Source organism: Urocitellus parryii, chromosome 11 (genome assembly GCF_045843805.1).
Source record: "Urocitellus parryii isolate mUroPar1 chromosome 11, mUroPar1.hap1, whole genome shotgun sequence".
Classification (NCBI taxonomy): domain Eukaryota; kingdom Metazoa; phylum Chordata; class Mammalia; order Rodentia; family Sciuridae; genus Urocitellus; species Urocitellus parryii.
Genome location: NC_135541.1, coordinates 24,210,873 through 24,787,588, shown reverse-complemented (window position 1 = coordinate 24,787,588; position 576,716 = coordinate 24,210,873). Strand labels below are relative to the sequence as shown.

Here is a 576,716-nt window from a genome sequence, read left to right as displayed (position 1 = left end):
TGCTTCTTCCTTCGTGATATAATTTCTTCATGTCTTACCATATGTGATGAAACCAATTCCCTGGGTTCCCTTAGAACACCCTGTAGTGTCCCCTATGGACAGAGCCCAACAGGGAGCTAGCTAGTAGAGCAGAAATGTAGTTTTCAGAGCCCCGACCCTAGTCTCACAAAGCAGATTATAGAAGGGAGGGTTTGGAGCAGAGGATAACAGTTTAATCAGTGGCCCAGTATGCAAGTTAAATAAGGTCCAAACTATTAAGGAGCTTATAATCCAGGACAAAATTGTTTGTGTCTAGAATGTAACAGAGTAGAAAATGCACCTTTGAGGCTCACCACACTTGAGACCACTACACAGAAGGCCAGCAGAAGGGGCTGGGAGTGCTGAGCTGGAGGAGGCTTGCAACAGGGCTATCAGAGAGGGCTGCATCCAGTAAAATTGAAAGGAGGTGAGGGAGCCAGCTGGGCAGCTAGCTACCTTGGAACCACAAGAATATGTGGAGCAGGACCTTTGGGCAGAGAGAAAAAGTAAGCATAAAGGCCCTGAGATAGCACTTAGTCCCACCAAAGGTGGCAAAGAGGCTGTGCGACATTAATTTTATGGGTCAACATGGCTAGAATATGGTGCTTGGTTGTTCATTCAAACACTAGCTGTTACTATAAAAGTACTTTTTTGGATTTAATCAACATTTAAATCAGTAGATATTGAGTAAAGCAGATTACCCTCCGTAATATGGGTAGGTCTCATTCCATCAGTTGAAGGTCCTGAGAGCATAGACAAGTCCCCCAGGCAACGAAGGTAAATCTGTCTCCAGCCTGCAACATAGAACTTCTACTCAAGTTTCCAGACTTCCCACTCAAGACTGCAAAATCAGCTTTTTCCAGCCTGCCAGCCTGCCCTGCAAATTTCAGACTTGCCTGCCTCCAAATCACATGAGCCAATTCCCTAGAATAGAGCTTTCTCTCTGTGTGTAAATACACACCCCATTGGTTCCGTTTCTCTTGAGTACTCCTGTAGCAGAGGAAAGTGAATGATGGGACGAGATCTATAAAATGGGGCCAGAGGGGAAGTAGGAAGGTGGCCTGAAAGAATAGTTTTTGCTTTTGAAAGATCATTCTGGTTTCTGTATAGGAACAAGCGTGGAGGAAGGCAAACCAAAACTGAGGCCATTTCAGTTAACCAGAGGTAGTGGCAGTTGCAATAAGAGATGCATCTTCATCCTGGGTGTCCATCTTTTAAATGTTTTTGGACATGCTGGATCATTCAAGAAAACCAAACGTTGCACACCTGCTGAAAGTATTACAATGCGCAAACAAGAAAACCTAAGTAAAGGCTACATTCTTTGGAAGCACTAACAAATGAGTAATTTAGGATAAAGATAAACTGACGATTCCGCTGAAGCCCAGAGTTCCTCATAAAGAATGAGCAATGCTGTCGTGCTGTCTGCCGATTTGTGGGCGAAGAGACAGAGAGTGTAGCTGTTTCTCAAGAGTTGCTATTTTGGGAAGCTCATTCATCAGTGGTCGTGACGGTATCCTAATGGACTTATAACTTCTACTGATAATTAATTTGATTATTTATTGCAGTTACTATTTTCCATTTGCCAAGTAGCATGTTAGTATTTCAATATTTTATCAATGGCCACAAACTTCCTGAGTGCCTACCTGTTGATGGCCCTGCTCAGCAGGGTTCCTACCACTGTAGAGGAAGGAGGTGGGCAGAATTGGGTGATTTAATTAGAGGTATTCCATCTGTAAATTCTCCTTTCAAAATTCAAATTTGTTTGTTCTTTTTAAATAGGGAAAACATTTCCACTATGCAGTCAAAAACAATGTCTTCATTCTTTTCAGATTTATTTTATTCTGGGCCCTCTCTTTCCTACCCAGTGTTGACAATTTCAACCCCCAGAAGTTCCCCCAAACCCATCTATTACCTTCCTTGATTTCTCTTCCTTTGGCCTCCATTTTCCCTGAAACCAGATCAGAACTTTTAGAAAATGTCTTCATAGGTATCAACCAGCTGACACCCACAGTTTAGTGTATGGCCAAAAATAATTTGAATGTGGAACATTGTCAAAGAGAAATTTGAATGTCACAGAGAGATTACCAGTAGGCCCCCATAAGATTTCCAATAATCCTTTCCTAAGGAATTTTCATCTTGCTATTTTCACCTAGATGATACAAAAATGATTTCAACCCACCTAGAAATGGATTTAAAAAGTTAAAGAAGGATAAAAATAAAGTTGAGTACTTACCTTACAACATGTCAGAATAAATTCCAGATTGAGCAAAGACTTGAACATAACTATAAAAAGACCAGAAGGAATTGTACAAATGGATGAGATTTTACTCTGTAAAATGAGAAATTTATGTGGGCCAAAAAATGTCTTAAATAAAGCTAAAAGGCTCCGACTGAGAAAAATATTTACTATTTATATGATAGGCAAGAGGTTTGATTTATAGCACATAAGGAGATACTACAAATTAATAAGAAAAAGATAACTGAATAAAAACTGGCCCAAGAGTATAAAAAAGACAAGTCATAAGTAAATAGAAGTCATAAGTAAATAGAAAATCATATGAAAGATACTCAACTTCAGGGCTGGGGCTGGGGCTCAGTGGTAGAGTGCTCGCCTGGTTTGTGTGAGGCACTGGGTTCGATCATCAGCACCACATAAAAATCAAATAAAGGCGCTGGGTGTGGTGGTGGTGCATGCCTGTAATCCCAGTGGCTAGGGAGGCTGAGACAGAGGATCCTGAGTTCAAAGCCAGCATCAGCAACGGCAAGGCCGTAAGCAACTAAGTAAAACCCTGTATCTAAATAAAATGCAAAATAGGGCTGGGGATGTGGCTCAGTGGTTGAGTGCCCCTGAGTTCAATTCCTGGTACCAAAAAATAAATATATAAAGAAATAAAATAAAGGTATTGTGTCCACCTACACTAAAAATATATATATATTTAAAGAAAAAAAGATACTCAATTTCAGTAATAATCAGGAGACATAAGTTAAATCAATAGCAAGATATAATCTTTAATTAAATTGTCAAATGTCAAAGACAGATGATGCCCAATTTGGGTAAAGGTATGGGAAATAACCAATTCAATACACTGTGATGGAGTGTTAATTGGTAGAGAGCATTATTAGTCACCCTACAGAAGAGACTTGGTTTATGTATAGGTTTACTATAGCAAAGTTTCTATAAGTGAAAAGTAGAGCATAATTATAAACATCTATATTAGTCTGGTTTATGTTACTATAACCAAATTTAACGCTGGTTGACTTACAAAGAAAAGAAGCTTATTTTGGCCCATGGTTCTGGTCTAAAGGGCCCACACCTGATGATCGTCTTGCTGACAGAGTCCCAAGGCTGTGCAGGGTATCACATGGTGAGAGATAGAGATGTGCATGTCCATGTGTGTCTTCTGGTCCCTTTCCCTCTTCTTATAAAGCCACCAGGATTCAATCATGAGGCTCCAACCTGATGACCTATGTAATTCTAACAATCTCTCAAAAACCCACCTCTAAATATCACAGTCAGATTAAGTTTTCACCTTCCTAATAGCTCACAAAAGGGGATCAAATTTTAACACCTGAATCCTTGGTGGCATACTCAAACCATCTTCAAATCAAGAAAATATCCATTAATAGGGGAATGATCAAATGAATTAGGAGCAAGTGTGAGATGTGTGTGTGTGTGTGTGTGTGTGTGTGTGTGTGTTTGCAAGTGAAAAAATGGCCTGGAAGGAAGTAAAGATTCAAAGTTTAGTGAAGGACACCCTTGGGGAAGCAGCAGGATTGAGGTTGAGTGGTAGGGAAAGGACTTTTACTTTTTATTCTATATTCTCCTTTGATATTTGGATGTGTTACAATGAATATGAAATACATTTTTTTTGGTATCCAGTATTGAATGCAGAGGCATTAACCACTGAGCCACATCCCCATAAAGTTTTCAATTTTATTTTGAGACAGAACTGTGCTAAATTCCTGAGGCTGGCTTTGAACTCCTGCCTCAACCTCCTGAGCTGCTGGGATTACAGGTGTGCACCACCGTGCCCAACCTATGTCAATAACTTTAAAGATGTTCCTAATGACTGGGGAGGGGAAATGAATGACTGGAGAATTGTGGGGGGGGGAGGCAGAGAGAGACCTCTCTGTGTATCCCTTTTGTATGTTTTGAATTTATAGCATGAGGATATATTTCATGGTCAAAAATTTGATGAAAAATTCTTAAACAGTTTACACTCTTTGATCCAGCAATTTCCCCTTCCTGAATTTATCCTAAGAGTAAATCATAGATGTGAACTAATGCTTAGCCATAAGAATATTCTGTATACCATGATTTATAATAATGAACAACAGTAAGCAATACTTCAAAATCCCCAAAGTGCAGACTGGTTGAATAAACTATGACATGTTTATGAAATGGAAGACATAGACACTAAGAAGTGATTTTTGTAGAAAAAAAATGTACATTGTTTTAGAAAGATGAATTAACTATATCAGAAAAACAGGTTAATAGAGAGACACATATGTAGTTTTATATAGATAGGCAGATTAATAGACAGATATTATATAACCTGAAAGGGTCTCCACCAAATGTTAAAAGCATTTTCTGACTTAGTAGTGGTATTATTAGGCTGCTGTATTTTGATCAGTGGGTGAAATACATTAGACAAAGGCTGAGAAACAGCCCTCTCAAGGCAGTATCTGTCAGATGGAAGTAGATATTATAAAGGTAATGCAATTAAACTTTATGAGAAATGCAATTTAAAGGGCTAAGAAGGTTGTAAGAACAAAATGCAAGATCATTAAACCAGAACTTTTTTAAAGAAGCCATAACATTAAAGAAGAAACATAATAAACACACAGAACCAAAAGCTAAACAATTTGAAAGATAAAAAGTTAATAAAATAATATAAAAACCCAAGCATTTTGAAGATAAAATATTAACACGTAAATCCTCAATAGAGCAATAAAGAGGGAAAAACTCTATAGAAAACTGTTTGAGGAACTGGTCAACTAGAAAGCAATCACAAATTTTCAGAGAATAAGAAAAATCACCTACCTGCAGGGGCCCAATGCAAATGTAAATATGGGGCCATTATTTAAAAGTTACTAAGAATTTCAAAATAGCAACAGCTGAGCATTGAATCAAGAGTGGGGCCCTGTGTGGCTGCACAGGTTGGGTAACCATGAAGCTGGCCCATCAGGGGTCTGCCTGGGCTGGGAAGGGCAGTGGAAGTGTGGAAGTCAGCAAAGCTCAGCTCTGGTCCAGTGGGAAGGAAGGAGGCTGAGATCTAAAATGCAGCTCCATCTGGGTGCCCCTGCACAACAGTTCTTCATCTTGAAAAAAATACAAGTGTCTTACAGTAATGACAAGCATGGTAACTAACATTTGTTGAATGTTGACTATATGCCAGATTTTAGTTGCATTACGTGGTTAATGCTTTAAAATCCTTACAACAACCCTATGGGAAGGTGCTGTAATAACCTTTTTTTTTTTTTTTTTTGGTACCAAGGATTGAACCCAGAGGTGCTTAACCATTGTGCCACATCCCCAGCCCTTTTTATTTTGAGACAGGTTCTGGCTAAGTTGCTTAGGGCCTTGCTAAGTTGCTGAAGCTGGCCTCAAACTTGCAGTCCTCCCACCTCAGCCTCCCAGGTCAGTGGAATTACAGACTTGCCCCATCCCCAGCTAAATGAATGAGTTTTTTGTTGTTGTTGTTGTTTTTGTTTTATTTTGTTTTTTAGTTGTAGTTGGATACAATACCTTTATTTTATTTTTATGTGGTGCTGAAGATTGAACCCCAGCCTCTTGAATGAGTTTTAAAGTGAAGAAATAACTTGTGCCTGCTCATGCACACAGGCTCAAAAGGGCTCTCCTGGACCCAAGAGCAGATTCTGATTTCAATGAAACCCGATGGGGTGCAGTGGAAGCTCATTGGAGCTATGATCCGGGGTTTTGAGAGGCTGGGCTTCAAGCTGGTTGGCATGAAGATGCTGCAGAAACCAGAGAGCATCTACTTACTGAGCATTACCTGGACCTTTGGAGGAAGCTATTCTACCCAACGCTCATCAGCTACATGAACTCTGGGCTGTGATGGCCATGGTCTGGGACGATTATAATGTGGTCTCTTCCCTGAGGGCCATGATAGGACACACTGATTCCACTGAGGCTGCCCCTGGGACAATCTGAGGAGACTTCAGTCTCCACATCAGCAGGAACATCACCCATGGAGGGGACCCAGAGAGATCCAGTTGTGGTTCCAGAGCAGTGAACTGGTGAACTGGACAGATGGGGGCCTTATGTCAATCCCTACTATATATAAGGCCATGGTACCTAGAGAACCAGGTGCAAAGACCAGTTCTGCTGGGTGCAGTGGCACACACCTGAAATCCCAGCATCTTGGGAGGCTGAGGTAGGAGAATTTCAAGTTTAAAGCCAGCCTCTGCAGTTTAGCAAAGCCCTAAGCAACCTAGCGAGACACTGTCTCAAAATTTAAAAAAGGGCTGGGGATGGGGCTGGGGATGGGGCTCAGTGGTTAAGCACCCCAGGTTTAATCCCTGATACCAAAAACAAACAAGCAAAAAAAAAAAAAAAGTTATCCTGGTTGGGTAAAAACACTTTAATGTCCCACAACCTCTAACCCTTGTGCACCTAAGGGCTATCCAGGGAGAACCTGTGAGTCAATCAGACCATCACTGTGTCCTCCTAGCAAACTGGTTATCCCTGGAGGCCATAGATGTTCAGTGGTGGATACCCTCACCAAGATGCCTCACAGCCCCCGCCATGGCCCAGCCCAATTCTCATCATCCTAAACATCAGGAATGAATTCGATTACCTAGGCTATCCTCATGTTCTGGGCTCTAGGATTTTCTGTTCTCAGAAGTACCACAAATTCTCCCAGGAAGAAATCCAGCTGTCCCACCTACCCAGCTTTAGAACCACAAATCTCAAGGTATTTGAAAGAGTCCCCATGGCCTGAAGTACATCTCTGTGCTATCCTGGTGCTCTATCTGTGACAAAACTGAAAGATTAGGTGACTTGCCCAAGGTCACCAGTAAGTGAAGAGAATGATGTAGCTGTGATTGGATCAAAGGCCCAGACTTTCCATTTCACAATCTTTTTGTACAGCCTCCTTGCTCTTGATGGGATAAAATGCTGCAAGAAAGAACTTTTTGGCCACTGTCTGGCTCTCCCACCCACCTTTCTTTCAAAGGCCTTTGGGGCCACTCAAAGGTCCCTTCAAAGTGAGTCCGCAGCCCCCTCTGCTGGCAGCTGGCTCTCACTGCATCTTCTGTCTCTGACCTTGAATGGCCTTTATTAGTTGAGATGCCTCTGGCTGCGATCCATAGAAACCAGCTCTGGCTAACTTAAGGGAAAAAAGGGCGGAGGCTGCGAGATGGAAGCAGGGGTGGGGAGGTGACATGTTAGAAGGGTTATGGGAAACCTCAGGGACTCCATGAAAAGATTGAAAAACCAAGAAATCATCACAAAAGAGAAGATGAGAACCTGAGCCCCCATAGCAAGACATCGCAGGACTATTTTTTTCCTAGAGCACCACCAGCCATACAATTCTGCTCTGATGACAAGATTTCTGTGCCTCTCCATTCAAAGTTCCAGACTCGCAGAATACAATATCTAATTATTCAAGCTTGAGCTAGGCTGGCCCCTAAATACTTGATCTGCCCATTTTAGATTTCCAGAGGCCTCTGGAAGTTTTAAGAAGGTTTTGAGGAATGTCAGGCATGTAGGGATGTGTGTGTGTGTGTGTGTGTGTGTGTGTGAGTGTGTGTGTGTAGTGTCCAAAAGATAGGACGATAAGGCTCAGTGATGAGAGATGAGGAAGGGGTCTATGCCAGGGACTAGCCATGGCAGACAAAAGAAGGAGGTCAATATGGAAGTTAGTACCAGGAACAAAGGTGCTCTTTCCTGTCTCCCTCCTACCCAACACATCCCAACCCATAATTTCAATCACTTTCAGCCAGTGAAATTCCATCCAAATTAGTTTTCAATATCACTTTTAATCTTTCCTAGGACCCATTCCATGAAGGGCGGGACTTGAGGTTCTCGTGGCTGGAAGCAGGAGGCAGCTCTTACACACTTGTCCCACTCCTTGTGATTGTTTTCCTGGTGTCAATTTTAGGAGGAAAGAGAGAAGAAAAAGGTTTTTCTCTTGTGACTGCCCACAATGAGTTGGGGCCAGCAGCTCACTAGGGTCATGGCAGTGTTCTCCTACATGAGTAACCTCACATCAGTGACTGTGCTTTCAATGCCCAAGACCAGGGTGATGTTCCAAATATGTAACAACCAGGATGATGCCAGCACCAACCTATCAGAAGTCAATGGCCAGTCTCCTGAGCAGGATCCTGAAAGCCCCTGGCCAAGGAGGGGCAATAGAGACCCGACTAGGTTAGCTCAAGAGTCCAGGGAATCCTGGGGGTGGGAGCAGAGTGGCTAGGGTGGAGGGAGGCACTAGGGGAGGTGGGTGTTTACCAGGTAGTATGGAAGGGTTTTGATATTTTAATAATCAGGATGGCTATTCTGTTGTGCCCAGGAGAATTTTCAGTCTTACCACCATGAATACAATTTAGTTGTATACTTAGAGTCAGGAATAGAATACCGGATAGAACACTAAATACTTGGAGTCTCTGCAGGCCTGCTGGTTAGATGCTCAAACCCAAACTATTCTCTTAGGTATCAATGGTCCCTTGGAATATAACTACATCTTTTTTCTACACATCCCCAATTGGCAGCACATCGTGTTCCTTAGCAAAGGTTCCAGTAATCCTTCAGCTCTCCTCTTCCCCCTAGCTTTAAGATCTATAGCTGCACTGTCTAATCTAGTAACCATAATCTATGTGTAGTTACTTAAGTTTAAATTAAATAAAAATTTTAAATTCAGTTTTTCATTTGCATTAGCCACATTTCAATAGCCACACATGACTAGTATTAGACATGACAGTGTAGATATAGAATATTTCCATCATTGCAAAAAGTTTCATCTGTCAGTGCTTGGGCTACAGGTTCCATCCTTTATAACTGTAGGGATGTAGGGATTTACCATTCAAGGACACATCCTTCATCCTCTCTCTAGTTGACATTGCCACCACGTCTTCTATCTCCAATACATCTTCCCACCTCATCTCACCCCTGCTATTGCAACACTGAGGCAGATCAACAAACCTTACATCCATCAGCTGAGATAAAACTGGAAAATAAGTCACATTCCTCTTCTTGGTGATACTCCAAAACTTTTTGAGCTAATTGTTTGGTGTCCCCCTTCCCAGAGTTTTAGGAAAAGAAACCATTTAAATATACCCATAAGGCAGGCTCAGGAGGCTGAGGCAGGAGGATCGCGACTTCAAACCCAGCCTCAGCAACTTAGTGAGGTCCTAAGCAACTTAACAAGACCCTGTCTCAAAATAAAAAATATATATAGAGAGAGATGGGGATATGGCTCGGTTGGTAGAATAATTTTTTTGCATGTACAAGTCCCTGGGTTCAATCCCCAGCACTACTAAATAAATAAATAAATTAAAATATGTACAAAGAGGGCTGGGGATGTGGCTCAGTGGTTGAGCATTTCAGTACCAATCAATCAATCAATCAATCAATAAAAACATACGAGGAATGAAGTGAGAGAATAGCCTATCTCCCTCTGCAACTGGGGTGAGTACCTCCCCTTCCTTTATAGAAATCTAGCACTGGGGATAGGGAGATTGTCAAACTAGTTTTGAAGCTGGGCAAACACTTCAGAAAGGTGGCTGAAATGACAATCTTTAATACACTGAAGTTATAGTACCAGTCACTGTTTGCCCCCACTGCTATTCATCCTATGTTCCCCTCTGTACAGCAAGGGGCTGGAAGCTTGTACACTTCATTTCTCAGATATCTTTATCAACTGACTCCCTAGAATGTTGTGCCAATGAGTTTCACTGGTAGAAGTTTGGAAGGTAAAAGCTTTTTCCCTTTCTCTAGATATGGTAGGAGCAGCAACTGCCATAGCAGCAAAACAGCAGGGTAGATAAAAACTCTCATCCAGCATTTTTTGGTGGTGTTGGGGGGGGGGGCGTTGGTGGTGGCCTGCACTCCAGTAGCCTCAGCAGCATGAAACTCACTAATTCTAGCTCTAGCAGTGATAATAACAGAAGGGGGTGACTTCAGACTTCCAGACCACAGCATCTGCAAGAGTGTGAGCTCCTGGTTTCCTGTAGGGCAGCAACCCTACAGAGTCCATGGAATCAGGAGCTCCAACCCTGATCCAACGCACTTGGGCTCTGAATAGCATATCACCTTCCAGCCTCAGGGTGGTAGTGGCTTCCTACAGTTTGTAATCTCTGCCTTTTGCTCCTTTAATCCTTCAAATACTTTTGAATACTGTCTCTTGTTTTACATCCTTCTCTGAAATTCTAGAATGGTGTTTGGTTTTCTTGGAATGTGAGAGCAAATGCTGTGTGCTCCTTCCAGAGCAAAGCTTTTATAATTGTTTATTTATTTATTTGCAGTACTGGGGTGGGACTTAAGGACACTTTACCAATGAGCTACATCCCCAGCCCTTTCTTTCTTTTTTTTTTTTTTTTAAAGAGAGAGTGAGAGAGGAGAGAGAGAGAGAGAGAGAGAGAGAGAGAGAGAGAGAGAGAGAGAGAGAATTTTTTTTAATATTTATTTTTTAGTTCTCGGCAGACACAACATCTTTGTTGGTATGTGGTGCTGATCTTTGTTGGTATGTGGTGCTGAGGATCGAACCCGGGCCGCATGCACGCCAGGCGAGCGCGCTACCGCTTGAGCCACATCCCCAGCCCTCCCCAGCCCTTTCTAGTTTTTATTTTGAGGCAGGATTGTGCTAAGCTCCCCAAGCTGGCCTCACTCTTGCAATCCTCTTCTCTCAGCCTCCATAGTTGCTGGAATTATAAGCATGGGCTACTGCACCCAGCCCAGGGCTAATATTTAGAAACAGGCATGCCTTCTCTACTCTCCTTCCCTTTTAACTCACTGGAGACCCGAGGGGATGGCAGAACTACAAGGGAGAAAGGGCCTAGGTCCTTAAGTCCCCACAAGGAAAACCACCCATCAACTTACAATGACCCTAAACTGTAAACAAGTATGCAAACTGTATATAAACAAGAAATAAACTTCTATTGCATTTAAATCATTGTACATTTGGGCCTATTTGTTATAGCAGCTTAGACTTTATCCCAGTGCATGTAGTATCTTAACAACCATGATTTATATATTTATGGGAATGTATTGCTTACTCATGTCAGACACTCTGCTAAACCTTTATCCTCACATAGCAAGTAGTTCTGTTAATATTCCCCTTTACTGACTAGGAAACTGAATTGCAGAGAGGTTAAGTCACCTGTCCAAGTTCGTCTGACTTGAGAGCTTATGCACTTGGAGATTATACTTTCTGCTTGTCCTCACTCTCTAATTCACTCTGCTCTGCTCCCAAGAGTCTTCAGGTGAATTGCATCCACTAGGCTTGTGACCCTCTTTCTTCCCCTTGGATGTGGGAGACACAAATAGGAAAGTGTGTGGAAGAGAAGGAGGGTGGTCAAGGTAATTTTTCTATATCCCTCCAATCTCTACCAGGTCACCTATGGGGTAGTGGCTGTGCTTCTTTACCAAAGGCCACAGCTCCCATTGGAAATCTATTTGGACAGGAGTAGCTTTGCTCCTTCCCCTGTCCCCTGAGGCCTGGGAATAGTAATGGCTCTCCACTGTTCTAGCTCCAGGGAGTTTGGCAAATAACCCTACCCAAACCTGTGCAAATAGTTTCCTCCTTAACTTATCTTCAGTTATCTCTTTGAGTGCCATCTATTTGCAGTCTGCACTCTGATAGTACAGCATGTATGTGTTTTTATAAACTTTAGTCACCTCTGTTGTTTTTGCCAGCTTTAGGGACAGGCAGGTGACTCAACCCCAGCCAATCAGAGCAATATATGTCCCTGTCTTCAGGGATTGATTTTGAGGTTACCATGGGTCTCAAATCAGGCCAATGAGAACCAGCTCACAACTTTGAGAGGCTGCCCTGGAAAAGAGAAGTACTCATCTATAGGACTCCAAGTAGAGAGTGTGCTCGCCTAGAGATGCTGGAAGATATCTTGCCTTTATGTGGATCTCAAGAAAGAAGACAACATTCAGGAGAGCAAAACCAAGTCCCGGAAATTAAATATTAATCACTCTGGTTAAGCCCCTGAATCCAGCCTGCTCTCACGTCCAATCTATTCCTGGATTTTCCCCTTGCTTGACCCATTACATTCACTTTCTGCCTAACCCATTGTGGGCTGGATTCTCTGTCACTTGTCACCCAAGAGCAACAGGTGATAAATATGTCAATTTTATATATATATATATATATATATATATATATATATATATATATATATATATTCCTTTGCAAGCACACAGAAATCACAGCTAGATAATCCATGGAGGAAATAAAAAAGAAATAAAATTTGAGGGGTAGCTTACAAAACCAAAGGAAAAAGCAGAAAATACAGATATTGGAAAGGACAAGCCAAACCCAAGGGGACTTCAGATAGCAGAAACAAATGGAAGGAGTCATCAGGGCATGTCAGAGAATAAACAGGTATTAACCATCTCCTACCCTTGAGTCACTGTATCCAAGATTCAGATTAGCTTGGAGAAGAGAGGGAGGGAGAATAATTTGGTTGAACCTATGTCCAATCCTTGGCTAAGGAAAGTCAAGACACCTGGATTGACAGTTCCCACCAAGACAGTACACAACCAAGACTTGGTAATTTCCTAAAGGAAAAAATCTGTTCTTAGGATAGCCCTGTAAATTAAGTACTGTCTTTATTATCCCTATTTTATAGATGAGGAAACAGACATAGAAAAATAAACTTTTTTGGGGGGGTACTGGGGATTGAACTCGAGGTACGCCGGTGGTAAGTGGCTGGTAAGTGGCAGGGCTGAGATACAAACGAAGGCAGGCTGGCTTGAGTTTATGCACTTACGCCACCACACACAGGCTTCTCCAGGAGAAGAGGCAATACATACAGGGTAGGTAGAAGCACATGGTTCCCTGAAGTTATCACTCAGGGATTACAGAAAACTTTATTCTTGTACAACCATTTTAGTCATCATGTATTAACAAGCAAAGGGGTGGGGAGACAGACAGACAAATGCGCCCCCCACCCCCGCATGCACACACAGTGATTGATTTCTGTTTTAGAAATTAAAAAAAAAAAAAAAGTCCTGTTTAGCCAATAGGAAAAAGGGAAGGACATCAACTATGGTGATCTCACTCTCTCCCAACCACAGAGGAGATTGTGAACTATCTAGGACCCAGGGGAATTCCAGCTGTCACCAGGCTACACTAGCCTTGGTGGAGAAAACCCAGGGAATCAGAGAAACATTATCCGTCATAAATGCGCTGTACTAGACTGGGGATGAGAGGAATGCTAGCAGTTTGGTGAGTGAATTGAAGTGACCACTCTCTACCCTCACAGGAACTCTACCAGGCCTCAATTCCCTCCATGTCCTCTTTTGAGGTCTCCTGCACAACCATGCTCTCTTTCTTGGCAGTTTGCTCTGCCTTCCTCATTCTATGTAGAACTGGTGTTCACCAAGACTCCACCCCTGAGAACAGCAAGGCCATGACAGAGTCTCAGAACGTAAGCCACAACTCTCTGGTTTAACCTCCAGCTACACAACATAGTCTGTCACTATTCCTTCCCAGGCACACAGAATGGTCCGTGATTAGGAGTATGGGCCTTGGAGTCAGACCTAGGATGGAATCCCAGTTCTGCTGCTAATGAACCGTGTTAAAATAAGCAAGTTATCTAACCCCTCTGAACCTCCATCCACTGTCATGAAATAAAGGGGCTGAAATTCTGTTCTTATGCACCAGCACAGCTAAACTGGTTGTGAAAACATCAAAATACTTCCACATTGATTGGTAAATAGACAATCATATCCTTTGGCTTCAGAGGACCCTGACATCTCCCCTGTTTGCCTTATTTGATCCAATAATTCTTGTTAACTCTTCACAGAACAGAGAGCTACCAAGACCTTGATCTACCACTAAGACCAGCATGCATTCTGATTGGTAATGCTAAAGATGGAATGGCTTGTTAGATATTTTGAATACTAACTCCAAGAATGGTCATCTTTAGGATACAATGAGAAGATTCAGATAAAGGACATGGCAGAGAGTTTGGTGCACAGTGAAATAACTCAGTCAATGTCAGCTATTATTGCTTTAAACATCAAACCTAAGGGAACCAGGGTCTCAGAGTTGAGCATTGTAAGCAGGTACAGATGGGCTCATGAATAGTCTCTGGGCCTCAAGATGATTTAGGGGTGAGGCTGCATGGGTGGTCCTGCCCAGTAGATGGGGACAGGCCAGGTGCAGTGATGCATGCCTGTAATCCCAGTGACTCAAGAAGCTGACCCAGGAGGATCGTGAGTTCAAGGCCAGTCTCAGCAAACTATCAAGTCTCTAAGGAACTTTGTAAGACCCTGTCTCAAAATAAAAAATAATAAGGGTTGGGGATATGACTACGTGGTAAAGTGCTCCTTGGTTCAATTCCCTGTACCTCCAAAATACAAAAAGTGGGGATGATCAGGAGAACCACATATTGGCTCTCTTGCCATTTAGGAGGACCTATCCTCACTAATACCAGCTCTTTTATGTTATTGGAATCCTATGTCTTACTTGCCTGAGAATGAGAAGCTATTTTCAGGAGTTTTCTAATGCCTTGGGGAATCACATATGAATATTCCAATCCAAAGAATTGAAGGACCTTAAGGAAGCAGTATTGTGTACGGCTAGGACTGTGGGCTCTAGCCCACAGACTGCATGGGTTCAAATCCCAGCTCTGTAGACTTCCTTGCTATGTGAACTTGGGGCAATTACCTAACTATTCTTGGCTTCCATTTCCTTATTTGTTAAGTGGGGTAATAATAGGGCCTGCCTGATAGAGTTATTATTGGGAGTAAATTAAGTAATATGCATATATATTGTAGTTCTTCTTTATCAATGATGAATATATTTCAAGACTCTAAGAAGATGTCTGAACTGCAGATGTATAGAACCCTATAATTTAATGCCTGTTTCATTTTAACTAAGCCATGACTTTTGTAGTTTGAGGTACAAAAGCAAAATTAACACTCATTTCTTTTCCTTTCTTCACAATTTCATGGATAGAAGAATCATTCTTGTTACAGCTCTTAACAATCAGCATACAATTTTATTAAGTCAAGAATTTTCACCTTTTTACTTAAAGGACATCTTTATGGATTCTCTTTGGCATACCCAAAATGCCAGCATCACTACTCTGGTTGCAGCTATTATTAAGTAAAATAAGGATAACTTGAAACCAAGCACTATGATAACCCACTAACTATAACTAACAGGCAGATTGTATATATAGCATGGATACATTGGGCAAAAGGATAATTCATATCCAAGGCAGGATGGAGAGATGGAGAGGGATGGCATGAGATTTCATCATGTTGCTCAGAACAGAATACACTTTAAAACTTATAAATTTTTTATTTCTGAAACTTTCTATTTAATATTTTCAGACTATGATTGACTGCAGGTTACTAAAACCACAGAAAGCAAAAACACCAGTAAAGGGGACTACTGTAAAGTTCTAGAATAGCACCTGGCACAAAGTAAGCTCTCAATATGTTGCCTAGTGGTAACATTAGCACCTGCCTCATAGAGTAGAGATTCAGTCCCATCTAACTCTGTTCAATGTGATACTTTCTTTTCTTTTAAAATTTCTTTAATTTAAAGAAATTTTCAAGCTCTATCCTTATTTCTGGAAGACCCCCAAAAGAATTTCCGACTTGAAATTCTTCCTCTGTTCCACTGGATCTTCTGTACTAGCTCCCACATTTTGCAGACTAGGAGACCCAGAGTGAGAAAGGTCCTGCTCATGGTCACATATAGAATCATCTGCAAAAATGGGACTCCATTTTAGGGTTTCAGATACTATTTCCAGCAAATGCTGCCTATCCCCACTTCCTTGTGCCTTGTACTATGGTTAACTGAAAGCAGGACAGTTTCTGCCCACCTCTGGGTCCCCAGGGCCCAGAGCAGAGGAGTTGCCTGGAAAGCAAAAGAGGGCTTTCTAACACCTGTCCCTCATAGTCACCAACAAAAGGTGCCAGAGAAGTGCCTCCTATCTGGAGGGGCAGGTCCCTAGCTCCCTGCTAGGCTCCAGCGAGGAGCCCCTAAACCCCAGCTAGGGCCCCAGAGAGACCCATAGAGACACATCATGAAGCCAGGAGAATGGGACAGCAAAATCAAGGCAGGAACGGGGGCCTATTGGTTCCTCTTCAGCCTGCCTATCCTGGAGGTTTCTGGATCAGCCCCAGAAACCTCATCTCCACTGGTGGCAGGCCTGTCCCCATCCCCCATCGCTCTCCCAATTCTACATTTGCTGCTTGGACAGAAGACCTGCTTCTTAGCATCTGCGATCCCATTCGACCAATCTCCAGGCGTCCCGCCCCACTTTTAATAGATCCCTACAAGGCCCTCCCTCGCACGCGGCCCAGCCCAGGCATTTCTGCTCGCCTTTCACCCCCACTTTGGCATAAAAGGGTTCCTTTCTACCTCCTTAAGTTGTGAGCCCTCACATGCCGGTGCTGCCTGAATGGCGTGGCCAGGTTTGGGGGAGACCCCCAAACGCGGGGAGGAGGTGTTCCCGGGGCCCTGAAACCTTCCAGACCCGCTCAGTGTAAACCGCCTCGGGTTTGTGTCAACATCCGAAGCCGGAGACTGGCGGCGGCTGGGGACAGGCTCCATCTAGGGCAGGGAACACCGGAGGGTGGGGAATGCAGGGGTCCTTAAGGTAGGAAGAGGGGTCCTTCTACGAGACAATACGAGAGACCTTTTGGGGGTCTTCCAGAAATAAGGATAGAGCTTGTCTGAGAAGGGATGGAATTAAGAGCTGCCGGGGTAATCTAGCTTGGGGACAGGTAGAGGTTGAATATTCACCATCCATACTGCGCTCTCTGCGTACACCTACCCTCCTCTCTGTTTCACGGAGTGAGGAGAGTGGGTTATGGGGGGCGGGTGGTGCAAAGGCAGGAGCTGCTGACCATCCCGACTCTTCTCTCCCCCACCTGTCACTCGGCACTGCTCGTTTTCTCTTTCCAGTTTCGGGTGGGATATGGAGAGGTGGGGGGGTCTCATCTTGTGAGTCATCCCCTCTTCCACCCCCACCCCCGCTGGGGCCCAGGAAGAGAGGGCTTAGAGATTCGGCTGTGGTTCTCTCGTTTCCATAGCAACGGTGCGGTTGTTTTTGTGAATCCACTTCAATTGTCTGTAGTTTTCACCCCAGACTGTGACCCGGGGTCTGAGCCTCAGGGAAGGGGTAAAGATAGGGGTACAGTCCTCCCGCATCCTGGAGACTCCGAGAAGGTCAGCGCTGGCGGGCGGGGCGCGCTTCTGTGCCTGGGCCTCACTGGCCACCCCATCCCCACCTGAAACCCCGCCTGCCACTCGGCCCCGCAGAGCCAATCGACGTCCAAGTTGCCCGGGGTGGGGCGGGGCTTATGCAAATCGTGTCGCCTTCCAGGGGCACATAGTGATACAAGAGCTGGGAGGCGGCTCCGGCGTGGACCTTGGGAAGCCCAGCTGCCCGCCCGCGAGCCAGCCTAGCCTCCGCGGCCCGCCGAGGCTCAGAGCGATCCGGAGACCCGGCGAGCGGCCTCAGGTAACGCGGGTGGGGCCGGGCCCTCTGAGCAACCCCGCTGGGCGGAGGCCCTAGACCCCTCCCCCTCCACTCTTCCTCTGCAACCTGTTCTTCTGTCCCCTAATTCTTCTCCCGATCCTGGGTCCTCCATAAGTAGTAGCATCTGGAGGACCGGGGACAGGGGACCTCCACCTCAGACCCGGTCCCCTGGTGCAAGGAAGGAAGCCGCCTCGTTACCCCCAGCTCAGGTAAGAACATCCATGGCTCTGGCTCCCAGAGCTCACAGGCTCACACATACACCTACCTGGGGGCGTGGGGGTGTGGTGGTGTTGGTGCTAGAGGCACCAGTCACCCTCCTGTTGCCTTTGGAGATGGCTAGTCTGCCTAGCCCCATGGCAACCTCCCACCTCCAGAGAGTCCCCACCAGCTCCTCCGGCAACTCATCGCCCTTCACACCATGGGCTCTGTCCCCAAAGACAGCCCACCTCCACAGGGCGCCCACTCCCTGCTTACATTGTCACCACTTCCCATCCCTCAAGCTGACAGCTCCCAGCATACCTGAAGGAGAGAAGAAGCACCCTCCCACCCAGACATTCTCTCAGCAGCCCACCTCCAGTGGTCCCCAGTACTAGGCAGAAGTCCCCATATTTGGTCTCTTTTTTCTGGATGGAGGATGAACCAGGGATGCCACCCTACAGTAGACTATCCTTACCCTGTCACTGGCTGCCAAGGCTTCAGCTTCCATACTTCCTTCTCCTCTCACCCCTCACAACCAAAGAACCAAGTCCTCTCATTCCGCCTCTCAAATATCTAATCTGTATCTCTCTAGCCTTCCTAAGCCTTGTTGCTCCCTCTCTTGTCTTCCTGCTATTCTTCAGGGACCATGCCAAAATTCCATGTGGACTGTGTCATTCCTTTCCCTAAGGTGACTTGAACCTGGAAGGCAGAAGAGCTAGGTGCAAATCTTGCCTTTGCCTCAGTGGTTTATTTGACCCTGGTCAAGTTACTTTCCTCTCTGATCTTTGGTTGAATGGTAAGGTGGCAGGCACAGGATAGATGATCTTGAATAGCCTTCCACACTGACACACTCTGGTTCTATGGCTGATTATGGGAAAACAGGGCTCTGAACCATAAGGATATTTCACAGAGGAGGCCTGAACAACTTCAGTCCTCACTGAAGGGACATTACTTCTTACCCAGGCCTAGATACAGGCCACCTCCTCCAGGCCCCTTCTCTTAGGGAGTCTCTCCTCGACTACTAGTCCACCCTGATTTGGACAGCTCCAAATAGGAGGTGACCAATAGAGCTTACCCTTTATTTTTCACACCCTGCCTCTCATGAAGAAGGAGAGGGAGAAGACCTGGCTGCAGCTGTTATTGCTGCTGCTTGAAGAAGAGCAAAGGGAGGAGAGCAAAGAGAAAATCTCCTGACCAGGGAGCTGTTGTCACCATAGCAACCGCCTCAGCACCAGCTTCTCTGAAGCTGGGCGAGAGTGTGGGATTATTGCCTCCTTCAGTCCCTCCCACCCTCACTGCCACCTCTCCACTCGAAGCCCATAACCCTGAGCCCTCTAGAAGAAACCTCTAAGCACAGAGGAGCAACAGTTTTGTGTTTGGGGGCAGTGCCAGCTTCTCAGCTGGAGCACAGCTCTCCAGAGGCCATGGCTCCAACAGAATATGCCCCAAGCTAGGTTCTGGCCTTTGCTTTGCTGCTCATGGGCTTAGTTGACCTTGGATGAACCCTTCCTTTCCCTGGCTCTGGATTCATTGTCTCTAAAGTGGGTACCATAGAAAAAGCACAGGTAAACAAGACAATGTATTAGGGCTGGGAATATAGCTCAGTTGGTAGAGTGCTTGCCGTGCATGCACAAGGTCCTGGATTCGATCCCCAGCACCCCTCCCCCCCCCAAAAAAGACAGTGTGACATAGTTACAAGGAAGAAAGGGGCTCTGCTCTTCTCACATAATCTACTAAGAGATGTTCATTGAATATGGCTGAGTCCTGGGCAGTGCCTCCAAGCCTCTGCAGGGTGCTACATATATGCATATCGGACAGAGAACCGCGGGGGAGAGGTACAAGAAGGCAGATTCAGGAACAATGGGAAGAGCACTTTTCTCAGTAACCAAGCTTCTCAAAAGTGGTCTGGGTCCTACTGTGTAGGGATAAGCTCTTTACCATTGAGCAAAAGTCCTGGGGAACTTTTCCTAGCTCAGGAAAGGCCTCCCCTGAAATTCTTGAGCACCAGGTGAGGTCTCTGCTACAGAGTCATAGGGTGCACAGTCTTTTGGTACTCAGAGTGCTGAGCCTGTGCTGCTGCCTACCCACTGTCCAGGCTGGAAAAGGATAATCATCAGGAATTGGGCCCTGAAGGCTGATTGTAGCTTTGTGTCAGCCCAGAAGAGAAAAAGGATGGTGGAGGAAAGGAAATTAGCCAAACAAATAGGTGAGGTCTATTCTATCTGTGAGAAGTCTGGCTTAAGAGGATGTGGCAGTGAGGGGAGCAATGGGAGGTAAGGTGAGATAGCTGAGCATCCTGAAACCAGATTTTAGAAGATTCTGGAGTTTCAAAGGGCCAACGAACATGGCTGCCTCTGCCCTTATTGTAACTCCGGGGGCTGGGTGTACTTCCTCTGAACAGAAGAGTCAGAGGGAAGGCACTTCCTGTGAGGCAGGTGAACCCCCTTGGGCATGGGCCTGGCTTGGCATGTGGAACACCATCTGGATTTCTGCCCCTGGACATGGATAGTGAATGTTTCGGGAGTGTTTCAAAGAAAGAAACCAGCCTGAGGCAAGAGAATTGCAAGTACAAAGCCAGCCTCTGGAACTTAGCGAAACCCTAAGCAACTTAGCAAGATCCTGTCTCAAAATAAAAGTAAGAAGCTTGGGGATGTGGCTCAGTGGTTAATCACACTTACGTTCAATCCCCAGTACTACTAATAATAAGAATAAACCACAGAGCCAGGTGCAGTGGTGCATGCCTGCAATCCCAATTACTTGTGAGGCTGAGTCAGTAGGATTGCAAGTTTGAGGCCAACCTGGGCAATTTAGCAAGAGCCTTTCTCAAAATAAAAATTAAAGAAGGTTGTAGATGAACCTCAGTCCTTACATGGTTCACATGAGTCCCTGGGTTCAACTCCCAACACAGAAATGGGTGGGGAGGGAGAAAGGAAGGAAGGAAGAGGACTTGATGGCAAATTTGATCTGGGTTTGAAAAGAAAGAGGGAAAAACTGAAAGAGTTTACCTCTGCCAACCCCAGGGATGAGGAGAGAGAACAGATTCAACTGAGAGGACAAATAGTCCCAAGTCCAGAGTGAGTTTGGCTGTAGACAGATTGACTCAGAAATGCTGGGGGAATCAACACTAGTGTGGATATTTCCTGGGTATCAGAGACTATGGCCTGGAGTTCAGGCAAGATGGTCTCACTGAGGCAAAAGGAAGATCAGAGTGGATTTTTCCAGAAGCCAGGTAGGGGTGGAGAAAGTCTGAGCTGAGCACGATTAGCCATGATGTATGGAGGATGGTCCAGGCAGTTGGCAAGGATTCAGCTTGGGCACTGACCTGCTGGGTAACCCTGAGCCAGTTTTTCCCTCTCGCTTGATTTCAGTTTTCACTAAAATAAGGGGATGAGCTTAAAGGATGATTGATTGCCAGCTTTCATCTTCTGACCAAAGAGCAAAGGAGAAGAGCAGAAATAAAGGAAGAATCCTGGTCCTCATTGGGTCTGGGACCCAGTAGAGGCAAATAGGAGACAGAACTGTGGGAAATGTAGCGCAAGGCAGGGAGGAGAAAGAGGGCAGCAGGTGAGGGCCACACAGGCACCAGGACACACACAGAGACATGTGTGCTCTGACAGATTTGCAGCCTGATACAATGACATCCTCCCACGTACCTACTCAGCCCCTCACGCAGACACTCAGACACATGCCATAGGAGACAATGGGGAGAAGCTGTGCCTCCCCCATCAGACACCTCTGCCTCTGGGTTCTCGAGCTTCCTTGCTGATACCCTGAGACTACAGAATCTTTGGACTTGGGGAGGGGGCAGCTAAGTATGAACTCTGACTCCTTTTGCCCATGAGTGTCCCAGAAGCACCCTTGTCTCTGGCCCCAATGCAGCTCTTTAGGACCTCATAGACCCAGGTTCCTGAAGATGATGTGCCTCACCCCCCTCCCCCACCCTGGCTTTTTACTGCATAGGACTCCTCATTCTCTGGGGGTGGTAGGTGGGGAAGGATGTTGCCACTTTTATTGCTCCCTGATCTTCCTCATGGCCCAGTGGGGGGGGGACCTGGGGCCCAGAGATATCCTGTAACTAGCTTAAGGTTACACAGCAAAGGAGGTTGGTGGGTCAAATCAGGTGGCTGACAGCCTGGCTTCCCTCCAGAGAGACTCTAGGCAGGTCAAAATCACCTCCTAGGGTTTTTTTTTAAAATATTTTCTTAGTTGTAGATGGACACAGTTCCATAATTTTATTTGTTGATTTATTTTTTATGCAGTGCTGAAGATTGAACCCAGTGCCTTGCACATGCTACACAAGTGCTCTACCATGGAGCTACATCCCAAGACCCAACCTCCCAGATTGTGTCCTGGGAAACCCAGGTTCTGAGGGACATTTCTTCCATGGGAGTCAGATAGGAGTACCCACCCACACTTCAGGGCCTGGCTACCCTCTTCAAATGCTTTCCCTTATACAGGTCACTAGAGGGGCTCCCATCCCAGTGTGGGACTGATTCAATCCTCCCCAAGCCTGCTTCTCAACAAAACACCTCCATCTATTCAGTCCCAAATGTGAGCATTTGCCTTAACTTCTGTGCCCTTCTTACTCCTCCATCCAACCAGTCACCAAGCCCTACCAATGTCCCCTTCTAACATCTCCTGATTCATCCACATGTCTCCACAGCACCTGCCCTAGCATAATTATGTCACCTAAACTGTGTGGCAGGCCCCTCCCTGCTCTACCTACCCCCATCCTAAGTTATTTTGCATACTGTAGCCAAAGAAAAATTCCAAAATGCATCCCTTCTTTCTAGATCCTCAGCACCTGGCATATTAAAACATCTTTTAAGTGTTGTTAGTTTCAAAGTCCTTGGTTTTAAAGCCCCAGGTTCTGTTTCCTATAGGTAAAGTCAAATTCCTTGACATGGGTTGAAAGCCCCAGTCTTCTACCCAATTGACCCAATTATGAGTTATTGAAGGCTTGTATTGTGTTTATCTCCCTCCCTAGCACAAGGCCTAGCACACATAGTCAGCCTCAAAAAGTGCTATGGGAATGAATGGGTTAATGAAAATTGATGTAATCAGGGTCATCAATGCTCCAGGCGAAGATTTTCTATTTGTACACAGGAAAGAGGAAGAGAAGCTTCCTGCTAGGGTGGCCCAGGAAGGCCTTGAGAAAAAACTTGTGAGACAGAGCCAGGGGGTCACACTAGGAACCTGCCTCAGGTCCCTGGTAGGACAGCAGCCTGCCAAGGAGGGAGGGGACTGAGTGCAGAAAGCTCTGCATAGGAGGGAGAGGAGTTGGGGCTTTATGCTACAGGTGTGGGGAGCTGTCGAAAGTGGAAGAGGAGAGGATGAAAATTGTGGCTTGCTGCAGGACGGCCAGCTGTGAATGTGAAGGCTGTGGACCCCCTATGAGGAAGGCCTACTTTGGGATGCAGGATGTGATGGGGAGAAAGGAGGTCCTGTTATGGGGGAGTGTCCCAAAGGGAAAAAAACCCTTCCATGTAGGGGAGAGGGGGATCACTAGGGGGTGGGGAGGAAGGGAGGGTGGCCTCCTGTAGGAGGGGTGGGTGAAGAACTGCCTGCTGTACCCAGGTGGGGCTTGCTGAGCTGGGTAGCCAGAGGAGGGGGCCTGTTGTGAAAGGAGAGATCCTGGCCACGGAAGGATTTATGGAAGGGAATGGGGTGCAGAAAGGTGTTGAAGGGGATTTGGGGACCACTCTCGAGGCGAGACTCTTGCTCTAGACCAAGTTGAGGTAGCTCTCTGTCCCCAGGCCCCGCCATGGGGAAGACCAACAGCAAGCTGGCCCCGGAGGTGCTGGAGGACCTGGTTCAGAACACGGAGTTCAGCGAGCAGGAGCTGAAGCAGTGGTACAAGGGCTTCCTGAAGGACTGCCCCAGCGGCATCCTCAACCTGGAGGAGTTCCAGCAGCTCTACATCAAGGTGGGGCGGGGCGAGGCGAGGTGTCCGGGTACCCAGTACGGCTGGAGGAGGATAGGGAGGGCGCCCCAGGAGGGGGGAGGCGGCAGGGAGGGGGGGACATGGTGGCGAGGCTGTCGCTGCGCCCCAACCCCTCCCACTCGCTCCACAGTTCTTCCCCTACGGCGACGCCTCCAAATTTGCTCAGCACGCCTTCCGCACCTTCGACAAGAATGGTGATGGCACCATTGACTTCCGGGAGTTCATCTGCGCCCTGTCGGTCACCTCCCGCGGTAGCTTTGAGCAAAAGCTCAACTGGGCCTTTGAGATGTACGACCTGGACGGCGACGGGCGCATCACGCGCCTGGAGATGCTGGAGATCATCGAGGTGCGCTAGGAAGGGCGAGGCCCGGCGGGCCCGGTGGGCGTCCCTGACTCTGTGTCCCTAGGCTTCTCCTGCCATCCTCCCTTAGGCCTCGCTGCTGGGTTCCCAGCTTGCTCATGCCTGCTTCTCAGGATCGGGTCTTTATGGGGTAGATGCTGTCAGAATCTCCGTTTTACAGAGGAGGAAAACGAAGCAGCAAATAGCAGTTCCTGATTCAAATCCAGAGTACCTGGCTCCAGAGCCTAATTAATTCTATTGATTGATTGATTGTACCAAGGATTGAATCCAGGGATGCTTAACCCCTGAGCCACATCCCCAGACCTTTTTAGTTTTTGAGACAGGATCTTGCTAAATTTCTTAGGGTCGCTCTAAATTACTGAGGCTGGCTTTTGAGCTTGAGATCCTCCTGCCTCAGCCTTCTGAGTCTCTGGGATTACTGGTGTGTGCCATAATGACTGCTCAGAGCCTAAATTCTTAACTCATTTATTCTTTAAACAAATAAACATTGAGTATCACCAGCAGTAGGGCACTGTTCATGGGAGATTCCTTCTAGAGAACTAAGTCCTCTAGAGAACTTAGAGAAATCTATCAATAAACTTGTGTTGGTCCGGCAGCAAGTGCTGTGAAGGGAATAATCAAAGTAAGAGCAGAGAACAATAGAGGAAAAGTGAGCAGCAACTTGAATAAGGCAAGGGAGCAGAAGGAAAATAAATGTAGGTGAGATGGTGTTTGCAAGGCTCAAGGAGGGGCAGGAGGCTGAATCCTTGGAGAGGAGTGGAGTGGAGAGTGATAGGAAAGTGGTCTGATAGGGAGCCAGGAGCAACTCATCCTGTCAGGTGGGTGTGGAGGATAGACCATGAGCAGCAGGGGACAGCAGAAGCAGGGAGACCACGTAGGAGCCTTTCACAGTAGTCAAAAGCTGGTGTAGGCTGCAATCATCAAGGAGCTGGGAAAGTGGAAGGAAATGGATGGATGGATGGATATGGGATCTACTGCAAAATTAGAGGCCCACAAGGTTTGCTGAAGGGTGTGTCCATGGGGTGTGAAAAGGAGGGGAATCAAGAATGGCATCAAAGTTTTTGGTCTAACAGCTGTCGGAGTGAAGTTGCCACTTACGGAGACAGGGAACGCTGAGGAAGAACAGGCGGAGGGGTGAAGAGTTGGGTTTGAGACATGCTTGATTCGAGGTGTCTTTTTTTTTTTTTTAAGAGAGAGAGAATTTTTTTAATATTTATTTTTTTTTAGTTTTTCGGTGGACATAACATCTTTATTTTATTTTTATGTGGTGCTGAGGATTGAACCCAGTGCCCCGCACATGCCAGGCAAGCGTGTTACAGCTTGAGCCACATCCCCAGCCTTGAGGCGTCTTTTTAAAAATTATTTATTTATTTATTTATTTTAGTTTTAGGTGGACACAATACCTTTATTTTTATGTGGTGCTGAGGATTGAACTCAGTGCCTCACGTGTGCTAGGCAAGCACGCTACCACTTGAGCCACAACCCCAGCCCCAATTTGAGGTGTCTTAATGACCATATATCACCTCCCAGTATCCTGGCTCCCTCCCCGTATTCTCCCTCCCTTTCTGCAGATGCCTTTTATTTACTCTCGGCCCTCCCTCCCTCTGTGGGTGTTCACACCTCCCTCTTTGCTCCACCAGGCTATCTATAAGATGGTGGGCACCGTGATCATGATGCGCATGAACCAGGATGGGCTCACACCCCAGCAGCGCGTGGACAAGATTTTCAAGAAGATGGACCAGGATAAGGACGACCATATTACACTGGAGGAGTTCAAGGAGGCAGCCAAAAGCGACCCATCCATTGTGTTGCTGCTGCAGTGTGACATGCAGAAGTAGAGGCTGGTGAGGGGCAGGACCCCTGGCCAAGAGGGGCATGCCATCTCCCAACCTGGTGACCTCTCTGGCTGGCCCTTCCCCAGGGAAAGGGATACTCCAGCCTCACTTTCTGGCCCACTCATTCCTCTGCCCAAGCCCTTCTTCCCCAGTCAGGTTCCTTGAAGGATCACCTTACCCCCCAAAAGAAACAGGTCCTCAGGTGTATTGTTATCTAGCCTCACCCCTAGCCTTGGCCCAGAACCAACATCAGTTGGGCACAGGGGAGTTGGCTTTGCCCTAAGGGGCGTGGTTAAGGAGGGGTGCTGGGGTACTCTTTGAAATCTTATTGTTTCTGGGCTTATGCTTTATAAAATGTGGGTCCCACAGGCCCCAGTCAAAGGGTCAGATTGGATCTGTCCTTTCCGAAGGACCCAGATTCCTTAAAGGTAGTCTCTACCCTGCCCCCTCAACTCTACCTGACCCCTCTGGCCCCAGTCCTTTCTCCCCCTGATGTTTATTGAACATTTGTTCAGTGCCATGCACCTTTAGGTGCTAAGAATATGGTAGTTTACAAGACACAGTCTGTACCCTCTGAAAGCTCCTAGCTGGCAATGGGGCATCCTTCAGTGGTCAGGGTCTCAAACAGGAGTGTCAAACATATCTGAGAAGAGGTACAGGATTGCCGACTAGCTTGAGAGGAGCTCTTGCATCTTCTAACTAGCTCCATCCAAAGCTGCAGAAGGCTGAAATGAAAAGCACTTAGATGTTTAGGAGCCATGTGAGTGGAAGTTTTAAGGAAAATGGAAATTTATGTAATACTTATTTTTTTAGTACCCTTTAAAAGAGCTAAAGTCATTTTATTAGGTTAGGATATTAAAGATACTCTATATTACTTGGTTTCTTATAAAATGATTAAATGATTATAGATAATGCTAATTTTCAGGGGGAAAAAAAGTTGAGATAAAAGGGGAAAATACCACCAGACTTAACAGACAACCCTTTTCTTTGTCAGGCTGAGTCCTGAGCTGTCACCATCAGCAGTTTTTGCTGCTTCCACTGCTTCTTTTTAAATGAACTTTTTTTGATTGAACAAGTGAACAAGTAACTCTTTGTTGCCCACTGACTCTGGTTGGGTTCTGGCTTCAGAGAGAGAAACGATAGGTGTGCCAAGAGTGAGACAAGTGTGCGTTCCACATCATGGAGGCTTGTTTCTGAATTTGGTTCAGTTTCAGAGATGGCCTTGTTCTTTCACTGCCTTCTATGCAGAAGGAGAAGTGACCACCTGGCCACTGTTTAGGCTCCCAGGCTGCATTTGTGGACCAAATGCCTAAAGGTGTGCTGGGCATGCTCCATTTGAAAGGTTTTTTTTTTCTAACTCTCAATCCTAGATCTGCCAGGTAAATTCACCCCTTCCCAAGAGCACAGGCTTTGCTTTCTGATTTTGAATCCGTGAGATATACAGCTGCATGCTTTGACAGCAAGAAAAATTCTTCTTGCTTCTTCATCAAGTCGTTCATTTTACTTTCTCCTGTACTTGTGATCAGAAATTATCTTTGATGTGCAGTGACAGTTGACTTCCTCTTGAACTGCTGGTGAAAACAGTCTAGTATTCAGGTGCTGCCAGCCTAGAGTGGGAGTAGGGAATGATTGCAGTGCCAGCGCATGTGATGGCAGAGTTTGCCTCTACAGGAAAGAGATGCAGTTCGCCTCTCACTTCTGAGCACTCACCTGTCCTTCCTCTCTACAAGTGGAAACTCTTGGGGATGGATGCAAGAGTTTCAGTAATCCCAAGGTCTGTTGGATCTTTCTTTATGTGGCCCTTTGAAGTAACAGGACCACTGGGTTGCCACTCTCTTTCTATCCTGCCGACCACCAAGACCCAGCCGAAAGATGAGGCTAGGGAATTCACATTGTTAGGCAATAACTAGAAGGTACTTATCCTGCAATGCCTCCAGGGATGTTCCATTGTTCTCAGGAGCTGAATAGGTGTACCTTGTGCTGTCAGTCAGCAAGCCAGATACAGAAGGCTTAACAGCCTGGCTCAGCTGGGACCTGAATCTCTGGTGGAAGGCTTTTTGCTAAGTGAAATTCTTTCTCACCAAAATGTTGGATCGAACCTAACTCAAAATCACACGGAAATTCCATGGCTTTTAAAGGCTTTTCAACAAACCCATCTCATTTTATCTTCATAATCTATGGAGATTATGAAGAATGAATTTTTCATTCCCTTTCTTCAGACTTAGAAGCTGAGGTTTAGTGAAAGGGAGTCTCTTGTGCAAGAGCACAGTCAGGAGGTTACACAGTGTCAAAACTTGAACCCATGGCTCTCTAAGAGCAAAGAGACTCTTCTCTTCCCTGCTTATTCCTGTATCTGATTGGTGTGGAGGTTGACTCTGGAGCAAGCCAAGTTGGCTTTTGTCCTTTATAAGCTTCCTGCTTAGAAGTTTCTAAGGGTGTGGTCTTCCAAAAAGAAACAGAAGTTTGAAGTCCCTATATTTTCAAGAATCTTGTTTTCTGTTACTGGGCAGTTCTGCTAATGGACCAATGCTATCCTGGGATGCCTCTGACCTAGAACCCTGGAAGCATCTTACATTGTCTTCTTCCCTGAGAGAACTGTTCACCCCACCCCCCATCAAGCTGGTGGGCAAGTCCTACCCATGAAAGCAGATTTGATCATTCCAGTTTTATGGATGCATACCCATGGGTGATATTTGCTGGTCAGGCCAAGGGTTTTCAGATAGCCCAACAGAGTGAACATAATGCCAGACCAGAAACTGGCACCTCCATCTTGCTGATGGGAGGAGCCATGGGCAGGCCAGACCTTGCTCCCACTCTCTTCTAGGTATCTCAAGGACTATGTACCCAGGAGCCCATGTGGTAGAGCACTGGCCCTGCCTCAAGAACAGAAGCAGGTATCCTATTGCTGCCTCAACTTTAGAGGGACTTGCCACTAAGCACAAAGTTAGCAGAGATTTATATCTGACTTTCACAGACACAAAAGTATACAGACAGGGGCTGGGGCTGTAGCTCAGTGGTAGAACACTTGCCTAGCATGTGTGAGGCACTGGGTTTGATTCTCAGCACTGCATACAAATAAATAAAAATAAAGGTCCATTGACCACTAAAATAAAATTTAAAAATTACTCAGTTAAAACATTAATATAGCCAAACTATCCTTTGCAATTCGATGTCTTATAGCAACTTTGTGAATTACAAGGTTGCAGAATCTTTCTTCTCACATTTTCTGTCCTTGTTCATTCATCCTTTTAGGCTAATCAATAAGCACCTTATTTCTTATCTTTAAGATCATCAGCATGGGCTACTTTAGATGACCATCCCAGTCCTTAGAGCACAGTCAGGATTATTTAACTTACTTTTAAATCAAAAGTTAAGAAAAAGTAAGTTTAAAAGCAAAGGCACTGAATCTTTTCTTGACCATGGCAGAGTCCCTAGAGGTGAAAATTCATCCTGCTGCAGAGAGAGAGAAAAGATTAGGGTAGGGTGGAAGGAGAAAGGAAAGAGAAAGGGAGACGCTGGTATTCCTAGGCAGGGTAGTAAGCTGACACTGTAAATATTTTTACACAAAAATTTATTAAAGCAACAAATATTTCCAAAGATACACCCTGGGTGAGGCTTTGTGTTGACTTTAGAGATCACTGTTGAGGCAAGAATATGTTTCTTGCATATTTCATTCATCGCTCTTGAAAAATGAAATAATTCAAATCCTAAATTTAAAAGTCTTCAAAACATATGGAATTTTCTTTCTGATATTTTCAGGGTTTCCTTTTTGCCTTTGCCAGGATGTAGGCAGGCTATGGCCTCACTGGGTGTATGGCCCTCTCTGCTTGGTGGACACTGGCCAGGCTCATGGTCTGCTAAGCAGCGGCAGTGAGGAGGACTGGGGAATAGAGGGGCTGTGTGGCAGAGAGGGGACCCCAGCTCACCATGAGCTCCCAGTGTAGCCCTTGTCTATAGAGTGTTGCTTCTGGCTGCACCCTCAGTGACTGTCCCCACTGGTCGACCCTGTGCTGTGTGGTGTGTCTTTTTCCCACTGATAATGAATAAAAGGCGTGACTATGCAGAGAACTCCTGCTCTTCCCTACCCTGGGCTAGGGATGGGGTGAAGGGGAAGGGAGAGAGGGGCCCAGGGAAGCTCACGGTGGGGCCATCAGGAATGTGACTGGGATCAAAGTCATTCTGGCAGGGACTCTGATCACATGGCACAGGAACCCACTTGAGCTGTTTCAAAGAAAGAGGAAAGAAGATGACAAGTGACCCGAAAGATGGAAAATCACAAATGGTTGAGCCTCAAGAGAACCGAAATTGGCAACTGGGCCTCTCCCTCCTCAGCTCTGGGCTCTGGGGCTCTTGCCCCCTGGGCAATATTTGCATCTTGCTCTTTTCAGAGGCTTCTCTTCAGACTTCCTTGAATTCTCTTCACAAACGGGTATCCAACTCAGTGTCAGGACTTACCTGATATCCAACTCAGTGTCAGGACTTACCTGATATTACTGATATCTCCCTTGTGTGTCTGTTCAATCCAAAGAATCTGCTTGGTTCAGCTCAGCTTTTGGGGGATCCCATAAGTCAGGTGTCTTCTGAGATGCGACTGGACTCTGATGTGTGGGACCTGTGAGCAGAACAGCTCCCCCAGAAGGAAGCCAAAGGTAGCCCATACCAGGAGTTGGTTTCTCTGTCCAGTAGAAGGCATCATAAGAGCAAAAATGAGTGGATAGTGGGAAGAAAGAAGGACTCAGAGCCAGGGTGACAATTGGTCCATATTAAGAAAAGGGACCCTCTCAGAGAGCAAGCAGCCCCATGAGTATGCAGCCAGGCAGAGATGGGCTGATTAGAAAAAATACCCCTATTCACAAATACGGCCCTGTCGTGCCAAGGCATGCAGCTCAGCAAATGAAGCTAAGCTGAACCCCCACCTGCCCTGCTGGTCAAGGGTCCCTGTGTAGTGCGAAGCTTCTCCATTAATCACAGTCCTGAGACCCTCCCTAAGCTAGCCCAGGTATGGTGGGAGTGGGGTGGGGGTTGGCAGTCAAGCTCCCCTCTCAGCACACCCCAACAGTCAGAGAGGCACTAGTCTCTGAAGGGAATTGGGGGCAGTGGCAGCTGGAGGTACCTGTTTCCTTCTTCTATGCTCAATTGCTTTTACAAGGGTTTCCTCAAGGACACTTGGAGGGGGAGCTCCCTTGGCAGGAAGCAATTAGGACAGAGGAAGGAGGGTGACCTGGCCTCAGGGTATCCATGAACCTGAAGAAGTGACTCAGAAGTCTGAGAACTGGGGACTGTTATTTCCAGCTGAAACCATGCTGGGGGGATGGGAAGTGCTATCCCCTGCCAGCATTGGGGTGTAAATGTCTTGAGTTACCTTCTCCCCAAATCCCTCATAGTTTCTTACCCACCAGTCTTGCCTTGCTACTTTCTGTCTTGCCCTCTGCATCATCTAGCTGCCACTGAGAAACCAGAATAATCTTAAAACACACATCTGGCCATGTCAGCTCCTCACAGTCTCCCCTCAGTAGGATACCCACATTAATGTCCTTCAAGGTCCTGCGTGGTTTGCCACCAGCTGATCTCAGAAGACTTGTTCTTTGTCTCATTTCCCTCTCCTTCTCCCTGCACTGAAGCCCCCCCGAACTGTCCTCCCCCATTCTCCTAAGGGGGATAGGAGGGAAGTCTCTTAGGCCTCTGTGCATGTACACATCATTGCCTCTCCCCGGGCCACCCATTCCTCAGCCTTAAGGATGTCCTCCTGTGAAGCCCTCCTACCTCCCAACAATGGCCCCTCGTGTACACAGTCCATCATCATCAACAAACCTTCCCATGTGGTTCTCTGTGAGCTGAGCCAAGCACATTCAAGTCTTCATTTTAAAAAACAAAACAAAGAATCTGGGACTTCAACTTGGACCTCCTGACATCAAGGCCACTGCTTATTGTGCTTTCTTAGCCATGGGAATAAACCCAATTCAGAATGTGAAAGAGAGGTAGCAAACCCTGAGCTCTGAGCTTCAGAGGAGGAAGAGTCTTGCCCGAGGGTGGTGTGAGGATAGGTAAAGGCAAAGTGGGGAGATGGTTTCATGGAAGAGGTGGCAACTGCCCAGGAGTCTTCCTCAGTTCTAGCCAACAAGACCAGGCAAGCTGGGCAGGGGTGCCCAGGGGAGCAGTTCAGGGGCAGGGATGCTCAAAGGGGTCTGTTCACAACTTATTCCCTCCCCAGAGGGAAAGTACTGATTGAAGTCCAGAGATACAGAGCCAGGGAATCCCTGTACTCAGCCAGCTCTCAGGGAGAGGCAAGTCAGATAGGATGGCCAGATCCCCAGAAAGGTGGCAAGAACAGTTGAGGACCAACTTCTATAACCCTTCCAAGGGTCTAGGAAAATTCTTAAAGGGACTGAACCATGAATTGGGGCAGGATCCTTGATGGCAAGGAACAGAGCCTTACTCAGGTCAGCATGAGTAAAGAGGAGTAGATTAGTTAGGTCTTTTGGTTACAAGTGAACAAAATCCAACATAAACAAGTTTATGCAAAAAGAGACTTGTTGACTCATGTAATTGGGAAGTTCTGGCCCTGCTGGATCCAGAAACTCTGTATTACACCCTTTCTTATTTCCTGCTTCTGCTTTTCTCAATCTCTGTGACCTCACTGTCCTTCCAGATGGGCTTTTTTTTTTATGTTCTTTCACCTGCCACAGGAAAAGATGAGTGTCCAGCTCATATCCCAAATTAATAACCCCAGAGGGAAAAAAGAGCCAAATCTCCCAACATCCATATATGAAGGCCCAAAAGGGGTCACATGGTCATCCCTGGATCAGTCACTGTGTGCAGGCAAACAATGGTCAAGTCTTAGGCACATGTTACTCCTTGTCTGGTGGCAAGTCTCATTATTAAAGGAAGCTGGGAAAGGTGGCTTGGTCCAACAACACCAGTGGCCACCAACTTTCTTCTTTTGTTGAAGCAATGTGGAGAATCCCTTGGAAATTTGGGGATGGGCACTTAGCCGGTCCTCATCTGGGACTTGGGAAATTGTCAGGACCAGAGGCGGCTAACTCTAAGCATTTCTGCTGCCCTCTGCATATGTTTTCCCAACTTTATCTGCTGGTTGGTTCACTCTGCTCATAGAGACTTTCTACCCCCATCCCTCTAACTTTACATATAGTTACAACCTGCTGAGGCTCATCTGAATCTCTTGGGAACCAATTATATTTTACAGCATCCTCAATCATTCCTGAGCTCCTGTTTTTCAATTCCAAATTCCCCAGAAAGAGGAATTGACTGGCCCAGGTCATCTTTTCAAGTCAATCATATAGGTCAAAATCACTGGGCAGCTTGAGGATGGTTTACTTTTGTGGCAAGTGCTCATCTTCATCCAAATAACCACAACCACTCTATACATTCTTCCTAAGTGACTTCATCTTTCTCCATGAAGATATTGGATGTCTTCCTAGATTTTATTTTTTTTTCTTTTTGTTTTGTACCAGGGATTAAATCCAGGGGCACATAACAACTGAGCCACATCCCCAAGCCTTTTTATTTTATTTTTATTTTGAGACAAGTTCTTGCTAAATTACTGAGGCTGTTCTTGAACTTGTGATCCTCCTGCCTCAGCCTCCTGAGTTGCTGGGATTACAGATGAGCACCATGACACCCAATTAGACTTTCAATTGTTTATTACTGTGTATGCCGGGCATGGTGGTTCATACCTGTAATCCTAGTGACTTGGGAGGCTGAGGCAGGAGGATTACAAGTTCAAAACCAGCTTCATCAATGACGAGGCACTAAGCAACTCAGTGAGACCCTGTCTCTAAATAAAAATACAAAATTGAGCTGGGGATGTGGCTCAGTGGTTGAGTGCCCCTGAGTTCAATCCCTGGCACCCCCCCCTCAATTATTTATTACTATGTTACAAGGTACCCTAAAGCTTATGCTTAAACCAACACTTTATTATTTTTCACAATTTCATGAATTGGCTAGGACCACCTGGTTGGTTTTTCTCCTTCATGTTGACTGGAGTCATGTAGGTGAATTCTGCTGGGGCAAGGCTGGGGTTGAAACAGCCAAGATGGCCTCACTGATGTGCTGTCACCTGGGAAATCCAGTTCTTCACTGGCTGCTGCTTCTTCTTGCTGTCCTTTGTTTGGGGTGCTAGGGTTTGAACCCAGGACCTCACACATGCTAAGCACATGGTCTACACTGAAATACATCCCCAACCTCTATACTGGCTTCTTACACTCCGTGGCCTCTTTGCAGTAGAATGGTCCACACTTCTTTACATGGTAGCTGGTTCCCAAGAGGGCAAAAAATGGAATCTGCATGGCCTCTTAAGACTTCAGCTTGGAAACCATATAACGGTAATTTCTACTGCATTCTGTTAGTCAAAGCAAGTCACAAGGCCACCTCAGACAACTCCACCTTCGGATAGGATAGGAGGAGTGTTATCATCAAATTAGCAAAGGACAGGCAGGGTGGGAGAGGCCTGGGGTCATAACTAGAAGTTATTTTCTAAGTCTTGGGAAGGACAAACACACATCCCCTCACTCCTATAACTGTTTTTGGTTACTATAATTTCCCTCTTTTTCCCAAACAAGGTTTGGTTGGTTCCTCCTCATACAGTGGAGGCCAGGAAGATCCCTCCTTTCTGTATTCACTCTTAGACTTCCTGGCCTGTTCCTTGGAATGGATGATATTCATAGTTCAGGGCTCTGCACCAAAGGGACAATACCCTGGAATTCCAAAAAAACCCCAGCAGCCTAACGTTTGTTTCCTAGGCCCTACTTCTAAGCTCCCGCCTCCAGCCCCTCCATAACATGTAAATAACCACTCCCAATTCGGCAGGTGGGACCTGGGAACGCGCGCCCTCTGCTGGCCAACAAGGAGCCAGCGAGAATCTGGGCTCAGAGTCCCAGTTTCTTCCATCTGGGTTTCCCTCTAGGCCAGGGCGCAGAAGAGGCAGCATCGCAGTGTCCCGACCGCCTCCGCCATGGTATAGAAGGGCTGCTGGCTGGATCTCCCACTTGCCCCCCGCTGAGGAGCAGGTCCCTGTTGGTAGTTGGAGTTGTCCATCCACCTCCTCCTCAGTCCGCAGGATGCCTAGGGTCTGAAGGAAGGGGACTGCTCATGGTCCTAGGATTCCAGCATTCTGGCATCCGAGGGGTTCAGAGGGACGGTTAGCTTTGGAAAGGAGGGTGGAGAGTCACTTTCCATTTTCTCTTTTAGTGATCACTCTAGGTGAGAAAAGTTGTCAGATCTCCCCTCTCTCCATGCCCTTGAACATCATCCTGACAATCCCGAATCCGCAGCACCCTACAAGCTTGCAAATCTGGAACCGCATCCCTCCATTTGCTTCAGGCGCGGGTCGGTCGGGAAAGGAGAGTTCAGCTGTACCCCGCACCTATAGCAGCAGCAGCACGCCGGCGACAGAGAGGGCGAGCCTAACCTCCCGGGTCCCCCACCCGGCGGCGGGCGGGCGGGCGGGGCGGCGGCTCACGCGGACACCCTGGCCGCTGCTGCCCGCCCTCTTCTCACGCCCCGCCGCGCCTTCCCTCCCGCAGCCCAGCCCCGCGAGCTCCGCGTCTCCGCAGCCGCCTGCTCCGGCCCGGCAGGGTCAGAGCTGGAGCATGGAACCCGGGGAGTCCCGGGAGGCCCGGGAACCTGGACCCGGGGCAGAGACCGCCGCGGCCCCGCGCTGGGAGGAGGCCAAGACTTTCTATGACAACCTCGCGCCCAAGAAGAAACCTAAATCGGTAAAAGCGGGGCATGCATGGATGGGGAGATCGGGCCGGGAAAGGGTCACCCAGAGGCGGGTTTGCAAGGCCCCTGGGAAGGGACCCGTAGTGCCCCTCTGGGAGGGAACGCAGCTCCTCTGCTCCAGAATGCGCCCAGCAGTTGGCTCAGGCTCGGGTTTATTTTGGGAGCTCTGTTCTGGTGGTTGTGTGTTGTTGTTTCTTTCTTTCTTCTCTTCCCCCCCCCACCCGGGGCTCAGTTTCCACACCAGGATCCCCCTCCCCCCAAGTGTTATCACTGCTCAGATTGGGCTGCGACCCCAGATTACCTCCTTCCCCACTATCCGGGGTGCTCGGGTGCACTTGTTGGCAAAGCTGGTCAACCCCGCCTGAAGCAGCGTCCCAGGCTCCGGTAACTCGAAACTGGAAACCCGGCTCCTCTCTGTGTGCTCCCCTCTCCACTTATCTGGGCACCGGGCTCGGGACCCAGACCTCTGTGTTCGGGCCATAGCTTGGGGCCCTGCTGTCGGTGTCGGGATGCTGCCCTCCCTTCTTGCTCCAGGCACTGGAGATCTGCTCTGTGCGCTCAGGCCTTTGTGCCCCTCATTCTAGGGTCCCAACGCTGGGTTCTGCACCCCAGTAGCAAGCTCTGCTCCCCCTTTGAAATGGACATTAACATCCTAAAGTTGAGTCCAACCTTTGAGACCTCACACAGAGGAAAGAGCTCCTCTTCCCCTGTGGGATAAATCATAAAGCTCTGGTCTGCCTTTAGCCTTGCTCAGTCCATCTTCCCAGATCACAGAGCTTGGGGAAGGGACTGAGGATAAAGGCTGGCCCGGATGTATTCACCAAAGACCTTTAAGCTTCCTTTCAAAGAGCCTTTGGAAGCTCACCCCAACAGTCATTCTTTGGACATCTCTAGGCCTTGGTCATCCATAGCATTGAGATATTGATTAAACTGTGTCCCAGTCAAAGGAGTTCACAGTGCACTGTTGGAGGCTCTGGAGATGGTGGGTGCTCAAAAAAAGATCCCACATGGTGCAGTGGGAGCATAGAGGAGGGAGTGGCTGCCCACCAGGAAAGGCTTTGTGGAGTTGGTATTTCAGCTGACCTTAAAACTTGAGTAGATGGAGTTTCCCAGGCAGAGAGGGAAAAGATGGAGATGTCTTTGAAATCAAGGACTGTGTTTCAGAATCAGGACTCAGTAGGAAAATGTGGGGTAATTCAGAGAAGAGTAACAGAGATGCTGTTGGGTGGAGGAACTTGGGGCTTGTGGACAGGGCCTTAGTGAGATGAGGTTTTCAAACTAGGTTCTGTGGAGACCCATGTTTCAGGGGGCCTGCAGACAATTGAATACAATTTTCTTTCTTCTTTAAACTATGTTTTAAACTATTAAAAATATGTGATAAAGCCCAACTCACTCAAATGTGTTCATTGGAGATTTCAGCACTATGGGGACCAGAGACATATTAACTTGTGCCACAGGTTTATTATTATTACATTTTTAGCAAACCTCAGAATAAAGCTTTTCCTCAGTTCTATTTAATAGAAAAGCATCTTGAGATTGTCAGCCCCATTATTTAACAAAATTAAAACCATTCCCACTTGCAACCACTTATCTGTATGAATCAGGGCTTTCTCAACCCTGCCCCAAAACAAAAACAGAAATAAATTGGCTGGATTCTAAAGCTTAAGTCTGCCCTGGCGTCCCCACCCCTGGTTTTATGTTTGTTCTCATCAAAACAACTGTGTTGTTTTTGTTGGTTGACTTTATAATAAATACATTCATAAATATATATTATATGTTTGAATTTGTAAAATAAGCTCATACCTATTATTTATGGCAATATGATTTTCATATTGAGGTTCTGCCTAAGAGTTCATCTGAATAAAAGAACAACCTACATTTAAAAAAAAAAAAAACATGGAGACCATAATGGACCTATTATAGGATTTTTCAGCAGGGGATTAAATTGGTCCCCCCCCACACACTTTTTTTTCCTGATCCCAGTTTCATTCTAGATGATCACTCTAGGGCTGTTTGCTGGATGGATTGGAAAGGGCAGATCTGGCAGAAGGCATAATAGACAGAAGGCAAAGCTAGATTGATGTTGTGGCCTGGGGGCTGGAGAGGAGATGGATGTTGGAGATTGGAGTGTTCCAAATCCTATTCCTCCCCAAGCACCAAGAACCAGGGAGCTCAGGCCCAGAGGTCAGTCATGACCCCTCCAGCCTCCCTCATGGATCTCTGGGAGGCAAGGAACCTGGAGGCTTCCCAGCTCCTATTCCTTCCTGTAGTAGCCCCTCTTCCCACAGGCTATTTTGGGGGCTTTAGGCCTCCTGGGCCCCATCAGGGCCTGGCCCGGACTTATTCTTATTCCCAGGAGCCTGAGAGAAATATTTAACTGAGTGAAGGCACATAGGAGGCCCTCACCTTATGGGGTCAGAGGACTTCCTCAATCCAGAGCTCTTCTGTCCCTTTCTCCCAGCCACCCTTCTCTCTCTAAGTCCTTCCAGAAATAATAGGTTTTGGCTCTGTTCCTATCTTGGGTGCACTAGGCAGAATCATGTTGATTTATATGGAAGCTTCTCAGGCAGGCTGGAGTGGGAGTGGTAGCTGAGCTGCCCTCTATTAATCTTCCTTCCCCACCCCCTAAGTCAGAGCAATGCCTCAGCCCCAGCAGAAGGCAGGGAGCTGGCAGGACTCTGGCTTCCTAGAGCCAGAGCTTCCACTGAATTGTTTTGACCCATTTCCCAGTCTGAGATGTGGGCTGCTTTCTGATTTTGGTGCACCTGACAACGCGTGACCAGGTGTTAGAGATTTGGCCAGGCTCAGGAGGGTCTCTAAGCACCCCCTCACCTGTTCTTCCGGTCAGCTTGGAGTCTTGACTGCCATTCACCTATTCCAGCTGGAGCGCATTTCCTATAGCAGCACATGCCCTGGAGGCCCTTTGACCCCACTTTACTTGTGTTGTGTTGAGAGTGGTCTGGGGGTGGAGAGCAGAGTCCTTGTCTTGGGAATTCCATTTGAGAGGGAAAAGATGCCCTGTCCTGAGACTCTGCCTCTCACCATTTCTCCCAATCTGGAAAGGGAGGCTAGGGAAGGTATATCCAGGGAAGTCACTAAAGTAACAGAGGTTGAGGACTTCTGGGAGCCATTGAGGAGGGCCATATCAAGGGAACTGCTGTGTGGACAGAGGCCAGGATAGAAGTCGAAAATTGGGATCTCATCTTGGCTCTGCCTTGACTTTGCTGTGTGGTGTAGAGCAAAACTGCCCCTCACTAGCCTACTTCCCTATCTGGAAAAGAGGGAAGTAGAGACTCCTGGGGCCAAGGCAGCCAGGATGATTTTTCTTGCAATGGTCAGGAGTGGGATGAGATGGGGTCTGGGTAGCTCGGCCAGAGGAGACTCAGGACTTGGCAGTCTGGCAGAGACTGTGAGACAGAAAGTAGGGACTGAGACCTTGGCTGGCTGCCTGGGCTGGAATGACAGGCTTGGGAACCTGCCTGAAGGGACGGGGGAGCAGCTGGCTCTCTGTCCTTCAAGGGAGCATGGGTCTGTCCCTGGGGTAGTACGCCCAGAGGATAGGGTAGGCTAAGCCCTGTCTCAAAAGCATATAGAATTCCTAGATTCATGAAGAGTGAATGTCCGCACCTCTGACCCTACCCTTACCATCCATGGCCATCACCCTATCACCCTTTTCCTTTAGGGCTTTTGACTTTAGCTTCTTCCTTGAAGGATCACCAGTGTTGATGGGGCTAGGGGGGTGCCCAGCCCAAGGAAACACAGACATACAATGTTCAGCAACTGGGAAAGACATTTGGGTTGAGCCTAGGAGGAGGACCTGTTCCACCAGTCCTTACACTGACCCTACTTGCCACATACACCATCTTGGTTGGGGTTAAAAACTAATGCTTTGCAAACTGAAGTCAGTCAGTCACATGACCTTGGGGAATTCTTTGGCTCTCCATTCCATTTTTAGGTTCTAAAGCTGCACTAGCCACTAACTATATGTAGATATATAAGTTCATTAAAATTAAACGAAATTAAAAACCCAGATCTTTGGTCTCATTAGCTACACTTCAGATTGCTCCATAGCCACATGGACAGCACAGATAATGGAACATTTGCATTATCACAGGAAATTCCACTGGACAGTGTTCTTCTTATGAATGGCATGAATCCCTGCCTTGAAGAAAATCATAAGTAAGATCTACGGTGGCAGGGGTCTCCTGTATTGTTTTCAGCTATGTCCCCAGCATAGTGCCTGTCACATGGTGATCAGCGTTATCAACTGTTTGGAGCCCAGGTTTGACCCCAGAAAGAACCAGTGGGGTGGGATCCCTAGTCCACAGGGCTACCAGGAACAGGCCAGAATTTAAGGTCTACTCACAAGTCTTTACTTCAATCTGAGCCCCTGTCTCCTTATCTATAAAGTAGGAATCATGATCTAGGACTTCCCAGGTCACAGAGATGTGGAAGGACTCTCTGGGTGTCCATGAATCCCTTGGGCACCCACATTCTGATCCTTGCCAGGGACTAAAAAGAGTCCAGCTGCTATCTGTGGTGTCAAACTCCTCTCCCCTTTCCACCAGAAGTTGAGTGTCTTAGACCATTTGGGCTGTTATAACAAACAGTGCCATAAACTCGGTGATTTTTACTGTAAACAACATAAATTTATTTATTTATGGAAGCTGAAGTCCAAGATCAAGATACCAGCAGACCGGTATCTGATGAGGGTCCACTTTCTGATTCAAAGATGGAAACTTCTAGCTGTGTCCTCACACGGTGGAACAGGCAAGGCAAGCTCTCTTGCCTCTCTGGTGTCTCTTGTAGGACTACTAATCCCATCATGACCTGATCACCTCCCAAGTCCTCACCTCTTACTACCATCACCTTCCCTACCACACCATGAGCTCTGAGAACAGGAGCCATGTCTCTACCCAAGCTCAGGTGCCTGGCATAAAAAACTGGTCAATGTCCGCTAGTTTTACACCAACTAACAAAATATTTTCTGGGCACCTGCTATATTTGAAGCAATCTGAACAGATGAGGGCACTGCATTGGAATTTCTGTTTCATGTTAAGTTTTTCGTCTTTGTTTCGTAACCAAGGATTGAACTCAGGGTCACTCAGACACTGAGCCACATCCCAAGCCCTTTTTTTGTATTTTATTTAGAGACAGGGTCTCATTGAGTTGCTTAACGCCTCAATTTTGCTGAGGCTGGTTTTGAACTCAAGATCCTTCTGCCTCAGCCTCCTCAGCCACTGGGATTATAGGCATGTGCCCCTGTGCCTGGCTCCATGTGAAGTTTTTTATTGCACACACTTTCTTATTGAAATATGTTAAAAGTATATTGATGCTGGGCCCAGTGGTGCACACCTGTAATCCCAATGACTCTGAGGCTGAGGTAGGGAGATTGCAAGTTTGTGGCCAGCCTCAGCACCTTAGTGAGACTCTTGTCTCAAAATTTAAAAAACTTTTAAAAGGGGAGTGTTGTAGGCAAGCTCTCTGGTGTGTCTTTTATAAGAATAACTAAACCCATCATGACCGGATCACTTTCCAAAGGCCTCACCTCTTACTACCAATACCTTGAAGATTGGGTGACGGCAATAAGTGGCAGAGCACCCCTGGGTTCAATCCAATGAATGTGACATAACTTTTCTATGTTCATATGTGAATATACCACCAGTGAAACTCCACATCATGTACAACCACAAGAATGGGATCCTAACTAGAACAAGTTATAGTCCATGTGTATATGTCAAAATAAACTCTACTGTCATGTATATCTAAAAAGAAAAAATAATTTTTTAAAAAAATTAAAAACATATATAAAATGTATATGTGTGAAATATTTTTGAAATATGTTAAAATTCAAGAGGTATTAAAGGTTTGCTGAGCACCTCTCTGTGCCAGGCACAGAGATATAATAATGAAACCAGACATGGTGGCACACATTTGTAATCCCAGCGACTCAGGAGGCTGAGGCAGGAGTATCACAAGTTCAAGTCCAGCCTCAATAATTTAACAAGACTCTCTCTCTCTCTCTTTTTTTTTTTTTTTTTTTGTGCTGGGGATTGAACCCAGGGCCTTGTGCATGCAAGGCGAGCACTCTACCAACTAAGCTAAATCCCCAGTCCAGGATCCTGTCTCAAAATTAAAAAATAAAAAACTTCTGAGGGCTTCGCTTGCTGGTAAAGTGCCCCTGGGTTTAATCCCCAGTACTACTACTGGTACCAATAATAACAATAACAGATGAGATACTCATGTTCCTGCTTCCTTCCTAGAATTCACCTAGAAAAACGTTAAATAAGCGATTATAATTTAATGTTAATTGTTCTAAGAAGAAAACCCACAGGAGAGGTATCAAATGGAGACTGTGGTGAGGGTAGTCCTCCTAGAGGTGACAGTCTAATTTGGGACCTGTAGGTTGAGTAGAAGTTAGCTGGACAGAGAGTATGAGAAACAGCATATCCGCAAAGGGAACGACATGTGCAAAGGCTCAGAGGAAGAATGGGAGGGTGTGTCAGTTGTGAGAAAGGTCACATTGAACAAGACTGGGAAAGCAGAAGCTGAGAGTGGAGAAAGAGAAAGGGGTCTATTGGGAAGGACTTCCAACTCCGTACCGAAGGCTGCCAATTCCACTCTGAAAAGAGTGGTCACCACTGAAGAGGTGGGCTGTGCTCCCATCTGCACTTGAGGAAAATCCCCCGACAGCAGCATGGGAGAGAAACTGTAGAGGGTGAGAGGTGCTGATGGCCTGGTGTCTGGTAGAGAAGACAGAAAGAAGCTGGACCTTGGTCGTGTTGACTGCTTGGGGTGATTGACTAATGGAGAATGGAGTCGGGGAAGAAGAAGGAGTGAAGCCGCGTTGGCTTCACTTTAGGGTTCTGCTTCTGTGGACAGTGGTGTGTGGGAGACCAACCTCGCACGTGACTGTTAACTCCCCTGCTGGGCGATGTGACCTCAGGCACCCATGCTGCTAGACTGCCCTGCTCTTCTAGGGTTCAAGTGACCTGTGTCTTCCTGCCCAGGCTGTGTCTTCCTACAGCCCCATGGGTGGAGCTATGCTCACCTGTTCCTTTGTAATCTTACCCCTTGCCCTGTTTAGGATAGAATGTTCCATGGAAATGTCTTGTATGTGTGTCCCCTTCTCTTACTGTGCCTTGGGTGTGGCCTACCCAGGTGTCAGTCAACCTGCTGACAGTGGACATCATGAAGATAGACTCAGCCCCCTGAAACCTGACCCCTTGCCTCATTTGAATAGCTTCTCCTCAATAAAAGGGGTCAGCAGGTGCTCTCGCGCTCTCTCTTCCTGTGGACCTTTAAGGTCAGAGGAGCTGTCACAGTGACCCAAAGAAAAAGGTATTTGTGTCTCTTGTGTGGTTATTTTGCGCAGCCCAGTTAGCCCAGTTTACCTGGAGTGATCCCTGAGCCATTTAGTCGCTAAAATGGAAACCCAGCAGCAGTGCTGTCTACCCTTCTGGTGGAGCTCTGGAGTGGATGGTGGTGCTGAGCCCAGAGGTGAAGGAAAGAAGGAGGGATCAAGTTGGGGGTGGAGGAAGTGGTGGGAATTCAGCCTCAGGCATGATGAGTTGAAGCTGGGGCAGTTGGATATTTGAATCTGGAGCTCAGGAGACAGATCTGGGCTGGAGATAAATTTTCTTATGTAATTGCTATGTTCCTGGCCATCAATTTCTTCCTTAGGGCATGTAGCTCTCATTTCCTAATGGAAACCACCTGGATCTCAAGCATCAGTCATACTTGGGCCACATACATCATATTCATTTTTCTGTTGTATTCAGATGTCCCAACCAGATTGCGAACTCCCTGAGGGCATGTCCCTCCTTCAGATTGCACTCTAGATGGCAAGCCGTCCTCTGCCTCTGGGTTCTCTGTAAACAGGGTCCTAGCCTGTCTTCCTCTTCCCAGACTGAGTCTCTTTAGGGAAAAGCCTGGGCCTGGGTCCTTTCTACGTCTTCAGTAGCTGAGGGGCTTGCATAGGAACACCTGCCCCGGAGCAAGTCTGAGTGACAGCCCTTACTCCTGCACCTCTACAGCCCAGGCCTCAGAATGCTGTCACCATTGCTGTGTCCTCCCGAGCCTTGTTCCGCATGGACGAGGAGCAGCGGATCTACACGGAGCAGGGCGTGGAGGAGTACGTGCGCTACCAGCTGGAGCACGAGAATGAGCCCTTCAGTCCCGGGCCAGCCTTCCCCTTCGTGAAGGTGAGGGGCAGGTCCTGCAGCTGCCCACAGAGTGCCTTCGTGGGGATTAGAAAAAAACACTCCCATGATTGTCTGAGCAGGGAAAAGGAGCCCCCTCTGTACAGATGCAACCCCACCGGGGCACAGGCTTGGCTAGGGAACAGAGCCTTTGTGGGAAGAAGAGGCCACCCCTCCTCTGGACTGATGTAGCCCTGTGCCAGGTAACCAGTTTGGTGAGTGAGTGGCCCTCACTCACCTCTTTTGTGAGGCGCTCCTGAAGAGCAAACACCCTGCACAGCGGTGGAGAAAGCCATTAGGAGATTGTCCCTATGCATTGTTCTCATCCCAGGTCTGCCTCCGACCTTCCCTCCCCTCCCCTCCCTTCCCCTGTTCTCTCCTCCCCTCCTCTCATTGGATCCCTGGCCACCAGCCCCAGGTATCCATCTAAGAATCTGAGCAACAGGGTGCCCTCTCCTTCCAGGCTCTGGAGGCTGTGAATAAGCGGCTTCGGGAGCTGTACCCCGACAGTGAGGATGTCTTTGACATCGTGCTCATGACCAACAACCATGCTCAAGTGGGAGTCCGCCTCATCAACAGTATCAACCACTACGGTAAGCAGGAGGCCCTACCACACCCCCGGGGATGGGCCACACCAATGCAGCATCAGTTGGTACCCACTGGACCCCTAAGTTCAGTGGTATGCTGGTGAACTGGCTGTTTACAAAAACAAAAACAAAAAACCCTGATTTGATATGTTGCCAGTTTTCAGGTGTCAATATTCCTGCAGTGGCTGATTTCAAGCCACCCATGGTTGAACAAAATTCAACCAAATATCTCACAGAATTCATTTGACCATAGGTTTTCCCAAGCCGACACAAGTCAGCTCCACACACAGTACACAGGCCCCACTCCCTGTGTGACAGCAGTACTTTCTGCCCCCATGCCTCTTTACCTGCAATGAAGCTTAAAGGCCACACAAAGCTGCTGGGAGAATCATAGGCAGTTGCCAGAGTAAAAGTGCTCTGTGTCTCAGTCCACACTTTTGATTAAAAATACTTGCCGAGTGTGGTGGCACACACCTGTCATCCCAGTGGCACAAGTGGCTGAGGCAGGAGGATCGTGAGTTCAAAGCCAGCCTTGGCAACTTTGTGAGGCCCTAAGCAACTCAGCAAGACCTGTCTCTAAAATATGAAAAAGCGCTGGGGATATGGCTCAGAGACTAAGTGCCCTTGAGTTCAATTCCACGTACCCACCCCTCAACAAAGATATTAGACCCTCCAGAGCTGGCTTCAGATGAAGAAAATAATTTATTAGGTTCCAGAGTGTCTCAGAACCTTGGGGCAGGAAGTAAAATTGGCCCACAGAGGCCGGAAGCCAAGTTCTGGAAAGCCCTTACTTATGCTTCTCTAGCAAATTAACATTCTCTTTCTCTCTCTCTCTCTCTCTCTCTCTCTCTCTCTCTCTCTCTCTCTCTCCCTGGCGGCCCCCAAACTGGATTTCTCTGCTTTCTGAATATAAAACAAGGAAAAGCAGAGAAATCCAGTTTAGGGAGAGAGAGAGAGACAGATTTCTAAGACCTTGTTTTAAGGAAACAAGCTAATCCAGTTGGCTTTATTTAATTTACTTTAATAATTCTTTATTTGGGGTGCTAGGGATTGAATCCAGGGCTTTGTGCGTAAAAGCATGAGCTCTACCACTGAGCTATGCCCCCAGCCACCAGTTGGCATGTTTAAAATATTAATTTCAAATTTATGGGAGCAGGAGTGATACTAAAAATATTTAATCGCCTGTATGATAGGTGCTGAGCAGTCCACACGCACCAAGTAGATAGTGCTGGAGCTGGCCCTGAAAGACCTCTGTGGTGCTGGGCATTTCACCTTTCTGTGGACTTTGGACTGTGGACTGTGAGCTGTGAGGAGGACAGGGGTTCTGGGTGAGGGGCTGAAGTAGTGATAGATCACTTAAAACAACAGCAGCCGTCGACCAGCAAATATTTTACACCCTTGGCAGCCATGGGGACTAACTGTTTGACAGCTGGGTCAGGTGTCTATAGCATCCTGATTCCCTGACAAGAGGGAATTTCTGTGAGCTGGGCACTTTCATCTCCATGTCATTGATGAAGGGTGAAGGGGCTCAGAAGGGAAATGCTGGCCTAAAGTCACAGAGAATCACTCTGCTGCCCACCACCACACGAATCCAAGATGGCACTCCTTAAGCACAGAGAACCCATTCTAAAACCTGGAGGATTGACCCTGGCCTCACCTGGGTGCTCTCTGCCTCCTCCCCAGATCTGTTCATCGAGAGGTTCTGCATGACAGGAGGGAACAGCCCCATCTGCTACCTCAAGGCCTATCACACCAACCTCTACTTGTCAGCTGATGCAGAAAAAGTGCGAGAAGCCATTGATGAGGGTAAGTCAGAATGAGGAGGGAAAATACAGGAAGTCTAGCAAAGTGGTCTAAGAGGTGGGAGGCCTGGGTCCTAAAACTATACAGGTACTGGGAGTTGCTATGGTAACTAGAGAGGGGCCTGTGCCTAAACTCCTGTGATCTGTTTATAAAGTCTGAAAACAAGGCCCCACCTATTCTATTTCCCTACCTCCTGCTCTACTGTGTTAAAGATGGATTTATTCATCAGCATTACCCAACCTTCTGTTTCCATGGAAACCCTCCTTACAGCCCAGAAAGCTACTTCCTTCTAAGATTCCTCCAGGTCAGTGAGAGTTCTGATTCCTGTATGATCATGGGCAGTTCCTGCCCTTTTTTGAGCCAGTGGGATGGGGGATCCATATCCGGTCCAGCCAGAGTGATGGGCTCAGGAAATGGCCAGCATCTCCAGCAGTTGGGCTGGCCAGAGCTAAAGTGAGGCCAGGAAATCCAGGGGCAAGTTCCAACAAAGGGGAGTTCTCTCTATGAGCCCTTTTCAAGGGGAGACTATGGTGGCCAGGATAGACTCAGTCCTCCCCATGGGGTGTGTATCCAACTCACTCAGGCTATGGAGGAAGAAGGACTGCCCGGCTGCCTGAGAAGACTCCCCAGGCTGAACACTACAGTGGCAGGATTCATATCCACTTTTCTCTTCCTCTTTCTTGCTTTCTCCTGCCTGTAAGCCTGGCCACTCTCCTGATGCCTCCCGCTCCTGGGCTGTTGGGAGCTCCACAAGGCTTCTTTAATCAGGACCCAGGAGCCATTTTCCTGGGCAGATGTCACACTCCCTGGTTGAGGCCTGAGTGCTGACATGTAGGCATGCTTCTGTGAGCCTGTAACCTGACCTCAGGCTAGGGAGCAGGAGAGTGGTCTGGAGGGAGGCCCTGCTTAAGGGTCAGATGGTTCTGGATCACCTTGGCTTTGGCATTAGCAGAGCTGAAAAGGTGCCAAGCCTGATGCCCAGGGGCTGCCCTGCTGTTGGCATCCTCAGGCTTGTGAGGTTGCTGTGAGGCCTGTACTGTTCACTCCTCCTAAAGCTCTGCTGAGCCCTGCCTCTATGATCCTGGATTCCCAAAGAGCAGGACAGAAGTGGCCTTCAGAAAGATGAAGACAAGCTGCCAGGTTTCCAGCCTCTTAGCACCTGTGCTCTGGGTCCAGGGCAGCTCTAGCCTTTAGCCTGGGTTCCCACAGAGAAGACCCAGTTATGGAGGCTGCACACAGTCAAAGGCAGCTTGTGCTACCACCCCATAGGGCCACCTGTATTGTTTCATGGAACCCTGAATGGCCAACCTGCCCTGAGTAGGGCATACCTGGGAACCATTGTGGTTGTAGACATGGTGCCCACACCCATCCCATCCCTAATGCAGCCTGGAATCTCAGCCCCAGACAGAGCCATAAGGACCTTAATTTTATCTTGGCCCAGAAAAAGGTGAGTGACTTATCACAGTGAACAGCAAGGGAGTGACCAGGGCTAGCCAGAGTAAAGGGCTCCTTTCCAGACCCTCTGTAGATCCATATCAGGGGTCTGTGAGGAGCCCTGGGCAGGAGAGCAGGTCCTTCTTCCCAGGACCAGCTCTTTGGCTGATCCCTAGCATGATTTTTCTTGGTATTAAAATTCCTTCATACTATTTGGTAAAGAACTCCTGCCCTGAGCCCTCTGAAGCCTCCTCCTGCCTCCAGGACTGTCCCAGACCTCTCCACATAGGTGAGGTCCCTTAGCACCCAGTGTTGAAGCTACAGCTCTGTCTACTCCTATGGCCAATGTCCATGAACTAACTACTGTTTTTTAGATATTTTTAACACTAGCTCTCATTAACCTTGCCCTCTGTCCTGGTGGGGGAGAGCAGGTGGGTGAGCGTAGTCAGAGTGAACCCTCTCTGGCATAGCCTGAGACAGCCCTCTCTTGCACCACCCAGGGGGCCCCTATTGCCTGCCCTGAAGACAGACAATGCTTGCCTCTCTCTGCCCAGGGATTGCAGCTGCCACCATCTTCAGCCCCAGCAGGGATGTCGTTGTGTCCCAGAGTCAACTGCGCGTGGCTTTCGATGGGGATGCTGTGCTCTTCTCAGACGAGTCAGAGCGCATTGTCAAGGCGCATGGGCTGGACAGATTCTTCGAGCATGAGAAGGCCCATGAGAACAAACCTTTGGCCCAGGTGCTCTACATCGTCCCAGAACCCCTGAGAAGAACAAGGTGGCTCCCTAGAACCTGCCCTTGGTCAGAACCAAACCTGGGTTCAGCCCAGACTCTAGCCAGATCCCCTCACCTAACCTAAATCCCTCGTCCCTCTCGCTGGGCCCCAGCCCCCTCAGTGAGCTCCCACCCCTTCACTCAGTCCCCATCATCCTCACTGAAGTCTCCATGGTCTCTCTGAGCCCCATCTCTGAACCTCTTCCCCTTCCTTGCAGCTCCATTCCCTTTTCTGAGGGCTCTGTCCCTTCCTGAAGTCCTCCTTCCTTTCTGGAGCCTAATCCCCTTTCTGAGGTCTCCACCCCTTCTCTGAAGTTCTCATTCTCTAAGTCCCCACATCTTGTCTGAAACTCCCACTGCTCTCCAAAGGCCTTACCTCCTCCCTCTGAATCCACCATCCTGTCTCTGGATCCCTCAACTCCTCTCTGGTATCACCTCTGAGTAAGCTGTTCCTGAAGAAACTCCCGTTCCCCTTCCTGGAGGACAGGAAGAACTGAATTGGCAGCCCACATGGGGCAGGCCCACTGGAGCAGGGACATCTGGCTGGGGCATGGGGTGGGGCACTGGGACAGACTGTATGCTTGGGCCACTTCCTGCTATGCCTCGGTTAGTGGGATCAGGGACTTCAGTCACACTCAGATTGCTCAATGGCCCTCTGAGAATGGAACATGTCTTAATACTTGTTGAAAATTTCTTGGGGTTGGAGCTGTGGGGTTCTCCAGTCTTCCTGGGAGCTCCAGTTTGAATTTTTTGCCAAAAATCAGTTTCTCAGAGCAAGACAATTTTCCCACTAAGTGGTCAATAGAGGTCCAAGGACTACTGCTTGCTCTGAGTCATCCAGCAAGGCAGAAGTCTCTAAGCCTAGAAGCCCAACTTATTCCCAGCTACTTTTGAAATAAGCAGTCTTCATCATCTTCCAGTTCTTAATTCATATATCCTCATTAACTCATGTCTCATCACACTGTATAGAATTGAAGAGTTGGGACTTTTCATTGCTCTGGGCACTGTAGAGAAATAAATCCTTTCCCTGCCCTCAGAAAGCTTGAGTCTGGCATCCTGAGCCACCTGTGTGCCCAGGGGCAGGTTCATATTCACCAGATACACATTGGCCCCTGTGTCCCAGATGCTGGAGGGTGTCCATGCCATAGTTACTAATTTTAATATCTTCCCTTCTGGTGGGCACAGAAGGCCATGCTTACAGAGCTGCCAGACAGACACCTGCTGATGGGGGCATGGATAGATATGCACACTCACAATTGCCCTGGTACAGTTATTCTGGCACAGCTCCAATCTCAGTAAGACAGACTCCAGACTGTGGGTTCCTACAGCCCCACTGATGCACACAGGAACCCCAGCAGGTACAGCTAAACTACCGGAGAGATGTAGGGATCCTGAAAAGTTTTCTCATACCAACAAGGAGGACACTAGTGCCTCAGGGAGAGGAGGGGAGCACTCGTTGGGGAGGCTGAGCTCACAGTGTTCCCTTACTTTTTCACAGGGCCCCTTAAAGGGCTTCCTGGAGGCACTGGGTAGGCTACAGAAGAAGTTCTACTCCAAGGGCCTGCGGCTAGAATGCCCAATCCGCACCTACTTGGTGACAGCACGCAGCGCAGCCAGTTCTGGGGCCCGAGCTCTCAAGACCCTTCGCAGCTGGGGCCTGGAGACGGATGAGGCCTTGTTCCTAGCTGGAGCACCCAAGGGCCCCCTCCTGGAGAAGATTCGCCCACATATCTTCTTTGATGATCAGATGTTCCACGTGGCTGGGGCTCAGGAGATGGGCACCGTGGCTGCCCATGTGCCTTACGGCGTGGCACAGACACCCCGGCGGGCTGCACCTGCAAAGCAGGCCCCATCTGCACAGTAGCTGAGCCACTTCACTTCAGGCTCCCTGTCTTAGTTCCACACCTTGTCTGGTGGCCCCTTCTAGTTCCTCGCCATTCTGTCCTTCCGTATGTCTGCCCTCATCCCTTTGGGTGAGGTACTTGTAGGAAATCACACAGACTGGGTCAACGAACTGACTGACCATGCCCCCTTTTGGGCAAACACTGTGCCATGATCCTAGCTAGGACAGTAGGATCATGCAGAGTAGCTTGGTTTCAGGGAGAAGTTGATGGGACTGAGCAGGGGAGGGTCAGCAAAGCCAGGATGCTTCAGAAGGGGCTTGGGATAGAAACCAGCCCAGTGCAGTGCCAAGAAGTGGAGAAGGTGGACCTGGCATCTGAGCTCTGCCCTGGCATTAACTGCTTGACTTTAACTCCTTCCCTTCATGGTCCTCACTTCCCACATCTTTTAGGTGGTTTCCAAATTCTCCTTTAGCCAGAGAAGGGTTTTGTTTTGTTTTGTTTTTTGTTTTTTAATGAAATTGCCTTTTGAAGAAAGCATTCTGTGCCAGGGCTGCTGGGATGCAGCCTAGAATGTACAAATCACACAAAGGGACACTTTCTCTAGGCCAATTATAAAATGATACCTCTTCCTGTGGCCAGACCCAGGCTGAGGCTGGGCTACACAGCTTTGTTAACAAGGTATAGGCTGGATTTCAGCCCCCAAGTACCCCCTCAGCCCAAAGGCCTTTGTTAAAGGACACAATGTTCCATAGCAGCCCTGTATATATCTTTCCATGTTTGGAAATCAATGGACAATGTGACCCATCTGCTTCCTAGAATTCTCTAACCTGGACCATCAGGGGTCAGCTGCCAAGGTGGAAGTTTTGCAGAAAGGAGTTGGGAGGAAATTGAACCTGCACGCAAGTTCTCCTTCAGCCAGCAGGGGGCACTGCAGGCTCTTCCTGGAGAGGAGTTTTGGTAGCTGCTTCAGATTTTAGCCAAGATTCAGTTGTTGTGCCTGCTAACCCCCTCTTATTGGCCCTTGGTCCTGTTGTGCTGTTAAGCAGCTCTGCCAATGGGGAAAGAGGTGGAATATCTGTGGCCCCAAACACAGGAAGAGAAACCGCAGTGTCTGAAGTGAGCAGTTGTCCATGCTGACCCAGAGGGTAAGGCACAGCCTGGGTGAAGTAGGAAGTGTCAGGAGGTCTGATCTGAGACCCAAAAGTACCAAGGCAGTGATGACTTATGAAGGAGCTGGATGTGCACCAGGCAAAATTCTCCCACTGTGGATAGTGAGCCGAAGGCAGTCAGAGCTGCTTTGGAAGTAACGAGCTCTCTGTCACTGGGATGTTGTGTAAGGGATTCTGGAATGAGGCAACCTCCACTCTTCCAGAAGTTCCTGCAGCACCTCCTTCACCACCTCCAGAGAGCCCTGATGAATCAGTCTCCTCCTTTGCCGAGCAGCCTTGGCTCTCTGGGAGAAAGGAAAGAAGCATGAATGGCTGATGCCCATGGAAGACCAAGAAGGGGTGAGCAGACATCTGTGCGTGCACTGATTGCCCATCTCCCCAAGGATCCTAGCTATGAGTGGGCACTTCGCAAAGAAAACCAAAGGCATCATTAGAGGGGGCAAGAGCCTATAGGTGTGGGGGTGAAGGGCAACCTTGGAAGCCCACCCAACCTTTGTCTTTCTGAGCACTCAGCCCAGGGTCTGAGTGAACACATGTCCCAGGCAGTGTGGCACCAGGTAGCAGTTGCAGAAAGATAGTCCAGGAAGGAGGAAAAAGAAGACCGAGGTGCTTCCAGAAATGAGTATCAGTTTGGGCCAGAAAAGAAGTGCTGGCTGTGCTTGTGCTCTGAGTGTCGGAGGCCCAGAGAGGCTGTTTGCAGGGAAGAAGGGCAAGGCTGGACTGAGTGGCCGAGACAGACTTTACCACAGCTGCCTTAGGGCCACTGGCATCATGGCACCCAGATGGGCGTGTAATGAAGGTGTTTTTGTACGCAGCCATTTCCATCACATAACCAGGACTCTTTGGGCCAGCAGAGGCAGCCTTGGGGCAGAAGGTCTGGTATGGAGCTTCCTCTACAATCAGTGCTCTTTGCCTGGCCATGGATGCTGTGCAACCTAAGAACAGTCACAGGGAAATGAAAAGGAAGAGAGAGGGAACTCGGCCTCAGGTCCCCTCCATTTTGGCAGGAGGTGACAAAAAGCCTCTGGCCTGCCTGCCACTGGGGTCACAGTCATGCTCTTGGAGGAGCCTCCAGGACTCACAGAGCCAGTGGCCATAAGAAGCCTACCAAGCTGGACACAGTCCAGGCTTATAGAATGGCATCAGGCTGCCTCACTAAGAAGGACTTATGCATGGTGAGGGCAGCAGATGTCACCAAATTGAGATAAACTTCAGAGATTCTAAAACCCATGAATTCCATCCCGAGGGCCCAGCGAAGAACACCACAGACCCTTCAGTTCTCTCGGGAAGCAGGAAAATATGATGCTAGAAGCAGAAAGATAAGGTACAATAAAAGCTGTGGATTTCACTGGGGCATCATTAATAGCTATAGAGAGCCTTGGGCAATGAAGAGACACTGAAGGTCCAAACTCTATTACTGAAACCACAAATGAGCACCTCAAGCCTAGAAAAGAGCTTTCAGAAGCTGGAGTAAAAAGCTGGGGGCAGGTTTCATCACAACCAGACAAGCCTTCTGATGATCTCAGTACTGAAGAGGGACCCAGAGGTGGGGAGCATTGTTGATTGAATCACCAGGAAATTAAAAAGCCAGATGAGCATCAAAGCCCCAGGCCTGACTTAGGACTGCAGCACCAGGGCAGAGGTGCCACAGCTTCTGGAATGCTGGACCCTTTAGTTGAAACCACCACTTCCCCAAGTTCTGCAGATCACTGGACCCAGGAGTGTTTGCCAACAATGGAAGTGACCCAATGGAACTGCCACTTAGCAGGAAAGCAGAAGCCCTGTTATTAATCACCAAGACTGCTAAGATCATTACAGATAGCCCCCTCCCCTACCTGAAAGGCAAATCAAAGTAGTGGGAATGTAACAGAATATGTCAGGAACAAAAGAAAAGAAACCAGCAAGAAGTTCAAATCCAAGATGAATCCAATATTATAATGATATTCAGCTGGTGTACACCCATACAGCCAAACTGATGGTCAAAATATTGAAATACCTCCATACCGGGTGGTAAATAGCCCTGCCCTGAATCCCCTGAGTATCCCTTGGTGACCTCAATTATTCTGGGTCCTACAGTGTGAATGCTTCATCTTCCCACGGTTCAGTCTTGCAGAGGCTGTGCTAGCACCATGGCCAGTGTCCATTCTGTTTCACGGTGTCCTGGCCTTGCTGGTTTAGGGAGCTAAAGTAACTTGCCCAAAGCCACCCAGATAGTGAGTGGCAGCCCTGGGACTCCCAGATGTGTCTGTATATTGCTGGGACCAGGCTCCCCGCTATTTTCCATACCATTCTACACGTAGTGATAGCAAGAGAAGTCCCACTCTGAGATCTTTACCAGAGAAGCTCTCTGGACAGCCAGTGAACATGTTGATTTCCTGCATGTGGAACTGATGGAATGCATCTGACTGGGTTGATTGTGGTTATAGATTCATAAATAGCTGAAAATCAATTTAAATCAGAGCCAAAGATTTGCAGATCCCTGGGGCACTTTCAAACAATCCCAAATTTGGTGGAACCTTGTTTGAAGACCCCTGGTTTGAGCGAATGAAGAATTTGATAAATGAGGGGCTCTTGTACCAAATATGACCCACCCCCTATTTTTGTCAAATTTCTAGATTTTTTTGTTATGTGCATGTGTTATTGAATTTTGGGTTTTTGTTTGTTTTGGTACTTGGGATTGAACCTAGGGATGCTTTACCATATCCTTTTTTATGTTTTATTTTGAGACAGGGACTCACTACGTTGCTTAGGTCCTGGCTAAATAGCCCAGCTTGACATTGACCTTGCAGTCTTCCCACCTGAGGCTCCTGAGTTACTGGAATTACAGGTGTGTGCCACCACACCTGCCTGGCAAAAAGCTCTTGCTATTTTTAATGCAGCATGTGCTCTAGTTTACACATGTCTCTGACTGCTTTTGTACTCCAGCAGCAGAGTTGAATGGTTACAAAAGAGACTATGAAGCAAAAAAATATTTTTTTCTGTCCCTTTACAGAAAAAAGTTTGCTGACCCCTGGGCTAAGACAACATACACAGCCACACCTCAGTGGGATGAACTAGGTCACATGCCCCGAAGCACATGAGGACAGAGGTTGGCTCCACTGCCAAGGGGGATGGGCTCTGTGCCCCTCTGATCCTTGCCTGCACTGCAAATCCATTTGAGGATTTAAGATTCCAAATTTTTATTATTCTCAAGTGACCCAAGCTGATGTGGGAGGGGCAGGGAGCAGGACCCTTGACTAGGGATGATCTGTGCTGGCTGTCCAGCATCTGCTCAGAATGGCTTTGTGTTTTCACCTCTTTATGGTCCTCATGGGGTCTTTTGGGCAGTGATGAGTGCTGGTAGAGGGATGGGGGATAAATGTAAACTTTGGATAAAGTGAAGTGCCCACTGTTGACTTGAGAGCCTCATATCAATGAGTCATCCATGTACATGCTCTGAAAACAAGGACAAATTCTTCATGAAGAGGGTTCCAAGAGGGCTTTGGCTGGCTCAGAGGTTATTTATCACATGAAAGATCAAAGTCCAGTAAAAGTTGGAATGACAGTTTTCTTGTGCTGTGAGGGTGTGAGCAACAAACTTCCCTTCACCAACAAGCTGTGGACCGGAAGTTTCCAAGATCCACCATAGAAATAGCAGTGTGGAAGTTGTCCCTCTAAGCCACGGTTGTTGTCACCATTCCATCATAAGAGTTCTCTCTTCTAAGCCCAGACTTGGCCTCAGAATCCTTCTCAACCCAGCATTCCAGGCAGTCTCTACCAGTGGGTTGGAGGTGAAAGATGAAACCTAGTTTGTCCTATCAGTGTGGCTATTGCTTTCCAGGAGTCCTGGATGTCCACTCTTTGATACTGTGCTGCAACTCTGAGGACACCAGGCTCTCACCTGATTCCAGTGAAACACTGTGAGGAGGAGGATAATGGCATCCCATGGTTGGCAGCTTATCTGGAAGGGGGCCTGAGAAGCAGTGTCCTGGGTTTTGTCCTGGGTCTCTAAGCAAAGTGCAAAACTCCCTCTTGCCGGTAGGTGGCACTGCATGCCCGCACTCAGCTGCCAGCTGTAGTGATTTTGAATCTGGTTTACTTATATCTTCTTTCATTCTACTTAATACTATGCTGGACTTTCCCTACCAAGTAGCCCTTGCCAGCCATAAAGGACTTCAGGTGCTCTGAAAATGTTTTCTAAGCATACCTGAGTGACGAGCTGATTGTTCTTGCCGATAAACACTGTGATTGTGTGGATGCACATAGTGTGTGCAACCAGATAAAAACTGTGCATGTGTGTATATTTACGTGGGTATGTGTAGTGGCTCAGGTAGCTCTTCTTCTGATGCTGTGTGTGTGTGTGTGTGTGTGTGTGTGTGCATGTTTGCACTCCTCACTAGGAGTGTACAAACTGTTATCTCCATTAATTGAGGATCCTCAGTTTGTGGGGGCCAGCCCTGCTTCTTGGAACTGGTTCTGGCAGTTCCCATCATCTCATGGACATTGCATGTGTGTAGCGTGGGGGCCACTGAGGTCAGTCCCCTTAGCCTTCTTCTGCAACTTCTAGCCTCTGGCCAAAGCCTTGGCTTTTAACCTGTCTCCCACCCCTACCTACGCTCTGTAGACTTAGCAAGGAAGTGATAGAATCTGGGCTAGGACGATGCTTTTGACTCTACCTACCTAACTCCACTTGTTTCTTCCCTCCTCCTAATAGTGCCCACAGCCAACATGTACAGTTGGGCAGATTGTGTATTGCAAAGCTCTAGAGGAGCCCATTCACACATGACATGGGTGAGGCCCAAAGCTGCAAAACCTGCCGAGTGTGCACAGATACCCTGGCCATGTCATGGCTGTGTCTAGGATAGTTGCTTTCCTCCCTGAACCCTGGCCCAGCCCAACCTAGGCTAGCATTCCTTCCTCTGCTTGGATGTTCTAGTCTGAACTTCTAGCCAAAAGTGACTTACTCTTGACCTTGATTGGGAAGTATCTCTCTGATGAGCCAAGTCCCAGAGGAGTATGAAAGTGAAATATGGCTGGGAACTTTTAGTTACTCATCTTTGCCAAGTAAAAGGCCCCATAAGGTGAATCAAAACTGCAGATGGAGGTCACTGACCTCTGTCCTCCTGGCTTGTGGGTGGCTACTCCTTCATGGGAAATCTGCCACTGAATTAGGGTAAAGGCTCAAGGCTGGACATGTAGCTGCCACCACATAGAAAATCACTGAGATCACCACAGATCAGTTGCACGGGCACAGGTCACAAACCCTGATGCCTACAGGGGCTGAGCAGCAAACAGAAATGAGTAAAGGGGATTAGCAGAGCCATTAGGGAGATGGAAAACACTGACCAGGGCCTGGCAGATGGCTGCCATGTGGGAATGCAGGCTGATATTGCTGGATATTCCACCCAGTTTTTCCCAAGAACCTAGAAGTCTGGACTTTGAGATGTTGGCAACTATTTCAAATTCAGAAAACACCAGGCAGGCCAAAAAAAGCATATCTTGTAGGCTAAATCTGGCCCTTGAATCTCCAGTTTACACTGCTACCTGGGCCCAGGGAATTGGGATTTTTAGAACCAAGTAACTGAGAGTAGGAGGTCATTAAACTCAGGCTCATAGTTTGAGGACGACAAGAGTTCAGTCCCTGTGTGTTTAAGACTTAATAGTCCCATATCCTTAATCTCTGATTTCTCCTTAAAAGCATCCCAGTATCCCCAGATTAAAACAAGATTAAGAGTGAAGCCATCACACACATTGTGGCTGTGTCTACCTGGCAGAAGCCCTTTGCTGCACACCATTTGCTGCCCTGCTTCTCCCTCGCCTGCTCCCCCTAAGTTGCTGTTTATGATAAGCCTCCCAAGTGCCTCCTTTAGAGGTCAGAGCATGTGCCTCTTCATCTCCATGAGTCCCCTCACCTGGGGTTAGGCCTTGCACACCCTGCCCAGCTTTCCTCCCTCACCTGCTCTTAGCACGCCCCATGGTTCCAGCTAGGTCTGGCTTTTTGCATCATTCACCAGGTCACATGATCAAGGGCTACACACTTGTCCCCCTGGACCCCTCTCCCTCCTCATGCTTGTCGATGCCTTCATTTACAACGAGGGCTTCTGCTTCTTAAAAGCCATTCAAATAAACAGAAAAGGTTTTGAATAAATTTATATTGTCTCATTTTTTCTCCCAAAAGTGTATTCACAAACTGGTGTATGGCCCTTGAGAAATGTTAATGGGGGTATAGGTAGTGAGCAGGCCTGGGACCAATTTCATCCCTTGGTATGAGGGTCTCTCTGTAGATTCTCCCCTCTCATGAAGACCACCCTGAGGGGAGAATCTGCAATGGATGGCAGTCCTGAGCCTCTCAGAAAGTAAGCTTTCCCTAGTAGGGCTCCTGACGTGGACTCAGTGTTCCCATCTGGAACCACAGAGGGTGGACATGGCATAGGAGGGAGAAGAGAAGATGAGAAAGGATTAAGATGGAGGAGAAAGGGGTAACCCCAACTCCAAACTTATTGTCACATGATCTTTTTCCCTATATCTCAGCATCTTCCTGCATTTCAGAGTCTCTGTGGAGCCAGATCCTGAAGACTGAGTGATTCTTGCTCAGAGTGTCTCATGATGCTGTAGTCAAGCTGCAGCCAGCCATCTGAAGGCTTGATGGGGGCTGAGGGATCCGCTTCCAAGATGGCACACTCATATGGCTGTGGCAGGTGGCTTTAGTCCCTTCCCACAGGGTTGCCTGTGTGTTCTCATGACATTGTTGTTAGCTTCCCCTGAAGTGAGAAATCCAAGAGGGAACAAGAAAAAAGCCACATGGTCATTCATGACCTAGCCTCAGAAGTGACACATTACCATTTCAACCACATTCTGTTGGTCACACAGATCAACCCTGTTACAGTGTGGGAAGGGACCATACAAAGGTGCAAATACCAGGAAGTGGAGACCATCAGGGCCATCTTGGAGGCTGGCTACCAGATGTCTTACCTCCATCAACCTGGTGTAACCAGGGTCCTCCAGGGTTATTTTAGCCTCCTCTGACTCCTGGCTTAACTAGTCTCAAATGCACCTCCACAATACTCCCAACAGGAAGTCCCTCCAATTTCTCACCTCCACCCACCCAATCACCAGAGCTGGGGAAAAATGATATTCCTCACCCACTTCCTTCCTCCCACCTCCCATCCAGGAGAAGCCCTCCTCCAGGAGCCCCAGAATCACCAGCTCAGAAATCTCAAGGAAACTGTGTTCTGAGATGTCTTGATCTCACTGGGCATCTTTCCAATGCCCATAGGTCAGCACTACCAGAGCTGGTGTGTAGCCAGTGAACCATGTCCTAGGTGAGGGAAAGGGCAGAACAAAGGATGGGTGGTGACCAGGTACCCTCTGCTACTAGCCCTGAATAAACAAACCCAGCTCTCTGAACTGATTTCCACTTACAGATGAAGAATCTGAGGCTCATAGAGGTAAAGTCACTCATTCAAGGTCCAACTTAATAAGTGACAGACAATTCAAGTCATCTGATTGCAGAGTGTCTCTTAAGTGCTATACTCTCCTGACTCTCTTTTACATTTTTAAGATAAACCCCACAGAAGAAATTTGGAACTCTAATTAAGTTAGTTTGAGTTATATCTCCTCAAACCTCAGGAATAGAATAAATTATTTTCTGCCATTGGAGTTACGCTGGGCAAAAGTTTTAGGAACAGTCTTTGGTGGGCACCTGTCTAAGAAGTAGATCCATCTTTATGGATAAAAAGACTGGTTGCTGTTGCCCTATTGTTTTTTGCCTTGGTGGGAGACCTGAGTGACATTTTCTTGTCCACATTTTACAGAAGAAGAAACCAAGTCTTAGAGAAAGAAAGCACCTTGTCTGAGGACACACAATATTAGATGCAGAAAAGAAATTTAACCCCAGGCTGATAATCCCAGTTCAGTGCTATTCTGTCTGAAATGCCATATTCTCACATGACCTCATCTGTGTATTAGTCCATTTGGGCTGCTATAACAAAACACCATAAGCTGCGTGTCTTATAAACAACAGAAGTTCACCTCTCACAGTTCTGAAAGCTGGAAGATCCAAGATCAAGGCTCTCACAGATTCAGTGTCTGGTGAGGGCCTTCTTTTTGACTCAAAGATGGCCATCTTTTTGCTGAGTCCTCAAGTTGTTTAAGAGGCAAGGGAGCTGTCCAGAGTTTCTTTTATAAGGACACTGATCTATCACGTGACCTTATCTGCTCCCAAAGATCCCACATCCTAATATCATCATACTGGTGATTAGTCTTCACCACTGTAATGGGGGAAGGGGCACCAACATTTAGAATGCAGCAATCCGAATCCTCAGTCTTTCATTCCTCTGGCAAAGTCGCTCTTAGAAGCCCTGGAAGCCCCAAGGGATCTAACACTCACCACAGTGTGAGCACGGTGCAGCCATAGCCCAGGGGTGTGAACTGGTTGCTTGCTTGCTGGGTGAACTTGCAAAGCACACACCCTCCAGCCAGAGAGCACAACACTGGTATCTCCCTTCAAGAGAACCTGCTGCAAGAAATGTCACTGACTCACAGCTGGGTTGCTCCTAGCTGTGACCGGGCACAGTGGGGACACTGACTCCAGGCTACTTGGGCCCTACCTGGGGCTTCTCTAGAAGACAGCTGGATCAAGACGTCCTCAGAGCTCCATGGCAGCCAGAGACTCTTCCTGTCTGAGCCCCCTTCATCCCCCTTCTCCTCCACAGGAGTCAGAGCTGCATGGGGTCATGGGCTCCTTCTGCTTCCTCCTGCTCCCTTCCTTTTATTCTTCCAAGCACACCTCTCACACCTCTGACTGGCCTCGGCCTCCATCTCCTAGAAGAGCTGAACTGACACAGCCTTCCTGGACCACAGGACCCACGCTCATCCTCCTCCTGGGGTCACCTCTTACTGAAGGTCTTAATAGTCTCCACGTGGTAAAATAGAAGCATGGTTTCCCTGACAACAGCAGGGGACTTGGTAGAATGAACCTGTGATGAACTTGTGATATATATTCCAGAAAATATGAGAAGTGGCAAGACTGGGTGGAGGTCAGGAGAATGGTTGGAGAGTAAGTTCTACCCAGGTATAAAAGGTTCGGGGTCCTCCAACTTTCTCTTGGAGTTAGAGGCAGTTTGTTTTGTTTTTTTTTTTTTTTTTTTTTGGTACTTGGGATTGAACCCAGGGACACTCTACCACTGAGCTACATGTCCAGCCCTTTTTTATTTTAAGACAGGGTCTTGCTAAATTGCCCCAGCTGGCCTTGAACGTGCAATCCTCCTGCTTCAGCCTCCAGAGTTGCTGGGATTACAGGCGGGCACCACCATGCCTGGGCCAGGCCACTCTCACTCTCCTGCTACAGATGAGGCAATGGAGGCCCCGCTCTGAGGGCAATGGGCTGGGCAGTGTCAGGGCCCAGGCAGGTCTGGGAGCCAGAGACTGAGCCACTCTCTCTTTGTGTGTGGAGTGCCTGTCCCCACCCCCAAAGCTGTCTGACTTTGGGTAGCTCAGCCCCTCCTTTTCTCCCCCAGTGTCCTTGTCCTGCTGACATCATGCACACATGGAAGAGAAATCTGTGAGATTCCAGACGGTCCAGAGTGTGGGAACCAGGACAGATGCTGCTGGCGCTGCCCCAGGGCTGAGGCTCCTCTGGAACCCCTGGGTGCTGCCAAGGGGGCTCTGGAATGTGTCCAGAGCCTCTGGCTTCCTCCGTGGTAGGCCATCCCCCAGGGCCTGGGAAAGTTGGGGGCTCTGAATACCTAGTAGGTCACTTTAGCCCTGGGCAGCCTCTGTAGGACTTGTGATGCCTGTCCAGCAGCAGGGAGGGTGTAAGTATCAAGCGTCTAGGCCTGCCCTGCCAGTCACTCTCAGGGACCCCCATAGGGAAAGCTTGACCCTCATAACCTCTGCAGCCCAGGGCTAGGGAAGGGGAACCAAGCCAATACCACCCAGCACATCACAGAGAGAAAGGGATCAGGAGTATGCCTGCGTGTGTGTGTGTGTGTGTGTGTGTGTGTGTGTGTGTTCATGTATATGTGTTGCAGACTGACAAACAGACACAGATGGTCCCACCCCTGACCCCACCAGCCCCAGAGGTAGCTGTGTACTGCCTATTCCACACATGTGGCTTCTAGCAGCTGTGCATTCCGTCACTGACCAGCTGTGGCAGCAGCTGTGGAGGTGGGGAATGAGTGCTGATGGGTCCCAGGGGAGTGGGGGAGGACAGGAAGGGCCTGAGATGAGCAGGGGTCAGGGAGTAAGGGAAGGAGGCTCAGAGTGTTCTTGGGCTAGAACATGGTACAGGGAAGTAGTGATGGGGTTGCCCGAGGTCTGGGCCTTGGCACAGAGAGCCTGGGGAGGCCCTCGCTAGGGCTGAGCATGCAGGAGTGTGAAGAGACTGAGCAGTGGAGTGCATACCCGAACCTCAGAAAAAAAGGTCTGCATTAGAGATAAAAATTGGGGAATAGTTTATTGTGATCCTCTTGCCTCAGTTTCCATAGTTGGTGGGATTACAGGCCTGCACCACCATGCCTGGATGAGGCCAATCTTATTCTCTTATTACAGATGAGAATAAGACTTATAGGCGGTAAAGCCAAGGAGTAGATGGCTCAACTGGGGTGAATGAGTTTAACATTCGGCACTCACTCTAAACACCTCATTTCAGCTGGCTGTGGTGGCACCACACCTGTAATCCCAGCAATTCAGGAGGCTGAGGCAGGATGATCCCAAATCTAAGGCCAGCCTCAGCAATTTAGTGGGGCCCTAAGCAATTTAGCAAGAGCCTGTCTCAAAAAAATTAAAAGGGCTGGGGATGTGCTCAGTGGTATAGTGCCCCTGGGTTTCATCCCCAGTACCTAATTAATTAATTAATTAATTAAACACCTCATTTCATCCCCACAGAAACCTATGGAGCGAATAACTTTGTTATCATCCTATTTTACTAACGAGAAAACCAAGGCCTCACTGTGTGGCCCCGGCTATGTTTCTGTCCCTCCAGACACAAAGGGAGGAGCAAGGCCCTGCAGAGAGAAGGCTGAGTGGCACCAAGGTGCTCCAGGCCTTGCCTGGACCAAGACAGTCCCCACTGTGACTCTACTGTTCTCCCAGGAGGGCCAGACACTGCCCTCTCCACAAAGAAGATGCCCTCATCCCCTCCACCCTTCACAAGACTCTCAGCCAATACTTACCAAACATCTACTGTGCCCCCACACTGTCACACACCAGGGAGAGACAGTGACCAAACTGGACATGGTCCCTGCTTTTATGGGGATTACAGACCAATCCCGGAGACAGACAAAAGTTATTGCACAATTAATAACTACCATCTGTCGCCAAGAGCATCTCAGCCAACCACCCTCTCCTCCAGGCCCCCCCCCAGCCCCTCCACCAGCAGTCAGAGGCCCAGGGACTGGCCCAATGGAGGTCTCTGGAATCCTGATCCAGCACATGGCCCACACGCAAGCTCCCATTTGGAGCCGGGGCCATCTCAGTTTAGTAATCCGAATGTCCTAAGAGAAGATGGGGGCTCACCTAGTGTGGGGTCAGGAATAAAGTATCATTGGAGCTGAAACCTGTCCCTGGAAACCTGCTTACACAAGCTCCAGGGAATGGTGATAAGAAATGGGAAATATAGAGGTCCCCTCTCTGCCTCCCTCCCTTTGGATTGAGACTTCCTGACACTCCTAGGAGCCCCAGATAGGAGCTCGGCAGTGCTCATACCTAGTCCCCCTCCTCCCCAACCTGTCCTAGGTTCTCCTCCCTTTTTGCTCGGCACTAGCTTCGTGGGACAGACATCTCACATATTCCCATGGCTTCAGTTTTCAGTCACCACCCCTCTGCCTGCTCTGGAGTTCTTCTCCAGCCAGCAAATTCCTCCTGCTGGCCCCCAAGTTGCCTGGTTCTCCCTCTGTCACTGACTGGCTGCTTTTCCAAGCCCTCCTCTGCGACCTCAAACACTTTGAGTCCACAGGGTCTGGCCCTTCCTGGACTCTGCTTCTCCATTCACTCATGCAAGTCCTCTCTGACCTCTGGATCTCATGTCAAGCTTTTCTTGCCTTGGACCTTGGTGTCCCATCTTTGCCAGATTCCCCTGCTCCTTGGCTATTGTTTCCCGGGATCTTATCCTAGTTCTCCTCCTTCTTCTCTCCTCTAGCTCTTGGGACAGATATCTCACATACCCAGTGACTTCAACGACCAGTTGCCAAGTCTCTATTCCAGCTCAGACCGCTCTCTGGACTCTCCTCTTGGGTGTCCCCTGAGTCCCACAACAGCATGGACATCCTGATCTTCCTATCTTCTGCAGTGGTTCCTGTCACTTCCCCTGATTACATCATCTAAACGGGAGCCCAACATCACTCAAATCTGTTCCTTCTTCTTCCCCATCGAATCCAGCCCTTATTCCTGTCTAGTGTAACAATCTCCTGTTTTGCCCACCCAACTCTAATGCATGATGCAGTGGTTACCCTCATGAATTCAGATGTCAGCCTTTTGGATTAGGATTGCATTTCTGCTACTTACTAACTGTGTGATCTTGGGTAAGATACTTAACCTCTCTGAGTCTCAATAAAATGGAATAATAATAGAAATTTATCTTATAGGGCTGTTATGAGGTTTAAATGAGTTAATATGTGTCAAAGTACTCAGTACAGAGTTTAGCACATGTTAAATGCAATAAAATTTTTATTATTATTATTAATTTATTTTACAGATAGTTTGGAAGGTTTCTTATGTGCTAGGCACTTTGCTGAGCACTACGGGACATGATACTAAATAACAAAAAATGATTGGACCCCCCCCACAAGAACTTCACAGTCAAAGTGGAATTCTTTATGAAAAGGCCCCTCCGAATGACCGTTTTCTGCCCCTGGATCCATGTTCTACTCCCTCCCATCTTAAAACAAAGCAAAAGCAAAACACCCCCTGGACTTCACATTTCCCTCTGGCCTTTCTTCCAATCTCAAACTGGTGTTCCACCAGCAAGTATTCACTGCACACATACTGCCTACCCTATACAGTTCTAGATGCCAGACACAAGACACAAATATCTATCTTCAATTAATTCACCTTCTTGTGGGGGACATGAACAGCAACAAACACAGCCACATGCGTGTCACTAGATGCTGTAAAGGAAGATAAAGTGCTGCGGGAGGCAGGGCTGACAGGATCAGTGGCTATTTTAGTTAGATAGGGTGGGCAGACTAGTCCTCTCTGAGCATGTGACATTTGAGCAAAGACCTCAGTGAAGAGAGGTAAACTGAGAAGACGTGGGGAAGAGCAGTTCAGGGCAGAAGGCACGCCCTGAGGCAATGCAAAGCCCTGAGGGCAGAACAAGCAGGGGAAGAATCGCTGGAAGGCTCTAGTAGCTGCAGAGGCGGGGCAGAGATGCTTGGGGATGAAGCTGGACAGTCAGAGACGAAGCTTTCAGTGGCCATACTTCTTCATTTTTTAAATTTTTTTTTAGTTGTACATGGACACAATATCTTTACTTTGTTTATTTTTATATGATACTGATGATCAAACCTAGTGCCTCATGCATTCGAGGCAAGTGCTCTACCACTGAGCTACCATCCCAGCCCAGTGGCCCTGGCTTGGTACTAGATCAGATAGCCTAATGTCTAAGAGCTCTATAAGAGCCAAATATGGTGGCACATGCCTGTAATCCAAGTTACTGGGAGGCTTCAGGCAGGAGGATTGCAAGTTTAAGGCCAGCCTGGGTAACTTAATAAAACCCTATCTCAAAATAAAATATAAAGGACTAGGAATGTTTCCCAGTGATAGAGTGCCCCCACGGTTATTTAATAAAGCCTGGGAATTTGTCTCTGGAACCAAACTGCTTTGTTGAATTTCAGCCCTTTCACTTACTACCTGTTCCTGTTGACCTTAGACCCGATTACTCCACCCTTCTCTGCCTGTTTCTCATCTGTAAAGAGGGGACAATAATAATAGTACTATTTTGTAGGTTGTCAAGGATTAAAAGTGTAACTACTTACAAAACACTTAGAACCTTTTCTGGTATTATAATAAATGCTCACCAAATATTATCATTTAGACTCCTCTGTCTCCATCCACACTTGCTCGGAAATTTCACCTGCTCCTAGCTTTAATACCATCTATTATCTAATGACTTCCATATTTAAGTATTTGGCTTAAACTCCTTCTCTGGACTCCAGAACCCCTGTTTAACTGTGCACTATATTTTGATAACCTGGGATAGTTCGTGTGAAGAACGCTTGACCTTCCCCTTCCCCTGCGAATCTGCTCCTCTACCATTTTTTTTTTCCCTCTCAACTAAATACAGAGGGCAAATGTCTGGGAGGCTCCCTTGATTTCTGCCTTTCTGGGGGATGCATGGTGCATGGAGTGTATAATTTCTGTGCTGGCTGAGGTTTCCACTTCATTGGCATGTCCCCACATAAGTTATGTGAGTGTCCAGGACATTTAGAACAAGAGTCTCCAAGGGTGGCTGTTCCTCCCAGCTGTTTATGAGTGTGCAGGTCTGCCTGTATGGATTTGGCCCGTGGCCTACTGTTTGTGGACCTGTGTGGCAGGAAACACAGGCACGTTTCCCCCCACACACACAGGTAATCAAGTGTCCCCAAGCAGGTCTTGTTATGGGGTAAAGTACAGTTATTCTCAGATGATCAACCCCACTCTTCCACATGGAAAAGAGGCTTTCTTCTATGCCTGTCGTGGTGGGCAGGGCAAGGGAAAAAGACTTTTCTAGTATCCCGCCCACCACACTAATCTTCACGGAATCTCTCCCTCCATTCCCAAGAGGTCCACCCTCTAGGGTGCTCTATTTAGCTCCCTTCTGCCTCTTGGGGGTTTCTCTGGTACTGACCTATGAGGATGGCGGGTGAATCTGAGAATCTTCCCTGAGTCCCTCTACAGGCAGGTTAGCTGGAACTCCCATCCAGAGAACAGTTAGTCTGCTGTTGGGGGGTGGGTGTAAGAAGAGAGGCATAGGGCTCCCCTTTTCCCTCCCCTTCCTGAATTCTGGGGCTTATGAAATAAGCCCTCTCTGGGCATTCTTGGCCTCCCAGGACAGCTCTGCCTTTGGTGAACTCAGAGTTGATTCCCAGGGACACGCCCCACCAAAGCAAGTGTGGCCCTCCTGTGCACAGCTCAACCTTCTCAGCGGGCATAGGCACTTCAGCAATCCCTTTTGGGGCTGACCCCAACCTGTCACAGGTCTGTGCGACCCATGGTGTGTTCTCTCCCCCACCCCTTTCTCTCTCTCTCTCTCTCTCTCTCTCTCTCTCTCTCTCTCTCACACACACACACACACACACACACACACACACACACACTCCCCTTGCTTTGATATCCTATGGAAGGAGATGCTGGGGAATTCTCGTGGAAGATCAGGTCACAGTCACCACCCCGCCCCAACCTCACCAGACCAAACGTGTCTGCCCCTGGCGCGGGTGGGAGGTAGAAAGGTGCAGGATCAGCCCTCGCAGAAGCTAGGGCTTCTCACAGCCGCGCCTCCAAGGGCTGGCAGCGCCCTGGGCGACCCAGGGACAGCCGAGGACCCTCAGCGTTCCCGCAGGGCCTCCCAGGGCACCTGCCCAAGGCCACCCAGAGCGCGGCGGCCGCGGCGGGGCGGAGCGGAGCTGGACCTCCCAGCGGTCGGTGGGGGCGGTGACCGCCCGGGGCCTTCCCACGGCTCGGTGGCGCGTCACCGCGGGGGCGAGGGGGCGCCGAGGCGCCGGGGGCTGTGGTGCAGGAAAGGGCCCTGGGAAAGGGCGGTGTTGGCGCTCCGGGGCGGGGCCGGGGCGGGCCGGGGCGGGGCCCGACGGCGGATTCGGAGCCGGAGCGTGGGCCGGAGCCCCTGGCAGCCTGCGCTCGCCATGAAGCGGCCCAGGGAGCCGAGCGGCTCCGACTGCGAGTCCGACGGACCCATCGACGTGGGCCGCGAAGGCGATCTGAGGTAAGGATCAGGATGGGGGACCTAAGGACGAGCAAGAGCGCCCCGCCGGGCTTGCTGAGCATGGCCTCTGTCCTTGGTTACCCCTTGGCCCGAGATGCAGGTGTGCGCGACAGCCCGCAGGCGTGAGCCAGGTGAGGGGGCGTGTGCCATTGATTGCACCAGAGCCTGGTACTCCTGGGTGCTCTCGGCCACTTATGGGTTCAGGATGCTGGGATGGAGGTAGAATCCAGCTCAGGGGCTCGATGGCCAGCTGGTAGTGGTCTTTCTGTTGAAAGGCCCCATGGTAGGTCACCAGTTCAGAGTTTTCCTGAAGACCTTAAGAAACCCCCACAGACTATCGATACCACGCTCCCTGTCCAGAATGTGCTTACGTGCAGAATGATCACACTTCCCCAATCTTACCCTAGATTGGGCGCAGTTTCGTGTAGTTCACAAAAAGTTTCAGGGGGAAGAAAATATCTCCTCCTTTGAGCAAATCGGACTTTGGAATTAGGGATTGGATTTTGAAGAAAGTAATAGCCAACTTGCAAAGACCTAGACTCCAATTTCAGAGCTCTTTCTACCAAACCACTCTGTTGCCAAAATCATTGTTCTCTTGATGAATATTCCGATTTGCTTCAAACCTATAGAATAAACTGTACTTACATAGTTCTGCAACTCCCAGCTCTGTGAATTATCTAAGCTTCAGTTTCCTCATCTGTAAAATGGGAAATATATATATATATATATATATATATATATATATATATAAAATACACATACACACACATATATATATATAAAATACACACATATATATAAAATACACATATATATATACATATGCATATATATATATAATAATAAAACCAACTTCATAAGAGTATTGGGAAAATCAAATGAGAAAATGTATGTCACGGGCTTAGTAGAGGGCCTAATGCTTAGTAGAGGGCCTAATGTCCCTGGGTCACCAAATGCTTAGTGTCAGACACACACCCTGAAAGAACTGCAGGACTGACTGGGAATCTGCCAGCCTGGATCCCAGTCCCACATCTGCCACCAACTCACCATGTAGTCTTCTTTCTTTCTCCCCCTCCACCCCTATCCCTCACTCCCAACAGCCCCCCACTCTAGTGCTGGGAATTGAACTCAGGGCCCTACACATGCTAAGCAAGTGCTCTACCACCATGTATCCTTGAGCCATCGGTTTCCCTGTCTGAGCCTGTTTCCTCTCAGTAAAATAAAGGAGGAGGGGAGTGGGAAAGGGAAAACAACCTCAGGTCTCTTAGCTCATCCAATCCTGACTCTCTAGAACAGAAGGAGAGTCAGTTCGTTCTAGGGGTATTTCTAAAGGCATTTCATAAGTTCAAAGCTCTCTAGCTTTCTGAAGCCAGGAGAGCCTGCCTCAATCACAGATCCTGGCTGGGGGTATAGCTCAGTGGTATAGTGCTTGCCAAGCATGTGAAGGACCCTGGATTGGAGACCTAGTACCCTCTTAACACACATTCTAGTGAAACGCCACCAACTACTAATTATTTATAGCTTATAATAGGCAATAGGACTTTAGATATCCCTCTTACATCTTGTGTTTGGTTTAGATTTTGTATCATATAATTTCCTATGTAAAATATTAGCCTTCCCCTCCGCCCCCGCCACCAGTGCTGGGGATTGAACCAAGGGCTGGTACATGCTAAGCAGGTGCTCTACCACTGAGCTACATTCCCAGCCCTTTTTATTTTTTATTTTGAAGGAAGGTCTCACTAGGTGGCTGAGGCTGGCCATCAAACTTGTGATCCTCCTCCTGAATCCTCCTGAGTTGCTGGGATTACAGGAGTATACCACCACACCGAGCTTAACATAGTAGCCTTTTCAAATTGCTTAGCAGAAATTGCTGTTTAGAGAAACAATTCTCTGAGCCTGTCCTACCAGCAGGAGAATGGCCCAACACCAGGTGGTGGTGGTGGAGGGGTCTCAGATTCAGTGTCATTGGGTCTTCATGGGTCAGAGGCACAAAACTGATAACAGAGATCTAGGTTTATCAGAGCTGGCTTCTGTTCTCCATGAGTGTGCAGCCTGGGCAGTGACTGCCACGTCACACAAAGACTGTGAACAGAATGAAAAGAGAGAGGGATTCCTATATGGGGAGGGGTCACTCACAACCAAAGATGGCAGTGAGGGCTTCTTGAAGGTAGTGTATTGGAGCTAAGGCATAAAGGGTCAGTACAGTTTTTTTTCCTCCACAGCATTTTGTCATTTCAGCCAAACCCCAATTTTAGAGCCTGTTCTTAGAAGAGCAGACCCCTCCGAGGAGGGAAGCAGCTGGACATCTGGCAGAAACTGACTTATAGATGCCTCATTGTAGCACTCCCCAGAAGGCCCTCCCCCCAGCAGACATAAATGCTTCAATTCAGGGACTGTTGAACGATGCCTGCTGTGGCCCAGACCCTGGGCTGGGCATCGGGGCCCAGATGTATCCTGCTCAGGCTATGCCCTCAGGGAACTCTCAGGGAAGAAGAGCTTTATGTACAAAGAAAGCCAGATAAACAGTGACAAGGGCCACAGGGCTGGGGCAGCCAGCCTGCCAGGGTCAGTGGCAGGGCACAAATCCCCCACACTCTGAGATATGAGAGGGAAAAATAGGGTGTGTTCCATTGTTGCTGGGGTATCTGCCCCATCCTTGGGAATCACCCACCAAACTTCTGGCTGAACCTGGCTCCCGGACATATTCTAGATCTAAAGTGTATACAGCCTCTCCCCTACCCTTCTGCAAACATGTAATAAGCCCCCGTCACATGTCAGGCTCTGTGGGTTGTTCCCACGTGATTTAAGGACTGGTGGCCTTTGAAGTTAGATAAGCCTGAGTTTGACTCTCCTTACCATTTACTTGTGCAAGTGACTCTACCCTTTCTGAACCTCAGTTTTCTCTCTCTCAAAACAGGGTGCCAATACTGCTTCACAGGTTGAAGCTTTGATGAGGTTGTTTGTATGTAAAGCACACAGCTTCTTGCTTAGGCACAACAAGGTAACTTCCAGTAAATGCTGCTCTCTAAGGGGTCACAATGGGGTGGGCGCATGCTCATGAAGCAGCATGCTCTAATGGAAAGCCTGGAAGTACTGAGTCTGTGTCTGTCACCCCACTTACGAAATGATCACTTCTTCTAAAAGTGAAACGGCCCAAATAATAATGAACTCAGAGGGCTTTTATGCAACAAATGAGACAGACAAACATAGAAGTGATATCTAGAACAAAAAGTACTGGTTATGATGGGATGATGAATATTTGGGGTATATTAGCAAGAGCACTGGATTAAAAACAGTAGAGCTGGCTCTAGTTCTGGATTTTCCTCTCATTTGCTATGTAACTTGGGAAAGATCCTTTCCCATCTCTAAGTTTTTTCATTTTACAAATGGGCTCAGTACTTTCCAAAATTCACTTTTGAGAACGTTGAGATTCTCCTTTGGTTGACGCAAAATGAGTGGGGTTATCTGCAAGGATTCTGCTGGGAATCAGTGCTGAGAGTGGTCAGGACTGGCAATTGGACCACCTGGAAAGCTGACCCTGCCTCCAGAGACACTGCAGTGGAATTCTGGCTGCGGCCTCCTAGAGGGCCATGGAGCAGATCTTGATGGTCATCATATCCTCTCTGGGTTCATGAAAATCTTTTTTATTTTCAGACTCTCAGGGGAGAGGCTGCCACCCCTCCTCCCACTGTCAGGGCAAGATCACAGGCTGGAATGAGCATTGGCTGGGAGTTTGAAGGATAAGGGGACTGGAGGACTATTCAGACAGACAGGAAGTAGGGCTTAGGAGAGAAACAATGCTGAATTGGGAGCCAGAAGACATGGATTCCCATGCTGGCTTTGCTCCTTAGCAGCTGTGTGGGCTGGGCAAGCTGTTTTAGCTCCCTGAGGTCCAGCATCCTCATCTGTGAAATGGCACTTTCCTAAGGATCAAAGGAGAGAAATACATGTAGTAGCATCAGTAAAACTGTATAGCAAGGTTTGCTTTTGAGATATAGGGAAAGGGCAGGTCATGCTGCAGAGAAAAACTGACCAGAAGACTGGAAAAAGGGACAGCGGACCTGCCTTGCCCTGGAATGGGTGCGTCAGCCTCTGACAGATGGTCCCTGAGGAGGGATCAGGCTGAGAGGCAGTGACGTGCATAAGACTAACCCAATACCCCCAGAGATGCTTTATCCAGCAAAGGGGAACAAAGGCTGTGTTTCTTAGTGTACCTTGGCTCTTGGGGCTTGTCCCCAGTGAACCAGAGAAGCTTTGAAAACAAGTTGCCCTACAGACCTACAGATCTCAGGATCTAGCCATCTGAGCCTTGGACCTAGCTCAGTGGGCCCTGCCTCCCAGGAGCCTCCCCAGGCCTCTTACCAGTTCTGCTTGGCCAGATGTTTGGGTGGGAGATATACTTTTCCAGATGTGGCCAAACAAAGCCAGGGCATAGCAGTAGGATCTGACCAATGCTATCTAGTTTCTCTTACAGTCTTCTGTCTTTGAGGTGTTGATGAAAATGATCGAATCTCAAATCCCAAGAGTATAGTCACATAGGTGGAACTCTTCTGGTGAGCCACATATGCTAGCATTCCACAAAAGTCTAAAACATAGATTTTTATGCATATCTCTGTTCTTCAGTGATGCAAAGATGAGAAGAAGCTCTACCATGAGCTCTGCAGAGTTCCAACCACTTGCCAAGAACTCAAGCTACAATAGTGAATGAAACTGACATGGTCTGTTGCCTTGTGGAGCTTATGTTTTTGCTGGAGAGAGAAACATTAATCAAATAACCATATAGATATAAAACAACAAAGTGGTATAAATGCTGTGAATTCAGGAAGCTGGGAGAGTATAGAGCAGGGACATCTAGCAGGAGAGTAGATGTCAGAAAAGGCCCTTAAGAGAGGTGATGTTTGAAATATAAAAGATGGTTGAAGTTACTAGGCAAAGGGGTTGCAGCTTAGGGTGGGGAGACTGGGTGGACTGGAGATTTCTAGACTAGGGGAACAACTGCAGAAAGGAGTTAGTACATTCGCAGACTGGAGCATGTACACAGAGCAAGAGTTAGTTGGGTCTAAGAGGTGAGGAGGGTCAGCTGGGCCACCTGAAGAGTGACAAGATCAAATTTGCATTTAAATGATCACTCTGCCAGAAGTGTGGGTTAAAGAGTGACTCAACAGGAGGCTCTTAGAGTCCTCCTGTGAGAAATGATAGGGGTGTGGTCCTGAGAGGAGCCATCCAGATAAAGAGGACAGACATGAGATGTATTTTAGACATAGAATGGGCAGGTCTTGGTGAGATAGGGGTGAGGATGGGGGAAGAATCAAAGACAATACCAGGTGTCTGCCTGCAGACCTCAAAGCTGTATGCTTTCTGGGAGATGGGAAACCCAGGGGGTCAAGGAGCAGGTGTAAGGTGAAGTCGAGCTCGTGGGTTCCTGTTAAGTTGTGTGACCTTTGGCATCCCCAAACGGCAGGGGATTGTCTAAAGTTGTTTGTGGAGCTGAGCACCTGGAGGGCTGAGGCCAGCTCAGGAATCCAGCCCAGACCTTGGGCCCTAATAGGGCCTCCCAAGAATAGAGACCTCAGTGCCTCCCAGAGAACCTCTCCATTCTCAGAGAGCCTCTGGAGAGAAACCTGTTGAGAAGACAGCTGCTGGGTTGGAGATTATTTTGGTAAAAGTCTGGGCAGGAAACCCCCTGGGTCTGAGCCTCTTCTCTATAGTGGGAAATCCCGGGATGGGAACAAACATCCATCAACAAACATCCAATCCAGCCAGGGCGGCAAAAGAAGGTCCCAGGTGGGAGGGAGCCGAGGTTAAGGGGGACAGAGCCTTCTGGGAGGCCCAGAACAGTGTCCCGGAGCAGGCAAGAGGGGCCTGTGACCCAGATGCCGCCTCCCCCTTTCCCCCCAACCCCCGGCCGCGCCGCGTGGGAGGCGACAGCAGCTGCGGGCCAGGCAGAGGGCGGGCGGCCGGCGCGCCGGCCCGTGGGAAGCGGCGGCATCTGCTCTTTCCACGCTCCTTCCCGGCGGCTCCCTCTGAAACCCAACCCGCCCGGCCCCGGCCCCAGCCCGGCCACTGCCGGCCCGTGCCCTCCGCCGGCCCGCCCCCGGGATCGGGTTGCAGGACCCAGCAGCCACGCCACAGTTCGCGGTTCCCCGACGGCCGCAAGAGAAGAGGGACCAGGGGCGACCAGGTCGGGGTCCAGATAAGTCTGAGCGGCCGCCGCGAGGCTCGGAGGCAGGAAGCTCAGAGTTCTTGGGAGGACTTGGCCGGCGGAGAAATGGGCCCTGAGGGAAAAAGGGGGAGCCGACGCCCCCTCCCACGCCTGCCCTGCGGCTCTTCCCGGTCTGGGAGCCGGTGGCCGCGTGGGTGGGGGCTGTGCCTGAAAATGGCCCTGCCTCCCAGGTCAGCCCAGGCCAGGAAGATGGTCCCCGAGCTCTGAGAAACCAGCCTTTCTCTTCCTCCTCAGCCAGATGGCCAGACCGCTGTCCTCTCCCAGCCCTTCGCAGATGCAAGCCAGGAAGAAACGCAGAGGGGTGAGTGCCTTTCTCAGCCGTGGAGTGGCCCAGTCAAGGTTGATCCAGAATCTGTTGGTCCATAAACCTGTTCGGAAACATCACCCCAAGATAACTGCCTGGGTTTGAATCCTGACGCTGCCAGTAACTATTCGGGACATTTGGGGCAAGTCACTTACTTTCTCTGTGCCTCATTTTTTCATTGGTATAACCGAAATAAAGGCAATACCTGCCTCCAAAGAACTGGCTTGAAGGTGAAGTGTATTAATGCAGTGCTCTCTGGAGCAATGCAGAGCAATACCCAACACACAATCAGCTGTTCTTATTTTTGTTCCTCCACCCTATCTCGGTCCCTTTTTGGACCCTGAAGCTTCCCATTCTTTTCAGTGCTGAGGAGGGAAAGCAGTTTCCTGCTTACTGGGAATCTGGAGGCTGGCTGCTTGCTGCTGTCCATCGTATTCAGTCCCCCATCCCAGGATGCAGCTGTGCTTTGCATGCTGGATCCAGAGACCTGGCGTCTGGCAGAGACCAGCTGTGCCTCTCACTTCTACCTTCAGCTCATACCATATATATATATATATATATATATGAGGGTGGGAGGGCATCACAATTTCTGCCTACTATGAGTACTCTGCAACTAGGATTTTTTTTTTTTTTTTTTTTTTTTTTTTGGTACTGGGAATTGAACCAAGGGTCACTTAACCTCTGAGCCACATCCCCAGCCCTTTTTATATTTTATTTTGAGACAGGGTCTTGCTCAGGGTTCTGCTGAGCCTCCTGAGCCACTGGGATTACAGATGGGCACCACCACGCCTGGCCTGCTACCAGGATTGTGAGGGAGGAGATAGTGTGAATGAGCCCTTTACAGTTGGAGAGAACAATACCTAGGGCTCTTCAGACTGCCTCTGACCCAGCAACTGAAGGGGTAACCCTGACCCAACAGGGGCCCCCCGGGCTGGCTTCAATGTTGTGGCTGGTGTTCCTATTTTGTTGGTGTCCTGCAGTACCAGTGACTGAACATTTTGCATATCACTCCTACAGACCAACGTAAGAGATCTGAGCTGCACTGTATTGCTCTGTGACCTTAAGCAAATTATAGTTCCTCTATGAGCCTTGGTTTCCTTCTCCATAAAGCAAGAATAATTTTACTTCTGCCAGATGCCTCAGCACATCCCTGAAATCCCAGCTACTCAGTAGGCTGAGGTAATAGGAGCTCAAGTTCAAGGTCAGCCTGGTCAATGTAGCAAGACCCTGTCTCAAAATAAAAATCCTTTAAATGACTGGGGTTGTAGATCAGTGGTTGAGCACTTGCTTTGCATGTGACAGCCCCTGAGTTCAATTCCCAGCACTGAAAAAAAAAAAAAAAAAAAAAAGGTAAAACATTAACTTGCTCACAACAATATTGTGAGAAAAGATATAAATCAGCATTTATCAAGGTACATTGGAAACCATGACAAGTGCCTACATCTTGTCATTGCTTTTCAGATCATAGAGAAACGGCGTCGAGATCGTATAAACAGCAGCCTTTCTGAATTGCGGCGCTTAGTCCCCACTGCCTTTGAGAAACAGGTATGTGACATTGTCGATTGTGCCACTGGAAATACTGGGTGGATGGCAGATAGGGTTTGTTTCCCATGGTATCTCTTTTTGAAGTGTAGCAGCTGCCTGAGGTGCTGTGATCATGTCTGAATATCTGTCACCGGCTAGGGGACAAAGGGATGAAAATTCATACTTGGTGAGGTGCCTCAGGTATTGTGGCTTTACGTCCATTTGAATGGAATCCTAAAAATGATCCTGAAGGGTAACAATTGTTCTGCCCATTGCACAAGTAAGGAAATTGAAGCAGAGAAAGAAGTAACTTGGACTAGATCACCCAGATAGCAAGCAGCAGAGTAGAGTTGGAGCACAGGACTATGTGACTGTCTCCTGACATTTCCAGAGCTGTTTGAAAGTGGAGCAGGCTGCTCAGGGGTGAATGCCATATCACGAACATGTTTCGGTGGGGGGGACTACAGTGAGGAGTCAGGCAGTTGAAGCAACAGCTTCAAAGATTCTTTCCCTAGGCTCAAAGGCACCTGTCGCAGGTCATCTGCCTTCCTTTAGTCATTCCACATATGTTCACTGAAACCTTTACAGGACCAGCCATGAACTAGACCTGGTGTCTGCCCTCAGATGTCGTGTAGAGTGTCTGACCCTGAGGTTTCTCTGAGAGGCCAGATGGTCTGTGAGCTTAGAAGACATTTCCCAAGAAAGAACAGGGGAAGAGCAAGTGCTCTGGGGCTAAGATGATGAGCTAGGGCTTGAGCACGCTGAGGCTGATCTTGTATTCCCAGGAGCGCTGCTCTGGGAGGCAGGTTGGGATGTCGGAGTGGCATTCTGGTGAGGGATGAATCCACAGAGGTGGATGAGATCCTGGAGGAGAGCAGGCAGAGCTGGAAGAGAAGTAGGCCAGTGCCCACTGGTGGAAGCCCATTTAAGGGACAGGCAGAGCAAGAGGCAAAGTGAAAGGAGAAAGCAGAAGTGGTGTTGCTGCAGTCCAGGGAGAAGAGGTTTCAGAAAGGAAGCTGAGCGGTGCTGCAGACAGGAAGACTGAGGTGAGAAATAAAGAGCATCTGTGAGATTGGAGATCTTGGCCAAAGCAGGATCCTAAATTCGAGCGGTGGGAAAACCAGGAAGAGTTGAGAAAATCAAGACATGATAATGGGCAGAGGAGGAGAGCGACAGAAGTCAGCTGGAGCCGTATCTCCCTGCCTTCTGTACCTACAGGGTTCTTCCAAGCTGGAGAAAGCTGAGGTCTTGCAGATGACCGTGGATCACTTGAAAATGCTCCATGCCACTGGTGGGACAGGTACCAATGCTCTTCTCTTTTGGGAATCATTTGCAGGACAAATATTTTCAGGCTGGGCCATGGGGATATGCAATGAGCCAAGTAGACAGGGTCTCTGCCCCCCTGGAGCTCACAGTCTCCAGAGGGGCTAAAGCAAACCTAGTTGAATATTCACCAAATTTGTCTCTTAACATCTGCCTCCCCACTTCCGGTGTCCGTTTTTCCCAACCCTTTCCTCAGCTCAGCTCTTTTCAGTCTTAGACCTTGGAGGATCTGTCTTCTGTGTAAAAAACTATTCCCCTGTGGTAAGTGGAACAAACTTACCCCCAGGGCCTCACTAAGGAGTAGCCTCAGGGAGTTAATTCTTACTGGGGTCTCACACTCTGTGACCCTCGTAAACCCTGAGAGGGACCTGCCTGAAATTCTTAGCCACAGGGGATTCATTGGTGTCTCTTCCCGTAGGTCTAGACTTCTGGCCTGCTGTTATGTCCTGGGCAGTGTTGTGGGGATACTCCCTGATCACAGCAGGTGTCAGCATTGTAGTAGAACATAAATGTCACTCATTTGGTTATTCTAAACTAGTCCACCACAAAAAAATCATGGAATTGTGGCTTTAAAAAGGCTTGCAGACAAAAAAGAAATATGTTCCGAAGTTTCTCTGTTTGGTGTTTTTACATTTGGGAAACTTGAAAAACATTGGCCACAAAGACTTAAGTCCCAAAGGTAACCTGCTACCCTGGAAGAGGACAGGGACAGTGGCTGCTGCTGCTTCTTCTTTTATTTATATTTATTTATTCGTTGTGTGTGTGAGTGTGTGTGTGTGTGTATGTGTGTGTGTGTAGTACAGGGGATTGAACCCAGGGGTTCTCTGCCATTGAGCCACATCCCCATTCCTTTTTATTTTACTTTGAGACAGGGTCTCTCCAAGTTGCTGAGGCTGGCCTCACACTTGTGAATCTCCTGCCCCAGTCTCCCAAGTTGTTGGGATTATAAGCATGTGCCACTGCACCAACCAACAGTTGCATTTTGAGTAGCCCAACCTGGAGCTTCCCACACCTGGGATTCCTGGGCCACCTTACTGAGATTCTGGGGCAGTAGATCTGGAGTGGAGTTTAGGGATTTGTAAGTTTAACAAGCCTGTCCAGTAAACCTAATGCAGGTGATCCTTGCTTTTGAGAACTTCTGTTAAAGGAATGTATTGCTAACAGTGGAGATTTATGTTACTAAGTTTTCAGCAGTGGAGATGTTTCAAATTACAACTCCTGTTATCCTGGTTTTTTTTTTAAAAAAAAAGTTATGACTAATATGTGGGCAGTATTCAATGGCTTTCAAAATGCTTTTGCTTTTCACGAAAACCAGGAGAGTGGGATTGTCCTCACTACTTTCTGGCTCAGGAATAATGGGAAAACAGGGAATTGTGGTTTAGAGAGAACACAGGCTTTGGATTTGAATCCTGGCTCTTCTACTTACTAGCTTTATGACCTCATAAAATGATTTAACCTCTCTCTTCCTCAGTTTCCTCATCTCCAAAATGAAGATAACAATAGAGTTTATGAGGATTATATTAAATAATACAATGAAGTACTTAGTAAGAATTCAGCGGATATTAATTTTAAAAGAGCAACAAACACATCAAGGTGAAGCCAGGTGTGGTGACACACACCTGTAATCCCAGCTACTCGGGAGTTGAGGCAGGTGGATCATAAGTTCGAGACCAGCCTGGGCAATTTAGTGAGATCCTGTCTCACTAAACATTTTTAAAAGGGGTAGGGTTGTAGCTCACTGGTAAAGCATTTCTCTAGCATGTGCAAGAAGACCCTGGGTTCAATCTCCAGTGCTGCAGATACAAAACAAAACACTCAGGTAAAGGGATTTGTGAGTTACATAGCTAAATATCCAGCAGAGCCAGGTCTTATCTGAAAGTTGGCCTCACACCAAACACAGTCTTCCTGCCAAGCCGTCCTTCTGGAGGAGCCTAAACCATGAACTAGGGCCCAGATATTTGCTGCCAGTCATGAGGACAGTGCCGGCCAGAGCTGTTCTGTCTTTGCCCATAAGTGATGGAGAGAGTGGCAGGTGTGAAGAGACAGTGAGGGTTTGAATGCCTGCAGGGACAGTCCACCTGGTTGACCCTCATTGACATCAGGCCAAAGAGAGGGCCCCTGGCCTGCTGCAGCTACTGAGTCAGGATCAGATCTTGAGTGCTGGACCACCTTTTGAGCTGGGGGACAAACAAATGCAGCATGAAATATAAGTGATAGCAAACTTTTTGTTTATGGAGCATTTTCTGTGAATCATTTCACTTCACTTTCAAGAACAATTGTCTGCCCACTTAGAGCTAAGGAGATTGAGGCCAGGAGAGATGAGACTTGCCCAGTCAGGCAGCCAGCTAAGTAGCGGAGTCTGGATCTGAACCCAGCTAGCCTGGCTTCCAAAGACTTCATGCTTCACTGCTACACTCTGTTGCCTCCTCCAAGGGGCTGCCAAGCTCTGATGGCTGCTGTCACCTCCTCCCCTCCCTGAATCTACCCCCATTAGCAGACAGGTTAATGTATACCTGTACAGGCACAGTCTTCTTAACTAAGTAAACTTGGTCACAGAGTTTCTTTTTTGCATTACCTATGAATTATGGTGAAAGCAATCTATTTAGTAATGTTGCATAGTTTACTGAATTCTTTTGATCCTCACAATTCACCATCCCAAGTAAAGGTTTTTTTGTTTTTTGTTTTTTTGTGTGTGTGAGTGTGGCGGGGAGAGAATACCAGGGATTGAACCCAGGGGCACTCAACCACTGGGTCACATCCCCAGCTAAGTAGTATTTTGAATTTTATTTAGAGACAGGGTCTCTCACTGAGTTGCTTAGCAGCTCGTTTTTTGCTGAGGCTGGCTTTGAACTTGAGATCCTCCTGCCTCAGCCTCCTGAGCCTCTGGGATTACAGGCGTGCACCACTGCTCCCGACTCCAAGTAGAGGTTTTTATTCCCACTTTACCAACGGGGAGATGGGGGCTCAGAGAGGTGAGAGGACATGCCCAAGGTCACCCAGGGAGTGAATGGAAGGGGCATGTTCAGAACACCGTCTGACCCTGGGTTCCCTGTCCCCCCACCCCAGCATGCCCTCATGGTGCCTCACTTTTCAGGATTCTTTGATGCCCGAGCCCTGGCAGTTGACTTCAGGAGCATTGGTTTTCGGGAGTGCCTCACTGAGGTCATCAGGTACCTGGGGGTCCTGGAAGGGCCCAGCAGCCGAGCAGACCCTGTCCGGATTCGCCTTCTCTCCCACCTCAACAGCTATGCGGCTGAGATGGAGCCTTCGCCCTCACCTGCTGGCCCCCTGGCTTTCCCTGCTTGGCCCTGGTCTTTCTTCCATAGTTGTCCAGGGCTGCCAGCCCTGAGCAACCAGCTCGCCATCCTGGGAAGTGTGCCTGGCCCTGTCCTCCCCAGCACCTCCTCTCCTGCTTACCCCATCCCAGCCCTCCGAACCGCACCCATTCGCAGGGCTACTGGTACCATCCTGCCGGCACGGAGGAATTTATTGCCCAGTCGAGGGGCATCTTCCACCCAGAGGGCCCGCCCCCCAGAGAGGCCAGCTGCCCCTCTTCCCATGGCCTCCAGCAGCAGGGCTGCCAGGAGCAGCCACACCGTTCCCCTCCTGCAGTCCTCCTCCCCAAGATCCCCTAGTGCTGTGGGCTCTGCAGCTTATGTGGCTGTGCCAGTCTCCAGTCCATCTCCCACAGGGCCAGCTGGGAGGCCTGCAGGTGCTGTGCTCTACCACTCCTGGGTCTCTGAAATCACTGAAATCGGAGCTTTCTGAGCTTACTCCCCCACCCCCAGGTTCCCAGGATCATAAGAAAGGTTCTTATTTCAGAAGCTCTAAAAATGATGCAGCCTCTTCTGCTTTGCTTCCCGGATGGGCTTCTATGTGAAAGCACCTTCCTCACCCATCAGAAGCTCTCTCCTCCTCACCGCTCAGCCCAGCCTGTCCACTCGGCTCCCATGGACCCCTTCTGATCTCAGAGGCTCCGTCCCGTTTCTCACCTGCACAGATGAGTCATAGTGCCTCATGAGACCCTAAGAGCTGTGCCCAGCCCCCTCTCCTGCCCAGAATTCATGAACCATGGGTCTGGGGTGGAAGCTTGAACCGTGAAGCTTGCCATGGTCCAAGGCTCGCTGCCTCTATGGAGAGGTCAGACCCTAGTCAGGAACAATGACTGGCTGTAACCATCCTAGGCCAAGGAACTGGAACATACTGTCTGTCTCATTTCCTGGAGATGGTAACTGAGCAGAGGCCACTAAGAGGTCTCTTGGGCACCCTGTCTGCCCCTGCCTACCCCATCACAGTGAACCACAGGACAAACCCATTCTCTATTACAACCAAGCCTGGACGACGGAAGCCCAGCAGGTCCTGCTCTACTTCCCTCCAGCTGCAGACACCCACCATCCTTGAGACTAAGAGTTCCCTGCTCACATCTGGCTCAAAAAGCCAGGCCAGGGGGCTTCTGAGCAGTGGCAAAGCTCTGTGACAGGGTGTCCTCACTGCCAGGCAGGAGTCAGGATTGAGGAACAGAGAACCCAGCTTCTGGGTGTGTGGTCTTTCCCCATGGGGACACAGTGTGGAGGGACCACGTGATGGCACCCAGAGAGGCATCCTCTTGGGATTCAGCACCAGACGTCTGAGCCGCCTGGTTTGCATCCGGCTCAGAGAGCCCAGACTGCCGCCACAGCCAAGGGCTGTCAGACTGAACAAAAATAACCGTGAGGAGGGGCAGAAGGAAGAACATTCAGAGGCATCTGGGCCCTTCAAGGTCACGCAGGGGGTCAAGGGCCTGAGAGCCTGTTCACCCAGATTCCACACAGCTGGCTCTGCTTAGAGGCAGCTCCCATTCCCCAGCTCTGCCCTGGGCCATTTTCCTCTAACAGAAGGAATACATGGCCCAGAGACCCTTCCCAGAGGAACAGCAGACTGAACCTGCTTTCAGGATTGCCATATCAATTGATAAAGTGCAGAAACACTTCTGAACTTGTTGGTAAACACCTGCTTCCCACGAGTGCCTCCCAGTGCCCCCCACCACCTGGCATTTCCCCAGGACCACCATGATCTGGTGAATGCCTGATAGACCCAAGACTGTGGGGTCCTGGAGCTGGCAATGCACTGGTGCGCATGTCATACTGGTTATTAAATATTTTGATGTCCCCTGCACCCCGGGGTAAGATTCTCTCACTCCCAGCCTTTGATGGAACCACCTTCCCCAGAGGCTGCATTGAGCAGACTCCATCAATAGAGTTTTCAGAAACCATGGGGCAAAGGGCCCTTTCAGAGCAGTGGGGCAGAGATCAATTTGAGTGACCAGAAAGCTCTTTTGAAAAGAGAAATTCCTCAAGGAGGGAGAAAGAGGTAAGTTCTTCTTTTACCGCTAAGCAGAGCTAGTTTGATGAAGTCGCCGTCCTGTGGCAATCATTGAGAAGTGCTTCAGCCAGGAGGGGTGACATTGCAGAGAGAGGGCCACTGGCAGGGGATGTGCTAGAGGAAGATGGATGGAGGGAAGGCAGGACAGATCCACAGGCTCCCAAAAGTGGGGAGAGGGGAACAGAGAAGGTGACAGAGGCAAAGACCAGACTTAGATTTCTCACAAGGGGCACACTCAGGATGGGAAGGACTCCCCAGCTCCTCCCTCAACACTCCTCTACTTCTCCATCCCCCGCTCCTTGCTCTCCTGCTGCTCCCAGGATGCTAGGGCCATCTTTTAGCATCCAACCCATCATTCACTGCTACCTGGGCTGTAGGAAACACATTTCCATGTTGCAGGTACCCAGCTCCAAACAGTGCATCACCACCACGGAAATTAAGTGGAAATGGCCCGGCACTTTGAGCATCTGGGTTGGCCTTAAGTTCATTCCCCCCAAGAGATTGTGGGAAAGTGGTGGCGTGTTCCCATGGCTGGGGAGTGGGATCTTTTTTTTTTTTTCCTATTCCCAAGCTTTCCAGGTGCCCCAACTCCCCCCTCACCCCGCCCCACTGTGGGGGTGTTGTAGACAGCCAATAGAGTTTTTGAGTTCTTCTAGAAAACTCCAATAGATTCTTAAATGTCTCTGGAGTCTGTCCACTTCTGTCTGGACCTGTTGCCACCACCCTGGCATGGCCACATCACTTCTCCCCCAGATCACTGTCCCAATCCACAAGGTCTCCTCCCTTCCCTCTTACCTTGTCTGACAGTTCTCAACAGCAACCAGAGAGAATCTGAATATGCAGATCACATTGTATTACCCCTGGTCCAAACTCCTCTTCTGTTACCCTGTTATATTATTTTTCTTGAGGGGTGGGGGTACTGCTAATTGAACCCAGGGTACTCTACCACTGAGCTATATCCCTAGCCTGTATTTTTTTTTTTTTTTTTGAGGCAGGGTCTTGCTGAGTTGCTGAGACTGGCTATGTCTGGGTCATTTTTCTTTAGTCCCAAACTTGCTCCTGGATTCTGGCCCAACCTGCCTTCGTTTCCTCAACATAACAATCTCACTCCCATTTCCGGGACTTTGCATATGCTGTTCTCTTTTTCGCAGAATGCTCTTCCCTACACTTTGAAAGTTCTTCAGACCCTTGTCTTCAATATCACCTCCTCAGAGAGGCCTTCCCTGACTACTGGACTTAATAATTGACTATTGTTTACCTTTCTGTGGAGATTGCCATTGTATAATCACATACCTTGTTAGTTAACTGTTGGCTCCACTGGAGTGTAAGCTTCATGACACCAGGGACTGCGTGGTCCGCTCTCCACTCTGTACCCAAGACCCAGCCCTATGCCTGCCTTATTGGTGGTGCCCAGTGAATCTTTGTTGAATAAATGAATTAAGGAGGTGCGAAGCCTGTTCTCATGCTGTGGATGGTACAGGCTGCCCTAGGGGTAACCCCCATCACTGGCTAACTTTGGGGACAGGCAGGAGACAAAGGAAGAGCCAGGGCCAAGGGACTGGAAATTATGGCAAAATGGTCAGGAGGCCCTGGCTAGAGGCGGGCATGAGCATGTCCACTCTGGAGTACACACTGTCAGGCAGGCTGTCCCTTCCAGCAGGTATTGTTCTCCACTCTTGGCTTGACTCCTCGCTGGAGTTGGCTCCCAACAAATCCAACAAACATTCATGGAGGTCTGCTCCATGCCAACCAGGCCTGGCGGAGCCAAAGGTGACAGGGACACAGGTCTGCTCCATGCCAACCAGGCCTGGAGGAGCCAAAGGGGACAGGGACACAGGTCTGCTCCATGCCAACCAGGCCTGGTGGAGCCAAAGGTGACAGGGACACAGGTCTGCTCCATGCCAACCAGGCCTGGCAGAGCCAAAGGTGACAGGGACACAGGTCTGCTCCATGCCAACCAGGCCTGGCAGAGCCAAAGGGGACAGGGACACTATTGCTCTCAGGTTTGGAGAATAGTGTATTCTCAGGTGTGAGTTGGTGAGGTGGGAGTGGAGAGGCCCGTGGAGTAGGCTGAGAGCCACAGAGTGGCGGTATGTGCCTCTGCCTAGAGAGGTCACGGGGAAGGGGCACAAGGAAGCCTTCCCAGAGGAGCAGGAAGGGAAGCTTCCCATCAGCAGAGTGACCCCTTAGGTGGAAAGTCAGAGAGGCTCATACAGGGGAGCTGTAGAGCAGCTCGAGGTTGAATGCAGATCCTCAGGGGCAAGCTTGGGCACTGAAGCCTGACTTCCTTATTAGACCCTTATTCATGAGTTGTAGCCTTGGGCAAATTCCTTAACCTCCTTGAACTTCAACTTTCCCATCTGTAAAACAGGGATGATGGGCTAATGGCTACTGTTAGTTGAATGGTAACTTTAATTTTTTAAAATTTGTTTTAATTAGTTATACATGACATTGCAATGATCTTGACATATCATACATTTGAATCAGATGGGGTATAATTTCTCATTTTTCTGAGTGTACAGGTTGCAGAATTACATTGGTCATGCAGTCATGTAAATAGTAACTTTATATTAGACACTGTTCCCGTGCTTTTTTTTAGATTGTCCCCATTTTGAGCAGGGAAGTGCTGGGGAGTGTTATTAGCCAACTTAAGTTGTTATGTTGTATATCGTGTGTATGTATGGATATGTAACAACAAATCACAACAGTGTGTACAAATATAATGCACCAATAAAAATGTGGGGAAAATAAAATATCCCCATTTTACGGGTGAGAAAACTGAGCTGCGGCATGGTGCCTGTGGTTAGGTGTGAATGGAATGAGACAACACATGGTAAGTCCTCGGTGTAGTGCCTGGGTCGTGCAACAATCAATCTACGTCATTAATATCTTTAATAAAAGGATGTTGTGTCCAAATTGTAAACATCCTCAAGTGCTCTGCTGAGTCAGGGAGCAACAGGAGGCACAGAATGTTTTTCCAGGTGTCTGTCAAGATTGGATTTTAAGAAACTTGAGCTCGGTGTGGTAGGACACATCTGTAATCCCACAGAGGCTGAGGTGGGAGGACCACAGTTCAAATTCATCCTGAGCAACTTAGTGAGACCCTGTCTCAAAATAAATTTTGTTTTTTTAAGAGTTGGAATATAGGGGCTGGCGTAGTGGCTCAGCGGTAGAGTGCCCTCCTAGCACGTGTGACGCCCTAGGTTCGATCCTCAGCACCACATGAAAATGAATAGATAAATAAAATAAAAGTATTGTGTCCATCTACAACTAAAAAAATAAACAAATATTAAAAAAAAAAAAAACCCGAGTTGGAATGTAGCTCAATGGTGAAGTGCTTGCCTAGTGTACACAAGGCTCTGGGTTCAATCCACAGTACCAAAATAAAAGAATTTCTTTTCTAATCAAGGTGGATTTCCATTAGATAGGTGAACTGGATTCCGGCTTATGATCCCGAAAAAGGCTTTCTGAGGATCAAAGCAAAAAACAGATTTCCACCAGGGCATCTCTGTCTTTCTAGTCCCTGGCTCATAGTAGATACTTAAGAAATGTTATGTATTGTTAGGGTTTGAATATGGCTGGTCTCCACAAAGGTTGTGATTAAAGGCTTGGTCAGCAGGGAGCTGCTGTTGGGAGGTGCACCCTTAAGAGGTGGGGCTTAGTGGGAAGTCCCAAGGCCTCTGAAGGAGGTGTGCCTTCAGAGGGGATTGTGGGACAACAGTCTCTCTCTCTCAGCAGTGAGAGGTGTGACCACCTGCTCTACACAAGCTCCTGCCATGGTTCGCCATCATCCACGCCCTTACCAGAGGCCAACTCAGTGTGCCTCTGTCCCTGCCTCCCCATGCTTCCTGATCTTGGACCTTGAGCATCCAAAACTGTGAGCCTAATAAAACCTCTTTCTCATGAGTAACCTGTGTCAGATATTTAATTTTAGTGACACAAGACTGATTAATATATGTGTGTTGAAGTCTTTAGTATCTTTTAATTTATTTAGGGAATATTAAATATTTATGGCTTTGTGGAAAACTCAGAATATTAACTTCCTTTTCCAAGAGGAAAAATCAGGACCAAATGTAAGTTGATCACATTAACGACAGTAAACATTTTTGAGTCCTTGATCTATGTTCCCTCATAGAATATTTACATAGCCTTTTAAATACTATTATCCTTTTACACAAGAGGAAACAGACTCAATCTGTTATTAAAAGTATCCAAAGTGCACAAAACTAATAAGCATTTTTAGCCAAAATTCAAACTTGGGCCTGTCCAATTTGGTCTTAACCAATATAGTGCACTGCTTCCTTCTGAGGTTGCCCCTTGGATGACAGTCCAGTGATTCTCTGTGGCAGGTCATCAAGGTCTAGTGGAGAAGACCATTGTGCTAACTTGGGAAGCTTTCATGTCTGCCACACTCTTCTCCCCTGTGTTTAGTAAGGGTTAGGCTTGGCTGCTGTAACAAAAAGGTCCAGTGGAGACTGGCACAGAGGTGCTTGCCTATAATCCCCACAACTCAGGAGGCCAAGGCAGAAAGATCACAAGTTCAAGGCCAGCCTTAGCAACTTATCCAGACCCTGTCTCAAAATATAAAAGGGGCTGAGGATTAACTAAGTGGTAAGCAACCCTGGGTTCAATTCCCAGTACTAGAAAAATCCAAACAAAACAAAGAGGCCTAGTAATAACTCTGTATGAAAGGAAGATAGTTCCTTTGTCTCTCATGTGACTTCCTGGTGACCATTCCACTTAAGAAAGCTCTGCTCTGTGCAGATATCCTAAGATCTAGTTTCCTTCCATCTTGATTCCCTACCATCCCTAGGACATTCTTGTACCTGCATGGTTGAAGTCAGGCCTCCCAGGGTTCAAGCCAGCAGGAAGGGGATAAGAATTTGGTAAAAACATGATCAAAATCTTAAAGCCTAGACCCAGAAGTAAGTACATATACCTCCATTTATATTCCACAGATAAGAACTTAGTCTAAAGGAAACTGGGAACTGCATGTTGACTGTCCTCTGAAATAAGTGTGAAATGATAGTGACAGACAATCTCTTTCATTTCCCTTACCTGGAAGGGTGAGAGGAATGGAGGGAATCAGGGACTTCAGAAGTTTCTGATTGTTCAGAGTGTGTGTGTGTGTGTGTGTGTGTGTGTGTGTGTGAGAGAGAGAGAGAGAGAGAGAGAGAGAGAGAGAGAGAGACCAATTTCTTTTTTCTTCTTTAATTTAATTTTTCTTTTGCAGTACTATGGATTGAACTCAGGGTCTCACAGATCCTAGGCAAGTTCTCTACCACTAAGTTACATCTTCATCCTTTTTTAAATTTTATTTTAAATCAGGAGAGTGGGAGGTAGTGCTGTCCCACCTGATCCCTCAAACTCAAGCCACATGCTATCATGTACACTTATAATCCCAGCTATCCAGGAGGCCAAGACAGGAGGATTGCAAGTTCAAGGTCAGCCTGGGCATTTTAGGGAGACCCTGCCCACAAATGCAATTTAAAAGGGCTGGGGATGTAACTCTGAGATAGAGTGCCCCTGGGTTTAATCCCTAGTACTGCAGGGGGGAAAGAGAAGAAAGAAATAAGAAAAAAGGAAAGAAATAAAGGAAGAAAGAGGGAGAGAAAAAAAATAGTAAACCACCTATTGCCTTCAACTCCAGCAGCCCTAAAAGGAATCAGTCAAGAACAAAAAGTACTCATGCTTTCTATTGTATAGCAAAGTACCATTTCAAAGTGCTTTCCCGTGTGTTACCTCACTTATGCCTTTCAACAAATGGGTAAGGGAGCCAGGGCAGAAATTATTATCTCCATTATGCAGATGAGGAAACGGAATCGCATTTCAAACAGAACAATCTGTCCTAGATTGGAAAAATAGTAACATGGCAAAGCTTGTTTGGACTACAGAGGTAATTGATTGATTGCATATCCATAGTCACAGAGAGGTAATGTAACTTTATCCAACAATCACTGAGCACTTGCCACACACAGGCACTGGACCAAGTACTTTGCATGCAAAATCTATCTGCATAACTCTGTGATTTGGGGTTTACTTCCATCATTATCTCCATTTTATGGATGAGGAAACAGAGCTCAGAAAGATTAAGTAGCTTGTCCAAGGTAACACAGCTATTAAGTGGTAGAGCTCTTAACTGCCAAGTTCTACAGCCTACTAAATGCTATGGCTTGTGTTCACCCCTTCGAGACAATGGAGGGAGGATTCCCAGGCCTGCCTACAGCTCTTAGCTTATACCTTGAGACTTTAGCCTCAGACCCCTCAGTATCATCTCACCAACCCTCCAGGATATAGAAGCCACTCATCTGCCTTCACTCAATAACATTTATGAAGAATTGAACATACGCCAGGCGTGGCAGTGCACTCCTGTAATCTAGTGACTCAGGAGGCTGAGGCAGGAGGATCCCAAGTTCCAGGCCAGCATGGGCAACTCAGCAAGATCCACTCACTGCCCTGGTATAAACCTGCCCCTAATAGAAATTCTGATTTCAGCTGCCCTGTTCCCCAGCCAGCCACCACATGCCCTCCCTAAGCTCCCTCTGCTCAGCTGTCCTTCCACTGACCACCGCTGCTCAGCAGCATCTGGTCTCTTCCTGGCTTCACTTCCCTCCTCACCTTGCTAAGGGCACGTGGCCTCAGCTCTGTCATCACCCCTTGCAAACAGCCTCACTCCTTATCCCATCTCCTTCCACTGAAGCCACCAGGTACAGGACAGATTTGAGCATGACCCATATGACCTCCAGTTCCTCATGTGCATGCCCTTGTCTAACTCCTTACCTTCAAATGTGGACAGGACCCACAACTTGCTTCTAACCAACAAAATCTGGCAAGTGTGCGGGATGTCATATGTCATCCTGTGATGCAGCTACACGCATGGCAAAGGTGAGGCCTTATTTAAGGCCCCCTTAGCCAGGTGCAGTGGTGCACGCCTGTAATCTTAGCAGCTCAGGAGGCTGAGGTAGGATTGCATGTTCAAGGCCAGCCTCAGCCACTTAGCAAGACCTTAAGCAACTCAGCAAGACTCTGTTTCAAAATAAAAAATAGAAAGGGCTAGGGATGTGGCTCAGGATTAAGCTCCCCTGGGTTTAATCCCAGGTACCAAAACAAAAACAAAAGCAAAAAACCCTCTTAGGTGAGAGAGAGAGGCTCTCCTTCTCTCCTTGCTGGCTTGATCATGTCAGGGGTGGTGTTGGAGAAGCCCACATGGCAAAGGACCATGGGTGGCCACTCAGGCCCTGGGGGCAGCCTGCAGCTGACAGCCAACAAAAATCTAGGCTTCAAAGCCATGGCCCTGTCATATGGCTCAAGGAAATGAATTCTATCAACAAGCTGAATAAATCTGAAAGTGTCTCCCCCTGCCCACTGTGGAGCTTCCAGTGATTCTGGCCAACACTTGGTTGCAGCCTTGAGAGATTCTGAGCCTGAGGACCAGGCTAAGCAGTGCCACACTCCTTGCCCACAGGAACTGGGCGATAACAATATGCACTTGTGAGAAAGCATGTTGGTTATGTTAATTGTTACACAACAGTGGACAACTGATCCCAAACCCTGATCTCCACCTTCTAGAAAACAGCCCATCAATGGACCTGACTTGATTGATAACCAGAACCTCAAATGAGGAACCTGCTCTGCTTCTCCACCAGGCTGGCTTGGCAGGCTCCATGATGGACTGCCTGGCCACTGTCTTCTTTCCCCAGAGCCCCATCCCCTCCCTACATCCTCCTCAGAAAATGACCCTGCTTTATTCTTCATGTTGAATATGGAGAATTTCGATAATACTTGAGGACAGAATTTTTGCCAGCTGCAGTGGTAAACGTCTGTAATCCCAGAGGCTCAGGAGGCTGAGGGCAGGAAGATCGTCCGTTCCAATCCAGCCTCAGCAACTTAGTGAGCCCCTCAACAATTTAGTGAGATCCTATCTCAATATAAGAAAAATATGAAAAGTCCCGGGAATGTAGTACAGAGGTAAAGCACCCGTGGGTTCAATCTCTTATCAAAAAAAAAATTAAAAAGTGGGGGGCGGGGAGCAAGAAATTAAATGTAGCCAGCTAGGTACAGTATCACTAACACCTATAATCTCAGCTACGTGGAAAGCTGAGGCAGGAGGATCACAAATTTAAGGCCAGCCTGGGCAACTTAGCAAGACCCTGTCTCAAAATAAAAACTAAAAGAGGGCTAGGGATATAGCTCAGTGGTAGAGCCCCCCTGAGTTCAATTCCCAGTATTGAAAAAAAAAAATTAAATATAACTAAGGTTTTAATTCTTAGCATGCTATACTTACTTTTAAATCTTCCTGAGGCCAGGTTGTATACCTATATTAGGAACCCTCCAGAAAGAAAGCTCTGTCCTAGGTGACAGAGGTTAATCTCTCTTGGGGAGAGAGAGAGAGAGAGAGAGATATTAAGATTTTCAGAGATTGAGAGAGGGAGGAAAGAAGGAGAAAAAAAAAGAAAAGAAGCAAGAGGATCTCAGCCCTCCCAGTTCATTGAGGCTCAAGGTTGCCTGCTTGCTAAGAAAGACAGCTGTGGGACATGGCCAATCAGGCCTTCACCAGGGCCGCAGATTCTGTTTGTGCAGTTGAGTCTCTGTCCACAGGGCTGCTGGGGGGCCCTCATTACCCAGATGGAAGAGGAAATACAACCGGCAGGTGCTGGCTTTGGGGGCTCTTCCTATTAAACCTGTGAATGTCAGGAAGCTGGCTGACTAACCCACACTGCACAGTGCCCCAAGGGGCCCTTTGAAGCCAAGGCCCTCAAGTATTTGCAGATTCATTAGGAATAATGAATATTTGGCCCATGAGCTGCCACTCCCTGCCCTTGTTCCTGTGGCAGACATTACCAATCAATTCCACAGCCACCCCCTTGTTACGACAGCCCCTGCCAGAACCAAACTCAACTCATCAAGATTGAAGCCCATTTGCCTTTTCTGGATTGTCACCAGCTCTGGTGAGACAATGAGGCCTATCTGGCCCTCACTCAGAACTGACTCAATAGATAACCAGGTCTGGGGATTCCCAGGCTTGTTCCTGTAGTCTGTGAGTAACTGGGGGCTGGAGTGACAGGCTCTGCGTGCTGAGCAGTGGGGAAGAGGTGTGAGTGACACCCATGCTGCCTCAGGCACTGAGGGCAGTGCTCCAGTTGGGAGAGCCCACCTGGAGAGGCGCAGAGTGGCCAGGAAAGAGGTGAAGCAGGTTCCCTACTCAGCACATGAGGTGCTGAAAAAGGAGCACATGCCTGAGTTGTAGGAAAAGTTTGGTCAGCCTCCTCGAATGGTTAGCTGCAAGGCCAGGCTGGAAGCTGCCAAATTGACATCCTCAGCCCAGGTTCCTGGAATCCAAACTTGGATATCCAACAGCCAGAGTCTCAGAGGCATCCATATCCAACTGTCCAAAACCTGACTCCCAGATTCCTACTCCCCCACCCTGACACACTCCTCCTGGGCTCAGGAAACAGCAACTCAGTCTTTCCAGTTGCTCAAGGTGAAAGCCCTGGGGTTGCTTCTGACACCTCTGCTTTCTCACAGCTCAAATCCCACCAGTTCTCTCTTCACAATATACCCAGAACTGCGGGGTGGAGTGGTGAGTGGCTCACGACTGAAATTCCAGTGACAGGAGGCTGAGACAGGAAGATTGCAAGTTTGAAGCCAGCCTCAGCAACTTAGCCAGACGCTACTTTTATAAAAAAAAATAAAAAGGGCTGGGGATGTGGCTCAGTAGGTTAAGTGTCCCTGATACCAAAACCCAAAAGCAAAAAACAAAAACTAATTCTTTCTTGCTCGCTCACGCTCTTGCTCTCCAGAATCTGTGCATTCCTCACCCACTGTCACCACTGGCACTGCTATTACCCGTCCAGCCTCACCACGTCTCCATCCCCCTGGGAATCTCTGAAGTAGCCTCCTCATGGGCTCCCGAGCACCATCCCTGCCCTGCAGCCCATGCTTCTTACAACAACACAAGGAACACATGTCAGATGAGCTTGGAACCCTCCAGTGACCTCATAGCTTGCATGGAGGCCAAAGCCCTCTATAGCTGTGAAGCCCTGCATTACTGCCTTCCCACTCCCATACCTCACCCCGGGGCCAATTTCATAGGCTTCGGTCATCCTTCAGTCCCTTCTGTGAAGGTGGGCATTGTCCTGTCTCAGGGCCTTGAACTTTTCTCTGCCCCAAAGACTCTGCTCCCAAACATCCCTGTGATTCCTGACCTCTGCACAGTTGGCTTCCCTCTCTCCTTTGGATTTTGATGTCACTGCGGTGCAGCTCTCTCTGACAGCCCGTTTTTTTTTTTTTTTTTTTTTTTTTTTTTGGTATTATAACATTTATTAAAATAATGCTATGGGTTAATAGAAACAGCAAAGAACCAAAGAATTAAAATGCAAGCTATGTAAAATCCCAACTAAAACCCAAAAGTGTCTAATTAATGTATTCATTCATCAGCTAACTAAAAGCCCAAGAAAGACAAGACACCCAATATAATAAAGTACTGCAAAACAATTGGCAATTTTCAGTTATCAAAATTGTGGATTTTGCATTTTGTATCCTTTTCTCAATCAAGAAAAAAATTCTTTTTGAATGTTATATAACATACATATAAAACAAGATAGAAAAATACATTATAAACTTGTAACAATGGCTGTAAATACATTATCTTACATGTTTCTCATAGGCAATAGGTTGGTTATGGTACATATAGAGCATGAAAACTACTAAGATAATAAAGAAGACAAAAATACATGTCAGCTGTACATTAACATACCAGCGACACTCCCATCTACCCACACTAAAAATTACATAATACTGTCAGAAAAAAGTCTTAAAAACTACATACTTTAACAAGAAATAAATTCAATAAGAATGATAATACTGAGAACCAAGGCATTCAGATTTCAAAAGTCATGCTTCTTTTAAGTTGATCCAAAATTTTGTCAACTAAGTAAAAGTTTGTTCAGAGCCAACATTACTCATGTCACACTTTTATTATTTCATACGTTTACTTTCTTCCCCATAAAAGACCTTTGATAAACATCTAAAATGTCCAGGTTTAACATAGTTGAGATGAAGCTGGATCAAATACTGGTATCATTTTAACTATCACCTCAAGTGTTTGAGTGTCGCAATTTATTCAACCAATGACAGCCCGTTTTTAATGCCAGCCTCTGCCAGCTCCAGGACTGGCAGTCCCCTTCCATGCTCTATTTTTGGCCATTGGCAAAGAAAAATACTGAATTTTTCTAATTGTGGGTATTGTGAATCTCCCTTCCTAGATTACTCCAAGGGCAGGGATTTCTGGGTGTTTGATTGCTGTTCACAGTACCCAAAACAGTGGCATTAGAACACGGTAATAATATACAGTAGTAGAAAATAATAAGTTACTGCTGGGCATGGTGGCACACAATAGTCTAATCCTAGAGACTCAGGACACTGAAGCAGAAAGATGTCAAGTTCCAGACCAGCCTGGACAACTTAGCAATACACCCATCTCAAAATAAAAAATATATATATATAAAGCTGAGGATTTTGCTCAGTAGTAGAGTACTAGTGGGTTCAGTGCCAGTACTGAAAAAAAAACTTATTATTAATGAATAATAAATATTGATTGAGTTAATGATAGCTTGAATTTGTTAAGTACTTACTTAGAGTCAGATACTGTCCTAAACCTTGTGTGTGTGTGTGTGTGTGTGTGTGTGTGTATCATCTTTTTTATTTGTGGTGGTGCTGGGGATTGAACCCAGGGTCTCAAGTGTGCTAGACAAGTGTTCTACTACTGAGTTATTATCCCCAGTCCTCATTTCATTTTTAGAATAATTTGATGAGGTCAGTTCTAATATCCCCATATACAGGTAAGGCAACGAGGCACAGAGCACCTAATGGTGGAGCAGGAAGACTGCAAGTTTGAAGCCAGACGGGGCAATTTAGAGAGAATCTGTCTCAAAATTAAAAAAAAAATTCTCAAAGGACTAGGAAAGTAGCCCAGGGCTCAATCAGGAAGGAAGGAAGGAAAGAAGGGAGGGAGGGAAGAAATCGTACCCAGACTAGTATCCGTGAAATTTGGAGTCAGGCAGACCTAAGTTAAAATTCCAGACTTCCTATCTTCTGGAATCTTCTGGAATACATGATTTGGACAAGTTTCTTAGTTTCTCTAAATGTCGGGTCTCTTGTGGGCAGGGAGGGTGGAAAATCTACCTTTTATCTATCTTAGGTTATTAGTTCTTCCTAGCCCTTAATATGTTGTACCAGTTCTTTATCTATCACTGCCCTCTAGTGGTCAATTGAAGCAACACAACAGTTGGGCGTGGTGCCATACACCTGTAATCCCAGTCCCTCAGGAGCCTGGGCAAGAGAACCACCAATTCAGGGGTTAGCCTGGGCTACAGAGAAAGAGATCCTATAGCAAAAACAAAAACCAAAAAAAAACATATAAACAAATAACAAAAACATGACTAGGTAAATACACATTCTCTTATATCTACAATGGAGATTATGTCCTAATAAATCTATGTTCAATTGGAAATATACCAAGTTGAAAATGCATTGAATACAATTAATGTACCTCACATTGTAGTTTAGCAACACAATACACCCTCATGTTTTTTGTTTTGTTTCTGTTTTTGTTTTGCAGTTCTGGGGACTGCACTCAGGGACTCATGCATGTGGGTGAGCACTCTACCTCAGAGCTATACCCCAGTACTGTTTTTATTTTATTTTGAAACAGGTCTTGTTAAATTACTCAAGTTAGTCTTGAACTTGAGATCCTCCTCCTTCAACCTTCCAAGGAGCTAGTTACAGGTATGCATCACCACACCCAGCTACCCTCATGATTGTGTGGCCAACTGGGAACTACAGTTCACTGCTGCTACCCAGCATCATCAGAGTGTGGGACTACATATAACTAACCCAGAAAAAGAAAAAAAATTCAGTGACTTGAGGCAGGAAGAGTATAAGTTTGAGGCCAGCCTCTCAAGATAAAATGAGATCAAATGAAATTTAAAAAGGCCAGTGATATAGTTCAGTTGTAGAGTATTTGCTGAGCAGGTACAAGACCCTGGGTTCAATCCCTCATAATGCAAAGCAAACAAACAAAAAAGAGACAAGGAAACAAAAGCATATTATTAAGTAAAAGACACTATATTAATTTTTCATTGTTATAACAAAATGCCTGAGGCTAGATAAATATGCAAATAAAAGAAGTTTATTTAGGATTATGGATATGAGCCAAGATCTGAAAGTTCAAGATCAGGTGGCCCCATTTGTTCAGTCTCCCGTGAGACCCTCATAGTGGATGGCATTATGGGAAACCACATGTGAGGGGGAAAGGTCACATGACAAGACAGGAAGCCAGAGAGACCAAGTCTTGCTCTTTTATAGCAGCTCCTCTTGCAAGAACTACCTGAAAATAAAAGAGCACTATGTCAGCACCCACAGTGACCTAAATACCCTCCACTGGCCCAACCTCTCAGAGTTTCAATAACATCTCTCAATGTCACTGTATTGTGGACCAAACTTCCACCACATGAACCCATGAAGGACACACTCAGACCATATCTAAACCATAGCAGAAGCCAATCTGAAAGGCTATATGCTTCATGACCCCAGCTACACGTTCTAGAAATGGCAAGACTGTGGAGATAGGGAAAGAATAATGGTTGCCATGGGTTAGGGGAGAGAGAGGATGAATAAGTAGAGCATAGAGAATTTTTAGGGAAATTATACAACACCAAGAGTGATAAAATAATATTAATAATAATAGTAATCTCATACCTGTAATCCAGCAACTCAGGAGAATAGGCAGGTCAAGGCCAGCCTCAGTGATTTAGTGAGGCTGTAAGTGACTTAGTGAGACCCTGTCTTAAAATAAAAAAGTGCTGGGGATGTGGCTCAATGGCTAAACACTCCTGGGTTCAATTTCAATCAATCATATATATATATATATATATATATATATATATATATATATATATATACATATACATACACACACACACACACACATACATATAATGAACCCCAATGTAAACTATGGACTCTGGATGGTAATATTGTAACAAGTGTACCATTGTGGTGGGGAAGTAGAGATGTTGACAGTGGGAAGGCTGCATGTTGGGGGATATGGGAACTCTATACTGTGCACTCAATTTTGCTGTGAACTACAACTGCTCTGGAAAATAATAAATGAAGACCTAAATAAATGGAAATACATAATTTGTGCCAAGGAGTGGCTCATACCCATAATCCCAATGTTTTGGGAGGTGGACACAGGAGGCTAGAGTAAGGGCTGGAGAAGTAGCTCAGTGGTAGAGTGCTCCTGGGTTCAATCCCTAGTACTGAAAGGGGGCGGGGAGGGAGAGAGAAGAAAGAGATATATAATTTGTTCATACCAATGTGCCACTTAATCTATAGACAAATTATAATTTCAAAACTATTCCAATTTTGGGGGAGGGGTATTAAGGATCAAATGAGATGCATTTTACCACTGAGCTACATCCCCAGCCCTTTTTATTTTTATTTTAAATATTTATTTTTCAGTTGTAGTTGGACACAATACCTTTTATTTTATTTATCTGTTTTTTTATGTGGTGCTGAGGATCCAACCCAGGGCCTTGCACATGCTAGGCGAGCACTCTACCACTGAGCCACAAACCCAGCCTTATTTTTTATTTATTTTTTTTTTTTGAGACAGGGTCTTGCTAAAATGCTTAGGGCCTTGCTAAGTTACTGTGGCTGGCTTTGAATTTGCAATCCTCCTGCCTCAACCTCCAACTTGCTGAGATTACAGGTGTGTACCACCATGCAGTTTAAAACTATTCCAATTTTTAAAACCTAACAGGATTTTTTTTTTTTTTTTGGTCCCAGGGATTAAATCCAGGGACACTTAACCACTAAGCCACATTCCCAGCCCTTTTTATTTTATTTTGAGACAGGGTCTTACCAAGTTGCTTACTCACTAAATTGCTGAGGCTGGTCTCAAACTTGTGATCCTCCTGCTTCAACTTCCTGAATTTGATTCCAAATCTATAAGGAAGTGTAAAGGTCTAAGAAGACAAGAAATACCAAAAGGGAAAGAAATAAGGAAAGAGAAGAGATGGAGGGAAAGGGGGAGAGAAAATTTTAAAAGAAGAACTAGAAATAAAAAAGGTACAAATGTAAATTAGAATGGTACAACCATCATATATGTGAAAATCAAAAATTCTATAATAAGTGTTGGTAGTAAAAACTTGTAGGAAGTTGGTTTTTTTTATTCTGATTTGTTATATATGACAACGGAATGTATTACAATTCGTATTACATATATAGAGCACAATTTTTCATCTCTGGTTGTGTTCAAAGTTTATTCACACCATTCATGTCTTCATACACGTACTTTGGATAATGGTGACCATCACATTCCACCATCATTTCTACCCCTGCCCCCTCCCCTCCCTTCCCACCCCTTTGCCCTATCTGGAATTCATCTATTCCTCCCATGCTCCCCGACCCTACCCCACTATGAAACAGCTTGATGCTGGTTGTTTAATGAATCATAATAATAGCCATTATTTATCAGGTGGTTAGTATGTGCTCAATACTGTTAAAACACTTCATGAACTAGATTTCTTTTTAAAGTCATGTTTGCTGAGATATAATTTATATATGGTACAATTTGCCCTATTTAGTTTTATAGTTATATGAATTTTGATAACACAAATATTAAAAAATGACAACATATAAACATGGATATATAATACTACTGTGAAGTTACAGAATGTGTAACCTTGTTCTTCTTTACTTCTTTTTTTTAATAATTTAAGATAACATTTATTTTTTTAAGAGAGAAGAGAGAGAAAGAATTTTTTAATATTTATTTTTCAGTTTTCAGTAGACACAACATCTTTATTTATTTTTTATGTGGTGCTGAGGATCGAACCCAACACCCTGCACATGCCAGGCGAGTGCGCTACCGCTTGAGCCACATCCCCAGCCCTTTACTTCTTTTTTTTAAAAAAAAATAGAGTAATTGGGCTGGGGATGTGGCTCAAACGGTAGCGCACTCGCCTGGCATGCGTGTGGCCCAGGTTCGATCCTCAGCACCACATACAAACAAAGATGTTGTGTCCGCCGAAAACTAAAAAATAAATATTAAAAAATTCAAAAAAAATAGAGAAATTAACTTTAATATATTTTTATTTAACCCAATGGATTACCAACATAATTTGCAAATAAAATAATTGTTATTAAGATATTTCATGTTCATTTTCTTTGTCCTAGTAATTCTTTGGAATCTAATGTCTGTTTAACACATAGCACACCTCCATTCAGACTAGACACATTTCAAATACTCAGCAGTCTCTCATGTAACCAGTGGCTGCCATATTGGCTCCCTTCTCCATGTTTCACCTTTTGTTTAGACATGCTGTAGGCTGCATGATAAGTCCCCCTTATTACATGGTTTCTTGTTGAGTTCCATGAGAAAGGGACACCAGAGATGAACTTAGAATATACAAGAGTAGAGCGAGGTGTTTTATTCCTCCCTATAAGACTCTATAAACTGTAAGTTTGTTTTTACATGCTTTTGGTGGGAATAACTTCAGTTAGGTCTCCTTCTACAAGTTTTCATAATGGCTCTCTCTTATCTCCTACCTCTTCAAGCCTATGGTAGGAAAGGTGCTTCACAAAATTTGTTAGTTTCCCTCAACCTTGCCCTTACTTTTATAAATACCTTAAACAATTTTTACTCTGATTGATCTTCTTCATTCTTGAATCTTAAATAATGGATTTTTAATTCTAAGAGTAAAATATACCTCATCTCATATCACAGGCAATGTATATACACATACCAGATTAATTATATATTAAAATATAACATGTAAAAGGCTAAAACTTTTAAAGAAAATATTTGTGTAACTTTGTGAAGAGAAATGGAAAACAAAAAAATACAAAATAAACAAAACCCTGAAAAATTAGATGATATTGTAGTTTAAATTTTTATGTGTAAAAATTTATCCAAAAAGGTTGAAAGAGACGTGAATTGTACTGCTGGTCATTTTTGTTTATTTTTGGTATTTAGCGTGACTTGGTTTCTCCTTTGGTTGGTTTTTCCTTTATTGTAGTTCTTCCCTTTGCAGATTTTCATTGTTATTTTTCATTTCTTCCTCGTGGAATATTTTGCCAACAATGTTCTGTAGTTCAGGTTTTCTTGCTGTAAATTCTTTTAGCTTTTGTTTATCATGGAAGGTTTTTATTTCATCATCAAATTTGAAGCTTAATTTTGATGGATAAAAGATTCTTGGTTGGCATCCATTATCTTTTACAGCTTGGTATATGTTGTTCCAGGATCTCCTCACTTTAAGAGTCTGGGTTGAAAAATCTGCTGAGATCTGAATTGGTCTTCCCTTATAGGTAATCTGATTTTTTCTCTCTTGCTGCCTTTAAAATTCTATCCTATTCTGTATGCTAGGCATTTTAATGTGTCTTGATGTAGATCTGTTGTAATTTTGTACATTTGGTGTCCTATAGGCCTCCTGTATTTGATTTTCCAGTTCATTCTTCATGCTTGGGAAATTTTCTGCTATTATTTCATTGAAGAGATTGTGCTTTCCTTTGGTTTGAATCTCTGAACCCTCCACTCTCCCAGTAAATCTTAAATTTGGTCTTTTGATGATATCCCATAATTCTTGGATATTCTGTTCATGGTTTCTTACTATCTTCACTGTGAGGTCAACTTTATTTTCAGTATTGTATATTTTGTCTTCATTATCTGAGGTTCTGTCTTCCAAGTGATCTTGCATCCTATATTTTCTCTTGCATCCTATATTTTCTCTCTTATCTCTGTTCATGTGATCAATGGTCACCTGTATTTGTTCTCTTATCTCTTTGTTGGAGTGATTGATTTTTGCCTGTATCTGCTCACTTAGGTTGTTCTTTAATTCCCAAATCATTTCAGTTATGCATATTCTGAACTCCTTCTCTGACATTTCACCTACTGCGCTATCTGTGGATTCTATTGTTGCGGTATCTTGGTTTGTTGGGGGCACTTTCCTCCCTTGTTTTTTCATGATGTCTATGAGTCTTCCTCTCTTGCAGTGTAGGTCCCAGTTATTACAGCCTCTGCCCTACTGTCTTATAGTGTCCCTGTAGGTTACCAATACCTCACTTTTAAGGGAGGGATCAATATTACAGCACTCAATGTACCCAATGTGCAGGCATATATCAGTCAGCTTCTATTTTTACATTTAAAGTTTTGTCACTATAATCAGAAGTGATGAGTTCGGTTATCTTCTACCTTATAGTCAATAGGTTTGCGTAATGGTTTACAGTTTCTAATGGTAGAAGGGGGGACTGGGGGATTGGCTGAGATGTTTACGAGGTAGGATGTGAGAATATGGAGGTATTAGATTATATGACAAGTGAGAGGGTAATCATAAGAAGCTGGCTGTTAATAGGAGAAACAAGAGATAGGCAACCCCAAGCAAGACTCCCTGTTACCTCAGCAACAGGATAACTGTTAGCTCCCCGAGTAGAGAAACCTCTGGTGCAGCCAGGCCCATAGGGACCTTGGTGCCTTCTTAATAGGTTCTTATTATTGTCCCTCAATAGAAGCAGCAATATTCCAGATTCACGACGGAGGCAGCCTCAAGCCTATATGTACCTTGATGTTGGGCTGTGGAGCCACGCTTTGGTGAATAAGGAACCCCAGCACAGGGTGGCTCACCATTTATCTCCAGGCATGGTACAGGCCTCTCCTCCGGATCTCAGGCTGCAGGTGTGGTGGGCGGGCTTCTCCTCCGGAACTCCAGCTGCTGGTGTAAGTTGCTGAGCTGGTCATGCCTGAAGTCCTGGTGATTCTGGAGGCTGAGGCAGGAGGATCACAAATTTGAGGCCAGAAACTTAGCAAAGCCCTGTCTCAGAAAAAAAAAAAAAAAAAAAAAAAGAGGCCTAGTAGAAAAACGAAAAAAGAAAGAAAAATAAAAAGAAACTCATAAGTTGCTGACAGAAGTAAAATTGATAAAATCCCTTGGAGGGTAATTTCCAACTGGGTCATAGCCAACCCAGCAATGAATGATATAACCCCAGATAAATTCTTCCCAAAGTTGCCCTAGATGTCAAGGCTCTTCATTGCAGCACTGATAGCAGAGAAAAATGGGATCACATGTAATGTCCACCAGTAGGAAAAAAAAAAATCATGATGTTCCTCTGATAAGACAAAAGAATCACTAAAATAAGTGAACTTGATTTATATATAGCAATATAATGTAAGTGAATGAGGAAACAAATCGCAATAATATATTTACAGGTATATATTTTAAGTTGGATTCTTAAGTTATTGAAATAAAATTCATATAACAATCACCTCACACTGGTTAGGATGGATGCTATCAAGACATCAGGAAATAACAGGTATGAGTGAAGATACAGAGAAATTGGAACACTTTTGCTTTGGATTCCAACTAAAGATAGTCCTGAATTTATATTGATTATAATAGTCCCTAACTTATAAGATTGTTTTTAACTTTTATGATGATATAAGCCAGTTACAGTGGCTTGTAATTCCAGAAGGTTGGGAGGCTGAGATAGGAGGATCATATATTCAAAGCCAGCAACTTAGCGAGACCTTGTCTCAAAAAATAAAAAGGGCTGGGATGTATGTGTGGTTGAGGGCCCTGGGTTCAATCCCTAGTACCAAAATAAAATTTTTAAAAATTTAAAAAGGTATTAAAGTGATTCACATTCAGGGCAAACTATACATCTTTCTCCCTATGAGGTCCTTGCTTAGCATCTGAGCGGCCATCTTAAGTCACAGCCGCCATTTTAAGGAAAAAGTTTCACTTTCCTGCCCAAGGGCCTTTCTGAGAAAGGCTCACCACGCCCTGACACCACCTCAACCCCTAATCACCCACTCAGCTCTGATTCCTGATCCTCCCCCATCAAAGTCCCAGAACCCAAGCCTGTTTTGCCTCTCTCTCTGCTACAGAGAGATGGCCTTTATTTGTCAGCTCTGACAAGTAAACTCTCGTGTGTAACTCTGCCTGGCCTCCGTCTTTCATTTCTCACTTACCAGTCTCTCGTTTTTTACTTTCCCTTCACACCCCTGTACTGGGGATTGAACTCAGGGGCACTCGACCACTGAACCATATCCCTAGCCCTATTTTATATTTTTCTTTAGAGACAGGGTCTCACTGACTTGCTTAGCGCCTTGCTATTGCCGAGGCTGGCTTTGAACTCATGATCCTCCTGCCTCAGTCTCCTCAGCCACTGGGATTATAGGCTTAGGCTACCGCGCCTGGCTCTTTTTTATTTCTTGAGACAGGGTCTCACAAAGTTGCTCAGGCTGGTTTCAAATAGGCAGTCCTCCTACATCAGCTTCCCAAGTTGCTGAGATTATAGGCGTGTGCCACCACACCCAGCTGGATTTTGAATTTGGGTCTTTTCCCAGACTAGTGATAAGCAAGAGGATACTCTCTCACGATGCCAGGAGGTGACGGTGAACCCCAACTCCCAGTCAACTGCATGATCACCTGGGGAAACAACCAATTCTCCACAATCCCGTGTTGCTAAACTATAGCCTAAGTAGATTAGGTGTATAAAACACATTTTTTTTTCTTTAAATACATTGTTTTAAATTTTTTTTAGTTGTCAATAGACCTTTATTTTTTATTTACATGTGGTGCTAGGCAAGTGCTCTATCACTGAGCTACAACTCCAGCCCTAAATACATTTTTATTACAATGTTTTCAATTTACGATGGCTGCCTCAGGAGATAACTATTATAAGTTGAGGAACCCCTGTACTTGTACCCCACACCAATGGAAATGTGAATTGGTGCAGCCACTGTGGAAAACAGAATTGTGCTTTCTTTCTTTCTTTCTTTCTTTCTTTCTTTCTTTCTTTCTTTCTTTCTTTCTAAAGAGGTGTGATTCAGAGAAAATGAGATTAGGGAGAAGAGATCAGGAAGGAGATCTGGGAAAAGATCAGGGAGGAAAAGGTTAAGGAAAAGAAGATCAGAGTCCGGGCACTGTGGACCACGCCTGTAATCCCAGTGGCTCAGGAGGCTGACACAGGAGAATCAGGAGTTCAAAGCCAGCCTCAGCAAACTCAGCAACTCAGTCACTAAGCAACTCAGTGAGATCCTGTCTCTAAATAAAATACAAAATAGGGCTGGGGATATGGCTCAGTGGTTGAGTGCCCCTGAGTTCAAACCCTGGTACCCTCCCCAAAAAAGATGATCAGGGGGAGAAGGTCAGGGAGAAGAAGTTTGGAATAAAGGAAAAAATATGTAAGTTTCAAAGCAACAATGGATATAGTCAAAGCATCAAGTGAACCCATTAGAGAGATTGAACCCAGGGATGCTCTACCACTGAACTACATCCCCAATCCTTTTATTTATTCATTTATTTGTATCCTGAAGAATTGAATCCCAGGGTGCTGTACCACTGAGCTACATCCTCAATCTTCTTTACTTTTATTTTGATATAGGGTCTCCCTAAGTTGCTAAGAGTCTTAATTATTTGTTTGTTTATTTAAATTTTTATTTTTAGATGTTGATGGACCTCTATTTGTTCATTTATTTATATGTGGTGCTGAGAATTGAACCTAGTGCCTCACACATGCAAGTGCTCTACCACTGTTACCACTGAGCCACAAACCCAGCCCCCCCACCTTTTTTTTTTCAGTTAGGGTCTTGCTAAGTTGCCCAGGCTGGCCTCAAACTGTGCTCAGTGGTAAAGTGCCACTGGGTTCAATCCCTAGTATAAAAGAAAGAAAGGAAGGAAGGGAAAGTAAATGGGATACATACACATGAAGGAATATTATGCAATCTTAAAAAGGGCTGAGGGTGTAGCTCAATGGTAAAGTGCTTGCCTAGCTTGTATGAGGCCCTGGGGTTTTGCTCCAGATACATACATATAATTTTGGTGGGGTATTGGGGAGTTAACCCAGGGGCATTTTACCACTGAGCTACATTCTCAGCCCTTTTTTTTTTTCTTTTTAGTTCTTTATTTTGAGACAGGGTCTCACTGAGTTGCTTAGGGCCTCGTTTAGTTGCTGATGCTGGCCTCAAACTTGCAATCCTGCCTTCTCAGCCTTGCCAAGTTCCTGGGATTGCAGCAGTGTGCCACTGCATCTGGCTTGAGATTATATATATATATATATATAATAAACAGAACATGGCAAGAAAAGGGAAGGAAATCCAGTCACATGCTAAAACACAGATGAATCTCAAGGATGTGCGGCTATGGGCTGGGGATATGGCTCAAGCGGTAGCGCGCTCACCTGGCATGCATGCGGCCCGGGTTCCATCCTCAGCACCACAAAGATGTTGTGTCTGCCAAAAACTAAAAAATAAATATTAAAGATTCTTTCTCTCTCTTAAAAAAATAAATAAATCTTCTCTGTTTAAAAAAAAAAGGATGTGCGGCTAGGTGAAGTGAGCGAGTTGTAGAAGGACAGATATTGTATGATTTTATCATATGAGTTAAATAAAGTAGCCAAAATCGTGGAAACAGAAAGTAGAAAGGTAGTTGCCAAGGGTGAGGGTGGGGAGAATAGGGTTTTGTGGGTATAAGAGTTTTAGTTTTTGCAAAATGAAAATATCCAAGATCTCTGACTCATAATAATCTAAACATACTTAACACTACTGAACTACGTATTCAAAATGGTTGACAGTAGACTTACTGTTCTGTGCTTTTTTAACCATGATTAGAAATTCACAAAAAAACTCAACACTTTAACCATTTTAGAGTATCCAATTCAGTGGTTTTGAGTATTTAAAATTTCACAACCCCCACCATCTAATTCCAGAACATTCTTATCACCCCCAAAAGAAGCCCTATACTCATTAAACAGCCATTTGCATTCTCCTCTTCCCTACCTGCCCTTGGCAACCACTAATCTGCTTTCTGTCTCTATGGATTTGCCAAATTTCTGTAAATGGAGTCAAACAATAGGTAGCTTCTTGTGTATGGCTTATTTCACTTACAATGTTTTCAAGGCTGCTTTATGTTAGCATGGACTGGCACTTTCTTTCTTTTTATGGCTTAATAATATTCTGTTATATGAACATACCTCATTTCTTTTATTCATTCATCAGTTGATAGACATTGGGTTCCACTTTTTTGCTCCTATGAAAAATGCTGCTATAAAAAAAAAAGAAAAAAGAAAAATGCTGCTATGAACGTACATTCTGCTTTGGTCATAGAAACAGACCAGAAGGATACACATCAGATTAATAATAACAATTTCTGGGAATAAAAGGGAGGGAGAGGAATTGGGCTGGGCAGAGGAACAAAGGAGACTGACTTCAGAGTTATCTGTGATGTTCTATTTATTTTACATAAAAATATATCTAGAACAAAACTGTTAACAGCTGGTCATTCTGTTCTGGGTAATGAGCACACGCATGTTTGAGCCTTTCTGTATTTTAAATTTTAAATAAAACAATGCATATTCTGAACCTAAACCTGCCTGTAGCAAAGATCTGGCATCAGGGCCTGTGGTGTCCAGGATAAGCAGGAAGAAGAGGCCAAGCCCAAGGCTAGGGAGGAGGGGCCCCTGACCCTGGCTGTATGGCTTTCCTCGGGCTCCCAACAACAGGGCCCAGATCTTATCTCCATGATTGTTGGTAGGAGAGCCCGGAGCAGGCCCAGGCCAGGAAAGTCTGTAACCCCATGTTTTCTTCCTTCACGGTATGTTCTGGCTGCCAGGAACTATCCATTCCTCTACCCCTCTGCTCAGGACCAGCTACATAATTCACCAGGTCCCATGCAAAATGACAACACAGACGCTCTTGTTTGAAGGCTGATGTCAAGGAGCAACTCTGAGAGGCAGCCATCAGGTATCATACGCAGGGACAGATGCAGGAGCCACGAGTCAAGTCACTCACTGGATTCACTCATTCAAATGAGTGCTTAGCCTGTTCCTGGCACCATGCTAGGCACTGGGCATACAAACAGTGAGTGAGACTCAGTCAAGCCTCCAGGAGCTCACATTCCATCGGGGGACACAGATGCAATCCCAGACACACAAAACAGATGCACGCACACTGCAGGAAGTGCTAAGAAGGATCGGCAGAGGGGCCTAGGAGAGAAAACACCAGTGGCCCCTGACCATGAGATCCCTCTGAGAGGTGGACACTGGAGCAGACATCTGAGACCACTCATCTTAGCAAAAGTTGGGGGAAGTGGAGGGGGTATGAAGTTGAAGAAGAACATTCCCAAACTTTCCTGACCCAGGAACATGTGACATCTTCAAGGACTTGCGCGGCCTGGATATGGAGACAGAGAGGGAGGGGCAGAGAGCCCAGATGAGATCCAAGAGGGGCTTAATGTCCTGAGCTTCATTTGAGAACCCGTTACATGGGGCTCCACTTGAACTATTATTTCCTTAGTATTTTTCTTTAAAACACTCCCTTTGGGCCTTTCTCCTAAGCCAAGAATATTCATGAGATCACAAGATTGACATGCCACTTCTGTTTTACTAATCCACAGCTGAAATTTTTAGAAGTTCCTCCATGCTCCACCTGAAATTATTCCCTCCCTACCTCAGGTGGGAAAGAACTGTAGCCAGGTCCTATCTTAAGTGCCTCGGGACACCGCTAACAGCTATTTAGCTGGGCGAGGCTGGTGACATGGTCTCATCTACATTTTTGATAACTGACTCCAACTGCCACGTGCAGAGTGGGTGAGGCAGGGTTACTACAAGGAGAAGGATAAGGTTGTTGCAGTCATGCGGGGAAGAGGCACGGGGACCTGATTCTGGTGGCTAGGAGGAGAGGGGGAGGTGGCTTTTCCCACCAGCGCCCACACAAGTCCCACCCTCCACCAAGACCAAACTTTCCTTTCTTTTATCTCCCTGCACAGACTCAAGGCCTTTCCTGATAAGTGCATTGTCTTCTGTGATCCTCCCATCTCAGTATCAGCCCTGGGGCAGCTGGGATTCAGGACAGTGTGTCTGCTGTACCCAGCTCCCACAGGACTTTTGGGTCACATCCAGTCAGGCCCCGTGGTCTCCAAGCCAGCAATGACAGCTCCATGGACTGACTACTCTGCACATGTTTTAGGAACTCATTGGGGTACATGATTCCTGTCACCTAGATACAATGGCTCCTCGGCACAGGTGGCCCAAAGGGCCCACCCTCAACCACTGGGCAACACTCTTCATTCACCCTCATGGCCAACCCTCCACAGGCTGCCTCACTCCCAAAACCTACCTTCAGGAAGCCTGACTTCCTCACAGTTTCCCTGAGGACCTCTGTCCACTCGCTTTCCCAGCCCCCACTAGGAATGACCCTCCTCACTGCTTCTCAACCATTACCCCTCTACTCTCCTGAGAAACCAAATCTCCATTTTTAAGACTTCTACAAAACTGTCCCTTACTCCAGCTTGTCAGCCACATGAAGAGAGTGGGGAGGGAACATGCTCCAGGATGCCCACCCTGAGCCAGAACAGGCATGCTGCTATGGAGATGATTGGCACATAGGTGGCCAGAAGCTACAGGGTTCAAAAAGCTGGAGTACTGCTGGAGAACTGTGGTGAGAGGGGCTGTGGATAAGGAGGAAGAGGAAAGCAGAGTCAAAACGGTCTAAGAAGTCTTTGTTACATAGACACTTAAAGTCTATTCTGAGTGGAGCACAGTGGTACATGCCTGTGATCACAGTAGCTCAGGAGGCTGAGGCAGGAGGATTGCAAGTACAAGGCCAGCATCAGCAATTCAGTGAGGCCTTAAACAACTTAGCAAGACCCTGTCTCAAAATTAAAAATAAAAATGGCTGTGGATGTGGCTCAGTGGTTAAGCATACCTAGGTTCACTCTCCAGTACCCACCTCCCCTAAAAATGTCTATTCTGGACACAACAGTCACTGAGGGATTAGGCAGGGGAGAGGCAGGAGTGGATTTACATTTTCGAAAGATAACTTGGCCTCTTTTGCTGATAATGGAAGGGAGTGGGGGAGGACACCTAGCTAGAGGACACTTGGGTAGTAGGGAGGGTTGGAGTAGGCCTGGTGACACTGTAAGGTAGGATCAGGAGCGAGTAGGGTGAGAAGAGAAACAGGTGAATGCCCTGGTCCTGCTGGTTTGAGCAACTGGGTAAATGGAGAAGGCTGTTGAGGGTAAACCCCATGCTAGGAACCGGGGATAAAGCAGGAATAAGACTTACCGGGTCCCTGTCCTTATAGAGCTTATACTCCATAATAAATGAATATGAGACAGATTTTCATGTGTCTGGGAAGGTAACCAGCAGAGCATCATGACAGAGAATCACAGGGGCATCTACTGGGGAATGGTGGCCTGGGGAACTGAGACCTGCAGGAGGGGAAGGCTCTCCCAGGGAAGGATGGAGCTAATGCAAAGGCCCTGAGGGGGAAAGGACAAGTGTAGCTCTACGGTAAACCAGAGAGGAGTGCTCTGAGAAGAACCTGAGGATGACCAGAACCAAGAAACACAGGCAAGGAGCTTGAGTGTTATTTTCAGGACCCAGAGGAAACACCTGTGGTGTTAGATGAACTGGTCCAGGGACACAGGAGGAAGCACAGGAAGAAATCCTCAGTTCAACTTCTTCTTTTTTAAATATTTTTTTAGTTATCAATGGATCTTTTATTCTATGTGTTTATTCGAATGTGGTGCTGAGGATCAAACATAGGGCCTCACACATGCCAGGCAAGTGCTCTTACCACTGAACCATAACTCCTGCCCCATCAGTTCAACTTCTTGAGTTGAGGTGTACTGTGGTCCATACAGGGTGTGGGTTGGAGCTTAAGAGAGCAGGATGGACTGTGGGTGCAGATGTGGGAGTGATTGGCATGGCTGATCATCTGAGCCAGGAGATGCATGGGTAGAGAAGACCACCCAAGGAACACAGGCAGTGCCAGCTCTAAACCTGAGCCTGCAGTGGAATCACCTGGAGGGATTCTTAAAACATGTTGCTGAGCTCCACCCCCAGAGTTTCTGATTCATTGGGTCCAGGATTGAGGCCTGTGGGGTTGTTTTTCTTTTCTTTTCTTTGTATTGGGGATTGAACCCAGGGGCACTCTACCATGAGTTAAATCCCAAGCCCTTTTAATTTTTCATTTTAGACAGGGCCTTGCTAAGCTTCTGAGGCTGGCCTTGAACTTGTGATCCTCCTGCTTCAGCCTCATGGTTGCTGGGATCACAGGCACTGCCCAGCTATAAGTGCAGACTGCTGGAACATCCTTCTTTTCTCTGGGCCTATTTCTGCATCAGAGTCAGGCAATGATCAGGAAGTCAAGCCACTAGCTTGCAGAGCTACCCTGGAAGCACACACATCTCCTTCCCTCCTGCATGACCCTCTCCTTGCTTATATCAATTAGACTTTCATGACAGCCTTCTGTTCCCAGGTGCTCAGACTGGGTTGTTCAACATGCCTCCTGTGGACATGAAATGACTTAGTGGGTGAAACTGCTTTGTCAACCTCAAGAGCCATTCACAAGAGCCAGAATCATCAAATTTGTAGCACAACACATGGTTGGTGTGTTAGTGTGGGCCCTCCAAGAAATAAACACAAAAATGGGATTAGATGTGCAAGAGACTTATTTGGGGAAATTTCTGATAAGGGTAAGGGGGAGGCATTAGAAGTAGACAGGGAGAGCCTGCAGACCGTGAGGCAGATCTGAAAGCTGTACAAAGAGAACAGGAAGGAAGGGTTGGGTGGGAAGAGCTTCAAAATGCAGTAAATTTTAAGAAGATCTTAGCCAAGTAGATGGGGGAGTTCTCAAGCAAAGGATACCTATTAGAAGAATCCCATGATAAGCAGAAGTAACCATTGTACCCCTACTGTTATCATCAGCTGGAGCAGCTTGGGGAAAGCGTGGCCCCTGCAAGAACAGGGACAATAGCTGTCAATCAGTTATACTCCCTATGGCAGGTTCTCCTGAAGGAGTTAGGGCTAGCAGTTTTCCATGGCTGCCACAGTTTTCTACCAGTTACCGATGGTCAGGCCAACAGTGAGTCACTCAAACTCTGGAGCCTCTGCTCCCTCCTCTGCAAAGTGGTGATGATAGTACTATGCTTCATGACTGTCGTGAGGATTCAATGAAATGATGTGCGGATGCCTCAATAAATGTCAGTGATTGTTATTATTAGTATCATTGTAGGCAGCATGAGAGTGGGAGCAAGAAAATACTTAAGTCTCTACCTACTCTTTCCGGCTTCATGATCCTGACTAGCGAGTCTCCAAGGCTTAGAATAGCACCTGGCATTAGAAAGCACTGTGTAGTGTTGGCTATTCGTGTTTTAATTCCAAATAATAGCATTAGATCAATTGCTTCTGGAAATGCCATGCTCCAGGATGCCGTCCCAGGAGTCCTACAACATCTCATTGCTACTCTGTAGTTTCTTTCTCCATAACACACACACATAAACACACAAAAAAGGGCACATACACACACACACACACACACACACACACACACAAGCCCAAGTTCTGGCCTTATGTAGCTGCTCACAGCAAACTTGAACACATCACATTGTACTATCAAATGTTTATTGTGTGCTTGGTTCTGTGTAAAGGTTTACATATGTTATCTTAAACCATTTCCATTTTATTGAGAAAGAAAATGAGGTCAAGGAGTGTGAAATAACTTACCCAAGCTAATAAAAGGTTTGTTCAGGGCTGGGGTGGTGGCTCAGTGGTAGAGCACTTGTCCAGCATGTGTGAAGCACTGGGTTTGACTCTTAGCACCACATATAAATAAATGAATAAAATAAAGGTCCATCAATAACTAAAATATATATGTAAAACTAACTTAAAAAAAAAAAGAATGAGGGCTGGAGTTGTGGCTCAGTGGTAGAGCACTTGCCTAGCATGTGTGAGGCCCTGGGTTCAATTCTCAGCATCACATATAAATAAATAAAATAAATGTCCATTGGCAACTAAAAAAATATTAAAAAAAGAGTGAGTCCCATTATTCCTTTAAAAATAAATAAATAAATGGCTTATCTACAACCAAACCTTTTTTTTGTATACTTGGAATTGGTTTATACTTTGGGATAAATTGCTAAATTGTTCCGGCTGGCTTGAATTTATAATCCTTCTGCCTCAGCCTCCCGAGTTGCTGGGATTATAGGCTCTTGCCACCACACTGGGCTCACAACTGGACTTCTACTTGTAGAATGCTCTCCCTCCCTCCATCTTGTTTTGTTTTTGACTTGCTTAAAACTTATTTTGAGCCAGGCACAGTGATTTACACTTGTAATTCCAATGGCTTGAGAGGCTGAGGTAGGAGGATCACCAGTTTCAAAGCCAGCCTCAGCAACTTAGTGAGACCCTGTCTCAAAATAAAATATAAAATGGGCTGGGGATGTGGCTTAGTGGTTAAGTACCCCTGGGTTCAACCCTCTGGTACCAAAAAAAAAAAAAAGCTTGTTTTTTATTGCTAGGGATTGAACCCAGGGCCTTGCACATGCTCAGCACACACTCAACCACTGAGCTTCACCCCCCCACACCCCCACACCCCCCCACACCCCCACCCCACCCCACCCCACCCCACCCCGTCTCAAAACACTACCTCTTTTAAAGGTACAGCTCTGTTACCACCTTCTCTAAGGAAAGCATTTCACGTTCGGTACAGATAATCTCTCCTTTTTTGCCTGAGGCCTCTATCTGTGGCACCCAACTCAATACACATTGGGTATAATAATTGATCTAGGCATTGTTCCCACTAGATTGTGACCAATTCCAGGGAAAGGATGATGTCTGATCCATCTATGTAGCCAGTATCAGCCTGGGTCCAGCCTGGGTCCCTTCCAGCAGGAAGACCCAGGAATCTCCTCATTCGTGCCCTGGACCTCCACAGGTGATGGGTTTTCTACCTCAGTCCCAACTTTTAATACCTGGTCCTTGGTCATTGCTACACATTTACACCATCTGAAAATGAGGGTGATTACATAGCAGCTACTCACTAAATAATATTTTATTCTTAGCATTTTCTGACAAAACTGTAAAGGCCAGCAACAGGTCAAATAGATTCCCAGTTCTCGAAGTGGAGAGGAAAGGACGGGAAGAATATCTTTCCCCGGTGAGGAGCTGGTTGACCCTTTTTCTTTCCTTTTTTTTTTCCCCCAGTAATAGGGATTGAACAACTCAGGGGGTAGGCACTCTACACTGAGCCACATCTCCAACTCTTTTTTTTTTTCTTTTTTGTGATGCTTGGGATTGAACCCATGGCTTCTGCATACAAGGCAAACACTCTACCACTGAACTATATGCCCTACCCCTTTTTATTTTGAGACAGGGTCTCCCTAATTTGCTTGGGCTGGGCTCCAACTTACAATTCTTCTGCTGGTATTACAGGCATGTGCCACCATACTGGTTAAATATTTCTTTAATCAAGACATTTCCTCCACCTCCATGGCTACTACATTAATGATCATACCTTCACAGGACTATCCTGGCACCAATTCTCAAGTCCTTTGTCATTCTGCAATCAGACATGTATTTTTAAAGTTTTTGTTTGTTTGTTTATTGGTCCTGGGAATTAAACCCAGGGATGCTTAACTCCTGAGCCACATCCCCAGCCTTTTTTATATTTTATTTTGAGACAGGGTCTCGATGAGTTGCTGAGTTGCTCAGGGCCTTGCTAAATTGCTAAGGCTGGCTTTGAACTTGCAGTCCTCCTGCCTCAGCCACACATCTGTGAGTGCCACCACATCTGTTTTTTTTTTTTTTTTATGTAATTTAAAAAACAAATTAGTGTAATTTGAAGAGGCACTTCCCTCTTGAAATTCTGCAGCTTTGGCCTCTGGGCAAATGATTCTGGACTTTATCTCAGAATAAAGTCCAAAGTGTTTGATGTCATCTAAGAGCATTCTTTTGATTCCCACAGTTCCAGTCTGTTCTGCAGGCTCAGCAATAGCCTGTCACAGGGCCTTCATATTGCTGTTCCCACTGCTTTCACTTCCAGAACTCCCCTTCCCTTACTACAAATATATCTTGACAGTAAGAGCATCTATGCGAGTGGTGTGTGTGTGTGTGTGTGTGTGTGTGTGTGTAAAATAGCTTATTCTCACAATATCCTTAATAAGTGTTAATAGGGTTTACTAGGATACTTATGGATAAAAAATCTAAGTGTCAGAGATGTGAACTAGCTTGGTCAAGGTCAAAGTGGTAGTAAACTCCCCCACTATCCAGTAAGTTTCATGGGAACAGAGACGGCATAGGCTTTACTCATCTGCCTAGTGTTTATTTAACAAATATTTATTGAACATTTAGTAGGAACCATGTTAAACACTGTTCTAGTTTTTTGTTCTCACAAAGTTTATGTGCCAGGGAAAAGACAGACACTAAACAGGGAAGCAGGTACAGGTTGAATATCCCTTATTTATCCAAAGTGCTTAGGAGCAGAACTGAGAGTGTAGCCACTGGCAGAGTGCTTGCCTAGCATGTGTGAGGTCCTGGTTTTGATCCCTAGTACAATATGCAAAATAAGAAGGAGAAGGAAAAGGAGGAGGAGGGGGGGGGAATTAATGGGATAGAAGTTGTTTTGGAGGGCTGGGGATGTGGCTCAAGCGGTGGCGTGCTCGCCTGGCATGCGTGCGGCCCGGGTTCGATCCTCAGCACCACATACAAACAAAGATGTTGTGTCCACCGAAAACTAAAAAAATAAATATTAAAAAAAAAAAGTGTTTTGGATTCGTTTTTTTTTTCAGATTTTGGAATATTTGTGTATACCTAATGAGCTATTTTAGGGATAGAACCCAAGTCTTTTATTTGCATTGCATTGCATCACACCCAGGGCCTCACATATGCTAGGCAAGTGGCTCTATCACTGAGCTATATTCCCCAATCCTTTGTTTTTATTTTGAGGCAGGGTCTCCCTAAGTTGCCCAGGCTGACCTCAAACTTGGGATCCTCCTTCCTCAGCCTCAATAGGTAGCTGAGACTACAGGTATATGCCACCTTTCCCAGCTAAAGATAATTTTTTAAAAAAGGATTTTAAGATGTTGATGGAGCCAGGTGCCATGGTACATACCTGTAATCCCAGAGGCTTGGGAGGCTGAGACAGTAGAATCATGAGTTCAAAGCCAGCCTCAGCAAAAGTGAGGTACTAAGCAACTCAGTGAGACCCTGTCTCTAAATAAAATACAAAATAGGGCTGGGAATGTGGCTCAGTGGTTGAGTGCTCCTGAATTCAACCCCTGATATTAAAAAAAAAGATGTTAATGGAACTTTTTTTTATTCATTTATTTATATGTGGTGCTGAGAATTGAACCCAGTGCCGCACACATGCTAGGCAAGGGCTCTACCACTGAGCCACAACCCCAACCCCTGAAGATAATTAAGATAATTGTATGCCTGCCTTCTGACTCTGACCTGTCACATGAGGTTGGGTGGACCACTTGTGGGTCATATAGGTACTTAAAAAGTTTCCAATTTTGGACTTCAGATTTTTGGGTTAAGGATGCTCAACTTTGTTTTTCAAGGATTGAACCCAAGGCACTTAACCACTGAGCCACTTCCCTAGTCTTTTTTATATTTTATTTTGAGACAGGGTCTCACTAAATTGCTTAGATCTTCCCTAAATTGCTGAGGATGACTTTGAGCTTTCAATCCTCCTGCCTCAGCCTCCCTGAGTCACTGGGATTACAGGTATGCTCCACCAGGCCAGGCAATATTCAATTTTATAGGAACATAATTTCAGTTAGTAGGGGCTGGGGATGTGGCTCAAGCGGTGGCGTGCTCGCCTGGCATGCGGGCGGCCCGGGTTAGATCCTCAGCACCACGTACAAAACAAGGATGTTGTGTCCGCCGATGATTAAAAAATAAATATTAAAATTCTCTAAAAAAAAAAAAATTTCAGTTAGTAGTAAAAGCCTCCAAGACAGGATGACAGGATGGTGAGATAATGATTAAAAGTGCTAGCAGACCACTTAAGGCCAATGGATGGTCTTCAAATGGGAGGGGATCTAAATATAGAAGGAGCACTCCATCAATTTTTTTTAATTTGGGGGGAGGGGAGAATTTAACACAGGGATCCTTTTTCACTGAGCTACATCTCCAGACTTTTTTATTTTTTATTTTGAGATGTTGATGGAGCCAGGTGCCATGGTACATACCTGTAATCCCAGAGGTTTGGGAGGCTGAGACAGTAGAATCATGAGTTCAAAGCCAGCCTCAAATTGCTAAATTGCTTAGAGGTAGGCTGGCCAGGGATTTGTGATCCTCCTGCCTTGACTTCCCCTACTACTGGGATTAAAAGCATGAGTCACCAGCATGAGCATAGTTTCTTGGTTTAATATACTTCCTACTGGGATTTCGTGAGGGGGATTGGCACATGCCTGTAATCCCAGGCAGGAGGAGCACAAGTTCAAAGCCAGTCTCAGCAACAGCTAGGCAGTAAGCAACTCAGTGAGACCCTGTCTCTAAATAAAATATAAAATAGGGCGGAGGATGTGGCTCAGTGGTCAAGTGCCCCTGAGTTCAATTCCTGGTACCAATAAATGAATAAAATGAAAAAATAAAAAACAGGCTGGGGATGTGGCTCAGTGACTGAGCACATAGGGTCCTTGCTTAGCATCTGGATGGCCATCTTAAATGACAACCACCATTTTAAGGAAAAAGTTTCGCTTTCCCCACCCAAGCCCTTTCTGGGAAAGGCTCATCCTCATACCACCCCAACCCCTAACTGCCTGCATTAGGACCCGCTCAGCTCTGATTCTTGAGCATCCCCTATAAAAATCCCAGAACCTGAGCCTATTTTGCCTCTCTCTCCTATAGAGAAATGACCTTTATTTGTCAGCTCTGACAAATAAACTCTCCTGGTCTCCGTCTTTCATTTCTGGCTTACCGATGGCTCCTTTCTCGATTTCCCTTCAGAGCACCCCTGAGTTCAATCCCTGGTACTAAAACAAAACAAAACTAAAAAAAAAAAAAAAAAAAAAAAAAACACTAGAATATGAACTCCATGGAAGGGTAAGGTCACAAATTGATGTCAGCCTCAGCAGTTTAGTGAGCTCAGTGGTAAAGTGCCACACTGGGTTCATTCCCCAGTATTGGGGATGGGAGAAAGAAAGGAAGAAAAGATTGTAAACTCCATGAGGGCCTTCCTCTGTCTTGTTCACTATGGCACCCCTCACATTGGCATAGAAAGAGGCCTGCGCCTTTCGGGCTCAGTAGCCTGTAATAAATAAGCCATTTATTACACTGAATGAATGAGTATATAATATGTATATTTCTTCATTCATTTACTTAAGTGATTTTCAAGGGGAATATCTGTGTGCCTTTTAATAATATCTGGTTTTGGTTGTCAGGAAGATGGGAAGGCGGTTCCTGGCATTTATAAAGAAAGGGATCTGGGGGCAGCAGTTGTGGCCCAGTGGTAGAGCACTAGCGCGTGTGAGGCACTGGGTTCGATCCTCAGCACCACGTAAAAATAAAAATAAATAAATGCATTGCGTTCATCTGCAATAAAAAAAAATTAAAAAGGGTGGGTGGGGGGCGGAATCTGGAGACCATCCCATGTAACATAGTCCCAAAAGGTAACATGATTTTCAAATGACCTGCTAGACCTTCACTAGACCAAAAAATCACTTTATAATTACCCAAGCCTATGCATTAATCTTTTACAGAGAAACAAAAAGTATTTTTTGAGTCCTTAAGTACAAACGATCTCCATGAATGCCACTGGCGTGTAAACAGGAGGGATAATTCTGCTTTGTTTTATCCAAGCCTTACCAAAATTTGCTTATTTTATCAAAAAAACTCATCCTATTAAAAAAAATTACAGCATTTCTAGCGCCCTCTACCATGCTACCTCAAGGTCATGGTATTCTGAATACTTCAGTATATCTGCTTGTGTACTTGGGCCGGAACATTTACATATTGAGCCCTCTTATTTCATTGAAATTTATTTCATGTCCCTTTATGTTACAATTATGCATTCCATGGATGTTTTAAACAAGCGTTTGGGTGGGGTAGGTCACCTTTGGGTCCTATTCCCGGATGAGGGCGGGAGGGGCATTTTAATCTCTTCATTCGGGAAAGAGGCCCTGGGGTCTTCCGAAGACGCCAGCAGGGCGGTCCTCCTCGCGCCAGGGGTCGCTGTGGCGCTGCGCGGCCCCGCCGGGTCGCTCTCGCGTGGCCGCCCCGCCTCGGGCCCCCGGGCCGAGTGGGCGGGCACGACTGCGCCCAGGTCGCGAGGCGCCCTTCGACCAGCAGCGCCCGGGGCGGGCGGGTATAAATGGAGCGGTGGCTGCCCCAGCCGCCTCTCTCCGCCCCGGGTCGCCGCCGCCTGCTCCGCTTTCGGGCTCAGTAGCCTGAAGCAAAAAAGAGAAAAAGATAAAAAAAAACCTGAAAACGCTTCAAAACCTTAAAAAAAAAAAAAGAAAAGAAAAAGGAAAAGAAAAAGCGAGTCCTCTTCGGAGAGCCCGCGGGGAAGTCACTTTCGCACGCTTCCGGCCTGCCCGCGCCTGCCGCCGCCGCGCTCGGCGTCCGTCGGTGTCCGTCCGTCGGTCCGGTGGTGAGCAGCCCGTCCGCCCGCCCGCAGGGCCTGCCGCGTCCGCGCGCCTCCGTCCGTCTGTCCGTCCGTGCGTCCGCGCCGCGTGGCAGCCCCGCGCCCTCGCCCCCGCCGCCGGCCGGCGCACCACGTGTCCGTGCTGCCCTTCGCCGCCGCCTCCCGCCCGGGGCTGGCCGAGTCGGCACCCGCAAAGATTTAGTTTCCCTCTTCCCTGGCTGTTGTAATCTTAAACCTCCAGGAGCCCGGGGCCTATATTTATCGAGAAACGCGTGTCCCCAAGGCCGCCGTGGGTAGCATCTGGCTGCCTCTTGAAGAATTTTTGACCCCAAGGAAGGGGATTCCCCGCTTTTATTCCCCTTAATTTTTCGAATTTGGAGCTTCGAGCCGGGACAGCTGGAAACTACAAACTCCCGGAGAGGGCCATATTGTTTTTGAGAGCCTTTGTCTGAGGTTTTGCGGTCCCGTGTGAGCTGCCCGAACTCTCTCGTCCTGCCTCTGAGCCTCCCTGCTGCAGCTTCTTCCCAGCCTCGCTCTGTGCCACCTGTGAGCCGCGGCGTGGGCCACGGCTCTGAGAGAAGCCCCTTTTGTCCTGCGGTGGGCCCCGTAAGAAGTCCTCCTGGCGGGGCTCGGGGTGGTGGGGGGCGGGGAGATGAACGCTGCCGCCAGCAGCTACCCCATGGCCTCCCTGTACGTGGGCGACCTGCACTCGGACGTCACCGAGGCAATGCTGTACGAAAAGTTCAGTCCTGCCGGGCCTGTGCTGTCCATCCGGGTCTGCCGCGATATGATCACCCGCCGCTCCCTGGGTTATGCCTACGTCAACTTCCAGCAGCCAGCCGACGGTGAGTAGAAGTCGTGCCTACACGTTCGTAGGCTCTCGGGGGACATTAAGGGTCATCTTCTAAGGAGGGCCCTCTTGCCAGGGAGGGGGCATCAGGACAGCATATTGCCACAGAAGCCATAGTGGGAAGCAAGGATGCAGGTATTGAGCACATAGCTTGGCTTGTTTCCACAGCCAGAGTTTCAGTCTTGATTCCACCACTTGCCAACTAGATGACCTTGACTAATGGTGGTAATGGTGGTGGTCGGGAATGCTAGGAAGCTGTAAATCCGTATCTGAATGAAGTGATTTTTGTTATTCCCGTATGTCTGGTTCTGTCCAAGTTAGGTTGAGCGGTTGCAGAACCTCCCTGGCCTGGCCAGTGGTCATGGGCATGTGCCCCTCAAACACAGGCCTATTAAAAAACAGTGCCCTGCAGAAGTTTCAGATTGCAACACTGCTAGCCCCTCCCACCTTTAACTTGATTTTGTGCTGATAAGGGATGGCTTGGGGCAAGTAGGAAGCAAAGGAAACAATCTTGTACATTAGCCTCAAGGAGCTTAAATTGGTGCCACCAGCACTACTTGTGCTGGGCCAGCTCCTTACTCTTGTCAAAATCTTTTTACTTCATCCCATCTGAGGAAAATAAGACTCCAGTGAAGGAAAAGGAACTGCAAAAAAGTTGGAGTTCAGGTTGGGACTCCCAGTGCAGAGTTCTGCCACCCAGATTGTCTGAGCAGTGGAGAGGTATGCTGCAGGCGTGGCACAAGTGAGCCCAGAAGAAATTTAATCAGAGGCTGCACGTGACTCCAGATTAAAAGGGAACAACTGCAGAGACCATTACTGGGAGAAACAAGCCATTTTGTGTCAAAGGATCTTCAGGTCCCTGTTATTTTTGTCCCTACTTTGTTCACTGTCCATGATGCAGAGAATGTTACTTGCCCAGCTTATAGCTGAGAACAGAGAATTGGACTAGTTGACAAAATATTGCAGCTTACTGTCAATCCAGTGTACTCTGAGCTCTATTATGTCTTTGGAACACAAAGGAGGTAGCTGAATGTGACTTCTGAGGTGGGGTATTGGGTAAGATAGCTGTTGCCTGCCTCCTTGGCTCTTCTGAATAAAAGTCCTGTCACTTGGAGATAGCAGAAGCCATTGGTCAGTGTGTCTGCCAACACATACCTTTGTAGGACTTCTCCATGCTATAAATAAGTGTAGCCAAATTTGTCAGACTTAGCCAGACTTGCCCTATGCAGTACTGTCTGGAAATAGACCAGGACCTGTGTTGGAATGAGTTCCTTTACTGCTAATTAACAAAGTAGTTTGACGTCCCATGCTGAATTTATCAGGTGGCCACCCAAGCAAACTTGTCTGTACCTGGACTTTTCTGGCTTGGATCTGTACTGTTGTCTCCCCTTCCCCAGTCATCCCCCATACAAATGTGCGCACCTTATGAGGAAGGTGGGAAATTGTTGGAAATGAGTGAAAAGATTCCTTTTTATTGATTGGATAGATGAACCTGTAGAGGGGCAGAGTTGGAGTTTTGTCCCCTTTTTAAATGAAATACTTTGAGGCAAGGAATAATTTCCTGCACTCCTTTAATTCCTTTGTGGAAGGGGTTCTGGGTGATGTCATTTATTTAGTGCAGTCACTGAGATAACAAGGACAAGTTGCCACCAATGAAGGGAAGGAAGTGTTCTGGCATTCAGGTGATGGGTTACCTGTACATAAACACGCACATATATATAGCCTTTGGTCCTTTACATGATCTTGATTTGGAAGCTAAGGAAGTGCCCAATGTAATGCATGGAGAATGCGGTCACCAGGGCAGTTGAATTCCTAGAATCCATAGAACTTAGATTAATGCTTCCAAAGGCCTAGACCCCATCAAGTATAGGCCCTCCTGAAATTGAAACTCTTAAGAAACTGGGCTGATACCAGACACAGTGGCGCACATCTGTAATCCCAGCTATTTTAAAAAGGACCAGGAATGTAGCTCAGTGTTAGAATGCTTGCCTACCATGGTGAAAGCCCTGGGTTTAATTTCAAGTACACTAAAGAAGCTGGACTGAATTCAGGGATGGTATCTGAAAATGATAATTTCTTAAATACTATATATAGTTAGCTGCACAACTTAGCCATCCTGCAGAGCACTTGCCTACCGTGCACCAGACCCTGGGTTCAATCATGATAATTACAATCATCCTACCTGAGTCACTGTGGACATAGGCTGCAAAGTCTCTATAAATGATAAAGCTTAGTCAAAAGTAAGGTTGTATCTGATCTTGGTGGCTTTGAAGGCTGTTTCAGCAGGGTTGACTTTTGTCAGTGATTACCTAGAAAAACATTGGTGTAATGTGTTCTTGTAATCTTATGGCAGTCACCGGAGTTGATGTTTTACATCCTTGATTAAAATGCATTTCTCTATTCTAGCTGAGCGGGCCTTGGACACCATGAACTTTGATGTGATTAAGGGAAAGCCAATCCGGATCATGTGGTCTCAGAGGGATCCCTCTTTGAGAAAATCTGGCGTGGGAAACGTCTTCATCAAGAATCTGGACAAATCTATAGATAACAAGGCACTTTATGATACTTTCTCTGCCTTTGGGAACATTCTATCCTGCAAGGTAAGCATGGATAAAATGATTTCAGTGGAATAATTGACTCTTAAAATACTAAATGGGAAGCTAGCTTGGAATTGGGGTCAAGGGAGTATATGGTAATTTTTCGAAGTGCTGGAAATGGAATTTTTAAAAGTTCTGTATGTTTAATGTTGGCACAATCCAGCACCAGTGGGTGCTTTCTGGTTCATTTATTCTTTCCTTATCCTGAAAATTCTTTTCTGTTTTCTAGCTTTAGAAGCTCAAAATGTTTTTGTTTTGAATAAGGGAAACGTGATGACCAGAGAAGTGTGTGTTCTCCTGGAAGTTCTACTTAAACCATTTTAAAATCATAAATTCAGCCTCCTCTTTACCTTTTTTTTGGGGGGGGGTACTGAGGATTGGCCCTCAATCACTGAGCCATATCCCCAGCCCTATTTTGTATTTTATTTAGAGACGGGGTCTCACTAAGTTACTTAGTGCCTCACCATTGCTGAAGCTGGCTTTGAACCCGTGATCCTCCTATCTCAGCCTCCCAAGCCACTGGGATTACAGGCATGCACCACTGCACCTGGCATCCCCAGCCCTTTTTATTTCTCTTTGATACAGGGGATCATTGAGCTTCCCAGGCTCACCTCTTGAGTCACTAGGTTTGGAGATGTATACCACTGTGCCTGGCTGTCTCCAGCCTTTATTTTTATTTTGAGACGGGTTCACTAAGTTACCTAGGCTGGTTTCAAATTTGCAGTCATCTTCCCTTGGCCTCCCAAATCTGGAAGTACAGGTGTGCACTACTGTGCCTGCCTTCTGTTTATGTGGAGTGCTTTGTGAAACATACAGAATGATGGTTTATATGCTTGACACTACACAAAACTAAAATTCTTCTAATACTAATAAAAGTGAACAAGAGATCATTATTTGGAAACAGAAGCAGCCTACTGGCAGTAACCATTTGTAAGTAGTGTACATGCAAGGTTCCTGGTCCTGGGCTAAAAGTTAGAGCACAGCTGATAGAGTTGACTGCCTTGGACCATGCAAGCATCTCTGGAGCTGATGAGTGGTGCTAAAGTGGTCTGCCTTTTCTTTTGACACAGGTAGTGTGTGATGAGAACGGCTCTAAGGGTTATGCCTTTGTCCACTTCGAGACCCAAGAGGCTGCCGACAAGGCCATCGAGAAGATGAATGGCATGCTCCTCAATGACCGCAAAGTGTGAGTGTCCCAGTCTGGAGCAACAACCATCGCATGAGCCAGCCGTGGCCCCACCTCGGTATTAACTGGCACACACAAGGCGGCTACTGGTTCTCTCGGCCCAAGTGTGGCCTGCTCCTACCTCTCCACTCCAGGGCTGGTGAGTCTCCCTGCCTGAGCCATGGCAGCTCTTTTGACTCGCCAAGGTGGGCTCCCTGCCCAAGCCATGGCCTGCCTGCCGCCTCTCCCTTAAAGGCATCCGTCTGTGGGTTTTGTGAGCACCAGCAACTGGGGCTGGCTGGAAGGCAGCTCTGAGCCCACTCTGAGCAGGGGCCTTGGCCAGCAGCAGAGTGGAGAGGGCCCTGGGCTGGCCAGGAGCTGTATACTAGCACTAGCTTTGCGACCTTGGCTGTCCTTTGACTCAGTTCTGTTCATGGGTCTCTGGTTGTTGATGCCAAATTGTCCTTCTAGTTTTCCATTCTCTTAACCTCTGACTGACAATATAAGGCTGGCTCCACAGTGATACTTAAATTGGTTACAAAGAAAAACCCATTCCTTTGTGGACACTTCATAACACATCTTGTTGCTCTGGTGTGGTTATTACTGTGGAATGTGGAGAGGGGATTCAGAGCCATGCTGGGAAGAGAAGGGACTATACACCTTGGCTCTTATAAGCAAAAGTCATCTCTGTCCTTTGTGGTGTTGAATAGACCAGAAGATTGGTTGTTTATAATGTCTCTGTGCTTAGTGGGGGTTGTACAGGTATCACTAGAAAGAAACAGAAAAATGTTCAATGTACAGAGGTGTTTTTTGGTTTTTTTTTTTTTTTTTTTTTTGAGTACACCAAAGTGAATGGAGTAAAAAGGAAAGATTGGCTGAATGTGGTGACACATACCTGTAATCCCAGCAATTTAAGGCTGAGGCAGGAGGATTGCAGGTTCTGGGCCAACCTAGGTAACTTAGCAAGTCACTGTCTCATTTTTAAAAAGAAAAAAAGGGCTGTGGATATAGCTCAGTTGTAGAGTTCCCCTGGGTTCAGTCTCCAGTACTGCCAAAAAAAATCCCACCAAAGTTAGCTCTTCACTCCAACAATCTCACTCCTAAGACTAACCACTGTTAACAGTTTGGTTTATGTCCTTCCAGACCTTTTCTATGTATTTACATAGATGCACAGAAATGACGTTTTTAAAACCTGGTCGTCAGGTTTCTTCACGAAGGCAGTATGATGTGGTAGGAGTAGCCCTGGTCTGAGCCAGGAGCCCTGGGGCTGGTCCTCGCAGGGTAGTCCTGCCTCTTTCTCTTTCTGCTGGGGACTTGGGACATCTCTGAGCTTCTCTTGGTGGTGGATGGGGACCTCATGTGTTTTAACCTCTCCTGTCAGCCTTTAACCTGCATTCCTTTGGGCCCCAGGAAGCCATATTTTTTTCTCCTGGGTGATCACTATTTTTCATGGTTTCTTTGTAGGTTTGTGGGCAGATTCAAGTCTCGAAAAGAGCGGGAAGCTGAACTTGGAGCCAAAGCTAAGGAATTCACCAATGTTTATATCAAAAACTTTGGGGAAGAAATAGATGATGAGAGTCTAAAAGAGCTGTTCAGCCAATTTGGTAAGTTGGGGTCCTTGCCCCCACTTGTTCCTTTAGGTAGTCTACCAGCCCTAGAATCATTTTAAGTTTACTTAAGAGACAAAGCACTCAGACCCAGAAATAAAACACTTATCTGTGATAAAGTGGATAGAGATAGATCCAGGCCTTTGCTTTATCCTTTCTCCTTCTGTCCCTACAATCATCTTAGCTACTAGGTCAGAAAGAATTAGAAGAGTAGGCATGGTGTCTCTTTCTGTCTTAGATCCATCTAGGTTTAGTCAAAGGTTTGGTTCAAGTTCCTAGAGAGATGCTTTGTCTCCTTAAGCTGTAGTAGAGGGTTTCACTAATAGTTCTGTTTTTTGGGGGAACAGGTAAGACCCTAAGTGTGAAGGTGATGAGAGATCCCAGTGGAAAATCCAAAGGCTTTGGCTTTGTGAGTTATGAAAAACATGAAGATGCCAATAAGGTGAGAGTACCACAATGGTTGGAAAGAATTTGTAGGAGGTGAATCCAGAGTGTGGACAGGGTGTTGCTTAGCTCATTGTAGAGCAGGAATCCTCTGAGTAGCAGTGAATTGAATGCAGCTATTGTACTCTAGGATATCTCTGGTTTCTACCTATACATTGTTTACCTAGTTACAAAGCACTTGCATATCATTTTTAAAAATAAGGCAGGTGTTTTTTTTCCCATTCCTAGGTGAGGGAACTAAAACCCAGAGAGTTGAGCTGATTACAGCACAGCAGCTACTTAGGAGCAAAGCAATTTGATAGGTTCTCTGTATATATATATATCACTTCAATAAATGCCCACAAAAGAACCTGAGAAATTTTTAGTGACAACCAGAATATCAACCTGTGATCATGCCACCATGCTTGTATTTGTACTACTGTATTGTCATTGCCCACTTAATATTATGTGGACCAATAACCCACCACTTAGATATTAACCTCTTTTAACAAATGAGGTATTTAGATTCCTTTAGCTGGCTTCAAAATGGGATGGAATTAATTTTGGTCCTGTACGTGGACTTAATTATCTCCAAAATAGCCACAAGCAATTGTACAAGCTTATAATTCCAACTACTTGGGAGGTTATGGCAGGAGAATCACAAATTCAAAACTAACCTCAGCAATTTAGTGAAACCCTATCTCAAAAAAGGGCTGGGGGTATAGCTCAGGAAAATGTTCATGGGTTCAACCCCTAGTACCACTTGAAAAAACAGAAACCATTCCCTAGCAAGGCATTTTTCCTCTGCAACTTGGTTTTAAGGATGGGCATTTCCTTTCTAGGCTGTGGAAGAGATGAATGGAAAAGAAATCAGCGGGAAAGTCATATTCGTAGGCCGTGCACAGAAGAAAGTAGAACGCCAGGCTGAATTAAAAAGGAAATTTGAGCAGCTCAAACAGGAGAGAATTAGTCGATACCAGGTGAGGTGGTGTTGGACCAGCCTACAAATGTTTAGTATGCAATATTTGTAAAGCCAGCTTTATCAGACTCTTTAGGGCCTTGGAGTCTACACTTCTTCAAGAATATGGAACTACCAGATGGGACAAGAATTGTTGAACGGGGGCAAAAGATCATTTATTTAGGGGCTTCTCTACTTCAGAAGCCTCAGCTTGTTATTTTTTGGATGTAGCTCAGTGGTAGGGCATTTGCCTACCATGTGTGAGGCACTATGTTTGATCTCCAGCACAGAAAAGTTATTTGCTCTTAACTGTAGGCTCCTTAAAAATGGCCCTTTGGAATGATGGCAGAGAGTAACACTGAGAGATAAGTGGTCAGCCAAAGCCCCTGTGGGGAAGGATAAAAAGTGAATGCATTGATGGGCCTATTAAGTCTTAGGGAAATAATTTCTCAACTTTGAGCTAGCACCAGAATCATCTGCAGAACTTGTTAAAACACATTGTTTGGTTCTAACTATGGAGCCTAATGCATGGTTTAGGGTTTGGCCCAAGTATTTCTTCTGACAAGTTCCCCAAGATGCTGCTGCTGGGTCAAGGGATCACAATTTGTAAACCACTGTCTTAGAATCTGTGATGTAGAAGTGCAACTAACATTCTTCTCCTTTAGGGGGTGAATCTCTACATTAAGAACTTGGATGACACCATTGATGATGAGAAATTAAGGAAAGAGTTTTCTCCTTTTGGATCAATCACCAGTGCTAAGGTATTTTGGTGTGAGATTTGGGGACTGAATACAGAGTATTCCTGGGATGTAGCTCAGTGGCATAGCCTTTGCAGCACATGCATGAGATCCTGGATTCAAACCCTAGCACGGAGTTGAGGGGATGAGCGGAATATTCTCTTACAGGTTTGTTGGCATTTGTTTCATTGAAGAGTCTTGATAGTTGATAGTTCAGAGAGCAATCACATTATTCTAGCAAGCTCCTCTTCCCCTTCAGTTACCCAACTGAATAATGCTCTGCAGAATGACATTTCATTAGGTTAATATTGCACTGTCTCCCAGCACTGGAGTGTGATGACTCTCTCTAGCCCTCAAGCACCCAATCTTTCCCATTCCTGCTGCTTCGTGCTGGTCTGGGGACAGATGGTGCTACACTATGAGCAGAGGATATCCAGATGGGTTGTTTTCCATTTGTCTTGGGACCTGTCTCTACAACTCTGCCACATTTCCTCCTTGAGGATGAAGGTATTTTGAAGATTCTGGAGCTGGAGTTGGGAACTTTCCTGTGGTTTTACTTAGAAGGAAAGGGAGTGAAAAGTTTGGTTTTTCATGTTTTATAATGTGTATCATGTGCTTGATATTTTAAAACTTCATTAATTGAGTCTCTGAGCAAGAGAATGTTGGCCACCTGGGGATGTGTGCTGCATGTCCTTGGCACCTTGGGAGTGTGACAAGAGACTGATATCTAAAAGTTTGTGTCATCTGCTGCATCTATTATCAGGCAGGACAGTATCTACATCAGGTTATGATCCCAAAGTCCTTCAGGTGAGACAGGCTGATAAAGGTCAACTCTGGGTTTGTCTCACCCGCTTGAATGTCCCCTATCAGTGCAGGGCATAATAGTCTTTACTTGCTTATCTCTACAGTAGGCAGATTGACAATTGTAAAAAGCAAAAGCATTCTGTCTTTAGTTCTGGGGCCCCATTTTCAAGATCATGGTAGGGCATTGTTTATATACACCTTATTGCCCACCTCATTGATAGAAAGTTGTTGGATTGATATATGCATTAACTTTCATGCCTTCCACTTTGGGAGGCTCTCCATGCTGTGAACTCTGATACTGATACTAACAAGTTGGTGCCATGGCTCATGCCTGTAATCCCAGCAGCTCGGGAGGCTAAGGCAGGAGGATCATGAGTTCAAAGCTAGCCTCAGCAATTCAGCGAGGCCCTCACCAACTCAGTGAAACCCTGTTCGACTCCTAGCTAGTTTTGTGTTATTCCCATTGAGTGCCACTATTAGGTGGCAGTCATTGGTAACCTGGGAGTTTTATAATTGCCCACATGTGATATTTCAAAGCATTTTCCTAACTAAGCCTGTTCAGGGTCCACCAAGGTTTTGGACTGGATGAATTCTACAAATAAATTGTTCAGCACTATTGTCAAGATGTCTCATAGAATTAGGAAACATGTTTAGGTTCCCAGTTTCACCATTAGCCACATTAGTTGGAACTTTAGCTTACCTGGGGATGTTTTAAAAAAAAAAAGCCTAAGTTGTGATGTTGGTTTCAGGTACATCCTGGGCCAGGGTTGAACTCTGGCTTAGATGGTAACTTAGCAGCACAGTCCAGGATTTTTGACTGTTGTGAAGAACAAGCCTGTTGACGCTGTCCCTCCTCATCCCCAACACATAAACCTTTTTCTTAGTAGCTGGTCTCATTTATAGGTAATGCTGGAGGATGGAAGAAGCAAAGGGTTTGGGTTCGTCTGCTTTTCATCTCCTGAAGAGGCGACCAAAGCAGTCACTGAAATGAATGGACGCATTGTGGGCTCCAAGCCACTGTATGTTGCCTTGGCCCAGAGGAAGGAAGAGAGAAAGGCTCACCTGACCAACCAGTATATGCAGCGGGTAGCTGGGATGAGAGCACTCCCTGCCAATGCCATCTTAAATCAGTTCCAGCCTGCAGCTGGTGGCTACTTTGTGCCAGCAGTTCCACAGGTGGGTCTGCCCTGTGATCATGACCGTTTGCAGTAGTTGGAGAGAAGGGATTTTGGATATTGGAACTCCAGAAGTCAATGAAGACTCTTCAAATAAAATAAGTACTTACCCATGGTCATACACATATATATCCAGTAGCAGAGGTGGGGTAAAACTGCTCCCACTAACTGTGACCCTTCAGGCTTTGAGTAGGCTTTATTCCAAATAGTAGGCTAAGGTTGAGTCATAAGGTGAGATAAAATGAGATGAGGTTTGGTTTTTTTGTTTTCTTCTTCTAATGTTGGTTCAGGCCTATAATATAAAAAGGCTTGGTGCTCTTTTTCCTTACAGGCTCAAGGAAGACCTCCATATTACACACCTAACCAGTTAGCACAGATGAGGCCTAATCCACGCTGGCAACAAGGTGGGAGACCTCAAGGTAGGTGGTGGAAAACAGTGATTTGGTCACCTAGAATATATCATGCCTATCCTGGTCTACCTGCCTTTCTTGCACTTGTCCCTTCTAGGGCATAGCCTGGCTTTTGGTTATTGTTGCTTATCAGTGGTAAGTGCTTTTTATCTTCTTACCAGGCTTCCAAGGAATGCCAAGTGCTATACGTCAGACTGGGCCTCGTCCAACTCTTCGCCATCTGGCTCCAACTGGTAATGCTCCGGCCTCTCGTGGCCTTCCTACTACCACTCAGAGAGTCGGTGAGCAAACTGGCCTATAGGAGAGTGGCCTGGGGAGGAGGGAGTCAGGATGGCTAGCTCTTCCTTCACTTGGTCAGTTTGTTGGGCTCAAGTTTTTTTGAGTCCTGGTTCTGTCATCTTAGTTGTGTGCTTAGGTAGGTACTTGATTCAGGAACAGAACTGATGTGAGTTCTAGGTTTGCTGGTTACATTTAACATTCTTTACTGATTGGTACTCATGAGAAGATTAATTTTAGAAGTTTGCTAGCTGGATGACTAGAGACAGCCTCTGTTTTTTGGTAGAGTAGGGTGGGGGGACAATGAAACTTTGTCAGAGTAAGTCCTGCATTACAAAAGGTGGACAGAATTGTATGTTATTCTTTGGCTCAACCCTGAAAGTAGCAGTAGTGGCCCCCATGTGTGATGTGTCGTGTGATCATGCTTTGGAATTTCTCCTTCCGTGGGACGTGGCCAGTTGGACATCTGCTGCCAACACTGATGTGCATTTGCTGGTCTGTTGTAGGGTCTGAGTGCCCGGACCGCTTGGCTATGGACTTTGGTGGGGCTGGTGCCGCCCAGCAAGGGCTGACTGACAGCTGCCAGTCTGGAGGTGGTATTGGATGCACACAGAAGGGGGAACGATGGGATTTTGACGGGTCTTTGACCAGACTGATGGGCTTTAATTGTAATTGTCCTTTCCACAGGTGTTCCCACAGCTGTGCCAAACCTTGCACCACGTGCTGCAGTTGCTGCTGCTGCTCCTCGGGCTGTAGCACCATATAAGTATGCCTCTAGTGTCCGCAGCCCTCACCCTGCCATACAGCCTCTACAGGTGAGGCCCACCAAATGGTGCTAGAGGTGTTTTCCCCATTTTCCCTTGATTTTCAAAAGATGCTTGGGCTAGGGATACAGCTCAGTTGGTAGAGTGCTTTCCTCTCATGCACAAGGCCCTGGGTTCGATCCCCAGCGCCACACATATAAAAATGATGCTTGGCTTTGGTTCATGCACTGGGTATCACATTGCCCAGTCTGTGGTAGGGTGTGTATTCTGTGTGGTGATTTGAATAGTGTCACTAAAGGGCTTGAAATTCTTCCCAGAAAAGCTCCATAGGAGGCAAACAGGTGCTTTTCTGGGTTTTGGTTCTCATGTCTTTGCAGCAATGGGGATGGAATCTGGGGTATAATAGGCAAGCACTCATCACCAGCCCTTTTTGAGACAGGGTCTTGCTGAGTGCCTAGACTGATCTTGAATTTGTCATCTTCCCACCTCAGCCTCCTTAGTAGCTAGAAGTCCTACTCTCCTTTTGTGACATACCTGCACTTGTTCAGGTCCTTGAGCCTTCATATAACTTTCATCCACTGACCTGTTTGATCCTTGGCTGTTCTGCAAAGTTTTGAGATTAAGGCAGGAAATAACATCAACTTATAGAAGAGAAATTCAACTTCAGCTGGGCATGGTGGCATGATCCTATAGTCTAAGGGCTGAGGCTGGAAGATCACTTAAACCCAGGAGTGAGATTAACCTAGGTAACAGAGCAAGACCTTATCTCAAAAAGAAAAATAATTCAGTTTCAGAGATATATTAAGGGGTTGAGGGACAGGGGTGAGAGCTTAGATTGCCTAAACTGAAATTTGCTACTTCTACAACTGTGCTCTTTAATACATAAGCAAAGACACAAGTGTTTTGGGTTTTGGGTACCTGGGATTGAACTCGGGGACACTTAAACATTGAGCCACATACCTGTTTTTTAAGAGAGTCTCACTAAGTTGCTATGTGTAAATGTTATATATTCACACCCTTTGGCCCTGTCTGTACCAGAATTGTCTCTAAAGGGAACTTTTAGGGAAAAGCTATCCAGATGTTCACTGTGGCTGATTTATCAGAAGGCCTTATTTTGGGGTAACTGGGTAAATCAAAACATCAGCACAAGCTTGCCTAGCATTGTAGGCATTATAGGGTTGTTTTTTTTTTTTTTTTTTTTGTACTGGGAATCTAACCCAAGGATGTTGTACCACTGGACTACCCAGCCCCCCCCCCCTTTTTTTAACTTTTTATTTTGAGACAGATTGTCACTAAGTTACTGAGACTGGCCTCAAACTTTGAATCCTGTCTCAGCCTCCCGAGTCTTCTGGGATTACAAGCATTTGCCATTGTGCCCGCCCAGTTTCCCTTCTGTTATCTTGCCATTTCATTGAAGATGGTTGTATGTTTACGTTCTGTTCCTCAGCATACCCCCTAAAAGTCCCTAAGGATTCTCAAAGAAATTAGTTCCTTGAGAATAAGGATAGTTACCCCTCCACTTCTCTTCCACATAGTTAGAAGAGAAGATGTTGAATGATCCATCCTTTTCTTCTTGCTAACCTGCTGCCTGTCCTGGTTCCCAGGCACCCCAGCCTGCAGTCCATGTGCAGGGGCAAGAGCCCCTGACCGCCTCCATGCTTGCTGCAGCACCACCCCAGGAACAGAAGCAGATGCTGGGTGAGTGTCCCATGTTCTTGCAGAGGAGTGATCAACTCTTGACACCAGTATCTATCCGCTGAGATTTCATTAACTCCTGCCCACAGGCGAACGTTTGTTTCCACTTATCCAAACAATGCATTCAAACCTGGCTGGAAAGATCACAGGAATGCTGCTGGAGATTGATAACTCTGAGCTGCTACACATGCTGGAGTCCCCTGAGTCTCTCCGCTCCAAGGTGAGCTGCTTTAGACCTTGTGACTTCAGCCCTTAGGATTAGGGAGTGGGGAGAACTTGCACACCCATGTGTAACAGGCGTCTGTGGCCCCTGACATGTTTTACCTATGGTTGGGTCTGCTGCTATGAATAGTGGGTAAGCTGTCAGCACCAGAAGCCCAGGGATCATCTATATTCTGCCAGTGGGCCTGAGCACCAGAGAGGGGCCAGCTGGCTTGCCTGAGTCACTGACAACCTGGAGATTTCTCATAGGTGGATGAAGCTGTGGCGGTTCTACAAGCTCATCATGCCAAGAAAGAAGCTGCCCAGAAGGTGGGCGCTGTTGCTGCTGCTACCTCTTAGACGAGGAAAAACCGTACGTTTGGCTTTTTCACTTCCTGCCAGTTTTTGTTTGTGCTAGAATTCAGGGGTGCTCTACCACTGAGCTACATTCCCAGTTGTTTTTCCTTTTTATTTTGTAATGGGATATGACTGAGTTGCCCAGGCTGGACTTACACTTCAGATCTTCCCAAGTCTCTAGGATTACAGACATGCACCACTACCCCTGGTTTCTGCCATATAACCTGAAAACTTGGCAGGCTGTTACCTAAGCCTTTCTGTTATTAGGATCAGTTATTACGGAAAGAAAAATAATGGTTGTAAATTAAAAACTTGGAAGAACTGGGTGTGGTAGTGTGCACCCATAGGCCCAGGTACTTGAGATAAGGCAGGAGATTCACTTGGGCCCAGGACTTCAAGGCCAGTCTATAGCAACACTGAGAATCCCATGGTTTCCTCATGAAGAACACCTGGTCAGATCTTTATTAAGAATTAATGGGGGGGCTGGGAATGTGGCTCAGGCGATAGCGCGCTCGTCTGGCATGCATGCGGCCTGGGTTCGATCCTCAGCACCACATACCAACAAAGATGTTGTGTCTGCCGAGAACTAAAAAATAAATATTAAAAAAAAAAAGAATTATTGGGGGCCGAGATTGTGGCTCAGCGATTCATTCGCCTAGCACGTGCAACACCCTGGGTTCCATCCTTAGCACCACATAAAAATAAGTAAATATTGTGCCCAACTACAACTAAAAGATAAAAATTATTGGTGGAGCTGGGGATATATAGCTCAGTTGGTAGAGTGTTTGCCTTGCATGCACAAGACCCTGGATTCAATCCCTAACACCAAAAAAAAAAAAGAAAATCTAGGGGCTGGGATCCTGGCTCCGGTAGAGTGCCTGCCTAGCATGCATGAGGCACTGGGTTCGATCCTCAGCACCACATTAAAATAAAGATGTGTCTACTTATAACTAAAATAAATATTTTTTAAAAATAGTTATTGGTAGAGGTTGTTGCTCAGTAATAGAACACATCATCATTTGTAAAGCCCTGGGTTCAGTCTTCAATCCTTTATGCCCCAGTTACCTCATTGTCCTGAGATAGTGATCCGATATACAAGGAGTTTCATAATCAGATCCCAGCTGTAAGCATCATTTTGCTAAGTTAGCCCATTGAGGTTATGTGTGTACATACTGCGACAGGAAGAGAAATGCCTGGGTGTCCAAGATGATGGTGTAGTTGGAGAGTTACATAGGGTTTGTTCATTGACTTAGGCGGCCCAAGGACTCTGTAGGAAATTGGGTGAATGCAGCTTAACTAGGACTACTGGTAGGCACCTCCAGGTAAACAAAAGCCAAGAAAAATTATTTGAAAAGGGCAACAGCTGGTGTGTTGGTAGAAACTGGTTATCTTGTAAAGGGTCCTCAGCTATGCCAAGTTGAGGATACCTTTATCAGCCAAAAAAGATTTGCTAAAATTCTTTTCATTATTTGTGATGGTGTTTTCATTTCAGAGTTCAAAAGCCAAATAATAACCCCTGGTGGAAATCAGCTCAAGGTTTGAAGACTTCCTAGCTTGTCCTATGGACCTCAACGTCAAGAACCACAAGTTGCAAATTTATTAGGTCATTTTGTATCAAAAGGTCAATTATGAAAACGCCTAGAATTTTTCAATTATAAGAATATATTCTTCTGGGTTCTACTATAGCCCAGACAGTGTTAATTTTTTTTCTACTATGGGATTTGGTCATTACCTGCCTCCCCGTGAAATTGGTTTTATTTGATGTACCCAAGTCTTAAGTTTCGCAATAAAGAAAAAAAATCTCCACAAAACTGCCTCTGTGCTGCCCATGTCAGTTTTATTCAATAAATTCCAGTTTTTGCTGCATGTAATTTCAGGATGTGAATATGTTGGAAAGACCCTACTTATTCTGTTATTCAGCAGTTTAGGATTAGCTGGGTATGCAGAACAGTTTAATGTGAATTGAACAGAAAGTCCCATTGCATATGGTAGGATCTTATACATTTAGCAGACAACCTTGGGTCTGGCTCAGGAAAATCAGGGCTCAGTGAGGTTGGCACACCCGAAGAACTGTGATCTGCCTACAATACCCCCTTCTTCCCCTTCCTTTCTTGGACTGTTAACATGTTGGTGTCAACCTCCTGGTCAGTTGATCTAATTGCCCAGATTCTGCAACCAATGTTTCCACTAGTCATGGGAAAATGCTCAGGAGGTAAATTGTGGCAACAGCAAACAAATGCCAGTCCTCACTCAAGTGTTAGAGCATTTATTTATTTATTTACTTGCCCTCCCTGTTCCTTTCCTTGAACTTTCCAGGCTTTTTTCTTAAGGACTGATCCTAGTAACCAATTAAAAATACCCAAGGTAGATGTCCCCATTTCCTGACTGCCATCTTTTTGTGTGTGCAATGTGCTGAGCCAGCTCAGGTTGGGGGCGAGGCCTAGTGCTGGTTTCGGGCAGAAGAGCAGGGAAAAAGATGGCTGCCTCCGTGAGGGAACTCTGGAGGGAAATGCCCGAGTGTGGCAATATCTCCCAGTTGGTTTCTGGTTGGGCTAGTGCACTAGATGCACACCTCTGGCGCAGGCAGCTGCCATCTGGTCTCTTATAGGACCTTACTTCCTCACTAAGTGGTGCCTGCTAGTGCTACACTGAGCCCCAGTTATATACTCAGGTAGCTATGATCTGTTATGACCTCAGACCTCATCCCAAGCTCTGGATCCTATTCAGTTCATAAACAAATGCAGCCCTGGCGCCTTAGGAAAAAGTTTCTGAATAGTAGGGGAATTACAGAAACAGCCTCATGATACTGATTTAAGACCAATAGTGATCAGGGTCAGGCCAGGAGTTTGGCTAATGATCACTTCATCTGAAAAGGTAAGGGCAAAAATCATTTAATGTAAAAACCAGAGAAAGGGCTGGAGGTGTGGCTCAAGCGGTAACACGCTCGCCTGGCATGCACAGGGCGCTGAGTTCTATCCTCAGCACCACATAAAGAAATAAAGATGTGTCCACAGAAAGCTAAAAAAATAATATAAAAAAGCAAATAGAGCTGGACACGGTGGCACATGCCTGTAATCTGTTATTCCAGAGGCCAGCCTCAGCAATTGAGGCCCTGTCTCAAAAAATAAAAGGTCTTAAAGATGTAGCTCAGTGGAAAACTCCTTGGTTCAATCCCCAGTATAAAACAACATACACAGATTGAGCAGTCCTAATCCAAAGTAAAAATTCTCCAAAATTTGCCAACATGACACATTTATTTTGGATTTTGGAGCATTTCACATTGTGAATTTTCAGATTAGTCAAGCTCAAGTGGTAATGCAAATATTCCAAAATCCCAAAGATTGGACTTCTGGTCCCAAGGATTTTGGATGAGGAATACTCAAGCTAGAAAAGGTAAGAGGAGCCAAATGAGCAGTAGTGTACATCTATAATCCCAGTTACTTGGGAGGCGGAGGCAGTAAGATCCCAAGCTGGAGGTCAGCCTGGGCAATTTAGACCCTGGCTGGGGATATATATAGTTCAGTGGTTAGTGCTTGCTTAGCATATGTGAGGCCCTTGCTTCAATCTCCAGTTCCATACAGTGGGAGTGGAGGGGAATCAAGAGGAGGATATTAGAAAAATCTTAAAAGGTTTGGGTGTTGATTTACACCACCTGGTGGGTAGCTGTACTCTACCTGGGCACCAGAACCACTCCTTTTGGCAACTGTGCTGTTAAATAACAGTGTAGCAGGGAAGCTCAGCCTTGACAGTGGAGGCTTGGCCTCTGCTTACATGGGTATGCTTTTCTTCAATTGTTACCACAATTATAGTGCATGCTATTTGATCTTTTGTCAATTTCTGAGTTTTAGTCCCAGTTTTGCCATTAATTTGCTGTATGGATATTTAAACTCTCTAAGCCCAAACTGAGCCCAGTGGTGCACACGTAAAATTCCTTCTACTCAGGAGGCTGAGGCGGGATCCCTTAAACCCAGGAGTTCAAGATCAGCCTGGGCAACATAGCAGTGCCCCACCCCGAGAGAGTGAGAGAGGAGAGAGAGAAAGAGAGTAATTTTTAATATTTATTTTTAGTTCTCGACAGACACAACATCTTTGTTGGTATGTGGTGCTGAGGATCAAACCCGGGCCTCACGCATGCCAGGCGAGCACGCTACCGCTTGAGCCACATCCCCAGCCCTTGACACATACTTCTCTAAGCTTTCAGTTCTTTAAATCCACCCCTCTCCAAGGGACCTCCAGCATACTATATAAGTATTTATCCACTGAGCTACATCCCTGCTCTCAGTTCTTCAAATTTTAAGTAAAAAGGGAAGATGATTTTTTTTGGGGGGGGGGGTCCTCCTACACCTGAGTTTTATTTTTACATTACTGGGGATTAAACCCAGGGCCTTGCACATGCTAGGCAGGTGCTATGCTACTGAGCTACACCCCCCAGCCTTTTATTTTGAGACAGGATCTCAAGAGTTATCCAGACTGGTCTCAAACTTGTGATTCTCTTGCCTCAGACTCCCAAGTAGTTGGTAGTATAGGTGAGCACCACCATGCCCAGCTGAGTTTTTTAAGGTAGTAATTCTAAATGCCCTTGGTCTACCCCAGTAAAATACATTTTTCCTGAGGACAAAAGCTATTCCTCCTTTAATAGTCACCTAACTCAGTAGTAAGGTCAATGTTCTGTACACAGTGCTTAGTTGGAATGAATGATTGTTGGAATGATAATAAACTATTTTACCTACTTTTCTGTACATTTTTTTGTTGTTTTTTCAATTTTAGGACAGGGTCTCACTAAGTTGCTGAGACTGACCTCCAACATAGAATCCTCTTGCCCCAGTCTCCTCAGTCACTAGGTCTATAAGCTTTGTAAACAATGGTTATCAAAATGCTTGGAAAGCAACTGAAGGCTTAAATTCTGTAGTGATAGAATTGGATACTCCAATGTTTAAACAGTTTAGCTGAGGGATGTAGCTCAGTGGAAGAGTGCATGCAAGGCCCTGTGTTCAATCCTCATTACTAAAAAACAAAACAAAAATTAGCTATGTTCATATATTTTAGTACTTAGGGATCAAACCCAGGGCCTGTGCATGCTAGGCTAATGCTCTACCACTGATATACACCTCTAGCTGATTCTGTAAAAACAAACAAAATGACTTTAATATTCCTGGAATCATTGTTGGATAAACCATGATCAATCTAAAAAAAATCAAACTTTTGCTTTCTAAATGGCATCTGGATGTGGCACATTTCCTGTTGTCCACATATTAACAATTCATTTCTACTTTTATAGTGAAGCATCAGGGGTTCTCTTTTGTTGAATTTGAGTTGACAGAGGCAAGAAATGTTTCCTGTTTGGTATTTGATTAAAGTTGCTAGGTTACAAAAGGTGTCTTTCTGTGGATGGGTATATACTTCCCTGGGACTAATTCTAATTTGCCTCTGCTAAAGGCAGGCCTTTAGGGCCTAAGTTTCTCAGTGACAACTCTCCTTGATTTGGAGAGTTGCTAGGAGGAAACTCCTCACTAATGTGTCCTCTTCACTGACGAAAAAAGTAGTGAAGAGTCCAATGTGGCTAATAAGCCATCAGATGAAAACCTCAAATCTTTATATTGATCAGTTCATGACCAGTTGAGGACATTTTCTAGGAAGACTCTTGAAGATAATAAAGAGAAACACCAGGCATGGTGGCATATGACTGTAATCTCAGTGACTCAGGAGACTAAGGCAGGAGGATGACAAGGTCAGGGCCAGCCTGGGCAATTAGTGAGACCCTGTCTCAAATTTTTAAAAGGTCTGTGGAGGTAGTTTGGTGGTAGAGGCAAGAACAAAGACTCAGTCTTCCAGAGGAGGGGCTGGTGCTTTCCACCCAGGGCACTTCTGATGTGAGTGAGTTGAGTGGAGAACTTTTGAGTTTCTCATCTGGGTTAGAAATACATGTGCTTAGGTTTTGTGTGTGTTCTGTGTGGTTTGTTTCGGGTTTGTGTGGTACTAGGGATGGAACCCAGGGGCTACATCTGAGCTACATCCCCAGTTCCTTTTATTAACTTTTAGACAGGGTCTCTAAGTTGCTTAGGTTGGTCTCAAGTTTGTGATCCTCCTACCTCAGCCTCCACAGTCGCTGGAATTACAGGTGTCTGCCACCACACCTGAACACGCACTCTGTGCTGATGATTTTTGTACCACTAGCCCTAGCCCTGACCTTTCACAAATTTCTGCCTGGCTGTCTCATAGGCACCATTAATAAAGCATATTCCAGTGGTTTTTCTCACATTTTACCGTCATCTTCTGTGTGCTCAGTCTTATTTAATTTTGCCATCCTCTAAATAATTACCCAACTCAGATATCTCCTGTCATCTTAGGCTCTTCATTATAATTCATACCTAAAGCAGTAACATATTCTGCAGTTTTATCTCTTAAATCCTCCTGCATCTCTCTTCCATTTGTTCCTGCCAAATGTTCCTATTATCTCGCCTGTGAATAATGATGGTATCTTTCTAACTGGCCCCCTGCCTCAGGCCTGCTCTCCTCCTATCCCTAGCAGCCAGAGATCTGACTGTATCCTTCTCTTCAAGCATTCTAGGGAATCCCCTCATCCATAGGATTGAGTCCAGTTCCACCAGAAAGGACAGAAGTCTTCCTATGTCCAGAGCCCTGCTCTCAGCCCCATTTTATATTCTAGGAAACAAGAGCTGGTAGACACCTGCAAGCCTCTGTGTTTATGCACAAGCCATTCCTCTCCCCCAGCACCCTCTCCAGCTTATTTTATGTGACTAACTCCTCTTTTTTCAAAGCTCAGCTCAGTCAGTCACTGACATCTCTTGGAAACTATTCCAAACCCTCCAGTAAGTATCTCTCTGGGTTCCCATTGCTTTGGCTCCTATGGTGCCCTCTGTCCTCTGCATTATATCGGAGTTCCTTATTTAACAAATGTTTAACTGTTGTACTCGTTGTTTGTTTGGCTTGGGTACTAGAGACCGAACCCTGGAACACTCTACTACTGTGCTATATCCCAGTTTTTTTTTTTTTTTTTTTTTTTTTAATTTGAGACAGGACCTCCTAAGTTGCTTAGGGCCTTGCTAACTTGCTGAGGCTGGTTTTGAACTTGTGATCTTTCTGTGTCAGCCTCCTGAGTCTCTGGGACTACAGGCATGTGCCACCACACACAGCTATACTGAAAGTTTTTATCCTTCAGTCAGGTGGGAGGTTCTTTGTCTGTTTGTTTGTTTTGGTTTTGGTCTTGGGTATCAAACCCAGGGGTGCACCACCACTGAGCTATACCCCCAGCCCTTTTTATTTTTTTGAGACAGGGTCTCGCTAAATTGCCAAGACTGACCTTGAATTTGTGATATTCCTGCCTCAGCCTCCCAGTTAGCTAGTATTACACGTGTGCCACTGTGCCCAGCTCCTCCAGTCAGTTTTGTCTTGGAGCACAAAGGCCCCAGCCCCTATTGTCCTCTAAGCAGGGTGCCCTCCCTTGCATCTACATGTCACTCTGCAATGGTGCAGGCTAGGCGTGGAGGGGGCGCTGGAGGTACATGAGTGGGCCTGCTAACTGGAGCGAGGCATGTGGGAACCATGCTATGCACCAGCTGAGTGCTGTGGCTGCCTTCTGCAGTCTCTGTCAGGCCCCAAGTCCTTCCCATCGGCACCTGTGGCCAGCCTGCTCACCAGAGTTATATTGTGGGAGTGTGTGCAGAAGAGTACTTGAACTGCTACCTGGGGAGTCAGGGAGTCCTCTTTAACAGTTTCTTCAGCACCTAGGTAAAGCTCATTGCAAAAAAGGTTCAGTAAAATCTTCAGGTGTCCATGAACATCAAGATTAGGAAGAAGCCATGACAGACATGGTGATGCATATGGCTACTTAGGAGGCTGAGGCAGGAGGATTGCAAGTTGGAGGCCAGCCTCTGCAATTTAGTGAGGACCTGGGCAATTTAGAGGGATCCTGTCTCAAAAAACAAAAAGGACGGGGGATGTGCACAGTGGTAAAGTGCCCCTGGGTTCAATCCCCAGTACCCAATAAATAAACAAATAAATAAATAAAAATAAAAAGGGCTGGGGATGTGGCTCAGCAAAGAATACCTCTGGTGGCTGAGGGAGGAGGATCACAAGTTCAAAGGCAGTCTCAGCAATTTAGCAAGACCCAGTCTCAAAAAATAAAGAGGGCTGGGATGTGGCTCAGTGGCTAAGAGGCCTTGGGTTCAATCCTTTGCACCATTAAGAAAATAAATAAAAGATTAAAAAAATAAAACAACTTCTTGGGTTTTAGTTGTCTCTTTTGATCTCAACGTCTTTGAAGAGAACGGGCCAGTTGTGTTTAGAGATGTTTCTCAGTGTGTTTGCAGCTACTTCCTCCAGGTTTCGTTTAGCTTATGTATTTTGGCAGGAGCAGCACAGAAGCAACGCTGTTAGCACATCCATAAGGAAGCACGTGATGGCAGTTCAAATATGTTATCTTTGATCACTTGGTAAAGGAGATGTCTGCCAGGCTTCTTGCTGGAAAGTTACTATTTTTATGGGTATGAATTAAAAACTAAGAAGTTTTCTTCTTTCTTTAGCTCTTCTATTATGGACAGTGTGTGTGTTTATCTTATTTTGGCTGTTGTTGTTTTGTTTTTTGGTATCAGGGATTGAACCCAGGAAGGCTAAATCTCTGAGTCACATCTCCAGACACCCCCCCCCCTTTTTAAATTTTTTTATTTTGAGACAGGTCCTCTCTAAATTTGCAATCTTCCTGACTCAGCCGCTGGGATGACAGGCATGCACCATCACGCCCAGTCTGTCCTGTTTTGTCAAATAGTCCTCGACCCTTTTTACCCATAATTCTTCTTGTCTTAGTCTAGCTTTTTAAAATGTTTATCAAGGTCAGCCAGGCATGGTGGTGCATGCCTTGTAATCTCAACAACTCTGAAGGCTAAGGCAGGAGAATTGTAGTTCAAGGCCAGCCTCAGCAAGTTGGTGAGGCCCTGTCTCAAAAGAAAATGCAAGGGACTGGAATGTGGCTCAGTGGTAAAGTGCCCCTGAGTTCAATCAATGGTATCCACCCTCCCCCCCCAAAAAAAAAAAAAAAAAGAAAGGAAAGGAATAGTACAAGAATCCTCCATGTACCTTGAGCACTTTTTACCCAATGTACCAGCGGCTGACATTCCCTACTTATTCTGTTTCTGTATATATTTAGACAGTGTATTTTTTGTAGCTATTTGAGAGTAAGTTAGAGTCTTGATGTTCCTTCACTACTAAATACTTGTGTTTCCTGAGAACAAGGGCATTTTTAATATTGTCACAGCATAGTTACTAAAATCTAAAAATGAACTCTGCTACACTGTTATCTAATCCACCATGCATACTCAGAGGTCCTCATTTGTCACAGTGTCCTTTTAGAGGCTTTCACAGCTGGAACCCATCCTGGTCTCAATGGGGAGGGGGGCTCTGCCCATCCACCCTGTGCACTTCCGTGGGCGTCCCTCACATCCCTGCACCTCCCTGCTCTTGTGTTGGAGCCCAGCTGCCTTTCTCACTCTCTCCTACTTACCTACCTAGCACAGAACCCTGCCTGCTGGAGAAAAGCACACCCCTGAGCTTGTTGGGCCCCTGCAAGTTGAGGGGCATTGGTGGGAAAGGCACCTCCATAAGTGCCCAGCAGGCTCCCAGCGTTGGCTTGGAGAACTCCATCCCAGACCGAAGCACATCTTTCTCTGCTCCTCAGCCCTTTATATACTCTTCTCTCAGCGCATGGTCTTGCTTCTTATTTATAAAAACAACCGGAAGAGACTGACTATTTTTTTGTGTGTGCTGAGATTAAACCCAAGGGCTTTACCACTGAGCTACATTCCAGCCTGTTTTGTTTTTTGATTCAGAGTCTTGCTAAGTTGCTCGGGCTAGCCTCAAACTTGCGATCCTCCTGCCTCAGCCCTGTGCCCCGCAGAAGAGTCAAACTTGTCTTCCCACAGTGAGATCTACTCCCCAGCCCATGTCTTCTCACACCCTGACCTGCCTGCCTTCCTGGGACAGTGAACTTTGTCAGCTTTTCTTGAGGCTAGCCCTTCCACTTGGATCCTGCCCCCTCAACGCCTCTGTTTCCCCCTCTACTCACTCCCATCCCTCAGCATGCTGTCGCATTGCAAGCCTTTGAAAAAAATGAAACAATTGTCCCTCAGTCTCATGTCCCATGAGCTCCCTCCAGCCGCCACCCCAATTTATTTGTCCCTTTTCAGCAAAGCTTATTTATTTATTTATTTATTTATTTATTGGTGTGTGTGGGATGGTGGATCAAACTGAGGGTCTCAGGCATACTAAGTGAGTGTTCTGACCCTGAGCCCCCTTTGTGTTTTTTCATCTTGAGACAGTCTCTAAGATTGGCCTTTTACTTGTGATCTTCTTGCCCCCGCCTCCCAAGTAGTTGGGATTATAGGGGTGCACAACCATGCCTGCCAAAACCTAAAAGAGCCACTGGCTCATCCCAGCATCTCAGGAGGCTGAGGCAGGAGGATTGTAGATTCAAAGCCAGCCTCAGTCATGTAGAAGGCCCTAATCATCTTAGTGAGACTGTGTCTCAAAATAAAAAAAATAAAAAGGACTGGAGATGTGGCTTAGTAATTTAGCACCCCCGGGGTTCAATTCCTGGTATTAAAAAAAAAAAAATCCACTGGCTGTTTCTTCCTTCAGCCCACTTCCCAACAGCCTCCAGCTCACCAGCAGTTAAGACTCAGCCCCTTTCCACTCTGAGCTCATGTGATGCCATCAGTCCCCTCTCCTTGCACCCCTCCTCCCAGCAGCTGGCAGAGCACCTCCCTCCTTTGTGGTTTTCCACTCCTGTGACTGCTCCTCTTTTCTTGTTTTCTTTTTCCTTTATTTTTCTTTTTAAATTTTGAGATGGTCTCAAAAAGTTGCTTAGGGCCTCATTAAATTGCTGAGGCTGGTCTTGAACTTTCGATACCCCTGCCTCAGTCTCCCAAGTTACTGGGATTCCATGTGGGTGACACCTCTTTTCTCCTTTCTTATTTCCACCTCCTAAATTGTTGGATGGACCTGGAGCTCAATCTTGGTTTCTCTTCACTGGATTCACCACCACAAAATACCCTGCAGTTTCCAAATGGCCCCTAGGGGGCAGTATTACCCCATTGAGAGCCCCTACTCTGGGCAATCAATCACATTCAGCGCCTGGGCTTGTACTGAATGCTCTGTAATTTTGTGCAAATTTGCTTCTCCAGGCTGATCACCCCCACAGATTCTTGTCCAGCTGCCTGCCAGGTCTCCACTGGATATCCCACAATCTCTCAACGTCACAGGTCCAAAACAACTCCTGTTCTTCTCACAGTCCCTGTTTCAGTAAATGATGCCACTGTCCACTTGGCTGCCTGGTCAGAAACTTAGGGCTCATCTCGACTCCTCTCCTGCATCCCACAGATGTCCCAACCTTCTGTCTTCAAGTCATTTCCTGGCCCAGCTGCTCTTCCCCCAGATGCTCCTCCCTGCTCCATCACTACCACCAGAGTCCTCCTAGCTGTTCTCCCTCTTCCCCCTCATAGCGAAGTCTTTGCAGGGCAGTTGGAGTAATAGAGTTGTTTGTTTCTGTCCTGGGGATGGAACTCAGGGCGTCTCACACATGATAGGCATGCACTCTACCACTAAGCTCATTCCCAGCCCTTTTTATTTTGTGACAAGATTTTACTACATTGTAAAGGCTGGACTCCAACTTCTGATCCTCCTGCCTTATCTTCCTGAGTCTTTGGATTATAGGCATGCACCACCACATCCGGCCCAGAGTGATACTTTTAAAACATCAATCTCATCACCTCATTGTTCTGTTGACAACCTTCCTATGGCTTCACTGAGCGCAGGATCCAGTCCTGAAGGGCTGACCCGACCCGAGTGAGTCCTGGTACCTCTGTGCTCAGAGGATGTGCTGCTCCTCAACCTCTGCCTCCAAGTGGCAGTCACACCAGACTCACTTCTGCCTCGGGGCCTTCGCACATGCCGTTTCCTCTCCAGGAGTGTATTCCTCCAGTGTCCTTCACTTCCTTCAAGTGCCACACCCATCATCCTGACCTGAGGGTCTACTGCCTGTCCTCTCTAAAATAGCCTTTCGAACCATCAGATTATTCTTTTTGGGGGGAGTACCAGGGACTGAACTCAGGGGCACTTGACCACTGAGCCACATCCCCAGCCACATCCCCTGCCTCAGCCTCCTGAGCCAATGGGATCACAGGTGTGCGCCACTGCACCCAGCTCAGATTATTCCTTTTAATCAGCTTCATTTTTTAAAAAATCAGTCTTTATTAAAGACAACAGGGCCACGTGTGTGGGGTCTGTGTTCCCAGAGCCTGGGCCACCTGCAGAGGGCTGTCCACAGTGTGCACAGTATTCGGGGCTGGGGGCAAGGTACAGGGAGTTGACATCCCTCTCTCCCTGTTTTAGTCAATTATTTCACTACTGTGACTAAAGGACCCAACCAGCACAATTGTATGGGGAGGAAAAGTTTATTTAGGGGCTTACGGTTTTAGAGATCTCGTCCATGGACATCTGACTCCATTCGTCAGGGTTCAAGGTGAGGCAGGACATCATGACGAAAGAGTGTGGTGGAGGGAAGCAGCTCGAGTGGTGATCAGGAAGCAGAAAGAGAGACGCCACTCTCCAGATACAAATATATACCCCCAAGCCACGCCCCCAATGAACCGCTTCCTCCAGCCACACCCCACCTGCCTCCAGTTACCACTCAGTGAATCCCACCAGGGATTAATTCACTGATTAGATTGAGCCTATAACCCAATAATTTATCCTCCAAACCTCTTGCATTGTCTCACTTGTGAGCTTTTGGGGGACACCTCACATCCAAACCCTAACACTCCCCCAGGCCTACTCTCCATGGCCAACTCTGGCCCAAACAACGGCTCCCAGTTCTTTCTGACCTGTGACAAGACAGATTGGCTGGATGGCAAGCACGTAGTGTTCGGGGAGATTACTGAAGGTCTAGATGTCTTGCAGCAAATTGAGGTGGGTGGCCAGGAAGGGCCCCCAAACCCCCTGGCCCTTGGGGTATAACCTGTGGAGGGCCAGGAAGGAGTAAGCTCAGGTTCCAAGGGGTGGCACCCTAAGTCCCTCTTCAGTCTCCTCCCTCACCCCCTGACTAGTCCTCCTTTCCTGTTCTGTCCACAAAGGCCCAGGGCAGCAAGGATGGGAAGCCAAAGCAGAAGGTGATCATCGCCGACTGTGGGGAGTACATGTGAGGCAGTGCTCTCCCCTCCCTGCTGTGCTTTGCCTGTGTGTCCAGGAAGGAGCTGCTGGCCTCAGGGGTGCCAGCACTGAGGGTGTCCTGCATGAAGCAGATGGTGTTTATGACCCCAGCCATTCCTTGGAGCAGCTCCCTCATGGCCTGGTTGGGTGGCTCTGGACTGGTTCCCAGCATGGCTGTGGTCCTTGGAGCAAGCAGGTGCAGGTGTGACCCTCCCCACCATCCACAGCTGCGTGGCCACTGGCTTCTCAGGCTTGTGCTGCCAGGGCCTGTCCTGGGCCCACCTGTGGCTGCTGGATGGTTTCTTTGGTAAAATAAATGGATTCTTGTATTGCTGCCTCCAGTTGGGCTCCAGGTGTTTGCAGAGGTTGCTCAGGGACAAGCCACAGCATCTTGCCTGCTGCTGCCCTCCCCGTGAGGCCCAGCCCCTGGACAGATGCCCTTTTGGGCCCAGCTCAGAGCAGTAGAACTGCCTACAGTGCCTCTGCTTTCTGCCTGCTGCTACCAGGCAGGTGAGTGGGGCTGGCCAGGCTCTGCTCCTACTCACATGCAACTGGTTGAGTGTCTAACTGTGACCAGCCTTGCTAACCCATCCTCCCATCATTTCCCACTGAACCAATAGGCAGAACTGGATTCTTGTGCGGCATCCAGGGCCCTACTTTGGCCAGGCCCTGTGCTCGGTGCTGGGAGACACAAGACACAAGCCAGAGCTGCTTCCCCTGCCTCCACCCCCGCCATCTTGCACTCTGTGTGGGCTGGCCTTGCTCCCTACTCCGGCTCTAGACCAGCGAGGCCACCTCATGGCTTTGTTTCTGTGCCGAGACTGAACCCCATCAGTCACCAGAAACCTCCTGCTCTCGTGCCACCTCCCTGGATCCAGTCTCAACGCTGAGACACGCTGGGTGGGCTGGTTCTCTCGGGCTGTGCTCTATTTGGGGGTTGAGATTGGGATAAGCTGGGATGGAGGGGAGAGCCTGCTGCCCCAGCTCCATGACCACCACCCCCGCCAACCCCGCCTTGGGCACCCTGGACCATCAAGGGGTTCTTCACTCCAGATGGCTTGGGCCAGCTCCCTTAGCTGGGATCCCAGAAGGGAGCTCTCTCCTAAAAATAGGGGTTCCTCCCACTGAGGGTCAGTCATGGTGACCAGGATGGGCAGCAGTGAGGCCATGACAGTGCCAGCTACTTGGGGGTTGTGACAGAAGAGGATGACAGGTGCAAAGTACGTTGGCATGGCTGGTTTCAAGGTGACATGCAGGGAGGTGGCCAGCCGGCCCAAGGCTCTAGGAGGGAGGATTGTTCACACAGTGCTATGAAATAGGGGGGATCTGTGGGAGAGGTACAGGAAGACCTTATCACTGCACCTCCCTGATAATCCTGGGACAGTGAGAGCAAGAGACTGGGCAGAGGCCAGTAGGAGTGGAGCCATTGGGTGGAGCCATTGAGTGGAGCATTGAGGTCTCCTGAACCTCAGGTGAGGTGCCTGCCCCTGCCGCGGTCACCCAGCCCCTGCTTGTGCCAGGTGCTACACAGAGAGAGGGGAAAAGCTCCCGATCCAGGGCTTCTGGGCTGGCAGCCAGACTCATGCCCAGGCTGCCTGAGCCCGGGCTGCCTGCCGCCCGCTGAGGCGCTTGTTATATGAGGGAGAAAAGGCGAACCCCGGGCACTGACTGCTCCTGAAAATGATACTTTCAAAAAATATTTAATAATAGAAGATTTCGAAATACATCATAAAATGAATATATCAGATCACCAAAGTGCAAGAGTGTGGACCTAACTCTGTAGTAATCCATACATCCCCTGTAAAGACCAGTGTGCCAAGAAGGCCGGGGAGGGCTCACAGCAGCTCATCGTGTGTGGGGTGATGGGGGACTGGCATCTGTTTTCTGTTATTTTCAAAAATTTCCCTGGCACTCGTGTCATGTTTTCTTAAGTGAGAAAAAAATAAAAAATAATATTTTTTAAAAAGGGGCCAAATGCTTGCTCAAGGCTTCCCAGTAAGAAGAGAAACCTTTGATGGAAAGTCCCCCTCGGCTTCCTGTGAGGATACGGGGGGCACCACACTCACCAGCAAGGCCTGGGTGGGCCACGCCTGCCCTTCATCAGGAGAGACCCCAGTGCTGTCCTGTCCCTGTGCTCTCCCAGGAAGGTGAGATCGCAGAGGGGAAAAGAGAGAGTGGATTTTGGAGGTAAGTCCAGCAGCACCTCCGGGGCCCATCCCAGAAGGAGAGGGTGTTCCTGGGAACACTGGCCAGGGAGGCCTACAGGAAAGGTCATTTAAAATGAGATACTGCGCTAAGTGCTCTATGGGCACATCTGACCCTCCGGAGGCCTTGCAAGGGCAGAGCCAGGCCAGCACCCCTCGACAGAGCAAGGAGCAGGCACAGAGGGCTTGTGATGAGCTTGGGTCACAAGAGCCAGAGCCAGGACTGGACACCAGATCTGTTTGACTCTAAAACCCCACCTTCTCCTGTCCACAGCCTCCTTTCCTGCAAAATTGTGGGGAATTTCTCTAAAGCACGTTACCCACTTTCCTACAGAAAGCCACAAAAACACAGGGCTTCACATGCTCAGCTGGCAGCAGGGCCACACTGCGCTTGTGAAGGTGTCTGTGGGGATCTCTGCTCCTGGGCCCTGGGTTGGCCACCTTATTTTTGCTTGTGACATGTAGCCATGAACATAGCCAGGGCAGCCAGAGGCAACCAGAGAGCCAAGTGGCCTGGACAATAAGACCACCCCCTCATGGGCTATGTGCCTACTGTGTTCTTCCTTCTCCAAAACCTTGTCTATTTGATGACACCTGGTGGCTGCCTGGATGGCTAAAGGCACCAGCATTCTGGCCATCAGGACAACCACACTCTGCTTTGCTGCAGGAAGAGCGAGTCATGTCATGGTCCTTACATTCCTGCTCCCACGCCTGGGGGGAAAGGCAGAGTCTGCATCTTCAGAACATTCGTGTCACCCCATCCTGGGCCCCCAGACCAGGTCAAGTCATGTGCTGGGCTTTGGAGAGACCAAACACTGATGTTTGTCAAATAGTTCCCAAGCCTCCACTACCCTGATGTTGGGAGGAGAGAGCTGTCAGGTAAAGTCCTGAATCCTGTGGCTGGGCCCTTAGGTTTGGGGGGAGGGAGAGGGAGGATGGCAGAGAGATTCTCAGACTGGAAGAGCTTTGGGAATGAGTGTTGCACCATAGTTTGACCTGGATGTCCCTCAAAGGCACATGTATTAAAAGTTTAGTCCCTGGCTTGCTTCTATTGATGTGGGGAGCTTTAAGAGGTGGGCCTTAATAGGAGGTCTCGGGTTCATTGAGGTTTGCTCTGGGAAAGATAGTGGGACCCAAGCTTTTCCTCTTCCTCTTTCTCTCCCTCTGCAGCTTCCCGGATGCCATAAGCTAACAACTTTGCTGTACCCCACACTCCACAGTATGATGGGCTGCCTCACTACAGGCCCAGAAATAATGGGGTCAACCAACCAGAGGCTGAAACTTCTAAACCATGAACCAAATTCTTGGGGGGCTTTTTCCTTTTCTTTCTTTTTTCTTTTTTTGTTTTGTTCTGTTTTGTTTTAGATAAGGCCTGTCTCTATTGCCCAGGCTGATCTTGAACTTGTGGGCTCAAGAGATCCTCCTGATTCAGCCTCCTATGAGTAGCTGGAACTACAGGAAACCACTATGCCCACTTAAAACTTTCCTCTTTTTAAAAATTGATTGTCTTCGGTATTTTGTTACAGTAACAGAAACCTGACTAACACAAATCCTGTGCCCTCATGTCATAGATGAAAGAATGAAGCAAGAATGAGAAAGGGGATTTGCTTCGACACTAAGCAAGTCAGTCTGCTGAACATTCAGGCTGGTGCTTTGTCTAATCCCTGCAGGCCTTTGTTTGAAGCCTACATTCATGGGGAATTCACCACCTTCCAGACAGTCTGGACCTACCCTTTGTTGTATATGGGAGGGTCTCTTCCTCTGTACTCACACAAGGATGTCCTCTGGTCCAGCTAAAAGGGCTGCTGTCCCACAGCATGGACCCAAACTTTCCACTGCTGCTGCCCTCCCTGAGGTCTGTCCTCAGAGGTGCAGAGTGTAGACTCCAGAGATGTGCATCCCTGGGCATGTGGGTGGGTCTACTTCTGCAGGGTGTGCTGCAGATGAGGGTGGGCCCAGGATCTGCTTTTAATGACAGTTCAGGCATCTGGACTCTGTCTGTTCTGGTAGGTAAATTACAGGCTTAGCAAGTTCAAAATAAAATAAACACTCCAACTCCCAGTGGCTGCTCCAAGAAGAACAGTGGTTTCCGGGAACAGTGGAAGCTGAGACAAACCTCCCCACCCAATGCAGCCTAATTACCACTTGTCACTCCCCTGGGACAGGGGCCTTTTCTTTGACTCACAGGTCCCAGAAACAGGACAGGGCTGCTGGGCATCCAGGGTGATGCCAACTGTGATGACCAGCCGCTTCTTAATTCCCAGGCATAAGCAAACACTGAGAGTCCTCACCCTTGTTCCGTGCCCGGTCAGTCTGCCCTTCGCCGTGCCCCAGGTGGAGTGGATTGCTCCTCGATGGGGAGCTGAGTTCATTCCAACTGAGCAGCTCTCAGTAGCCACTTGTGTTCTGTGCTGAGGGTGCAGAGGGCCTGTCCAGGTGCAAAGGGAGAAGTATACAGAGTGGTCACAGATGGTGGCCACAGGAAAAGGAACACCATTGCAGCCATGTCCTTGTTTCTGCTGAGAGGTCAACGTCTCAGTGCCCAGCCCCAAATAGATCATCCTGGCGGAGATGACTGTGAGAACCAGAATGCTCCAAGGTACTTTCCTTCAATGGGAGTCAGGCCTCTTCCCCAGCGCAGGCCCAGGAAAGGGGAAATCACAAGCAATAAAATGTCCCCACCAGCCTCACCTTAAGTCTTGAGGCCCAGTCAGCTTGTTCTTCTTCTAATAAGCTCACAGTGCCCAAGGGCCAAGTCAGTGGAACCCAATAATACACAGAACTCGGGACATGTACATGCCCAATTGTGTTCCACAAATGCCCAAGTGGTAGACCTGGGAAGGGGCAGAACCCTTCTGCCCATGTCGGACCCTGTGGAAAATGGTACAGAGCCCCATTCAGGCAGTTGTAGGCTCCTTAGACCATCCAGGGTTGGCCACAACCTGGGCCAGCGATGCCATGGACAGGTCCTCTGACAGGACTTCAGCACAGGCCCCCAAACCAAGGAGGCACAGCTCTGAGGCTGCTATGTGCATTTGGCCCTTTGATGGTGATGTTGGGGGTTCAGTGCCGCAGACCCCAGGAGAAGGGCGTGGAAGAGCCTGGAAAAGACAAGAAGCTTGGCAGGAGGGAGCAGTGGAAGGAGGGGTCCCCCACTACAGTGAGCTCTGAGTGCTTATGAGGGTCCCCTGCATCTGGAGAGGAGCCTGATCCAGATGGGGAGGGACAGCAGCAGCAGTGCAAGTGGAGGGCCTCAGTGGCAGCCACAGGCCTTGACCACCATGTTGCGGTGCTTGCGCAGGATGACATTGTTGCTGCTGTCATAGTAGAGCACAGAGGTGGCGCTCAGCTTGGTGGGTGCACAGCATGCCTTGGGGACTGCGTCTGGCTTCATCAAATGCACCTGGCCAGGGAGGAGACACGGGGTGGGATTATGAGCTTAGCAGCCTCCTCCTAGAACCCACCCAAGCCACCCTCTGCTGCCTGCACTGGCCTGTCCTACAGGTCTCAGCCCCCAGCCCCATCCGAAACCACTCTCCACCTGCAGGCAGGCAGTTTCCACCAGGCACATCTGCCCTGCTCACTGCCCTGGACACACAGCTGGACACCTGGCACTGCTGTCCAGGCCCTGCACACCTGTTCCTCAGCTCTCTGGGTCCCCTGCCCACCTCTGCCACATCTGCTACCTCCACATGTGGGCAACATGTGCTGGGGCGCACCTGCAGCCTCTGCTTCCCCACGCTTTACACTTCTACTCTATCCCCATGGGGTCCGTCATTAGCTGTGCACAGGTCTGTCCCTACACAGCTGGAGTGTGTGGAGCGTTCATGGAACCAGTGGATGAGACCTAGAGCCTGGGTGTGCTCCCCCACTCAACAACAGCAGCCAAGGCAAGGAATGGTCTCTGCCAAGGATGAACTGAGGCCTGAGGCCACACGGTGGGCTACGTGATAAACCTGAGTGAAGCAGGACTGGAACTAGGTGCCAGATCCCTCACCCCCACTAAAGCAGCCTTTGCCCTCCCAAAGAGCTGAAGGAGCCAGCGGTTTCCAGGATGAGCTGCCATTTATCCTGGATCCCTCACAGGACTCACACACAAGGGTCCTGGGAGACAGCACTGCCACCTTCAAGGGGAGCCAGAGAGCAAAGGAACCTGCTTCCCTCCTGTGTGTTTGGCTGCTCCAAGGCCTCACAGTGCTGCTGACCAGGACCTGGATGAAGCTGTGTGATGCTGCCCTGGCTCCCTTCTCCTGGCCCTAATTCGGAGCCAATCTGCTAGGGAGGACTGTCACCAGACACTGTGCTAGCGTAAGGGCCAGAAGCCTCTGGAGGGATATGCAGCTGGTCTGGAACCTGGAGGCTGCTGATCCCAACTTTCCATCTACAGGCCACATGGGAGGACCCAGGAGATACCAGCCTTCTGTGCAGTCCAAGGGTCCCTAAGTGGCTAGAACCCCAAAGGACCTTCCCTGATCTGGGACATGGGAGGAAAGTCAGCACCACAGGATGCTGGTGCTCCTTGCTCCTTCCCTGAGCCCTGAGCTTCACCAGGAGTAACACAAAGGGTGATGCCCTTTAATCCATCAGCACCCACAGACATGATTTGTGGAGCGTAAGGTGTCATCCATTCAATTCTTTATTATTATTATTATTATTATTATTATTATTATTTTGTATAGGGGATTGAACTCTGGGGTACTCTAAATTGAGCATCCCCAGCTCTTTTTATTTTATTTTATTATTTTTTTTAAATAGTGCTGAGGATTTAACCCAGGCCTTGTGCATGCGAGGCGAGCATTCTACCAACTGAACTATATCCCCAGCCCTCTTTTTATTTTTTATTTTGGAGCAGGATTTTGGCTAAATTGCCCAAGCTGGCCTTAAACTTGAGACCCACCCTCCTGCCTCAGCCTCCCATCACTGGGATTAAGGTGTGTGTCATTGCACCTGGATCAATTCATTTTTGGGCCACACACTACATGGAAGAAGTGCTGGAACTCAGAGACTATGTATCCTTGAGGACAAATGATATATCTAGAGACCACAATCTTCTCTGAAGAATGCAGAGAAACACACTTTTCTCATTCTCAATACACTGTGTCTGTACAGGAGCCAAGGGGAGCCAGGATTCTCCCTGTTCTCATAACTTCATGGGAAATGGATGGGGAGAGGGTAGATTCTCTACAAAAGAGTTGAATGTAGTTAAACTTCCTATTATCTGTTGTTCTGTCTTATTTGACCTTGGGCCTGGAAGAGATCAGCACTCCAGGTGCTGAACACCCCATTTGTGGAGTGTAAGTAAAGTTTTTCACAACCATTTGTCCAGTATAGTAGTTTGTAGAAGTGTGTCTGCAAATGCAGAGTGTGTTAAGAAAAACAGATTCTTTTAACTAGGCTTTGGCCTTGGGCCGGAGCTTCACAGAAATGTTTACATTTCAAAAGTAAGAGAAGAAGTTACCAACTGGGCTCCATGGTAACAGCTGGCAGGGGGAGGAAAGAAAGTGGAGAAGAAGCTCTCCCCTTCTCAGGCACTGTCCTTGAAGGGTTAACCTGCCCAGAACAGTGGAAGAAAAAGCTGCTTTATGTGAACTTCTGCAGACTGTGAACTCCTGAGCCCCTCCCCTTACATGCTGGGTATAAAACTCTGAAACTCCCTGAACTCGGGGTTCAGGGGATTGATTGATTACAGCAAAAGCTGTGCCCTCTGAACCTGGCTGCAGCCAAATAAAACTGTTTCCTGCTATCTCAGGTGACCTACCTCGTCTGTCCCCTGCAAAAATGTGAGGGTGGCCTGGTAACAAAAGTTAGCAGAGTCCTGGTGGCCAGCTGCGAATGGGAAGGACATGTGGCTGGGGGATGTTGCACAGGGGGACAAGGGGATGATGAGGGGCCTGTGTCCAAGGCCAAGGGCTCAGACTTCCTCTGGGAAGAATGGGAAGCCCCTGAAGTCTCTTGGCTGAGAATGATGTGGGCAGGTTGGTTGTAGGAAGATCCTGCTGGCTGCTGTGTGGACAGTGGCCCCGTGGGTGGGCCTGGGGGGACCCCCTTCTCTTGGCCCTCAGTGAGGCTTGCTCACCTGCTATATCCTGGCCTCCCACAGACCCCCGTGGCTCCTTCTCCTGCCCAGGCCCTGGGAGCCCCACCTTATCCTGGCCATCTCTCCTGCACTGCTGCAGGGGTCTCATCTGTTCTCACCACTTGCAGACCCTCCACATGTGGCATCTCTATTCTGAACGTCCCCTTGGACCTCTGTGTACAACTGCAGATGTGTGATTCCCCTGCACATTCGACCTTGTGGGTGGAAGGGGCCTCAGCAGGGCCACTCATTTCCTCCGACCCTGACAACAACTCTGCCCATGTCCAGCCTCCCATCCTGGTCCTGGGAACTCTGAATGGAGCCTCATCCACCCAGTTGCTCAGCCCCACCTGCCTCCCGCCTCCCTCCCCCTGCTCCTAAGTGGGGAGGGCGCTCAGCCCCCACCATTCATGCTGCTGGGGAACCCCCTCCCATGACCAAGCTGCCCTCACCTCCCATCAGAGGACAAGATAGCCCCTCATTCCTCTCCCGCCCCTTCCACCTCCCACTCCCCTGGGCCACCCCGACACTGCCACCACAGAAAGACTTCTACCCGGGACTCCAGCTCTGCTTTGCTAAACCCCTGAATTGTTATTTACTTGGAATAAAACCTGCTCTCCTCACAGGGAGCCCGAGCCTGCTTCAGTGGCCCTGTCAGCCCAACTCCACCACCCTTGCCCTCCCTGCCCTCCCTGCCCTCCAACCCCTGCTTCCTGCTGGCCCTGAACCCACCCAGCTCCATCTCAGGGCCCTCTTCCTCCAGCTCCTGACAGGGCTACTGCCCCAGTGCAGAGTGGCCCAGTCCAGGCTCCCTCCACCCAAAGCCCAAGGATCCCCATCTCCCTAGAACACATCTCCTTTGTCGCTGGTTTGCATCTGTGCTCTCCACAGCCTCCCAGGGTGCTCACGTTTGCTGAGCCACTGTGGGCCTGCAGAGGCAGAGGCTGAGGACATGTGGGCAGGGGACAAGTCCTGCGGAACCACTGCCCCATGCAATAGGAAGCTCAAGGAGGCACCATCAAGTTCATTACTCTCTAAGGCGTCACCTCTGAACAACCTCCTACTGGGAAAACAATCCAGGGGATTCTGGGACCAGCATCTAGGCAAAAGTTGCAGTCACCAGAGTCAACACACACATCACACTGGCGATAAGCAACAGCAACTACGCTTATGGGAGAACCTTCTTCCATGACCAGAAGGTGCCCAGTCCCTGAGGCACCGCAAGCCCAAGACCTGAGAAAACCCAAATGGCCAGGAAAGAGCTGGGAGGGGCCCCAGGGGAGCCATGCCCACAAATGCAGAGACACACCTGGCCAGGGGCCCCACCAGGCAGGGGGTGCCCACGCCCAGGTCACGCACACGCGTGCACCTGTGTCAGGGAAGCTAGACCCGCCAGGGTTCACAGGACTCAGAGGAGTGGAGCCTGCACCAGGCTGGGCAGCCACACACAGGTCTGTCTGGGTGCCACACGTGCACACGCAGGGCATAGAGTGTGTCTGGGTGCATGCTGACTAGCGTGCGCGTGCTCGGGTGCCCGTGAGTCTCCCTGCAGGCTGTGGCCATGTGAGAGCCTGGACCTGTGACGGAGTCCCTGCAGGTGAAGCTCCTGTCAGCAGCTGCTTGCACCACCCTCCTGGCTGACCAGCCCCCTGTCCCCCACCCCTGACCAGGACCATGGCACTGACCAGGGATTGCAGGATGGCATGGTTGGTGGCGTTCATGCAGGAGTCCAGCGGGAAGGAGCACTCTCCCTCACAGTAATAGGCCGAGTAGCCTCGGGGGGCGATGACCCAGTCCTAGGGGGAATGGGAGAAGGTGAGCCCATCTCCGTGCCCCCTGACCAGCCCCTCAGCCCAGCACCTACCACAGGACCACCCAGGGCTGCCCCTTACAGTCCCTAAGCCTCAGGACCCAGCCCCACCCTCGGGACCCCTGGCAGTCTCCATCTGAGGCTTGAATCCATCTGGCGACCCTCAGTACACAGGATTGGGCCTCAGGCTCTGTCCTTGTCACATGCCACACTCCCTCTGCTTTGTCCTCCCTGCCCCCCCCCAGCAGCAGTACATGCTCCTCTGCCCACCCCAGCCTCAAAAAAAAAAAAAAAAAGAAAAAAAGAAAAGAAAATCTCACTATAAAGGTGAAAACTTTAGGAAACAGCAAACCCAGAGGAAAGAATTATGTGAAGAGAAACCAAAGTCACATGTGATGTCCCCTCCTGCCTGAAGGGACACTTGGGGTCTGCAGGTAGGGCTGCCAGTGAGGAGAGCAGAGTCCGAAATTACCAGCCAGCCGAGGTCCTGGAAGCTGACATAGAGCTCGTGCCGCCGGCACACCTGCCGCCCGTGGGAGCCGTGAGCGTCATCTGCAGGGACAGACGGTGCCAGGTCTTTTCTGGGGTTCCTGCTTTGTGCAGGTCCCTGGGGTGCTCCCAAGGTGGGAGACACACTGGTGGGCACATTTAGCAAACAAAGGAGCCACAAGAAACTAAACCACTGGGCCTCGCGGAGCTCATCCCTGGATCCCCGCTGGTGCCATGACCCAGCTCATCAGCCTTCAAGGGCTCCCGATCACTACAGAGTGACCCGTGTCCAGCTGCACCTCCTTGTCTTTCAGCCTGGGACCTCCTCCAAGGAGCTTCCCAGCAGCACCCTCCCACTGCCGCTTCTCCTGCTTCCCTGGGCAGGCACCTCTCGCCCCAGCCCACCCTCCCACCACACTCGTTCCAGTCAAGCCCAGGGCTCAGTCCACACCAGCCAAGGTCCTGCCCAAGAAGGAGGCCTCAGACCCGGGCCCCGCCTGGCCCTCACCAAAGATCCCTGGGAGTTTGTTGGGGTACGGCAGCTCATTGGTCTTCTTTGGCTGCCTCCTCTTCAGTGGCCTGACTGCCCGAGGGGCACGGATGGGACTCGGGCTGGCGCTGAAGAAGGTGACCATGAAAGGCTGTCTGGAGCGTGGTGCCCGTTGCCCCAGCAGGCCAGCCAGGCCAGGATCCACACTGTGCCCTGAGAGAGAGGAGAGAGGGTCACTCATGGAAGGGGGTCCACCATGGACCCAGTAGGGACTCTGCTCCTCAGCAGGAGCTGCAGGCTGAGGACCCAAGGGGACCCACTAAGCCTCAGTTTCCTCACCTGAAACCGGAGTCCTAAGTCCACCCCAGGTCCCTGGAGGGCATGCCTGGGGAGGCAGGTTGGGGGGGCCTCAGAGACCCCAGCCTCCAGCTGACAGTGACATGGACAGTGAAGCATCTGCCAGGCTTGCAAGTGTTTCCCACTCGTTGCCTCACTCGACTTTATGGTGTCCCTGTGTTTCACACTTGACAGAAGAGACACCAGGGTCACTAGGGATGACCGGAGTCCACTGTTGGTGACAATCAGAACCAGAGCACCCTCCTTGGTGGCAGGACCAGAGGCCGTGTGCTGTCTTGCACGCGCACACTCTGCGATGCGAAGTGTGATTCGTGACACCACCTGCTCGTGGCGACCTCTACCTGGACACAGCAGGGCTCACTCTGCCCAGCACAGCCCAAGAGCAGGGCAGTCACTGCTCCCTGCTGTGCATGTGCCAGGCACTGGGCTCAGGAGGGCAGAGACCAAGTCCCAGAGAACAAAACCCAGAGCCAGGGCTCAGCCATGTCAACTTCATTGCAGGGCCCAAGTTCACGTTCACCGGGCCAGGCTGGTGGTTACAAGACCTGTGCCTCAGCCCTAGGACCAGTGGAGCCTCAAAGACGGGATTTCACCCCCTCAGTGCTACCAGCTGAGGACGCCATGAAAAGCCCATTCACCCTGGAGGTGCCAGCAGAACCACCCTGTGCTGGACGCCCTGCACGTGGCCTCTGCTCTTTTCTTTTTCCTTTTTTTCTTTCTTCCTTTTTTTTTTTTTTCTTACTGTGAGCAGGGGTAATAACCACAGTAGAGAAACTCTTGAGAGAAAACCCCTCCCCAACTCCCACAGCTCACTGTCCTTTTCCCTGGCTGTTTTCATGAGGCACACTCCACACAGTTGTCAGCACAGCAAAGAGGTCTGTTTTCCAGCTTTCTAAGGTAAACCTTCTCCCAGTTGTTGACATACGTCTCCACTACAAACCTGTCAAATGATAAAGCCTCTTTGAGCGGATCCACCCTAATCTCCTTAGGTATTAGCTCATCCTGAGGTTCTTGTCTGGCTTTCGGTATGAAGAGCATGATGGGGACCTCTTCCCTCTGCACCCTCATGAAGCTTCTCACACTGAGCCACAGAAATGCGATAGCTGCTCATTTTCGTCTTTCTAAACAGCACCCATTGCTCAGTTCACATGAGTCCATTTCACCTCCGGGTCCAAGCACCAACACACACATATCCATCCACACATACTCATTCCGTGTGCATAGAAACACACACACACACACTCACACACGATATATTTATACGCACATTGTATATACAGGCTTATTTATTCCACCTGGAGCCACTGAGTTCTCCATCCACACCACAGGTCAAGGACACTGGCTGCCCGACTTCAGCTGCTAGGCCTTAGACCAGGTGTCCACTGGCCACTCGAGGAAACTCAGAGACCAACCTTTGACCTATGACATCACCTGCCACAAACAAATGAACTGAGCCTGTGAGGCTCCTTCTCAGGAATGTGGATGAGATATGTTGAGGCAGGGGCTGTGACCTGCAAGGGCTGGGCACGCACTTGGCCCAGAGAGAAGCCCTGAGGGGCATGTGGGTTATGGTGGGGAAGCAGCTATGTGGAGGCAGAGCCACAGGTGCAGAAGAAAAGGCAAGGGAGGTCACCACAGGGACAGGTGGAGTGACAATGAGCAGGGAGGGTGGTGACAGTCACACATGGGCACTAGAGTAGTCCCCACAGACTGGTTGATAGTGGCCTCAGACCTAGGGCAGGATTCAGCCTCCTCAGGAACCCTGGGCCCTGGCTACCCCATGACCAGGAGGGCTGTCCATGCTCCAGGCTGTGTTCAAGGGTCTCAAGTGGTCTGTAGGCACAGATCAGAAGCCACATGAAAACAGTTACACAGCAGACCTGCACAGGCTCCTTGGGGGTGGTCTTAGTAGGGTTTGGGGACTTCTGGGGGCTCCCATAGCCAAGTGAGCTGAATTGAGGGCCCTTGGATGCAGCCAACCCAAGGTTTGTACTTTACAGGAACAAAAACTAAGGCCCAGAGGGGCCAAAGCAGGCAGCTGCTCCCCCCTCTGCAGAGGCCTGGCTGGAGTAGGGACAGCAGGGCAAGGGGACTGACACTGGTCATCTCTCAGTGCTCTGCATCTGGCAGGTCTGGGGGAGGTCACCTCTTCCCAGGACAAAGTCTCCCTTACCCACCAGCTCTGCTCTTCATCTGCCCCATCCTTGGGCAGGGCCCTGGCTCCCACTGGCTGCAGAGAAGGCCCAGGCAGGCCTGACAGTGACCCCAGGATGCCCAGCGCTGGGCAAACCCCATCCCAGAAAGGCAGAGGAGGGGGCTTCAGGAGACTCTGGGGCCAAGGGCTGTGCTGCTGGCCTGAGCACCTGAAGATGCTGGTGGGTATGCCACCCCTTTATTCTTGCTGTGGGGTACACTGTGGCCTTCCCCCATGGACCTGTATGGAACACCATGAGTCCCCAACCTCACCTCGTGTCTAAGCCCGCCCATTAGGACCAGATGGGCTGGCAGCTCACCTGGCCTATCCTGACCCCTGGTAGCGCTTAAGCCCTTGGGCATACCAAACTGTCCTAGGCCAAATTTTGCCCCATATCTCCTCCCTAAGGCTTCTTTCTGTTCTGATGCCAGCTTGCTCTTCCTGTAGCCCCTGCCCCACCTCAGCCTGAGTGGAAGTGACCCTGGAGCCACATGAAGGAGAATTCAGGGGCCTGTTGAATCCCAGGAGTGTCCCAGGCCTGCTTCCATCCCTTAGGTCAGCTCTCTCCTCACTCTCCTGGCAGCTCTCCCATGAGCCTGCCTTCCCTGCACTGCAGCTGGAGACCTCTCCTGACCCCCAGGGCATATCAGGTCCCCCAGAAGCACCAGGAGGGACCACACAGTGCACTCATGGATATGCCATCCACCCCCACCTGGCTGTGGTCCCTGCCACTTCCCTCACACCCCAGGCTATTCCCACCCCAATCACATGCAGGATCTGTCACTTCCTTGGAGTGAAGTTCAAATGGGGTCCTCAGAAATGCCACCAGCTGCAGCTGGAACTGCAGCTAGGAGCAAGGTCTCTGGGCTGTGAGGCCTCTGGAGCTGCACTCTAAGTGCACACTGCCACGCACGTGTGTGCTCGCTCTCTCTCTCTCTCTCTCTCTCTCTCTCTCTCTCTCTCCCACACACACACACAAAAAAAAAATCTATGCTTTTTTTTCACTTTAGATTGTGAGACTGTGCATTCAGGATGACATATCCAGAGCCCCTGTTGGGCTCTCAGGGACTATTTCACCCAAGGTCAGTTTGGGCCTCCAGAACAGAATCTGTGTGGATCGCATGGGACACTGCAATTTAAGTGGCAAGAACCTGCCCAGGCCATGGGTGGGGTTTCTAGATCTCGCCCTGTGATAAACCGCAGCCTTTGGCAACAAGGGGACTGTTTATTTATACAGGCTCCTTCCAGGTAGACTGCCAGCACCCACTGCCCCCTGTTTCCAAGCACATCAAACACAGCCTTCTCAGTGATGATGCGTTCACGGAGCGCTTCCTCCATAGCGGCAATGTACATTTTCCCACGATTTTGGGGGTCTTTGCCTTGGTGTCGTGTTCCAATGGTGACCACTACGTTGGTCTTGTCACGGGACACCAAATCCATGGCCCCGCCCATTCTTTTCACCTCTTTAGTGGTATCATCCAGTTAGCCAGGTAGATGTATTTGGAAACCTGCTTGGACCTCAGTATGGTCAGCTGATGTGTTCCCCGCGAATCATGGCAAAGGAGTCATCGCTGGTAAAGAAACAGCCCCCTGGGATCACCGTGACAGTCTGCTTACCTGCGTTGATGACATCTAGATCCACCTCATCTTTCCATGGAAATGGGCCCAAGCCCAGGATTCCGTTGTCACTGTGCAGATAGATGAACTGTCATGTCAGGGCTGACGAAGTTGCTGGCCAGGAGAGGGACTCTGATGCCCAGACTGGCTTACGTGCAGTCCTCAGATTCAAGAGCAGAGCGTTTGATCATGCGTATCCTTTGTCGTTTTCCAGCGGGGCTTTCCCATCTTCCTTGCTCCGTGGGACTAAACGCTCGGGTTTTTTTCTCTTATTTCCGCCCCTTTATCACGCGATCTACATATATGGTGGGGACAGAGATCTTCTGGGAGAAAAGTCCCCACGTCCACGATTACTTCCACCTCCACCACCGCGACATCCGCAGCATTGCACATGGGCACGTTGAAAGTCCTGGCGCTTTCCTTGAAGATCACGTTGCTCGCGAGGTCCACCCCTTCGCCAAGACGAAGTCTGCCCTCACGGCGTACTCGTGGAGGTAGTGCTGGCCCCGGAACTCTTTCACCTGTCTTGGCTGGCTCTGGATGGCCAGGCTGCCGTTGGGGTAGTACCTGATGGGCGCGCTGCCTTCCTGCACAGTGCTGTAGCCGGTGGGCGTGCAGAAGGCGGGGACCCCGGTGCTGCCCGCTGGATGCGCTGGACCAGGGTGCCCTGCGGGGTCAGCCCCAGGTCCAGCTCGCCCTCCAGCTACCTCTGCTCGCACAGCGTGTTTTCGCCCCGGTGGGAGCCGACCACGCTGCGGTCCTGCTTGGTGGCTAGGAAGAGGCCCAGGCCGAAGTCGTCCACGCCCACGTTGCTGCTCACCACTTCAGGTCCCTCTCGGCGGTCCTCAGCAACGCGGCCATCAGGTTCTCGGGGTTCCCGCAGAGCCCGAACACCCCCCGCCCCCAGCATGACGGTCGCCCCTTTGCGGATGTCCTTCACCTTGTCCTCCGCATCCGTGTAGAACTAGGTGCCGGACTGAGGGCTGGTGGCGGAGCGGCGGGCGCAACTCTGGGACAGCGCTGGCCCAAGCGACTGGCAGGGACATGGAGCCGCAGCCCCGCCACGGTCAGTGGGGCTCTGAGGTCAGAACAGGTCGGCTGCACCAGGAGAGTGTTCCTCTGGCCGCAGGGAGGGCGCCGCATCCCGGACGCCGCCTGGGGCGCGCTCCACGTGGGGGCGCCACCACTATCCCTACTTACCCGCCTGCTCCCCACCGAAACCCCAAGCCCTACAGAGTTTCCTGAAACTCAGGAGCTAAGGCACTGCAGGGTGACCTGACTGGGATGGTGTTTGAAGGTGATAGCCGCTGTCACAGCTCTCTGTGGTGCCAGGCGCGCACAGTGGTTTATTTCCGCTGACACCCTGCAGTGAGTGCACCCACACCTGTGGCGAGTTAAGCTCCCCCTCTTTGAGAGGGGAATTTCAGAGCGTCCTTTTAAAAAAACCTTTGTCAGAACCTGTTATCACCCATTGCTGCTAAACTACCCCTAGAAACCCCAAACGCCTTGCCCAGCTGTTTGCCCAGCTGTTTACCCGGCTCACAGTGACCCTTGCCCACCCTCGGTCTCCTTCCTAGGTCTCCTTCCTGCCCTCTGTTCCTCCATGTGGCCCTCTCACTGGACTTCAGACAGACCAATCTTGTACTCCCTTGGCCTTTCCATCCACTGCCTGGTATAAAGGCATGCTCCCCAAATTCCTGTATGTGAAGGAGAGAGGGAACCTCGTTTTGTGGATGAGGAAACTGAGTCTTGGGAAGGTAAGTAACCTGCTGATGTCACTGACTCACACAGCTGGGATTCCAACCACAGTCCCTCACTCAGCCTGAGGATGAAGCCACCTCCCCCTACTGTCCTTGGAGCACAGGAACTGCCCGTGTGGAGGGCCTCTTGCAGGGGGAACTGCCCCTTCCTGGGGAAGGACACTTGGACTCTCAGCACCCCAGATGTTCCTCAGAAGAAGGGGAGGAAAAGCAGCTCTGGCTGAGGGCATCCTTGTGTCCAGGACCTCACTCTATCTACCCACTGGAGTCTTCACAGTGGGCACAGCAGAGAAAGGCCAGGCGCCCAAGAACCAGTGAGGTCACTTTGGACAGTTCTAGAGGCCTCAGCTGGCACAGCCTCCTGGAGCCCCAGGGGAGCTCACCCAGCCCAGACCCTGAGCCTCACCATCCTCAGTTTCCACATAGAGACGGAGTCCCAGGTCCTTGTTACGGTTCAGCAACCAGCGGTCACTGGCTGCTGTGACATCCAGCACCAGCCAGCCCTCGTCCCCAGCTCGAAGCGTCTGAAGATCCAAAAAGAACAAGTCAGACTCCCTGTGGACACGAAAGAACAATTAACTGATGGCTGAGGGCCGGTCCAGCTGCCTCTGTGGGTCTCGTGCCACCTGGGGACCACTACTGGAACATCTGTCCTGCCCTGACTCTGAGCTCTGTCTGTGCCTTATTTCACTAATAATCAACTCAAAACATGGTACTGTGCAGGTGGGGAAACTGAGACTCAGTGGCTCAGTGACCCGTCCAGGGGCCCACAGTCAGGATGGCAGGGCAGGAACTGTCTGGCCCAGCATCTTTCCCATCTCTGAGGCTCTTCTCCCAGGAAGCTCCCCTTTCTTTCTCTGGGAAATGCCCCTTCCCCCCAGGTGGGGCAGGACACACTGCCAGAGCCTTGACCAGGAGCCCATGAGATGGGAGGTGCCTGGGCCGAGGGAGGCACCTGTTGGAGTGCTCCTGGACCACCTGGAACATGCTGATGTGGAGCGTCGTGTTGAGGGGGTGGGTGCTGGGCAGCTTATAAATCCGGAACTCTGCAGCAGTGACAGCCTCCCCTGCTGGGATCTGGGTCAGATCAAAGTGGAATTCCTTCCAGTGGGGCTCCTGGTGGCCCAGGGCGCGGTCACGTTCCACTGGAAAACAAAGTGGGAGCTAGGTGGTCACATGTGTTTGGAATGGTTCAGGGTCCAGAGTAGGCAGAGCCAAGTGTTAGCTGCCACGACCTAATGGCTGTTCTTCAAAGGGCCCTGTGCAGCCTCCATGGGGCCAGCCTCCTCCTCTACCCATGAATTTGTTCCTGACTCTGCTGGGGGAGTGTCCTGAACACAGAGCCCAAGGACAGAGATGCTCAACAGGCCAAGCCTAAAACTCATCCAATGCCACCTTGTCTCCTTGATGGCACCAGCATCCATGATAAAGGGCAGAAGGCTCTCCTCTGGAAACTCCCAGGCTAAAGGGAATATGGACATGGGACCCAAGGCAGAAAAAGGCATTAGTCCCATGGGGAAACCTGGTGGGCAAGGACATATCCGGCTGCATTACAGTGGGACAGTGACTTTCCAGAGTCTGCCCTTGTATCTGGATGGGAGGTGGGGGAAGGGGAGGCCTGAGTGCAAATTAGCCTCAGTGTTCAAGGAGGCGGGCACTGCAGAGGACAGTAGAGTGAGGCCAAGGGTTGAAGGACCTAAGGGCAGGGAGGGACAACCACTGCCAGAAACTATGGGAGACAAAGGACCCAAGGACAAGGGGAAGAAGGAAGGAGGGAGAAAGAAGGAACAAGGAACACTAAGGTAGGAATGAAAAGCTCCCGGAAAGTTCTAGAAAGTCAGAGGGTCCCATGGTGTGGTGACATCTGAGCTGGCCTTGACAAATGGGAAGGCACATTGGTAGATGGTGAGGTGGCAGGGTGGGCTCTAGGCCGAGGGGAGTGGTGTGTGTGGATGAGGAGGGCTGGGGACCACCCACTGATTCGCTCTCTGGGTGCCACAGTGGGTCTGGCTGGGCCCGCTTTATGAGGGCTGGAGCCCTGGGCTGAGAAGTGAGGCTCTGACTCTGGCCAGTGGGCAGCAGTGTGGTCTGAGAGGCACCCTGTGCTGGCAAGGGTGGAGGGTGAGACAGGCAGGGGGTGAGACCTGAGGTGGGGACTGGCCCAGCTGTCTGGGCAAAGGCCACGGCTGTGGAATAATTTGCCCAGCTGCACAGACCTGCTCAGGATATTTAGGGCAATCTTACTTTAGCTCCCTGTCACTTATGTCAAAAATCTGTGTTTCCGGAAAGCAGGGTGGGAGTTGCCCAGTGCCTTCCCTAAAACCCAACACTGAGATTTTAATTATATGTTTCTGAGTCTTTTTAAAACCTTCCGTGGTTACTGGGTTCAGTGACCACAGGTCAGGTTTTAAAAAGCACCAGGCTGAGCTGCCAGATGGATGTGGGAAGCACTTCCTGTCTTTGTGGTCCCCACATGTCCTCCCTGGTCCAGGAATGGATGGGCACACAGCTGTGCTGGGTGGAGCCAGGGGATAGGCATGTTAGGGCAGGAGCAGGTGGGAGGTTTCATCTCCTGCCCAGGGAGGAGAAATGGGATGGAGCATGCATGTCCCACCATGCATTAGGGTGCTGTGCACACAGTGCATGCCAACCTGAGGGCTTGGCTGTTTCAGAGGCAGTGTGACAAGGGCGAGGTCCATGTCCCTCCCGAATATGCAGATAGCATTGAGGGCAGGATTCTGGACCTTTGCTGAGTGATTCTTGTGTGGTGAATAACTACACCCATGTGTCCTGCCTATAGACACAGTTATACACATACAACTTTGGTGACAATTTAAGTGGCTTCAGGAATGACACAGATACCTCTGTTACATGGCTATGAAAAAACTCCTGATTTTTAGGATGAAATAGATTCAGGCTGTTGGCTGTCACAGGATGTGAGACAGACCTCGAAGGAGGATTCCTCAGGCACTCTATTCTCCTGACCTCATTCAAAGCATCATTATGTATATCATTATGTCACTGTGGGGTTGACAGGTGCATTCTGAGGGCTCCCTCTTGGGTCTGGGGACTGAAGGAACAATCCACAAACCTGCCAACTCTGTGGCTCCCAAGCTCTGTAGCTGCCCTCCCTTGATGACCGTGTGACCTGCATAGACTGTCTCAAAACATTCTTGTTCAACCTCCAAACTTCTGTCATGGGTTTGTGAAGTCAATAAACCAAGCAGGGATTCCAGCCCAGGAAACTGCCCAGCCTGGTTCTTCCAGGCAAGCACTAGAAGTTGGGAAATTTTTAGGAAAACAGTGAATTTCATCTGAAGTTGATAAAGCTTCCTGAGAGGCAGCATTGAAACAGATATTACTGGAACTGGCCAAGGGAAGTGCCCCTTCCTCTGCTGAACCGTGTGGATTCCCAGCTGCCCAGTGGCTGCTCCTTTGGTTCCAGAGAGCTGCTCCTGTACAAGAGCATTTGTAGGAACCTGGATTTTGCCCTGGTAGTGCTGGGGAAGGCTGTCTCTATTTTAGCCCCTAAGACAGCACTGAGAAGCGTAGCTGATCTGGCCAGTAGTTGGTGCTCCAGGCTCCGGTTCTGACCCTGCAGCCACCAGGCACTTCCATCGTGTGATCTCAAGTCTCCCTGTCTGTGAAGTGGGGACACTTTTCACACAGGGCTGTGAAAAGGCAAGGACTATGGGACAGAAGTGGCGGCCATTCTTTAGGAAGCAGGAAGGGTGTGACCTCTAATTTCCAAACTTAATAGATGTATCGAAGTGATAGCATCCAGGCAGCTCATCAGGAGAACGTGTCTGACACTCAAAAGCCGTGGGGTGGGGGAAGGAAGGCATCCACTTTTCTCTTTCTAAATAAAAGTAGGGAGTGAGAAAATATGTCAGTTCAACTGAAAGACTTCTGGATGGCTTCCAGGTGTCTCCTCATCTACCTGACATTAGTGACAGCATTTAACCTTTTGGGTTCAGTGTCTACATCTGCAAAATGATCCTTTGATATAGGGCCAAATGGAAACTGTAAAGAGCCAGGTTTGTTACTGTCATTGGTAGTTGGTTATGCTCCAATAGATGCTTCTGACATATTATCCAGGGACATTTCCTTCTCAGTGCATGCCCAGCCCCCACCACATAGCCAAGGTCTGGAATCTCCCAAAGATGCCAGAACTGCACACCACTGGGAATGTCTCCCAGTTCTGGCTCAGACAGAGAGCACCAAATACAACTTGTACTCCCCCCCACCCCCTGCAAGGTGCTGGGTATCAAATCCAGGGCCTTGCACATGCTAGGCAAGCATCTACCATTGAGCCATATGCCTAGCCCACAACTTGCACTTTTATGCACGTGTGGGAATGGAAACCAGGAGTCCTGGCTCCTAGCTGGGCTCCTTCCACCATGGTGGTCCACCACTGTGTTCACTGAAAAAAAAAAAAGCATAAAAACTAAGTTGGAATTGGCTCAAACAACAGGTGCCTGAATACACAGCACAAAATGCATGTTATGAGCCGGGCATGGTGGTGTATGCCTGTAATCCCAGCAGCTCGGAAGGCTGAGGCAGGAGAATTGTGAGTTCACAGGCAGCCTCAGCAACTAAGCAACTCAGTGAGACCCTCTCTCTAAATAAAATACAGAAAAGAGGGGGGCGCTGGGGATGTGGCTCAGTGGTTGAGTGCACCTGAGTTCAATCCCTAGTACCAAAAAAAAACCATACTATGCTCTGAGTTGAGGGTCCACAGAGGGAATTCATGGGAAAGACCAAGGTCTGTACAATTGCTGGCAATAGAAAGTTCATCCCAGGGTTCCTGGCCGATTCTGATAGGTGTGAGGAGAGTGCCCTCTACCCAGTCACTGTTCTTTATTCCAATCATCTGAGATATGTCCTGCTAGGAATCCTCTTTCCAAGGTGGCCCTGAAAGGGACCATTGATGTTTGGAACAAGGTTTCTGAATAATAAATTATTCCCTCCCCTTTACAAAATTTGGGGCCGGAATTGCTAATTTCAAGGGTCCCAGAATTTCACTTGGGCATGTGGGAGAAGATTCCTAACTCTGTTTCCTTCTCAACTTTCTGAAGGCTACAATTTTCCCATTTGTTTTTCCTGGTCACATCCAGGAATATTAATCACTTGCTGAACACATCTGAAGTCTGAGCATACTGTACGCAAGTCCCTATATAGGCATGGAGACACTGCAATCAAAAGACAGACTCCTCCCCCCAGGGAAGCTAGATAAAACCACATACATCAACAAGAGCAGCACATGTAATAAGTGCTACCAAGGACGTAAAGGAAGGGTGGGACTGGAAATAACCCAGGGAGTATGTGGGGAACCATTTTATTCATGTTTTTGGCTTTATTTTGAAATAATTTTAGATTATTTAGATTTCAAGAAAAGTTGAAAGATATAATACAGAGACTTCTCATATATTCTTCCTCTAATGATCACATCTTTGTTTTGTGTTGTTACCAGAGATTAAACTCAGGGGTGCTTAACCATTGAGCCACATCCATAACCCCTTTTATTTATTTATTTATTTATTTATTTTGAGAGAGAGAGAGAGAGAGAGAGAGAGAGAGAGAGAGAGAGAGAATTTTTTAATATTTATTTTTCAGTTTTCAGTGGACACAACATCTTTATTTTATTTTTATGTGGTGCTGAGGATCGAACCCAGCGCCCCACACATGCCAGGCGAGCGCATTACTGCTTGAGCCACATCCCCAGCCCCCCTTTTTATTTTTTATTTTGACACCAGGCCTTGCTAAGCTGCTAAGGCTGTCCTTCAACATGTGATCCTTCTGCCTTAACCTCCTGATTCACTGGGATAACAGGTCTGCACCACCCCACCTGGCTATAATTGTATATTTTAAATAGAGAGATAGGCTACAAACTAATAAACCAACTAAAAATAATTACCTTTTGGAGAAGGAAGGGAATAGTGTAGAAAATGAAGATGGTCTGCTTTGAATGTTCCCTCTTGTAGATTTTGTAAAGATTTCTTATAAGTATAAAACAAAATTAATTCAAAATACAAGAATAAAGAGCAAACCTAAGAATTTAAAATACAAAGTGAAGCAAATGAACTAATTGGGTTTTGAGTAGGTAGCTTGATGACACAATGAAGAATTATTTTAAGTGATTTGAAAACAGTAATTTAGAGCCAGACTTGGTGGCCCACAACTGTAATCCCAATGGCTCAGAAGGCTGAGACAACAAGGATCTCAAGTTTGAGGCCAGCCTCAGCAATTTAGTGAGGCCCTAAGCAACTTAGTGAGACCCAGTCTCAAAAAAAAAAAAAAAAATGGCAATGTAGTTCAGTGGTAAAGTCCTTGGGTTAAGTCCCCAGTATCATAAATAAGTACAGTTATTTGACTGATCCATTCCTAGTAGAGTAGCTTAAGAACAAAATGAACTAAAAATAAATCTTAAATTGTTTTCAATAGTCACATTGTTATTCTTTAGCTTCTCTACATATTATGTATAATATATATAATTACAGGATAAATTAAACCATTATTATGTCAATGTTGTTAGGATCAAGTTATTAAATATAAAAGAAAATAGTTACAAATATAAGATCTAGGAATTTAAATGAAAGCCTATAATTCTAAATTTGAATTGGAAATATCGGTTTGAATTCATGATTTTTTTTCTTCTTAGAGAATATATATGAGGCCAAGGCAGGAGGACTGCAAGTTCAAAGTCAGCCCCAGTAACTTAGTGAGGCCCTAAGTAATTTAGTGAGACCTTGCCTAAAATACAAAATAAAGAAGGGCTGGGGATGTGGCTCAGAGGTTAAGCGCCCCTGGGTACAATCCCTAGTACCCCAAAAATAAAAGCAAAAAATAAGAGTACTGAAGCCCACATTAAGGGGCATCATAATGGCCAAAGGAGGGACAATTGTACTATCAAAAATAGGCTGAAACATATATGTTAATATCCATGAGCTCATCGTCTGGTAACAAACTGGTAACAAATGTTGGTCACCTTTGGACAGGTCTCTTTGGACTTTTGCTCTGCTGACATTTTGGGCCAGACAGTCTTTGTTATGGGCAACTTCCTGTGTCTTGTAGGATGTTTAGCAATATCCCTGACCTTTGCCCATTAGATGTTAGCAGGAGTCCCTTCCCTGCCCTAGTTGTAACAACCAAAAATTATTCCAGCTATTGCCCTATATCCCCAGAGGAGCAAAAATCATCCTTGGTCAAGAAACCACTGCCTTTGGATAATGCTGGTAATTGATTCATGACTTTAAAACCTGGTCCCTGAAGTCTCTACTAGGAAAAGGAAGCAGTAGGTGAAGAGGTCGAGGAAGAGGATCCAAGCGGGGACTGAGAGGCAAAGGCCCTGTGTGTTTGAGAAACGTCAAGGAGCCTGTGGTGGCTGCAATCTAGTGGTCAGGGGCCGAGGTGTATAAAAGGAGTATGGAGTGACGGGCAAGGACGGTTCATCTGTAAGAAGTTCAGTACGTTAGCCCCAAAGAACTCAGCACCCTGATTCAGAGAAGCCCTGTAACCTAGGAAGAATAGTATAAAGTTCAGTTGCTGCTGATGCTGTGAAAGTCTCTGACCCCGGGAGGTGGGCTGGATGCCACTGGGGTCACAATGTACCTGTAGTTTCCAGCAACCACAGGGACTCTTTAAATTTTTTTTTAATTGGTGCATCATAATTGTGCCCATTGATGGGATTTGTTGCTCCATATTCTTACATGCACACAATGTCATAATATAACTTGGCCAATAGCATTTCCCAACTTGCCCTCCCTCCCTCCCTGCCTCTTACCTCCTAGTCCCTTTCCTCTACTGATCTCCTTTTGATTTTCATGAGACCCCTGGTCTTCCCCCAACCACCTTTCTTTCTTTTTCCCCCCCTCTAGCTTCACACACATGAGTGAAAACATAAAACCCTTAACCTTCTGAGTTTGGTTTATTTTGCTTCCCATAGTAGCCTCCAGTTCCATCCATATTCCTGCAAATAATATAATTTCACTTTTCTTTACAACTCAATAAAGCTCCAGTGTGTATATACACCACATTTCCTTTTTCCATTCATCCATTGATAGACACCTGGGCTGGTCCCATAGTTTGGCCTATCTCTCTATTGAACTGAAACACTGGGACTCTTGACAACCAGCTCCATAGAGACACATAGGCTGGAAGGACACGGATCCAGAGCTGGGGACAGACACTGCTACTTTCTACAAAGCTCTGCCTGGGGTTCTTTCTGAACTGCCTTACTGTAGCTTTGAGAAAATAAATAATCACAGAACCCTCAGCTGCCCACAGCCTGATCAAACCACCTCTGGATCCCACGCTTCTGGGAAAGGCCCACTGAGGGCAGCAGGCGGCCTCCCTGGCCACAGCACTGTCCACATTCTGCCTGTCCACTCCGGAGCCCTGTGCCCACCACTCATAGGATGGACCGCCCGATGCCAAACCTGGTGTCCATTAGCCTGACACCAACAAAGCATTGGTTGTTTTTGTTTCTTGGACAAAATTAGACTCACCCAGGTGACCTGTCTTGTTTCTCACCAAGAGTCGGATCAAAAGACACCCTCCTCCTCCAGCTCAGTGAGGCTGCCAGGAGGACAATTTTCTGACCAGCCCATCAGCCTCCCCTCCAATCCTTCCCAGCCTTGGAGGCCCAAGGGGGAGCCTAGGCCCCCCTGAGCTGGCCCCACTGACTGTCTGTTTGTCTGTCGTGGCCCCTGGTGCCCCCTACCTGCAGGCACCTTCCTCCCAGAGGTCCCTTGGAGGTCTCCCTCTCCTGAGTTGTCCCTTCCCACCATGTCTAAAGGCTACTTTCCGGGCTGGGGATGTGGCTCAAGCGGTAGCGCACTCGCCTGGCATGCGTGCGGCCCGGGTTCGATCCTCAGCACCACATACCAACAAAGATGTTGTGTCTCCCGAAAACTAAAAAATAAATATTAAAAAAAAGGCTACTTTCTCCTCAGTCTCACTGAGGATCCTGCTCTGACCCCTCACAGACCCCATAATTGGTCTGCCCTCTTTCCCCTGGCTCAGCTGCCTGGCAGGATGGTGGGCTCTTGGAGGGCGAGGGCTGAACATGGGGGATGGACATAGGAGGCTCCCAGCAGCCTGCTCATTGAGCCTCCTGAGTTCTGGGGACCTGGGGGCAGGGTGGTGCCTGCTTGTTTTTCCCTAGGACTTCTTGTCCCCAGGACAGTGGCTCAGTTCCCAGCACTCACAGCCCCTTGGGCTGGGGCACAGATGCCCGTCTGGGGGTGCCTTCCACGTCACAGTATTTCTCCATCAGAAGCCACTGAGGTTTCCATGTTGCTGTGGGATTCTCCCAGCCTGGCCCCTGAGGGTCGGGACAGGCTCCCCAGGGCCCTGAAGGCGGACAGGCTAGGCCTGTCTGGCTAGTCCTGCTGGTAACAAAGGCTGCGGGAGCTCCACTTCAGATCTAAGAAAAGACCCTGGTTTCCACAGCCCCTTGAGGCCCCTGGAAGAGCTGTGGGATTGAGGACCTGTTGATCTTGCCTCCTGAAGGGGTTTCTCCCACCAGAAACCTCAGCTCTGGGGAGAGGAGGCCCAGGTTCTTTCTGAGGTATCTTCAGCCAGGTCTCATTACTGACTTTCTTCAAGAGCTGTTTCCATAAATGACTCTGTACACATAATTACTGATCCAGTCCTCAGATGGCTTCAGACCCCAAATTAAAAGGGAACACCCGCACAGGCCACCACATCAAGCCTGCCAAGGTCAAAAATAAAGAGATGGGAGCAAGAAGGACGCATGGTTCCTCCAGTTGAAACCCAGGAAAGACCTGGACTGTGGGAATTTTCCAGAAAGACATGGTCACAGTGACACATCCCCTCTTGCCTGTGAAGGAGAGGCTTCCATGAGGAGGTGGGCTGGGTGTTCCTCCCACCCTGTGACTCACCCCTGGGGGGACCCTCACCAGTGGGTAGGAGGCAGGCATATTCTTTGGTCAGAGCTGGGAAGGCCCGCAGGGCAACCCTGGAGAGAAGGGGAAACTGAGGCCCAGAAGGGGCTGAGATTTTGTGGAGGTCACAGGAGAGGTTAGGGTCCCATAATGTGAACTTTCAGACTTGGAGCCAATGTGAAGTGAATGGCCCTGGAGTTGACAGGTGGCAATACTGGGATGGGGGAGGTTTTACATGTCAACTAGGTCCCTAGAATGCCTACTGAAGGCACCATCCTGCAGGCAGGGCCCAGTGGAACTTGGGGTCCCAGGGGAGGGCTCAGAGAGATGCTGCACCCATTGTTGGCACCACAAAGGCAGGGAGGGCTGGCCCCACTTGTGCCCCATCCTGGCCCAGACTCCTTCCCTGGCTCTGGGTGCTCCCCACTTCCTGCTGCACCCCTGTTTCCTTCAGCTTTGCCAGTCTGCCTGAGCACCTGCCACACAGGAGCTGGGCACATGGTGGGGTGGGGGTGCCATGGAGAGTTAGATTTTTCAGGTTTGTTCAGGGTTTCCCAAAGACCAGAAGAAAGAGGGGCTTGATGTGCCCCCTGGATCATACAGGCGGAGAGAGACTGGGATTCTAAGAGATATGGACACAATAAAGGACGGGATTTCTATCACCACTAGAAGCCTGTAGCTCCACGGTGGAGTTGGGGCTGGGAACAGCAAGATTTATGGAAACTCTGGCCTACTTCCTTTTAAAAGGGGGTAGAGTTTTGACAACTAGAAATGGAGGTGAGTATATTCTGTGCAGAGGGTACAAAATGATCAGGAACATAGAGGTAGGGTAGAGTAGGTCAGCCCCCGTTCATTAAGTTCCTATCATGTGTCAGGCATCCATCCAGTTGGCCACAATGCACATAAACTTTGTTCACACAAGCCTTGGAGTTTGGCTTTGCTTCCTGTATCTTAAAGGGATGGAAACGGAGGTTAAGAGACTGTAAGTAACCTGTCTAACATCTACCAAGCTCCCAAGCGGCACACTCAGGATCAAAGTCCAGGTTTAATATATCCATAGAAAGATGTATATAAGAACGTTCAGGGCTGCGGAAGTAGCTTAGTGGTAGAGCACTTGCGTAATGCACACAAAACTCTGGGTTCATCTTCAGCATTAATCCCTCCTCCCACCCCATGTGCGCGCACACACACACACACACACACACACAAACACACACAATGTCCAGAGCTGCTTTATTTGTAATAAACAGAAACTGGAATGTTTCTGAGATGTCCATTAATAAAAATAAATTTAGCCAGGCACTGGGGTGTAATCCCAGTGATTCAAGGCTGAGGTAAGAAGATTGCAAGTTGGAGGCCAGCCTGGGCAACTTAGTGAGACCCTGTCTCAAAATAAAATATAAAAAGGGCTGGATGTAGCTCAGTGGTCGAGCAATCCTGGGTTCAATCTCCAGTACAGAGAGAGAGAGAGAGAGAGAGAGAGAGAGAGAGAGAGAATAAATTAATAAGGACAAACTGGAAGCCAGGCACAGTGGCCCATGCTTGTAATCCCAGTGGCTTGGGAGGCTGAGGCAGGATGATCATGAGTTCAAAGTAACCTCAGCAGCAGTGATGTGCTAAGCAACTCAGTGAGACCCTGACTCTAGATAAAATACAAATTAGGGCTGGGAATGTGGCTCAGTGGTTGAGTGCCTCTGACTTCAATCCCTGGTACCCCCACCCTCCAAAAAAAAGGAAAAACTGGTCTATTTGTGCAATGGAATACAACTAAGTGATAAAACAAGAACATGGATGAATCTTAAAAAAATATGTCTAGCTAGACATAAAATTATACATTATATGATTACATTTATATGAAGTTTATAAAACATGCCAAATGAATCTATAGTGATAGAAATAAGAAAGTAGTTACTTGGGAGACTGGCTGATAGGAATAGATTCTCAGAGGAGACCGTTATGTTTTGGTATGGTCTAAAGTTTATATAGTAAGTATGCTTTACTTCTATAAATATCAGAACAACAAAGACACATTAAAAACAGGATTCTCGGGGTTGAGGATGTGGCTCAAGCGGTAGCGCGCTCGCCTGGCATGTGTGTGATGCGTGCGGCCCGGGTTCGATCCTAGCACCACATACAAACAAAGATGTTGGGTCCACCGAAAACTAAAAAATAAATATTAAAATTCTTAAAAAAAAAAAAAAAAACAGGATTCTCAGTTTAGAACCCACATTCATATTTTGACTAATTAAGCAGCATTCACTGCATCTATAGATGGACCAGGCCCCAGGATGTGAAAGCAGGAAGATGACCTGCTATGTGGCCATGTGGCCTTGGGAAAATCACTTAATCTCTCTCTCTCTTTTTTTTTTTTTAATTTTTAATATTTATTTTTTAGTTCTCGGCGGACACAACATCTTTGTTGGTATGTGGTGCTGAGGATCGAACCCGGGCCGCACGCATGCCAGGCGAGCGCACTACCGCTTGAGCCACATCCCCAGCCCCTCTCTCTCTCTCTCTAAGGGGGATATAACTCAGGAGCACTTTATTTTTGAGGCAGGGTCTCACTAAGTTGCTGAGGCTGGCTTTGAACTTGAGATCCTCCCATCTCAACCTTATGAGTCACTGGGATTATAGGCATGTGCTGCTACACCTGGCTCTAATCTCCTCTTTTAAAAACCAATTGTGACAGCAATTTGTAAGATGCAAAATGTTGAAAGAGATGTGGAGGTTCTGGGCATAAGCCCATCACTGAGTAGCATCTCACACAACCCTTGACAGCCCCATAAAATGAGTAGCTCCATTTTACAGTGGAGGAAACTGAGGTTTGGATGGATGGACAGGAAAGCCCAGATCACATTGAGAATAGGTGTCTGAGTCACGCAAATTCTGCCTGTGTGACTCCTAAGTCAGAATCTCTTGACCCAGTCCTGTCTGCTTTGCTATTGCTCAGGGCAGGGGAGGGTCAGTCTAGCACACCTGAAAATTATCTGTGGCTCATGCATTTATTATTTGTCTCTCCACTGAAAGGTCAGCATTGTTATGTCCCTAGCAACTAGAATTAGCCCTGGCATGTTACAGGTAGTAATAACTCTTTGTTGAGTGAATGAATGAATGAATGAATCAGAAAATGAAAGAATTTCCCAGTAAAGAATCAAAGGAAGGGGCTGGGGTTGTGGCTCAGCAGTAGAGCGCTCGCCTAGCATGTGTGAGGCACTGGGTTCAATCTTCAGCACTATGTAAAAAATAAATAAATAAAATGAAAGTATTGTGTCCAACTACAACACACACACACACACACACACACACACACATATATATATTTTAAAAAAAAAGAACCAAAGGAAGAGACCCGAAACCCATGGGGAGAAGTATCATCCTTCAAGTTCACATGACAGGCAAGAGTAGAGCAGAACTCACCCGGGTCCCTAATTTTCACTCAGCCCTAGTTCTTCCAAATCCAACAACTTCAGTTCATCACCACCCCTGTCCCTGGCTGCTGGGACCACAGGAATAAGTTAGTCTGGTTCAGGAAAGGGCCAGGGCAAAAGCACAGATGGCACCATCGAACCTGCCTAGACTGCTGCCTGTTAGTGCTGTTTGTTCCTCAGTTTCTCAATCTGGAACACAGGCACCTGCCTCTCCACTGACACCGGGTGGGGAAGGATTCAGGAAGAACATGCAGAATTGGTCCTTCCTCCCTCAGAAGAGGCCAGATAGGTCTGAGAAGCTCGAGCACAGGAGTGGAGCAGAGCTATGAGAAGGTTCCTCTGATACAGAGCCCAGGATCAGGGATGGGAGGCATCTCATTAATCCAACATCACCCCTGCAGACTGGATGAGATGCAAAGGTACAGATAATGGATGCAGATATGCAGGAAGTAAGGGGAGGCCAGGTGGTGGTACAAGAACCTCAGGGCTGTGCCTTGCCTGAGCATAGGAAGACCAGGGACAGGATCCCTCTGCTCCACACAGTAATAGTCCCATTTCTTTATCCTGATCCAGAGGAGCTAAGGGTCTACAGGCTGTTGTTGAGTGAATGAATGAATGAATGAATAGACAGACAAGTGGGGCAGGGTCACCAGCTCTGACCACAGCCCTGACTCCCAATGCAGGTCCTGGAAATCATGTGGGGCTTCCCAAGGCACTTGCTCCCCAAGGGGCCTGTGCTTTGGTGGGAGGCCCTCATGAGACCTCATGAGGTCCCACAGACTGCCATCAACAGTCAGGGACCTGGAGGGACAGGCCTCACTTCCTGGGGCCTGATGAAGCTGACAGGAGAGGTGGAGCTGGAGGTAGCAGGGGGGGAGCTGGGTCAGCACCACAGCAACTCTGCTATTAGACCCCACAGTGGTTCTGGGGCCCAATCTTTGGGGTTGGGCCTGGGCCTCTAACACGGAAGAGATCCTGGTTCTGTCTAATCCCCACCTACACCCTTGGTAATTACCAGTTAAAACTACTCTGGCTGAGAGAGTTCTAGAGTGCAGTGAGTGCATCAGAATAAAGAAGGCCCTTCTGAGGGTGCCGCCCACAGCCAGGGCTGCACAAAGACCTGCTTGTTAATCCCACAGCCTCAGAGGCCCAGATCCCAATGAGACATGCAGAGAAGATGGGATTTGGAATCCAAGGCCCTGACAATCTAGGTTTGTCCTGACTGGGCCACATAGAAGCTGTCTATCCTAGTGGTACCCTTGCTTCTTTGGGTCCCTCTGTCCTCACCTGAGTGGTAGGGATGGAGACCATGGCTGTTCACAGGAGAATCAGGAGTGATGCTCTGTGTGGAGGGGGCTGGCAGTCACAGCAAGGGTCCTGTCCCTGCTCTCACCCCATTACCTGGTCCCCAGACCCAGCCTGCTGCCTGTCCCATCCCAGGCCCCTACCTGTCACTAGCCACAGACAGGAGACAAAGTGCATGAAGGATATGACCAGCAGCAAATACTCAGGACTCTACATTCAAAAGTAGTGGGGGAGGAGGCTGTGGCTGTGGCTCAGACTCAGTGGCAGAGTGCTTGCCTAGCATGGGTGAGGCTGGGTTCAATCCTTAGCACCACATTAAAAAAAAAAAAAAAAAAAAAAAGCAAATAAAATAAAGGCACACTGTCCATCTACAACTACAAAAATAAGTAATAAATAAATAAATAAAAGAGAGTAGTAGAGGGAAATGTCTTTGAGATCTTTAGGAGAGGTTTCTGCAGATAGGAAGAGCCAAGCTTTTTTCTGGGGGAAAGAAGAGGGTCTAAGCTGTCCCTTGGGTCATTCACAGGCCTGGACACTTACTCCCTGCCAGGCCACAGCCCAGGTGCAGGGAGCTGTCTGTCCACTCCTTCCCCAGCCCCTCCCTGAGAGCACACTCCACCCACAGGCTCAGTGCTGCACAGGGAAGAATCTGCTATGTGAGGACTCAGGCTTGTCAGTTAGCTCTGGTCACTTTGATGATGACCACAGGCTTTCACACTGAACTTTGTCCCTCTCCTCAGTACGGCCCTTATCACACTAACAGTATCACAGCCTCTATTTACTCACCAGTCTTCTCAGGACCCAACTGTCTTCCTGGTGCCACCCAGGTGGGTCCCAACATCACTGGATTCCTAAGCCTGGGTGTGTGGTTGGAGACCGGGTGAATGTATCCCCTGGAAGTTCACATCCTGCCTGCCTGTCCACCTCACAGCTCAGGGAACCTGGGCCACTTCTTAGACCTTCCATTTCCTGACCACTAGTCTTCCCCCTGACCTCCACAGGTCCTGTCACAGATCCCTGACTACCTGCCCAGGGCAGGTTTTGTCACTTTTGTCCAAGGATGCGCAAATTCCCCTGGAGCCCAATTCACTCCCAGGAGTGCCAGCCTGAGGCCGCCACACCCCGGGTCCTTGACGCCATCCTGGGGCCCCCTGCAACTCACCCATGTTGACAAAGCTCATGACCAGGTCGGTGCGACCCAGGTGTCGCTCCGGGGACCCACCATCCTCATCGTCGTCGCCAGCCATGGAGTGATAGAGGTCCAGCATGAAAAGCGGGGCAGATGCGGGCACCCGGGCAGCAGCAGGTGGCGCACGGGGCCTGGGTGGCCCGGGCAAACCGAGCACCGCCAGAATCTCACGCTGCATGTCGCGGTGTTCTCGATTGCCCAGCCGTCGCTGGGGACAGCTGTGCAGGGGGCGCGGACCAGGGCTGCCTCCCAGCGCGCACAGCGCCAGGCCCAAGAGCCAGAGCTGTGCGGGGCGCCAGGCCATGGCAGGCCGGTCCGGGGTACTCAGCCCGCGCGCATCTGCTCCGTAGCCCGGCCAGGGAACGCCCCGACGGCGAGCAGCAGACTGAGCTTTTGAGGTCCTGGAGACACAGCGGGCGTCTCCCGGGGTCACAGGGAATCCCCAGAACCCCCTACGCGCGGCACCTGTCTGGGCTCGGGGATGTGGGGAAGCGGCCGCCGCAGCCACAGGGCATAGGCTACAGCAGAGACTGGGACTAATCAGTCTGTTGCCGTCGGTCGATCCCGCCAGCTGAGGACGCAGCGGGCAGGGACAGCGGGCGAGCTCTGTGGCGATCCCGGCAGCGCAGACCTGAGGGTTACCTCCTAGCTGCCGGACCGTCGGTGCAGCTCTTCAGCCCCGCCTCCTCCCCGAGATAGACCAATGGGACACAGGGGCGGGGACCAGGCGCAGAACCTAAGCCCTGGAAGAGTCTGGGTTGCTGCTGGAGTTGCGGGTGGTAGCAACTCGAGGTGCAGCCCTGTGTTTGCGGGTGGGTGGGCTGTCGAGAGTTTCATAGGTAGGCCTGGCGTCAGCGTCATCGGGATGGTCCTGGGTTCCCCACCCACCTGAATGCGAGCAATGCAGGGCCTCGTTTCGGAAGAACCCTGGGTCTGGGCACAGTCTCGGAAAAGCAGGCACCTGGCGCTCCGCAGGGCGTGTCCTCCAGCGCCCAGCGGGGCGGAGATCCCAAGTCCTGGTCCAGCCAGCCGTGAGACCCGCAGCCGCACTTTAGTGCTCGGGAGACGTTAACGGGCCTTACTCTCACTTTCAGGTGCCATCTGGAGGAGCTGCGCAACTACACCCCGAAGGAGGGGCACGTTCCTCTGCCAGCAGCAGCCGGCCTCGGGTCCCAACTAACACAGCTCTCTGCTCTCTGTCTCTGGAAGTCCCCGCGGTTCTCTGTGTGCCCTGTTGTGGAGGCCTCCAACGCGTGCTCAATCTATTCTCCCCATGCGCCCACCCAGCGGGCCCCGCGTGCGCACTGCGTTCACTACTGCTGATCCTAGTCTTGCTACAGATGCTAGCTAGCCTGCCTCTGACACCTAAACTGAGCTCCGAAGGCTGGAAGGAATTGGCTCCGTTGGACCGGAAATGTCAGTGGGAGGAAAATGCTGCAGTAGAGGGAATGGCCTGTGTCAAGACCCTTAGATTCCAGGGAGCATCATAATGGCAGGTAACAGCACTGCCTCTTGCCAGGCATGTAGAGTGTGTGTCCTGTACCGTTCTGTAATGTTAATATTATTGTTATGGGGTGCACACAATTGGAACCCTCTTTTTGAAAAAAAATATTTTTAGATGTATATGGACACTTTTACTTATCTATTCATTTATTTATTTGTGGTGCTGAGGATCAAACCCAGCCTCACGTGTGCTAGGCAAGCACTTTACCACTGAGCCACAACCCCAGCCCCTGGATCCCTCTTTTTAACAGATGAGGAAGTTGAGGCACAACTTTTTTTTTTTTTTTTAACAGATGAGGAAGTTGAGGGTAAGGGACTTTCCCCAGCTGATACAACAGTGGAGCTGGCCTGGGGCAGGTGGTCACCTAGAGGTTAGCTGTTCATTGAAACCCAGAGAGCAGGGCAGATCCAGGAACAGAGGCTGGAGGGGCTGCCAAGGGATGGACCACAAAGGGCCTTGCAGGGAGCAATATAAGGACCTTGGGCACCTAGTAATTATGATGTCTCCCATGAGAATTCAAACTTAAACCTCCAAATATATAATGTTCAACCAAACCACATTTTGATTGGTAACTTCAAGGTTTTAAATGTCGACTAATTTTTTTTCCTCTGAGACAGGGTTTTGCTATGTTGCCCAGGGTGTTCTCAAACTCACAATCCGGACTCCTGTCTCCACTAAAATTGTAATGTAATCATTTGTTAGTGTCTAGTTTTTCTATTACCCAACAAAAAAATTTCCACACTCGTTGCAAGCCCCATAAAGACACTGAATTTTAACCTATGGATAATGTGGAAAGTGACCAATTTGAGACCAGAGCCAGAATGCAGAGAAGGTTGATTACAGGGAGACTGAAGTCAGGGTCTGGAATTGGGGAAAAGTTGGGAAAAGAGGGGACTGACAATGAATCCTTCATGGTGATGGGATGGAGAGGCAGAGGAGAAAGTTGTTTAGGAAACTGAATCCACAGGTTCTGGGGACAGGAGGGCAGATTCAAGGGGTTGTTCTTGTCAGCTGGGTCAGGGGCTGAGTCTCCTGGCCACCTCCCCTTCATTGTCCTCTTTGTACCCTGTGCATCCCCATGAACCCACACCACAGCATTTGGAGCCTCTAGTCCAGCTGGTAATTTCCAGGTTATGTTTTGTGCAATGCTTGGCTCCTAGCTAGACAGCAAGCAGCCCAGTGTTGGGCTGATTCTTAGGACAGAAACCATTTATCTTGATTTATGATGAGTGAAGATAGCTATGTCTCCCAACAATGGCTTCACTTTTCTGTAGACCTAAAAATAGCAGGTTTTAGACTCTCAAAAGGATTCAGCCCACAATTCATCAACAACCAGGGTGGTTGTTGAGTGGGTGGCCTTGAGCCAGAGATGAGCAAATGAGACCCTGTCCTGAGCTGTCCTCACTCAAAGTGCCATTGACCAAATTGGTCATTTCAAAGGCAAAATGAAAGCTGCACTCCCAGCCAACAAAGAGCCTGGAAGAGCAGAGGGGGGGAAGCCATGAAGTGAAGGCCAATTAGTATGAGTGGAACCCCAGACCAGCAGACCTGGGAGGGGACTGAGGTGTGGAGAGTTTCTTGGAGAAAGTAGTCAAAAGAAGGATTTTCCCCAGTTGGTTGGTGGCTTTGTGACTTGAACGTTACTTAACTCTGGCTGTTTCTCTTCCATAAAAGGGAACTTGTGATTTTAGGATTGGGATAATTATTAAATGAGAATGTACACAGTGCTTGGCACAATCACTGGTCCGCAGTGAGTACTCAATAAATGTTAGCTGTTTTTATCACATCATTGAAGACCCTAACAGACACCAACATTTTTTAAACCATTTTTCAGAACTATAATTCTATTTCAACCCTTGTTCTGGTCTATTTTGTACATGGTCTCACATACAGGTACTTGTTGAGTGGAAATACACTTTCTTTGGGTGCCACCACTGCTGAACTTTACTGGAAAGACTTAGCATGCTTCTGTTGCCAGGAGGCCTAGAGGCAGAACTCCATGGGGGTGAAAAGTTCTGCAAAGTCCTGGCAGCTTGAAGAACCCTAAGCACTTCCTTGAGACCCATCAAGTTGTATACTTCCCTAATCTGAAAATTAGGCCTCAAAACAGCTTTGGTAAACATATTTTGCCAAATTCTTGTATCATAATGGGAAGGTGGTCTGATGACCAAGAATATTGATGGTCTGAGTTTGGGCCCTTCCTATCATGTTGTCTTTTTCATGTTATTAGAATTAGTTAATTTTGGTTATTCTTCTCATTTAAAGCCAACTACAGGCTGGAAGAAAGAGAAATGCCAGACTTAAAGAAGTCAAGGATCAGGTTTAAAGTGCATTTCTGCCATTTACTCACTCTGTGATTTCAGGGAAATCACTCTTCACTCATTTTCTCCATGTAGAAAACAAAGGAATTAAATTGGACGCATTTGAAACAGTTATCTCTGCCCAACTTCCTACTTAAACCTGTAGATCCTTGTCTTCCAAAATAAAAAGATGTTTTCTTTCACCGCCATGGAGTCTGGGGAGCAAAGCAAGCCTTCTGTATGGTAAAACGATGACCAATTTTGCTTCCACTTCTGAAATTCTACCATTTAAACAGATTTCAGCATATTATGGGAAACTGGCCCATTGCCTCAAACCCCAGGATTTTGTAATTTCTAATGTACGAAATTTTTACACATTGCTATTAGTTTAATTATGTAAGTGGGGCAGATTCTCTACAAACCTGTGTGTTTGTTGCCTTGTTAAACAAAATTAACAAGGATTAAACTGTCAACAAGTTCTAGATCCATTAAGATACTCGATTTGAATAACATTTTAAATACCTACAACACTATTATACACTAGGGAACACTTAAATATAAGATAATGATTAAAAATAAAATCAGGAATTACAAAACAATTGTTACTGCAAGCAATTTTAATACAAAATGTGTCTTGTTTTTAAACAGTTCATTGGTAGAGCTTCAGTTTCTGCCTCAATTAAGACCAATTGAGATAATCACACAGCAACATGGTCGGAGCTGTAAGAGGAACAGCAGCTAAAAAACAGGAGCCCCAGACTGCCCCTCTTTGTGGTCAGTTGACTTTATTACGCACAAAAAAAAAGACAGAAGCAGACAGGACTGGTGAACGAGTGTGCTGGTGAGCTCTGTCAGAGAATGAGCAAGTGTTTGTCTGAGGCCCACATTTTCAGAATAGGCTCGTGGAATTCATTCTTCAGTTTGTGGGAAGTTGATCGACCATTTGAATAAACAGCAAAAAATGCCAGATAAACAAATCTGTAATTCGCAATGCCACTAAGGATTCTCCCTCACCAAAGGTCTGGGTCCTGGTGAGTACAGGAGTAATTGGTGGCAAGGCTGAATAATTACAAATCAGTTTAAAACCCCAATGTTCTGACGTTTTATGAACAGTTACATTTACCCCTGAATTCTAGCAGCTATGTGTCCTTTAAACACCCAGTACTGAGACAGTACTCCAAGACAGTATTGCAATAAACTCCTTTGTTGTATCCTGTGGAAACGCCACCTAGATTAGGATTCCTCTCTTCAGTTAACATTACACAACATTAAAACAATGGAAATGCAGTAGGTGCTCCCCCCTCAGTTCTTGCTAATTGAGGTGTCTTGTGATTTATAAAAAGAGTTCCTTAAACACTGCAGGATTCTTATTTTTTTAATATAATTTATCTTGCTGAGATAGCAAGTCAAGTTTATAAAGATGATGCATTTAGGAATAATCCTAAAAGATAAAGCAGGTTTACAACCCCTGCACCACGCAGAAACCCTATTAAGAGGCTTTTTTTTTTTTTAATACACATTCGCATCTTGACCTTTTCACTTGTTTTTCTCAAATATTTCTGGACCCCATCCATTACAGGGTTACCAGGAGGCAAATTTTATCTACATAAATATTCACATGAAAATAGTAACTTACAAAAAGAAAAAAAATAAGGCAGCTTCATAACACAATTATTCTTTTACACTTTTAACAATATAACTTCTCCCGTTCAGAATAAATATACACCCAATGTGTGGAGCAGAATTCAAAGAGGACATCGGCATGGGTGCCTGTACAGCGTTATCGCTTGGGCCCAGGAGTCCTGGGGGAGGCAGTGCTGGTCTTCTTGGACATGGTCGGGATTTTAGAAGGTTTGGTGAGCCCTCTTCTGGAGCTGCCCTGGCCTCCTGCAGTGCTACTTTCTGAAGTGTCTGAACAAGCAGACTGCGTCTCTAAAAGGTCGAAGTCAGAGGCATCACTTCCTCTCCGGCTGCTGGCACGACTCCCGGCTCGACTCCCAGCCCGACTCCCAGGGCGGCTGGCTGACTTCTTAGGGTCTGGAATTCAAGAATAAAGCAGAAGACTTAATAAAGAAGATATGGGGTGGAAGAACCAGTGACCAAATGACAGGGTAAGGTGCTGATCCTAATTCCACCTGATTGCTGTGTAGGCTTGGGCAAATCACAGCCTCACTAAACCCTGGTTATTTCATCTACACAGTCCCTGAGTCTTTCTGGCTTGTGAGTCTACTTGAGAAGCTGGCCTCCTGAGGGACAGAAAGCAGCTTCTGCCAGCAGTGCTGTCAGCTGCCATGCCCCCAAAGTGGAGTCAGTGGGTCTGCTCCAACCTCAGCACAGATGGGTGAGCACTGAGATAATATGCAGGTAGACAGAGATGGAGGTGAAGAACTGGAAGCAGAGAGACAGGAAAGAAGCTAAATTCCCAGAAGCAACATCAGCAATAAGCAGATGCAACCTTTCCTTGACTTTTTCAGTTCACCAGTGGCTGTAATAAATATAAGGTGTTGGTAAAGTTACTAGCAAACTGCCCAGCTATGGACTAGCCCTTTCTTCTTTCATATTCTTTTCTGTGATCATTTCTGATCAACAACAGGTGGCTCAGCTGGGTGTAGTGGCATACACCTGTAATCCCAGCAACTTGGGAGGCTGAGGCAGGAGGATTGCAAGTTCAAGGCCAGCCTCAGCAACTTAGTAAGAACCTGTCTCAAAACAAAAACCAAAAATAAAACGAAAACTTCCCCAAAAGCAAAATTCCACCATCACTGCAAAAAGCAATAAACAAACAAAACCTCCAAACAATGAGGAAAAACCCCAGGTGGCCCAGCTTTGGGAGTGGAAGTACCAGCTCTCAGAAGGCAAGGTTAGAGCTAATTGTAGTTGGAAGGGAAAGCAGCAAAGGTCATTTGAAAACCTGCAGGTCCTTCTTTCTGGATACACTAAGTGCTGTTTTTATCTCTAGCTCCTTAGGGGGTAGGGATCACTGCCAGCAGACTTCCCAGTTCTAAGCCTGGCCATGCGCACTCACCCCTTGCCTCACACATACTTCACTGTTTAAATACTTACCTGCCCGATTAGTTTTGGCACCTGTGGAAGCTGGGGAAGAACTATTGCTGGTATCACCAGCAAGGGACGTTCGGCTAGAATGAAAAGTTGGTGTTGGTCGTTTCAACTTGCTGCCTGCTGATGGAATAACCTTAAAAAAAATTTTTAAAAGGTCATATTTACTTAGTGAAATCATTGACAAAAATTTCATTTCAAAAAAGTCAATGTAGCCTCTTTATATCTGATCAACTGAAAAACAAATTAAAAGTCCGGGAAAACAAAGATATATTTTGAAAGTGTCCTATGTTCATGGCTTCTGATGATTCCCAAAGACTTTTAAGATCTAATTAAAATTTCAAAATGCCTAATACCTTTTATTTTGCTGACAAATTTCCACTAGAAATGGAAAAAATCTTCAGGCACTAAATTACCACTGTTATAGCAAACAGAAATATAGTAAATGAGCAAAGAGAAAAAAAAATCAAAAAAATCCTGTGAATCAATATTTTGGGGAGAGAAATTCAAAATATTAATAGATTCAAGTATTATCCAATTTCCATCATAAGGTGCAGTAACTTCAGTCAAGATCTCTTAGTCTAATATCCTTGTTGAAAAGTACAGATAAAATTACTTGACTTTAGGCCAAATAGCTGAGAAGGACTATGATCAGAACAAGACTGTGGATCCAGGAGGCCTGGGTTTGTACCTGGGCTGTGACTGACCCAGTGTCTTTGCTTCTCCCTGGGAAATGAAGGGTAAATCCTGCCTTTCCTACTTAATTTTACCAGACTTTCTCTTGGTTAGTACTTCCCAGCCCAGGCAGGTCCCTAGTCTTGTCCTCTTGCTCTTTACTCTGCCTGGACCATTGTTGCATAATCTCCTACCCCAGCAAATGTGTAGCACACCCTTCCTTTCCCTCAGGAGCTCTGCTGAGAGGCTGACCTATCAGAGAGGTCTTGCCTCACCACTCAAGTGACACAGCTTGCATTTTTGCTTCTGCAGTTTTTGCACAGTACTATCCCTGTCTGACATACATGTACACTTGCTTGTTGCTGCTTTCTCCCATGTTAAGCTTCAACTTCATAAAGGCAGGGACTTTTTTTTAATCCATTTGCACCTAAAACTGTCTGACACAAAAGAGGAATTTGATGAAACTTTGTTGAGCTGGGCACAGTGGCGTATACCTGTAATCCCAGTGACTGGGGAGACTGAGATAAATGGATGGCAAGTTCAAGACCGCCTCAGCAACTTAGTGAGGTCTTATCTCAAAATAATAAAAAAGGGCTGGGGATGTGGCTCAGTGGTAAAGCACTGGGTTAAATTCCTACTACCAAAAACAAAACAAAAAACCTTGTTGAATGAATAAATGAAGTATAGAAACATTTTCTAAACTGGGAATTATGTGTTATTACTACTGCTACCAGTGACCAGTAGGAGCTACGTTTTTCATATCAACGTGTGTGTTTTAAAGACAGACTTAATTATGAGATAAAGAATACTTGAAACACTGTTTTAAATCATTCACACCACAACATGCTATTTTTTCTTTGAAATCAGTTGCATAAATTGTTTTCCAGGACCTTTAAGATGTTTATACAGATAGGAGAGTAAAGCAACCCACCTCACTGTGTTTGCTGTGTTTAATTTATAAAGGAAAGGTAAAAGCAACAGAAAGTGATTAACACTCAAGCAGGAACTCTCCTGGCCCACAGGAGAGGAGCACCAGTTTCAGAAGCCATCCTTCCCCAGCGAGCACTGTTGCCAGGAATCCCCAGCTCTAGAGACTCCAGGCTGGGAGGACATGGCCTGGCAACAGGACATCAATGAGTAAAGAAACCTGAAACCTCAAAATGAAATGAAAATAAAAAATTATACGTTAAGACAAAAGCCCATCTACCAGAACTGTATGAGAATTTGCATTTCATAATTAAATGTTTAAAATTTTAGAAGTTTTGAGATTTTCATGAAACTGGAGCCATTATGAAAGAGAAGCAGGATCAACAAGTCAAATGTTGGGGTTTCATGGCACCAAGGCCCCACATCATGTTCTAAACCAGAAAGATTTCTGAACTAGAGTTTTAGGTAGGAGCAGGATGAATCCCAAAGCAGTTCATTCACAGCCGCTGCCTTCTTGTGCCTCCCCAGTGTCTGCCTGAAGCTTTTCCTGACAAAAGACAATGCCATGCTTTGAGGCACGAGAACCCAAAGTTTCCCTGTAGGAGCCAGAATGCAAAAATGTACTGTGATCAGACAAGCTGCTGGTCCATGCTTTGTTTCTGAAACATTGCTCTTCTAAAACTCTTTAGGCATTTTAACGGCTGCATTTGAACATGCTTCATTGCTGGCAAGTGTTTTCAAATCAAGGCTACAGAAACCCACTATGCTCGGCCAAGGAATTCAAAAGTTAAAATCGGAGTCCCAGAGCAGTGGTCACTGATACTGCGCTTGCCTGAAATAGACAATATCCATGCCTTGGGCCAGTGTGGCAGTACCAACCACCCTGGGGAGGTGTCAGGGTGGGTGGTGCCAACCACTCTCCAGTTGTAAGCAAAGATAGAATATTGGTGAACATGCGCCGTAGTTGAATTTCAAGTGTTCATAACTCGTCTGTGTATCTGACATTTGGAGACTCCAAGAGGCCCCACTATAAACAAAACGAATAAATAAGTCACCAGGAATGACCATTATTCACCACACTGAACAAATATCATGTTGAAGACTGTTACAAATTTGATCTAGTTTTAGGTATCTCTCAATTATCTCCAATTTTGTTGGATCCGAGTTAGAAACTCCTGAAAACACTTAACCAGATGAATCAGCTGTGCCAGAAGCACATAAGAATGAAGGAGAGGTGGGCTCGAGTCAGGAAGAAGAGCTGGGCAGGTTCTTGAAATGATCGAGGGCTTCATCTTGACCATCTCCCCACTCAGCAAAGCCATACTCTACCTCGGGGCTGGGCAGCTGGAGGTCAGGACAATGGCTGTCCCTGACAGGGGTGCCAGCCTTACTGTTTACCAACCAGGGTTTGTCATAACAGCGAGAAAACTGAAGTGGAGTCTGTGAAACGAAAATCCAAAGGGAAGGAGGGGAACAATTGAAAGTGGAACAGAAAGGGGACAAATTGGGAACAGAAATAAATAAATAAATAAATAAATAAATAAATAAAATAGAAGACACTAAATTTTAAAGAAATAGAAAACAAAATAAAATGCACATCAGTCCAACAGGACAAGAGGGACCAGGTAGAAAGGCAATAGCATTCTTTATACATGACCAATTGAAAGAGTAAAATTATTTATTAGCTCAGCTGCATAGACAGTGCTTGAGTTTTCAAAACTAGGATTTTTGGGTGTCTCAAATTCAAACTAGCAATGACAAGAAAGAAATCCTTCTGATGTAACTGACCTGAATGTGTATTTATGTTGTCTATGTGTATTTAATGTTGTCTATTCCACTGTAAACATTTTAAAGTCCGCACATTTGTGTGTTGTGCCAGGGCCTGGACATACTAGGTAGAGCTGGTTGCATGTTTCTATGTCCCTCTCTTCCTGGAAGTCTTTCAGAGGCTACCCTGAACAATGAACACTGCCCAAGATGGGAATGGGGAAGGAGGCCATAAGAGAGGTCAGCACATACCTTGGTCCCACTGGCGGGGGTTGCTGGAGAAGATGGCATGGATGTACAGCTGTGGTTACTCTGACTAGCACTTGAGCTAGAGCGGGTGGGAGAAGCTGCCCGGGAAGATGGTTTGGATCTTCGACCTCGTGATCGAAAAGGGGTCATTCCCTGGGATGCCCCCTCTGGTAGGATGAATTTCTCTCTAAGTTCGATGTTAGTTCTACCTCGTGCTAAAAAAGGGGATACACACACACACACATACACAATATCAGTTAATCTTAACAATACCTTTTCAATGGTTGTATAGGAGCTTGACCCCATGAAAATAGTTACTTAACTTACAGGCCTTGTACCATCTGTGGATTCTTTATATAAGCTATATCTATGACTTATCAGCTTTGTTATAATTCTGACCCACAACAGACACAGGGACTCAAAATATCCTAGCTTGTGATAATAAGCAAGTCTCTGTGTACAGAGTACCATCCTGTTCTGCTGTCCCAGTCTTGCTTTGCACTGTTCCCTGGGGTAAGCATACTGTAACTGCTCAAGGTGAAGCAGGCACAACAGACCACAGGGCTCCAATGTTAATCAAAACTCCTTTTCTCTCTCATAGGACGTGTATTTTTTTTTTTTTTGCTCAGCATTTGCAGGATATGTGATAAGGAAATTGGGAAAAAAAACACATTAGTGAAATTGACATTGTCTAGACTCTTTGTTTGAATTCAGTCAATCACAATCCAAAAGATAGGAGTCTAAGGACTCAGAACATTAAAAAAAAAAAAAAAAAAGATGACAAAATCATTAAGAAGTAAACGTGGGGGGGAGAGAGAAAGAACAAGACCATGCACAAAACTTGCCAGTGAGAAACTGTTAAGTCAAAAAATGAAAGCAGTAAAAAGCTGAAGGGGCAGCTGCAAGTGGAGCGGAACATCAAGGTGGGAGACTCTGGAACCAGTACTGAAGGCCACGGTGCTGTCTCATGGCTTTCTGGAGTTGTAAGGCCAGAACTTAAATTATGATTCACACAGAAGATATCAGTAAGCCCAAAACAAATGTTAAATATGAAAGACACTATTAACATAAAAGAAATAATTTCTTGGAGTATGTCCTTTGTTTCTCCCTGAAAGATCCTATAATAACCCTCTACCTGCTAATCCAGCCTAGATTGTTTACTTTTAGAATATATTAGACGTATCTGGGCACTGTGGCACACACCCATAATTCCAGTGACTCAGGAGATTGAAGCAGGAGGATCACAAGTTCAAGGCCAGCCTTGGCAACATAGAGAGATCCTGTCTCAAAATAAAAAATAAAAAGGACTGGGGACGTAGCTCAGTGTAAAGTATCCCTGGGTTCAATCCTCAGTCGCGGGGGGGGGGGGGGGGGAAGTACTAGGCATATTTGAATAATAGACTGCTGAGGAATTCTGGAAAAACAGAACCACCACCATTATTTGTTGTTCTTTTCTTCTCAACATATGATATGTTGACATACCATTTCAAAGCATTGGATTAAACGCACTAACTTGTGGCTATCAAAACCACTGAGCTACAGGTCGGGTTCTGCCACCAGCTGGGATCCTTCCTGCTATGAGCCTGGGGAAACCAGGCTCACCAAAGGAGATCAGGCTGGCTGTCTCTTAAGGACTCAGCTCATCTGGATGGTCTGACTTAACAGTCCCTAACACACTCAGCTCTTTCTTCCTCAGTCCCAATGAAATGTGCCTCTCAAGATTTATTCCTTGGCTATTCTTCTCTGCATCCTTTTTGTTCAGACTTTAGCACTCTTCTTTGTCTACACGCATTAGCAGGAATTCATTCGCAAAGAGGATTTCCTTCAGCACCTGGGTACCTTTTTAAGACTATACATCATCTTTGAAGTGCTCAGCTAGATGGATATACAGATGGTAATTAGGTGACACTGAGAAATAGAAATAATTTTTTCAGCTGAGGACCTCAATACCCCCAAAGAATTGTTTGTGGCCCCTATCTGCAGTGAATTTCATATGTATGGTCTAGTAAATATTTGATAATTCACTTCAGAGCAAACTTTGCTAGAAAACAAAGTACAAATTTTGTTTGTACTTTGGGGTTACAAGAGTTTCAAAAAGTTTGAAATAGTAACCCAGTTGCAGACAGTGACATGTTAGAAAGGGTTACGGGCCAGGTACATTGATATACACCTATAATCTCAGCTACTAGGAGAGGCTGAGGCAAGAAGATCCCTTGAACCCTGGATCTGAGACCTGCCTCGGCAATATGTAGAGATCCTGTCCCCCTGCCAAAAGGGGAGAGAGGACTATATATGTAATAACAGAGTGATAATATAATTCCTCACACACTATACAATTTACAAAGTGTTATCATGTGCAATATTGTATTTGACTGTTATTAGCATCTCTTCCATTGCAAAGGAATGGGAAGATTCACAGAGGTCAAGGTCAAACAAAGCTATGGCAGAGCTGGGCCTAAAGCTCTATTCTTCTACTTACTTATTTGTTCATCTTATCCTGCCCCCAGGTCATTCTGAGCCACAGTCTTTGCAGCAGCAATTGTACTTAGCTGTTCCCAACCTCCCCTCATCCCACACAGGCCTCCATTCCTACCACTCCACAGAAATTGTGCAAAGGGCCCTGATAATGTCCCTGTCATGGGAATGGGGCTTTTTTTTTTTTTTTTTTTTTAAATTGTAGAAAGGTTGACGTGCTCAGAAAGTTACAAAAAGAATAAGTTACTTAATCTCACAATCACAACCCAGGGGACAGCACTATTAAAATGTTGGTATGAGGGCTGTGGTTGTGGCTCAGTGGTAGGGTGCTTTCCTTGCATGCCTGAAGCACTGGGTTTGATCCTCAGCACATTAAAAAAAAAAAAAAAAAAGCTACTGTGTCCATCTACAACTAAAAATAAAATATTACTGATAAAGTAGTAAAAAAATGTTGGTGTGACTATTTTTTTTTGCATAACTGTCTGTGTGTATATGTAAATATATCTTAATATAAAAATATCAGGAATATTCCTGTATTTTTGTTATGGTCTGGATGTGAAGTGTTCCCCCAAAACCTCCTGTTAATGCAGGAAGTGAAATGATTATGAGAGCTGTAACCCAATCAGATCATTAATCCATTTGATGTGTTAATAATGTAAAAAGACTAACTGGGTGTAACTGTAGGCAGGTGGGGCATGGGGACTTGTCCATAGGGATTATGTCTTCAGGCTCCTCTCTGATTCCTGGCTACTATGAGGTGAACAGCTCCACGGCCTTAGGCCAGAGCAATGGAGCCAGCGGACTATGGATTGAGACCTCTGAAACTGTGAGCTCAAATAAACATTTCCTCCTTTAAACTGGTTTTGTCAGATATTTTGGCCATGTGACAAAAATCTGACTAACTCAATTGTCTAGACCTCTTAGAAAACTTTTGCACACATCTTGATGTTTCCTTAGGATAAATTTCTGCAAGTGGATTTATAAAAAACATGTTAACTGATGTGTTAACCATGATCAAGACTGATAATCTCCAAAATATTACACCAAAGTACATGCCCCCCCCCCCCAAATACATAGTATATCCAATTTACTTCAGCCTGGTCAATTGTCTGTTAAGTTATGTGTGTGCAGGTGAAAGTCTGACAGTTTGATAGGTAAAAGCATCACATCTTAGCTTTTAATGTTTAATGTGTTGGGAGTGTGGGGAATTACCTGCTCTCTTCTTTCTGAAACACTCTCCTCTGGCTGGGATGCAACTCAGTGTAGAGTGCTTGAGTAGCACAAATAAGGTCCTGGGTTCAATCCTTAGTGTCATTGCCCCGCCCCGGCCTCAAGGACACCTGCTCTGCTGCTTCTCCTTCCTCCCTGTTCATTCCTTAGTTCATTCCAGGTCTGTCCACAGTCCCGTTCTCCCTCTTGGACTTTCCACCTGGTAACAAACTTGTTCCTCTGAGAACTCAGTGCCACCCGTGTCATGCCCAATTCCCATGTACATTCTCAGCATAGTCCTTCCTGATGTCAGAAGTTATAGGCAAAGACCAAGCAGACATAGCCAGAAACCAGGGAGTGCACGGAGGCACTGACCTCCTGATGGCAGTTCAATCATGAGTCTACCTTCTAACACCTCTTGAGTCCCTGGAGCCTTTCCATGCCCACCCCCCAAACACTGGTGTGGTTCAGGAAGCATCCCCTCCACCCTGGTGACTGCAACAGCTTCCAACCAGTCTCCTTGTTGCCACGCTCATGACCCACCTGCCCTCATTCATCCCCCAGAATGCATTTCTAGATAAAAATCTGTTTGTGTAGATTGCTTAGAGTAGAATTTCCCACACTGAAGTTTCTGAGCGGTTCCTCCGAGAGGGGTTTGGTAAACACTGTCCTCTTCATGTCCCCCTTGGGAGAGCCCTGATGAGGCTAGCACTTGGCCAGCTCTGAGAGTCCTGCAGTAAAAGAAGCATGTTTAGCTTTACCTCAGCATCTTTCAAAAGCAACTGACCATGATTTTTTTTTATTTTCCAAGGACTGGGAACCAGGCAAGCATTATGTGACCAAGTGCCCATAAATATGTGGTGGCCTGGCTTCCTTCCACCAACGGGTCCCAGCTGCCAGCCACTTTGCACAATCTTATCTGGCCATCAGCCTTGCACACCTTTCCACGGTCACATGGGATTAATTGTGGTTCCCTTTCTATCCCGCTGTTGACACTCCTATACACCTGAACCTGTGGCTTCCTGGATTGTGAATGGCCAGGGGCCCTCTGTCTGTCCAGTGTCACCTCTCTGATGCAGCTGAAGCAACACCTCCTTGTCCTGACACCCTCTCTACCTGTGTGAGCAGACCCATCTCCCCTGCCTCGCTCACCCAACTTACTCACTGTATCAACTGAAGGGCATTTCTTTATTCACCTGTGCTCCTGCACTGGGCTGTGAGCTTCTTGAGGCAGGGACTGTCATTTTAATTGACCTCTGGATCCCAACCTCATGTTTAGGGGTTTAACAAGTATCTGTGAAATCCAATAGTCTCTATTCCTCTGAAAATGGGTAGACCCAACCTTTTTAAGAGATGAATCTCACGACTTTCATGAGGTATTCTGTTAAAAAGTGCTCCTTCCTTCTTCAGGGATGAAGAACAGAAGCACAAAGATGCCCCAGTGAAATTTGCTCTCTAACTCTGTGACTGGCTCTCGAGCCACAATGCAAATCTATGAGTTTTCATTACTGAAACCACGAGATTATATTCAGGCTTGCCAGACCTACTATAGTTAGAATACAAAAACAAATAGCAACTTAAAAGAGCAGAGAGATAATGCATTCTGCTGTCAAAAAAAAAAAAAAAAAAAAAAAAAGAGCAGAGAGAACAGTTCTCCATAAGAAAGGTCTACAGGAGTGGAGATCATCCAGAGTCATCACCAGCAGAGTTAACACTGCATTTTGTGGTTTGAAAACCTGTTGAATCCTAGCACAGAATCCGAGGCTGAACTCTCTTGTGACCAAGTCAGACAGAGGCTGCCATGGGGGAGGCACAATGAAACCACGTCAGGTTTAACTCTTCAACTGTCAAGGAGACCATCATTTTCTAAGGGCAACTGACATTGGAACAGGCCTGTTAGTAAATATTCAGTTATAAGCTACTGTTTAATAGGTGTAGGATTTTGGTTCTACAAGATGAAGACAGATTCATGGACATGTGGTATAGTGTGAATATACTTAACTGTACATTTAAGAGCTATTAAGACAGTAAATCTTATGTGTATTTTATGGAAATTAAAAATCAATTCTAAGCCAAAATGTGCCTTTTAAATTTCCATAAATGAAAATTTCTAAATCTTTATTTGGGAGACTATGTTTGATGCTTAAAAACATACATAGTAGCCTAGGTACAGGAATACCCATTTTTGAGGCAGCAGGTCACTTTTACTATTATCCAAAGCATTATGATTTCCTCTGCCATGGATGAAGACTAAAATTAAAACTTCTGACTGTGGCATTACCAGGAAATTGTGTAACTGGCAAATCTACCTAGTGGAATATCTTTACATTTTACATTTGGCTAAAGCAATAAGTTGAAGATCTTCCATCATTCTCAACAGCTATGTAAAAGGAAGTAACAAATGATAATAGTGTACACTGGCATCAAGAACCTTGGTACAATTTTATACCATCCTCAGTATAATGTTCTATATAGTCCAGAGGCCCAAGGAAATATACCAGAAATGAACATAAACTCTACCACAAGCAGTGTTTCTAGAAGCCATGTTAGTCCTATAGAACCCTAGTTTCAAGGAACTTCTCTTTTTCTTATTCATGCTCTTCCAACCCACTGCCATCCACTCCAGTTATTTTTTTTCGTTGTTGGTGGTGGGATGTTGGGGATTGAACCCAGGGCCTCATGAATGCCAGGCAAGCACTTTACCATTAAGTCACATCCCCAGCCCCCTAACAATCTTTTAACTGACTAGAAATAACTCATCCTGTCCCTTACTAATAGAGTTCAGATATTTAAAAGTGCTGGAGAATTCTTTACTCCATAGCTAAAGAATGGAGGTGATAATGAATTCTAGGAGGACACTCTTGGAGAGAGTTGGGAAAGCCTTACCTTGTTTGTTCCAAGTGCTGCTGAAAAAGGCTATCATGGTTCATAGAAAATAGCTACTAGATGGCCTTCCCAAATTTCCTTGGGGTTCCAATTTTTAGATAAGAATAAAGCAAGCAGTATTCTTCTTGGCTAGCAGCATAATGTTATTGTCAATAGAGCAGGCAACAAATAAACAGGCAACCGAGGATTCCACAATGCCACATGCAGTATTTTTGTTTAGTCCAATCATACATGACAGGAAAATAAAAACCTTTATTAATAAATTTGGAACATGATAATGTCTTACTGGGTTAAAGTTAAATTCTCAAACTGACTATATTCTTTCAGAAGTTTTTATTAGAAAAGGTGTTTTCACAATTAACTTAAAAAAAAAAACCCTTATAATGGGGGCTGGGGTTGTGGCTCAGCGGTAGAACACTTGCCTCGCATGTGTGAGGCACTTGGTTCAATCCTCAGTACCACATAGAAATAAAAATAAACAAAATAAAAGATATTGTGTAAAAAACAAACATACAAAAAAACCAAACTTATAATGGAGATTTTTAGTGTTTCGTTTTTATTAGAGTAAATGAAGAATGAGTTAAAGTAAGAGGACAAATTTATGGGCATATCTGAATTCATTCAAGAACTGTATGTTTTAGTTCTGTCCTAACTGCTTCAGAATATGACTATAAACCACTTCCAAAGAAGTTATATAACTGTACTGTAAACATTTCTGCTATGTCAATAAACCTTAATAATTTAATTATGCAGGCTGGATCAACATAATACACATAACAAGCAGGTATGTGAGCTTCTGAGACACACAGCATGGTGGTCACAGTCACACTGACTTGGATTTGAATCTTGCTTCTGCCATTTATTGGCTGCCTGTCTTTGAGCAAGTTATTTAAGTTTTCTATGCCTTAATTTCCTATTCTGTAAAATGGAGATAACAGTATCAATACCTCATAGGGTGGTTAAGAGGCATAAATCTGTTATTTGTAATAAAGTGTGTAGCACATAAGGGTATAGAAGCATTTGTTAAGTAAGTAGAAAACAGAACCAACTCCATGGATACTGTCTCAATCAGTGTTTCATGCCCTGTCAATGTAGAATAGTTGGAAAAGCAATGGTTTGGCTATTTCAAGCATTCATGAAAGCAGCAGATATCAAGAGCCAAGAGGTATTATAGTTTAAGAAGCAAAGCCATTCTCCACGGATGAAGGCATGGGAAAGAGGGACAAAGGGTAAAAGCCAACCTATGGGAGACTGACTGGAAATCGAAGAGCTGGAATCAGAGCGCTTTATTTTACTCCCAGGATGGTGAACTAGAATAAAAAATATATAAACACAAAGAAACAGAGACAGAGCTGGAAATGCAGAAACTAGTCACGAAAGACAAACTGGGAGACAGTGGGGGGAAATCTTATACACCCACATGCAGCTCCGCTAACAGGATAAAGGAAAGCATATAGCTAAGCAGGATTCAGCAACTGGGATTTGGACATTTTCCCCTTTGCTGCTCATTTGATAGCTTTTTTTCACCTTTGGGCCAGTGGGTCAGCCTTTCACATTTAATAGGAAGACACCCTATGGTCTTAGGTGACCATCTGTCTTAGAAGTGTTGGTGCTGTTGGTAGGTGTCCTTTAACCTCCTTCCTAGTCAGGGGGGCTTACCAATTCTTCCCTTCATGGGAAGAGCCCAATACTCTCTGAGTTGCAGCCACAGGAATTATAGAAGGGATCTAGGCTCTAAGATACAGGAACCTAACTAAAAGGCTCCTTGCTAGGCTGGTGTTAATAACACTCCAAACTGAAATGTTCAGATGATACCATTAAAGTATTAATTCTCATTTCTGCATTCTCCCTGACAGCACTGACCTCTCTAGCCTTTTCTCCCTGGCACTTGAGTTCTAATTTGTGGTAGGTGGGACATTATCTAGGCAGTGTGAAAAAACAATGAACAAAGACCAGAACTGTGACAAAACAAAAAAACAAAGACCCACCAACACTTCTAAAAGCACGAAAAGAGCAGCAGTGTGGCCCTACCTAACATCCTAACATGTACCATCCACTCAGGATGCTTCCTTACCTCGGCAGGGATCATTTTTCACTAAAAATTCATCCAAGGCCATCCATCCTCCACCAACCCGGACCATCACTGTGCTGCGCAGAATACGGACCAGCCGCAACTGCTGAGAATCCCCAAACTGTAGAATCAAGGGAAAATTTAATGAGTATGCCTTAAAGTAGATTTATACTTTTTCCCCTAAAGCAGACTGTATTCAGATGGAATGACAATGTCATAGGTTTGGGAGAAATTTAAGCTCCATTTTGCATTTTTCATAAGAGGGTTAACAAATAGGAAAGCAGAAACATCAAGCTACAGGTCTGTGTCTTCAAGTACTTTCCACTGGGATAGAGTCCTCTCTTCCTGATCACACCCCTGCACCAAAAGGAGAGGGGGAAGATAGATAAATGTTCTCTCCTTTTGATTCTCTTAAAGATTCTGCCCAAATCAGTGCCTACATTCTGTTATGCAAATTTGTTTTTCTAAAAGATAGGAGGTGGATGTCAACTTCTGAATACAGTGTGCTTAAAAGTTAAATGGAGAACAGCAAATTCTAAGTCAAGCCATAAGGAAACCCTTGCAAAGCATCATTATTATAAGCTTGGAAGAAAAACAAGACTTTTTGCATCTGATTTTCTGAAGTAAATCCTAAGTATTCTCTAATTGCAATGTCTCCAGGAGAAAGGGTTTCTTCAAGCTACAAAATGATCAGAAAGCATTTATTCTAAAATTTAGTTGAAGAAATAAAAAATTTAATTGCCCATAATTCTAATTAGTATTCAATAATTATTCTGGACCTTGGAACAAGCATGATCTTCTAGTGTTTATTTTTTCCTTTTGTTCTAATATTCCTATTTTCTGGCTCTATCTTGCCATTTGGAGTTTCCCTTTGCATAAATAGCCCAAAATAAAGTAAGAGGCATCAAAAGAGAAGCATGCTGAGATTCCAAAACAAACATCAAACACTTGGTTAAAGAAACTGAATTCCTAAAGTTATTTAATTCAAGGAGGATGTTCTCAGGGGAGTGGAAAAGGGATTACTGAATTGTCAACCAGCATTTTCAAAGTTATAAAGGAGAATAACTTTGAAACAAGGCAGAAAAATGGAAAAGGTGAGAAATGATGTTTAAGAAGGGCATATAACCATCCTCCTTCATTATTAATAACTGGTAGTAGTTCTCCATGTTTCTCAGCAGCTCTGACACCAGTGCACTATTTATATAGGCAAGGAGACTAAAAAATCTTGTCCATTCCTTCTCAGCCATTTACTTTGAATATAAATAGTCCTATGCTAATTTTTTCATAGTTAAAAATTTTATACAAGTGACTACAGCAACAGCATGGTGGGGCAGAAGCAGCACTCCTTGCAGCTATGAGGGAGGAAATGCCCTATCATGGAGGGCAGCTGGCCCCTGCTGTGTAGGAAGCTTGTTCTGGGAAGTAGCTAGGCTCCACCAGATCAAGCACAGTGACCCCCAAGTCACTGTCTAATTTGATATCACTAGCTTTTCTCGGTATAGGTGAGGAAAAAGAGTAATATATACTTGTGTGTCCTCCAGAGTGAACAGGAAGGCACCCAGGGAGAAGTTTATTCTTAGAATACTATGTCCTAGAGTTTACTACTCCATTTATCTCATGGTTGGCTTCTCTTTAATTTCTCAATGAAGTTCTATTAGAAAGATTCTCACTTGTTTCTGCTGAGCTCTGGGAAAAGGAAATTTGATCCAAGGCAAGAAGAACCAGAGTAGCTGGGAAAGTTGAGGCTAGAGTGACAAGTGGTAGGAGAGTTACAACAGCTCTAAAAATAGAAACCTACAGAATAGGGTTGTCAGAGAGGCTGAGAACTCTGAACCAGAGTCTTGGAGGCCAGTAACCACTGTTTCCTTTTCTCACAGGGAAGTGGGTTCTTAATGATTGCACTGATATTAGCTGTATGACAGTGACATGTGTTCTTTGAAGCCTCAGGCACCTTGTGTATAAAATAATTTTATAATTTTATCTGTAACATTAGAATGACTCATCTGACCCTCTTTTGGTCAATAAAGCAGTGGAGGAGGGCATCAGTGCCCCTTCAAAGAGGCCCTAGTACCTGAATGTCACCAGGAAGCAGGCATGCTGGGTGCTCTACTGCAAGGATTTATTTAAAGCCACTTGACTGTTCTCATCTTCAGTTTATTTCTATCCCGCTCTTGCCACTGGCCCAGAACATTACTGTAGTTAGTGATTATTGCAGTACCTGGAATTGAGCATTGACTGAGGGCCTCAAATCAACTCTTAGTGTTTCGAATTTCACACCAGAGAGACAGATTTAACATGCAACTTTCTTTGACAATTAAAAGACACAGGACCCATGAGCCCTCAAAAAGATCTGAAAGGTTAGAATTACCAAGCGGAGTCAAAGCATCCAATCTTTTATATAAGTCTAATTTGATATCACTAGCTTTTGGTCATAACTGGCAAACTTTAAGCCATAGTCAATTATAATTTCTACACTATAATTTTCAGGAACTTTGTAATTATAAAATATAATAGTAAGTAATGATAAATATTAATGAAGTACTTATACAGAGAGTACTAAAGCACCCCTAGAACTTTTTGACTTAGTGTACATTATGTAAAACTTGTGCTGTCCAAAGACTGATAAAAATCAGGAAGAACTGAGCTGTGACTTCCAATATAGAAGTACAAGAGTAGGCTCATCTTACAAGTAAAATGGACTGATACCCTAGTCTCAATTTCCCAAGTCATATTACTTATAACTCAGTACAACATAGTGTCATCTTTAACCAATCTAAGTTTGAATAGAATTTTTCATCTTTAAAAAACAAAAATAAGTATACTTTGATCCTTTTGCCACTCAGACAGCTTTATAATACTGGCCCTGTTAGCAGTTTCTCCACTTGGTAAGACAACCAGATGTGACCCAGGCATGCTTCAGATTATGTCCTCTCCCCACAGCAAAGAACAGGCAGCATCAGCTACACAGACCATATCCACTGAGGAGAACATTGCAAGGCACACTGTACCTGATTGCCGAGGAAGAACTACAGACAGTAAGAATAAAGGATGGAGGGAAAAAAAGAGAACATTTTGTCAAATTAACACTAAAGAATGAAATCATATCATGTTACCAGTCTTTTGAATATATACTGACTATACTACCACTGAACTCCTGCCACAGAGTCATGATTTTACAAATTAAGAAGCTCTAACCTTTCACTCTGTTGCTCATTAACTCATTTCTCTCCGAGGTTATTAAAAAACAAGAAAACAAAACCTAACAAGCAAGCATAGGATTACCTGGAGCTCTAACTAATGTCCTGAGTAGGATTCAAGGCAGAGTCACCCAAAGCCCTCAGCTAATAGCAGCCTGGTGTAGATTTGGTGTAGTTTGAGGTTATTTTTGAGGCACTAATGAAACCTAGATTTTCCTGTTTTTTTGTTTTTTTTTCAGCCAAGCACAATCATCTACATCCTCTTTGCCAAACATATATTTTTCTTAGGATGGCGGGAATTCCAACAAACTGCTGAATATATTTTAGGAGCCCTATTTTGAATTCCTTTTATGTCCTTGACCCTGGTCCCAAAGAAGCTAAAATACAAGTACAACTCACTGTTATGGCCACATCTAACCTCCCCAGAGTGCCCAGGCCCCATCTGTAGCCCAGCTCAGAACAGGCACAGCATCTGTTTGGGGCCTTGACATGGTTCCCCCAGTCTTCTGAGGGCCTGGGAGATGCTCAGGCTCAAGATAACTGCCTTTTTGGAGTGAATAATCAATCAGCAGGTATGGTTTCCAAAGGTATCTTCATCCCTGCTTAAAGACTTTGGTTAGCAGTGTGATGAAGACTCTTAAATGATCACTATCTTATCAAATACAAGCTACTGTCAACCTAAATCTGGTAAGCTCAACAGGATACCTGACATTTGACCTCTAGAGATGAGGCCAAAGAATGACTACATCTCAAGGCCATGGGCACCAGAAGATGGGACAACCCAGTCTGTTGTGTGTCAGGTTCTTTCACCTATAAGGGCCACATATGAGGAAACAACCACCACAGAGGACTGGCTCTTCTCTTCCTTACCCGGTATTTATTCTCTCCGATCTGTTCCACCTGAAACCTCTTTGCACACTTGCACTGTGCCACTTGTCTTGTGACCTATTGGTTGTGAACAATAACAAAAATAAATCGTGATGGATAAAACAAGACTTCCTAGTCAGAGAAATAAAGACCCCCCTTTTTAACATATAAACAGAGAAGCCATCATTAATTGTTTTTTAGGCATTTCAGGACTTTGACTTACGTATTATCTTCTAATCCAAATTAATCCAAACTGCGTTACTCAATGAGGTAATAGAGACATTGAGAAAGAAAGGCTAGAAAGAATTTCCCAAGTAACTATACAACATGTTCTTCATCCTGCTTCAGAATTCCTTTAGAGGTAAGTGCTAATATGCATGCATCAAAATCAAATGATCATGGCTGGGGTTGTGGCTCAGTGGTAGAGTGCTTGCCTAACATGCAAGAGGCACTGGGTTCAATCCTCAGCACCACATAAATGTAAAATAAAGATATTGTGTCCACCTAAAACTTAAGAATAAATAAAAAAATAAATAAATAAAAAGACTGATATGGTAACTGTACCCAACCAAATCCAAGATAGTATAAATTTATGGTTAAAAATACACTCAAAAGATAGTCATTTCCCATACCTCATCTTCAATTTTATCTGCATCAGTTGTTGGTCGATAAGCATCCTTGTTGGGATGAAGAGCAGCCACAAATTCATAGTAGTCAATATAGCCATCCCCATCCCGGTCAAAAATGTCGGCCACAGCAGTCATTTCTAACTTGGTGGTAGGGAACTCTGAAAAAAAGGAATCATAGTGTGAAACATTGAGAGGCCTTACTTGGTTGGTTGGCAGTTATATAAGTATTTGAAAGAAAAAAATATATAAAGATTAAACCCACCCCACTTTTATAAAGATAAAAAAAAAAAAATCACTCAAAAATTTACTTTCTAGGGGCTGGGGTTGTGGCTCAGTGATAGAGTGCTTGCCTAGCATGTGAGAGGCACTGGGTTTGATTCTCAGCATCACATATAAATAAATAAGTAAAATAAAGGTCTATCAACAACAATAAAAATATTTTTTAAAAATATAGCATTAGAGGCTACTAGTTAAGACTTTAGAATTTCTGTGTATAGACTTCCTCACTTCCTACAGAATTAAAATACTAAAGTAATATTTCAGATATAACAAAAGGCATAAAATATTACAATTACTCAGACCTACCACATAAGAATTATCCACTCCACTACTACTGGTTTTTAGATGAGTCACTATCTCAGAATAGAGACAATTTTGAATTAATAGAGGAAGTTTTTTTCTACACTTAGATTATTGATTTCATTCTTAATAAACCGCTTTCCACAGGGAAGTGTGAACATTCATAGTGGTCAGAGTGATTTATCAAAACATAAATTAGATTATATTGTTTCTCAGCCAAAAACCTGATGGCTCCCCATTATCCTGCTACCTTTGGAGTGACATTTGAACTCTTCACTATGGCCCACAAGGACCTACATTAACTGCTGCCTATCCTTCCAACTCCACCCCTTTCCTCTTAGGTTGTAACACACCAGCTATGTTAACCTTTCTATTACTAGAATGTGCCACATTCATTCCCATTTCAGTGCTCTGTGCCTACTGTTATCTCTTCCCTAACTCCTCCCACAAACCTTAATATGGTTGGATCCTTCTCATCATTGAGATCTCACCTCAAATAGTACCTGCATAGACAGGCCTTCCCTGACTTCCTTACTTGGAGTTATACAGCTTAAGAAGTGCTTTGTGATCTTGGCAAGATACTTCAGTGCTTTATGCCTCAACTATGTCTTCTGCTAACATGTTGTAAGCTATTATAGAGAGATAAAAAACTGCATTTGTGAAAAATATTCTTTTTTTTTTTTTTTTGGTGGTGGTATAGGGATTGAACCCAGGGCCTAGTGCATGCAAGGCAAGCACTCTACCAACTGAGCTATATCCCCAGTCCTTTTTTTGTGTGTGTGAAACTGCCAGTGGACCCAGGGGAAATCTAACATGGAGCTATGTCCCCAATCCTTTTTATTTTTTAAAAATTTGAGACAGTGTGTCTCTCTGTTTCCCAGTCTGTACTCCAACTTGAGATCCTCCTGTCTCAGCCTCCTAAATTTCTGGGTTTACAGGTGGGTGCCATCATGCTTGACTTATGAAGAAACTTCAAAGTTTTAAAAAATATCTTATTCAGAACCTCATAATTCACAAAAGTTAGTTTCTTAGTTATACCTCAAATGTTTTTGTCTTCCCAAGGTATCAAACACACACACACACACACACACACATACATGTACATATATTTCCAGTGAAATGAGATTTTTCTCTCCATCAAAACAACAGATGAGGGCTAGGGTTGTAGCTCAGTGAAGAGCACTTGCCTCACACACATGAGGTACTGGGTTTAATCCTCAGCACCACATAAAAATAAATAAAGATATTGGGGTCTATCTACCAGGCATTGAACTCAGATGCACTCAACCACTAAGCCACATCCCCAGCCTTATTTTGTATTGTATTTAGAGACAGGGTCTCAATGAGTTGCTTAGCACCTCACTTTGGCTGAGACTGGCTTTGAACTTGCAATCCTTCTGCCTCAGTCTCCCAAGCCACTGGGATTACAGGTGTGTAGATGACTTGAGCAGGTAGTTACATTACTTCTTCCCCAATATTACACTTTCACTTCAGAGAGACTGAACATTACAACTTCTAACAGTAAGTGCAAGGAATCCAGATGTGAAATGTATTTGGAATTACAAATGGACTCACTGGATGCTAAAATGCCATCGATAAACTCCTGACGTGTTATCTTCCCATCCTGGTCTTTGTCAATGCGTCGGAAGAAGTCCATTACCCGAGACTTTTTGTGATTCATCCAACGCATATACTTTTTCCTCCAAACATCAAAGTCAAAGTTGGCAAATTCCTTCAACTAGACAGAAATCAGAGGTGTCAATAAGACCTTTTACTTATAGCCCTCAAAGCTTCCCAGAGCATACCAAAGTTCTCACATATTTAGTGAAGCCATGCAGGCCTTCTGAGGGGCACCAACAATGCTATCAACATGTTGTCTCTTGTGAAGGCACAATCTGGCTCCTTCACTTAAAGCCATGATTATTTACATGAGCTGCAGTATAATGGGTATAGCAGGAGTAATGGTAACTGAAAAACCACCACAGAAAATACAGAGCACGAAGAACAAGAATGGGTGGAACCCAGCCTTGCTTTTCCTTTGGATTTTTCCAAGGACCATCCTCTTAGTAGTAGGGAGTAGATTCTATCCCAAAGGGAGATCTCAGCATTCCTCATTTACATTTTTTTTTTGAAAAATACTATGACCACACACAGGACCCACATCAGGAGGCTCCTGTTTCCCATTATTTTCTGAAACTTCTATGAGGAAATCTGAGTTCTATATGGAAAAACCCAAACCTGCCCCCATGCATGTTTCTTTGGAATGGCACCAGAGGGAGCAAACTGACCACCTGATGTTTATGTTAAATGTTTGGCCTTAATTGAAAACAGGAGGCCTGTGTGGTGGGCAGGGTGATTTTCAGTTACTTGGACTATGTCAGTGATTCACACTCATTTTGACTTTAGAGTGCAGTAGTTTTCCCCCTGGTCTTTCAAACTCCAAAGTTGGAAGAAATGGGAGAAAAAAGCGCCAAGAACCAAATATGCTTAAAACTCAACTGACCTATGGGAAATAACAACAAAAAACACAGAACACTCACTTCTGGGCATAGCTGCTTTGATATGCACAAATAAAAAAATATAAAAGATATTAGAGGTTTGTTTTAAAACTAGGAAATGCAATACTTATCTATTTTTATATTGGTAATGATAGTTCAAAATCAATTTGCTTTTCCATGATCTAGTGAAAACCAACAGAGTAACAAGAAATCTAAAAAATTATTCTTATTTCATAATTGGGTAGTATATATATCTCTACATAAAAGGGCTCAATAATGGTCATTTCTTTAAGCTACACATCTGGAGATAACTTGTCAATGTTATATTCCTGGTTCTGAACCACAGCAAGGTGCCAAGAATCACGCTGGATTAGCTAATTAACTGCTTTCCACAACTGGATGCTACAATCTCCTCTGCTGTGTGAGTGGTTTTCTCATGAACAGGTCTTCTTATTCAGAGCATGAAAAAAGAGTACTGGGGCTCAATGTAGGTCTAATTCTACTTCTTTTTTTAATTTTTATTTTTTATGGCACTGGGGATTGAACCCAAGGACATTTAACCACTGAGCTACATCCCCCAACCCTTTTTGAGATGGGGTCTTGATAAGTTGTTGAGGAACTTACTAAGCTGATGAGATTATGGACGTGTGCCACCATGCCTGGCTTGTCTGATTCTGCTTTTGAAGAAATAGGTAAAGGCACACAGGTCATATAGAAGGCCTCAGAAGGACCGTTTTAATAACAGAATCACATAAGGGACAGTTGGTGGAGCATTACCTCCTCTAGTCTATCCAAGGCATCATTCAGCTTCCGCTGGCGCTCCAGGGCTAGCAACCACACCTGCTGCCAGCGGGCAGAGAGCTGGTTGATTCGTGGATTTTTTGCTTCAGATTGTGAGAGGATTGGCATGGGAGGAGGTGTAGGCTGACTTAAGGATTTCCCTAAAAGGAAAAATAACCACAAGATTAGAAGAGCTGGTTTTGTCAGTTCAAAAACAGAAACAGCTATAGATGTAAGATCTCTACAATGCTATCCCATCTGTATGGAGAAAAGAAATATGGGACTTGGCAACATGCAGGCTTACTAACTCCAAAACTACAGATCTTCCTAAGCGAATAGGTACTTAACTGTTTTCCATATATTTCCAAACAATTCTTTCTCACCATAGTGGACCAAGGACATATCAACTCAATGAAAAAAGCAATGGATTCTATATGAGTTGATTTATGTTACAATTAAATTAGTACAAGCCAAATGAGAACAGCAGCACCAGGACAAAAACAATGGAAAGGCCTCTGCTAATGAACAGGTTCTATCATCTTGTATACTACTATGTAAGAAAAATAAGTTTAAAAAAACAGATTTGCTTAAAACCCAATATAGTATTGAAAATCAAAAAGCAATTCTTTTGACAGATGCTTAAAAATGCTCATCTTCAATTAACAGAAAGGAAGCATCCCAAATAATGGGCTGGAAACATACTGCTACCACTGCGGGATTTTTCGATGAAAGGACCATGGCTAGGCTCTATATTCTTCCTTTTGTATGTCTTGGTAACCCGGTCCACATCAGGCTGTTTGCGTGTCATTTCCTCCATAAATGTCTGTTAAATATAAAAAAATACGAAAAAGAGTTGAGTGTTTTCTTGGTCTAAAATGGCAACAGGCATCTTCTTATTAACAACTTCTTACTAACAGAGGCCAAAGCCCATGGCAGACTGCCCAAGTGACAGAATGCCGCAGTCTGGCTGGACACGAACAACCGAGCCGCCACAAAGCCTTGTAGAGGTTCAAACAGCAACTACTTTATTTCAACTCTTACTGGCACTGCATTCGCGCTTTTTTGCCAAAGCCACCCATGCGGCCTTCTCACCGGACACACCACACACCATCTGGAAATCCCTCAGGCACTTCCCCAACCAATGGGAACTCTCTGGGAATACCCGTGAGAACTCCAAAGTAGTGGGCTCCCAAGGCAGCAAGGGCTCCCAAGGCAGCAAGAGCCGACCCATTGCCCAACAGTAAAGGTCAAATAAACAATACAATCAATCCAGCTTCACAGCAATTATATATAGCTTAACTCAAATCATCATCTCAATGGTTCACTGGCATCACTTTTCAAACATTCCCTCTGGCAAATGCCAGAATGACCCGCCCTGGCTCTCAACAACAGAAAACTTTGCAAACTCTCATTCTCTTGAAAAATTTGACAGAGCAAGGTACTTTATCAGAGGCTAAAGACCTCAAAGAGGAAGACACAGTCTCTGATTTTGAGTAGCTCACACCTAAGTAACGAAAGCCAAGAATTCAGAGCATTAAATGCCATAAAGGTGTTCAGGAAGACAAGGATGAATAACTCACAAACTGAGGTGGCAAGGAAATTGCCTAAAGTTTGGGGCCTGAGCAGAGTTATTGAGGAATGAAGAATCAGTCAAAGAATGGGGTGAAGCAGTTCAGTAGAGGGAGCCAGACAGGGATAGGCCCTTCCATTCACTGGCTGAGCAGAGGAGCAATTAGAGGATTGGCAAGAGGTGGGGCTGGAGAGGCAAGCAGGATAAAGATCAAAAAAGGCCTTATGGGGGCTGGGGTTGTAGCTCAGTGGTAGAGCACTTGCCTTGGATGCGTGAGGCACTGGGTTCGATCCTCAGCACAACATAAAAATAAAGATATTAAAAAAAAAAAAGGCCTTATGTCAGACTAAGGGATGGAATTTTATTCCAGGAGCAATGGAAGACATCTGAAAGATTTTGATCCAGGTGACATAATCAAATCAATGTAGAAAGAAGAGTAATGGGGATAGGGAGTGACTAGTAATAGGGAGACAGGTTAGGAAATCATTGTAGTAATTGAGGCAAAACATGGTGAGGGCCTTAGTTATAATGGGAAAGACAGCCAAGAAATATTCTGGAAGCAGAACAGACAAGACCTAGTAAAAGGTTAGATGTAGGGAGCAGAGGAATGGAAAGAATTCCAGATCCATCACTGGCTTCTGTGCTATGGGACTGGGTGAATGAACAAAGAGGAAGCAGGTTTGGGAGGGGTGGGGTTAAGTAAGGAAGACAAATAAAAAATGGAGTTTCAGAGCTGCCTCTAGTTTACCATATGTCTGTATTTCAGGAGGCAATGATGCTGAAGATGAAAAAAAAGATGTAGAAGTCCTTGGCTTAATATGTGATGTCTAAAGCTGTTGGACTAGAAAAAACAAGCAGTGTGAGAAGAGCACCAATAATAAAACTCAAGGAACACCAAATAGGAACCAGTTCAGATGACTTGAGAAGGAATGGTCAGAAAGAGCCAAATATGCCACACATCAAATAAGACAAGGATTGAAAAGCATCCACTTGACTTAGCCAGTAGGACGTGCTGGAACTGTGTCAGTGGTCTAATGGGGTGGAAGTCAGACCACAGGGGCCAGTGGAGTGAATGGAAACCAAGGAAAGAGGTAGGGAAGAAGCTTGGTTGGAGAACAAAACAGGTAACAATGGTGGAAGCACAATGGGGTCATGTCTAGAGGCTGTGGAGTAAGAGTAAACAGAAAGGCAGAGCTTAAAGACCCAGGGGAGTGAGACTGACCTTATCTAGGAGGATGACCTTAAAGTCAGCAGGGGAAGTGAGGAAGGTTAACTTCATAGGAAGTATAGGGAGTTCCTACTTGCTAGGGTAGTTTTTCACATTAACTAAAAAGATCATGTTGACTAAGAAAAAGTTCAACTAAGCAAGAACCATGCTTGCATTCAGTCTAAATTACCTCAGATATAAGCCTTATTTGCCTAAGGATATATTAGGAACAAAGCTCAACTGAGCTTTCCTTCTTTTGGTTTCTTACGTGTTAGCCCCTCCTCTCTGGGTTCTGGCAAAAGCTCTTTCCAAACCCAGGTATAATAGGGATAGGCCAGTGAGTCCTCGGCTATAATGAAGGCCAGACTTCTAAGCTGGCCCCCAAGGATCCTACTGCTGGTATATATGCCCTGTGTAATTCCCTTCCCGTGAGTGTGGGCAATGCCTGAGATAATGATGGAACAGTTATCATTTTATTTCATTACATAATAAAGTTTCTCCTGCTGGCTTTGAAAACACACTGAAGGCAGCCTCTAGGAGCTGAAAGCCAGCAAGAAGATGGAGACCTCAGTTCTACAACTGCAAGGAAGTGAATGAGCCTGGAAAAGGATCCCATACTCCAGATGAGAACTGTAGTATTGGCTGACACCTTGATTTCAGATGAGACCCCCAAAAAGATGACTCAGCTAACACAAGCTTGGAGTCCCAATCCACAGAAACTGTGAGGTAAGACTGTTGTTTTAAGCTGCTAAATTTGCGGTAACATGTGAAGCAGCAATTAAAAAATGACTACACAGGGCAAAGGATATGGGCTCCAAAACTACACAGAAAACGCCAGTAAAGTTAAGATACCTGATGCTCAGCAATAAGGGATTTAACTCGGTCGATGTTCTGAGGGACTGGCTCCTGATCTCGCTGTATAAGGGTGGTTTCAGCCCACTGGATCCATGCCAGTAGTTCTTCTAGGAGCTCAGCATTAGCTACCAGTTCTGACAGTGCTGTTTCCAGACGCTGCTGGTGCTGCTTAGCCCATGTCAGGACCTGTGGAGAAAGAAGGCAACCATAGCCTCTTTTTATCAAACACATCCCTTTGTCTCAAAGCATCTTTTCATCTTATCTGCAAAATGACTTTTTAGGGGAGATACCATGCAAGCCAGTCAAGATTCCTCTCTTACCCCAGTGAGAAAGCTTGGCTAAGAGCTGGGATAGGCAGGCAGTTCTGAAAGCAGACCTAATACATGATATTAAACACAGGACTTCTCAGCAAAGAGGGAGTAACATACACCGTGTCCATCAGAAGGCACTAACAAGTACATTATTACATCAGCACTATTCTTCCAGACTGCTGCACATTGCCAAGAAGTCTTTACTAAAAAGTTAATTTTTGTTGAGATATTCACACTGAGTGAAAGATTACTTACCTGAGGGAAAAAGAAAACAAAGCTCCACAGTATGTTATCACTATCATTCCATTTTCTTGGGTGCACAGTGACTCACCTCCTCAAAGCGAGCTCGGATGATAGTGATCCAATGTTTGATGGTGGTAATGCAATCGGGATGGCAGACAGCCAGGATGACTTCTCCCATGGCTACCGTTGCATTAACATCAACTCGCTTTTCTTCCACTTTCTTCATGAATTCCTAAACAAGATTGAAAAATAAGAACTTAAATGTATCTACGATTAATTAATATTGAGAAGTGAAAGAAATTTCTATTTTTTTCCCTGATGTTTTAACAGGTCTCTAAAAACCTGTATATAGGTATGTCTAGCTTTTTTTTTTTTTTTTTTTAATGGTATGAAGAATTGAACCCAGGGGAGCTCTACCACTGAGCCACATTTCCAGCCCTTTTTATTTTTCGTTTTGAGATAGGGTCTTGCTAAGTTGCTGAGGCTGGCCTTGATTTTGCAATTCTCCTGCCTTAGCCTCCTGAGCTGTTGGGATTACAGGCATATGCCAAAACAATTGGTGTCTCTGGTCCTCCCCCTGCCCCCATCAATTTTATTAATTCAGAATACAAAACTCTTTAAGAATGGTCTGACTGCTGCCTTCCTCTTCACCCTTATGGTACCTATTCAGTCTCTCATTTAGTAGGTTTCACCCACTTGTCCCTGCATCACACACCCAAGTACGTACTAAATCTGTTTCTACCTCATGACCTTCAAGCCTATTATTCTATTGTCTTGCCTTTTCTTTCTAGTTCTCAAAGATGTTGGAAGGTGAGAGGTATTTCCTTTTACCCTAAGTGTCTTGCTCTGCTAGAGATGATGATAAAGCCTAAGGACACAGTGGTATGGCCTTTTTCCTATTCTGAATTAGTTTCTTTTTAAATCTTACTTTCATTCATTTCCACATTTATGAACATATTTGTTTTAGAAAAACATAAAGAGCTATAAAACACTATAATTTTTTAAAAAAATTATAGGTGGGCACAATATCTTTACCTTATCTTTATGTGGTGCTAAGGATCAAACCCAGCGCCTCACGCATGTAGGTGAGTGCTCCACCACAGAGCCACAACCCCAGCTCAAAAACACAATATTAAAAAAAAAATTCATAAGAGAATACAATGAGAAAACCAAGATTAAAATCTTGGGGTAGGTAACATGAAAATTAAAAAAGGAAACACTTCCCACCTCATTAGAGCAGACTGAGGCCCCAGACACTGAATTACTCTATAGCTTGGTAAGCAGTTCTGGGGGATTAGACTAGGACCCATAGCTAGTAACATAATAGTTAAGAAAAGGAGCATGCAGGGAAAAAGAGGAACAGTTCACATTTTCTTTATATAATACTATTGTGTTTTGTTTATAACCAACATGAATCACTCTTGTAAAAATGAACAGTTACTTCTCTTTCCTTCCTACTAAACCGATGAGCTGAACTATTCCAATTTTGTTTTTTCTCACATAATGGATGATATATGCAAGCAAATGCTGTTTTCTAAGTGGTGGGGCAGCCCTCACTGGGTGGACAGCACAAGTCACAGAACCTGAGGGCTGGATTACCTTATGAGTGTCAATGAGTGATTGCAGGGCCTCTGTGTCATCAGGAAGAGCCCCTCGAAAGCGAAGAGTTTGCTCTGCTTCAGAAAGCCACTCCAACAGCATGTGGACTGTGTCCCGAAACTCCTCTGCCTAAAATAACAAGCACAAAAGATTGGAACGCTTTTTGCAGCCAAGCTCCTGGTCACTGGGCATGCCAAGGGAAAGGTCAGGGACTCAATTCTTTAGGATAACATAGGCACTTTTATCCCCATCAGCCTCCACAAAGGTTATCTTTCATTTGTAGATCTTGAAAACCAGCTGAATTTGTTATTTCTTTAATACAAATGAGTGTTAAAGTCTTGTAGAATGTTCAGAATACTAATTTTTTTATGTTCATTTTGAGACTGGCTGGAATGATTCTATAAAGGAAACTAAAGAGGATCTGTTCAGAGTTGGGCACAGTGGTACCCACCTGTGATCCCAGTGGCTTGGGAGGCTTAGGCAGGAGGATCACGAGTTTAAAGCCAGCCTCAGCAAAGCAAGGTGCTAATAAGCAACTCAGTGAGATCTTGTCTCTAAATAAAATACAAAATAGGGCTGGGGATGTGGGGCTCAGTGGTTGAGTGCTTTGAGTTCAATACCCGGTACCAAAAAAAAAAAAAAAAAACAAAAAAACAATCTGTTTAGATTCTCTGTCTTGTGGTTGGCCCAACAAATGTCTCTTACCTGTTTTAAAGCCTGCTCAAGTCGGCTTTGCTTGGAAACAGACAGTTTACAGACAGTGTCCCAGCGAGTGCTAAGTTCTTGGAGCTGTCCTTTTACCCAAGTGGTGTCGTCTCGACTATTCTCAATCAGTTCTCTGCCTGACCGCTTCAAGACCTGAACAGTTCCTGTTCGTTTTCCCAGTTCCTTCTGGAAAACCTAGAAAAGATGATAGGACAATTAGTTTGAGAAACGTTTTGAGTCTAAGGAGCAAAACACTGAGAAAGTAGTTATTCATTTGGTGGGTTCTAATCTTTTTTTATGCACAGAAGAGGAAAAATGTGTAGAAAAGAACACCAGAAGACATGGTTCTATAAAAGTCAGTTCAGGAATTTATAAGCTGTGTGACTTTGGATAAGGTAGTTAACTTGAGTCCCAGTTTTATCTTCTATATAATGGAAATAATTAAATTAACTTTCCAGAATTATGGGAGATAAAAAGGAATACAACTACAGTGCATAGAATAAATTTTATATAAATTCAAGGTAGAGTTCAATGCTTTGTAGTTAAAAAGGAGGACAGTATGCAGTTCAAAATGACAGGTTAAAATAAATAGTGGTGTGCATATTAGACTTGTTAGGTTTTGAATGGTTTTAAAAAAAATCTCTCCCATTGCCATATTAGGTTATCAATGAAAAGAATATTTTAAGGGTTTCCTTCTGAATTTAAATTCATTTTGTGACTCAACTGAGAGACAAACAGAAAGAGGGAGAATTTCAAAGTGAAGTTTATATATTGCCAACTCTGAATCAAACCAATTTTGGTAAATTCTTTATGAATGATGCAGAATCCAGCCAAAGTTTGTTTAAACACAGAAAAGGAGGAGATGCCTCTTAGCAAAGATACAGGCTGTTAGGCTTTTTCTCCCTTAAATGGTTAACACAGGGCAAAGGTACCCACAGACCCTATGATTTTGCCTTCTGAGGCCCAAATCTTGTCCCTCACCTTATGGGCATCCATAAGATTCATAACAAGGTCGAGGTCCCCATGTACAGGCTGGTCCTCAGCCAGCTGTGGCTCTACCTTGTATAACCAGTCAACCAAGGCCTGCAAAGCATCCATGAACTGGCCTGAAAACAGCAGGGCTTCCTCCAACTTGTGTTGCCTGAAAAAAGCACACAAATTCCACTGTTTTTATGATCCTTTTAATGGATGACTTATAATTCTGACTTCCTGAAAAGGAAAATTGCTTGAACTCTATATAGTGAATTCCATGTGAGAATAGTTAGAATAAAAAGTGACTAAGAGAAGTGCCCACACACTTTTAATCAAACTACTCTTTAGAGTGCAAGGGATAGGTATGGATACACTTTGTAAATCTTGTAGTCCAATGATACAAGGATACACCTTAATAATCCAAGGTCTGTTGTTAATTACTTTCTAGTACTCCAAGCAGAGAATGAGCATTTGGTCTAGAGTCAGGAGTTCAACTCCTAGCCCTATACTGGTTGTGTGACCCTGGGCTGTTGTTTTACTTCTTTGCACCCATCATTTCATCAAAAAAGTACAAATAGTTCAGACATCTTATAATATTTAACACAGCATAATGGGTAGGAGAGGATAAAAGTACAACTTTGAGAACCAAATTGTAGGTTCAAATCCCAGGTCAGCCCCTTAGCTGCGTGACCTTGGTGGAGTGAAGAAACCTCACTGTGGGGGCTGGGATTGTGGCTCAGCAGTAGAGCGCTCGCCTAGCATGGGCGGGACCCGGGTTCGATCCTCAGCACCATATAAAAATAAAGGCATTGTGTTGTGTCCATCTACACCTAAAAAAATAAATAAATATTAAAAAAATATATATATATATAAAATAAGCCTCACTGTGATCGTTTCCTCATCTGTAAAATGATAATAATAGTATACACCTTGCTGATTTTGGTGAGGATTAATGATTAGTAGGCACTGTTGGGCACACATTCAGTAATAACTGATTAGGAAAGATCAGGTATTATGGTTGAATATATGTAGAAGCTTTGCACAGTGTTTGACACTGAGAATGCTGAATAAGACAGGTATTGGTATTATAAATTGGTGATTTACAAATATTTGGCTTAATTTTCATGGGCCTCTCCCTTATTAATACAACAAAATTCAAGTTTAAAACATGAGTATTTTAATATATTGTATTCAAATTACTTCATAACTCTTTGAATTCAATATTGATGCATTAGGTTTGTCACTATTTTAATCTACTAATAGATTCTTAAGTTACTTCTGACACGATGTACAGACCCTTGAAGGGGATATTTAATGCTCACCGCTCCACAGACTTGCCACAAACAGTATCCCATTTGTCTCTGACTTCTCCCAATAAGTTGTCAAGTTTTTGAGTATCATCTGCAAGCAATGTCTTCTCTTTCAGTGCTCTGCCAGTCCTAATTGTTGTATCATATACAGGCTGTTTGCCACCAAGAGTTTTCTGAAACTCCTGTTTCCAGAAAGCAAAAGTGTGGCAAAAATCAGATCACGGCACAAGGCCCTCAATTCAATCCCCAGAACCCAAACAAACAAAAACAACGGATGATGTCTTTATTTGGAACAAAATTTTTTTTTAAATTTTCAGATTAGAAGCCAAAAACAGTATAAAAAAACCTAAAGTAAACTAAAATTAACAATAGCTTATCATTAAGAAATGTATCATTTTTTGTTATGGCACATACAGCAGTGCATGGCAATTTCCAAAAGCCTACATGTTGGCTGGTTGCTTTCATAACCACTTCACTGTTATTTAAAAGAGCAAATGTCATGGTTAAACAGTGTCTAGATATAAAATGGACCCTGGGCTGGGGCTCAGTAGTAGAGCACTTTTCTATCATCAGTAAGGTACTGGATTAGATCCCCAGCACTGGGGTTAAAGGGTCGGGTAGGGGAGGGGAAGGAACCCTGGCTTCATCATCTTGACTTTTTAACATTAACCAATTGCCCCCAACCCCCACAAGACGGGGCCTTGCTAAGTTGCCTTGAACTTGGGATCCTTCTGCCTCAGCCTTTTGGGTCACTAGGATCACAGGCATGTGCCAACATGCCTGCTATCTTTGGTTTTTAATTAGCTCTGATTTCTATTTTTAGCAAGCTAGCTCAGGACCTAGCAACAATTAACTTCTTTACCTTATGCTTAGAAAGTTGGAGTTTAATTTTGTCTGGGTCATTTGATATCTCCAGTTCAGAGTCCAGGTGACTTTCTGCATCTTCTAGCCAGTCAATCAGTTTTTTCCAAGCTTCATGGAACTAAAATTATAATAAATAAATTCCAATAGGAATGAATATGAAAACTGTACAATTTATTTTTAAGAACAATTCCAGAGATACAACATATGCAGCATAAGGTTGTTCAATAAGTTAATGTCTTTCTTTGATAACTTACTTGTTTTGCTCGCTTCCTAGCATCATCTAGTGATCGCCCTCTTTCAATAGATCGCTGGACAACCTTCTCCCACCGAGACTGGACACTAACCAACAAATTCTTAATGAGAACAACATCTTGTTTTTGGCTAAGGAACTTTAACTGATTTCCGGTTTGATCCAGCTCAATGATCTGGTCTCGATGAGCATTAACTTCATTAGCAAAAACCTGAGGGAACAATGTTGCTTTTTAAACTTGAAATAAGATAAAGGAGTATTCCTTTCAACTAGTTCCTTCCAAAGGATGGCAATATCATGAATCATAGTTACCTTATGCTCTTCAATCTGGGAAAGGACGGTGTTTAGAATCAGGCTGGGGGGAGAAGCAATGTTTAAACTCTGTTCTGCTAGAGTGAGCCAGTTGATAAACTCTTGTAGGGAATTCTGGAATTCTGTTGCCAGGTTGAGGGCCTCTTCCAGCTTTGACTGAATTTTAAATAAAACACACACACACAAAATGCCAAATCAAGAATTACAGTTTGAACAACAAAGGTATGAATTGTATGCCTCTAAATAGGAAGTCTCATTTAATTAACCTAAAAACACACGAAGTCTGTAAAGAAGGGGACATTTTAATGTTAGTGTCTGAAACTAAAACAACTGAACAAGCAGTGTACACATGGAAAAGGAACGAGCAAAATTAGCAAGCCAAGTTCCTTTCCTAGACACTCTCCCATTCCTGGGGCATTTAAGAAGAGAAGTAGCTGGGTGCAGTGGTGCACGCCTGTAATCCCAGCAGCTTGGGAGGCTGAGACAGGAGGATGGAGAGTTCAAAGCCAGACTGAGTCACTGAGCAACTCAGTGAGACCCGGTCTCTAAATAAAATACAAAATAGGGCTGGGGATGTGGCTCAGTGGTTGAGTGCCCCTGAGTTTAATCCCTGGTACAAAAAAAAAAAAAAAAAAAAGTAGTAAAATTGTTTAATAAAGTAAGTGAAGAGACCCCTTTGGGATGACAGCTATAGGACCTGTAACCTGCTTTGGGCAAAAATCTTGGTTTCTTTTAATATACCTTTGTGATGTAAAGAATAACTAACTGAAAAGTACATTACTATCAACATGATGTCTGCTATAGTGTTCTCTGTTTAAATGTGCATTTCCAGAAGACACAACACATGAAATGCCCACATCTTATATCTTATGCCACAAGCAGAAAAGATAACAAAAAAATGACAGACATTCTCCGTAAAAGTTTAATAATACCGGTTGTTGGGTTTGAACCCAAGGCCTCTCGCATGCTAGGCATGACCTCCATCAGAGCCACACCCCTAACCCCATGTAATCTAAATTAGAATGGTAAAAGCAGTGGCTCCTTAAGGGCAAGTGCTACTGTCTGTAAGTACACCTTAATTCCAGAGTTCACAAGCTCATCCTAAGGGACCTCTACCTACAACATCTTAGTGATTGCTTCTGACTATGGACCACCTACCAGGTAGGCAAAGGAAAATAAAAATAGGCTACTAAAAAATGAATATATTAAAAAAAAAGAATATGTCCAGAATTTTTAAAAAATGAATATTTTACGGCTGAGAATGTGGCTCAGGGATAGTGTGCTTGCCTAGCATGCATAAAGCTCTGGCTTCAATCCCTAGCAACACACACACACACACACACACACACACACACACACACACACATGCAGTTTCACAAAGAAACCCCAAGATGTGCACTAAAAATGTCTAGCTGCTTTTCATCTTTATGCTTCCAAGTTACTTTTGTAAACTCAAAAAACCAAAAACTTAAAAATTAATGTTATAAAAAATGTACAGGGTTGAGAGAATAGCTCAATGGTAGAATACTTGGCTAACGTGAGAGACCCTGGGTTCCATTCCTAGCAACACACACACACACACACACACACACACACACACACACATATACACAGAGCAAACAAGTGGAAAATAAAGTATACCTCAAATCTATCATAGAAAAGTTTAGAAATTAATATACTATTATAAGTTCCTAGACAACAGGAATTCTTAACCATTGTTAAATCTATGAATTTCTTAATATAGTAAACATTTAATAAGTGACTTTATTAATTCTGAAATGTAATGTTCTTATAAAATCAGAGATTAAAATCCTTGACACCTGGCTTTGCTTATCAATTGTGATGATGGGAACTATGTAAGTTTTGAGGCAGTTTGCTCCACTATAAGAAAACTTCCTGAGTAGGAGCCAAAATTTGCCTCAGTTTATTTTTTCTCAGTCTGTCGTCTGCAGGAACTACAGATGAGAGTCTGTGCAAAGACTGGAACACAGCCATGCATTCAAGTCTTTTGGCCATACCTCATATCACAATATTACACACCCTATACTATAAGGATTCTATGAAATTAATGCTTCTCTCAAAAATGCTCATATCAGTTTTATGTCCTTCTGCCCATTAATTTCATAACGATAGGGTCTGTTTATTTACTGTTTCCACTATAAACCTAGCACAGAGCCCAGCACACACTTGTTCAGTAACTATTTATTGAGTGAACATTACCATTAGGTTTGTATGTGTATTTCACACTGGATTTGACAAGCAAAGAACAGAATGAAGCTCTGTACTCATAAAAAACAATCTTTTTGGACAAATGTCTTGACCCCTGATGACCTTTCTATTATACAGAAAATAACTGAATTTCTGAGGAATAGTGGGAAGAGGTCACTAATTTTTAGTAAATTTTCTTGCATGGAGAATTGTTAGTCACACTTCTTACACACTTGTTCTAATCCCAAACCCAACAAAACCTTGTTTCTAAGCAGGGATGCAGATCAGAGATTAATATGGGAGGGATTATTACTAAACAGCCATAGTCATTAATGTCTTAAACTGGTAGATGGAGGAAAGGAATGATTAATTGTAAAAGCAAGTTTCAGTAGAAACTAGAATTATTGATACAGATAGAAAACAAACAGACAAGATAGCTTGATTATTTAAAGCCAATTCTAAGGGTATCAGTTCTGTAACCTCTGTTATATTAGTCTTTGAAAAATCTTTAGAAACAAGATGGTAATTAAATGCAGTCACCAAGCAAACTGCTCAAACATAGGGTTTTGTGGGAATACCTTTCTTTCTTCCATCTTACTGCTGACTACATGCCACTTCTGTTCCAAAAGAGCTACACTCTGTTCCGTCTTTGAGCCAGACCCAGAGTCATCTCGACTCAGAAGCATGAGCCTGCCTTTGTCAAGTAGCTGATTGTAAGTCTCTTCCTTGGCTTTCAGCTGGGAGTAGAGTTCCTATGAGAAAAGGCAGTAAAGATATCAATACCTATTCCCTCAAAGACACCCACATACAGATTCACAAACATAACCTGGAAAAGTCAAAGAAGCTCTCATCTAGACTAAAAAGCTTCTCGTAGATTTCATTCAACTGCCAAATTGGTAGGGAATAGAACTCACCATTCTTCATTTATACTAAAATAACTCTGTCACTACATAAATAGAAGAAAAAAGTTTTGTTTCTTTTTAGGATCAAAGATAACAAAACTATTCCTCAATAACTTATTCCCTTTTCAATAAAGAATTTGCATAGAAATAATGTTGTCTTTTGTTTTAAGCCCAATTTCTTGAAATACTATCAGAATTTCTGATTTCCCTAACTCCACTGAGCAGTTTTCTTTAATATAAACAGATCTATGCTATGTATTTGTAACCCCCCCCCCCCCATCCAGTGCTGGGGATCAAACCCAGGGTCTCACACATGCCAAGCAAGTGCTCTACTACTGGGCTACTACCCCCAGCCCTCATATTTGTCTTCTTGATGCTCCCACTTTCTAGTCAATATTCTTGTACCAACCAAGCAGTCCAACTCAAAATCTACAAGCTCAATGACATATTTCCAGCTTATTCTTCCCTGATAGTACTGCTGCCCACAGTAGGGTATTAAAATCTGTAAATAAGGGCTGGGGATGTTGGGCAAGTGGTAGCGCGCTTGCCTGGCATGCGTGCGGCCCGGGTTTGATCCTCAGTACCACATACAAACAAAGATATTGTGTCTGCCGAAAACTAAAAAATAAATATTAAAATTCTCTCTCTTAAAAACAAAAAATCTGTAAATAAGCAGTTAATGCTCAAGGTTATTCTACATTGTTGGTAAAAATTCACTACTTTGTAGATTCCCAGATATATACACCTCAGAAAGTAGCTATTAAATGTGGGATACTTATTCTCAGTTTAAAGAAGTTGCTATTACCATATGTGTATCAAGCTGTTCCCTAGCAGTTTCAGGAAGTCCTCCAGTGGGTTTAGATGCAGAAAGTTGGCTCTCCATTCTAGTCAATTCCAAGAGGAAATCTTCAATTTCACTGTGGAAACCCTGGGCCTTTTGAAAAAAAGAATAATCAGTGATATCAGTAGTCAATTCTCAACTTCACAAGTAAACTTTCTCAATAATCCTATGAGGAATGTTATTATGAGGAAGGAATTAGGAACTGTACACAGCCAGAGTTGTTCTGTTGTACTACTGGTATAATCTATTTGTTTATTGTTAGAATCTAGCAGAATCCTTCAAACCTCACTGTAACATAGTATAGATGTCTGATATAATCTGATGAATGGATTACTTGACCAAGGCACTGCTGCCCAGGGAGGGACCTGACTAGATCTAGAGAAAAAACAGAATCTGTGAACAAGCGGGGGCTACATGAAGATCTACTAATTCTGAATAGTAAATAGATGGAGCTACACACAAACACAAAAAAGAACCACCGAATCAAAGCTACTCTTCTCGGACAAGTTTCAACAAGACACCAAGTGGTATCTTCTCCAGGATGGTGTCCTCTACACAGCAATTCCTATCTACCCTGGATAATGCACATACCTGCTGTAGTGTTGACTGGAGCTGCTGCTCCCTCTCCTCTGTTTTCTGTAGCACTGATTCCCAGCATTGGTTCATAGTTTCCAAGCGGCTCCTTAAGCTGCTGGCATCATCTCCAGCACTTGATTCAAGGAGCTCATTGCCAGCTTTGTTGACTGTTTCTACTGTAGCTTGATGAGCCAAAACATCATTTTTTAGAACCTAAAAAAAACATAGAATAGCATAATGTAGCTCTATAACTATCATTAAATCATCAAAAAGCTTCTGTGAGCAATATATGACCTCAAGCTAACAGAATTAGAGATGAAAAATGAAAATACTTACATGGTGCTTTGCAAGTTCAACTTCAATGACTTTTGGATCTCCACTTATTGGTCTCTGAGCATCTAGCAACTCTTCAGTGTGAGTCAGCCAACTCATTAGTTCCTCTAAGGCATGTTGGAACTGGCCAAGGGCCAAGAGAGCACCTTCTAGCTTATGCTGCTCGGAACAAGACAGAAAAGGAACATTTGTTAGGGAATTAAAAAAGAGCACAGAACATTTCATTCATGTATTCTACCACTTGCCTTACCTGTCTGTGCGCAATTTTCTCACCCAGGTTCTCCCAGAGGTGTTTGAGTTCTGTCAGTGGTTCGCGTATAATGTCTCTGTCTGTTTCATCAGTAGCTTTCTTTAACATCAATTCACCCTGGTGATTGAGCTTCTCCATCTCAATTTGCTGCTGGTAAACTTCCACTTTGAACTCCTATCAGAGATGTACTAGGTGTTAATATCAAACCAAGCCTTTAAAAGCTGAAAAGAAGCACCTCTTCCTCCAAAGTCCTCTCCAGATACAAACCTTCATCTCATTTAACTGATCTTTAACAGTGTTGAGGTCAGTGCCAACAGGGGGCATGGTGCAGAGTTTGATCACAGTGTTGTCCAGCCAGTCATACATAGCCTAAAATAAAAATACAAATATAGAAAACAAAAGTGAAAAAAAATATACAGGGTTGGGAGAGAATTAGCATTATTCTTGCTAATACTGTGCTTCATGATACCCTGGGTATGGACTTCCAGCAAGCAATAACTTTCACAATAAGGCCAATTTCACTGTGCAGGCATGATGATAAAAATGGCTAAAGGAGCAGCAACAGCCTATGCCAGTGCTTTTTCCAGTAGAAGTGGGAGTCTCTGGCTAGAAACATGAAACCAGCATTGTCTTCAGTGAGAACCCCATGAAGGTGATTCACTCTTGTGCTGAATTCAGAAAATGACCAAGGAACCTGTGTTTCCCAAGTGGTCACTTCCGGCCTCTTACCTGTAGAGTATCCTGATATTGCACAGCAGCTTGCATGGCATCCTCAAGTTTTTCTAGCCTCTCTTTCCATGTTTTGTTTAAGTTTTCCCAAGCATTGTTCATCTAGAAGAAAAACATCCAATCAGATTCTTTAAGTAATATCACTCTCCATCTGAATACACTAATGTTTCATCTGAACTCCTCATTTGTTTTCCACACCTCATCAATGCTCTTCTTCACTTCAGGCTTCTCAGTTTCTCCACAGGCAAAAATTAAATCTGCTCCAAGGATTCGAATGAACTCCAGCTCCTCGTGCAGACCATCTGTCTCCTCCTTAATAGTCTACATGTAAAGATATAATAAAACATGAGCCAAAGGTGAAAGCAGAACAGAACTTCTCAAACTTTGTACATGCTCCATCAAGAGCACACAATGAACAGAACTGTCAATCTCAAAGGTTTTCAGTCCTCTTAATATTTTGTTTATCCGGATAGTACAGTTTAGACTCCAAAATATATATCAAATATACATTATAGCCAGGCATGGTGGTGCACACCTGTAATCCCAGAGCATGGGAGGCTGAGACAGGAAGATTGTGAGTTCAAAGCCAGCCTCAATGACTTAGCAAGGCCCTAAGCAACTCAGCGAGAATCTTTCTCTAAATACAAAAAGGGGCTGGGGATGTGGCTCAATGTTAAAGCATCCCTGGGTTCAATTCCCAGTACCAAAAATAAACACACAAACACACAAACAAATCTACATAACACAATGACACAATGAGCATGCAATGATGGTAAAAATGGCAGTAGAAATTTCAGACAGTATGGGAAAGTTGTAATAAACTTCAATAATTTTACAAATGGTTCATCCCTTCATGCCTCCAAGGAGATTACAATCTATAGCTAGAAGTCTATTAGAGAGAAGTAAATGAATAAGGTGAAATAATGTAGCATAAATCACAAAGTCAGCACTAACAGACCAGCATAACAGGAGTGCTAGGCTATATAATTTTGAAGAAAGTCAGTGCTGTGCCAGATCCTAAAGTGTGGTTCATGGACTGACATTGACAGGGACGAGGAAAGAATTAATTTTGATATGGAAAAATATCAGGGTAGGCTTGGCTTATGGAAACTGGATAAAATAAGGTGGAAAGCATTTTTAGTAAAAACTAGACTCTGCAAAAGGACTAGAAAAAGATAAGTTAATTGTTACTTATGGATGATGGGTCCCAAACTAGGAAATTTTCTTTCCTACTATTTAATTTTTTACATTAAAGAAACTGAGTAGTTTTTTTCCCCTGGTGGAAAAAAAAAAGCCTTAAACACACACACACACACACACACACACACACACACACACACACACACACAATTTCAAGGCACTTAACCTGGCTAACAGTTGGCATAACCTTCTTGGATAGAGTGCTTTGCTGGAGGACACACACACAAAAGGGGCTTTGTTTTCTTCTTACCTCGGCAGCTTCAACCTGTTGCTTGATGATGGATGGGTCAATGCCTGGGCTTTCCAAGTCATGGACAATGTCCTGAGTGTCTTTGATGGTGGTCAGGAGAGCTGCCATGTCATACCAGAACTTCTCCGCTAATTCAAGGACATCAAGGAATTTAATTTCTCGCTCTTCAGCCCGAGCTTTGATGTCTTCCCAGAAGAATACCATTTGGTCCAGTTTGTCCTGGATTTCTGAGTGGGTAAAGAAGAGATGTGAAAACAGGAGTTCTTGGAGTATTTAAAATCAATCTCATCAGAAATTCTGACATTTTCAGTGAAACTATCTTTAAAAATTCTCTTAAGATGTATAAATGATGGACAGTTTTCTATGTTAGCTTTATTATTATTTCTACTTTCATATTTTCTGCCCATGTTGGTCTCCTCCATAAAGGGGCCACAGAAGTAATATGGAAATATCTAATATAAAGGTACTACTAAGATAAAATCCCCTAATTTACAAAGGGCTGTGATGGAAACTCTACTTCCAGTGTTCTGTGTTCAACTTGTTTATTTCCCGAGGAAAATGTTATAAAAGGTAGTTATGTTCTACCCACTATTGATACTGTAGTTTACTCACATTAGGGGTTAAAGGAGGATTTGTTTTCTGGCCTGGGAATCTAACTACCAATTGTAACCTTATTTCAATGGGGAATACATGTTCTGAATTCTAAATGACTTCCAAACGACTTTTTAGAATACTCATTACTTGGGGACTGTCTTTACATTCAATGCAATACATCTGGTAGGATGCTAGAGATAACTTCAGCTTGAAATTTATTCTGTTGACTAACTTTAAAAATAAGTAGATCCAACAAGCACCTTTTGCAGCCAAATCCTTGTCTGCTCCCTGAGATCGCCCAATGAGCTCTTCTCCACGGCGCTTTAGGGCCTCAAAGGATGGCTGAAGTTTTTCTAGCTCCACGGTGGCACTCTTATTGTCACTGATGCACTCTCTGATCTTGTCTACTTCAGCAGGAATCAGGGGTGGCATTCGCAGGCGAGAGGAAAGATTCTCCAGAGTCTCCAACATGGGCTCAATTTTATCATGGAACTAAATAAAGTTGGAATATTAGCCATCACTAGTAACTTATCATACTTTTTGGGGAAATGCTGGGAATAAGGAGTAAATATAAATCTGTGTTCAGTTTAGCCCAATGGCTGTTAAAGTTTTGGGTTTGGCCAATAGATCATTTTGGGCCTAGTACACCAGAACTCGGCTATTGGGGTCGGGGGGAAGGGCAATATTTATTGAGTCAAAAGATATTAAGTAATATGCCAGAAATCCAACTCAAATCATTAGTGTTGTCGTAAAACTTCTCCTATTCCAACTAATACAATGAGAAAGGAACAAGACTATGAAACTGGTGAGAGTCAGTATGTCAACATCTCAGATGACAGTTGCATGCAACACACCAGACCAACAAGTTAGATGCCCTCCACCAGCTGTGTAAATGGATGAGGAACTTAATATGGTACATGACTTGGAATTTAAAAGCATACAATTTGACAACTCACCGTACATAACAGTGAGAGAGGGAAATGTTGGCATGGGAAAGGGCAAATCTAACCTCATTCTAAAAGAACAATTACCTTTCCACATTTCTGGTACTCTGAATAACATGACTATAAGTATAAAATTCTCATTTTATAATCTGAGGCAGAAAGTGAAGAAAACAGATAAGCTTGCCTCTTAAAAAAAACCATCTAAAACTAACGCTGGATTCATTCATTATCGTCTTATCAATTTTAAGTTTCTAACAGGAAAAGCAGATTTCCTTAATAAAATCACTTCCCATCACTCCCTCACATCTAGATTCCACCCCAAACAAAACAGGCATAATAAACTGCAATAATCAATTTTTTTCCACTAAACTTCAGGGAAATTTCTTTATAGTTAATTTGATTTTCAGCTTTATAAAAATACACTAACCCAAGGGGATGGGTACCTTACCTCTGTAATCTGTAATGGTGGGCGCGGTCAACACAACAATGAAATGTGACGATGTGGGGAAGACAGGAGCAGGCAGCAACAACACAAAGTAACACATTCCACAATGTGAGTGAGAGATGGGACGGGAGGTGGGGGGGGAAAAACTTAAGTAAGTACAAATATTAACCAAGAATATTGACTAAACATAGGAATAAAATACCCAGACATGACAAAAGTATCACTAACAGTAATATATTAGTTGAAAAGTATGTAGTTACATGCTTTAAATTCCTCTCCAATGCCTCTCTTTGGCTACTTCTCCCTACTACAACATCTTTCTCTGAACTAGGATGCAACTGACTTCCTGAATGAGAAAGCTAATATATTGTCATTCTAAATATCAAAAGTAACAGGTCCAGCAGGAACCTGACTTTTGTTGAGGCAGTCATTGCTTTTGGCTCTCAAAGATATCTAAAATCATCCCTGCTAAAGGATCTTTATTACATAAAAAGTTTCAGGGAAACTATCAATAGACAATTGTATACATCAGTCAAAATGTATTTTACACTCCAATAGTATCAGTATGCCAAAGTTTCTTGGAAGAAAAGGCAGTAGGCAAAGTCTTCTACTCTTATGGATAATGTATTATCAACATGCTGGTCTGGCATTCCTGTGCAAAGAGGCATACCTGACACTGAGATCTTCTGCTTAGACTAGCAGAGAGTTGAAGGTTTTAGGAGTGTAAGACACACACATACCTGAGCAGACTGGGAAACAGCTTCATCCAGAGCCAATGCCCGTTGGCGCACCTCCTCTTTTATTTGGGCATACATGTTTTCTGCTTTCTGGTATTTTTCTTCCACCATTTTCCCTTCCTCCGGGTTTAAATCCTTTAGCTGTGGGCCAATCTTTAATAGCTTATCAATATGAGGTTTGTGTTCAGCAATGGATTCCCTTAGTTGCTACAGAAAGAAATGTAGATTAAAACCATAATGAATGGGACTGGGGTTGTAGCTAAGTTATAGAGTGCTTGCCTAGCACATGGGAGGCACTGGGTTTGATCCTCAGCACCATATTTAAAGAAAAAAAAGGGTAATGAATGGAATTGATTTTCATGCATGTATGAGTTTATAGGGATGAACCTAACTAGTATGTATAACCATAAAGCTCTAATAACACAAGCCAAAAAAACATAATGAATGGGGCTGAGGGTATGGCTCAGTGGTACAGCACATGTTTAGCATGTATGAAGCTCTGGGTTTGAGCCCCAGCATCACAAAAAACAAAACTGAAATGTTAAAAAATCAGCAAGTCCTAGCATCTCTCCATTTATGGGGAAATAGAACAACACCTAAATCTTGGGCTCTGAAACTACCTAATTCTCTTAATTTTCAAAAGCCAGTTCAGATGTTTCATTTCCTTGGAAGTCTTTCTGGATACATCATGTCTCAATCTTCCCTGTCACTTGCATTATACCAATTTATCTCACCCTCTTCTTTACTCATAAATACTTCTATGTACTATAATTTACATATCTGTCTCCCACCCAGACAGAGATACCAAACAGGATGAACTATGAACAGCAACAATTCTGATAGTTCAATCACTCCTTGACTTTACTGCTGGCTGCTTCTAGTTTACATTTTCCACTTATAGGAATATAGAAATAGTAATAAACACAAGCCAGAAGTAAACATTTTTAAAAAAGCATTTTCACCTTTTTTATTTTTTTTGTGGTGCTGGGGATTGAAACTAAGGCCTTGTGCATGTGAGGCAAGCACTCTACCAACTGAGTTATATCCTAGCCGCCCCCTCCCCCCAAAGAACTTTAATGGTAATACTGTTAGTTGAAATGTCTATAAACTTCCCTTTCATCTTAACTATATATATGCAGCAAATGCTTTGACATTCCTTTATGAGCTCACTCTAGTTGATGCTTAACCAAGTAGAAAGAACCATCCAACCACATGTAGTCTAACAACACTCTATCATCCTTAAAAATTTTTGTTGTTTTTGAATAAATTATAGAACCCAGTTTCATTCTGCCATAAAATAAAACTTGGCATGCTCCTTACCCTCATTTCTTCTTGCTGTTGCCTAAGCTGCTCATGATCAATAGCTGGAGGAGGTAACTGTGTTATTAGTGCCCGAGTTTCCTCAATCCAAGGGCTGAGTTCTTCGTAAGTTTCCCAAAACTGGTTCACCAAGACCTGTGCCCGCTCTAGGCGGGCATAACGCTCTGAATTGAGTAGGCTAATAGCTTCATACTGCTGTATTAGAGACTCTGTCTTTTCCTATGAACCAGAAATAAAAAATAAAAAGAAGTATTATGAACTCTTATGAGAAAAGAAATGCAAGTATATTTACCTCAAAAAGTCTAAAGGAATGCATACTAAATTATTAACTAATGTAATGAAATTACAAGTGATTATTTTTCTTATAACTCAGCTACAATTTTTTCCCCTTTTTATTGGTACCTAACAACTACATACAACACCAAGATTCATTGTTAGATATTTTTATATACACACAGTATAACCAATCAACACAGCATAATTTGGTCAATTTCATTCCCCAGTACCTCTACTTTCCTTCCTTCCTTCTGGTCCCCTTCCTCTACTCTGCTGGTCTTTCTTCTATTTTCATGAGTTCTCCCCCCAACACACACACACACACACACACACACACACACACACACACACACACCCACCCAAACACCCACCCACCCCTTTCCTCCCCTTTTATTCTACCTTATACATACGAGAGAAAACATATGACCCTTGATTTTCTGAGTTTAGTTTCTTTTAGTATGATATTCTCTAGTTCTATCCATTTTCTAGCAAGTAACAATTTATGATTTTTCCTTCTTTACATTTATTTGAATTTTAAAATTTCCTATCAGACATTTATTATTTTTATAATTTAAGATATATGAACATAGTTTAAAAGGTTGTAAAACATGAGAAAAAACAACAAAATAACCTTTTAGCAATGACACAGAACAATGGTACAGCATTATTACAACAGATCAGTTTAAAACAGAATATCTCACAGGCTAGGAGATATTCTGTTTTAAATAGAATATTTAGGCTCTGGAAAAAAATAAATCTCTAGGGCTGGGGTTGCAGCTCAGTGGTAGAGTGCTTGCCTAGCACATGTGAGGTACTGGGTTTGATTCTCAACATTGAACAAATAAAGGTCCATTAAGAACTAAATATGTGAAAAAGGAGTTTCTAGAAAAGTTGGCAAACTTTAAATCTTTAGGATTATAGCTCAGTCAATTTATGAAGATTTCTGAGGAGACAGAGGTCAGTCATATCCTTAAAAAAAAAAAAAAAGCACACAAAACTGGTCCGAATACAATGTTGGTCAATTCTTTAAAAAATAGGTCTGACATTTAGGACACATAAAAGAAATTAATGTAGGCATATGGTTCTTTTTTTTTAAATTTTTTTTTTAGTTGTAGGTGGATACAATACCTTTATTTTATTTGTTTATTTTTATGTGGTACCTCATGCATGTTAGGCAAGTACTCTACCACTGAGCCACTACCTTGGCCCCTGCATATGGTTCTTAAAACCTACCAAAATACCTTGAAAAGTTATTCAAAGCTCACTTTTATGGACTGAGGATAAGTAGCAATTCCTCTTGCAACATATTCCACTTTATACAGTATGGATGTTCAGACATTTGTGACTACAGGGTCAAGAGTCTGAATTCCCTAGCACATCAAGCAGGACTTTAATAAGAAAGTCCAGGAGGGAAAAAACTTTAAAACATTATTTCATAATTGTACTTCTAATTTACTATGATTAACATAATAATAATATGGTAAATAAATGACTGTAATTCACCTGTAATACAGCTTTCTGCTCCTCCCCACATGTGCCAAAGATTTCACTGCGGTGACTGAAGAGCTCATCCATTGAATCTTTGTGTCGAATGATGTCAATGGAGAAAGCCTTTGAAAAGTAAACTGCAGTTAAGTCAAGAAGTAAAAGGAATCCAAGACTGTTAATGAAAGGTAAAATACAATCTATGAAAAATTCCTTGCATTCAAGACACAAAAAAATTGTTCTTAAAAGTTTAACACTTTGCTTATTCAACATCTTCAATGCTTATCTTTTTAGTAATTTACAAAAACATCTTCCCTCCTAAAAATCATCAAGGAAATAGTTACCTATAGAATACTCCTGGATTAATGGTCCTATCCTCTTACCCCCCCAGCCCCCGAACACCAAACAAAAAGAATCTATACCTCATCCCAATCAAGTATACATAATATTAATTTCTATCTGTCATCATTCTATTAAATCATTCCACTTGACTTGACCTGGGACAGTCAGAAACTTCCCTAGTCACCCAGGGCTGGTGGGACTCTGGGGCTCAGGCACAGTGGGCACTCGGGTGTAATGCTCACCTTCTGCACCTGTAGCTGGGCCGTGGTCTGGTCCTGCTCCAGACGAACTGGACCCAGGGCCATCAGTTTCCGTGTTGTTTCGGCAACCCAAGCTAATTCTGCATCAGCAGCTTGTTCATACTAATGAATATATTGAAGAAAAAAAGCACAAGTTACATACAGCCAAGGTCTCCTTCTTGTAAATACAATTTATCCAATATAGAAAGGCTTGAATTTTCGGTAATAACTTATACCTCAGAAAGTAAAGCCAAAACTGAAAATAATTTATTAAAATCACAAGTCATATTTCAATTTCCTTAAAAGGAAGCTACAGAATCCAGTTAGTGGGCCCACAGCCAGAATCAACAGAAATTGACACCCTTCAAAAGAAATATGCTTCTTATCAGAATATTTTCAGGAGGTTGCCAATCTTCTTTCCTACCTGGACGCTAAATAGTTTCAGTTAGATATTTGATATTTAAATATAAACTTAAAATGGCAATAGAAAACTCCATAAAGTTAACTTGGATTGGAAGTACTTGCCCAGCTGAAGAAGTATAAAACTCCAAAAGAATGCCATATCTTTTCTTTTTCCCTTAGTAAAGCTATTTTTCTTTCGTTACTGGGGATTGAACTCAGGGGCACTCAACCACTGAGCCACATCTCCAGCCCTATTTTGTATTTTATTTAGAGACAGAGTCTCACTAAGTTGCTCAGCACTGAGGCTGGCTTTGAACTCAAGATCCTCCTGTCTCAGCCTTCCAAGCTGCTGGGATTACAGACGTGCACCAGGGCACCTGGCGTAAAGCTATTTCTTTAAAAAAAAATTTTTTTAAAATTAACTCTAATTGGGGCTGGGGATGTGGCTCAAGCGGTAGCGCGCTGGCCTGGCATGCGTGCGGCCTGGGTTCGATCCTCAGCACCACATACCAACAAAGATGTTGTGTCCGCCTAGAACAAAAAAATAAATATTAAAAATTCTCTCTCTCTCTCTCTCTCTCTCTCTCCTCTCTCTTTAAAAAAAAAAAATAAATAAATAAAAAAATTAACTCTAATTAATTATACATGACAGAAATGCACTTTGATACATCATATATAGATGGAGTACAATTTCTCATTCTTTTGGTTGCATATAATGTAGAAACTCACTGGTTGTATAGTTATTTATGAACATAGGGGAATAATGTCTGACTCATTCTCCTACCCTTCCTACTCACTTCCTCTACCTAAAGTAACTCTATTCTTCCCTAGTGACCCCCCTTTGCCCCCCACTGTTATGAATTATCATCCATATATCAGAGAAAACATTTGGCCTTTGGTTTTTTGGGATTGGCTTATTTTGCTTAGCATGATATTCTCTTAACTTCATCCATTTACCGGCAAATGCCATAATGTCATTCTTCTTTAAGGCTGAGTAATATTCTATTGTGCATGTGCACACACCCCCCAATATTTTCTATATCCATTCATCTATCGAAGGGCACCTCAGTTGGTTCCATAGTTTAGCTATTGTGAGTTGAACTGCTATAAATATTGATGTGGCTGCATCACTTTAATATGCTGATTTTAAGTCCTCTGGGCATAAATCAAGGAATGGGATAGATAGCTGGGAAGCAAGTGGTAGTTCCATTCAAAGTTTTCTGAAGAATCTCCATAACACTTTCTATAATGGTTGTACCAATTTGCATTCTCACCAGCAGTGTATGAGTATACCTTTCCTCCCACATCCTCACCAACATTTGTTTGTATTTTTTTTCTTTTTAAGTATTTATTTTTTAGTTTTAGGTGGATACAATATCTTTATTTTATTTTTATGTGGTGCTGAAGATGGAACCCAGTAGCTCACACGTGCTAGGAGAGCACTCTACCACTTGAGCCACAACCCCAGCCCAGTTTTTTGAATTCTTTAATATGTCCTGGAAATTAACGCTCTATTTGTGGTGCATGAAGAACACCAAATCTTTAAGTGTCTATATAATATCAAGAACATTATCTTCATGACTGCTGATCATGAGGGCCCCCCAATCTTTAATCTCCTCTTTTTCAACTTTGCTAACCTATGCTAATACAGGTTAAGTATCTCTTATCAGAAACAGTTGGGACCAGAAGTGTTTGAGATTTCAGAGTTTTTTTGAATTTTTGGAATATTTGTGCAGACAACTTTACTGGTTGAGTAACTCTCATATAAAAAATCTTAAGAAAATTTCAGATTTTGAAGGATTTTGGATTAGGGACATTCAACTTATATTAAAAGAGAAAAATTAATTTATTCCAAACCCCGTAAGTTGGCATATGGAAACACCTGGCTAAGATAAGAATTAACCCTAAAGATATTAGACATATGCTTAAAGGCAGAACCTATAGGTGGTTCAGAAAACATTTGCTTATTACTATAAACCTATGCTATCTTATTTTTTGTGCTATGGCACATTAGTAGGTGTATATTCAGCTACAAAAAATAGCAAATAACCTTTTCCCAGAAAACACGAAGGAAAAAAGATCAAGGGAAATATGACACCTGTGTTTACTGAGAGGGTTCTATTTTGGATGGCTCTGCTATTTTGGGTTGCATATTTGATAGTAATTATAGTTCCTGGTTTCTTTTCCTCTTCCATTTAATGTTAAGACACTTTATTATATCAAACTAAGATTATTATACATTTGGACCATTTGGGTCTACATATAATCTACTTCCATCACCACTGGCCCAACTTTTAAGAAAAGGCCTTACAGAGACTTTTTTGTGAGTTCTTCTTTTCTTAAAGGGGTCAGGTGGGCTGGGGATGTGGCTCAAGCGGTATCTCGCTTGCCTGGCATGCGTGCGGCCCAGGTTCGATCCTCAGCACCACATACCAACAAAGATGTTGTGTCCGCCGAGAACTAAAAAATAAATATTAAAAATTCTCTCTCTCTCTTTAAAAAAAAAAAAAAAAGGGGTCAGGTGTTTTAGGTCAAATCGTGATCCACTCTCACATCCTCTCTACCAACTGTTTCCAATTACTGAAATATGTTTGTTGTATAATATTTACCCTGATCTCATCTTATTCCTGAGCCTGAACTTATGTGGGTCATAGCAGTATACTTTTATACACCTATTCCCACTGCCTAAAATATTAATGCAGAGATATTATAAACATTACCTGTTGTGATCTCTGAATAGCAGCATCAATTTCATCTACTCTTTGTCCAATAGTGTCACTGATCAGTTTGTACTGCTCATTGGCATCAGACACAAGTTTATCCAGGCCTTCTCTGGCTCTCCAGGGCACCAGCTCTAAGAGAGCACGGCTCACCTCATTCACTGTGTCCAATACCAGCCTGTGCTCCATGACCTCCTTCTTCAATTCCTAAGGAAGGAAAAAAATTTCAGGCCATACATTGCTAAATAAAGCACATTAGCAGCTGTGCTGGGTAGAAAGTGTTATCTCTACCACACGTCCCAGCACAGCACTGACCTCCTTCCTTCAGTTAGTTTTTCCTTGTCTCAAATCTTTCTATCATTCTGAAGCCCGAGTTTAGGTTTAGATGTTGCTTACTTAGAATGTCTGTAAGACTTGAGCCAGATTGTCTGTGGGGAAGACAAACAGTGCTCTCTTTTTTCTCCCCACTTGAATAGACATGATAAATAATGTTTTAACCATGAGCATCTAACTTAACTAATTCCTACACAGTATTTCTGTTTATCTAAAAATGCACTAGATACTGCAGGAGAATCAAAGAGAACCATGAAGCACTCTTTAGAGAACAAATTGTGAAGGTAAATTAAAAAATGTTTCATATGAAGCAAAGTTTCTAAGAAGTAGTATTAAACTTCATATCACAAGGACTCTTATGTATGTCTTTATGCCAGATCTTACTGTTGGTGAGTAAATAAGAGAGGATGCAGATAGACATTTTTGGTTTAGATTTGAAGTAAAGGTAAAAAAAACAGAATTATGACAAAGATGAAGCCTTATTTCCTTTTTGGTGTGAAATGAGGGCTCACCTTCTGTCTTTGCTGAAACTGGGGTATCTGTTCCCCTGTGGGAGACTGTCCTCCACTGGCTGCCAGCTCCTCCTCCACCTCCCTCAGCCAACCAGTCAGTTCATCATACGTAGACTGGAATTTGGTGGCCAGCTGCCGGGCTTGCTCTAAAGTTCTAAGGGCCTTGGAGCTAGTGACTGTGATGTCTGCATAACGGGTCTTTATTCCATCTAGTTTCTCCTGGATAAGTAACACCTCTTCACCTGTGGAGAACAGCACACAGTTAATCATATTTAAGAGAATAAAGCTGTCTCTATAGCACCCAAGTTCAAACTAGAGCTTAAATTTCAAAGATGTTCTCTCCCTTGGTAGCTATTTCATTTACCATCCCACACTAAGGGTAAGTGGCAAATAAACCTGCTACTTGATATTTTAAAAAAAAAAAACCAACAAAACATTTCTGAGATTAGGATCTAAGTTTAGCTGCAGATGTTTCTAGATGTTCCCAGTACCTTGCAGTGAATGCTGGCATTTCACATATTGGAGGGAGGGGGAATCATTATCTACAATCAGATGGGAGACAACTAAGTCTGGTAGTTTTCAAATTTAGCAAGAAACAGGAAAACAGGTCATAAGGCTCTGGAGCACATGGTAATACAGTTAGTGAATACTAAACTTCTCAAACATACAAAGAGAAGTTGCTAATGCATAGTATTTATTTCCCTGGATAAGTGACTGTCTTTGAGACAAGAGAGGTGCTAAGAGATACACTTTTCAAAGTACCTGTGGTTTGTTTTAGTAGAGCCTGACCATTTTTAATAGCTTGATCTACATTCTTCTTCCTATTAACAATTTCTTCATTTAAAGCCTGAAAGGAAAAAACACTATTAATTTCAAAACCATGGCACAACAGAGGAAAGAAATATGAGATCTTCAAGAGACTAAATTTATAGAGATGAATACCAGGTTAGTTCAATATTAGATACTTAATTCCCTATTTGAAATGTTTGATTACCCCATTGATTGTTCAAAATCATTAAATTAGATACTTATAGGCAAGTTTATCTTTGTGCTAGATGAGATTTTTGGATTGAATCAGTTTTACAAATCTACTGGTACCAAATCTGAACCCAAGAAAGATAGAAGTAAAATTCAGCAAAAAAAAAAAAAAAAAAAAAAAAAAAAGTCTACTATGTCCAAAATAAAGAGTAAGAATGTTTAAGAAAAAAAAGAACAGGTTGACTTAAATCAGGACCCTTGCTTGGCATGCAAGATGCTCTGGTTTTGAGATCTAGCAACACACACACACACACACACACACACACAGAAAATCAGAATTGTAAGAATTTTCCATACTGAAGTTGTCAAAGTAAGCAAAAAAATATTATTTTAAAAACTACTTTGCCTATTTTTACTACCCCCAAAGAGATTTCATAAAAAATAAATTAGAAAAGGCATCTACTAAGATGACAAATAATCCCTGAAATTTAAGCATACAATTCCAGAAATATTCTAAAAGTTATAAGGATATGACTGAATCTTGGGCATATGTTGTTTTCTTAAAGTTCATTTTCTTTCATAAATCTGTTCAAACGGAAACGCAGTTGAGATGAGTTCTAGTTATACCCTGTACCATCGTCTAGAATTGTTGACTCAGTTAAGTACAAGTATTTTTATGAACCCATCCTAAAAGATTAGTACTCAGCACCAAGTGTATAAACTATGCACTTATGTAAAAAATAAAGTTGAAGTGTTTGGAATGAAGAAAAGAAAAAGAAAAAAAAACACAAATAAAAATGAAAAAATAACTCAATAACATAACCAATAAATGGAAAACACAAATACCAGGTGGTCAGCATGCTGTTTCTGCAGGACATCCTGTCTGTAATCCTTTACGAACACTGAACTGAGCTTGTCCTCAACCTCAGCCAGCCAGTTGAGCACCTCCACCTCATCCTCCCCGAACAGTCTAGCGTTGGACAGTGCCTGTTCAAGCAGGGCTGCTTTCCGACAGCACCAGTCTTGAATCTCACTGTACTGGGCCTGCAATGAGTCTAGCTTTTCTGATAGCACACCCTGCTCTGCAGGACATGTCAGGGAGGAAAGAGACTGCCCAATTTTGACTGCCTGGTGCACATCTGTTGCATGGTTTTCTATTTCTTCCTCCAGAGCCTGGAAATCCAGATGGAAAAAAATGAATAGAAGAAACAAAATAAATGAAAAGCAAACATAAAACAACAAATAACAAATTAAATTAAAAATTCACCTACTGGAGATGAAAATAATACAAAAAGTGGAAAAAAAAGCTATTTTTCTGATGGTAGCTTGTAAGTCAATTTCTACATTTACTTCCAAGATAAAAGTTAAAAACTTGACCTTATTTTAAATTAAAACTGAAAATAAAAACCCTGTAAAATACATCTTCTAGAATGCTGCAGGGTTTTTTTTTTTTTTTCCTTTTAATTTCTAGGATTTCTTTCTCCAGTTTTGTGACTTTGTTTAGAACTCCTTCCTACCTTGTGACGAATGATCTGCTGCTGAATTTTGGCAGTCTGAGTGCCAACAGGTTCTGAGTTAGCAAGCTTTTTCTCTGTGACAGATAAGAAGTCAGAAATAGGCTCAGCTGTCTCATGGAATTGTTTGGCCAGAACCAGGATATCTTCCAGCTGGTTTTGCCTACACAAACATATAGAACAAGCTGCTCAGGCAGAAAGTCACATCATAACTTAATGGTACTAAATTCAGTTAAAGGACAGTGTTATCAGACCAGTTTAAATACCAATAATAAACAGAACACACATTATGTAGCACTTTGCTTTATAAAAGGTTTTCACAGCATTCCTTCACTGGTCCTGTTATAACCTTGTAAGGTGGGCAGAATAATTATTCTAGTTTATAAAAGAGAAAACTGACCTTGAAGGTTTAAAGGAAGATTTGTCCAGTCACCCAGTAAGTAGAAACAATAGAATGTGAACTAGAATCAAATCCTTATACCACCTTGGCACATATTGAGATGGAATGTATACTTTATGTATATCTATAAAGCACCAACTAAAAAAACAATATGCAAACAGAAGGAAGACTAGGAGTAGAGTAGAGGAAGAGAAATGGGGGGAGGAAAGGAGGGAGGGAAAGTGAAAGACTGGGGATTGAAATGCAGTGAATTATATTCTATGCATGTATCAAAATGAACCCACTATTATGTAAAATGCACATTCCATTTCTAAAATGTAATGTAATGTGATTCCACCTAAATATGGCCAAAATAAAGTTTAAAGGGGTCAAAAAAATCTTCCTATCTCTGTCACTGTACCTTCACGTGTGAGCTAAGGAGAGTATCTTAAGAACAAAGGTAATACAGTTCTCTGAGCTAGAACTCCCTCTCCATTTCCCAAAAATACAACCAGGCAATTCCAAGCCCAAAATATAAGTTTTAATCCAGACTTAAGGCAAAATAACAATAACAAACACCCTAGATTGGCTGAATTTGTCAACAGAAATAGGCAAAAGAGCTGAAAAGACTCCATAGTTCACTTAGAATCTTAACTCTTATTTAATATAACATCATACTAAGTTTGGATTTCAAGTACACTATAGATTAAAAGCAGCAAATTACAGAGGGGAATAAAGTCTGTTGGAGGCAGCTTGACCAGGAAGAGATACAAAAACAACCACAGATAGCTCACAGATTAATAATGAAAGGCCCTAACTTTAAATTACTAAGAGCAGACTGAATAATAAGCCATTTGAAAAGGCCTGGAATTATATGATGTGCTTTGGTTAACTTTACTCAACACCTGCTTTGTGCCAAGTCATATGCTGATTACATCCTGACAAACTTATTTTTAATAAGAAATGATTTAGGGGGCTGGGGTTGTAGCTCAGTGATAGAGTGCTTGCAAAGCATGTGTGAGGCACTGGATTTGATCCCCAACACCACAAGAAAACTAAATAAACAAAATAAAGGCATTGTTCCTATTTACAACTAAAAATATTTATTTTAAAAAAAAGAGAGAAATGATTTAAATAAAAAGAATTAGCATTTTAGTTATCTGGATATTATATTTGAATATAAAGAAATTATATTTCAATTATATTTGAATATAAAGAAAAACACATTTCTGGATGCTTTTTCCCCCCCTGTACCAGGGATTTAACCCAGGGGCTCTCAACCACTGAGGCACATTCCCAGCCCTATTTTGTACTTTATTTAGAGACAGGGTCTGAGTTGCTTAGTGCCTTGCCATTGCTAAGGCTGGCTCTGAACTCCCCGCAATCCTATTGTCTCAGCCTCCCAAGCCACTGGGATTACAGGCATGTGCCACCGCGCCTGGCAGATGCTACCATTTTTTTTTAAATTTATTTTTTAGTTGTAGTTGGACACAGTACCTTTATTTTATTTGTTTATTTTTATGTGGCACTGAGGATCGAACCCAGGGCATCACATGTGCTAGGTTAGTGCTCTACTGCTGAGCCAGAACCCCAGCCCACTACCATTTTTTAAATAACAAATTAAGTATTACAGAAATCCCTTTCCTATAAAAACCCATTTCCTCACCTTCAAAATACATCTTGAATCAATGCAACTGAAATATATATCTTAAAGATTATTATTAAACTAGAATTTCATTTTAAGAATATTATCTAATTTCTATCTTTTTGACTCATCTCTGATCTTGGAATCTTAAAGTTTGAAGAAGTCAATATAATAAAAATTGGGGGATTAAGAAAGTTGATAAAATAATTTAAAAGCATCAAATATCCAAAATTAAAGAATTCAGATAAAAGACTTTAGAATGACTATAACAAATGAAACTATTATTGTTACTTATCTTTATACTGGCCCAGAAACTGTATTAGGCCAGTAGGATGGAGGCAAGTAGAGTAGAATGAGAGAACCAAAGAAGAAAATCATGACATTAAGGAACTTATGGACCATGAAAATAAAAACATAAAATGAATGGCCACAATGCAAGGTACAGATATAGTTATGGCAGTTAAGAGGTAGAGTTGTTGGGCCTGGTGGCCAACATCTGTAATCCCAGCTACACAGGAGGCTGATAGAGGAGGATTGCAAGTTTGAGGTCAGTTTCAGTAATTTAGGGAGATGCTGTCTCAAAATAAAAAATAAAAAAGCCTGGGGGCCAGGCATGGTGGCTCATGCCTGTAATCCCAGTGATTGGGAAGCTGGAGCAGGATTATGAGTTCAAAGCCAGTTTTAGCAATTTATTGAGGCCCTGAGCAACTTAGTGAGACCTGTCTCAAAATAAAACTTAAAAAGGGCTGGGAATGTGGCTCAGTGGTAGACTGCCTCTAAGTTTAATCACCAGGACTTAAAAAACAAAAAACAAAGGGTTTCATGGAAGGGGAGAGGGACAAAAGCATTTCATATAGAATGTAACAACAACAGAAATGACAGGAGTAGAAAATTGAAAGAAGATGTTAAAGAACAAAATACATTTTACCAATAGTGAGAATAATAGTGAAATTTAAGGTAGTTAGGGTCAAATAGAAGGCTTTGAATGTTGAGTGAAATAGTTTAGATTTTATGTTATAGGAAACAGGGAGTATTTAAATGTCTGAGATATGATCAAACATGTACTTGAAAAAATATACCTGCAGCTGGGAGATGAGAAGAGAAAAAGGCCTGAGGATAAGTAGAAGAGTGATTAGCTAGAAAGCTACCTTAACAGCCCAAGATGACAGCTCATGAATCATGAACTAAGGTAGGTGAGTGAGAATTAGACAAACAGATGAAAGGAAAGACACTGTAGAAGTAAAAAGGACAGAATTCAGCAACCCGGTACATATGGGGCATAAAAGAAGGCTAAAAGGATTGTTTTTGTTGGTACCGGGAATTGAACTCAGGGACACTCAACCATTGAACCACATCCCCAGCTCTATTTTGAATTTTATTTAAAACTCACTGAGTTGCTTAGTGCCTCTCTTTTTGCTGAGGCGGCTTTGAACTCAGGATCCTCCTGCCTTAGCCTCCCGAGCTGCGGGGATTACAGACATGCACCATTGTACATGGCAGGATTGATGTTTTTAGGCCCAGGAAACCATTAATGGAAATGGACAGAAATAAAAGAAAAAAAAAAAAGCAATGTAAATCTGGAAATAAGTTAAATTCTTTCTATTTTATTTTTCTCACTAAAATGGGCAAGCTGTACTTTGCAACTCAGATGATAAATAAGCCAAGTCATAGGCAGGTAGAAGAAATATACTAATGAGGTAGTCCTTTGAAGATTGCCAGTATCTACCTAGAAAACTATCAGCTCTACAATTCTTACTGATATCTGATAATCTGGCATTTATTAAGACTTTGGATAGTATAAGCTTAAAGTAAAGACATCCATGTGATTTACTAAGCTTAAGAGACATGACGGTTAGTTATGGAAAGAGAACTACTTCCTTGGAGGGAGAAAGTACACTTTCGGTCTTTTGGCAAATGAGTAAAGAATATCCATACACTTCTTGAATGGCCATATTCTTATCAGAATCACAGACTAGCTCCTAGAGGTAAAGACATCTAAAATCAAGACAAGCTAACAGAAAAGCAGCATGACAAATTTCAATTCCAAATAGCAAAAACATTATTTATAAACATGAAGGAAGAAAAATCTGTTTCAAAAACTCAGAGAAAATAACTTGGCTGGATTGCAGAAGTCTGTGTCTGTCCTTTGGAACCACAACTATTGTGCAGCAGAACCACTACATAGATCAGTGAATCTTCCAGTTCTCAGAAACTTATAAGTAGCTGAAGCTCATTTTCTCAGAGTGATTCTGGTTATGAGGATCATCTCTAAAACACCTTCCAAAGCTCTATATGAATCATCCAGGACCTCTTAAAGCACATCAGTGACAGTAAGACAAACAAAGGATAAAACAGACCCCTGACCCATTCTTTTAAAACTCCTTTGGCCTTACCTGGCGGCTGCCTTGCTGAGTAGTTCAGTCCATCTACTTTCAAGACTCCCCAACTGCCCAGTGATTTTCTCTCTATCAGCCACCTCAGCTGACTGGGCTATTCTGCCTCCTTCTGCCTGAAGCATGTCTACCGTGGCCTTTCTGTCATCTAGGAGTCGTTGGAGCAACTATAAGTTTAAAGAAAATGAAAAGCAACAACACCTGCTCAGTTTCAAGTTTCAAGTAAGATGAAAATACAAAACAACCCTACTGTCCTAAATCCCAAGCTTATGTTGATAACACAAGTTTTTCCCACCCTTGAGGCAAAAACATGAGATACAGCATAGTTTCTACCACTACCACCCGAACTTTTTATACACTTAGAGCTTTTAAATGGATCTATAACTGCCCTTATGTCATTAACAGGGGAGTTCCTCTGGACCAAGAAAAAAGTGCACTGAAAAATGGTGAGTATGTGAGGTGAGGGATGTGTTAGCTTGATCAAGGGAATTATTTCACAATATACACATATATCAAAACATCACATCATAAGTTGTAAATACATATATTTTTATTTTGTCAACTGTACCTCAAGTAAAACTGGAAAAATAAAAGGAAGGAAAATTTCCTTTGGGATAAAGGAAAAATGCACTGACTGAAAAAGAAATTAAAACTCTGTATATGATGTGTAATTTTACTTAGAATATTGCTGATCCTGAAACAAAAACTTAACATAAAGCTGTGAATGAAACATTGAAATAAAAAAAAATGAACAAGTAAACTTGTTTAGTCTAACATCTGCCATAGCAAACTAGCAAGTTAGAGTAACATGATAAAAATGAATTCCTGCTTCTCTTTTCAGGATGACACAAAGTAGGTTAAGATTCTACTAGAATTGATTTGTTCTTTAAACTAAAAGCAAATGTGTTGTCTGCCACTCCCTAAGGCTGTTTCAGTTCACTGTCCCAACATTCTCACTCACCTTCTGTTCTTGAATCTGTGCTTTCACCACTTTATACTCAGCAGATGGAGGTTTCTGATTGGCTATGAGCTCCTCAGTGTCTGCCAACCAGCTGAGCAATGGCTCCAAGGCATCTTGAAACTTCCCACAATGCAACAAAGCCTCCTGTAGTTGTGCAATTCTTTGTGCAACCTGTGTTATAGTCACAGAGGCTCATTATGAGAAAGGAAAGAGTGTTTTTAAAATTACTATTGATCCCTTTTAGTATCTATAGATTGCAATGGTTAAATATTTACTTGCAATCAGGTTCCAGAGAAACTTTAGATGTAGATGTTTCTCTTCTATGCCTTCTGGTCCCAGAACAATTGTTACCTACCCCTTTGCCACTCACCTTTTTATTCAGTGTATTCCATCGAGCATTGATCTCTTCCATGTCATGTTCTAAACCCTGTACATCACAGTTTTTTCCTGCACTCTGAATGAGTCCCTGGCCAAGTCCATTAACCTGCTGCAATTTCAACTGAAGAGGATCCACTTGTTCTTTCTGAAACATCTGGATAATTGCAAGAATATTTAAAGGCTATTAGACCCCATAGAGGAACAGGGTATTTTTTTTTTTTTTTTTTTTTTGGTACCAGGGATTGAACCCAAGGAGTGCTTAACCACTGAGCCAAATCCCCAGTCCTTTTTATTTTTTTTAAATTTAGAGACTCACTGAGTTGTTTAGGGCCTCGCTAAATTGCTGAGGCTGGCTTTGAATCTGTGATTCTCCTGCCTCAGCCTCATGAGCCGCTGGGATTATAGACGTGCACCACTGTGCCTGGTTGCAACTGCATATTCTTGAGAAATTTATGATTTAGTGTAGAAGGAACTAGGAAAAAAAGCAAACAAGCAAGCTACCTATCTACATAAGTATCAAAGAAATATGTAGTTTCATATTTCAATATATGCTCTCATTGACATATAATTACAGAGCTAAGGTACTACTTAGGTCTTTAACCCAATTACTCCTGGTTTTGCTTTCTTCTTTTTAATTTTTGCTGAACTTTTAATGAAAAAGCTAGAGGGAATAGAGAAGCATCAGCCTCAAATATTATATAATAAGTGCAATGTATATAAATCTTAAAAGGAAAAAATAACTAATACTAAATAACAAGTATTTAAGATGAAAAATATCTTGGAGAATAGATTCAACTGACCGCTGACAATAGACAATGCTCTTCTCTGACTAGTAAGAATAACTCAATTAGTCAAAATATACCAACACTTCGGAAAAATGCCAACCTCGTAGTTTAATCCCCCTGTTTGCAGTTAACTTCATTCTGTTCCAAGGCCACAGACCACACACAGTCAATAATCTTGAAAGGGTACTCTGATTACAAAGGAAAATGGCCCCTTAATATTGGGAGACATCCTTAACAATTTCAGACACATTCTGAGGAACAAAGAATACTTTTCAAAGAATCCCCACTTTCTTAGGGGCTGGGGATATAGCTCAATTGGTACAGCGTTTGCCTCACATGCACAAGGCCCTGGGTTCAATCCCTAGCACCACCCCCCAACCAAAAAAAAAAGAGAGAGGGAATACTTTTAAAAAAGACGAGACTGTGTATCATGTTCATCCTGAAACAACAGACTTGTAAAACAATTTTAACAAATTTAGTGTGCATATTTTTCCCTACTACAGTCAAAGCTCTATTACAACTCAGATATTTCTAAAAGGAATCAAAAAGAATCAGAAGAAAACAGTACTTTTGATCATAAGGAAAGGAAAAATATTTTGTCTCTAAAATCAAATTTCTCTCGGCTTTTACAAAAGGATAAAACCAGCCTTATTCCAGTAGCCTGGATTTAGTTTCATTTTTATTTTTTGCAGTACTGAACTCAGGGCCTTGCCAGAGGCTTGGCAAGTATTTGGTCACTGAACCATACCCCCAGCCCTTTTAATTTTATTTTGAGACAGGGTCTCTCTAAATTGCCCAGTCTGGCCCTGAACTTGTAATCCTCCTGCCTCAGTTTCCCAAATAGCTGGGATTACAGTGGCTTCCTTTCTGGTCTTCCATAAAAAGTCCCTTCAGTTTTAGTGAGACAGGTGGGTCAATTAAGACCAGAGGATGAGAGAAAACAGAAGACAAAAGAAAATTATAAGTTTGGGTAAAATTAACTTTGGACTACATGAGCGACCACAGATCACACTAGGATTAGGAATCTGATTCCAGGAAGAATGGTCTATGGTTGGATAACTGAGTCAGTAGAAAGGGAAAGCCCCAGCGGAACACTGAAAAGAGAAGATTACAAAGGTAATTATCAGTGCACTTCATTTTGTATTATAATTTGATTAAACCATATTTTGTTAGGCAACACTCCATGGCAGTTTAGCTAAATAACTTTCTCCAACAACATGATTCTCAGGAAATGCAAGTGCTATAATTCCTCTTTGTAACATTAAAGATGTTATCATTGAAGATAAATAAGCAGAAGCCGGCGGGTGTGTGTGTCTCTCTCACATTTAAAGTAACTTTGGTGCAATACAGCAATGGTGGTGACGGTGGCAAAGAAGAGCACCAGAGGTACAAAGGGAAGATCCCTTTTTACCCAATAATCAAATTCTGTCTTACACTATAGGTGGCATTTATATTACTTCTGTGCTATCTAACATTGGAGCCAGCAGCTACAAGTAGCTATTTCAAGTTAAATTTAAATAAAAATTCCATTCCTAGACACATTTCATGTGGTCAAGAGCTACATGTGGCTAGTGCCTATTTATTGTATATGTCATGAATAGAGAACATCTCTATCTAGGCAGAAGTTCTATTGGACAGTGAACATGATACAGAAAAATAAAATATATTTAAAGCTTAATAATCTCTTCATAAAATACAACTAATTCTTTAAAAATTTGGTTTTGTTTACAAATATTTCCTATAAAGGATTAGATATTCCTTTGTTTCTGATCTCCACTTTATTGATTAAGTTGACAGGGACAATGGGCATTTGTCTCCATCATTTTGCAGAAGTTGAAAAACATAGGAAAGTATCTCTAAATAAGTATTATAGAGGTATTTATTTTGAACCCAAGCAAATAATATTAAATAAAGTAAATCTAAAAACACTTGTTTGCTTCTCTCAACTCCTAATTAAAACTGTTTTGCAGAACTTGTGCTATTAGATGCATTAAAATTTCTACTCCTTAGTATTTCACAGTTCAGTGAAATGGGACCATGCCATATTATTAAATAAGCAACACTGGCAGACATTTTCCAGAGCTGCAAACTTATAAATTGTTGTAAGATGCAACTGGGACATAAAACAAAAAATTTCCCAAAGAACTTCTTAGAACACTTTTATCTTTGGTGATAATCACATCATTCCAGTTTCATCCTGATTGATCATTATTATTTTTTTTTAATGTCCTTTGTTCTCCTCCTCTTTTTCTTCTAGATCTCTAAAGTTAAGAGTACTTGGAGGTGGGGATGAGGGGAAAATGTCAATTCTAGGACCTCTTTTTTTTCCATATTCTTCCTGGGCAATTCCGTCTATTCTCATGGCTTTAAATATTAGTCCTGCAAAATGCTTATGATTCTCCATTATCTCTCATCTTTCAAATCTAAATATCCAACTGCTTTCTTATTATTTATATACAAATGATTCATAGCCATCTTGAACCTAACTTCCAAAATGAATCAGTATCTCCTACTTTTCTGTTACCTAAAATTTGTTTTTCTCTAAATCAACAATTAACTATTGTCCTCATCTACTTGGTTGTACAAGTCATCCTTTTTTTTTTTTTTAAAGAGAGAGAGAGGGAGAGAGAGAATTTTTTTTTTTTTTTTAAAGAGAGAGTGAGAGAGGAGAGAGAGAGAGGGAGGGAGGGAGGGAGGGAGGGAGGGAGGGAGGGAGGGAGAGAGAGAGAGAGAGAGAGAGAGAGAGAGAGAGAGAGAGAGAGAGAGAGAATTCTTAATATTTATTTTTTAGTTCTCGGCGGACACAACATCTTTGTTGGTATGTGGTGCTGAGGATCGTACCCGGGCCGCACACATGCCAGACGAGCGCGCTACCGCCTGAGCCACATTCACAGCCCGAGAGAGAATTTTAACATATTTATTTTTTAGTTATCAGCGGACACAACATCTTTGTTTTTTTTTTTTTTTTTGTATGTGGTGCTGAGGATCGAACCCGGGCCGTGCGCATGCCAGGCGAGCACGCTACCACTTGAGCAACATCACCAGCCCCGTACAAGTCATCCTTGATTCCCTCTCCCTCACACCCAACAAAAAAGTCATTATCAGGTCTTGTTGGCTACTTCCCAAATATTTCTTGACTCTATCAAATTACCTTCAAATCTACTGATATCTTTAAATAAAAAGCGCGATCATAGTTTGTAACTGTATATTTAGATGAGTCATTTTTTGCTTGACACCGCCTCTCCTACTCTAGTATAGGTTCCACAAGGGCAGATACCATGCTAATTCTGTTCAGAGAGGGAACCCAGTATCTGGCACAGAGTAGGTTCTCAATAAATATTTATTCCATGAATGAATTAATTATAGAAACTGCTGTTAGGAAAAGCAAACAAACCCATCAAGTTTCTGACAATCAGGTGAGCATTCAAACACCAAACTGAGATTGTGTTGCTTCCCAATTTTCACTTAAAAAGATTCCTTGATAAATTTTAATTGTAAAGAATCTCTACTTTATACAAAAGTTTTTTTTTTTTCCTTTTCATTGAACCAGTGACTCACAGTTTGTGCTTAGTGGGCCTCAGTTCCCACTACAGAAATGGCAAATAAGTTTTAGCATTATGCTTCTCTACCAAACTGTTGTTATTGACTTTTAAAAAGTCTCTCTATATTTTTAACCAGGTATAAATGTGTACATTTATACATAACATGTACACAGAGGATCACTCTAAATCACATTACAGGCTTGATCACTTATTGTGTTCTAAGTGTGCTTAGAAATGACAGGTTCAATTGCCTCTAACAACCCTCTAAAAATGAAGAAATAAAATTCATAAATCTCTCATCTTATAAAACTTTTTAAAATATTTCATCAATTTAGAAAATCCTATACTTTGGTTAACTCTAACAATTTGTTTCAATAAATATTTTTAAAATAGCCACTCTTTATTCTTACTGGCTAACATTCTTGGCTGGGACTCAGGCTTAGATCTGTCTTTTTCTGTGCACAGATGTAGACATCTGCTTGCTTCCACATATTCCAGGAAATAACTGTTCTTCAAAAATGGACAATCTTGTAGGAAAGCTATCATTTCCTTTTTAATTTTTTTTTTTTTTTGGTGGGGGGAGTACTGGGGATTGAACCCAAGGGCACTTAACCACTGAACATCCCTAGCCCTATTTTGTATTATATTTAGAGACAGGATCTCACTGAGTTGCTTAACACCTTGCTTTTGCTGCAGCTGGCTTTGAACTTGAAATCCTCCTGCCTCAGCCTCCCAAATGCTGTGATTAAAGGTATATGGCACTGCGCCCAACTTCTTTTTAAATTTTTTTAGTTGCAGGTGGACACAATACATCTATTTATTTGGTACCTGGGATTGAACCCAGGGCACTTAACCATTGAGCCCCAGCCCTAGCCTTTTCGTACTTTATATTTAGAGACAGAGTATTACCTAGTTGTATAGGACCTTGCTAAATTGCTGAGGCTGGCTTTGAACTCATGATCCTCTTGCCTCAGCCTCCTGAGATGCTGGGATTATAGGCATGCATCACTGCGCCCAGCTTATTTATTTTTTATGTGTTGCCTCATGCATACTAGGCAAGCGCTCTGCCACTGAACCACAACCCTGTCCTTTTCCTGTCATTTTTATCAGTCAGTATTTCATAAAATGACTAACTCCTGCAGCTGGAAGGATCCTAAGAGATTACCTAGTCCCATCTACTAATTTTTGCAGTTAAGGAAATAGATTCTGGAGAATAATACTAAGAATTTCTCTGAGTTTTTATACAGATTTGACTGGCTCCTTACAAATTTAATCCCTGGGGCTGGGGATGTGGCTCAAGCGGTAGCGCGCTTGTCTGGCGTGCGTGCGGCCCGGGTTTGATCCTCAGCACCACATACAAAACAACAATGTTGTGTCCGCCAATAACTAAAACAAAATAAATATTAAAAAAATTCTCTCTCTCTCCCTCTATCACTCTCTCTTTAAAAACAAAAAAACAAATTTAATCCCTGTACGTCATTGATTTTTGCTGTAGGCTTTATGCCCATAGAAATAGTCTGTATTATCGAGAATGTCAGTGCAAGAAATTTACTCTGCCACTGACCTATTGTCTTGACTTTGAAAAGGATACTGGGAAGTCAGTGTCAATCCTATCTTCAATAATATTCAGAAAATAGAATAAAAAAAATTCCAAAAATCTGAAAGGTGATGCATTCTAATTTGATAGAATCTCACATTACAAAATAATTGGTGAACCCCAAAGTGAAACCACAACTCAGTTAAGCAGATCTGTGGGATGCAATCAAAAATTATTTTGTTGATGGCAGCTGTACATTTAATTGGTGTCGTACCAGACTACGGCTGCCCTGAAAGACTCTGCAATGGGGTAGAGGAAAGGACCCATCTTTATTGAAGCATTCCTTGTTACTCCAGGAGATTGATACTCATTAACTCAGTCAATGGTGAATGCCTAATGTAAAAAGGGCAGTTTCAGGTCTTGCGGACAGAGCAAGATCACAACAACCTCTTAATTTAGTTATCCCTGACTATAAGATTAAACCTCTAAATCCTTTACTTCTCACCCATTCCAAATGATACCTGGATGGTAAACTGCAGAATGCTGTTCTCAAATTCCTTTAACTTAGAGGGTTCAAGGATGTAGAACATTTTCCCACATATTCTGCTAACATTTAAAATCTTAAGAGCTATGAAAGATTCAAGAGATCACTTTAGCCCAATTCTTGTTTTTCACATCAAGAAACAAGAGGTCCAGGAAAGCAAAGTGACTTGCTTAACGACACAAAGGCAATTTCACAAAATTACTAAAATACTTCTACTTTTTTTTTTTTAAATAATACCTCTGGCTTTAAGAAACACATTTGCATTAAAAAGCCTGTTATTCACACATCTTTATATTGCTTTTCCCCAATCTGCTTTGGCGAATTCTACCTAACCCATCTATCTATTTGAAGGGGAAAGGGATGGTACAGTTAGCAACTGACATCTTACACACTTGGTTCTTTACAAGTACTATCTCATTTTATCCTTATAAACTTCAAAGGGTTCTGCCTTACTAAATGAGGAAACTTAAGGCTCAGAAAATATAATTTTCCCAGAGTGGTTAAGAGCTATTCTACATCTCAAAGCTCACACTCGGGCCTCCACCTAACTGCTGACATCACTGATTAATAGGCAGTCTCTAAATTTAGGAAGGAGCAAGCCAGCTATCTATTTCAAAACCAGAATCACCCTTTCCTATTAATGGTCTTTTTTTTAAAAAAATGTAAATCAATAACTACTTATATCCCTATTATCCTTAGTCTTATCTGAATAAAAAATGAGTATGATTTATAAAGTTTTTTCACTAGGAAAAACTCAATAGAAAGTCTGGAAATTATAATTCTGGGTGGGGTGGGGCAAAAAAGAACAAAAGAAATGACTACCTGCCATTTCTCATTATCACAATGTCTGTTATCACAAAGTCTGAGAACTCACCAATCTCATTTTATTCTCTAGACCCTCTCTGGCAACAAAATGAACAACAATTACCTCATTTGAATTTAATCCACCAGTTGCAGTCAGAGGCATTTTCCCATGTAGCAATGTGCCAGGCACCTCTTTTATTCCAAATGCTGAAGGATCCAGGTCCTTCTTGATCCACATTCCAGTGGCAGAAGCCTCCCCCAGAACAGGAGTACCGCCTTCTGCAATAGGCACTGAATCAGCGTGTACAGCACCTCTCAGGAAGGGTCCACTAGTGGGGGAAACTTCCTCTAGAGCAGGCACTGCAGCAGTTGAGGTGGCTAGCCCTTCTGGGGTGGACACACTAACAGCCTGAGTATCAGGCTCCTCTGGGGTGGTGAGCCCTGCAGGAGCCTGAGAGGCATGCTCCTCTGGGGTGGTGGGCCCTGCAGGAACCAGGGAGGCAGGCTCCTCTGGGGTGGGGGGCCCTGTAGGAGCCAGAGAAGAAGGCTCCTCTGGGGTGGTGGGCCCTGCAGGAGCCAGAGAAGAAGGCTCCTCTGGGGTGGTGGGCCCTGCAGGAGTCGGAGAAGAAGGCTCCTCTGGGGTGGTGGGCCCTGCAGGAGCTGGGGAGACAGGCTCCTCTGGGGTGTCATTCTCTTTGACTGATACTACAGCAGTCCCCTCTGAGGAGGACACTGCAGCAATTGGAACAGACTCCTCAGGAACAGGCACTCCAAGAGCAGGAGCAGCAGCCACCTCTGGGCCTGAGACTTCAGCATTTGTTGCAGTTGTGACATCCTCCTCTAGGGTGACCATTAACACAACCGGGATGTTAGCTTCTGGAAAGGACACAACATCAGCAGCTATAGCAGTGCCCTCTGGGGTGGGCACTGTAGCATCAAGGGCATCTTCTACAGCAGGCACTGCAGCAGTTGGGGCAGGTCTCTGTAGGCTGGGTATCCATTCCTCTAAAACTGGTTCAGTATTACCAGCTTTGGTAATTTGTTCCTCTGCAAAGATATTCAGGAATGGATCTGAATCTCTCACTTCCATTTCTCCCTGTGATGACGCCACATTTGGCTTAGGCTTTACATCATTCAGAGTTTCCACTCCATCACTACCATGTCTCAGTTCTCCAGCAAGTAGGTGCAGACTCAGAATCTCTAACTCTGGGGACTTCCTCTGGAGATCCTGGAAGACCTGCTCTGGGAAATCTGTATGAAAATGTGCTGGGGCTCCATCCCCCCAAAACTTGGCTTGATAATCCAGCTCTTTTGCCTCACTAGCCTCATTAGAAACTTTCTGTATGGACAATTCACAAGGGACTGCATTTTCTAAGGATGCCAGACTGTTATTTTCTTGATTAATAGCTCCTTTCTCATTTTCCAAATGAATTTCATTTGTTAATAAATTTGAATCGTACAATAAGACCTCTACTTTAGGTCCTGAGGTTACAACTGTTAGTTCATAGTTAGAAGCAAAACTGAGGGGTATACTCTCAATACACTCAACATTTTCCTCAGTTTGACTGCAGTCTACCTGGAACAAATTACCATCTTCTTTGGCTAGCTCAGAAGCAACAAAGCCTGATAGTTTTTGTTCATAAGAAGCCCTGTGATCAGAGATAAGCAATCCTCCTGGGTTCAGCTCTCTCAGTGATTCCAGATCAACTGGAGACTTAAATTCCTCCCCAGTCTTGGGGCTAAAAGGCACTTTTTCATACTCCTTGCTAACTGTGGAATTGTCCCTCATGATTTCAGGGTAGGCAACAAGTTCTCTAGAATTAGGCACCTGAGAAGAATCCAGGGCATTAAAATATTCACAATCCAATCCGGTACCATGATCCTTTACTCTTACATTTAAAAAGCCTAAATGTTGTTCTTTTTCTAAGGCAGCCCCTGGAAAATGACTAATTCCAAGTGAATTTTCTGCATCCTGGGATGGGGCCAGCCCTTCAGAAGAGGCTTGATTCTGTGGCTCAACTACTCCTTCTTCACATAAACACTCCTTTTCAAGTTCAAGAAACATCTGCTCTGAATCTGTATCCGAGAGCTGCTCTGCATCTACAGGCCCAACAGTACATTCTAATTCTGAAATAAGATGCTCTAGCCCTTGAGCAGTTCCATTTTTCCTCTCAATAGCATCCTCACCTGCAGGAACACAACTGCAAACCAGGGGTGCATCCTCGGGCTCAGAAGCCAAATGTTCCCTAGCTGTCTGTGGGTTATCAGAGTAACAAATCTGATCAAGAGGTAGGGAGACAAAAGTCCCCAAAGTGGCAGTTAAGCAACTGGCTCCATCCTCTACTACTGCTACCGTATTTGCTTGTTCTCTTTCTTCCAAAATATCTGCCAAGCTGTTCTCATCTGCCATTAGAAGAGCCTTTTCTCTCTCTGACAGTTTCTCTTCCTCCCACTCCTCCTCAGCCTCCATCATGATCCATCGTTCATCCTCCTCAAACTTTAGCTCAGACTCTGTTTTCTCTCTAAGACTGGGGGTTGCGAGAATATGCAGTTCTGGATCCAACAACTCTTCACTGAGGCAAGGTGAGAGAGGTGGTATTTCCACAGTACAGGCTGTGTCCCCAAGGGGGTGCTGCTTCTCGCTGAAGCTTCCTGTAGCAGAACTTTTCGTGGCCCTGGGCCAGGTTGCACTTGAGAATTTGTGTTCCTGTGTTACATCTGTGTTACCACTTGCTGCTGCAGTTTCTGATTCTACAGGATGGAATTCCTGGGGAGAGCACTCACTGTGGTGCTGGAATCTGAAGTCCTGGCAGTCTCCACTTAAGTTTTTCATATCTTGCACTCCTGGAATACCTGTAGATTTGGCCACATGTTCCAAAGTTAGTGACTCTGATTGAGGTTCTCTGTGGTCCAAATTACCAGAACTTCCTGTTAATGCAGAACTGGATTCTTTCTTCTCTTGCAAAGAAGGATTTGAAGCACCAGCTTCTGAAACTTCACTGAGAGAAGCTTCCATTCTTTCTGCAAATTCTGGGAAGTTGGGAGGCATGAAGGACTTCCAAGATCTTCTGTTAACATTGTCTTTGCGCTCTGCATTTGGCCGCCGTCTGGGTGGCACAGGTGCCGACTTCTGTACGTCACTGCTTAGCTTTAATGCATCAAAGATTATTCTTTCATCCAGCTTTTTGCTTTCTGGTGCTCTCGATTCAAAAACATTACCTGCTGCTCCTAATGTACCATTGCTGGATATGGTACTTCCTTCCATCTTCTCCATGGTACTTTTTGAAGTCTGATTAAGCTTTGATCCCTGGTCAATCTGTTCATTTATCCTCATTGTATCATATATAGACCGCTGTGGAACATAGCAATCCTCTATATAGCCGTCCTCATCCTCCCCTTTCCCCAGGCAAGTGGGGTTGCGCCTTAAACAGTCTGGCCTGCTGAGTGGCTTACCCATACTTTTTCAATCAAGATGAATCATCAATCTTTCAAAAGTTTTTTCACAAGTTCCCCCAAAATGCATTTTACATGAGCTATAAATCCTTTTACATGCTCATACTCCAAACCACCAATTGCATCTGCCCTCAATAGAGACCTGGAGTCCCACTTTGAAACAATTCTGGATGAAGCTCTAAGACAAACAGCTTTTTCCTCATAAGCTAGCAGCCTCATAGTTGCAGACAGATAAATGTTATAATTTAATCAACAAAGTAATTCCTTGTATGGCTTCTGGTTTTACTTTTAAAAGAGCACTGCTCTTTTGAATTCAGTCAACAAAAATCATTTGATATTTACAAGTCTTATTCAATATATAGTTCCACTCACTTCTCACTGAAGAAGAGTTGGAAGCAGCAAATTTATACCGACTGTGTTCTTTAATAACAATGGCACTGCCTCTCTAGTCTTCAAGTATGGCCCAAGCTCCCAAGAATACTTTTCATTTTATCCTCCGTTTCAGCCCAGGAGAGTCCAGCTGGTCTGAATTAGCCATTCCGTCCTCCCTAGTTGGGGTCTTTGCATTTGAACTGGGCCGGTCGGAGGATATTCCTGCAACTTTAAACACAGGAAGTCCTTCATTCGGGGCCAGTTTGGGGCTTCCTGTCTCCAAAACATCATGGCATTGTTGTGGCTCCCAGGCCAGACCTGCGCTGTGGCCGCAAAACAAGGCGAGTGGAGCCGAGCGCCGGGCCTTTCTGAAGGCGGAGGCGGACAAACTGCAGCCGCTAAGGGGCTGTCGGAGGGGCTAGCTCAGCACCGCCCGCTCCCCCGCGCAGTGCCGCGCGCCCCGAGGACCAGGGTCACCTCACCGCAGGCTGGCAGGTGGTTCCCGGCCGCGCCGGGCTCAGGTCCCGCGCTCAGGAAGTTAGTTTGTTCCTCCGGCAGCTGAGTCCCGTGTGCTGTGGGCGCCGCCTCCCCCGCCGCCGCCAGTCCTCAGCCCGCAGCCGCCGCGCCGTGGACTGCATGACAAGCAGCCGCCTCTATTCTCCGCCGCGCCGCCGGCCCTACTACCCTGCGGTCCTCCCCGCCCGCAGCTGTCACGGTCCCGGCATGCAAACTTCTGGCTGGGAACAAAAGGCTCCGCTCCGGCCGGGCGGGTGGGGGCGAGCCCTCCTCCCTCGCGCCGCGCGGCCCGCTCGCTAGCAGCTTGCTGGAAGTGCTTGGCTGGCTGGTGGTTCTCCTCCCCCTTCCCGCGCCGCCGTCGCCGCCGCGCCGCGCCGCGCCGCGCCGCCCCGCCCGGGCAGCCCCCCTGAAAGCCCGGGAGCGCGCGGCGCGGAAAGCCACGGGGAGGAGGGCGGGGGCGGGGCAGGGCGCGGAGGGGGCGGGGCCGGGTAAAAGGAGCGACTAGGCGGAGGATGGGAGGCGGCGGACCGGATTGGAGGCCGAGGAGCCAAGGGCTTCGAAGGAGTTCGGGAGAGGGACTCTGGGCACCAACCGCTCGGCTCCCGAAGCCCACGCCCACTGTGCCCCGGGGCCAAATAAGCCCCGCCCACCTGAAAGGGCGAGCTAGGAAAGTCGCACCAGCGCGAGGATCTGCCGCGCCGCGCAAATCCCCTGACAAAGGAAAGCCCCGCCCTCCTCCTGCTGACCCGGCCCCCTACCGCCCCCGCCGCGTTCCGGTCAGACTCCCAGCAAGCCCAAGGGCGAACGAGCCCAGGACCCGTGCACCCGCCTCTCCCTAGCCAGCGGGTTCTGGCAAGGGGGCTACTTGGGGCCCCATTTGCCGTCAGGGTCGCGCCGCCTTCATCGCCCTCGGCTCCAATTCTGCCGCCAAAGCTATCCTTAGTCTTTACAATGTCACCTTTAGCGCGCCCCTTGCCGATCCAAAACCACTCCAGCTTGAAACCCAGCACATAACTGGTATCCCGAGGAATTCGGTCACGCTCAGAGACCAAGTTATTGGATAAACTATAGGCACACTCTACATTCCCCCCCACCCTTCTCAGGTATATGAAGTTTTGATCCATTCCCCCACCAGGATTCTTGGCCCACAAACCTGATGACTGTGGAAAATGGGATGCAGGAAGTGGTGGCGATGCCGGCAGCGGTGCTCCATGCCCAAACACCTGGGCTCCTTATTGCTTAGCATCCAAAGAAACCTGAGCCTCCTTGGGGCCAGATGAAAAGCATGTGTCTGTATTTCAAGTATTACAAAGGGCAACTCAGGAGACTATCCACTAGTCTAAGAAGTGCAAAGCCCTGCTCCTTTTGTGATGGTCATTCTCTGATTTTACAAAAGAAAAAGAAAGTAAGTTTATTAAAATGTCTGAATCCCTGTTGGACACTGTGGTCAATACAGCTGGTGAAATTTATGGAAAAGTTACTTCTATCCTTTAAACAAACAGAAAATGAAGTCAGTAGTTACTGTATGGAGATCAGTCAGTGAACCCCTGAGTTGAACCTTAGGCTTACTTGGGTAACCACAGCAATCCTTGGCAAAAATGAGATGTAGGCTAAAGTTGATGATCAGAAATTGGTAAACCTTTCTTTGGCAAATGTTTCACCCTTTCTTACTTCAAAAGAGTCTGCTGATCAATTCTACCCCCTCAAATACAAAAGACTCTCCATCTGTAAACTGAAAGAGGGTGTGGGAGACAAGACTAGACTGTTTCTACAGCCTTCCTGTTTTAGTATTCTTTAGTTTTAAAACTTTTAAAGGAGCTGCCCCAAATCCTGTGTCCTCTTGGTACTAGACATTAGAAACCCTGTTCTATGAAGAAGAATATATATAGTAGAAAGAACCAAGAATGCTTGACCTAGAGAAAGTTCCTTCTGGGAGGCGAGTAGACATGAAGTATCTGAAGGGCTGGTATGGGGGAGGAAGGAAATTTGTTCTGGATGTCTCTTTAAGCTGGCACACTAAGATCCAAGGGCAGATTTCAAGCCAACAGAGAGCCTTCTCACAGCTATTCAAAGAATAGGGTGTACCGGAAAGGGGTAACTTTCCTGACCCTGGAGGTGTTTGAGCAAAACTTCAAGCAATCACTTGGCAGAGGTCTGGGGAAACAGACATACAAATCCTTTATAGTTTGTTCAGGATGAGTTTTAAAAGTTTCCTAATTTTAATATACTGTGACCTTAAGTATTGATTAGTTTATAGATCTGATTCTTAACTGATCAGGGAATCTGGGTTTTAATTTTCTTTTAATTATTCACCACAACTGGAAAAACCCAGGGAAAGCAAGATCAATTTCACTAGCAAATCTCTGGCCAAATACATTCACTTAAGTGTTCAGATATCATAACAGACTAGCATGCCAGGGCTCCTCTGGTTGGAAGAATCTAAGGAATTCTGGCTCTGGACTAAGGGCGGGTGATTATTCTGTTATAAAGAATGATCTCGAGTGGAATCACAAACTTCATGGCCAGAAATTCCTTTCCTGTTTCCTTACCAAGTCAGGTGCCAATCAATTCAGCCTTTTCTTAATTAATCCCTCCCCATACTTAGATCTACTGTATTCTGCCCCTCTCATCAATGTTCCATACAAATAAATAAATGGGGCATTCCAACAACTATTGAAGTTGAGATTCAAATTATCAGCTGTAGTCATAATCTAATTAAGGTGCTAAGAAAATATTAGAGAACTTGGCAAAATGACACATGCCTGTAATCCCAGCTACTTGGGAGGCTGAGGCAGGAGAATTGCAAGTTTAAGGGCACCTTGGCAACTTAGTTAGATCTTGCTCAAAATAAAAATAAAAAGGGATGAGAATGTAGTAGCTTACCCCTAAGTTTAATTCATAGCATCAGAAGAAAAAAAGAGAAAAACTCCCCCAAAGTTTAAACTCAAGCTGTTGAAAAGAGAAAGATGGATGTGTGTGTGTGTGTGTGTGTGTGTGTGTGTGTGTGTGTATCTCAATGCTTCCTCCTCCCAAAGACAAAGAATGCTTTCTAAGTGCTTGTTTTGTTGTTGTTTTTTTAATCATCAGTATGTGTTCAGAAAGAAATCAAGAGAGGAAGCACAAGGTCTCTTTCCTTTAGGTCCATCTTGTTTTTTTATCAGTTTATGAGTTTCTCCTTAGTTTTGGAATGTGGAACTCTGCCAATAGGTATCTCAGTGACTGAAATAAATACCTTTACAGCTTTCAGCCTCTTGTTGCCCTGATAGTTACAACAAAAAAAGCATCTGTTCATTTCACATGCTGTGTGTAAACTTTTTAAAAGAGAAACACAGCTCCAGAGTATCTCTTTGGATGCTTTCCCCACCCCTGAAACCACAAGCATAAGCACTCAGCCAAATTTCAAATTAGTTTCTAGTTAGATGATAACTGAGCTCAAAGAATTCTCTACTCCTTTTGAAATTCCTAAGAACAGAATCTGGTGTCAGATTTTCCTTTAGTGAATCTAGAAGGAAAAACAATCCTGGTGCTTCTAGCTCCTTCCTATTTAAAGGCAATTGGGTGGAGTCTCCTCACACCCTATACACCTCCCTTTCCAAGTTTTGGACTTGGCACTTTGCCTTAGTCTGCTCCAGATCTGAACTGCCTGGCCTCAGGACAATCTAGAGACCCAACATCCACACCTCCTTAGATTCTAAAATGCCTTTTCATCCACCTTGATGGGGGCTTTGTCTTAGAGGATTTACTGCTGAATAGAGAAAAAAAAAATGGATCTTACTCAATTTTAAAACTATAAAATGTCTTTCATCTTAGATAGACTTTGCAAACATTATTTAGTGGCAAGTAGAAACTCCACAGTATTAGTTTGTACCTGTTAAACATCAGTTATTACTATACCTCTGGTACTTTTATTATTATAAAGATGGCCAAAGAGTGGCTCCATAGAGCAAAACAGCATGATGTGGAGTTTATTTTAAAAGGGTTTTGATGTTTTTTTGTGTTCTCATGTATTCCCAAACCCATGAGAAAACTTTCCATACACTCTGCAGGAACTCTCATGACCCCTGTAAGCCCTTTCCTTCTTGTAGACTTTCCAAATGACTGTATGTCAATTCCTCTTTTAGATTAGTGGTTGCCAAGACAGTGGTGATGAAAAAGACATGGGGCTTAAAGGAAGGCCTAAAGGAAGGGTGAGAGACAGGAAGGAAGGCTTCATGGAGGGAACCACATCTACCCATTAGGATTTCTATATACAGAGATGGTAAAGTCAGTGTTTCTAAAGTACAGTTTTAGAGGCAGGTATGGCATAGTCCCTAAAGAAGCAAATTCTAATTCAGTGTGGCATAAGTTGTGGGCATATGAAAGGGAAAAATGAGAGGTCATACTGGTAAGTAGCTAAAAGGTCCTTTAACCAAGGCCTCTGAATTGCAAGCTGGGGAAATTATGTTTTATTCAGAAAACCATTACTACATCAAGATTTAGCTAATTGAAACTGATCAGCAGGTCATGACCAGGGGTGATATGTGGGAAGTTTCCTAAGATTATGGGTCAGGGTGTTCATTCAAATGCCATTTATCTCATTTTTAAAAACACACAACTTTAACTTAACAAATGAAGCTTTTAGGATCTTAAACATACTAGGATAAATAACAGCTAGTGCAAATGAGCTGTGAAAGAAACTGTAGAGGCAGGTCTGGACTTTACAGCTGGACCAGCTAGAAGGTAGAGGTTAGAGGAGAAATAAAAAATAAAGATAATACTAGGGCTTGGGCCATAGCTCAGTGATAGAGCTGTCATTTAGCACGTGCGAGACCCTGGGTTCGATCCTCAGCACCACATAAAAATAAATTCATAAAATGAAAAGTATTGTGTCCATCTACAACTAAAAAAAATTTTTTTTTTTTAAAGAGAGAGGAGAGGGGGAGAGAGAGAGAGAGAGAGAGAGAGAGAATTTTCAATATTTATTTATTTTAGTTCTCGGCGGACACAACATCCCTGTTTGTATGTGGTGCTGAGGATCGAACCCGGGCCGCACGCATGCCAGGCGAGCGCACTACCGCTGAGCCACATCCCCAGCCCCTAAAAAAATTTTTTTAAAAGACAATATTATAGTATTACTCTTGGGTAACTATGGGCATAGAAGTATTATAAAACAATAGCAAGGGGAAGAAATTATTTGAATTCAAGTGTAGAGCATCCAAAGACTTGTGTGGAGGTCTCCAGAAGGGATCCTTAGACAAGAGACTCTAGAGTGGGCTAGAGACAAAGATGTAAAAGCCTTCCTTCATGTAACAGTGTGGGGCTGGCCATCTCAGAGGCTGAGTGCGGAGTGAGGAGAGATGGGCAGAATTTCAGGAAATACATATTTAATAGGAAGGAAGACAAACAAAAAGGAAAGCAGAGGAGCACCCAGAGAAGAGACAGGGAGAGAACCATGTCATGAAAGTAAAAGGACAGGATGATTTTAAGAAAGTGGAGATCAGTGATTTAGACCAGCCTCTAGACTTGGCAACTAGGAAGTCAATGAATACTTTTAAGAGAACAGTTTCAGGTGGGTGTGGTGGTATACTCCTGTAATCCCAGCAACTCACGGAGGCTGAGGCAGTTTGATGGCAAGTTCAAAGCCAGGCTCAGCAACAACAAGGCCCTAAGCAACTTAGCAAAAAAAAAAATAAATAAATAAAAAGGGCTGGGGCTCAGTGGTAGAGCGCTTGCCTAGCATATGTGAGGCACTGGGTTCAATCTTCAGCACCCCATAAAAATAAAATAAAGGTATTGTGTCCACCTACAACAACAACAAAAAGGGGGGGGGGCTGAAGGGCTGGGGATGTGGCTCAGTGGTTGAGTACTTGTGGGTTCAATCGCTGATACACCCCCTTCACTCTGCCAAAAATAAAACAAAAACAAAAACAGTTTCAGCACAATGATGGGTGCTGGGTCAGATGACCGAGTATTAAAGATAAGGAGTGAGTATTGGTCCTCCTTCTTGAGATTGTTCTTCTGGCTTCCATGAACCAGTGCTATCCCAAATCTACCTTTCTAACCAGTCTCTCTTTGGTCTCCTTGGGTCTTCTTTCTGTCCACTTGAAGCAAGTAATTAAGTTGTATACTTGATTCTTTTTTTCAATCAAAATTTTTTTTTATATTAGGGATTGAACCCAGGGGTGTTTCAGCCCTGAGTGACATCTCCAGTCCTTTTTATTTTGAGACAAGGTCTCAAAATTGCTGAGGGTCTTGCTAAATGGTGGAGGCTAGTCTGGAACTTGTGATCCTCCTGCCTCAGCCTCCTAAGTAGCTGGTATTAAAAGCGTGACCATCATGCTCAGCTTGTTCAACAAATATTTATTGTCACAAATATGCCAGACACCACAGGAAAGAGTGATGAGCAAGACATGTTCAGGAGCCTACATGCTAGCCATGGAGACAGAAGTTCATTTCACTTTAATTGCATAAGTACTCTTAAAGAAAAGCCAACAGTACAAGACCATGAGTCAAGAGGGCCAGACTTGGCCTGGAAGTTTAGGGGGCACTTTCCTGAGAAAATGATGATGTGGACATTCTGCTGGGACTCACAGTTTTTCTAATTTCAGGGTGGCATGACTATCACAAAGTTGCTTGGCTATTTTCAAGGAACAAGGCTGAATCTGGGCTGAATATTTAAGGAATAATGAATGCTGCAAGGGTGCATTAGAAAAGGAGTTAGAATAAAAAATACAGAGATTTTTTAAAACTTCTCATTGTGTTACTAAAGCAATTCTTATCATTATTTACAGACAAACAGATTTGAATTTAAAGAATTTGACTCAGAGCTTATCTTTTGGAAGTGAAAAAAATATAATAGATAATAAAGATATAAATGGTTCAATTGAATAGACACAATGAAATTCAGCAGGAGAAAACCTGAGTCCAATTTCTTTGAATTCTTATCCTGTCACTTGATTCATATATACATATAATCAAATATTAAAAACATGTATTTGAGCTGGGTATGGTGGTGCACGCCTGTAATCCCAGCAGCTCGGGAGGCTGAGACAGGAGGATCCAGGGTTCAAAGCCAGCCTTAGCCAAAGTGAGGCGCTAAGCAACTCAGTGAGACCCTGTCTCTAAATATAATACAAAAAGGACTTGGGATTTGGCTCAGTGATCAAGTGCCTCTGAGTTCAATCCATGGTACCAAACAAAAACAAAACATGTATTTGTTCACACTGTAAATAATTGAAGGATAAAGATAAGATATTTCTGTAAAATATCTGAATCTGGTATGCAACTGGCAGGGAAATGAATTATATCTGTTTTTAAACTGATTCCTTCTGAAACTATGCTGATATTTTCCCCCTTACATCTCAATATTTTAAATAAAGACTAATTAAAATTAAAAGATATATTTCCTAAAGATGTTGATGTGGTAGTTGCCATTGTAATACAACAGAGGAAGATAACATGGTCTATGTAATTAGGCCAAGGACCCTGAGATCATTATAGCTGATCTGATGGGTAACTGAGTCTGTCTGGGCAAGTCACTGAGCTGGTAATGTCTTCTGGTTAATTTTGGTTAATGATATGAAAATAATATTGATTTGTAGAGCACATAAGCCAAGGCCAAAATGGTCTCAGAAAAACTTGCTGGCTGTGGGATTCTGATAAGATGCATATAAGAATAAATTCGAATGAACAAGTGAACATGGACATATGTATGTATATGTGTATGTATGTTTTTGTATGTACATAAAAATATTTAAAGTTGTGTTATGGAGTAATGACCTAAACCTGACTATGCATTGCTACACTAGGGTCAGAAACAAGTCTTTTTTTTTTTTAAATATATTTTTTAAGTTGTCAATGGACCTTTATTTTATTTATTTATATGCGGTGTTGAGAATTGAAACTAGGGCCTCACCCATGCTCGGCAAGCGCTCTACCAATGAGCCACAACTCCAGTCCAGAAACAACTCTTAAACTTGTTCCTACAAATATGACTCAGAAAAGCTGTCTGACCATCCACTTGTTTTACTGCTGCCATAAACAAATTTTACTTTATCTTCATAATTTCCAATTTTCTAAGAAAAGTGCTAATCTAATCTAGTGCTGTGATTTTGATCAAATCTTCTGAAGAATGATTGTCCCTAGGCACAAAAGGGGACGAGGGTTCTTATTAAAAAGATTTCACAGCTAGGTGTGGTAGCACACACCTGACCTGTAATCCCAATTCCTGGGGAGGCTAAGGTATAGGATCACAAGTTTGAGTCTACTGTGGACAATATGGTCAGAACATGTCTTGAAATAAAAGGGCTGGGGCTATGGTTTAATGACAGAGCCCTTGCCTAGCATGTATAAGGCACTAGGTTCAATCCCTGGTACTGGGGCGGGGGGAATAGAAATTTCACAAAACTCATTTGTATATTTGAATAAGCTTATTTAAAAAAGGACATTTTCATTTAATGAACACCTAATAACTAATGCTTTTATCTATATAACTTCATTTAATTCTCACAAAACCCCTAAAGGTATGATTTAGCATTTAGAATCTTTCAGAGTCTGGCTTACTTCAAATGCATATGAGGTAGCAAATTTCTTTTGCTTTGTTTTTGCTGTGTTTGGGCGAATATTTGAAATGAGATTGTGTGCTCTTAACATATGCCAACTAGTAGTAGAGAAGAAATGAAACTCTGAAGGAAAGATGGAGAGGTGAGGAAACTGGGCTAAGATGATAATTCCTTCAGGACACACAAGGAAACACCAACTCCTACAGAGTAGATAGAATTGGAATCAGAGCTTAATTCTTCAGATCAGGTGGCTCCTGCATTAATTTTGGGGAAGGATAAGCACTCACAGAAAGAAGGATGAATACATACAAAAGCTCAGGAAATTCACCTTGGTGATGACCCAAGTTATAGAAGGTACAGAATAATTTGTCTCTCTTTTTTTTCCCCCCTGTGGGAACCATGTGCATATATGTTGGCTGTCCAATCATACCAGCGCTCTGCTTTCCTAACAGAGGGTCCTTTGTTCCAAACAGCAAAGCTCAAAAGAGACAGTCTGATAAAAATCACACTGAGATCAGCACTCCCAGCTGGTGCAGGGGCCGATGCCATTCCACAACACACCCTACAGGAAGTTGCTTGAGATACACAGCTGACTGATTTCCACAGCAGGATCCTTGTGGCAGAGTGGGGTGGGGACTGGTCAAGCATGGAGGGAATTCTTTAGCCACTGACTCAAATTAGTTCACCAAGATCCGATTTTATCCAACAAATCTGTATAAGTCACTCTTGGAAGCAACACTATTTCTTAATTGATTTTTGGAAATGGGGAGGAAAACCACAGAAGCTTCCCCAGGTAGCATTCTGGAACTCTTGTACTGGAAAAAAGGCAAAAATCTAATTTCCATCTTTCTAGAAGTGGGTTGAATAAGTCTTTTACTGTTAAGGGGCTATCCGCATGTTGTAGTATCCACTGTGCAGTATGTAGCACCCACTAAATGCCAGAAGCAGCTTCTACATTTGTGACAATAAATAATGTCTCTGAACTAAATGTGGTAGAGTGTCCCTCAAGGGGAAAACTGTCCTGGATTAGAACCACTGGGATAGCATGAATTTTGGTACCTAATAGACCTTTCAATCCCAACTTAAACATTGACTTGCTAAATGACTTGAAGAAGTTACTTTTACCTTTTCAAATCTCCCATTTAAAATGTCTGATTTACAACAGGATTACTAGAGGTCATTTAGACTCAGGTCTTTCTTGCAGCACTTAAATAACCACTACCTCTGTGATTCTTTGTGTATATTTCACATCGTTAACCAGAGACTGTCTGCAACCCAGCAACCATCCAAGGACTAGCACAGTAAGTGCTCAATAAGACAGATTAAAAGGAACATGGAATCCCTTCCTTCTAATCCCCACAAAGGGATCAATGCAACATCATCATGTAGCAATTTTCTCATCTCTGGGTAGCCCAAAGTTCTGAGAGATCCCCCTTTGAAATAGGAATTCTGGTTTGTGAGGGCCTGGGATTAAGAGTGTCCCATTAATCTTGCACAGCCAATACCAGAGACTCAGATTTGAAAAGTACCTGGTTGTGGCAGTTTTGTTTTTTATTTTTTGGTACCAGGGATTGAACCCAGAGTCACTCAACCACTGAGCCACATTCCCAGCCCTTTTATTTTTTATTTTGAGATAAGGTCTTGCGAAGTTGCTTAGGGCCTCTTTAAACTGCTGAGACTGGTTTTGAATTTATGATCCTCCTGTCTCAGCCTCCCAAATCACTGGGATTACAGGTGTGCACCACTGTGGCAAAATCTTAAAGAAGGTGGGGAAGAAAACATTCTCTTTATAGCTACATTTTGAAACTAGGACAGCTGAGACTTGGGCAGGTCTTAGGAGACAAGACACAGCCATTTGGGGCAGTGATGCTTTGGTGCAATGTCCTGACTCAACTACCAGTGAGATTCACCTATTTCCTGGTAAAGTAGCCAACAGTAACAATCAAGGGCCTTCAGAGTAACTCATAACACTTCCCAAAGGCTCATGGCTTATAGCTCATACACTATCCAGTCAGCTTGAAAGTGCACAAGATCCTTATGACAGGGTCTTGCTATGTTGCTGAGATTGGACTTGTACACTGTAGTATTTTTCTGAAAACAGACTTTTCTTCCTTCCTGTACAAAATCATATGATGAATCTCAGTTGTGAATGCTAGGTGCTGATACTGTATGTGAAGGATTTCGGTAAACTCAAGTTAAACTGCACATTTTCTTTGGTCGAGGATATATTGATTTGTTGCTTTAAAAATCTCCCTTTGCTGTAAAAATTTCCAGACAGATTTTTGTGAAATCTATCCATGCTTTCTTGACAACTTTCCATTTGATTTCACTACCTTCACTGAGGCGTGGACTTCTTTAAGATGATGTAACGGCTGCAAGTTTGGGATTTTCCTTGTGATGCTTACATTTAAAATACCAAGTGGCAATACTTTAAAAGGGAGCTGGAAAAGGTTCAATATGAAGGAAAAACTTAAAGGCCTCAAAGGCTCCTTTGCTTTCTCCCCAGGCAGTTGGTATGATGGGGGTGGAGAAGATTATTACAGAGCATTGGAATTCTTTGGGGGGGTGGGGTGGGGGTTCACATAAGGGTTATAAATATCAGTGGCCAAACTGGGTTGGCTGCAGAGAACAACTGACATACTATCGCCTCCCCTTAAAGGCACAGAACAAGGGAGCTCCTTGAAATATTTCCACAAAGGAAGCTCCTCTTCTCTTTAGAAACGTATCATCAGCCAAACACCTCCATCAACAACTGTACACAAATTTCACATGCCAGGGAAAGTGACTAGAGCTTTTTGAGCCAGACACAGATTAGCACCAGTAAAAATAAAGAATCCAGTGGCTAAAGGAAGGTTGACTTAGAGGCAGTTCTTACTACAGAGTCACAATCAGATTATGGGAAGACTGCTTGCTATATAAATATTTAATTTAATCAAGTAGTACCCATTCTAACTGAATCCTATATGTTCCATACATAAGTGACAATTTTCTTCCAGGGCAGTGGTTCTCAGAAGGGCGATTCTGCCTTCCAGGGGACATTTGACAATGTCTGAAGACATTTTTTGGTTGTCACAACTGGGAAGTTACTATTTCTAGTAGTTACAGGTCAGAGATATTATTAAATATCCATGTACAAAAGAGTCCTCTAAAAAAACAAAAAAACACCCAGTCCAAAATCTCATAATGCTGAAGTTGAGAAAGCCTGTTGTAGGCTATTTTCTTTACTTCCTTGGATCTTAGTTTCTATTGAAGTAGCCTTATTTAAGGAAGAGAAAGAAAGGAAGGAAGGAAGGAAGGAAGGAAGGAAGGAAGGAAGGAAGGAAGGAAGGAAGAGGGAAAGATGGGGGAAAAGGGAGGAAGGGAGGGAAGAAGGAAGGGGCAGGCCAAAGGGTCAGCACAAGGCAGGGGAACAGGGCAAAGGGTACCTACTTATCTTGGCTGCTATAAATCCATCTGATACCTAAGCCTGCAAGTGATAAGCCATACTAAGTTTTAGTTTCTTTCTCTCCTGGGGCAGGTAGATAATGCTGACCTCATTTGCTTTATCTTTTAGTGACTTGCTCCAAGGCAGGTATACTAATTGGCAAAACCATAGATGGGCTGATACTGCCTTTGTAATCATTTGAAAGGAAGGGGCAAGTACCTCCATACCAATTGGCAGTCTTTCTACTACATGATGGGCCCTGTCTTCCAAGGGTTTTTCAAATGTGCTTACAGGAGCACCTAAGTTTGCTAACCCTGAGGCAAAAAATTAAATGAAAAAAAAAATTTTTTTTTTTGGTACCAAGAATTAAACCCAGGGTTGCTTAACCACAACCCTTTTAATTTCCCCAACCTTTTAAATTTTTTTATTTTTCTTTCTTTCTATACACACACACACACACACACACACACATATATTTTTAAAGTCATCCATGGACCTTTATTTTATTTATTTATATGTGGTGCTGAGAATTGAACCCAGGGCCTCATACATGCTAGGCAAGCGCTTTACCACTGAGCTACAACCCCAGCCCTTTCTTCCTTCCTTCCTTCATTTATTTTTTTGAAACAGAGTTTCACTAAGTTGCTTAGGGCCTTGCTAAATTGCTGAGGCTGGCTTTGAATTTATAATCCTCATGCCTCAGCCTCCCCAGTTGCTGGGATTACAGGTGTGTGTCACCATGCCCAGCTAAATCAAGAGACTTAAAAGACTTTAAAAATAATTTAATTAATCTTATTTTTCAATGTACTGGACATTGAACTCAGCACCTCATGCTCTGAGCTACATCTCTAGCCCTTTTTGAGACAAGATTCACTAAATTTCACAGAGGCAAGCCTTGACTTGAGATCCTACTGCCTTAGCCTCCCAAGTAGCTAGGATTAAAGACATCTGCCAACATACCCAGCTTAGGGACTTTTCTTGTTCTGGTCTCAGACTAGGATATCTAGCTCCCCCAGATAAAAGCTGCAGTGTATTGAGTCCCTGACCTTGAGCTCTGCTGGCCTGAATTAGTAGTGGAATAGTCCAAGGGAAGCCTACTACCACACCTATATCCCAGCAGCCCAATTCATCCATGTTTCTCTCTTTTTTCTTTTCTTTCTTGTGACTCCCCTCCTCCACCTCCCCTGCCCTTCTTTCTTTTAAATGAACCCAGGGTTGCTGTACCACTGAGCTACATTCTAGGCCCTTTATAAAAAATTTTATTTTGAAACAGGATCTCACTAAATTCCCCAAGTTGGCCTGGAACTTGTCATTCTCCTGCCTTAGCATCCCCAGTAGCTGGGATTACAGGAAAGTGCCACCACATGCCAGGCTTCTTGATGCTGCTTGACAATATGATGCTAAAAGTACCACCCACATCCTTTCTGACTAACAAGTCAACATGGTTCCCGTGGAGAAGCAGAGGTACAAGGGAGGGAAAGAGTTAAGACTCAGAATAATCTCAATTCTTTTTTTTTATTATTTTTTAGTTGTTGATGGACACAATATTTTTATGTGGTGCCAAGAATCGAACCCAGTGCCTCACACATGCAAGGCAAGCACTCTATCACTGAGCTACAACCTCTGCCCAATCTCAATTCTTAACAAGTAAAATCTACCCAGGGAATTTCAGAATGAGGAAAGCCTCTAGCTATTATAAGAACTAATAGATTTCTTTCTACCCTTCCCACTAATGTCATACTGGGGGAATTCTTTTGCTCAAGCTTCAGTGATGTAAGGGTCCCTCCTTTCTTGTTAGTCTCCTGTTAGGCACATACAATTTGATTTCCTCAATAATCAGAGACTCATTTAGGAAATGGAATTTCCTAAAGAGATTATTTAGTCTTTTCTTCCAATTTTCTGAATACATGCTACTTACTCTCCTTATGATTTCTGGAAAGGCTTTTTCCTTTCTACGTTCAACTGAGAGCTGAACCCAGTAAAGGCCCTAACTCAGGAAGATTGAGGTCTTTGCCTTCTTAGAGTGGAAAGAACTCTTTCTCATTCCCATCTGAGAGGTTCTATTGCTTGACCAGATTCTATAAATTATTCAGAGGAACCAAGGGAAACTTTTAGTTTTTCTGTGTTCACTTAAGGAGGAAAAATTTTTTTCCCATAGACTAAATGCAGCTGCATGGATTTATCAGGTCTATTGCACAGCTCCAAGCAAGCCTGGAAGTTCTCCACAGATCTGACTAGTCCTTCTGTTTTGACCATTCCCAGTGGAGTTAACCAGGTCAAAGCAGAGCCTGTGTTTCTGTCTCACATATCCATATCCTCTTCCGTTATGCAGATTCTTGTGTTGAGAGTATGATCCCATTGAGGAGGAGGAGGAGGAGGAGGAGGAGGAGGAGGAGAAGAGCTGAAAACTTAATGTTGTTTTTAAATATTTATTGTCATTTTTTGGGGGGATGGTTCTTGAATCCAAAAGAAGAGTCATGAGTCTGGCTACTGCTGGACTACAGCATGTTAACCCAGGAACTCGACGTTCACAACATGAAAATGACTCAGTCCTCAGAATGGGTCCAAGACCTTCCCTTTTTATAGCCTCTAGGGGGCTGAGGAACTGACACAGTTTTCCCCTCTCATTGTTTTCACTTCCCATGAGTTCAGCAGATCAGCCAGGAATATGCCCCTCCCCTCCAGACCAAAGACCTTTGCTGGGAGGAGGCAAAAACTTCACCAAACTTTTGACCTCCCTAAAGGTAGACTGGTAAAACGGAACTTCTGATTTGCATATCAGCTCTTGGAAGGATACTGATTTTTTTAAACCCCTTTATGTTATTTATTCATTTTTATGTGGTGCTGAGGATGGAACCCAGTGCCTTGCACATGCTAGGTAGCGCTCTACCACTGAGCCCCCTAATCATTTAATAGTAACTAGCTATTGACTTAATGATGGGTCACAACAGGGTTGTCAACACCAGTCTATACTACACACTCTGTCAATGCCTGGCTGACTGGTCCCAGCCTTCATATCCATGGTATTCAAGGTAGGAGGCTTATTCTTAGAAACCAATGAACTGAGTTGGCTGTGACAAGCAACTAAGCAACTACTGAGCTCCTGAGCACCAGGAGGTCTACCTCATAGTTAATAAAATTTCAACAGCCTTATTTACTTCATTTTCTAGCTCACTAATTATTAGAAAAGAGGGGATAGACTGCTACAGGCAGACCCAGTAATGGCAGAGCAAAGCAATAGCAGTAATACACTTGGTATTATTGGGGCAATGGTTCCAGGATCCTCTGTGGCCCCAGATACCAAAATCCATGCATGCTCAGGTTCCTTATATAAAATAAATAGTAGTTGCATCTTCCTATAGCTGTAAATCATCTCTGGATGATTACTGTAATACCTAATACAAAGAAAATGCTATGCAAATTGTTATACAATATTGTTTTAAAATTTGTATTATTTAACTCTGTATTATTTTGTATTGCTATTTTTTATTATTTCCCCCCATCTGAAATATTTTTAATACATGATTGGTTGAACCTGCAGATGCACAGAGCCAACTGTAATACTTGCCATCATGGGAAAAAATACTTTATTCTTGGTTTCTAAGAATAAGTCTGGGGGGAAAAAAACAGAAATTACCTCCTCACTATGCACCTGTACGTATAGCCAATCTGACCAGTTCAACACTGCAGAGGCCCCAAACAAGCACTTCAACATAGTTCTCAAACTGCACAGCAACTTAGAAACACAAAGCAGCCCCAAACCTCCTAATAGCCTTGAGAATATGTTCATAGGGGAGAACTGCACAATATTTTTAACATTAATTTGTACTCATTAAGAAAAACTTATATACAATACAGTATTGTGAAAATTAGTCAAACAAAATTTAAAATAATTTCTACATAAATTAGAATCTGGTTAAATGAGACTATTTTTGAACCTATAGGGATAAGCTTCAGTTGTCTAAAAAATTTGTTTAGTTGATTAGACCATTAATTCCAGTAACCCAGTTCCAGGTCAACTGGATAACAGACACATATCTGCAGAAGAGTCCCTGCTCTCCAGGAGCTTACAGCAGAAAAGGAAAGAAAAGCATGCAAGATGACAGAGGGAAGGCCACACTGCTACCAGAGAAGAGGTGTGGGTGTTTTGAAAAGGAACAAGCATTGCCTTATGGGCTTGAATTTTATCTATTTATTCTTTCTTATCAGGGTGCTCCAAGAAATCAAATAGGATGACTTCTGTTGCTTCAAACTGTACTATCTCCAAATGTGATAAGGGGGCCTTCAACTAGTGTCCCACTTTCATACAGAATGTCCCTTAAGCTCCTAGTGGGGCCTTTGTGAAACAATCACCTTTTTGCACTTCAATTTTGTCTACAAAGTCCCTTCCAAGAAACATGTGGCTCAGACCTGATGTCAACATCCCCTCTTTATATATTCTAAAAGGAAAGAATTCTAGCCAAGCACAGTGGCTAGAACTTTGGAGGCTGGGCCAGGAGGATCATGAGTTCAAAACCAGCCTCACCAACTTAGTGAGGCCCTAAGCAACTTAGCAGGACCCTATTTCAAAATAAAAAGGGCTGGGGATGTGGCTCAGGGGTTAAGCTGCTGGAACAACCTGTTGAGAGTATCCTTTCTAAATCTATTCCATGTACCATGAAAGACACAGTGGCTGAGTGAGACATTTTTAGGTATTAATAACAAAGGAAACTCTTGGGCAAAAGGCTCAAGAGTTGCCCGGTGCAGTGGTGCCTGCCTGTAATCCCAGTGGCTCGGGAGGCTGAGATAGTAAGGTTTTGAGTTCAAAGCCAGCTTCAGCAACAGTGAGGTGCTAAGCAACTCAGTGAGACCATGTCTCTAAATAAAATACAAAATAGGGCTGGGGATGTGGCTCAGTTGGTTGAGTGCCCCCGAGTTCGATTCCTGGTACAAAAAAAAAAAAAAAAAACTCTTAAGCAAGAGTTATTAGTCTAGATGGGCAGGCCCTTGGCCAGCAGATTGACACTTTGGGGTCCAGCTGTCTAATCACTGTGCTTTATTTATTTGTTTATTGATTTAGCGGTACTGGAGATTAAACCCAGGGGGACTCTTCACACTGAGTTACATCCCCAGCCCTTTTTATTTTTTAGCAGGGTCTCACTAAGCTGCCAAGGCTGGCCAAACCTGTGATCCCCTGCTTTAACCTCCTCAATAGCTGGGATTACATTTGTGTGCTACTGAGCCTGACCTGTTGTTTAAATTTAAATCTCAGGGCTAGAAATTTTGACTCAGGTAAAGAACTAAAATATTTCTGTGATTAAGGTAGTATTTCTCAAACCTCCTACAGGCAAAGAACGTGTACTCTTGAGGAGCCTGAGCTATATTTTTAAGCTGCTTTCTGTTAAATGGGAAATTTCTTTGAAGTGTCACATCTCATTCACTTCAATTCATGAGAATTTTACATCTTATTCCAGAATACATCAATAATTTCCCCTGAAATCTGTGTAAAATCAACACTTCAGAAAATGAGCCCTTGTCCATCTTATGGTTTCTCATAGCTCAATTTGAAAAATAGGTACCAGAAGATACCTTCACTGCAGTTACCAAAACAATTAATTTGGCATCTCAAGAACTCCTAAGAGGAGATTCTTAGCATAAGAATTAAGACTTATATATTTCTTTCTATATCCTTACTTTGTTATAAAAATTGAAATAAATCACAATAGAAACATGTTCAAAACAGTCTCCATAGAAGTCCAAGAGACTGTTCAGTCTTTAGCGTACTTTGGTGGTGATGCAAATGAGACAATAGAACTGTCTCAGCTAGAATTGAAGTTACAAGCAAGGAAATATATGTATTAGATAAAAAAAGAAAAAAAATAAGAGTGAGACTTACTTTAAAATCTGCTAATTGTTGGTTGATGACATCCACTTCAGTCCCCACTATCCACTGGAGTGCCTCTCCCTCCTCCGCTGCTGTGGTTGCGTCATTAAGTACTTTCAATTTTCTATAGAAGTCCTCTACTCGACCCAATGTTAGCTCCAGCTGTTCTTGGCGAGCTTTCCCCCTCTCTGTCAGTTTGCCACACTGTTTATTCAGGGCTTCCAGCTCCCTCTTGAGACCTAACAAGTCCAGAGTCCCCTCTTCTTCTAGCATTTGTCGGCACTCTGCTTCAGAGGCCTCTATGTCGAACTTGAGGGACTGGATTTTGTTCAGAAATAGCCGTACATCCTCAATTTGGGATTGGAGGCTATCCGTGTCTCTGCCAATAGCACCCATGCCATCTAGCTCATCATCCAAGTCTGCCAACTGAGAAAACATCTCTCGGACTCGGCAGTGAAACTGGCCAATGCCCTCCAGCTTGTTTTCCATTGTCATGCAACCACTGTTCACTCTCTGTTTCACTTCTAGGAACTCTTGCTGAGTGACCTCAGCTTGATGTAGAAGTTGGGACGCATCAGATCCATTTGGTGCATCTTCTACCAGCCCCTGAGTGAAGTTCCTCAGATAGTCCACTTGAGGCTCCAGTGCCTGCAGCACTTCCTGTTGAGCTCTTAGCTTCTCCAGGTTCTTGTTGCTACAGGCTTGAGAGCCCAGGGCATCAAAGATTTCAAGTTGGTGTTTGGCTCCTTCAACCTTTCTTTCAATATTCTTAAAGCTTTCCTGAAACTCCTTGAGCCTCTGAGTCATTTCTTCAAGCAACCCAGTTTTGGCCTGCAGCTCTTCTGTAATGGCATCCATATTCTGGTTGATCTCAGCCTTCTCATCCCGGATACCATCCTCATCGGTTTCTGAAAAGTTAATCAGAATGTCAGCAGCACTATTCAGTATTTCCAGCAGGGAGCGGCGCTTTTCCACCTCACTCAGCATAGCCTTTGCTCTCAAGAGACTGGATTCTAGTTGCACTGGATCCAGAGTGACCTGCAATTCAGACATCTTGGCTTTACAATCTTCTATCCATGGCACAAGGTCTTCCACATGCCACTGATACTTCTGAGCTTTCTGCATACAGTCCTTGAGCCTGGATTGTCTGTCTGCAGTTTTTTTACTAAGCTCTTCCCAGTGGCTTTTGAGTTCAACCAACTGGTTTTGTAAAGTCCTTTTCTCTTCTCCAGGGGGTACAGAAAGCAGCAGAGATTCCCCCTCGGCCACAATCACTTCATAGGAACCACTGTGTTGATTAAGGCTTTTCTGAAACTCTTCATTCTCCTGTAGTTGAGACTGTAGCTGCTCCAGTTTTGCAGAAATTGGGCAGCTTTTTGCTTGCTGGCTTTGTTTGTCATCCAACCAGGTCTTCAACTCATCAAACATTTGCTGGAACTGCTGGGTGCTGGCAAGAGCTGACTGGAGTCTGTTCATGCGATCGGCTGAAATGAGAAAACAAAATTGAAATTAATCAAGCCTGAACATGGCATTAAAAATGTTTGCTGATCTTAAGGGAAGGGAAACAAAGGTTAATTGAGAATCTACCATAAAAAAGACACACAGCTAGGCTCCTTCACAATGACAATGAGATAAAGGAGGCTCTATATCTTATTTAAGATCAACTTTGTAAGGTGACTTGATTACTTCTAAGCTAGTGGAAACTGAAAGTCATAAAAATTTCCAGAAAAAGAGGCAATAAATCAATGATAAAATTTGCCTTATGTAAGGTCATCATAAGAAGTCCAGAGTACATTTTCACTTTGCATATATAGGTTATGAGCTCAAGTATGTGTGTACCTATAATATAAAGAAAAGAAGTGAGTATCAGTGAAAGTGTGCAAGTAACTCCACCTATTAGTACATCTATGGGCATGAGAGGCTACCTGATTGCTGACTTTGAATCAGAGTTTTTATCTCTAGGACTGTGCTATGTAAAGTTCCAGATACTGCCAGAGTTCAGTGTGCAATAACCACAGCAGTTCTCACTGTCACTGGAAGAAGGAACAGGTTAACACTATTCTGAATCCAAGAGCTAATCTAAGTCATTCTAGATTCTTGGATCTACTACTAAGCCATTCCTTTTTTCTGTTGCCACTAATAATGGTAAGAGTATGTTCCTCACCCTAACTCACCTGCAAGGTCTTCTAAGCCTTGGAGTGGCAGGGTGACTGTCTCCAAACGCTTCTTCAGTTCATCCTTGAGGTACTGCTCACCAATGAGCACAGAGAGTTCATCACACAGTGTTTGAGCCTCCTTTATCTCATTGTCTAATTGTTCCAAGTCAGATCGAATCTCACTGGTCTCCTCCAATTGTTGCTTTACAGCCTCAGGTTGGGTGCTGATGGCTGACTGGCCACTTAGTCGCTGTCCAACTGCCTTCACTTTTTCTGATAAGTCCTGGAGCAGTTCTTGGTACTGGGTGCTTTTAACAATAGCTTGGTCAATTTGGCTGGAACGGGAATTGAGTTTGTCAGTCAGCTCGACCCACTTCTGATTGATGCTTTGGAGTTCTTTCTGTACTTGGCTGGTAGATGGAGATACATCTCCAGGGCCTGTTAGTATGCCCTGAGCTGCCTCATTCAGCTGCTCGTGCTGTTGCTTGCGTGTTTCAAATTCTTTCAGCATAAACTAAAACAGAAATGACATCAAGATGTTTAGACAGAGAAAACATCTAAAAGCAGTGTCAAAACAAAAACTGATTTTGGATTGTGATAGCCCCTTCTAAAAATAAGCCAGAAAATAAGGACCAGGCTATCGTTATTATTTTTTTAAGCCAGTCAAAATTACTGTTTTGTTTTGTATTGAGGGAAGGTGTACTAGGGATTGAACCCAGGGGCACTTTACCACTGGGCTACATTCTTAGTCCTTTTAAAAATTTCCCTATTTATTTTATTTTGAGACAAGTTCTCACTAATTTGCTGAGGCTGGACTCAAATTTGCAGTCCTTCTGCCTCAGCTTCTTGAGTCGATAGGATTAAAGGCATGTGCCACCACACCTAGCAAAAATTACTGTTTTAATGTAATAGGCTGAGGCAGTATTACTTTTAACAACTGCTTCATAAATAAATATTTTGAAAGGATCATTGATTGCATTATTTTATTTTTTTCCCTTATTTGTCCTACTCTGTTTTACTAAGGTCGGCCTGGGCTAGGAAACCAGATTGGTGTTTATCAGCTTTGCCATGCAAATACCAGTCCTCTGAATCTGGAGTCTGGAATAGTGGGTCCCAGACCTACTATATTACTGGTTGGGCTTGCCATTTCTACTTTCAATGCCACTGCTTTTTTTGGCTTCTTTACTGGAATTCCTACAGTACCTGTGATCTATATATTACAACGGAGCAAAAGGGTTCTATAAAGCAAGGCACATGTCTTCTAATTTGTTTTCTATCCTCTACCCCTCTCAGAAAAGATATTAGGATTACAGGCTCTGGTGCCAGAGTGTCTGAGTTCAAATCCTGACTCTCTAAACTCACCAGCTGTATAAGTTTAGGTGAGTTTTTAGAAATTCTTTGAATCTCAGCTTCCTTACTAGTAAGATGGGGATAGCAAAGTATTTAACATGGCTGGTGAGATAATTTGTGGAAAGCACTCAGCATTTACAAAATACAAAAATAAGACATGATCAAGAAAAACAAATATGTAAAGAATAAACTAATCCCAGCAGCTTGGGAGGTTGAAGCAGGAGGATAACGAGTTCAAAGCCAGTCTTACCAACAGTGAGGCACTAAGCAACTCACTGAAACCCTGTCTCTGAATAAAATACAAAATAGGGCTGGAGACGTGGCTCAGTGGTTACGTGCCCCTGAATTCAATCCCCAGTACCTGCCCCCACAAAATAAACTAATAAAATGAAGTAAAATTAAAAAATGATAAAAACATTGACATAATATAACAAACTGCTGTGAAAGCACAGAGTAAGAAAGACTAGTCCTGACAAAAGGAAGAATGAGATGTTCCATAAGTGACAATAAAGAATGAACAGGGGCTGGGGTTGTGGCTCAGTGGTAGTGCACTTGCCTAGCATGTGTGTGGCACTGGATTCAATCCTCAGCACCACATAAAAATAAATAAACAAAACTAGATAATTTCTAAAAAACAAAAGAATAAACAGGAACACCTATAATCCAGCAACTCAGGACAGGAGGATTAAATTTGAGACCAGCCTTGGTCACATAGTGAATAGTAAGTTCCCAAGCAGAACAGAGAGTTAGGCTGGTGAAGGGTCCTCCAGGGGAAGGCCTAGCAAAGGCACAGAGCCATCTGGGTGTGACATGTTTGAGAAAACTATCTGGTGTAGGTAGAAGACTGGGCATATGGGGATGGAGCTGGAAATGACAAACTAGACAAGCTGGGACCAGACTACGAAAGCCTAGTTATTTGGATTTTATTTAATAGCCAGCCAAGAGTCACTGAGCATTTTAATATCCCCAGATATGTGATTTAAGGAGATAATTTGGTAACCAGCGGTGGGATGGAGGGAAAGCCCATTAGGAGGCTCTTCTTATGTTATAGTCCAGAGAGCAAGCCTATGACAGGATGGATAAAAAAATCAGAATACGGATCAGGGACCCCAGCAATGCCTAGGCCCTTTCAAGAAGTCCACAAGCCAGGTGTGGTGACCCACACCTATAATCCCAGAAACCCAGGAGGCTGAGGCAGAAGGATTTCGAGTTCAAATCCAGCCTCAGCAACTCAGTGAGACCCTATTTCTAGATAAAATATAAAAAAGGGCTAAAGATGTGGCTCAGTGGCTCAGTGGTTAAGCATGCCTGGGTTCAATCCCCTGGTACAAAAAAAAAAAAAAAAAAAAAACCAAAAACCAAGAATTCTACAAGGTCAAACCTATTTTCATAATAATACTAAGATGTTATCTGTCATAAATGTTCAATAAAATTTCCCAGAGACTACCTGATGTCTAATATTACAACAGACTGAACATGTTATGTATGTTAATGTGATGGTTTTATCATTGCTATTTTTCAATGAATATATGTTTTAAAAATTACTGTTTTAATACAGTAAATTAAATATCAATAGGTAAAATACAAACTCTATAGATCCTCAATATCTATTCTTTTTTTTTTTTTTTTGGTATCAGGAATTGAACTCAGGGGTACTCAACCACTGAGCCATATCCCCAGCCCTATTTTGTATTTTATTTAGAGACATGGTCTCACTGAGTTGCTTAGTGCTTTGCTTTTGCTGAGGCTGGCTCTGAACACGCAATTCTCCTATTTTAGCCTCCCAAGCTGCTGGGATTACAGGCATGTGCCACCGCACCTGGCAATTCTCAATAACTTTTAAGAGTATAAAAGAGTTTGAGAACAAAAACCTTGAAAACCACTGAATTAGAAAAATATTTGTGAGTAGACTAACCAGGGCTCAAAAATTATTTGAATGCAGAGCCCAAAAAGTTTCCTTCAAAAAGTACTCTTAGTTTTAGGTAACCTGGTGGGAGGGGAGACGAAATATAAGAGTTTGGGGAAGAAGTAGGACTAGGAAAAAATTCTAGGCAGAGTTTCATTGGAAGTGACATGATTTTGATCAACCTAAATTCTATAATGTTAGGCATAATATAAATCAACTTTTTTGAGGTTTGGCTAGTAAAAAATCTTTAAAACCAGCAGATATATTATGTACTATGGATTACTACCATTGAGGATTAAAAATAAAATATTCTATAATTTCACCAGGAAATGTTTTTTCATTCTTGTATCTACCTCTTACTGCCTCTATTAATGATATTAATAATAGTTATTGACGATTTACTATGATAAACACTTCATAAACATCTCATTAAAATTGAGGAAAAGTACCAGGCTGGTTGCCCATACTTATAATCCCAATGACTCTAGAGGCTGAGGCAGGAGGATCGCAAGTTTGAGACCAGCCTGGGGAACTTAATGATACTTTGTCTCAAAATAAAAAATAAAAAGAGTTGGGGATGTAGTTCAGTATTAAAGTGACCTTGGGTTCAATCCCCAGTACTAGGAAAAAAAGTATTGAGGAAAGCACTGAGAAGTTAAGTGACTTGTACAGGGTCATATGAAATTTACTTGCTGGGAGCAGGATTCAAACCCAAATTCACATGGCTCAAATTTCCGTGCTCTAAAGTGTTAAGCTACACTGCGTACCTGGACCTGCTGCTTTTGTGCATTCAACATATTAGGGTCAATAGACAAGGGGCCCAGGACTCCCATCATCAGTTCCTTTTCCATTAGCCAGGGCCGGAGCTGGGATTCTGCAGCCTGGAAGCAGGCCAGATGGCTTGCAGATTCCTCTAGCTGCTTTTGCCGAGTCACAGTCACCTCAGTGGCCCTTTCCCATCGGGAATCTGTAGAGAAGAAATGAGATAATATAGATCTTTACTATCATCAGTAACTGATACGATCCCTAAATTAAATTCCTAATATATTACAAGAAATGACCCCAGGAGTATTATTTAACATTTTTTAAAATAAAAAATAACCCTTTAAAAATTTTAACTAAAGAAATACAAACAATTGTGTATTTTCATTGGGGTAGTGGTTACATTAAACTACATGTAATAAAATTGCACAAAACCATACACATATGCAAAATATGCTGCATATATTATTTTATTGCCTGCTTAAAATTTAAAACATTTTCATGCCAATATTCATTTATACTATTTACAATTTATGTTATGAACATATATTATTATTCATGATATTAAATATAAAGATTTCCTATCTTCAGTGGTCTCTTTAGTTTTTGATGAGAGTAGACTAACAATTTGACTGCCCTAGAAAGCCACAATTCCAACTCTGAATAGAATTTCTAAAACTTTTCCCTATTCAGATTCATTCTCTGACACTGCATGGGCCTCTTGTTTACAAAAATTAATTAAAATTAATTCCTACTTTGTAGGATGTGCTGAAATTGTTTGCTTTAGACACAAGCAATTTAGTGAATGTGAAACAACCCTGTGACAACATACTGAGCTCTTCTTCAATTTTCTTCCAATTTTCTGCTTCTTGTGAGTTGGGATATGTCATCAGTAATTCAGTTAAAGCTTGCTTCACTTCTTGGACCTTTGGAGAATTCTGTTCCAATTCAGCTAGGAAGGCCTAAGAGAAATATCACACATACCATCAGATTCTGGACAGGAAGCAAAGTTGTGATTAGAATAGAAGATTGACTGGGTGGCAATTATAGTCTCTTCTCTGATGATTTTATTTATTTATTTATTTGGGCAGAAAGATCTTCTCTGATTCTATCCAGACTTGATTTGTGGGTTTTTTTTGTTTTTGTTTTTGTTTTTGTTACTAGGGATTGGTACTAGGCAGTAAACCACTGACCCACATCCCCAGTCCTATTTTGTATTTTATTTAGAGACAGGGTCTCACTGAATTGCTTAGTACCTTGCTTTTGCTGTTGCTAGCTTTGAACTCATATTTCTCCTGCCTCAGCCTCCTGAGCCACTGGAATTAAGGTATGGACCACCATGCCCAATAGTACTTAATCTTTCAATATTTACTTTAAAATAAAGTCAGGGCGGTAGAGGAGGGCAATGGGAGCATACGCCTATAATTCCAGTGACTCAGGAGGCTGAGGCAGGAGGATAATAAGTTTGAGGCCAGCCTCAGCAATTTAGCAAGGTCCTAAGCAATTTGGTGAGATTCTGTCTCAAAATAAAAAATAAAAAGGGCTGGGGATGTTGCTCAGTGGTTAAGCACCTTTCGGTTCAAGTCCCAGTACTTAAAAAAAAAAAAAAATTCTAGATAGCAGGATTTAAGTTTATTTAAGTACATCAATGAAACTCAGTAAGTAGTAATTATCACTTCGTATTAGCTAAAAGTGCCAAGATGTGATGATGACCACATTTCATTAGTTAGCAATGATATGTGATGTTCAACTGGAGCATTATTTTCTGGTACCACCTGCAGTTTTAACTAAGAATGCACTGTAATCAGTTTTTTTGTTTTTCGTTTAATATTTATTCATTCATTTATTTTTAGTTATAGGTAGACACAGTGTCTTTATTTTTTACTTTATATGGTGTTGAGGATTGAAACCAGCGCCTCACATACGCTAGGGGAGAGTTCTACCGCTGAGCCACAACCCCAGCCCTGTAATCAGTTTTTTAGGTCTCTCTAAGAGTTGGAAAAGTGCTTCAGAGAATGGTTTAGCTCTCTTGTAGCATCACATAAAACATCTTTAAGTAATCCCTTTTTCAATGTGCTAATACTTTGGGGGAAGTCTATTCTCTTTCTGCAAACTGGTTTTTTGTTTCTGAATCAAATTTATAACAACTTTTAATTTTGTTTCTGAATCTAATTTATAACTACTTTTAATTTCACGGGTAAAAATAATTCTCTGGGAGAGGTTGGGCATGTTAAACATTTGGAAGTCAAATATAATGTTTATCGAAGCCTGGGAGGTTGACCATATCTCACTCTTAGGTCCCTGGGCTAGGGAAAGAAACAGGTGCAGCAAAGTATGCCTCTTAATGTTGGGATGCAACTAATGTAAACACAATACCTTATTAGATTCAGCTTGTGCCTTCACTGTTTCTGTCTTGGTTGGAGACAAAGAGGCATCCATGGCTTTCAGGACCTCCTCTTTTGATTCTAGCCACTGCAGCACTGAGCGTGCCTCTTTCTGAACTTCCTCCATTCTGCTGAGGACAGCTTGAAGGCTTTCCTGGCGTTCCCGAAGTACTCCACCTAGTTTCTCATACTTCAAGTTTACATCTGACAAGTCACACTGTATCTCCGTCAGATCTAGTATCACAGAAACAGAAATCAGACTGGGAATGGCTCCCCCTTGGTTTCTCACTCCTAAATTATTTGTTAGGATTAAGCATCTTTCCTACTCCTCCTAGTGAACTAGTGAGTATCTTCCTCCTAGATCACAAAAAATTCTTATCTAAATACACAAAGCAAATCTGCTTTCTGATTTACAACAGAATTAAGAGGAGTAAAAGTAAGAAATCAGCCTTACAATACCAGAGGAATTAATGGACTTGGAGCATTCTTTTGTTCCTCCTTCTCCAAACTAGAGAGGTTACCTAGCTGGGAAGTTAAACACTACACTAGAGATTACCTCTAGAATAGCTTCTTTATAATTCAAAGATTCACATGTGTTTTCTACAAGGTCTTTCCTCATTGGCCTTATCTGATAGTTCTGTTTATTTTCTCAGTACCCTTTAGATATAGGGCTGCCAACCCAGTTAGCCCAGAGTCAGCTGCTCCTCCCCAAGTTTTCACCCTCACGCCCCAACTGGCAGCAGTTGCACATATATTGAAACAAACACAGATGCAAACATGAACACTGTCCTAACACACCCAACAAAGAGGCAGGCACTGTTGAAATGGCATTCTCACCTTTGCAGGTGTGGTATCCGTTTACACTGCCTACAGAGCTTCCTACAGAGGGCAGTATGGAACCTGAGCAGAAGGACAGGGAGACAAACAGGGCAAGACCAACGTGTTAGGAATACATAAAGGCACTGCATTTGTTCTTTGGCATTCACTTTAAGCTTGGGCATCAGGAAGTTAACACAGCACAAGACAACAAACTCATGGAAAGAGACAAATCATTTTAGCTGCCAGGCAATAAAGTGTTACTTGAGGTATTTCAGCTCTTAAGTGGTAATGATTCTTAATCCTTTCTATAGGAAATTCCAATTCTTCTTAAACCTCTAACTTGAATTCTTTGGACTCTTCTCTAATTTTTGTGAGGCAAGTACTGTGAAATTATTAAGACTTTAGAATGAATGGTATCTGCCACAATTTAGAATGTGAATCTACAACAAACCCAAAGAGAGTCACCTTTAATATCAATCTTTTATTATAATAAAAATAAATAATAGAACGATTTTTAAAAGCACTCCATTTAGTAGTAAAGACATAAATGTGAGCCCCTTTATGTCGGTATTCATGAAAGATTGCCTGATTTTTCTTTCATAACTTCTTCTGGCTCCCCTTCCTTTACTAGAAAACAGAAATATAAAGTGCTGATAAATGTGGCTCATAAATATTCCCATAAATTCTGCTTTGGGCCTTTGGTTCTGTTTCTAATTATCACCATTTCACCTACATTCTCCCCATCTTAGTCCCCTATATTTCAGAGGAGCTTCCCAAGTTAAGTGAAAACCAGGTTATGAAATTATACAGAACCTAACAATAGTCATTATATAGCATTCTAGTGAAAGGACAGAATGGGGCTGGGGATGCAGTTAGAGGTAAAGCATTTGCCTAGCATGTGCAAGGCCCTGGGTCTGATCCCCAACACTACAAAAAAAGAAAAGGGGGTGGAGTGTATGGACAGAATAAAATTCTTAGGTGCACTGCACTGATTACACTATGCAAAAAGCTAAAATACAATTTAAAAAATAGTTACGATGGTAATTATAAAACTTCAAAATGTTTATGTATTTTCAATTAAAAAATGGATCAAACAGAAAAATTACTTTTCATTACAACACAATGATGACAAAAGGCAAACTGGACTAGTAATTAGGAGAAAAGGTCCTAACCAAGACTGTCACTAATTCAGTATGTAAGCCTTGATCTACAAACAGACCTCAGGTTCTTCTCTAGGATAAGAAGATAACATTACCTAGCCTGTCAACAACCATGCTATTATTGGAAAGACACCATGAGATAACATAGGTGAAAGCACTTTAAAACCCAAAAGACAGAGAAAACGTTTGGCATTTGTTTTTTTTGGGGATTGGCTAACTTACACTACATCTTAATCTACTACCTACAACCAATTTTTCTTTTGGGGGCAGGGCAGTTACCAGGGATTGAACTCAGGGGCACTCAACCACTGAGTTATATCCTCAGCCCTATTTTGTATTTTATTTAGAGACAGGGTCTCACTGAGTTGCTTAGCACCTCACTAAGTTGCTGAGCCTGGTTTAAAAAAATCTTTTTTTTTTTTTTTTGGTTGTAGATGGACACAATACCTTTATTTTATTTGTTTATTTTTGTGTGGTGCTGGGGATCGAGCCCAGGACCTCACACATGCTAGGCAAGTGCTCTACCACTAAGCCACAACCCCAGCCCTGTGGCTGGTTTTGAACTCATGATCCTTCTGCCTCATGATCCCTGAGCTGCAGGGATTACAGGCATGTACCACTGTGTCCGGCCCTACAACCAATTTATGCTTTTTTTAAAAAAAAATTCTTAAGGGCTGGGGATGTGGCTCAAGCCGTAGCGGGCTCGCCTGGCACGCGTGTGGCCTGGGTTCGATCCTCAGCACCACATACCAACAAAGATGTTGTGTCCGCCGAGAACTAAAAAATAATAAATATTTTAAAAAAATTCTCTCTCTCTCTCTCTCCCTCTCCTCTCTCACTCTCTCTAAAAAAAAAAAATAAATAAAATAAAAATAAATAAAGATCCTGTGTTAAGTGTGTACCTAGCATGCATAGGCTCTGGGTTCATGCCACAGCAACAAAAATAAACCCCACAAAGAACAAAAAAACAAAAATGACTGGGCTGAGGATGTAGCTGTGGCATGAACAAGGTCCTGGGTTCAATCCCAGTATCAGGAAAAACATAAACAACTATAGTACTTTTAAAAAGTGTGAAAAATGACTGATCTAAAGTAGGAGTCATCAAATCAGAGCCCACTGGCCAAATTTGGCCCTTTGTCTGTTTCTGTACATAAAATTTTATTGAAACACAGCCACAGCCATTCATTTATATATTGTCTATGGCTGCTTTTGTGACACAATGGCAAGAGGTATGTAATTGTGAGAGAAAGCAGATAGCCTGAAAATGCAAATATTTACTATCTGGCCCATTATTCAAAAGTTTATAGACTCCTGATCTAATCACACACTAACAATCTGCTGAACTTAGAGGTTTATGTATTAGAGTAGAAGACACCAGTTCTCTGAAATATTGTCACTTCTGGAGAATTCCAATAAATCTTTAAACTTTAGAGTACTAAAGAAAAGTATCCATTTTCATGAGAATAAAAGAAAGTACACTTTTTCTTAAGCATTTAATTGACTTTAGGAGTGCACTATCATAGTCTGGTCATAAAACCTATGGATTCCAATTAATAACCAGCAAGTGACAGAATTCATACTGAATTCTGTTTGAAAGACTTGACAGCCAGAGATTATTCATACATCTAGGTGCAAATACAAGTATTTGTCTCTGGTGTTCAAATACAAGTATTTGTCTCTAGTGTACAAATACTGACTCCCAAATACCAAACTTTTCCCTGGATATAATGCTTTTATCCATCCAGGCTGACTGGAGCTTAAAGATGATGCATAGCAATCTCATCCACATGTTTAAAAGAGAAAAAGAAATCATTGAAATGAAAATCCTATTTTTAAATTTTCTGTATTAATTTGGTAGTAGCCCAACTAGTCCAATTACTTATCCCATCAAGAGAAGAAATTTTGCAGAATGAAAAAATGTTATATAGCAAAGAGGGAGAGAGATCAGGTTGAGAGAAGACTGCTATGTGGACCCTCTTTGTTTTCAGATCCACCCTTGATTTTGACATTAATTAAACAAAAAGTTATCGCCAAAGGCCAAGAGCAAAGAATGATATTCATTCACTATGTTTTAAAGAATTTGTACTCACCTGTTTTGGCTTGGGAATCAGGTGCTGTAATTTCCATGATGAGATTTTCTAAAGAAGTGCCTTTGCAATTGATTTCTTCCACCAGAGTTCCCTTACTTGCCCAATCAATGAGGATACCCTGTTTAGAAAACAAAAGAGCTCAATGTAACGAGGTCTCCTCATACAGGGACACCTGTACTACATATATTTCCTAAAGTTTTGACAAGCATCAAGAAATCATACTCATATTCAGCCATTTCAAGATCTTGGTCTTGGCAGCAAAGATGTGGGAGAAAGTTATCCTGGAATTTTCAGGACCTTTTGATTCACTTCATTCAATGAAAAAAATCCCATTCTGGAAACTGAACCTTGGGACATGTTACCACTGGGCTACACCTCTCAGTCTTTTTTATTTTGAGACAGAGTTTCACTAAGTTTGCTGAGGTTGGCACTGAACTTGGGATGCTCCTGTCTCAGCCTCCCAAGTAGCTGGGATTACGGGCATGTGCCACTGTACCCAGCTTCATTTATCAATTTATTAATAAATTGATAAAATAAATCATGGTCAGGCACCATGCCAAACACTGGAAATACAAATTAAGATTGACATAGCTCCCCAATCCAAGAGCTCAGATTATTCATCACATTATAATGTCATAAACGTTAGTACAGAGATATGGTCAGTCAACTCTTAGAGCACAAGAAGAGACACATCTAACTGCCGAGAGAGAAAAGCTAGAGTTAAGACAAGATTTGTTAGGTGGACAAAAGTGGGCAACATGTATGTAAAGAACAAAAAAGAAATGATAACTAGAGGGTAAACAAGGAGTTAGATATTGAGATGTACATAAATACACAAACTCATAGACAACACTTTGCATTTTTCAAATTTAGATTTGAGACAGAGCTTGTGCTATCATAGAAAGTCATTAGGAACAAGAGCATCTGCTGTAAGACAAAAGTACCAGATCATGCTAAGTCTCTGAGATGTGATGGCTTGCTATAGCGGTACAAGTATACTTCTTTCAAAGTGGGTACCCATTCTAGCCTTCAACCCCTTGCTCTGCAATGAAAAGCCCTGATCCTTAAATCAGTTTGGTTTTAACTCCAAGCTACAGAGTAGCAGCAGAATTACAGAAATATCAACATCTAGCAAGCTCAAGTGGCCTAACTCCAAACTAACCTGTGGTCACTGCTTGTCAAATCTTCCATTAACCACTTGTTTTCTAAGGGCCACAGTCCAAAACTATGCATTTATAAGCAGGATATTAGAAGTTTTTGAGGGAAATACAGTGACATCTGTTGGATACCATGCGAACAACTACTATTTAGTTGTTTGGATCTAAATATTTAGCATGTGGAAATACTAGGTTGTTTGGGGATTTTGTTGTTGTTTTGGTTTTCTTAGGGAGGAGACCTGGATGTACTATGAAAAGTTTCTTAAAACGCTGAGGGCACTGTGGACCAAGAAAGTTGGGAAACCTCTTTCCTAGGGAATTCCAACAGGAAATGCTTCTGGTACCTCTCTGTGACAGTAATCAAACTCTTCTTTCATCTGCTCAAGATAAAGTCTGCTTTATTAAGACAACATGGATGAATGTATGAGAGTTATTTACAGGCAAATTTGGCTTATTACAACAAAAAGAAGAGATATTTCAGAGATACAAGTACAGGCCAGTTTATTCTGAATCAAAGATGGTACAAAAGGGATCCTTGGGCTAGGGATATAGCTCAGCAGTAGAGTACTTGGCCTAGGCGTACATATAATGTCCTGGATTTATCCCCAGCACTGGCAAAAAAAAAAAAAAAAAAAGAAAAAGAAAAAGAAAAAAGAAAGAAAGACAAAAAGAGGGGAGATTGTTCTCTAGGGGATAGGAGAAAGACTGATCTCACGCTCAAAGGCATCACTCACCCACTTGCTTCTAACTTTTCCTTTATTGGGCTGAACTTTGACCAATGAAGTACTAGAAATTAAACTCAGAGGCACTCTGCCACTGAGCTACATCACCAGTCCTTTCTATTTTTTATTTTGAGAAAGGGTCTCACTAAATTGCTGAGTTTGACCTAGAACTTGAGATACTCCTGCTTCAACTTCCTGAGTTGTTGAGATTATAGGCATGTATCACTGTGCCTGGTTTTGTTTCTTTGGTTTTTTTGTTGTTGTAGTTGTTTGTTGTTTGGTAATGGGGATTGAACTCAGGGGCACTCAACCACTGACCCAAATCCCCAGCCCTATTTTGTATTTTATTTAGAGACAGGGTCTCACTGAGTTGCTTAGCACTTCACTAAGTTGCTGAAGCTGGCTTTGAATTCACAATTCTCCTGCCTCAGCCTTCCAAGCTGTTTGGATTATAGGTGTGCCCCACAGCTCCTGGCCCAATTTTTTTTTTTTTTTTTTTTTAATGATGTCTTTTTACAACTCATCACAGCATGGGAGGCTACTAAGAAAGAGTTGCAACTATATCATTCCCAGATGATTTGTTTGGTTTTGTTTCTTTAAGTAGGAGATGTTATGGTGCTCAGTGCTGGATCAGGGCAAGTAGGAATCACTCAAAAAGAATGGAGGAATTTCTATTCTGATGCATATGGAAAATTTGGATTTCTCATATGGCCTCCCCTCACAGCTAGGGATCAATTCATACAAGCTTCTAAACTACTGTCTGGTGGGATTCTTAGAGACCTACCTTCAGGTGTTCAATCAGCTTTTCCAGTTCTTTAGCACTCATGAAGGTCTCTGCAGATGGAATACTCCCTTCGGTTTCTTTGAGCCATTTTTGGAAGGTCCTTATCAGTTTTCGGAACTCATCCAGCTGCTCCTGGCAAGATAATGCATCTTTCTCTCTGTTAACAAAAGACATTTTGTTATTTGCCAGACAGAGCCTTGTAAAATCAACTTGAATTAAAACTAGGTTCATTCTGGGACCATAGGCATCAGTAACCTAACAGGGTCCTTTCTTCCCATAATCAGTTCTATAGGGAGTTTGGTTGAACAACCACATATAATGTAGGAGAGCACCAAACTACATAATCTGTTGCCCTTGTGTGGACACTTCTGGGGAATAAAGTCTTTAGTCTTACTCTATGCTGAAGTAAAAGTGAGAAAAACTATAGCAAGCCTGCTATTTAGGTACTATGATAGAATGGAAAGAATGTAGGCTTTGAATATTAATTCTAGCTCTGATATATTTTAGGTATTTGACTCTTTCAAGGCCCAGCTCAAACACTGAATCTGAGGCACAGATACGTTAGGTGATTAGCCCTAGGTTAAGCATATTTATGAATAAAATAAATCAAGGAGAAGATTTTGAAAATGGCCACAGCTACCAGTCAGATATAAACCCAGAACCTTGGTTCCTCACAGAGAAGGAAGGCCATCGACAAGGGAGAAGAAAAACAAAGCTTTCGTGGCCTTTGTCTTCAAACCCTTCACTGCATAACCTGTTGCTTAGTATTGGTTGGAGCAACTGCTTTCCTCTAGTCACTAAGGCAGTCACTGAGTAAATAAAGATTATATTTGGCTAAAGATATATATGATTAAGATATATATGGCTAAACCAAGATAAGAAGTCTTGTTCATGGTTGGGAGTGGTGGCACATGCCTATAATCCCAGAAGCTGAGGCAGGAGGATCACAAGTTCAAAGCCAGACTCAGGAATTTAGTGAGGCCATAAGCAACTTAGTGTTTGTCTTAAAACAAAACATAGAAAGGGCTAAGGATGTGGCTGCCTGTTAAGCACCCTGAGTTCAATCCCTGATACAAAAAAAAAAAAAAAAAGTCTTGTTCATGCTCTGATACCTATAAGTTTCCTAATAGGGAATCTTTGTTTTTCAATAGTGAGCTAAATCAGTCAACCTTCATCATATAATTCCTTATTTGCCTTGAAAGAAATATCTGGACACTCCTCCAGAAGAGCAATCTCATGTGGTTCAAACAAGCATGGGAAGTGCAAATATAGCCCCTAATTATGTCTAGGAAGTCTACTATAATTTTTCTCTTTATTTCAAATTCTGCCATACTCCTATTTACTGCCCTGAATTTGTGCTATTTGGTCCAGGGACGTGGGCTTTCCGTCATCTAGAGTAGGAACTCATCCCGTTATTGAAAAGGAATTCATTAGAAATAGAAAAACTATTAAGCATCAAGTGGAGTGTGTAACTTTGCCTTAAAAAGGCACTTTCTGGCCAATGCTCAGTGGCAGAGTTCTGGATGCCATCTTTCTGTAAAGCAGGAGGGAACAGAAGATCATTTTACCACACAGCCAAAAAAAAAAAAAAAAAAAAAACCAAAACCCCTCACCTTTCTTGGACTGTTTTCTGTAGCTCTGCAAAGTCCTTCTTAAGGTTCTGTACCCTACCCTGGTGTTGGGACAGGTCCAGTGCAAAGCCACAAGAGCCCAGTGCAGTGACCAAGTGTTCAAGAGTATCCAGGTCCTCCTGTTGGTCTGTCATTTCCAAAGTGAGCTCCTATCAAGCAAACAAGAAAAATGTATTAAGTTCTTTGACACTGGAAAATAAATATGGTCAAAAGATGAAAGATAGCCGAAAATCTAGGGAAAATTCACCTTACTCTGTAGGAAAGGAGAGGGCAAGAGTCATGCTTGTTAAGTCAACTGGTAGATCAAAATATTAACCTCTCCAACCCAATGGAGAGTGGCTGAGAATTACAAAAACTCTTGTCTCCTTTAAAGAAATGTTTGAAGACTTGGAAGGAAGCATGACAGAGTCAAAAGAATTAAGGTTTTAGGAGTCAAAAAGATCTGAAATTCAATCTATACCACTTACTCATTTATTATCTTAAGCCACTAAATTTCTCTAAGCTTTCACAATCTCTTTATAACATGGAGCAAGCACACTATTTCTACTAATATTTAACACTTTACTTTTAGATGTTAGTCAATACAATTAATGGAAAACAATTTGTGGCATAAGAACTAAAAAAGGAGAAGTTAAACTGTATTTACAGACTATATATGAAAGTATATTTCTAAAATCCAGGAGAATCGATTATATGATTCAAACAATTAAGTAATAAGGTCACAGGGTATAAAATCACATAAAAATCAAGAATGAAAATTTCACTTACAATATAAATAAAAAGGTTCAATCTTATTCATCAAGTAACAAGAAACATATAAAACCTAAACAAAGCATTCCTGAAAGACACAAAGGACATCCATAAAGATGTATATTTAATATGTGTGTATATGAATGTTTATTTACTGCAACTTGAATAAAAATATCAACAGTCTTTTTCTTTAGAAATAATAAAGCTGATTATAAAGTTTACACAGAAAAATAAATTTATAATTTAGCTATGAAAAATCCTGGCTGCATGTGGTGGTGCATGCCTATAATCTCAGCAACTTGGAAGGCTGTGGCAAGAGGATCTCAAGATTTTTTTGTTGGTACTGGCGATTGAACTCAGGGGCACTCGACCACTGAGCCACATCCTCAGCCTTATTTTGTATTTTATTTAGAGAAAGGGGCTCACTGAGTTGCTTAGCACCTCACCATTGTTGAGGCTGGCTTTGAACTCGAAATCCTCCTCCCGAGTTGCTGGAATTACAGGTGTGCTCCACCATGCCCAGCAGGAGGATCTCAAGATTAAAGCAAGTCTCAGCAACTTACCAAGGCCCTAAGTAACTTAGTGAGATCCTGTCAAAATAAAAAGCACAGGGGATGTAGCTCAGTGGTAAAGTGCCCCTGGATTCAATCCACAATACCAAAAAATGAAAAGTTCTGAAAAAAACAAACAAACAAACAAAAAAAAAAACGAGGACAACTAGCCCTACCAGATACTAAAACATAAAAGAAAGCCCCTATATTTAAAAGAAGTATACTATGGCACATGAACAGACATACCATTCAAACAGAAAAGAAAATCTAGGGTTCGGGCTGGGGTTATGGCTCAGCATTAGAGTGCTTGCCTCGCACGTGCAAGGTCCTGGGTCCATTCCTCAGTTCGTTCTCTCTCTCTCTCTCTCTCTCTCTCTCTCTCTATATATATATATATATATATAAAGAGAGAAAGTTAGAAAGAAAGAAAGAGAGAGAGAAAGAGAGAAAGAGAGAGAGAGAGAGAGAGAGAAAGAAAGAACGAAAGAAAGAAAGAAAGAAAGAAAGAAAGAAAGAAAGAAAGAAAGAAAGAAAGAAAGAAAGAAAGAAAGAAAATAAATCTAGGGCTGGGGCTGTAGCTCAGTGGAAAAGCGCTTGCCTAGAACACATGAGGCACTGGGTTCAATCCTCATGCACCGCAAAAAAAATTAACAAATAAAATAAAGGCATTCTGTCCATCCACAACTACTAAATAAATAAATAAATAAAATTTAAAGAAAGAAGAAGAAAAGACCTTTGGTCTCACCTGGTGTGAGATGAAATCTTAGAGTGGTTTTGATTTGCATTTCTCTAATTGCTAGTGATGATGAACATTTTTTTATGTATTTGTTGACTGATTGCACATCATCTTATGAGAAGTATCTCTTCAGGTCCTTGGCCCATTTATTGATTGGGTTATTTGTTTTTTTGATGTTTAGCTTTTTGAGTTCTTTATATACCCTAGTGATTAGTGCTCTATCTGATGTGTGAGGGGTAAAGATTTGCTCCCAAGATGTAGGCTCTCTATTCACCTTGTTTCTTTTGCTGAGAAGAAGCTTTTTAGTTTGAGTCCATCCCATTTATTGATTCTTGATTTTAATTCTTGTGCCACCGGAGTCTTATTAAGGAAGTTGGGGCCTAATCCCACATGATGGAGATTAGGGCCTACCTTTCTTCTATAATACGCAGGATCTCTGTTTTCCTAAGCATACTACAGAAATTCAGCCACATCAGTGTTTATAGCAGCACAATTCACAATAGCTAAACTGTGGAACCAACCTAGATGCCCTTCAATAGATGAATAGATTAAAAAAATGTGGCATATATACACAATGAAATATTACTTAGCAATAAAAGAGAATAAAATCATGGCATTTGCAGGTAAATGGATGAAGTTAGAGAAGATAATGCTAAGTGAAATTAGCCAATCCCAAGAAACCAAATACCGAATGTTTTCTTTGCTATAAGGAGGCTGATTCATAGTGGGATAGGGAGTGGGAGCATGGGAGAAAAAGACAAACTCTAGATAGGGCAGAGGGGTTGGAGGGGAAGGGAGGGGCCATGGGGTAATTAATGATGGTAGATTGTGATGATTATTACTATCCAAAGTACATGTATGAAGACACGAATTGGTGTGAATATACTATGTATACAACCAGAGATATGAAAAATTGTGCTCTATATATGTAATAAGAATTGTAATGCATTCTGCTGTCATATATAAATTAAAAAATTTATATAAAAATAAATAAATAAAGATCCATCAACAACTTTAAAAAATAAAAAAAGAAGAAGAAAAGAAAATCTAGAAGATGATTCAAATATATATGGAAATTCAGTATATGATAAAATGGCTTCTCAATTCTAGGGAAAAGTCAGACTCTTCAATAAATGGTAGTAGGAACAACTAGACAGATCTTTGGGAAAAGACAAACTTGACTCATACTTTAGAATTAAATTTTGAGGGCTGGGGTTGTGGCTCAGCGGTAGAGTGCTTGCCTCGCATGTGTGAGACTCTGGGTTCAATCCTCAGCACCACATAAAAAAACAAACAAGTGAAATAAAGATGTTGTGTCCAACTACAACTAAAAAAATTTTTTTTTAAAAAGATTCAAATATAAAAAAGGACTAAAATACTAGTTAGAAAAATGTGAAAAGACATGAACAGTTCACAAATAAATGATACCTAAATGTATAAAAATAAACTCAACTTCACTTGTAAGAGAAACAAAAATTAGAACCAAATTTAGATGCCATGTCGTACCTATCAGACTGGCAGAATTTTGAGAGCTTGCTAAGACATTGTTGGTGAGAATGTAGGGGAAACAGTACTTATTAGGTCAGGTTGGAGTCTCTATCAACCTGCATTCTTGAGTGGTTAGGATAAGTTGAGAGTACTCCTGCTGATCTAGGCTGAACATGTAATATGAATGAAAAATAAATCTAGGCAGTGTTTTTTCTTTAAACTTTTTTTTAAGTTGTAGGTAGACATAATACCTTTATTTTTTAATTTTTATGTGGTGCTGAGGATTGAACCCAGTGCCTCACACATGCTAGGTGAGTGCTCTTCCTCTGAGCCACAACCCCAGTCCTAGACAGCGCTTTTTAAAACTGGACAAATAACATAGTTTATACGATAGCTGTAATAATTCTCTAAAATAATGCAGATAAACAATATGTGTTATCCAACAACATGTGCTCAGTAAATGTTAGTTCACTCCTTGCCTTTCTCTCCCCTTTATTCTGCCAACATGGCAGATATATACTCACCTGGATCTGCTGGGAGAAATGTGCAATATCTTGATCTGGTTGATTCCCAGAGGCCAGCATCCGACTTTTGTTTTCCATGAACTGCTGCAGCTTGTTGGAAAGTTGTTCAAACATCTCTGCTTGGGGCAGTAGCTTCTTTAGGGTACTCTCCTTTTCTTGCTGCTGAAGCTGGAGCTGCTCAAAGTGCTGGCTTGCCTCTACCAGTTTTCCCTGCAGCACTGCTGCTGTGATGTTATCTGCTGTTTCCATGAATTGGGTCACCATCTCACGGGTGGCCTCCAAGCTGCTCTTTTGTCGAGCAATGTCCTGCTTCAATTTCTGTCATCAAGAAAGGGCCTATCAGCTTTTGGCTCACGTATTCTAGGATACCTGATCCACAGATTAATAACCTTCTAATAACTCCATGCTCATTTCCTCAAAGGCAAAGAAAAATGGCAACAGAACCTGAAGAATGCTACCTATCTTATTCCCTATAGTTCTCTACCCATTCCAGGTGACTTTGTTATCACCTTTTCATCAGGCTCAACAGTGGTTTTGAAACAGAGAAGAAATACCTGTTTTGTTTTTTTTTTTTTTTTTTTTTTTAGGTCTGAGGATCAAACTCAGGATCTCATACATGCTTTCAACTTGCAATCCTCCTCCTGTCTCAGCCCCTCGAGCCACTGGGATTATAGGCATGCACCATCATGCATGGCCACTTCTAAATCTTATTAGAAGATTTATGAATGTACATTTTTCTCCTGTTGCTTTTTCAAAATTGTAATTATGGAACATGGCAAACATTGTTTATAGTAACTCCTGGAACATAGGTCTTACCATATTATTGGCCAGGGCTTCTTGGATGACTCCTGATGAGAGTGATGCCACCTGCTCCCCTTCTAGGTTCTGTTCAACTTCCCTGATGGACTGCAACAGGCTCTCAAGGCTTTCCTGGACACTTTGAGACTGGGCAATTGCCTTCTGTAGCAAAGCAGAGCGCTCAGCCAGGCTACAGGATAAGCTTTGGAAGTGGCTGAGTATGGAATCTAGAAAATCAAGGCCATCAGAGGAAAGAGTGGGTATTCTTTTTGGGTTGTGCTTCTAAAAATAATGTATTTAAATTGTACATATTAATGATAATAATAATCAACATTAAGAAAAATGAAGGAATATACCTGAAGTGCATTATTTTTGGAGGTAAATTCAATAAGCTTTAGTTATTTGGTACTAAGAACCAGAAATTGTGACAGATGCTGAGGACTAAAAAGAACATGAGGTCTCTTTCTCTACAAACTTAAGACTCTAAAACAGAGCACAGGTCGAGGAAGGAACATTACAACTAAGTAAAAACAAAGTCATAAATGCTGTACTTGTATGAGAAGTACGTCTTAGAGAAGCCTAGAGGGAACAATTATTATTTCTCATTTTTTATTTCTTTTAAGGAAAGTAATCTCTTAGTTACCTCTCTTTCTCTCTCTCTCAAGACAATTAAGAACTATATATTTATCGTGTACTATATATACATATTTAGTAAAAACTATACATATGTACAAATTTATGGTATACAAATGATGTTTTTAAGATACACGCACATTACAGAATGGCTAAATCAAATTATTTACCATACACTTTACCTCATGTATTTAACACTTTTTGTCTTGAGAACACTAAAATCTACTCTCTTGGCAATTTTCAAGTATATAATATATTGTAACTAATTATAGTCACCATGATGTATCCTTGGCTGCTTCTTGGAAAATAAGCAAGACTTCATCATGCATGTTTATCATCATGAAAAAACGTTAGGAGCTAAGACATAGGAAGAACTTCAGGGATAATGTAACGCAGAAATGATCAGGTTGCTTGGGAAATAAAAGGAACAGGTTGTGGCTAGAAGGTAGATGCCTGGGTAAAAGGGTGAAGCCAGATTGTAAAGGTCTTTTCTCAATACTGCAAGAATAAAGCTTACTGGGTGATGGGCAATTTGATGAATTTATGCTTACTTGTGTCTATATCCTCAGCCCCTAGCCTAGCGCTTCAGATACTTGTATGATACAATGTGCTACATGTTGTCAAACAGAGGTTTTTACTAGAATTAAGGAAGCACTATTGCTTCATACCTGTAGTTTCTTGAACATGCTTAGGATCCAGGGATGGCTCCCCTTCAATTTCCATGAGATCATGAGCTACTTTTTGGAGCTTTTCTACAGGTACTTGGTGCTCAGCCAATTCCTCCTGTAGCTGCTGCTTGTTCATGAAAGAAAGAAAAAAGACAACTAGGTGAGTAATCGAAGTTGATTCTAGGAACCTAGAACTATAGGAGCATTCTAGGATAATTCTCAGTTAATCCACAGTCCTAGATAAGAGAATGAAGCATTTAGGACTCTAGATATCTAATCCAAGACATCCCTTTAATCTGGGCAGTTTAAATCATGCAACACAAGGCCTTGATAGCATTCAGGTGGGTCCAGGCTTACCTTTGTTGTTGCAAGCTGCTGTTGCAGGACTCCAGGGTCAGAGGCAACAGTATCTGAGAGAAGCTTCTCCACACTGGCCTCACAAGTCTGCAGCCAGGCTTTTAGACTGTCAGCACTGCTCTGGAATTGCTGATATTGGCCTAGCAGCATGTTAAGGTAAGAGCCCAATCGAGTACACTGTATCAGAGAAAGAAAGGAAAGGAAAGCTGTAATACAGCTAAAGAACAGCTCCCTGGGCCAACTCTGCTACAAAGAATTCACTATAACTTCACATATAAGTTGTTCCAGTTACTCTGGATAGATGGGTAGCAATCATCTGCAAGTGGGGTCCTCATTGTTTGCCTCATATTATTCACCTCAACCTTATTAAATACCCAGGAAGACTTAATGAGTTCAATGGCATGCCACCAAAGAAATAAACATTACGTTGCAAGGATTTATAGATTGAAAAAGTGTTCCCCTTTGGGAACTGGAGATGTTGGCAGAAAGCATAAAACAGTTAAGAATTGACTAGATTCTAAACTTTAGGTGGAAGAGGGAGTTCTTTGGATAGAAAAGATTAGGACTTAACTCTCGATACCCTGTCCAGAAATTAAGACTGTACAATTGGTTTAAATTTCCCTGCACTATGTCTCTTGGGAGCCAAAGATGCTGATCAGGATACAAGAAAGTGAGTACTTCCACCTTCACCACTGATATGAGACATATTCCCAAAACTACTCGGGTCAGGCTTAGTTCACAGGCTTATACATTCTGCATTTTTTGCATAGTTTGTGAAAAACCTCTGTCTGTGGTTTATATATTGCTTGCCTACATACTTTGGGGTTCTTACTTTGAGCTCTAGAAACCACCCATGGTTGTGTGAGGGCCACCATGATTGTTTCCCCAAAGGCTGCCAGGTTTCCCCTTACCTTTGAGTGGAGAACAGTATATCTTTCAGTGGCATCCTTTAGCTTCTCTTTCACTAAGTTTCTAGTTGTTGATGGTTCTTTGCCTTCCTCAAAGCTGTTTTCTGTGTCCAAGACTTTCTGTCCTGAGATAGTCACAAATCTTAAGTCTCCTTTGTGGGAAATGACATCCTCTGAGAAGCTTCCCTGCCTCTTCAGCAAGGAAGGCAGGGCTTGAGGGCTGTTGTTTCCCTTGTGCATGTTCTCCAGCTCTTTCTCAGAACGTTCTAGCCAGCTTTCAAACTCTCGGTGGTCCTGAAGAAATTTCTGCAGTTCATCCCGGAGTGTCTGCACCTGCTTCAGCTCCGCCTCTGACTGTGCGAGGGAAGCTACATATTGTTCCTTAAGATCTCCTAACTTCTTTTGTAGCATCTGTTGTTCCTCGGTTGTAAGATTGTGGCCCTGATGGTTCAGGAACGCCTGAGCTGACTGGGTAGCCAGAATGAAATTTTGCTGCTGGGATAGCAATTCTTGGTGATGGGCCTGGTGAATAACCACCCAAAATAAAGAATAATCAGTAGGGAAACCCAAATGATTTGTTTGCCTACATCCAGAGGTAGAGAGAAATTTCTACCTATACCTCAATAGGTGACTGTAGGTAGACAATACCCATATTAAAGATGAGATATGTGAATACCTAAAGATGTTATGTGTCCTTACTAAAGTCATGCAGACAGCTAAAGGTCAGAACTGTGACTAGAACTTAATGCTCTCACTAGAGCTAAGGCTACAAGAATATACAAAAGCCCAACTAATAACCATCCATGACAATGCAAGGGGTAAGTAACTGGATGAATCATATGTATGACAATATAAAAGTACAAATACTTAACTGTGAAACATGTCAACTCATATGCCATGAAGATTGATTCTACTGGGAAATACTTTGGAAAATTCATTAAATAGAAAGTACTATTTCTAGATAGGACAGGTAATTTGTATTTTGTTTTAGTAATGTATTATGTCTACAGGCTTATATGACCATCTTTTTTTTCTATTCTACTGCATAATTGTGGGGTTTTGCTTTGTTTTAAAACACAAAATAGGAACAGATCCTGGGGAAGGAGATACTAGGAACAGTAAGGCATGTTAAAGAATTTGTAGTTAATCTTGGGACCATTAAAAGGGTTAATCAGGGATATAGCATTTTAGAAAGTATAGGGAATGGTGTGAAGGGTAAAAGTCAAGAGGCAAGGAGACCAGCAGAAGCTGCTAAAAGAATACAAGGGAAAGTTGATAGTCGTCTAAACTAGAAATATCTCAATGGAGATGAAGCCATTTTGGATAACTTTGAAAGAGACAGGAAGTATGGGACTTGATACAGGAGAATGAGAGACGTAAATCCAGGATGATGTTTAATTCAGGCAATTAAGTGGGAATATAGGAAGGGAAATACAATTAATTTTTAGGTTGAGGTGATTGTGGTCTCAGTCTTCCTTAAAGAGGCAGATGGATTTATATATTTGTTTGAAGCTCTGGTCTGGCATCAGAAGTGGAGAGAAATATACACATTATTGAGAACTGGTAGCAGAACTGTTATCAGTTCTCAATAATGGTAATTATAATGTTACCGACTATCCAAGCAAAGTATATTCTGAAAGAGGAGAACAAGGCCTGGGATTTACCTATAAGCATAACTGTTTCAAAAGCTAGACAGAGTGAAAAAAACAGAATGATTAGGCAGAGTAGTGCTGTGGAAACCAAGGGAGAAATTATTTCAAGAGGAACAGCCAACAGTATCAAAGCTACTGAGGAAAAAAAAGAAAAAGAAAAAAAAAGCTACTGAGACATCAAAGAAAGAAGACACTGGATTCAGGGGCAAGGAGATTGTGATACCTTCACCAAGGCAGAAAAGATTCCTCTGGCATAGTGAAGACAAGCTAACATCCTCACCTTCATCTTCTCACATTGCCTGTCCAATTTCTCTGGGGCTTGGTTTACCCCCATGTAACCATCAGTGGTATCCAAGGCTCCTTTCTCCAGGCCAGCTCTAGAGAGTTGCTCCATTCCTGAAAGACTAGTCTGTGGCTGTCCACCAGATGGTCCCACAGATGTCATCCAATCCAAGAGAGCATCAATCTTACTCCTATTCTCAGCCAGTTCTTTTGCTGCTTTACTCTAAAAGTCATAGAAGTAGTCCAGTGACAAGGCCTTAGATACTCAAATATAAAAACACAGATAAGTAAAGGTATATGGGGGTTATACTAAAGAAAAAGAGACACTCTAATTCTGGGTATATAAAAAAATGAATTACTACTATCTTCTACAATCTGTTGAGAATAATTATTTAAAACAATCTCTAGATTGCATCTGTATCTTATTATTAAAGAAAAAAAAAGTTAGGGGGAACTCCAAGATTTAAAGTCCTTAAGAGATCATTTAGTCTTGCCACCCCAGCAAGGTTTCACAGAATTCTTCCTATGTATGCAGAAGTTGTACAATGGCTTGGTAGAATAAGAAATAGCAGGGTCACTTCCAATAATCTGGCTGCTCTTCCTGAAAGGAAAAGCAGACTTCTCCCATTTTTATCTCAGCCAAACAGAATAGTTAGTTTTTAAATTTGCCTCTCAAATTCCATTTACTGGCTCTTTAAATATTTTAATTAATTAAGTAGGTTAGCCAAGTTATATATTTCAAAATTTATCTTCAGGTAACTTATTTCTAATTTCCATGTTTCCTGATCCCTCATTAGTGTCAGAGTACAAGGCTGAATGAAGGAGTCAATCTATCTGCCAGCGTTAAGTGGGAGACAGAAGACCACTCGAGACTTTACCCTCTGTGTGATTTTTCCTGCCACCACAATTCACATAATAACTACAGAGGCAGCCTGGGAATAGCTTGTGGCCTAGAACTCCATAGTTATTTCCCTTTAATATCTTAGTTCACCAGTCTAGATTCTTGTTAGAAACATACTCTTTGTTTTTTCCTCCTTTGATGATACCCTAAATTCTTTCATTTAGCCAGAATACAGATAGCAAGTTTTTTTGTTTGTTTCTTTCTCTCTCTCTCTTTTTTTTGGGAATATACAGTTTTTATTAACCTTTTCTGCTCTGAAATCCTTCTAGATGTTTCTTTTAAAAAGAAAGACTGGCTCACAGACCAACTTCTGAAGCAGCCCCTTTTTATGACTCTAAGTTGTCTGAAGGCAGTTTCCCCTCATCTTTTTTTTTTAAAAACAGTACTGAGGATTGAACCAGGGGTGATCTACCACTGAGTTATGCCCTGCAGCCATTTTTATATTTTATTTTGAGGCAGGGTCTAAATTGCCAAGCCTGACCTAGATCTTGCCAGTCTCCTGAAAAGCCAGGATTATGGTGTGTGCCACCATACCTAGGTCTCTCATCTTTTATGTAGGCACAAAATTTTCATCTGGAAAAACATTAAACATCACAGCAATCAGGGTACCTTTTCAGTCTCCTGCTGTACAGCTGAGGTCACTGCTTGCTCCAGCTCCTTCTGGGCCACCCGTGTCCGTTCCTGGAGAGCCTCATATTGTTCCCTCGCCTGATGAAGTTTTTCCCGAAGAGCTGTCAACTCCTGGGAGCTCAGTTTGGTATGATTCTCTTCCAGGAACCCTTCGATGTCTTTGACAACAGTGGTAAATGAGGTGGCATGATTCTGAATATCATCCTGTAAATCCTTAACACAGGAATGGCAGAGCCTTCAACTTTAGTACTTGCAAGTCCTCTAAAAGTACTAAGATGGAATGGCTAGGATGACATATCTACATATAGTCCCTGACCATAATTTATATAAGCTTTATACCTTAAGCAAATGTGAAAATTTTTTTAAATTTAATTTTCTAAGCAAATACTTAGTGCAGACAAAAAGGAGATTGCCCATAAATATGCTGAATAGCAGAGATCTTCATTTTGCAATGAATTATCCTCAAAGTGATGATGCTAATCATGCTACTTAGCACGATTCTAACAGTTAAGGCTTGTTGTATTTTTTTATACAGTAGGCCTCCTTCTCCACTGTTTCAATTTCTGAGCTTTCTGTTAGTTGTGGTCAAGTGCGCCACTCCCCCCCCCATAAAAAAAATCTATGCAAGTTCCAGAAATAAGCAATTCATTCATAAGTTTTAAATTATATACCATTCTGAGTAATGTGATAAAATTACAATGTCTTCTCTATCCAGCCTGGGATGTGAATCATCCCTTCATTCAGTGCATCCATGTTGTACACATGAGCCATCTGTTATATACTTAGTAGCCACCTTGGTTATCACATCACCTGTTCTGGTGTTATAGTGTTTATATTTCCAGAAGGTTCATTTTACATAATGGCCCCAAAGCACAAGAGTAGTAATGCTCTTTATCCCAGTGCATTGTTACACATGTTCTATTTTATTGTTAATTATTGGTATTAATCTATTGCTGCATCTACTTTGTCTTAAGTATGTATATACAAGAAAAACATAGTATGTATGGTTACCTACAATTTGAAGTTTTAGGCATTCACTGGATCTTTAAACATATCTCCCAAGATGGGGGGACTATTGTACTCTCTTGGTTATCACTCTGGCCTTATGGATCCCACCTAATTTTTCACTAAGTGTCCTTTTCTTCATTCTTTTTTTTTAAGCTGTATGATCTATATCCCAGTCTTTTTTTTTTTTTAATGGTACTAGGGATCGAACACAAGGGCTTAATATCTGAGCCACATCCCCCCAATTTTTTTTTTAATATTTATTTTTTAGTTGGACACAGTATCTTTATTTATTGTGTGGTGTTAAGGATTGAACCCAGGGCCTCACATGTGCTAGGCAAGGGCTCTATCACTGAGCCACAATCCTATCCCCCCAGTACTTTTTGTCTTTTTATTTATAGAGAGGATCTCACTAAGTTGTGTAAAGGCCTTGCTAAGATGCTGAGGCTGGTTTTGAACTTCCAACCCTCCTGCCTCAGTTTTTCAAGCTGCTGGAATTACAGGCATGTGTCACTGTGCCCATCCCCCATCCTTTTATATTTTTATTTTTTATTTTGAAAGAGGCTTTTGCTAAATTGCTGAGACTAGACTTGATCTTGTGATCCTCCAGCTTTACCTTCCTGAGTCACAGGATTACAGGCATGTGCCACTGTGTCTGGAAAGCCACCTTTTGTTCTCTGCAGCCCAGCTGAACTAGCTGTCTTTCAGTTTTGAATATGTTGTGTTCAACCCCACTCACACTTTAAGACTGATGTATAAGCCTCTGCCAGTAGGTTTTCTTCCTCTCATCCCCTCATAAACTTAACCCTACATGTCTTTTACTGCTCAGTTTAAGTGATATTTCATCAAGGTAATCTTTTATACTCTAGACTAGACTGGGTCTGTTTGGTACCTTTTTGCATTCAACAGTTAATAATTAGATGTTCATTTTTGTGATAATCTGTGTAACTGTTTTGTTTTCCCCACCAGCCTGTGAGCTTCATGATGTTTGTTCAACATTGATGCTGACACTAGTACTGTTCCCGGCACATAGCAAGCCTTTTTAAACATTTGTTGAAGAAATTAAAAAAAAAAAAAAAAAAAAACAGAAATCACACTGACCTTCAAATCTCTTTGGTTCTTCTGCAAAGTAGAAAGATCTTGCCAGGAGGCACTGCCTTGGTGGCTCAACAGTGCCCTTTCTGCCTGTTTTACCCAACTGCAAAGATCCTCCAGTTTCTGATGACAGGTACTTTGCTGTTTCTGCAGAGTCTAATTAAAATGCAAAGGAGTCAAGAGACAATTAATAACTCCCATTTTACAAATGCCATTCCCTGAAATGCAAAATAGGAAGGTTATAGATCAAGGATGGAAAAGTTGATGAAAGACTAGAATGGGAAAAGGCACAGAAATCATATTCAGGAAGCTCCCCTCATTTGGGCAGTGTTGATCTGGGCCAGTGGTCAAGTTGACAGAGGTGCTTTTCAGTTCAGATTTGGAATAGGAAGATCCTTTGCCAGAATTCAATTCTTATCTTTGGAAATTGAGAATATTGAAATCCAAACCTGACAATGGTGATGATAATAAATGAGTGATTCTGACCCATTCCTCCTCTGGAACTAGAGGATTTGCTATATATGAAGTCTAAACATGGAAAAGTACAAGAATTAGAATTGAAAGAAAAATAAAGGACCTGGATAATTCATAAGCTAATTTAGCTTCTTAATAATAAAGATGACTTTATAAATCAAATGTCTCAGAACTGTAGAGACCCATTAAATAGAATGATTGGATGTCAAGCATAAGGAACTTAATTTAACTATTTTGAGAAAGAAACTTCCCCAAAATAGCAACTAGTTCAGTCCTTTAGATGTCTACACTGGTTATCACAGGTAAAAAGCCAGGCCCTAGGAGAGAGAAGGTATATGTTTCTGTGCCTGATCCTTTCCCCAGATCGCATCTCAGCTGCACAACACTGAAGCACCTGATTGAGCAATTGAGCATGATGTGTTTTACTGACCATCCTTCTAAAACCACTTTCCACCAGTTTCTGCCTTCTGATGGCATTTTAGTCACCTGCACTTACAAACAGGTGCCCAAATTGGCCCTCTCTCCCCCTCTTTAAGACAAATAGAAGGGCTCTGGAAGAGAACTCCTAAGAGCTCTTCAGCTGTAAAACGGGATCTTCATGGGTTAGGATGGGTGCAGACTGAATCTGAAAAAAGCAAAGCAAACAAGTTAACACAGAGACATACACACGCATTCAGGGCAAATATAGAAAGAAGCAGAGCATTTCTGACAATAACAAGGTTAATAGACAATGTGTAATTAATTTCATGCTCTGGGAGAATGTTCACATGCAGTTCTATCATAGGCCTATCTGAACCTGAGCTTGGTCTTAAAGTGGATCAGACCAATTACTTCATTAATTACCACATGCTACACCATGCTATATAAATTACTACGGGAGGGCATTGCACATGTTCAGGTTTAGGAGGTAACCATAAGCATTTCATTAGGATTTTATTTCAATCTCAATATAGTTTAAACAACTAAGCAGTAGTTGGGAATATATGGCACTGATTAACCTAATTTCTTTTAAGTCTGACTCAAAAGCTCAATTACATTTTGCACAATATTTTAAAACAGAGCCCCTGAGATACAATTTCTGATTATAATGACAATTCTAATATCACCTTGCTATATCCCAACTTATTACTCAAGCAGTAGCAATACCATAAACAGCTGGATGTGGTGGTGTATGCCTGTAATTCTAGTAACTTAGGAGGCTGAGGTAGGATCATCACAAGTTTGAGGCCAGCCTCAGCACCTTAGTGAGGCCCTTAGTGAGACTTTGTCTCAAAAACAAACACACACACAAACAAACTAAAAAGGGCTGTGGATGTACCTCAATGGTAGAGCGTTCCTGGGTTCAATCCTCAGTATCAAAAAAGAAAAATCATAAACACACTATTTGAGGTATTTGAAGGTTATAATGTTACTACTAATGAAACTATGATGAGTTTGAACTTTACAAGAAGAGGATTTGAATGGCAGATAGTAGTGTGGTTAGATTTTTTCTTTTTAAAACACACTATTTCCCATGATTGACTAAATAAGCATTGGGCACTTTAGCATGAGTAAAGGCACCAGAAAACAATAATTCAAAAGTGCTTAAAAAAATTAACACTCTGAAAAAAGCTAAAAAATTAATATTCTGATAAAAATGTCCTTATCAGCTGTTTGAAAATAGTAAAAGAAATCTATTGTGAAATCATATGGAAAGCCCTAGAATAAAACTGATTTTCAGAACCATTCTTCTTAAGAGCTCAGAGTCTTTGTATATTTTTCAGAGCCCTCAAAAGAATGATGAAGGTGAAAGTAATGGAGAGAAAGGGCTAGCTATGTGATTTTTATTGGAAAGTCAGAGACAATGAGTCACAGTGACAGTAGCATCTCAGTAAAATGAGAACACTTGCACATGAAATCACACATAAACACATAAATTCTCTCATACACACAAAACCAAAAATGTGGTAAGAAAACAGCTGGAACAGCTGACTCCTCAATCAGAACCAAATAGGCCTGAATGACAAGAAATTTCAAAATTGCTAACTCCAGGCTCCTGCAATCATTGATATATGGAGGCTGGCCAGAAAACCCCAAAACAGAGGACATCCCAAAAGACAAGCTGAGCCCAGCTGCTGGTTCAGTCTGACCTTAACCCAGGTTTCCTGCTGCATTTGGTGAAGATGGCCCTGCAAGGCATTCGTCTGCACTGTAGTATGTTCCATAAGATCCTGAAAGGACCTCTGCAGTTCATTCAAAAGCCTCAGCATCTGTCGATTCTGCTGAGAGGACAAGTCCTGTGCATGCTCCGAGATAAAGAACTGAATATCAAAAGCAAGAGCATCCAGCTGAGATTTCCTTTCAGCTATGAGCTGTTTCAAATCCTAAGGCAAGCAGGAAAAGGGAAAAACAAATAAATAAATACAACTTCTATACTTCTATGAAAATCAAAGACTTAAAAGAATCAAAGAAAGGTTAATTTCCTTTATTTTTACAATGGCACTATAGTCAAACTAGCACTGGAAGTCTCTCTCATTTTCTGTCTTTCCAACTCCTCATAAATCATGTTTCCTTTATTGGACCTTAATTTCCAAATACTAAGCTATCAATTATTTATGCTTACAGAATCACACTGCTACTAATCCAAAATACATATGATTTTAAAAAAGGTTTTAGAATATATAACATGAATTTCTAGTCTAAGATGCATCTAATTGTACTTTCTTAGGTTCAAATATCTATCTGGATTTGTCAACAGAGAGTTACTGATAGGCCAGTACTAAAAGAAAATAAAATTTACTTGTGATTCATTAAAATATGATTTTTTAAAAAAATATTTTTAGTTGTTAATAGACTTAATTTTATTTACTTATTTATATGTGATGCTGAGAATCAAACCCAGTGCCTCACATGTGTAGGCAAGCACCCCACCGCTCCAGAACCATAAAATTTGATTTTTAAACAATGCCGTTTATATATTTTAAGGATTATAGTCAGACTTTTTTTTTTTTTTTTTAAAGAGAGAGTGAGAGAGAGAGGGGGACAGAGAGAGAGAATTTTAACATTTATTTATTTTTTCCTTAGTTCTCGGCGGACACAACATCTTTGTTGGTATGTGGTGCTGAGGATCGAACCCGGGCCACACGCATGCCAGGTGAGCGCACTACCGCTTGAGCCACATCCCCAGCCCTATAGTCAGACTTTCTTATTTTCACTCCCTTAAAGTAATAAAAACTGTCCAAACAGTAAAGTCATCTGCTTTCAGATAATCAAAAACATGCAATTTTCCCCCAAACATTTAGTGATTGTTCACTGTTATATTGGATGCAATCAAAACATTTAAGATGTTTTTATCTCTATCACACTGAATCTTGAGAGTTATTGATCCTAGAGAGCAGGCAGAAGGGCATCTTGGATACTTATCATAAGAGAATGCTTTCTTCATCTGTGGGCATATGGGTTTAGGAAACTACCTTGACTACCATTCTCTTCCTAAGAGAACTGGAAGAACCTATAACTAGGGGAGAGTACCAGTGCATGAGATTTGTTTTCACATCTCAATATAATAGGAATTCATTCCCTGCTTCTTTATTAGATCTTAATGAACAGATAAAGCCTGTCCACTTTTCTCTCCCCCAGTGATATCTCTGGATAAAGGGTATGAAAGAAAAGGCAGGTAACTTTTTTTTGTTGTTGTTGTTGTTCTGGGGATTGAACCCAGGGTTGCTCTATATCCCTAGTCCTTTTTATTTTGAGACAGGGTCTCAGTAAGTTGCTGAGGCTGACCTCAAATGTGCAATCCTCTTGCCTCAGTCTCCCAAGTCACTGGGATTATAGGCATGCACCATTATACTACCTAGGAGGCAGGGTAACTCTTGAAAGATAAAAGGAGGATAAAAAAAGGTTATATGTAAGGTTGATCATGGACAAACCTTTATGTCTGCTTTTCTTAAGATTGGGGAAAGAGGAAAGGACAGAAAAGGAGGAGGGGACAACTCTAGTTCCTTCTGAATTTCTAAAGAGTTTCAAAAGAAGGACATCTCTCTTTAAGATGGGTTGAAAAACTCATGTGAACAATATCTTATAAAATCTTAACAACAACAACAAAAAATAATATTGGGGGAAATCTCTCTGATTAGATGTATCTCACAGTCTTTTCTCACACTGACTGATAAAAGGAATCAATTAATTTGTAACTTAAAAGAAGAAAAACATCTCCCTAGATCAGAGGGTCAGCAAACTATGTCACTCTGGCTAACTCTGTGCTGCAAAACTGAAATATGTATTGTCTGACCCTTTATAGAAAAAGTCTGCCAACTCATGCTCTAGGTTACTGATCAATATTCTCCTGAAATTGGTATATGTGTGTGTGTGTCCAGGATTAGGTCTTGGGCAAAAGAGAAACAAGGGACAGATTCTAGATGTTAGTTATAAAGAAGAGGTAAAACTGGTAATAGTTCACCCTACAGACTCTCAGAGATAGATGAAAGGAGAAATGATCATAATCACTGAAGCTACAGGGATGTGGTAACTTTAAAAATGAAACATAGTTGACTCTATTTCTGAAACTATTTCTAAAAAAGATGTGGTTTGCCTAGCAGGAAATAAAACTGATAAAACTCAAAGGACAAAAAATAAAACATTTTTGGGAATGGGTAGAAAACTTACCTCATATTCTTGGAGAGAGTGATTCAGGCTGTCAATATCTGTCTCACTGTCATATCTTTTGCTGTTCAGAATAAGACTGGTATTGCCAACCCAAGCTCTCAGACCCCGAAGTTTGCCTTCTAGTTGCATGTGCTGATTTAACACTGAAGCCTAAGTAATAAACAGCAAATCAGGTTATAAACTCTCCAGGATTGTCTAGTCTTTGTGAGGAGAGAGAGAGAGAAAGAGAGAGAAGGAGAAGGAGGAGGAGGAGGAGGAGGAGGAGGAGGAGGAGGAGGAGGAGGAGGAGGAGGAGGAGGAGGAGATGATGACGACCTACCTTTTTCATTTCCATGGCATTTTGGAGGTGGAGCAGTCTGGAACTCCAAGTGTCACTCACAGAGCTGAGAGACTTTTGAAGATTCTTGGCATCTTTCTCTAGTGCCTTCAATAGTTGAGCAGGGACTTCTTGAGGCTGGCTGATGATAATCTGATTCACACACTCCAATTCCTGACTCACCAAGGCAGACAGATCCTTTAGCTCCTCATCTAATACCTGAAGGAATAAAATGGAGTTACCAAAATCAAGACTAGCAATCTTACCATTTGAGAATTAGCTGCAAACACACTCCTCTCTTGCCTCATGTCTAGATAGAATTTAGGGCTTTGAAAATTTTTTTTTATGTTCACTTATGGTTCTCACGATCACTAATTCATGAGGTTGGCAGAACAGATATTATTATTCTGGATTTACAAAAGAGATGCCTCAGCACTTTACAATGTGAACTTTCTTGGGCCAAGGTCACCCAGCTGGAGCTGGTAATTGGCAGAGCCAGGATTTGGATTTTTTCCTGACTCAGAGCACAGCTCCCTCCACTACAAATTGCTGCCTTTATCACTACATCTTTCCCCAGGAAGCTGGTATGCAGAATTAGTATACTACAAAGTCAGTCAATCACAGTGGTGATTCCTCTACTCTAAATTGCAAGAGGGCAAAACCAAAGATCAGAAAAATACTCAAACCAACCTTTCCACTCTTCTAGTCCATAATATTGTAATCTTCAACAGAGAAACCAGCAATAAGCTGTGGACATGCCTGGTAGTTTTGCAGGGCACTGCCTCACTTCCCCTTTAGTTACTGTACCAAGGCCACACTCTGGATACTTAGAGAGAACTGGTAAACCTTCACATTCTCTGTCTTCAATGTCACTCCAGTCCTATGATCACTCTTAGCCTCCAATTTCAGTGAGTGACTCTTTCTTCCTTTTAAAACTTTCTTTCTGTTTTTAGGGGCCTGATTCTACCAGTTATCACTTCTTTTCTCCTCCAACTTCATGTTTTCCTTTTTTCCCATTGGTCCCCCCCACACACTTTTGGCACAGGGGATTATACCCAGGGGCACTTTACCACTATATTCCCAACCCTTTTTTATTTTGAGACACTGCCTCACTAAGTTGCTGAGGCTGTCCTCAAATTTGTGATCCTTCTATTTTAGCCTCCCGAGTCACTGGAATTATAAACCTGTACTACCATGCCTAGTTTTAACTGATTCTTTCTCCTCAATCCAAAAATCCATTCAAAATATTCCTGTCAGTCTATCTGCTCTAGCTTGGGTCCTATTCTTTTTCCTTACTTGCAGTTCAAAGCTTCTGGAATGATCTACAATAATTATTCCCACCTTTCAACCTCCCATTTATGTTGTTTGTTTATATCTTACCATTCCATTGAATCTATTCTGATCAAGGTCACCAATGACTTTCAGGTGTTCAATTCTCTCTTTAATGTGCAATAGACTCAGTCTCCCTGCACTGATTAATACTGCTGACACTTCTCCCTCAAGTCTCTTCTTTGTCTTTTCTGAGACCAGTGATTCCTGGTGTTGTTCAAAAACTGAAACTCGCCCAAAGGACTTAAAATTAGCATACTACAGTAATACAGCCACATCAATATTTATAGTAGCTCAATTCACAATAGCTAAACCATGGAACCAACCTAGATATCCTTTAATAGATGAATGGATAAAGAAAATGTGGTATATATACTCAATGAAATATCACTCAGCTTTAAAGAAAAATGAAATTATGGAATTTGCCAGTAAATTTGCCAGTTGGAGAATATCATGCTAAGCGAAATAAGCCAATCCCCAAAAACCAAAGGCCAAATGTTTTCTCTAATATGTTGATGCTAATTCACAATAAGGCAGGGGTGGGGGCAATACAGAATAATAGAGTTACCTTAGATTAGGTAGAGGGAAGGGATGGGAGAGGAGGAGATATGGGGATAAGAACAATAGTAGAATGAAACAGACATCATTACTTTATGTATATATTTGAATTCATGACCAAACATGTACACTCAGAAAAATGAGAAATTATATCCCATCTATGTATGATATATCAAAGTGCATAAATGCATTCTACTGTCATGTATTACTAATTACAAGAAAACAAAGCAAAAAAACTGAAACTTGTTGGGCATGGCAGTGCACACCTGTAATCCCAGTAACTCAGGAGGCTGAGGCAGGAGGATTACAAGTTTGAGGCCAGCCTCAGCAATTTAGTGAGACCTTAAGTAACTCAGCAAGATCCTGTGTCAAATAATAAAAGGGGCTGAGGATATAGCTCAGTGGTAGGGTAGCCCCAGGATTCAATCCCCCAAGTATTTAAAAAAAAAAAAAAAAAAAAACAACCAAAATTCCTGAAATATAAACATAGTTGACTTTATTTCTGAAATGGAAAATCAGATTTTCTAACAAAAGTTAAGTATAAATACTGGTTTGCCTAGCAGGAAGATAAATACAATTGATATAGTTCAAAAGAAAACATTCTTGGGAATAGGTGAAGAATGTAATTATCTTGTACTAATGAGAGTATTCTTAGATCTCTGTTCTTAGAGATACCTGGTTGTATTTTTTCAATCTGTTCCCTTTTTTTGGTATTTTAAGGAATGATGTTTTTAAATGTTTTTCTTCCTGAATAGTCTGTATTTCCTCTAAGACTGTTTTTTATTCCCTTGTTTCAGCTTCTTTTCTATTTGAAGCTTTCTGGATGCTCACATTTGAGAGTAATGCTTTAAAAAGCTGACAACAAACTACATGCAGAGGTGGGTCTGCTGACTATAGTCTTCACTAAGGGTCATGGGGTTGGGTTAGACACTTAGGAAAACATTCTCATCTGTACCATCATGTCTTTCCCCATAAGCCTGTCAAAGAAATCAGGGGAAGGAAGATGAAGCTCAAGAGTCAATATGCAAACTTTCAGTCGATCCTACTGATCTCAGCATGGAATCCTTGCCTGCAATTGAGGCTTTGTGCCTTGTCTAGAGACACTCTGATTACGTTCTTCAGAGGATAAACCTCTTCTCTTAAGGCAGGGCATGCACACTTGCTAGGCTAGTGAAATAACCTGGAAATATGAGGGTCTAATTGCATCTTAGACTTTAAACTGCCTACAACTTTCTTTGCATATCCATATTCATCTCTGCTTTCTGGTGCTACAGAGGGGGGGTGTTATGGGGAGTTCTGCTGTGTGAGTTAAGTTGTACCCTAGCTTCTTCCATTGCACAGTTAGGTCCTGGTTTTCTCCCACTTGCTGAGGTGGTTACTGCCTCATCCATCTGCTTTCTCACTTTGAAATTCTAGTGCCGCTTTTTTCTCTCTTGCTCTTTTTCCTTGTAAGTTTATGTATTTAAAAAGAATGCATTCTCCTGATCTCTTGGTGGAGTTTTGGGAAATAACAGAGATTTAAACATTGCCTACTTGAATTACTACAACAATTTCTTGACCAATCATTCTGCCTTTGAACATTTCATTCAATCCAAGATCATGTATATAGCAAATGCCTATCCAAAGTCTATTTAAGTCTCTCCATTATAAATTCTACTTAATCTGTTCAAACCCAGGCCACAATTATCTATCAAGGGACTGAGACTGTTTGCCCTGGAATGGAGTGCTAAGCAGTTTCTTTTAAACCTTGAAATCCAGGAAGATGGAGACAACTACCTTGAAGTCAGTGGCTTGTGGAAGTCTCTGGGAACCTACCTTGGCCTGACACAGCAGATCCTGTAGTTCTACCAGGTTAAGCTCTAAAGGTTGAATCTGTTTGGTCCTCATTTCAATGTCGCGTAGCAGAGACAAATAGGATACCAGCTTCTCATCATGTTCTAAACAGAGTTGCCGGTTAAACACATTCTGTGGAACCAAATGGAAAACTCAGTACTGTCATTCTCCTTTAACTCCCACTTTTAAAGCAGGCAGCATTTCTTGTTCGACAAATAGAAAAAAACAATTTTTACTACACATAAGACAGAATGAAATATGTTATTTTGTCTGAGTTATTTCAAATCAACAGACAAAAGTAATTTTATCAATATCCTCAGAAGTAAAAGCTCATAATTATCAATTGACAAGCATCATTTTAGCAATACTTCCAAAAGCTATATGCTATTTAATGTACCATCATCCTAATATTTCAAGTTAGTTCTAATGGTAGTTTCTAACTTAGAGCTCTTGGGCTGGGGATGGAACTCAGTTATAGAGCATTGGCCTAGCAAGCCCTGGGCTCCATCTCCAGTACCACAAAATAAACAAAACAAAAAATTCTTGTAAATGTAAGACAATCAGAGCCAATGCCTAATTTACCAACAACTAAATTACAGATGATGATACACTAAGTTATATTTTAGAGAACAAACTAGGGCCCTAAAATGTATACATACATTAACTACACATTTGTGAACTCTGTATCCAGTTAAGAATTTAACATCAAACTAGTTATATCTTAAAAAAAAAAAAAAGATACAAACATGCCTCTGGGAGACTTACTTGAGTTGCTCTGAGAGGCTCCGGATTTACACCTTCACTTCCCTTTCCCCGAAGCATATCCGTGAAGGGAGTCGGTTTACTGCCAAGGCCCTCCCTGAGTTTTTCCTGTGGTATCATATCCACCTTCACTGTAGAACATGATCGTAGGGACAGTGTTGTTTCTTCACTGGTCTCCAAAGTGGTAGAACTAATAACAGAATCCTGTTGCCCTGTATTTTCTTTCTGGGACACCTCTTTGGGTAGTTTCTCTGGAAGAAGGGTAACCAAGACTGTGGGACCTCCCTGAATCAGTATGCCTTCAGAGGACCCTGCTTCTGGATCTGTAAAAATAGGGTTTGTCATTTCCAGAAATTTCTCTCCATTTGTTTCTTGAGTTGTTGCCATTTTAGATTTGAGAGTTCCATAGTGTTCATGATCACCTTTGCTATTCTGATGATGAAGATCTTTTCTGTCTGATGATTTTAGATAACTGACTTCTTCTGGATCTACTTTGGGAACAATTTCTTCAAATTTAAGAACTTTTCTTGAAACAAAAGGTACTTCTTGGTATGATGTTTCTTTACATTCTTTAGATGGGAAAATCAGATCTTTGGTTTCTGTAGTCTTTGAAGTAACACAGGAATCTTGATAATAGTTGGTCTCCTGACTGGAGGCTCCCTGGGTGGTCTTATTTGTATTGGAAATTTGGGGTGTATCTGTAACTTGGGCTTTTATAACTGATGCCTGGCAATGAAATCCTTCAGGTCTTGGGGTCATAAAAGAGAATGGATGACTCTGGGCCCCACTAGTAAGTTCTTGATGTAAAATTTCTCCTGGTTTTAAAGTCAAGCAGAGGTTTACATTTTTCACTTCCTCTTCACTGACTTGTGCAGAGCTGAAGAATGTCAAAGTATCTTGATTTCTTACAGAAATTCCTTTTGGTGTCACTTGGGAAGAAGAGTCTTCAGTTTTACAAGTAACAGAAAACCCTGTCTCTCTATCAGATTCTTTCTCCCTTTCACTTCTGGTCATTTTCTGATCCAACTTTTCTTCTGAAAGAACTGCTGGTCTGCATGGCCTCACACTTTCTTCGACAATCATCTCCCTCTTCTCTCTCTCACTTGTCACTCTGATATTCAGTGGTTGTTCACTCAGCAATCTGTCTGATGCTTTACAATTTGATTCTTGTACTTCCCAAATCATTTCCCTTTGATTTTCTTTTGCTTCTGCCTCGTCTAGACCTGAGTTAGGCTGCTTCAAATGAGTTACAGTTTCTATGTGTGTCACTCCTTTTTCATGCTCTACATTTGTATTTTCTCCCAAGTTATTTCTAGCCACCTCTTTGAGTCTAAAATCAGAAACTGCTGAGTGGGGATGTGGCACTGAAACTTGGTCTAGGGATTTACCTTTAAGATTACTAGGACTCAAGACGCTGGCAGACCCTTTAGCATCTGCAGAAGCTCCCCATTTATCGTGGTCTTTGTCCTCCAACTGCTCTAATGAAATCTCCTTGCTCTCTTTTATCTGCTTCCCATCAGAATCTCTTACTTTATCCTTCCCTCGTGCAAACTGACTTTCAATTTGCAAGGCACTTTTGCTTTCTCCTTTATCACAACTCATTTTAGCAGTCTGATTATAAGAAATTAATATTTTCTTTCTTAGATATTCAGTCTGTAATTCACATACTTCAATTTGATTTTGCTTTTCCATATGAGCTTGGTGATCACTGGACTTGAAAGTATCTGTTTGGATCAGCGTTGCCAGTTCAGGACTGATAAATCTTTTCTCAACAGCTTCCTTTAAAGTCACTCTCTTATCATTAAATATGTCAACAATTCCTCCATTTAACATCTGGTTAGATGCAATAATTCTGGCCATGTTTTTGTCCACCAATTTCTGTTCCATAGCTAATGCCAATGTCAGTCTTTCTCCTGTGGCTGTGTCTATGATTCCACCAGTATTTGCCTGAGCTTCTAAAACCTTCAGTGTAGAAGCAAAGTCTACTTTCCCAAGCTGAACTGCTTCTGATAATGGAATCACTTTGTCACTCACCCCATCTTTAATGTCTGAGAAGGGAATTACTTCTAGATATCTCTGTCCAGATTCAATATCAATCTTACATTTCTTTATCAATTCTGAATAGGGAACAATTCTGTAATTCTCAGGATCAACAACCCCATGCATCATTACTGAAGATAGTACTGCTTTATTAGTTAACAGTCCTCCTTTGTTAGCTTCTACCACAGTCAATCTCTGGCCAGAAATAAGATCCACAAGATTTTCACTAAAGGCCTGACTTTCTTGGATTTCTCTTTTCAAGTCTGGGGTAGTTAGATTTAATTTTATGGCTTCATGGAGGGAAACACTTTCCTTTGTTTCAGGATGAAAAAAGTGATGGAGGTTTAAGTTTTCAACTTTTTTGAGTTGCTTAGTTAGATCTTCATCAATCAAGCCCTGTTTAAAGGCATTATCAACAGAAAGTCTCATCCCAGAGGTATGGTGAATGATACCTCCATCTACCACTTGCTTTGTCAACAAACAAATGGCCTCCTCTTTCTTCAAAAGACCTTGGTCAATGGACTGCACAACTGTTAAAGGGGCTTTGTTGTTAGGATCCATAAGTCCTGTTGTTTCCATTTGTAGACCAATTAATTTCTCCCTAACTAGTTTTTCAGCTTCTCTGCCTTTAGAAGCCTTCTCCAAATTTATAAGCTCTGTCTGGTCAGCACTGTCCACCAAGTCAAGATTTGAGGCCAAAGTTACTGAAACTTTCTTGCCTCGTTTCAGGTCAACAATTCCACCAGTCACCACCTGTCCCTCTAAAATCCTGGTGGCTGTTTCCTTATCAAGAATTCCAGCTGTGACGGCATCCTTTACAGAGCACAGTGTATGGGTACGGGGATCTAAGACACCACTTATAACTTTGTCTGCCATGAGAACATTATGTAATAATTTCTCATCCATCAGACCTTCATTGATCACTTCTTCAGTTGTCAAAGACTCGCAGGTCTGAGAGTCAAAGAAGCCCCGAAACATGTTCAGTTTCCCCATAAGTTTCACAGCAGTGTGGCTGGGCACGATACCTTGAGCTACTGCTTCACTGAGTAAGAGCTTCTGTCCTGTTTCTTCATGAAGGATACCACCATCTAGTAGCTGTGCAGATAATATATTTAAGGTAGTTTCTTCAAGCAGCTCTGAAGGAGAACTGCATGACAGGGAAATTGCCCTGCCACTATCTTGTGTATCAGTCTTCTCTAACATCATCATCTTACTGTCTGCAATGCTACGTCCTTCTTGGCTTTGTTTATGGTCACCCTTAGTCAAAAGTGATTTATTTAACACTTTATCTTTTTCCAAAGAATGAATATTCATATCATCTTCCCACTTCAATTCTGATTTGAAACCCAGAGACTTCTCTGACTGAACTTGTGAATTTTTGCTTTGGGACTTTAGGAGAGGTCTTCCAGTTTCACTTGAAGTATATTTAGTCTTAAGTGCCTTTGCTTGTTCTCTCTGACACGGAAAGAAAATACTTCTGGGAGTCTGCCATTCTTCCTCTGGTGTTTCAAAAGAAAGGTCTCTGTCAATCTCTAAGGGCCCACCTTCCACTTCCTTAGGAGGTACAATCAGGAGTTCTCTGCTGACATTTTCTCTGGTAGATATTTCTGTTTGGTTTTCATTTTTAGTACCAAACAACTGCCTTTGTAACTCTAAATTGACTTTTTTTGTGACCTTCAAAGTGTCAATATTTGCATTAATAATTTTTTGTTCTACAAACAGATCCTTTTCAGAGTTCTCTATAGAAGAACATTTTCCTCCTACAATGGTCTTTCTGCCTTTTGCTTCAGTATAATCTTCCTGGTTGGGATATTCTTCATTCTGAGATGAAAACTGGAATTCACACGGCCTCAGAGTGAGTCCATCACTGAAAGTTTCTGTAATATTCCCATTAGCTGATTCTTGCAATTCCTCAGGAGTGTCTACTTTCTGATCCCCAACTCCAAACACTTCTGAAGGACTTATTTTATGTTCATCTATAGATGACAGAGTCTCCAGCAGTTCTTGATCTAACAGAAGCAGCCTTTGTCCATTCTGCACGTTAATATAGCTGTGAGTCATTAGTTGAAATAACAGCTTCTCATCATGGCTTGCTATGTCCCCAGATTGGCTCTTGCTGCACGGTAGAGGTGCTGCTCCGGGAGTAATGCTCAATTTGTTTTGTTCAGAAGAGTCTACTAATTGCATGTGGGGCATCACATCTGGTATACAAATTGATTTTAAGTTATTGGCAAGATCTTTGTCCAAGACACCATTTTCTATTACTTTCTTCCAGGACCAAATTTCTGTGGTTGCTGGCAGAAACAGAGCCTTAATATGCTGTCGGTTACTAAGGATTTTATGTGCTAGTTCAGTAGACACAATACCTTGTTTTAGGGCATCTGTAATTGGGAGGATCTCCCCAGATTCAGGCCACAAAAACCCCATGAATGACCAGAGGGATTCCAGAATCACAAGGGCAATCTTAGCAGACACCATATCATTGGTCAGTGCTTCATCTATTGTCATTCTATGCCCTGTGACAGTGTTGATGATGCCTCCTGTTTGAAGCTGCCTTATGAAAATAGCACAGGCCATATCTTGGTCAATCAAATTATGTCTTACAGCCTCTTCCACTGTAAGTCTGTGTCCTGTTCTTGGATCTACGATGCCACCAGCAAAGAGCTGAGCTTCTAGCAATCGGACAGTGACCTGCCTATCTATTAGCCCTTCCTGTACTGCACGGAAAACACTAACTTTCCGGCCTGATTTCAAGCTCACCATTCCCCCTGCCAATTGCTTGACAGGCAGTAATTTCAACCCTGATTCCTGGTGGACAATACACCTCTGCATCAGATCTAGTAAACTGATTTTTTCAGCTGTATTGGGGTCTATCAGGTTTTTGGATGATCTCAGGTGAGACTCTAACACTGAGTGGAGCCAAGTAGAAATGAGGCCTTGATGAAAAGCCTCTTCCAGGTTAATACAGTTCTCACTTGGGGAGACACTGAAACCTCCAGTGGCCAGGTGTGCTTCTAAAATTTTCAGTCCAACTCTCTCACTGATTATTCTCTTTTCAATGGCTTCCATCACAGAAAGAGAGCCTTTGCTCTCAGTAAGTCTGCTTATTAAGGATATTGCATCCTCTAGCTCCCGGAGCTGTTGGTACATCTGGGGATTAATGAGGTTTCTGGCCAAGCCCTCCTCCAGAGAGAGCTTTTCACTGGTCTCAGGGGCAACGAGGCCAAACATGATAACCTGGAATTCCAGGAGCACAAGGCCTGTGTCTTGGTCAATGAGGCCCTTTTGCATAGCTCTGAAGATGGGAAATATCTCCATTGTGCCTAGATCAATCACCCCAGCAACTGTTCTGCAATCCTAAAAGAAAAAATTAAAAAGAAAACTGAATCAGAGCCAATGTTGAAGCACACCTGTCGAAAGGATTCATTTAAATTCTACAGTACATAAAATTCTGACCATAAGGAAAACCTAGCTTGGGATAAACCCCAACACATAGGAAATATCCTGAAGCAAGCCTGCAGTGTTAATGTTAAAAAGATTTTTTCCCCCTAAATTTCAGGATATTGAATAGGACCAGAAGTTCAGATTACTTGAAGGTGAGAGACAGCATTAAGCATATCTGAGTGACAAGCTCTACAAAGGGGCAAGCAGTGAAAGTGAGAGGACAGCTATTTCTAAGACTACATCATAACTAGGGTTGTTACAGACACATACCAGTTCCCAAAAAGTGAGAATTCAACCCCATATAACAACTTCTCAGTATTGCAATATTGCGGAAGACTCTGGAAGTAATACTTCTCTGCTGATGGGTACAGCAGGACTGGTCCACAAGATGAGATGAGAGACCGAGTAGCTCAATATTCAGGAAACAGCTGTACCTCCTGGTAAATGGGCCTGTGTATACTACACAAGTAAATGGTATTTGGGATAGTCACACTCTTGATGGCCAATGCTAGTTTCTCCCAAGGCAATGGCTCTGCAGTAAATTAGTTCTAGGACTTGGAAGCAGAAAGTCAAGGAAAGAATAGATTAAGGACCCTTGCCTCTGGAACAACTAGTAATTTTTCTCCTGGTCTAGTCTAGAATGAGTAGTACAACTACCATGAAGGCAGAATACCACTTATTATTAGATCTATTCAGCACTGATATTTAATTTTCACAATGATCCTATGAAAACGATTATTTTAATCTTTACATACAAGAAAATGTAGCACAGAAAACTTACTTATCCAAGGTCACAAAATTAGTGGGTTCCAGAAATGAACCAAGGCTGTATTCTCAATCTTGTGCTATTCTACTGACTCCTCAATTAGCTCCAAAGGAGCATGAAAAACAAGTACAGTAGTCACATATTACATAGAAATCACCCTTCCCCCACTTTGTTTTCTTCTTGTGGTGCTGGGAGAAGTTAGGTCCTGAACAAGGTCAAAGAAGAAGCAAACTTTACAAATTGTCAAAATTACCCTTCAAGCCCTAGAAAGATTCTAAAGAATTCCAATTTTTCTTTAGATAGATTTATCTGTCTCTTTTGGACAGTGTTACTTTCTGTTCCTTCTTTAACTTGTTATAACTTATCAATGGAGATCTTGTTGAAGCAATTGTCAATCACATCCCTAGTTGCTAAATAATGCATTACATTTCTATCTCAATGAGAATTAAGCTCCTTAAAAGCTTGCTTTGCCCATTCAGTGTATAGGAACAATACACTGGATGAATAAATAAATAAATGGTAAAGGAAATCTTAACATCATGAAGCCATTTCCCCCAGATTATAAAAAGAATGCAGAACAGATAGCAAGCAAGGGAATAGCAGATTTAGTTTACATCTCCATTTCACTATATGTACTTAGCTAATGGAATAACTGGAAGACTTTTCCACACTATTAAAAATATTATGTTGTTCTTCCCTGCCTTGTTGTAATGACCGAGACTGTAACATTTAGTTTGTATGCATTAAACATATATATGATGCAAATCTAATATGTGTTCATTTTATAAAAAGACTAAAGGAAAAAGCTCACTGGCATATAACTCTTTGAAATAACTGGAACATTCCTTCTAGAAACCCATGTAAAGCCTACTCAGAAGCAGACATGAAAAAGGAAAAAACAGTGTTAAGAATTCCTAATTTCTTCTGAGAGACTCATGAAATCTCAAAAATGCTGGTATTGAAGAATGGCCTGGAGTCTAGCCAGAGAGAAAAAAATACATTGTTTCTTCCAACACCTTCCTAATTGGAGAATAGGCAGGCAGCACTAAATTGGAAAGTAATCCAGAGAAATCATTTCCCTCCTATTTCAAACATGGATATTCTGACCTAAAGGAGCATTAAAAGACAGAGGGAGAGGAAGAAAGAAAACATAAATGGCTTCTACTTACCAGAGTTGCAGGGCACGCCTCGGGGAGATAAGAGATAGAGCCTTATGGAGCAGCTCAGCCGTATCACACACACAGTGTAAGCTTGGTGTTAGCGTCCAGCATGCGACTGTTTTGGTTTTTTTTGTTTTTGTTTTTGTTTTGCAAAAAAGAACCCCAAACAGGTCGTCCTCTTTTCCCTTTGTGCATTTGTGCTTAAACTCCAAAGGGTTAGTGAAACTTGTAAGCAAGGATGTCAGTTAATCAGAACAATACTTAACATGAAACACACACAGAGTACAGGGGACACATCATGCTCAATGTAGTGGTGCTCAGCAGCTTTTCTTTTCTTTTTCCTCCCCCTTTTTAACCTTTCAAATGAGAACTGGATGTTCTCAGCAAGCAATTGTTAAAACTTTTTACATACTCCCTTATATGGTGAAGCAACGAGCCATTAGAAGTGGGCTACCTTACACAGAGAATGGTACACAAGCACATTTCTCCTGGAAATATACCATCAAATCAGAGCTTGTTCTGTCTGTGGTCTTTACAACTCTGGCTTCTAGTGCACAAATTTATATTCAAGGACCAGCGAGTCAAGACATATTTTATCTGAAAATAATTTTGAGCATCACCTGAGCCAAATTTAATTATTGCATGAGCTTAAATGTTGGCCTTCCCCACATAAACTGGCCATTGCTTCACAACATAGGAAATAAGCAGGCAAACACACATATATATCCCAGAGACACATGTATATAATATGGTAAGTGTACACACACACATAAATATCTAGGAAGAATTTAGGACAACCAGTAGCAACTATAACGACTTTCATATGATCTAGGAAATGAACATGGAGTGGGATCTGCTAAAGATGTCACATAATGGGATGACCATGGGAGAGGGGAACCAGCGTCTCAGTCAGTGAAGTTAATCTACCAGTTTGCTTTGAAACAGAACATTTCTCACTGTTCACTACACGGAGGGACAAGGTTCAGAGCTTTTTCTTTCCAATAGCTACAACTCTTGACTATGAACTTTTGAGTAACAATGCCACAAAGGAGTAATCTTATTGCCCTATGATCAGATACAATATATAATTTATGTTCTTCTTGACTGCTTTCTGCCACAAAATGGCAGAAAACAAGAAAGGTGAACCAGGTCTAAATATGGTCCACCAAAGGTACCCTCTGGCATTTTTGACTAACCTGACCAACACATCGTGGAACCCCAGTAAAGAAACACAAGACAAATGGCCGCTAAGGTGAGGTTAAGAATTATGTCACATTGGTCATGGAAAGCTAGTGATTGTGACTCTTGATCAGCAAAGCTCCTTTCATACCATTCAAAAGGGACCCTCCTAATATTTGGAGACAAAAACTAGAAATACCTTTTGTTCTGTCTGCTGTGCCAGCTGGCTCTGGAGCTGCTGAAGCTGGCTTGATGAACCATCACAAAGGTCGTGGTAAGCCTTATTCAGGGCATCCAGTTGCTCAGAGATCTGCTCCTTCTCTTTTTCTGAGAGTCTGGAAGACAAAGGATTAAAGGCCTTTTAAGAAAAAAAAATTCTTCAAATTTTCCTTCACTGCTTTGTTTTGAATGTATTATCTGGCCAGTCTTCCATATTTATCGACAACTTTGCCATCTCATTCACACTTTTCTGTCTATCTCAAAGTAAGTCATGATTCTTGGCGATATTAGTGCTATGCCATCATATGCTTAGAGTCTTGTGACCGCTTCAACACAAATAAATGCCAGTCTATCTTAGTCCTGCCCACAACTGGCAAAATTGAACCCTGCCATCATATGAAATTATTCCACTTCTGAAATCTTACATTTCAACAATGCACTATATGATTTTTACTACTTTTTTAACCTTTCAAAATGAGAACTAGACAGTCTCAGCAAGCAACTATTTTATATTTCTATCTTCTTATTTTATATTTCTTTACTTCTATATCTGTTCTCATTTTAGGAAATATTTTAAACTGATAAATTGCATAACAAACTCTCATCTACCTGTTACCCACCTATGTAGCTTTACTAAATTTTTACTATTTAACCACATCTGATTTAGATCTGTTTCTAAGAAATAAGATTACAGATATAATTAAAGTATGTTGTGTAGCTGTCACCAAGTCTGTTCATTTCCTGGTCTCTTCAGAGATAATCATTTCTTGAATGTGTTGAATCCCACACCTTGTTTTTTCATTCTATATTATTTCTGAGCATGAACTATATTGATTCATCTTAGAACTATCCTTCAACTCAGAGATTTCCCAAGCTTTCCTTGACTCTTGTATTTTCTCTTAATCAATCTATCAGTTTTCTCTATTATATTCAGCTTCTATCTACTTTTTTGGAGTTCATACCCCATAGACCCATCCTCTTAACCAGTTTCTTATTTATCATCCTTGTACTGTCCACTTACTAATCTAATAAGACCCCAAACCCAGATCAATTAAATCACCACAACTCTGCTCCCATAGCTCTAAAGCTAAATATATCTGATGAAGAGGAAAAAAATCTCACAACTACATAGAGAGATCTTTTTGATTTCCCACCCCAAGCAGTCCTCAATACTTCCTGACAATATTTTTGAATGTTTCTAACTGAACCCTCTTCCTTCTGCCTTGGCACTACCCTAGTTTCATCAAACCTCTCTTCCTATTTAAAAAAAAAAAAGGAATACACACACACACACACACACACACACGCCATTACATCTCTCACTTTCTGGAATCACCCCTGACAAAATTACCTTATGCACACCCTTATTAATCTCCTATTCCTCCTACCTCAGAGGAAAAGCTATATCTTCTCTTGATTAAGATTGTATTTTCATCCATTGATGAATTTCAACCTCTCCCACATCCTCTGGGACTAATCTCCTATTAGGAGTCTGTGAGACTCAGTCTATGAGTAAAGTATCTCTTATCATCCAAGAAAACAAAACTTTCTTGATTGTATATTCCATTCCTATTATCTGTATTAATTCTTTCCTTTCATATGGCAAAGCTGTCAAAGAATAGTCTAATTTACCACTCACCAACTTCCTCAACTCATTTGCTTTTCATCATACTAAATTTGACATCATTCCCCAATTTTTCAACCGAATGGCTAAAAATTTCCAAATTGTCAAATTTAATAGGTAATTCTCAATCTTGATTTCTGATTGCTTCTTTTTCTCTTATGCTCGGAGGTATAATTCATCAAGGTTTTCTTTTTTCTTCTCAAGGCTTCCTTTACAGGATGCAAAGCCCTGAAAGCCCTGATACCCCTTTTAGGATGACCTACCCTATGTTTCTATTACACTGACGACTGAAACTTCTGTCACTCTAGACTTCTGTCATTAATTCTCAACTTAAACATGCAGCTGGCCATTGGATTTCTTTGGTGCAACTACATAAGATAAGGACTGATGTGGTTAACACATCCTAATACATGTAGGTTTTTCACACTCACAGTGTCTAAAACTGAAGCAACCCTCTTCTCCTTCAACCCACTTCTTTTCCTGTCTTGGTTACCAGCATTGTCATGGACCCTATGTCCTAAGTCAGAAGCCTAGGAGTTAGAGCTGACAATTTTCATGTGTCATCAAAACTGTAAATTCACCATCCTTAATATCTCTTGAATCTTTGTCTCCTCTCCAGTCTTTATCATTTCTTGCCCTCATAATCAGGACAGCTTCTTCTTCTCTTCTTCTTCTTCTTCTTCTTCTTCTTCTTCTTCTTCTTCTTCTTCTTCTTCTTCTTTTAATACTTGTTTAGTTGTTAGTAGATCTTTATTTTGTTTATTTATTTGTGGTGCTAAGAATTGAACCCAGTGCCTCACACATGCCAGGCAAGTGCGCTACCACTGAGCCACAGCCATAGCCCAGGACAGCTTCTTAACTAGCCTCGCATCTTCTCTTCTTGCACCATAACAATCTTTTCTTTACACAACTATTTTAGCAACTAAACAAACTGAAACACGTTTAACACCTCTCCCCACAAGTGACAAGGTAAAAGGCAAATTCCTCCTCTGAAGCCTCTTCACAATCTGGCTCCTGCCGCTATGAATTCTCCAGCCTGAATTCTGTCCATGACCCCTACATCAGCCAGGTAGAGCAGATCCCCCAGATGTGTCACAGCCTCTCATTTAACACTCACTTATGACCATGCTTGGCCAAGAAGATCTGTGAAGTTTTAATGGCCTCAGAAACTTGTTCTTTCTTGGTTGTCAGCTCTTCTGCCAGGACCTAGATAGCAAAAATAGAGAAAATCTTCAAAATTACAGAATTAAAAAGTCAAACATTATTTGAAATAATTTAAAAAATCCTAGAAAAAAGATACAGCTTAGGTCAGGTAATATTACCAGAAATAAATTGAATTCTTACATTTCCTTAAGTCCTGGAAGTTAGTACTTTCTCAGGTAGCAATTGCTTCTGTAAAGGCCCATATATGACCTGCTATTCCTCTTATGCATTACTGCATATTATTCCACCTGGGCAAGGAGAGATGGACCTTCCACTCACCTGCTGTTCTAAAATTGCTTTTTCAATGTCTGTTGATTCTTCAGTGTGGGATGAGGTAATTTTTTCTTGTGTATTCCTTGCTAGGGTAGAAACCCAGCCCAAAAGGTCTTTAACCTTCTCCACATGTTCCTGTTTTTCCTCTTCTACCACTTTCTAGAACAGGAAATAGAAATCAATACCATGGTCAATGTCTCCTGAGACTGGCAGATCTCAGATTTCCTAAAACAGGAAAGCTATTGTCTTTTACAATAGCATCTTGCACATTTTCATAATTCTAAGATTTACAGGTGAAGAAATTAAATCCCACAGAGATTATATAAGATAGGTATGGAAATAAAGGAAGCTTTTCTTATTTACGTAGGGAAAGATAGTACAATCAATGATTTTTTTTTTTAAAGAGAGAGTGAGAGAGGAGAGAGAGACGAGAGAGAGAGAGAGAGAGAGAGAGAGAGAGAGAGAGAATTTTTAATATTTATTTTTTAGTTCTCGGTGGACACAACATCTTTGTTGGTATATGGTGCTGAGGATCGAACCCGGGCCGTACGCATGCCAGGCGAGCATGCTACCGCTTAAGCCACATCCCCAGCCCCAACAATCAATGTTTTTAACACCATTTCTACAAGTAGTTGAACACTTGGAAAATTATTTTGCAAAGAACTAGATTTTTGTAATTATGAAAGACTACATACCTATTATAATAAATTCAACCAAATCTGAGATTAATAATATATATATACTTTCTGGTTTTTTGGTGGTACTGGGGATTTAATCAAAGGATACTTTACCACTGAGCTACATTCCCAGCCTTATTTATTTATTTACTTATTTTGGTGCCAGGGATTGAACTCAGGGGTACTCAACTACTGAGCCACATCCCCAGCTCTATTTTGCGTTTTATTTAGAGATAGGGTCTCACTGAGTTGCTTAGTGCCTCGCTGTTGCTGAGGCTGGCTTTGAATTCACGATCCTCCTGCCTCAGCCTCCCAAAGCTGCTGGGATTATAGGCATCCACTACAATGCCCTGTTTTGAGACAGGGTCTCACTAAGTTGCTGAGGATCTTATTAAATTGCTGAGGCTGGCCTCCAACTTATGATCCTCCTGCCTCAGTCTCTCAAGTCACTAGAATTATAGGCATGTGCTACTGTGTGTATGTATGTGTGTGTATATATATATATATATATATATATATATATATATATATATAGAGAGAGAGAGAGAGAGAGAGAGAGCGAGAGAGATATGCTATGTGTGTGTATATATATATATACATATATATATATATATATACTCCCATTTCCTCAGAAGTTTGATACATATATTTCTAAACTTGTTTCTATGCCATATTGTATCTTTGCTATACAGTTGGTTTTTACCTGAAATAAGTTATATATAGCATAACAGAGTAAAATAAATATCTTTCTATGTCAATCATTTATATCTATTTCATTATTTTTAAGTATCACAGCATTCTGTTGTATGAAATATAGATGTTCCCAATATATTCCTTTAACAAGTTATACTTTATTAAAGCTATTTATTCATACTCTTTCATCATAAAGATATTTAGAGGGGGGATGCTGGATACAATACAATCTGTCATCATTATTTACAAATTTTACATTTGTTTATTTGTCTACTCACTAAAATTCAATTGTAACTCCAAAATCATTACAGTACTTTCAGTGATTTCATGGTTATTCCCAATAATACACAGATGGCCAAGAAAAAACTTAGCTGCTCACTGCACATGATGTCAGCTGAGATAGAATAAGGCAAAACCTTGTCTTGCTTCAGCTGCTATACTGTAAACCAGTGTACTTTTTACAGCCTTTTTAGTGTCAAATTTTTCACTTTTTTTTTTTGTTGTTGTTAGTGATTTCACTATTTAAAATGGCTATAAGATAGTGCTAAAGCACCTTCTAGTGCTCCTAAGCACAAGAAGGCTCTTATATATCTTATTGAGCCAATAGGTTTTGGATAAGCTTTGTTCAGATGGAGAAAGAGTGCTACTGGCAATGAATTCAAAGTTAGTGAATCAACAATATGTATCAAATAAAGAATCTTTTAAAAATAAAGATTTTTAAAACATAGCTAAAATAAAAGAGGTTGTGAGGGGAATTGGAAGAAAAAACAAGGAGAGAAATGAATTACAGTAGATGGGATAGAGAGAGAAGATGGGAGGGGAGGGGAGGGGGGATAGTAGAGGATAGGAAAGGTAGCAGAATACAACAGTTACTAATAGGGCATTATGTAAAAAGGTGAATATGTAACTGATGTGATTCTGCAATCTGTATTTGGGGTAAAAATGGGAGTTCATAACTCACTTGAAACTAATGTCTGAAATATGATATGTCAAGAGCCTTGTAAGGTTTTGAACAACCAATAAAAAAAAAACATAGCTAAATATTGATCTATTGACAAAAATATGAACAGAGGCTAACATGAACCTAACCCTCTACTTCCCCTAGGAGCAATGGTTCAGCATTTACTAATATGACTACTGCAAATAATGAAAACTGATTGTGCATGTGCTTTGAGTTTTGATTGACAGATAAGGCACAGCAATTTTTTTTTTTCAGTGTCAGAGATCAAACCTGGAGATTTTCATATATAAGGCATCTCTATCACTGAGGTAAATCCTCAGCCTGAGGCATAGGATATTTAATTGTACTTTCAAGATTATTTAGGACCCAACTATTCTCACCTCCTCCTCTTCCAATCGCCGGAGTGCATCACTGATGTATTTTACATGCTGAGTTGTTAAGGTCACCAATGCTGTGTAGCGAGTCCTCAAGTCCATAAACTGCAGTTAAAAAGAACAATTTAAATAAATTATTTGCCTGAAAAGCAAATTTCTTTTTTCTTAATATTTATTTTTTAATTGGACACAATATCTTCATTTTATTTATTTTTATGTGGTGCTGAGGATTGAACCCAGGGCCTTGCACAGAAAAGCACAGAAAAGCAAATTTCAATAGTTAAAAATAAGGTGAAGTTTTCTTTGAGTCACATACTCAACAGAAGGTGAATCCTAAATGAAACTTCAAGGCCTTAAACAAATGCATGCTTTCTTAATGGAAGACAGTGGCATATTTCCTTGCCCCACCCATTTACCTCTTGTGTGATGGCATCTGAAGAGGAAAGCATGCGACGGCGTTTGCCAGGAGATTTCTGCTGTGATTCCACAAAGGCCTTGTAAGTCATCAGTTGCAATTCATAGTCCTGAGAGAGAATATATTTCATTTCATTTACTTAGGGTTTTATAGCTCACACATATCATGCAATAGAATCACATCCTTTTATAGCTGAAAGATGTTTTGGTGATCATTCAGACCAGATGTTAGCAAACTTTTCCTATAAAGCGCTAGATAGAAAACACTGGGACCAAACTATCTGACACAGTTCCTCAACTGCTACTGTTATATGAATGTAGCCATAGACTATGTAAATGAAAGAATGTGGCTATATGACAATAAAATTCTACTTATGGACATTGCATGATATATTTTTATTCTTTTGATTTTTTTTCTCCCTATCATCTCTCATAGGCTACATAAAAACTGGTATGGAGGCTAGATTTAGCCCATGGGCCATAGCTTGCTAAATCCTGAGTCTGTAATTTGTGATGACCAACCATTTCATCTCATTCATGAGGGACTTAAAGCCCAAGGAGGGGAGTGAATTTCTCTAATTAACTCAGTGCATTAGTAGCTGATCTGATTAGAGTCACTGTCTTCTAATCCCAAATCCACGCTTTTCTTGCTTCATCATGCTATTCTGATTCCTCTGCAGCCCTGAGAGTACTGCCCTAGTCCAGGCTGTCTTCATCTCTCACATGGATGGGGGCAGTACTCTCTTACTTATTTATTTTTTCTCCTGCCACCAGAATACCTTTTCTAACACACAAAGATGACCACACTGTTCCTCTTATTAAAAGCTTTCAGTGACCTAGAGCAGAAGCTTTGCAAGCAACAACATGCATACAAAACATACACGGACCTCATTAAAATGCAGAATCTGATTCAGTAGGTTTGAGAGTCTGTATTTTTGACAATCTCCCAGGTGATGCTGAGACTACTGGCTCAAAGACAACATTTTGAACAAGAAAAGAAAAGAAAGCCAAAAGAACTGAACAAGGCCTTTCACAGGTGATCACAACCTCCTTACTCATCTTCCATGGTCACTGCTCTTCACGTACCATGTTTTTTCTTTCTTCTTCCCCCTCCTCCCCCTAGTATTAGGTTTGAACCCCAGAGTACTTTTACCACTGAACTGCATGTACAATGTTTTCTACCTATACTAGAATACTTGCTATTTCCTTTGATGGAGTTTCTATGCCGAGAAAGTCCTGCTCCTCTTATCTACTTAGAAAAATCTTAGATGGAAAAAAAATATGGAATGAGTTCCTTAAGGAATCGATAAAATATAATAGTAGTAATGAGGGGCTGGGGTTGTGGATCAGCGGTAGAGCACTTGCCTAGTGCATGCAAGGCCTTGGGTTCGATCCTCAGCACCACATTAAAAAAAAATAGTAGTAATGAACTAGTATTAATAATAAAAAGCAATTGTTGCCATTTAATGAATGTACTTTGAGACCTTGTCCTATATACTGATTATCTCATTTAAACTCAGTGAGGTAGCTGTTGTTCTCATAAATAGAGCAACATAAAGTCCAACTCTGGAAAATGGTGATGTCAGGATTTTAACTCAACTCTTTTTGACAAGTTTTCTCTTATTAACTAAAGGAATGTTGAACATCTCCTACATACCTACCAGTGCTTTGAGTGCAATACACACAGTAGAGAGTAAGTCAGGAAAAAAACCTTGTTCCCTTAGAACTTACAACCTAGTGAGAAGTCACATATAAACAAGTAAATATATAATAATCTTAAAAGTTTGTTTCTCTTTAATAATGATGTCAGAGAAACAGGGAGGGACCAGATTAGGGCCTTACAAACTATATATAGTTTAGAATTTTATTATGAATATAATATGAAGACATTAGACAATTTTAAGTGACATGACTTGATATATCATAATTCATCTATTCTAAGGTATACACCCCACCATTTTAGTTTCTCTAAAATTTGAATATAGCTAGGTGTGGTGGTACATGCCTGGAATCCCAGTGACTTGGGAGGCAGAGGTCCTAAACAACTTAGTGACAACCTATTTCAAAATTTGAAAATTAAATAAAAAGAGCTGGGGAGGTTGGGGATTTAGCTCAGTGGCAGAGTGCATGCCTATACTCACAGGCCCTGAGTTTAGCCCTTAGCCCTGAAAAAGGGGGGGGGGGTGTTGGGGATATGGGCTCAGTGGTTAGGCACCCCAGGTTTAATACCTAGTACTAAAAAAATAAAATTTGAATATATCTTACAAAAAAATGGCATGTCATATAATTGGCAGTTTCTCTTTATTTTGGTATGTATAAAATTAGGGTATAATTTATAATCTATGGTGTCTGAGATTCAGTGACATGCCAATATGTTCTAAAATGGTGAGTCCAACTTCTTGTGGAAAACAGCTTGTGAGTGCAGAAGCAAGAGGCTGGCTCATAGTACTACAGTGTTCTAAGGAAGCATACACTTCCATGTGAATTAGGGAAAGACAGGATAAAATGAAAGGTAGTCAGATTCAGGACAAATTTGGAGGAAAAAAAAACAATAAAGAACCTGTTCACAGACTGAGCATAAAGTTTAAAGAAAAGAAGAATTACGGGTGACTCTTGGGGTTTTTGCCTCAATAACTAGAAAAAATAGAGACACTATTTCTTGAGCTAGACAAGTGAGAAGCATTTTGAAGAAAAAACTCAAATACTGTTCTTGTCATAAGTTTAAGAGGCTTGTGGCCCTCTCGGAAGGGTAGTGTCAGTCTCTAGCAGGAGAGCTTTGCTTAATTTGTATGAAAACAGAACCTAGAGTGACGATGCAGATTTTCCTGGAGATTACTTATGTTCCTTTTGGGATGTGGCACAATTACCTTTACAATAGTGGAGTACTGCTGGGAAAATTTTTGACATTGGTCCAGTTTTATCTGATTTCTCTCAATTTCTGCAAACAGATCCTAGGAAGCAAAATAACACATTATCACTATCGTTATCATCATTGGATCAGCTGAGCATTTACTATGTTCTAAGGTGGTAATTTTCAAACCTGAATTATATCAGAATCATTAATAGGGTAGTTAAAACACAGATTACTGGGTCTCACCCCCAAAGTTTCAAATTCAGTAAGTCTGGAGTTAGAACCTGTATTTCTAACATATTCCCAGGTGATGCTGATGCTGCTGGTTTAGAACCACTGTTCTTAGTATTTTACATATATCACTTCATTTAATCTTAACCAGAACTGTATAAAGTAGGTTAAATTAATAATGAACTAAATCCATTTTATGGATAAAGAAGTAGAGTACAGGGGCTGGGGATGTGGCTCAAGCGGTAGCGCGCTCGCCTGGCATGCGTGCGGCCCGGGTTCGATCCTCAGCACCGCATACAAAGATGTTGTGTCTGCCGAAAACTAAAAATAAGTAAATAAATATTAAAGGTCTCTCTCTCTTAAAAAAAAAAAAAAGAAGTAGAGTACTGAGAGGTGACTAATTTTCCTAGGTAACAGGTTGATGAGCCAGGAGTGAAGTCCAGGCAAGGTAACTCTAGACCTTTTCCTTTTAACCATATTGCAAAACAAAAAACCAAAAAACAAAACAACCAAAAAATTCTTTATTTTTTCTTATTTTTATTTTTTTTTGAGAGAGAGAGAAAGAGAGAGAATTCTCAATATTTATTTTTTAGTTTTCGGCAGACACAACATCTTTGTTTGTATGTGGTGCTGAGGATCGAACCCAGGCCGCACGCATGCCAGGCGAGCACACTACTGCCTGAGCCACATCCCCAGCCCCCCCCCCAAAATTCTTTAAATGAAATAATTTTCTTCCAATCACAAGTCTCCTAGGGTGTTTTCAAACACCCCTCCCCCAGTAAAATAAAATGTAATATCAAGAAGCAGAATGGAATTATTCAATCTGTCCACCTAATGATTTCAACATATAGCCATAGAAATTTAGGATTGAAGGTATGCAACAGGTTCTGGTGGCCTAAAACCAGTACCTTGAGACCATCTGTTTGAACCTCTCTCTAAGAAGAGAGGTATAAGAATGCCTTTCCCTTTGAGGGAAACTTTAATTGCTAGGAAATCATGTTCTGTTATAATGAGCTAACTTTTCACCCTGCAACTTCCATGCTATGACCACACTCACTGTTTGCTGGCTGAGCTGTTCCGACAGTACTCTGCTATCTTCTGCCTGACCTGGCTTCATCATTTCCTGCTGGGCAGTAGTTTCCTCGATCCATTTGATGAGAGTTCCATGGCACGCTCTGTAATCTCCTAGAACTTCCTGGATACTTTCTAGTTCAGATTGGCTGGAGGAACAAAGGAAAAAAAATTGTAGCCACATGTTTCTTAAACACTGCTTATTTTTGGAGAATTCATTGTGCCCAGAAACCCTAAAAAGTTAAAGAATATTTCCAAAATGTATTTAAATTTTAAATTCATTGAACATCTGAAAACTCATACTAGTAGTGAACATTGAACAGATTTTGTCCAAAATGTATGCCTTATATAACAATGAAACATTTATAATAAATGTGAGAGTATAGTAAAATTAAAAAAAAGAAAAAAAACAAAGGGAAACTTCTATCAAACACCTTAATATAAATGACAATACAGTACATAAGGCAATTCCCTTCTTTGCTCAGGCCGATAGTTGAATGCAACTTCCTTTATGGGAATAAATGATTCAAGGCTGTATGATACCTACGCATGTACCCAGTGACTTAAAGGTGAGTGACTTAAAGAAAACCTATTTTTTCCTACTTGCCCTTGTGATCTGGCATCACATGATAAACAATGTCAAATTTTTTACCTAGATTGCAAGAAAGTTAATAACTGGACATGTATTTATATACTTCAGGACATAGTGCCTGCAACAATACCATGGCTATTTAAAAAAAAAAAAAGAATACCACAGCTATGATTTATGAATCATTATAATTTTCTGGGGCAGAAAGTGGAGAGAAATGAAAATAGTAGTCACTATTCACTTCTGTTAATCTAATCAGCCTTGGGATAGATACTAATTTGAGTAGAGAGAATCAATCCAAACATGCTGGAATTGCTAAACTCCTCTCCCCACATATTCCCCTACCAGCTGTTATGGTTTAGATGTGGTGTCCCCTGAAAATTCCTATGCAAGACAACACAAGAAGGTTCAGAAAAGAAACGGGTTACAAGAGCCTTAACACAATCAGTGAATTAATCCTGAAAGAGATTAACTAAGTGGTAACTGAAGTGGTAGAGTATGGCTGGAGGAGGTAGGAATTGGGGTGGGGCTTTGGGTTATATATTTGTATCTGGCAAATGAAGACCTCTCTCTCTGCTTTCTGATCATCATGTGAGCTGGCTTCCTCCGCCACACTCTCCTGCCATGATGTTCAGCCTTGCCTAGAGCCCTGAAGAATGGAGCCAGCAGTCTATGGACTGAGACCTCCTTTAAAATTGTTCTGGTCAGATTTTTTAGTCACAGCAGCAAAAAACCTGACTAAAACACCAGCTTAGCCTCAGACTGACAGTGTTCTGACTTAATTAGTTATCTGGTAACAGAAATAAAAACTACTCAATTGGCAACTGTGATGGAAGCAAGAAATTCTGCAAAGCTCCATCCACTATGAAAAATGGCTCATATTTGCACTCAAAGGTAACAAAACAAGATCCAGAACCTATGTTCTGCCCTTCAGAAAAGATCAGTGTATGACCTTTTAAGTCTATACTATAAAAAGTTCTATTTAATGTCTTACGAAGATATAAAACATGGAGCATAAAAGAGGCACTGCTAATAGTATCATTACTGCTAAGCCAAAAACAAGCCTCAAGTCTGCCTTGGGGTTGGTGGGCCCCATTTTCTGTCACTTACCTTGTTTAGAACTCATGTTTTTAAATTTCTGCCCCTCCCTACCAATTCCTGCCTGTAAAAATGAATGTACAACTATAACTCTATTTCTGTTTAAGCTCTAGTCCCTGTCCTAATAGAAGAAAAAGGTGGGCTGCCACTCACCGGGTCTCCAACTGAGCAATGACACGGTGCCAACGCTCCTGCAGTTGGGAGCCTTTTTCCTGATAGCGCTCCAAATCCAGGTTTCGCTCTGGTGTCAGACGACTCAGCTGCTCTGCCACTCCCTTGGCCTTGGTGATTTCCTCATCCAAGACTGAGAATACCGAATTCTTGTCCTTCACATCATTAAGCCAGTGCTATTAAAATATATGCACAGAAACAAGCTAGATATTTCCCATGCAAAACAAAAAAAGATTCAGACAAAGTAGGAAACAAGGACACTGTCTACAGTGGACTCAAAGAGTAAATGTGTCACTCAGAAACTAGACCCACGAGGGTTGTGCCAGAAATGCCTACACAGGTCATGGTCTTAGCTTTCCCAGGGAGGCCAGTCACAAGTATACCATATGAAGAAAATGCAAAGAACTTTTGTTTGAAGCCTGTCTTTACTATTTAAAAGCTATGCAAGCAAGATAAGTCATTTAGCCAGTTTATATCTTGGTTTTCTCATCTGTATATAGAGATAAAAATCCTTCCCAGAGTGGCTTGTGAGAACCAAATGAGGTAACAGTTAAGTGCTTTACAAACTTACATCATAACCATTGGTTGTATTCAATTAAATCTTTATCTTATTGGGAGAAAAGGGGAAAAAAATAAGTTGAAAGGCACAGTCTTTCCTCTATTCTTTCTAGCTAGACATATTTTTTAGTCCTTTCTTTTCTGAATACCTTGTAAAATATATTAAATGTGATATTCTGCCTAGTTCAAATACAAACTTAAATCAGTGTCATGCCATCCAAAATTGCATTTTGCTGCTAACACAAAGCAATGGATATGTTAAATCAGCCTCCTAAGAAACTAGAGTAACTAACCCGTAATGTAGACCGATGGGACTCCAGAGCTACGAGATCTGCTGGCACTGCTTCTTCTTGACTCAGCTTGATTTCAAAACCTTTGACCAAGAGTTCAGCATCCTGTATGCTACGCACTATAACATCAATTGTCTTTAATCTGTGGTAGGAAAAAAATCACTTTCCTTTATCAGCCCATGAATTTTAAGACCTGGATTATATACCTCAAGGGTTATAGACAGGTTCACAAAATATAACTGCACAAATCAATTTCACCATTATTAGAGGTTTTTTTTGCAAAAACAAGGAACTATGGTAAAATGCCAGGTTAAGCCAATTCAAAATAAAGTTCTCAGTGACACTGGGACATGGACACACGTGGAAGACTCATGGAGAGAAGACTTGAGGCCAGAAACCCACTTGACATCAAAGTATCTAAAATCTGTCACTCCTCAAAGTCACAGGTAGGAATGGAATATTAGGGGAAAAATTTCCACACAATATCTCGTTTAGCTAAAAGGGTTTTTAAAAAATTGTTTAGTCTTGGGCTTGGGAAGTGGCTCAAGCAGTAACGTGCTCTCCTGGCATGCACGGGGTGCTGGGTTCAATCCTCAGCACCACATAAAAATAAAGATGTTGTGTCCACCGAAAACTGAAAAATAAATATTAAAAAATTCTCTCTCTCTCTCTCTCCCTCTATCTTAAAAAAAAAATTGTTTAGTCTTTCTCCCCCTCTCCCCCTCCTGTGTGTGTGTGTGTGTGTGTGTGTGTGTGTGTGTGTGTGGTGTTGGGGATTGAACCCAGGGCCTTGTGCATGTAAGACAAGCACTCTACCAACTGAGCTACAACCCCAGCCCTCTCCTCTTAAAGTCTGTGTTACTTTCAGAAGTATTTAACCCAAGAGAAATGAGGTACAGAACAGTCCTAACACCACAAATTAACTCCTAATCCATATCACTGGCATTTGTTTAATGCAGTCCAAGGGAATCTCCTCTGTCTTACTACGAATTAAAGCCAAGTCGTCTCATCACAGATTCATACTCTTTAAGATATGCAGTCTTTCTGGGTTATTCATGAAACACTCTAGGCCCTCTTCCTTTTTATCCCAGTGGAAACCATTGCCCTTTTGATAAACCATAACCTCAGTTCACTTACTTATTCAAATAGATAGTGGAGAGACTATGGACATGGTCCATCTTCTCAACAAGCAAATTCAGTTCAGAACGCAAAGTAGGGACACTTGAACCAGATGGAGACTGATGGAGAAAGCTGTTGCATTTCATAGAAACAGCATCCAAGTCAGATCTAAGTTGCTGCAAATCCTCTTGGGTGTGCTGTAAGAAACAAGACACACAACAAAGATGGAGACAGAAATGAACAAAGAAGTTAGAAAGAAGTCCTTATTTTAATAGCAAAAATTAGAACTTGCCAAAATGCCCATAAATAGAATGGTTGAATAAACTATGAAACAGTTGTTTTTATATTCTTATAAAAAAATAAGGAAGGATGGGGCAGGCAGAAGGTTCCTAAAATGAGACAGATAAAAATCACTGAAGAGGGAGAAGAGGCAAGAACATGTAAAAGGAATTTCTGAACATAGTATCTGGACTGTAGATATATCTTCAGGCTTGAAGGAAAAAGAACTATAAATAAATGCTGAACTCTAGTTTAATAGGTTTGTTTATGCAGTAGTATGAGTTAGCAATCCTGAAACTATTATATGTAAATGAGAGAACTGAGCAATAAGTAAGTACATTTTGGGTAATACGAAGCAGGTTTTCAGTCTTGAAGAAGGGAGTTACACATTTGGAAAGAGATTAAAATAGGTCTTGTGCTAATGGTGTAGAATTGGATAAAGAGAGATACATACAAATCCATATTTGTGCATGTGTGCATATAATGTATGTATGGCACTGATCAAACATATTGATTTATATGTGCTTTCTTACATATATGGGCATAAACATATATAACATATTTCCACATTCATATGCACATATGTATTGGTAATACATCTGAACAGATGTATAAGCAATGACACACTATATGAGTACATTTAGCAAACCACTCTTTTTTCTAAAGACCATTGCCCATCCAAAAGCAGCAGAACTCCTTGGAGAAATAGTTGATTCCTGGGTTGGGTGTGGCAAAGTCAAGAACCAGAAATATTTTGTTTGTTCAAAAAGAAAATGCTTAAGGGCTGGGGTTGTGGCTCAATGGCAGAGTGCTTGCCTAACCTATGTGAGGCACTAGATTCGATTCTCAATATCACATATCAATAAATAAAATAAAGGTCCATTGACAACTAAAAAAAAAATTGTTTTTAAAAAGAAAGAAAAAAGAAAATGCTCAAAGAATGAAGGGGGCATGATAAAAAGCCATTGGAGTCAGCTTTAAGGGGTTCCCATTGACTAAATTTGTTAAAATTTGAGCATCAAAAGAAAGGTAAGTAGGCTGGGTATGGTGGTACATGCTTATAAGTTCCCCAGCTGGAGAAAAATCCTAGCAATTCAGAGGCTGAGGCAGAAGAATCACAAGTTTGAGACCAGCTTCCAGTAACTTAGCAAGGCCCTGTCTCAAATGAAAAATAAGAAGGATTAGGGATACAGCTCAGTATTAAAATCCCCCTAGGTTCAATCCCCAGTATAGAAAAAAGGAAAAAGAAGAAAGTGATAGAAACAAATTACAGACTACTTAGTAAGAATCCATGAGTAGTGACTGACATTAATAAGTAACGAAAAAAGGAGGTAGGAGGGAAGGAGGAGAAAGTTCTTTCCTTTCAACAGAATGGAAAGTTCTTAAAGGAGTGACAGAATTAGAAAATCAGCTTTTGGCAAGTTCTTGTGGTACTAAGAACTGATTCAGTCAAGACTCACCAATTGATGCTACAACTAGTTGATCAAGGTTTGATGAAAAACAGAATATGCACACCACTTCAAAGTATCCACCCCCATATACCCCCATAAGTATCCCCATAAGTTACTTAGTAATTACCAAGGGGAAAATACTAACAAGAGATCAAAGGTAACGGCAATGGTAATGGGAAGAATTTACATCACAGGCCTCATGATATAATACACTTACTCGCCATGAACATAGTATCACTTCTGTGGTATTCCTGCAAAAAAATGTATAACCTAAGCCTAATCATAAGGAGGACTCAGATAAACACAATGGAAGGACAAATAGTCTATACATTTATTCTCAGAATAAAAGGTTTGCACTCTTCAAAAATTTCCAGGTCATGGAAAGGTGATGAAAACCTGTTTCAAGCTAAAGAAATCTAAAGAGACTGAGCAACTAAATACAAGTGTGATTCTGGATAAAATCTTGGGCAAAATATTCTTTTTGGAGGGAGACGAAAACATGGGTTTTATTGGGTTACCTGAAATTTTATTGAGGTCTGAACTTGTAAAATAGTATTATATTAATGTCCATATCGTAATTTAATTTGCATGGTTATATAAGTGACTGCCCTTGTGTTTTGGAAATGCACACTCAAGTATCAAGGATAAAGAAGCACCATGTCTGGAATTTAATTTCAAGATAAAAAAAGAAGAAAAGAACATTATTATGTATACATGCATAGAAGAAAATGGTAAAAATGAAGAAAAATGTTAATAGCTGGGGAATTTAGTTGAAGGCTGTATGAGAATAAAACTTTTCTGTATATCTGAAATCCAAAATGAAAAGCTTTTAAAAAAACCCAGGTCTATTACAAATAGAGCTGAATATTGATCTTTATTTCTTAGCATTTTTCAGAAACAAATAGATTTGGGATGACTCCATGGGAAAGTAAAAAGCTTCCACATGAGGATTATAAGCTTATATGATATGTCTCATATAGACACATTACATCTTTCTCAGCAGTAAAAAAATCATATGGTTCTCTTATCCTCCTCTTCAAGGTTAGGAATAACTGAGAAAGGTAAGAAAAATCACTCCTTATTAGCCATTTCCTGCCATTCCCTTTAAGCTTCAAATTCATAGTTTTCACAGAGCTCTCTCATACCATTCCAAATAGAAATGTTCTAGTAATACTCTAAATTCCTGTAGCAACGTTAGCTGGAAAATTGAGAAATGCACTAGTTAATAACTTAGGACATCTCTTTCTTTGAAGTCAGTAATTGTAACTCCATCCTTTTCTTCTTCTTTAGACTTACTTTTCTTTGCATGCTCAGAGGACTTAAAACAATTAATATTTGCTAATTTCAAGAATTCTATCCTACATTCTTTTTTTTTAATTTTTTTTTTAAAGAGAGAGTGAGAGAGGAGAGAGAGAATTTTTAATATTTATTTTTTTTTAGTATTTGGCGGACACAACATCTTTGTTGGTATGCGGTGCTGAGGATCGAACCCGGGCCGCACGCATGCCAGGCGAGCGCGCTACCGCTTGAGCCACATCTCCAGCCCCTATCCTACATTCTTATAGCATTTTACATTCCTAGCTCATTATATGCACTTACTACTTAACTTTCAAAAAAGCTGTTAAGCATACATTATTTTCATTTTATAAAAAGGAAGGATTCAAGTTAACTTTCCCAAAATCACTCAAGAGAGGGTGCATCAGAGACCACACTAGAATCTGAATTCTTTTCTTATATTTACTGACTCCTATGATCGACGGTAACCATGACATAGAAAGAAACATAGGCACACATGGGATAGAAGAGAGAGCAGCATCTCTACTAAGCAATTTAAAAATGTTATGTAGCCCACATGTAATACTTAGAACAATTTACTAGCCCATTTGTCTTCTCAAGTCTATATGAAACTAATCAAGTCAGCAATACAGTTGAGGCCAAAACCCTGCTTCTCCATAGGAAAAAGGCTGTAGGGAAGAATTCCTGAGAACTGTCATGAATCTATGGACTTATTTCTTAGAATCTATACTCTTGCCACCCAATTCATTATGAAAGCATTTACTTTGCCCCAGTACTGACCTTTCTCCCCAGGCTTACCTCTTGCTCTGCAATCCTTAATGCAATGTCCTGCCGGGCATCTCTGTCAGTCCTAGAGCTGGCTGGAGACTGAATTCGTTTGACCAGCCTCTGTTCACATTCCTCCAAGCGTAGCCGGATATTCTTCAGCTCTGAGATGTATATCTTGGCCGCAGTCTCCTCTTTGTCCTCTGTGAATGCACAAGCATAGAAGACCACTGAGTCCCCCATGAGAGATCAACAAACCTGAGAACACCACTGGCTCTGGCAGATCAGACATCCATTATTTATTCATTTTTGACAGTACTGGGGATTGAACCCAGGGCCTCACACATGCTAGGTAAATGCTCTACCACGGAGTTACACCCTCACAACTCTTTCCTAATTCTGTTTTGGGACAGGTTCTTGCTACATTGCCCAGGCAAGGCTTGAACTTGCAATCCTTCTTCCTCAGCCTCCCAAGTAGCTGGGATTGCAGGAATGCACCAGCATGCTCCCCTAAAGCAAAATCCTATTTAGGGAACTTTCAGCCTGATCCTAAAGTCCATGCATTATATTCTGATCTTTAAGAATCCAAATATGTTATATTCAGAAGGAAATGTGAGAAGTTGGTTAGCAAAAACAACCAAAATATCAGCTTTCACAATTTGATTTTGAAAATTCATCTCTATAAGGTGTTCTCAATCTAATTTATACAAAGGGACCAGCAGCATCCTTCAGGGCTCTCATACCACCATTCTTCCCTCTTCCTAGCACACACACCATTCTCCATGGACTTCATCAGGTGCTGAAAATGGGTTTTACAAGCTTCTACTTCCTCTTCCAACCGTAATCGATCAGCCACTGAGAAGAGTGCAGAGTCACGACTGTCCTGCAGAAAATCTTCATAGTGAGCCTGGAGGTTCTTCATAGTCTGGTGGCACTCTCCTGGTGCTAATGACCGAAGCTAGAGAGAAGTAGCCAAAAGAACTTTCAACAGAGTGGGCACCTAATACTTTCTCTCTTATCCCTTTTTATTAAAGTCTAACATGTATACAAAACAGAGCACAAATCATAAACAGTTTGATTTACACAAACTGAATTCATCCATGTAACCAGCATTTAGATGAAGAAACAGAATATTACTAGAACCCCAGAAGCACCCCTTGTGCCCCACTGGACATATATAATAATTGTCTTGTCAGTTTACCACTTCATTTCATCAGGAAATCCCCAACCATTCAAACTGCTAATTCTAGTTCTTAAGACCCTAGGGTCACTAACATGAAATAGTATCTCTGATTCCACTTTACTCCATTCCGCTGGGGAGAAGTCTCCATTAATGAAAAAATCTCCTTTTGGAAAAAGGAATAGGATGTGGCCTGAGGCAACATTCACAATCACCTTTTCTAGGTTCCAGGTCTGTATAAGATCAAGGTCCTTCCGCAGATAGTTCCAGGAGATAAGGCTTTTGGTGTTCACATGTAGCTGGTGCCAAAGGGCCATCACCTTCTGATAAGATTGTTCCACCCTAGAAACAACACAGAACCTGATTGTAGCTTCTGAAAAACTTGAGCTCTGCATTAGAGACCTCCTAAAGAAAAATGTGATTGGTTTAGAAGAGCTAAACTTATAAATTGGGCAGAGAAAGGCCAGAAGTACTGACAACATAGGAATCTTTTATTTTATTTTTTCCCTCAGTACTGGCAAAGAACCCAGCACCTTGCACATGTTAGGAAAGTTCCCAACCACTGAGCTATAGCCCCAACCCTTTTTTAAAAGCTTTTAAGTGCCCAGATTGGCCTTGAACTTGAAATCTTCCTATTGCAGCCTTCCAAGCAGTCTGGGATCATAGGTGTGTACTACCAGGTATGGAACAGGAATCTTTAGAATTATAGTGAGATCTTCCATTTGGATTTTTTACAGTACTATTTAGCAGTCTCACAAATGTTATCTGAATGTAACACGATTACAAGAAGCTAAAGGGAAGAAATAAACAGGGAGAACAATAATAGAATAAAGTATAGACCAAATGACCCATTTGGAATTGTTGAAAAATGATGACATCAATGCTTAAAAACTGATTTGCTATGTTCTACATATTTATAGAAGTGCTAAAATATTTTAAAAATAATAGCAACTTTAGAAGTTCATATAAAAGGAAACTGCAGAATGTGGGGCTTGAGGGTCTTTTTAAAAAAATTTTTTTAGTTGTTGATAGACCTTTATTTTATTTATTTATATGTGGTACTGAAAAAAATCAAACCCAGTGCCTTACACATGTGCTACTGCTGAGCCCCAGCCCCAGCCCCAAGGTTTTTTTGTTTTTTGTTTTTGTTTTTGTTTTTTTAGGCATTCAATCTTAATTTCTAGAAGGCTTGCAAACAGATACAGACACACTTACACACAGTTACCTTGAATTTCATTAACCTGAGAAGAAAATGTAAGACAAATAATACGATGGAAAACAAGAAGCTAACATATCAGTTAAATGTGAGAAATAAGAGACACAAAATCCATTTTTCTATCTTTCCTTTCTGCAAAAATCCTGCTGAAATTTCAGTCAAATTCAGGAAATCTTCAAAGAAGAATAAAAATACAAGGAAAAAAAAGTTGAAAACAGGAGAACATTAGAAAATCAGCTCAAAAGGTCCAATACTGATAAATGGGAGTTATTTTGTTTTGTTTTGGTATCAGGGACTGAACGCAGAAGTGCTTAACCACTGAGCCATATCCCTAACCCTCTTTTTGTATTTTATTTAGGACAGGGTCTCACTGAGTTGCTTAGGGCCTCACTGAGTTGCCGAGGCTGGCTTTGAACCCACTATCCTGTCACAGCCTCCCGAGTCACTAGGATTACAGGCATGTGCCACTGTGCCCAGCCAAATGGAAATTCTTTAATAGAGAAAATAAAAACAACAGAGAATGAAAATAATTAAAGAAATAGAGAAAAACTTTCAAGATCTGAATGAAAAATTTCTCGTTTATGTTCATTATGTTCATTAGAATGTGAAGAGGCTAACCCACAGATTAGAAACAAACTTTTTCTTTTCTTCTGTTTTTTCAGTTTTTATTTTATTTTGAGATAGGGTCTGACCAAATTGCCCAGGCTGGGCTCAAACTCAAGATCTTCTTGCCTTTGAGTAGCCGGGATTATAAATACAGGCCAGCACATTCAGCTTTTCACAGATTAGAAACAAAGAGTCTAAAGTTTTCCCAGAAAATAAAGATTTCATTTGAAATATAGAGATATCAAACTATCCTGCATCATAATGATGATAGAGTATATTATCATATGCATTTGTCAAAACTAGTAATTCTGCTGCTCACTACAAAAAATGAACTTTACTATTATGTATAAAATAAAAAAAAATTTTATAAAATTTTTTTTCATTTTTATAAAAAATGAAAATGGCTCTGTACATCTCAGCCAGAATCCCTGGAGCATAACAAACAAATAAACAACAACAAAAACCAGTAAGGCAATGTCTTCAAAGTTCAGAGTGAAAATAATTTCCAAAACAATTATATATATGACCAATAACTATTAAGGGAAAAGAAAGGCAATTTCAGATATGAGAGGTCTCAAAAAATTTACCTCCCATGCAATCTTTTTCAGTTAGCTTCTAGAAAATGTACTTCACTAAAATAGGCACTGAACCAGTACATTAAGACCTGGAATCTAGGAATCAGTGATCTAACACAGAAAGGTAAATGAAGTGAATCCTCAAGTGAAGGTGAAGTGAAATGCTAGAGGCAATTCTGAATCAGGACTACAGAACATGTGCAGAGTGGGAAAGGAAGATGTTTCTAAGAAAAGATAAAAATGGGGGCTGGGGTTGTGGCTCAGCAGTAGAGCATTCACCTATCAAGTGCGAAGCACTGGGATGGATCCTTAGTATCACATAAAAAATAAATGAATAAAATAAAGGTTAAAAAAATTAAATTAAATTGGGCTGGGGATGTGGCTCAAGCAGTAGCGCGCTCGCCTGACATGCATGCGGCCTGGGTTCGATCCTCAGCACCACATACAAACAAAGATGTTGTGTCCGCCGAAAACTAAAAAATAAATATTAAAAAATTCTCTCTCTCTCTCTCTCAAAAAAAAAAAAAATTAAATTAAAAAAAGAGAAAAATGAAAATGCCTATGGTGTTTGGCCATATTAAAGGCCTTTTGCAATAAAAGGGAAGGCTTTGAAGAAAACCATAATATGCAAATGGAAAAGTAAACAAACTAAAAAAATTGATTACCTTCCTCAAGAAAACATAAACAATTTATTCACACACACACACACACACACATATATATATATACACTTACCTAGTCATTCATTCTTTCATTCAACAACCATTTACTGAATACCTACTTTGTGCCAGAAATGATTCTCTAGATGTTAAAGATACAGAGGTAAATAAAACAAAAACTTCTAATAAGAGAGAGGCAATAACACATACATAATCTCCTAGGCAGTGAAGAACATTAAAGATGAATAAAAGACAAAATGAAAATGGGGACAGCAGTGACAAGGGCAATAATATTAACCAAATGAAATAAGGGAGGGAATCATGTAAGCATGTGGAGGAAGGAAGAAGTGCAAAGGTCCTGAGGCAAGACTATGCTTTCTGTGTTTGAGAAACAGAGCTCAGCAGAATGACCACAGCTGAGTACAAGCAAGGCTCAAGACAGGGGATAAGTTCAGAAAGGTGAGGCAGGACTGCTTCACAAAAGCCCCCTAGAGAACTCTATAGCTCCTAATTACATCTGGAAGACAAGGAAAGGGGAAGTATATTTGCATGTGAGTATAGAGAAAGCTAAATGTTAATTTTCTAGAGTAAGAAGTTAATAGAATTTCCAAAGTTGAAAAAATCAGGAAATAGCAGAGAAAAATAATCACATTATTCAGAAATTTGGAGTTAAAACAGAAAAATCTGCCAAAAGAATTTAAAATAGCTGACTCTGCAAAGTGCAATTCTGAAAGCGGGGGTTATCACTAGTTGTTGTTGTTGTTGTTTGCTTAAGAGATGGGGGTCTTGCTATGCTGCCCAAACCAGAATCAAAGTCTTCACTTCAAGTGATCCCCCCACTTCAGCCCCCAAGTAGCTGGAACTACAGGGGTACCCAGTAGTTTTTATTATAATAAGCTATATAGTATAATCCAACTTTCTAAACTATATACATATATATCTTTCATAGAACATAAATTTGCTGTCATTGAGAAAATCAGCGCTCTTAGATTAAGCTGTTTATATCCAAGAATTCTTTTAAAAGGAAATATCACTGAATATACTTCAACTGAGCAAAAAGGATTTATTGAAGATCTACTGTGGCTGCAATGTGAGACTTGATATTCCTAACAGGAGGTCTTTACTAGAAGAACCTTTACAATTTGGTTGTTCTGTTCAAGATCACAAACATGAGTTCATCCTTACATCAGTTCAGCTAGGTCAAAGAGCTGAGGTGGTGGCACTGAGTAGCAGCTGAGCACAGTTACCTGCTGGCCATCTCAATGGCATCCTTATTGGGAGGGGGTATGAGGAAGCAGACTGAGGGCACCATCGCCTCATTCCCCGTGGGGCTGATCACCTTCCATTTGGTCCGCTGAGAATTATCTTCAAGCACACACTCATCATTCTTACAAATAGTGATCTGAGAGACAAAGTCACAAGTTATTGCTAGTGGAGAAACCAAAGGCCCATTATTACCTGCTATCTGATTCCAAGGCTATGAAATCCTTAAGAAGAAAAATCTGCTTAAAAACTGCTTTCACTTGGGGGTCCTGATTATATAAATCCACAACTCAACAAATAAATTAAGGAAACAAATGTTTATCAAAAGCCTATTATATGTCAAGTAATAGAGTATGATGGTTATAAGGAGTCTATAAGACTCTCAAGAGTAATCTCTGTACTAAACACCATTCAAGTAGAAATTAATTGAACATGAATAATCACAACTTGCTTTGAGATACTTCCTTCTCTTCCTTTCCTATCATTCTACTCTGACTCCTGAAAATATTTTATCATTGTGGAATTATCAAGTCTATCTCTTGAGAGAAAAGTAATCAACATTATTATCCCTATTTTAGAGACAGAAATGCTGTGACACTGAAAAATGCAGTCCTACTCTTTTATTCATTCTTTCTTTTGTATAACTACGAGTGCCTGCTGAGATAAAGTAACACAATGGTAAGCAGACAAACATGCTTTGTATTCCACACACTCTGGTATAGCAGAAAGTAACAATATTATGTGATAAATACAGTTTATGCAGGAACAGTGCAGAGGACATGGCCCAGTCTTGACTAGAGAGGTAATGTACAAAATAAGGATGCTGATATGACAACCAAAGTGAAAGAAACTCAGTAGCAGCAGGGACAGAAAGATGTGTACTTAGGAGATATTTACAACTTAATATTGATTTGGTTGTCCTACTATCTGTGGGAATAACTCCCAGGTATCACAAAGTCCCACTTCTGTCAATTCTCTGGCAACTAGATCGATGATGGTACCAATCACCAAGGGTCGTAACAGATTAAGATTGTGGAGTTGAGGTCTATTTTTCTGGGTGATGGGGATTTGAGCATATTTAAATTCTAATTTTAACATTTCAATAACTTGATGTCTCCCTATAATCATAATCCTAACTAAAGAGTTCCTTTCTCTCCTTCCCTCTGGGCCCTAGAGGTAAACTTTCCATCCCTTCACCTCAATCTGCCGATAGTCACAGATGGCCTTCACAGAAATGGTGCTCTTTAGCACATGGTCTGGACTGCGCGGCTTTAGCTGAACAATGGTTTTTGATCTTCCAACAAGACTGGCAACGGAGCTCTTGGACTGGATAAGCTGCTCCTTTTCATCCTACAAAATGAGAAGAAAATCAAAAGGACATTATTGTTGCTACTTAGGGTCACTAAAACAATAATGAAAACTCACTGCTCCACCCCCTAAGAGAATGTCATTTCTCAGTTAAGTAGGGATCCTTGGTGGAGCCATCTTAGATAAAGATTTAGACAAAGATAAAGAAAAAAGAAAATAATGTTTCTGTCTTTTATCAAGTACTTCTATACTCTAAATGGTAGCTTTCTCCCTGTACCCTTTTCAATGACCCCAAAGCCACATGCAAAAAAACAAAACAAAAACAAAAATAAACTTCCTGCTGCCAAAATAAGGCTAATTAGCTAATAAAGGATTCCCCTAAATACAGTTCAGAAAGTGCAGAAGTTAAAAACAATAATAATAAGAACCATATAATTATTATTATTCATTTTCTCATCAGTAGAAACCAGTTCTTCCCTTTTTTGCTTAGGAGAAGATAGTTGAGCTATTTAAAATTTTTAATTTAAATTTTAATTTTTAATTTAAAATATTTCTATCTCCCAAGCTCTACTTCAAGTATTTCCTTTTTTCAATTGAATTAAGCTTTCTAGAGAAAGATTTTAGTTCTTGAACCAACAAATAAATACTGTTGGTAAAAGCATTATGATAAATGATTTAGGGTTTACCTTTTAGAATCTTGCCATGCTATATTCATGTAAATCTGACTGGTTTGAATGAAGTATCATGCAAAGTTGAAAGTCAAATCTCTGCAAATCCAATTATCTTAAAAGCTAATGAACTTCTTGTCAACAAAATTGGTAGTAATCTACGACCAATTCCATTAGAAAGTAAATGATAACCTTTATCTATTAAGCAGGATGTTTCAAGCCCATTGTGAGGCATAAAAGTCCCCAAAAGAGGGCTTTCTTAGGATGGATATAGATGTGATGAAAGAGTTAATAATGTTAAGAAATGTCATTTAAGAATTAAGAATATGCATGTAAAGAAAAAGAAATGCTTAAACAAACTACCTGTGCCTGTCCCCGGGAGCATGATTGGAAGAAATACAACTTTAACTTATTAGTTAAGAAAGAGGAATGGAATACATCAGGGAGACAGCCATACTTCCATACTTGAGAGCTGGTCTACCCATTCCAGTTTCCTTGCAATAAAGACGTCAATTTCTGTCTAACCCACAGCCAAACATCTCAAGCTCCAGAGATCAAGTGCTCAGCGTGGTAAAAGTTCTGAAAAGAACCAGAAGCCAGGACAGATGCTCCCGAACCTGACGGACAAGCTGAGGAGCAGACCCAGGTGACTCCATGCCCCGATGACGCCGCCAACCCGATGCCCCTGACCTGGAGAGGAGGGAACAGAGCAGCGACCCTCGAGAAGAGAAGATATGACAATTGCAGAGGAGTTACCCTATGACAGGAAGGTACTCTGTGGAAGGGAGGACATAATAGCCAGGGATTATATTCCTCCTTCATAACTGGAGTACCTCTGAGAAACATTTTTAAAAACAACCGAAAAGTCAGGCTTTTCTCCTTCATTCCAAATTAATTAAATTAACATTCTATTGCCCTAGTGAAGCACTGAATGTAAAGGTTTACTACTATATTTGAAAGCATTTTTTTAAAAATTTGGACTGGGGAGGTAGCTTAGTGGTAAAATGCTTACCTAGCATGCACAAGGCCCTGAGATCAAACCTCAGTATCACCACCAAGCAAAACAAAACAAAACAAAAAAAACCTCAACTAATGTTCACAAACACCCAAATCTCACTCACAGAAACAAAACAAAAAAGCTAATTTGGGTTATTCTAGTTCTCTCATTTAGAATTTTTCTACTGAAATGTGAGAATCCTTTAGCTTCTCCCATAGGAAAAGTGATTTCCTTATTGAATATACACTTCTACTATTTTAATTTGAAATGTAATTTGAGCCCTGTCTTGCCTTCTATGTAATGCATTCAGTAAATAAGTAGTTCTGCTACTGATTTTATAACCAGTTCTCCTGAAGGAATAATTCATTGGAAAAAATGAATATAAAATTGACTTAAATACTAAATCTAAAACTATTTCTTAAAAGTTAATATTGCTACATAAATAAATTGGACAAATACTGCATACATCTAAATGAGATTTTAACGTTTGTCTTAATTAAAAGCAATTTTCTAACACTTCATCACTACCAAAAGAAATTAACCAAGGAGAAAAATTTGATTCAAGTCTATTTCTTCTCCCACTCCAACTTTTTTTTTTTAATTCCTGTTTATGTAAGAAGAGTAAAAACAAATTTGAGCCAGGTGCAGTAGTGCATGCCTGTAATCCCAGCTACTCAGAAGGCTGAGACGGAGGACTGCAAGTTCAAGGTCAGCCTAGGTAACTTAGTCGGACCCTGTTTCAGTGGTATAGTGCCCAAGTTCAATTCCCAGTACAAAAACAAAAACAAAAGCAAAAAAAAAAACTCACACCAAATTTGATACCTGCTAATACCCTTCAAACCTGCTACCTATGCTCTGTATTTCATCCTTGGTTCTATCTATTGCATTAAAACAGAAACAATGCAAACAAAATATGAAGAGCCCTGAGTGGCTCAAGGGAGGTAACTAGGCCTTCACATTAGTGAGTACCCAAAGAAATCTCATTAGTAACTTCTATTAAGGAAACAAAAGTAAAAGAGACAGAACAAAATTGATTAAACTCTCTTTGAATGTGAGCCAAACTGTATACTAAGAATGACTCACTGCCCTGGAGCTTTCAAGGATATAAACAGCAACAGCTGATATAGTTTACTCGGTTTCTCAGAGTAACCATCCCCACTGAGACAACACCCACCATGGAGTCCTGGAGTAAGTCCTCAAGGCGGGATAAACTGGTGTTGTGGTCACAGGAATATTTTCGTTTGATGGAGTCTTGGAGGTTCCTCAAGAATGACTCCAGGTCTCGGGCATCACTGAAGAACTGTGGGAACATAAGAGAGTGGCAGCTTGTGCTCAGTATACCAGAATACCAAGATATTAACTGAGGAAAAAATCCTACTGGGCCAAGCTTAGCAAAGTTGATTACAGTCATAACAGAGGCCACAGAAATACAAATAGGAAGGCATAAAAAAACATGTCAGTAAAATGTTGGTGATAACAGCCATAAAACCTACTAAACTCTATAGAAAATTAGCCTGTTTCACCATCAAAAATCACTGCTCTTTCCTCTTGACTTCTGACTAGTGACAGCACTTGGCTGTGAGGTCTATTCCATGAAAAGCTTATAGGTTAAATGAATCAGTGTTTCAATTCATTGATATGATTACAAAATGGTCAAAGAGATGACTTAGAATAAAAACAGAGATAACAGCTTATTTCCTCTTCTACCCTTTCATGAAAACAAGCAGTGTATTCTTTTATGTTGTGACAGACTATAGGTTGGAGGGATGGTCCTAATATTTTACAACTCCCCTCTCTCTCATCAAGAAGTGAAATCTGTCTCCTTCCCTTGAAGCTGGGGCATCTCATGTGACTTGCTTTGACAATGGCACATCAATACATCTAACAGCAGCAGAAAAAAGTACTTGTGCACAGGATTTGCTTTTTCTTGCTGCTTGTAGAACAGATACTTTGTGAAGGCTACTGGATGATAAGGACACGTGGCCTTGTACCCTGTCACCCAAGCCATGTGTCAGATTCATGAGTGATGCCATTGGGATTAGCCAGTTGCCTGCCCACCTGGGGGCTGTACACAGCTATGCATAGGACAGGCAAGACGAGAGCCACTCAGCTGAGCCAGCCCAAAATGAGCTAACTAAATGATTGCTGTTTTAAGAAACTTTTTTGGAGGTAGTTTACACAGTAAAAGCTATTTGATATAGAGGTACTTTTAACTTCAACTTTACCACAGGTATGCACACACATACCGAGTCCACCATACCTGAAAGTAAGCTGTATTCTCTTTCACATGCTGCTCAACACACAGGCATAGTTGCCTCATCCACTGCAACTGAGACTGAACAGCAGCACTATATGCCTGCAAGGACCAAGCACAGAGACAGAAGGGCATGAGTTTGGCAGGCTCAATATATATGTGTGTGTGTGTGTGTGTGTGTGTGTGTGTGTGTGTGTGTGTGTGTGTGTGAGATGCTCCTTCCAAATAAAAGTCTGCTGATGATAGAGAAGTCAAGAGAAGAGGCATGGAGATACTTGACTGGCATCTGCTCAAAGTTTCCCATGAGAAAGAGACTTGCCTTTTACCCAACAGGGTTATGTGAAAAGGGATCACAAAGAAAAGGCCTTTTCCGGGGCTGGGGATGTGGCTCAAGTGGTAGCGCATTTGCGCAGCATGCGTGAGGCACTGGGTTCGATTCTCAGTACCACATAAAGATAAAATAAAGATACTGTGTCCACCTAAAACTAAAAAATATTTTTAAAAAAAGAAAAGGCCTCTTCCAAATTAAGTCACAACTAAATGAACTGACCAGCAAAACCTAGGTACACATAAATCTCTCCTGGATTCTTCAACTGCTTCTCTTCTAGGACAAAGACATGGGTGGGTAGGGGCAAAAGGGGGCAAAAGGACAGTCAGTAAAGGTAATGAATTTTATTTCTTCAAATAAAATTGAATATATCTGGACAGTTATCTGAAGAAATATAATCTGAGTCACTTTCCCCCATACAGTCAGGAGTCAATGTCTCTTATAATGTTTCTCTCATTATTCTTCTTAGACCATCAAAACTGTTTGCAGGCTTTTGTGGACTATAAACAGCATGGAATGAAAAGGGAAATAATCCAAAACAAATGATCCCCGATACTCCCTCCAAAATATACCCACCAATTTGAATATTTGAATATTTTTTATAACAACAACTTCTGAATGTTTGACCGTCACACATTTTCAAGTCTCATACCTCCACAGTCTGCTTAGCTGGATGGTTCTCAAGTGACAGCAATTCTGCTGTATCTTGTAGAGACCGAAACACATCCTGTTTCTCCTCCAGTTCCATTGTTAACTCCTGAAAATTGAATTCAGTTTTTTAATAAGCTCTACTAAGGGAGAGGGTAGCAATAAAAAAGAAAAGTGTCCTCTGCCCTACTTTGAATCTAAAACACAGGATTGGTGCCAAAATGACACGTATAAACAGCACATGCGAAAGGATTTCAGAAAAGGGCCAAAAGACTAGAATCAGTGGGTGGGTGGGTGGGGGCGAAAGGGGGCAAAAGGACAGTCAATAAAGGTAATAAATTTTATTATTTATTACCTTTAAGGGCATGAGACCTGAGCCAGATCTGAGTAAAGTAGGAGAACACAATGGAGTGTTCAAGTCAGCCCCACACTAGAACAGGACACACAGCAGAGCAATATCACTGACCAACTGGCTTTGTTAGCCTACAAGGCCCTTCTGACACTAAATTCTACTAATCCTACAGGAGTCAGTTTAAACACCAGCTCACTTCTTCTCCCTGATGCTTCTGGAGCACTTCTTACACGTCTACCTTAGCTTAATTTCAGTTCTCCCACAACACCCATTCTTTCCTTTTCACTTCAGAGGACTCCCTTGTTCTTCTCTACATAGGAGAAGCTCACGTTTTTTTAAGAATCCTAACTTAATGGGATTCAAGTAATTAAAGTGAGTGCTAGCAAAAAAGCTTCCTATTTGCATAATTCAAAATCTTGTGTATGAAAATACTGATAGTAGCAAAAAAATAACCCTACTTACTACATTTTCCATTGAAAAAAAATAAAATGCATTGTCCCACATGTTCAATGTTGAATTTTCTTGCCCATTTTACAAAGTAAGAGATTAAGACCAAAGTGTTATTAGAAGAATTAATAAAAAGAATTCAGAAATTTGTGGGAAGCCAAGAGTATATCCCAATTAAATAATACTAAGCCCTTTACAAAGTGCTTTGCCTAGATTAGCTTATTAATAAGTCTTACTCAACCTTTTATATAACCCTTTGAAGTGGCTTTTATCCCATTTTACAAAAGTCCAGAGAGATTAAATGATTTGCCCAAGGTCATAGAGCTAGTTAGTGGAGAAATAAGAATTTGAATTTAGCTCTGCATCACTCCAAAGCCTATATTTTTACTACAAAACTATATTGTTTTGGAAATGACCCAACTTGTGTTACTGCTGATCAATTCATCCAAGATTCAGCCTTCTTAAATAGTTCTCAATAAATTAATCTGGAGCTCCATTGCTCCTCTCTCCACATATATTTCTCACATGCATGGATGCATTGAGCAGGGTCCTATTTCCCTCTGTCAGAGTGCAGCTCCAGAAAACCAGGCTCTTTGCAGACTAGCCCCAAGTGTCCTCCTGCTGTTGTTAAATAAGCATGACAGGGCTGCTGTGTTAGACTCACAGAGAAGTAATTTTTCTTTGCTGAGATATTGGGATTGTTGTCACTCCAGTCATATGCTAATTCTTCCTCCTCCTTCTCATTCAACCAGATCAGCTCAGCTGTAGCTCTAGAGACAAATTTATGCAAGCTCTGAAGGTGTCTCATCCGGAAGCTAGAAGTTTCCTAGACAAAGTAAAGGTTATCAGGTTATATCGAGAGCTTCCACATCTGTAGAAGCCAGCCTGTTTTTGCAGAGGATCACAGGGCTTTGCTTATGTCTGGCAAATACTCTACCACTAAGCCACATCCTCAGACCAGAGACTGCTTTTTAATTACTGGTTTATTCTCCATGAATTCAAGTTTTACAAATTTGGTATAAGACTCCCCTAGCCACTGTCAATCTTAGGCAGAAGATAGAACTCATAAGGCCTTTATAGAAGCTTCCAGGATAAAGAATGATCCTGGGCCTGTCCTACTCTGGAACATCTTAATAGGCATGAAAAACACCAGATAGAAGAGGATTCCCTTTTCTACCAATGTCAAACTTTTAATTTTTTTTTTTTAATCTCCAAGCATATATGGCCACTGCTTTGATGAGGCACAGGTTCTACCTACTTAAAAAATTTTAAAGCAGTGGTTTCTGACCCATTCAGAAAGTGGAGAAAATGTTATAATACATATAAACAATCACAGAGTAAATGATATAACCTAATAAACAGAAAAATTAAACAGGTCCAAACCACATACTTTCTAATTAGGGAAGAAAGTTGTTTGGCTGTAACCAGATTCTCCATACACTGACCCTAAGTTAGTCAGTCAAAACTCACCTTTAATTTACAATATTGTGTCTCCAGTTTTCCAAGAGTTTCAACATAGCTGGTATGGAAATTCTGGGACATCTTTCCCTGATAAGAAAGGAATGAAAGAAAAAGATGTTAGAGAAAGAATCAGTAAACTATGTGATGATTTCAACTAAGTAAATAATAAGTCTGTGTAGAGATAAGAACTCAATGCTCTGTGAACATGAAAGCTTCAACAATGAATCTCTGGGTGACATGTTATAGCTTGGAGTTGCACTTATGGGCAAGAGCTCTGCAGGTAACACCTCATAATCCTGTGTTTCCAGCAATTTGGGGAGGTCTCTAAGCAAAACCTCTGTAAAATCATTCCCAAACTACAAAATTGCTTCTTTCAAAGGGAGAGTGGAAATAAAAAAGAGAAGAATCATGAATGAAGGAGAAGATAGATTGATGAACAGTTTTTCCCACACAGCTCTCTACTGTAGGCATGCAGCAAAGGTAAAAGACTATGAATATTTAGAGAAAGAAGGCCTGCGTTTAAAAACTGCTTCTGATACTTATTAATTCTGACCTTAGCTTCCAGTATCACTTTTTTTTTTTTTTTTTAGTACAAAGGGTCAGCTAATAAAAATACTTTTCTCACAAGGTTAGTTCAAATGTTAACAGAGATACTTCATTTATAAAGAGAATTTTTTTTTTTTTTTGCCAAGTGCTATTACTCATCATTATCACCCTTTTCCAGAGCCCCTGTCTCCTTAGAGACAGCTGCATCATGCATACCATCCCACTACTTGCTCATCCTCATCCCTTTCACAAACATAATGTGGATTCTGAATACTATGCACCTCATATAACCTGGCCTCCTTGACACTTGAGCCCAGTTCTTCCACACTAGTATGGATATGCTGCTGTGCTTCTAGCTGCAACTCCACACTAGGCAGGTCATTGCCCCATTCTGCCCGCTCCAGTTTCATCTGAAAAAGACAAAATAGGTATGCTATAATTCAGCTGAGTTGGCAGGAAAAGAAAATAAACAGAATCAATGTTTGGACAAAGTAGCTAGGGGCAGAAGATTGAGAGAAGAAAAAAACAAAGCATCTAAACCATCTCCACCATTCCATGGTCTCCTACAGGAAACTAAACCATAATCACCCGGGGGGAGCTAGAGAAGAAAGCCCTTTAACTAGTGAGGGGAAAGCCTTCTGCAGCTGCATGTGAGAATACATTTCTGAGTCCATCAATCAGAAAGGGTCTTCACAGGCTGAAAATATTTAAATTTACAGTTTAGGCATTCCCTTTATGGCATCTTTTCATTTCACAATCAGAACAGATATAAAAAGAAATATGTAAAAATATTTAGCTTCATTCTTGACAACAACTCTTAGCCAATGGAAGATAACTTTTTTATATACCTTTATTTTGTTTATTTATTTTCATGTGGTGCTGATGCTTTATTTTGTTTATTTATTTTTATGTAGTACCAGGGCCTTGCACGTGGTAGGTGAGCGCTCTACCACTGAGCCACAACCCCAGCCCTGGAAGATAATTTTAAAACAGTGTGTTCTGAGGTACTTTTACTTATTGGCAAATGGGGAAATCTGTCATTTGCAGATGGGAAGAATTTAATAATGAAACAAAAAGGTTAAAAGTATAGGAAAATACCAAATTTGAACCATCATCCTAGAATAAAATATGTAGTGCCCCCTTGAATAGTGGAACACAACAACTTTGCTTATACCTAAGAGTTAAGACAAACAACAAGAAAAGAAGAAACACCTCTGCCAAAGGGGAAATTTCAGAAACTATATCTGAGATTTACAGACACAGCAATCCCCCCCCCCCCCCTCCCGCACAAAGTGCCATTAAAGGCACAGTTAGCTGAAGGGAACAGATTCCCAAAGGGCTTCAAATTAGAAAAGCTTATGCTATTCAGCATGGAATTGTGAGAATTTGCACTGACTTTCCCAACTTTAGATTTAATGAGAAGGTATCTTAGATACAGGAAGGACCAATTACTAAGAAAATCTGTACTGGGGACACAGAGCAACCTGGTCTCTTATTTTAAACTAGCTGCTGGATCCAGTAAACATTGTGTGCAGCACAAGCTTTTTAGACATACACCCACCTGCATCTCTTCTACCCAAGACAGTAGTTCATAAACAAATCGGAGATTGCCTTCATCTTCAGAGGAGGAGATAGACACAAGCTCAGCTCGAGTCATGGGCTTTCGGAACCAGGAGGTAGAAGAATGGGTAGCCTTGGTCAAGGGTTCTGCTTTCAGATGGGTAGTGGTTAAAGTAGAAGGAGGAACCAATTCAAGTGAAGTGAAATGGCCCTTCCTGTACAGGTTTGTACACTCCAGACGCAGGGTGACCAACTCATCCTGAAGGCGCATGACCCTGAAACACAAGGTGAGAAAAAGGAGAGACTCAAATCTATAACACGCTTAAAATAAAATCTTCACTATGCATTTGACAAGAATGTGGTAAAAATAAAAATGAGACCATAACATGAAAAGTGTTTTGAGAAAGTGTTATATGAATGTGAGGTGACCTTTTAATATTTTCATCTAGTTTGAAATCGTCTTCAAGGCAAATGCCAAACTGCAGTGGTTGTTGGAGGAAAACAAACCAGTATCTATTTCTATGGTTCCTGGAAGGTACAGCAGAATAAACAATGGATTACCATGCATCTTTAAGCAATCCTCATCCCCTCTGTGAGTCTATTTCCTCTCTATAAAATGAGTGCAATAGATCACCAAAATTTCTAAACCAGATGTGCTATCACACCTACTCTGAAACAGGGAGAGATACAAAATGCCACAATGATTGCAGGAATCCCATGGGCACTCAGTAGGAGGGACTTGCAAGAAGGTGAAACTGTCCTCTACAAGAGAATGTTCCTGCTGAAAATATGTATGTGTAGTATTCCCACTGAGACAATGACCTCTCAAAGGCCCAAGTTATAAGATTCAGTGCCTGACTCTTGACCCACTCTTGTCATTGAGCCTCAGCAGTTAGCAAGCCCTCTGTGTGAGTCCCTTGTTCCTCACCTAAAGGCCAGTTCTTCTAACTGGTAGTAATTCTCATCCCGTAGGATCTGGAGATCCACCTGCAGCTGCCTGATGAGACCTTCGCACTCCTGAATGTACATGATGACATCTGACTCACATTGTACTGGCTGTCCTGATTCCAGGTGAGCAGCATCCTGGGACAGAAAGGGAAAAAAAAAGGGTGGGATAACTTTGTTACCTACTAGGACAGAGGGAGCCAATGGGCCCACTGTACTTCTAAGAAAAAAGAAGTAATAGCTGGATTCCACAAATGTTAACTGTGATGATTAGAGCAGAGAGTGAGAAGGTAGAAACAGATGATAGAAGGGATGGGATAAAACAAGAGACTTACAGCCTGCAGTGTATTTTTAGCTAGTGTCAGTTTTTCTTCACAGTTCAAAGCACCATTCTGGATTTTGTTTGCAATCTGTAGCAGCAATTCTAGCCTAAAATAAGATAAAAACCATAGTCCAGTGCAAGGTTTGAAGTAGCCCAGTTAGGAATGTAAGATCACCCCCATGCTCCAGACCCACCTCTCTACAGCTGGCCGGAGGGATTTCTCTCGCTCCAGCATCTCAATGATGAGTTTTCCCCACTCTTCTTCCACATGATTAGGGTGATAACCTTGAGGCAGCTTAATTCTGCCAAATTCAATCCACACCTGAAAGAAAACATTCTTCAGTCCAAAACTACAGCCACGCCCTCAGGCCTATTTTCATTTGTTCTTGTACTTCACTTCTTGCCTCTTTACTCAGTTATTTTCCTACTATTTAATATGGGCAAAAGATCAAATATTTAGCAGTGCATCCCTTAAGATGAGAAGGAAAAAAATAAAAAATATAGAGACTACAGAAATCCTTCCATTCCTTCTATACTTCCTACAAATATTCCTATCTTCTCAATAATCTCCATTCTGGCAAGGTTAAATGCCCAGCCCATCTTTACCACTTCAAATTCTCCAGAAACCAAAATATGAATGGAAATCTTTTTTATTTTCATCCCAAGGAAAGATTTAGTTTCCCTCTAAGTTGTAGAATAACTCGTTCACAAAACTCAAGATTTCTGAATAAATACATGCCACTTTTCAGCAAAAAAATACAGATGATTGATGCTATCCCTTTACCATGAATTTATTTTCAAGACCAGACTAAGGGTGTTGTCACTAACACAGGTTGGGCAGTGCACACAGGGAATCTTTTGGATCAGGAAGCAACAACAGTGCTAATGAGCAAACCACAAAGTCATAGTCAGTGATTTCCTTACCTCTAATAATTTATATAACTCCTCAATTCTTCCTTTTTCTCTCTCCTTGGCCAGAATTTCTGTTTCTTTGAAGTGTATATATTGGTTATAAAGTGCCTACAAAATTAATATTTGGTGAATGGATGAAAGTAAGCAACAGGGTCCAATTTTTCACACTACCTCACAGTAGGCAGTAACAAGTCCTGAGATTCAGTCTCTAGAAAGAATTGAATTTTAAACAATTAAAGGCCATGGCTTTACCTTTAGTTCAACAGGGTTCTGGGGAAAAGATTTATCTGACATCAGTATGGTATGCTGTTTGATCCAGGGGATGAGGGAGTCCACTCGGCTTTGGTATTCTTGCCACCTGGAATCCACTTCCTATTGCCAGAAGGGAAACATCACATATCTGATTAGCAATATCCAGAACAAGCACAGAATAAAGTAGCTCAGGCCACCCCAGACCATGTAAAATCCTTTTCCTCTAACTGCCTAGGAAGTTGCTCAGTTTAATGCTCACAGTCCCAGTTTCGAAGCTCCTCAAGGACTCTCAGGTGGCATTCAAAATCCTGACATCAAAAAAGGCTACAGATCAGCTACTAAAAATATTTAGAAAAGATCCATGATATAACTAACCAAACTAATATCAGTAGCTGAGAAAACACTGCCTTATCTTGAATTACAGCTGGGAACAAGAAGGACATTCTTGGCTGGCATTTAGCACAAAATGATCTATGCTAGATGAGGCAAAATTAGCAAAACCTAGGCTCATTCCCAGGGATCAAGGACAATGTAGATTCAAATGACTCTGTATAAAAGTGCTCTATATACAATGAGAACTTAACAACACTACCTAATCAATGTAGTCCACCCAAACAAATTAAAGTCAGAGGAACTTTAGGAGAATGTTCTTTTACCGTAGCACTGATCCCTTCTCCACCCTCAGGGACTTTAGGGAAGGCATCATAAATTGAAGACACATAAGTGATTACAGACTTTTCATCTGGAGATGGCACATCCACATCTGAGAGAATGGACAAGAAATTTCTCAGAACAAAGGAACAGTGAATATATGCCAAACATACTCAAGTTCAATAAACTCTCACCTTCTGCATCCAGCAATCTGGTGACTCCCAGTCTTTCTGCCACTTCAAAAGCCTGTTCCAGATTCTCTCGGTTACTTTGGATTTGCACCCTCTCCATATCTACCAGATCAGGTCTGTAAAAGTTCATCAAGGCACATGAAAGGCCACCATCTACATATCACACATGCGTTCACGCAAAGAAAACCTCTTAGAAGTTCCCAGAGCTGGAAATTTCTAACTCAGTGAGTTAGAGAGAAAGCAAGAGGTTCAGAAGGGTATTAATCCCAATTTCAATTACATGCCAGGTAATTTTAAACTTACACAACAGTAGGTTCACTGCATTCTTGGAAAAGGTATCACAAACTAGTACAAAGTGAAAACTGGTGCATATTTATGACCACTAAGAGCTCAATAATTTTTATTTCTGTCATTAAAATTCCTGTCTTCCTCACTCACCCCACTTCAAGCCGCCTGCTGTTCCTCAACCACTCCAATCAAGTCCTTACTTTAGACCCTATGCACTTGTTCTTTCCTCCACCTGGAACACTCTGACCACACAGGTCTGCATAACTCACTCCTGATAGTCCTGACCACTTTTGTCTTAATTACCAGAGTCCCCTGTCACTTCTCCCTTTCATTGCACATGCCAATGTAGGACAGCATGCGCCCGTTTCCTTATTGCCTATTCTACTGGAGGATAAGTTCTGTGAAAGCAAGAAACTTTTACTCTTTTGTTCATGGCTATCTGTGCCTAGTGCCTAGCTAAAATTGTAGGAACTCAATAAAGATTCCTTTTTCAAATGACTAAATGAATTAGAACTATAATTCTTGTTAAAGGGGAGAAATGGCATTATAACCAATTACAATGAGATGAGACGAAGTTCTTCCAGGAGCACTAAAATTCCACTATACTTACCTATATCGGTGAATAAGTGCATTGAACATTTTCCCATCACTCCAGCAGGAAGAAAAGTTGGTACATTTTATTCCTGTGTAACCAGCTGTCACCTTCTGAGTCCACAAAAGTAGTTTTTCCTTGGCTGACATATCCCCTGATTCCCCACTAATATAGATGTCAGAGATCTGCCAAAAGGTAGGACATGGAATAACTTAGTATAAGTAAGATGAAGCCTTTTAATCTTCTCTGCTCAGAGAGGAAGAGGGACATACAGCCATGTAGATACAACTCCAACATATATTCACCCTCTTTGGTAGTCAAAGAAATGAAAATTAAAACCATGAGAGGTTACTTTTTACCTATTAAACTAGGAAAGGTTTAATTGTAATGGCACTAATCAGGATTGGAAAAAATGTCTAAAATTGGATATTCTCACCCACTGCCTCTAGAGAAAGTATAAGTGACATAACTCCCGTGGATGTCAGCTTTGAATTAAAAGTCTTAAAGGAATACATACAACTTGTTAGAAAATCCTCAGTGATAGGTACAAAAATTTCAGACAAGAATGTTCACCGAAACATAAAAAGCAAGTATGACATAGAAAAAAACGTTAAAAAGAGCTTAAACTCTAATGAAGGATTACTGGTCACAAATTATAGAACATAGGAAAGAATTCTTTATAGCACTTAAAGGTATTTTTTAAAAAAATTTAATGACATAGGAAAATGGTCATTGAATTTCATAAAAAGAAAAAGAAAACAAATAAAATAATATATAGTAATCCTAATTTCATAAAAGATATGGAAAATATATTTAAGTATATAGTCACACATATGCATATGTATGCATACATGTAATGTGATACAGATGCATACATATATTTGAGTATAAATCCTAGGGAGGGTTGGGGTTGTGGCTCAGTAGTAGAGCACTTGCCTAGCATGTGTGAGGCTCTGGGTTTGATTCTCTTTTTGATTCTTTGATTTATAAAATAAATAAAGGTCCATTGACAACTAAAAAATATTTAAAAAATAAATCCTAGGGATACAACAAATTAGTAACCATAGCTATCTTTTAGTGGTAGCATTATAGGTGATTTTTATATTTTCAAATTTTTCTATATCATGTATATACTTGTAGTGAGAAAAAAAGCTTTTTGAAGAAATATCCAAAATATAGCATAAGACCCACTTCAGAGAGACTAGGAAAACGTTCATGCCTCTGATTCTAGAAAAACCTGAGTTTGAATCTTAGCTTACCTAAATATAAGCTCAGTTATCACATCTGTAAAGTGGAAATAATACCTACTACCTTTTCAAGGGTACTATAATAATCAAACATTATATATGAAAGCATCTAGTCTGAACCCAAGGTCATACCTAACAAATAGAGTTCCCTTCTCTCTTTTGTGTGGGTGATGATCCTCCTTAAATTCTTCTTTTTCTCCCTCCAACAGCACTGATGGGCTATGTCATAATTTAACTGAATGTTAAATTTTTTAAATGTTAAATTTTTCACTGCTGGTTATTATTTCATATGTATAATCTTATCTCCCCAAAACTGTAGATTTCCTGAGGGACTGGTACCACATCTTAACCACAGAACTATCTAAAACCAAACAATAGCCCCTATGAGGGACAGCTCCTCACTGTCGGATGTGTTTTCAAGCAGCAGAAAGGATGCTGTGCAAGAAACAGTCTCCTGATCATGGTCCTTCTGAATTACTGCCCATTCACCAATGTTGTACTGATCATATGGGGAACTTAATGTGTTTTAATTAACAATCATTTGCTTTATAAATGGAATGGTAAATACAAGCAAGTGAAAGTATCTGAGGAGAAAACCCACCTAGAATCCAGAGTGAGGTTACTTTTTTGACAGCAAACAGAGAATTCAAAGCAGTGTGTAAAGTCAAACAAGTTTAAGCTAATGTTAAAAAGTGTCTCCCCTTAGTGAGACTATTTCCTTTCTTTCTTTTTTCAGACTTTGAATTGTGGGCACACTTTATTTCTGAACTAAAAACTACAAAAATAATTTTGATTAACAAGAAAAAGCACAAGGCTTTCAATCAGCTATGCTCCTGGAAGGAAGCATTTAGGAGAAACATGACCTCAGGCAAATCACTTAAGCCTTCTGTACTCTTTATTCCTCATATTTACTACAGGATGACTTTCTCATAGGGTCCTTATGTGGATTAAATAAAATAATGTAGGTATTGCCTGGAGAACATGTGTTTCTTTCCCATTATAACCATTAATTTTAATAAAACCACATAACCATTAATTTTAGGTCATGGTGTTTGGGCAGGGAAGGCATGAGCATGTCAACAGAACATCTTGTTCCTTAACTGTCTCTATCAGTGACCCAGAGAAGCAGAACCCCTGTGGTCAGAACATTTGGCAATCAACAATAAGACACCTCAAAGTGCTCAATCCTAAATTTACAAACTCAACTCATAAAAAATGAGACCGTATATCAGCAAAAGATATGAGATCCCAACTTACAATGGTTCTACTTAATTTTACAATGATGTAAAAAAGCATATCACACAACTATTCCATTTTTCATTTTAAATATTTTATTCAACAAATTACACAAGATATTAAGCATTTTATTACAAAAAATACTTTGCATTATGTTAGATGATTTTGCCCAACTGTAGGCTAATGTATGTGTTCTGAGAAATTTAAGGTAGGCTATCCTAAGCTATGATGTTTGGTAAGTTTACATGGATTCAATCCATTTTCAACTTAAAATGTCTTCAACTTATGATAGGTTTATCAGGATGTAATCTCATCATAAGTCAAGGAATACCTATATTTTAAAAATAGGAAAAACAGTGGTTGGGTAAGGTGGCACATACCTGTAATCCCAGCAACTTAGGAGGCTGAGGCAGGAGGATTTCGAGGCCCTAAGCAACTTGTCTCTAAATAAGATATAAAAAAAGGGCTGGGGATGTGACTCAGTGGTTAAGCATCCCTGGGTTCAATCCTCAGTACGCGGTGAGGTAGAGGGGACTGACAGGAAAAATAGGGCCAGAAACCTTAAAACTTTATTGAGGATAAAAGAAAGGAACCAGGAAGCATGGCCTCAACTGGGAAAGTAAAATAGTACCCTAATCAGCAGATTCAAGGGCAGAAGGTTCTCATGCCCTTGACAGGTATAGTATGTTCCTACAGGAGAAATCATGCCATCACACTTCAGTGATACCAGCTAATAAGATTATCCTGCAAATCTGTCCGCCACTTATTATCTCTCTGCTCCGACTCCATGTTTACCTGACAATCTTCAAATTACTATTTGCTTCCCACATAGATACCCTAAAGCAACAAACTGTACTGAGTAGTTGATATAAATACTCCATAACTTGGCAGTTAAAATTCATTTAAAAAATTAATTAATCACATCTCTTACAAGTATGATAAACATGAGTTAACTGCATAAAATTCAATCAAATCTAAATACATGGGGCGTGGGGCTATGCTGAGGACCCAATGATGCTCATCGTGCCCAAGCCATCCTCCTTTCAGCCCAGTATAAACAGTACTGCTCTATTTCCAATTCTATTACAATGCCCCCTTAACAACATTTCTAAATGCCATCCCACACTAGCTGTTTCATGAACATATTAAGAAGGAAAAACTTGTTAGGAATAGGAAATAGGAAATAGATATGGTGAAGTAAAAAGGGATAAAATGAATGAGCAAAATGAGATCTGGGTATTTAGTCTCTTTACCAAAAACAAAAACTACAGTTAGTTAACTGATATTGTATGTCTGGTATAACCACAGCTAGCCTCTGATGACTTCTCCTACCTGCCAATTACAATGTTTTGCACTGAAACTACTTCAATGAATAGTTTTACTTCAGATTTTCAGCACAGCTATAATGAGACAGGGAAATGTCTGGCTCTCTCAAGGAAAGAAAAGGTACCCTGTTTAGATTTGAATCTTTCCTAGATTGTAAACTGGATGTGAAAAATGAGATTATCATCACAACCAACTCAGTAATTAAATTTGGCTTTTGTCCATATTTTCTTGTAATAACTTACATGTGATATGTGTACACAGTGCTGAGCTTTGGGTTCTACAGAAGCATTTACTTTAATCTTCCAAATGCATAAATCCAGCTTTAGTTTCAGTGAGTTCACAGGAAGTCATTTGGGAAGGATGCAGCCTCATTTCCATGCCAGAAACTATGAGTATCTACCTGAATTTCTTTTCATCCCACACTTCCCAAGTCCTGGTTAATTCCTTTTTTTAAGCATTCCTGAAAACTTAATATTTCCTAATAATTCAATAAGTATTTACTGAACAATGTCTTAATCCTAATGGCAGGCATAGAGAAAAAATAAATCACACTGTTTCTTCATTCTGATTATTATTTTTCAAGCAACTATTAGGTTCCAGGAACTGTGTTTAAGCTGTGTTTTGTTTTGTTGTTTTGGGGTGGTACTGGGGATTGAACCCAGTATATTTAATATTTCAAATTTGAAGGTGATATTCCCAAGGACAATAACTAAAACTTTACTGGATTTTTGGTCTTTTTTTTAACAGATTATATTGTTTGATCTCCACAAAAACCGATACTGATTGAACTAGCATATGGTGATACAGATACATTCATTTTTTTTTCATGAACTGACTATAACATCACTGGGAATCCAACAAAAAGACTACAGGAAGTCAAACACAATGAAAATTTGTTTTGGGGAGGCTAGTGTCTGGAGGAAAAAGTTCTCTTTATATTTATTCATATATGACAGGCCATGTGAAAGAGTTATATGTAATTTAATGCAAATTGAGCAATAAAAGTAATATCCAATAGAGAATCTCAGTAGAATGGAAAATTACTGTAAGTTGGAGTAATCAAAAAGATTTCTTGAACAAGTACAATTTAAACTCATTATCACATAGCCCAATGATAAAGAGCTTACTAGGTACGTGTGAGGCCTTGGGTTCAATTCCCAGTACTGCCAGGAAATAAAAAATAAATGAACTCATCATTAAAAGATATTATGGAATAGACAAAGAGAAAGGGAAAAAGAATTCCAGGTAGAAAGGGAACATAAGCGAAGATTAGATGATGAGGGAAGTTTGAAAAAAGAAAAGTAGATGGTTAAAACCCAAAGGTTCAAGTTGGGAACTGACAAGAGAAAAGATTAGATAGATTATGGAGGAGTTGTAATACTAGACAGAGGATATGGACTATGTGAGTCTCAGAAGATGACAGTAGATGTTCTGAACATCTTGCTTCTCAGGTCCTAACATTTCCAGCTGACCTCATCCCACTATAGAGAAGGCATCAGACCCTGAAAATTTCCATTTGATAAGCAAGTGAGGGCACAGTGCAAGTGGAGCTCATTACAAATGCCCAGCCCAGAGAACTAATGGCCACTGTATTTGTGGGGAGTAGTTTATGACCAATATTGAGATTAAGAGGAAGTTCATGGGGATGTTCACTTCCATATTCAAGAGTCTTAGAGTTCTCACAATGGAATGAAACTACAATGGAAAGCCTAGGTCAGGATATGGGAATTTTTCAATTCTACTAAATATTGGCAAACTTGTCCTTGCTGTATTTTCAGACTTTTTATTTTTCCTCCAGTCTTATGGGTATAAAATAGTATCTGCTTGTTGTTTGGACTTTTAGATCCCTGATGAGTAGTGAAAGCCTTCTTAAGTGTATGAGGCTTCTGAGTTACCTTTTTTCATGAACTGCTTATTTCTTGGCTTTCCCCTATTTTCCACAAGGGTATCTATCTTTTTCTTGTTTGTAAATCCTTTAAATAACAATGTTAATGAGTAACATTAATTGTGCTTGTATTAGTTCATATAATTCTCACAATAATCTTATAAATTATCAACTACTCTTACCCTCAGTTTACAAATGAGGAAACTGTGGCACAGAGAAGTAACTTGCCCAAGGTACCCTGAAAGTCAGTGGCAGAACTGGGATTCAAATCCAGCTAATCTGTCTCTACACTCTTGACCAATTTATCTATACAACACTTAATGCATTCTGGATATCAACCTTTTTTTCAGTATATGCATTATATAATAATTCTAACATTATTATTACATTTTTTAATATTTGTTTTTAGTTGTAGTTGATACAATATCTTTAATTAATTTATTTTTATGTGTTGCTAAGGATTGAACCTAGGGCCTTGCCCATGCTAGGGGAGCGCTCTACTGCTGAGCCACAACCCCAGCCCCTATTGCATTTGTTTTTATACAATTTGTTTTTCTTAAATTCTCACCTGAAATATATATAATAGAAAGAATATATAATAAGCCCCATGTTCATATATATATATATATATATATATATATATAAAATAAGCCCCATATGTAAGACAGAACATATAATAAGCCCCATGTACACATCCCGCATTTTTAACCACTATGAACTCAGCTATCTTGCTTCATCCACACTCTACCCACTTCACCATGGCCTATTTTTATGAAGCAAATCCCACACATATTATTTCTTCTATGAACATTTCAGTGGCTAACTCTAAATGATAAGCACCCTCTATTTTTTAACATAACCACAATACTATTACACCTAAAAATAATGATTCTTTAGTAATATTTTTGATTAAGTAAGATTCTTTGAAAAAAGAAACAAAATCCTTTCTTGAACAAAGCTCTAAAAGTAAGTTTTATTTCTACAGTCCTCCAACAGCACTTCATGGTTAGTTTGCTTTCATCTCACAATGCAAAGCCAATATTAGTAAAACACTTTCCCTATAATTACAGAGGAGAAATGGGACTATTTATCTAAGGTATGTAGCAAGGACATTGGTACAGAGTTAAAATTCTTAAGTCAATGGGATCCACCAACAGTATGGCAGGAGATTGGTGCTAGGAGCCAAGATGGGAAACAGGAAGGGATTGTCAACAAATCTCGTTTAAATGAGCCAGGTATTATGCTTATTGATGGCAGCTGGGAGTACGGACTCTTGAGAAAAAGAATGGGCCTGAGAAGGCCTTTGTGTGACATCAAAGTGTAACTGCTATTAGTCTTTCCCACCCTGCTCCAAATCCTAGTCTATTTATCATTCTGAAAGCCATTTTTGTCAGCTGCCATTTTGTTCTGCATTAACTATTTCCTGACAAGGGATGTATCAACTGCACCAGATGAACAGGAAAGAAGACCAACTTAATCTTTTATTATTCAAAACTCACACCTGGCAAGAATTAGAACCAGCTACTGTTTCTCGATATCCTGAAGAAACCAGGAGCAGTGGCACACACCTGTAATCCCAGCAGCTTGGTACAGAATTTTAACTCTGTACCAATGTCCTTGGGAGGCTGAGGCAGGGTGCTAAGCAACTCAGTGAGACCCTGTCTCTTAATAAAAATACAACATAGGGCTGCGGATGTGGCTCAGTGATTGAATGCCCCCGAGTTCAATTCCGGTACAAAAAAAAATTTTTTAAATAAATAAATAAATAAATCTCCATCCCAAATAACTCCAAAACCCACCAAACAACTTATATGTCCAGCTATAGTCTGGTCCCACTCCCATCAACATGCCCTAAACTAATCAACAGGAGAGAGAACGTACCTCAAGTTAGGGCAAGGACAGTCACCACTCTGCAATATGAATTATTTTCTGAGGAGGGTCACTACTTCAACATATTACAAACAAAACAAGCAACAAAATTAACACTGCTTAATTGCACGCATGCTTCTGTTTAGGAAGGAGTTGCTCCTCTCATGTTCCCACCCTCTGCAGAGGGAGCTCCGACTCCAGGCTCGCCATGAGTCTCAACTCACATGTACAAGAGCCTGCAGTGTCAGAACATGCTGTCCTCTGTCCTCTGGATGCTGCTGTCTTCAAAGCCTGTCAGTAGCCTACTAGTAAGAAAAGTAGTTCCCTGAAGATACAGTTCCTCCTATGAGGGTTTGGGTGCACTGGATATAAGGACTTTCACTCTGAAGGAATTTTACACTTATACTGAAAAGTTACTTACGTCATATAAGATGATCACTCCATAGTCCTTATATCACATGTTAAACACAGAGCTTCAGAAACATGCAGGTATCTGCACTGAGATTCAATTACTTAGTTTTTTTCATCCTTGACTGTATCTCCATAGTCTGGCTGTGTCTGTACTGCAAGGTTGGCTGCCCAGAAAATGTCCAGTACCAACTTGACTCACACACTGAACCATGTCACACAACTGTTGATCCTGTCAAACTACAGATTATGGTTCAAAGGATTTTCCCACCAATCTGTAAAGACTCCTCACAGAGTGATGTAGAAATTTTCTTCCCATACATTGCTACCTATAGTCTGTTATCTAAGAGAGCCTAATATTTTCCACTCCGAACTTTCTAAAAATCTCACTCAATTATGAGCATGCATCCTATAATATTATGATGATTCCACAATATCAAGTTCAGTGGCAGTGATATTAAGAGAGAAACCAGTTCAGTAGTTAATTTTATCCCCAACATCTGTTCCATACAAAGATAAAAGTTGACTTTGGAGGACTAGGGGTATAGCTCACTTGCCTAACATGCATGCGGCCCTGGATCTGATACCCAGCACTACAATAAATAAGTAAATAAACAACTAAACAAGGTGAATTTGACATTCCCTCTTACCATATGAAATCCAAATACTGTACACCTCATCCCAATAGTTTTTCTTCCCTCTTACCCATAATACAGGTTTGTACTTACACAGTTATATGAATGGGTAAGAGCCCCACAGAGGCTCTTACCCATTCATATAACAGATAACATTTCAATGGCCACCTTTTCTTCACACTGCTGGAAATCTCAAACTCTAACAAACAGCACTGAGATGGGCCTATCCTATGGAAGAATCTCTCCCTAAAGAGGAAATTCTAAGCACACATCAGCTTAAAACGTGTGTCTATCCTTAGCTTCATGCTGTTGGTGACAAGCAGGTGGACCATAGCCACATCAGGGCAGCTATATAGTATCACCTGCCCACAGGCTACCCAAGGAAAGTGTCCTACTTCACCTTCCACCTCTTGCTGCTTTGAGATCTGAAAAATTTTATTTACTCTACTACAGAGACCAAGATGCCAATAAAAGTTCCTCAGCCACGGGTAAACTGTAACTTCAACCACCCATACAACATCCACTTGCCAGACATGCCACCAGGGTCTTGCTGAGTCCTTATCTCAGTGTTCATATCTTTGAACTCTCACTTAGTCTTGACCCTTAGAAACATTGACAGCAACTACCACCCTCACCTACAAACTTCACAAACAAAACATGCTAGAGCCCTAAACAAGTTCAATCACTAAACAAACTTTTTCTAGTCTTAAATCTTCAACTTATCCTAACCTACCTCTGTCTGTCTCTCAGATGATGCCTGGACAAGTCCATGCCCCCTTCTCTAATCCTGGAATTAGGAACCAAAGGAAGATGAGCGCTCTCCTCTCATACAAACACTGAATGAATGCTGTCTCTCGATGCTTCTCCTCAGGAGGGGACTGCACCAGCTCTAGTAAGAACATCACTTTTCAGGAAGAAAAGCAAGCATTCTGGAGACAGCTGCTTCACACCCCTTCAACATCCCTCACCCCTCTCCACATTCATCTCAGAGATTCAGTTGTCATTCCCTGTGTTATTCCATAACTTCCTAAAGCAGGCAAACAGTATGCCCTGAGGACAAGGATTATCTAGCTTTGCACCTTGAAAGATACACTCACCAGATAGCTAGAGAAATTGTGCTTCATTGCTACACAGAAGCTGGGATTCCCCAGAGACAATAAGACTTGATTTCAAGCATCAAGGGACAGACTGAAAATAGATTCTTCTTGCCAAGCCCTGGAAGTCACCAACTCACAGAACCCCACAAGGGGGTGAGTTTGAGAAGCACCAGGATCCTCACTGCTTACCACATTTCACCTTAGTAGGTTTTAGGGCCAGGAATCCAAACTGGGGTTTGATTACCCCTTCAACATGCCCACCTACCTCCTCCAGACCCCATGATGGATTGTGGCTTGCTTCCACAGAAAGGGTGGCTTCCTCTTCTGAGAAGGATGTGGAGCTCTTTTCAGGTTCCGTATCTTTAGGTTGGATCCCATGTAAGTGCAGCCCATCACTGCCATAGCCAGAAGACGAAGGCAAAATGCTCATAGTTATGCCACTGATGGATAAATCACTCTGAGAAGCAGGCAGTTTGGGACCCTGCGGGGGCACCAGACCCAAATGGGCAGGCTCTGTGTGCCTAGGGCCTCCTGACTGGTCCAGTGGTGAGGAAGGAACAGAACATTTGGCATTCCAGGAACCTGTCTGAGGGACACCCAAAATACTCTTGGTTCCTCCACCCACACTCCAGCCCTCTGAAAGTTGGTCTTGATTTCTTGTGTCAGTAAGGTAGTCTGTCCCAGGCAAAGTGCTGCACCGAAATCCAAGCCGAGCACCTCCTCTCTCCACCGCAATCTCTCCTTGCAAAGGAAGAAGCACAGCCCTGCTGCTGCAGGATGCTGTCCTCGGAAATTCCACCAGTTGGCTCACTGACTTCTCACAGTTCCTTTCGGCTGGGTTATCAAGCAGGTGAGCAATGACAGTCATCCCCTCTTCCAGGGAATCCCAGACCCCTCTAGTAACTGATGACTCATTCTCTAACAAAAGATGAGCAGTCTGGATCTCCCCTTGGAATCTCTCCTTCACCTGTACTATCATCCCCTGATCACCCACCTGTGAGTTGGGGGCTGAGTCCTCACGCAGCAAAATGTCTGAGGGGAGACACTCTACCACTCCCACTCTGTCCTCTTTTCCAAGACTGGCTGTTAACTTCGTTAAGGTTTCAGTCTCTTTAATGTCTCCAGTTCCTTCCAAAGGTTCTTCCTCGTGAGATGCTTCTGGAGTGGTGATTTTCTTCCCCCTCCACTTCCTTTTGAACCGAACCTTTTTCTTAGGAGATACCGGAGCCTTCTCAGGAACAGCTATTGACTCTTTCGGCCCCTTAACACACCCCAGTGAATTTCCCATTTCTTTCTGCTCCTGATCTCAGCAAAAATGCAGCTAAGCCAGTCTTGGGATCCCAGAGAAATCCCAACCTTGGCTTCATTGGATTTATGCACATTTAAAAACATGCACTATGCCGGCAATCCCTCCAGTTCTTTCTCCCTCCCTCCCCGCCTCTCTCTTCCAGCGGCTGCTGCTGCCGATTCAGACAGCCATCTTACAGGCTCAGAGCTGCAACAAGACAAATTCAAAGCATCTCACTGCAGTTCAGAAATCACTTGACCTAAAAGCAGACAGAAACCGGATTGGCTGCAGCTTCCTCTCTCCAAATATGAGGTAATTGGAACACTGCCCTCAGTAACACAAACAGAAAGCAAAAGGGAGCTAGAAACAAGGGGAGGGGGGAAATTAGGGAGGGTGAGGAGGAGGGGGAAATGTAAGAGTAAATGGAAAAGGGAGGGGAAAGGAAGAGAGGAAGGAGGAGGAGGAGAACAATATCAAAGAGGGAAACACAAGCCAGCTCGGCTGGTACCAACCAGCCAGGGGAGGGAAGGGCCAAGGAGAGCCAGGGCTGGGGATGCTACAATTATGGCTCCCAAACTACGAAATGAAATGGATTTTAATAGTTACACCAAGGTATCCAGTAAAGGAAAATATCACAAAAGATAGACAAATTCTCCATTTCTTCAGGTCAGAATACAATTATTTTAATCAAATTTTAACCCAAAGAGAAACTAGAGCCTACTGCACACAGTGAAAAAAAGGAACACAGGTTTTAAACATCTAGTCTCATGTAGTATTTACTTCCCTCCTTTTCCCTAAAAATAGAGGGGAAAAATCTGTTAATTCTGCAGGCCAATAACATCTGGAAATTGATTTTGAGTATATGCGAAAACTCGATGGAAAAGATATTGCTTCAAGATACAACAGAGAACTCCAATAAGCAATGTATGACAGAAACATTCAGTAGTAATCATTGATGGAGTTGTTGTCACTAATAACATTTTTTTTGCATACCTGTTATATGCCAGTCACTATATGAAGCTACATACATGGATTATCTCATTAAATTGTCACAGTAACTATGTGAGGTCAAAATTATCATTTAATGTTTTACAGGTAAAGAAACTGAGGTTCAAGAAAGGTGACTGATGTGCCCAAGGTTAAATACCAAGTAAGTTACAAAGCCAGACGTGAACTTTCTGCCTGAGACTTTTCATTTCGACACCATGTATGTTACGTCACCTTCTGTACTTGGTTGAACGAAATAGAAAGATCCCCTATCATTTTGAACTGGCGCCTGGACTCTGCAAAAAAGAGGTAATACTTGGGAGAAAGCTGCCAGTTGGGAGAAAGAAACTACTGACAGGAGGCACAAGTGATTTCTTTCTCAAACTGCAACAAGGAAGGAAGTCCACTTGATGTTAAAAGTTGGACTCAAAATCACCCTGTGATAGCAATTAGATTACTCCACCCCGATTTGTTCTGTATAGTATCTGACAGATTAGAAAACACTACAACTTAAAGGGCCCTGAATTGAGTGGAAGAGGTTTTGTTTGCTTCTTGCCTATTCTTTGTTCCTGCCCCCACCCTCTGTAGGCCTGGGGATGGAACCCAGGGCTGTATACATGCTAGGCAAGTGCTCTACCACTGAGCTGCAACCCCAAGCCGAACTTTTTTTTTTTTTTTTTTTTTTTTAAATCCTGGCTGCAAGTATTACTCCTGCCTCAGTCTCCAAAGTAGATGGGACTACAGGTCCACCACCATACTTGGCTGCAGTTGTTTATTCTATACCACAAAGATCCAGACCAAGCAGCAGAAGGAAGCAGTCAGCCTGGCTCTGTGTAAGCCCTAAAGGTTGTACCAGCACAGCCCTAGCCACCTTTCCGGCACACTTAAACTATGTCATCCTCAATAGGAAAGCTTGAGAAGGCCTAAAGCAACAGCTCCCTAAGCAGCACCTTCTGAGGCTGACCATGGGCTAGCAGACTACAGCAGAAAGGCACTTTTCAAGCCTTTCCCTGATGGCTGATGGCAAAGCTGCAGCGCCATCCAATGGTCATCATAAACTATAGCAAGAAATGGAAAAGGGCATGAAAACTCAGGACAGCAAATCACTTAATTAACAAAGCTCCTGACATTACAACATGAAGTCCTCTCAGCAGCTACCTTCAATGAAGAAAATGGGAACTAGGAAACTTTTCTTTTTTCATACCAGGGATTGAACCTAGGAGCAATTTACCACTGAGTTACATCCCCATCCCTTTCATTTACTTTTGAGACACGCCTTCACTAAGTTGCAGAGGCTGGCCTCAAACTTGCAATCCTCCTGCCTCAGCCTTCCAAGTTGCTGGAATTGCAGGCATATGCCCCCACACCTGGAAACTCCAAGGCCTAAACATGAATTTTTTTAATGAAATAACAAGCAAACCAAATTCTTAACACTGATCATCTCAGGCTAGAGACTAGGTAGCTTAATATGACTACTACTGCTGTAAAGGTTCTGAGAAGCCTAGCATATCTACTTCTGTGAGCCTCATCTTTTGTAAATTTCTGCATATGCGAGACACATTAGGCCCTCATTTCCTCCTGCTCCGGAGAAAAACTGGTCTAGGACAGGAACAGAGACTTCAGTAGCATGGAATTAAGTTCAAATTCCCAGCTTGGTTAACTTAGACGCTAAGTAGTCTAACCAATTTAGTAGGTGATTCAGTTTCCTTACCTGTAAAATGTGGATACTACCATCTACTTAATGGGATGGCAGAGAGGGCTAATGAAATAATGTCTAGGGCTGGGGATGTGGCTCAAGCGGTAGCGCGCTCGCCTGGCATGCGTGCGGCCCGGGTTCGATCCTCAGCACCACATACCAACAAAGATGTTGTGTCCGCCGAGAACTAAAAAATAAATACTAAAAAAATTCTCTCTCTCTCCCTCTCTCTCTCTCTCTCTTAAAAAAAAAAAAAAAAGAAATAATGTCTATAAAGTACTTAGCTCAATGCCTGATCTACAGTAATTCCCTTTACTTCCCAATTATTTCCAAGATAAAAGTTAAGAGACATCCCCAGCCCTCAGGGGAACCTTAATATATAATACACTCTTTTTTCTTGACTGGTCTCTAAAGAAAGTAGATATATATTCCAAGATCCAAAGTTTGGGAGCTTGTTTTCCCTTCTTATGGGTTGCTTCTATATTTTTCCTAAATTAACTCTGATCATAGAACTTTTCCCTGGAAATTTTTCTCATCTAGCCTGGGCTCAAACACATGGCCTGCTGCCTTCTAGGAAAACAGATTTGGGGTATACCTGCTCTTCATGGCTTTTCCTTTGACTTTTTCCAGTTAACCGTTTTTTACACTCAAATTTTCCATAGAGAGAGTTGGAGCAAAAGAATTCATTCATTTATTCCACAAACACGAATGACATCCCATCTATATGCCAACCACTAAATGTCATAGCACACAAATATACAGACCTCAAGCCCAACCAGTTAAGACTACCCTTTATCTGAACTCTTTAAATTTTTTTCCTAAAGTTCAGAATGCTAAATATACATTTATATTTAACCAATATTTGAGCAGGGTGCAGTGGCACACACCTTTAATCACAGCCACTGGGGAGACTAAGGCAGGAAGATCACAAGTTCAAGGCAAGCCTCAGCAACTTATGGAGGTCCTAAGCAATTTAGCAAGACCTGTATCCAAAACAAACAAACAAAAAACAGGACTAGAGATGTGGCTTAGTAGTTAAGCACCACTGGATTCAGTCCCCAGTACAAACAAAACAAAACAAAAAAACCAAACAAACAAAAAATAATTAAGCGAGGGCTGGGGATGTGGCTCAGCGGTAGAGTGCTTGCCTAGCATGTGTGAGGTCCTGGGTTCAATCCTCAGTACCACATATAAATAAATAAATTAAATAAAGATATTGAGTCCAACTACAACTAAAAAATAAATATTAAAAAAATACTTTTGAAAGTTGGAAAACTAATGTCTGACTACAAAGGATTGATAATATCCTTTAGAGGCAGGTGTGGTAGTGCACATCTGTCATCCCCAGTGACTTGAGAAGCTTAGGCAGGAGGTTCACAAGTTTGAGGCCAACTTTGGCAACTTAGATGTTTCAAAATAAAAATTTTAAAAGGTTTGGGATATAGCTCAGTGGTAAAGTGACCTGAGTTCAACCCTTAGTACATCCCCCACAAATCTGTTTAATTATGAAGATGAATATACATACCATGATCACATACTTAGAAAAGTATATGAGCTTTTCATAAGTAAAAATTTAAAATAAAAGAGAAACCCTACCATTTAGCATATAATTAAAGCATTTTAGACACCATAAACCACCAGTCTCAGGAGTAGTAGCAAATTTTTATTTTAGAACCAGACCACCCTATTTCCTTGAGATGACAACCACCACTACATCTGCATGCACATCATTCTTCTACATCTTCACCACTAACAACAGAAACTGGCTATAATGACTATTTTACTGATCTCCTAACATTTGACAACTCTACTCCAGATTTGTTTGGCATTATATAGCGTGTAAGCTAGGTGAGAACAGCTAATAGATATATGCACAAGAGAAATGAAAACATACATTAACATAAAGACTGTTATAAAAATATTCATAAACATTATTTATAATAGTACCCCCCCAAAAAAACCCAAATGTCCATCAACTCCTGAAGAGACTAACAAAATATATATCCATACAACAGAACACTATTCAGCAATGAAAAGAAATGAAGTACTGATACATGCTACAACATGAATGAAACTCAAAAATGTTATGCTAAGTGGAAGAAGTCAGATATAAAAGACCACAAATCATATGATTCCATTTATATGAAATGGCAGAATAGAGAAATCTAAAAAGGTAGAAAATGGATTAGTGGTTACCTGACGCTAGTGATGAAAGTGGGGAATAACTGTAAATGGACAAGAGGGATTTTACTGGGATGATGAAAATATCCCAAAACTGGATTCTGGTGATGGTTAGACAGTTCATAAAAAGCAATGAATTAAACAATTAAAATGGGTCAATCTTATGGAATATAAATTATATCTTAGTGAAGTTCTTGTAGCTATGAAAAAATTAAGTTGTATAAAAATGCATTTTTCTAAAATAAACCATCAACAGAATAATAACTAAAAGGTGTTTTCAAACAACCAATGGGCTGGGGCTGTAGCTCAGTGGCAGAGTGCTTGCCTCACATGTGTGAGGCACTGGGTTCAATCCTCAGCACCATATAAAAAATAAAATACAGGTGTGCCGTCCATCTACAACTACAAAAAAAAAAAAAAAACTATAGAGAAAGGAAAAAAAACAGTAGAGGGGGCAGAGATGAAAGTTAGATCTCTGAATCCATTTTGTATTTTGGGGGGTGTCTGGGGGTGGTAATCAGGGATTGAACTCAGAAGTACTCTGCCACTAAGCCACATCCCAGCCCTATTTTGCATTTTATTTAGAGACAGGGTCTCACTGAGTTGCTTAGCACCTTGCTTTTGCTGAGGCTGGCTTTGAACTCATGATCCTCCTGCCTCAGCCTCCTGAGCCACTGGGATTACAGTCATGCTCTACCACACCCGGCTGTATTCACTTTTTTAAATTTCCCTTTGGAACAATGTAAATGATCTACATAGTGTAAATAAAACAAAAGGGAAAAAAGCAATCCCTAAAGACTGAAAGCAAATGAATATAACTGAACCTACTTGTTTACTGAATTGTTGGTTTAACAAAACAGAGAAATTATTTCAAATGACTTTAAAATGTTTTAAGGACAAAAGAACTGCAAAGAACTGTAAACCTCTACGTACATATTGTTAATTGTAACACTGATATTCATGTTGATTATATACAATATTTATGATTGTGTGTGGATGGAAAGGGAATAATTACATTACTGTTGTTAAAATAAAGAATTTCAGTTTAGGGGGGAAAAGAATAATATAAAGTCAAAGAAGTTAAATAAATCCCTGGAATCCTACATTTTAATCCGAAATATCACTATAAATTCATTATTTTTTAAAAAGAGATATATACAAGTATTCTCTAGCTCTGCACATACACATACACAAAAGCCCAGAAACAATGAGCAGAACATGGCAGCACTCAGATTGTGGTAAAAAATAAGGAAATGGTTCCTTGGAGAAATTCAGAATTTCAGGCTTGAGACATGAAATACACAAAAAGAGTTTTGGACATCTCATCACACAAGAAATAAAGGAAATCAAAGAGTTATACGGTCATGCCAAAAGATTCAGAGTTAACTTGAAAAGCTCATACTGGACAAAGACACAGCTATTTGAGTATCAGGAAGAATGATAAATATTTGATTGGAACATATTGGGTCTGTTAAAAATCCGTGAGTTGTAGAGGCACTAAAAAAACAAAGTTCAAGGCTGTGGCTCATTGGGGAGCGCTCACCTAGCTTGTATGAGGCCTTGGGTTCGATCCTCAGCACCACATACAGATAAATAAATAAAGGTATTGTATCCATCTACAACTAAAAAGTATTTTTTAAAAAAGATCAATACACAAACTTTCATTGGTTACCTTTGGAGAATCTTAGGGAGTCAACTAATTATTCTAAACACTAACTAGAAGGAAAGATAGATTCATTTGTTTTGGCTTTCCCATAGGAACTATCCCTCAGGGTAGCTGATGAGGTAAAGTTCTTCCTTACAGAAGTATTCCTACTAAATAATGAAAAAGGATTAACAGAATTTGTATATCACTGTTTTTCAACTTCTAATGAAATAATGGAACTAGAAATGATGATCAGTAGCTACTAAAACTATTAGATGTATCATTAATAGGGAACATAGGATGAATGGATCCGATTAATAACACCTGAACCTAGTTACCAATCTTAACATCCCCCCCAAAAAAAGACAAGAGATATTATATACATTCTGATGTGCAACAATGAGCAACCTGACAGCACTCACAAAAGCACAACATACCATAGCCTTGCAAATAAATTTAACCTGGAAACTAGGCACTGGGGCTACAGTAAACCACCATTTTCTGGGAATTACAACACAGGAATGGATGGAGGGCAGTTTTAGGAGATATCTCACAGATCTTAATAAACCTTCTAAGACATAGACCTTATTTCTTTAACTAACTGTAAGGGGGAAAAGGAGAAAAATATAACACAACAGATAAACTGCGTTCAGATTCTGATCCAAACCCAAAACTAATTTTTTTAAAGAGGCAATTAGGAATATCTGAATATTTGATAATTTTATGAAAGTATTAATTTTTAGGGTATGATATTGCTTAGATAAAGAGTCTGTTTCTTTCAGATACACACTAAAATATTTACAGGTGAAATTATGTGAGGTCTGGGATTTTCTTCAAAATAACCAGCTGAGATTTGAGAAATGGATCAGGATTTAGATGAAATAATACTTAATTACTATGAGTTAATAATTATTGAGCTAGGTCAGTGATACATAGTAGTTCTTTGTAAAACTAATTCCTCCAGTTTTACGAATGTTTGAATTTTTTCATAGCCATTATTTTTCCTTGGTGGTGCTAGGGATTGACCCCAAGGACTGGAGCATGCTGGGCAAGCATTCTACCACAGAGATATACCATACCAGCCCCATAACAAAATTTTTAATGAGAGAGAGAAAAAAAAAATTTACTGATGGAGCTGTTTAGGAAAAAAACCACACCACTACTCCCACCTCTCTGCCACAGAAAAGTTGTAATTAACTGATTCAGCATTCATTCTATGGGCCCTTAGTTGTCATCAGGGTAAACAGAAATACAGTGGATATCATCTCATGGGTAGGAGAATAACTTGGTTACTCACAGTGAGGGCAGGTTTATGGCCAATAAACAAACAAACAAACAAAAAACCTTCCTCACACCAGGTGTGGTGGCACACCCCTGAAACCCAGCAACTCAGGAGTCTGAGGCAGAAGGATGGAGTTTGAGGCCAGCCTTGGCAATTCAGTGAGACCCTATCTCAAAGTAAAAAATTTTTTAAAGTGTTGGCACCATAGCTCAGTGGTAGAGCATTCCTGGGTTCATGCCCAGTATGGCCAAAAGAAAAAAAATTAATTTAAAAAACTCTCCTCTATTGATAGGAATTCCAAGGGAGTGGGATAACTGGGTCAAATGGTGGTTCCATTCCATACTTCAGTGACATAGCCACATCAATGTTTATAGTAGCTCAATTCACAATAGCTAAACTATGAACCAACCTAGGTACCCTTTAACAGATGAATGGATAAAAAAATGTGTTATATATACACAATGAAATATTATTCAGCTTTAAAGAAGAATGAAATTGTGGCATTTGCCAATAAATGATGCAGCTGAAGAAAATTATGCTTAATGAAATAAGCCAATCACAAAGAACTGAAGATGGACGTAGAATGAAACAGACATTATTATTACTGTGTGTACATATGTGAATGCATGACCAATGTGATTCTGCAACCTGTGTACTCAGGTACAGATATGTCAAGATCGTTGTACTGTCATGTGTAACTAATTAAAACAAGTTTAAAAAAAAAAAAGAACTAAAGGTCGAATGTCTTCTCTGATATGAGAATGCTAATTCACAATGGGGAGATGAGGTAGGGAGAAATAGATGTACCTTGGATTAGACAGAAGGAGTAAAAGGAGGGGAAGGGGTAAGGGAGAAGGAAGTAGAATGAAATGGACATTATTACCCTATGTGCATATATGATTACACCACCAGACTAACTCTATATCATGTACAACCAGAAGAATGAGAAGTTATATTCCATTATGAATAATGTGTCAAAATGCATCCTAGTGTCATGTGTAACTAATTAGAACAACAACAACAAAGAATTCCAAGGGAGGGGGCTGGGGCAGTAGCTCAGTAGTAGAGCATTTGCCTGGCACATGTGAGGCACTAGGTTCAACCCTCAGCACCACATAAAAATAAATAAAAAATAAACGTCTTTAAAATTAAAAGAAAGAAAAAGAAATGCCCTTTTGAAAAAGAAAGAAAAAAAAAGAATTCCAAGAGAGTGCCAGGTATGGTGGCACATGCATATAATTCTAGCAACTTGGGAGGCTGATGCAGGATTGCAAGTTTGAGGCTAGCCTGGGCAACTTAGCAAGTCCCTGCAAATAAATAAATAGATAGACAGACAGACAGACAGACGGACGGACTGTGGATGTAGCTCAGCAAAATGCCCTTTGATTCAATCCCAGTAGCAAACAAACAAACAGAAAAGAAATCCAAGGGGGTAACTCTAGTCCTCCATGAAAGCCCAATAAAATTTGTGTTCCCATCCTGCCAGGGCACATTCACCAACTTCATCTTCCTGGTTCTGCATATATTAAAGCCTGCCTGAAGACACCCTGTGATTCCATAAAAATACATTCACACATTCCTAACCCTAACCATGCTGAAGAGTGATAGCACTGGCTCCAAACCAGAACCCCAAGAAACAAAACTGTTCTGAGAATTTTCTTTAGCGTCTTAGGGATTGAGACACCTGCTGTTCTGCCTTCAACCAGAAGGTGGCAGTAACTCTCTAAATAGGGGGTCACATTGGCCACACTGTTGGGATTCAGTACCTTAAATTATTCACTAGCCTTTTCCCAACTACTGAAGGAGTGCTCCCTTTAATCCATCACCTTAATGTGTAGCAATTGGGGTACTGGAGAGCTTTCTGAGAAATTACTTTGATTAGTCAGGCTTAGAGTAACTTAAAAGAAGTCTGTTTATAAAAATAGTGATGTTCTTTAAAAAACAAACAAACAAAAACAAAAAACAAAAAAACAACTGAGCTTTCTTTTCCAGTAGCAACTCAGACTTTAAAAGGATTTCTCATTTTAGGACGGAAGAGCAACAGGAAGGCCAAATGACCACTGTTTGTGGATGTACTATGAGGCTGTGCTTACAAGCACATATACAAACCTAGCTTCTAAGGTGCTACATTTAACCAGATTTGTTCAAAGATCATTAGAGATAATGAAAAGTCTATATCCAAGCTGGATTTGGCACCTCTGTGCCACTTCTCTAAAGTATCAAGGGGCTGGGGCTGTAGCTTAGTGGCAGAGTGCTTGCCTAGCATACATGAGGCACTGGGTTCGATCCTCAGCACCACATAAAAATAAAGGCATTCTGTCCATCTACAACTACAAAAAAATAAATAAATAAAGTATAAAACCAACATCTCTCCCCACCTCATACTCTGAATCCCTTAAAAAAAAATTTTTTTTTTTTAACTTAGCTAAACAAAAAGACTTCTAATAACCAGACTGCCAAGGACAGGCCAAACCACAAATTGGTGAAAAATTCCTCCACTTCATCATGCAAATAATTAGAAAATTCTAGGGTAAAGCTTGTCTCCAAGCCAATCTTAATTCTCCTTCCAGCTCCTACCCACAGAGAAGGACACCTCCATTCTGCCTCAGAAGGTAGTGCAACTTTCTAGGCTGTGTCCAAACCAAGCAACAGGAACCCCAAACTTCACAGACTCTACCTGGAAGTGCAAAATAATGGTCCAGATCAGGCCCAGAGTCAGTTTGGGATTGCCATCTGTGATGTCATCATTGCGAATATTCACTAGTTTCACCTGAAAAAGAAAGAAAAGTCAGTCTCAGAGCTGAGACTTTTTGATTTTATTTTTATATATTTTCATTATTGACATATAGTTAATTTATTTTTTGGTACAAGATTCTATGAGTTAACATATATGCAGATTCATGTAACCACCACACAAAACAGTTCTATTATGCCCCCAAAAAGTCCCTTGTGCTGCCCCTGCTTTGTAGTTAAACCCTGTTGTACTCCTAAAGTATTCCATTGTATAGACATACTATCATGTGCTTATTCATCCACTGAAGGACTATGGGTTGTTTCCAGTTTGGGGCAATTATGAATAAAGCTCCAACATTCACATACAAGATTTTGTGGGAACATATGGTTTCATTTCTGTAAGGCAAGTTCCGGGGAGTAGGAATACTGGGTCATATGGTATATATTTAGCTTATTTTTTGGTGGGGAGAGGGGGTGTACTGGGGATTGAACTCGGGAGCACTCGACCACTAAGCCACATCCCGAGCCCTATTTTGTATTTTATTTAGAGACAGTGCTGCACTTTTGCTGAGGTTGGCTTTGAACTCGAGATCCACCTGCCTCAGCCTCCCAAACTGCTGGGATTACAGGCATGTGCCACCGCACCCCACACTAATCAATTCTTCTTACTTTGTCCATTAAGGCCCCTCAGGACTCCTCTAACCCCACACATAGACATTTCAAAGCTGCTTCTGCTAGTACCCTAAATGCTTCAGCAACCTCCATTTCTACTACTTTTAATTTATTATTTTCAACAAATACTTTATTAAATGTCAATTAGGGACTATTCATTATGATGAGTGCTAAAATTACAATGTTCAATAAAATCATGTTTCCTGCCCTCACAAAGTTCATTGGGAGAGAGAAATAACAATAAAGTGATAAATGTTATTTTAGAAATTACTGTGGAAGCATGCAGAAAGGCAATTTCCCAAATTAAGAAGAACTGCTGATAAGTCTAACAAAAATGAGTTGACTCCAAAAATATGCAAACTATTTAATGTCATGTTGACCCTTGCTGTTGCTTGGCAACCCCAGCTTTACCAAAAAATCTCTTACATACAGCTCACTCTAAGGAGATGAATCCTCTGGCTCCCTCATTCATCTTTCTCCCCACCACAAGCCATCTCTGTATTTTCATCCCTTTTTCTGTCCTCCCTACATCTAAGAACAAGAGTCACTTTTCTTTTCTTTCCAATGTTAATCACACCTTACAGCTGTTCTGGTTCTCATCCCTCAATTTCTGAACTTGGTTCCATCAATTAGGAAACAATGGGAGGAAGGAAGGTATGCAGAACCCAGCATGGACAGGGGAGATGCACTAGCCCACATGTCAGGAGAACTACCAGTTAAAGTCTGCTCTAACTGGTATGGTTTGGGGCAGGTCATTCAGCTGTCCAGATCTCAATCTCATTATCTATTACATGAATAAACTGACAAGTAGATCTATAAGGTACCCCTATAGCTAATATTCTATGACTTCATCTCCTCACCTTCATTTTCAATCTTATGCTCTTCACTGGCTTCTCCTCTTATATCTAAAAATATGTTGTCTTCCTTTTCTAGGAAAGGAAAAAAACTTCTTTGTCCCTCCTAGGTCTGCTATAATTTTGTACTTTATTAAAACCATTTTTTTTAAGCCACCACTGAGTAACAGCTAAGACTTTATCTCAGGCCTGATGTAGCATTCAGGCCGTTCCCTTGTTCTGTTTTCATGACAATGTAGTATTTTGTGATGCTACACATTTTTTCCCATCTTCTTTGCTGGGTTGAGTTTCATCTTCATTTTGAGCCCCAATTATGGTGGGCCCACAGGGTTCCATCTTTAGTATTCTTGTTCACGAACACTGTCCCTCAAGAAGGTCACAAGTTTTATATAAAGACTACTGAATAATTTATTCAACCACAATAAGATTGCTAATCTGCAAGTTAAGACTCAGAATTGGCTCAGTCAGATTTGTCATTTTTACTAGTGGCATTCAAACATTCTTAATTCAGATACAATGTCAACTTTCCCCAGCAGAATGGGGAAAGCATGAGATGGTCTTACCTGTCGCTGCTTTAGGAAGTCCAGGGCAATCTGCACATTTTGTAGCCTGTGAAAACGCATCCTGCCCTTCTCCCGGGGCTGCAAATAAAGAAAAGGGATGTTAATTTTACCAATTTACCCACACATACTCCTTCCTCTTTCATTTCAAGGAATAAAAGATCACTCAAGAATTCCTCATGGCTGAAGCCAGGTGTGGGAGGATTACATTAAAGCACCCTTAAAAGCAGAACCTGTGTGTGTTTCACCAGGCTTTGTGTGCCCCAACCCCACCCCAAATGCCTTGTGCACCACTATGCACCTCACAAACACACAATCCTGTTTGACCACTAATGCTGAATCAGTGCTGCAGCTTCTCTATAGGTTCTTCCACGGTCATATATGCCACAGCTTGACACGGTATGTGAAGTTAATGGGAACAAAGACTGTAGCTCTGTGGCTCCCAAAATCACAGTTAAACCCTGAAGAGAAAAGACAGAAGGCCTAACTGCATACTGCACAGTAGTGGATAGAGCCAACCTTACTACAAACCTGGCCAAAGGAGCTTGACTGGAGTGAGTCAATGTCTTAACTATAAGCAATGAGGTATTATACATTCTCAAAAAAAACGTTTTTAAAAAAATTCAAAATAGGGGCTGGGGATGTGGCTCAAGCCATAGCACGCTTTGGCATGCGTGGGGCGCTGGGTTCAATCCTCAGCACTACATAAAAATAAAATAAAGATGTTGTGTCCACCGAAAACTAAAAAATAAATATTAAAAAATTCTCTCTCTCTCTTAAAAAAAAATTCAAAATAGGAGACAAAAATCAGGATGTAACCAATTTCCCAGGGTAATGGGTCTCACTGGAGGGAAACCACTCTTCACTCCAGCATGAAATAACCAGAACAAATAAAAACTTGATGGTGAGGGTTATTCCACATAATTAACCCAAAGAAAGTTCTTTTCTGTACTCAATCTTTTATGTCATACAGCCCAGGGAGAGAAGTCCTCTCCACCTGGTACCTCTGGATCAATTATTACCTATGGACAGTAAATAAATAAAGTCTGTTTGCCAATGAGTAGTGAAGGAATGGCTATCTGCCAATGAACATTTTATTTTGCTCTCTTCCCAAAGTTGCTTTTATTTTACTAAAAGTAGGATTAAAACTTACTAGGTAATTCCTAGTTCATCTGTAAATATCAAATTGGTATTAATTAAAGGCTGAAAAAAATATAAGATGGCTCTGTACTGAGTATCTGCCTAGAGGGAATGTTGCCCCAGGTTTCCTTTTGCAAAAAGGGAAGATAAAGATTGAAGTATCTCTCTAGGCACCCTCCAACACTTCCAAGCAACATTCCCCAAATAGCATAACCTACAGAGATGCAGAGGCCTCTCTGGGCAATAGAATAACTTATTAAGTCAAAGGTTTAAGAAACACCTTTTTAGCAAGAACCTTTTCTTAGTCACTTCAGCTAAACTAATTGTGCAGACAACTTAAAACATGACAGACATTGCAAAACAAGATTCTGAGGAATGGGAAAGAGAGATAAATGAAGTCAAAATATGACTTTTAAGAGGACAGGTAACTGGGATATTGTCTAATCCCTATTTCTAGAGAAAGATTATGGGTTATTATTTGGGATCTATGAGGGAAAAAAAAACAACCTTCTCCTACACATTCTAATCTTGATGTCTAATGTATCTTCCACTCAAAACAAGTAGTCTCAGAACATGCAAGTTAAATCTCTGTCCTCTACAGCAACTAAGATATTATTGACCAAGGCCAGAGTATGTCCATGCAGTGAGTTTGCAAACAACAGGCTGTTTTGAAAACAAATGGAATGGTGTATGGTGAGAACCTAGAGGCCAGAGAGGTGGAAAGACAGTACCAGTTAGTCTAGACTGGAGCTGAGAGCAATTAATTAACTGTCATGCTGTCAACTAAACTTTTCACAATTTGGACTGCAATGTGTACTCAGACAACACAGGCCATCAGAAAGCTATGGGTCTCCAGGTCACAAAGGGACTTGACACCTCCAAACACCAGGATTCTTTTTGTGCCAACCATTCTCAGCTAAGCAAAACAATTCCCACTCCAGGATCATCTAACAGTGGCAAGAGGCATAATTAGTTTTAGCCACTTTCTTTGGGATCCAAATTCCCAAGTGAAAAGAGAAGGCAGCAACTGGTGACTGAGCTACTTGGAGACCTAGAGAACCTCAGACTCTCTGATGGCCCTGCAGTGCCAGCAGTGCCAGCTGGGATGCTAGCACCCCCAGGAGGACCTACTACATCATCATCATCTTCCTCCTCCTGCTCCTCGCTGTTTGTATGGCGCCAGGAGGGCATGCTCACCAGACGGAGGGTCTTCAGCCCTGCTGGCTCCTTTGACCACCAACCAAGGCAAAGACACACAAAGGAACAGGAAATTCACAACACAAAGATGAAATGGAAATAAATGCAACATTTAAAAAAAAAAGGTAAAAATAAATTTTAAAAAAATACCCTCCCCCACCATCAAAAGAGATACAAAACCAAATCAAGATCAGAACTGGTACACCAAACATTCCTTAAGTTAAAACACATCTTCAATTCTCCATTGCCATCTACCCTCTCAATAAGGGAGAAAGAAACAATGAGAATTACAGTGAAAGAGATATCTGGATGGGTTTTGGTAAAAAGATGATATCCAATGAATATCTCCACAAATAATTGTAAATTTTCAAAGATTAGGAAAAGAAATTAGATTGGAGTTTTTTAATCTGTTTTGTAAGCAATGCTACCAAAGGGGACCACTTTCCAATAAAATTCACTATAAATTCATCAAATATACCAGCCTATTGTCCAAAATTTAATTTTAAGTGAAGAATAAAGTCCATCACAGTGAAAATGAAATTTTGATTACTAATTAGACTTGCAAATGAGGGCCAAAAGAGAACCAGAATTACATGTGCAAACTATGCCAATAAAAGCCTCTATCAATTTTGGCCACTAAAAATATAAAATTGGGTGGGGTGTAGCCCTATGGTACAGCACTTGCCTAGCATGAACGAGGTCCTGAATTCAATCCTCAATACCTCAATAAATAGATAAATTGATAAACAATAATAAAAAAGTTGCATTAGAGGCAAAAAAAAAAGGAAACCAAAACAAAAGACCAAGGGAAGCCAAGTCCCAGTCCTAGAAGGAGCTAAATATCACTGAAGCAGTAAAATCTAATGTGCCAAAGTCTATTCTTTAAACATAACAATGACTAAGAAATCACCAAAGACAGTGAATGGGTGAGATTCACAGACTACTAGAGCTGGGCGCTCTTTGGTTCTCTTTACCAACAGATGTTTCCAATATTCAACCCTGGGCTTATCCAAATGAAAACTGCATTGTCTATGACACTAGAAAAAGAATGTGAGCCACCTGGGAGCACTTGCTTCCATTAGGCCCAAATATATGAAACAATGAGCCCACAAGTGAGTTATTCTGAGCCCTCAAAAATAAAGCAAGTGTAAGAATGATCAGCAGTCAGGATCTGCCTTCACACAGGAAGGTGTTTCCCACAAGCTATATTTAAAACAGTTTGGGAGAAGGCAGTCATATTTAATTATCCAAGAAGCCCAAACGAGCTGCTCTCCAGGGCTATGCTCAGACATCAACTTCAGCACCTCTCCCTATCTGTGAGACTCAATGAATCATCCAAAGGAGAAAGTGAGATAAACTGGGAAAAAAAAAAAAAAAAACTCCAAACACCTGGGCCACTGCCCAGCACTCAACAAGAAAGGAGAAGCTCACCAGTTTGATGCCTGAGAGTACCTCCAACAGAGAAATCAGGTTATGGCCATCCCGCAGGTCCTCATACAAATCATTGATGTGCTTGCGGACCTGTGAAAGAAAGTGAACAGACTGACTGTTATTTGATCTGGAATCATTTTATTATCCACCTCAGAATCTCTGGTTCTAGGGTAAATACAAATTAAAAATTTTGAAACTGGAAGCAAAAATAAAATTCAGAATTCTCAGTTGAGGTAAAATACATATGAAATGCTACCAAAGATGTGTATGTGTGTTTTAAATTGAAGCCAAAATTATTATGTACACTAAGCAACATTGAAAAGTATTATACAGGGCTGGGGATGTGGCTCAAGCGGTAGCGCTCGCCTGGCATGCGTGCAGCCAGGGTTCGATCCTCAGCACCACATACCAACAAAGATGTTGTGTCCGCTGAGAACTAAAAAATAAATATTAAAAAAAAATTCTCTCTCTCTCTCACTCTCTCTCCTCTCTCACTCTCTCTTTAAAAAAAAAAAAAAGAAAAAGAAAAGTATTCTACAAAGTATGGATAAAGAAATGGGAAGTCGAGGGCTGGGGATGTGGCTCAAGTGGTAGCTGCGCTCGCCTGGCATGCGTGCGGCCCAGGTTCGATCCTCAGCACCACATACCAACAAAGATGTTGTGTCCGCCGAGAACTAAAAAGTAAATATTAAAAATTCTCTCTGTCTCTCTCTCTCTCTCCTCTCTCACTCTCTCTTAAAAAAAAAAAAAAAAAAATGGGAAGTCGAGCTGGGGTTGTGGCTCAGCTGTAGAGCGCTTGCCTAGCATGTTCAGGGCCCTAGGTTCAATCCTCAGCACCATATAAAAATAAAATAAAGATATTGTGTCCATCTACAACGAAAAAATAAAATATTTAAAAAAAAGAAATGGGAAGTCTTAATTATCCACAAATATCTCAGGAATTATTATGGGTCAAAATGTAATCAGATGGCTAATGAAGGACAGATGAGTCCAGTTGGTGTCAGGAAAACCTTTCCAAGTGCTGGAAAAGAAAGTAAATGCTAGGTCCAATGTTTCATGGGATGTACCTCCAATTTAACCCCTCTCTTACTAAATGCTTCTAATAGTGAATTTGGGAATTATTTTCCTTGTAGGAAAATTTAATTACAATTTTATAACTAAGATTATAGAAAAACAGATCTCACTTTGGAGAAAGGTGTGGCTGTTTTATTTTAAACATAATTTAAATGTAAGTTTATAGATTTAATTTTTAATAAATATTTTATGTGTTAACTATCCCACACATCTGTAAGGTATTATTATTATTATTATTAATATTATTATTATTCCTATTTTAAACATGAGGAAACAAGATACAAAAAAGTTAAATAACTTTCCCAAGGTCACCAAGTGGGAAAACTGGCCTCAGTTTAGGTTCTCTGATTTTAGAGTCTTTGCCATTAACTACTACGCTTTATGATCAGCCACAATCAAGTTTTACATATTTAATTCACACTACTGCCTTGTGAAATTCATTTATTATCCCATTTTGCAGAATAAACTGAAGAAGCTGGGCTCTGAGAGGCTTGGTCATTAAGCTGTAAGCTAAGACTTGATTCTTTACAAGTCTAGCAACAACTCACCAAGTGATGCTCACAATACAGAATCACAGGACTAGTAAAAATGGGATGAATATACTTTTTAACATAAGTAATTTTCTAGACAATAGAAAAGGCTACTTTCAGAAGTAATGGATTTCTAGTTACTATAATTTTTCAAGCACAGGCTGGGATTTGGGATTTTTACATTTCAATGGAAAACTATAGTTCTTTTTTCTGTTTTGGTGGCACTAGGGCTTGAACTCAGGAAACTGCAAATACTATTCCTCTGAGCTACCTCCCTAGCCTGTTTTATTTTTAATTTTGAGACAGGATCTCACTAGGCTGCAGAGGATGGCCTCAAGATTGCAATCCTCTGCCTCAGCCTCCTAAGTAGCTGGGATTACAGGCATGCACCACTATATCCCACTAATTACTTCCCAATTATGATATTCAATGTAGCACTCAAGCAGAATAGGAATTGGAAAAAACAAAGGCTGGAAAATCTGGGAAAACTTCCTGGATGAGATGGAACTTAGAGGATTAGCCAATATTTTGGTAAAAAAGATGGAAAAATACACAAGACTAGGTAGAAAAGTGGAAATATATAGTATGTGTTGTGTGTAAAGGAAGAAGAAGGTCACAGGTAGATTATTCAGCTGGAGAAAATGGTTCATGATGAATTGAATCATAGTTTTCAAATAGTGAAAGAATGTTGTATTAGCTCTAGACATGAACACTGTTAAGTTTAACCTGCAATATAACACTTTCTCCATCACTTTCTCAAGTCTAGACAATGAACTAGACTAGATACCTAGCTCAGCTTTCAGCATTTGCTGATTTCCATGGTATAAATACTCCCGTCACAACCAATTTCAAGGTAAGACATTGAGAAGAAATGTATGGTAGCACACCTTTATATACTATTTCTATCACAGAGATACAATAGATATAATTAATCTCAAGAGCATAGAAAACAGAAAAAAACAATGTTCAGTAAAATAGTTATGAAGTGAAGAGCTTTGAGCATTTATTACTTTTATTTTAAACATAATTTAAATGTAAGTTTAATGGCTGTGTTTAGCAACCAACTTACAAAATTGCTAAAAATTTAATATTTGGCTCAAAGTTTTCAACATCCTCCCTCAATTGGGTTCAATGTTTCAAGCTTTCAGTGTAGAACAAGTATAGTGCATCACTAACAGAAATAAGCAGTCATGAGGGTTGAAAGGGGAGCTGATTTGAGAAGTTCAATTTTAAATATGTGGAATTCAAAATGACAGTGAAGGAGCTACAAATGGAAATGTTCTTTTTTCTTTTTATTTTTTTATAGTTGCAAGTGAACAGCATGCCTTTATTTTATTTTTTTATGGGGTGCTGAGGATCGAACCCAGTGCCTCACATATGCTAGGCAAGTGCTCTGCCATTGAGCTACAGCCCCAGCCCTGGAAATATTCTTGAAGCAGCTAGAAATACCCAGAATTCAATCTGGGTCAATAAGTTTAGAAGTCATATGCACAGAGGGCTAGCTACAGTTGGGAAATGTTGGGTTTTCTGGGTTAGGGTCAAGAAAGAAGAGCACAGCACTACAGAATGAGCCCTAGGGAATACACAGAATTAGAAGGTAGGAGATGGAAAAGCAATCAACAAAGGGAGGGAGGTGGACAACAGGAGCAGGGAAGGAGGTAGAAGGAAAAATGTAATCAAGGCATGGATGACTGGCAGTACTAAATGCAAAAGCAGAGGTCAAAGAGGATGAAGACTAAGAAATGATTGTTTAATGTTCCCACAAATAAGTAAAAAAGTTTCCTTTTGTCATGTTAATGCATATATAAATATATGACAGGGAACTTCATCTCAATGCAAAAATAGAAAGAACAGACTCTACTATCATGTGTAACCCAGAAGAAAAAAATCAAATATAAATTAATAGATGAGCAAGACAGTCTGGTATAGCAGAAGGAGAATGGGAAAGGGGAAGGAGATTGGGGGGGTATCATGAAAGGAAATCAAATTCCATGCATGTATGAATTCATTGGGATGAACCCAACTACTACATATAACTGTAAAGCTCTAACTTTTAAAAAACTTTCCTTTTTTATGAAAATAAGAGAATGGTACAATGGAAATAATTTTATAAATAAATGAGTGATAGGTTTTAAAAAGTGAGAAAATATTAAATGCTTGATATTAAAGGTTAAGAAGAGACAACTAAGTCAAATAAGGAATTTTTTTAAACAAATTTCACCATCCTTGTTAGGAATTATTGCAATAAATAACATACACATATACCTGAAGCCATGAATTGTACAATCTTGTTTCTTTTCATTACTCAAGGGAACCAGTACACTATGTGATATATGTGATTCCTCTGCTTGTTTTTGGAAGATGGGATCTCACTATGCTGCCCAGGCTGGTTTCAAACTCCTGGGCTCATCGAATCCTCCTGCTTTAGCCTCCCAAGTAGCTGGGACTATAGGTGTGTACCACCTTTCCTGGATTCCCCTGCAGTGTTTAAGGTTTTTTCTTTTATTTTTGTTTTTGCTTATTTTGAAAAAGCTCTATATAAATGGGGGGCAGAGAGGAAGACAAATTTGGTTTTGATAGATAAGACCTTAATATGGTATAAAACTTGGGAGTGAGCATTGAATAATTATTTAAATAACTTACATAGGGCTTAAAAACCAAGTAGCACCATGTTACCACTAGAAAGTGAAACACCACCAGGTACTAAAAAGAAAAAGGAGGCACCTTTAAATGTAAAGTTAATTTCACATCAAGTTCTCAATAACTCCTTCTAAAAAATTTTCAGTTTTGTTTTACAACTGTAATAGCAAAATTCAAACACATCATAAGAAATTTAGGTGAACACTAGTTTATTATGTCTCTCAATCTTTGACCGTAATAACCAAATGTTTATGAAAAAAAATAAACAGAAAGGTACAGAGATGATGAGGGAGGGGAATATGGAGAGACATTTTTCCTGGAGAATGTCCAAAAACAGGGAACAGTATTCTGTTTCCAAAGTATACTGGACCCAGTTCTACCCAGAGAAAGGTACAGAACCAGCTCATACTTACTGATGCTTCTATGTCAGCAATTTTTTAAATGCAAAGATGAGTTTTAGACGGTTCGATTAACATCCCAAAACCATACAGCTATTGAATGGCCCAAATAACTTAATACATGTCTAAAGTCCCTCCCTCTACATATGCATACGTGCCTCTAAGGTTTTCCACAAATCTCTTAAAAGAAAATCCAGGAGGCTAGGTATCATAAGTTTTAGAGTCAGACACCAAGTGAAGCGAAAAGTGCTTAAGAAGCATCAATATAAATATAATCAAGTTCTTCTGTCAACAAATAAGAGAAGTGAAAACTTTTAACTATTCAAGACCTTCCCTGTTTGTACTTCCCAAGAAAGTCACTGTTAAGGGCTAAGAATGTAGCTCAGTGGTAGACCACTTTGCCTAGTGTGCACAAAGCTCTTGGTTCAATCTCTAGCACTGCGAAGCAAAAGAGAGAGAGAGAGAGAGAGAGAGAGAGAGAGAGAGAGAGAGAATATTGCTATTAAACTTAGTGAATGTCTCCAACTACACATGACTAATAAGTACATAAAAATATGATCAGTATCATTAGCCATAAATAAAGTATAAATCAAAACCACAAAGATAACACCTACTGGGATGGTTAGAATAAAAAAGACATACAGTAGGGTTAGTGAGGATGTAGACAAACTGGAACCCTCACACACTTCTTGCAGAATGTGAAATGGTACAGCTGCTTTGGTTCCTCAAAAGGCTAAACACAGGCTACCATATGGTCTAGTAATTCTATTCTAGGTATATTACTTGAGAGAACTAAATATGAGTCCAGACAAAAACTTGTAAATCAATGTTCACAGGAGCATTAACAGCCAAGAAGGATATTCAGCAACAAAGAGAAATGAAATACTGATACATGCTACAACATGGATGAACCTTAAAAACATTTGCTAAGTGAAAGAAGTCAGTTATTTAAACAAACAAACAAAAAAAAAAAAAGGTGCCAGTGACTTGGAACACTGTTATAGGAGGATTACAAGTTCAAAGCCAGCCTTGGCAATTTAACAAGACCCTGTCTCAAAAATAAAAAATTCAAAGTGCTGGGAATGTAGCTCAGAAGAAGTCAGTTACAAAGGATCACATATTATATGACTCCATTTTTATGGTATCCAGAACAGGCAAATCTATAGGGACACAAAGTAGATTGCTGTGCCTACAAGTAAGCAGAGCCTATAGGGAGACTAGAGGTAATGGCTAGGGGGAACAGGGTTTCTTTGGGGGTGACAAAATGTTGTAAAAATGATTGTGGTGATGTTTGTACAACTATGTTACTATACTAAATGTTACTCAATAGCATACTTTCAATGGGTGGCTTATATGACATTAATTAAATCTCAATAAAGTTATTTCAAAAATTAGTAGATGATCAGCAGGTATGGTGGCAGATGCCTATAATCCCAGCATCTTGGGAGCTCAGGCAGGAGGATCACAAGTTAAAAGCCAGCCTCAGCAACTTAGCAAGGTCCTAAGCAATTTAGTGAGACCCTGTTTCCAAAAAGGGGTAGAGCTGGGGATGTGATTTAGTTTTAAACACCCCTGGGTTCAATCCCTGGTACAAAAAAAAAAAAAAAATAGTGGATGATCAAAAATTTAAAACAAAATTCCAGTCATAGATGAACAGAATACTTTTTATTTTATTTATTTTTATGTGGTGCCAAGCATCAAACCCAGTACCTCACACATGCGAGGCAAGTAATCTTTAGGCAAGTAATCTAATCACTGAGTTACAACTGCAGCCCCGGACAGTCAAATTTTGAGAGACCAAGTCTATCCTAACCTAGGCCAATCAATCCCAATCCCCATGTATCAATAAGCAAGGAAAACTCAATTCCCTTAGTTTCTAGATGGCTTTAACAAAAGGAATAAATTACACTTAAGTTCTTGAAATAAGAATCTGAGCCCAAGGAGACTTTAAAGATTACTTAGCTCTAATGCACTTGGTTTACATATGAGAAAATCATTGCCTAAAGAAGTTAAGTAACTTGTGTAAGATCGTTTAGTGCAGAAGTGTCAAGAATTGAGTCCAAGTAACTATCTCCTTATTCCCAGTTGTGCTTTTTCCCTCTACAAGGCTTCTATGCTTGATGGGTCAAAATGACATATTATCAACAATATTAAACAGTAAAAAAAAAAAAAAATCCTTCAACGAAAGAAAATAACCAAGGATTGTGATATAGCATTCTTTGATAGCCACAGAAAACTTGATTCAGAAAGCCTTTCCTCTGGGCTGGGGAAGTGGCTCAAGCGGTAGCGCGCTCGCCTGGCATGCGTGCGGCCCGGGTTCGATCCTCAGCACCACATACAAAACAAAGATGTTGTGTCTGCCAATAACTAACTAACTAACTAACTAAATATTACAAAAAAAAAAAAAAAGAAAGAAAGCCTTTCCTCTAAGACTATGTATTAGAAGGAAACACAAGCAGCTCAATTTCCTTGACCCAAACTATATTGAGTGCAACACATAGGTCAGAGAAGAAAGTTATGAAGAGAAAGAATGTTTTTTACCCTCATCTGCAATTACTAAAAGATACAGGGGAAATGATGCTACCCTGATAGCTTTGATGCTTCCATGAATTGATAAGTCTCTCAACTGTAAGAGGGGAATTTCACATGGATTCAATAGCCAAATTTCTCTTTGAGAAAAAGTCTAACACTAAAAAACAGACTATAGCTGCCCTAGACTTTCCACTCTGAGAAGATCTGGGCTCAACTGGAAGGAGCAGAGTGGAAGCCAGGAATCCCTACTAGAATGAGCAGAGTGAGAAGGGGAGCGAAGGTTAAGGCTCTTAGCAGATAAGAATTCTGTCATCTGTTTTGAGAATTCCCTAAATTTTAGACTCTACTGATAATATCAGTCAACAATATTAATAGAGGATTCCCTGAGGATGAGGATGATTTTAAAATACACGAGAGTAGCTTTTAAGTAGCTTTACTTAAAAGGCAGGCACTAGGGTATAGTGAATAGAGAATCCAGAGTAAAGCTCAAATCCAAATGAAGGAGCAAACTTTTGGTGGGGGTTTAGGTGCATTTAGAGTAAAACCAAGCCCTGAATAATCAGAGCCAGGCAGAGAGACAGCAAGGAATCAACACCATAGGGCCACACTCAGGAAGCAAAAGCAATCCTCCTTTTCTCAGCCTCTAACCAGCACCCTTTGTCAGTTGCTTTGATTAAACTCTGTTACCAAGGTCTTCTGACATTTCCCACTGACATGAAGAAGCTAAGAGCTGCAAAAGTCCATACAGTGTTTGGGGATTGGTGAACTACCCTGTGTGGCCATGGCGGAGGCTGCACAGCAAACAGTGCGTGGACTCATTAGTGTTACCATCTGTTCAACTAAAACCTACAATACACAGAGAACAGTTGGAAAAGGCAGTGAGTATTTGGAGTTTAAAAACTTCTGGTGGTGTATCTAGAATTCTAACTGAAATTCCAGGAAGGCTAGTGCTTTCTGGATTATATATATGAATAAAAATGCAAAGATAATTCCATCTGCTAGGTTAAATATTGGCCTTTCCTTTACAAATACTAACCCCTTAAGTCAACAGGAACTAATCAGAGAAATCATTTCTCCTCCTCCTGAGAAGCACATATTTGAACTTTTTTTTTTTTTAACATTCTCTAAAGACACTCTTTATCAGCTACCAGGCCCTAGAAATATAGTACAGATAACTTTAAAAGAGCTCATGAGAACTCTAGATTTTTCTTTTTAATGATTCTGCCATGATAAACAGAATTCTTAGGTTTGTGGGCTTGCATTCTCAATTAGATTGTTACATATTTCAGTTGCTTCTATCCTTAACAAATCTTTTTTTAAGAATGAATCAATTCTGTTGTCAATTATTAAAGAGTTATTTACTTATTCCAGAACACAATGTGGTGTTTCCCAAAGGGATATTTAGAAACTCAAGAGATTCCAGATCAACTAAATCTAGAACTTGGGGGGCTTAATTGGTTTTAACCTTACATTGGTCTCTCTGCCAAACACAACATTAATTTGGGTATACCTAGACAGCCAAGCAAGGGATGCCCAAGTTGCAAAAAACAGATCTTGATCTTTAATTCTCAGTTCCTTAATTCAAAGAATTCCAACTTAGAGCAATGATTCTGATTAGCAGTGAACCTCTTTCTAAAATTCCCCAAATGAAAAAATATTATTGGAATTGTAAGGCTGCCAGCCTGAGAAGAGATGAAAAATAGCCAAGGGTTTAAGTAAAGCTCTGGCTGGCCTCCAATTTCTAACAAAGCTATGATGTGTTCCTCCAGCTTTTCCTTTCCCAGGGCCTCCTGTCAACACACAGCACTGAGGCAGAGGCCCAACAGGCAGCACCAGCTACAAATGAGCAGCAGGAAGTCAGAGCATTTGAATTCAACTACAATGTTTAGAGAACAAGCTTAAGGCAGGATCAGTTCAGTTCTTCCAATTGTTGGGTATGAAAGGAGAGTTAAGTGGGGGAATGTTTAGTAGAATGACCTATTGATTTTGATTCTGATTGGAAGATTCATGATTGAGCTTTAGCTCCACACCTCACTAGTTGTATGATCTTGGAAAAGTCACTTCACTTTGCTAATTCTCACTCTCCTTAGTTGTGAAAACTGAGAGTATAAAATACTTTTATCGTGTGTGTGTGTGTGTGTGAGATACTATAAATAAAAGTATTTTATACTGTTTTCACATGTATCTCTCTCTCTCTCTCTCTCTCTCTCTCTCTCTCTCTCTCTCTCTCACACACACACACACACACACTCATATATATATATATATATATATGAATTGAACCCAGGGGTGCTTAACCACTACTCCACATCTCCAGCTCTTTTTATTCTGAGACAGTCTCACTAAGTTGCTTAGGGCCTCACTAAGTTGCTGAGGGTAGCTTGGAATTCAAGATCCTCCTGCCTCAGCCTACTAAACTGCTGGGAATACAGGTATGTGTATTACGGCAATATTTTTATCTTCTTTGGGATTATTGAAGGATCAAGTCACATCCATTGTACTATCAAAATGTTATTTATTCAAGTCAACAAATAATTACTGGGTACTTCTCATAGCCTAGTACTTGGCAGAGAAAATAGTATAATACTGCCCCAACCCTCCATAAGCACTCTAAAAGAGGAGATGGATAGGCGAACACACAAGCATTTCTTCAAATGCCATAGAACAGAGATGGAATTGCAATTAAAATAGGCTAAGAGATGGAAGTCAGAGTCTCTGGAAGGTTATACTGGAGTTCATCCTTAAAGGGTAAATGGGCAATGGCCAGCAGGAGTGGCTGGTAAGTGAATTCTAAGGAGAGAGAAATAAACAAAGAGGTGTGAAAGTACATAAAGTTTAAGGAGCATTGAATTGTCCCTTTGGCTAGAGCACAGGCTACACAGGGGAATCTACTTGGAAAAAAAACTGAATAGGTAGGTGGGAAACAGGTTGTGAAGAGTTCTGCATAGTAACAGAGTTAAGTACCATCAACTAGAGGCAACTGGTAGCCACTGAAGCAATTTACAGAGGGGAACAGACATTTTTCCCCTCTTTCTCCTCCTTCTTTGTCCTGAAACTATAAAAATAAGATATAATGTGTGCCTTCCGATTACAATCTGGCAAAAAGATATAATGTATATAAAAAGCTATAACAGGGGCTGGAGATATAGCTCAGTTGGTTGAGTGCTTGCCTAGCATGTATAAGGCCCTGGGTTCAATCCCTAGCACCATTAAAGGGGGGAAAAAAAAAAAAGCTATAACAGAGGTACATAAGGAACATGCATAAGTATACAAAGAAAAGGGTAGTAGAATCCCACATGTAGGGTCACCAAACTATCTGAGGAGGTGGTAAGTTAGTGTTATACGGTCAGAATAGACTTTGGAAATGTATTCCAAGCAGAGAGAAGCTGAACAAAGATACAGAGCCATGAAACAGCATGCCACATAGTTCAGCAAAAGCTTAAGGAATGAGGGGAATTTGGCACTATGAGCCTGGAAAGGTAGGCAGAGCCAGGCATTGCAGGTTAAGAACACATGTTACAGACTTTAGGCTGTGTGAATTGTAAATTTCAGTGTGCCTCTGTCTAGCAGCATGGCCTTAAATAAGTTGTATTCAACCTCACTTTCCTCACAGATTAAAGGGGGGATGTTAATAGAACCTATAGAAGAAGGTCACTGAAGTATTAAATGAGATAATTCACATAAAGGACTTGGTATAAAATATCTGATTTGAGCTGGCGAGGTGGTGCACACCTGTAATCCCAGCAGCTTGGGAGGCTGAGATAGGAGGATCGAGAGTTCAAAGCCATCCTCAGCAACAGCAAGGCATTAAGCAACTCAGTGAGACCCTGTCTGTAAATAAAATACAAAATAGGGCTGGGGATGTGGCTCAGTGGTTAAGTGCCCCTGAGTTCAATCCCTGGTACCCAAAACAACAAAGTTTAACTTGCAGGAAGCCCTCTATAAACTATTACTACTATTATCATTATAGAACACTTAGTTAGAAAACTATTATGATAGTCAAGACAAGAGATAAAGAAGCCCTGGACAAGAGCAGAGGTGATGAATATGGAGAAGAAAAGACAATGTAAGCAATCTTTCCAAGTTGATGGTGATTAGATTTGGCAAAAAGGGAGAGATTATTGACAGTATTAAATCAAATATGATTCTGCATTCCTAACTTGGGAATCTAGGTACATGAATGAAAATATTTAACAATTTAGGATGTGTCAAATATAGGGTATGCCTGAGTAACATCCAGATGCATGTGTCAAGTACACTGTGAGAAACACACATCTTTGGATTGGACAAGAATACAGGAAAAGGCTCTCTAGTTGCCTCTTTATCCAGGTCTTTTAGTTTGAAACTAAAGTCTAAAGACTTTTATTTTCAGGGCCCACTAAACAAGTGTATGTAACCATCTCCTGGGCCAGAGTTTACTGAACTACAGGAGGACCACTGACCCAAGGAGGAAAAGAAACCCCCAACCAATCAGATTTTCTGTTTGTGCCTTTAGGACCATGCCACTTCAGGGATGTATCTTATCACAGCTCACCACAAATGAGCAGTGAGAGAAATGAATGCAGGGGACCCCCAAAAAGAGACAGGAGCTGCCGGCAAATTTTGGTTTCATAAAGTCCCATTGCATCTAGACATCAGACTCTAAGAGATCATCCTGTATCCACTTTGACTTGTGCTTCTTTGCATTCCAGCAATCAAAATATCCCTATGACTAAAACAGATGAGACTGCTTAAGAATACAGAGAACAAAACAAGAAAATGATCAAAGTTAGGACTCTGGGGAACAGCAAATGGAAGTCAGAGATGAAGAAAGCCAGTGAAAGAAGCAGAAAAAAGGCATTCACACAGGGAGGAGGAAATTCAGGAAAAAGCAATGTCCTAGAAGTCAATATATAAGAGAAGGTTTCAAGGGATAGACAACAGTGTCCAGTGCTAAAGAGAAATCAAATAAGAGGAAGATAAAATTAGGCCACTAGATTTGGCAATTAAGAGATCACTTCTGACCCTTTCCAGCAGTGGGAATTATTAGAACTCACAAATTTTATTTTCAGATCCTACTGCCACCACAGTGTCTCTGCCTTGATTTTTTTTAATAACTTTGTTTATTTATTTATTTGTTTGTTTATTTTTATATGGTGCTGAGGATTGAACCCAGTGCCTCATATGTGCTAGGTAAGCTCTTTACCACTGAGCCACAACCCCAGCCCTCTGCCTTGATTTTAATAATAAAATCTTCTCAACTCTAGTCATTCTGGGAATGTTCTATATCTTGATTTACAGGGTGGGAAAATTCTTATAAAAATCCATCAATGGAACATTTAAGATTTATATACTTTAGAGAGAAAACAAAGTCCCTTCTGTCCCATCCTTACATAGCAATCAGCTTTAAAAATAAAGAAAAGGGTTTATAAGATAATTTTTTTAAAGTTAGGAGCAAAGTGTTCTTAGAATCCCAGGAATCATCACCTGGTATCCTCCATCACAGTCTTCTGAGGTAATAGCATGTAATGCTACTGTTCTCACACTGTTATGACTAAGGAGGAGGAAGGGAGTAAGAGAGGGAGGGAAGGAGGGAGGGGACAAGGAGGGTGGGTGATGGAGGGAGGGAGGGGAGGAGGGAGTTAGTCTGTCACATGTGAATCTTCGTGGACCCAAGCACACAGTGAGCAATCTGAATCATCTGAGAGAAAGATAGATGCAGCTCAAGAACAGTTTGAGGTGCTAAGGCAGCATACAGACATGGAGTCCTACCTTCATCAAGTGCTTATTGACCCATTTGGTGAATGTTTTCTTCTGAACCCGGTCCCGCTCATCTGCAAAGCAAATAAAAGACACTGATTTAGTACTATGCAATCAACAAGTTCTCACACCCCTGCTTTGCTCACACTCTGGTTCTTCCAGGACCACATAAGAGAGTTGACTTTACCCACAGAACCATGAGATGGTGCCTTCTTGTTAGGAATGCTTGGCCTTCCTCTTTGGTCCTGACCATGTTATTGATTTTAGACAGAATCACTTATCTCAAAATCCATTTGAGCAGGGAACAGAATGATTCCCTGATTTCCTCAATAAGTCCCAGAAGGCCAAAGCTGTGAATATCACCAAAAGAAGGGGTGGAGTGGGATATTACACTGCAGTGGTTAAATCTTACTCTTCAGCCAGGTTTGGGGGCGCATGCCTGTAATCCCAGGGACTCAGGAGGCTGAGGCAGAAGGATCACAAGTTCAAAGCCAGCCTCAGCAACTTAGCAAGGCACTTAACAGCTTAGTGAGACCCTGTCTGTAAATGAAATACAAAGAAGGGCTGGGGATGTGGCTCAGTGGTGAAATGGCTCAGTGGTTAAGTGCTCCTGAGCTCAATCCCCAGTACAAAAAAAAAAAAAAAAAAAATCTTCCTTGTCATACATCAATCTGCCTGAGCAAGGCTGTACTGCCTCTCTCCCCTACCCCAGTACTTCCTCCATTCCACTTCCCTCACCAACCACTACAAGCAGCCAACTTTTCCTTGCCCATCTCTTCCCTCCCTTTCTTCTTCTTTTTTTTGGGGGGGGGGGGGGTAATATTTATTTATTTATTTTTGCATTACAATTCTTAATACACCATTATATCATAATTTATCATTTCTCTGATTATGTTGACTCTTCTCATAAGTCTTACAGAGGCAAACTCCCCCTTTCTCATTTTTTCACCTCTTTAATAAAAATATGACTGTCAATATTTGACAATGACTGCTCCACAGAGGCTGTCCTGCTAAGGACTCATTTTCTCCCACCCCAATTCCCCAGAGCCACTTTCAGAACACTGAGCCATAAGCCCTGTTCCTTTTCTACTTATTTGAAACTCACACCATCCCCTATACTATCTTGTTCAAATCACCCTTGGTGTTGTTGGTCACTTCCTCTTGCCCATCCCCTTCTATGCAGGAAATCCACCTTAACCTTCCTTGACAATTTGTTTCACATTTTTTATTTCCATATAAACATCACACACAGGCTGACAATGCATCCAAGCATACATGGCTACACTGAATTTGATCTGTAATTCACATCCAGCCACCACAATGCCATGGTCTAAGCCTTTATTCCTTCCCCAAACATAACTATTAAGCAGCAGTCGCCTTTATCAATCTCTTATTCCCCCATTCTCATCTTCAGTCACTCCATCCTTACTCTACCCTTCATTGAAAGCTTCTGTGGTTATCCAGTCTGTGCTAGACAGCATGGCTAGCCACTCAAAGCTGCTCTCATCAGGAGCTCTCATGTTCATGATAACAACCTTCAAACTTGAATTACCGCCATTGCTTGATTCTTTCATTTCTTTCCCAAGTCAGAGAACATTTCAGAAGAAATCTGCAGCAGTATATAAATCTGGTTTACTGGTTATTCACACAAACTTTAGCGAGGTTCTTTCTCCCTACTGCCCAGTCATTCTCTTCTTACAGATGCCCTAGTTAAAAGGCACATAGCACCATTTCCAAACAGCACCAACACACTCTCTCCAACCCCGGTGAATTCACTTATCCACCTATTTTGCTGAGTTTGTAACCAATCGGTAAGCACTTCCTCAATTTTGTCTTTGGTTTTTTATCTTTACTTTGAATCTTTCACTGTTATGCAAGGAACAATTCTCTTCCTACTATGGACCACAGAAATATGAGATGGACATTACAAGTTATCCAGTTTAATTCCTTGCTGATAACATGAATCCCTTCAACAACAAAGAATCTTGCATTCTGGGTTGAAAGGTCTGTCCAAATCTTACATTTATCTGTAAAATTCTTGAGATAGTGGAGAATCTACTACCTTGTAAAGCAATATACCAATTTATTAGTTTTATAAAGTGGCATAATTGTCTTCCTTATAAATTTTACCTACTGGCTCTCATTTGAGACTGTTAGGACTTTAAGTCTAATTATTTTTCACTTAATAGGTTTTCAAGTATTTGAAGCCAAGATTCTTATTAGATTTAACCAATCATGCCAACCTATTTTTATCTTTTTAGATGCTGATTAAGTTATCTGATTTCATCATAATCCTTTTCAGGCCCATTTCAACTCCAGACTGAATCAGAACCAGCTTGCAACTAGTCTCATCTAAATACTGGACACTCACACTATTTATTTTCCGTGCATGACATGTTATTTCTCTTCCTCCCCACCTCTCCCAATGCTACTTATCCAACTTCTTCATTCATTCATTTATCCTTTGGATAAATCTTTATTACAAAAGATCCCAAGAGTTGACAAAAATAGCTCAGCTGGAAGACTGGTAGACTGAAGATAGTTCCCTTAGACTCTGGTTACAGAAATATTATGTCATAATTTCTATCTTTCAAAAGAGATGATAAGTTTAACAAAGGAAAGAAATGCTTCAATGCCACTTGATAAGTGTTATAATATGTAAGCACAGAGTGTTCAAACCTAAGAGAAGTGGTTTGGCGTACCTGAGTAGGAAAGAGAAATGACTAGTGAAAAGAGCTAGTGAAAGTTTCCTAGGAGTTACTCTAACTAATCATAAAAAATGACTATCCAGGAATCTCAGGAGGTAGAGGCAGGAGGATTGCAATTTAGAGATGAGCTTTAGCAACTTAGGGAGACCCTGTCTCACAATAAAAAATAAACAAATGGCCAGGGATGTGGCTCAACGGTTAATGTCCCCTAGGTTAAATCCCTGGTACCCCCCCAAAAAAAAAGTTAACCAGAAAAAGAAGGGCAAGGATAAAGAGGATAAAATTACTACATGAAATTACATGTAATACAAATTCATGGAGACAAAGAGCTATGTTCAGAAAATTGCACAGAAGTAAGGACGGTTGAAGTGGAGATGTTAAGTAGTTGATGAGACTCAAAACTAGGTAGGACGGGCTGGAGATGTGGCTCAGCGGTAGCGCGCTCGCCTGGCATGCGTGCGGCCGGGGTTCGATCCTCAGCACCACATACCAACAAAGATGTTGTGTCCGCCGAGAACTAAAATATAAATATTAAAAAAATTCTCTCTCTCTCTCTCTCTCTCTCTCTCTCTCTCCTCTCACTCTCTCTTTAAAAAAAAAAAAAACTAGGTAGGATGGGGCTGGGGATGTGGCTCAAGCGGTAGCGCGCTCGTCTTGCATGCGTGCGGCCCGGGTTCGATCCTCAGCACCACATACAAACAAAGATGTTGTGTCCGCCAAATACTAAAAAGTAAATATTAAAATTCTCTCTCTCAAAAAAAAAAAAAAAAAACTAGGTAGGATGACATGAGCCAAATGTTGACCTTTTATGTCTAGATAAGAAGCCCAAACTGTATCCTATACATAAGAGAAAGAACTGAAAGGTTTTAAATAGGAGAATAAGAGGTCAGATTTGTATTTGAGAAAAATTACTTTGGCTGCATTTCCCAACTACTTCAGTTCCCAATAGTCTCTTTGTCCTTCAATTTTTTTATGATATTTACTGTGCTAATCACTCATTCAGCACTTACATAATTAGACTTCTGAGCTTTTAATATGCTTATTCTTATATCACTAATGAGATCATTAACTCCTTGAAGAAAGAGGCCATGCTTTACTTTTTTGTGTCTCCCACAACTTCTAACAGCTAAAGTTTGACACAGAAAGAACTTAATAAACAAACAAAAACCTTCCTGTTGGCCAACACATGATTAAAAGATTGGCTAAAGAAACACACAAAATAAAATTGGGACCTGAATCACTTAAAATAATCCAGCTTGATATGTAAAACCCCTAAGGCCCCAATAAATATCAGTTGTGTGCTAGAACTTTCAGCCATGATGGAAAAATCAGAGCTAACTCCAAGTTTTATGCCCAACATTTTCACAATACCCGACCCACCCTGCTTCATTATACTAATTATCCACATAACCAAGAACTGTCTTATTCTAGTTTTACAAAGTTCTCTCTCTAAAGACACAGTATTCTTTTTTGCTTTTATTCTTAGAATTTCTCCTATAGCGGCTGGGGTTATAGCTCAGTAGTAGAGTGCTAGCCTAGCACTCTGAAGACCTGGGCTCATCCCCACAGAGGGGATGGGGCGTGTTGTTTGTTCTACAACAATTATAGGTATTTTTGTAACAGATCAAACAATTCACAGATGGAAAAGAAACCAGTTAACAGATTTTCTTTTAAACTAGTTGGTATTTTTTTTTTAAGAGGAGAGAGAGAGAGAGAGAGAGAGAGAGAGAGAGAGAGAGAGAGAGAGAGTTGTTTTTTTTTTTTTTAATTTTTTAGTTCTCGGCGGACACAACATCTTTGTTGGTATGTGGTGCTGAGGATCGAACCCGGGCAGCACGCATGCCAGGCGAGCGCGCTACCGCTTGAGCCATATCCCCAGCCCCACTAGTTGGTATTTTTAAGAGGTAGAATTCATTTGATTTCTTTTTAGTCCATGGCCTTGTTTGTTTTAGACCTGAAGATATGAGTGACAAATTGAATCTTTTTCTGATCATCTACCAAGTCGTTCCATCATTCCATGAAGATAATGCTCTAGAGAGCCTCAAGGTCTTACATCAGTCATGCTTCCTAAAGCTAAATAACTAACTTTCAATTTGGAAGGAAAAGGATCAAAGTACTTTTTCTAAATATATTTATTAAAGGCAACATGATTGCAAGCCCTTCTCAAGATGAGCTAGATTCCTAGAACTGAGCTGTAAATTCTTTAGAAAAGGATTTTATAGAACTCTTTTGCCCTGAAAAGCTACAGGATCCTTTCTTAGGATCCTACATTGACAAGCCCATCAATAACATGATAGCTCTTTTCTGATTTATACATTATGACAGAGGATATTAGAGGGTCTGAAGTTTTACATTTTAATGTTTTAGCAAGCCAGGTGTGGTGGCACAAAAACCTGTAATCCCAGGAGGCTGAGGCAGGAAGATAGCAAGTTCAACACCTTAGTGAGGCCCTAAGCAACTTAGTATATATCTTCTCTCAAAATAAAAAAGGGCTGTGGATGTAGCTCAGTGGTAAAGCATCCTGGGATTCTATCCCAGTACCCCCTGCCCCAAAAAGTGTTTTAAAAATTTTAGCAAGGAATTTCACTAGGAAAACCAAGAAACAACTTAACCTATTATACACATCTTCAGAATGCGCCAAACAGTTCAGACTTTCAAACTATTTAATAAATTTTAGGTTTGTCAGACTAATACAATTCCAGTCCCAGCTAAGATCCCCCCACCTAACACTGAAGGTAGGACTTACAGAAAGTACTCTCATGTGAGAGGAAAACAGTCAAAGAAAGGGTGAAATTTCTTTTAACGTTTCTTGTTCTCTTCACCACTAAAGGTTATGAAATGATAACGAAGAGCCCCACTATTCCACTGAGAAATTCTTAGATCTAATACTTGAGGCACCGATGGCTTATCAATCATTTAATGGTTACCAAATTATAAGCCTTTAATTAGAAGATTTAATACTTGTTTCCAACTTTATTAAAACTACCACAATAGGTCTCCAGACTCTGGGCCACAAATAACTACTCTAATTTTCTTTATTTTGATTTTACTTGAAGATTTGTCTCTCCCTATAACCTAAGTCTGTCCTTCCACCTAACACATGGAACCCACCATTCCCTTCTCTTCAGAAACATTAATCCAAAAATTATCCACTGACCTGTATATCTTCAATTTCTCCCTCTCCATCAGTTCTCTCTCCCAGGCTTCCTGAGTAAGTGTAATGACAATGCTCAGAATCTACTTCTTGCCTCCTACTCACCCATGGGGCTATGGCTTCTAGCCCCACAAATTCACTGTAAGTGCTCTTTCCACAGTCACCTAACCTAGTGGTAATTAAAGTGATCCATCTCACGTTAATTCTCTATGGCTGAAGAGATCATTCCTTCATCTTTTAAACATTCTCTTTTTTGAATCTGATACTCTGTTCTACCTTAGTTTTCCTGCTTTTTTGGTTGTTCCCTCTCTTCTGCCCTCTCCTGAAATGTTTACTCATCCTTAAACCTCTTTTCTTCTTATTCTGTATTAGTTTATTAAATAATGGACCCAAGAACCAAGACTTCGCAGATGGGCTTGAAGAGGGACATTCATAAATTACCTAAAATTATATGCAAAGCTTTTGGTGTTATGGGAGAAGAAGAAGAAGAAATCTGGAACTTTAAAAACAAAACAAAACCAAAAAGAAAAAAAAACACCAAGATAGGAATGCCTGTCCTCTACCTTCTCCCAGAATGGTTAAATCTACTCCCATGGTTTCAACTATAACCTACAGGCTGATAATTCTCAAATCCATCCCTTCAGCTCAGGGCCAAACACCACTCTCATAAAATTACCTCTAAAATGTTGGGTTTGTCTCAAACTCAACTTTTCTTTTTTCTTTTTTTTCTTTTTTTTTTTTTTCTCTCTCTTTTTTCTGGCGGGGGAGGGGGTACCAGGGATTGAACTCAGGGGCACTTAACCACTGAGCCACATCCCCAGCCCTTTTTTTTTATTTTATTTAGAGACAGGGTCTCACTGAGTTGCTTAGCACCTTGTTTTGCTGAGGTTGGCTGTGAACTTCTGACCTTCCTGCCTCAGCTTCCCAAGAAGCTAGGATTACAGGCGTGCACCACGCCTGGCTACTCAAACTCACCTTCTCTAAAAACAACCTCTTGGGCTAAAAGTGCAGCTCCATATAGAGTGCAAAGCCCTGGGTTCAATCCTTAACACCATTAAAAACAAAACAAAGACCTTTCTAAGAGCCCTGTCAGGAGCCTTTTAGAGTAGAAGGATCAGGAAAAGAGAGACTTAAAATGGCATGTATTATTACAAAGCTTTTGTTTTAAGAAAACAAAAGCTCAGGGGATAAAGCTCAGGGGTAGAGTGCTTACCTAGCACGTGTAAGACCCTGGATTCAATCCCCACCATCTTTAAAAACAAAAGAAAAAGAAAAGAAAGGAAGAAAGGGAAAGAGGGAATATGGGTGAAGAAAAAATTGTACTCTTTTTGCTTCTAAATGTTTCCCCTGCTCTAATGTATCCTTCTCAATACTGCCAACAATATTTTTGGAAAAACTAATCTTGTTACTCTCTACCTTAAAAATCTCCAGTGAATCTTTATTCTCCTAATAACATTAGTAGTTAGCATCTACTAAGTACCTAAGTTAGCACTTAGGTGCTAAGCACCTTACATATATTCTTTCTAATGATCAATAGTCCTATAAGATAGGTATTAATTTATTAGAAAGATGAAGTCCAGAGAGGGTAAGCATCTTGCCAGAGATCACAAGATAAAAAGAGTCAAATTTGAGCTCAAATCTACCCAATGCCAAAGCCATTCAACTTGGGATATAAGAGTCATTATGATTCCTGCCTGCAACTCACTCCTCTCCACTCTTGGGTGAAAACTAACTTTCAACCTTGTTAAAAATTTTTTCCCTAAATGGAGTTTCCTGTGCTTTCTATGCCTGCCTTTGCACATACTGTTCCCTCTGCATGGAATACAGCTCCCCTCTTTGACTACTCATTCTCCAGCATTCAATTTAACTATGATTTCCTCCAGGAGCTTTTCCAATCTCCTAGACTGTTTAGGTGATTATCCCAGGGATCACTGTTTACTAGTTTCTGTCCTACTCTAAGAAGAACAACTTGCGAATAGTCTTGGCATAAAATGAAAGCTTGCACTGAGGTACAAAGTTCTATGTTCTGATCCAACGTATAGGAATGATGAATGATGAACATAGTTCCTTGTGCATCATGAATTATCCAAAAAACAAATGAGAGAAGAGTTTCTGCTTGTTTCCCTGTGGGCCACAGAAAAATCACAAGTTTTTCAAGAAATCCAGAAGTACCTACCACTTGGAAATCTAAAGGGAAATACAGTGATGGAATAGGCCTGTTCCATGACCTCATGAAGTTTACAATTAGTGCAGAGACCAACATGTAAATAATTAATAACAGGGGCTGGGGCTGGGGCTCAACTGGTAGCGCGCTCGCCTGGAGTGCTTGCGGCCCGGGTTCGATCCTCAGCACCACATACCAACAAAGATGTGTCCGCCGAGAACTAAAAAAATAAATATTAAAAATAAAATTCTCTCTCTCTCTCTCTCTCTCTCTCTCTCTCTCAAAAATAAAATAAAATAAAATAATTAATAACACCAAGAAAGTAAGATATTAGACACATTGCACAAAATAATACTGATACACAGAATTGATTAATTCTGACAGAGATATAAGAGAAGAGTTCATGGAACGCATGGTGTTTGAGTTAAACCTTGAATTACAATAGGATTTTGGCAGCCCAAAAGGGTTTAAGGAATTCCAAACAAGATAAAAGAACAAGCAGTGATTTGGAGTACACAGGATGGGTTTCACGAAATATAAATGTAATAGGAATGTTAGTAATGTAATGAAAAAGTAGGGTAGCAAGGTCAGCTAGCTGAGGTCAAAGCATAGAGAACCCAGAGAGCTGGAGTAAAGACTATGTACTTAAGTAGACAAAGAGATGACAATGAAATTTTCTCTGTATCATTCCAATTTTAGTATATGTGCTGCCAAAACAAGCACAACAATTAAATTTTCTAAATCAGTGTGCTTTGGAAGACTGACCTGGCACTGAACTGAAGAAAAGCCAGACTATACCAAAGCCACTAACTAACTGGAACCAGTTAGAAGTCTACTGTGATAGACCAAGAAAGAAATCTATGAACCTAAACTAGGGCAGAGGCAACAGGAAAGACAAGAGGGTAAACAGATCTGCATGAAAAGGTACAGGCAGACCCCTATTGACTAGGTGTGGTTGGGATAAGGAAAGGGAGAGTTCAAGATAAGTTTAATGTTTCTAGGCAGAGAGAGTGGAAGGAGAGAAGTAGCTTGAAATAATGAAAATAGGAGGCATTGATTTGATGGGGTAAGGACAGGATGTGCTATCGAGATCTTCTTGCAGACAGTTGGGATCTTAAGTATAGAGTTCAAAACAGCGGTCAGAATTGAAATACCTATTTGATAGCTGAAGCAATGGCAAGTAGATCAAACAGCCCGTAAAAAACGAATCTTCCTAAATCATCGCTTGGTCTACATCACCCTTCTATTCAGAATCCTTTATTGACTCCCAACCAACCAGAAGATCAAGTCCAGTTCTTTAGTTTTCATATTCACGGCCCTCTACTACCCTATGAAATTTAGTTCTGGTTTTTATTCACTATGTTTTAGGTAGCTGAAAAAGACAAAAGACCTATCCTCTGACCTGAGGCAATTTACAATATTCTTCCAAATTTATCTCTAGACCCTTCCCCACCTGACTTAACCACAAGCATTCTGATCACATTGTTTCCAAACATATCTTTTTTTTTTTCTGCCAATATTCACTTTTCTCCCACCTGGGAATATATCCTCCTCTTCTTGGATTATCTAACATAGAGTCTCTTCCAGGTCCAGATAAAGTCCCACTTCTTCCTTTAGACCTTTCTGGCCATGCCAGCCACCTCTGGATGGCTGTGGTACTCAGTACCAAGAAAGGTGAGTGAAATATTGAGCATGTATAACCTATTATCAGATATCACCATATTTAAGTCTCATTTTTCTATCTGAACTGAGCTCTTTAGAGTCAAGGTTCATATTTTAAATTTCTTTAAGTATCCAACATTTAGAACTTCAGCAGGTATTCAAGATTATCTAATTGTTGGGCTGGAGTTGTAGCTCAGTGGTAGAGCACTTGCCTTGCATGCGTGAGGCCCTGGGTTCCATCCCCAGCACCACATAAAAATAAACAAATAAAAACAAAGATGTTGTTCCATCTACAACTAAAAAAATTTTTTTTAAAAAAAGAATATCTAATTGTTTAACAAATATACATTGACAGCTTACGACAAGGCAAGGAAAAGTCTACAAGAACACATTAAGATGATATTTTCAAAGTCAGACTAAGAAGCAATCCCAAGTAATATTTAAGACTGCTTTTCACAGCAGGGTGCATAGATTCCCACTCAGATGTTCCTTTTCCAGCTACAGCTTTTCTAAGTTCTTCTTGCCCATCTGGATCAAGAAGACTGTGTATCACTTAATATTCCCAATGCAAACTCAAAGGAAATAGGCTAAACATGACTGTAATCCCAGCTACTTGGGAGGCTGATGCAAGAGGATTGTAATCCCAGAGCCAGCCAGGGCAACTTGGTGAAAACCTGCCTTAAAATTTAAAGGGGGAAAAAAAAAAAAAAAATATATATATATATATATATATATATATATATATAAATTAAAGGTTAGGGATGTATGTCAGTGGTAGAGTGCTTTCCTAGCATGTGTGGGGCCCTGGGTTCAATCCCCAGCATCACAAAAACAAAAAGAGAAAAGAGATAAATGATATCCACAGAAGTCTTTGCCCCAGAAAACCAAGTGTATGTATATTTGTGCACCTGATTCTGTATAAGAATGAATGAATTTAAAAAAAAAAAAAAACAAGGGAGAGAAATGAATTACAGTACATGGGGTAGAGAGAGAAGATGGGAGGGGACGGGAGGGGAGGGGGGATAGTAGAGGATAGGAAAGGCAGCAGAATACAACATACACTAGTATGGCAATATGTAAAACAGTGGATGTGTAACTAATGGGATTCTGCAATCTGTATACGGGGTAAAAATGGGAGTTCATAACCCACTTGAATCAAATGTGTGAAATATGATATGTCAAGAACTATGTAATGTTTTGAACAACCAATAATAAAAAATTTAAAAATAAATAAATAAATTATATATTACACTTCACATAATACAACTACCAGCTATCATTGATGAACTTATTATATGGGAGGCACTGGTCTAAGTGCTTTAATATCATACACTCCCTGTAATGACTCCATGAGTAGGATGTATTTTAATCCCCTTTTCAACTGAGGAAACTGAGGCACAGAAAGGTTAAGCAATTTTCCCAGTTTCTGTGGCTACAAAGTAGTAGAGCAACAGGCCACAAGTAGACAGTTGTTACCAAAGCCCTCTTTCCTAACTCTTGGGCTACAGTGCCCTTAGGGAATGAAAAGGGGTGGGGTACCTGAAAGTATAAAGTTTTTGCCCTGAAACTTTCAACAGAGAAGGGGACTTCCTCGTACTTCTCTGTTATTACAGAAAGAGAGCCCCTGGGCTCTCTGCTTATCTTCAAATGCTTTCAGATGCAGATTATTCTTTCAGGTTTCAGGGAGGAAATCTCAATGTTATGGGTAAGATAAAAAGTTAGACAGCCTGGCAATAACTGGCTAAAACGGTTTCTCCTTCTGCCCCAAACATTAGTATAACACTAGCTTATTTTTCAAAAAAAAAAAAAAAAACCCTTCAGTATTTGGCAGCACTGGCCTAGCAATCAGGAGACATCAGAACCCAAGTTCTGGTGCCTCTCTTCCTCTAAATGTCTTCTGAGGTCCCTTCTCCATCAAACTATCAGCAATTTTGGTGTTAGGGAAAATTTGCCTAATTTTCACAATTTTGTTCCCTTTTAGAGACTGAGGTGTATAAAATCAAAAGATATTGGATTATCAAGCCAGTAGTTCCCACACTTAGATCTCACAGATCAGTAAATATTCTCAAATATATTACAAAGTATAATATAACGTTGCCAACTTTTTCTTTTGATAAGGATGCCTAAAACCACCATCTAATAACAATGCTTTCATAAAGTAAAAGTTACTTTAACATAGAAAAGTAGGAAGAACAATTAAAAAATAAATGAAACAAAGAAGGAAGGATGATTTCAGAATAAAGGGCAATTTTTTTAAGTGAGTTTAGCTTTATGAAAAAACACACTACATTTCTGTTATCTTTTTCATTTTACTAAGAATTGATGAATTGATATCTCAATCCAGCACTAGTCAGTGTGCTCTACAGTTTGAAAACCAGGAAACCTGCCATCAAAAAGATCAGGCTCTTAAGTCTCAAGGTCACAGAACACCATTTAAATGAATTCTTCTCCCCTATCAGGAAAGAGCTAAGTTATAGCTAGCAGGACTCTTCCTCTGGCCTCTAATTCTTCTATGGGTCCCTGTCCCCAGACCATCTTCAAGTCCGTTCTCTCTGTCACGGCTGACAAAAGTTAAGTGTAAGAGAATTAGCAATAGGCCCCAAAGAGGAAACCTAGGCCATGACTCCTCCCTTCCACCACCACTCCCCAGCTTGCTCAGGGGTAAACTCCGCAACCAACCAACTTCTGCTAAAAATACACCCTGGACTTTCAGCACTGTGCAACATAACTTAAAAGTGGCTTCCTGACAGGCAGAAGCATGAGTATGAATTCAAGCTCTATAAAAAAGTCCCACACCCAAAGCTAGGGCTTTTAACTGCCAGTCACTATGAGTTTAAGAAGTTCCTCAGGAAGCAGGGAACTCTCCCACACACCATCTAGTCTATTCCACCCCAGTTTTAATAAGCCCAAAGGTTGTAACACCCATAGGGCTTCAAAGACCAGGCTCTCTAATGAATCAAAAAGAACAAGGGCTATTTAGGATCCTCAAGCCCAGAAGAGGGGAAAAAAAAAAAACTTCACATACTAACCCATACAACACATGCGGCACACCAGGTGGGCGTTGAACTCATGTTCATCTTGGTAACTGGGCCACATGGCACCCAGAGTCTGCTGGCCCCACCTGAAAGGAGGGGGTCCCAAAGAACCTCCTATGCAACCCCTGCAGCTTCTCAAAAGGCTGTGAGGTGAACAGAGACAGACAGCCCAAGAGCTGTGTGATGAACAGAGAGAGCAGAACAGAGAAGTGGCTCCACCCACAACTTCCTACTGACCTCCTTCTTCCCTTGAGGTCAGAGAGGAAGCTCCTCCCTAGGGCACTTCCAAAAATCGGGTCCAGGTCTTCAAGCAAAGAGCATGCTATTCAAAAGTGGCACCACCCCAGTATTTCCAGACCAACAGAGCATGCAAGGTGGGAGCTTCGTAAATAAAAATCCAGTCAACATAGCCAGTAAGCCTTAGCAGACACAAGCTAGTCTTTGAGTTACCTTCCATTTGCCGAACAGAAGCTTGTAACCTGGTGAATCTCAAGACATTTGCAGGACAGTTGTAAGTTAAAAATGGCTTACTGCCAAGTCAGGAACAGTGCATCCATTGCCCAACAACCTGTTCCTCAGGCTCGCCTCTTCTCGAGCAAAAAGTACATCTGAAATTTTAACCAACTGAGTCTCACGATGGAAGAGACTATAATAGAGCAAGCCCCCACACTGTCTGTTGCCAAGAGAGTCCTAGATTCCAAAGGGAGATTAATTTCCCTATACTTACAGCTGCCCAATGAGAAGAGTCACAGTCTCTCCCCAATGATTCCACCTACTTTACAGAGCAGCCCAGCCTCAGGTAGCCTCCAGAGTAGATTAACTCAGCAGATTTCATCAACTTCAGAAATACTGTTTGCTTCTTGCTCCATTCTTTATGCTCATCCAGCCAGGAATGGCATCCCAAAGCCCCCTTCCTCTTCCCAGATCCTCTTACGTTGTCTTTATAGTCAGTGCACTTAATTTGTGCCAGAAATTCCTTTATCCATCTGTGGAAGGCTGCTTGTTTGTATGTCCAACTTGTTTTCTGAGTCTTGGCTAATTGTACCAGACACGGGAATGTTGAAGAAACACAATGAAGCGCTTTTCATTCAGATGGCCCAGCCCATCTATTGCTTCTTCACAATTCTGATCCAACCAGGGAATAGAAGAACTGAGCTCCTGTGGAAGACTGGACAGACACTCCAATCTTGCCCCATACCACTGCTGATAAGGGCCTAATCACTGGCTCTGCTCTAGCTCCCTAAATAGAACAACTTCTTTAGGCTAATGCTGCTTTCAATCCTGTTCCTAAGGACAGGGAGGGAGCAGCAGCACTCAGGAAAGCAAGTTTCCAGAAAGTGGCCGAAAAGACCTCAGTGAAAATAAGTAAATGTGAGTTTGCCTAGCAGGCCACTCAGTTTAAACAAGCACTGTGACCTCCTCAATAACCTGACAACTTCCTTCACTCCCAACTGGGCATTCCTCCCACCTATAAACTGCTAATAATCCTGCTACTGCTTACTAATAAAGAACCTCACAGCTGACTTTATCCCTCCTTGCCTAAGCTCTTGGTCACCCCAATAACCTGTGACAATCGTACTTGTGATTCTCCTGCCTCAGCCTCCTTAGTAGCTGGGTGTGCCATAGCATTGTCCCCCTTCTCAGACATTCCTTGGACATGGAGACAAAGGGTCCTCCAAGAAGTTACCCTGTGCTAGGAAAAAGAATGCACAAGAAATAGGGAAGAGAGAATAAAAAAGAATAAACATTCCTGATTCATATTTAGTAACATTTTACTTTATCAGATTGTAATTCCCTAGGTGCAAGGACTATCCTTTGTCTTCAGACTTCAGTCTCTATCACAGAAGGCTCTCAATAATCTAAGCATCTATTCTCAATAAACTAAGCATCTACTTTAATTGTTAGTTCTCAGGTAATGTACTAAGAACTTTAAATATTTCATTTAATCCCAATAATTCTCTAAGAAAGGTATTATCATTCTATTTTAGATATAAAACATACAGAGATGTAAAAGGTTAAATAACCTGACCAAAATTACACACTTATCTGTCCAGCTCCAAAGCTGTGCCTTTGTTATACCCTGCTATCTCTGGCAGGGACCTAACGCAGAATAACTAACCTGAAGTAGGGGAGCTGTATATTTAAATAGGGGAAATATTCTTTGCAAGGTGAAGAAATAACTCAGCCAAATGCTATGGCACACCCAGCTACCCAGGAGGCTGAGGCAGGAGAACCACAAATTCAAAGCCAGCCTCAAAAACTTGCAAAACCCTATTTCAAAATAAAAAGTATTAGGGGTATAGCTCAGTGTTAGAGGACTCCTGGGTCCATCCCTAGTGTGGAAGGGAGGGGAAGGAGAAGGGGAGGGGAGGGGAGGATAGGAGAGGGGGAAGGGAGAAGGGAAGAGGAGGGGAAAGAGGAAAGAGGGAAGGGAAAAGGAAAGGCAAGGGAAGGGGAAGAGGAAGGGCAAGAGAAGGGGGGAAAGAAGGGATGGAAATGGGAAGGGAGGGAAGGGAGGGAAGGGAGGGGAAGAAAAGGAAGAAAGGAAAGGAGAGAAGGAGGAAGCAAAGAAGGAAAGAAAGAAGGAGGGAGGGAGGAAGAGAGAGGAAGAGGGTAGAAGACAGGCAGTTAGGAAAATTCCTAATTAATGGCTGACTGGAAATATAGGGCACATCCCAAACACATGGGACAACTTCTACAAATACTAAATAAGTTCACAGCCTCCAAAAATTAAACTAATCATTACTGGGTAAAGTTTGAGGAAGGGGAACCAAAACCTGCCACTCCTCTGGCATCCAATAGTATCTCTATTCCCCTTAAAAGTATGGCAGATTGAGTGAGGCCTTTCCATCAGGTTCCCAACAGGTCCTGGGCTTCAAAAGGGAACCTGCTGTTGACAGTTGAGGACAGGATTTTGATTAAGACAGTCAGCTTTTACCATTTAGAGGAGATGGTGTGGTATACTGCTTATCTAGGCTGATTCTTTCTGCCCAACTTTTCATCAATTCATGTTAAAGGGAGGAAAAAATGAGTTAGCTGCTACCAATAGATCTTGAAGAGTTGAGTGAGGGGAAAGATTCAAGCCAACACTTACACATGTGGCTAGAATTTGTCTGAGAATTTACAGCTACTGTTTTCTTACAATAGTACAGAAAATTGAAGCTATATATTTAACTTCTTTTCTAAAATGCCCAAATCATCCACTTATATTATGGATATGAAAACAGACAAAAAGTCTTTCCTTCAAATATATAAGAAAATGATGGGCTGGGGTTGTGGCTCAGTGGTAGAGCACTTGCCTAGCATGTGTGAGGCACTGGGTTCGATTCTCAGCACCATGTATAAATTAATAAATAAAATAGCAATTGATCGACAACCAAAAAAAATATTTAAAAGAGAAGAAAATGATTCATAATATCACTAACTTTTGATATACTCCCACATTGGCTTCTGGTACATTTTTAATTCCCAACCATAAAGGTGTATTTTTGTTCCAGGAGCCCTCAGGAAGGTAGTATGTCTTCAATTATATCTTTTGTGAAAAAATTATGATGATAGGCTATAATTAACCATGTGCAAAATGTGTTCTAAAAACTCAAAACAATCATGCAACATTATTAACCTCATATTACAGAGGAGGAAACAGGTTCAGGTAGATAATGCCTCTCAACCAGTAGAGACAGAGCTAATTTAAAAATACAGGCATTCTGACTCCAGTTACTTAACCTGCTCTTAACCACAATTCCTTACTACTTTCAAGTATAGGCCAGATGCTTGCAGTGCCAGAATCAGAAAATTAGAAATCTTAGTCTTTCTTCTCCAATACACTAGAAATTTGAAGTCCTGGGGAATTAAGCAATCTGTCCAAAATCATATAGTAGTAAGCAGAAGAGCTGGGACTTAGGGTCCAGATCTTCTGAGTCCAAATTCAGTGGTCGTTTTACTACACGGCATGAATCTGGTGGAGGAGAGGGAGCAAAGGAGCCAGGCACGGTGGCGCATACCTATAATCGCAGCAACTGGGGAAGCTGAGGCAGAAGGATCACAAATTCAAGGCCAGCCTCAGCAAAACTTGGGAAAAAAAAATGTTGGGTTGGGGATATAGTTCAGTTGGTAGAGTGCTTGCCTCACATGCACAAGGCCTTGGGTTCAATCCCCAGCACCAAAAAAAGAAAAAAGAAAAAACTCTTTAAAATGCAGGGATATAGCTCAGTAGCAGAACACTCCTGCAGTAACAAACATACACACACACACACACAGCAAAGGAAAGATGAAGACTCCACCTACAGTAAAACATTTAATGCTATAGTTATTTGAGCAAAGATATACTAGATATATGACTATTGGTTCAAATATTATTGAATATCTGTTATATGTTTAACACATCTATAGATAACACAAATGGAAGACACACAGCTGATGCCATAATTGCAGAATTAAAGTTCAAAGATCTAGAAGACTGCATCGAATCTCACAGGACAAAACTTAGGATACCTATAAATCCTGTGCTAAGGTTCAAAAAACCCAAAGGCACAGCAGTGACTGGAAGAAGACAACAATTCATTACATGCTCTGGCCATTCTATAAACTGATCTTAATATATTATTAAGTTTAATATGATCCAATAGTGTGATGGACCTGCTTTAAAAGAAAAGAAAAAAACCAGATTGCCATGCAGATTTAAGTTGTACTTAACATGGTCCAGATCCAGAGATTATAGCTGGTCCTCCTAGTGGGAAATTGGCAATGGCAAGAACCTTAAGATATCAAATTTTCCAAACCTTTCATTTTACAGATAAAGAAAACAAGATCATAAAGAGGGAAGAAAGCTGTCCTTTCACAAACACAAAATATTCAAATGTTTTTCTTGAATAACCATAAATCCCTTTTTCCTAATTATATTACCACAATGAAAGAGATTGATTAACTAAAACACAGGGCAACTCTCTATCATTCAATTAACAAACCTAGCATCCACCTTCAACTACATATCAAACTAAGCCACACCCTCTAAATACACATGTGAACAGGGCATGGTTCCTGCCACAGCTTATATGGCTAATGCTGCCTTAATTCTTTCATTTATGTATTCAAGTAATATTTACCGACACTTTTGTCTCAGAGACTTGAGATGCTGAGATAAGTAAGAGTCCCTATTTTTTTTTAAGAGAGAGAGAGAGAGAGAGAGAGAGAGAGAGAGAGAGAGAGAGAGAGAGAGATGTTTTTAATATTTATTTTTTTAGTTTTTGGTGGACACAACATCTTTATTTTATGTGGTGCTGAAGATGGAACCCAGCGGCCCACACATGCCAAGCATGTGGCTTGAGCCACATCCCTAGCCCAAAAGAGTCCCTATTCTTAAAGGTCTTACAGCTTAACAGAGTCTAACTCGTGGGAAGAGAGAGAAGCTAAGCAAGATGGCAACATGGATTTGAATAAATCTTATGGACAGAGTGCTTACAAAGGAACAAAGGCTTTCCAGGGGCAGTACCTACTTTGAAGGACAAACTATAAGGACAAACTACCTTGAAGGACTTACTATAACAAAGGATCTCAGAACTGCATGTCAAGCAGCCCAGTTGAAACCAGGATGTGGGCATTTCAGGCAGAGACCTACAAAGTTTTAAATGACTCTGGAATTCTGGGAAATAGGAAATGCAACTCATGAAATAAGCAGGGGGAAGATCATAAACCTTTTTATGTCATGTTAAAAAGTTTGAACTTTCTTCTTAATGTAAAGGAAAAACTTAGATGGATTTTAAGCAGGAGAGTGACACGGCCCTGTATTTAGTCTTAGAACAAAACCATGAAGACAATAGAAAGTTTTAAGAATAATGAGATAATATATGTGAATGCAAGTGTAGGCAGGATTTACTAAAAAATATTTAAAATTCAAAATACTAAGAGTGTCAAGCCCATCTAACGGGTATTATATGGTTTATACAAACTATCTGTGCCTACCTACATCTCTTTTTACATCTACTAGAGACAGGGAGACTTGGGAATATTCTAAAACCACATACTTATGTAACCAGATCTCCTCAATCACTATCAGAGATTGCTTCCCCACTTTTCTGCTGTACTCCCTCCACCTTACCTCCCTACACAGGAGACCACCACATTTTCACAGCAAGAAAAACAAACTTAATTGTCCAAAGGGAGTATAGAACAACATAAACTTAGGAAATCATATAGTCACAGAAAGGGAGGTACCTAGCCTAGGGAAGTAGCTATTTTCAAAAATAAGCTAGCCTGACACCTTGAAGATAAAGCAGACTTGATCTTTGCAAGGCAGAATTTGGACTAAGATGTAAAAGTTACAGAGGCAAAAAAAAGAATTTCTCAACAGCCAACACAAGAAATAGTCCCCGAGTGCTGTGTTCTACCATCATAGGCCTTCAAGCAAAAGAAGAATGACTTCTGACAAGGATAGGACTAAATAGGAAGTTGGGTCTGTTAATGCAGAAGGTCCCTTCCAACTCTAAGAGCAAAACAGAATATGTTACCCATTTTAAGAGTGAACATCATGTGCATCCACAGGACTAGGGCCCTAATTATAATATGATATATTCCATGCTTGTATAAATATATCAAAATAGATTCTACTGTCATGCCTAACTAAAAGGAACAAATAAATAAAACAAAATTAAAAATTAAGAGTATATTAAATTAAAAAAATCTATACAAACATAGTGAGGACTTACTAAACAAAGGATCTCAGAACTGCATCATCGAAGAAACTTTACAAACTATCTAGTCCAGGGATTTTCAACTCTTACATAGCACTTTTTCAAACTGTCTATTTAACTCAACATACAGAACTTCAAAGCAATATTTAATAGTATAAGACAACTGTATGTATTTAAATTTATGTTACTTAGCTTAAAGCCAAAGGACATAACAGATAATTCTGATTAAAATTGGGAGATTGAGTAATTGCAATCATATCAACTTCAGCATTCAGTTTACTTTTACGTTGTATTTAATGAAGAGAATCATTTTTGGTTTTTGCTTATTTTTCTTTGTTTCTCCATTTGGTACCAGTGATTGAACTCAGGAGCACTCGACCACTGAACCATATCCCCAGCCCTATTTTGTATTTTATTTAGTAACAGTGTCTCACTGAGTTGCTGAGCACCTCACTATTGCTGAGATTAGCTTGAACTCATGATCCTCCTCTCTTAGCCTACTGAGCCATTGTATAGGCGTGCACCACTGTGCCTGTTATGTCTGTTCTTTATACTATGTAAGAAAGAACAGAAGAGTGAAACAAAATGAACAAAAACTTTTGGTTTTCTTCTTTTCATTTCAATGTAGCTTATGAAATTAATATTTTTAAAATATAAAAATGAAAGCACTTAAATGACAGGACAATGGCTTTTAAATTCCACAGAAAAAATCCTGTACTGTCTGGACACAGTGGTACTTGCCAAAATCCCAGCTACTCAGGAGATTGAGGCAGGAGGATCCCAAGTTCAAGGCCAGTTTCAGAAGCTTTAGTAAGACCCTATCTCAAAATTTTAAAATAAATAAATAAAAAGAACTGAAGATATAGCTCAGTGGTAAAGTGCCCCTAGGTTCAATCCCCAGTATAAAAGAGAGAAAAAGAAAAATCTTTATGATAAACTTGAAAAATATTAACCAATTAGTGGTTTAGAAATGTCATTACCTTAATGAATTGGGAAAGGAGAGCAGCAGCCTCTGCCTAAATGATATTTTTTTCTCATATGATGAATAAGAGGACCAAATAACACAAGCCTATCTTCCACCTTCTTTCTAAGCTCAAATACAGGAAAGCCACTTTGGTGGACCTTTTTAAACACAATTACCATACAAGCAAGCATTTCAAAATGTCTCTCTCTGTTTCTGCTAATAGATATGCTGGGATCTGAATATTTAGTCAAAAGATTTTCTGGAACTTACTGGAAAGGATGCTGGGGAATGATTGAATCTAATTCTGTCAAACATTCAGGAACTTTTAAAAGTTAAGTAATAAGTCATCAAGTCTCTATCTTAACTTAGAGTCACAGTAACAAGTGTCTAAATACCTTGGCATGGAAGTAGTGAGCTGATAAGAGTGATAGTACCAAAGGTACTGAAACCCAAAGTATATGCTAGAAAAGTCAGACCTTAGCAACTCTAGCAACTCAGAATCAGCCAACCTCAGAGCTGGTGCCTATACTGGGCAGTTAGAAGTCTATAGATTAGCCAGGTTTAGTGGTAGTAATCCCAGCCACCCAAGAGGCTAATACAGGAGGATGCCAAGTTCAAGGGCAGCCTCAGCAACTTAGTGAGACCCTGTTTCCAAATTAAAAAAAAAAAAAAAAAAAAAAAGGACTGGGAATGTAGCTTAAAGAAAGAAGTCATCAATGAATATAATAAAACTAACAAAAATATAAGAAGAAAGAGGGATCTGGTGCCATTTTTTTTTTCATTATCAGAGTCTGAGATTCCCTGGAGGATTCATTTCCCAACACTAAACACCCTAAATACACCAAGTCCAGAAACTTCTATTCACAAGTTTTTCCACATCTATTAACTGTAGGATGATGACGAGTTACCATATGTTTGATTAAAAACAAGGATTCAAAAAACCACTTTGAGACTGAGAAAGTAAATAAAGGAAGGGCTTGATTCTCCAAGGCAGTGCAGTAGCCACTTCCCTCCAGCTTACAACCTAGACACCACCTCATCTAACCAGCACCCTGAAGCCAGACAGCCTCATAGAACAGGAAAGAGTTCAGTTCCCAAGTTATGCAGGGCAGCCCAGTTTCCTGAGTACATACACACACACTCTTAGGTTGACAACACCCCAGCTGAAGGGTGTACTGGCCCTTTAAGGAAAGCAAGTGGGAAGAACTCATCCACCCTAATTCCCACAGTAGATTAAAAGAACCAATTAGTTACCTGTTCTGCCCCGGGCACATCTCTTCCAGTATAGAACGCCTGCAATTCCAAGAATGTGAGTCAAAATAAAGATGGTTGGTGGCAAATAAGATGAATCTAAGAGAGGCATTTTCAGGCCTGTCCTTTCTCCTCCCTAGAGTAGCGGAGCCCAGCCCAGCGGCCTCGGGATGCCTTTCTCCTGAGGTTACTGCTGTCCTGGACTATCAGCAGAGGCAGCGGCCGCCCGAGCTCAGTGTTGTCAGGAACTTCCTGGCGGCTTCTCCTCCATCTCAACTCGGGTACCGCGGGCGGTGGTGGACTGGGCTAAACTGCAGCGTATCTCAGACAAAGCCCAGGAAACAACTGGCTGGTGGGGGAGGGGAGGAAAGGAGGAACCAGGAGAGTGAAAAGCAGCGCCTAACCCAGAGTGAGCTGACTCAAACCTCTATCTTTGGTATCCTGGGTTCAGCTTAAACTAACTTCAGACTCTTCTACAAGAAGGGAGGTGTCAGAGGACGTCACTCTTAACTTTCCATTCCCCGCCTGGTAGGAACGGCACACTTCAGGATGTAGCCAGAAGAAAAAAGTCACAGAAGAACGTCTTGTGGGGAGGAGGCAAAGCACACAAGGACGTCTAAGCACAGCCCTTTACCAGCCACGGCCAGGGAGGACGCCTGTAGGAGGAGAGGCACACAGGCCTCTGAGAAACAGACCTGACACCTAAGCAGCCAGGCTGCTCTACAAGTAGAATTGTGAGCACTTGTCAAGGGCTGAGAAAGCCACTCAATGTCCACTAGTACCCATCTGGAAATCAATAACAGCAAAAATCAATGCCTTCCACCAAACTAGGACTTCCCTACAAACTGGCAGGCACCACCTCTCTAGGCTGGCAAAATTTGATAAAATGAAGCAAATACATGCCAACAATCTCACTCCTGGATATTTTCCCAAATGAAAATACACGTTTACAGAAGGACCTGTATATGAATGATCATAGCAGCATTATTTAAAAACAAAACAAACAAACAAACAAAAACTAGAAATAACCTAAATGTCCATTAACTGGTGAACTTACAAAGTGAGTAGTAAGTATATCCATAGAATGGACCACCACCATGGAAGAATCTTGAAAAACATTATGCTACATGAAACAAGCCAAACAAAAAACTATAAACCATAGGATTCCATTTATGTAGCATTCTAAAAAAGGAAAATTACAGGAAGAGATATCAAAAGGGACTGGGTATAGAGGAGAATGGACTACAAAGGGTCCCAAGGAAACTAAAAGAGATAACGGAGATGTTCTGTATGTTGACTGTGGCAGCTCCACGACTATATACATTTGTCCAAACCTACTAAACCACACACCTAAAGGTGAAATTTACTGCGTATAAAATACTCTTCAGCAAATTTAGCAAACATAAAACACATTTAAAGGCTGGGAAAGAGTTTAGACCACTTAAAACTAAATATGCAAAGGTCTCACAGGACCACTGGTCCTCCCTGTGTCTCCTTCTAAAGAAATATTTCACAAAGTACACTGTTGACATACAACATATCACTGAAGACCTAAAGAGCCAGGACTATGTCTAATGTCCTCTGTAATGCCCAGCACTCTCTGCTCAGGAAAGGCAAAGATTATAACCTCATTTTTGTATAAAACTAGCCCTTTATACATTTCTAGGATGTATCTATCACACTATGATACACACACACACACACAATTCTCACAAGCATTAAAATGCAAATTGTTTTATTCACCTGTTACCTTTTTTTTTTTAGTTGTAGTTGGACACAATACCTTAATTTTATTTATTTATTTTTTTGTGGTGCTGAGGATCGAACCCAGTACCTCACATGTGTTAGGCGAACACTCTATAGCTGAGCCACAACTCCAGCACCCTGTTTTTACCTTTTTATAATAAAAGGGAAGGGTTTTAGATTTGATAATCTACTACCCAGAAAGATAATAACTGGCACTTGATGAGGAAAGTAATACAATAGGAACTTTAAAACTGTCATCCATAGGTCATCTATAATTGTGTGCTAATCTACATTTCATTCATCAAATATTTACTTCATACTATGTGCTGTGCTGTTCTAAGTACCCAGGACATGATAGAGAACAAAACAAAGATCCCACTTTTGCAAGGCTTATTTACTAGCAGGGGAAGACAGAAAGTAAACACACACAAGTAAATATATAAGTTGTCACATCAATGCTATAGAGAATAGGAGATGAAGAGAAGAAGGAAATGCCGGTGAGAGACAGTTTACAATTTTACATATAAGATGGTCAGGGAAAGCTCTCTAATAAGATGACATTTGAGCAAAACCCTAAAGAAAATGAGCAAAAAATTATATGTTTACCTGGAGAAAGGATGAGCTATTTTAAAAAAAGAAAATCAGCAAGTACAAAGTTCCTGAGACAAAAATATATTTGCTGTGTTCGGGAACATCAAGAAAGCTGGAATGGCTGGTGCTGAAAGAAGAATATCAAGAGATAAGGCCAGAGGGGGGCACATGGCTCATAGCTATGCAGGCCATTTGTTAAACCTTTGGCTCTTATTCTTAGTGAAATGGGAAGCATGAGGGGCCTTTATGTGGAAGAGTGACATGATTTAGCTTAGGTTTTAAAAGGATTGCTCTCACTGCTATGTTGAGAACAGACTATGACAGATAAGAGTAGGGGGAACCAGTTATAATGCCATTTCAATAATTCAGGTTAAAATTATGGCTGAGAAATGATGATTGCTGAGAACAGGGTGTGGCCATAGAGATGGTGAGGTTGGGTCGCATTCTGAAATAATTATAAAGAGTTGTCAGGGTTAGGATGCTAGGGTTGTGGCAAAATGGCAGAGCACTTGCCTAACACATGTGAGGTACTGGGTTCAATCCTCAATACCACATAAAAATAAATAAAATAAAGGTCTGCATCCATTTACAACTAAAATATATATATATATATATATATATATATATATGTTGTCAGGGTTTTCTGATAAGTTGGATGTGCAGTAAAATGGGGAATAAATAAAGAAAAGTTCCAAGGTTGTTGCCTGAGAAAGTGAAAGGACAGAATTGTCATTTCCTAACATGGAGAAGTAGGAGGCATTTGTTAGTAGGTAGTTGGTTTGCCTGTTGATTACATTTCCCTTTTGAATATGTGATTGAATATATGAATCTAGACTAGTTTAGGGAGAGACTCTCTAGAGTTTGAAAGCCAGCTGACTGTATGCAATCCTTAGGAAGTAAGCATGAAGAGAGATCAAGTTCAAGGAAATCCTTCCTAAAAACCCTCCTACATTAGATAGGGAAGAGGGAAATCGGCAAAAGAGACTTTAAAAAGAGAAACCAGGGAGCTGAGGTTGTGGCTCGGCAGAGAGCACTCGCCTAGCACATGCAAGGCCCTGTATTTTTGTTGTTGTTGTTTTTTTTGTCAGTACTCTTTGGTTATTAACTAAACCATTTTTATTATATGGAATAGTCATACAATAAAGGAACGTGTGGGAACCACCAGTTAGAAAAGACGAGGCCCTGGGTTTGATCCTCAGCGCCACATAAAAATAAATAAATAAACAGACAGATAAAATAAAGGTACTATGTCCAACTACAACTAAAAAATAAATATTATATATATATATATATATATATATATATATATATATATATATATATATATAAAATATATATTTAAAAAAAAAACCAGGATTAAAACCAGGATTAAAAGGAAAACCAAAAGAGGATGCTGTACTAGGAGCCAGGTGAGGGAAGTATTCAAAAAAGCAGGAATTAGTCATGTCAAAGGTGTTAATGTGTCAGATGAGGACTGAGAACTGACCATTTGAATTAGTAGAGATCACTAACAACTTTTATTTTATTTTTAATTCTTTATTTTTTTTAGTCATACATGACAGCGGAATGTATTTTGACATATAATACATACATGGAATGTACATACATCAATCATATTGTCAATTCTATTCTGCTGCCCTTCTTATCCTCCTTACTCCTCCCCTCCTCTCCCATCCTTTCTCTCTATCCAATCTAATGTGACACACTTTTTTCTTCTTTTTCTCATTACAACATCATATATGTATTCTGTATAATAATGAGGTTCTCCTTCCATCTTCCGTGCAACTCCCCTTCTCCCTCTTTTTCCCTCCCACCTCTCTTCCCTATTTAGTGGTAGTCTTCTTCTCATGCTCTTCTTCCCTATCCCATTTTGAGTCACTCCCCTTATATCAGAGAAGACATTCGGCATTTGTTTTTTAGGGATTGGCTAACTTCACTTAGCATAATCTGCTCTAATGCCATCCATTTGCCTGCAAATGCCATGATTTTATTATTTTTAGTGCTGAGTAATATTCCATTGTGTATAAATGCCACATTTTTAAAATCCATTCATCTGTTGAAGGGCATCTAGGTCGGTTCCACATTCTAGCTATTGTGAATTGTGCTGCCATAAACATTGATGTGGCTGTGTCCCTGTAGTATGCTCTTTTTAGGTCTTTAGGGAATAGACCGAGAAGGGGAATAGCTGGGTCAAATGGTGGTTCCATTCCCAGCTTTCCAAGGAATCTCCATATTCATATTGCTTTCCAAATTGGCTGCACCAATTTGCAGTCCCACCAGCAATGTATGAGTGTACCTCCCCCAGCCCACCTTCGCCAGCACTTATTGTTGTTTGACTTCATAATGGCTGCCATTCTTATTGGAGTGAGATGGTATCTTAGAGTAGTTTTAATTTGCATTTCTCTGATTGCTAGAGATGGTGAGCATTTTTTCATGTATTTGTTGATTGATTGTATATCCTCTTCTGAGAAGTTTCTGTTCAAGTCCTTGGCCCATTTGTTGATTGGCACTAACAACTTTTAAAAGGGCAGCTTTAATGGAGTGGTAGAGAAAAAGCCTAATGAGAGGAATAGTAACAACAAATAAAAACAACTCAAAGAATATTGCTATAAAATTGAGCAGCGAGAGGAATGTGTGGGGGTGAAAAGAGATCTCTTCTGGGATGTGAAATGTAATGAAATATAATAATGTTTGCTGAGGGGAATAAGCACTAGAGAGAAAAAATTGACACAGTCCAGTGAAGACTAGGCTCCCTCTCTCTAAAGCACAAAAATACTCCATTCATTTAATTTAAAAATCCAGAGGGTTACATAAGACACTGTAGATGCAAAGATGACTGCAACACCCTATCCTTATTATGGAGAACAGAGAAGTTCCTGGGCTATGATGTCCAAAGACAGACTTGGTTACAGAAGAGACTAAAAATTAAGGAGATACTATAAAGCACCTTCATACTTGCATCTGCACTTAATCCCTATAAATAAGGGGAAGTATATATTATTATCTTCATTATATAAGTCAAGATCTTGAGACAAAAAAATCAAGTTACTGTGCTAAGATCACAAAGTAAGAAAGAGGCTGGGCACAGTGGTGTCCACCTGTATCCTAGTTACTTGCAAGGCTGCAGCAGGAGAATGACAAGTTCAAGTCCAGCCTGGATAATAGCAAGACCTTGTCTGAAAACAAAATTTTAAATTTGAGTTTAAAATGCTTAGTGGTAGAGCATTCGCCTAGCCTGGGATTCAATCACTAGTACTTCTTAAAAAAAAAAGTAAGAAAGAATGAACTGAAATCTGAACTTTTTTTATCTGCCTGATTTCAAATCCTTTTTATCACACTGCCTCCCTTTGCTAAAACGTTCTGGCAAAATGAGTACACTAACTGCAGGTTAAACAACCTGAGATGTTTATTTGTTCAGAATACTTCCTTTAGAGGGCTTAGCAAAAAATAGCTCTACTTCAACATAATACATGCTGAGGCTGTCTATATCACCCTTTCACAACCTACCTTTACCATATTTTCATTTCCCAAAATGAAAGTAATTTCTCTGCCCTATTCTGCCTACCAGAAACCATTATGAAACTGCTGTCATTAGAAAATCCTATGCCATGTTTGTGCTATCCAAAAATATCTAGGAAATTAGGGGGGGGGCTCAAAGCACTCAAATATTAAGATACATTCTGAATCGACCTTTATTATTTGAGAATATGATGAGAGATATCCAAAGTAATTTTACAAGATTTTCATAAGGTGGCATGCTGCACCTTGGATACATCACTTTTATACATATGACAGATAAAAATTTTGTTTGTAGGTTTGTGTGTGTGTGTGTGAATAGATGTTTCACTCACATCACTTTTCTACATATGACAAAGATTTCGTTTGTAGGCTTTTGTGTGTGTGTGAATAGATATTTCACTCAGTGGAACTAAGATGGATCTGTGTGCTGTCATTTACAGGAAGTGGTTAGAGACTGGCAGGAGGGAGTGACTAGTTTTCTTTTTAGAGATCATTTATTATATATATATATAAAGAATGAGCCACTTAAAGTCACATTTAGCAACACTGCTCCCTCCACCCCCCACAGGATATTCCTTGCTAACAGAAAATAGGCAGAGTCCCAAACCACCATAAAAGCCTTATAGAAGCAAGATGCAGAACTTCATTATGGTTTTAGACCTGCCTCTTTTTTAAATTACTTCACTCACATGAATTTAGAATGGTCTCCCACAATTGTTACCCACAGGAAATCTCAACATTAGACAACACAGCAAAATCTCTTTAATGTTTGTGACTGAGATCAAAGCAGCATACCTGTGAAGGTATGCTGTATATTTATTTAAACTGCCATCAAGTTTTACTTAGTCTCAAACTGATACCCACAAGCAGTATAACTTTAACAGACTCAGACTAAAAAGTTAAGACCTATCATAACTAAAAAATCTAAATCCAAGGGGGGAAAAATAACCCTTGCAAATAGAGAAGACTTTAAGAAGAAAATATGACAAATATACATGGAATATAAATTTGGTAGAGGGAAAAGCATATGACTGATAGAATTGGAGTCTCAGGTCCTGGGAACAGCAGGATCCAGGCATTAATGTCTGGCCCTGAACTCTTTGTCATCTGTCTCCCCTCATAAGAACATGAGGCATCTAACTGCAAATAGGCAGAGAATGTGGGCTTAACTGAAGTTAATTAGGAGACATCCATGACTCTTTTAAGATTTAGCGGTATGGTACTAAGACAGTAAAGACACCAAGGCCCAGAATGTCTAAAAAGAATATTCTATATACTTAAGTATTACTAAATACAGTTAAGTGAGTAAAAGCTTCCTGTTTCTTCCTAAGTAAATCTAGGTGCCATTAGCATTATAGTAGCATGGTACAAGCCCAGGTGGACTGGGGTTCAAATCAGACTATTACATATGTGTCACACTAGGCACCTTTGGGCAAGTTATTCAACTTAAAGGAATTTTAATTTCCTCATTTTTATGATGATGATAATGGCAACTGTATCTTAAGAGTTATAGGAAGGATTAAATGACTTAATGCATTTAATGTGCTCAACATATGCTCAATAACAACTCTTAGCAAACAAAGTACATCTGACCACAAAGACCTCTGAATACTGCTCAGACTACAAAACCTTGGCAAACTGGTATTTTACTTATCACCTAAACAATCTAAACTAATTTACCTAATCCAGTTTCCTACTTGCCAAATCTGCCTTCATTCACCATGAGATTAACCTCCCTGCATGCAATGTGCATATAATTTATTTAAAATTTTCAAATTTCTCCATGTCAGCAAATTAAATCCCAAACTCTCTGGCTTCGCAGCATTTCCCTCATTTACCCTGCGATGTTTTTCCTCCCCATCTCCACATGTTAATATCTCATTCCTATACACCATCTTTTTTTTTTAATTTGTTTTTAATATTTATTTTTTAGTTTTCGGTGGACACAACATCTTTGTTTGTATGTGGTGCTGAGGATCGAACCCGGGCCGCACGCATGCCAGGCGAGCTTGAGCCACATCCCCAGCCCATCTTGAAGCCAATTACTTCCACAGAATTTTCCTTGGCCCAGTCTTCCATTCCAACTAGAAACAAACTTTTCTTTGCCTTGAGTGTTTATGATAATTTATCTGTTTCTCTCTTGTGATGTTTAGCATTCTGTGCTTTACAGCTGAGTATATATTTTTAATCCCTTACTAGGTTGTTTTTGAGGCTAGATGAATGTCTGCTCTTCTTTATAAAATCATACTCAATGATATTTATAGAATAAGTAATTAATAAACAAGAGGATCAAAAGAGCACAGTAATAGTAAGAAATATGAGGTAAGGGGAACACACTAGAAAAAGCAAAATTGAGTCCAACAAACCATGACTATTCCCAAAATATAAACATTCTTTCTGGGAATGCATCTATTTTGACCACAAAAACATAAAAGCAGAGAGCAGGTACCTGGCACACCATTCATCTTGTGGCAGTAATAACTCAAAACACTCCTCTAGATAGGCCCCGTAGATAACCAAACTTTCAAAAAACCAACTGTGAGTTTAAGAGGAAAAAGTGCCTCCAAGAACACAAGTATAAATTTTGATTTTTTTAGGAGCTGGAAAGAAGCCAGTTTATTTTATTATTTGTGTGTGTGTGTGTGTGTGTGTGTGTGTGTGTGTGTGTGTTACTGGGAATTAAATCCAGAGGTTCACATATGCAAGTTAAGCACTCTACCACCCTGAGCCTTTTAATTTTATTTTGAGAGATGGTCCTCCTAAATTAAATTGCACAGGCTGACCTCGAACTTGTGATCCTCTTGCCTCTGCCTCCAGAGTTGCTGGGATTATAGGCATGTGCCACCACGTTCAGCTAGAAGCTAGTTTATTAATTCAGAAATTCTATTTCTGGAACTCTCTCCAGGTATGAATTCTGCCCAACATCCAATCTCTGAGTGGATAAAGTAGGATATGCTCTAGAAGCAAAATTGAGTTTCAGCTCTTAAAACCCATATATCTTAACTGTCTCTCTAAGACTCTAAACATAATCTGTTAGCCAAACCTAGATTCAAGTTCTGATTTATCTCTAGCTGTCTTTGAAGCAATTACTTAATCTCTTTAACCCTCAGTTTTCTGATCTGTAAAATGAAGATACTAAAATTACCTCTTTAAAGTGTTATGGTGAGGATTAAGTGATAGAACATGTGGAATATTTGGCACACAGTAAATATTAACTATTGCAAAAGCACTAAATGCTAATTCATTAATGTTAACTATTGTTATTATGACTACACAAGAACATTTTGCCTTAGCAAAGCATCATCTTCAATGGGCAATGGTGAGAGGAAAGTCAAGGTAAAGCACGTAATATTTAACAGCTCTAAGCCACCAACTCAGTGAATAAATCAAGTAGGTTTCAACCTTAATAGTCATGCTACCATTTAAGTAAACCTTCTGAAATACCATTTCCCCCAACAAAAAGAATAAGATCTAGCTATTAAATTTTTTCCAGGTAACATCTTAAATACACAAATAAGACACAAGGGAAAGAAGCCCAGTTTATCAGGATTGCTCCTAAATAGAGCCAAGGATTGATTTATTTGTTCAGAAACACTTCTCACTAGAGAATGCCCAGTAAATAAGGGACACAGTTAGTACATTACTCCTGTCCAATCCAGATGAATTCTAAAATGCTTTTCTTTACAAACCCATTTCCAAAAAGTGTCTTTAAGTATGGTCAGGCTAAGAAGTAGGTGATCAATTTTATTTTTCCTGAGACACCTCAAACACAAGAAGGCAGAAAGGCAGCGTAGCTGACAAAGTATTTAGGAGCTCAAGAAGATAACCTGGCAGGCATGTGCCTGCCAATAAGTAGCCAAGTTCAAGGGTCAGAAGAAGAACCCAGGCCAACGTGAGAGAGACAGACTTAAACTATGTATTCATGGAAACAGCCACTTTAGATCTTGATAAGACAATTTTCCAGCCCCTTGAAGACAAGGGCAGATTTGTCACCTTCTTTCTTCCTGTTTACCCCTGGATCCTAGTCAGGACCCTAATCCACAACAGAAGAATTACTTTCGTTTTTCTTAGGAGAGTCTACAACCAGGCTTTGCTTCCAGTATAAAAAAACCTTCTGCTCTCATGACACCTAACCAGGAGTCCAATGACCAAAGTCAAACAACACATGTCTAACAGAAACTCCTGTAGAAGTCCTAGTTCATAATTATGAGACCACTGGGGAAGGCACTTATTATTTCTGGACTTCAGTTTCCTAATATTTACAATGTATATTTTAAAAACCTGATTCTCAAGAGTGGTCATCAAGATGCTCAATAAATAATTTTATTTCCTCATTTCCTTTCATTTTAAAAAATGCTCCTCAAATCTTACTCATAAAACCAATTCTATCAGCCTTGGTTTCATTCTTCACCTAGTACCTGGAATAATCTGTTCTTCAACTACTCAGTAATTTGAAAGTTCTTAATACAAGTTCACATCTTTGTTTCTGTTGTAATTTTTTTCAGGGAGTTGATACTCAGTAACAGTTTCTGCTCTAAGCTTTTTGTTGTTGTTGTTTGTTTTTAAATAGCACTCATGTACAACGATACCATAACAAAGAATCTCATAGGTCTACCACAGGATTAGTGACAGTTTCACTTAGAGCTTAAACCCCTAGTGACCCCTACTGGACAAAGACAGAGTACATTTGAGTTTTATAACCCAGAAAAAGAGATTCTGTTTTGCTTTTATTCCAGTGAAATATTTATACATAGAACCTTTGTATACAAGTTCAAGCTTATCTTGAGATAGAAGGAAATAATGGTGTGTTCTATCAGCTCATAGCTTTCTAGGGGAAGAGTTCCACCATAAAGTTGGCTGATTTAACAGCTGCCCGGACTGGACCCCCTGCATTTATGGCTTTGTGATGAGTACTTGGAGAGAAAAGAACAGACAGAGAAGGAGCAGTCACTGGCATACAACCCCTACCTCCAGTACCCTGCAATATTTCCATTCTCTGAGCTGACTCACTCTCAGAACAGTGCAGACTCCCCCAAGGCAGTCAGAGCCACTATGTGTGCCTGGTGAGTAATGCTTCCCCAAAAGCATTCTCCCAACTGTCTCTGACTTAACAAGTCATAAAAGGAAATCTGGGTAACAGTCTTAAGTTTTAAGGAGAACACATGGCCCATCCTGATAGTTCCTCTCTGCTCCCTGCAGGGACTCATAATGGTAGTGAATTCCCTCTAATGACAGCTAGGTGGCAATACAGAAACAGGCAAGGGCAGAAAAGGCCAATGAGTATAATAAATCCTTCCTTTTAAAAATTTAGAGACCACAGCTTCTACTCTGGATAAAACCATAAGTAGACATATGGTAGAGCCCAGTCCAGCCTAGAGGTTGGTGAGGGTTCATTCCACGATAGCTCTGTCCAGTGGAGACAGCAAATCAATCTCATTACCAGACCATCTGCCATCACAATGTAAGGCAAATGATGTAAATAAAGCCAAATCTCAGAGAAAGGTGACACCTTCTTCTGTACCTGCCCATCCACCCTCAAATGCCCAAAGTAGAGTTGAGGAAAAGGACAGTAACTGGTTTATAGATCAGTGCACACTTGATACTCAACAGCTCCTAAATAGATAACATTTGTAGCTCAACTTTCTCCTAATAGATGTTCCTGAGTATCAACTCCCTGAAACATTAATCTATGGAGCTAGCTCAAACATTCTAAAGATAGCTGCCAACAGCTAGATCAGTGAGAGAAATGGAGGACAATCTTTTTTTTAAAATTATAGATGGACACACTATCTTCATTTTATTTATTTGTTTGTTTGATTGTTTATTTTTATGTGGTTCTGAGGATCTAACCCAGTTCCTCTCACATGCCAGATGAGTACGCTACCACTGAGCCACAACCCTAGCCCTAGAGAAAGTTTTGACACAACTTACTTTAAAGATACTGTAAGCAATAATCTCCAATAACTTGTACAACAGCAAAATTTTAATCAACTAGGATCTATCTAGGTCTGCACTCTACTGTTAGGTGAAAAAATTATCACCTCAAATATATCATGTCGCTCATTTTAAAAATTTTCTTGAATGAGGGCCCTTTTAGTACAGTTGCCTACATTTTTTCATACCTATAATCTTTGGGTCTCTGATATTCATATTCCTTGCAAGAAAACTATTACCCAGGGGGCTGGGATGTGGCTCAAGTGGTAGCGCGCTCGCCTTGCATGCGTGCGACCCGGGTTCGATCCTCAGCACCACATACCAACAAAGATGTTGTGTCCGCCGAGAACTAAAAAATAAATGTTAAAAATTCTCTCTCTCTCTCTCTCTCTCTCTCTCTCTCTCTCTCTCTCTCCTCTCTCTTTAAAAAAAAAAAAAAAAAAAAGAAAAGAAAAGAAAACTATTACCCAGCTCAGTTTTTGACAAGCCCGGAATATTTAAGCTCTTGATTTATTAGAAAGGAAGGGGAAAGGGAAGGAAGGGGAAGAGAGGAAAGGAAAGAAGGGGTGGGGGGGGAATGAATTACCTATGGCATATTTAATTACTAAAGCTGAAAAGGAAATTACAAAAATTTTCAACAAGAATGAAAGAAAAAGTGCCCTCTGGTTAACCTTGGATTAACAGAATATCTAATTTAGTATACAACAGATTTTATCCATTCATTTAGCCACCAGAGAATGAGATTATAGCTCCAGTTCTGTTCCTAGCTTATTATATGACTTTAAGATCATCTAACTATACTGAACCTGTTTACTCATAATGAGTGACTGACACTCTAAATTTCTAAATTCTTTTCCTTCTCTAAAATTCTGTTCTATGAAATATTTAATTTTCTAGTACTATATTGTTGTTTATAATAAAAATATTACAAAGCAAGTCATATACTGTCCTTAAAGAACTTATAATCTAGAAAATTATATATGTGAATGTATATATATGTATGTGTGTTTCATATATGTACATATAATTTTAACATAAAACAGTATATGCTTTACTATGGAGAGTGATTAAGATTACAAAAACTCAGGCATGGGCGTGATGGCACACGCCTATATTCCAGGAAGGCTGAGGACAGGAGGATCACAAATTTGAGGCCAGCCTAGGCAACTTAGTGAGATCCTATCTCAAAATTTTAAAAAGGAAAAAGTTCTGGGGATATAGCTCAGTGGTAGACCTCCCATGGCTCAATTCCCAGTATGGCAAAAAACAAAAGTAAGAACAAAACTGTCAGGAATGGAAATTTTAGAAGTTCAGGCAATGGAATGGCCATTTTTAGTTGGAGAAACCAAAAAAAAAGTCTTCTGTGGTTGAGGCATATAAGCTGGGCCTGAAAGAATATCTAGGTTTTAAAAGTCTGCAATAATAAGAATAAGCATTCCAGAAGGAGAGATGGCTTGAGAAAGAGAACAAAAAGAAAGTACAAGTGACATGAGAACAAGGGCTTGCAGAGGCTGGGTAAACTGGGAGGATTAACTTCTGCCTACTTAGGTTCTCCCTCCTTTCCTTTCTGAAATCTCAGTTAAGTGACAGTAAAGGAATTTTTTAAAAAATGGCACTAACCTATAGAAAATAAGAATAAGAAAAGGTGTCAACAAAAGTTTGCTAACTGTAGAATGGATTAACAAATGGTCAAAATTTTAAATTTTGTGGGGCTGTCAAAAAAATTAAATTTCAGCTTTATTTTTCTGCTAAAAAGATGCTTGTGGAGATGGAGAACAATAAGAAGTAAGGTAAACTGTAGTGCAGAACACCAGAAAGGCTCAGGAATTGGAAGCACCAGGCACCTTGGAAGCTTGGGGGAGGGGAAGGAATGCTGCAGGGTGGGGCTGAAATAAGACTGGTTGAAAGTCTTCAGGCACACTTGAGATCAGCAACAGATGTGCCTCAGGGAAAGCAGGAACATTAAGTGAAATTTGGCATAATGAACAATATGCCCCTGACCCGGGCCCCCAGACCCTGCTTGGCAAGGTGAAACTCTAGTTGCCAGGCTCCAATGCCCTCCACACAGGAGACTGACCAATTCCTCTCTGGGGAACCCAAACTCCTCTACCTGTTATTCAGTGAGAGCATACCAGTCAACAAGTCCTACCAATCAACCATCGCTAAAATGTTAAGTTCACTAAGAAACATTAGACATTTGAAGGACTCCTCTAACATGAAAGACAGATACAAAGGAAACAGAAAGAGTTTGGAAAAAAGACAAAGTTGGAAGTAGAGGAAAACACTTTTAAAAAAATAAAGAGAAAGAAACTCTTATTCTCAGCCTTAACAGGCAAAATTGCCATAAAACAAGAATAAGTACTATAACAAAGGACATTCAGAGACTAAGGGAAAAAATGCTTAGAAATGAAAAATACAATAGCAAAAATAAATAATCCTAAAGAAGAACTGCTGACTCACCTTGGGCCCAGAGCAATGGAATCAACTGTCTATGGATTAGGACCTCTGAAACTGTAAATTCCAAATAATCATTTCCTCTTTTAGTTGTTCTTGTCAGGTATTTGGGTCACAGTGATGAAAAAGCTAAAACAACAAGGTTAAGAATATTTCTACCAGGCTGGGGATGTGGCTTAAGCGGTAGCGTGCTCACCTGGCATGCGCGGGGCTCTGGGTTCGATCCTCAGCACCACATAAAAATTAAATAAAGATGTTGTGTCCACCGAAAACTAAAAAAAAATATTTAAAAATTCTCTCTCTCTCTTAAAAAAAAAAAAAAAGAATATTTCTACCCTACCATTGCTCTGCCTTAGGCCTGTAGCTCATAACCAAAGACAGAGAGGGAACCTATATATCTTATATGGCAGGTGTAAGGACATGTGCAGGTCAAGATTGCTTCTTCTGCTCAGATTTGCCAAAGTCGGGGTGATCACTGAAACAGCATCACACCAATTATCTTCAGAGGACTCCCAAATCAAACCCATTCTAGGAAGTATTTCTCCCTGGATCTGACACATCAGGTTAAAAGTCTTTGCTAATGACTTATTTCACAGAGATACTAGCAGGGAAGAGATATTATTAACTAAAGCCCAGGAAGTCCAGCACCCTTCTCAAAGAAGTAAGTTATCTGATTCCCTCTCTCTTGATTTAACTTCCTTCCAATCCTACTCCAAAGATCAGCTTTCGTCCCACAGTGTACCTAGTAGTACTGTTTAAAATCAGAACTCGTTATCAGTCAGAAGGAGGCAATGATTGAAGACAGCACCAAGAAATAAGTAAAGCTTTCCTCCCTCCCTTTCAAATTCCAATTTTTAAACTTTTGTCTGATTTATGATATATCTTAAAGAGAGTATCTTCTGCTTTTTGATGGTCTTCTGCAGCCTAAAATCTCTATCTCCATGTACCTTATGTGAATAATAAAGCACAAAAGAAGCAATTGATATTGCTAAGCCATCTCTCCCAAGACTTCCTTCAGAGGCCTGAAATCTGAGGCTCAGCACTAACAATAAATACCCTATTTTCTGTGTGTGTGCAAACTACTGATTTAGCCTCTAAATTCACAATGCACAGACTATAATAGGTGCTAAAGCATATGATGATAATGGGCACTTTCACAATTTTAATATAAGCGGGAGCCCAAATACTTAACCAACTTTAGTGCTTTGCAATATAAGAAGATATGAAGCTTATTTCACCTTTCTCCCAATTATAACACCCCTAACCCTTATCAGTTTTACACATACCATTGGAGAGCCCTCTACTCAAAAGAGAAAAATAAATTTAAATGGATAGAGCAAAGATCCAGCTCTTGCCAAACACTGTAGGGAACTACAGTACTTTGGGAAACAATGCAAAATCCCTGAGATCTGACCTTCTGATGTCAAGGAAAGTTCCTGTATCTAAATCTGTCAAGAAAACTGCCACACCTCTAAATGTTCCTGCTACCTCTAAATGTTCAGCTACCATGAGCATGTGAAGTTTAATTCCAAAACACAGACCCTGCTAGCCACAGAACTGATGCACACAGTGAGAACATATACAAAGCACACTGCATGTGAAAGAAGACATGACTCGCACAGGATATTGTGAGGCAAAAAGATACACCCAAGACATGCACAGACTTGACCACATGCTCTGAGGGCACATGAACAGCACTACCCACACCAGGGCTTCTGAGAAAGGAATGAAAAAACAGGTGATATTTCCTATGATCTATGCTAGTCAATCATTCTGACCGCCCAGGCAACCACACCATTTAACACTTCTTCCAGCAACTCAATAAAGGTTCCTGTCTCCACCTGCTCCACTGACATCATCCTGTCATTATATTTCTTTGAAATTCCTTTGATGAGAAATGAGTCACCTCTTCTTGCCAACACAGGCCTGAGCCTCTTACAGGCATGTCATTCCCTTTGGGCAATGTTCTGGAGGCAGGGCGCCACCCAGTGGCTCTTCCAGTTACTATCACCACACCTCCCTGGAGGAAAAATGGGGAAGAGATGAAAGAAATGAGGTTCTTTGTGGAGCTAAGAATGGGGCTGGGAACAAAACATAAACTGCTACTCCAATGGGTCACACAGTTGAAAGAATGAAGTAAGAATTAGGGTAGGGCCTAGACAGTCACTCTGAGGTGGAAAGGCCTCAGTCCCACAGTGTTTACCTTAAAAGGTTTGGTTCCTGCTACAAAGCACCCATCCACTATTCTTCAAGAAATATTTGCAAACCTGAGGTTTTGGGGAAACCTACCCGGTGTTCAAGACAGCCACATTCCAATTTAAGATTCACAGGGAAAAAATTAATGAGAGGCCAAATAAAAACGAACAAAATGCTATTCATATATACAAATCATCTAAATATTCTAATAAGCTTCACTGATACTTTTTTAACAGACTGTACAAATCACTTTTTTTTTTTTTTTTTGGTACCAGGGATTGAACTCAGGGGCACTCAATGACTGAGCCACATCCCTAGCTCTATTTTGTATTTTATTTAGAGAAGAGGTCTCACTGAGTTGCTTAGCACCTCACTTTTGCTGAGGCTGGCTTAGCCTCCTGAACCTCCCAAGCCTTGCCATTGGGATTAGAGGTATGTTCCACCATCCCTGGCTACAAATCACCCTTTTAACATCAACAGTTCAAGGTCTGGGGATTAATCTTAGTGGTAAGAGTGATTGTCTGGGGCTGGGGATGTGGCTCAAGCGGTAGCGCGCTCGCCTGGCATGCGTGCGGCCCGGGTTCGATCCTCAGCACCACATACCAAAGATGTTGTGTCCGCCGAGAACTAAAAAATAAATATTAAAAAAAAAAAAAAGCAGTTACTTGATTAAAAGTAATTTAAAAAAAAAAAAAAAGAGTGACTGTCTGGTATATGTGAGGTCCTGGGTTCCATGCCCAACACCACAAAAATTAAAATAAATAATAAAATCTAGAACTCAGTGGATTTTAATATATACTGAACTATGCAAATACCGCCATTGTTTAACTTTTTAAACATTTCATCACTCCAGCAAAGAAACCCTATATCCATTAGCAATCATGCCGTTTCCTCCTCTCCAAGCCCCTAGCAACCACTAATAAACTTACTGTATCTGTGGATTTGCCTATTTCATATAAATGGAATCAAACAATATGAGGCCTTTTGTGTATGTTCTTAAGGTGAATCTATGTTATAATTGATCAGTATTTCATTGTTTTTTATTGCAAAATATATTCTTTTATATGGATATGTCACATTTTTTCTATCCATTTGTCAGTTGATGGATATTTGGGTTATATGCATTATTAGGGATAATACTACTTTGAGCAGTTGTATAAAGGCTTCCTGTGAATGTGTCTTCAATTCTCTCAAGCATAATTTAGAATTTCGAGGTCATGTGACTATTCTATGTTTAACTTTTTGAGGACCCATCAAACTGTTTTCTAAAGCAGATGCACAATTTTATATTCTTGCCAGCAGTGTATGAGGGTTTAAATTTTCCCCACCCTTTTTTATAGCTATTTTAGTGGATATGAAGTGATATCTCATTGTGATTTGTGGGGTTTTTGGCATTTCCCTAATCACTAATGATGTGCAGCATCTTTTCATGTGCATATTGTCCATTTGTATATTTTGTCTGGAGCAATGACTATTAAAATCCTTTGCCCATTTTTTCATTTGGCTATTTGTCTTTTGGGGTTGAGATTCAAGAGTTCTTTATATATGTTAGATATAAGTCCCTCAAGATATATGACTTGCAAATGTGTTCCCCATTCTGTAGGGTGGTTTTTTTTTTCCATTTGCTACATCCTTTGAAGCATGAAAAGTTTTAATTTCTATTAAGTTTAATTTATTTATTTTTCTTTTTTGTTGTTGTTTATGCTTTTGGTATTATGTCTAAGAAATTACTGTGTAACAAAAGTCACAAAGATTTACTTCTAAGTTTTCTCCTAATAGTTTCATAATTGTAGCTCTTACATGAAGGTCTGTGATCCATTTTGAGTTAACTTTAATACGTTGTGTGTGAGGCAAGGGTCCAAATTCATTCTTTGCATATAAATATCCAGTTTTCCCAGTAGTAATTTATTGAAAAGACCACTCTCTTTCAACAAATTGTCTTGGCACCTCAATTGTATTCCAGTTAAGAATAAAAATGGAATTCTGGGACTCTCAATTCTCTTTCATTGACAGGTTTGTCTATCCTTTTGATATTACCACTGTCTTAATTACTGTAACTTTGGATTAAGTTTTCAAATTGGGAAGCGTGAGTAGTCCTCCAATTCTGTTCTTTTTCAAGATTGTTTTGGCTATTCTGGGTCCCTTGCATTTCCATACAAATCTCAGAAACAGTGTCATTTTCTGCAAAAAAAAGAAAAGAAAAGAAAAGAAAAGAAAAGGAAAGAAAGAAAGAAAGAAAGAAAGAAAGAAAGAAAGAAAGAAAGAAAGAAAGATCCAGCTAACATTCTGATAAGAGACTATATTGAATCAATAGATCATTTGGGGGAATACTGCCATCTTAACAATATTAAGTCTTCTAAAGCATGAACATATAAAATAAAAGGCAATTTGGGTCACTGTTTACTGACACTTTGAGGCTAAAACACTCAAAATTTCTTTATGCCTTACCAAATACATAGCATTCTGGAGATCCTTGATTTTAAGGACCACCCCCCCCCAAAAAAAAAAAGAAATAACATGCTAAAAGATATTGATTAGAAAGTCACAGGGATTTTCAACTTTTTTTCTTCCTTATTGTGAAACAAATATTCAGGAATAAGTTATTATTATAGCTGCACATATGTGAAGTGCTGGGGATCAAATGAAGGCCTCAAGCATGCTAGGCAACAGAAAAGTCATAAAATGTTTTTTATATTGAAAGCAATGCTTTTAAACAAATTTCCCAAACAGCTAAGCACCTTAAGACCTAGCTATGTCTGAGAAGAAAAGCAAAGGCTCTGGTATCTGACAGGTCCTACTGGCCTTGGCTCATTCCACCTCAGTAAAGGAAGGATAGAATAAACTATGATCCATGTCTCCATCACAAATGCCTCAAATATAACAAAACAAAAGGTGTTTTTTACTTCTTTACTGGCCACAAATCATTCCCAAGAGAAATAAACCTTTGCATCAATATTAGCAGGGAAACAGAAATTTTATATAAAATTGGTACATATGTGACAATCCGGTTGGACGAGATTTATATAGCAAACACTTTTTACTTAAATTTGTTTATTTAAGACAACTTTGATAGAGATCATGGGAGTTAAAAAGCCCCCAAGCTCCTTGGATCTGTCACTATACTTATTAGACTATAATAATGGCAAATAAAAATATAATTTTACATTAGAATATATGAAAACTATTACATTGACATTATGAAAGTAAGCAAAAAGCTAACCAAAGGCAGTATGAACCCTCAACTCTGACCTCTTCAATCACACTGCAGAACTCCCACTTCATTAAATGCCTACTATATAACTATATAATTAATCCTCTGTAATTCCTACTCTTACAGGTAGGAATCATCACCCCCATTTTTCAGAAACAGAAAACTGAGACAGAGATTAAGTTATTTGTCCAAGATCATACAGTAATTAGTAGCAGAGGTGGATCCAAACCTAGGCTTCTTCAACTTCCTAACTGGTACTTTCCCCACCAATCCCATCCATGTCTTTTCAACATCCCAAATCTCCTACTTATGCTTCATCCCAAGGTTTTCAAGAAATAACACAGAAGGACCTCTGAAAGGCCGCCCAACTCTGTTCTAAGTTGAACTGGTTTTCCTAGACCAATTACAGCATCACCAGGGTGGGGGAGAGAGGTGGACAGAAAATGAGTAAAGACAAAGATGGACATCAGTAAAGAAGTGTGTGTGGGAGTTCACTTGTAGCTAAAAATGAAACTGAATAAGGACAGGCAGCCCTGGCCAACAAAGATAAGATGACTTCAGTCAAAACAGCAAACAAACTTTTTCTCTGATGATTTTCACTTCTGCCCTGTAAACAGAAGTTAAAATATCACTTAATCACTGTTTAATCATTCTCCACAGTTTATTGCGGTTTAACTCCTTCTATTCTGAACATCTCCAGCATGCTCCTAAAAAACTCTGGAAAGGAACTAAAGAGATCTTCAAGAGATAGCCAAAGCCAACAAGAAAGTAGAAGGAAACTTTCCATAAGCATAACTCTACAAAACCCCTTTAGTTGGAAGTTTTATATTAAGGTCATAGGCCACCTGTTCCTTTGGCTTTCCAACTGGACATCTAATTCATGCCACATCCTTGCTCATGAAGGGATTACAGGAAAGAAACCAGAACAGAATTTCACTCCTGAGGGTCAGAACTTCAAGACCGCTGGAATGTGCCTGGTAAGACATGGGGGTGTCTAGGCAGCTGAAAGCCTCCACAGGGGAATTCAACAAGGACAACTGCTTTCCCTTGACCAGGAGTTATGAATTTAAAAATAAACTCCAGTGGCCCTTATGCCTTAAGAATCTGTTGGGAAAGAATGTTGCCAAATCCAGCAACTAGGGTGAATGACAGAGGGGGAAAAAAAAAAAACAGGAGAAATGTCCTACTATTTCTCTTAAGGAGTATGACAAGACAAAAAGACATGGGAAGTTCCAAACTGACTTCCCGGAGAGCAAATAAACTCCTTTTCCTTCCCTTCCCTTCCCTTCCCTTTGTTACTTGAGATTGAACCCAGAGGCTCTCACATGTTAGGCAAGCACTGTACCACTAAATTATATTCCCAGCCCTTTTAAAATTCTTATTCTGGGACAGGGTCTTACTAAATTGCCCAGGCTATCCTTGAACTTGAAATTCTCTGGCCTCAGCCCCACCCCACCCCTACTAAAACTACCATATATGTCTATATTTCTTGCATTTCAGATTTCAGAAAAAAATGTTAATGCATATGCATCCTCTATAAAGTACTAGTATTATGTTCAGTATGTTAGTTTTTTTTTTAAGAGAGAGAGAGGAGAGAGAGAGAGAGAGAGAGAGAGAGAGAGAGAGAGAGAATATTTTTAATATTTATTTTTTAGTTTTCGGCAGACACAACATCTTTGTTTGTATGTGGTGCTGAGGATCGAACCCGGGTCCCACGCATGCCAGGCGAGCGGGCTACCACTTGAGCCACATCCCCAGCCCTGTTTGTTTTGTTTTAATAGAAAAAGTAACAATGTAACTCTAAAGTGGTACATTGGCCCGCCTATATGAACTCCCCTTCTTACTGAGGAGCAACAGAGGCCTCATGCTCCTCTCCTGCAGCATGTAAATAGAAGCCAATAAGGAATAACTATTTCATGACAGTCTAGATTCTGCAGAATCCCCTTCTCTCTCAGTGATCTCATTTCTCAACTTGATTGATTGAAATAATTACCACCCAGATTCTTAGAAATTGGCACTTTAGTTATTCAATGGGGAGCTTTATTGCCATGGCAGTGCAGCTTTCCTTTGGAGTCAAACAGCTACAGGATTTTAGCATTATTCCCACCCAAAAGATTCTTAAAACTTGAGGGTCACTGAGAACAGCCTCAGGGCACTTTTAGAAGGCAAAGGCTCCCATTCACCACAGCTGCTGGTACAGACAGCAAAGTAAACAGCAGACAGAACAGTACTGAGATGCTTCCAAAGTCACCTCATGGAGCCGGCTCTCTGAAAGATGTTTATATTACTAATGCCAATTGAAAACTGGGCATGAGAATCGCAGTCCTGTTTTCTTCTATGAACACAAATTCCCCTACCATCACCACCATCTCTCTCTCATGAGTAATCAAAAATGTTATGAATGCTTGGATCTCTCTCTAATGTTACCTTATTGCACAGCAACAACTAGGGACTGAGGCAGTTATGTTGGCCATCCATATGGAAAACTACAGAAACACTGTTTGCAAGTAAACTAACCCAAATTCATAGTATCATAAAAAGACAGATGAAGAACTAAACCCACCTGGAAAAGTCAGAGGACATTTGCCCAAGCCACACAGATAGTTACTGATAAGCTGAAACCAGGAGTTCCTAACTTGTAGTTGAATGCCTTTCCTCCAATGCCTTTGAAGCCATAGACAAAAAAATAAAATAAAAAATAAAAAGATATTTAGCTGTTTTTCCCCACAAGTTAGTAAAGGACCTGAGAGGAGGAAAGTAGAAGCTTTGTTACTAGAGAATCTAACTTAAGAGGACTATTAGAGGTCCTCCCCCAAGCCCTCTTTACAGAATTCTGAACACTGAAAATATTTTAAAAATGGAACAGGCAAACAAACAAGTTAAGTATTCTGGGTAAGAGAAGAATTGCTGAAAACTATAAAATAGGTTGAGAAGAAGAAAGTAAATTTGGAAAACAGAGGAGTAAGAAAAACATGAGAAATGAAAGCAACAGTAGAATCACAACATACTTGCATTTAACTAAACAAACCTGACCAGAGAGAGAAATAATTTTAACAGTGCAGAGGTTTACGTACAACTTTATATTCACTGAGGTTGGACACCTAGGTGAAGTGCCAGGGTGAATGCCAGATGAGAAGACCTGAATCTGAGACATCTACAAGTCTTATTTCCTATGTGCTTCTCACACTGTGGGGACCTGAATGTCAAATAAGATTCTAATGTTTGAGAATACTTTTTTTTTCATATAAAATACACTCTAATTTACAGGCCAACTATTTTATGTTTCAATTCTCCTCTCATATACATAAAATTATGTTTATATACTTTGATTTCTGGGTCATTTAAGATATTTTACAGGGATGACTTTGATTAGTTGGGACTTTCACATCACATGCAGATTTCACAATCTTACTTCCTTCTGCAATGAGCTAAAATGAGATTTCACCTCACTGGAGAGGTGGGTCAGGAGTGAAAAGCCAGCCAAGGAAGTCATTTCTAAAAGCTAAAAACAAGGCAAAAAGAGAAGAGAAAAATGAAAAAAAAAAATTAAAAATAAAAATAAATAAATAAATTTCTCTGTCACTTCCTAAGCCAGTCCCAGCAGGGAAAGGAGACAGCAGCATATAACAGCTCAGAGGCTTGGCAGGTCATTCCACATTTCTCCTGCTTATTACCAGGTACTAGCTCAAGCTTCCTAAATAACTCCCCAAACCTGGTAGTAGAGTGACTAGGCCCAGCTCCAGCCTGAGGATACTCTCTTTTACCTCTTACGATTGTATATTTGAAGGAATAGGAAGCCTGGTTCAGGATCTCCTGGTGCACAAGAAACATCACTGACCTTTTGAAGTCATGACTCACCCCCACCCCACAAATAGGAACTGCTTTTGCCAAAGAATGAGTTTTTCACAATGAAGTCTATTCCCTTGCTGATAATCAACAAAAAACCTGAGCCTCTAAGATGTGTTCACATAAAGAATAATCTTTCTCTTTGGCTCTGATCAATAAAAAGATCATGTCTAATGGGAACTTCTGCCTCTTCTGTATTCTAAAAAGACAAAGGCCTGACTTTGATAACCACAGAAAGCCATATTTGCAATTACTATTCAGAAAAATAAAGTTACACTCAGGGGCTAGGGTTGCAATTCAGTAGGAGAGCACTTGCTAGCATGTGCAAGGTCCTGGGTTCAACCCCCAGCACTGCAGAGTAAGTAAGTAAGTAAGTAAGTAAATAAATAAATAAATAAATAAATAAAGCAAGCTACGCTCAGGGTTTGCCATAGATGGTAGTAATCACATTTACTAAACACTTATTATACATGCCAAGCAATGTTTTAAGTACTTTCCACATATTAACTCATTCAATTCTCATTATAACCCAATGAAAATGGTACTATTATTATCCCCATTTTATAGCTGTGAAACTCTGGCCTAAAGAGAAAGGCTAAGTCTCTTGCCCAAAATCACACCAAGTGATACTACAGGATTCAAGATCATATTTTGTTGAATCCAAATATTCAACAAAAAGACAATGACTAAGTAAAGCCATTATCAACAAGATAGCTTAAAATAGCAACTTTAAGAAAAGCAGGAGCTACTTTTCAGATGGACTTTATGAAAGACTTGAAGAAAGGAGGGTTATTAGAAGCAATCACCAGAAATTGGACAGATTTGGCTGTCATTCATCTCTGTACAAGTGAGTAGCAAAGCACAGTGAAGTCTCTACTGAGCTCCTCCTGCCTTGCCCCAAACCTCTCAACTTAGCACCTACAGAATCACTGAAGTCTTCCCACAGCAGCTTAAGGAAAAGAGGAGGGGAAAAAAAGGACAAGGCTTTAATCAAAAGCCCTTTTCTTCTGGCAGACAAAAGGCCTTGGTATTTCCATGGACAGACTAGTTATTCTGAACATTAACCAAAGATTCTTTGGCAGAGAAAGAAATATGAAAATGTTAGGTTTGTGGGAATGATCTGTGCTTTGGGCCTTTGTGTCCCACTCAGTAAAGCCATCCCACTGAAAAACAAACACTTGCAGTAACCTTAGGCCTTCAGTTAACTCCAGAATCTAGAGAGAGAACACAGATCCTGCTCCTGATCATCCATCCCCTTTTTCCCCCTCGAACCTCCCTGAAAGGGGACTGTTTTTCAAGCATACAAGGAAAAACACATCTGAAAATAGAGACAAAGAATAAATTAAATTCTAACTCTTAAAAAAAAAAAAAAAAAGTGGTAGGTGGAAAATGGCAACCAAATTCCTAGTTTGGCTTTCTAGCTTGCATTTCTCACTAGCCTTTCTGCTCTTCAACCTAAATCAATAATTCAAAATTTTAGCACTTTCCTGAATGAACAGTTAAGATTTGGCAACACAGTGTGGCCCTGAATTACCCCAAGTGGTTTATGTTTTTCCAGAAGGGTACAGAGAAATTCAGAATAGTTTGTTAAATGGGTCAGTAAGGAAAGTGGGATGGTGAGACAGTCTACTAAAGACAAATGGCCTCAGGAGCACTAATCCCAGATATAGCTATGTTAGAATCACAATCTGACACTCTAACCCACCTGTTACATGAACACAGTAACATTTTAAAAAGTCCCTGAAGCCCTTATGCCCAGCTAACAAGCACCCTCCCCCTTGCTGACTTGCCCAGGAAATCATGAAGGAAACTATTAAGAGGCCACAGGCCAGCACATGCAGCACCCAGAACTCTGACAGAGTGGTGAACAAAGGCATCCATGTATGAAGAGTCTCAGGCTGGCCTTGAAATCTTGTGGAATGAGCAGCCCAAATTAATGTGTGATTAGTATCTATAATGGCACCAAACCTTGAGGTGTTAAACCATGAGGTAATAAGGCCCCTTGTGGCTCAGGCCTCTAGATCCTTTCTGATTAACCTGGAAGCAAGTCCTCATCTTGTTCCCAAGCAGTACCAAAGGTCCATGCAGTGAAAGGTGCTGCTCAGCGAAGCACAAGCACCTGCAAATTTCAAATGCCTGGCATATAATAGGCTCTCAAATATTAGTTCAATGAATAAATGAATAAAACAGTTCATCTTCAAATGCTCTAATCAATTCTTTCCTACATCTAAAGGAGTAGAAGAAGTGTCAGAGAAGAATTCTAAACAGTAGGGGAAAATTTTCCCAGGATTCCCTGGGAGGCAAGCTCTTATGTTGCAAATAATGCTCCCTTCTATATAAAATTTGTTATTTGATTGTTCTCCCAGAAAGATGGATAGCAGGTCATCCTAAATCAGGAACAATGATTCTTCTGCAGCTGGTATGCAACCTTTTTCAGAAAGGTAGCAGCACCATAGTAAGGGACAAGTCTGTTGTAGCATTTTTCTAATTACTACAACAACCTGAAAAAATCCAAATATTCAACAAAAAGACAATGACCAAGTAAAGCCATTATCAACAAGATATCTTAAAATAACAACTTTAAGAAAACCCTTAAAAAATTTTTATAATGTTACATGAAAAAGACCTATAAACATACACACACACACACACACACACACACACACTAAATGAAAGAAGTCAGATGCATCATTTTATATAGATGATTCCATTTATATAAAATATTCAGAACAGGCAAATCAGAAGAGCATACTAGTGTTGAAAGGGGGTTAGAGTTGGGCAGTTACTGCCAAATGAACACCAGATTTCCATGTAGGATCACGAAAATGTTCTTGAACTAAATAATCATGATGGTGGCACAATAATGTGAATGTAACTAAAGTCAATGCAATGCAAGCTTTAATAGTGGTTACAATGGGAAATTTTATGTATATTTTACCACAGTAAAAAAAAAATCAAGAAATACATACACACACAAAAAAATTACAATTATGTCAAAGTAAATATGAATATAAGGGAACAGACAAGCCTCAACATCTGTTATATTAAGATGGGACTTCATTGATGCTGGACAATAAATAAAAGTCAAGAAAGAAAAATAAAAATGCCAGAAGCATACAGCCAGCTCTAGAGCCACAATCACAATCCTGCAAACAAGTGCCCACCAAGTGGGAGACAAGTTACATAGCTCACAGGCGCCAGAACAGCAGGTGTGTTCACTATGGGGTGAGCCATAGGGTCTCACGCCCTCTTCAGACCAGTCCTCTAATCCCCTTTAGAAATACATCCTAGGGCAGAGAAACCATCTGTTTCAACAAACACTAAAGCCCTATAAGCAGATTAACTCCTTCACTGCTGACTTTCTACAGATGTGCTACCTCCAATATTGTACTTCTCATTTTTTAAAAATTCCTCTAAGATATAAAAAATAAATTCTACCAAAAAAGAACATGAAAAATATCCAGATTTGGTAAATCCACACTGTAATCCCAGTGACTGTAGAAGCTGAGGTAGGAGAATTTGCAAGTTCAAGGCCAACCTGGGCAACTTTTTGAGACCCTAAGCAACTTGGCGAGACTCTGGAAATAAAAAATAAAAAGGGCTGATGATGTAGGTCAGTGGTTAAGCAGTACTTACTTTGTCTTATTTGCTGGTATATTCATAATGGCTAGAATAAACTGGTATCAGTGGATACTCAAATTGTTTGCTGAATAAATCCATTAAATACCTTTTCCCTATAATCCTTGTTTTGTTTTTGCAGTACTGGGGATTGATCCCAGGAGCACTCTACCACTGAGCTACACCCCCAGACCTTTTATTTTTTTTATTTTAAGCACAGTCCTGCTAAACTGCCCAGACTGGCCTATAACTTGTGATCCCCCTGCCTCAGCCTCCCAAGTAGCTAGGATTACAGGCATGCACCACTACACCTGGCTTATGATGGTTGTTTTATTTGTGCCTTATTTTCCTAAGTCTCCCTCTCTTTGTCCCCTGTCCTTACTTTGAGTTCTGCCTGGCTTCCTCAAATCCAGTCCACAAATAAATATTTTGTTTACTGCTAAATCCCAGTGCAAACAACAAATATTTGTTGTTTACTGCTGGATCCCAGTGCCCAGCAGAGCACTCACAGTAGGTGCTCATACACATTTATCAAACAAAATAATCATTTACTTGGTTACCACATTTTAAAAGGGCTCAGTAATGAGCACTTAAATTTGGCTAGGCATGAGCTAGTCACCGTGACAGTTACAGAACTACAAGGCCTAAAAATAGACGCCTCAAAAGGCTCACAGATTCAACACAGAGATAAAACTAGCATGTGGAAGTGATGTATCAACTTGGACTTCACTAATCGGAGAGGTTTCATGAGAATAAAGACCTGAAGTGAGGCTTGTAGGGCTGGAGAGACTCCAGATTAGTATAAAGAACAGCAGCATTCCAAGTAAAGAGAACTGCACAAGAAAAGGCAACAGGGGAGAATGAATGAGGGGCACTGAGGCACAATGAGGAGACAGATTTATCTGAACTGAAGGTGTGTTCTAAAAAATTATGTAAGAAAGCCTGGATAAGTAGGAGATCAGACCATAAGAGATCACATTTAAAATTTTTTACTTTAAGCAATAGGAAATACAAGAAAGTAGCTGCTAAAGTGAACTTAAGGGAGAAACAGAACACAGGAAACAAAATCAGAGGCAGTGCCATAATTCAGGCATGAGGTGATGAATGACTAGACTAGAATCATGGCAAGAGAAAAGGTGGAAAAGGACAAATTTAAGAGACATTCTGAAGAAATAAAAGAACTCAATGACAGATTGAGAATGCGGGTTGATGAAGAGAGAAGAGTCAAAGATGTCTCCAGGGTTTCCTGTTTTGGAGGCTGGGGGAATGTGAACACAACTGTCAAAAATGGGAACTAAGGGAGGGAAGCCAAGTGTAAACTTGATTTTGAAAATACTGAATTCAAGGTGATGTCCAAGTACAGATGTCCTGTAGTCAATTGGAGAGAGAAAGAGAGAGACTTAAAAAAAAAAAAAGAAGGGAATTCTGTCACATGGAACAACATAGATGAAACCTGAGGACATCATGCTAAATGAAATCAGTCACAAAAGGACAAATAGTGCATGATTCCACTTATATGAAGTATTTAAAGCAGTGAAATTCATAACAGCAGAAAGTAGAATGGTAGTTGTCAGGAACAGAGGGAAGAGAAATAGAAAGTTGCTACTTAATGGCTACAGCATTTCAGTCATACAAGTTGAAAAAGTTTTAGACATACGCTGTGCAATAGTATATATACAGTTAATAAATAATCTATGCTATACACTTAAAATTCTTTTTTTTTTAAAGAGAGAGGAGAGAGAGGAGAGAGGAGAGAGAGAGGGGGGGAGAGGGAGAGAGAGAGAGAGAGAGAGAGAGAGAGAGAGAGAGAGAGAGAGAATTTTTTAATATTTATTTTTTAGTTCTCGGCGGACACAACATCTTTGTTTGTATGTGGTGCTGAGGATCGAACCCGGGCCGCATGCATGCCATGCGAGCGCGCTATCGCTTGAGCCACATCCCCAGCCCCTCACTTAAAATTCTGAGTAGAATAAATTTTGTTGTTTTTCCACAATTAAAAAAAAAAATTACATTTAAAAAATTTTAGAGATTTTAAGTGGTAGGAGACAGACTTGGGAGTTTGTAACCTAAAAAGAAAAGCTGAGCCAGGTGTGGTGGCCCACGTCTTTAATCCCAGGTAACTGGGACACTGAGATAGAGGATCACAAGTTTAATGCCAGCTTCAGGGCACAGAGGCACAATGCCAGCAAGAACTTGTCACAAAATAAAAATAAAAAGGGCTGGAGATGCAGCTCTGATAAAGTGCCCCTGGGTTCAATCCCCACTAACAGAAAAAAAGAAAGAAAAAGGAACGGTGAAACCAAAAGGACTAGTTTCAGAAAGTAGAGATGATCAGGAGCAGCATTAATAATAACACCATTTCTCTAATTATTAGTGAAGCTGAACATTTTTTAATATATTTGTTGATTGATTATATATCTTCTGTGAATTATCTGTTCATTTCCTTAGCCCATTTATTGATTGAGTTATTTATTCTTTTGGTGTTGAGTTTTTTGAGTTCTTTATATATCCTGGAAATTAGTACTCTATCTGATATGTGTATAGTAAAGATGTTCTCCCACTCCGTGGGCTCTCTCTTCATGTTATTGTTGTTTTTGTTGTTGTTGTTTTAATTTCTCTTCACATTATTGTTTCCTTTGCTAAGAAGATTTTTAGTTTGAATCAATTCCATTTGTAAATTCTTGATTTTATTTCTTGATCTTTAAGAGTCTTGTTAAGGAAGTTAGGACCTAATCCAACATGATAGAGATTTGGGCCTACTTTTTCTTCTATCAGGCACAGGGTCTCTGGTCTAATTGCTAGGTCCTTGATCCACTTTGAGTTGAGTTTGTGCAAGGTGAGAGATAGGGGTTTAATTTCAATTTGCTGCATATGGATTTCCAGTTTTCCCAGATCCATTTATTGAAGAGGCTATCTTTTTGCCAATGTATGTTTTTGGTGCCTTTGTCAAAAATGAGATAACTGTATTTATGTGGGTTTGTCTCTGTGTCTTCTATTCTGTACCATTGATATATATGTCTATTTTAATTATCAAGAATACAAGCAACAATAAGTATTGGTGAGGATATGGGGGGAAAGGTACCCTCGTACCCAGCTGGTGGCTCTGCAAATTGTTGCTGTTCTGAAAAGTAGTATGGAGAGTCCTTAAAAATCTTGAAATGGTCACCATTTGACCCAGCTATCCCACTCCTTGGTCTATACCCAAAGGACATAAAATCAGTTATTATAGTGACGTAGCCACATCAATGTTTATAGCACCTTAATTCACAAACTTGTGGAACCAACCAACCTAGAGGCCCTTCAATTGAAGAATGGATAAAGAAAGTAAGAAAGTATTTTATATAATATATACATACACACATACACACAATGGAATATTACTCAGCTTTAAAAGAGAATAAAATTATGGCATTTGCAGGTACATGAATGGAGTTGGAGAATACTATAGTAAGTGAAGTAAGCCAACTCAAAAAACCAAAGGCCAAATGTTCTCCCTGATAAGTAGATATTAATCCCTAATTCCGGGGAGGGGGTTGTAAAGGAACTTTGATTGGGCAAAGGTAAGGGAGGGGAGGGGAGGGGACTTGGGGGTAGGAAAGACAGTAGAATGAGACAGATATCACTACCCCCAGGTACATGTAATAATTGCACATACGATGCAACATCATATACTACCAGAGAAATGAAAAGCTGTGCTCCATTTGTGTACAATGAACTAAAATGCATTCTGTTGTCAAGTATAAATAATTAGAACAAATTTTTTAAAAAATAACACCAGCTATATATCATGTGTTTGTGCATTAGCACTATGCCATTTCATTTAATCCTCATAATTTGATATAGAAGATATTATTAACCTTATTTTACAGATGAGAAAACTAAGACTCAAAGAGTAAGTAACTGTCCCTAGTCGATCAGCTGATATATGCAAAAATCTGGATTTGAACTCGGCTCTACCGAGAGATTTGAACTCTACATGTTCTTCCTACTTCATCAAACTGCCTTAGCCCTTAGAAAATTGTCACATTAAGAGTCAGAAGAAGGAGGGACTATGGGTATAGCTCAGTGATAGAGCAGTTCTTGCCAAGCATGAGGTCCTGGGTTTGATCCCCAGCACCCTAAAACAAACAAAAATCAGATAGGTAAAGAAAAACAAGAAATGCTCTTGCTGAAGCTCAAGGAAGAGAATATTTTAAATAGGCAAAGATATAATAAATAGTGCCCAATGCCAACCCTCCAACACAGAAGGAAATCAACATCCTAAATCTGACTATAAAGGCATACATAAAGATGAAGACCTAGAATAGCTACAGTAGCCAGGAGAATTTCTGAAAAACAGATAACTTAAACCTTGGGCTGCTGTTCTCTAGCTATTCCCCAGGTCTCAGACTGGAGCATATTACCTGGGAAGCATTGCACAATATGAAGGTCAGATTCAACTTGAGTTGTGGGTGTAAAGTGGATCTCAACTACATCTCTAGATATACACTATGTTGTTCAGCATAAAACCTGTTTGTTTCTAAACTCTCTTTTAGAAATATTTCATATTCCTGTTCTTCACTTCTTCTCTCACCTCTTTGCATCCTAAACAAACTAAAATTAGGTATTTACCGGTTTAACTGTGGCCCTACGTTCCTATAAATGATCTTTTACCCTGCTATAGAGTTATACTCCTGCCACTAAATAAATAAATAAATAAATGCTCCCCTGATTCTTTATACTATTCCTTTGCTTTTTTTATTTATTTAGTGTCTCCTGACACTAAATAAATAAATAAATAAATAAATAAACAAACACTCCCCTGATTCTTTATACTATTCCTTTGCTTCGAAAATATTTAGTGTTGGGTGTGTGGCACACGCCTATAATCCCAGTGTCTCTGGAGGCTGAGGAAGGAGAATCACAAGTTCAAAGCCAGCCTGGGCAATTTAGCGAGGCCCTAAGCAATTCAGTGGGGCCCTAAGCAATTCAGTGAGACTCTGTCTCAAAATAAGATACAAAAATGGGCTGCAGATGTGCCTCAGTGGTTAAGCACCTCTGGGTTTAATTTCTAGTACCAAAAAAAAAAAAAAAAAGAAAAAGAAAAAAAAAAAAAGAAAAAACAACCAGTGCCCTCTAGAACCTATATTATTATATTCTACCTTAGTCCTTTGTAACATCTAACTTGCTATCCCAGCCTTATGTCCCAGCCTAAATAACTTACCCATCCTCTCCAGCTTCCTACATTTGTAACACTTCTCATTCTTTTCCAGGAGGGGGGGGGGGAGGAGAGAACAAGAAAGAGAGAGAGATTGATTTTAAATGGTAGGAAATAGAATTAGGAGTTTGCAACTTAAGAGAAAACCTGAGCCAGGTGTGGTAAGCACAACTGTAATTTCAGTGATTCAGGAGGCAGAATTCAAGTTCAAAGTCAAGCTGGGCAACTTAGTGAGACCCTGTCTCAAAGCAAAAATAAAAAGAACTGGGGATATAGCTCAGTGGTAAAGTGCCCTTAGGTTCAATTCCCAACCACAGAAAAATCTATTTTTTGCACACCCTGTTAGTCTTCTCAGAATACCTTTTCTCCTGTCTTAACAAACTTCTACTCAACTGCAAGATCCAGTTTAAAGACCAATACCACTGCAATGCGTTCCCAAGCCCCACCAGGTTGCTGACATCAATCACTCTACCTCTGTTCTCACCGTATTTTATTCATATTTCAATGAGAGCACCTGCTATGGGTATGGGATATATAATATATATACAATATATTATAATAAAATAATTTATATTATAAATAAATGACTATTAAACCCTCAAGGACAGGGACTTAGTTATCTCTATATCCTTGGTATCTTGTAAAGGGTCTGGCATACAGGAGGTTCTCAATGAAAGAAAGAAAGAAGATTGTGATTTCTAGCAAAAGAAACATACATAAAGTATGAAGTATTATCAGGGAATGAGGCAGTTGATTGACTATAAATTGTAAAAAATGATCTTCCAAATCAAAGGATTTTAAGATGTATTAATCCAGGATGTCTAAAGGACTCCTGCCACAATGAGCAAAAGATGCTATTTAAAACTGGTATTTATACAGAGGGACCATCTCCCCATTTGCTCTGATGAGTAACAAATACATAATAGCAAGTACTAGGCTGGAATTTTATAGGAGAGTCAACAGCAACTGCAGGAAAACATTGTGGACAAGAGCCTTAACTTTTCAATTCTAATACCTACTTCCAAACAATACACACACACACACACACACACACACACACACACACAGAAAGAAAGAGAGAGAGAGAGAGAGAGAGCCTGCAGTGTGAGTGATAATTTATACTTTGTTAGCTATTGTAGACTTACTCTTTGAGACAAAGGAATAGTGTAACAACCATCTTCAATTGTAACAAAAAAGACACAAAGTACCCAATACTTTGCAAACCCACAACAACAGAAACCAATATAAAGTGAACTTGATCTGATATCCCTCTCTAGTCGGGTGCCACCCAGTAAGTCTAGAAAATAATATACCAGTAAAGAGAATAAACTTAAATATTACAAAACTGCCAACCATTCAAAGAACAGGGTCCACTGGGTGCTTGGTGACTTAAAAGGTGTTGACAGGCCTCACCCCAGAAGCATGCAGACTCAGAGTCCCTGCAGTAGAGAGAATCACCCCTTTGTGACAGACAGGTTGCTTAAGGGCTCTGGGAATGGGAGGGGCAGACAGTTCTCACTGTGAAGGATGCAATCCCTTCTGTGACTCAAGAAGCCATTTTCCACTGTCCTGACTATTGTTGAGACTTTCTTATTGAACCCCAGCACACAAAGTCCCACACATATGCCTTCTCTCAGATTCAAGCTAACCTCCAAATAGCTATAAAGTTAACAACCAATCATCAGCTAGAAAAATCTCACATTATCTCTTGCAGGATCTCAACTTCAAGGCAGAAACAAGGCTGGTTTTTCTACTCTAAGGCTGCTGCTCCCAATAACAGAAGTTGACTTGCAATTGGCTGCAATACATTGATTTAAACAAAGAACCAGTTCTATTTCTTCCAGAGGCAAACACCTATCAAAAGCAAGGGTGTTGCCAAGGTATAATCCCAGTGGCTCTAGAGGCTGAGGCAGGAGGATCACGAGTTCAAAGCTACCCTCAGCAACTGCGAGGCACTAAGCAACTCAGTGAGACCTTGTCTCTAAATAAAATACAAAATAGGAAATAAATACAAATGACACAGTAGTTTTTCAATCTATTATATTAGGTTAAGCTGGCTTAACTTACCAGTTAGGTGTTAGTTCAATAATATCAAGGAAGCAAAGAAAATTTCAACCTGGTACCAATGTAGGTCCCAATGTAGGATTTCTAAACAGCATTAGTCGGGTCATTCACACACACACACACACACACACACACACACACACATTATATACTTGTAGATGGACACAACACCTTTATTTTTATTTATTTATTTCTATGTGGTGCTAAGTATCAAACTCAGTGCCTTACGCATGCTAGGCAGGCGCTTTACCACTGAGCCCGCCCAGCCCCAGCCCGAGTTAGGTCATTCTTTTTTTTTTTTTTAATATTTATTTTTTAGTTTTGGGTGGATACAATATCTTTATTTTATTTCTATGTGATGCTGAGGATCGAACCCAGTGCTTCAAGTATGCCAGGCAAGCCACTACCACTTGAGCCACAATCCCAGCCCCGGGTTAGGTCATTCTTGATACTGCAGTTTCCCAGTCAACCTGAGTGGATCTCTCCCCTGCACAAGAGAAAGAGGTACTAGCATTGGAAGGATGACGGAAGCCATTTAAATGCCTGGAGCTGCTAGGAGAAAAGCTTCAGAGTGCAGTGATATGATGATGACATGTGGAGCCACTGACTAAGTGAGACACTTGGCATCTGTCCCACCACAAAATAAACTGGATAATAAAACATCTGAGCCAGATGGCCACTAATCCTGAAGACATGGCTATCCCTAGCAGGCAAGCAGATGAGAGCTACCAAGGGGTATTCAGTGTTATAGGTATCCTCTTTTTTTTTTTAATATTTATTTATTTATTTAGTTCTCTGCGGACACAACATCTTTGTTGGTATGTGGTGCTGAGGATCAAACCCGGGCCGCACGCATGCCAGGAGAGCGCGCTTCCGCTTGAGCCACATCCTCAGCCCAGGTATCCTCTTCTTGCCCTCAGTACCTTTATAGAGTAAAATAAAACTAAAACATTGAGAGCTTTGTATACATGTATTAAGACTCAATTTGTGTAAGTGTGTGTGTGTGTATTTTTTTTGAGGGGGGGCATGCAGATTGAACACAGGGGTGCTTTAAAAAAAATTAAGATTTTTTAAAAATATGGACACAATCTTTATTTATTTTTATGTGGTGCTGAGGATCAAACCCAGTGCCTCATATGTACAAAGCAAGTGCTTTTTACTGCTGAGCTATAACCCCAGACCCCCCACTCCTTTTTTTTAAATTTTATTTAGAGACACGGTCTCGATAAGTTGCTTAGAGCCTCATTAAGTTGCTAAGACTGGCTTTGAACTCCCAATCTTTCTGCCTTAGCCTTCCAAGTCACTGGGATCACAGATGTGCGCTGCGATGCCAGGCAGAAAAATTATTTATAATAATTTTCATTATCATATTATAGCAATGAAAAGCTATAAAAGTATAACTCCACAATTGGGGAATGTTAAATAAATAATATTGCCATTCTACGACAATCCATATAGTTACCAAAAAAATCATACTTAGGAAAAACCGCTAAAAGTACAAAGTATGCTCACAAATTAATAAAGAATAAGGTAAATAACAACATTACAATAATAATGTATATATAAAAGCACAACATTTAAAAATGAACAGAAGGGCTGGGGATGTGGCTCAAGCGGTAGCTAGCTCGCCTGGCATGCGTGCGGCCCAGGTTCGATCCTCAGCACCACATACAAACAATGATGTTGTGTCGGCCGAAATAAATAAATAAATAAATATTTAAAAAAAATAAAATAAAATAAAAATGAACAGAAAAAATCTAGATAGAAATACAATAACCTATAAGCCTAGTGACCTGTAGGTTTTGGTGATTTCTAAAATTTCCCCCCATGCTTTCTATAAAGACAACAAAGTTATATCTATCATTGCGGGGTTCTTTATTAGCCATGTTAGAGAGGAGGGAAAAGTATACTCTCTGAGGCATATGTTGGGATAAGAGGGTGTGTCCTGCTTGCCCAGATGTGGCAACAAGGACAGGCTTCTTAGTTGGCCGACTATATGAACGTCCAAAGTAAAGCTATAATAAGAAAGTTGATTTGACAAACATGCCCAAACTAATAGAATCAAAAGGTCTGTGTTCCTTCTCAGTAGTCACCTTTTTCACTTAGTCAACAATATTGCCACCATCCAAAATACATTGGCGACTCCTCATGTGGAACTGACTACAGATGAGCAGAACCATCTTTCCAATGTGACCAATAATAGTACATTTTTATTCTCTGAGACTGGATTTAATTTTGTCTTGGATGATACCATTTTTGACCCAAAATTAGGTATTATAATAAAATGATTGTGGAATTTCTTATAAGTGTCATAATCTGGCACTGAAGAGAAACACACACACACACACACAGTATGGTTAAAAAAATGTATACAAGCATAGGCACCATTGTCAGACTTTTTTTTTTTTTAACTTCTTATGATGAACTCCTGAAGGGCATTAGCTACATAAGTTTGGTTCAATGTACCAGACACTATGCTGGTGAAGGAAATGCAAGGATAAACTTGCATAACAACTAAGTACAGTATCTATTGGGCTCCTATTCTGTATCCGATGTTACATCCATCATCTCATTTAATCCTTACAATATCTTGTGGGGTAGATTCTATTAGAATCCCCATTCTTATAAATGAAGAAACTGAAGATTATAGAAAGTTATAGGAAACTTGTCAGAAAAGTAAAGACTAACAGAAAAAAAATCAAATGTCTAATAACATAACAAAATATGATATGCTCTAAAAAGTATGGTTAAAGTGCTTTGACAACCTGGATGAATAAGAGAGAATAACTTTACCTGGGAGGGCAAACACAAAAACTATGAGGGAAAGTAAGCACTGAAGGATAAATACAAGTTTGCTGCAAAGAGAAAGAGTTAGCAGTATTTTAGGCTGAAGGGAATAGGACAGTATATGCAAAGGAAGAAAGGATTTTTTAAAATACATGGATACACTGGGGTAGACTGCTCTTGGGGGAAAAAAAAAAATCAGTCATTATCTCCGAGCCCTATCATAAATTCTGTTTAGCAAAAGCTAGAAAACAACTTTCTCTTCACCTCACTACCTCTTTGCCTCCCTAGTTAATCCCCAATTATCAATCATATCACAGGTCTGGGCCCTGCCAAAGAGCAGAACTTCAGCTGATAGTTCAACCTGTCATAACTATGAGAGAAATTAACCAATGGCTACATATTATGCAGGCTTGAGAAATAAGAGTTAAGTATTGAAGAAGCAGCAGTACTACATCCCAATCCTGGCATCAGAGTAGCAAAGATTCACAGGAAATAGGGACCAGAGCTTTAAAAATAATGTATATGAATGTGTATTCCCCAGGGGGCTCCCTTCAACAGTTACACACTAGATGGTAGAATGGCTGCAAGCTAAACCATGTCAAGGAAAGCAAAAGTCAGTAGCTAAAGGAAGAGGGGAGCCAATTACCCTCTCCAGTCAGCCCTTCTGGAACACAAATTTACAGGTGAAATGAAGAAGGGAAGCAGCTATTCACCATAATCAGTAGACAGTAGGTGAAACTCAACCACAGGAGGGTTTGACACAGGCAATGGTTTGTACCTAACTCTCTGTGTTATGTTTTTTTATGTACAAAGTCCATTATACAAGGGCTGGGGTTGTGGCTCAGAGGTAGAGTGCTCATCTAGTACTTGCAAGGCCCTGGGTTCAATCCTCAGCATCACATTTAAATAAATAAAATAAAAGTATTGTGTCCAACTACAACTAAAAAAAAATAATAAAAGATAAAAGACCATATACAGAATATATATATATATGAATGAAAGATTAGAAACCAAACACAGTTCAAGGGAGTAATGTGGAGAGAAAAAATTTATTTCAAAGCACCATATTGCTACTCTCGAGAGAGAGAGAAAGGTACCTAAGTATGTTTTATATATACAATTGATCAGATGTGGACATTCTTCCCTACTTCACATGGTCAGCACTATCATAACATTAGATATCTTGGTTGACATACTCCCAGGCATTGTCATTTCCTTAGCAGGACAGACGAATCCTGTTCTTAGATCAGTCATGTCATGGGTTAACATATGCAAAGTACAGACAGTGCCTAGTCCACAACTGACATTCACTGAATGCTTACCATTATTTCTAGTAAAACTAGTGCTCTAGGGCTGGGGTTGTGGCTTAGTGGCAGAGCACTTGCCTCACGCGTGTGAGGCACTGGGTTCCAACCTCAGCACCATATAAAAATGAATTGAAAATTGAAGATATATATATAAATTAAAAAAAAAAAAGAACTAGTGCTCTAGTCCAGTCTTAACAATACTAACAATCCTACGGTGAGATGAAGGCGTGGAGCCAAATATGTGGGTGATGACTGGGACTACCAACCCACAACCTGGTCCAGCTCATCCTGGAGCAAAACAGGTACAAAGACTCACTGTGATTCAAAGAAGTCTCTGAGAGAGGAAGGAGCAACAAGAGGTAAAACTAACACTTGGTGGGCTGGGGCTGGGGCTCAGTGGCAGAGTGCTTGCCTAGCACATGTGAGACACTGGGTTCGATCCTCAGCACCACTTAAAAATAAATAAATAAAGTTATGCTGTCCATCTACAACTACAAAAAGAAAAAGAAAAAAGAATTAACACTTGGTGAATCTTTTTTTTTAAGAGAGAGAGAGAATTTTTTAATATTTATTTTTTAGTTTTCGGTGGTTACAACATCTTTATTTTATTTTTATGTGGTGCTGAGGATCGAACCCAGTGCCCTGCGCATGCCAGGCGAGCAGGCTACCGCTTGAGCCACATCCCCAGCCCCACTTGGTGAATCTTGACCTCACTTCAGACACTGAAGTGTGTGTGTGTGTGTGTGTGTGTCCATGTCCATCCCTATTTAATGTCCACAGCAATGAGTGCTTTTGAGTTCATCTTAAAGGTGTAGAACTAGAAGAACATGGTAGAGAGGCCCAGGGTCTAGAGTGGGGAGCTGCTGCTGCTGGGGTCTTTTCTCCTCTTTGAATTAGCCCCACACAGGACACGCCCCATGATAGGTATTTCTTATCCTCTGCTCATTGATTCCTAGAAATGTTATTCATTCCTAGGATAAATAGGGCAAAAGAGGAGGGAGAAAAAAATCAACTGATAGTGGGCTAGAAACACATGATTGCCAAACTGGTTTCAACATGACCACTTCCAAAAGATTTTCTAGGTACAATTTCAAACCTTTATACCCCAAGAGGATCAAGCCAAGAACCATCTGTTCCATTAACACCACTGAGAAAGTCAGGAGGGTTAGAGGAAACAGGACCAAAAAAACTCTCTCATTTAGGAAACGAAAAAGGATTCCTCCTTCTATACAGTCATAGCTGTACTTTGTTCCTAAAGAACTCACAACAGAATGAATTATGAATGGTGTGATCTCCTAAAAGTCTCAGCAATGTACCAGGATCCCTACTATATTTGATTAGCACAGGCCATGGCCATTCCTAGTGAGGTTACCTGTTCAACTAAACCCTTGAAAATAACAAAACTTCAACAAAAACATTCTCCAATTAAAGGATGGACAATGGGGCTGGGGATGTGGCTCAAGCGGTAGCGCGCTCGCCTGGCATGCGTGCAGCCCGGGTTCAATCCTCAGCACCACATACCAACAAAGATGTTGTGTCCGCCGAGAACTAAAAAATAAATATTAAAAATTCTCTCTCTCTCTCTCACTCTCTCTTTAAAAAAAAAAAAAAAAAAGGATGGACAAATAAATCTCATAGTTTCCACCCACTCCACCACTGACCCATCTTCAGAAAATCTTAGTGAGTTTTCTATGAAAAGAATGAAACTAAGGATAAGAGATTGTAAAGTCACACCAAGAGCCTCAGTATTCCAGGAGAGGCCTGGGATTCCTACTTGGAGCCTCTTTTACTGAAGAAATATGCAGGTTAATTAAGTTTGATAATCCTGCTACAAATTTTATGAACAAAGGAGGGAAAAGGCTTCTGCTGTTGGACAGGCATTGTGCCCCAGAAAATAGAAGTACCCCTCCAATACCAAAAATAGGGTAAAAGGGGGGGCTTTTGTATAGAATATTCTAGTACCTTTCTTCAGATAGTCCCTAACAAGATCCAAAAACTGGAAGAACAGCTAAGAAGCAGCACTGATATCTGTGCCTCCTCCTTCCCTTCTCTTCCCCCATGAGACTGGATGAAGAATCTAGACTATTTCTGCCCTCTTCAAACTTTCTTTGACAGGGAAGTGACAGCAATAGTTAATTTGGCTCATTCTTGCAAAGACCTAACTGATACATGATGAGCTTGCAGAGCCCAGAACTTAGAAGGGATTAACTCCAGCTGTCAGAAGTTTTTTGTTTGTTGGTTTGTTTATTTGTTTGTTTGTTGGTTTGTTTTGGGAAGGTTACACACGGTGTGGGGAGAGAAAGGGGAAGAGAAGCCAGAGATCAAATAGCAATACTTTGTAGTTGTATAGGCTTAACATGCCTGATCTGAAATGCCTAGCAGCAGATGTGTTTCAGATTTGGCATTTTTTTAGATTTTGAATATTTGCATAGATTCTGAGTTAAACACTGGACTCTAATCCAAAATTCAAAATCAAAAATGTTCTGTAAATCTTAAAACTTGAAGGATAACATGATACTCAAAACAGTTTGATTTCAGAGCATTTCAGATTCTAGATTTACAGAGTAGGGACACTCAACCTGAACATCCCTTTATAGCCTACAAAGCTTTTCACATACATGTTTTCTAAAAGGAGTTCTTCAACAGCTAGTCAAAGAAGGTAAAATATCCACATATCCTGGCAGGAAAAAAGCCTAGCTATCTGCCTACATTCTGTCTGTCATTCCTCTTATCCCCCCAAAAGCCTTTTCCTCTCATGACATTCTCCCACCCTCTCCACAGGCAATGATCCCTCTGGGTCCAGAATCCTGACTGCTGATTGAAAGAGAGATGTTTGAGCATCCTCCTCTGCACAGGGAAATAATCTATCTATTAATTAGAGAAGGGAAGTAAAATATTTTACTCATTTTCCTCCTTAATAGCCAAAAAGAATCCTACATCATCACATCTGATTGTATTCTTCTCGTTTATGGTAAGGAGTTTGTCAATGATGCAAAGAAAACACTATTCAAATTTCAGAGCTTTTTATATTATTTTAACAAAAAGTTTCAAAATCATTAATTTTCACTTTACAAAGGCAACTATAGTCCATCAACCTGTATTCCTTCCTCCACTTCCCTTCCTGCTCCCTGTTTCTTCAGATGGGATTCTGACTCACTGCAGACACAGGCAACTAGAAAACCTGGCCCAAGAAACCTAGCTACACCTTCGTGAGTCTACAGCACCCAAGGCAAGAGCCCTCCACCCACATTGCTGGACTGCCTCAAAGAAAACTGGGAGTGCCCTGATCCCTGCTGAGCTCAAGAGAACAGGAGACATTTCTCAAATGCCCATTCAAGCAAGAGACACACCTGAGGGGATTTTCACCTATTCACCCAGGATTACATTGATGAATTCTGTTCCTTCTACATAACTGCCTTAAACACATAATGAATATGACTAGCTCAGAGTAAGAGGACCTTGTAAGTTCATAAGTTATTAATGGAAAGTAAAGACCCACATGATTAGCAAAAACAAAAGGACAGCCTGAAGCTTTATAGTACCTCTAAGGTTGTTGAGTCCCTCCAGGAACTTCTGGTACTTGTAAGCATTCATGCCCTGGCCCAGCGTTGTTGGTTCAGTGGCTGGAAGTAGGCATCATGGTGCAGTGACAGCTGAGAAGTGGGAGCGTGCAAACCGACTGATCTCTACTCCCTCTTCCACTAGCCCCAGAGAACTGGACTTTGACCATGCGTGCACATGTCGTCACTAGAGAAGCCTCTTTACATTACAGCCCTTTTGTGCACCCTCGTTTGTTGCAGAGGGCGGAAATGTCTCCCCAGGAGACATCAGCCCCTCCTTTGTGCAAATGAGCCAGGAGACAACAACAGTCCCTGCCTATCATCTGCCACCTTCTCTCTAGACTGTAGTCCAGGCTCCACAGGGATTACTGCTTCTCTTGCTTAAATTCTAGGGAGAGGCTTAAATGCTTTTCAGGGCACCAGTTAGGGTTAAATATTCGTTTTATTTAATTAGCTTTAAATATTCGTTTAATATTTGAGAACTATGTTTTTAAAGGACCACACTCATCACAAGAATGTCACCACAACAGGAGCTCTTGTACAAATATCACAAGGCAAAGGGACAGGTTTCACAAAACAAACAACCAACTCTGTACTCTCCTTACAGCAGTCATGTTTACAGACTGGAATACAGCCACACCACACAGGAGACTCCTATCAACCCTATCCAACACAGGGAGAGGAAAGCAGCAAAAACTGTTACACCCACTCCCTAAATGCTAAAAGAATAATAATCTGGGAGGCTGACCTTCTCCAGAGATAATAAGGGTGAAAATACAGCCCAAATGTCACCACACCTCCAGCTCAGGGCACTATTGCATTTAGCCCATTCGTTTTTGAGTTCCTTAATGTGTCAATAACTTTTGCAAATTTCTTGCTACTCCATTAGTCTCAAAAAGATGATCAACCCAATAGTCACAGGCTCTTAGGATAAGGTACACATACTATAATTAAAAGAGGGAAAGCCTCAAATTTCTATAGCATGTTTGTTATAAGGAACTCAAGACAACTTATCTGCATGATTATATTCATCTTTGAAAATATTTTTACAAAAACAATTGCAGCTTTCCATTTATACATAATAAAACAGATGGAGGCTAAATAGTCTATTCAAAAGTCACAAATGAGGCCAATAAGACAGCATGGAAATAATCTATGTTTCCCAAATCTGAGCTTGGTACTCCTGCCCATTGTACCATAAAAGCCTTGACATCCTAGAAACCAAGGAGCAATTAATGGAGTCAAACCCCACTAGAATAACTACTCATAAAAGAGACACACCCATCCCAATCCACTACCCACTAAGACCTAAAGTGTTTTAGATAACCTGACTGGCTGCCAATCAGTGACCAACAGTAGAATTTGCAATGTGCCAAATAAAAAATTCTTCCAATCATACAGGTTGGATGCAGGTGGAGAAACTAAGTAGCATCGTGAAAACAAAGAGAAAAGAGAATATACTCATTGGGAAGAATCAGGTTAAGTAATTTTAACTGCTGCTAAATAATAAAAGTAACCAGCCCTTATGTACAACTATAATGTTCCAATAAAAAATATGGAAAAAAAGAATTTGAATGATCTGGAAAAAATATATCAACCCAAGTTTTGCGCCATCCAGTGCTACGAGTTAGCCAACAGGTAGTCAGCCACTTTGTATAGATTTGAGTATTAGTAGTTTGGGGGGGGTACATAAATACATGGCTCGTTTTCTCAAAGAACACTTTAGCAGGCAAGACAGAGAAGCTAAAATTCAGTTTAATGCTTCAAGAACCTAAGTTAGACAGTAGGATACAGTAAGCAATAAATATAGATTCTACAATGTACTATTGTTAGAATCACAGTATCTTTAAAATCACCTAGTCCAACAGCTACATGATCCTCATGGAATCTGAATTCCTCATCTATGAAACAAGGTTAAGAACTCAGGCAAACATTAAACAACAGTTCAGATCATGTGTCTGTTTTCCTTGAGTTATTCTACTTATTTCTCTAGGAAGAGACAAATAATAGAGTACAGTGGAAAGAACTATGATTGTAGAGTCAATACCTAGATAGCTTATGACTTGACTTTGCTACTAATGCTATATGAACAAGAGCCCCAAATTCTTATAAAATTCTAGTTCTTGGACATACAAACTTCTGTTTACTAATGGAAAGGAGTCAATGAACTCAGGTAAAAAGATTTCTTCTGTGTCATGAACTGGTATCAATTGATAAGTGCAATCTGAATATAAATGTTGAAAGCAATAATGTAAAAAGGAATGATCAATCAGCCAGAGAAGAGCTGGTTCCTTCTGAGAGTTCTAATCAGAGACTCCGCCCTCCTCAAGGAGGAAGGCAGACTAATAGCAATCTAACAGCAGGAACAACTGACTTAAAATAGCCACTTGAACTAAGTGCATTTAAAAGATAACACATGGTAGTTTGTCATTTCCTATGTATTTCGCCATTAAAATTGTTTAATAACATTTTATCAGATAAAAATTAAACAGAAAACAAGGATGTTTGGAATTATGAAATAAGTGATGGTTCCAAACTGAGCTTCTTGGAGAGGGAAGTGTGATAGTCTGGACTCCAGTTGCTTTCTTAGACACAGGAACTTTCCCAGAAACAGCATTTTAAAGCACCATGGTCCACCATCAGTGGACCTTTATTTTGTTTGTATGTTTGTTTGTTTGTTTGTTTGTTTATGGTGCTGAGGATTGAACCAGTGCCTCACACATGCTAGGCAAGCACTCTACCGGGGAGCTACAACCCCAGCCCTCTATATGCTCTTTGTGGTTGTTTATCTTTTATCTTCCAATAAGCTTCACAAAGGTGAATCAAGAGGTAACTTTGAGAGAAGAGAGATTCTGCCCTAAGTTTCAGACACAGAGAGACAAAAGTAAATGGCTTTAGATCTGGCAGTTTATAGGCACTCTCTGGCCAGCTGCTGACAAAGGGGAAAAAAGGTCCACTGTCTCCAACAGCCCTTACAGAGCACAGGCACCTAGGAGCTGAGTGAAACTTGACTGAATGCAGCCAGATCAGCAAATCCAGACTAAGCTGCATGAGGCATGAGTCTGAGGACTCTGACTCTACAATGACAGGATGATTGTTAAAAAGTAGCCTAAGGAATAGAGATCAGATGAAAAGAAGGCCTGAGTCAGGTTTAAGATACTACCCCTGAAATAAGAAAGCAAGTTTGCTAGTACACTGACAATTGAGAAGAAAAGACCTAGGCTGATGAAGAGAGACTGATCAAGTCCTAACTTGAAGCTCCCCCAGTTCCAAAAAAAAAACCTCTCTAGAAACCAGTACCCTCAAAATTCCCTTGAAGCAATCCTCCTAAAAGCAAAAGTCCACTTCCCACAAAACACTTATCAGGTAAGTGAAACTAGTCTGAACAACTAAATTAAGGAATTCATTCAATCATTTATTGAACATATGCTTGTCACATGCTTACCAGGTAACAGGCATTGACTTAGGTGCTGGAGATACAGAACTGAGAGTCTCTTGAGAGACACCGGGGAGGGGAAAAAAATGCAAATGTCCTCAGATTCAGAGGAGATGAGGGTCATGGGGTCATCACCCTAAGGGCATAGCTGACTTCTAACTGTTCCTCTTCAGGCATAAGGCTCAGGGACACAAAAAGCAATTCCCTTCATAAAAATGCATTAGTTTTCTTCAAGGAAGAATTGATACCCTGATAGCCATTGTCACTATTACCCCAAAGCAGCTGTTGGCCTTAGAGGAGGGCAAAAATGTCTTCAGTGACTTAAGAAGCCAGTAACAAAATGACTACCAGGTTCGGGGTCCTATTCAGGGAGCTACAAAGATCACTTTCTTCATTGCCTCCCCCTGGCAGCAGTGTCTGAGGGAGAAAAGGGTTGAATTACACCTTGTACTTCTGGTTGGCAGGAGAGAAAAGGAGTTTGCCATTTGAAGAAAAGGCTGTCCCAAGGCCAAAGCTGCCTCTGCAAGGCTGAGGAACAGAAGACAAAAGAAGTCAGGTCTAATGCTTAAACAAAGGACTGAAATGGCAAGACCAAAGGAGGCTTTAAAGGGAACTAAGTACAGATGTGACCAAAAATTCCACCCACTATGTGCCCACCCCAGGCCGGGTGTGGATTAGACCTACACTACAGGGCCTGACAATGAGTTTAAAGGGAACCTGTGTCTTATGCTATAGACCCCCATATCAGCTCACTCCCCTTGGTCCTTTTCTTTTTGGCCATATGGTCCATGAAGAAATGGATGCCTCCTGAGTTCTTTCCTCGCTACACTGGTTATATAAAACTAAAGACCAAATGAGATAAGAAACACAACAATTGAGAATGAAGGCAAAAATACATAATCTGGTGAGCCTGTATCTACATGACCTCAGATTCCAGTGCCTCCTGCGACTTATTAAGCTTTCCCTCTTAGTTTACCCAATCACAAAATAACCTAAAAGTCTCACTGCCAGGTATTCTGTTTTTTTGTTTTTTTTTTTTTAAAGAGAGAGTGAGAGAGGAGAGAGAGAGAGAGAGAGAATTTTTAATATTTATTTTTTAGTTCTCGGCAGACACAACATCTTTGTTGGTATGTGGTGCTGAGGATCGAACCCAGGCCCCACGCATGCTAGGCGAGCGCGCTACCGCTTAAGCCACATCCCCAGCCCAACTGCCAGGTATTCTGAAGACCCAAGGAAAAGACCAGAAGTGAGAATCACACATCACCGGAATAGGGTTATAGACTTCCAGTATAGAGATGAGAGGAAAGAAAATTTATTTCAACAAAAGCATACTGGGATAGTCCCAAGTATCCAGGTGTGACACAGGTCAACAGCTTCTCAGCTCCTCCAAGAACAGTTTCTGTCATCAACTCTAACAGAACCCAGAGGACACAGTTGTAACTCCAATCAGCTAAACACAGACATCTGCTTAGGTGAACACATTTGGTTATTCTGACAGACCAAGGAGAAGAAAAGTGCATGCTGGTTTAATTCACCTGGGCTCCTCTTCCAGAAAAATCAAACAAGTATCCAAAAACACAGGCCATCAACTTCCAGTAGCATTCTTTTGTTGCTTTTGAGCACAGGAAAGAGGCAAAATAAACATTTTTGAGAGGTCAGATTCCAGACACTAAAAATACTACAATGGTATTTTGCTTTGAAGATATCCTTTGCTAACAATGAAGTTATATTTAAAAACAATGTCCTGGATAGGAGACATGGCAGTGACTCTAGGATGGCAAAGTATGAGTTCTGAGAAGTCTGTGGGAGACTATCAGAATGGTAAGGAAGTGCTAAAGGTACCTAACAAACAGAATCTCAGTGAGGGTGTCAACATCTGTTTAATAAGTAGGGAGCACATTTTTATTTGCAATGGTATCATCTGTACTTGTCTGTATGCTTAAAATATTCATAACAAAATTTTTTAAAAATTAAAGCAATGGACCAAATTATTTATCACATTTACAAATGTGTCGGGGCTGGGGATGTGGCTCAAGCGGTTGCGCACTCGCCTGCCATGCGTGCGGCCCGGGTTCGATCCTCAGCACCACATACCAACAAAGATGTTGTGTCCGCCGAGAACTAAAAAATAAATATTAAAAAAAATTCTCTCTCTCTCTCTCACTTTCTCTCTCTCTCTCTCTCCCCTCTCTCTCTCTTTAAAAAAAAAAAAGAAAATGACAAATGTACAAGGCTTTCCACTATAGCATTTTATAACAGCAAAACAATGGTAATACCTTAATTCCCCACCATTAGGGAAACGGCTAAATATAGGACAGTATATCCATAAAACAGAATGATAAGCAACAGGGGAAAAAGTCTTTATATGCTAATACGGATTAATCTTCAAGACATAATAAGTAAAACAAGTACAGAACAGAGTATATGCTATCTTCTCATTTATGGTTTTGTTGTTGTTGCTTGTTTGTTTTTAAGGAGGGAAGAATCTATCCATAAAGGCAAGGATTTGGGTGGGTTTTGTTCATTATCCCCAAAACCTGGCACACAATAGATGCTCAGTAAATATTTGAATTCATTTCTTAAATGAATAAATAAATATACCTCTGGAAGAAAACACTGGAAAATGTTTATACTTATTGTCTCCAAAGAATGGGAAAGTGTGGCTGGGTGGCATAAGATTTTTCACTATATATCTTAATGTACCTTTTTAATATTCAACTACGTGAATATACAAACTAATCAAAAATTAATTGTTTAAGGGTTGTAGCTCAGTAGTAGAGCACTTGCCTAGCAAATGTGAGGCACTGGGTTTGATCCTCAGCACCACATAAAAATATATTAATTAATTAAATTTTTAAAAAGTTGTAAAAGTTTAAGCTTGGAATATTTTTAATATCAGATTTTAATTTAAGAAAAAGCATTCTGGCACTAGCAAAAGGAGCAAGAAAGGAGAAAGGGGATCAATCAAGACACTATTGCAGTGACCAATCAAGACACTATTGCAGTGATCTATTGAGAAACAATAGAATCTGAACTAAGAGAGTAGTATAGAGATCAGAAGAAAGGCAGGGATTTGATATCTGAAATGGAATTATACCACATTTAATCACTGTTTTGAGTTGAAGCTGAATAGGGTGAATGGAAACAGGGAAGATTTTCAAATGATTCCCAAATATCTCACTTGTGTGGCTGGTAGAAGGTAGTGCCTTAAATAAAGTTTGGGGGGGTTTTTTTGTTGTTTTTTTGGTTTTTTGGGTTTTTTTTTTTTTGCAGCCCTGGGGATCAAACCCAGATCCTTGAGCATGCCAGGCAAATGATCTACCATTAAGCCATACCCCAGCTAGTTCTTTAAATAAAGCAAGGAATGAGAGAGAGAAAAGCAGATTTGCCAGAATGAAAATGGAAGGTTCAGCATGCAATATTTTGAATAAAAGACACCCACAAGATTCAAGAGAAGTCCTCCAGTTTCAGGTTAAATGTCTGGAGCTCAGGAAAGAAACCTGGCCCCCAGTCACCACAGCAGTTGAGGCAGTGAGTATAAACAAGATCATCAACAACAATGTAGATGGCCAAAGACAAAATTATAGAAAGCACCTTTATCTAAAGGTCAGTAAAGGAAGATAAACCAGTAAATGAGGAAGGAAGAAGACAGGGAGAGGATGAAGTCATAAAGGTTAAAGAAGGAGAAATTTCTAAAGAAGATGGAGAGTTTCATAGTGTCAAGTACCCAGAAAGGTCAAGTAAGACCAGAGCTGAAAAATTACCATTGGATCTGGCAATTAGGAGGTGATTAGTGATCTTGACAACAGCAATGTCAGCAGAGCAGAGGAGGTTGGAAGCTAAAGGGCAAGTATATTCCATTCTAAAGACTTCTGAGGGTAGCCAGGTGTAGTGGCTGTAATTCCAGCAATTTAGGAGGCTGAAGCAGAAGGATCGCAAATTCAAAACCAGCCTCAGAAATTTAACCAGGCCCTAAGCAACTTAGCAAGACCCTGTCTCAAAATTAAAAAAAAAAAAAAAAAGAAAAGAAAAAGGGCTGGGGATATATAGCTCAGTGGTAAAATACCCCTGGGTTCAATCACCAGTATTTAAAAACAAAACAAAAAAACTTGAGGTTAAACAGGCATGATGGTACATGCCTGTAATCCCAGTGACTTGGAAGACTGAGGCAAGAGGATTGAAAGATTCAGTCCAGCCTCAACAACTTAGCAAGACCCTTAGCAACTTAGTAAAACCCTGTTTCCAAAAAAAAAAAAAAAAACACCTATTGAGGGTAACAAAGAACAGGTCTGTAAAAGGTGATTCTCACTTAACATCTCTAGTTTTCCACTTCCCCTCCCATTATAATCTGACTATTTGAGAAAAATAAATAGGAAGAAAGCACATAAAATAATATTTATACTTTACTATGTATTAGGTACAGCATGATGACCACCCAACTTTAAAACAGGTTCCATTTACTCCATAAATCACCAAATATTTTTAGACACTTATGTGCAAAATACAGAGCTGACAATGTGGGAGATAAAAGAGTTTACAATATAACTCCCTGCAAATTCTGGTAACTTCCAATCTTGTAGAAGAAAAGAATACACACAAAAAGAATGCTAAGGTACAATAAAAAGGTACAGGAAAAAAATGATTATTAATTAGCATTTAGGAAACTAGAAAGTAGTCCTCAGTGGAATGATCAGAAATGGTTTCCTAGAAGACTTTGGGGCAGGCTATTAACAATGGGTAAGATTTTGAATGGTAGATGGAGTGAGTGAAGTAGCTGGAAAGGGGGCTGGAAAGCAGTCAGAGAGGCTTTCAATATCAAGCTGAGATGACTGAACCCCGATTCTTCTAAGTGCTGCTCTGCAGTGCCAATTGGCCTGCTGACATTCCACCTGGGCATGTCATGGCAGCCAGAATCAAGTTACTGAAAGTGAATTCATATTTCTCTTCTCAAAACCAATCCTCCTTTAACTTTCCCACTTGCAGAATGACAACATTCTCTTCCCAACCCACTAGCAAGGACTATTGCTTTTCCAATGCCTCTCATAATCACCCTCTCCTGTCTATCCTCACTACCTCTAATTTCAATTGCAAAAAACAGCCTTGAAGGGGCTGGGGATGTGGCTCAAGTGGTAGCGCGCTCGCCTTGCATGCGTGCGGCCTGGGTTCGATTCTCAGCACCACATACCAACAAAGATGTTGTGTCCGCAGAGAACTAAAAAATAAATATTAAAATTCTCTCTCTCCCCCTCTGTCTCAGACTTTGATTAAAAAAAAAAAAAGAGAGAGAGACTTGAAAAAAACTTCTTTCTCTCCCTCTCCTCCAATCCATGCTATACATGCTGCCAAATTGATTTTCCTAATGCACGGCCTTTGGGGCTGGGGCTGTAGATCAGTGGCAAAAGCACTTGCCTAACATATGTGAGGCACTGGGTTTGATCCTTAGCACTGCATAAAAATGAAACAAATAAAGGCATGCTATCCATCTACAACTACAAAAAAAAATTAAAGCACGCTTTCATTAAATCATTCTAACACGAAACCTTCTAAAGGCAAGGAAAAAAACCCTCAATGAAGTATATAAAAACTCAACCACATGGTACAACTTCTGCAGAGAAAACTTACAGAGTTGCTAGGGAGAAAAGACTAAGAATACAAAATATGTGTACCTCTTCTCAGAGACCAGCCTCTGAAATGGGAGGGAATGAGGTGAGAACTGGTGAAGATTGCAGATAAACTGAGTGGTAAAGGTGTGGAAAGTAAAAGCTAAATGACATGTTGTGAATTTACAAGGTAGGGTGGAGTAGCGTGTTTGAGGAGTGTGGTGGAAGTCTGGAAAAGCTGCTGCAGAGAAAAGGCAGGGGAGTCAACCAGAAAAGAATAAATAGATTTCAGGGTAGTGAGAACCAAGTTGTGGCTGACGCTTCTGAATCTGCAAAGGAGTCAGTCAGCACAGAGCTATACAGTAGCACTCAGTAGCACTCAGTGGAGAAAATGAACATGGGTCCATCCCTGGAGAAAGGGGAGGATAGTGAGAAAGAAGGAAAGGGATCTGAGAATATTTATGCAAGGGTTGTCCAGCAGAAATGGGCTAGTAGACTGGAAAACAGCAGAGACCAGGTTTCACAGGCAAAAAGAAATATAAGTGGAAGAAAAGAGACTGTGACCACATTCTGGGATTTTCAAGAAGAATAGAGCAATTTCAGGTCACCTAAAATACACTTCCCTCAAAATATGTAGCTATCTAAAAGATCAATGATGCCATGCTCACTTCTAGGCCATGTTCTGATACATAAACTGGTTCTTTAAATGGGTCTGACACCCCACAGGTTAGTATAAGGAAACTCCAATGAGAAAGTGCCAGGGTAGGGTTCCCCTCCTAAACTTCTTCCTTCCTTAACTGTGAAATTTGATCAGCACTCTGGGCATAAGATCAATAACTTTTCTTTTTATTGACTGAGAGATTTACTGGAGTACTTACAAGTATGGATGGGGTTTCTGAAAATAAATTTAAGAAATTGATCGGGCATGGCGGTGCACCCTTATAATCCCAGTGCTCAGGAGGCTGAGGCAGGAGGATGACAAGTTCAAAGCCAGCCTCAGCAATTTCGCAAAGCCCTAAGCAACTTAGTGAGACCTGTCTCAAAATATAAAATAGAAGGGCTGGGGATGTGACTCATGGTTAAGCACCTCTGGGTTTAATCCCAGTACCAAAAAAAGAAAAGAAACTGCTCAACTGCTAGTTTAGGACCTTCAGGGTCTTGGAGCCAGTCACTATAGGGCAAGAGTCACAGTCCTTCTCAGGGCCTTGGATCCTTCCTGAAGTGGTAAAGTACAGCAACAAGAACAACTGGAACATAATAATTATATTGAATAGGGAAGCAGAAATTGGAGCCTGATAAAGTAAGGGACATCTAGGATCAAGGTAAGAAAGAAAATTCATTTCCTTTCACTGCAAATTGAAAGGTTGCAGGCTAAAGTGTGGCTCAGTGGTAGAGAGCTTACCCAGCATGTACAAGGCCCCGGTGTTCAATCCAGGAAGAGAAGAAGAGAGGGAGAGAAAGGGGGATGGGAGGAAGGGAGGAAGAAAGAGAAGTAAGTAGGTTAAATCTTTATCCTTTGCCTTATAAAGACAGGAAAACCTAAACAAGCTATTTACTTTTCTCTAAAGATCTGGGATCCCATCTAGTCTATTGTTCCAGCCTGGTACAAAAAGAAAAAAAGAGATTCCAACCTTCTCAAAAAGGATACAAATTAATCAGAACACTTCCACTAAAACAGATTGTGGCTTTCCTGACAATTCATTCTAAAAGCCCCAACTTCCTTGTAAACCTCTCCTTCATCTAAAAGTCCCAGGGGATAATAATTGTGAAAGATAACTTTGACATTAAAGTACATGAAGGAAAAAAATAGGAATTCAAGAGTTGGTTGGCCATCTGGATAAGCATCTAGAATTTGGCCCACACCTGCCCAGTCTGCCATTCCATTTGGACTGAGATGGACTCTGCTGTGTCAGATGGAAAAAGTAACTCCAAATGTTTGTTTAATGCAGCTCTGGTTCACCTTCACTTGGGTCACCGCCTTCCTTTGCTCACAAACACTTAATTGTCCCTGAAAAGTAGGTCAGTCAGTGCATTGTGGAACAAGCCGGGAGGGAGAGCTAAGACCCAGCCTATCATAGCTTCAACAGCCTGAAGAGGCCCAAGTCGTGTCTAGGAGACCAAGACAAGTCAACAATACAGTATGCCAAGAGCGCTCCAGGTGCTCCAAGCAGAAACCTGGCTACTGCCATTCCTAGGTGGTGATTCAACAGCCTGGGAGAACAGAAAACGCCCAGGATGAGGGTCTGAGACTCGTTTGAGTCCAGGAAATACTTATTCCACTCTGATGGCTAATGAGGTGCCCCTTATCATTCCTGAATGAAGGGAGCAAGAGGTGAATAATCAGAATGCTAGAACTCTTCCCCACAGTTCATATGGTGCCTTCTGTAGAATACCAAGCATTGTTCGACCATAAATGGAGCTGCTGAATGTCTCCCTGCTCCTTCTCCCAAATATCTTCCTCAGGACACCCAAAAATAAACACTGCCTCTCACCCATGAGCTAGGTACATTCTTAGCACTGTAAGCTGTCATTTGAGCATAAGTAAGGGGTTAAATTTGGGGGACAGGATACATCTTGTTCACTAGGCATCATCTCATTTGCCACCCAGAATTTTAAGGTAGAAAAGATTCCCCCCAATCAACCTTCACCCTTCTGCTGGCTAGCTTACTAAATACAGGATATCACTTTCAAAGTCACAAAGAAGGAGCCCAGAGAGATGAGGTGACAGAGGGCTGGCAGTATGGGAAATGGCTACCAGAGAGTCAGCTGTCCAGCTGGCTCTGGAATCTGAAGACTTCCAAACCTAACAACTGCCTTTCTCAGCAAGAATCAAAAGTATGTGTGGCAGCTGTGGTGATAAAGGTTGCACAGCCAGCCTCAGAAGTTAGCAGAAAACCACTTCCTTAGCCATTGTTCCCCACAGAAGCAAGTGCTCCCAGGAACTTCACCTTGGGACCAGATACCAGCTCTAAGAAATAGAAAGGGGAAAGGAGTGAGTTATCTCTCATGCAGAGAGTCTGCAGGCATCTCCCTCTTCCCTCCTCAAGCCCTCCTGTAATGAAACCAAAACCACTGACAGTCCCAGCCTCTCTGAACTCTGACTGTAGGACTTGGCATTTTCTTAAGTTCATGCACCTCTCCTCCTTTTGGTCCCCCACTGGCTCCCCTTGCCCAACACAGACACACTTCACCTTTCCAAATCTACGACACTTTCAAGTCAGGATCATATCATATAATATCTGATTTTGTATCATTTTTATTAGGTTTAGTTTAATAACTAGATTCTAAAATCTATAAAGGAAGCAACATTTCTTAACACCATTATTATAGCTAAGACTGAATGCTTCAAGAATCATTTTAAGCACTTTTATACATATTATTCTTTCTTTTTTTTTTTTTAAAGAGAGAGTGGGGGGGGGGAGATAGAGAGAATTTTAACATTTATTTATTTTTCCTTAGTTCTTGGCGGACACAACATCTTCGTTTTTTTGTATGTGGTGCTGAGGATCGAACCCGGGCCGCACGCACGCTAGGCGAGCTCGCTACCGCTTGAGCCACATCCCCAGCCCCATATTATTCTTTCAATCTCCATAATAATCCTGATGTAGGTGCTATCATTAAAATATTTTACATGAAAACTGAAGCACGGAAATTTTCAAGAACTTGCCTAAATTCTGTTAATAAATGGCAAAGCTGAGATTGAAATCCTATCAGCCATAGTCCATGCTCTTAACCCCAATTCCCTACACCAGTTTTCCCTAGACCAGCAACATCAGCATCTCCTGGGAACTTGTTAAAAACATAAATTCTTAAGCCCCACCCCAGACTCAGTACAGGCTGAGCAGAACTGGGGTGGGATCCAGCGAGCAATCTCAACAAGTCCTTCAGGTGATTCTGATGCAGAATCAAGTTTAAGAACCAAAGGAATGTATTCTCAAGCTATGGTGCTTTGGCTTTTCCATATTTAAGCCACACCCAAGACAGAGAGGAGTGCAGAAAAAACTTTTCAGTGCAAAAATATCCTGAACACCGATTATAGCATAATAGAGTATATGTAGATTATACAGCCAGACTGCCTGTTAGTGTGAAACCTAGCTCTGCTGCCTACCAGCTATGTGTAGCAAGTCATTATGTCTTTCTGTTCCTCAGTTTCATCAAATGGAAAATACCTGGGCACAGTGGCACACACTTAGATCTAAGCAACTCAGGAAGCTCAGGCAGGAGGATTGCAAGTTCAAGGCCAGATTCAGCAACGTAGCGAAACCCTGCCTCAAAATAAAAATAAAAGGCCTGGGGATGTGGCTTAATGGTAAAGCACCCATGGGTTCAATCCCCTATACAGAGAGAGAGAGAGAGAGAGAGAGAGAGAGAGAGAGAGAATATTTCATATAGTGAAAAATGGAGATAGGTTGTAAGAATTAAATTAATATCAAGCTGGGCATAGTGACACACACCTTTAATCCCAGCTACTTGGGAGGCTGAGGCAGGAGAATTCCAAGTTCAAGCCAGTCTGGGCAACTTAGTGAGACCCTGTCTCAAAATAACATTAAAGGGTATAGCTCAAGCCAGGCACGGGGTCACACACCTGTGATCCCAGTGGCTCACAAGCTTGAGACAGGAAGATCGCAAATTCAAAGCCAGACTCAGCAAAAGCAAGAAGCTAAACAACCCAGTGAAGACCCTGTCTCTAAATAAACTACAAAATAGGGCGGGGATGTAGCTCAGTGGCCGACTGTCCCTAAATTCAATTGCCCACAAAAAAAAAAAAAAAGGGGGGGGGGTATAGCTCAAAGGTAGAACACTGGCCTAGTGTGTGTAAAGCCTGGGTTCAAGTACTTAATATTATATAAAGCATTTGTAATAGTGTCCGGCACTTAGTAAATGCCATATAAACATTTTTTTTTTCCTTACTGAGGATTAAACTCAAGAGATGCTGTACTATTGAGCTAATCCCCAGCCCTTTTTATTTTTTACTTTGAAACTGGGTCTCTCACAAAGTTGCCCAGGCTGGCCTTGAACTTATGCTCCTCCTACCTCAGCCTTGCTGGTCACTGTACCCAGCCTGTTATATAAGTTCTTATTAACTATGCTTTGACTCGTTTTACAATTAAATATAACAAATATTAGGCATGTATGTGTCAAGCACTGTGCTGAGCACATGCATTCATCAATGTCTTCCCAACTCATCATCAGCCTCTCAACAAGTGTTTATTGATGCCTTGTTATATGTAATATCCTGTGCTATGAGATATGAAGGATACAAAGAATAAGGCATTTAAGCACAGTGTAAAGTAGTGAACTAGATATGACATTTACACAAGTAACTATATAACACACAGTAGCAAGTGATAAGAATCATAAGATAACACCATTTAGTGGAAAGAACATGGGGTTTGAGGTCACAAGATTTAGGTTCAGGCCCGGCTATGGGTGACTTTAGGCAAACAACCTTTCTGAGCCTTAGTTTCCTCAGCTGTAAAACAGGAATAATAATCTATCTGTGAGGTTCAAAAGAGCTAATATATGTGAAAACACTTTGTAAAAGGTTGTGTGAATGTTAATTGTCCATTGTTATCATTATTACTTTTTGGCAGGGGTGGGAAGGTACTGACTGAACCTAGGGGTGTTTAACCACTGAGCCACATCTCCAGCCCTTTTTATTTTATTTTATTTTTTTTTTTGAGAGGGTCTCACTAAATTGTTTAGGGCCTTGCTAACTTGCTAAGGCTGGCTTTAAACTTGCAATCCTCTTGCCTTAGCCTCCTGAGTGACTGGGATTTTTTTTTTTTTTTTTTTTTAGAGATTGAGAGAATTTTTAATATTTATTTTTTAGTTCTCGGCAGACACAACATCTTTGTTGGTATGTGGTGCTGAGGAACGAACCCGGGCCGCACGCATGCCAGGCGCGCATGCTACCGCTTGAGCCACATCCCCAGCCCCGAGTGACTGGGATTACACATGAGTACCACTATGCCCAGCTCAGACAGGTTTTTTTTTTTTTTTTTTGGGGGGGGGGGGGGGCGTGCTGGGGCTTGAACTCAGGGCCTTGTGCATACAAGGCAAGCACTCTTCCAACAGAGCTATATCTCCAGCCCTCCAATTCAGACAGTTTTAAAGCCTTATATGTTGACATAGCTGTAGTTGAATGAAATAATGTACTTCTTTATTCTAGCAATTCTTACTTGTGAAAAAGCATCTAAAAGGAAAAAAATAAATTTAATATACTATGAAGAAAGTTTATTTTTAGTCAAGAAAGTTGACCACATCAGATGTATTTATAAGAAATATAATTGTCAGTTTTGCATAAAGAAAGTTGCATAAGGAAAAAACATAAACTCCCCAAGAAACAAGTAGAAGTTAAAGTCCAAATTTCAAACTGAACACTGTCATACAAGTGCCCCCTACTGTCGTTCATATTCAGTCTGTTCCTCTAAATTTTTTTTTAATTCATTTTTTAGTTACCCTCCTATAGTGGCCTTCACAAAGTATAAACATAATGATTTAGGCATCTGTGCCTATACAATCTTAACTTATGAATACTAAGTGTGATCTTTATTAATTTAATATGGAATAATTTAATTTGCTCATACTACATTGACAGCATAAAATCATCCTGAATGTCAGTTAAATATACTAGTATCAAGACACTGAGGTACTGAAGCAAGGAATATGAGGTTAGCTGATTTGGGTGAGGAATACTGAGGGGATGTATGGCTGCATTATTGACACAACTAGGTCAAAAAAAACCCTAAGACACTGCAGTCCTCTCAAGCATATAGAGAGAACTGGGGATACATTAGCATAAACCATCCCTTTCCCTGATAAACCACAGACAGTGATCCAGGCATTTGAGGGACTGCTTCTCCTTCTTACTCTCTACCCTGTGTCCAGCATAAGCACAGGATGTCTGGGCTCATGAAACTTTCCAGGTCTAATTTGGGCCTGGTGAGAGGCAGAAAAGTCACTGTTGTATAAAAGTAGACAGTGTAAGAATCTGTCTAAGCTGTTATAACTCTTCTGCTAAGATTCTTTTTTTTTTCATGTATAATAAGAATTGTAATGCATTCTGCTGTCATATATAACAAATTAGAAGAAAAATACATAAATAAATTTTTAAAAATAACAAATACTCCAAAATAACAGTTGTTGTTTAACCACGATTGTATAATCCTTAATTAATTTCTTCAAGGTTGTTTGCTCAAAAAAAAAACAAAAACAAAAAAACTTAATAATCACAATGTTAAGATTCTTTACACTTCATTTCCCATAATCCTGGAAAACCCTGTTACCAGTGTATACATTCCAATGATGGGCTGGGTTGAAGTAAACCCAGAAGAACATGTAGCTCTATATTGTGTCAATTACCATTGATGGATATATACACATGTCTGTATACAGTCACCTATATTATATACATATATGTGTGTGTGTGTGTGTGTGTGTGCACATACACACACACCTATGTTATCTCTTATATATATACACTACCCTGGCAGCCACATTGCCGTCCATTGTGCGTATCACTCCACAGCTATACAGGAATACTCTCTCAGCCCCTGACCAGTGCAAAGTAAGTCAAGAATCTAGTTTTGTCATCACAGAAAGAGTCTCTTTCATAAGAGTTAAGGAAAGAGGATAGGAAGTAAGACTAGTAAGTTACAGCAAGCAAAAGCCATCTATCCTTGTAAAAATTTTGGCTAGGAAGCAAGATTCTTTTCCCCTAGAGTTCTACCAGGTATGGACTCTGTAAGGGGTTCAGTGAGTCAGTCATTTCTCAGACTTCTATCAAAATAGATCATGCAACCAAAGCCTTGAGAAATAAAGTCAGCAAACCAACAATAGCATTGTTCTACTTCAACCTCTCCCTCCCAGCTCTGCAAATGGCTAAGCTTATAAAAATTAATTCTACATTAGCATTAAAAAGAATCATTAGCAACACAAATCCATCAACAGATGAATGAAGTAAAGAACTAGAAGGAGCTAAATTCATAGAAACAGAAAGTAGAATGGTGGTTGCCAGGGGATGAGGGAAGTGACTGTTTAGTAGATATGGAATTTCAGCTTGGGATGATGAAAAAGTTCTGAAGATGGATGTGGGTAATGATTGCACAATATAAATGTATCTGATGAATACTTACAAATACCTGAAATTTTATGCTATATATATTTTGCCACAATATTTTTAAAAAATCATATTGTACCAGGCATGGTAGTAGTACTTGCCTATAGTCTGAGCTACTGAGAAGGCTGAGGCAAGAGGATCTAAAGTTGGAGACCAGCCTGGGCAACAAAGCAAGAACCTGTCTCAAGAAAACAATATGTTGCTATTAATGACTCCTACTAATAAAAAAGTACACTATATACCTACTATGTGTCAAGCAACATGTGTGTGTGTGTGTGTGTGTGTGTAAATTCATTTAACCTTTATGAAACTCTGCAAGATGGTCTTTATCACGAATATTTTACAAATATGAAATTAGGAAAAGCACACCCAGTTAAGAGGTTAAGTGGCCATCCAAGGACACAAGAGCCAGAAAGTACCAGAAACAGAATTCCAAAGACAAGATTCCTTTCCACTGGCTTATTTCTACCCTAGAGTGGAAATTTATCTGATACTACACAATAGTCACAAACAAGAAAACCCCTGGAGCAAGGAGAAAGGCACATGGTAGCAACAAAGATAAAAGAAAGAATCTACTGTTCAAAGTTATGGACATATTCCCTGATTCCACTTATAAAAAGTTGTTCTCAGCCAGGCACGGTGGCACATGCTTGTAATCCCAGCAATTTGGGAGGCTGAGGCAGGAGGATCCCAAATCCAAGGACAGCTATAGCAACTGAGTAAGGCCCTAAGCAACTAAGCAAGACCCTGTCTCAAAATAAAAAATAATAAGAGATGGTGATGTAGCTCGGTAAATACCCCTGGGTTTAAACCCCAGTACCAAACAAAAAGGGTTGTTCTTCCTCTAACAGTATCCAAGAACTTTTATGTGGGTATATGGTACTGGGGATTGAACCCAGGACCTCACACTTGCTAGACAAGCCCTCTACTACCAAGCTATAATCTCAGCCTTTTTTTTTTTTTTAATTTGAGGAAGGGTCTCCCTAAGTTGCCCAGACTGGCCTTGAATTTGTCAGCCTCCACAGTTGCTGGGATTACTGGAGAGCATCATCTCACCTCCCTATTATCCAAGAAACTTTAAACACATCGATTATGTACTCATACCAAGCCCTATCAAACTAGTAAAAGCTGTTTGTAGTACCCACTAAACCCCAAAATGAAAATTCTCTTAACCTCCCAAGCAATTCCCTATAAGTAAAAAAATTTAAGAATTTCTTTATAATCTAGGGGTAAAAATTTAAGGGTTAATTTAAAAAGAAAAGTAATGTAAGAAAATATAAGAATTTTTTTTAAAAAAATCTAAGAGTTAGTGTATCGCAAAACCAGACCTCAGGTCCTTAAACACTAAGCAAACTCCACTTGAAACAAATATCACAATGACATCTTCCCCATTCTCTCTTTCTAGTCCTTTGCTTTCCATCCAGATAGAGCAGGAACAGGCCAAACTGGATGAACAGCTCTTAGGAAAGTAACTGTGCAGGTCCACAGGTGGCGCTGCTTGTTAACAGCACTTTCACCCTCCCCTCCCAGAGAGGAAGCCGAAAGGCCGGCTGGTGAGGAGACACAGGAAATCTGGACAGTCAGATTCCAAACCCGGCCTGTGTCCCTCAGTCAGGGTTCAGGGAGGCATCCTGCTGGGTTCCATTCCAAGGGTGGTGTCACTTCCACCAGATACTAACAGTTGCTCTCCCTGTGGATTTACGTACAAAAAGAGCTGCCCAGAGAATGTAACAAGAGTGGAATCAATATCATGTAGATCACTGAGGGACCGAGCTTTTCTATCCTAAATGGGAGAAAGAATCACAGGTAAAGTAGGCACTGACCAAGAATGGGATTCAAAAACAATCTTCTTAGGTCTATGACTCCAGGTGGGTGGCACACACCTGTAATCCTAGCGACTTGGAAGTGTAAGGCAGGAAGATAGCAAGAAAAGGAAAAGGACTGGGGATGTAGCTCAGTGGTAAAGTACCCCTGGGTTCAATTTCCTAAAATTTCTTTGACTATCCCAGGGAAACAAGGAAGTTTGAATCATGGATATGCTTTGAATTCCTCAAAAGAAAATCATTCTGCTGAAAACAAAAGCAGCCTCCTTCCTTCCCACCCCCATACCCTGATTTATAGTCACCAAGTGTCTCCTGGTTTTCAGAAAATATGCCATCAAACAGGAAATGAAAAAATATCCATTTCTTCCGAAGGAAGTGGGGAGGGGAGAATCACATCCCTATAGAGCCAGGAAATCAGCTGATCAGGATCCTAGTGGAGCTCAGGGAAACAACTCTGCTCCTTTCTCTTGCAGTGGGGCATAAAATCTCTGGTTGTTTCTGGGCTTCAGTTGCACCGTAGGTAAGTATTTCTGAGGAGAGCCATTTTATTAAGGAGTGTTGGATATTTACTAGTTTAATGGGGAAAATGAAAGCACTTCATGCCAACCAAAAGCATATCCCACAAACTTCCTACATTATATTGATGGACAGGGAAAAAAAGAGAGAGAAAGAGAGAGAGAGAGAGATCCAAAGTACAATTTGTACAATACCCAAAGGGGACATCTGTCCACAGTTGCAGGTAACTCCAAAATTTAAAGTTTGCAGCCACCCAATCTGAGGTTGTGATTGGATATGGAACACAGACTAGAGAAGACTTTTTGTTTGCCAACAGAAATCCTCATTCTAACAGCTGGATATTTCAATAGTGCATGGCTATCAGGGGCTTAATACTTTCTTTCCCCAACCCCCTTTTGCTGAGGGCTGTCCCTTCATTTGAAAGAAATAGGTTATCTTTCAGCCCTGCTACAAAGAAGGTCACAATGACTAGAAGCCTTGTCCAAGGTCATTAGCTAGTGAGATGGAACTAATACTCACAACTTCTAAATGCTGTCCCACAGAAAGGAACTACAAAACAATTATTTCTCAAAAACTTCTTGGGCCACAAAAATTCTCTATGCCCTACCCACAAAAACTGCTCTATTTATATCTTTCGCCCAACTATCTCCACTGTCTCCTAACTCAGTATGCTACACATGCCATATTTCTGTAGTCAATGCATTTAAAGGGTCCCTCCACTATTTCACTAGACATACATTTAATGAACACTTTGATCTGGGATTGTGCTAAACATTAGGGACACAAAGGAATGAGACACTATCCCAGCTTTCAAGGTGCTCAGGGTCTTATGGAGGACAGAAAAGCAAATAACTGGAGCTGGGGCTGTAGCTCAGTGGTAGAGCACCTGCCTCATTATGTGTGAGACACTGGGTTTGATCCTTAAAAATAAATAAAGATATTATGTCCATCTACAACTAAAAATTAAAGAAAAGAAAATAACTATTATTCAGGGAAATGGGTAACATCAAAAGTATATATGTTTAGACATCTTTGGTTCTAGTATCCCACAGCATCTAGGAATACTTGGTTTACCCTGTGAAAGAAACCTTACTCTCAAGAAACCTTTGAAAGTATTTTTACCCTCCTCGTTCCCAAGTTAACACCTCCAAATGATGCTGACCAAAATTCCAAGGCTATAAATTGGTATGACATGTAAGAACAAGAAGAGCTCTACAATGGAAGAGAACTCTTGAGTCAGCTTTCACAGGAAGTTCTACAAAACCACACCCAGAAAATGATGTGAACAATGAAATGTGTGTACTAACTCTCCCCATTGCCAGTCCCTCCCAGGTCCAGAGAATGAGACATGTAGGAGGATTTATCTGAAGGGAAAGAAAAGAGTAGACATCAAAACCCACATTATGGGGCCAGGGTTGTGGCTCAGTGGTACAGCGCTTACCTAGGATGCATGAGGCACTGGAATAGATTCCCGGCACCTCATAAAAATAAAGGTATTGTGTCCATCTACAACTAATACTAAAAAAAAAAAAAAAAAAAAAAAAAAAAAAAAAAACCCACATTGTTCTCATGGACTAAAACTCCCTGCCAAGAGTCTCAGCAACAACACAATGTTTTGTTTGGAGTTTTTGTTTGATTTTTGGAACTGGGGATTGAACTCAGGGGCACCCAACCACCAAGCCACATCCCCAGCCCTATTTTGTATTTCATTTAGAGACAGGGTCTTAATGAGTTGCTTAGCGCCTCGCCATTGCTGAGGGTGGCTTTAAACTCACAATCCTCCTGTCTCCGCCTCCCTAGCCACTGGAATTATAGGCGTTGGCCATCGTGCCAGGCCATCACAATGTTTAAAGATCTACAAAAGGTCATTTAGCTTTGTTACTCTCTCCATATTAGCTGGCATCTAAATCATCCCACAAAAAGTAGAAAGGCATTTAGCCCACTTTTAAAAGGGTATTTTTAAAAATCAAAACCCAATCAATTTGAAATATCTTAGGGCTTTGACTATATTTATACTCTGAAAGCATCATTATGCTTCATGTTCTAATAATGGGGGAAAAAAACACAACCAAGGTAATCTTTTCCCTTTCAGGGGCAGGTAACAACCCCATAACACAAGATCTCCTCTAGGTCCACATTACTCAGAGCAAAAGAATGAAGACTGGAGTAAAGGCTTTCTATCAAATAAAGAATGGACCCTCATATTTTAAGGAGGCCTCAAGACCCTAAATCAAACAATCAAAACATTCTGCTCTCTATATCATAGAAGAGTTAAAACCATCACACCCCATTTCCTTTCCTCTGTCTTCCTACCATTTGGAGAAGGAGGGGTATGGAAAGATGAATTAGATTCAGGCCTGGGTAGCTAAAGACAGGGTGGTCCACGCACATCTGGGTCTCAGAGATGGAAATGATGACCAATTTAATGCCCATGGTAGGTGTCGGTGATGAAGGGGAGGAAGATAGAACAAAAGCTGTAGGAAGTAAGACTAAAAACAACAGGTTTCATACCACTCCATTAACACTCCATATGGATGAACACAGGAGGTCCTATGCACCCCAAAAAGGTCTACGGTTGATAAGACAAATGAGGAAAAGAAATATTCCCCATCTTTGCCCCACTTTGACTATCCTGTTTCTCTCTTAGATTTCCTAATTCAACCCCAAGCCTTTTTCTCCAGACTCACTCTAATGAGAAAGTAAGCAGCTGGGTGGTACAGTTTTATTGCAAAAAAATAATAAGAATAAATGGCAATTAATAACTGGTTTACACCAGTGAAGCCAGTTTATCAAAACAGCCTACTGGCTCTATAGAGTGCCTCTCTGCATTACACCATCCTTTTATTTATGGCTTTCATAAAGCCAAATCCCCACGTCTAACAACGTAGCATCTTCCCATCCATCCCCTTTTCAGACCTCCTCCTACACTTACTATCTCTCTTCCCAATGTGGAATCTGAATCCCATCCAGTAGAGGAGGAAACATAACCTGCTGCACAGGTATTTCATCTGGGGACACTTCTCTCAGCCACACACCCATCCTGACAGGCAGCCAAGATGATGTCAGCCAGCTGAGAGTTCCCTCAGGCTTCCGGTTCTGAGCACCTGATCTTTTTTAAAAGGGTGTGAAGTACTAACAAAACCCAATCACATCAACTTTTGGTGAATATCTGCTAAATGTAGGGCACTGTGCTAGGCAAAATGGGGAATAGAAAGAATAGATCTCTGGGGGGCAAATCACAGTGGTTTGGGAGGCTGACTCAGAAGGATCAAAGCCAGCCTCAGCAACTCAGAAAGATCCTGTCTCTAAATAAAATACAAAATAGAACTAGAGATGTGGTTAAGAGGTCAAATACCACTGAGTTCAATCCCTGGTACCAAAAAAAAAAAAAAAAAAAAAAGAAAAGAAAGAAGAGTAGATCATAATCCATGAGCCCCAGTGGCTTCATCTAACTGGAAAAATACATGAGAAGTCAAATCACAAAAAAATAAAATACAAATGGTGACACACAACATTTCACAGTCAACTAACAAATGAGAGATAGAGATTAATGGCATGAGCTCAGAAGCAGAATGAATGATAACAGGTTAATATGGTTTGCAAAGGATGACTAGGTAAGGGAGGACTTGAACTGAGTTTCAAAGATAGGTAGGTAGGATTTTACCAGGAGTTAGAGGAAGGATCTTACAGGAAGACACACATCCTAAGTCTCAAATGGAGACTCAAAGTAAGCCACATGTACATCAACAAAAATAAATAAGGTCAAATAGTGTGGCATCCATCTGTAATTCCAGTAATTCAGAAGGCTGAGACAGGAGAAAGAGAGGTTCAAGGGCAACCTGGGCAACAAAGTGAAAGCCCACCCCAAATCTCGAAAATAAATAAATAAATAAAATTGGAGGAGAGATTCCTATAGTGAGAAGAGACATGATCAACATGAAAAGAGTGAAGGATACACTTGGGGCAGTTCCTAAGTAAGCCTGGAAATGGAAAATGTTGGAAGAATACTAACACTTAAACAGTGGTGACCTTAACCAATGGGACATATGGAAAAAGGGACTAGAAAAGATAGCTTTTACTTTTTTCTTTGTAATTTCTGCTTAAATTTATTATAATGAACATGTATAATTCTATAATGATAGTAGAGAGAAACAGCAGATCAGCATTTTCTAGGACATTATTTTTTAAATAACTCACAATGCCCCACCTCCCCACCCCCCTCACCCCCACCCACCCCCACCCCCTCCTTCTGATGGGGCCTGTGGCAAGACTTAAACCCTAAGGTAAAAAGTACCAAGCAATCACACTCCCTTTCCCACAGACACACAATATGAGCTCACAAGCTAAGGAGTAAATGTCACTTTTCTGACCCCTTCAGAATCTGCAGGAGTTTTTAGAGAAAAGGAAGACTCAGGCCAGACAGTTTTAGTCAAGGAAGTGAAGGAAAAGTATAATGTTGTGGTTAAGAGTTGGAGTTCTAGCTGGACTCAGGCAATTCTGGGGGCTAAGGCAGGAGGATCGCAAGTTCCAAGCCAGTCACAACAACTTAACAAGACCCTGTCTCAAAATAAAAAAATAAAAAGTGCTGGTAATGTAGCTCAGTGGCAGAGTGCCCCCAGACTGAATTCCTAATACTACAAAAAAATAAAAGGCCTTGAGTTCTGAAGTCCAAGAAAGCTAGATCTGAATGACCTCTCTATATTTAATTGGGTGTGACCTTGGGAAGTTGAGTTTCACTTTCCTCCTCCGTGAAATAATAATAATAATAAAGCCTACTCTTAGGGTTGTTATAAGAACTAAAGAGGAGCAAGTATACAAACTGCTTAACAGAATCCATCCTGGCACATAGTAAAAACTCAACTAATGGGAACTACTATTATTATCAATCCATTCTACCCAGAAAAGGGAGTATTCCCCCATCTAAACACCAAGTCCATATAAGCCTTTTCCTAAATGCAGCCAAAACCAAAGTGCAGAATAAACAAGACAAGGGGTAAACCTGGATCTGGATGTTATCTGTGTCCCTACCAAAATTATTTTAGTACATTTTTTAAAACCAGCAAAAGTTAACTATATATATGAACCTCTCTCTAGGTCAGAAAATAGATCTTTTTTTGTAGAGGGAGTACCAAGGACTGAACTCAAGGACATTCAACCACTGAGCCACATCCCCAGCCCTATTTTGTATTTTATTTAGAGACAGTCTCACTGGGTTGCTTAGCACCCCGCTTTTGCTGAGGCTGACTTTGAACTCATGATCCTCCTGTCTCAGCCTCTCAAGCTGCTGGGATTACAGGCACAAAATAGATAAATCTTCTGTTACAAGTTAAATTGTATCCCCCCACCATGTTGAAGTCTAGTAACTGAATGACTAGTAACTGAATGACTAGTAACTGAATGACTTTATCATGTGTGTGTGTGGGGGGGGGGGTTAGTTGCAGATGGACATAATACCTTTATTTTACTTATCTTTATTTTGATGTAGTGCTGAGGATCAAACCAGTGCCTCACATGAGCTAGGCAAGAACTCTTCCACTAAGCCCCTGTCTTGTGTTTTTGAGTCAGGGTCTTGCTATGTCACCTAGGCTCATGTGATCTTTTTGCCTTCAATCTCCAGAGTAGCTGGAACTATAGGCACATATACCACCAGGCCCAGCTTGTGACTATTCAGAAACAGGGTCTTAACAAATGATCAAGTTAAGATGAGGTCATTAGAGTAAGCCCTAACCCAACAGGACTAGTATTTTTATTTTTTTAAGGGATGAGGGCTATTTAGACACAGATCCTTATAGCTGATATGACGACACAGAAAAAACATTACATATAAGCCAAGGTACACGTGCAGCTACCAGGATCTAGAAAAGAGGCATGGAACAGATTTTCCCTCATAGCCCTCAGAAGGAACCAGCTCTGCCAACAATTTGATTTCAGAATTCTGGCTTCCAGAACTGTAAAACAATAAACTTCTATTTAAGCCACCCAGTTTGTGGTACTTTGTTATGGGTCCAGAAATTTTTAAAAATCTTACATCTTTAAAGAAATTTTTAAAAGGGGGGGGGGCTTCCATTTATCCTATTATTAACTTTGGGGATTGATTTGTTTGTTTGTTTGTACAAGAAATTGAACCCAAGGGCACTCAACCACTGAGCCAAGCCACATCCCCAACCCTTTTTTTTTTGAGACAGGACCTTGCTGGGTTGCTTTCAGCCTCACTAAATTACTGAGGCTGGCTTCAAACCTGTGATTCTCCTGCCTCAAGCCTCCCAACCTGCTAGGATTACAGGCATGCATCATCACGCCCAGCTAAACTACGTATTTTTAAAGGAATTTAAATTTAAAAGGTGAGGTTTTTTAAAAACAGGGCCTCATTATCTGGAAGGACAACAGGAAGTACATTTCCCTACTAATTCTCATCTCCCAACAGTAAGAACATCATTACGGAAAGATAGTAAGACCAAGAAAGATTCCAAATCCTTTTGATTCTGCTTCCCTAACAATTCGATAAATGGAAGGATGGAAGTAGAACTCACATATACAGAGTATTTATCCACTATGTGTTTCACATAAATAGATGCTAATGCGCATTATCTTATTCAAATCTCATAACCTCCCTCCAAGGTATGAACTATTATCCCCACTACTAATGAGGAAATCAATGTTTAGAAAAGCTAAGTAAGTTGCCCAAGGTGATATTTTAGCCAGAAAGTGGCTGAGCCAGGATTCAAACCTCTTGTTCTTAACTATCTCAACCTGTCTGAACAAGAAATTTTGAACCAATTCCCTTGATAGAATTTTCTTCCAAACATTTGATTGAAATCACTATGTGCTAAATTAATACCTGAAGAAATCTTATAAGTCTCATCTAATCCTTCCATTATTACATTAAGAAAACAGGCCCAAAGAAGGAAAGTTACCCAACCAAGGTCACAAATAAATTAGTAACAGAATATGATATCCAACCAGGGTCCTGATTTCCATTATACCATATAAATCTGAGAACAACAGCAACACATGAAAATGAAGAGCACAGATGTGAGAAACAGACTGCCTCGGTTCAAATCCTGGCTCTGCCATTTATTGGCTGCATGATTATAGACAACTCATTTAACCTCTCTGTATCCTTGTCTGAAAATGGAGATAATGATACTTATTTCACATGGTTGCTCTAAAGACTGAATGAATTACTAAATGCATATAGTAGTTAAATACTGCCTGGCACATTCATAAGTGCTGTATGTATTGACTGCTTTTTAACTGCAGCTACCATTAAATAATGCTAATTCAACTGGGCATGGTGTCACACATCTGTAATTCCAGCTATCAGGGAGGCTAAGGCAGGAGGATGACAATTTTGAGGCCAGCCTCAGGAACTTAGTGAGACCTTGTTTCAAATTAAAATTATATATATAAATAAAAATAAAAAGGTTGGGGTATAGTTCCATGGTAGAGTACTTATCTACCATATGCAAGGCCTGGAGTTCAATGTCCAGCACCTTAAATAACAATCATAATGATGATGATGATGATGATGTTGCTGCTGCTGCTAAGCAAAACAGCAAAGAATAGACACACTTATGAGAGCTTATAAAATTTCAAAAATACATTCATTCAGAAAAAAATGAGAGAAAAGAGGAAGAAAAGCTATTTCTGCAAGTTTGCCTAATTTAATCTATTAGTAGTAACATTTACTGAGTATTTATTCCATCTCAGACTGTTTGTTTTATTACAGACAATACTAAATTCCATTAAATCAAAGACACCATCACTTGCTAAATTCACCAATATTTTACTAACTCTTCTCAGTAACCCTATGTGTGGGTTAGAGATGTAGCTCAGTGTTTCAGCCCTTGTCTTGCATGTGTAGGCCCTGGGTTCAATCCCTAATACCACCAAAAATAACTAAAAAAAAAAAAAAAAAAATGAAAGACACCTATGAGATACAGAGTTCTCCTGTTCTATAGGTGAGAGACTGAATATCAAAAGGATTTTAAAATGTACCCAAGGTCATAAACCTAATAAATAGCCAAACCAGGTTTCAATACCAAATCTGTCAGATTCCCAAGCCCTTTGTAGTTAACTGCTTAATCACAAACTTGATGCTTCTCAAACTTTAATGTCCACAGCATTACCTGGGAATCTTGCTAAAATGCAGACTAATTCAGCAGGTCTGAGATGAAGCTTAAGAGTCTGCATTTTTAACAGATGCTGCTGGTCCTTGGACCACCACCAAGGACCAAATTATTTTGCTTCTGATTGCAACTTCTCCTACTCCTGGGTCTCTACCTCCATTCCTGATCCCAGCAATCAGCTAATGAAAAGGACCAGAACTCCCAAAAGACAAAGAAACCTCCTAATTATCTTTGTTTCTCTGCCACCTTCTTTCCCTCTCCTCTTTTTCTGCTGGCCCCTCAGCTCACTCACCATCCTCCTTCCTAAAGTAGGCTGCAAATCTACTGAGGAAGCTAACATGGAGCTCAAAAGGAATGACTGGTATCTAAAGAGACTTTCCTAGGCGGAAAAAATCTTAATCTTATGCTTGGATGATTTGGGGGGAACCAACTCAAAGGCTACATCACCACTGTGACTCTCAATGGCAAGCTAATGCTTCTGGATGGGTTACTGACACCCATCATTTCTCCAAAGATGATGAGTATGACCTGTTCCCACCCCCACTCTCAGATCAGGTATCTAAGCAACACAGGTAATTATGATCTGCTGGATCTGCTACTTACTGGAGACAGCTAGTTTCAACTGGGCTCAGTCCTTTTCCACTCTACCGGCCCTACAACTCAGACACTGTTTTTGTCGTGCTCTTGGTGCTTAAGGGATCTACCATACACACACCAAGTAGCTGCAAGCACCTGAGTGTGAAATGATTGCCCTTCTCTGGCTGTTCTGGAAAGTCTGAAATTTGGATCATTTGTGCCATGACTGAGTAAAGTATGTACAGCACAGGATTATTTTTTGTCTCAAGGGCCCTACAGACTCCTATTACCATAGCCCCAATGCTCTATGGGGTTACCTTCAGGTAAACAACCTCTGCAACTCTACTTGAGTGGTTCGAATCAGACCATTTTCAAGAGTTGTCTGACTTGCAAAATTTAAAGCAACTCAGACCACAAATCCAAAAATTATACAATGCATTAAGGTTAAGAGGGCCTATTGTCAAATGGAGTTAATCAGACAAGATTCAAAACCTTGTTCAGAAACTTACCAGCTCTGAGATCCTCAAGGAAGTTATTTAAGTTCCTTAAACCTCAGTTTCCTCATGAATCTACTAATGTTACTGTACTGTCAAAGAATGCCATTTATGATGATTATATGCAGTAAAGTACCTGGCCTTTAGTAAGGATTCAATATAGATTAGATTCCTCCTTCCTTTCCTTTTACTCATCCCTGCTTTCAGGGATATATAGTCAAGTCCATAAAACACATTAATACTAATCACATAAAGGAACTGTGATTAAGCATGTTTTCTTTCTTTTTAAAATATCACTTACATAGTGAGAAGATGTGAATTTAGCACTAATAGTTATATGACCTTAAGCAACAGTTCCTGTGCCTTTTCATGCCTCTTGTTCTTATCAGGAACAAAAGATCTGAACTGAACATTTTCAGTTCATTCATTCAATAAATACTTATTGAACACCTATAATTCCAGATACTTGAGAGGATGGACAAAAAGACCACAAATTTAGGGGCTGGGGTTGTGGCTCAGCGGTAGGGCACTCGCCTAGCATGTGTGTGGGTCTGGGTTCGATCCTCGGCACCACATAAAATAAAATAAAGGTATTGTGTCCAACCACAACTAAAAAGAAAAATAAATAAATTTTTTTAAAAAATAAAGACCACAAGTTGAAGACCAGTCCAGGCAATTTAGTCAAACTGTTTTACAATAAAATTTTTAAAAAGGGCTGAGAGCTGGACACAGTGGCACATGCCTGTAATCCTAGTAGCTCTGGGAAGGCTGAGGCAGGAGGATCATGAGTTCAAAGTCAACCTCAGCGAATAGCAAGGCCCTAAGCAACTCAGTGAGACCCTGTCTCTAAAATATAAAAAGGGCTGGGGATGTGCCTCAGTGGTTAAGCATTGCTGTTTTCAATCCCTAGTTCCAAAAAAAAGGTGCTGAGTACTGCCAAGCAGGTACAAGGCCCTGGGTTCAATCGCCAGCACTGAATGAATGAATACATAAATACATAAAGTCAGACAGACACGCATACATGCTTAGTGAGCAGCTATTACATACCAGACCCTCTTCTAGGTGCTAGGGATACAAGAATTAATACACAAAACAAAATATCTTCACTTTTAAGGAGTCTGAATTCTAGTAGGAAGGAAGAATCAGAAAATGTTAGATAATAACAGAATTCCAGGAGTAAGGTGAAGTAGAATTATAATATTCCAAAGGGGAAAATGAGTTTAAGAAATGCTAGTGAGCGGCTTACATTGTTCTAAAATTCTAGATAGAAACTGAAAGATGGTATAGGAAACTTTATCATATACATTACAATTCTCCATATGATAGCAATACTTCAATCTTAAACTCTGAAAATGATGCACTATATATTTTGTACACACAACACATACAAGCATCTCTTGCTGAATCCTGATAGATAAAAACCTAGCCATATATTCAGATTAGACACACAGAGATTTTAAAGGAACTGCAGAAGAACATCTGGTTCAGTTTCCAGTCTTTGGCAAATGAAGAACTATGCCATTTACAAGAGTATATTATTCCTGGAATTTTTTTTTTTTTTTAAGTACTGGGGATTGAATTGAAACCAGGGGAGCTCTATCACTGAGCTACATCCCCAGCCCTTCAAATTTTATTTTTATTTCTTTTTTTTTATGGCTGTTCAAAACATTACAAAGCTCTTGACATATCATATTTCATACATTTGATTCAAGTGGGTTATGAACTCCCATTTTTACCCCATATACAGATTGCAGAATCACATTGGTTACACATCCACGTTTTTACATATTGCCATACTAGTGACTGTTGTACCAGGGATTGAACTCAGGGGTACTAGACCACTGAGCCACATCCCCAGCTCTATTTCATATATTATTTAGAGACAGGGTCTCACTGAGTTGCTTAGTGCTTTACCATTGCTGAAGCTGGCTTTGAACTCATGATCCTCCTGTCTCAGCCTCCTGAGTTGCTGGGATTACAGGCGTGCACCACCATGCCCAGCTTTATTTCTTATTTTGAGACAGGGTCTTTTTAATTGCTGAGGGTCTTGCCAAGTTACCTAGGCTAGCCTCAGACTTTGCCTCACCCTCCTGAGGAGCTGGGATTACAAGTCACTGCACCTGCTTCATCTTGAAATTCTTAGAGCAAAAATAATATACCATCCTGTTATTATCTCAGGCTCACTGGAATTTCGCCTACTATTATCTAACACAGTCCTTAATTCAAATTGCCCCCAAATTTAAAACTCTGAAATATCCACGTAAGGCCACAAATGATAATTCCACACTTAACCTTATGACAGGTTATAGTCAAAATGCAGGCACACTAAAAATACTGTATAGTGTTGGGGGTATAGCACAGTGGAAGATCGTGTGCTCTAAATGCACCATAGCCTAGGTTCAATTCCCAGCACCAAAATAAATGAGTAAACAATTTAAAAAAAAAATAAAATATTTTGTAAAATTACTTCAGGCTATGTATACAAGTTACATATGAAACATAAATAAATTTGGAGTTTAGACTTCGGTCTCATTCCCAAGATATCTCATTATATATATGAATACTCCCAAATCTGAAAAACTTTGAAACACTTCTGGTCCTACATATTGAGGAAAAGAATTGTACTATATTCTCTTTTCAGACATGATTTCAGGCAGTGAACACATACACATACTGCTATGTGCACAGCATTCATGAATCAAACGTTTCTCCTGAATCTATGTGCTAGACCCCATGCTAAGTAACAGTAGGGAACAGAGAATTCAACATGGAAAGGAGATAATCATGATACTCTGTGATATGCCCATCAAAAGAATATCCAACCTATAGGCAGCAGGAAGCAAAGAGATTAACTACATGGGAACAGAGGGTCAGGAAAACCTTCTTAACAGCAATGTTGTATGGATTGTGTTTAATTGGGTAAACTGAAACTTGTTAGCAGATGAGATTAACAGGTAAAAGAGGAATTCTAGACAGAGGGAAAACCATGAGCCAAAAACCTACAAAGACACTGTGGCATGCTTAGATTGGCATGCTAAGGAAGCTGAATATAGCTTCATCCTGATAAAGAGAAAGATGCAAGGAAAATAAAGTTATAAAATCAGGCTGCAATTAGATCACCACAGGTATTTTTGTTGCATGCTTGGGTTCTATTATATAGGCAATGAGAGCATTGAGGGATAATTTTTCCGTATTTTTATTGGTGCATTATAATTAGACATAATGGTAGAGTTGTTACATATCCATACACACACAAGATAACAATATAATTTGGCCAAGATCATTCCCCAGTATTTCCTCTTCCCCCTCTCCTCTGCCCCTCCCCTGGTCCCTTTCGTCTACTGATCTCCTTTAATTTTCCTGAGATCTCCTTCAGCTTTCTTTTCCTTTTTCCTCTTTAGCTTCCATATATGAAAAAAAACATATGACCCTTGACTTTCTGAGTTTGGCTTATTTAATATAATGATCCCACTGAGGGATTTTTTAAGCAAGGAACAAACATGATTAGTTTTGTACTCTTGAAAGTATCTTCTGATAGGAATAAGGAAGAAAGACTGATAGGAAAGAGTGAAATCAAACCAGCTAATAGCAATTGCATAGCAGTCCAAGTAAGAGATAATAAGACCTTAGATTGGAGTTATTAGTGTTGTGGCTCAGCGGTAGAGTACTTGCCTAGCATGTATGCAGCACTGGGTTCGATTCTCAGCACCACATGAATATAAATAAATAAAATAAAGGTATTGTGTCCAACTACAACTAAAAATTACTTAAAAAAATAAGACCTTAGATTTATGTATTAACAGCGGAGCTGGAGAGAAATATAGGAGATGGAATCAATAGGACTTGATCAAGATTAGCTGTCTGGGTAAGCTGAAGGACAAAGAAGATCCACATGGAGTCCAAGTTTCTAGTTTGAACAAATGAGTAGATGGGGAGGATATTCATTAAGATGGGGACATGAATAGGGAGAGAGGGGCAATGATGTTCATTTTGGCATGGAAAAACCCATTGTGAAAGGTGCTAGAAGTTGCCAGAAATACTGAGAAATATAACAAGCACCACCATTTACAAAGTGGTTCAATTTATAAAGTTTATCATATGTATCTCATTTGACACAATCCAGACCCTCAAAGAGATCACAATTAGATTATATGCAGACAAATATACACAAAAAGTTAAGCACTAAAAATATAGAAAATTCTATAATGGTTTTGGTTTACAATAAATTGCAAGAAAAACACTTGTTATATTTAAAGATCATAATCAAATCACCACCTAGCTTTCCAATCTCTGGAACTTTTATTTATTTAACTTTCTATATCATCACAAGTCTATTTGTTGAGCGTATTATACATCTTTACAAGTCAGGAAGTGAAACGTAATCAAGAAAAGGAGGAGGAAAAAAAGAATCCTGAGGTTTCAGTTCTGCTCTTAACAAGTAAGCAAAGGCAATTAGAAGTGCTTTTATTAATTCCCTTAGTTCTGCCCCCCAGCTATCTTCTCTCACTAACAGCACCTGCACTACAGCTCTACCAGATAGGGCCTCTTATCCTTTTTTTTTTTTTTTTGGGGGGGGGTGGTAACGGGGGATTGAACTCAGGACACTCAACTACTGAGCCACATCTATATTTTATTTAGAGACAGTGTTTCACTGAGTTGCTTAGTACTTCGCTTTTGCTGAGGCTACCTCCTGTCTCAGCCTCCGGAGCAGCTGGGATTACAGGCATGCACCACTGCACCTGGCCCTCTTATCCTTTTACAAGGGCATGTTCCTGGCAAAGCCCTGACCCTTCCCTTCACTGCCTCACCCCTTCCTAGGAAACTCCCACAGGATCATCAGAGAAAGGAGGCCTGAGAAATGGGAATCCAATACCCCTCTCTCTCTCTCTCTCACAGAAAAGGTGAAAGGAAGTTCCATCCCCTGATTTTTCCTGATTCTTCCTAATAAATGAATTGAACCACTTTGTAAATGTGGTGCTTGTTATATTTCTCAGTTCCTTCTTCAGTTCCTGATTCTTCCTAATAAAGGCAATAATACTAATATTATATAAAAACAACCTCAATACAAACAATGAACCTACCCTCTGAAAGATATGAGGATCTCAAAGCAACTGAACTAAATTTGCCTGGTCCCTGTTTTCTATTTGAGAAACTAACCAGTAAAGACTGGAACAGGTTCTATACCCTTGCCTGGTAGAGGTGGCACAGGCCAGGCCAGGCCAGGCCAGCTTCTTGCTCAGCAGAGGTAGCCTTGATTTCTAAAATGTGGTGTTTGCAATAGGTCTGGGATGGATGTCCTCATGTTAAAAAGATAATTGTACCTTCTAGGTGCTCTCCTGACTAGAAACCAGAGTCCACCTCTTCAGACACAGGACACTGCAGAATGAGGGTCCCAGTGGGATCTTGTCCCTATCTTATGGGAAGATAACATTGTGAAAAGGTCCTACAAGACCAGAAAGAATGTTGGATAGAAATTACCTGGTACAAAAGAGCCATGGGTGGCAGCTCTTGCCCTCCTAGCTGGAACAGGTAATCTTGTCTCTGTCAGTCCCCTTCCAGCCTTGACTCAGTCTCTTTTTTTAAAGTATATTGTGAAAATGGTAGTTAAATGAGGAGTAACCATCCATTATTTGTTCAACTATTTATAAATTCCTTGTTGTCTTTTGTCATTTGTAATGTTTACTATATACTCTAAACCCTAGAGGTAGACAGAGGTTTTTTAACTCTTCTTATTCAGTGTCATATACTAAACTACATTCAAAGAGGCTCTTAACACAGGCATCTTTGCTGATGGAGATAACAATCATTCTAGAGGGAATCTATAAATGCAAGTGGCAGCCCTAGAGTAGATCATCTACTGCAATATGTGAAACCAGAGGCAAGGAATATCCAAGTACACATATACCTCTTACAGGACAGAAAGAGAAAATGCACAGGACAAGCCAAACCAGAGAATGAAACAAGATCAAAGATTCCCCAAATTACTGGAGACATACCTTCCACTCCCTGGTGTGACTCATGTCAAGTTTATCTGATACACAGTCCAAATTTACAAAATAAGGAACAGAAAACAAGCCATACTAAGGAGAACATGCCAATTAACAACCCAAGCATATGGGATATGCCAAAAAGTATAAGACATGATTCAATTTTGAACTAGATCTAATATATTGGGAAATAGCCTCTACACTGGACTAAAGGTGGAAAAAAAAAAAAGAGCAAGTAGAGGACAAAGGGTAACTAATACTCTTTTTTAGATATAAAGGTCAGATAAACTCTGAAGGACACTATCACCATCTGAAAGGTAGTGATTATATTAAACCTGTTAAGGTAAGGCAGAAAGGGCTCTGAGTCATAAGAACAAATCCATCACATTCACTGCCTTCCTGCCAAACTAAACAAGAAGGAGGCTGTGTCTTCCACAATAGCCTCTCTGTCTAGTCTTGCAAAGAACCCAGATCTTCACAAACTCAGCCCAAATAGAATGGAGTATACTAATCTAGTAATTTTCATGGAAAGCAAAGCCCACAAATGTTTCTAAATTCAACTAACCTGGAACAGTTGTGAAGTCAACCTGTAAGCAGAAGCTGTGCTTGAAGTTCACTCTCAAACCAATGAATTCTGCATTCCCATGTCAAATAGTGAGATGAGGATTAAAGACCACAGATGAGAAGAACCCCTCTATGTCAAGAGCCATGATACTCCTGTCAGGGGCTGGAGTTATGGCTCAGTGGTAGAGTACAAGTGCGGGGCCCCGGGTTCCATCCCCAGCAGCACACACACACAAAAAGCCCCATCCACAAAAGTAAAAATAAAAAATACATTAAGAATTAATGGGCTGGAGATGTGGCTCAGCGGTAGCGCGCTCGCCTGGCATGCGTGGGGCCCGGGTTCGATCCTCAGCACCACATACCAACAAAGATGTTGTGTCCGCCGAGAACTAAAAAATAAATATTAAAAAAAAATTCTCTCTCTCTCTCTCTCCTCTCTCACTCTCTCTTTAAGACAAAAAAAAAGAATTAATGTCTGGTGAGGCACACCTGTAATCCCAGCTACTCTGCAGGCTGAGACAGTAGGTTTGCAAGTTCAAGGCCAGCCTGGGAAATTTTGTTTTTTTGAGGGGGGGTGAATTTTAATATTTATTTTTTAGTTTTTCGGCGGACACAACATCTTTGTATGTGGTGCTGAGGATCGAACCCGGGCCGCATGCATGCCAGGCGAGCGCGCTACCGCTTGAGCCACATCCCCAGCCCCAGCCTGGGAAATTTAATGAAACCCTTTCTCAAAATAAATAAAAAGGGCTGAGGATGTAGCTCCATGCTTGCCTGGCATATATGAAGCCCTGTGTTCAATCCTTTGCTAACTATAAGGAATGTTAAAGCTGCATATATGGTTTCTGCCCTGAAGAACATACCATTTCGCTGGGGTTACCAAATACAAGCCAAAGACAGAATAATACAAATAATAATCAAGCAGATTCTACAGTTTTTAGACAAACTACAAGGCCCCTTATTCTCCCACTAAATTTAAGTGAAAACTCTGATCCTGGATCCACCTCTATCCCTTAGTAACTTGACCCTGGTTGTGAAGCTTTTTAAGCTAGAGAGAAAGAACATGAACATATTCGGACACCCAACACATATAAGCCTTTTTCTCATTCCTCCCCTCAGCAGATAACCTCAACCTCTACTTCACAGAATAAGAGCAACAGAGGAAATTCCTTATAGTTTCTATACTCCAACCAACCAAAAAGGCATTCCAGCATTTTTCACTCTGATCTTTCTCAAAGACATATCTTCTAACTCTGAATCCTATGCTGTATAGAATATTCTCTCCCTTCTTTGGCTGTTATCTCTCCTTCTGTACTGGCTCTTTACAAACAGCACTTAAACAAGCTTAACTCTCTATGTGACAACAAACAAAACTCCCCTCTCCCCACATCTGCCTCTCTGTAAGTCCTTCCTCCTCATTGTTCCTTCAAAGTCCAGTTTTCAAACCTCACAGACTCCCCTTCTGCACTTCCCACTCACTTTCATAATTCCACTGAAAATACTCCAGTAAAAGTGACCTTTATGTTAAACATCTATAGTCCATGTCTGCCTTGACCTCTGTATAATCAACACAAACTCCAAACCACACCCTCCTCCTAGTAACTCACTTCTCTCCTGTTCCTACTTCTCTGGCCACTTCCTTTCTGTGGACAGTTTCCTTCTGGGGATCCTCTTCCTCTGCTCCTGAAATTACCCTCCTCTTGGGATTCCCCAAGAGTATTTTTCTCCAATTTCTCATTGTACAACTACTCCCTAAGTAATCTCCTTCTCCACCCATATGGCTCTGATTCAATAAACCGGATGCCTGCCTCATCCATAGCGCTCCTGTGCTCCCATTCTACGCCACCAGCTGCCTACTACGGGACTCTGCCCAGCATCCCTCAGAAACCTCAGCCTCCACGCAACCTTAGCTGAACTCAGAATCTTTTGCATTACTGCTGCCACTTTCCCCCCAAATAACCTTCCTCCTCTACACTCCCCATTTTAGTTAATGACACCACTCACCCACTCACAGATATCCAAGCTAGAAACCTGCAAGTCATCCCAGGTTCCCCCCACCATCATGCGCCACATTCGGTTAGTCATTAAAACACGTGGACCTTCCCCCTAACATTCTTGACTTTCCCACTTTGCTACACTACTACTTTCACAGTGTGAGTTTAATCTAATTACTTCCTGCCTTAATTCTTATGACTACCTCCTAGCTGGTCTATCATAACTCTTGCCCCCACTCCAATTGAGAAACTGATGTGACTCCATTTTTGAGAAATCAGCTTCTATCTCAAGGCCTGCCCAGAGGGAAGGGGCGTGACCCTTATCCTTGGAAAAACCCTCAGAATGCTCCTAGGCACATACCCACCCTGCAAAGTTGTTTAACAGGAGAGATCTGTGGGGCCAGATGTCCCTGACTCAGTTACACTAGGTGATGATCCATAGCAACCACCAATCAGCATGAGACAGGGAAAATATGTAAAATGCCAGGAGACCCTCCCAGTAGTTTTGGTGATTGGTAACATGATTAATCCACCCTGCAGTTTAGCATATACACTCTTGCAACCCCTGGCGGCCTAAACCAATCAGTTCAAATGTATACACCACTTAAACTAACCAGTCACCCTTACCCAACTTGTTCCCGCCAGTGAATGTGCTAATCAATGTTAAGAGTTGTTGTTTGATTTTCCCGCAGTATGAAATGATTTGCTGTGTGATGTTGTGACGCACAGAGTATCCCCGCAAAACCTATAAATCCTCACTGAACTAAAGGCCAAGACTCACTCCTTGGGACCGCTGCATGGGAAACGGATGTGAGTCCAGGCTTGCAATAAAGACTCTTGTGTGACTGCATTGGATTCGGCTCCTGGAGGTCTACTGGGGTCCCACCAATCTGGCATTACACAATCTCTCCTTACACTGCTGCCAAAGAAGAAGTATTCCTAAAATGTAAATCTAATCAGTCTTCCTTGCTTAAAAGCTTTCGATGGCTCCCAAAAGCATTTAGGAAAAAGTTCAAATTCCATACAGTATGACATGTGAAGCCAGTCTATATATTAGCTCTGCCCTTCTCCTTTCTCCTTCCCTCATGTCCTACACACCAACTTTCCTAATACACATATTCCTTCCCCTCAAACTCCCTTATCTCTGTTCATGTTGCCAGAATGCCTTTGACCCAAATTTTTTGCCAATCTCAAATCCTTTAGGTTAACAGCTCAGGCTTCATCTCCTTCTGGATATCGTCCCTGGTTCTTTCTCACCCTGGCCATCCTGAGTATTCCTCTTCACTATCACAGCACCAGTGCTTCTAGGTAACATGTCCTGCAACACATGGTAATTGCCAGTTTAGCAACATTGCCCCCATTAAACTCTAAGATCACTGAGGTGCAAGGACAATTATTTTTGTTTCCTCAACACTTCACTTGCTCCCTGGTTCAAAGTAGAAATTCAATAGATGTTTATTAATTAAATGAAAAAAAGATCCTCCAAACAAACCCATGACACCTTGGAAGATTAGCAAATCAAGACATAACTGAAAATTTTCAGTGGGGATTTAGGGAATTTCTTATGCAATTCTTGCCAGATATTTATTGCCTGAAGGCTGTCCAGGGAATGAGTAGAATAAATGTCCTGGGGCACTCAGCATTTACTAATTTAAATGAGAAGTAAAAGCTAAAAACATGACCTTAAACCAGCAATGTGGCACACGGCCTATAATCCCAGCATCTGGGGGAGACTGAGGCAGGAGGATTGAGAGTTCAAAGCCAATCTCAGCAATTTAGGGAGATCCCATTTCTAAATAAAATGTAAATAAAAGGCTGGGGATATGGCTTAGTGGTTAAGCGTCCCTGGGTTCAATCCCTGATACAAAATGAAAAATAAAAAAAATCATGTAAACCCCAAAGCATTTCAAGCAAGCTCATTCTTTTCATCAACACAAAAGGAATTGGGTTTACCTGTCTTAACAAAAATCACTATAGAAATCTGCTACAGTAAGAGGAAATCTAGCAATATAGCTAGCACAGCCCTTGCCCAAAAGAAAAATGATGACTGACCAATTATCTTGGGCTACTATCCAAATTATCCTTGATAATTGGAACATCCCTGATGACTGACAAAGAGTAATGCAGAAGAAAGCGATACTGAACAGAGAAAGAAAAATAAATGTGAGCAGATTTCACAGTAACACAATTTTACAGAGCCAGAACAAGTAAGGGTACCAAATCCAAGGATAGGCAAAAGAGGCCTGTCCCTGAGCACTCCATTCTCTCCAGGCAGACCACAGGTATCTGTTGGTCAGCCTGCCTTTCTACCCTATCTCACTACCTACACACAAAACTAAGGAAAGCAGATTATCTAAAACTCTATATGTAGTTTCCTGTGTTGTTAGTTTTCCATATTAAGCATATTACTTATGTAATATGAAAAGAAAATTATAGCCAGGAACAGCGGTGCACACTTATACTCCCAGCTACTAGGGAGGCTGAGTTAAGAGGACTACAAGTTCAATGCCAACCTCAGCAATTCACCAAGGTAAGGCAACTTAGTAAGTCCCTGTCTCAAAAAAAAAAAAGAAAGTTGCTAGGGATGTAGCTCAAGGATAAAGTACCCCTGGATTCAATATTCAGTACCACAAAGAAAGAAAACTATTTAAAAATAAAACCTGAAAGTACTAATATAATCAACCCTCAAGAGATATTCCCTGCCAATCAACCACATACACAAGAAGCATTAAAAGTCCCTATCTAGCTGGGTATAGTGATACACGCCTGTAATCCCAGAGACTCAAAAGGCTGAGGTAGGAAAATTTGAGGCAAGTTCGAGGCCAGTCTCAGCAACTTAAATAAAATTAAAAAAAAAAAAAAAAAAACGGGGACTGGGGCTATAGCTCAGAGGCAGGGTGCTTGCCTAGCATGCATGAGGCACTGGGTTCAATCCCCAACTTAAAAATAAATAAAATAAAGACATTCTGTCCAGGGGCTGGGGATGTGGCTCAAGTGGTAGCGCACTCGCTTGGCATGCATGTGGCCCGGGTTCGATCCTCAGCACCACATACAAAGATGTTGTGTCTGCCGAAAACTAAAAAATAAATATTAGGGCTGGGGATGTGGCTCAAGCGGTAGCGCGCTCGCCTGGCATGCGTGCGGCCCAGGTTCGATCCTCAGCACCACATACCAACAAAGATGTTGTGTCCGCCGAGAACTAAAAAATAAATATTAAAAAATTCTCTCTCTCTCTCTCTCTCTCTCTCTCCTCTCTCACTCTCTCTTTAAAAAAAAAAAATATGGGCTGGGGATGTGGCTCAGGCGGTGGCGCGCTCGCCTGGCATGCGTGCGGCCCGGGTTCGATCCTCAGCACCACGTGCAGGCGAAGATGTTGTGTCCGCCGAGAACTAGAAAATAAATATTAAAAAATTCTCTCTCTCTCTCTCTCTCTCTCTCTCTCTCTCTCTCTCTCTCTCTCTCCTCTCTCACTCTTAAAAAAAAAATAAAAATAAAAATAAAAAATAAAAATAAAAATAAAATAAATAAATATTAAAATTCTCTTTCTCCCTCTCTCACACCTCTCTCTTTAAAAAAAAAAAAAAAAAGACATTCTGTCCATCTATAACTACAAAAAAAAATTTTTTAAAAATAATAAAATGGGCTGGGGATGTAGCTCAGCACCCCTGGGTTCAATCTCTAATACCAAAAAAAAAAAAAAAAAAAAGATTTGAATAATCAGAAAGGAAGAGAGCTTTCCAGGAACAGTGAACATGAACAAAAGCACAGAGGCAGGTATGAGGATCTGGGCAAAGGACCACTGAGACCAGCCCAGTGGAGCAGAAAGCTGAGTTGGGTGGAAACTGTGGCATGAGATAATAGTGGGTGTGCAAGGCAGGTCAAATTGTGGAAAGCCCTGAGAGCTAGAGACAAGAATCAGAGGTTCATTGTAATCTATTCTAGAAACTGAGAAGCTCTGGAAGGGAAAATAATATTTTATTAGAAGTTAAAATAATTATTTTATTAGAAGTTAACAACAGGGCTGGGGATGTGGCTCAAGTGGTAGCGCGCTCGCCTGGCGTTCGTGCGGCCCGGGTTCGATCCTCAGCACCACATACCAACAAAGATGTTGTGTCCGCCGAGAACTAAAAAATAAATATTAAAAATTCTCTCTCTCTCTCTCTCTCTCTCTCCTCTCTCACTCTCTCTTTAAAAAAAAAAAAAAAAAAAAAAAGAAGTTAACAACAACAACAACAAGTTAGTATAAACATTCTTACATACTACAAGCCAACCCAACGGACCTGAAATGGCTCTCCCAAGTCACAAAATCAGTAAGTGCCCCCAGTGGAAGAAAGACAACAGAGGCTTCAACTCCAATAAAAACCATAAGAGACAGGGCTGGGAACACAGCACTTGTCTGAAAAGCAGGAGCCCCCTGGGTTCAATCTCCTACACCAAGAGGAAAAAAGGAAAAAAAAAAAAAAAAACAAGAGCAAAAGCAGGAGATTTTATACACTGTACAACCTGGTCACAACATAACTCTATATATAATTATCAGGAAAAGGCCAGGATTTTTTATCTTGGATGTCTCTGATCCCACATGTGCACTGTGAAGTGTTCCTTCTACAAAGATCTCTAAAACCTGGAATTGGCACTGAAAAATATTGGGATAATAGGCTTCAGCTGATGCATTTCCCTGGCTTGTATTACATCACTTGCCAAGCAAGCCCAAGACAAGGCAAGAGCTCTCATAAGCACTGTCAGTACATGCACACATTTTATTATTTCAACAGCATGATGTGGCCAAAGCTTGTGATTTCCCAGCAGATGGACTTGACTCACTTTCTGAATTAATAGTGTCCATACCCAGAAGTAGCAATTACTCTATTGTTCTGTCTAGAAGCAATCCACTCCAACTCTAGACTTGGTTTCTAAAACAGAACTTAAAAACTAAGTCTACATTTAATCAAGAGGCTTCTTCAGAGCACCACTTAAGTTAACAATTCCAAATCCTCAGCCTATATTTTCTAACCACTATGTTAGCAAAATCTTATCACTTTGCACTATATTACTATTGTATAAAAATATCAGAGAAGGCTGGGGATGTAGCTTAGTAGTAAAACACATGCCTAACATGCAGGAGGCCCAGAGTTTAATCCTCAGTATTGGGAAAAAAAAAAATTTTTTTTTTCTTTTTTTCAGAAACATATACAAGACTTCCCCCACAATAATGGGGAAAAAAAATTCTCTGCAGTTCAGTTATCTGGAAATATAGGCCATTTCCCATGTGTGACTGACTATACTTTACCTTGGCCAGAGGCTAAAAATAATAATAATAATAATAATAAATTACATTTTCTAACATTTTTCACAATTATTTCACTTAACCCAAGTCAGTGCTCTGATTTTTAAAACTTCCCTCTGTGAGGGGGCTGGGGTTATGGCTCTGCGGTAGAGTGCTTACCTAGCACGTGCCAGGCCCTGAGTTTGATCCTCAGCACCACATAAAAATAAATAAAATAAAGGTATTGTGTCCAACTACAATTAAAAAATAAATATACAGAGAAAAAAAACTTCCCTCTGTGATACAATGTGAAAGTCTGGGGACATATTTGTGAACAATAATTTTATATCTATTCCTAAATTTATCCATCTTTATAAAACTATTCACATAGGATATTATAAAGCTCAAATAAGATAACGAATATGAAATGCTTTGTAAACTAAAGTACTATATATGTTAAAGTTTTTAAAACATTAATACATGCCAATAGGGCTGGGGATGTGGCTCAAGCGGTAGCGCGCTGGCCTGGCATGCGTACGGCCCGGGTTCGATCCTCAGCACCACATACCAACAAAGATGTTGTGTCCGCCGAGAACTAAAAAAATAAATATTAAAAATTCTCTCTCTCTCTCACTCTCTTTATTAAAAAAAATACATGCCAATAGCTCATTTATAGTCTCATAAATGCCAAGAAGTCAGTATTAATCATTTTTCAATAGGTGAAAAACCCAAAGATCAGAGAAGTTTAGCAACCATTCTAACATCACACAGAAGTGGCAGAACTAGGATTGGAGCCCAAGAATGAAAAAATGTAAAGTCTTCTTAGTATATCAAACTGCCTTCTGCATTATTAATATGTAGGTCCTTCACTCCTAACTCTGTGCAGTAAGTTTTTAAGCTATTTTCTGTGATATGATATGATATGATATGATATGATATGATATGATAACAAAGATCAGTCCTAAATAGCTTCATTTAACCCATGGCACCTACCAAGAACTCTGAAGTTTGTAAGTACCAAAGAGTCGATGTTACCACTGTTGAAATGTGAATGTTCTCTTTTATTCCCAGCCCAGCATGGCACATGAAGATTCTAGGCTTTGTGCAAACAGAAAATTTTTAGGCTTTGTGCAAACAGAAAATCTAAGTCTGTCTGAACCAATATATGTATTTCCCCTTTTGCTTAACCCACCACCATGAACCCAGATTGTGTTGGCTTTTAAAACTCTTCTTTAAAACCTAAAACTATGCCCTATGTGGCTTGCTTCTTCAGTAGAGTGTCTCCCTCCTAGGAGAGAAATTGGATCCTTGCACTGCTCCCTTTCTTCCTTTTCTCCTCTGGTATTCATAAGAACCTCAATCCACAGAAAGGAAAACTTTGTGGCTAGCCATATCATCATCTGGATGAAGTTTCTTAAAATAATTCACCTCTCTTTTTTAAAATTTTTTTTAGTTGTAGATGGACACAATATCTTTATTTTACTTATTCTTTTTTTTTTTTTTTTTAATGTAGTGCTGAGGGTCGAACCCAGTGCCTCACAAGAGCTAGGCAAGCACTCTGCCACTGAGCTACAACCTCAACCCCTCACCTCTCTTTTATTCCCATATTTACCAAGCAATCGTTTGGGAACTAGGCCTTATGAGCACTTTGGAACAGGAAGAGGGTACCCCAGACAGCAACATAAGTATCCCAATCACTGGACAGGTATTCCCTTATTATGAATTAATAAAACTGGCATACTAGCTGCTTTTTCTCAACCTTCAATGACTCCCCCACTGCCCATGGAGTAAAGCCATAAAAGAATCCTTACAAGCTGGATCCTGGGTTCTTTACAGTATCATATGTTCCCACCAAAACTCTAGCTTTGGTCCCATCCAACTACTTACATCCTTTAAACTCTCCACTCACTCATGCCTTTGCATGTGCTGTTTATGCCCTCTGTTCTCTCATTCATCTGACTTCCCTCTTTCATCTGGCTAAATTCTATTCATCCCTAAAAGCTTTCTCAATTGTCACCTCCTTTGTCAAACCTCCCAATGGGGGTGGGGGGGTGTAACTCATCATTAGAGGGCTGGCCTAGAGCAGGGAGCCCTAGGTTCAATCCCTAGGACCATTAAAAAAAAAAAAAAAAAAAAAAAACTTCTCTCAATGAACCCCACAGAGGATAGTCACTCTTCCCTCCTCTTGTTTCCATGGTGCTTTATACAAACTTCTGTTCTAGCACTTATCACAGTATTATAATTACTTGTTTGCATATGTGTTCCCCTGCTAGATGTGAATAACCAAGAACAGGAACCAGATCTCATTCATAATTCTGCCATCTCCAGTGCCTAACACTGTATTACCGCCAATAGAGATGTAATATCTGTTTATTGGGGGATGTTCCCTAATTCTCTTGATTGCTGCCCATTCTGAAACATTAGGATGTAGAATTGTTACCTAAAGCCCCCCATATACTGACCAGTTATTTTAAAGAGACTTTGGGATATTTAGGAAATGAAGGAAAACATTTATGTCCATGCTGAATCATCTAATCCTACCAAGACCATGCTCACTACCAATACACAAGGAAACAGTTGCCAAGCATAGTTCTGGAAAATCCATGCCTGACAACTATTCCTAATACAGCTGCAATACACACAGCTCTGCTTACTTCAGAACACCACAAATACATTATTTCCCTTCTTATCTTTGCCCCTTTCAGGGGGTTTTCTGCAACTGAAACTTTCAGCACTCCTTCTGTATGTGAAAATCCTACTTTAATCTGTAGAATGAGGTGACTACAAATTAGTACCAGCAGAAAGAGAGAAAGAAAGAGAGAGTAAAAGCCAAATAATTTGGAGAGTCTAGAACCCCATCATAATCAGTATATTTCCCCATCTCTCTTCAAAACTAATTCTTGGCATTATCCTTACAAACTACCTCCCCTGGCCACTCTATCATTCTAACACACTCCTCTGCTTTGGCAAACAGTCCTCCTATTAAGGGAGTAAGAGGATTTCTAAGTCTGTAAAATGCAGGAATTCCATACAGCAAAGTAACAAAGGCCTGGATGCTAAGCCACTCTGACTTCTCAGGGAGAATGATACAGCAGGGGAAAAGATTGTTCTGCACCTACCATAAAGCAGACTGCACTAACCCCCTCACACAGCTCCTCAAGTTACTTTAGTCAACCATTTTTTACTTATTCCTCCTCTCAAGAAAGAGGTCTGTGTCTGGAAAGAATCAAATTCCTATACACCTGATCAAAGTCCTTCAAAGGAAAGCCAAACTAAGTGAGACAGCTAAAAGACTGCCCAGATACCTCTCCTGGAACAAGCCCTATTTCCCCCTTCTTCCCCTGCTTCATTGGCCAGGGGTCCAACTTCCTTTCAGTTCCCAGCCATTGGCAATCCAATCCAGTGAGATACTGAGGTTACTTCACCTAGTTTTGGTTTAATTCTGCTGGTTTAAAGCTAGCACGGCCTGAGACAATCCCAGTGTATCCTCCCTCTGAAGAGTGCAGTGTTGCTCAAAAGCCTGCAAAGGAAACTTAATGAAACCATTCACTGAGCCACATTTTTTCAATGAAGTTCTGCAGCACAATCTAACCTCTTTGTGCACTGAAATGATCCACATTTCTTAAAAGAAAGACCACAGGGGGTTGACAGAAAACTTGCTGCAGGCAGAAGAAGCTGGACAGTTTACAGGAGCTGATGCAGAAGGGAACAAGTAGAAGCCCTACCAAGGCCATTTTAGCATTTCATCTAATTGTTTTTTTTTCCCCCTGCTGCATTCCCAAGCAGAGTTCTAATGCCAGAAGAAGAAGAAGAGGAAGGAGGGGGAGGAGGAGGAGGAGGAGGAGGAGGAGGAGGAGGAGGAGGAGGGGGAGGAGAAGGAGGAGGAGGAGGAGGAGGAGAAGGAGGAGAAAACAGAGAAAGAAAAGGAAAAGAGAGAGAGAGAGGTTTTACAGCTTCTTCATTAGTTTCCCTTCAGTGGGTAGGTGTTGTAAACAAGTATGCTGGACTCAGTCATATGGGCTGAAGTTTCCTCTCTTTCAGATGAAAAGAAAGGAAAGGCTAGTCATAAGGATTCCAGCTAAATAAAACAGGAGGAAAGTGCTGTCTATGTAGTTTCTGGGAAAACCTCCACCTCTGTGGAAAGCACTGCCTCCCAAAGCAAAATCCCAGAACTGGATGTTAAAGATCAAAGCAGGGGCCTCCCGAGGCCACGCATCCCTGGCTTCCATTTAGGGCACCTACAGCAGTTGGGGAAAAGCAGTCCACAGCCCCTATGGCCTGTCAAAACTTTCTGCGCATACACCCGTGGTTCAGGTTAGGCATTAACTTGCAGAACTGCTTCGCAAGACAGCCTCAGGGGGATGAAACCCGAGCTCCGAGACCAATCTTTATTTTTGAGGAAAAGAAGAAATAGACCCTCGCCTGGATCAGGCCCAGACCCCGACGCGGGGGTGGAAGTGGCCTCTTCACCAAAAACTGCACACTCACTGGCACGGCTGCCCACCGACCCCCGGACCCCGGGGTGCTCCGCACGTCTCCTCGGGGACTCGCAGACAAAAGCGGGCGAGGGACCCGGGCGGGCGGGCAGAGATCCGAGCCTGTGCGAGGGGATGATCGCACCGAGAGCAGAACGGGTGGTTTTCTCCCGCGCCCGACTCCTCCTCCTCCCCAGCGGCTGCCACAGCAGTCGGTCTCCAGAGCCAGCTCCTTGTCTCGTCTCCTTCCAGCTGGGGCCAGATAATGGGGCAAATACTGTAACTGGCGATATGAAAGCCCCGGCTGCCCTACGAGAGGGTTCCCAAGGCTTATCTCGACTTAGTAAATTAACTGGCCCCGAGACACTGCGGCTGAGGGACAAGCCCGGCGCGGTGGCCGCGACCCCGCCCGGCCGCCCCACCTGCAGCCCGCCCAGCGCACGGGTTCCGAAGGCCACGCCGCGCCGGCCCCCGGCCTCGGACTCAGGCCAGCCCCCGGCCCTACCTTTGTAGCGCTCCAGCACATCCTCGTAAGCCTGCACGAACTCTTTCTCCTGGCTGCGGTTGGCCGGCTGCTGACCCGGCACGTAGCCGGCCATGGCCGCCCGCGCCGCGCTCTCCCCCGGCCCCGGGGGGCGCCGGTACCAGGCCCACGCGCTGAGGCGGCGGCAGCGGCGGCGGCCCCAGCCTCGGCCTTTGTGCGGCTCGCGGGCAGCGGCGGCGCCCTGGATCTCGGCTCTCGGTCCGCCTCACCCGGCCCGGCAGTCGCGCTCTGCTCCTCAGCCTGCTCGCACCCGGCCCGTTCGCGCTCCGCCGGTCCCGGCTCGCGTTTCCGCCTCCCCACCCCTCGGCTCCGCTCCTCCCTCAGCCCGCCCCGGCGCGGCGGCGGCGACGGCGGCTCCTCCTGTCAGGAGCGCCAGGCCGGACCGGTTCCCCGCCCCTCTCCCCGCCGCCTCCGCGGCGAGGACGCCCCGGGCTGTGGCCGGCTGGGCCCGGGCTGCCCACTCGGGTTCCCCCCGGCGGCTGCCGACCACCGCCGGGCCGGGACCGGGCACTGGAGCCGAAGTGAGCGGGAGGCCGGCCCCGGCGCGAGTCAGGCTGGGTAGGAGGCCCCGCGCGTCAGGATGAAAGGCTGCGAGGGCCGCGGCTGCCCGGAGACCCCCGGGCCGACTTGGCAGAGTGGGCGGGCGGCCCCCGTCAGCGCTGGCCTACACGGGAGCCGGGACAAAGGAGGGAGCCCCCTGGCTGGGGAGAAGTCGAACTGGGCCTGTGCGGCTCCTGGAGGATCTAGAGAAACCCTAGAGGGACAGCAGAGAGCAAAAGACCAAGATGCCTCAGATCCCAGGGCCAGACAAGGCCGGAACCAGGACAAGGGCAAGATCCAGACAGGCCTGCAGTGTGAGGCCAAAGGGAACACTGCGCCCACAAAGAATCCCAGGAACAAAGGGTTGTCCAGAAGCAGAAGAAACTGAACTGGAAGTGAGGGGGGCAGACCCACATCATGAAGTAAGCCAGGCCAAGGGGCAGAGCCTGAGAAATGACAACTCAAGGAGGAATGGAGGCAGGATTCTGACTGCACCATGGGGTGAATAAGAGGAGACAGGAGGACATAAATCCGGGGGGTGGGAGGGTAGACCCAACAGGATTACTAAACTGTGACAGTCTTCCGAACAGAGACTTAGATCGAAAGGGAGAAATGTGGGAACCTGAGACAAAGAAAGGATTTGGGGGCATAACTGGTCAGGGCAGAAAGAAGGAAACCAATTATTCTCCCATCAGAGGAAGAAAAAGGGTAAAGAAAGAAAACTGATAAATATGGGTAGGGATTTATTTTGGACCATTTTGAGGAAGGAGGTCCCAATTATCATCCATTCCTTCACTCAATTGTGCATCATTCAATCCCAATATTCCTGGAGTGTGCTAGGGCCAAGAGCAAGCAATGAATGAGGAACTCTGGGCCCATTCAGTGGTAATGTTTCCAGTGTTAACTTGATTTTCTGCAGAGATGAAGAGGTGGTTGCAGTAAGAAGCTAGGCTGGGCCAGGTGGGGCACACACACCTATCTCCTGAGGCAGGAAGATTGCAAGTCCTCCGCAACTTTGCAAGCCCCTCTGCAATTTAGCAAGACCCTGTCTCAAAACGAAAATAAAAAGGACTGGGGATGTAGCTCAGTGGTAAAGCTCCCCTGGGTTCAACCCCCAGTACAAAAAAAATTAAAAAGTTGGTTAACATCACAAGGGCACATGAGCATGAGAAAATTCATGCAGCACTGAGCAGCCGAAATTGGGACTTGGACTTCCATCTCAGTTCCCATTCTCAAGATTTTGAAAGAGGAGCTTCTTACCTCCAGGGCAGGGATAGTATCTTTGAACTTTGGAAGAATGCCAAATATTTGGTCAATCAGTCCTCAGCTCATTAAGAAAAAGAAAAAGAAATGATGCTTTTCACAAATAGGTTTCCACATCACATCATAATCAGATATTGGATGAACAAGTCATTAATCATATCTCTCTCCATCAAGTTCTGGGTGTGGAGATAATACAGGGAAGGGCCTGAAGGAGGACAGGACTGCACCTTAGACAAATGCTCATTTCCTTCCAATTTAATTTTGGGTGCTTAAAAAAAAAAAAAAAAGGCAAGCTAATTCACAGTTTGGTGTCAGCTGCTAATGAGCTCAGTCTACTAAAAGAAAGGGAATAAGTTTGAGGTATGTTATTTTTAGATAAATAAAGACTTTTAGTGGAAAATTCACAATGAAGGAATTGGTGGGACAGCACTTTTTCATAAGCAGAGGATATAGAAATGCTAACTCTGGGGATCTTGACTGTATCAGTGCTGAGTCACTGCATTTCCTATATTACTTTATAACAGTAGGACTAAGAAGGCCCAGACACAAATATACATATACACTCCTCCACCATCACCCCCTACAGACATCTGCCTCCTCATTTTCACTGCAGCAAATAGAAAAGCTTCTCCATCCCCTCCAGGGGCTGCTACAAGAACAGTGACTGATGCCTACCAAACATGAGGAAATAACAGAGTCAAGAATGAAGAGTCTACTCTGAGAACCAGGCTGTGCTGAAGGCCTGAGGGGTTGTGGGTAGAGGCAAGGGGGATGAAATTCCAATTAAGAAACTGGGTGTGGTGATTCATACCTGTAATCCCAGCAATTTGGGAGGCTGAAACAGGAGGATTACAAACTTGAGGCCAGCCTAAGCAATTTAGGGAGACCAAATCTCAAAATATAAAGAACTGGGGATGGGGGCTCAGTGGTAGAATGTCTGCCTAGCATGCATGAGGCCCTGGGTTCAATCCCCTACCATAAAATAAATAACACAGTAGAAAGTTCTAGTTTGGGTTGTGTGGCTGAAGCGCTTCTGTTAGACTCAAGTTGCTTTCTTAGCCAGGCATGGTGGAAATCCCAGTGACTTGAGATGCTGAAGAAGGAGGATCGAAAATTCAAGGCCAGCCTCATCATACAGCAAGACCCTGCCCCAAAATAAATAAATAAATATAAGAACGGGGATCTAGCTTAGTAGTAAAGCACCCTAGATTCAATCCCCAATACAAAAAAAAAAAAAAGTTGCTTTCTTGACAAAATTTGCATTTAAATACTCCCAAGAGAGTTTGAAGTAACCCATTCTTCTAATGAATGAAAAGGGGGAAGTCCACATGTTTGGCTGATGTTCCTGTTTTATACAGAGAAAATTTTACAAGGCTGGAGAAACAAAGCGACTGCTGGGGCGGGGGATGGGAAGAGGAAGCCTACAAAAGGGAGGTTTTTGGTTTTTTTCAAGCAAGAGTCTAAATTTATAGCCAGACCACACAATCAGGAAAGCTCTGAGGCTTTCTCCTTTTGGCCTGTGATTTTCCTTTGCTTCTGGTGAGTGAGCTGGCTGTTGAATTTCTGAGGAGGGTGCAATAGAAGAAGCAGGATGTACTCAGGAGGGCATCTACTGGGAGAGAAGGGTAATACAGGAAATAAAGTCCTTTTTTCCTTGAAATCCTCCCCTTCCTATCAAATGAACTTCTCTCTTAAGTCCTGCCACTTAACTTCTTTCAGCTCCTCATTTGTGCTCTCTCACCTCAGGGCCTTCCCACCTGTTCCTCTCCCTGGCTGTACCCCTTCATCAATGTTCTTTTGGCCTGGTTGACTTTTTTTTTTTTTTTTCAGTACATGAGATTGAAACCAGGGACTCTATTTCTAAACTACATCCAGAGCCCTTTGTTGTTATTGTTGTTTATTTTGAGACAGTCTCTCACTAAAGCTGGTGTCAAACTTACTTGTGATCCTCTTGCTTCAAAAACCTTCCAAGGTGCTGAAATTGTAGGTGTGCTTCATCATGCCTGGTAGCCTGGCTGACTTCTAACTCATGCCTCTACCAGAAATCTGGTGGAGAAGCCTTCGGGATCCCCAAGGTTAACAGCTCCTCCTGCACCTTTGCATTCCCCTTTTGTAATATTTAGCACATTTGAAATTATGGGTTCAGTGTCTTTAATCCTTTATTAAGTGCCAGCTCCCTGAGGCCTGGGACTCTTGTCTATCTTGTTCACCTCAAAATCCTTAGCATGTAACAAACAACCTAGCATATATGGGTCACTCATTGAATATTCTTTAAATTTTTATTAAATACATAAATGAATGAACCACAGGATCCAAAAATATTCAGCTGTCTGTGGCTTTTGACTAGGCTTGGGCATTTCAGAAGATGGTATGGGCTGGAACTGGAACTCAGTGGCAGAGTGTAGCATATGGAGTCCTGAGTTCAGTCCCTAACATAGGCATGTGAGGACCTGGGGGTTGTTTACATACACACACACACACACACACACACACACATATACACACACAAATTGGTTGGGCACAGTGGTGCTCGCCTGTAATCCCAGCAACTCTGGAGGCTGAGGCAGAAGGATGGCAAGCTCAAGGCCAGCCTGGGCAACTTGGTGAGGCCCTGTCTCAAAATAAAACAGACTAGGGCTGGGGATGTGGCTCAAGCGGTAGCACGCTCGCCTGGCATGCATGCGGCCCGGGTTCGATCCTCAGCACCACATACCAACAAAGATGTTGTGCCCGCCGAAAAATAAAAAAATAAAAGATTAAAATTCTCTCTCTCTCTCTCTCTCTCTCTCTCTCTCTCTCTCTCTCTTTAAAAAAAAAAAAAACAGACTAGAAGTATGAATGGGAAGTATAGCTCAGTGGTAGAGCACTTGCCTAGCATTCACAACGCCCTGGTTCAATCCCCAGTGCCACAAGAGAGAAAAAACTTTCTCTCTCACAGCATCCCTTATCTAAGCCTAGCATTTAAAGTCCTCCACATTTTGATGTCTACTTTTGATTTCAGGCTCATCCTCCCCCATGACACCCCCATGGGCAGCATCTTCCCTTGTAATCAAACTCAGACCCTTCTACTCTTCCTACCACCACTCCAACTCCAATGTATTACAGCCCTACTTTGAAAGTTCATCTTAAACAAAGTGAAAGTTATTTTTAATCAACCCAAGGAGAAGAGGTTTTTTCAAAATCCCAACAGCATTTTCTTTCCCCCTCTTTCTGAAGCTTTAGCCACGTATGTTATGGGTATCCACATGGCAGCCTCCTTAACCTCCCAGTTCATCAGTTCTTTGAGGACAGAGACATCGATTTCTCCCCCACAGGATCTAACACAGTACTTCACCTAGTAGATGATCATCACCTAGTAGATGATCAATAAGTTGCTCCCCAGCACTGAAAAAAAAAAGCAAATAAATTTTAAAAAACTAAAAATCTATATTTACTGGAGAAATGGATGCTTCACTGAACATATATGGAGGTTGGGATTGGAGGCAGGACCTGATTCAAGATGACTGAGAATCGATTTCAATGTCTTCTCAGTGATCAAGGGTACTTCATGTGCTGAGAGAAAAAAGAAGAGTACAGATCATTTCTTCCACTAATGCTCCTCCCCAGCCTCTCAAAGACTTACTGGAGCCCTACTTTTTCAAACTGGCTCATGTTACACTATTTTACATGTGCTAACTGATGCTTTATAAATACATTTGCTAGTAGGGTGTGTGGTGTGTGTTCTCTCCATCCTTTCTTGAAGGGTAGGCTGTCTCCATTGCCTTTTATATTTCCCACTGTGAGGACAGGCCCAGCTTTATCCTTTGGACTGCTCTTTGAAAAGGATTGCCTAGTTCTAGTCTCAGACATCCTGCATCCAGGCTTGGTTCCACCAGCCTCTTGGGCACTGCCTTCCGTCAGTCCCAGTCCAAATTCCCTTTCTGCCCAGCTCCTGGAAACTCTTAGCTTTGCCTTAAATTCTCAAATCCACTATGGGGTAGGAAGCCTTTGTCTGCTCTCATGCTGCCCTCTTCTGTTTAGAAAGTACAACATCTCTTATTTAAGAAGCCTGGTTGGTGCCAGCCACCCAGGAAGACAAGATCCCTGCCACCGGCAGCTCGTTACCATAGCAACCCACAAAATGGTTACCCAGACATCTGGGTAACCATAGCAACTGGTTAAGTCTTTCTACCTCAGCCTCTCCCTAGGCTGTTTCCCCCAATTTGTCAGGACCAATGCCAAAGAATCTCCAGTCCTTACTGGGGAAAATGAGCAAAGGGTGACCCCCAATATACAGCTGTCCCAAAGGGGTGTGGAATGCCTCACCCACCTGGACTTCCCAAGGCACAGTGGAGATAATGGGTTAAAGATACTGTGTAGATGTTAGCTACTATTACACTGCTGTGCCTTTTAGTGGAAGAGGCTGTGGGTCACTCTAGGAGAGCTAGAGTCATTCCCAATTTAGACCCTTACTAGCTGAGAGACCTTGAACAGGCTACTGAACTCTGAGGGTGTCCATCTCCTCTACTGTAGCACTCTGCTAAAATCTTTGATTGGATCCAATACAACATGTAACCTGCTAAGCACAAAGCATGACATTCAGAATTTAACAATAATAGTTAGAAAAGGTACTGGCCCCTCTGGCATCTCCCAGCCTTATGTGAATAAAACTTGTAGTTTCCCTCTCCAAGGAATCAGGACAACGATAATGTGAGCCCTACTCAACCACCCCAATCTCTCTTTCTGCTCTGGGGCAGGAGAGTGTTTCATCCTGTGAAGGGCCCCTGAGGTTCCTACCAAACAGGGATGTGGTATACTCTTAGGGGACTTGGGAGGTTCCCTAAATTGGGAAGTGTGGCAATTTAATCTATGAAGATTCCTCCACTGGAATCTCTCTCCTCCCAACATCATCTCAGGATAGTTGCCTCTGAAGGGGCAGTGACAGGCAGCCTGGAACTGAGCACAAAGCCCCAAGAGGCTCTACAGTGTGGTGGCCATTGCTCTCAGGTGAGATCAGAATCACATGGAACAACACTTCAGCATCAGGGCAGGCCTGGGGCACAGGCTCCTCTCATAAGAACAGAATTTCTTCCCTCCATGAAAACTGCCATCCTATTGCATCTCAACTTCAGACTCTTGAGACTGAATCCTCAAAATTCTTTTTTTTTTTTTTTTGAGAGAGAATTTTAATATTTATTTCTTAGTTTTTTGGCGGACACAACATTGTATGTGGTGCTGAGGATCGAACCCGGGCCGCATGCATGCCAGGCGAGCACGCTACCGCTTGAGCCACATCCCCAGCCCCCTCAAAATTCATTTTTTAAATACTTTCCTCAATCAGCTAGCAGGGTCCTGATTCAAACCCAAGGTCCATGGGCTTGAGGTATTTTAAGCAACAAAGACAGACGCCATCCTGAGAAATCAGCTTCCATTGACAGAACTAGTATCTGTAGCCTCACTCTGTGTGTTCTGGGAGTATAGCATAAACAGCTGGAAGGACCAGAGGGTGGTAGAACAACACCAGGAAGGACTCGTGGCTCCTAGGGCCCGCACTGAAGTCAGAATCCCTAATGAAACCTCTGGGCAGTGGGTCAAATGGCACTGGCTCCACTTCAGACATGGATTCTGAAGCAGATACACTGACATATTTACAACTGAGGGAAAGGTGATACAATATAATAGGTAAAAAGTAAGGCAGGGAGGGCTGGGGTTATGGCTCAGTGGTAGAGCCCTTGCCTAGGATGTGTGAGGCACTGGGGTTCGAGTCTCAGCACCACATATAAATAAATGAACAAAATAAAGGTCCATTAACAACTAAAAAAAATTTTAAAAGTAAGGCAGGGAAAAGTATGTGGTTACCCAAACTTTCTTTTACATAACTGGGGAGGTAGGAGTGGGGTACATGAATAAAATAAGATTGCCCATGATTGATGATTCTTATTGCTGGGTGATGAGTGCTCGTAATACTATTCTACTTTAGGTTTGAAATGGTCCCCAAAGCGCTGGGGCTTTGGAGTTAGGCCAACCTCAAGCACTGCCCTCAGAGACTCCAAAGGGCGTCTTATGCATGAGGGAGGTCTAAGGGGCACCGTGCATACTGAGTAATGCTGAATCCAGCTCCTCTATTTGCCTACTGATGACCTCAGAAAAGTTCCTTAACATTTTTTTCATCTGTTGAGAATAGCAACAGCTTTCCAGGGTTTTGTGAAGATTAAATGATGTCTGTAAAATGCCTGGCGCACATCATGACTCTACATAGTAATCTTCCCAGCTATTATTTACTAGGAGAGCCCAGCTGGCACCACTCTCAGGAGCTCCTGAATTAAGTCCAGAGTTCATTCCCCAGCCCACCCTCTGGATCCTTTAATTCCTAACTGCCACCAGCTGTTCTCTTTTCATTTTCCTTCCTTCCTTCTTACTGAAGCCAAAGAAAGTAGAGCAGGAATAGAAACAAGTAACAGGGATGTGCCTTCTCTCTTCAGGTTGTCCTAGCAAGATCCTTTTTTTTTTTTTTTTTTCCCTAACCCAGATCAAATGCTGTCATTACTCTAGGCCTGGGAGAGGCAGAAACAGAAGGAGGACCTTCCCTCTCAAAATTCATCAAAAGTCTCTTTGGCTCAAGCTGCATCTAATTGCCTTCATAGACAGGAGCTGGGCTCTGAAGCCCAGTCTGAGCCTAGAACAAGGTAGCCCTAGGGATGTTTGTTAAATGAGCAAGTGCATGATCAATGAATGAGAAAGAGGATAAATCAAGCACTTTGTAGATCAAAGAAGCAGTGTATGAGTGAATTAATTATATTAATGAGAATAGCTAAATGTATGAAGGACTAACTGCGTAGCAGTCACAGGGCTGGGCAATATCGTCCAATCCACTCTGCAAGACTCTGAGGTAGCCCTCTTGCTCCCCCATTGTAATAATGAGAAAGTGAGGCTCATGAGATTAATAACTTTCCAGGGAACTGGCAAGTGAGTAATAAAATGAGGACTCCAATGGACTCCAGAAGACATTTCCTTTATGAATGAATGGAAGAGTAAGCTGTTGTGGAAATGAACAACTAAATGAGGGAGAGGTGGGAAGGTCATGCCCACAGAAGCAGAATTCTCCCCTTGACCTCAAGGGAAAATCCTAGCCAGGCACAGTGGCACATGACTAAGGCTGAGGCAAGATGATTGAAAGTTTGAGGCCAGCCTCAGCAACTTATTGAAGTCCTAAGTAATTTAGTAAGACCCTTTCTTAAAATATAAAAATGCCTGGGGATATAGCTCAGTGGTAAAGTGCCACTAGGTTCAATTCCCAGTACCAAGAAAGAAAAGAAAAAAATAAAAAGGCAAAAGCTTAGTATCTTTTAGGGTAGGGATGGGGCCCAGCACAGCACAAAACATCAGTCCATAACAACTCTTCAAATTACAGGGGCTCCAGACCTTCTCATAGCAGCATCCTCAGTCCAGGCAGAGATTCCAGCCAGGCACACCCGCTTCTGTCCCGACAGAAGAGCCAAGGCAGAGCCAGGAAATTGGCCAGCTTCTGACAGGTGGCAATTGTCACAGGGCCAAATCATGGCAGGTCCTAGCCACAGCAACCAGGAAAGGAGATGCTGACCAGGCTCAGTATAGCAGCTGGTGATGATTATTAATGTTCACACTCAGGTTTGTTCAGAGACCTTTCCCCGGAGGACATGGGGACTGCTGAAGTCAGGACAAATGCAGCCTAGATCCTGCTGCAATGTCAGCTCCTCTGGTGGCATCTAATCTCTGAACTCATGGGACTGAGAAATGATGACCTTCCACAATCCCCAAGGTAACCAGTCCTTCCCTTATATTCCTACCCTCCAGAACAGAGTCACAGCCAGAGTGCCATTCCAAATCTTTCTCTGTATCACCTAGAAGTCATTGGAAAAGCAGGATGGGAGGCCGATAGCATAAAGACAGCACTGCACCTTGCAATGCAGCAGCCACCTCCCTTACCAGCTGGGATCCCACAGGGACCTGAGCCTCAAAGAAAGGACAGATTGGCTGTCTGTTCCACCGCCTGCACAGAATTCTGCCCACGTGGTCATTTTCCATCCCTGCAGCTAATGTGACCCAGATTTACTTTCAAAGAGTAGAGCTGAGCTGGTGATGTGTAGCTACAATTCACTCTGCCCCAATTTCAGGGGACTCTCCTGTTCATCTCTCCTGCTCCTGAAACCGAGCTCCAGGGCCAGGGACTCTGAACACTGCCAAGAAGGAGAGAAGCTGGGAAGGAGGAGGAGCTGATTTGGATTCAAATCTTGGAATAGCCCGGGGCAAGGAAAGTTGCCTGCCCAGGAGTAAGGGCCCCAGTGGAATTGTTTTCTGGGGCCCCATCTTCCATTCCTGAATTCCTTTCTTTTCACTCAGGGCCAGATAAACCACCTTCCATTTGCTTTCTGACAAAGCCCTAGAGCAAACAAGGAAGGGACGGAACTAAGAGGCTCAAAGACCCTGCTGGCCTGGGAAACTGCTGGCCTCTTGAATTCTCCACTGCCTCTTCTGGTTGCCAGGGAGGTTACAAGGAATGACCCCACCAAGTGCAGTAAGAGGTCTGTGAAGGTGTTTGTCCAGCACGTTCTGGTCCTCATTCGGTGACCACTGGAAGCAGGTATCATCACTTCCCTTCTACAGATAAGGAAACCAAGGCTTCGAGGAGTGGGATCATTTACCTAAGTTTTCTGACTCTACAGCCAGTTATCTCCACAGTGCCTGGCACAAGGAAGGCTGGGGCTCTATTTTTTTTTTTTTTTTTTTTTTTTTAGGTACTGGTGATTGAACTCAGAGGTGCTTTACCACTGGGCTACATCCCCAGTCCTTTTTATTTTATTTTACTTTTTTATTTTGAGACAAGGTCTCTCTAAATTGTTGAGAGTCTAGCTAGAATTGCAAGTTGCCCAAGATAGTCTCCAACTTGCAATCCTCCTGTCTCAGCCTCCTGAGTCTTTGAGATTACAGGTATGTTCCACTGCACCTGGCTATCTCAATCTATTTTGTTTTATTGAATGAATGAGTGAATAAAGTAAATAAGGAAGCAGAGAGAAGTCATGGGATGTCTTCTCAGAGCTCCTATCCTAGAGGAGAGATGAATACACAAAGAGGAGCAGGCTCACCTCTCTAACCAGCACTGAGCTCTAGTGCTGCCTGCCACAGGCAGAAAGGCAAGATGGGATTCCTGACTACAGTGAGCTCCAGATCAGATGGGAAAACAAACCTAGAAACAACAAATAACATAAGGCCAAACAAGGGATGGAAAGATACACCACTGCTGTCTGACCAAAGAGATCAGGGAAGGCTTCCCGGGGGAGGCCACAATGGAGCAGACCATGGGCATGATTAATTCAGCAGCACCTGCTGAGGGGTTTCCAGAAATGAATCCCAAGGATGCTTGCAGCCCCATGTATACAATACACACAGGGATGGAATAAATTTTTTCCTTCTTGTCCTCTCAACCAGGCTGAGTTCCATGAAGAAAGAATCACATCTTCAGCTGTCTTTGAATATCAATGACAAAAACAGGAAGGGTCCTGAATATGTGATGTTAGATGTGGGCTAACATCTAATGGGTAGATGATGAAGTCCTCCTGCACCCAACCCTACCCTAGCCCAGGAGAGACACTTTACTGCCATCTGCAAGAAACAGGTCATATAAATACAAATCTACAATGCAACAAATGTGAACAGTGCCCCCTAGAGTTATGAAGATGCAAAACTGTGCACTACCTCTCTGTACCCTGTGTATCATCCACTCCCCACAGGCCTCAAGGAATACAGCCTTTTTTTCCACTTCCCCTTTCTACCCTTTGGGTTTATGCTCCTTGCTAAAATAACCTCCCAGCTCCCTCTTTCTTGATGCCCGCTCTCTTCCAGTGAGTAAGGGTATTATGTCTGCTGTTCACTAGACAGAGCCAGGGGGGATGAGGCAAAGTTCCCTCCATCGATTTATTTCTTTTTAATTGTTTTTAGTTGTAGATGGACACAATACCTTTATTTTATTTATTTTTTTTATGTGGTGCCGAGGTTCAAACTCAGTGCCTCACATGTGCTAGGCAAGTGCTCTACCACTGAGCCACAACCCCACCCTTAGGCAGGGATTTTTTTTTTTTTTTAGAATTTTTTTAATATTTATTTTTTAGTTCTCGGCGGACACAACATCTTTGTTGGTATGTGGTGCTGAGGATCGAACCCGGGCCGCACGCATGCCAGGCAAGCGCGCTACCGCTTGAGCCACATCCCCAGCCCAGGTAGGGATCTTAAGGCCTTTCCCAGAAGTGACCAAAAGTTCTCTCAGGTGATTCTGGAGACCAAGTTAGCTATTGAGATTGTCACCTGCAAAAGAGTCAGATTGCACTGGTTGCCTAAACAATGGAAATAGCAATGTGCATGGAGATAGGAGATCTGTGTCTGCCAGTCCTGTGTGACTATAGAAAAGTCCCTTAAGGCCATGTGTCCTGCCCAGCACATACTGCTATTATGAAATCTCTGTGTAAACCATAAAGCTGATGAATAGAAAGAAGGCGCTCTCATGAACGACTCTTGTCACACTTCGGTGTGGCTGAGCTTAGGGCGTTGAGAACGGGCTGGTAAAGGAGGAAAAAAATGGACAGAAAGAATGAGGACAGAAGACAGAAGGATGAATGGGGCTGCAGCATGTGTGAAGCCCCTAGAATCTGTCTTGACTTTGAGACTGAGACCAGCAGGTTTCTCCGTCCTGAGTGGCCTCTGGACTCTGATACATGTGACCAGCAGGGTGCCCCCACATGTTTCTCAAGCAAGGATAAAGCTCTGAAACCAGCTTAGGACAAAATGGGCCCAGGGAAAGGGGAGTCAGTCCTCGGTGAGACTGATCCACACCCCCCCACCCAGTTTCATAATCCGGATCCAGGGGGAGGGGAAAGCGGTTCAGGCCACACACAGCTGGCTTCCAGTGAAGCCTGACTTCACTTCCTCCCAGAAGGAAATCTCTGCGACAGAGCTTCAGAGCATCCAGGGTCTCTCAGGCATGACCCTCCTGCACCTCACATGAAGGAGTCCCCGCAGAGCCAAGGCTGCCTGCCTCATTACCCCAGTGCAGCCCCCTAGACATTATAAAATCACATGGAGATTTCAGCCAGACCCTAAAGTAGCAGTCCCGCCTTAACTGCTGCCTCTCCTGCAAAAGAAACACGCCCAACTGCAGCACACAAGTTATTTTTAACCATGGCAATCTCCCATTTTCAGCCTCACCGGCCCAGCCCCCTCCTCAAGACAGTCATTCGGTTTTGTCAGGATGCAAAGATCAGCCTCTGTGCCAGGAACAGAACCTGCACACTCCCATCCCTCCATTCAGTTGACCCAGCAGGGTCCCCAGGGGCTTTGCCTGGGCATTAAGCCCCCTTGAGTCTATCCCACTTAGATTCTTAAACAGTCTAGACTCCAGATTCTTAAACAGCAGGGCCTCCCTAGAGAAGATTGAAAGAGGAAATCACCACACAGCAACCTAGAAGTATATAGGAGTGAAGGAGGATGGGAAAGAGAGCATAAGGAAAAGAGCATAAGCATCCACTCTGTCTTCAGGAGAATGAGAGGTTCGTGAGTCAGAGGCCCCTGAGTCATGGCCCTTCAAGGCTGTCCCTTCCTGCATCCTAGGGACAGCTCTGGAACTTTATTACTGGCTGGTGCCTAAGGCACAAAGGGCTTGAGAAGAACTTCCTCCAAGGGCTCTCTATTGCTCACCAACAGGAGTTAAAACTGCAGTCTGCCTTCCGGGCCCCACTGCTGTCTCCTCCACAGGCTCTCACTCCTGCTAAAAGCTTCTTGTGATGACTTGAGCCCACATACCCCTCTCTGGGTCTAACCTCCCATTACAGCCCACTGCTTGTTCCTGGCTCACAATCTGACGCCTATTAGCTTCTAAACACTCCTGGTTTTCCTTCAGTCATTCAATACTGGTTGATCTCTAACGTGTACAAGGCCCTGTGCAAGTCACTGGGGTCAACACATAAACAAGCCACAGCCCTGAATCACTCACAGTCCTGAGGGAGTGGTGGGCTCCCTGTGGGGTAACTGCTACACTGTTGAAGGGAATCTGGAGGAAAGAAAAGCATGAATATGCGAGAGCGGAGGAGGGAGCTTTGGATACCACTAGGGGCATTAGGGACAGAGGAGGCGGCACTTAAAAGAGGAGGAGGGGTTATCAGTGTCTTACAGAGAAGAAAATTAAAGCATGAAGGTTTGATCCTGCAAGCGGCATCCCTCTGGAGGGCAAGTTACAGTACAACATGCAGGGTGCTTGCGGGTAAAGGTGGCAGCAGGTGAAGCCGAAGAGACAGAACAGGGCCTGGTTTTGATGTACCTTTGTGCTGAAGCCTTTATTTCACAGGCAATGTGGAGTTAAAGGTGGTTTGAAAGCACCTGAGTAACAGGATCAGGTGTGCATTTTAGAATAAAACACTGTTAATCATGTGGAGGCAGCAGGGACAAGACTGAGAGAATAAGAACTATTAGGTGGTTGGTTAGAAGGTCCAGGTGAGAGATGATAAAGGGGCACATAATTCGAGAGACACAGATGAGGCAGCAGGACAGGCTTTGGCAATGGATGGGAAAGCAGGTGATGTCACTGAATTAGCTGCAGGCGCTGCTCATCTGCGCTGTGACACCAATGTCTGCTTAGATGGTGAGCACACTCCAGGGAAGCAGCTCTGGATGCCTTCAGTGGAAGCAGCTCCTTTACTGAGTGAAAAACCCTGCTAATGGCTTTCCACACATTATCTCTGTAACCCTCAAGGCATCCCTTCACAGGGGCATTCTTAAGGAAACTGAGGTTCAGAGAGGACAAGGGAGTTGCCAGAATCACACAGCTGGGCAGCAGCAGGGTCACAGTCCAGTGCCTTGCCTCTTTGACTCCAGAGCCTACACTCATACCACTGCTGCTTGTTGGCAAAGGAGAACTGGGCACCTTCCCACACAGTACCAGGCAGGCCCAGCCCTCACACCAAGTTATGGTGTGAGAAGATACACACAGTTTTGAAAGGTGATATGAGTGAAACCAACCTCTCTGAGGATTTCATTGTAAGGAAATAATAAAACAGAAGTCAAAAGTTATTATTCTTAACCATGTTCACTGCAGCATTGTCTACTAGGACAGAAAAGAGAGAAAGGAGTAGGATTTATAAAACCATGAAATATTACACAGCCTTTAAAAATAACTATAAAGTCTGAGAGGTAACATGGAAATTTTTGTTTTTATCTACGAGTAACTGAAGAGTCAGATTCAGAATGGCATCTAAATACAAAATATGATCAAATGGGGCAAAGATAAGGAAGAAGATTCAGAAATGAGAACAGATCCTATGTTAGCCTAGGGGCAAGCAGAGTTTCCTCTTTCAAGTTTTTCTTTAATGTTATTTCATCAACAGTAATAATAACAAATTAGATTCCCCCTCCATTCCCCACCCAGCCAGGGCAAACTGGCACATTCTTCCCTCACACCCACAGCATCCTGTTTGCTGGGGGACCTCTCTTACCAGCAACTCTGACCACAGCACGCTCTGCAGGGTCCAGAACCGAATCCTGGCTTTTCCGCTTTTTCTGCTCATGCAGTGGCAGGTTCCAGGGCAAAGTATCCCCTGGGGGACAGGGAGAGAGGCTCCCTGACCGCTCACTCCGGTAAGACCTTTCACTCCGACATGACCGTTCGCTGCGACAGGACCGCTCACTGAGCGTTTCTTCATCGGAGGAAGACATGGCTCAGAAGTGGGCTGCAGCAGGAGGACCTTGGAGTCCAAGGAGACAAGATCTGGAGGAGAGAGGGATGAATATGAGCAGAGTGAAGGGGGGTCACCTGAAGAACAAATTGGGAATCAGGAAGCAGAGGTTCTGGTCCTGGTTCTGCCACTGACTTGACCTCTTGATCTATCAGGACCTCATCTGCAAAATGAGACGATAATGATACACAGAAAAACTAATTCAGAATTTGGGCAAAATCATATATTATGTAACATATGTAAAGACACTTATAAGTCTTTTTTTTTTTTGGTGGTAGTAATGGGAATTGAATCCAAGAGTGTTCGACCACTGAGCTACATCCTCAGCCTTTATTATTCATTTTGAGACAGGGCCTCCCTAAGTTGCCCTGGCTATCCTTGAACTTGCAATCCTCCTGCCTCAGCCTCCTGAATAGCTGGTATTACAAGCATGAGCCACCATGCCTGGCTAAAAAGCCTATAAATCTTAAAACACTTGGCCAGGGATGTAGCTCAGTGTTAGGAGGATGCTTGCTTAGCATGCTTACGGCCCTGGGTTCTTAACCATGTTCACTGCAGCATCACCAAAACAAACAAAAATCTTAAAACACACACACCAAATATCCTAAAACACTATGTGAATATTAGTAGTTCCTCTGGTTTTTTTTTTTTTTTTTTTTTCCTGGTACCAGGGATTGAACCCAGGACTGCTTAACTACTAAGTCACATCCCCAACCTTTTTTTTTTTTTGTTTTTCAATATGAGACAGAGTCTCCCTAAGTTGCTTAGGGCCTCACTAAATTGCTGAGGCTGGCTTTGAACTTGTGATCCTCCTGCCTCAACCTCCCAAGCTGCTGGGATTACAGGCATGTGCCATGTGCCACCATACCCAGCTATTAGCTCCTCTTACTAGTAACCACTATTACTACTACTACCACTACTACTATTATTTGGCACATTTGGAGAATTAAGATCCTACAGATGCAAAATGTGGGTTCAAATTCTATTGCACCATTTACTTAACTGTGTGATCCTGGAGAAACCATTTAATCTCTTCAGCCTCAGTATCCTCATCTCTAAAATGGGGATGACACTAGAACCTAGCCTTTCAGGGTCATTTACAAGGACTTAATAAGGTTCTACATATAAAGTGCTTAGTAGTACCTGGTGCCAGTAAGTACTCAACAAACAGCATCTACTAAAAGCATAGCATCTATTATTACATTCTCCTTCTATTTACCTCCCAGGAATGCTGTAAGGATGAAATGGGGCAACAGATGGGAAGTATTTTCAAAAAGCCAGAGCATGATCTCAGTGGCAGACATGAAACAAAGCATGAGATAGAACAGGCAGAAATTCCAGGATTTATCCAGTAGATATATTAGACAAAGTTCTAAACCCAAAGTAAGACAGACCCGGGTATAAATTTTGGTTCATCCACTTACAATTTGTGTGATCAGGGGCAAGTCACTCCACCTCTCGGAGACTCTGTTTCATCATCTGCAAAATGGGGGTGATATGTCAAATTAGAGGAGGTGAAATGCACATGGAAAACTGGCTGGTGCCATGCATAGCACACAGCAGGCATTAGATAAAATATTCATTGGCTCCTTTTAAAGACTGGTGCCGGAATAAGCTGCACAGCATGGGAGTAGGGGGTTGGTACAGAAAATCAGTTTTCCTGGTCAGTTTAGCCAGTGGAGGGAGTTGAGTGGGAACACAATCATTCTGGGGCCAGCTGGGATCTACCAGCCAGACTGGGCAGCCTTCCCTCATCCAGGCCCAGCTCACTTCCCAGAACCATCTGCTATACATGGTCCACTACCCCGAAGGCTCCATCAGAGCAGAGAAGGTGCATGCCTTCAGCTATGAGTCTTCCTATAGGTCCTAAATCCAGCCCAGGAAACCAACTCTCACTTTGGCTCTACAGTCCAGGGGTGAGAGGAACTGTTCCCATAATGGGGAATACTTGCACACAGGGCTATGTGAAGACAAGGAGGTGGCCTAAATGGCTGGACCCCAAGGGTCTCTGGCAAAGCTCCTGGATTCTGGAAATCTCAACCAGGAGGCAGGAAGGGGCAGATACAACCTCCTGGGTCAGTGGCAGATCCCCCATCATAAGCACAGAACTCAAAGAGATAACAAAAGAAACATCAAATGGTGCAGGAAGCCTCTGAGCAGCCTCAGATTCACAGAACTGCCCTGCCAGGGCACCCACTGTGCGAGCAGCATGTGAGCCCTTGTCTCATGGAACATCAAGAGGGGATCCAGACACAGGAGGTGAAGAGGAAAAGACCCAGGTCCTGGCATAGCTTTGCCATTTATCCTAGCATTTGCCGCCCCACCCCCAGCATTACCTTCTGGTGCCCACCCCCAGCTCTCATAGCCAGGTCAGGTGCCAAAGTGACAGCCTCAACCTCATGGGACCCTCAGCCAAGGCAGGAAAACACCCCTCCTCTCAGACCACCTGCTTCATTCCAGAGCCGCCCATTCCTCTCCTAGACGCCCATTTTACTACAAAGGCCCACTCACTCAAGGCCTCCTCTGGGAGAAACTGTCCCTCCACGGATCTAGCCCGGTCGGTCACCGACACCTCACACATACCTGGTGACCTCCCGCCCCACCTTTGGGTCACCCAGGTCACTCCATCAATCCCCGGTTCACAGGAGCTCGCGCCCACACTCCCAACCCACCCTGCAGGCCGCAAGCCCGGGCCGCGACAGGCACCTGACCTGGCGCTCGTCCTCTGCGGCCCTCCCCACCTCACCCCCACCCCTTCCCCACGATGGGGGAGGGAAGCCCCCGCAAGCCGGTGGCGGCGCGGGTGGGTCCGCGTGCCCGCCGCGCGTGGTTGACAAAGAGCGGGTACGCGTGACCAAGGACCGACAAGGTTCAGGTGACAGTAGCCGAGCCTTGGAGCCAGGAGGCGACCTCTCGGCACGGCCCTGCTGTCTCCCGCAGGTCCCTCTCGCTGTCCTGGTGCTTGATGCCCCATATTCCAGGAAACACGCCTCCGTTTGGCCCGGGCAGCGGCGGCCGGGAGGAAACCCCAGCTGTGCACGCTCTCGGAGCTCTGGGGCGCGGGCAGCGGGGGCTGCAGGTGAGAGGCCGGGACCTGCGCTGTGCCCGCGCTTGTCAACCCTGCTGCCCGCTACCCGGGGCTGGGGCGCGGCCGCCCCGCGCTATCAATCGCCGCGCCCCAGCCGCCGCCGCGCACCCGGTGCAGTCAGGCAGGGAGCCTGGATCCAGTCCCGCGCCCGCGCCTTACCCTGAGAGCGGGAGGAGGAGGGAGAGTGGCCAGCGGCAGCAGCAAAGGCGACGGCGGCGGTAGGGCGCGCGGGGCTGAGAGCCGTGGAGGGGAGCGCGGCGGAGCCGAGGGGAGCGGCTCCCACAATGGCCGAGCTCGCGGCGCCGAGCCCCCCGCCCCCCGCGCCCTAGCGGCAGCGGCTGAAGCCGAGCCGGCGCAGCCGCCCAACCCGCTCCCCCACCCCCAGCGCCGACGCCGCCCCCCGGCCCCCGATGCGCGCTCCCCGCCCTGCACCCCACCCCCGGCGCTTCCGCGCTCCCGGTGCGCCCCGGCCTGTCTGCCGTCCCGCGCCCCTTCTATACTGACCCTGCGTCCTCTCGCTGCCCCGAAGCCCTCTCCGTCCCTCCCTTCACAACTCCTCCCCGGCGGCCGCCAGTGTCCCCGGGGCCAATTCACACCCCCACATTCCCCGCCCTCTGCTCTGGCGACCTCTCCGCCCGGGCCCGGCGGCCGCTTGCTGACCCTGGGCGGGCTGCCCCGGCCCGCCCCGTTAGAGCTCTTCACGGCCAGTCCCAGAATCGCTCTTCCAGGCTGCTGACGGCCTCTCTGCCCCGCCTGGGTTTTGGAATAACCCCTGCCTGCCCAAAAAGCCCACTTCCCATCAACCCACATTCTGTTCCCACTTCTGGTACCCCTCAAGAAGAACGCTCTTCGCGGGAACCGAAAGCAGGAGGGACCTGAATTTCCCCTGAGGTCCCCTACCAAGAAGTAAAGGACACAGAAGAACCAGGACCCCGGGGGGCGGGGGGTTGGTAGAAACTCATCCTTGATTAGACAGAGCCAGTAGGCAGAACCCTGGAAGAAACTTCATCCACTGACAAAGCATTTATGGAGGAGTCCCTTCTTCAGGCACAATTTAGTGATTCAGAAAATAAAAGCCAGGAGTGCCTTCCATCCTCTTGTGATACAGATGAGGGAATGTATCCAGAGAGGGAGAGAATTTGTCTAAAGTCATTTACTAATGACCTGCACGGAAACTCCTGGTAACTGCAAGGTGCTTTACCTGAATGATGCCAAATCTAATCTTCACAATCCTATTCATTCATTCATTCATTCATTCATTCAACAAGTATGTACTGAACATCTATCATATACCAAGCCCCATGCTGGATACTGAAGATATAATGAAGAATAAAATGCATCTGATACCCATTGATTTCACTGTGCTTACAGTCCAGCAGGAAAGAGAGACATAAATCATAATGAATCCCAAGAGATAGCATTATGATCTTTAATTTGTAAATGCAGTAATAAGATTAGATGTTTTACTCAAAATCATTTAGGGTAGCTGGGTATGGTAGCACACAACTGTAATCCCAGCAACCGGAGAGACCAAAGCAGGAGGATCACAAGTTCCAGGCCAGCCTCAGCAACTTAGCAAGACCCTAAGCGACTTAGAGAGGACCCTATCTCAAAATAAAAAATAAGGGCTGGGGCTTTAGGTCAGTAGTAAAGTGCTTGCCTACCACATATGAGGCACTGGGCTTGATGCTCAACATCACATAAAATTAAATAAATAAAATAAAGGTGTTTTGCCCATCTACAACTGAAAGCATTTTTAAAAAATAAAAAGACGGACTTGGGGGACTCGGGATGTAGCTCAAGTGGTAGAATGCTCGCCTGACATGCTACCACATAAAGATATTGTGTCCACCTAAAACTAAAAAAAAAAAAAAAGAAGAAGAAGAAGAAGAAGGAGGAGGAGGAGGAAGAGGAGGAGGAGGAGGAGGGCTGAGGTTGTGGCTCAGTGGTAGAGCACTTGCCTCGCATGCAGAAACACTGGGATCCATCCTTAGCACCACATAAAAATCAATAAATAAAATAGAGATAGTCTCCATCTACACCTAAAAAATTGTTTTAAAAATATTTTTTTAAAAATAAAAAGAACTGGGGATGTAGTTCAGTGGTAAAGCATCCCTGGATTCAATCCCCAGTACCAAAAAAGGAAAGAAAGAAAAAGAATATCATTTAGGGAGAAAGTAGATGATCCCAGGACAAGAATCCTGTTCCATATCCCTTTGTTCTTTTTTCACCGTAAAGGTTGGGTGTGGAGGAAATGTGTTGGAGCAATTTACAGAAGCTCTTGAACTTCAAGCTGAGAAATTTGGCCTAATTTTTATGGTTATGAGAAGCCAAGGAAGATGTCAAAGTAGAAGAGTGAAAGTAACCCCACAGGCAGGTATAAGATTGGTATCGATGGTTATGCAGGGAGACAACTGCAGTAGTCCCATCCAAAAGTGGGCTATGGGACTAAGGGAGTATTTCCAATGGCAGGGTATTTGCCTAGCATTTGCAGAGTCCTGGGTTCCATCTCTGGCACACACACCAAGCCCTGGTAAGGGGAGGCAATGAGTCTCTGAACAGGAGTTGGGACAGTAGGGAGGTGATAGAATTGTTTTCCACCCGCTAGGTTTCTGTATTTGCATGCACTTTCCCACATTAAATAAGGGAAAGCACCACCATTTACTAAACTAAATTCTAGGCAATGCTCTGAGCATTTTGAGTAGATTATGCCACTAAATCCTTCCCCAAACCCTTTGCAGTAGAATATACCTTTTTTTATACTCATTTGACAAATAAGGAAACAGAGACTTCAAAAGGGTAAATAACTTACTGAAGCCCAAGAAGCAAATGGATGTTGAAGCTGGTGTTGGAGTCCCGACCTGTCTGTTGCCAAATCTCATGTTATAAATCTCTTCACTAGCTGAAGCCAAGGCAAGGAACCCAGGGCCTTTAATAAGTCAAATATCCTTTTTCTTAGATAGAAGATATATCTCTGAGACCTCTGGGAAAAGGCTAGAGGTCCACAGTTGCAACCCAAACTGTACATGGAACAATAGTGTATGTTCCTTTGTGAGATAGTTTCCACAGAAGCCTGTAGAGGTCTCAGCCCAGGAGAATCCATCCTGCAGACTGATTCTAAAGTTCCTATGGGACAATGGATTTCGAGTCAGCTTAAAAAAAAAAAAAAAAGAAAGAAAGAAAAAAGAAAAAGAAAAAAAAAAGAAGAAAATCCTGTTGTTTGCAACAACATGAATAAACGTGGAGGACATTATTTTAAGTGAAATAAGCCAGGCACAGAAGGGCACACACCTCATGATCTCTTTTATAGATGAGATCAGTGAGTACAATGTAGTTACCAGGGGTTGAGGGGGAAGGGAGATTGGAGAGATAGATGTTGGTCAAAGGTTACAAAATTTCTGCTGGGAGGAAAAAATTTCAGGTAATCTGAAATATAATACAACATGGTGACTACGGTGTAATTAAAATGTAGTGTCTTTTTAAAAATCACTAAGAGAATAGACTTTAAGTGTTCTTACCACAAAAAATATGTGAAGTAATATATATGTTAATAAGCTCAGGGCTGGGGATATAGCTCAGTTGGTAGAGTGCTTGTCTCCCACACATAGGGCCCTGAGTCTAATCCCCAGCACCACAAAAAAAAAAAAAACCTCAATTTAGTGATTCTATAATATCTACATATTTTGGCTGGGGATATAAATCAGTGATATAAGGCTTGCCTAGCAGGCACAAAGCCCTGAGTTCAATTCCCAGCACTGAAAAAAAAAAATGTTGTAAATGCTAATTATATATAACTCTTATTTGTCAACTGAACATAAAATTTATGTTTTGTTAATAATGGGGATTGATCTCAGGAGCACTTTACCACTGAGCTACATCCCCACCCACCCTTTTTTTTTTCTTTTAAAAATATTTTTAGGTGTAGATGGACACAATCTCATTTATTTATTAATTATTTTGTATATGATGCTGAGAATTGAACCCAGTGCCTCACACGTGAGGGGCATGCACTCCACCACTGAGCTACAACCCCAGCCTCCAGGCCTTTTTTTTTTTTTAAATCAGAAATATCAATTGAGCCTCCTAGCTTTGTTTTATTTATTTATTTTTCTTAAATGTGGTGCTGAGGATTAAACCCAATGCCTCCTGCATGCAAGGCAAGCACTCAACCACTGAGCTACAACCTCAGCCCGCCTCCAAGCCTTTTTATTTTTTATTTTGAGACATGCTCTTACTAAGTTGCCAAGATTGGCCTTGAACTTGTTATCCTTCTGGTCAGCTTCCCCAGTCTCTGAGATTGCAGGGCATGTGCTACTGCACCCAGCTTTAAAAATAAAAGTTTAAAATAATAAAGTTCTGATGGAGTAGGTTATAAGGCACAGAGGCATGAGACTAAAGAGTCATTTTTGGCTTCCCTGGGAAGAGAGGAATATGGGCACTAAAGGGGGAAGGTGAGCTGAACCTAAGGGGCCTGCGTGTGAAACTGAATCTCCACTGGGGCCAGAAGTGGTGGTCAGGATCTTGGTAAGACAGGGCAACCTGGGAGGGTTCATGGGGAGAGCTGCCAAGTCATCCAGGACACCTGAAGGCTCAAGCGCCTCTCTGACTAGAGAACATCTGAAGGTTTTCTTCCTCTTGGACTTTAATGCCCTTACCAAATCTGATCGCCAGTCCTGTCCTGAATTATTCACGCTGTGAGCTGTGAGAAGGTGGAGCTTCCGGAAGCTTCTGGATTTAGGACATTCAGCTGTGAATCCCCAGGGCTGAGTCTCTAGCTCTAATAGTGCTGTCCTGGGATTGAGCTATTGGTGAGACTTGCCAAGATTTTTGCAGCTGGCAGCCAACCAGTAACCTTGGGCTACTGGGCTTTGATTCATTTCAGCAGTCATTTATTGAGGAATACTATGTGCTGGAGAGAGTTCTGGGTTCTGTTGGGAACACACAATGAATCCAATCAGGCCCTCGACCTTGAGGATTCACAGGATGGCAGAGGTGGTGGGCACTTAAAGATGACTGCCTCCAGATCTGATGAGAGCTCTGCTCCACCGTATCCTAGTTCACTAACTGAAGACACTGCTGGTACCCTCACATCCCACACACCTGAGCTGGGTCCTCTGTAGGTCTTGGAGGGGCCAGAACAACTTCTTACCAATATGACTCTTTGGAGTCCTGACCTTGTCCCCCAGCCTGCAACTAAGCCCACAGCTTTCCAGTCTCACCAGGAGGATGACATTTACCCAATAAACACTGATTAAGCATTGACTCAATGCCAGGCACTGAGCTTTGTGCGAGTGGTTCAAAAAGGAATCAGACAGCCAGGTATGGTGCCTTCCTGTTATCCCAGCAACTAGGGAGGCTGAGGCAGGAGGTTCCCAAGTTTATAAACAACCTCAGCTATTTAGCAAGACCCTGTCTCAAGAAAGGGGGGAGGGGAGGACTGGGGATGTAGTTTAGTGGTAAAGTGTCCCTGGGTTCAATCCCCAGTACAAAGAAGTGGGGGGACAATCAGACAGCCAGCACAATTGCGCACACCTATAATTCTAGTTACTCTGTTGGCTAGATCAGGAGGATCAGAAGTTCAAGGCCAGCCTTGGCAACTTAGGGAGACCCTATCTCAAAATAATTGGAGGGGGGGTGGTAACTGGGGATTGAACTCAGGGGCACTCGGCCACTGAGCCATATCTCCAGCCCTATTTCGTACTTTATTTATAGACATGGTCTCACTGAGCTGCTTAGTGTCTCGATGCTGGTGAGGCTGGTTTTGAACTCGAGATCCTCCTCTCTCAACCTCCTGAGCTGCTGGGATAACAGGCGTGTGCCACCGCACCCAGCTTCAAAATAAAAATTTTTTTTATTTATTTTTTTAATATTATTTTACCTCAAATCATACAGTTGAGCTTCTTTCTGCAGTTATTTATTTATTTATTTTTATGTGGTGCTGAGGATCGAACCCAGGGCCTTGCAGGTGCGAGGCGAGCACTCTACCGCTGAGCCATAACCCCAGCCCCCAAAATAAAATTTTTAAATGAGCTGGGGATGTAGCTCAATGGTAAAGTACTTCCCTAGCACAATCCTCAGTCCATACACATACACATACAAAAGGAATCAGATACAGCACCTGCTCTCAATCTGCTCACAGTTTCAATCCGTTAGGCAGAGAAGAGTACATCTTTTAAAATATAAATCATGTCATGTCAGAACACACAGAGATCCAATGCACACTTACTAAAATACAGACTCCTTACAGTGGTCCATAGTGCTCTTCATGATCTGGCCCTTGCTGCTCCTTTAGGCCTAATCTCAGGATGCTTTGCTAATTGGATTTCAACAAATCGGACCTTCCTTCTGTTCCTCTAATAAGTGAGCCTCATTCCTTACATATTATGTGCTGAGAGAGTTCTGGGTTCTACTGGGACTTGTCCTTGAGGATTCCTGGGATGGTAGAGGTGGTGGGCACATAAAATGACTGTTTTCCAGAGTTGTGCTGGCTGCTTGGAATCCCCTTCAGTAAAATCTTTATGTGACTGGCACCTTTTTCATCATGCAGGATACATTCCCACCCCAACCCAACCCCAGTGCAAGGAATTGATCCCAGAGGAGCCTTACCACTGAGCTGCATCCCCAGCTCTTTAATTTTATTTTGAGACAGGATCTAAATTGCTCAGGCTGGTCTCAAATTTGTGATTCTCCAGTCTCAGCCTCCCAAGTAGCTGGGATTACAGGTGTGTACCACCATACCTGCTCAGGATTTACCTTAACAGTCACCTTCTCAAAGAGGCCTTTTTTCACTACCCCTCTAAAATAGCCGCCCCCCACCAGCCTTATTTTATTTTCCTCACAACATATGTTGTTTTGCCATCATCTTGCTCAATTTTTTTCCCTATTTATTTTCTGTCTTCCCCACCAGGAGGTAAACTCAGAGAGAATGAGAATCTAATCTGTGCTCTTTACTTCTGTACCCCTCAGTCCTGGCGCAGAACAATGTGGACAGCATCTCGCAGCAAGAGAGCATGTGGCAGAGGGGAAAGGAAGGAAAGGAAGCTGACCGCCTACCCTCCATAACCAACTCAATCCTGCAACAATAGCCTTACTCCATTCTTGAGGGCAGGGCCCCACAACCTCATAACCTCTGAAAGATCCCACCTCTCCAGACCTCTCCCACCTCTTACAGCGGCAATTAAATTTCAACAGGAGTTTTAGGGGGGACATTCAAACCATAGCAGCATTCTAGAAAAATATCACTATGAGGAGGAAAGATTACATGGAGACTAAACTAGGTGTGAGAAAACCACTTTAGGTGCCTGTTAGGAGACATTTAAACATTATCCTGGAGCTAGGGTGGTGACACACCCCTGTAATCCCAGCAATTTGGGAGGCTGAGGCAGGAGATTCACAAGATTGAGCCAGCCTCAGCAATTTGGCAAGGTCCTAAGCAATCTGGAGAGAACCTGTCTCAAAATAAAAAATAAAAAAGGGGTGGTGGTGGTGGCTGTGATGTGGCTCAGTGGTAATGTGCCCTTGGGTTCAATCCCCAGTATCAAAAAAAAGGGGGTAGGGGGGCTGGTGATATAGCTCAATTGGTAGAGTCCTTGCCTCGCATGCACATGCTTACCTCGAATGTACAAGGTCTTGGGTTTAATCCTAAGCAACACACACACACACACACACACACACACACACACACACACACACAAAGTTATCCTGGGAAAATTTGATGAGATCTTGGACAAGAGCAATAGAAGTAAAGATGATAAACGTGTAGAATTGACAATGTTTATAAATAGCATCAACCGGACTCATGAACTAAATGTGGGGGTGAGGGAGAAGAGGTGCTGAGGATGTCTCCTAGATTTCTGTATTGGTAATAATGTCTGTGTGGGCCATTGTCCGTCATCAACGTTAGGCTGGCCTCCTGTAGGGACTGGGCCCTTATCTTCCTGGATTGCCTTCCACAGGGAAGGCTCCGGGTCCTTGAGGAGATACCAGGTGGTAGAAGCCTTGCATCCTAGAGGGCAGGAGCTGATTCATGACAGCAAGTTTTCTGAAGTGACCTCTCTGAGAAAGGGGAGGTCCAAGAGGACCTTCCTCAGGCTGGGGGTGGACACTAGCTAAGGCGATCTTGGCGAGTCATGGAGTCATACTGAGGGAGGAGATGCAGGCCCAGGGAGGATGGAGGACATGTCCTGCAGAAGGCAGGCATGTCCCTGGAGCACTCGGCTCCACTAGCCTGTCCTGTGCAGCAGACTCTGAGGAAGGGAGGAGTCCACTAAGCCCATGTCTGGGATGACCCCTGGGCCACAGGACACCGTCCTGGGAAACTTCAGGTCACATGTTCAACCCCTACAGCCCTCAGCCCACTGGCCCATGCCAGCTGCCTACAGATAACAGCAGTCAGAAAACGCAGAGCCAAGGGACCACAATCACTGAACTTTGATTACTGTGCATTTTTGCAGTTGTCCTGATTTAAAGCAGTTACTATTATCATTCTCTTCCTGTCCCTAATATATAAGCTGAGCTTTATTACCAGCGGGGGCTGAGGCACTGTGGACAGAGGCATCGGTGCCCAGCACAGGGGCACTAGCAGCGTATCAAGAGCTGGACATCGTCTGGGAAAGGATGAGGTCTCACGCCTCAGGAAGCTCCCATGTGTGAGCTGTGCCTTCTTGTGCCCGCTGGCCTTCTGGAATCAGAGTTCCTGCAAGGACCTGGGCCAGCATCACTGTCAGTGTCCATACCAGCGTGGGCATGAGAGACTTACTCCATCTGAGTCTCACACCCTCTGCCGGTCATGCCTGCTGGCCAGTAGGCAGCAGCCTCACCAGGCAGCAGACACCTGTGCCAGCCCTGTAACCGCTGGGAAGATTTAGCCTCACAGTTCCTGCCAGGCCAAGTCCTCGTATCTGACCTCAGGAACTTCCTGCGGCGGGTGTAAGCTGCCATCCTGCCTCCTAGGAGGCCCACAGCACCCATGCGATGGCCCTGGCACCTGGCAAGACTCCTCCTGGGCCTCCTCCACTAGATCCCGAGTACGGGCTTTCCTGCTGAAGGGAAGATTTGGGTGGCCTCTGATGGTTGGTCTGGAAGGTTCCCCAGCTGCTGTGGTGGTGGGTGGAGGCTGACCTCAGTCTCCGTGGTTCTTTTGGCCCCAGCTCTGAGCTTCAGCATCTCAGCCTTTGGCTGAGAAGAGGTGCTGAAGATGTCTCCTAGATTTCTGTATTGGGGTGATTAATTTCTTTCACTATTTATTTCCTATCTCCCTCACCAGGAGGTAAATTTGGAGAGAATGAGGATCTTAACTCATTCTCTAATATATGTTATATGAAAAAAGCAGGTTTTGGCAGGACAATGCTGTGTTCATTTTTGGAGATGCTGATTTTGCAGTATCCATTGGATATATCCAGTCTGAAATTCAGTACACGGGTTGGGGCTGGAAATAAATTTCAAGTTGTCTGCATAAGAATGGAAAGTGCATCATGGTTGAGCTCAAGTGCAAAACGTAGAGAGAGAAGAGGGCTGAGGATAGAGGCTTGAGCTGAACCAACATCTGGAAGAAAACCAGAGAGGCAGGAGGAAAACTGGGGCATGAGCCAGGCACAGTGGCACACAGCTGTATCTCCAGCTACTTGCTAAGCTGAGGCAGAATGATCACAAGTTGGAGGCCAGCCTAGGCAATTTAATGAAACCCTCAGCAATTTAGCAAGACCCTGCCTCAAAAGATAAAAAAGACTGGGGATGTAGCTCAGTGGCAGAGTATCTTTGGGTTCAATCCCCAGTACCAAAACACTCCAAAAACAAAACAAACAAACAAACAACAACAACAAAAAAAAAAACCCCACAGGATAAACAGCTGCCTACAGATAACAGCAGTCAGAAAATGAAACTTAATATGAGTTATGGCCTTTGGATGACAATGATCTGTCAATGTAGGTTCATTGATGCCAACAAATGTACCATTGTAGTGCAGTAATTGATAGTGGGGGTGGTTATGTGTTTTCAGGGAGAAGAGGTATGTGGAAACTCTCAGCACATTCAGTCCTTGCAAAAACCCTACATGTCTGGGCTGGGGTTGTGGCTCAATGGTAGAGCGCTTGTCTAGCATATGTAAGGCACTAGGTTTGATCATCAGCACTACATAAAAATAAATAATTAAACAAAATAAAGGTATTGTGTCCAGCTACAACTAAAAAAAAATTTTTTTAAAAAAACTTTACATGTGAAACAACAATAAGTGTTGGTGAGGATGTGGGGGGAAAGGTACACTCATACATTACTGGTGGGACTGCAAATTGGTGCAGCCAATATGGAAAGTAGTATGTAGATTCTTTGGAAAACTGGGAATGGAACCACCATTTGACCCAGCTATCCCTCTCCTCGGTCTATACCTCAAGGACTTAAAAACAGCATACTACAGGGACACTCCCACATCAATGTTTATAGCAGCATAATTCACAATAGCTAAACTGTGGAACCAACCTAGATGCCATTAAGTAGAGAAATGGATAAAAAAATGTGGCATATATACACAATGGAATATTACTCAGCAATAAAAGAGAATAAAATCATGGCAGTTGCAGGTAAATGGATGGAATTGGAGAAGATAATGCTAAGTGAAGTTAGCCAATCCCCAAAAGACAAATGCTGAATGTTTTCTCTTATATAAGGTGACAGACTCATAGTGTGTTAGGGAGGGGGAACATGGGAGGAATAGATGAACTCTAGATAGGGCAGAGGGGTGGAGGGGAAGAGAGGGGGCAGGGGGTTAGCAATGATGGTGGAATGTGATGAACATCATTATCCAAAGTACATGTATGAAGATGTGAGTTGGTGTGAATATACATTATACACAAACAGAGAAATGAAAAATTGTGCTCTATATGTGTAATAAGAATTGTAATGCATTCCGCTGTCATGTATTTTAAAAAAATCAATTTAAAAAAAAGACCTACATGTAGGACTGAGGTTGTGGCTCAGTGGTAGAGCGCTTGCCCAGCACATGTGAGGCCTTGGGTTTGATCCACAGCATCACATAATAGATAGATAGATAGATAGATAGATAGATAGATAGACAGACAAAGGTATTGTGTCCAACTACAACTAAAAAATAAATATTAAAAAAGTTTTTTTTTTTAAACCCTACATGTCCAACATATCTGAAAAACTTAATGATAAGTAAGGTAAGTCAATCCCAAAAAACCAAAATGCTGAAAGTTTTCTCTGATATAAGGATGCTGATTCATAAATGGGGTTCGGTAGGGAGGAGCATGGGAGGAATAGATGAACTCCAAATAGAGAAAGGGATTGGAGGGAGGGGAAGGAAGGAGGCATGGGGGTAGGAAAGATGGTGGAATGAGAAGGACATCATTACCCTAAGTACTTGTATGAAGACACGAATGGTGAGACTCTACTTTGTGTACAACCAGAGATATGAGAAATTGTGCTCTATAAGTGTAATATGAATTGTAATGCATTCTGCTATCATATATAACAAATTAGAATGAATAAAGAAAAATAAAATATAATCAGTGGGGCATGGTGGTGCATGCCTGTAGTCCCAGCTACTAAGGAGGATCACTTGAGCCCACAATTTCGAGGGCAGCCTGGGCAACATAGTGAGATCCCATGTCAGAAAAAATAAAGTGTAATCAACAAAAAAAAAAAACTGTTTTAAGTTTTTTTTTGTGTGTGTGTGTGTGTGTGTGAATTTAGTACTCAAATTCTGCTGCATAGCCAGGTGTGGTGGCACAGGCCTGTAATTCCAGTGACTTGAAAGGCTGAGACAGGAGGATCACAAGTTTGAGGCCAGCATGGATCACTTAGAGAGACCTGGGAAAAATTAGCAATTTTTATCTATTAATTTTTTATTTTCTTAATTTTAAAATTTTCTTTATTGTCTTAAATTTTCTTCAAATAAAAATTAAAAAGGACAGAGGATGTAGGTGAGTGGTAAAGCACCCAAAGGTATAATTCCCCAGCACAAAACAACAACAACAAAAACCTCTAGGGTACATTTTATACAGATAGCACACCCCAATTTGCAACATCCACGTGTGGCTAGTAGCTTTGGTATTGGACAAGGTGGAGGGAGAATGTCTCAGGCAAAGGCAGCAACAAATGCAAAGGAGCAGAGGCAGAAAGGACAAGAACAATTTTTGTGTGGTTGAGGAGAGGCAGTGGGGACAGAAAGGAATGAGGAGTAGGTGGGTGGCAGAGTAGAAGATGAGGCTGGCTAGAGAAGAGCGTAAGGGTGAGATCCTGGGAGGCTTTGGACACAGCGATTGGGAAACCACTCTGTGCAAGGGACGCGTGTTCATAACATGGAATGCTGTGCAGATGTTGGTTATTGTTATAGTGTTTCTAATTATGGGGGAGACAGTGTGGGGCCCTAGATCCCTCTTTTGCTGCATGCTCCACAGAAAAACCAACACTCTTTCCAATTTCACATTTGCTGACCAGAAACCAGAAGGCAAAGCAGGACTGAGCCAGAAAGTACAGCAAGTTTTTTCTCCTCCTCCTCCTCCTCCTCCTCCTCCTCCTCCTCCTCCTCCTCCTCCTCCTCCTCCTCCTCCTCCTCCTCTTCTTCTTTTTCTGAGACAGGTCTTGCTGTGTTGCCTGCTGGTTTGTTTTTAAGCAGGGAAAGATTTGAGCATGCTTGAATAAATAATTTTAAAAATGTAACAGAAGAGATTGGGGACATAGCTCAGAGCTAAAGTTCTTGCCTAGTTTGCACAAGGCCCTGGGTTCCATTCCAGTGCCACCAAAAAAAAAAAAAAAAAAAAGGAAGGAAGGGAGGGAGGGGGAAAAAGTAATAGAGGGAGAGGCTGGAAAGACTGGATGACTGATGGTGTGAGGTTCCTGAAGAGAGGCCGGGGCTGGCTGGAGAGTGGAGGAAGAAGGCCACTGCCCACTGATGTGAGCAGGCTTGAGGACTTGGCTGTGGCAGGCTCTGCTACTTTGTTCCAGCCTTCCACAGTTGCTGGATTCACAGGTCTGTGCTGTCTCAGGCTTTCAGCCTGCTCTTTACTTTGTTAGTCAACCTCACTCAGGCTCCCCAGACTAGAGATGATCCTGGCAGGGATGGCTGCCCAACATCCATCAGTTCTCCAACCACACAGAGCTCTGGGCCAGCTAGGAATTGCTGCTTAGAGACTGCTTCTCAGTTAACTCTTCTCTTTGTCCCAATTCCTGGATGCTGAGTCATTCTCCCATCTTCTGCATCAGCTTCCTGATTCTGACATAGAAAATTCAACACATATATATGCATTGATCCCTTCCTGTTTAGGCCCAGTGCTGCATGTTGTGCACATTTTGGTATATGCAATACTTAGAACCCCTCAAGGTTAATACAGTCATCATCCTATTTTCCAGATGAGAAAAGTCGATATTTGGGGAGTGCCATAATCTATTTAACTATTTCCTCTTTGACATTTTGGTTATATCAGTCTCTCTGTTAGCAGTTTCACTTCCTACCTGAAGCCAATTGTGATCCAAAGATATTAAATGGAAAATTCCAGAAATAAACAACTCATTAAGTTTTAATGCATTAGTGCATTGTTATGAATAGTGTGAAAAAATATTGCACTGCCTGACTCCATCCTACACAGGGTGTCAATCATCCCTTTGTCCAATGTATTCATGCTCTACATAGGACCTGCCCTCTAGTCACTTAGTAGCCATCTTAGGCATCAGGTTGACTGTGGTGTAGCTCATGTTAAGTAACCTTTATTTTTACTTTATAATGGACCTAAAGTATAACAGGGATGATGCTGGCAATTTGGATATGCCAAGGAGCAGCCATAAAGTGTTTCTTTGAATTAATAGGAAAAGAAAAAAGATCAAATGCTGAGGTTGCTAAGATTTAGAGTGCAATGAGACAATTTGAGAAAGATCACATTCATATAACTTTTATTATAATGTAGTTATAATTGTTCTATTGTATTACTAATTATTGTTGATATCTACTATACCTAATTCATAAATTAAACTTTATTATTGGAATGTATGAATAGGAGAAAACATAATATACATAGAATTCAGTACTGGAGGCTGGGGATGTGGCTCAAGCGGTAGCGCGCTCGCCGGGCATGCGTGCAGCCTGGGTTCGATCCTCAGCACCACATACAAAGATGTTGTGTCCACTGTGAACTGAAAAATAAATATTAAAAAAAATTCTCTCTCTCTCTCTCTCTCTCTCTCTCTCTCTCTCTCTCCCTCTCTCTTTAAAAAAAAAAAAGAATTCAGTACTATCCATAATTTCAGGCATCTACTGGGAGTTTGGGGACTTGTACTCCACAGATAAGAGAATACTGCAGCATTTCCAATTTATTAGATCCAAACAAAGCTGCAATAAATCTTCTACATGCATTTTTTTCCTTAAAAATTTGAACCCAGAGCCATGCACATGCAAGGCAAGAACTGAGCTACAGGGATGGGATTGTGGCTCAGAGGGAGAGCACTTGCCTAGCATGCATGAGGCACTGGGTTTGATCCTCAGCACCACATAAAAATAAAATATTGTGTCCATCTATAACTAAAAAAATAAATATTAAAAAAGGGCATCCTCAGCCCTTTTTAATATTAATTTTTAGTTGTAGTTGGACACAATACCTTTGTTTTATTTATTTTTATGGTGCTGAGAATCAAACCCAGGGCCTTGCACGTGCTAGGCAGGAACTCTACCCTGAGCCACAACCGCAGCCCTAGCCCTTTTTATTTTATTTTGAGTCAGGGTCTTTCTGAGTTCTCCAGGCTGGCCTCAAACTTGTGATCCTCCGTCCTCAGTTTCCCAAGTCACTGGGATTACAGGCGTGCACCACCATATACCACTGCATCCAGAAATTTATAAGGTTTTTGGTAGCAACAAGTAGAATATTATGGTTTTTGGCTTAGGAAAACTCAGGATGAAAATAGATATATGCCCGGGCACAGTGGCGCATGCCTATAATCCCAGCTGCTGGGAGGCTGAGGCAGGAGGATTAAGAGTTCAAAGCCAGCCTCAGCAAAACTGAGGCACTAAGCAACTCAGTGAGACCCTGTCTCTAAAGAAAATACAAACTAGGGCTGGGGATGTGGCTCAGTGGTCGAGTGCCCCTGAATTCAATCCCTGGTACCAAAAGACAAACAAACAAACAAAAACAGATATATTTTATTTTCTACACAGACTTTTACTGCTTTTTGTTTTGGTTTGGTTTGGTTTGGTTTTGTGTGTAGTTTTAGTTGGACAGAATGTCTTTATTTATTTTATTTTATTTTTTGGGTACTGGGGACTGAACTCAGGTGCACTTGGCCACTGAGCCACATTCCTAGCCCTATTTTGTATTTTATTTAAAGACAGGGACTCAATGAGTTTCTTAGTGACTCAATTTTGCTGAGGCTGGTTTTGAACTCTCGATCCTCCTGCCTCAGCCTCCGGAGCTGCTGTGATAACAGGTGTGTGCCACCGTGCCCAGCAGAATGCCTTTATTTTATTTGTTTATTTTATTGTTCAATCCTGATAACCCAGTGCCTCACATATGCTAGGCAAGTTCTCTGTACAGAGCTCCAGCTCCAGCCCTCTTTTTTTTTTTTTTTTAATTTTAAAAACTCTACTTTATTGTGCAATGTAATGACATGCATCCCTGTTAAGGGACTGATTAGATGAGTTTTGAGAGTAGTGTTTGTCCATGTAGCCACTATCACAATTGAAACAAAACATGTTCATCACTCCTGAAGCTTTGTTTAGGTTAATTAACTTATTTTTATCTTTGTATTTTGAAATAATCACAAATTTACAGGAAATTACAAAGATGGTACAGAGAGAGCCCACATACCCTTCACCCTTCACCCAGCTTCATCCAATGGTAACATCTTACATAATTATAGGACAATATCAAAAGCAGCAAATTTACCCACGACAATGTGAACAAATAATTCTATGTCACTTTATCACCTGGAGATTCTTGTAACCACCACTGCCATCAAGATACATCACCACTAAGATCTCCCTCCTTCAACCTCGTTATAGCCATGCTCCTCTCCCCCGCCAGCCCTTGGCAACCACTACTAGTCTATTTTTCATCTTTATAATTTTGTCATTTAGAGAAAGTCATGTAAACAGAATTATACTGTATATGCCCCTTTGAGGTGGCTCTTTTCACTCAGCCCTTGAGAGTGAACTAAGCTGTTGCTGCATCTTCTATTCCTTTGATTGGCTGAGAAGGATCCCAGGGTGTATTTGTTTCCTAGAACTGACATAACAAATTGCCACAAACTTGGCGGCCTAAAACAACAGATGTTTATTCTCTTATACTTCTGGAGGTCAGAAGTCTGAAATCAAGAGGTCAGCAGGGCCTCACTCCCTCCTAAGGCTCTGGGGGAGAATGCTTCCACCTCTTCCAGCTCCTGTTGGCTTCAGCTCTTCTTTAGCTTGTAGCCACATAATGCTTTTTTAATTTCTATTTATTTATTTATTTATTTGCAGTACTAGGGATTGAAGATCAAACTCAAGGCTTTGCTATGCTAGGCAAGTACTCTATTGCTGAACTACATCCACAGCATTTTTTTGGTGGGGGGTACTGGGGACTGAACCCAGGAGTGCTCAGTCACTGAGCCACATCCCCATCCCTTTTTCATATTTCATTTAGAGACAGTCTCACTAAGTTGTTTAGGGCCTTGTTAAATTGCTCAGGCTGGCTTTGAACTCATGATCCTTCTGCCTCCAGAGCTGCTGGGATTTAGGCATGCACCATCGCAGCTGGGATTCCTCAAACAATCCTCTTGCTTCAGCCTCCAAGTTGTTTGAATTATAGATGTGTGTCACCATATTTGGCAAACCTATGTTTCCTGTTGAGAGTTAATTTTTGTATAAAGCATGAAGTTTAGACTGGTTTCATGTTTGTTTTTTTTTTAATAATTTTCAATAGCATTTAAGAATATTCTCTGGGTTAAAGATCTCTGTATTAATCTGTTTTCCAGAGAAAAAGAACCAGTAGAGGCTGGGAGGTGTAGCTCATTGGTTAAGCAAGTGCTTCAGTGCTTTGCATGCAAGAGACCCTTGGTTTGACCCCCAGAATCAAAAATTACAGCACCAAAAGAGCATGGACATCTGGGTAGAGAGAGAAGACAGGGCTGACAAGTCTGAACTCTGCAGGTTAGGGAGAGGCTGGAGACTCCGGAAGAGTTAATGTTAAGGCCTGAGTTCAGAGGCTGTCTGGAGGCAGAATTTTATCTTCCTCAAAATCTACCTTCCTGTTGAGTAAGATAGGTGGGAGAGGACACCTTTGCCTTGTGCTAAATCATCAAGCCAAAGCATTCCTCATTCAGTCTTTCATTAGTAAATCTGTTAGCTGCAGGGCTTGTTTTTGTAGACACTTTCAAACAAGTTAAGAAAGTTCTCCTCTATTTCTAGTTTTTATCATAAACAGGTATGCAATTTTTATGGAGTGCTTGTTATACATAAATGGATTTTCCTTTAGTTGGCTGACAGGGTAGATTACATTGATTTTTGAGTATTGAATCAGCCTTTCATTCCTGGAATAACACCCATCTGGTCATGGTGTATGATTCTTTTTATATATTGCTGCATTCTATTAGCTAATGTTTTAAGGAATTCTTTAAAGAAATTTTGCATTAATATTCATATCAAAGGATATTGTCCTATAGTCATTTTTTTTCTATTATGGTTGTCTAGTTTTGGTTTCAGATTCATATGGGCCTCATAAAATGAGTTAGGAAATGTTTTCTTACTTCTATTTTCTGTAAGATAATTGTAGAATTGGTGTAATTTTTCTTTAAATGTTTGAGAAACATTCTCCACTGAAACACATGGGGAAGATTTCTTTTGAGGGATGTTTTAAATTACAAATTTAATTTCTTTAATAGATATTGGGCTATTCAAATTATCTACTTCATATTGGATGAGTTATAGCAATTTTTATTTTTAAGTAATTGATCCACTTTATCTAAATTCTCAAGTGTATATTTATAACATTATTTGCAGAATTTCTTATCCTTTTGAAACCTGCAGTCTATAGTGATAACATTTATTTTATTCATAATATTTAGAATTTAATATTCTAAATTAAATATTTAATATTAATATTCTAATATTTTAATTAATATTCTAAATTTTTAATATTCCAATATTAAAATTTTCTGTCAGTCTTGCTGTTTGTCAATTTAGTTAATCTTTTCAAATAATTAATTTTTTTGTTTCATTGGTAGTCTTTATTATTTTTCTGTTTTCTATTATATGGATTTCTACTCTTTATTATTTCCTTCCTTTTGCTTGTTTTGGATTTATTTTGTTCTTTTCTAATTTCTTAAAATAAGAGCTTAGATTATTGATTTGAGATTTTCCTGTTTTTCTTGTTTATTTATTTGGTTTTTGGTACTGGGGACTGAACCCTGGGGCATTTTACCACTAAGCTACATTCTCACCCCATCCCCCCCTTTTTAATTTTTTTTAACTGTTTTTAGTTGTAGGTGAACACAATATCTTTTTTTTTTTTTTTAATATGTGGTGCTGAGGATTGAACCCAGTATATCATATATGTCAGGTAAGCACTCTACTGCTGAGCCACAACTCCAGCCTCTAGCCCCCAGCCCTTTTAATTTTTCTTTTGAATCAGGTTCTCCCTAAGTTGCTGAGACTGATCTTGAACTTGCCATCCTTCTGCCTCCATCTTCCAAGTCACTGGGATTACAGGCATGTATCACCTCACCTGGTGAGATTTCCCCTGTTTTCTAATGTAAGCATTTGGTGCTATAAACTCCCCTCTCAGCACTGATGATTTAGCTGTCTCGTGAATTTTGATATGTTGTATTTTCATTTTTTTTAGGTTTATTTATCTTTTGTTTCCCCTGAGAATTCCTTTTTGAGATTATAGATTATTTTTAAATGTATTATTTAGTTTCCAAGTATTTGGAGATTTTCCTGGAATCTGTCTTTGTGTTATTTATTTTCAGTTTGAGTCTATTGTGGTCATATTCTCTGCATGATTTAGATTCTTATAAATTTGTTGAGCTTTGTTTTACAACCCAGGCTGTAGTTGATCTTGGTATATGTTCCAGGGGTGTCTTAAAAGAATGTGTATTTTGCTCTTGTTGGATGAAGCATTTTATAAAATGTTGATTACATCTTGTTGGTTAATGGTGGTGTTGAGTTCTATATTCTTGTCAGCTGCCTAGTGGTTTCATCAATTTCTGAGAGCGTTGAAGTTGAGCCATAATTGTGCATTTGTGCATTTCTCCTTCAGTTCTATAAACCTTCAATTCACATATTTTGCACCTCTATATTGCTCGGTGTATACATATTTAAATTTGTTGTTCTTTTTTTTAGACCCCACCCCCCTGCCCCCTGCACCAGTATTGGGATGTTTCTCTGACTTTTACCTGTGTCCGAAGCGTTACATAAACTTTTGGGGATTTTTTTTTTTTTTTTTTTTTTGGTACCGGAGATTGAACACAGGGGCACCGGACCACTGAACCACATCCCCAGCCTTCTTTTGTATTTTATTTAATAGAGACAGAGTCACTGAATTGCTTAGCGTTTTGCCATTGCTGAGGCTGCCTTTGAACTCGTGATCCTCCTGCCTCAGCCTCCTGAGCCGCTGGGATTACAGGCGCGTGCCAAAACACCAGGTAAACTTTTGTTTTTGAATTGCATTCTTTAAAAAAATATATTTTTAGTGGTGGATGGCCACAATACCTTTATTTTTTTTACTTAATTTTTTTTTTAATGTGGTGCTAGGGATCAAACCCAGTACCCCATGCATGCTAGGTAAGTGCTGTACCACTGAGCCACATCCCCAGACCTTGAACTGCATTTTGATTATCTACAGTACTTGAGTGTATCCCCTTAGATCTTTCTCAGTAGCTACATCATACACACATATCTGCAGTCTACTGGCATCGACATTTTATCAGTTCCAGGGAAGTATAGAAACCTTACTTCCATGTCCCTTTACTCTTCCATTTATAATGTAATTGTATTCCGTCTTTTTTTTTCTACATATATTGGCAGCAATTAGAAAGTGTTATGATTTTTTTGTTTCAATTATCAATCTTACTTTAGAATACTCAAACTGTGAGTATTCTCTGTTTTTTTTTTTTTCCTACAGGATGCTCTAAGATTCCTTTTGTTACCACTTCCTGTCTAGAGAACTGCCTTTAGGAACCCCTGTAGGGTTAAATCTGCTGTGACGAATTCCCTTAGTTTCCCCCTTCTAAGACAGTCTTGATTTGCCCCTCAATCCTCCAGGAATGAGGCATCATTACCATAGGAGGTAATGTGCCATTTCTCTCTGGCAGCTTTCAAGATTTCTCTTTCCCTATTGTTTAGAAGTTTGACCTGATGTGTTTTGACCTGAGTTTAATCCTGTTTGTTTAGCTTTGTGAATTTGTAGATTTATATCTTTCCAAAAATTGGGAGAGATTTTAGCCCTTATTTCTTAGAATATTCTTTTTCTTCTCTGTCCCTGTCTCCAATGACATAAACATTAGATCTTTTTTTTTTTTTTTTTTTTTTAAAGAGAGAGTGAGAGAGGAGAGAGAGAGAGAGAGAGAGAGAGAGAGAGAGAGAGAGAGAATTTTTTTAATATTTATTTTTTTTTTTTAGTTCTCGGTGGACACAACATCTTTGTTGGTATGTGGTGCTGAGGATTGAACCCGGGCCGCACGCATGCCAGGCGAGCGCGCTACCGCTAGAGCCACATCCCCAGCCCAACATTAGATCTTGTATTATAATCCTGCATGTCCCTGAGGCTCTGATTTTTTTTTTTTTTTCAGTCTATTTTCCTTCTGGCATTCAGATTGGATAATTTCTAGTTTCCTGTCTTCAAATTTACTAACTTGTTCCTTTGTCTTCTCCATTCTGTTGTTGAGCCTATTTATTAAGTTTTCAATTTCAGGCATTAGAGTTTTGGGTTCTAACATTCCATTGGGTTCTTCTTTGTATATTGCACAGTTGTGCATCACTTAACAATAAGGAAACACTGAGAAATCATCATTGGGAAATTTCACTGTGCAAACATCAAAGAGTAAGTTTACTTCTACAAACCTAAACGCTATGGCTGACTATACACCTGTTTTGATTATTACACCTTATTGCTGCTAGGCCACAAATAAGTATGCATGTACATATCATAGGCAACTGTTACACAATGGTAATTATTTTTGTATCTAAACATTTATAAACATAGAAAAGGTACAGTAAAAATACGGTATAAGCCAGGCTTGTTGAAATCCTAGCTACTTGGAGGCTGAGGAGGAGGATCTCAAGTTCAAGGCCAGCCTCAGCAACTTAGAAACTTAGAATGATCTTGTCTCAAAAAAAAAAAAAAAAAAAAAAAAAAGGACTGCAGATGTGGCTCAGTGGTTAAGTGCCCTCTGGGTTAATCCTGGTACCAAAAAAAAGAAAGGGGGGGGGAGGTAAGACGTTATTGGACACTACTGTACTACTGCAGACTTTATACATATACTTAGGCTACGTTAAGTTTATTAAATTTTTTTTCTTCAATGATGAGCTAAACTTAGTTTACTATAACTTTTTTACTTTATAAACTTAAAAATTTTAACTCTTTGATTCTTTTGTAGCTTAGCTTAAAACAAACATGTTGCATAGCTGTATAAAGATATTTTCTTTATATTCTTTAAGCTTTTCTTCTATTTTAAAAAAAATTTATTTTTTAAACTTTTTTTGTTAAAGATGTATTAGCCTAGGTCTAGCAGGGATCATCAACAGCACCATTTTCCACCTCCATATTTGTCCCACTGGGGGACCTTCAGGGGAAACCACATGCAGGGAGCTGTCACCCACCTGCTACGGTAATGATGCCTCATCCTGGACTCGCTCCTGAAAGATCTGCATGAGGCCCTTCTTGAGCAGGGTTCACTCTTTTCAGATACAATCATGGTGGTTTGCTTGGTTTGTTTCTTTTTTCATCATAGATTTGTTTGTAAGCAGGTAACGCACCATGAACATTCCTCTTTATTAATCTTTGTTTTCAAAGATTTTAAGTTTATGTTAAACCTTCACTGTGGATTTTCGTGGGAGGTTCGTCTTTTTCTTCTCCTATCATTTCCTTTTCTCTTGCATCTTCTTCACCTATATGTTCCAGTTTAGTCTAACAACTTCTCCTTAGTAAATTGTTCAGGAACCATCTCTGGGAAGTCCCCAATGCCATCCTCCTGCACACCCAGGCTAACGTTGTTTGCCATCTCCACTGCAATCTTGCTGATTTTTGCAACCTCCTTATTGTAGGCAAATCTTTGGGAGTCATAGATGAGCCTATTAAGTGTCTTCATTCATACACTTTTCATGGACATCACTGCCGCAGTCTGACTGGGCACAATTCAGGAGCCACTTGTCAAAAGAAACAAACTTTATTTTTAAAACTACAAACGCCAGGGCTGGGGATGTGGCTCAAGCGGTAGCGCGCTCGCCTGGCATGCGTGCGGCCCGGGTTCGATCCTCAGCACCACATACCAACAAAGATGTTGTGTCTGCCGAGAACTAAAAATAAATAAATATTAAAAAAAAAAAAAAAAAAAAAACTACTAACGCCAAACAAAACAGCTCCTCAGGAAAAACCCTCAGAGCCCAACTGCCACCACCGGCTTCCACAAGCCTCTCCCACACACCAACCACCACCTCCCACAATCCTCCTGCTCTTGAGGCCGATTGGCTAGGTCGCGTGGGCGGAGCCAAAGAAGTCCCCCAATGAGCAGTTCCGTAGTCTGAAGGGCAGGGAAACAGCCCAATGAACATGACTGCAGAGGAGCCAATCAGCTAGATGTTGCTGGGGCCACTGTGAGCCAATCATCAGCTGGCAGCTTGAAGGGCAGGGAAACAGCCCAATGAACATCACCGCAGAGAAGCGAATCAGCTAGATGTTGCTGGGGCCACTGTGAGCCAATCATCAGCCGGCAGCTGGAAGTTTGCTGGGGCCCCTTTGGCTGTGGCTCTCAACACATCACCACAAGCCCAAACCCGTGTGTGTGTGTGCGTGAGCGTGTGTGTTTGTGTGTGTATATGCTCGTGCGCTGCACGTGCTGGGGATTGAATCCAGGGCCTCGTGCATGCTAGGCACTCACTACCACTGAGCTATACACTCTCAGCCCCATGCAAGCTTCTTGAGGCTGTCACGGGTGTCATAATCCTCCCTGAATGGCTTCAATGTCTTCCTCAGGTGCAGCAATGGCTAGTGCAAAGTCCCATCTTAGGTAATAGGCCTTAAAAATTGTTATATAACTCCTCGATTCATTGGTTGAATCAAAGAGGAAGTGTCTGGAGGGAGAAACACCACTTCGACATTGGGATGAAGAGCACAAATGAAAGAAGCTGTGGGAGTATTATCGACAACAAGCGAAATCCTGAAAGGTCTGTTCTCCAAAGTCCTTCTCCATCTCCCTGGCATTTGGCAATTTAAGAGGGCACTTTGAAAAAAGAGTGAGATCACCCATGAATTTGTATGGCTCCTGCCATACAAATCATGCTTACAGTGTGTTGATGGCTCAAATGTGAGCTCTGCACATTGGAGTGTCTGAGGGAACTGGACTGACATTGCTCCTGACTGGGCTGTGCGACTGATGTGTCTTTTAGCTTGCTCTGCCCTTGATCCCATAGAGCACCTGAGATGGGTGTGACTCTCCAAGATGTCAGTCAAACTGATGACCAAGACATCACCAAGCAAGACTTCACCCTCCAAAACCTGACCCCTTGTTCTCTTGTAATATTACCCCTTTGCTTTATTTGGATGGAATGTTCTATCAAACAGTTTTCCCAATAAAAACCAAGGTTGGGGTGTTCTCTCTCTTTCTCTCTCTCTCTCCTGCCTCTTTTGCCTTTCTCTTGCCTCCCTTTTGGGAGCTGAGGCTGAGGAGCCGTCACTGCACCCCCCAAAAAGGGATTTTCTGTGTTTGTGAGGTTTTTAGTTCCCAGTCCAATTTGCATGGAGTGAACTTGATTCGGTCACGTGTCGTATGACAGCAGTGTGTGCTTATTGATACACTTGAAGACTCCAGGGTTCTCACTCTGCCAGGTGACAGAGGGTTTCAATTTGTACCTTGCAACATTACCCTCAAGCAAGACTGTTTTCCTGTCCTTAAAAGTCATGAGACTTGGCATTGACTTTGTCTCCTAGGGATGAACATCCTTTAAAGCAACCGTTTCCAGGATAGGGAATTTTCATCCGAATTGAAGATTTGCTCTGGAAAGTGATTTTTCTTTCACAATCAGATCATCTAGAATTTCCCCAAATTCTTCAGCTATCAGGGACTCACCACTCACTTTCACATTATGTGATGAATAAAAGATTCTTTTTTTTTTTTTTTGACATTGAACTCAGGCATCATTTACCACTGAGCTACATCCCGATTCTTTTTACTTATTTATTTGTTTATTTTGAGACATGGTCTCACTAAGTTGCCAAGACTGGCCTTGAACTTGGAATCCTCCTGCTTCAGCCTCCCCAGTCTCTAGGATTACAGATGTGTACCACTATGCCTAGCAAGATTCATAAATCACAAACCACCCAGAGCCAGCAGTACATTCAGTGTCATTGTCAGGTCCTGCATATTTTTTCAACATTGCAAACTTTTTGCTTTGACCATGATCATCGTGGTGCTGAGAGGGATATGCTTCTGTGTCTGATCTTCATTTTGGGTCTTAGAAGACTCTCCACATCTAAAATAGGTCCTTATCAAATTTCTGCTAGTCTCCTTGCCTTCAGTGAAACTCATTTTGTGTGTGTGTGTGTGTGTGTGGCTGGGGATGGAACCCACAGTCTCATCATGAGACCCATGACTACACTGATTGGTTGAGACTTCATATTTCTTTCCTGAGACTTTCTATTTTTTCTAAGTATGTTCATATTTGAACACACTGCACAGAATGAGGCATTTTTATGATATGAGGCATTTTTTTGAATCCAGGGCTTCGTGCATGCTAGGCACTTGCCTAGCAAGATTCATAAATCACAAACCACCCAGAGCCAGCAGTAAATTCAGTGTCATTGTCAGGTTGAAAATTCTAACATGTGTCATTTTAGTTTTTGTGCCTCTAGGTTGTCTTTTCTTATTTGAGTCAGAATTTTCAGGATCTTGGTGTAACATGATTTTGGATTGAGAACTGGACATTTTGCATATTATAAGACTGGATTTTATTTGTATCTTGTGTTTCAGCAGGCCTCCTAACATTGCTCTGTGGGGAAATGGGGTGCTGCCTCCTTACTACTGGGAGGATGCAGAAGTCCAGGTTCTCTACTTGGCCTCTACAGATGCCTGGTCCTGGAGGGACTTCTGTGACTGCTGGGCAGGATGGGAGTCAGGTTCCGTTTTGGACCTTTATTGATACCATGCCAGGCAAGGGCAGGGAGTATCTCCTTGTTGTTTCTTATGTGGCTTCCTCTGACATTGTTGGGGAGAGATAGCCCAGTTATTACTGATAATTGAATAACTAGGCTTCTTCTGCTGCCTCTCTGCAGGGGAGGAGAAGAGTGGGTGCTCCATCAAAGTTCAGCCAGGGTAGATTCTAGGCTTTCCACTTGACCTTTACTGACTTGTAGAGGGCTAGAGTAGAAAGGATACTGTGTAACGGTTGTTTCTTTCTAGGATGCTCCTTTCTTTCCTGGTCCTTTGACTACAGAAACAGGCTTTTCTAGGATATTTTGTCTGCATTCAGCTGTTTTTATTTATTTATTTATTTATTTATATTTTTTGGTTGTAGATGAACACAACATCTTTTTTTTTTAAGAGAGAGAGAGAGAGAGAGAGAGAGAGAGAGAGAGAGAGAGAAAGAGAGAGATAATATTTATTTATTTATTTTTTAGTTTTTGGCGGACACAACATCTTTGTTTGTATGTGGTACTGAGGATTGAACCCGGGCCGCACTCATGCCAGGCGAGCGCGCTACCGCTTGAGCCACATCCCCAGCCCCCACAACATCTTTATTTTATTTTTTATTTTTAAAATATGTTGGTTGTAGATTGTCACAATACCTTTATTTATTTATCTTAATGTGATGCTGAGGACCGAACCTAGTGCCTCATCCATGAAAGATGAGTTCTCTACCACTGAGCCACAACCCCAGCCCCATCTTTATTTTATTTTTATGTGGGGCTTAGGATTGAACCCAGTGCCTTCCACATGCAAGGTGAGCACTCTACCACTGAGCTACAACCCCAGCCCCGCATTCAGTTTTGAGTTGCCGGCATCCTCAGTATCCTTTCTAACATACAAGAGGCAAAAGGATCACTTAGGAAACTCACTACCGAGTCATGCTTTGGATACCAAGATACCTAGCTGGCCTACTTTCTTCTCCTCTTTCTCCTTGTTGAACTCCTTCTTTTTTCCTCCTTCTTCCTTCTTTCTTCCGTGGTACTTGAGATTGAATCCAGGAGCACTCTACCCCTGAGCTATATCCCAGCCCTTTTAATTTTGAGACAGGGTCTTGCTAAGTTGCCAAGGCTGACTTCAAACTTGCAATTTTCCTGCCTCAGCTAGGATTACAGGTGTGCATCACTATACCAGCTGGTCTGATTTTTATTGTTCAGAATCTTCCTATGCTTGTTTTATATACAGTGTCCAGGGTTTCATCTGTGCTCAGCAAGAGGACTAGGGAGAGCATTCCCTTGGCTCAATCTCCAGTACTGCAAAAAATGAATACAATAAAATAAATACATAAAATAATTAAAGCTAGCAATTAAAAATTTCTTCTAAAATGTAGGCTTCTGGTTTCTTATGAGACATTTGGGAGATAAGTCATCCCAGACTGCACTCTTGTTTGGAAACAACTGTCTCATAGATTGATGATACCTTTTATACTCACCTACAAAAAAATCTGTATCACTCATCCTCATATGACCTTGCTAGCTGTGTATCAGAACCCTTGTTTCATCTCCAGGAAGTGTTGGCCACAGCAAAGATTGGATGTGACATAGGAAAACGATGCATTGGCAGGATCCTTAAAGGATTCTGCTACATCATTGCAGAAATGTTCTTTCTCATCAAGCATAAAATCTCTGCTTTAGCACACACTGTTCTAAGCAGTTACAGTTAAAATTCCCTTCTTTCATCTTTGAAAACAGCTCATTTCTCCTCTTAAGAAATCCCTTAATCATGACTTGGAGTTAAATTGGGTCTCTTCTTGGGGAAGCCCCGCAGAGTGAGACAGGTGACCCAAAGAAACAGGTAAGTTAGCAGAAGCCTTAGATTCTCAGTGTCTATAGAGAAGCCCCAAAGAGAGCACCTTAGTGTTCTAAAACAGCAAAGAATGCTGTGTTATTAGCTCCAGTCAGATCCTAGTAATATGGAAGATTCAGTAGATTCCATAAGAGACCTAAAATGTGGTTCATTTCTGTGTTAATTAGCTTTCCATCATTGTGACAAAATACCATGAAAATAGATTTATAAGAAAGAAAGTTTTGGGCTGGGGTTGTGGCTCAGTGATAAAACACTTGCCTAGCATGTGTGAGGCACTGGGTTTGATTCACAGCACCATATGTAATTAAATAAATAAATAAATGTCCATCAATAAAAAGTATTTAGAAAGAAAGTTTTATTTTGGCATATGATTTCAGAGGTTTCGGTCCATGGTTGTTTGGCCCTGTTGCTTTGGACCTGTGGCAGAAAGGGAGATCATGGTAGAGGCCTGTTTACCTCATGGCAATTGGAGGAAGGGACTAGGGTCCCAGGATCCCCTTCAAGGACATGCCACTAGTGACCTAACTTCCTCCCACTAGGCTTCATCTCTCTCTCTCTTTTTTTTTTTTTTTTTTTTTTTGGTACCAAGGACTGAACTCAGGGATGCTTAACCACTGAGCCACATCCCAGCCCTTTTTATTTATTTATTTATTTTGAGACAGGTTCTCACTAAATTGATTAGGGTCTGGATAAATTGTTGATGCTGGCCTTGAATGTGTGATCCTCCCATCTCAGCCTCTTGAGTCACTGGGATTACAAGCATGCACTACCACACCTGGTTGGCTCCATGGTTCTTGAATTATTTTTTGGTTGCACCAGAGCACTGACATTTAAGCCCCTTCACAATGGAGGAGCTCTGGCTAGAGGAGATGTTGGGGATATCAGGTACACTGGGTGTGGTGGTGCACTGGAGGCCAGCCTGGGCAACTTAACGAGATCCTGTATCAAAATAAAAAATTTAGAAAAAAGGGCTGGAGATGTAGCTCAGTGGTAGAGCACCCCTGGGTTCAATCCCTAGTAAGGAAAAAGGCCGGTGGGTGTCTTGGTCTTCTCTGATCAGAGCTTTCATTTTCCAACAGCCACACCTTTGCCCACCTGACTCTGCCTTAACCACATTCTTATAAGTTTATCAGTGGAAATCCTGTCCTATCATTCAAAGACTCAATGCAACCCGCTTCAAACTAGCTGAACTTCTGTTCAGAGATCAATGAACTTCAGTGGTAGAAGAAAACTTAAACATGATCTATTCCAAATCTATCATTTTAGAAAGTGATTCAGATCGGCTTAAGTGACTTACTCAGGTGATAAATCTTGGTAAATTAATCTGAGAAAGAGCTTATCTTTAAAGTCTTGGACTTTTCTCTCCAGTTGTATTTAGCTTATCGTGCTTTAAATCATAGTTAAATTGTATCTTAAATAACATTTTTTTATTTCACTGATAACTCATAATGCTCTGACTAGAGAATACAGAGAGATGGGATTCAATATATTTTAAGAGAGTGAGCTTTAGAGTCAAATAAACCACAATCTTTTTAAAATAGAGGTAAAATTTACCAATAATTCAATGCACACATTTTAAAGTAGTTTTATGAGTTTTGACAAATGTAAACATTCATGTAACTACAACTACCATCAAAATATAGAATATTTCCTTTATCCCAAAATATTCTCTTGTGCTGGTTCCTAGTCAATCCTCATCACCTCTCCCCACACCTCTGATCTGATCTCTATTACTGTAAGTTCCATTTGTTTTTATTAGAATTTTGTATGAAGGGCTGGGGATGTGGCTCAGTGATAGAGTGCTTACCTAGCATGGATAAGGCCCTAGGTTCAATTCCCAGCAGTGTTAAAAAAAAATTATATAGATGGAATCATAATACTTTGTCTGGCTTCTTTCACTCAGCATGAAGACTTTTTTTCCTTTTCACAGTGCCAGGGTTTGAGCTCAGGGACTTGCACATGCTAGGCAAGCACTGAACTGTACCCCAGCATGAAGATTTTAAAAATTATCCATGTTTCTGAATGTTTGTATAATTCATTATATTTTATTAGTAAGGTAGCATTTAATTATATAGGTATATTTGAATTTATTTATCTGATTTCTGATCATTTGGATTTTTCACTATAAGAATATAATATATAATAATTACATACTATCTATAAGAATATATCTATAAAAATATTTACATATAAATATATTTAACTCTATGTTATTAATACCTTTAAATATATACGATTTTACATATTTATATTTATACATAAAATATAGTATTAAAGCTATTATAAATTGCCTTAAGCATTCATGTACAGGTCTTTGTGTAAACATACATTTTAATTTCTCCTTATAAAATATCTAAAAAATTGCCAGATATGGTTGCACATGCCTGTAATCCCTGCAATTTGGGAGGCTAAATCAGGAGGACTAAAAGTTTGAAGCCAGCCTGTGCAACTTATCAAGACCTTTTTATTTTCTAAAAATAAAAAAGGGCTGGTGATATAGCTCAGTAGTAAGTGCTCCTAATTTAAATTCCCAGTATCACCAAAATAGAAAACAAAAAACAGAAAGAAATAAATCTGGAATTAAATTTCTTGATTATGTAGTAATTATATGTTAAACTTCCTAAGAAACTGGCAAATAGTTTTTCAAAGTGACTATACCATCTCATATAGTCCTGCCTCAGCCTCCCAAGCAGCTGGGATTATAGGAGTGTGCCCCCATGCCTGACCTGGTCCTTTCCTTTTTTTTTAATATTTATTTTTTAGTTGTAGTTGGGCACAATATCTTTATTTTATTTATTTATTTTTATGTGGTGCCAAAGATCAAACCCAGGGCCTAGAACGTGTGTTCTACCACTGAGCCACAACATCAGCCCCCTGGTCATTTTCTTCATGATGTCTTTTGATAAGCAGAAGTTTTAATTTTGATGAAATCTAATTTATCAGTTTTTCTTAACAGTTAGTGATTTCTGTTCTTTCTGAGATACCTTTGCATAGTCTCTTGCATTTTCTTCCAGAACTATGCTATTTAAACCAAAGGAAAATCTGAATAAACTCTCTAGCTTTACTTGCTTTTAGATACTTATTATTATCATCAATTTTACAGTTCACATAGCTAAGCAAAATGTTCCCTTTAGCTTTGCTGTAGATAACACCTTTGAATATAGTTCAGAATGGTAACAGTTGCCTAAATTGTTTCCTCAGAAACCTGGAGGCAGTTTTTGCTAATTCAAACATCTTAAACTACTGACCCTTTACTTGGGCCCTGCAAAAGTGTCTGATTGGTGACCCTTTTTTTTTTTTTTTCCTGTAGGGGGATTAAACCAGGGGTGCTCTACCACTGAGCCACATCCCCAGCCCTTTTTATTTTTTATAGTTGCTGAGGCTGGCGTTGAATTTGCAATCCTCCTGCCTCAGCTTTATAGATCTCTGGGATTACAGATTTATGCCACTGCACCCAGGCATTGGTGAACTTTTGAAGTCAAAGGGCTAGAACTCCACCCCCACAACACACTACAACACCATTTTCTGAACATGATCTCTTTCTTTTTTTTTAATTAATTTTTTAAAATGTATATATGACAGCAGAATGCATTACAATCCTTGTTATACATATAGAGCACAACTTTGTATACAAAGTATACTCACACCAATTTGTGTCTTCATACATGTACTTTGGATAGTGTCCATCACATTCCACCATCATTTCTAACCCCATGCCCCCTCCCTTCCCTTCCCACACCTCTGCCCTATCTAGAGTTGGTCTATTTCTCCCATGCTCCTCCCTCCCTACCCCACTGTGAATCAGCCTCCTTGTATCAGAGAAAACATTTGGCATTTGTTTTTTTGGGATTGGCTAACTTCACTTAGCATTATCCTCCAACTCTATCCATTTACCTGCAAATGCTATGATTTTATTCTCTTTTGTTGCTGAGTAAGATTACATTGAAGAGTCATAGAGTTTTACTACACAAGCACAGACCACTGATTACCTCACCTTTCTCCATGCTTCAGACCACGGTTTCTTTACCTCATAAATATTCCTTAACCCTACTGTGCTTTCGGTTACTGTGGAAAAAATACCTGAAATAATCAATTTAAAAGGAGTAAAACCCAGTGACTTGGGAGGCTGAGGCAAGAGAATCACAAGTTGTAGACCAGCCTCAACCACTTAGCAAGACTCTGTCTCAAAGCAAAAAAAGGCCTGAGGATGTAGCCTAGCGGTAGAGCACCCCTGGGTTCAATGCCTAGTGCCACTAAATAACTAAAAATTTTAAAAAATCCATTAATTTTTTTAGAAGAGGGGCTGGGTGTGGTGATACACGCCTGTAATCCCAGCAGTTTGGGAAGCTGAGGCAGGAGGATCACAAGTTCAAAGCTAGCCTCAGCATCTTAATGAGGCCCTGTCTCAAAATAAAAAAATAAAAAGGGCTGGGGATGTGGCTCAGTGGTTAAGTGCCCTTGGGTTCAATCCCTGGTACCAAAAATAAAATAAAAATAAAAAATAAAAAAAAGAGGAAAGGTTTATTTTGGCTCACAGTTTCAACCCATGGTTAGTTGGCCCTGTTGCCTTGGGACTGTGGCAGCACATGAAGGGAGTGGGGAGCCCAGGATGACGTCACCTCCTGGCAGCCCAGCTGGGGAAACAAAGGGGCTGGAATCCCAATATTCCCTTTAAGGACATACCCACCCTCAGTGACCTATCTTCCTCCAGCTAGGCTCCACCTCTTAAAGGTTTCACAACCACCAGGCACAGTGGTGCTTGCCTGTAAACCCAGCAGCTTGGGAGGCTGAGGCAGGAGGATTATGATTTCAGAGCCAGCCTCAGCAACATAGTGTGGCCCTAAGTGCTGAGAGCCACAGCCGAGTCGGTATGGCCCCTGGCATTTTGCCAACAGTATTGATTGACAGGCAAGGCGTTAATATGCGCCTCTGCCGCTACTTTTGAGTTCTCGCGCTATTTTTAGTTCTCACGGGGATTTCCGGGGAGAGATATTTCAGGCTGGGGGTTCCTGCAGGAGCCTCGTGGCTTTTCGGGAGGATTCCCCAGGAGCGTGTGTGAGGTTTTTTCTTGCAGTAGAAAAAATAAAATTTGTTCCTGCTTCAGTGGCTCGTGATTTGTGCCCAGCCAGACTGCGGCACTAAGCAACTCAGCCAGACCCCATCTTTAAATAAAATATAAAAAAGGGCTGGGGATGTGGCTCAAGGTTTCACTACCTCTGAATAGCACCATAGGCCAGGGACCAAGCCTTTAACACGTGGACCTTTGAGAGACATTTAAGATGAAAACCATAGCAGGTATCCTCAGGGAGGTGGCTTTGAGATATGCTCTCTAATCGTCTCACATGCTTGGCCACCTTGTGAATAACCTCTTTTGCAAAACTTTTCATTTCAGGCTGGTGGTGGCATGCACCCGTCATCCCAGCAACTCGGGACAAGGCAGAAGGATGGCAAATTGAAGTCCAGCATAGGCAATTTAGCAAGACCCTGCCTCAAAATAAAATTAATAGGGTTAGGGGTGTAACTCAGTGGCAGAGCACCTTTGGGTTCAGTCTCTAGAACTGAAAAAATCAAAACTAAACCTTGTCCTCTCAATAGTCGGTATACCACACAATTGTAAATTGGCCTGGTTCTGTAACTTGACCTACTTCAAGTTCACTTCACTGATTCTTTCCTCTGTCATTTTCTTTTAAGATAAATAAGTAAATAAAATTACATGCACACTCTCTCTCTCTCTCTCTCTCTCTCACACACACACACACACACACACTTGTGGATAAACTTTTATTTATTTATTTATATATGGAGCCAAGAATCAAACCCAGTGCCTCACATATGCTAGGCAAGCACTCTACCACTGAGCCACCACCCCAGCCCTCCTCTGTTATTTTTACTCTGCTACTGAACCCATCTGCTGAGTTTTAAATTTTGGCTAATATACTCTTTTTCGGTACTGAAGATTGAACCCAGAGGCACTCTATCACTGAGCTACATCTCCAGCCCTTTTTATCTTTTATTTTGAGACAGGATCTCATTAAGTTGCTTACAGCCTCACTCAGTTGCACAGGCTGATCTTGAAATTGCAATCCTCCTGCCTCAGTGGCTTGCACAACTGTGCCTGCTGGTTTTTTCATTTGTTTCAAGAGAATTTGTGATTGCTCAATGAAGCTTTTTTTTTTTAATGAGGCTTGCTTTAACATTTTTGAGAGATAATTCGAACATTTGAATTATCTTTGTGTTGGCATCTGTTGATTGTGTTTTCTCAATGAAGTTGTGATTTTCCTAGTTCTTGGCTTGATGAATGATTTTCTATTGAAACCTGGACATTTTGCATATGATGTTAAGAGATTCTGGATCCTGTTTAATTTTCTATTTTAGCTGGCAGTCACCCTATTTAGTTTGGTGCAGGTCCTGGCTTAATTGTGTGGGCTGTCATTCCAGAGACAATTTAGTTTTCAATGTGCTTGCAATGCTATTCTGGTCTACTTCATTTGTGTGCTGCCAGAGAACAATCTGAAAACCTGCATGGTATTCTACCCTGTGATTTCAATTCCCAAACTTTTGTTTTGTTTTGTTTGTGGTGCTCATAGGCAAGTGCTCTCCTACTGAGCTACATCCCCAGTCCTCTTCTTTTTATTTATTTATTTATTGATTTATTTTCTGAGACAGGATCTACCTAAGTTGCCCAGTTTAACCTTGAACTTGTGATCTGCCTGCTTCACCCAATTGAGTAGCTGGGATTATAAGGGTACACTATTGCACCCGGATACTACCTCTTAAGTATTAATATGGTTGGGTTAAGTATGCCGTTTTGTTATGTTTCTGATTTATCTTATCTGACTTTTGTTCCTGTTCCATTTTCCTACCTTCTTTTAGGTTAACCCAGGACATTCAGTGAAATACACAGCTCTTAAGTGTGTATGTCATGAGATTTGATGATACGTACATCCATGTAATCACTACTACAATCAAGATATAGAGCATTTCCATCATCCTGTAAAGTTCTCTCATGTCCTTTTACTACTTTTGCCTATAAATGTCTTCAATTTGTTGTTAAGTCTATCTAGTGAATTTTTAAATTCTAGATATTGAAGTTTTCAATTCTAAAACTTCCTTTTGTTCTCTAACAGGGTTTGGGCTATAATTCCAAGAGACATAATCCTGAATGCTATAATCCCAAATGTTGAAATCCTGAAAGATCAAATGCCTAAAGTCTGAAATCCTAGAAGATCAAAATCCTAAAAATACAATTCTGAAAAAAATAATTTTAAAACTTATTTAAAAGATACATACTTACCTTTGTGTGTGTGTGTATGTGTGTGTGTGTGTGTGTATGTGTGTGTGCACACGCGCTTGGGATTGAATCCAGATCCTTGTATATACTAAGCATGTACTCTAATACTGAGCTACACCACCAGTCTTATTTACGTTTTAATTTTATTTATTTTAATTCACTTATTTGTTTGGTACTAGGGCTTGAGCTCAGGGCACTTTACCATTGAGCTAACTACATCCCCAGCCCTTTTATTTTTTGAGACAGGGTTTCACTAAGTTGCTGAGGCTGGCTTTGAATTCATGATCCTCCTGCCTTAGCCTCCCAAACTGCTGGGATTATAGGCATGTGTCACTGTGCCCGGTGTCTACTGACATTTTTAAGGGCGGGGGGGGGGTATTTGAGAAGCATAAAAATAGAACAGAACACTTCATATACTACTTTATACAATAAATTAGGTAATTATTACATACATTTTTAAAAATTTTTTATTTTTTAAACATAAAATGCTGGGGATGAACCCAGGGCCTTGTGCAAGCTTCTCCCAACTGAGCTATCTTCCCAGACCACGCACATATTTTTGAAAGCATAAACACATGTATACTAACAACAGTCTCATAGCTATAACAATTATAAACAAATGAAGTATATGCATAAATATATCTGCTATAGTTTAAATCTTGAATGTCCTCTAAAATCTCATGTACTGAAGACTTGGTCCCCAGCCTGTGACACTATTGAGAGGTGGTGGAACCTTGAGGAGGTGGGATCTTGTGTAAGGAAGTTAGGTCACTGGGGTGTGCCCTTGAAGGGAACACTGGGACCCCAGCCCCATCATATCTTTGTTCTCTTTGCTTCCCGGCTGCCACTGGGTAAACAAGCCTCCTTTGTTGTGCACTCCCATCACACGTACTGTGTCATCACAGGCCCAAAGTGAGAGGGTCAAGTGATTATGGGTTGAAACCTCTGAAACCATGAGCCTAAACAAAACTTTCTTCTTTATAAGTTGACTTTCTTAGGTATTTTTGTCACAGAGATAAAAAGCTGACTAACACCAGGTCAAAAATTGAGATGTAAAAATGCACATTACTATGGTTGGTAATTGTGTGTACTCAGCTTTAAAACTGTAGTCATATGAAATACCACAACAGACAATAAAAATCTTTTGATGAGATTGATCCAAACCCTTAATGGGCTACCAAGGCAGGTGTATTCACCCAAAAAGTCAGTATCTTTCTTAAAAAATATTTTTAGTTGTACATGACACAATACTTTTTATTTTATTTATTTATGTGATACTGAGGATCGAACCCAGTGTCTTACACATATAGGGCAAGTGCTCTACCACTGAGCTATAACCCCAGCCTCACAAAAGTCAGTATCTTGAGAAACTTTATCTTTCACAAATATAGATGTATAAGGATATCTTTTCACTTACTGAGCAAGTTCCAATGTGTTTGTGTACATCCGTGCTTATATGTAAAGTCAACATTTTGATAATGTACTTCACAGATTCAAATTTGCAAAAAATACATAAAATGAATTAGAACTCTCTAAAAGTGCTTATACAATTATACCTCCAATAGTGGAAATGATGTGAAGATGAAATACACAGGACAGAAAATTATAAAAAATAATGCTGACAATTTAAAATCCTGGGGAAATAGCCAGGTGCAGTGCACACACCTGTAATCCCAGCTAATCAGGAGGCTGAGGCAGGAGGATAGCAAGTTTGAGATAGCCTGGGCAACTTAGTGAGACTCTGTCTCAAAAAAATAAAGTGGGAAAAAACTAAAAAAAAAAAAATGAATAAATAAAAGAAAGAAAAAACTAAAAAAAATATTAACATATGAAAAAGTGTATTACAGGGATACTTAAGGGCAATTGTACAAAGATGGTCCACAAGAGTCACTTCTTATTTTTAGACAGGTTCTTGCTAAATTGCTGAGGCTAGCCTCAAACTTGGGATCCTCATGCCTCAATCTCCTGAGTCTCTGGGATTTCAGGTGTGTGCCACGGCACTCAGCTTAAATAGATGCTTTTAAATACCTGACTTCTGAGCCATCTTGAGGTCTTTTTCTGTCTACTACTTTTCCCCCCTTTAAATGACTCAAAAAAGTATATACATGAATACTAAAGTACACATAACTACTGAATACTTAATGTTGTGAATGACAAAAAGTTGTAGAGACTCTTGCTTCTACTATTATTTACTGAAAAGTGTTGATTTTTGTTCTGGCAGGTAGCTCTCCTTGAACCTGATTTTTTCCAAATGTCTAGGAGAGTCATGTGGTATAAATAGGTCCAGCTTCATTAACTGCATAGGGCCATCTGATTATCCCAGAACTGTTTGTTGAAAAGAGTATTTTTTGGGGCTGAGACTGTGGCTCAGCGGTAGCACACTTGCCTTGCATGTGTGAGGCCCTGGGTTTGATCCTCAGCATCACATAAAAACAAATAAATAAAATAAAGTTATTGTGTCCAACTACAACTAAAAATAAGTATAAAAATTGTTTAAAATATTTTTAAAAATATACATACACATATATATATTATCTTCTGAATATATATTTTTATATTTTACAAAATATTTATATATATAATTATTTTATTATTATTATTATTTTATTTTACTTTATTTTTTTGGTAGTATGTGATGCCAGGTTAAACAATCCCTCTATCACTGAGCTACAACCTCAGCCCATTTTTTTTTAAGAAATAATTTTTTTAATATTTATTTTTTAGTTCTCGGTGGACACATCTTTGTTTGTATGTGGTGCTGAGGATCGAACCTGGGCCGAACGCATGCCAGGCGAGCGTGCTACCGCTTGAGCCACATCCCCAGCCCCTATTATTATTATTTTTAATGGTGCTGGGAATCAAACACAGGGACCAGCTGTATCACATAACTACACCCCCTAGCCCTTGTGTCTCTGCTTGTTCAAATCATTTAAAGAACAGAGGTGGAAGAGCTGGCTCTTTCCAGGAGCCAGGTCTGTTCTTTCAGTTCAAACATTTCTGTCCTACTTTCTCAAAATAAGCAATTAAGGTGCAAAGTTTGCCAGCTACACAGGCGATAGGCAGGTTGCTTGTCCTAGAGCTGTTTAAGGCATCAGATGTAAATGAAGACTTTTGATATCCTTAAAGACATCAAGTAAATCTTTCCAACACACACAATTAAGTTCTGTATTCTTTACCCATGTTTTACCTGTAGGTAAATACAATCTAATGGGATTTGGTTTCCCTTTATTCCACAAACCAGAGCTCAGGAATAAAAGATTTCTCTGTATGAAAGGGCATGTACCTACTTTAAGCCTTGATTCTGCTTTTCTCTCTGGCCCTTCCAATTGGGTTCTCTGATTTTACAAAAATAAATATATTCACTGTCATTTTGAACTTAAAAATCTCAGAAAAGCTTTTGTGTATAGAGCATAATTAAAACAACCTAAAACAGGGCCGTAGCCTGGGACCTTACTGGATGAACTCCAGCTTGCTTTTTCATTGTGACTGATAAATGGGTTTAAGAAAATGCTGCTTGGCTAGAGATTTGCCCTGTAACAGAAGGGATAAGCAGGGCCCTGATCAAATGCCAAATCTAATCCTTCCAATTTTGAGACTAGCATACAATGTACTTTTTCTTTTTAGGACAACCTTATTCTTGAGCTGACATTTATGATTCAAAATGCTACAGGATTAACTATAAGTCATTTGAAAAGGAAATTAAGGAAACAATTTCATTTATAATAGCATCAAATTGAATACTTAAAAATGCTTAATAAAACACTTAGGAATTGTACAATAAAAAGCACAAGACATTTCTAAAATAAATTAAAGGAGAGATAAATGGAAAGACATTCCATGTTCATGGATTGAAAGACAATATTGCTAAAATGTCAATATTATTCATATCAATCTATAGACTTAACTGTCATCTCTATCAAAATTTAAGTGGCAGGCTGGGGATGTGGCTCAAGCGGTAGCACGCTCGCCTGGCATTCGAGGCCCGGGTTCGATCCTCAGCACCACATACAAACAAAGATGTTGTGTCCGCCGAAAACTAAAAATAAATAAATAAACTTTAAAATTCTCTCTCTCTTTCTCTCTTAAAAAAAAAAAAAAGAGACAAAATTCAAGTGGCCTTATTTTTTTTTTTTTTTGCAGTAATGGAAAAATCCCTCCCAAAATTCATATGGCATTTCAAAGGATCTCGAATAACCAAAACACTGCTAAAAAAGAACAAAGCCAGAGCATTCACACTTCTTGATTCAAAACTTACTACAAAGCAACAGTAATCAAAAACTGACATAATAAGACATGTAGACCAAAAGAACAGAATAGGGCTGAGAAATAAATCCTTATGTCAAATGATTTTCAAAAAGAGGGTCAAGACCAATCAATGGCAAAAAGACTGCTACATCGATGTTCATAGCAGCTCAATTCACAATAGCAAGACTGTGGAACCAGCCTAGATGCCCTTCAATAGATGAATGGATAAAAAAAAAATGTGGCATTTATATACTATGGAGTATTATTCTGCATTAAAAAATGACAAAATCATAGAGTTTGGAGGGAAATGGATGGCATTAGAGCAGATTATGCTAAGTGAAGCTAGTCAATCTTTAAAAAACAAATACCAAATGACTCCTTTGATATAAGGGGAGTAAACAAGGACAGGGTAGGGACGAAGAGCTTGAGAAGAAGATTTACATTAAACAGGGATAAGAGGTGGGAGGGAAAGGGAGTGAGAAGGGAAATTGCATGGAAATGGAAGGCGATCCTCAGGGTTATACAAAATGTCATATAAGAGGAAAGGAGGGGTAAGACAAGATAATACAAATGGAAGAAAGGATGTACAGTAGAAGGGGTAGAGAGAGAAAAGGGGAGGGGAGGGGAGGGGAGGGGAGGGGAGGGGGGACAGTAGAGAATAGGACAGACAGCAGAATACATCAGACACTAGAAAGGCAATATGTCAATTAATGGAAGGGAAACTGGTGTGATACAGCAATCTGTATATGGGGTGGGGGCGGGAGTTCGTAATCCACTTGAATCAAACCGTGTAATATGATGTATTAAGAACCATGTAGTGTTATGAACGACCAATAAAAAAAAATAAAATAAAAAAAAAAAAGTTTTTTTTTTTCAACAAATGGTTCTGAAAATTTTGACTATGATACACAAAAGAATGAAGTTGGACTCTCACTTTAAGGCCATATAAAAAAATTAATCCAAAATAGACCCATGATGTAAATGTAAGACCTAAAACTAAAAAATTCTTAAAGATATAGGGCAAAAGTTTTATGACATTGGGTTTGGCAATGATTTCTTGGAAACACACAGGCAACATAAGAAAAAATAGAGTTGTCTTGTGCATCAAAAGACACTATTTAGCCAGATGCAGTGATGTGTGCCTATAATCATAGCTATTTGGGAGGCTGAGGCAGGAGGATTGCTTGAGTCCATTAATCTGAGGCCAGTAATGTAGTGAGACCCCATTTTTTTCTCTCTGACACAAACACACACTATCAAATCACAGGATAAGAGGAAATATTTGCAAGTCATCTATCTGATAAGGAATATCTAAAATACATACATAAAAACTCCTAAAACTCATCAACAAAAACCTGTTACCCAATATAAAAATGGACAAACAGAAAGACAAATCTGTATGATTCCACTTATAAGAGGTAATAAAGGGCTGGGGATGTGGCTCAAGCAGTATCGCGCTCGCCTGACATGCGTGCGGCCCGGGTTCGATCCTCAGCACCACAAACAAAGATGTTGTGTCCGCCGAAAAACTAAAAAATAAATATTAAAATTCTCTCTCTCCCTCTAAAAAAAAAAAAAAATAGGTAATTAAAAGAGTAAAAATTTAAAACACAGAAAATAGAACAGTGGTTGCCAGGGGCTGGGGAGAGAGAATAGGGAGTTATTGTTTTAATTTGGAGTTTCAAAGTTTGCAAATGAGAGTTCTGAAGATAGATGGTAGTATAACAATATGAATGTACTTTATATCAATAAACTGAATACTTAAAAATGGTTAAAGTTAGCAGGGCACTGTCGCGCACTTTTATAATCCCAGAGACTTAGGTTGAGGCAGGAAGATTGAAGCTGGAGGTTAGTTGCAGCAACTTAGTGAGACGGTTTCAAAATAGAAAGAAAGGTGCTGGGAATGTAGATCAGTAGTAAGGCACCTCTGAATTTAATCCCTAGTACCCCTCCAAAAAACAAAAACAAAAACAAAAAAATCTAAGGTAGTAAATATTTTCAGTGGTGCTGGAAATAGAACCCAGGGCCTTGTAAATGGAGGTAAGTGCTCTGCCACTAACCTGTATCCACAACCCAATATGTAAATTTTATGTGCATTTTACCATTTTTAAAAATTAGGAGCTAGTCATGATGGTGCACACCTGTAATCCCAGATACTCAGGAGGCTGAGGCAGGAGGATGGCAAGTTCTAGCTTCAGCAACTTAGGGAGACCTTGTCTCAAAATAAAAAGGGCTGAGTGTGCAGCTCAATGGTAAAGCATCTCTGGGTTTGATCCCCAATAACATACACACACAAAAAAAAAATGGGGGGAAAAATGTTACAGGATATCTGAGTTTTCGATTATATTCTCAACACTTACTGATTTTCTAAAATTTATATTTTCCTTTCTACATCTAGATTTTTCTTTTAGAAACATGTTTTTAAACATGTCAATTTAAATGAAATAAAATAGAATAAAATAAAATACCACTGATAGAGGATAGCAAATTGAAACAGTAACCGTTTCTTCAAAATTATTATTATTTTTTTTTTTAAAAGAGAGAGTGAGAGAGGAGAGAGGGGAGAGAGAGAGGATTTATTTATTTATTTATTTATTTATTTTAAGTTCTCGGCGGACACAACATCTTTGTTGGTATGTGGTGCTGAGGATCGAACCCGGGCAGCATGCATGCCAGGCGAGCGCGATACCGCTTGAGCCACATCCCTAGCCCTCTTCAAAATTATTTAAACCTCACACTTTCTTAGCCTTAAAGTTAGATGTCACAAACCTTAGGAAATACACAATATTGTCTTCCCTCTCCCCTTTCCCCCAGCCTAACTGTTTTACAGAAAATAAACCAGAATGGAAAGACTAAGTAACACTGGGGCTTCTTAAATGAGTTAAAATATTTAAAGTACCTCTGTAATAAGCATTCAGAAAATGTTAATAGTTCCCTAGATGATATTTTTTTAAGTCTTGGTAGAGGCATTTTTCCAAACTTAAAAAAATTGTTTGTAAGCCATATATGGTGGCACATGCCTGTAATCCCAGTGGCTTGGAGGCTGAGGCAGGAGGACTGCTAAATTCAAAGCCAGCCTCAGCAACTTAGCAAGACCCTTCTCAAAAAAAAAAAAAAAAAAAAAAAAAAAAAAAACAGGCTTGGATGTGGTTCAGTGGTTAAGCACCCCTGGGTTAAATCCCTGGTACAAAAAATAATAATAATAAATAAAAAGGTTATAATCTTATCATGGAAAAGGATGATCCAAGAGAAAACAGAACAAATAAGATGGAGCAATCCTTTATTTTATACACTTTGAAGTTTTCAGTAAACAATCTTTCAATGGAAAAGAGAACATGAAACATCAGCCTCTTGCCATCAGCAGCTGCTCTGCTCAGGGCCTAGGATCCGCCTTGCCCAAGTGGTGAGGTGGAGGGGTGTAGTTCCCTTCCTTTATTAGCTTATCCCGCTGCTTCTTGATGGTATTCACACGTTTCATCTGTCAAAGGAAAAAAGCATTTAAAGTAGAGGAAAAGTTGTATCAGAAAGCGAGGTCTGGAGAAACCAAGTTAGTATTTTGTTTCATTTTTAAATTCTGTAAGGTTTTTCATCCTCTGAAGGAACTTTAAGACAAAGTCCATCATTTTATTTTTACTGTGCTAGGAATGGAAATCCCCCACACATGCTAGGCAAGAGGATCACAAGTTCAAGGATGGCAGGGGCAACTTAGCAAGACCTGCCCTCAAAAAAGGGCTTGGGGGTGGGGTGGGGTGCTGGGTTCAATCCTCAGCACTACATAAAAATAAAATGATTTTGTCCATGTACAACTAAAAATACTTTAAAAGAAAAAAGAGGGGAGGGCTGGGATTGTGGCTCAGTAGTAAAGTGCTTGCCTAGCATGCGTGAAGCACTAGGTTCGATCCCCAGCACCACACAAAAATAAACAAATGAAATTTAAAAAAAGAGGGCTGGGGATATAGCTCAGTTGGTAGAGTGCTTGCCTCACATGCACAAGGCCCTGGGTTCAATCCCCAGCACCTTAAAAATAAATAAACAAACAAATAAGATTTAAAAAAGAATAATAAAAAAAAAAGGCTGGGTATATAACTCAGTGATAGAGCACTTGCTTAGCATATGCTAGATCCTGGGTTCAATTCCCAGTACTGTAAAAATGAATAACATAAAATAAAAAATGAAAAAGGGCTGGGATATAGCTCAGTAGTAGAGTGCTTACCCAGCATACAAGAGGCCCAGGGTTTAATCCCCAGGAACTGGGTGCAGTAGCACACACTTTAATTCTAGTGACTGAGGAGGCTCAGGAAAGAGGATTCCAAGTTTGAGGCTAACTTCAATAGTTTAGGAGGCCCTGTCTCAAAATAAGAAAATGGGATGGGGTGGGGGGCTGTGGATATAGCTCAGTTGGTAGAGTGCTTGCCCTGTATGCATAAGGCCCTGGGTTCAATCCGAAGCACTACAGAAAAAAAGAAAAAGGAAAAGAAAAGAAATAAAACAGGGGCTGGGGATGTGGCTCAGTGGTTAAGCGTCCCTGGGTTCAATCCCAGGTTCAAAAAGCAAAAACAAAAATTCAGTAAGGTACAAAGAAAGAAACAGTCAATATGAGGTCTCTTTTTAGGTAAAAAAATAAAGGCTTGGAAAGTGCTTGGCCACCTTTGAGCCCTGAGTTCTATTCCATTCTCTGATGGGCCACTGGTTTCTTCCCAATAAATCAAAGCCTAGCCACAACAATGATATGTTTGGCCCATGGTTTCTGTAACATGGAAAGTATACTTACCAATCCTGAGGCATTCCTCTGATCAAAGCCCTTCAATGGCTTCTCCTCATAATGGCTTCCAAGGACCTCTCTGACTTTATCTTGTAATATCCTTCTCTATTCCAGCTCAGGGACCTTTGCACTTACTGTTTCCTCTGCCCAGAACATTCTTCCCTCATATCCATGTGGCTTTCTTAAATTCTTTGCCTACATCTTCAAATGCTGAGAGCTCTTCTTTGACTAACCTAATATTTGCTTTATAATAATTTTGTTTTTAGTTGTAGATGAGCATCTTATGTGGTGCTCAGGATCAAACCAAGTGCCTCACAGGTGCCAGGCAAGTGCTCTACCACTGAGCCACAACCCCAGCCCTGTTTTATTTATTTATTTTTGTACCAGAAATTGAACCCAAAGGGTGCTTAACAATTGAGACACATCCCCAGCCCTTCTTATTTTTTATTTTGAGAAAGGGTCTTGGTAGGTTGCTTAGCACCTCACTAAATTGCTGAGGTTAGCTTTGAACCTGCAATCCTCCTGCCTTAGCCTCCCAAGCCGCTAGGATTACAGGCATGTACCACCACACCACTGTACCCTAAGGGCTATTCGGAGTAGCATCCATTTAGCTCCCACGCTAACACTCTCTATCCTACTCCTAGTTTACTTTCCCCATCACACTTACCACCTGACACATCATATTTTGTTTGTCAATTTTCTTCTAATCGCACTAGAATAAAAACTCATGAAGTCAGAGACTTTTGCTATTTTGCTAATTTCGATATTCCTACTGCCTAGAATAGTTCATAACATAATAGGTGTTCCAATTAATATTATCTTTAAATTAATGACTATCTTTTACCAAAGGCACAAAGTTAGCATATTTAGCTAAAATCTTATCAACTTTAAAGAAGTAATATGGGGTGGGACTGTGGTTGTGGCTCAGTGGTAGTGCTTGCCTAGCACATATGAGGTACTGGGTTCAATACTCAGCACCATATAAAAAACAAAATAAATAAAATAAAGGTATAGTGTCCATCTACAACTAAAAAAAAAAAATAAAATAAAAGAAGTAACATGGATATAACTTTGGTAGGAAGAAACTCTAAGTTAACCAAAATAGTGATATAAATATTAACAATTTTAAATGGACTATATTCTTTTTCTTATTTTCCCTAGTACTGGGTTTAGCCCAGGTATGTTAAACAGCAACACCCCAGTGTTCTTTATTTTTTTGAGATAGTGTCTTGCAAAATTGCTGAAGCTGGCCTCCAACTTGTGATCCTATTGCCTCAGCCTCTAGAGTGCCTAGGATTCTGAACATGTGCCACCTGGCTAGGTTTAACAGACTACTTTCTTACCATTTCTCTCAAAAGCATTTCTTTTTTTAAATTTTTTTTTTATATTTATTTTTAGTTTTTAGGTGGACACAATATCTTTATTTTATTTTTACGTGGTGCTGAGAATCAAACTCAGTGCCCCAAGCATGCCAGGCAAGCACGCTACCACTTGAGCCACATCCCAAGCCCCTCTCAAGAGCATTTCTGAACGAGTCTCCCAACAGAACAAGTCATGGTTGACAATACCATATATCAAATCTTTCTGAGCAAGAAGCAATAACCACTGAATGGGGCTGAGGAAATAGTGGTAAAGTGCATGCTTAACATGCACAAGGCCTGGGTTCAATCCCTAGCACCAACAAACAAACAAGGAAAAACAATTAAAAAATGACACTTAGTGTTGTAGATAAGGACAGTCTCTAGAATAGCCTTACCAGGCTGAAATCCCAAGTCTATCCCACTTACTAGCTCTAAGAGTTCAGGCAATGTCCTTAATTTTTCCTTGTCTTAATTAATTAATTAATTAATTAATTTTAGGTGCCAGGGCTTTGCAGATGGTATGTTAAGTGCTTTACCACTGAACTACAACCCTATCCCCTCTCAAATTTTAAACTTATAATAAAAAAAATAATAGTAACTCATCTCACAGGATTATTTTGAGAAACAAATGCATTATTATATACTAAGAACTTTTAACAAAATATTTTTAGATGTAGATGGACACAAAACATTATTTAATTTGGTGCTGAGGATCAAACCTAGTGCCTCACATAAGCAAGTGCTTTTACCACTGAACCACAACCCCAGCCCTGCTAAGAACTTTTTAACAATGCTTGATTCTTTTTTTTTTTTTTTTAAAGAGAGAGTGAGAGAGGAGAGAGAATTTTTAATATGTATTTTTCAGTTGGCGGACACAACATCTTTGTTGGTATGTGGTGCTGAGGATCGAACCCAGGCCGCACACATGCCAGGCGAGCGCGCTACCACTTGAGCCACATCCCCAGCCCAACAATGCTTGATTCTAATTCCCTGATTTACTAATTTCTTTGCCTATAGGAAGTTATTCAGTCATTTAGCAACACCTGTAACATGGTAACTTATCTATTCATAAACTATAAGTTTAGGAGTGAGTTTGGAGGCAGCTCCAATTTCCCCTTATAAGAAAACTAAGACAAAGAAGAGGACTTGCTCAATGTCATGAAACTAGCGGTAGCAAAACCAGCACCAGAATCTGGCTCTCTAACTCCCAATCTGATGTTCTTTCCACCTCACACACTACCTCCTTCTGATACAAATTTTTGAAGATTTCCCCAGCCCTTTGAAGATTATGTAAACATCTGGATCTGAACAATAAATAAATGGGTTAGAAGAAAAAAAGTTAGAGGACATGCTGTGAACTAAATGGCTATAAAGTGGCCACAATCTACCCATCGTCCCTGGGTAATACTAAACTATTAACTAATGAATGACTGGATTCCGGGAGAGATCAATATAAGAACACTACCTGATACTTCCTCATTCCTTCCAAGTTTAGCTTCCTATTATCCAAATGTCAATAGCAGATGTTAACAGATAAGAACTTCAAATTATTTTTTGGCAGGGGTGCCAGGGTGGTACTGGGGATTGAACTCAGGGGCACTCAACCACTAAGCCACATCCCCAGCCCTTTTTTTGTATTTTATTTAGAGACAAGGTCTCACTGAGTTGCTTAGTCCTTGCTGAGGCTGGCTTTGAACTCACTATCCTCCTGTCTCAGCCTCCCGAATCGCTGGGATTATAGGTGTGTGCCATCGCACCCAGCCAAGAACTTTAAATTGATCCAGTTTGCTGCAAATTTAACTAAAAATTTAACTCCCTGAACCCCAAGAATTTGTAAGTAATAGAAACATTTCTATGGGCTGGAGATATAGCTTAGTGGCAGAATGCTTGCATGGCATGCATGAGACCCTGGGTTCAAACCTTAGTACCACATGAAGAATTAAAAGTTGTTTAAATATGTTAAAAAAGAATGTTAAAAGTTTTTTTTTTTCTATATGGATCCAGGCTTGGCACCATACTCTGGGACTATGGGCTAAGGAAGGAGGATCACTTAAGTCCAGGAGCTGGAGACCAGCCTGGGCAATGTGGCAAGATACTATCTTAAAAGGGGGAAAAAAAAAAAATCTATTTGTTATATCTGAAGCACAGAAATAGGCAAAATTAAAGCCCAAACCAAGAGATTTCTTCTCTATGGGAAAATAGGTCCCTTTATGTTATAAAACTCATTCAACTCTTGAGGAGGTGGGCACTGTGCTGCTAAGATCTTTTTTACTCTGCATCTTTGGTCAACAATCTCTTTAACACTTCCATCTTCCCTAAAGTATGAACGAATTAAGACTGCTATATGAGGGGCTTGGGATGTGGCTCAAGCGGTAGCGCGCTCGCCTGGCATGTGTGTGGCCCAGGTTTGATCCTCAGCACCGCATACCAACAAAGATGTTGTGTCCGCCGAGAACTAAAAATAAATAAATAAAAATACAAAAAAAAAAAAAAAAAAAGACTGCTATATGATGTTCATTCTAACAGATCTGCAGGATATAAGCTCTTCTCGATGAGTGTTTAATGAATTTAAAATATTTTTTGCCCAGAGATTTTCAAGGACAGTTAAAACACCCAAAGCTACTTGGTATTTTCTGCTTTATAGCCTACTGAAAAAAAATGTACACACATATAATTTCTAACCTGGTGGCTACAGCAGGGAAAATTTGGGAGAAGGTGAAGAAGAACACTAAGGAAGAATGGGCCTCCTCAGATCTGAAGGCACTTGGTCTCTCAGTAGCCCCAGTCCCAAGACCAATTAAAAACACTTTAAAAATAGCCCCAAAGAAATAAGCAAGTCATTCAACTCCCATCTCCACCATTTCCTCACCGTTTTCAGCCGAAGCAAACATTCTACAAAATCTTCATATTCTATCTTGCACTCTTTCTGGGCGCGGATATTACCAATTCCATGTGCACACTCTATCCATTCTTTTTCAAAAGCGTGGCATCGAGAAGGAATCTTGTAGGGCTGTTCAGCACTTTGGATTGTTAGATGACGGTCTAAGTTAATGCCCAACCTTTTCTGCACATCAAAGAAAGGCATGGCTGTAATGGAAAATAAATAATAATAATAATAATGCCAAAAGAATACAATCAAATGAGACATTACCAAGGAAAAAATGAGATAATCATGATAAGTATCCTCTAGAATGCTGTATTCTCCAAATTTCTTCTCAACGAACTTTTTCATTAGATAGATTCTCCCATTTTATGGTAGGTGAGCAATTTTTGTACTTACACAAAACTCAAGGAAAACAGAACTAGAATTAAAAAACAATGCTAAAAACTCCTCTGTATATTAAGGACATTTTTGTCAAAAGTTCAAAAACTTTCATATTTTGAGTGAATAATACCAGGTATTTGAAATAGATCTGAAGAAAACTGAAAAGAACAAAAAAGATACAAACACAGAATACTTCTTTACATTGTTCTTTTTCCTTTTTCTGTATGAAGATTGAATCCAGGGGCACTTTACCACTGAGCTACATCTCCCCAGTCCTTTCTTTTTTTTTCTTTTTTTTTTTTAGAGAGAGAGAGAGAGAGAAAATATTTTTAATATTTATTTTTTAGTTCTAGGCGGACACAACATCTTTGTTTGTATGTGGTGCTGAGGATCAAACCCGGGCCTCGCATGCCAGGTGAGCACGCTACCACTTGAGCCACATCCCCAGCCGTTTCTAATTTTAATTTTGGACAGTCTTACTAAGTTGCTGAAACTGGCCTCAAACTTGTGATCCTCCTGCCTCAATTTGCCAGAAAGCTGAGATTACAGGTGTATGTCAGAGTGAGAAGTTTCTTTACATTTTTTCTGTCCATTCTTTCCATGTCAACTTGGGCGACACATTTCCTGAGAAACCCTCCTGAATCTGGTGTCCCTCCTCTGTTATATAGCATTCTCAATTTCCAAGAAGTACTTTGCACAGTACTATATAACAGATTTTACTTGTATCTCTCTCCTACTGGATAAAAAATGCTTTGAGGGCAGGGGCTTGGTAACTGCTGAAAAAAATGAATTTACAATAACTGAAGCAGGGCATGGTGAT

General features: G+C 42.2%; 7 protein-coding genes, 3 non-coding genes and 2 pseudogenes across 18 annotated transcripts in view; 8 read left to right on the top strand and 4 right to left on the bottom strand.

Annotated features, from left to right (window-relative positions):
• The first annotated feature begins 5,988 nt into the window (after positions 1–5,988).
• Positions 5,989–8,818, top strand: LOC113186039 (nucleoside diphosphate kinase, mitochondrial pseudogene; annotated as a pseudogene).
• A 14,862-nt stretch (positions 8,819–23,680) lies between these two features.
• On the top strand, positions 23,681–26,059 carry Hpcal4 (hippocalcin like 4). 2 transcript variants are annotated; one of them, XM_026393483.2, is made up of 3 exons: positions 23,681–23,842; positions 23,991–24,206; positions 25,862–26,059. In XM_026393483.2, the coding sequence occupies exons 1-3, from the start codon at positions 23,681–23,683 to the stop codon at positions 26,057–26,059; spliced, it is 576 nt and encodes a 191-aa protein (XP_026249268.1). The 2 variants fall into 2 exon arrangements, with proteins under 2 accessions (XP_026249268.1, XP_026249269.1); XM_026393484.1 differs by lacking the exon at positions 23,991–24,206.
• Positions 26,060–35,544: 9,485 nt separating this feature from the next.
• On the top strand, positions 35,545–54,449 carry Nt5c1a (5'-nucleotidase, cytosolic IA). The gene is made up of 6 exons (XM_026393481.2): positions 35,545–35,790; positions 43,834–44,001; positions 44,462–44,591; positions 46,269–46,391; positions 48,377–48,561; positions 50,095–54,449. The coding sequence occupies exons 1-6, from the start codon at positions 35,665–35,667 to the stop codon at positions 50,458–50,460; spliced, it is 1,098 nt and encodes a 365-aa protein (XP_026249266.1). The 5' UTR covers positions 35,545–35,664; the 3' UTR covers positions 50,461–54,449.
• A 12,955-nt stretch (positions 54,450–67,404) lies between these two features.
• On the top strand, positions 67,405–85,959 carry Heyl (hes related family bHLH transcription factor with YRPW motif like). Its single transcript, XM_026393435.2, has 5 exons — positions 67,405–67,507; positions 73,965–74,031; positions 75,496–75,579; positions 76,777–76,858; positions 79,976–85,959. Exons 1-5 carry the CDS (start codon positions 67,428–67,430, stop codon positions 80,647–80,649), a joined length of 987 nt encoding a protein of 328 aa, XP_026249220.2. The 5' UTR covers positions 67,405–67,427; the 3' UTR covers positions 80,650–85,959.
• Positions 85,960–117,419: 31,460 nt separating this feature from the next.
• Positions 117,420–133,561, top strand: Pabpc4 (poly(A) binding protein cytoplasmic 4). 7 transcript variants are annotated; one of them, XM_077791471.1, is made up of 16 exons: positions 117,420–118,521; positions 120,933–121,126; positions 122,194–122,309; positions 123,753–123,892; positions 124,243–124,337; positions 125,161–125,298; positions 125,942–126,037; positions 127,721–127,993; positions 128,324–128,396; positions 128,564–128,635; positions 129,185–129,271; positions 129,366–129,493; positions 131,047–131,140; positions 131,227–131,357; positions 131,609–131,711; positions 133,188–133,561. In XM_077791471.1, exons 1-15 carry the CDS (start codon positions 118,329–118,331, stop codon positions 131,696–131,698), a joined length of 1,920 nt encoding a protein of 639 aa, XP_077647597.1. In that variant the 5' UTR covers positions 117,420–118,328; the 3' UTR covers positions 131,699–131,711; positions 133,188–133,561. The 7 variants fall into 7 exon arrangements, with proteins under 7 accessions (XP_077647597.1, XP_077647595.1, XP_077647600.1 ...); XM_077791469.1 differs by having other exon boundaries at positions 128,564–128,683; XM_077791470.1 differs by having other exon boundaries at positions 117,421–118,521; positions 128,324–128,411.
• LOC113186132 (small nucleolar RNA SNORA55) lies at positions 126,371–126,503 on the top strand. Its single transcript, XR_003301227.1, has one exon. It is a non-coding gene; the product is annotated as a small nucleolar RNA SNORA55 (small nucleolar RNA).
• A 16,809-nt stretch (positions 133,562–150,370) lies between the features above and the next one.
• On the bottom strand, positions 150,371–178,044 carry LOC144249119 (bone morphogenetic protein 8A-like). The gene is made up of 7 exons (XM_077791318.1): positions 177,714–178,044; positions 162,866–163,055; positions 162,317–162,465; positions 156,001–156,195; positions 155,476–155,555; positions 154,879–154,989; positions 150,371–150,520 (listed from the first exon to the last, which is right to left on the bottom strand). Exons 1-7 carry the CDS (start codon positions 178,042–178,044, stop codon positions 150,371–150,373), a joined length of 1,206 nt encoding a protein of 401 aa, XP_077647444.1.
• LOC144249120 (succinyl-CoA:3-ketoacid coenzyme A transferase 2, mitochondrial-like) lies at positions 158,164–161,293 on the bottom strand (annotated as a pseudogene).
• Positions 178,045–182,143: 4,099 nt separating the features above from the next.
• On the bottom strand, positions 182,144–509,152 carry Macf1 (microtubule actin crosslinking factor 1). 2 transcript variants are annotated; one of them, XM_077791438.1, is made up of 101 exons: positions 509,133–509,152; positions 398,004–398,065; positions 385,079–385,168; positions 383,582–383,677; positions 381,314–381,391; positions 379,169–379,261; positions 357,728–357,894; positions 356,833–356,945; positions 356,644–356,750; positions 355,988–356,107; positions 355,748–355,843; positions 355,018–355,145; positions 354,837–354,930; positions 354,485–354,639; positions 353,558–353,831; positions 352,278–352,406; positions 351,460–351,537; positions 350,654–350,815; positions 349,195–349,299; positions 348,221–348,316; positions 347,135–347,260; positions 344,185–344,337; positions 342,972–343,126; positions 338,884–339,010; positions 338,263–338,446; positions 337,522–337,691; positions 333,716–333,894; positions 332,582–332,720; positions 331,713–331,906; positions 329,859–330,021; positions 328,587–328,670; positions 325,722–325,829; positions 325,312–325,410; positions 322,607–322,759; positions 322,242–322,330; positions 319,481–319,616; positions 310,696–316,089; positions 309,913–310,062; positions 306,214–306,429; positions 305,895–306,044; positions 303,377–303,610; positions 300,780–300,929; positions 298,653–298,886; positions 297,141–297,365; positions 295,212–295,730; positions 294,301–294,477; positions 293,944–294,067; positions 292,661–292,869; positions 291,845–292,162; positions 287,778–287,944; positions 286,165–286,321; positions 283,502–283,619; positions 280,270–280,332; positions 279,425–279,666; positions 277,881–278,010; positions 277,054–277,253; positions 273,049–273,544; positions 270,887–272,358; positions 241,487–241,648; positions 241,117–241,287; positions 240,156–240,322; positions 235,742–235,901; positions 235,071–235,397; positions 234,009–234,093; positions 233,247–233,488; positions 232,402–232,608; positions 229,283–229,402; positions 228,717–228,824; positions 226,938–227,156; positions 225,621–225,824; positions 223,752–223,983; positions 222,898–223,124; positions 221,646–221,768; positions 221,448–221,549; positions 220,986–221,087; positions 220,719–220,892; positions 220,472–220,627; positions 220,151–220,348; positions 219,524–219,652; positions 218,395–218,568; positions 215,609–215,764; positions 215,301–215,507; positions 215,045–215,164; positions 214,195–214,364; positions 212,882–213,041; positions 211,901–212,095; positions 211,196–211,324; positions 209,685–209,828; positions 209,040–209,228; positions 206,113–206,233; positions 205,408–205,571; positions 203,708–203,870; positions 201,557–201,711; positions 200,928–201,002; positions 199,869–199,886; positions 196,864–196,981; positions 196,031–196,099; positions 188,223–188,434; positions 187,533–187,643; positions 184,608–184,737; positions 182,144–183,581 (listed from the first exon to the last, which is right to left on the bottom strand). In XM_077791438.1, exons 2-101 carry the CDS (start codon positions 398,007–398,009, stop codon positions 183,325–183,327), a joined length of 22,443 nt encoding a protein of 7,480 aa, XP_077647564.1. In that variant the 5' UTR covers positions 398,010–398,065; positions 509,133–509,152; the 3' UTR covers positions 182,144–183,324. The 2 variants fall into 2 exon arrangements, with proteins under 2 accessions (XP_077647564.1, XP_077647565.1); XM_077791439.1 differs by lacking the exons at positions 187,533–187,643; positions 196,031–196,099; positions 199,869–199,886; ... (56 more) ...; positions 398,004–398,065; positions 509,133–509,152 and adding an exon at positions 248,831–252,525.
• On the top strand, positions 201,328–201,400 carry Trnav-aac (transfer RNA valine (anticodon AAC)). The gene has a single exon. It is a non-coding gene; the product is annotated as a tRNA-Val (tRNA).
• Positions 509,153–569,771: 60,619 nt separating the features above from the next.
• Ndufs5 (NADH:ubiquinone oxidoreductase subunit S5) overlaps positions 569,772–576,716 on the bottom strand; it is an 8,245-nt gene continuing 1,300 nt past the window's right edge. The window contains exons 2-3 of the mRNA XM_026393421.2: positions 575,501–575,718; positions 569,772–569,986 (exon numbers count right to left, since the gene is read on the bottom strand). Of these exons, the coding sequence (XP_026249206.2) occupies positions 569,882–569,986; positions 575,501–575,716 (321 nt within the window). The 5' untranslated portion in view covers positions 575,717–575,718 and the 3' untranslated portion in view covers positions 569,772–569,881. The remainder of the gene's footprint in view (positions 569,987–575,500; positions 575,719–576,716) is intronic.
• Trnav-cac (transfer RNA valine (anticodon CAC)) lies at positions 570,457–570,530 on the top strand. Its single transcript has one exon. It is a non-coding gene; the product is annotated as a tRNA-Val (tRNA).

What these genes read in the sequence shown, in the direction of transcription:
- Hpcal4 (XM_026393483.2), top strand. Translation starts at nt 23,681, where the DNA reads ATGGGGAAGACCAACAGCAAGCTGGCCCCGGAGGTGCTGGAGGACCTG. An exon ending in TCCAGCAGCTCTACATCAAG is followed by an intron (nt 23,843 to 23,990) that starts GTGGGGCGGGGC and finishes CTCGCTCCACAG; the next exon opens with TTCTTCCCCTACGGCGACGC. An exon ending in AGATGCTGGAGATCATCGAG is followed by an intron (nt 24,207 to 25,861) that starts GTGCGCTAGGAA and finishes TTGCTCCACCAG; the next exon opens with GCTATCTATAAGATGGTGGG.
- Nt5c1a (XM_026393481.2), top strand. Translation starts at nt 35,665, where the DNA reads ATGGAACCCGGGGAGTCCCGGGAGGCCCGGGAACCTGGACCCGGGGCA. An exon ending in CAACAGTATCAACCACTACG is followed by an intron (nt 44,592 to 46,268) that starts GTAAGCAGGAGG and finishes CCTCCTCCCCAG; the next exon opens with ATCTGTTCATCGAGAGGTTC. An exon ending in GCGAGAAGCCATTGATGAGG is followed by an intron (nt 46,392 to 48,376) that starts GTAAGTCAGAAT and finishes CTCTCTGCCCAG; the next exon opens with GGATTGCAGCTGCCACCATC.
- Heyl (XM_026393435.2), top strand. Translation starts at nt 67,428, where the DNA reads ATGAAGCGGCCCAGGGAGCCGAGCGGCTCCGACTGCGAGTCCGACGGA. An exon ending in CCAGGAAGAAACGCAGAGGG is followed by an intron (nt 74,032 to 75,495) that starts GTGAGTGCCTTT and finishes ATTGCTTTTCAG; the next exon opens with ATCATAGAGAAACGGCGTCG. An exon ending in CCATGCCACTGGTGGGACAG is followed by an intron (nt 76,859 to 79,975) that starts GTACCAATGCTC and finishes CTCACTTTTCAG; the next exon opens with GATTCTTTGATGCCCGAGCC.
- Pabpc4 (XM_077791468.1), top strand. Translation starts at nt 118,329, where the DNA reads ATGAACGCTGCCGCCAGCAGCTACCCCATGGCCTCCCTGTACGTGGGC. An exon ending in CTTCCAGCAGCCAGCCGACG is followed by an intron (nt 118,522 to 120,932) that starts GTGAGTAGAAGT and finishes TCTCTATTCTAG; the next exon opens with CTGAGCGGGCCTTGGACACC. An exon ending in CTGCCATACAGCCTCTACAG is followed by an intron (nt 129,494 to 131,046) that starts GTGAGGCCCACC and finishes CCTGGTTCCCAG; the next exon opens with GCACCCCAGCCTGCAGTCCA.
- LOC144249119 (XM_077791318.1), bottom strand. Translation starts at nt 178,044, where the DNA reads ATGGCCTGGCGCCCCGCACAGCTCTGGCTCTTGGGCCTGGCGCTGTGC. An exon ending in CTATGTGGAAACTGAGGATG is followed by an intron (nt 156,196 to 162,316) that starts GTGAGGCTCAGG and finishes CCTCTCTCTCAG; the next exon opens with GGCACAGTGTGGATCCTGGC. An exon ending in ATGCCATCCTGCAATCCCTG is followed by an intron (nt 150,521 to 154,878) that starts GTCAGTGCCATG and finishes CTCCCTGGCCAG; the next exon opens with GTGCATTTGATGAAGCCAGA.
- Macf1 (XM_077791438.1), bottom strand. An exon ending in GATGAAGTCCATGGAGAATG is followed by an intron (nt 337,692 to 338,262) that starts GTGTGTGTGCTA and finishes GTGCATTCACAG; the next exon opens with AGGACAAAGAGGAGACTGCG. An exon ending in CCCAGCTACAGGTGCAGAAG is followed by an intron (nt 228,825 to 229,282) that starts GTGAGCATTACA and finishes TACTTTTCAAAG; the next exon opens with GCTTTCTCCATTGACATCAT.